The following is a 576,716-nucleotide window of genomic DNA, read 5'->3' as shown; positions in this document are numbered from 1 at the left end:
CCAGAATTCTGACTCAGTACCTCCACAGGCTCTCCCAAACCCTATAAAATTCGCCCCCTTGTCTGTACCAGTGCCCTTCTCCCAGAAAAGTGTCCCGGCAGGTCTATCTCCTCTAATAAAGCCTGCACATCTGGTGTTTGAGTGCCGTCTCATTCTTATATCTGGTGCCAAAACCCAGGACAGGGTACTAACTGCCTGGACGATCACTCTTTGCAGTCCAAACGAAGCCTAAACAAGCAATTGTAGGTTGATTGGCCAGCAGTCTAACCCTGTCCTGAACCCCTGCCAGACCAGAAGGTAAGGAGTTTCTCCCTTCCCCTTCCCCTTCCCCAGTTGGCTTTTCTTTTCCACAAAATTTTCTCTGGTCGGACAGTTTTCTCTGACACACCTCAACTTTTGAGGGGTTTGACTTTCAGTCTCAGTAGACTGCATGGAAAGACTAGGCGCCTAGCCAAACCTCTCCACTCTCTCTCTCAGAGCTCCCTGACAAGTGGTGATGACCTATAACAGGGACAACTCCCCACACAGAGATTTTCTCCTTTTGGGACAGTGACAAAAAACGGGAACTCCTCCTCTTGCTCACCTGTCTCCACTATGGATTCTTCAGAGTCTAAGCCTTCCGACCAGACCCCTTTAGGATGTCTCATAAAAAACCTCATTAAGTTGGGCCTCTCTGACCTTAAACCAAAAAAACTCATTTTCTTCTGTATCACGGTGTGGCCCTGATACAAATTAGACAATGACTCCCATTGGCCTGAAAACGAAACATTCAATTACAGTATTCTGAGGGACCTAGATAATTTTTGCCACCGGACTGGGAAGGTCTCAGAGATTCCTTATGTGCAGGCTTTCTTTTCCCTTCACTCTTATCCTTAATTTTTGTGCTGCCTATTCTACACTCAGGCTGTTTTTGGCCAGAGAAACTTCACCTAAAACCTCCACTCCCAATCTTTCCTTCTCTGCGGACTCCCAACTCTCTCCCTCTCCTGCCTGACCCCCGAGGGCACCCCTCTCCTGGGACCCCTCTCTGGTCCCTCTGCAGACCACTTCTGCTCAGGTCTCTTCCCTCCAAGAGCACCCTCCCCTCTTTTCGCAGGATTATGTTTCTCATTCACCTGCAAATACCATTTTATCTTTCTCCTCCTCTGCTGGACAGGGGCCCCTCCCTTCTCCACTGTGTTCTTAAACCCCTGCTCTCCCCTCACAGGCTGCCGCTCTGTCTGTCTCTCCTTCGTCCCCTCCCCCCCCCTTTTTTTTTTCTGAAGCTGGAAACGGGGAGAGACAGTCAGACAGACTCCGGCATGCGCCCAACCGGGATCCACCCGGCACGCCCACCAGGGGGCGACGCTCTGCCCACCAGGGGGCAATGCTCTGCCCCTCTGGGGCATCGCTATGCCGCGACCAGAGCCACTCTCATGCCTGGGTCAGCGGCCAAGGAGCCATCCCCAGCGCCCGGGCCATCTTTGCTCCAATGGAGCCTTGGCTGCGGGAGGGGAAGAGAGAGACAGAGAGGAAGGAGGGGGGGTGGAGAAGCAAATGGGTGCTTCTCCTATGTGCCCTGGCCGGGAATCGAACCCGGGTCCCCCGCACGCCAGGCCGACACTCTACCGCTGAACCAACCGGCCAGGGCCCCCTCCCCCTTTTTAAAAGCACTGGCTCTGGTGGTGCCTGTCTCTTCTTCGCCCAAAACCCCCTCCTCACAGGCCCTGCCTCACTCTTCTCTGACTCCTCCTCCCTCCTTACTGATTGCAACACTGCCTCCCTCTTCTCTGACAAATCCCCCCAACCCACAGGCTTCTGCTGTATCTTATATTCCCCTCTCCCCACAGGCACCTATACCTTTTCCCTCTTGTCCTCTCCCCTCTCCTCAGAGCTCTAAATCTTTTGGAATCCTCTAACCACGTGGCGCCACCACCAGCACTTTAATCCCCTCCCCCTCCTCCTGCAGATTCTAACCCTCCTTCTTTCTTTTTTTAAATTAATTTTTATTCATTTTAATGGGGTGACATCAATAAATCAGGGTACATATGTTCAAAGAAAACATGTCCAGGTTATCTTGTCATTCAATTATGTTGCCTACCCATCACCCAAAATCAGATTTTCCTCCGTCACCTTCTATCTAGTTTTCTTTGTGCCCCTCCCCCACCCCTTCTCCTCTCCCTCCTCTCCTCCCGCCCCCGTAACCACCACACTCTCATCCATGTCTCTTAGTCTCGTTTTTATGTCCCACCTATGTATGGAATCATGCAGTTCTTGTTTTTTTCTGATTTGCTTATTTCACTCTGTATAATGTTATCAAGATCCCACCATTTTGTTGTAAATGATCCGACATCATCATTTCTTATGACTGAGTAGTATTCCATGGTGTATATGTGCCACATCTTCTTTATCCAGTCTTCTATTGAAGGGCTTTTTGGTTGTTTCCACATCTTGGCCACATGTTCATTGTAATACACTATCTTATGATTGCTTCTGTGCTCCATCGTCCTTTGCTACTGTTAATCTCCATCCTCCCCTCCTCCTTTTTTTTGTTTTTTGTTGTCACAGTTTAAATTTGGTTTTCTAATATTCTTTGTGGAGCTTTTTCTTGTGGTTTTGTTTTATTTTGTTTTGTTTTTTGTATCTGGTTGGAAAACCCCTTTAGTATTTCCAGGAGTGGGAGTTTTCTGATGATAAATTTCCTCATCTTTTTTATATCTGTGAATGTTTTTATTTCTCCTTCGTATTTGAAGAATAGCTTTGATGGGTATAGTATTCTTGACTGAAAGTTCCTCTCTTTCAGGACTTTAAATATTGGGGTCCACTCTCTTCTAGCTTGTAGAGTTTCTGCTGAGAAATCCGATGATATTCTAATAGGCCTTCTTTTATATGTTATATTTTTCTTTTTCCTGGCTGCCTTGAGAATTTTTTCTTTGTCGTTGGTTTGTGCCAATTTCATTATGATGTGCCTTGGAGTAGGTTTGTTGGGGTTAAGAAAACTCGGTGTTTAGTTCTTTCCACAGGCTTGGGAACATATTTGTTTGAATATGTTCTCCATTCCATTTTCTCTCTCTTCTCCCTCTGATATACCTATTATTCTTATGTTAGTCTTTTTGATGGAGTCAGACAATTCCTGTAGGGCTTTCTCATTTTTTTTTTAAATTTTGAGTCTCTCTCTTCTTCTCTCTGTTGTACCTCAAGTTGCTTGTCTTCTATGTCACTAATCCTACCTTCTATCTGGCCTGTTCTATTAGCTAAGCTTGTTACCTCATTTTTCAGTTCATGAATTGAGTTTTTCATCTCTGTTTGATTTGTTTTTATATTTTCAATTTCCTTGGTAATATATTCTTTGTGTTCATTGAGTTGTTTTTGAGCTCCCTAAATTGCCTGTGTTTTGTTTTTTTTTTTGTATATCTATGAATATTTTTAGGATTTCTATTTTAAATTCTCTGTCATTTAGCTCCAAGGTTTCCAATATATTAAATTTTTTCTCCATAGATTTTTTCCACATCTATCTGTGCTACTTCTCTATCTTTTGTATCCATGATATTCGATTTCCTTTTCCTTAATGACATCTGAGGGTAGTTTTGTTGATTGCACTTGTTTTTCAGAGTGTGGGACTCCCAGACACTCCAAGGATAGATTTTTCTGTCTCTGGTTGAAGAATTTGTTGAAATTTTGAGGAGATTTATTGGTAGTGCTCCTCACGGTGCCATTTCTCTGACCGCCCTCCTTCTTTCTATCTAGCTCAGGGGTCAGAAAACTTTTTGGCTGAGGAGCCATGAATGCCACATATTTTAAAATGTAATTCCGTGAGAGCCTTACAACGACCCATGAATATTACACATTATCCAATAAAAATTTGGTGTTGTCCTGGAGGATAGCTGTGATTGGCTCCAGCCACCCACAACCATGAACATGAATGGTAGGAAATGAATGGATTGTAATACATGAGAATGTTTTATATTTTTAAAATTATTAATTTTTTTATTAAAAATCTGTCTGTGAGCCAGATGCAACCATCAAAAAAGCCACATCTGGCTCGCGAAACATAGGTTCCCGACCCCTGATCTAGCTGTTCACACTGTCCATCCGTATGCTTTCTCTCTTCCTCCCTTCTATGCTGACAACTCCCTGCCATCTCAAAAAACTTAAAAGGGATGAGTTATCTATTAAGCTGTGTAAGTAATCTGTTTTGTCTTTTTTTGTCAGAAAATAGCTCTAATATAATTTTAATTGAAACAAGTAAAGCATGCTCATTTAAATTTCTTAATTTAATGTGCAACTGTGTCTGTTTCTAAGGTCTTAAACCAATAATTATTCACCTCTTAAATTAAGGCTTACTCATCCTCATGGACTCTCCCTGCAATACCCTCATCCTTCCTGTTCATACATCTTCAGAGGCTTATTGCCTTGTACAAGTGTAAAGCCAGCAGGCACGGCCAGGGCCACCATCAGAGCAGCCTGGCCAATGCAGGTTCGCATTGGATTCGGACAGTCGGTAAAGAAACCATGGAGCCAAAAACTGGTGGGCCATAGTCTTTAATCTAGCTTGCACCCGGCGGGCAAGTAAAAATACACACTGGGCTCCAAAACCCAGTCACATTCAGTGCTCACAAAGCTACTGATTTATCCGAGTTTCCTAGAATCAAAGGTTTCTAGCTCACTAGACTTATTCACCTCTGTTCCTCATCTCCTTCCTTATCCCTGATACAAACTCTACACAAACTGGCATCTCACTCAGCACTCCGCCATCTTGGCTGCTTTTCCTGGCCTCCTCCACGTGGCCTCCTTCTGCTGCTGGCTCTACTCTCTCTCGTCTCTCATGCTAACCTCAGGAACCAAGAGCCAAGTCCTATTCTGCCTCCACTTTATAGTGTAGAAATCCAAACCCTTAATCCAATATACATAATAAGGAAGTCTCTAATACAAAGTCACTTCTCTGAGGCATGATAGGATTGTACCACCTCACACCAAAAAGGGTGGGACAGGCTTAATCTCAAAACCAAGCCTCAGGCTACAACAATTCTCAACACACATTAATATCACCTGGGCAACGGCCTCTTTAACAAAGTGAGCATAATACATTTTATCTGCCCAACAACAAGACTTACACCTAATCAATGAGGTGATAGTTCCCCTCCATCTAATAGTCCCTAATCTCTACAAGTTACTGTCACACATTCCTTCAAACACCACTCACTTCATGGTGCTAGACCTCAAGAATGCCTTCTTTGCCATTTCTCTACATGCTGACTCTTACTTTCTGTTTGCCTTGGACTGACCCAGACACTAATGCAGCCCAACAACTTACGTGAACTCTGTTACCCCAAGGGTTCAAGAACAGCCCACACCTGTTTGGGCAGGCACTAGCTCAGGATTTAGCAGCATTCAATCTCAAAACTAGTACTCTCTTACATAATTTAAATAATCTACTCCTCTGCAGCCCCTCCCTGCCTGCCTCATAGAGACACACCACCACCCTTCTTAACTTCTTTGTTGTGAAGGGATATTGTGTCTTCTCTGCTAAGGTTCAACTTCACTCTCAGTCTGTAGTCTATTCGGGCATCACCTTAACCCCCACCACCTGAGGTCTCACCATAGATCAAACTCAGACCCTCCACAGTCTCCAACCACCTACCACCACAGATCAAATCCTTTCTTTCCTTGGTCTAATAGGCTTCTTTAGACACTGGATTCCCAATTTTACTCTCTTAGTCAAGCCACTCAGTGAGATCTTCTGAGCATGGTTTTTAAGGTCTATAATGGCCAAGGGAGTAACAAAAAAGGCAAATAAGGCCCAAAAAAGAGGTCAGGAAATACCAGCTTTTGGCATATGCTCTTAAAGGCTTCAGCACCCTAAAGAGCTTCATAGGATTCCATCAGGGCCCTGTTTCAAGAGTGGAAAGAAAGGTCATTGAACTGAAGCTTGCCATGCTTCCTGGCCCCATCAAGGAACACATCTTTGCTGTGGAAAGAGGGATACAAGAAGGTAAGCTGCCCCCTTACTCCATGGATGGAGGGTTCAGTCTCTTCTAGCCCTGCTCCAGCTACCTGTAACTTGACCTTGCCCAGTATGCTGGGAATTGCCACTGAAGGCCCAAGGACATTGTTCATGAGCTTTAGGTATTTCTTCCAAGTAGCAGATAAGCTGATCTCACTTCTTGGAAACACAAGGGCCATCTACTATGCCTTGCCTAAATATTTGAGTTTTATTTATTCCTTGAAGATCTCTACTGTGAGTACTGACAGTCTGATTTTGTTACTTTATTTAATGTATAGCATCTTCTTTATTCCTCTTATCTCAATGCTCCATGCCTGTTGTAGGCTGGGACCTGCTGCTAATTCCAGCTAGAAACAGTGGTCACTAGGACTTAAACTCTAGCTGCAAAGTGTAGAAATGTAACCACCCTTTCCCTAAGTACTTGCACGATTTACAGGTTATGCAGTAAACTGTTCAAAGACTGTCTGAGAGGCACTTCTAGCATTATATCACCCAAGGACTGACTTTCACGTGGACAGGTCAACTGACACATGGTGATCCTGACAACTCCCACTGCTGCTAAAGTAGAAAAACAGCATGACACCTATATGTGTCTCCCTATTAATTGGACAGAAACCTGTACCTTAATCTATCTCACCCCAAATATCAACCTAATCCCACTCCATGAGCCTCTTCCAATTCCTAATACACTACCCGTCAATCTAAAGACCAAATAAGCTATACTGGTAATTCTTCTTGTTGCTTTAAGAATTTTTGTAAAAATAGGTTTAGGAGCAGGGGGACTGGCCACTGCCCTGTCTTATTCTCTTTCTCTCTCTCTCTCTCTGAAGCCCAGTGAATTTGTAAAAAAACAAACCGAGTCATGAAATCAGTGGTTTCGTACAAACTGGGTGTCTTGACTATTGCCTTTCATTGGTCCACTCACTCTCCTATTTATTTTTCTAACTTTTGGACCCTACCTCTTATGTTTGTTCACTAGTTTCTTACAGAACTGCATGCCAACCTTCGCCAATCAGAAAATTGGAAAAATTTACCTAACCCTACACACCAACCCTGAAACCTGCTCTCGCAAAACAGAAAAATCTAGAACCTATAAATACACCCCTACTCTGAACAATGGTGGAAAAACCCCTTGTTCTCGATGCTAGCACCAATTATAGGACCAATCCTAATTTTAATGCTTGCCCCTTTCTTTATCAAGTTCCTGCAGGCTTGAATGAGAGAAATCTCCAGAATTATCTACAGTCAAATGCTTTTACAACTCCTACTTCAACTACCCCTGGGAGGGGTTCATGCAGGAGGCCCCCTATAGAGATAACAGCAGAAAGTAACTCGAGTAGATAGCTGGTTCGAGACAAACCTCCTTCCTGAACCCCACACCCTCTCCATCCCCCACCTCTTTCCCTTTTTTATCATACCACAGAGGGGAGAAATGATAGATATATGAATTTTCCAGAAATTCCAACTGCCCTTTGGTTGTTCTGCCTGACTGCCTGACCTCACCCTTACTTACTGGATAATCACCCCTGAGGCAGAAGAGTTCCTAGAAGCTGGTCACCTGCCCTAAGGAGGAGCGTTCCAGAAAGCCGAAACCATAAATCCAGAGGAGAGGACATACCAGAACTTCTGACTCCGTATCTCCTCAGGCTCTCCCAAACCCTATAAAATTCTTCCCCTAGTCTGTACCGGTGCCCTGCTCCCAGAGAAGTGCCCCAGCAGGTCTTTCTCCTCTAATAAAGCCTGCACATCTAGTGTTCAAGTGCCGCCGTCTCATTCTTACATTTCTTTTCACCACCCAATATTGTAAAAGAATAGTCTGCTCTCAATGTCTCACTTATCTCTCCTTCACTTACTTTTTAAACTTCACAGTATCTTTTCCACTTATCAGAGAGTGCTGTAAAGTACTGTACCTCACTTCCATGGGTTTACATAAAGACACGAAGTTCAGATGAATTTTGAAGGAGTTTTATTAAAGGAGGAGATTTATTAATATGCCGGCCACATATGACTAACATGGGGCATATCTGACCCAAATTGTGTGGCACCAAATGTATCTCAGAGGCTGGTGATATACTCTTTGACCACATACAGGTTGGGGGGGACATGACAGCATGACACAGTCATTAATAAGCTTATAACATTTGTCTAGGGATTTAAAAAACGTTTAACACTTTTAAGGTAACACAATGGTGATGTCATTTTACATATCAAAATACATTTATATACCTTTCAGTGTCTATCTCTCCTCCTTTGTCTAGAGGTACACCTTAATCCCAGGATTCCAGGAAGGGAGGGAGAGCTAAAATCAGTGCAGAGTGATATGTAAATTTTGTCTCTTATTGAAAGGGAAAGGAAGTTCTTTAGATAACCTTAATCCTTTTAGAGAACTAAAATTAAATGACCCAGTTGTCCTTGTAATTCAGGAGATTTCTATATTCTTTTCCCTCCATTCTTCAAAGAAAGGATGGCACAGAAAGCCTGACCTTTCCTCTTTAAAATGGTGTTGCCAATACTAAGTTTTACAGTTCTCTGGCACCTTACCACAAGAGAAATTGCTCTCCTAAGGGAGATAATGTCCCCTGATTGTGGTTATGCAATGGTGGTTCTTCAATTTCCTGGTAGTATTTGATTTCGCTGCAGCCTTTTTCTTCTTTAAACTGTTTAGTCCTTGGATCCCATAAAATACGACCCTATCCTGGTTCTCCTCTCTCATCTCTCTGTTTCTTCTTTACTACAGTCTCCCTCATCTCAAATGTAAATGTCCCTACCAGTTTTGTCTTCAGCTCTCAGCCTGTCATTGGAGAAGGAACCCGTAGGAATAAAGCAATGTCTGTGTCTCAGGCACTCTGAAGAGAATGAGCACTGAGTACCACGTGTGCTCACTGCAGATTCATGTCCTCCAGCCTTGGGAGAGTTCTCCAGCTGAACTTGAATGATGAACAGAAGCTAGAAACATCCAAGGCAGAAAAGGTTTAATGGCAGAGGAAGCAAAAATGAAAGTAGCATATAGGTGAATTGGGTCATTGCTTTTTAAAAAATTTGGTTAATTTTTATCTTTTAAAATTCTCAAATTCTGTATATGGAAAACCTGAAAGATTACACACACACACACACACACACACAAACTGTTAGAGACAATAAACAAATAAAGTGGCAAGATACAAAATCAATGTACAAATATCCACTGCTTTGTTATATACTAGAAATGAAACTTTAGAAATAGAAATGAAAAAAAATAAACTCCTTTTACAATTACAACCAAAAGAATGAAATACATAAGAATATATTTAACAAAAGAATGTGAAGGACCTATATACTGAAAATTACAAAACATTATTAAAAGAGGTTGGAAAAACACAATGAAATGGAAAGATATTCTGTGTTCATGGATTAAAAAAATCACATAGTTAAAATTTCCATATTACCCAAAGCAATATACAGATTTTATGCAATCCCCATTAAAATCCCAATATCATTTTTTAAAGAAATAGAACAAAAAAACATCATCAGATTTGTATAGAACCACAAAAGACCCTTAATAGCCAAAGGAATTTTGAGAAAAAAAAAGAACAAAGCTAGTGCTATCACATAACTTGACTTTAAATTATATTACAGAGCAATGATAATTAGAACAGCACAGTATTGGCAGCAACACAGCATATTATAGACCAATGAAACAGAGTTCAGAGTCCAGAAATAAAATCACATGTACTGTACAGTCAATGTATCATAGAAATGTATGCTTGAAACCTATCCTATATAATCTTATTAAGCAATGTTACTCCAATAAATTTAATAAAAAATAAAAATACATTTAAAAATATATGTTGTGCCTTGGCCAGTTGGCTCAGTGGTAGTGTCATCCCAGTGTGTAGAAGTCTCAGTTTTGATTCCCATTTAGGGCACACAGGAGGAGCTACTATCTGCTTCTCTCCCCTTCCCTCTTCTCTCTCTCTCTCTCTCTCTCTCTCTCTCTCTCTCTCTCCCTCTGGCAGCCATAGCTCTTTCAAGTAAGTTGGCCCCAGGCACTGAGGATGGCATCACCTCACCTCAGGTGCTAAAATAGCTTGATTGCCAAGCAACAGAGCAATAGACACAGATAACCCTAGGAGGCTTGCTGGGTAGGTCCTGGTTGGGGGATATGCAGGAGTCTGTCTCTCTGCCTCCCTGCCTCTCACTTTAATAATAATAATACTAAGAAGAAGAAGAAGAAGAAATAAATAAAATATTTTGTAAAAATGAGTGCCTTTGAAAGGAGGAGGATAAGAAAGGAAAATTGCAAAACCAATCTAGAACACTTGCTCTGTAAAGCTACAGAAGTGGCTCAAGGTAAGTTAAAGTCCCCACCCCACCCCTGTGTTCATTACTTTTTATGTGAGATCAAATCTCAAGGAACAACATTTTTCTCTTGTTTTATTACATAAAGAGATAAGTGGTTTAAATTCTATTTCTCAAAGTAAACTAACTTTGTTCACCTGATGGTGTGAGAGCTTATAAAAAAAAACATTTCTAACAGCATTCTCAGAGGTGTCATTAGTTAGGTGTTTATTTGTTATTGAAATGACAGGCAGCAAATTCTCCCATCCCCTTATTCTTTTTCATCTAGTGTAAAATAAATGAGTAACATCAACATTGATAGAAAAATGTTTTGGCAGACTCTCCCTTCTCGTTTCTCTGTCAGCGTTTTAATACCATTCAGACTGAGTTCAAGAGGGTCACTTTTTAATAAATGTAGGAACATGTAAAGGCTTTTATAAATAAAACTGAGCCATTCTGCCTTTTGTCAGTCTGCTTATGTTGTACAGAGCGTTCTTTTTGCTTTCTGTACTGATCACATTATTTCCTTTTATATTTCTACGCCCCAGCCTCACAACATACTAATGGATCAAGTTTATTTCACACCGTGTAATACCTCGCACTATTTCAGCGTTTGTTTACAGAGGCATTGCCTTAAAATAGAGCAGAGGGAGAAGAAAGTGCAAAAGACCAATTTTGCTCCCTAATATCATTAATGGAAAGATTTATTGTCACTGAAAGTCATGTACTGCTGACAATAGCTTTGGTGAAGCCACATCTGTTTATCTTAATGTTTAGGGAGCGGGATATGTGACAGGGAATGAGAATGTGCCATTTGATTTGCGGCTATTACCTGACTTCACAGACAATGGGTGGGTGCATAAATAAAGACAAATCATTATTACAGTGCAGCAACTGGACCCATTTCAAAAAGCTGCAGGCCAGGTTCAAGCAGACTACAGGGTTCCTGCACTACAGTAAACAGTATCAGGTTTTCTCATTCTCAAATATGATAGCTTAAAAAAAAAAACTTTAGAAATGGTCTTTAAATGTCACTTTTAATGTAACTATACTTTTATCATTTTATAAGAATCAAATTAGATGTCACTGGGCTCAATCAACTTTTACTTTTTTAACTTTAACTTTTCTCTCTAAATCATGTACTGTTGTGTAATATAACAATATATTCATATTTAAAAAATGATCCATCTTAACAAACAAGTAATACTTCTGGGAGACAAATATCCAAGGCTTTTCAATGTTGATTGTGATAATAGCCCCTTTAAAGTTTTTTGGTTTTAATAAAACATCTAATAATTTCAAGAAAAAATACAAAGTCTTAGAGGAATTATAAGATTCTAAGTACAACAAATGTGGAGATGAGTTTTATATCTGAGAATCAATATTACCAAAGTCAACATTTTTTATTTTCATTTACTTCTTTTTTTTTTCAAGTGAAAGGAGGGGAGAGAGAGATACAGACTCCTACATACACCCTGGAATCCACCTGATAACAAAATTTTTCCAATCTGGGGCTGATGCTATGTCATCTTGGGCCATGCTTGCAACCAAGCTATTTTTAGTGCCTGAGGTGGAGGCTCCACAGAGCCATCCTCAGCAAGCGGGCCAATGCACTCGAATCAATTGAGCATTGCTGTAGAAGAGGAAGAGAGACAAAGAAAGAAAAAAAGTGGGAGAAGGAGGAGTGGGGAAGTAGATGGTCACTTCTCCTGTGTGCCCTGACAGGGAATCAAACCCAGGACTTTCACATACCAGGCCGATATTCTACCACTGAGCCAACCTGCCAGCATTCATTCTCATTTACTTCCAACTGGATCAGGTCAGGGCTCATAAATATTTAATATATTTTAATGATAGAGTGCTCTAAAAGTAATACAGATGAAAAAATTATAAAATAATACATATTAACCACTGTTTGTTTACATGTTATCATTTGCATTCCTTAGGTACCGTTCTTCATTTTTAGAATGAAAATAATAATTAAAAGCATTTTAGTTAAACAACAAATTTAAACTACAGTTTATTTATGGAATTATTCCTGTTAACCTATACCCGTAGTGGACAGACCAGATTCAAACAAGACCTTGTCATTCATTAAATACTTGTCACGTGCCAGGCACTGTGTTGGATGGTAGATGGCGCACATGGATGGCTAAGAAATAGCCACTCCAAAATAAGATCATCTATCCCAAATAACAAAAACAGAAATTCAGTGTCCCTTAAGCAAAGCTAATGTGTGCTCTGACAGGGCTAACCTGCTTGGGAGCAGAGCAGAGAACGTTCCAGTTTAAAGGTGTTCCAGGCTATAGAGAGAGAATTATTTGCAAGAAGCCAGAGAGAATTCAAGCAGAGATAATATCCAGAAGGGAGGTACAAGCACATTCTGGAAAATTATGAGCCATTACTTTGAAAAGTGGTTACAGTGATAGGAGACTGGGGGAGGCAGATGCTTATAAATAAACCTGGAAATGCAAAAGTAGCCTCACCTTAAACAAGTAAGATGTGCTTTGGGAAATCTGAGTCGATATACATGTAGTTTGAAACAACATACACATAGTCTTCACATTACCTATAGCTGATCAATAAGAAACCTTTAAATCATAAGGAAAACAACATAAATGTGTATCTTTTTCCTACTCTGGAGGATGCCCGTCATCCACTATCTGTGCTGATCTTCTCACTACCTCTAAAAGTTGTATTGCCCCCATTTCACAGATAAGGAGAATAAAGGAGAAATTGGCTAAATCTGTTTGTGCTAAGAAAGAATCTGTTGTTTTTGTTTGTTTGTTTTCTTTTTGTTTGTTAGTTTTTTTAATCTTTAAAAAGAAAGCCACTGGGTAGTTTGTCTTAATATTTAATCTGTGACTGTCTATTCTGTGCTAACCTTGGAAACCACCTGCACTTTGCTCATTGAGGTGTGCTCACACGTTTCTGTCTGCAGTCCACTAAGAACATTTGCACAAACTTGCCTTGGTCAGTAGTGTGACCCGACAGATGGAGTTTCGGAAGGCTGGTATCCCATGAACACATCAAAAGCCTGCCTCCTCCAAGCTGATCATTGTTCTTGGTCAACCAACTTCAGTTCTCTCACATCTAGAGATCTCACTGCTTCCTTTGCTATCTCAACCATCACACATTTCAGGGTCTCAAGTTGTTTCTAAATAATCACTTCAGTAATTCAAGTGCGGTCCCATTCTGGCTTAGTTAGTACAAGCATGGGCTCCTTCCTCTGTGCAAGGCAAGCACTAAGTGAATAACTGATGAGCCAAATAGACAGGCTTCTTGCCTTCAAGAAATTTACCTCCTAATAATCAACGATTTTTTTTAACACACAGTATTACACATAAATATGAAATTATGTGCTAGAATATAAAATATAGAAAGTTAAGAAAGAACATTTCCAGGAGAAGCAAATTTGAACTTGGAGTGAGTATCACAGAGGATCTCAGGAAACCCATTTTCTTTTCACTGAAATGGAAGGGTGCATTAGGAGTGAATGTAGGCGAGGGTGATGGAGGGAACGGTGCAGGAAAGGCAGTACCAGGTCGAGGAGAGAATATCTGTGGCACTTCTATAAAGTGGGAACTGGTGCATTTCAGGAGCTGAAAAGACTGATGAGCATGACAACACCTTAAATGACTGGAGACATAGGAGTCAGGATCGAAGCTGTGTGGGACCTTCTATATATGCTCAACATTTGGGATTTTTTTTTTGTATTTTTCTGAAGCTGGAAACGGGGAGAGACAGTCAGACAGACTCCCGCATGCGCCCGACCAGGATCCACCCGGCACGCCCACGAGGGGCAACGCTCTGCCCACCAGGGGGCGATGCTCTGCCCCTCCGGGGCGTCGCTCTGCCGCGACCAGAACCACTCTAGCGCCTGGGGCAGAGGCCAAGGAGCCATCCCCAGCACCCGGGCCATCTTTGCTCCAATGGAGCCTTGGCTGCGGGAGGGGAAGAGAGAGACAGAGAGGAAGGGGGGGTGGAGAAGCAAATGGGCTCTTCTCCTATGTGCCCTGGCCGGGAATCGAACCCGGGTCCCCGCACGTCAGGCCGACGCTCTACTGCTGAGCCAACCGGCCAGGGCCTGGGATTTTATTCTAAGAGTAATAGGAAGTCACTAAAAACTTTAAGCACCCAAACTTGTGGAAACAAACTCTAGATATGAGCTTCACCTAACTTTTTTTTTTTCTGTTTTTAAATTTTTATTGATTAATTTGTGAGAGGAAGAAAGGAGGAGAAAAAGACAGAGAGAGAGATGTCAATTTGTTGTTGTACTTATTTATGCATTCATTGGTTGATGCTTGTATGTGTCTTGACTAGGGATCAAACCTGCAACCTTGGCATATCCAAACGACACTCTAACCAGCTGGGCTATATGGCCAATGCTAACATTTTTTTTTATATAATAATTCATTGAACAGACATTGTTTGCTTTATGGTAACTATTTCCCAGTCATTTAATTATAGGATCTCTTAGTTTAAAATGCATGAGACTTCATGCGTACATAAAATTTATGAAGATATAATTTAAAGGAATTATTTTATGTCTCCCATAAACAGTAATGCACAATCTGTAGTAAACGGTGTTCAATTCAGAATACTGTATTTGTGTCGTTTCTTTATAATCATTGGCTTACTGATGGTTATTGTAAGATGATACATTAAAGGTGTCTTTCTTACTGCTGTCTTATTTTTTTTTTTCTACACAAGGAGTTTTCTAAATACCAAAGTGTACAACCAAAGGGGAAAAATCCTCATTAGCAACTCACATTCATTCTTTCTGGGTTTCATTAAAAGTGATTTCTTTAAAATTCTCCACAAAATATGTTTTCAACCCTCATGTGATCTTTTCCCAACTAATATGAGCAAACACCATAATTATCAAAACTAAAGGAAAATGGAAAGGTGAAATAGGAGTAGTCTAACAGTAAAATCAAAACCTACCAAGTATGCTTATTTCTGTAAGATAGTTTGAGGCAAAGGAGAGAAGATTGGAAGGCTGAATGCTTCTCAACTCCAGATGAACAAATGTTCCACAAAACAATACTTAAATGACTCATAAATCAGAGAGGAAAGGGTATTGAAGTACAATGTTATATAGCCTAACTCAGGGGTCAGAAACCTTTTTGGCTGAGAGAGCCACGAACACCACATATTTTAAAATGTAATTCCGTGAGAGCCATACAATGACCCATGTACCTTACACGTTATCCAATAAAAATTTGGTGTTGTCCCGGAGGACAGCTGTGATTGCCTCCAGCCACCTGCAACCATGAACATGAGCGGTAGGAAATGAATGGATTGTAATACATGAGAATGTTTTATATTTTTAATGCTATTATTTTTTATTAAAGATTTGTCTGCAAGCCAGATGCAGCCATCAAAAGAGCCACATCTGGCTCACAAGCCATAGGTTCCCGACCACTGGCCTAACCTATTTATTTCCTTTAATAGTCGCTAGTGTCTATCAGAGACTGGGTTTGGGATTAGAATTAAAAAACAAAACCTTGTGGCTATTTAGTGATACTTCTATTTGAGGAAACATTTTATTACTTTATTTTTACTTTTGAGAGAGTGATTCAAATTTTAAAAGAGGAAAACACTGTCAATTCAAAATTCTCAAAAACGGTGGAATAAATCCCAATTCTCCCGCTAAACCACCAGCTCCTCAATTTGCGTATAGCTGTGTTGTGAAGAAATGTGAATTAAAAGCATGTTTCCAAAGGCGAAGTTTTGGTTACCCTCTGTGGATCTTAAGTTTTATATATGCAGGTGCTGCATTTGTGAGCAACGGTAAAAGCTACAGCTCTATGATATCCAATGAAAAAGACTGGTACCTCTGCCCCCATGGTGGCGGCTTTAACCCCAAATTGACATTAAGCACAGACCACTGAGAGGCTTAAAAAGACTGTTCTCTGAAACTCTCCTCAGAAACAAAGGTTAAGTATGTGAATATTATGATGCTGAAATCCATATTAAAGTCTATTATAGAAATGACTTGATCCCAAAATTTACCAGATTAAAAATGTGCTCCAGAGCTAATGAAAAACATCATAGCCACAGTGACATTTACTTTCCCTCACCTTTGCTCCTTCTTCCCGGGACACATTCAAAAATCCCTTGCTTCCCTACTGCCGTCTTCTATGGGGAGGAGTCCTTTCTTTCCCCAGTAAAGTGGTCTAAAGGTGGAGATACATTTTGTTTCTTCAAAAAAAAAGTAAAGTACATGTATATAAAATATATGCATTGAGACGTGTATGTATATTTTTGTTTCTATTTAAAAACATTATAGAAGTGCTCAAAGTTCTAGAAAGAATATCCTGTCAAGAGCCTGGTTTTTAAGCTTCTGCTTATCACAAGCTAATATCATGACTTTGATCTGACCAAGCTATTTGATTAAAATGTAACCAGGTGGTGGTAGTGCTGAGTCGTGGTTTTATTTCCCTGAAACTGACTACTACCGAGCTCCAGTTAAGAATGAAAGACATTCAGTTTCCCACATACTAACTTCTAAGAGAACAACTGTTTATTCATTCCCCTAACTGCATCATTCCTTGTGATATAAACAAAAATCACGGTTGGAGACAGAAGGTCAGATTTTGAGGTGGAGAGGCCATTTTGTTTTCTTACTTTTCCAAAGAGGATCTGAGGTTCTGTAACCATTCAAGGTCCAGAATAAAGGACTCAAAATAATAATAATAATAATAATAATAATAATAATAGTTATAAGTTTAAGGAGTTGCAACCATTTTTCCTCTGCTAGTGGATAGAAGTGGTCATATTCCATCTGATGTTGAGCAGAGGAGGAAAACGTCCTGGAACTTAGGTTAGGGACAGTGACAGCAGAACAGGTGCACAGCACTCCCCTGTAAAGGAGCAGCAGATCCTAAGTGATGGAGAGAGAGAGACTGAGTCCTGCATGAGGTCACAAGTCAGGGGTTGGCATTGGAGAGTGACAGGATTGTGATCTAAAACTTTGTCTTGTCTGAGCACAGCAGGGGAACAACATAACGGTGACCCAGGAAGGCAGCCCGATGCCCTTAGCTAAGGTGACAACCATGAAATGTAAAACCTTCCCATTGATCAGGGCTTTAAAATGTGCTTGATCTATACTTAGTTTATTCATTCAATCTTTACAGGGAAAAATTAACCTAATTAAACAGGTAGAATCATTACCAATATTTTCAAGGAAAAATAATGAGGCATAGAGAATTGACCACTTGGTCACACTGCTAATAAGCAGAAGAGGTGGGGTCAAATCCAAACACTCTCCCTCCTAGAATAAGGACCAGTTATGCCAGTCGAAGCCAGTGCCCTTCTTCACTTAAAACCAGTCCCACAACTAGACTGAAGTGAACAAAACAGGAGAAATATATGGAATTGATTTAATTTCGAATTTTTTAAAAAGACTTGAATAAATGTTTAAAAATGAAAAAAGTCTGCATTTTATAACTGACAGTATTTAGGAAAATACAGAATTGGAAAGAAATATTATAAAGCCTTTCTAATACTTTGTAAAGAAATAAAGATTTCACAGAGCCCAAGTATAAGTATTAAGGAAAAAGTAAAGCAATTTTGTGTTTCTGCTCTCCTAAGTTAATACTTCCCAGCGGGATGGTTACAAACATCTGGGTCACTTATAAAATGAGGAAGTGAGAACACAGGGTTTGGAGTTAGCAAACTAGGCTTGACACATGGACTAATGTACCTTTGTCTTAAATAATTCTGGTTCCTCATTTGTAAAATTAGTGTAATAACACTTACTTATCAATATTATCATGAGAATGCAATGAGATGTGAAGATAATGAGGTCCAATTGTGGTGGCTTTGAATCCTGGTATGTTCTTTCATGTTTATGTACAGTTCTTGGATGAGTGTGCAGGTCAAATGAGTGACTCTCCATCCTGTGGTCATCAGAGAGGTAGGCTAACCCAGTTGAGTCAGTAAATGAAAGAGAAAGAAGAGAGAAGTGCACATGGCAGGTTCTTGTGAGTCAGGCCTACAGTGGCACCTTACTTTTACTTACACAGAGATCTTAATCACACATCTGTACCACCTACAAGGAATTCTGGGAAATATAATCCACAACCCGACATGGAGAAAGGGTACTGCAAACAGAGAGTTGGCAGTTCTTGTCACCAGAACGTAAAATGCTTAGCAGAGTGCCAGACACCAATTGCATTTATCCTGCTGCTGCTATGGGTTTAAAATTCTGAGAAGTAATACGGAAAACTATTTTAAATAAACCATAGGTAACAAAATTTCTCATAAACAAGATAATTTGTGCATTGTGATCAATTTTGCTCAAGCATATGTATATACACACTGAAAATAACCATTATTTCCAGAAAAATGGTAAAGTTTTAACATATGTAATCCCCCACACCCCACCAAAATTATGAAAACAAACATTAAATTTGAAAATAAGAAATGAAAAAACAATCTTCATAAAAAAATTATTAGGGACAAATATAGCACTACTTTCTCAATCTCTTATAAATTTCTGCTTGGTAAGGTATAGGATGGAAACAGACCTACAAAGACATAAGATCTGTATACACCTTTTCCTATTAAGAAATGACCTTTCTACAGTTCTATTCCAAATCTCTTCAGGCTGTGGATCTCCAAGGTGTTAACACTGACCTACATACATTACTTCTTCAGTTTTTTAATCTGATATGAAAGATCTATCACCATCTAGGTAAATATTTAAAGGAATCAAGGGAAATTCACTTACAGTATTTGGCAGGTTAATAGAATAGTGAGATAGATTTCATTATGTTCAAGAATAGGTTGCAAGGGGGTAGAGAGGAGAGAAAAGAAAGGAGAAAAATCAATATAAAAAAAGCTGAAGTAACAGAATAGAAGGAAAAGAACATAGTACTTGAGAGAGAGGAAATTTCTGTAGCGTCTCCTTAGAGATTCCTATGAAGTTAAACAAAGCGTGTACTTTATGAAGCTGGAGATAAAAGATTGGCTGCCAATATACAGCCTGAAATTGAAGGTTAGCAGTCAGGGAGGAAAGGCTAGATTTAGGGAAGAAAGTTAAGGAAACAATGCGTTAGCAAAACATAAGTCATATGAGATGCAGGATTTTGGGGGAGGTACCCAAAATGCAGATATAAATTTCTCCGGCTCTTACCATATAATTATTTCTTCATTCATGGGATTCAGGGAAATAATACCATGCATATTTTTTTTCTGAAGCAAACTGGTCTTAAACTTTCTGTACCATATACTATAAAAATAGGGGCTTCAAACTTCGATAGCACTATATACAAATGAGAACAACACTTTACATCATGATTTTGTACACACATACACATACTCATGCAAAATGACCAAATTTCTTCTGAAATAATAATGTGTGATGCTCACTGATATTTTCTCTTCTAATGCATTTAACATGAGGCTGATTGAGATAGTTTAATTTAATTTCCTAAGAACCTAAAAGGTTTCTAACTTAAGGTTAGAAATACACTGCTAAAGCTGTCTATGAATTTGCACTGAAAAAGAATAAATCCTGATTCCATGCTTAAAGTGTCTTCCCATTTGTTTCCCTGCGATCCTTCCTTCCGTGGGTACCTAATCTATTTAAGACAGGGCCCATCGCTTTCTCTAAGGTTTGTGAGAATTCCCTTGGGCAAAGCTTAATGGGAATTTTCCTAGAAAATGTTATTAAGGAGGAGGGGGGATGTGAGTAGATTCCTCATCAACTCAATCTGTATGCTCACTATACCCCAGGGAACTCAATAAACTGAGAAGGCTACTTAAAGTGGTAGACTCACCAGAATTTCCCACTGAGACTCAGCTGAAGTCCGGCATCAGCCCCCACCGCCGCATGTCCCTAATCACAGTTAGCAATCCCCTCTCTGGTCTCCAAATGTTTTTAATGATTAAAATTTCTCTAGATTGATGAAAACAGAGTATTCTCATTTCAGTAATTTTAAACTGCAGAACACCTCTAAAGACAGGATCTTGAAATAATTTTATTGTGTTATGATAGCATTGAAAAATAAAATTACAGAGAATAAAGTAAAATAATTTGCCTGCTTTTAGTATTTTAAATGTGATTTCATAATTTTTAAAAATTTATTTAGATGGCTGTATATCTGTCTAACCTTGTACGTATCGCTGGATACACTTGTGTACCGTGTAAACTATCTTGCTTATACTGTGTCCCTGAGTAGAAACACAGATTGTTTTAGATTATTTTGTTTTCTCATTGCATTTAAGATGAAGTAAAAGAATATGTGAAAGTGGGTTATTTCTAATATTTTGTATTGGGGTAATAGTATTTCCATTTTACTTGGATCACGATCAAAAGAAATACTAAATGTCTAAACAATCTGGACAAAACACTCATGAACTTAACCTGACTAACATGCTTCTCTCCGGCCCACAGGCCCTGGGACTTGACAGCCCTTGGAAAATGGAGCACTCCCCCCAGAAACCAGCTGACTTTAGACAGAATATTTGCCATCTCATTCCTCTACTCCAGCCGTTCTAGTCCTGTTTATTCCTCCCTATAAAAGAAGAGCCCTTTCTCTCTGCTTCTATGAGTTCAATCATTTTTTTTTTAATTTAGATTTCACATAAAAGTGATACCATGCAATATTTACCTTTATCTTTTATTATATACCACCATTTTTTTATTTAGTCATCTTTGATAGACATTTTGTTTTCATATCTTTGCTGTTGTGAACAATGCTGCAATGAACATGGAGGTGCAGATATTTTTTTGATATCTTGTTTTCATTTCCTTTGGATTCATACCTAGCATTAGAATCGCTGAATCCTATGTTAGTTCTGTTTTTATTTGAGGAAAACTCCATACTGGTTTCCACAGTGATTGCAACAATTCACATTCTCACCACCCTTTGCTCCACATTGTCACCATGACATTCCCCTTTTTGATAATAGTCACTGTGACAGGTGTGAGGTGATATTTCAAGGCAGTTTTATTTTTCCAGAATGATTTGTGATGTTGAGCACTTTTTAATTTATGTGTGGCCCATATGTATGTCTTCTTTAGAAAAAGGTTTATTTAGTCCCTCTGACTTTTTTTCAGTTGAATTGTTTCTTGCTTTGCTATTGAATTATGTGTATTCTTTATATACTGCTCACAAAAATTAGAGGATATTTTGTCACTTCGTATATATTTTGAAATACTCTCTGATTTTTGTGAGCAGTATTTATTCAGCTATAAAATGAATAAGGTCTAAAGATCTAACGTATTAGATGGTGACTATAGTTGATAACACTATGTTATATAAGAAATTTGTTAAGAGAGAACTTAAAGTTTTTCACCATATGTATAACTGATAGATATAGATATAGGTAAATATATTTATTTAAAGAAAGACAGAGTAAGATTTTCATGTCCATATGTAAAAGAGAAATTTTTCTATAACTAATTCTTTTTAAACAGCAACTGTAAATAAGGACAAAAAAGAAGTAATTTCTAAGATTTATTTTCTTTCAAAATAATTCCAATTTTCACTAAGAAACCATAAAGGACTTAGAAGTAAATTGCATACATTTATTCATGGGCAGAGAAAGTATTTTTCTTTGTACTGCACAAAGATAAGAAACTTCAAGAAAAGATTAATAGGTATGGTGCATTAAAAAATATGTATGTATGTATGTATGCATATGTATGTGTGTGTGAGAGAGAGAGAGAGAGAAAGAGAGAGAGTCAGTTCGGGTTGTTATAACAAATTACCGTAGACTGGGTGGCTTAAAGAACACACATTTATTTCTTGCATTCTGGAGGCTGAAATTTCAAGATCATGGTTCCAGCATGGTTAGGAGCTAATGAGAGCCCTCTCAGGGCTGCAGCAGGCTGACATCTACTGTGTCCTCATGACGTGGAAAAAGAATGACTAGCTCTCTCACCCTTTTTCATAAGGGCACCCATCCCATGAGAATGCCACTCTCATAACCTAACTACCTCCCAAAGGCCCCACTTTCAAATATCATCACATTGGGGATTAGATTTCAACATATAAATTTTGGAGGGCATAAACAGTCAGCCCAAACTTTCAGTCCATATTTACACACATATATATGTACATTGATATATGTGTATGCCTGTATTTACATTTATGCATATATATAATATATATGCATAAACAAATTAAAAGACCAACATCTATGAAAATATTTGAAACCTCTATTTTGACTAAGTGCTTAAAGCCTTAATTAATCCTGATATGTCTAAATTGTGTCTGACATAACTCCAAGAGACAAAATTTACAATACTAGTCCTTGTAAATTTGTAGATGTGAATATTGTACATTTGTAAAGTTGACAATCAGCTGGCAGATGGTAGGCAGTGGGGTGGCCTGAGGGGGAGGCAGCTATTTCTAATTCATACAATTTGTTATTTGTGGAAATGAGTGTTGGTCTTGCCAGAGGAAAGAATACAGTCCAGTAATTACCAGGGACCACACTTTATACTCAGGTTTACATTGTTGCCAGTTGAACTTATGCAAAAGAATGCAATGTGCTTCTGTTCAAGGGAATATTTACAGACATCAGAATATTTACAAACATCTGGGCCAAGTTCTTCAGCAACATCAAGGCCATAGCTCATCCTTTAAATATCTCAGAAAGCTCCCTGACATTTAACATTCTAAATAAAAAAAATATATATATATATAAAAATTGAAATAAAAGTAACACCCACCTGATGAAATTGAATTCAGTATCATAACTATTAAAGTAATAAAAATAAAAAAATATGAGATGCTATTTTATTGCTATCAAAATAAAAAGCCAGTCTGGCCTGTGGTAGCTCAATGGATGGAGTGTTTACTTGGAAGGCTGAAGTTGCCCATTTGGGGCCCTAGGCTTGTCTGTCAAGGCACATGCAGGAGTCGATGCTTCCTGCTCCTCTCGTGCCTTCTCTCTCTCTCCTCTCTAAATGAATAAATAAAATCTTAAAAATAAATAAGTAAATAAAAAGTTTAAAATAAGAAAAATTTAAATAGTTTCATGGAGGCAGAAAATGGTTGACCTCAAACACCATTAGTGGTTGTATAAATTAATTATTATTATAATTTTTTTTTCCAAAGTGAGAAGGGGGCAGTGAGGCAGACAGACAGACTCCCGCATGCACTCAACCAGGATCCACCCGGCATGTCCACCAGGGGCAATGCTCAGCCCCTCTGGGGCATTGCTGTGCTGCAATTGGAGCCCTTCTAGCACCTGAGGTGGAGGTCATGGAGCCATTCTCAGCGCCTGGGCCAACTTTGCTCCAATGGAACCCTGGATGCGGGAGGGGAAGAGAGAGACAAAGAGAAAGGAAAGGAGGAAGGGTCGAGAAGCAGAAGGATGCTTTTCCTGTGTGCCCTGGCCAGGAATTGAACCTAGGACTTCTACACGCCGGGCCGATACTCTACCACTGAGCCGACTGGCCAGGGCTAAATTAATTACACTGGGGAACAAAATTTTCATTGCATCCACAAAAACACTTGTTCTTACCTAATTCGAGTATGCTGATTTCAAATCTGACAGTTTTTCTCTGTAAGCTACAATTGTTTTGCAATTCAAAATTTTAGGTTTTCATCTTATTGTAAAATTTTCAGTATTTACTTTAACATAATGAAGTAGAATGTCTTCTTGGGCATCATCTTTGTGAAATTATAATAATTTATATAATGCAGTATATACACTAATACACTAAAAGATATGATTGCATCAGAATGTGTCTACAATTTTGAAATAGAACATATTAAAACACTTATTTTAATCATAAAATTTGTGTAAAACTTATTTAAATTCTATTCAGGAAAAAATTTGCATTTGTAGCTCTTGCATTTGTGTACTTGTTGAGGACAATCTCGTTTGATGCTCCAGCAGTAGTCTGTTCATCACTAACAGCTCCAAGATTTTCGAGAAACTTATCAAGCTAACTATTCAGAAAGTGAATCTTAATGCTCATGTCACATCCAATGTTGCAGAAAGCCAACAGCATCCTTTGAACCAGAAGTTCATAGTTTTATGCTTTTTTGTTGCCAAGGAAGTTCTTTGTAACTGCTACAAAAGACAGTCATGCTGCTTTCTTCTCCTTATTCATCTTCCTGGCAAATTCTTTGTCATGTATGAGGGTTCAAATTTGAGGTTCATCAAATACACCTGCTTTTATCTTCTCAAAAGACAAGGCAGGAAAAGCAGAAATAATATGTTGAAAGCATTCATTTTCTCTATTCAAAGCCTGAACAAACTGCTTCATTAAGCCAAGTTTGATGTGAAGTGGGGAAAAAATGATCCTGTCCCGATTAACTACAGGTTTATTCACAATATTTTGCACCCCTACTTCCAGAGCTTCACGTTTGGGCCACTCCTTCTGTGCCTAGTGTTTCTCCTGAACTCAGCTGTCCCACAAACACAGAAAGCAAGGATTCTTCATGAAACCTCTCTGTTGTCCCAGCAGGAAATTTACCATTTTAAGATCCACACAAAAGATCCAGTTATGCTGCTCCTCATACTTCAGAAACTCGAGGACAATTTTTATGTCATTTTTACTAAGTCATTCAATTCGAGTTGGCTAAACTGCTGAAGGGTTAATGACTGCTTGGCATCAGAAGAAGACCCTTCAGATTCTACAACTATTTCCTCATGCATCTTGTCAAAATACACTTGATCACCATGTTCACTTTCTTCATCCTGAGAAGAAATAAAAGTATTGAAAACTGGAACCAGGAGTGTCTCAGAGTGTGGGATAGGTTGTATTGCTGAAGGAATATTAGGATATGCAATCATATGCTGTTTTTCTTGCTGATGCCCTTTGTACGGGTCAGACAGAAATAACATTCACTGCTGTGGTCCTTAGGTTCAGGCCAAAGCATGGGAATATCAAAATGCATTCTTTTGCGTTTTCTTTTTGTCCAGTCATGAAGCATTTCCTCACAATTATGACACACAATATGAGGAGCCCAATTCTTGTCTTGATCTCCAGGGGGGACTTGAAAATAGGCAATATACGCACGTGTCACAAATGATGAAATATTGCGCCTTTGACGTTGAAGTGTGTAACAGCCACATATATAACAGAAGGTGTCAGGACTATTCCTACATTTACACCTACTCAAAAATGCCATGATTTAATCTTAAAACAAAATAAGAGAGTGTTTTATCAGATAATAATTTTTTATATTATAAACAACTACAATTATGTAAAAGTGATGTTTGTAAAACATTAATTGCCTTGTGGTTATGTTCAATCCAAGAGTCATTGCCCTTTAACTCCAATTTAAAAACCAATGCATGCCATTAACTCTAACAAAAAGAAATTAAAATTGCATAAAAACTGGAGCATACACCAAAAAATGAATTTCAGATTTGGAATCAGTGATGTAGAAATATACAGAAACAGTTCTAAAATCTCATGCAACAGAAAATGAAAAAAGAATTGTTCCCCAGGGTTATTTTTAAAAAATAAATTTGGTAATACTTCAAAAATTGTAAAAATGTCTTCATTTTATTTCTAGGAATTCACCCGAAGAAAATAGTATACAGAGATACATATAAAGGTGTATATACCATTTTTATTCAACTATTATTTTAATACCAAAATATACTAAATAGAATAAGTAAAACTACTTTTTATTATAGTGAAATATTTTCAAGTTTAAAAAAAGTAAAATATATAAATTTGGTTATTATTACATTTTAATTAATACATATAATATATTCAATTTATGTAATAGATAATAGATTATACATAATCTTTTACCTGTTCCATATAAACACTTATCTTTTAGGCTAAAATATAATATATTATATATTATTTATCATATAAAATATATTGCATATTATTTTTACTATATTATTTCTTGTAATGCAGTAAATCTTCAATGTCATAGGTAGGTTCTGTGACTTTAAGTGAAATGACATATTACAAAGCCCATTTTACCATAGGCTAACTGATAAAAATTAGAGTTAAGTTTCTATAATATCTCATCGATGTTATAATGAAACACCTTGGACAAAACTTTTGTTTTAGTTGCGGACCTGCTGTTTATGATATCTAATACACGTTATACCATATTAAACATAATTTACTATATTAGATTACATTATAAATTTACTAAATCTAGTAGAACATTTTTTTTATTTAGTTTCTGCTATGGACTAAATGTTTTTTGTCTTTCCTCGCCCCACAAATTCATGTTCATACCTAACCCGCAACGTGACTGAATTTGGAGGGAGATAAATATGGTTGCATGAAGTCATGATGCTCTGGCTTGGATCTGTAGGTTTGGAGCTCTGAGCCCAGAGAGCTCACCTGTGCTTTCTCTGTACATGGCAGAGGAAAGACCACGGCAGTGCCCAGCAAAAATGGGGGCCTACGCAGGTCAGGACTCCAGGTCTCACCGGGAACCAACTCAGCACCTTGACCTTGAATTTCCCAACCTCCAGAACAGTGAGAAATAAACTTCTGTTTAAGCCAGTCTCTGGTATCTGTTTGACAGACTGAGCTAAAACAGCTTTTTCCAGATTTTTGCATTTTCTGCATTTTAATGTTTCTGGTTGTTTTAAGTAGAAATTGGCATCATTGATTATGCTCTGGCAGCCATCTCAGATACCAAATAAAAGGAGGTTGGGCAACAAAGGCATTTGTTTCCTAATAAACTGAGTCCTATCTTCACCCCAAATCAGGCCGTTGGCAATGAGAAGTGGCATTGCCATGATCTTCTGACTAATAATCATTTCTAGTCTGAGCCTTGGTTCTCTACTCAATGATATTCTATTGATAAAAACAAAATGGGTTTCGGCTAACATCATTGTTCGAAGTGCGGTCTATTATCACATCAGATTATCAACTACAGCTCACTGTCAGAGTGGCTGCCAACAAAGTAACATCAGCACTTCGACCAACGTGACTTAGATGAGGGTTCAATTCAAGTGAGGTGTCTTTTACCTCATTATAAAATGGAAGTTCTGTGAGAATGTTTCAAACGGTGCTAATTTCTGTTCACACCCGTTCGATGGGAACCCTGCCAATCTGTTGCGGAATGTGTGATCCACACTCCTCTTCAGGACAGAGGTGGCACCATTCCCCAGCTGCCAGGATGTTTGTTCAGCACAGTAATCAGATGACACTGGTTCTCACGGTTTCTCTATAATTTTTATTCTGAATTATTAAAGAAATAGGCATATATATACATATTTTTTACAATGTAAGCATTTAAAATTGGCTATTTTCCAGTGTTCATGAGGTTACTTTTCTGAAACAACAACATTTAATATTTTTTAATAGTTTGGTTTTATCCACATATACTGTCACCCCAAACATTTATAATAGTCTTTTATATTCATAAATGCTTTGTGTAAATAAGGGACAAGTGACTGAGGTCCAGATATGTCAAAACCTAGCAAAAGAAACCAACTGTCGAAGATGTGTAGACAGAAATTGTCCTTATCCCAAACCCTGGAACCAGTGAAATGTGACCTTTCAGAGCCTGGACCAGTTAAGATAGCAGGTGGAATAAGGTTGCTAAGTCAGCTGCCCTTGGAGTAGGGATGATATCCTCGCTTTTCAGGACAGGCCCATTGTAATCTCCATAATATTTTTAAATGGAAGAGAGAAGCCAAAGAGGACATCAGAGTGATGAGATGTGAAGGTCTCAACCCACTCTTGCTGGCTTTGAAGATGCAGGAAGGGTTCCAGAACCCAAGGCGTATGGTCAGCCTCTAGAAGCTGGAGAGCACACGGACAGTCTCTCATTCAGCCTCTGGAACGGAATGCAGCCTTGTCCATACCTTGATTTTTGCCCTGGGACACTTACGACTACCAGATCTTTGAAAAAGTATATTTACATTGTCTTTAAGTCACTATCTTTATGATAATTTGTTATGGCAGCAACAGAAAACTAATACAGATGTCTAAAAATTAGGGTTAGAGATTGAGACCAGCTGAATATAAGGTCTCAAGAATATACAGAAATCCAGGATAGAGAATAGGATGGTTCAGAGAACAGCAGCGAAGCAACAGAGCCAAGTTCACACACAACTCAAAGACAGGTTACCCTTAACTTAACCTCAACATCTAGATTCAGTTATAAAAGAAGATCCCGCTTCTGATGCCCTTGTGACTGTGGCAGTTGTTACTGCCATTGCACTGACTCTGGACACACATGTGTGCATTTTGCTCAATTCTAGGTTTGGGCTTGTGTTCTATGTTTATACTACCCTCTGAAACCAATCTCAGAGCTGTAATTTCTTTTTGGTCAAGTATTCCATGAAGACCACCACTAGGTTCATATTCTAAAGCTGTGGTTCTCAAACTGGAGTATTCTAAAGACAAAGGAGCTCAGAGGCTAGCCTAAGGGCAAGAAAGGCCATAGGATTTTAATATATAATCTTGAGGAAATAACAGTTTTACTCATATACCTCAGGGGAATTTTTTTTTTTAATATTGTGGGCAAGCAAAATTATAGAAACCTACTTCTCTGGTTTTGCCAATCTCATTTTTCTTTTCTTTCATGAATACACTAATATTATTTATATGCTATCAGGTATTCAAAGATGGGGTATTTTTTATGCTTTCAAAAGCTGGGCAAAGCAGCAGCATTAGCACTGTGGTCCTGATTCAGCCAGAATGTATTGTATTATTTCCCTGGATGTAATATCTAATCCGAGCCCAATCGAATGAGCTTGAAAATGGGAGACAAACAGCATTTTTATTTACTTTGTCATTTTATGAACCAGTGCTGTTATTTTTATTCGCAGTCACACATACCCATACACACATGGGAGATGCAAATCAGTGTAATTCAATGGAAGAGATATTGTGCAATTTCTAAGCCTTGTCATCAAGACTCTTGCAGGTTTTGTTCAACCTTTCTTGGAAATTTGCTTTGATATAGTTACTCTCTCTATAAATATATATAAGGCCTAACTTGCCAAATGGAGGCAAAGAGACCACATGGAGCAAGACAAGTTGACTCAGCTGGGGCTCTCTAAAGCAACCTTCAATGACAGCAAGCATCAAATTTAGGACCCATAAGTGAAGCCATTGTAAATGACTGAGTCCAATTAAAGCTGTCAAAAACACAGTTGTGTAAATGTCCCTAAAGGAAACCAGCAGAAGCCCTGTCATGCTAAAACAATCCAAGCTGGCCTTTGGAAATCTAACATAATAGTTACAGTGTTAAATTTCTAAGTTTGCGGGTTGTTTTGTTACACAGCAATAGATAACTTACACAATATATTTATTACTAAGTACGCTTTCAAAACCTTGATATCTTCTATGAGACATGAAAACCATGTGAGCACTCACAGAAAATAAATCAATTGCCCTCTTAATATTTAGCTTGGAAATCTTCTTAGTCAGATCCATATCTTCATTACAAGGATTTTCTTCTTCCAATTTACTACAAATGAGAGTTTCAACCATTTTTTTTTAGCATTACATAACATGGGTCACCTCAATTAACATTTTTTCCTCACTGTTTTTTAAGTACCCATCAATTTGTTGGCTATTTTTCCAAACTTGCAATATGTCTAGCCTATTACCAACATCCTGCCTCAAATCCAATGCTGATTATTATTATTATTATCATTATTATTATTATTATTTTGTTATGGCACTATTCTACACTTAGGTACTTATTTCTGTATTAGTTATCTATTGATACTTACTAAACTACCCCAAACTTAATGAATTACAACAAACAGTATTATTTGCTCACTGCTCTGTCCGCAATCTGGTCTGGACCTAGATGGAAAGTTCTGCTGGTACTGCCTTTGTTCCCACCTGAGCTAGTCATCCGACATTTGACTGAGGCTGGATGGGCTATGGTGGTTTCAGTAGCATAACTAGAAGCTGCTACCGATGTAGTTCAAGGGCATCTCTGCTAGAAAACTCTGACTCTGTTCTATGTGGCTTTTTATGTTCCAATAGCTAGTCAAGATTTCTTTTACATTACACACTCAGGACTCCAGTCAAAGAGGGTAAAAGCAGAAGCTAGATGCTCATTTTGCTATAAAATAATGGTCAAAGCTCATCATAAGGTCAAGGTGGTCTAGTAGATTGTATGACCTCACAAAGACAGATCCATGTCCTAATAACAAGACCTTGTGAATATAAGTAAATTTAATAAAATTAAATTTAAGGATCTTGAGATGAGACCATCCTGGATATCCTGATCAGACCCTAAATTCAATATGAGGATCCTTGTAACAGACAGAAGGGAAGACACAGACAAAAAAGGGGAGAGGCCATGAGAGGACAGAGGTAGAGATGGGCCTAAAGCAACCACAAAGCAATGCTGACGGCCCTGGACGCTGGGACAGTCAATGGAAGATTCTCCTCTAGAGTCTTCAGAGGGAGCCTGGTCTTGCTGACACCTCGATTTCGCACTGTTGGCCTCCAAAACCATGAGAGAACAAATTTTTTTTGTTTTCTCCAAATTTATGGTAATGTGTTACCATAGCCACAGGATACAGCCTGACCCTCCTGATGGGAAGTGTGAACAGCAAAGTCACCATGCACAGGGGTCAACAAGAAAGCAGGAGGGGTTACTGCAGTTGTGTTTGAAAACAGTCCACAACATTTATGAAATCATTGCTCTGTGGCAGCACGTGAAAGTCATTTTTATTAAAAAGAGGACTTTGAATGAAAATAAAATTTTTATTCAATTAAAATAAAAGATGGCTTTCATAGAAGTAATACATTTACAAGTTTAATTCAACGTGCCAGTTTTTAAAAGCTCAAATTTTCTTATTTATCGGTTTTGTGATCTTTTAGGAAAAGCTTCTGTAATAGAGGAAAATTTGCTTTTTTATTCTTTATAGGCTGATCAACTTTGCATAAAAAAGCATAGCTGAGAACATATGACCTTATTTTCAAAAGTTGATGATGCATTTAAATGATCTTAAAGGGTGTACTTGAGCTATTAATTGAAAGACAGTTCCTTACCTCATAGTAGCTATGACATTTATATTTTGTTTAGATTTATAATGATAATCTGAACAGAGCAATCATTTTGCAAATTGCTTTATGGAAAAAAGATAGATGTTAAAGATATTTTAACAAGATATGTAAATTTTGTTCAAGCAAAGCTGAGCATTAAAAATAATAATAATAAATGCTGGAACCATGCCTAGGTGAAGCTAAATCCATGGGGAACAAAAAATGTGAGTGGTATTGCATAACAATTTTTTTTTATAAATCCACATTACTGCCTGCATTAATCGCCAGTGACCAGTGATGTCTCAAAGGTGTCATCTCTCAATCGTCACAAGGAGCTCAATGCAATGATAACATTAAAGTCTTGTGCAGAGACAAACCTGTGGTTCTAACATGCTTGTTTGAAACAACTTTATAAAAAGTAGAAAGGTTATTTGCAAAGGCACCTTGTTATCCCCTGTCAGCCAGTAGAAGGTACTGACAGTTTCTGTATGCAGAGTTAAACTCTTGTTGCTGATTTGTTTCTTTCTTATGAAGAAAAAAAATAAGGAGACACAAGAGAATTTAAAACTCAATTAATGAAGTCAATGCAGTCTTCTTCTTTTGAGCAATGCTCCACCAAGCTGGGTAGTTCTGTGGCTGGCTGTGTTTACAAGGTTTAATTCTCCTAAGGAACAACTCCCAAGGCATAAACTATAAGTAATTTTATGGCACAAAACAAAACTAAAAAAAAAAACAAAAAAAACAATAAGGCAATGAAACAATAAAGTATAAGAATTTGATGAGGAAAAATGGTTATAGTGATTGTGATCTGTATGGAATTCTTAATTCATTTATAGGTGATTTAAACTATAGCTTCAATGGGAAGGTGAGGAATAGAACACCAATTATTTTCTTCATTAAAAATATTTTTTCTTAATTATTGCCTTGAAGCACTGACTAAGACTGACCAGTGGATCAAAGACATAACAAACAGTGCTACATTTATCTCCCAACCCTCAACCCCGCAACATTAAATGTCCACTAATGATTCATTTATTGGTCAGTTTCTTAGGCCACACTCCCTAGTAATTACCTAATCATATTGAATGGAAAAAATAACTATTATTACTTGTAGTTGTATAAGGCCAAGTTAACCAGATATTGTGATCATATAACAAGGAAAAATACTTGCTAGAATGATGTCACTTATTAAAATCCCAGCCCATTTTTTAGTTGACACATTCAATACAGCAGTTGATCTTCCATTTATTACTAAGATAAATAGGAAACATTTCACCTATTTAAGATATATTGATATCTTAAAATATTATATATTAAAACAAACATCACATGTTTTGCATGAAATTTTTTTTTTAAACAGAACCATCTAGTTAGCAATATTCATACATGATGTTATGTCCCCAGATTCCCAATGTTAAATCCACTTATCCTTCACTTACTTAGGTCTGAGAAGTTTGAGGTACACCCTTCCATTACATGTTTGTCAACACAGCTATACTGTGCTGTTGTCAAACACTGTTTTGGGACATATTTCTGGTCTTATTCCTCTGTTCTATGGACAAACAACAATCTACTCTGAGTTTCTTTTAGATGTTGTATTTATATCAGCCCCAAAGAATTTGAGTGAAAGAAAAGGTATTGGTAATGGACCTGATTTCAAGGGGAAGTTCATCACTTCTGAAACTCTAAGTTCTTTCCTTTAAAAGTTTGTCTTGATGACTTATTTTTCTACTTACTCGATGAAGCCACCATATATATATTAGCAATTAGGTTAACACTTCTTTTGGATAGACCCAAGGCTGTGTCCATATATGAGTAATATCTTGTCCACTCCCCTCTGTCTGTCCACACACACCTTCACCTTTGTAGCATTTGTAAACCAAAATGAATTTATAGCTATAGCTGATGGTGTTAATGAGACGCTCACTGATGACATTAGGAAATTCACTCTTCCTCTGATTTCATGTGAGAACTTCTATTATTACTTAGATTTAAAAAAAAAATTAAAACTCCTTGGATTTGAGGCTCAACTTATATCAATTATTTCAATGGCCTTTTAAACTTTTTTTAAGTTCCAGAAGGATACTGTCAAATTTCTTATGCAGTCCATTATTTTACCTAAATATAAGTATTCTTAGTGCCTTCAGGTCTTCAAAAGGTTCATGTTAAAATAAACACTAACCGAATTCTTCAAGTACTATTAAATTCCCTATATGAAGATTGAAAAGATTTTATTTGCTGTTATTTTGATAAATAAAAGAACAGTATCCGCCTGACCAGGCGGTGGCGCAGTGGATAGAGCGTTGGACTGGGATGCCGAGGACCCAGGTGCAAGACCCTGAGGTTGCCAACTTGAGTGCAGGCTCATCTGGTTTGAGCAAAAAGCTCACCAGCGTGGACCCAGGGTCACTGGTTCAAGCAAGGGGTTACTCGGTCTACTGAAGGCCTGCGGTCAAGGCACATATGAGAAAGCAATCAATGAACAACTAAGGTGTCGCAATATGGAACGAAAAACTAATGATTGATGCTTCTCATCTCTCCATTCCTGTCTGTCTGTGCCTATCTATCCCTCTCTCTCTGTCTCTGTAAAAAAATAAAAATAAAATAAAATAAAATAAAAAAGCCAAAAAAAAAAAAAAAAAAAAGAAAAAGAACAGTATCCATCATATATCAGTTTAGACTTTGGCATTTTCAATTTTGTGTTTCTAAAAATGTTGGAATATTTTAATATGAAGAGGCAGGACTCAATTGGAAATGCCAAAACTATTTTTATTGAAGAGATAAGCAATTTCTGGTGGCATTGCTACAAATTGCCAAAAGGTTTGTTTTTTAATTCAACATATAATATGTTTAAGGTTTTGTGACTTTCCTAATAATTCATTATTCTCAAGAATAGTACATAGTCAGAGATGTGTGGCTCTCAGTTGCTGTCTTCTAAAAGTACACCCCCCAAAATAGAATAATTGTTATTTATAGTCACATTTTAATTTATTAGAATTGTTATCTTATCAACATATTATTTTGTGGTTTGCTTCACATTCTTCTGAATAAACTTTTTCTAACCTTATTAATTTTTCTACTCTCCTGAAGAAACTTAAGGTAAAAGCTACAACATTTAAGTCATATAATATGGTTTTGAGATGTGCATGTCTATATTGTACATGGCACACAAGACAAGTGGATAAAATAAATGTGATTATATATTATTGTTTTCTATATGTTTCTACACTGGTTGTACAATTAACTAGGATTTCTCTATTTTTAGATAATTGGCCTTTATACCCTGGATTTTTCAGGATAGTTAAATGAAGTTCCACCAATTGGTCTCATGTGTTGACATGACATAAACACCAATCCATTTCCTTACAGGAGACATTGTTACACAGTTCTATAAATAATTCATATTGGTAAAAGTCAAAGGAATTTTTGACATGCTGCATTTATTATATGAGTTTTCAGGATTTTCTTGTAAATATATATAAAGGCTTATTAAATGAGCTACTATAAGATTTTTAAAAAATCACAAAATTTATTTTCCTTATATTTTTAAATTCAAGTCTCCATCAAAGAATTTGTTCAGTCATTTATTAAATACTCATTGTTTCCCTATTGTAGGTCAAGTATTTTTTGAGGAACGAGAAATACACAGTAAATCACACCAAAATCACTCTTCTAATGGATTTTACACCCATGTGTATATGGGGGAAGGAAGTATCAGATGGAAAAAATTAGGTATGTCAATAACCTGATAATGTTTCAGTTGGTATAAAAGAAGGCAGTGTAAGAGAGATAGTGGTACCTGGGTGAGTGTCGCTAATTGATATAAGATGTCAGGAGAGGGAGGCCTCTGTGATAAGGTGACATTTCAGCAGAGATTTAAAGTAAGTAAGAGAATGGGCCCTGCAGATAATCCTGTCAAAGAGCATTCCAGACATAGCCGGTACAGTAATGCACAGGAAAGAGATTGGATACTGCTTATCATTATCAAACAATGATAAGAGTACAGTATGCATAAGGTGGTTTATTTTTCTTTTCTCGCCAATGTTTGAATTTAATATTATAATGCTTTACATTTAAGAACATTACAAATTTACCAAGTGTTTGCATATATTATATTGTGGATTTATATTACATGTTGAAAATATCATTGGAAATTATTTCCCCAAAGTCATAAGGGAAGAAACTGAAATCCAAAGAGTTTAGGACTCCACCTCAATTTCACGGCTGCTAAGGGCCAAATGAAATGAGAACCCAAATCTCCTGATTTCTGGACTATTTTTCTCTCTTTTATTTTATATTTTGCATCAAAGTTAGACTAGACTGGGCCTTGATTAATATCCCAAAACTTGAGAATCTAGAAACAAAACCCAGAACCAAATCTCTATTTGAAATTGCCTGTTTTGAAGCAAACACAAAGAATAACTGCTAAAAATTCACATTTTAGATAAGGAAAAACTGTGGCCAAGGAAACAATTTACTGTTTATAAAACACTGGGATTTAAAGTTGTTTTTCCACTTTGTGGTAGTATATTCACTGACTTTAGATGAAAAATATTATCAACTATCATTCAATAGTTAATTGATATGAGACTTTAAAATGTTTTGACTCTAAATACCTAGGATATATCAGAATGTCTTTTTAACATTTCTATGAACATTTGATATGCCATCCTCCTAGTAACCCTTGCATATCCTCTCCCTAAAGTACATTTATATTCATTCTACCTGTGAAAGTGTTTCTGGTGTCTGAAGTATCACTTGTGGGACCACTCTGCAATTAGATCTGTCTCCTATAGTTCAGAGCACCCATAATACGTGTGGCTGGCTATCATTCATTTTGCAGTTAGGTTATGTTCTTCCTTATTGTCAGTTAACATTTAAATTTCTGTCCTAACATCCCCAAACAATGTAATAATTTATGGACTGTTTGTATTTCTAGCTTCTTTATATTTACACACACACATGCACAAATATATATATTGCACAAATATATATAATGCATTTCTATACAGGATATTAGCAAAAGTGGGTGATGTTGATAATAAGAAAATGATCTAAATTACAGTGACTGATTATATGAAATGCATGTTGTTGTTGTTTTTAATTTTTAACTTACTGTGTTAACATGGTTTCAAGTGTGCCACTCAATATAATACCCTCTACACACAGTATCATCCCTCCTAATGCTTCATGCAAAGTCTGTTTCTACCCACATTCCTCCCCCTCTGGCTACTCCCTCCACCCCCTTTCCCTCTGGCTATTGCTACCCTGTTGTCTGTATACATGTGTTATGTATATAAGATTTTGGCTATTCCCTTCACCTTTGATTCTGTCCCCTCTTCTCCTTTTCTTCTGACAGCTGTCATCTGTTCCCTGTGGCCCTGCCTCTGTTTCTATTCTGTTTCTGTTTGGTGTGTTCATTAGATTCCACATATAAGTGAAATTATATGGTATTTGTTTTTCTCTGCCTGGCTTATTTCACTTAGCATAATAACCTGCAGATCCATCCATGCTGCCCAAAAAGATAAAATTCCCTTCTTTTGTATAGCTGCAATTACTCCATTGTGTAAATGTCCCAAAATGTATGGTTCTTATGTATTCCACCTTCCAGAATCTTATCATTTTGTAGTGCCCATTTTAAGTTAAACTTGTAAGTTTAGTATCCAATGCAAACCATATATTTACTAATTTTTATTTGGGAATATCAGGGGTAGGAGGGAGAAACAAAAGTTAAAAGTATAATGCCTTTTATAGAAACACTTTTTTTAAAATCAATTCTTGAGTACAAAAGTAAATATAAAAACATAATTCTTTATTTTTTAAAATAGCTAAGATGGTAAATTTTATGTTTGTGTATTTCACCATAGTAAAAAAAAAATGGTCCATTTATTTCTGTATTAAAATTTTTTCTTCCAGGGATTCATGGTCCTCAATGAGTTTGGTGCTACTATCCTAAGTCAAAATTTCAAACTCATGCAATCTTGAAAATTTGAGTCATAAGTCTTGTGTTTCAGGCACAGGTAGTCAAAGTTTTTTTCAAAAAGTCTTTCTTTTTTCTTTTTACCCTTCTTCACTTCCCCCACTTCGCCTCCCCCTGGCAATCACCACACTGTCCATGAGGTTTTTTTCTTGCTTTTTTTCTTTTTGGCTCAAGTCTCTTTACTCCAGTCCAGAATCCAAACCTGACAGCTGACACCCTGCTCTCTTTGAGTATGTCTCTATTTTGCTTGTTAGTTCATTTTGTTCATTACATTCCACCTATGAGTGAAATCATAAGGTACTTGTCTTTCTCTGACTGGCTTATTTCACTTATCATAATGTCTCCAGGCCCATCCATGCTGTTGCAAAGGATAAGATGTTCTTTTTTTCACAGCTGAATAGTATTCCATTGTGTAAATGTACTACAGCTTTTTATCCACATATCTACTGATGGGTATTTGAGCATTAGAAATAAATCTGCTCTTCTTTGTCTCCCAGTTGCAATCTCAGAGACTTCTTTTCACTCTTCTACCACTGGACCTGCTCCACGAGTTAGCTGAGTATTCTTCCAGAGGTCTTTCTGTATTGACCCATATATTCACACATCTACAGATGTAGTCTTTCTATTTTGGTTTGATATAGATAGGTAGGTAGATAACTGATAGATATCAATAGATAGATAATAGATGATAGATATAAAATTTATATGTATGTTATATAATATAAATAATATCTCTGTTATGTATTTTTTATATTTTATTTGTACATACTATTTCTTAGAAACACTCTATGCTCCTATATCCCAATTTACATAATTATTTTAAAATACCACACAATATTCCACAGCAGGGAATACTACAGTGGATGTATTTAGTCATTCTCTTAAAGAAAAGTTGAGGATGTTTCAAGGACTGTATTTATAGTAAAAATCAGAGAACTTTTCTCCTTGAAACTCTCTGGAAAAGCCCTTATTAGTGAGCTAAGTACTAAGAGTTCCTTAAGCAGTTGGACCCTTAGTCTCCCTAATTATGTCTCAAGGGTTTAATAACCTAGCAGACAGAGGGAAATCAGCTTCATACTTATTCCAAAAACTTCTTAAGGAACAGGAACTTGCTTTATACATTCAAGGCAAATCAAGTCTTAAACCATATTTTTTTTTTTAGAAATAGGAAATAATCTACATAACTTAAACCAAGAATTTTACTATGGAAAAGAATATTTCTAATAGAATATGCAAGGGTCAAGGTGATAATTCAAAACACAAATAAACTCAAAACATGTAAAAAGTAATAATCATACAGTCATGCTTTCTGATAACTGAATTGTAGGGAGAAAATAATTTACCTTTTATTGAAGGAACTCCTCTTGACTTAAGTAACTCAATACATTGGCATTGACTAGAGACTCGAGTATTCAGATAAACAAAAGTGTTTGGGGTTTTTTTGTGTGTGTGGATACAAGAAACACATATTCAGTAATAAAAGCTAAGTTTGCGATTGACCAAGATATTATAACAAATCTACCAAGAACTAGCTCTGGATCTGCTTTGCAGGGATAACTTTTTACAAGTTAGCATGTGACAGAAATCTGAGACCATAGTTATCTCCTGCTGGAATCATGATCCTGAGCCAGACAGCACCATATAGAAAGCATTAAATGAAGAAGAAGCCAATAAGTAAAGCAAAGCACTCACTAAACTTGATATTTCATAAAACAGATGAAAACAGAGTAACAAAAGTTCTATCCTGAGAAAATTGCACAAAAGTCTAGAGTGGGGGTAGGACTTGGGTGGGTTAAATGTAGCAGAGGAACCTTAATTGGGAACTTCTAACTCCTAGATAAATTTATGACTCAAGACAGTGATTTAGAAACAGAATCATTCAATCAGTTGAATAAAATACAATGCAAAACATAAAAAGAAATTTTAAAGAGAGTTAAAAAGAAGATAGAATTAATTTTTTGAGGCAAAAACAAAGCCCTGGAGAAGTAATAGACTGTATAACTTCACATTTGCTTTTTAAGTAGACTGGACAATCTATAATTCAAGAAGACTTTAGATTATGAAGGCTTCTCAAATATTTTAGCCTCAGTATATAAGTTGTTCTAAATGAACACTATTTAACACATATTGGGCAAAAATAATTAACCATTAGTTATCTCAGGAAATTGAGTGACAGTGCCATAACACAGACCTTTGATATAGCACAATAAGGTTGGCATTACTTTATAGATAACAAGCCTGGTGTGTGCTAGATACAAAGAATAACGTTAAAAAACCTTGTGTGCACATTTACTATGCGTTAGACAAAACACTGGGCCTTGTCTAAAGGTTTACTACTTTAATCATCACAGTAACCAAACACACCAAGTGTTATTAACTCCAATTTAATAGATGAAAAAATTGTAGCATCGAGGGAAATACAAAAAAGAAGACAAGGAAGAGAAAAAAAGAAAGCTATAGACCCAGAAAAAGAAAGAGAATTTATGTTCAAAGATCCATGAAAGTTGATTTTTTAGAAAAACTATTCCTTTAAAACTAATACATTCCAAGATGGTTGACCCAATTTGAAACTGCTTGTAACATACATCATTATATAGAAATTGAATAAATTTAGCTTTAAGATAACTCCCACTTAAAGATTTCTCAGGAAGAGTAACCAAGTATTGATTTCTGGAAATAAGTACTAGAAATAAAATATATAGATGTAATCAATGATTGATACAATGTTTGTCAAAACATATTCCTGAGGATTACTGCGCTTTCTCAAAATACCGTGCTGCTTCCTGCTGATGAGCATTTCATTGAGCTCTTCCTATATCCCTGGTAATATTTAAGCTCCATTTTAAAAAGGAGGCTCTGAACCAAGATCTAAGGGCTCCCTAAAATGGTGCCATTTTGCAATCTGATATTAGGTTATATGTACAATGGGGCTTCTCTGAAATTAAGGCGATAAGGTACTACTTTATATTTAGAAGAAGAAAAAAAGTTTGCTTGAAATATTTCCCCAAGATCCCTAACTGACAAGTATTTCTCTGCCTTTCCTTTATCTTTTAAGTTTTGTGTAAAGAAAAGATATAGTTGTGCTTTCCATGAGAAGGTCAATTCAAGCCAATGACATATTCTTTACCTACATAGAGTTTGCTTTTTTAAAATAATGCAGATAGTAAATATTTTAAATTCTAGACAGAAGTCTGGTAATATTTTTGTCAGGAAATTATTCTAAAAGGTACTATTTGTTCAGAGATGTATTCCACTGTGCAATATGAAGAAATTTGAAGTATTGTAACTCTGCCATCAAGAGACATTAAAACAAAACTTGTGTTGGGGAGAATGAGCACATTAGATGGACACACTTGGAGAACTGGCTGTTCCACTGCGGTGTAAAAATTGCTCTGATGTTTAGGGCTCACTCTCACACAACTCCTTTTCCTTCTTGTATCCCTTACTCTCACTTCATAAGTTCTGTCATCTGCTTGGCTTTTTTTATTTTTAAAACTTGCTGCTAGAGCAGTTTTACTCATGGAATTGTCCAATCATCAAGGCATCTATATTAGTGTACAATCATGAAGGCACTTAAATTATTTTCATTTCCTGCATGTTTTTTTTTTTCTTGTATAACCAAAGTGATTACAGGCTAAAAAGAAAATAGCTGAGGGCAGCATTATCACACTGCTTCAATAAATATTTCTCAATTATTTTCAACTTGCCCGATGCAACTTTACTCTCCTTTCCCAGGCAAATAACAGTGATAATAATAGAAATAGCCCTGGCTGGTTGGCTCAGTGGTAAAGCGTCAGCCTGGTGTGCAGGAGTCCCGGGTTCCATTACCGGCCAGGGCATGCAGAAGAAGCGCCCATCTGCTTCTCCACCCCTCCCCCTCTCCTTCCTCTCTGTCTCTCTCTTCCCCTCCCGCAGCCATGGCTCCATTGGAGCAGCGATTTTACCGGGCGCTGAGGATGGCTCTGTGGCCTCTGCCTCAGGCGCTGGAATGGCTCTGATTGCGGCAGAGCCACGCCCCAAGATGGGCAGAGCATTGCTCCCTGGTGGGTGTGCTGGGTGGATCCCGGTGGGGCGCATGCGGGAGTCTGCCTCCCTGTTTCTAACTTCAGAGAAATACAAAAAAGAAGAAAAAAAATCAAATAAATAGAAATTTTTCTAAGGGAAAAAGCAGTGGTAGGGTTTACTGTTATTAAGCTGAGTGAATTTTAGAAAACATCCATTACTTTAATAATAGAAATAAAGTATTTTATAAGTAAGATAAATAGAGTCAGGAGATTTTCTCCCCCATGATGGGTATCATATTAATTGAAAGTGAGCCAACCCCACATCTTGTATATTGTCTAGTTAGTAATCATTAAAGTATGTTTCTTTCTTCTGTTTAAATGTGACCCTTATCATGAGTTACCCTCTAAATATTTTTCATCATCTTATTCTACAATACAGAAGAAGTTGGGATTTAAGACTTTTGCCTGCTCTGAGTTTCCCTTTTGACTTTCATGAGTTCTATTAATCAAAGAACACTTCTTTTAGTTTGAGCAACAAATCTCCGAGACTGATTCAGTTTTTTTTTTTTTTTTTTTTTTTTTTAGATACCTCATGAAGTGTTCTGACAGGCAGTCAGTTCTTGAATAGTCACAAAATAACAGAGTTTCCCTGACTCATATTCAGTCACAAGGGTGCAGTTTTCCATTTACCCACTTTGTTATATAGTATACATATTGGAAACTCATTTTTGTTTAATGTGATGTAAACTGGTCTCACTAGGAAGTATCTTTACTCAGATGACTCTGCAATCTCGTTTGTCTGCCTAGACAAGCTAATCTGATTGTAATCATGTTACTTATCTTTTAATTTCTTTTGAAGCTGATGTATATCAGAAGTGGCATTCAGCTGGGAATCACATAGGTAAAATTGATTTTTATCACATTTAAATGTTTCAAGGCCTGGGCATGTGTTTTTAGATATTCAATCTTAAACCACTTGAGTGGGAGTCCAATAGAGAAACCACAGGCATAAACTCAATGGTAAAATATTACAAGAGTCTAATAATGCAAACACAATCATAGTAAGGGCCTAGTGATTCTGATCCCCTTTGATTTCTATTTTCTTTTTGCAGAGAGAATTGGCCATAGATAATTGGTAACAAATGCACACATATCTTATTATAGAACTAGAGAAGCTATTGTTGTTCAAACAAGGCCTGACTGCCTACTTCTTCTTCTTTTTTTTTAAAGTGGATTCAATTACAATATCAAATATGAGGAAAAGCAGTAATAATATTTTTTATTTCTAAACTAAATTCATGAAAGTTACTGATAAGAGCAGCGATTAATATCCAGGCCACTTCAATAAGGCATACAAATGGCACATTTCACTTTGATAGCCATTGGATGAGCAGGAAACAGCTAACAGCCATAACAAGTAATAATGATTTTATTTAATTCATGATTTTGTACAACCTACTTCATCTGAAAAAGATCTGAGGAAGTTTTCAGTTTCAGGATACGAATGAGATAATCTCCCCAAGTGCCTTTTTCTGGAACTGAGTACTGTCCTGAGAGCATTTACCATGGTGAGGAAGGCTCACAAGGGTAAGTCCGGGAAAGAGATAAGGGGAGAGTGGCCAGCCATGTGTTAGAGAGCAGGATTCTGGCCCCGGCTGATTGGCTCAGCAGTAGCATATCACCCGGCATGTGGAAGTCCTGGTTTCAATTCCCAGTCAGGGCACACAGGAGAAGCGATCATCACTTCTTCAACCCTCCCCCTTCTTTTTCTCTCTCTATCTCTCTCTTCCCTTCTTGCAGCCATGGCTTATTCTAGAAGTTGACCTTGGGCACTGAGGATGGCACTATGGCCTTGCCTCAGGCACTAAAATAGCTAAGTTGGTGAGCAACAGAGCAGCAGCCCCAGATGAGCAAAGCATCACCCACTAGTGGGTCTGCCAGGTAGATCCCAGTCAGAGCATATGTGGGAGTTTGTCTCTGCCTCCCTGTCTCTCACTTAATAATAATAATAATAAGGCCCTGGCTGGTTGGCTCAGCGGTAGAGCGTCAGCCTGGAGTGCGGGGGACCCAGGTTCGATTCCCAGCCAGGGCACATAGGAGAGCGCCCATTTGCTTCTCCACCCCCCACCCCCTCCTTCCTCTCTGTCTCTCTCTTCCCCTCCCGCAGCCAAGGCTCCATTGGAGCAAAGATGGCCCGGGCGCTGGGGATGGCTCCTTGGCCTCTGCCCCAGGCGCTAGAGTGGCTCTGGTTGCGGCAAAGTGACGCCCCAGAGGGGCAGAGCATCGCCCTCTGGTGGGCAGAGCGTCGCCCCTGGTGGGCTGCCGGGTGGATCCCGGTCGGGCACATGCGGGAGTCTGTCTGACTGTCTCTCCCCGTTTCCAGCTTCAGAAAAATACAAAAATAATAATAATAATAATAGTAATAATAATAGAGTAGGATTCAGACCATGATGACAATCACTGCGCAGCAGAAACCACAGCAGATGGCTAAACTTAGAGAGAGTGATCAGTGATAACACTGTAATAGCTAAAAGTTAGAAATAACTAAATGCCCATCATTAGAGAAATAAATGAAAAGAACGTGGAACATTAATGGAACTATTATTAAAAATATATAGACATAGACATATGTACACACATACACACATAAAATGAAAGAGAGAGAGAGAGAGAGAGATTGATTTCAGGGCCAAATAAAAAGTAAAATAATCTAGTCATATTTTCATCCAAAGTTTCTAAATTTCCCACTCCAAATTAAAGTTGTAACAAAAATACATGCATGCATGAAAAATGATAAAACAGACTAGAACTATAACAAATCACCACAGGCATAAGGTCTCAAATGAAACACACATGTATTATACGACAATTATGGAAGTCAGGTGTCCACAATGGCTTTCACTGGACAAAACTCAATGTCTTTCTGGGGGTTTTAAGAATTAATCTGTTCACTTGCCTTTTCTAGTTTTGAGAGGCCACCTTCATTCTTTGGCTCATGGCTCCTTGCTTCATCTTAAAAACCAGCCACATTGTACTTTCAATCTCTCATTGATCTTTAACTTTCTGTCTTAACATAAGCAATCTTGTGATTACATTGGATCCACCTTGATAATCTTTCCATCTCAAAACTTTGAGCCAAGCACATCCACAATGTTTCTTTTGCCATGTGAGGTAACATGCATATGAACATGTTTTGGGGATTAGGAAGTGAATCTCTCTGGATGGGGCATTACTCTGCTTATCACTATCCACCCCTCAAAGATTCATATCTGCACCACATGCAAAATACATTTACCCCATTCCAAGGTTCCCTCAAATCTCATTAATCCATTAAATCATCCATTCAACTCAAAGTCGAAAATCTCATCCATCCAAAATTTTAAAACCTTATCACATACATCATCTAAATCTTACATGCGTGAAGTACTAGGTATATTTTATCTGGGGCACAACTCTTCCCCTGGGAGACTAAAAAAAAAAAAAAAAAGTTACTAGCTTCCAAAATACAGTGATGGAATAAGTGTATTTTAAAAGTTATAAATATTCCCATTTCAAAAATGGAGAAAAAAAATTAAAGTACAAAAGCAATTATCAGTACCAAACAGTTTTACAATCCAGGTGGGAAAACCTTGTTCTGCTGCAGATGTTTGAGAAGAATCCTCTGTGATTCCAAACCCATGGCTCCACCTATAGCCAAGTAGTACTATTACCTGTTTTTTACCAGTAAAATTTGACGGGTTCTCATACCTGCCAACCTCCTTTTGCTGTGAAAGGCAACATATTTTCAAGTTCTAAAAATTAGGATGTTGGGGTTCTTGGAGGACCATTTCTTCTGCCTATCATGATGGGCTTTAAAAAGTTCACATGGTTCTTGTTAGCAGAATGTCCTAGTTTGATTCTAATTCCTGTAAATATATTAATTTTCCAAATTATGAACATGAGAGGTACTAAAATTTTTTAAAAGAAGAATTTTTGTTTCAGTACAGCAGGAAAAATAATGTTTTTTCACTTGGGGAAGTGTTACTCCATTAAACACAGCAGTGACTATTCATGTACCAGTATTTTCTTGATCCAAGAATGATGGTCCTTCTCCCTTACAAAAACCTCAAAAGATCTCTCCTTAAATCTTCCAGAAAGAAAAGATTTTTTTAATGTTAGTATATTAACTATTTTTTGCTATGTAACAAATTTGGGGTATCAAAATTTAATTACTTTAAACATAACTAAACATTTATTACCTCATGATTTCTGTGAATCAAGAATTTGGGAATAGTTTAACTGGTGGATTCTAGCATGGGGTATCATATGAAAAAACAATCAAAATATTGGGAGTATAGTCATCAGCAAGCTTGACTTGACCTGGAAGGATCACTTCATCATGGCCTATTCACATGACAGGCAAGTTAGTTCTGACTTTTGGTAGAAGGCTTTGGTTTCTTGCCACATGGATCTATCAGTAGAACTGCTTGATATGGTGGCTGGTTTCTCCCTGAGTGAACCATCCAGATGAAAAGGTAGAAGTACCAAATTCATTAGCCTCACCCACATTCTATTGGTCATACAGATCAATCCTGATATAATTTATGAGGAGACTATACAAGGGAGTGAATATCAGGAAGTGAGTTTCACTGGGCGCCATCTTGAAAATGGCTACCACAGTGAGCAATATTGAATTTACACAAAAATGTACTATTTAGAAACTCAGCTGTGAAATGAATTCCAACAGGCAGTGAGGGAAAAACCCCCACAATCCATAAATGATTTAAAATAGGTAGTGAAAAATATAGGTTGATATTCTCCTCTAAAATTATCCTTACATTTGCATTGGAGAAGAAGGCTGAGAAGTATGCAGAAGACATCATGAAAAATAGAATATTTTTGATATGTAAACATAAATGTTGAAATAGATCTAAACTCCTGAAATCATTTGCTCGATATCTGGTATCAGAGACCTTGCTAGAGCAATTTATCAACTGTGTATATACAGAGTTAATCTTGCAAAAGTGGGCACAACTTCTAAAGAGTCATTTCAACACATTTTTCAAAAATGCATTGTTTGCATAGGAATTTAGCCAGTATTTCAGAAATCCCCTTGGCTCTAAATTTATCATTATGCAAGCATAATTGAAAAAAAAAAGTAAGAAGTATGTTAAACATTCTCTAAGCAGAACTGTTAGGGTAGTATTCAAAACAAATGAATAATTCTTTGGATTTGTGTTCCAAATATTGCCTTTTTTTTTCTGGTAGTAACAGTGACCTATGCTGATACCTCCTGGCTAATGTTGTCTTTGTATTGTAACAAATATAGTTGTTTAACCTTTTCAGAGACATTAAGTGAAAGCACTTTGTAAAGCCAGTATACACGGCCACTATCACAACTGCCTGGCCCATGCAGGTTCTCATTAGATTCGGACAGACGATAATGAAACAACAGAGCCACAAACTGGTGGGCCATTATCTTTAATCCTAGTTTGCACCCTGCGGGCAAGTAAAACACAAACTGGGCTCCAAAACCCACTCATTCAGTGCTCACAAAGCTGCAGACTTATTCGAGTTTCCTAGAATCAAAGGTTTCTAGCTCACTACCCTCATTCTCCTTTGTTCCCCATCTCCTTCTCTCTGCACAAACTCTGTACAAACTGGCTTCTCTTTCAGCACTCCACCATCTTGGCTGACTCTCCTCTCCTCCACGTGGCCTTACTCTGCTCTCCAACCTACTCTCTGCCCTAATGCTAATCTCAGGAACCAAGATAGCAAGCTCCCAGTCTGCCCCACTTTGTAGTGTAGATTCAAAACCTTTAATCCAATATACAAACAAGAAAGTCTCTGATACAAAGTCACTCATCTGAGGCATAATGGGATTCCTCATGAGAGTGCATCACCCTATATTATCATGCAATCAGTCAAGGGTGTGGGGAAAGCTTAGTCTTAAAACGAAGCCTCAGGCTATAACTACCGGCCTGCTTACAGCCAGTCCCCCCACACACAATGCAAACTATAAGTGAGTGTAAAGCCAGTAGCCAAGGCCACCATCACAGCAGCCTGGCCCATGCAGGTTCGCATTGGATTTGGACAGTCGGTAAAGAAACAACGGAGCCAAAAACTGATGGGCCGTCATCTTTAATCCTAACTTGCACCCGGTGGGCAAGTAAAAACACACACTGGGCTCCAAAACCCACTCACATTCAGTGCTCACAAAGCTACTGACTTATCCGAGTTTCCTAGAATCAAAAGTTTCTAGCTCACCAGACTTATTCACCTCTGTTCCCCATCTCCTTCCTTCTCCCTGCACAAACTCTGCACAAACTGGCTTCTCACTCAACACTTCACCATCTTGGCTGCTTCTCCTGGCCTTCACATGGCCTTTCTCTGCTCTCTGCTCTCTCCTCTCTCCTCTCTCCTCTAATGTTAATAATCCCAGGAACCGAGAGAGCAAGCTCCCGTTCTGCCCCCATTTTATAGTGTAGAAATCAAAACCCTTAAACCAATATACATATAGAGAAGTCTCTAATACAAAGTCATTTATCAGAGACATGATGGGATTGTACCACCCCACATCAAAAAGGGTGGGAAAGGCTTAATCCCAACACCAAGCCCCAGGCTACGAGGATTCTGCCTGCCCACAGCCCACCCCCAACACACATTAATATCATCTGAGTGAAGGCCTCTAAGTGGGCAGTGCCATCTTTAACAAAGTGAGCATAATATATTTTATCCACCCAACAGTGAGCAAACATATATATCAATTTACAAACTTATTTGACCAACAGGAGCCGTAACAAAGAATTGATGCTTCTCATATGTTGGGCAGATAAAATATATTATGCTCACTTTGTTAAAGATGGCTCTGACCATGTGGAAGCCCATCTCCCAGGTAATGATATTAGTTGCCCTTATGCTTGGAATGGGCATAATTATATTAATGTGTGTTGGGGGCAGGCTGTGGGCAGGCAAGATCCTTGTAGCCTGAGGCTTGGTTTTAGGACTAAGCCTTTCCCACCCTTTTTGCTGTGGGGTGGACTTTGTATCAGAGACTTCCCTATTTTGTATATTGGATTAAAGGTTTTGATTTCTGCACTATAAAGTGGGGCAGACCAGGAGCTTGCTCTCTCCGTTCCTGAGATTAACATTAGAGGAGAGAGCAGAGACCAGAGAAAGACCATGTGCAGGAGGCCAGGAGAGGCAGCTAAGATGGTGGAGTGTTAAAGGAGAAGTCAGTTCGTAGAGTTTGTGCAGAGAGGAGATGAGAAGCAGAGGTCAATGAGACTGGTAAGGTTAGAAACCTTTGATTCTAGGAAACTCGAATAAGTCAGTGGCTTTGTGAGCACTGAATGAGTGGGTTTTGGAGCCCAGTGTGTTTTTTACTTGTCCGCCGGGTGCAAGCTAGGATTAAAGCTAATGGCCCACCAGTTCTTGGCTCCGTTGTTTCATTACTTTGTAGCCAGTGGCCAGGGCCACCATCACAGCAGCCTGGCCCATGCAGGTAGGCATTGGATTCGGACAGTCAGTAAAGAAACAGTGGAGCCAAGAACTGGTGGGCCATCATCTTTAATCCTAGCTTGCACCCGGCGGGCAAGTAAAACACACACTGGGCTCCAAAACCCACTCACATTCAGTGCTCACAAAGTTACTGACTTATCCGAGTTTCCTAGAATCAAAGGTTTCTAGCTCACCAGACTTATTCACCTCTGTTCCCCATCTCCTTCTATCTCCCTGAACAAACTCTGCACTAACTGGCTTCTCTTTCAGCAGTCTGCCATCTTGACTGCTTCTCCTCTCCTCCACGTGGCCTTTCTCTGCTCTGCTCTCTAATGCTAATCTCAGAAACCAAGAGCAAGCTCCCGGTCTGCCTCCATTTTATAACGTAGAAACCAAAACCCTTAATCCAATGTACAAAATAAGAAAGTCTCTAATACAAAGTCACTTATCTGAGGCATGATGGAATTGTATCACCCCACATCAAAAAGGGTGGGAAGGTGTTGGGTGGATAAAATGTATTATGCTCACTTTGTTAAAGATGCCGTCGCTCAGGTGATGTTAATGTGTATTGGGGGCAGGCAGGATCATTGTAGCGTGGGGCTTGGTTTTGGGATTAAGCCTTTCCCACCCATCTTGATGTGAGGTGGTACAATCTAATCATGCCCCAGAGAAGTGACTTTGTATTAGAGACTTCCCTATTTTGTATATTGGATTAAGAGTTTGGATTTCTACACTATAAAATGGGGACGAAGCGGGAGCTTGAATTCTTGGTTCCTGGGAGATTATCATTAGAAGAGAGAGCAGAGGAGAGCAGAGAAAGGCCACATGGAGGAGGCCAGGAGAAGCAGCCAAGATGGCGGAGTGCTGAGTGAGATGCCAGTTTGTGTAGAGTTTGTATCTGGGATAAGGAAGGAGATGGGGAACTGAGGAGAATAAGGCTGGTGAGCTAGAAACCTTTGATTCTAGGAAACTCGGATAAGTCAGTGGCTTTGTGAGCCCTGAATGTGACTGGGTTTTGGAGCCCAGTGTGTAGTTTTTACTTGCCTGCCGGGTGCAAGGATTAAAGACTATGGCCCACCAGTTTGTGGCTCCGTTGTTTCTTTACCGACTGTCCGAATCCAATGCGAACCTGCATAGGCCAGAAGGCTGCTGTGATAGTGGCCCTGACCCTGGCCACTGGCTTTACAGAAGGCTTAGTCCTAAAACCAAGCCCCAGGCTACAAGCATCTTGCCTGCCCACAGCCTGCCCCCAACACACATTAATATCACCTGGGCGATGACTTCCATGTGGGCAGCGTCATCTTTAACAAAGTTAGCATAATATATTTTAACTGCCCAACAATTACCATCTGTCTGAATCAAATGCAAACCTGTCCTGAACCAGGTGGCTGTGATGGTGGCCATGGCTACTGGCTTTACATCATCTCTCTTTATTCCTGTCTGTCTGTCTCTATCTGTCCCTCTCTCTGTCTCTCTGTCTCTGTCACAATAAATAAATAAATAAAATGAAATAAATTGGAAGTCCTGGGATATACAATGGCTGGACACCATCTATACTACTCTTCTAGCTTCCCCATCTCTGACCCCAACCCCTCTAATAATTCACCACTGATTTTTTGCCATTTGCCCACAGTTAGGCTAAATCTGACAAAACAGATGCTTATCCAACACAACAACAAAGACTGATTATCCTTAGGGATTAATATACATTTTATCTCCCTGTCTGAATGTCTCAAGATAAACCTAGTGCTGCATAGCAGCTTCTCCTATTGCAACAGGCTCTTAGTTGCCCTAAATAGCCCTGGAATGCATCAGCTATCTAATCTGGTAGCTACAGTCTCCTTCATTAACATACCTCATCCCCTGAGTTCTGCTAGTGGTGAACATCTTGTATTTTACAGTCACTGAGATTTACAGCCAAAGTCTTCAATGAGTTGGAAGATTTTAGGAGGAGACCAATACCTCATTCAATATGACTGCATTAATTTATATCCAGTTACAAAAAAAAAGGAAACAAATTATAACAGAAGAGCTCCAGAGAAATCTTTAGAGTGTGTGTTAAAAAGTTGGTTTGAAACACAGGAAACATGAAATGGGAATAAATTAAATTGCTACTATTTCATTTTACTAATGAGCAAATATTTAAACTTTATTTGCCATCTGGATGGCTGCCAATATGCAAGCTCCTTCAGTAAAGACTTGCTATCCCCTCGCTTATTAAAGTTGTATTTTTTTTATAAATAATTTTTTATTTTAATGGGGTGACATCAATAAATCAGGGTACATATATTCAAAGAAAACATTTCCAGGTTATCTTGTCATTTAGTTCTGTTGCATACCCATCACCCAATGAAAGATCGTCCTCTGTCACCCTCTATCCAGTTTTCTTTGTACCCCTCCCCCTCCCTCCTTCCCTCCCCCCACCCCCCGTAACCACAACCAAAAAGCCCATCAATAGATGACTGGATAAAGAAGATGTGGCACATATACACTATGGAATACTACTCAGCCATAAGAAATGATGACATCGGATCATTTATAGCAAAATGGTGGGATCTTGACAACATTATATGGAGTGAAATAAGTAAATCAGAAAAAACCAGGAACTGCATTATTCCATACATAGATGGGACATAAAAGTGAGACCAAGAGACATTGATAAGAGTGTGGTGGTTACAGGGGGAGGGGGGAGAGGGAGAGGGAAGGGGGAAGGGGAGGGGCATAAAGTTATATTTTTTACATACCTGTTCTCTTGCTGGCTTTTGGTGAAAAATATAAGTACAGGAAAATAAGTATATCAGAAGTCAAATAACTTTAAAATATTTGGGGCTAACTCATGGGCATATGAATTAATTAGATTAACATCTAATCATTGAAGCCAATATTAATATGTAGAACTAAGGTGACATAGGTTAAAAAAAAAAGTTGAAATACTCTGTGGGTCAAATAAGTTTGCAAATATGATGTATATGTTTGCTCACTTATAGTTTGCATTGGATGTGAGGGACAGGCTGTAAGCAAGTAGGATCCTTATAGCCTATGGCTTAGTTTTAAGACTAAGCCTTTCCCACTCTTTTAACACTAAGATCTCGACACTAAGCTTTTCCCCACACCCTTGACTGTTGCATGATGTGGGGTGGTGCACTCTTATGGGGAATCCCATATGTGCCTCAGATAAGTGGCTTTGTATCAGAGACTTCCTTATTTGTATACTCGATTAAAGGCTTTAATTTCTACACTATAAAATAAAGGAGACCAGGGGCTCTCTCTCTCAGTTCCTGATATTAGCATTGCAGAGGAGAAGTACTCAAGATGGCAGAGTGCTGAAGGAAAAGCCAGTTTGTGCAGAGAGAAGGAGATGGGGAACAGAGGTGAATAACGCTGGTGAGGTACAAACCTTTGATTCTAGGAAAACTCATTGAGTCAGTGGCTTTGGGAGCCCTGAATGGAAAGGGAAGTGTTTTTTCACTGTGTGTATTTCTTGCCTGCCTGGTGTGAGATAGGATTAAAAGTAATAGCCCACCAGTTCTTGGTTTCATTGTTTCATTACCATCTGTCCAAATAAAATGCAAACCTATATGGGTCAGGTGGTTGTGATGTTGGCCACAGCTACTGGCCATACATACTTGTTGGTCAAATAAGTTTGTAAATATGATATATATGCTTGCTCACTTATAGTTTGCATTGGGTGTGGGAGAAAAGCTGTAAGAAGGCAGGGTCCATATAGCCTAAGGCTTAGTTTTAAGACTAAGCTTTTCCCCATACCCTTGACTGTTGCATGATAGGGGGTGGTCCACTCTTATGAGGAATCTCATTATGCCTCAGATAAGTGACTTTGTATCAGAGACTTTCTTGTTTGTATATTGAATTAAAGGTTTTGATTTCTACACTATAAAATGAGCAGAGGAGCCCATGCTGAAGAAGAGCAGAGAAAGGCCACGTGGAGGAGAGAAGAAGCAGCCAAGATGGCGGAGTGCTGAAGGAGAAGCCAGTTTGTGTAGGGAGAAGGAGATGGAGAACAGAGACTGTTGCGCAGATAAAAAAATATTATGCTCTTTGTTAAAGATGGCACTGCCCATGTGGAAGCCTGTCATCAAGTTGATGGTATTGGTTGCCCTTCTTGCTGGGATGGGTATGATTATATCAATGTGTGTTGGGGGCAGGCTGTGGGCAAGCAGGATCCTTGTTGCCTGGTACTTGGTTTTGGGACTAAGCCTTTCACACCCTTTTTGATGTGGAGTGGTGCACTATCACGAGGAATTCCATTATGCCTCAGATAAGTGGCTTTGTATCAGAGTGTGAAGCCAGTATCCATGGCCACCATCACAGCCGCCTGGCCCATGCAGGTTTGCATTGGATTCGGACAGTCGGTAATGAAACAATGCAGCCAAGAACTGGTGGGTCATCATCTTTAATCCTAGCTTGCACCAGGCGGCAAGTAAAACACACAGTAGGCTCCAAAATCCACTCATTCAGTGCTCACAAAGCTACTGACTTATCCGAGTTCCTAGAATCAAAGGTTTCTAGCTCACCAGACTTATTCACCTCTTTTCCCCATCTCCTTCCTTCTCCCTGCACAAACTCTGTACTAACTGGCTTCTCTGTCAGCAGTCCGCCATCTCGACTGCTTCTTCTGGCCTTCTCCACATGGCCTTTCTCTGCTCTCCTCTCTAATGCTAATCTCAGGAACCAAGAGAGAGCAAGCTCCTGGTCTGCCTGACTTTATAGTATAGAAATCAAAACCTTTAATCCAATATACAAAATAGGGAAGTCTCTGATACAAAGTACACCCCACATAAAAAAGAGTGAAGAAGTCTTAGTCCTAAAACCAAGCCCCAGGCTGCAAGGATCCTGCCTGCCCACAGCCCGCCCCCAACACACACATTAATACAATCACGCCCATCCCAAGCAATCACCTGGGCGATGGGCTTTCATGTGGGCAGTACCATCTTTAACAAAGTGAGCATAATATATTTTATCTTCCCAACACAGAGACTTCCTTGTATATTGGATAAAAGGTTTTTGTTTCTATATTATAAAGTGGGACAGACTGAGACCTTGCTCTCTCTCGGTTCCTGAGATTAGCATTAGAGGAGGGAGCTGAGAAAGGAGAGCAAATAAAGGCCACGTGGAGGAGGCCAGGAGAAGCAGCCAAGATGGCAGAATGTTAAATGAGAAGCCAGTTTGTGCAGAGAGGAGATGGGGAACAGAGGTGAATAAGTCTGGTGAGCTAGAAACCTTTGATTCTAGGAAACTCGGATAAGTCAGTAGCTGTGTGAGCACTGAATGAGTGACTTTTGGAGTCCAGTGTGTATTTTTACTTGCCCGCCGGGTGCAAGTTAGGATTAAAGCTAATGGCCCACCAGTTCTTGGCTTCATTGTTGCATTAACATCTGTCCAAATCAAATGCAAACCTGCATGGGCCAGGTGGCTTTGACGGTGGCCGTGGCTACTGACTTTACACTCTCATAAGAATATCTTCACTTATAGCAAGTGGTTCTTTGCTTCTAATTTTATCATTACCAACTGTTAACCAAAACACAGAATTGATTGTGGACAAGTTCTGCCAGAGATGAGGACTACGGAGACACAAAAACCCGACTCCAGAGACCAGGTTCAGTGACACAGATCCAATTTATTCAGGAAGCAAGCTAGCTTATATACACAGGTTCAGCAGGGTGTTACAGCATGTCCTTCACAGCCAATGGCTGAAAAGATCAGGGAGCTGCCTGGTTGATGCTAAACCACCTCCCCACGATGGGCAAGCTCCCTCCTGGGTGTGCCTAGGATGATTTCAGGTGCTGGAGTGTTCTCACAGCATTGCATCAGCCACAGCTGTTAGAAATGCATTCTGCGCTCTACCTACACTGCCCCCTTCTCTTTTAATTAGGGCCAATTGGACTTAATGAATGACAGCTTGCTGTTGTTGTCTCTATGGGCAGGACAATGCCAGGGTGGGGAAAAGCAGCCCTGATGTGGGGGTCCACCCATGTCTGGGAGTCAGCGGTCACTATAACAGAGCACCAGGGCCTGGGGGCCCATCAGGGGCCATTCTCTGGGCCTGCCCCACCAGCCTCCACATCCTCCAAGGTGATGGGGTGCGCATGCCGGCCACGAGGTCTTCTTCTGGAAACTCGCCATCTCCTGTGTTGGGGGGTTCCTCAGAAGGGTCATCTTGGGACACCGGGAGTAACCTTATGTTTCGTCCTGGGATCCAAATTGGCTGAGGGCTGTTTTCTGAAAAGACACAAGCATAGCATAGCCTCTCCCTTGCATTAGAAGGGGGTGTGGACCCCACCACTGTGCCATGGTTGGGTCCCTCCAGCATCAAAGAGAGGTAAAAATAGTCAAGACAAACTGCTAAAACCCACCAATCTCTCCTGCAGCTGAGCTGGGAGACTCTATAGAAAGACCAGAAGTCAAAGTCAGGGCTGCTGGCAGGCTGCCATGTGGATGCCTTGCTAGAATTCCAAGCACTCGCCCGGCTTTTCAGGGTGCTGGGCACAGGTATCTCGAGGAGCCAGCCTCACGGGGGCTGTTTTGTGATGGGGGCTTTCTTCAAAAGTCTATTAGCATAGAAAACAGGAAAAGGATAGGGGGAGGGTCCTCGGCAGAAGTGCCAGACAGGCATGCATGTATGGCTAGTAGTGAGGCCAAGAGGGACTTCGGCCGAATAAACACATCAGCGTGGCCTGACCTGTGGTGGCGCAGTGGATAAAGCGTCGACCTGGAAATGCTGAGGTCGCCGGTTCGAAACCCTGGGCTTGCCTGGTCAAGGCACATATGGGAGTTGATGCTTCCAGCTCCTCCCCCCTTCTCTCTCTCTCTGTCTCTCCTCTCTCTCTCCCTCTCCTCTCTAAAATGAATAAATAAATAAATAAAAATTAAAAAAAAAAACAAAAAAAAAAACACATCAGCGTGTCCCCAAGCCAGGAATTGAAACCAGAAAGGATCTCCTAGTAAGTACAAAGATCCTTTTCACAAACTTTAACTCACCTACTCTGCAATAGGGAGTGCAGGACTCGAGTCTGCGGGGCTCGGGAGTGGGGGAGAAGGTTTCCCATTGCAGAGGGTCACTCACTCTTCCTTTGATTGCTGGCTGGGTCCCTGTTCGAAGCGCCAGTATGTGAACAAGGCCCACTAGGACTGAGGACGACGGAGATGCAAAGACCTGACTCCGGACACCAGGTTCAGTGACACAGATCCGATTTATTCAGTGTTGGGCAGATAAAATGTATTATGCTCACTTTGTTAAAGAGGCCATTGTCCAGGTGATATTAATGTGTGTTGAGAATTGTTGTAGCCTGAGGCTTGGTTTTGGGATTAAGCCTTTCCCACCCTCTTTGCTGTGGGGCGGTACAATCCAATCATGCCTCAGAGAAGTGACTTTGTATTAGAGACTTCCCTATTTTGTATATTGGATTAGAGGTTGTGAAGCTACAATATAAAATGGAGGCAGAGTGAGAGTTGGCGCTCTTGGTTCCGGAGATTACCATTAGAAGAGGGAGCAGAGCAGAGAGCAGAAAGAGGCCATGTGGCCAGGAGAAGCAGTCAAGATGGCAGAGTGCTGAGTGAGATGCCAGTTTGTACAGAGTTTGTATCTGGGATAAGGAAGGAGATGGGGAACTGAGGTGAATAAGGCTGGTGAGCTAGAAACCTTTGATTCTAGGAAACTCGGATAAGTCAGTGGCTTTGTGAGCACTGAATGTGAGTGGGTTTTGGAGCCCAGTGTGTGTTTTTACTTGCCCGCTGGGTGCAAGCTAGAATTAAAGACTATGGCCCATCAGTTTTTGGCTACATTGTTTCTTTACCGACTGTCCGAATCCAATGCGAACCTGCATGGGCCAGGCTGCTGTGATGGTGGCTCCTGGCTTTACAATGGCCCACCAGTTTGTGGCTCTGTTGTTTCATTACTGTCTGTCTGAATCTAATGTGAACCTGCATGGGCTGGGCGACTGTAGTCATGGCCATGGATACTGGCTTCACACTTATATACACTGGTTCAGCCTATAGGGTATTACAGCGTGTCCTTCATAGCCAATGGCTGAGAAGATCAGGGAGCTGCCTGGTTGGTACTAAGCCACCTCCCTGCAGCGGTTGAGCTCCCTCCTCGGTGTGCCTAGGGGGGTTTCACGTGCTGGAGTATTCTCACAGCATTGCATCAGCCACAGCTGTTAGGAATGCGCTCTGCACTCTACCTACAATTGATAATACACAAACACACAAGTACAAATACACACAAACACATACACACACACACACACACGGTTCTGTTGTGTTTGCAAATTAACTGCCTTTTCATTCCATATTTTGTGATCAACACCTATGGAAAGAATAAGTGACATATATATTTAGCATCTCTAAGGAAAATTAAGAAAGATATGAAAGGTTAAAAACTAAGTATTAAAGGCCCTGGCCGGTTGGCTCAGTGGTAGAGCGTTGGCCTGGCGTGCAGAAGTCCTGGGTTCAACTCCCGGCCAGGGCACACAGGAGAAGCGCCCATCAGCTTCTCCACCCCTCCCCCTCTCCTTCCTCTCTGTCTCTCTCTTCCCTCCTGCAGCAGAGGCTCCATTGGAGCAAGGATGGCCCGGGCACTGGGGATGGCTCCTTGGCCTCTGCCCCAGGCGCTAGAGTGGCTCTGGTCGCAACAGAGCGATGCCCCGGAGGGGCAGAGCATCGCCCCCTGGTGGGCAGAGCGTTGCACCCTGGTGGGCGTGCCGGGTGGATCCCGGTCAGACTCATGCGGGAGTCTGTCTGACTGTCTCTCCCCATTTCTAGCTTCGGAAAAATACAAAAAAAAAAAAAAAACACAACAAAACTAAGTATTAAAATGTGAAAGGCAGAAACCTCGAGCCAAGCCAAAAACACCAAGCTAGTGTGTTCCAAAGGAATGTTTATTTTAAAAACACCTGGATACAAGCAGGCTGAGACCAGCAAAGGGTGTCAGCCCTGAGGGAGGGATGGGCAGGGGTTATGTGGATTCATCAAAGGGCCTTGGGCAAAGGCGGCTGCAACATCCTTCTTCTGTTTGTGGTTGGGAGAGGCACCACAGTTCCTCAAATTTGTATGCACCTAATCCAATCATCCCTTATCAGCATCCAGCTGCAGGGGAGGTCTGAGCTGGAATACTGAGTAGGCAAGCACTTCTTCCTCCTGCAGGGCTGCATTGTTCTTAAGAAAGATGGTGGTTGAGTAGCCATTTTACCTACCAAAATGAAGTCAGGCATTTTGATCCCAGGGGTTAAACAATTTTTGCTTAAATGTGGTAGTCACTACAAAGAGCGGACACATCATGGCTTCCCTGTTAGCACTGGCTTAACATTATTGCTCTCTATTTCAGTGGCACACTGTAGGCCTTTGGAGCCAGCAGGCTGTCCTCAAGGACTTGCTGATGTGTAGCAAAAATATTTGAGTGTGAAAAATCTACTCCCTAGTGCACATGTTTGCAAACTGCTGAATTTCTAGATGACTCCATGTTTGAGGACTATTTTTGATAGTGCAGATCTGGTGTTGAAATGCCTCTGAAGAATCAACAGTTCTTTTTCCTTTCTTTCTGTTTTTTTTTTTTTCTTTCTTTCTTTTTTTACTCACAGCATAACAAGCCCAGAAGAGACACAAAGCTGCTTGGGTAGCAATTTTTTTTATTTTGTTCAGTAATTTGTTATGTTGAACTCAGACCTCCCTGTTTCATGCTTACGAAATAGTAAAAAGCAGTCAAGTGAAATGCAAATTAATATGAAACTCAAATTCTCTACTTAACAGCTTTCAACTTAGTAGACTCAATTGCCAAAAGAATGTAAAGCACAGCTTTAACACTGCTGTTAATTATGCTTTCCTTGCCAGAAACACTTTTGCCATTACCTAGAAGCTTTCAAGAATTGTTTTATTTCATCCAGAAATTTCTGTGTAATTTAATTACTGTTTATTTCTGTTTTATCTTCATCTGCTTTAAGTTAAAATCTAACAACTAAGCAAATGCTTTTCTTAATGTTTCTGTTGAAATGTACACCAGGCCAAAGTCCATTTAAAGTCTAAAGTAAGACTAAATTTACTTTTCAACTGCAATATATATATAGATTAAATGAACTTGTGGTTTTGGGATCTCTATTACTGAGAATATGCTTTTGCCTATCTATTTATGCTAATTTAGGAACTTCTAATTTAAACATATAATAAACTAGAATTTAAATATATTCATAAAAGTGATATTAATATTATAAATAACTGTGACTGTTATATCATCTTATATTTATTCTCTAACCATGCACTAGAGAAACTTTTACTATTTATGGATGGGGTGAGAAGACTGTATTGAGAAAGCAAAGAAGAAATTGTGTTTCCATTGTGGAATTCATTATCTAGTGGAGAAATACAGACTTAAACAAATAATTACAATAAAAAATACTAAGAATTATGAGTGTTTTTACATAAAATCAATATAATTTGTCCTATCATTAAGCACTTAAGATCCATTCACAATATGATATGTTGATTTCTCTGAATCACTGGCTCAAAGATGTCAAGAGTCTGATGAATAAATATGTGTTACTTTGGCTTTCAATCATATTAGGTGCAGCATTAATTGTCCAGTTCCTCACCAATTCTACCACTCCTGTTTTGATGTAGAAGGCCAGGGTATCATTTTGGGCACCAAAGTCATTTAAGTTTAAAACCCTGAAGAAGTAATGGTTTTAGTAAATCACATAAACCTTCACATTGATTTGTCTTAACTAAACGTGATTGGATTTCCAGCCCAAATACTCAATTACAATCGAATAACTGACAAATTTTCACCTACTTTTTAATATGAGAACACATGTTGTACTTCATACATTAAAGTGACATTATTGATCTACTTTGAGAATTTTTCTTAGTGGTGAGAATAGAATTCCACTGTTCCACATATAACTGGTCCCTTTTATGACAAAGAGCATGCATTTTGGAGAGAGTTGTCCAAATTTAGGAGCATGGTGTGCAGTTATGGTATGTAGCACAGTTAACTGAATTACAAGGGGACTAAACCCTGGCCTTATTAATGATATTTTGTAATTAATTGAACTCAATAGTCACTAAGAGCTCTACTGAAAACCAACAATATGCTTGGACATCCACTGTAAATATACTTTTTCTTAAGTGTGCCTCTAAAAGTAATCTATGTCAAATATCAACTTTATTCTTTTGTTGTTTCTCATTTCTGATGAGACAAGATATACTGCTTTTTTTTTCTCTATTTTTCTCCAATAATGTTTTTCTCCTTCAGCTTGCTTTATGATGCCCATATTTCTCTAGGTCTCTTCAATTCCAACGTCTCATGTTCTCCAGTGGCAATCAGTGGTCTCACCTGAAATACGGTAATGTCACACAACTTCATAGAATGGGCTACCTCTCTCTTAATGGGGGTAGAGGAGCGAAATGGACTTTGAAATGGAATTTTTCTTACTAAAAATTACTAATACAATTATCTCACTAAATAAATTTGATCCTTCAGATATTGTGAGAATGGGACATTTGTGATGGCAAATACACAAGATTTTCCACAGTCAGAGCCATTTTCAGTTTTAGGCTAATAGATATTTAGAGTTGGAAAAAATTCTTAAAGTACATGTAGCCCTTTGGGACAGAAAGAGGCTTAATTATTCCACATTATAAAACCTGGTTAATGACGGAGATAAGTTTTACATTACTGAAGGTACAAGTGAAGCTGATGTGACAGATGCCAAAATAGATTATATTGTTATTATATCAGTACAATTTCACATCAGAAATTATCTCTTTGATCACCTTAGCTGACTTTTCTTCACATACATCTTTTGTGATCTTTTCATACTACTCTTTATGTGATAAAATTAAAATTTTTAATGTATACCGAGTATACTAAAGATATAGTAAATATTTGAGAGTCCAATGTTTGGACCTAATTATGAAAATTAAATAGAGCTAAAGACACATTGACATGAGTCCAAAACTTTACTGAATCAAATCACAGTATTATTACATTTAAACTCATGTAAATAAGTTTTAAACTTATTTTTAAATTAACTTACTCTTCTGAATAGTAATTAAAAGAACTTGGCATTTTACTGGACAAGTTATAGTGCCAGGAATATATAAAACAATCTAGTTGTATAAATAAATTTTTGCATAGATGTTGGCTAAACAAAGAAGTGTATCAACATTTTCCCCAAGAACAACTTTGTGTCATAACTATAGTGTTCCTTACAGATTAAATATTTTTAAAGTGTTTATTCAATTAAATGTATAAGTTCCACATAAGATGGTTATCTATATAGCCTTTGTCTATTAGATTATTAAAAAACAATTTTTATTCTCTCTAATATTGTATTAAGAATTTGGTAATCAGAATTTATTTGAGTCTACGCTAGGTCCAAAGCTATTTCTCATATCAGGATACTGGAAGACAAGTCATATAAATGTTCTTCTATACCTGTCGATAAAATATCCAAAGACTTGCTCTCTCTCAGTACACCCAGGGGTATATATCAGCGGGCTCCAGGAACTTTACTGTCCTTTGACTCACTACTTATATAACATAATGTAATGCATTTGCTGTATTTTTCCAAGCTTTCCAAAGCGATCTCCTTCCCTTTCCTTTTCGTTTCTTGAGCTTCCTGTCATCTGTCTTCCTGGCTTCTAAAGGCATATCCCAAAGATTTCCCAATGACATGCTGTAGGAGTTCTTTTAAAAGGTTCTCACTTTCTCTCTTAGTTTTTTGGTTGGGAGTTGAAAAAAAAAAACATTGTGCTGAAGACAGTAGGTTGTACTGTACTGCTGGCCTGATTATAAAGTCTAGTGCTATCTCTTTGTCTCCTTTTCTCTCTGAAAAACTTGGCCCAGAGCCATAACCAAACCACAGTGTTTTCACTGCAGGTCTCCAGCTGGGCCTCAGACCAGCTGACTGGCGGGCACCACACCCCTAGGAACAAGGAATTCTCTTTATAGAGTTTCACTGTTACTACCCGGGCATTGCATCCAGTATGAAAGTTTCTCTGCTTCCTAATATACAATACACTTTTAGAAGAACTGCCTCTTGTTTTCAAACTGTCTTTAACCTTAAGACACGATATGCAGAGATTTCAAAATACAAAAATGTTTTTGAAAACACATGCTATGTCATTTACTGGGAACACTAAGGGTACATTAAAATATAGAACAGATGATTTTATTGTAAGATTTCTAAAACTAAGAACTTACTTCCTGTCTTTTACAAATTTAATGTTAAGAACATTTTCAAGGTCTGCTTATAATAAAGTACCTCTTCATTAGTGTTTGTTTCTACTAGCTATAGTTTAGAACTATAATTATTTTGCTTTCTCTTTTGTTAATTGGCTGCAAATTTCAATCATCTAAGTGAAGAATAAGCTACAGAGTATAGTATTTCTATCGATCTATTCCTTGACAGATATTGAAGGCATACAAATGAAAATTGGTTTTCTTAGGAAGGCATGCATAATTGTCTTAGCATTTTTTCTGTATGAACCAATATTTCATGGCTGTATGAATTTTCTATATAAAATTTCTCTGAAACCAAACTAGCCAAAATAGAATTAAATTTTATAAATTAAAATTAAGAATATATATGTTCAAATATTTGTAGAATTACTAAAACTTGTTTTTTTGAAATTAAAAAAAAGAAAAAGATAAATACAGGATATAAGTGGGAAAAAGAAAAGATTTTAGTAGGAGACAGGATACTTTCTTTGAATATTTGAAAAGTTGATCTTGGATGGGACTTATATTTTGAAGGGCAAAAAGTAGCCCTAGTAGTATTAGAAAAAAAAAATCACAGGGGAATTGCTTATATTTATTATGAGGGTTTTTAATGGCATTTGGTGAGCAGATAATCAGCTGCCTTGTAAGGCTGTAAGGGTCCTGTCAGGGCCAGTATCCTGATATACTGGGACTTACCTACAAAATGCCATCACATTGAGGTTAACAATGAATAAGGTCAATCACATGCCAAGAGAACAAAATGAAACAGAATAGTGATGACAGAAGACTTTGATTTGACATTCATGCCCAAATACATCTGTTGTGCATTAAATTCTCCTTCTATCTGGCTTGATATTTTTCTATGTAGTAATAATTAAAAAAAAAAAAAGACTACAATATAAGTACTATAGCTATGCCCTTCTAGACCTACCCCATTATCATATTAGAATGTGCTAGATTATCAAAACAACTATTGACATACATAAAGGTGATTTTCAATAGGGATACTGTTTACTGCAAATGAGAATGTAAAACCCAAGGGATGAGAATAAAATCTTAAGAAAGATACTGTTAGCAGAAAGAGTGGGAGACTGGCTCAGAGAAAAACAAACAGCTCCCAGATGCCTGCGTTGCCCAGGGCATTACAACTCCTTGTTCATTTACTCCCACGTGAGCTCACACTTTCATTATGTTGAACTATTTTTTTAGATATTATTTATTTATTTTTAGAGAGAGAGGAGGGGGGGGAGGAGCAGGAAGCATCAACTCCCCATATGTGCCTTGACCAGACAAGTCCAAGGTTTCGAACGAGTGATCTAGGCATTACAGGTCGACGCTTTATCCACTGCGCCACCACAGGTCAGGCTGAACTTCTGTTATGTGTAAGATACTCTTCCAGGCCCTGAGACAAATGCAAGGAGCATGACAGGCAAAGCTGGCCCTGTGACGTTTGCAGTCGGCTAAGGAATTCCTACAAATATGTATAACGTAAAGCAAAACAATTAGGTGTTATTCAGAGAATCCAAACAGAAAAAATCTCCTCAAACCTTTACAAAAGTTAAGACATAAAAACAAAATCACATACATATTTAAAGTGTTCCATCTTGCTTTACCATGAAATGGTCTTAGGAAACTAGATGGACAATTCTATAGTGATTGAACTATTGAATGAACTATATTGATTGATCTTTAAATAAAGTATCTTGAACAGTACTCATCAATCTTAATATTGTGACAACTTTAATTTATATTTCTGTACTTTTTTGAATAAGTAATTTATTTGAAAAGTTAATAAATTTAAAAAAATACACAGCGTCAAATGTAGAGAGTAAAAGCCCTCTCAGCTCTGTCACATAGCAACCAGCTTTCTTGTTATCTCCCTTAAAAATACAGTAACCATCATTATTACACAAATATTACTTCGTTATTTCATTGTTGGACTTTTCTATAGGAAAATAAGACTGGCCTTAACTTCCCTTTTAGAGAAATTCTACCTTTAAATTCCTTTATTTTATTATGATATATCTGTGTGTGTGTGTGTGTGTGTGTGTGTGTGTCTGTGTGTGTGTGTGTGTGTGTGTGTGTGTGTGTGTGTGTGTGTGAGACAGAGACAGAGGCGGAACAGAGAGGGATAGACAGACCGGGAGGGAGAGAGGTGAGAAGCATCAATTCTTTTTTGTGACACCTTAGTTTCTAATTGATTGTTTTCTCATATGTGCCTTGACAGTGGGGCTACAGCAAACCAAGTGACCCCTTGCTCTAGTCAGCAACCTTGGGCTCAAGCTGGTGAGCTTTGCTCAAACCAGATGAGCCTGCGGTCAAGCTGGCAACCTCGGAGTCTCAAACCTGGGTCCTCTGCATCCCAATTCGACACTATCCACTGCGCCATCACCTGGTCAGGCTGATATATCTTGATGTTAGTAGCCATTGCAGGTCAACTTTTTTTTCCCACACATTACCTAGCAATGTAGTTTTATACCTCTTGGCCCTTTCTCTACTCTTCATTTTTTTTAGTTGACTTTACTTCCTCCAGTTTATTTTTTATTTTTTTGCACTATTATAGGTAGATGTTTTTAGTAGGCCTTACTTTTATTTAAAAACTCATGAATTATATATCTTGCTTCTAGTTTAACTTAAATGGAATTTTTTTAAATTCTGAATTCCTGGCAGGAAAGGGGATAGATGATAATTTACATGTCTATGCCCTTTTAGGCAGGCCCTAAATTTTTATTTTCATAGTTAACAAAGGAAAATTGTGATGAGGGAAAATAGATTTTGTCTAATGGATCTGCATTTTTCCCGATGGTTGTAAGCACTGATCCAGCTATCAAACTTTCTTCTTTTATTGTCTTTTGTTATGGTTGGTGATAGAGAAACATTGTTCTTGAAGAACTAAATGATTATCTGAAAGACAGCATATGCAAAACCTGTTTTTTCTTAATAGCATTTTTTTCTTTGCTATTATAAAATAGTCAGATGCCATGAAAGTCAAGTGTAGCCAGCAGTCGAATTGTTGATACTTTTAATTTTGTTGCACTATAGTTTGAGAACTCATACAGTCTGAGATTAAACTTTTAACAAAACGTTACCATCCCTTCTTTTTTTCTGTTTTACTCATTGTACCTGCCATCAACCAATTTTTTGCTCAAGAGGTTAATTAGTTGCACCTGCAATTTTGGTGACCTTTTTGAAATTAATATGGATTTCCTTATTTACATTTCTAACTTAGTTAACCAAATAGTTTTTGCCTTACGTCTTCAAAGATGTTTTAGTGTTCCCAGGGTGAATTTGGAGGCAGGCAATAGATGAGCTGACAATGATTTAGTCAAAAATGCGAATTTTTTTAAATTGTAACATGAACAAATGATGACATTTTTCAGAAGGACTAGCTTTACAAATGAAACAAATTTAGAAATCAATTTTCAAGTTTGGATACATTTATTATATTAAAATGTTATTTAAAAATACAATAGCATGGTCTCTGAATTTTATGTCTATTTAGTTGAAAATTATTTCTGTTTTTGCCTTTACAAGTGGCATGGAGGATGAAAAGGTTGCACTGCAAAGATGTTCTTTATGCAGCCTGAATGGTCACCTCCACAGGAGAGATGAATAATTGGGGCTTCTGGACCCTCGAGACTTCTATCTTTTGCCAGGTGATGTCAAGTTCGGGTCTTGGTAATTTGAAATGAAGTCAAACAGACAAACCACTTAACCTGAGTTGAAAATTAATGGTTGAAAATGAATTAACTCCTTAAATATTTAATTACTTATAGATAGAAAAGTCAATGGTCAGAATCAGAGGTAATCTTTTGACACACTATTGCACAGTAGGGTTTGCATGACTGAAATCTTTTATTTTTTTCTTAGAAAATATTTAAAAGAAAGTATATTTCAAATAAAATAACAAGTGAAATGGCACCCGTAGTTTGTTTTGAAAAATATTTAAATCTTATGATCTTTCTTCAACCTCAGTCTTTTTTAGTGTGGCTTAGTAGATGCTGGAATCCCACCAGCGCAGACCAAAGAAAATATAGTAGGTTTTTAAGACTTTGAAAACTTTAGAAGTAATAAACTAACCAAAACTGACTAAATGTGCTGTCAACCCTGTAGTAGGATATATTTGCTTGTACATTTCCTGTGTTTGTTACTGTCATTTATGAAGATGCATTTGCAAGGGAGAGAGGGAAAAATAGGCTTATTACATATTAGTCACTTATCCTTCTTGTGTCAGGATTTGTTGGGTTTATGGCTCTTGACCAGAATCATGTTTACTCAGTTAGACTTAGGTGGTTTATTGTAGTTCAAATTGAAAAAGCTCATACAAAATATCCCCTGAGCATGCAGCAATGTCTTAGCAGTAAGGACGTTAGTGAAACCGTGATGCCCTGGGTTATATGTTGTTCTTTACAGCAGAATCATGAGGAAAGTGCCTTTGGATTTTTCCGGAGCAGTTGAGTTTCCCATGAGCCAAGACTTCATTTCTGTCTTATGGATACCATCAACATTTTGAATGATTTTCCTTTCCTGTTGGTTTCCAAGAACATGGTTTAAAGCCAACATCATGACAAATATTTAAGAAGAGATGAATATGTTTGACATATATTTTATATATTCACCATCTTGTTTCCTGCAACTGTTTTTTTTTGTTGTTGTTGTTCTCTATTTTTCTTAATTATTTGTGTAGTAATAAGAGAGAAGTTACCTCAGAAAGAATTAACTGTATTTAAAAGTGACCCCTATTTTCAATAAAACCTCACGTTCAGAAATACTTTTGATCTAAAAAAAAAACCCTGAATGTAATTTATTAGCATTCTAATGTCTTCTAACAGTTTCTAACATGTTTAGAACCAAACAAAAAAAATAAAAGAAAAAAAGGAAATAAGTGTGAAGACAAGATGATAGTTTATTGGTGAACATCATGCTTCTCCTGCGGAATAAAATTCTGTGTGTGTGTGTGTGTGTGTGTGTGTGTGTGTGTGTGTGTAAGCCTAGGTGGCAGACAGAATAGGTGCTCACACACCATTATCATGATAACAAAGCCTTGATTTTCTTGTCTTTCCTTGATTTTCACTATTTTATAGCATATATCTGTATATTCAAGAAGATATTCTTTAATCTCAGAGAAAGTGAGCCTAAAACTTGTTTAGAATATAATCACTTTTCATTTCTTATGAAAGAGATAATGGAGGATTCTGCTAACAGTCTTTGTTCAAATCTGATTTTACAAACAAGAAAGCAACATGAGAAGTTGTCTTAGTTCCATGGCTTGCATCTCTACCTTATAATGAGGTCTTGTTATTTGGAGCTGCAGCAGCCTTCTTGAAACCATGAGAAAATTTAAGACTAAAAGGTGAAAGTTCTAAGAATCATAGAGTAGAAAGATGGAAATAATCCTGGTTCCTTAAAGATACTACCAAATAAGTAACCAACACATTCAACTGCTCACTTTCATATTGTTGTATAGAAAAAAAATTTATTTTTAATGGTAATTATTTTTTAATGTTTCTTGCAATTGAATGTGTGCCTGATGATATAGTCTTGGAAGACAATGATTAAGAACTGTTTGTAAGCCTAACTAATTTTACTAATGAAATTAACAGGCCATTTTTTTAAATTTAAAACATGTTATAATTTAATGATTCCAAAGAAAAACCTGGATCTTATTGAAATAACATTGGATGAGAAATGGAACAATATGAACAAATATAAGAAAAGGAAAACTTATAAAAAACTTCAAAACCTCTCTACAAAAATGAAAAGAAAGTAACCTTATGAAAGTCAGTAACATTACAAACAGTGAAAGCTATTAGTGTAAAGAGTATGAAATAAAATACAGAACTGTAAACAAGAATATGACAATAAGGAAGGAAACAGGAGAAAAAATCAGAGAAGTGATAGATAGAGCAAAGATGATATTTAGAACACATTTATCATTTTTATAACATGCCAAAAATCTTTCCTATAGATTTTATTTCCTACTTGAAACCACCTTACTAGCTAAGTTGTGTACATTGTTATACATATTCCACAAGAAAACTGAGCTCAAAAGACATTCAGAAACTTATAATTATGTAGATAACAAAAGAAGGGTTGACTTATGTCTTAGCATAATTATAAATTCTAACTTTAATAAGTATATTTATGTAAATGATACATAAATTATAGATATTTCTAACAACTACATTATAGTGCCTCCCAGTAAATAAGTTAGTCTAGCAATGTATATTCCTTTATAGATCACATCTACATATTTGTTTAGCATATATTTGTATATTCATATGCCCCCAATTTTATTCTCCCTCTTAATGCTTCAGAGGTTTTAGAACTAAAGTCAATATTAAAATTAGAGTACTCATGTAATACAAAGTTTTACCATTGTACATATCAGCCAAAATACTTTTACAAACCATTTTCATTTATGCTCCTCAATTAATGTTAATCACAGTGATTATGCTAATCTAAGCTGTATACAGTATACAAGAAATAACAAAGAAAACCATTTTAGACTAAACAGCCAAAACAAGATTCACAGTAGAAACAAATACTTGAATTGTAAATAATGTGAATCAGGTCATGTGCTGAATAAATAGCAAACTTATTTAAATATTGAAGAGCAGGCAGAATTTTCTATTTAGTATGGCACACCATAGTGTTTATCTCTTGATACTTGTACTTTCTCATTATTTCTGCCCTTTATGTACTTTCACATTATTCTAAAATAATATATATAAAAAAATGATGTTTTTCTAAAGACGTTCAAGTTGATTTCTACCAACAATTCTGTCTGACTATCCATTATATAGTATAACACAGAATGAGGGTGACTACTGCACATTTAACCTTTTAGGTGCTAATATTTTGACTCTCCACCAGTGTTTGGTAGCAAAAGGTAAAAGGTAGCTGTGAAAAAATTGGAGCCTGAGGAAAATGTTCTTCTTTATATACTCCTATCAAAATGCTCCCCCATGTTTAAAACCGATTGGAAAACATTATTGAAAGTTCTACAATAAAAACTATGGCTATGTATTATAATCTATATTATCCAAACTGTATTCACACCATTGTCAACACTCATCAACCCACCCAGGGGAGACATAACATCTACTCAGTCCAGGAACTTTGGGCTGATTAAAAAGAAGTGATTTCTTGTACAATAATGCACACACAAAACAAAGGAACAGACAAAGAAACAAATATCCATTTTTATTTAACATTTTGATATTTTGTACATCATGGACTTTTTGCATCAACTTTGGTTTGCTTTATAATTTGCTTTCCAATATGGTTTATCTTGATTCCAGAATGATTTAGTCCCTTCCCCTTAAACATGGTACCAGCAGTATGCACCCAGCTCACTTTAACATTTCCCAGTCTTATTCTCTATATATCTATCTTAATTTTACATGCAAAGATTTATTAAAAAGTCCAGACATGTTCAGTGGACATTATTCATAAAACTGACATTTGAGGAAACATTGTGGTGTGTCCTTTGAAAAGCTGGGGAAAAAAAGAAAAGAAAAGAAATTAATAAGTAATTACCTGAACTAAGGGCTTTCTTAAAAGAATACAATAGTACTAAGAGGGGACGATAATTGCCTCATTTCCAAAAGCTTAGAAAGAACATGCAGGTGAAGGTGTGAAGTTCTTTCACACTTCCTCTTTTGTAAAAAGCTAAGACTTTTCAATATGTAAAACAGATTTGCCTAGTAAAAAGTGAAAATTTAAACTATTGTGTTAAAAAACTATCCAAATATGTTTTGTTTCCTTTAAAGTGGTCATCGTATTTATTTAATTCAGTGAAGCTCCCATCAGCATTTTGGAATTCATTTTCCGTGACTTGCTCTTAGAACTAGATTATGAGCCGTAAGAGTGAAGCCGTCTTGTTAATTTAAAGGCACAACACATTTTTGTCTTAAAATAACTTTCCAATTTAAGTGCTTAACACATCAGATGAATTTTGACTATTACTAGAAACCAAGTCTACTCACGAAAAGTGGCCACATGCCAAGATTAATTGAATTTAAACGAGTTGAGCAAGCTTCAAAGGATATTTCAAAAGAAGAAATTAGAAAATATCTGAATATATATGAATTTTGAAATAAGGTGCCAGCTGTTAAGAAACTATTTCACACTTGTCTATAAATGCCCAAAATAGATTTGCCAAAAACTAAGTTGAATTATTTTATCATAGTACCTCATACATTTTTTTCATCTTATAACCTCTGACAGTTTATTGATTGGTAGTTATGCTGGTTTTCATAGAGAGAAAAATAAACTATATATATGTAATATATATATATATATATATATTATATATATATATAGTTTCTACAGTTAAATCATAGAAAGAAAAAACTATATATATATCACAAATAGTCAATAACACCCTTGAAAATTCCTAGACATTTCTTCTCATTAAGTTCAAATCAGCATGCAGTTGAAGGTACATAATCTATCATTAAAATAAATTGTGAATTCACCAAGTTGAACTCTAGGTAAAGTAGTTGAATTGTATTTAAAAACCACATTGTCAAAAATAGTTATCTCTAAATACTAGAAAGTCACTCAGTATAGTGATCAGTTCATTCTGAGGCATATGTGGGAACTGAGGCCCATTAATAAAAGGTGACTACATTCTGGTTTTCATGCTACTTCAGAGACTTCTGTTTATTGACTGGAATATTGGGTAAAATAGACTGCACCATTTAAAAGGATGGATATATTATTTTATTGCATGTGGGTGTATTTAATGTATAATTTACCTTTTATAAGGAAAATGCAACAATGATGCAGCTTCACTGTATGTCATTGATGTCTTTTTTTAAGGTACTGGGTAATAGATAAGCTGGAGCTCATTAAAGTTTCAAAACTTCTACCCTATGAAAGACAATGTCAAGAGAGGGGGAAATAAGCCACAGACTAGGAGAAAATATTAGCAAAATTTATATCTGATAAAGGATTGCTATCTAAAATATTCAAAGGACTCTTAAAACCTGACAGTAAGAAAATAAATAACACATTTAAAAAAAGGGCCAAGGACTTTAACAGCCATCTTATCAAAGAAGATACACAGATGGCAACTAAAGATATGTAAAGATGGTCTACATCTTGTCATCAGTAAAATGCAAATTAAAACAAGAAACCACTATGCATCTATTAAAATGGCTATAATGGAACAATGATAATGCTAAATGCTGGCAAGAATGTGGAGTAACAGGCATTCTCATTCACTGATAGTGAGAATGCAAAATAAGCAAGCCCTGGCCAGCTGGCTCAGTGGTAGAGTGTCGGCCTGGTGTCTGAAAGTCCCAGATTTGATTCCTGGCCAGGGCACACAGGAGAGGCACCCATCTGCTTCTCCACCCTTCCCCACTTCTCCTTCCTCTCTGTATCTCTCTCCACTCCAGCAGCCAAGGCTCCATTGGAGCAAAGTTGACCCAGCTGCTGAGGATGGCTCCATGGCCTCTGCCTAAGGCACTAGAATGGATCCCGTTGAAACAAAGCAATCCCCATGGGCAGAGCCTCACCCCCTTGTGGGCATGCCAGTGGATCCCTGTAAGGGGTATGCAGGAGTCTGTCTCTTTGCCTCCCCACTTTTCACTTCAGAAAAATACACACACACACAAAAAAAGAATACAAAATAGTGCAGCCATTTTGGAAAAAAAATGGTGGTTTTCTACAAAACTAAACATTCTTTTGCCATTTAATCCAACAATCATATACCTCAGAACTTACCTTAAGAAATTAAAAACTTACAGCCGTACAAAAACATACACACACATGTTTACAACAGTTTTGTTCATAATTGTCAAAACTTGAAAACAGCTAAGATTTTCTTCATTAGGTGAATGTATAAACTGTGGCATGTTCAGATAATAGAATATTATTCAGTGCTAAAAATAAATGAACTATAAAGTTATGCAAAGACGTATATGAATATTAAATGCACATTTTTAGGTGAAAGAATTGAATCTGGAAGGTCACATACTGTATGGTTGCATCTGCATGACATTCTGGAAAAGGCAAAACTATAAATAACAATGAAAAATCGGTTGCTGCCCCGGTTTGTGGAGATGGTAGTGGAGAGACCAATAGACGGGGCACAGAGCATTATTAAGAGAGTAAAAATACTCTGTATGATACCATAGTAATAAATACACACCAGAGAATGTACAATTCTAAAAGTGCACCTCGGAGTAAACTATGGACTTTGGGTAATTATGATGTGTCGATGTAGAGTCATCAACTGTAATAAATGCACCACTCTAGTGGGGATGTTGATAAAGGGGGAGGCTATGAGTGTGTAGGGGCAGGTGGTAAATGGAATATTTCTGTACCTTTGCCTTAATTTCACTATGATGCTATTGCTACCCTAAAAAAAAGTTCTAATTATTAAAAAGTACCTGAAATTAAAATATATAAAATAAAAGAAAAAAAGGAGAAAAAAAATCTATTGTTTCACTACTTATTACTGGAGTAAGTCAATTAGATAACATTCTAAATTTTACTCATCTAAAAAATAAAGGTAAAATAGTGCAAGAATCAAATGGAATTATATATATATATGCCTGTGTTTTGTAAATGTTATATTTATATATATATACACATACACATATATACACAAATATACATATATAAATAAAGTGTATTTTTAAGGATTAAAACTGTTTTTAAAAGTTTTTTATAAATAATTTATTATAGTAAAATTAAGAAACGCATATATGTGATTTTTACCTGAAAACAATTTACTAGCTACACAGAATCTATCTCCACTGTAGATAGCCCATAATTCCAGGCACACGAATATCAAATCACAAAATTAAATTAGGAAATCTAGCATGATGTTCATCGTACCAAATTATTTTTCTATTTTGTTTTTATTCATTTATTTCTTACACTCTTCTTTTTTTTACACATATTTGTTTTGTGCAACATTTTGTGAAGCTGAATCTAGAACTGAAGATCTGTGATGTATTATCAGTTGCTGATTGTTGTAAGGGTGAGGACCTGTGCCTTTCAAATGATTCAGATCTGACTAGTTCAGCAATTGTGGCAGCATGATTTACCAGTTATATTTAACCAGGAAGGATGTAGCGCAATTAGTCAGGTTTCAGGAACACTGCCAGCTTATCAATCAATCAAGCAGTTGTCAGTTTGCTAGCTCACCACACACTCACATGGGCGCTATGGGAGAAGAAGAAGGTACTGATGAAAGTCTCTATTTTTGGTTGCTCCTACTATTTCCTATATTAAAGGGATTCTGTCTGACCTTCACCTCTCCTCCCTTCTAATACTTGTAAATGCCTTTACTTTCAACTCTCCCAAGACTGGCTTCTAAGATCTGCCCAAGCTGTGACTCACCAGGTTGGATCCCAAATGCCAAGTCTGTACCTGAGTCTCTGAACTCTGAGGGAGGCAAGATGATTCAAGCTGAGCCAATCTGAGATTCTTTCTTTAGGATTTAGAATTGAAAATAGGAAGTGCTAGTCTCCGCTGGGGTTAGTCTCTTCACAGTGGACGTGGAAAAGCACACAATGAGCCAAATGCCTCCTTATGAACCGAGAAGCAGGGGAAGCTGATCTGGAAGGAGAGAAAGAAGCAGACACCCAGGAAGAAGCAAAGAGGAGAGGGGGCCCTTTGTGGGAACAATGGAGGAAGGGGGCAGGGGAAGAGGGATAAAGAGATTTTGGTCTTGGAAGTCTCGCAATTTCCTGTTTCATTCCTGCGCTGAATTCTTTAAGTTCCAAAAAACTCACCAATGTTCTTAGACCAGATTCAACCTCTTCTTTGGGGCTTAATCTAGCTCTTTTATATTTACTGTTTGTAAAAGAAAAGAAAAAGAAAAATAAAAATAAAAAGAAAAAAAAACATTCTAATTAATGTGAACAGCTACCTTTAGATTGATAGTTTTTATCAAGAGAGTAGATGTGTGTAAAATAGAAAAGACACTTAAATAAATACTTGAAATACATGTGACTGCCATGTCACATACCAACTTTTATCAATACCCAGATATGTCTGGGATTAAGAACCACATTCCATTGCAAACCCCCTGGAGAGCACAGCACATTCTCAAACCCACTCAAGGTCAGAGATCCTGGCCAGGTTTCTTGGGGTGGTAGATATGCCAGGTGATTTTTATAAGACTCAGGATTATTGGTGTGTTTATATGCATTTCCTGAACGTTATTGGCTCTTCAGGGTATGTCTCATATAATAAATCAAAACAATCCCTTGCTCCATGAACGGAGTTGGAAGAATGTCTTTTATTAAATTCTCATCTTAGTGAGCTAAGAAAATAAACTCAGATCAAAATTAAAAGCTGAATAGGTTTCATAAGGGAAACCTTTTTTTATACACAGGATTAAAAAAAAAACCCAACAACTTTGTTATTAGCTGTTTTATCAATTGGCAATCTCAAAAATGTTGCATTCCTGACATACCCCATGCATGTCAGGCCTCTAACAATCAGAGAGATCGACAGCAGTGTTGAGATACTTTGAAGGATGCCTGACAAAAGGCAAAGTAAAAATGATGTCTGGTTGCTTAACCTAATTAGCTACATGTAGAAGGGAAAATGCATCCTTTTACAAAATGCCATGCATTCTAAGGCAGAGCACTTCAAAAGCCCAGAGGAAAGGGTAGAAGTTTTTGGTATAGAGGTCGATTAGATATGTAAAAACTCATAAGTGTTCCTTAAAAGGGGATAAAGAAATGGACAAGGAAATCACTTCTATTCAGGGCAGAGGGCTAGAGGATTCAGTGCTGGCTCACCTGGACACTTTGGAGATTCTAGCCATTGGTTTAAAAGACAAGAATGATTGATTGTCTGGCCTTTATAGTGACTTTATCTCAGACGTGGCATAATCAAGGGGGAAAGAACACTGTGACTTCACCAAGGTGATAATGGAAGACAGAGATCGGATGTCAGAGCTCAACTGTGGCTTCAACTCACCCTCCATGAAGGGATCAGGGGGAGTATGTAAAGAATCAGTATTTATGACCTTTTAAATCTCTGTGTTGATTTTGTTATCACCTATATTTTCCTTATGTGAAGTATATTCAGGGGCGTCTTTAAAGAAGAAAGGTCTGCAGGGTTGTGTTCAAGTGTGCATGCTGTGGATGAATAAGGTAAAAATGAAGGAGTCTGCATTCCACCAGGAGGAAAGGCCGTTGAGAAGTTAAAGAACTATATCTAGGTGGAAGCAGTTATAAAAGGTGGGAGAGAAAAAGAGCATGGTGAGTCCCTATATCTGAAAGAGAAGTGTTTAGACATTTTAGGAATCAAGAAGCACTCATGATTACCAGAAAGACATATGTGTAGTGAAGGAGACCAGCTGTTAAGCTTAAAGAGCGAGTGCTGTTTTTCAAGACTGGACCTACTTTGGGCTTCAAATCAAATCTACCACTCAAGTCTCCTGCAGACCACTTTCCAGTTGTGTGACTTTGGTTAAGTTATTTAACCTCTTTGTGCCGCATTTTCCTCATTAATGAAAAGTGGATCAAATAACACCAAATCAATAGGAGTTGAAGAGTTTAATGGCATACTTTGATGAAAATATTTTAGCATAGTTCCTACTAAATAATAAGAATTGATGAAAACTATTATTAAAGAAATATAAGAAAACATAAATATGTAGTTACCTCTGCATTGCAAAATTTGCAAAATGAATTTATTTTTTAAACAAGTACATAACGAGTCCATGGTATTAAACATGATTGTAGTGCAAAGGATATAAAGATAAAAACAAATGACAAAATCCTCAATTAAACCTCAGTTGAACTGGTTCAAAGTACAGAAGAACATATATGTAAAAAACAACAACACAAAGAAGATATTATTCCTGTGTAATTGACTGATTCTAGTACTGAGGTGGAAAAGACACAAGATGAATCTGAATCATCTTTTAGTGCCAGTGAATAAGACAGTAGTAGCGGTGAGGGGAGTGGAACAGATGAGGGAATGGGGGTAAGCTAAGTGGCAGCAGGGACCAAGTAAAAAGTGCCCAGTCAACAAAGCTGTAAAGATTTGAGTAACAAAATAACTAAAGAAGCATTGACTTATAACCCACCATATGAAGTAAATAGCCATGAATCCGTACTGAGACAAATGATTACATTAAAAAGTAAATAAATAAACAAGGAAGAAAAGATAAATTTTTCATGCATATGAATTCCAAATAATTTACGTAGATATTCCTCCCCCAACAAGGTGGAGCATAAATACTTATCACGTAAGTGTTGAACTAGGCTTAGCCACTTCCTTCTGAAAAGTACAGGATAGAAGAAAATAATAACTTCATAGCAGAGAAACCTGACAACAACTGCATCAGCCTGGTGCTCACAGTCAACATCAACTGTGACATCATGCTGATAGCATGCACCTTAGATATGATAAGACGCAGATAATTTTCCTCTGTGATCTTCCTCCAGAAAGGTATAACTTCAGTCTAATCAAGAAAGAAACGGCAGGCAAATCCCAACTGATGGATATTTTATAAAATACCTGACCAGACCTCAAAAAATTTAAGATCATCAAAAATAAGAAATGAGAAACTTTCACTATCAAAGAAGCTTAAGGAAACATGAGGACTAAATAGAGTGTGGTTATCCTGGACGGGACCCTGAAACAGAAAAAGGACATTAGGTTAAAACAAAGGAAATCTGAATAACATATAAATTTTACTTAATAATACTGCATTAATATTAGTTTATTCATCATGAAAAATCAATTCTGCAGGAACTGGGTGTGAAACACAGGAACTCACTGAAATATCTTCCCAATTGTTCTGTACAGTGAGATAAACATTGTCCCTCTATACAGGTATTACAACCTTCTTGAGGGCCAGAAGACTATTATATGTATCCTTTATCTCCATACATATACAGTATATATCTAGCATAGTCTCTAGAACAAATTAGTGTCTGGACAAGATGATTGAACAAATGAATGACTCTGGAAAAATATGATATATAATTATTAAAGTAGCCCTAAATTTGAAGTGATACATTATGCCTGGGAATTTCAGAAAAACTTTTTATAAAATGGTAATCCATAATTTACAAGAGTAATTGTTAATTGCTATATACTACAAAAAACAAAATAGATGCAAAATCATGTATGTACTTTGTCTCTTTCCACTTTACAATGGCATCAAGGTGCATTAATAGTTAACTCTCCCAATCTTGTCTCAAACTTATTACCTACTATTACTACAGTCCAGACATAATGCCCTCAATTCAACTTGTTCCTTTAATGGGCCAATTTTCTTCCTACTTCAAGATCTCAACAAATTATATCCACCTCCTCCTTACATTATTCCTTCTACCCTTTCTTGATCTATTCTCATTCAGCTTTCTAATCTCAGATTAACTGTCACTTTGATTTCCTGCCTCCTTGGGCCAGGAAAGGTTTTTGTTTTCTGTTTTAAACTATTTTAAATCATCCTCTACTTTTGTTTTTTCTTGCCATATCTCTTATCATCATTGCAAATAGACAAACACACGTACATTTAATGATTGCAAATTCTGTAAGAACAAGTATTATATTACTTTTGTTCACCTTTGTATCTCCTGACTCTGAGACGTGTTGGGACACTACTTGTTATATGAGTGAGTGAATAAAAAATACATTAATGAAATAAAAATATAAAGTTTAAAATAATTTTGAAAATTGACAAATAAGAGCTCCTTACTCTCCCAAAGTTCCCAAAAGTATTCCTTTCCCCACCAGTGTTTTCTTTAACTCATCTGCTAGCTCTTTAACATAGCTTCAGATCTTCATATCACTCAGTTTATTCTAAAATAATGTACTTTGCAATTGCCCCTGGTATTGCCTTTTTATATGTAATTTTTCATCAGTCTTTAAGTTGCTTAATATATTGAAGTAATTACAAGGCACACACGATGATCCTTTATGTGAACCTGGAATCCCATATGCACACAAAAAGAAATAAAAAAGATAATATTCTCTACTGACCTTGCAGCCTACTTTAAATTTACTTCCATTTAAGAGACTCCATGAAACATAAAGCTATGTTTTCTAGCTCTGTGTGGACATACTGCATTACACGAAATATTTGGCTTGCTTTTTAGCGTCTGAATCCTAAAATATCTCCTTATGTTATGACTGCTGCTATCTCTTACAAAATTAGCTGATCTGTGGAGAGAAGAATGTTCTCATGTTTCACATGAGACAGGCACGCCCATCTACATGCATACATGAGGGAACGAAGGGAGAAGAGCAGACACAAATGGATACTTTTCTAAAGTGGTCCACAAAAGCAATTCTGCTCATATATATTCTGCTGTCTGTCTGCAGATCGTTGGGGCCCAGTCACAGGATCTGATGGAAATTTACCCAGTACTAATTGAATTAATTTTATCCTTACAAAATCTAAAGGAAAAAAAAGAAAAGTCTCCACCAAATATTTTAGGTATGCTTTTTTAACTATTAAAAACTGAGACATCTCACTTTGCAGAATATAATTTGTTCTATGAGAAAATACGGTTTGAGGAACTCAACTGGGAAGGTACAAAGAGAGGATTTGGAAGACACATCATGCAAAACAAAATGGTTTAATTAGATCTTATTCTAATTTTGTGTAGCCGGAGACCCCTCCAAGTAAATCTAATTGCCTCAGTTTTGAAGAAGGGCATGTGTACTCTCGGGAATAATTTTATAAAACATAAAAATTCCCTAAAATCAGGTATGTTTTAGTTTGTTTCAACTCAAGGGGAGCTTCTAGAAAAATGCAGCAAGTGATTTTACCAGGCAAGTAGTTCAAGGAAGTAACCAAAGGACTTTAGGAGCACTTTTTCTTTCCGTTATTAATAAATACTAATTCTGCAACTAAGAGAAAATTAAAAACAAAACAATCTAACTCAGGAATTGGAACTAAATGCCTCAGTTTGCTTGCATAATATATAGGACTATTGAAATGGCAAAAGGTGAGGGAACTTGAAGATATGCAAATACAATTAATTTACAAATTTGTCCTGGTAAAATAATTTTTAAATCTATAATTCATGCCAATCTCTAAAATCCGGGGTAAATTCTTACTCTTTGTAAAAGTTTCCACAGTGAGCACTTATAGAATTGCCCTCTTAGGACAGGTTGTGTATCAATTTTTAAGAAAACAGTATATTTACCTCCATAAGATCAACAAGACAAATGGGTATTCACAGAGGAGTTATTCCAGGCTAGCTGCCCTCCTAAGACAGAAAAATAAAAATACAATTACCTACCTATAAGAGACCAAAGCAAATAAGACAGATACATGTATTTAATCATTTAAGTGTAATAAAATAAGTATTATAACAAAAATATGTAGATTATACTTTAGAAACTTGGAGCAAAGAGAAATTAATTCTTCACTACTAATTAAGGGTAGCTTCGAAGAGATATCCCTTGAATTGGGCCATAAAAAAAAAGATAATGTCTTTTAAAATTAGTGTCATATAATATATATATAATGTTTATTTCAGGAGGATGTCCAGAAATTACTTGGCCCTTACAAACCATATCTCTTTCCATTCCTAATATGCAAGGAAACTTTAATTATAAATATTTATCTATCTATATGTCTATTTATTGAGATACAATTAACATACACCATTGTGCGTAAGTACATATAAGGTATCCACAATGCTGATCTGTTATAGTTAAATATATGCAATATAATTACCACTAGACAAGGCGACTTTAGCCATGTATCAGAAAGAAAATAACTCAAGAGTGTAAAATCTGACTTAATTTATTTAAGTTTCACTTGGTTGATATGATCACATTTGATTTTACCTGAATGCATAGTCATTTGAAAATATGCTAATCTTTAAGATAAAATCCTATAAAGACAATGCAGTCATACAAAGAATGTGAAAAATGCTCTCAGTCATAAAAACACTTTCCTAAGAGTTTTTATTTACTTTTTAGAATGGGATGAGAAAGAAGGAGAGAGAGAGAGAAAGGTAGGAGGAGCAGGAAGCATCAAGTCCCATAAGTGCCTTGACCAGGCAAGCCCAGGGTTACTAAACAGTGACCTCAGTATTCTAGGTCCAGGCTTGGGGACCTATGGCTCATGAGCCAGATGTGGCTCTTTTGATGGTTGCATCTGGCTCGCATACAAATCTTCAAAAAAATATATAACGTTAAAAATATAAAACATTCTCATGTATTACAATCCATTCATTTCCTACTGCTCATGTTCATAGTTGCAGGTGGCTGGAGCCAATCACAGCTGTCCTCCAGGACAACACCAAATTTTTATTGGATAATGTGTAATGTACACGGGTCATTGTATTGCTCTCATGGAATTACATTTTAAAATATGTGGTGTTCATGGCTCTCTCAGCCAAAAAGTTTCCCGACCCCTGTTCTAGGTTAACACTTTATCCACTGTGCCACCACAGGTCAAGCAAAAACACTTTTGATTTTTAAGATGCATTTAGTAAAGTCTGTGAAAGAATGAAACAAAAAGTAGATTATTTAACTGGATAAATACAAAAAACATATGACAAGTATTTACATTAAAAAATAAATCTGGAGTCTAAACATTTTTAAATTTATGTTTAAAGTTATTAAAGATTATGTTTTAACTTTAACTATGTGTTAAGCATCTCAAATGAACCACATTATAAAAAAATGAAGTAGACAACCTCAGATGGCTCATCCTGGTTCCCACTGACTAGAGTAAAAAAGATGCTTTTGTTCATTAAATGTGAGTAGTCTAGTTTGGGGGCTGAGCCAATGGAAATAAGAGAAAGCAGAAAGAAGACAAAGAGAAAGTGATAATTGAAGAGCAAAGGTGATAAAATGATAACAACTACAATTTAACAAGAACTCATTTGATGCCAGATGCCTCTTTATATTCTTTACAACTCTCTCAATAACCACAAATAGAGAGCGTCCATATTGTGGATAAAAAAGTGAGTTTTCCATCGGTTAACTAACTTGGCTCAGACCTTCTGCCAGTAAGTAGCAGAGCTGGGCTTCATAACCATGATTTTCCCCACCAATCACTACCCCATTTAGAAGACAGTGTCTGCTATAGCTGCAATACCATGTGGGGTGTAACTTCTATATAAGAAAACTGAGAATTATGAGCAGTGTCATAGCAAATTTTAGTTGATTGACTGAAATGAAAAACATGTGGAAAACCTTGTGATTTGCATACATTAAAGGCATTCTGAAAAATGCAGGGTCTAGTGTCCAATCTTATGGTTAAGGATCTTTCCTCCTACTCTTATGCTCCAATTGTTTTGTTGATTGCATGCATAGTGACAAAAACAGAGGGTCAGATATATGGCAGTGGTATGACCCTTTGCTGTTTCCCGTTTTATCTCATATAAAACACGCACACACGCACACACATACTTGCACTTTTTTTTTGTTTGTTTTTAATACTGAATTTAAAATACAAGAGAGCCAAGTTGGCTTTCATTCCAGGCATCATCATTAATCTAGAAATGCTTTTCTTTTGTCATGTTGGAAAACTGCATCAGCCGTAACAAGTTGTGTTTTATTTTTTTTAATTTTTTAATTTTTTTAATTTTTTTATTTATTCATTTTAGAGAGATGGCAGGGGAGAGAGAGAGAAGGGGGAGGAGCAGGAAGTATCAACTCCCATATGTGCCTTGACCGGGAAAGCCCAGGGTTTCGAACCCGTGACCTCAACATTTCCAGGTTAATGCTTTATCCACTGCGCCACCACAGGCAAGGCACAAGTTGTGTTTTAATTTCATTACTTTCATACAGTTCATTAGCTTCGAGAAGTTTAAGAGGAAATAATCTGTGCATATATTACAGTCCTACCCAAAAGATCTCAACCTCTTGAGGATGAAAGTCTATTCATAAAAGTTTACTGTCCTTATATTTAATGAAGATCAAATCAAATCATTTTTATTATCTGAGGGAGAAAAATCACAGATGATATATTTGGATAACTAATTAAAACACATATATACCTTACCTAATTAAAACTAGACCCTTATTCAGAATAACAGGACACCTAAAGCATCTATTAATAAATAACTCAGATGAAATGCTTCTGGAAACCAGAAGAAGCTGAGTAACTGAGTTCTGTTTCTGCTTTAACCATCAAGCCCCTCCACCCACTGCCTTTTCACAGGAAAACCTTGTGTAAAACAAGCCCTATCCTGATCAAGCTTTGAAAAAGATCTTCAATGGTGGCATAGCAAGGTAAAACATCTAAAGCTAAGAGGTTTTTTATTTTTTTTTTACTTTTTCTGGCCTGAGTGTCATGACCAGAACCCAGAAAAGCATTAGTCATGCTGGGATTAGAAGATGGAATTCTTTCTAAAGGACTTGAAAAAATCTTATGAATGCAAAATGGACCCAAAGAACTTGCCTATTATCTTTCTGCTTAAATGTCTCTAATCAGAGGCAGAGTCTCTATCTTAGAAGACAGAAACTGGTTGTAAAAAACCTAAACAAATCTTGGATGAGGATCTGGGGCATGCTCTAAGATGCTTAACTAGTTGAATGAATGGGATAAGATATGAAATTTTGCCTGAAATATAGAACTCAAACTTGGTTTTAAAACTGGAATAAGAATTATCCTAGAGCCTAGGCCAAAACCCATTAATTTGTAAATTGCTGTATTCGTTGTCTTTCCTACTCCCGTGTTAATTCCCTCAGTTTTTGAGTATTAAGAGCTACAATTTCAAAGCAAATTAAAAAAAAAAAAGCAAGCATTGTGTTTCAGTAAAATGATTTCATATGGCTCCCATGGAAATCATACATAGATCTTTATAGATGTTCTTGAGAAAAATCCCTTTTCTAAAAGACAAAAAAAGTTTAGAATGAAAAAATTAATTTGTGAACTTGTTGTTTTCTGAAACAGACTAAAATTTAAAAATATATTCACATTTAAAATTTAAAAGCCATTTATTTGGAGGAAGATTACATTAGAGAATAGATTGTTTAAGAACAGCATTTCCAATAATACTTTCTGTAAATTAGTTAAAAGACTTTCTTACTTCTTCCCTTCTTCTCTTTTGCCTTTCTTCCTTTCTTCTTTCCTTTTCTTCCTTCCTTCCTTCCTTCCTTCCTTCCTTCCTTCCTTCCTTCCTTCCTTCCTTCCTTCCTTCCTTCCGTCCATCCTCTTCTTCCCTTTTCTTCTTGTCACATGGGCATTAACTATGTGCCATGAACTGGGTTAGTTTCTGGAGACACACCGCTGAACAATGCAGACATGTTGTTGTCTGTTTTTCAGGAATGTAGAATTCTAGTTGAGGAGTCTGTCCATTTTGTTGATTCTAATGGCCAATTGAACCCATCTTAGAGATGACAAAAAATGAAAATCACACCTTTCCTCTTAAAGTTAGTGAAGATTTTAGTTAATAAGTTAATATCATCCATAATCAACATCAACTCTTTATGAAATCAGTTCTACTTCACCTCGAAGATTGGCTATTCATCAGTAGTTAAATCCCAGTCTTCTTCCTAGGTTTTCTTTAAGATTCAGAAAAATATAAAATAAAAGTATAACAAGCTCTGAAAGAACATAACTGTTTATTAGTTTATTCTTGCTTCAGATTTGTTTATATTTAAATGAGGCCACAAAATAATCCCAAAATTGACCTTCTGAGACACAGCTCTAAGATTGAATACTCAAATGGATTGGTTTAGATATAATTTTTGCAAATCTTATATCTTGAATTTTTATGAATTTCAGCCTTAGAGTCTGAACTATATCAATTATAAGCAGACATAGAATTTATAATCTACAAAAATTCAGTATTTTAAGTAGGCCAAGAACTGTGCTCATGGAATCTCCATATTATTAAACGCTCCTTGCAAAGAGGCAGTACCACAAAAGTACCACAAAGCTGTGTACTCTCTTCATCTGGAACAACCTCTGAAGTCAGCTTCTCCATGACATCTGAGGTGCCACTAGGTTATTCAAGATAATGATGCCTCTGAATTTTTTTTTTTTTTTTTTTTTTTTTTGCAGGAGGTATTCTTCCAGAGCTGTGGAAACTCTATCTCTAGCTTCTGAGACAGGGTTTACAAATAGTCAACTATCTGTTTCTGAAGGGTGGAGTAAATGTGACTTCATTTATCAATGAGGTTATAGAGCATAGCAGTGAAGGGGACAGACTCTAGAGAACAACGGCTTGCAATTGAATTTGTAATTCACTTTTTGGTGATCTTGGGCAACTTACTGAAACTTTGTGTTTCATTTTTCTTACCTGAAAAGAGAGATGATTATAATTTTCTCATAGTGCTATTTTGAAGGTTAAAAAGTTAATATTAGTGAAGCTTTTAAAATAGCACTAGAAATTTAGTGCCCTGGCTAGTTGGCTCAGTGGTAGAGCATTGGCCTGGCGTACAAGAGTCCCAGGTTCGATTCCCGGCCAGGGCACACAGGAGAAGCGCCCATCTGCTTCTCCACCCTTCCCCCTCTCCTTCCTCTCTGTCTCTCTCTTCCCCTCCCGCAGCAAGGCTCCATTGGAGCAAAGATGGCCTGGGCGTTGAGGATGGCTCTGTGGCCTCTGCCTCAGGCGCTAAGATGGCTCTGGATGCAACAGAGTGATGCCCCAGATGGGCAGAGCATCGCCCCCTGGTGGGTGTGCTGGGTGGATCCCAGTCGGGCGCATGCGGGAGTCTGTCTGACTGCCTCCCCATTTCCAGCTTTGGAAAATGCAGAAAAATAAAAATAAATAAATATTTTAAAAAAATAGCACTAGAAATTTAGTAAGTCATATATATGTGTATGTGTCTATGCATCACTTAATTTGTTATGCTAATTTGAAAATTAACAGTCATTGAATTGAACAGAGATGCAGAAATCATCAAATAATCACATGTCCAGACTTCACTTTTTTTTTGGACATACCTGACGAATAAATGTAAGTATCAAAGAAAACAAGCTGAAGAAGAAAGTTAAGGTCAAATAACCAAGAACAACAGAGAAACCATATGTAGATTACAGTAAAAGTTCATTTAAAACTCCACTTTGCAGGTTATTTATTGTATTGACTATAAGAGTATTCACCATGCATTTCTCCCTGAAAAAAAAAATTATCTTGAGGGTAATGATAACTTCTTTTTATTTTCTTCCTCCAAATGCAGATCAAAGGCATTGTTCCACCTCTTAGCTATCCTAATTAACTGTAAATGGAAAAAATCTTTAAAGGTATGATATCCTTGGCTGACCAGGTAGTGACGCAGTGGATAGAGCATCGGTTTGGGATGCAGAGGAACCAGGTTCAAAACCTCCAGGTCATTGGCTTGAGTGGGGGCTCATCCGTCTTGAAAGTGGGCTCACCAACTTGAGCATGAAGTCACTGGCTTGAGCGTGGGATCGTAGACATGACCCCATGGTTGCTGGCTTGAGTCCAAAGGTCCTGGCTTAAAGCCCAAGGGCACTGGCCTGAGCAAGAGGTCACTTGCTCTGCTGGAGCCCCCTGGTCAAAGTACATATGAGAAAGCAATCAATGAATAACTATTGTGCCACGATGAAGAATTGATGCTTCTCCTCTCTCTCCTTTTCTGTCTGTCCCTATCTGTCCCTCTCCCTGTCTCTCTCACAAAAAATAAAATAAAATAAAAATATGATATTCTTACTGACCACTCTTGTGACATAAGCACAGATAAACAAAATTTACATAAAATTTCAAAAAGGAATTTGCTGGTCATTTTTTGTATAGAAAAAGAGCCAATTCTGTTTCTGCCGCATCTAAAAGATGTAAGTGAAATTATCTCTAAACCTAAATTCACTAAATATATAAGAGCAGATATGAAAAGAATAGAGCTATGTTATCTCTTTACATGTTTGTAAACAATGTTGGCTTTTCTTTTCCCTTCAATAACTTGCTAAGATTTCATATTATTTTCAGAGATTAGCATGGTTTTCTAGAATCTATTTATAGATTTTATTTTAAGACAGTTACATTTATATTGTCTTTTCTTAAAAATACAGTAAGTAGCTAAGATAATCAACAATGCACAAAATATTCTTCTGACTTTAAATCTTACTGTTAATTTCTAAACAATTTTGGCTCCTGTTCTTTGATTTACTTGTATTTACCGCACATGGATTCCTATTATGACTTAAAAACTCTCAGTGACTTCATCAAATAAGGAAAGACTGCAAAATAAAAAGAAAAGTACCTTTTCTTCTCATTATAACTTCTTGGAGGTCCCAATGACTCAAAGCAGTCAAGTTAAAAAAAAAAAGGCTCTTTAAACCAGTGAATGTTTCTGAATGTTCTTGATCTATTGTGTTAAATAAGTGTATTTAAATTGTTGGGCCTAAAACTCTCTATGGCATTTTATTCTATGGGGAAGAAGTAAAAATACCAGGAAAATGTTATCTATGCAAAATTAAGGCCAATACAGATACATTTTTAAATTCATGAATCATTTGTAGCAATTGATTCATTTTAACCTCAATGGCAGTATGTCATTTTCTGTTAAAATAAAAGACTTCTTCAAAGTTATTTGTAGTCAAGCACAATATGAATCATTCTAGAGTCTAAATTTTCATGCAAATTCACAGTTACTCAAATATTTTGCTTCTTTCAATTACTATAGTGACTAGGACATTCAAGACTAAGTTAAAAGCACCTACTGCTGAAAAGTGATAGTGTTTCCTTTTAACCTGTCTCCCTGAGGAAAACAGAAAGGAATAAAGAAAGCAAGAAGAGAGGGAGAGAACAAGAAAAAAAAAAAAAGAAAGGAAGAGCGAGAGGAATGGAGGGAAGGTAAGAAAAAAGGAAGACAGGGAAGAGAAAAGTAGGGCTCACAATGAGTGGGAAACACAAAGAAAACAAGAGATTCCTTTATAACAGTTTCTTTAATGTACATTTATACAGTTGATTCTGGTTCAAAACATGAACAATCTCTGCATTTTTCTTGGTCTCATTTGGCACACTGAATTAAAAAGGAAGATATTTTTATGCTTATGCACAAAGATTCTACATTAATATATACTATGTAAGATACCACAAAGCATGTATTCCTCAGCACTCAACACTCTGACCTGGAATTTGGCCCGATCAAAGGACATATCTACCACTCTTTCCACTATCTTTTCATGCTGCCATAATGATCTGCATGAATGTCTTAGCTGATACTCTCAAGAGTATCAACAGTGGCGAAAAGTGAGACAAATGCTAGGTTCTTACTAGGTCGTGCTCCAAAGTCATCATTTAATTTCTAACAGTGATGAAAAAGCATGATCACCAAGGTGAATTTAAAATAATTGGTGACTACAGAGCTGGAAAAATTGTTGTGAACCTCACATGCAGGTAAAGCAGGTGTGGAGTGATCAGCCCAGATTGGATGTGCAGCTCAAGGATCTGGAAAAATGGCAGAACAACCTGCCCCTGTCCCTTCAGCTTGGCTTCCCTGCACTGACAGCTTCAGTGGGCATCACGGACCATGAAGAAGCAGGACAAAAATACACAGGAGGGGAAATCCTGAGATTCCTTTTCTAGAGATGCAATATATATATGCAAATAAAATGCCTTAATGGAAATAAAAAAGAACATACATACCTCTACAGTGGTGGTTTTCAATTAAGAACAGTTTTGGCACCTGTTACTTTGGAGGGAGGGGGGCATCTGTCAAAGTCCGGAGACACTTTTTATTGTGAAGACTGAAAAGGAGGTGCTACTGGCATCCCCTAGGGATGTTCCTGAACACCCTACAATGTCTTGGGAAGCTTCTCACAACACGGATTTGCCTGGGACAAAATGTTGATAGTGTCACTGTTGAGCAATCCTACTCTAGAAAGAAACTATTATCTTTTTTTTTTTTTTTTTTTTTTTTTTTTTTAAATAAATTTTTATTAATGGTAATGGGATGACATTAATAAATCAGGGTACATATATTCAAAGAAAACATGTCTAGGTTATTTTGTCATTAAATTATGTTGCATACCCCTCGCCCAAAGTCAGATTGTCCTTCGCCACCCTCTATCTAGTTCTCTGTGCCCCTATTATCTTGTTCTCACAGTGTGTGCCAAGTTAATATAGAAAAAATTCTCTGTACAAGCACAATTACTGAAGGAGATCTGCAAGTCCACCCTGGAAAATGATGGGAGTGGGAAGTGGTTAACTACATTGAGGTATGGACCCTGAAGTCACTCTGATATAGTTTGGGACTCGCAGATCTTTCTGTTAATAGACAACCCATTTCACTCAATTGAGACTCAATCTCTCCATCTAAAAATGGGGATAATAGGAACTAATTTATATATTTATTTAGACATGATGATGGGATGGTATGAAATTTAACCTGGAATGTACATAGTTGGTGCATAACCGGGACTTTAATTATTGTTGTTACCATTCTGAAAGCAAAAGATTAAATTCATGTTAAGGGATTTTTAGGCCTTCCACCAATTTCTCTCCTTTCTCCACATGTTAATTAAACTTCACATTAGCTGATGAAATGGGATTCTAAGTAAACCTGATTTTCATCCTCAGCACAGGACTCGCCATCAACCCCACTCCTTTTAGCTCTTCACGCGCTAACAGACTGCCAGTGCACTATCTCACCAAGGCGTCTTCGCCTGTGTTACAAACTTCTTAGTCATTCCTAAGTTTAAAAAATGTTTCACAGCTCAGTATGTTTCACAGCTCAGCATGCAGGTGGCTTTTTTGTTTGCAGCTTAACAATTATGAATGTGATCATGAATGTAGAAATCAAGGTGCTGCATTAAAAAAACAGTAAGGAGAGCAGGAGGAGGATATAAGTGTTTGTATCATAGTCATTGATTATTATATACAAAAGAGAACATGTTAATTTGTAATGATCCTAAAGAAGTTGAAAACAAAGAGTATTCTGGTATATATTAATTTACATTAATCTCAAAGCAACACTAAGAATGCGTGTCATTTCTTACATAGTACATTTCCTAAACACACACTGAAAGTTATGCCAAATTAGATCATAGTGAAGCTAATCTCAAAGAAATATATGATGAACCTTTTTTTTTTTTTTTTTTTTGGCTTTTTGCATTACTATGAATCTAATACCTTTCATGAACAATGAATAAAGACACCTGTTAATCACCAATCAGTCATTCAAAATTAGAGCATTAGTGAATACTGAGACTATTGAAATACACTGAATGATTTAGCAGAAAATGTGCCCAATCGCTTCCAAGATTATTATTGCATAACTACATGCAATGTCACACATGAAATCCTTATTATTGGAATGTAACTTTCTTTAAGAAAAAGATACCTCAAGAGCAAAGGCAAGATATTATGGTAAATATTTTACCAATTTTGGGAGTCCTATTTGGCACTATTCTCTCACTAACTTCTGTGAAATGAGATCTGGAAAAGATGCTGAGAAGTTTGTATCTCTATCTCTATCTCCAGTCCTTTCTCTGGCTCTGGTTCTGCCTTTGGCTCTACAGAAAGATCAAAGGGATGGGAATGTAAATAAATGCAAGAAGCAAATATTTCATTAGGAAAGTGAAAAAAATTCCCAGTGGACAAATAAATAATCACCTGTGGGTTTTTCTGATTTTAAAAACATACATACATACATCTACAGCTAGTGCTCAACTTATGACCACGATTGGTTCCGACAGACCAGTCATAACACGATTTGGTCATAAGTTGAGTAGGCCGTATGTACAGCACTGTGAAATGATGTTATAAAAATCTTTGTCATATTTTATCATAATTTTCTTTCATTATTGTATATATCATAATTTTCTTTGTTCATTTTATGCCATTTGTATCAACTCTACACCATTTTGTTTCTTATTTTTACATTCGTCAGGTTTAAGTAAAACACTGCATTACCAGTACAACTGGTTTAATATTTGCAAAACATACAAAATTAAAAAATACAGGTGCATACAAAAATACAAAATACAGGTGTAAAAAATACCATTGGAAACATCTTCCCAATTGCAAAACATATCAAAATATTATATATAAACATGTACAAAACATTTTATTGGCCGCTGGTGCTTGGCTGCATATCGTTGATGTCATCATCTGAGGCAGCAGTTGGGGTTACCAGAGTTGGTTTTTTCATAAACATGGTGAGCTTTGTCTGAATTGTATGTTTCTTTTTTTCTTCATAAATTTCACGATATGGACAAAACACATCGTGTGCCATCCGTTCAATTCTTGCAAATCGTTTGATGTTTGGGTTCATTGCTTTGAAATGTATAAGAAGTTTATTCAGTAAAGATAAATCTTCTGATAATCCCTTAGTGGTGAACTTTCTTTCTCTGCTTCTCTTCTTTCTTCTTCCACCAATCTTTTCTTCTTCTAGTTTTGATTAGCTCTTCATTTATAAGTTCTCCGGATTCTTTGTCTAGCAACTCTTCAACATCTTCCATTTCACACTCCAAAGAAAGGTCTTTAGGAGTTTGATGAAAAATATCCAAGACACAAAACACAAATTGCTGTACTGAGTCTGGGATAACAGTTGAAATGGTGAAATGGTGCATGTGGACATGGTAGTGCTGCTGGAAGCTAGTCCGCACTGTCATACACCCAGCTGGGCAATGTTTGCACTGCCAGATGTGGAGCAGTCGTGGCTAGCGATTGTGGTCGTAAAGTCGAATGGTCGTAAGTTGCATAGGTCATAAGTCAATCAATACCTGTATACACAAATACATCCTCCAGGTTTAACAACAAAAAAAAATGGACATATATCTGTTTCTCATCCGTAAATCATTCAATCTTCTGCTGTGAGGAAGAGTAGAATGTACGGCAAGAAGCTAAGAGCAATTTATAAAATTCAATCATTAGGAATTGAGAAATAAAGAAATTAAAGTTTCAAGGAAAAAAGAAATGATTTAACCTGGAATAATCAGAAAAAGTGGGAAGAAATTTAGATTGCTCTCTCAGTGGTTGTCAACATGGTCCCCACTGCCCACTAGTGGGCATTCCAGCTTTCATGGTGGGCAGTAGCAGAACAACCAAAGTATAAATAAAAAGATAGATTTAACTATAGTAAGTTGTTTTATAAAGATTTATTCTGTCAAACTTTAGCAAAAATCCAACATAAAGTATGTGGTAAGTAATTATTATTATATGCTTTAACTTGCTGTAACTCTGCTTTATAAAGTTTATAAAGTAAAGTTACTTCCCTACTTTATAAATCACCATTACTGTGGAACTGATGCGCAGTTAGAAAATTTTACTACTAACAGAGATACAAAAGTGGGTGGTAGGTATAAAAAGGTTGACTACCCCTGCTCTAGACCTTGTACCATGGGCAGGATTTGGACAGGGTTTGAGGGAAAACATTTTGGGATGAGGGCAAAATGATGTGGAGACTGATACATACAAGGCAAGTTTCCGAAACAGTGAATACACCTAACTAGGGCACAGAGTGACCATGAAGAGACTGGGGGAGAAACAACTGGAATGGTAGGGAGATAATACAGTATGAATAAAACTCTGAGAATATGTATCTGTTTTATTCAATCACTATCATTTAACACATATTGGGGATCTGACCTGTGGCGGTGCAGTGAATAAAGCATCAACCTAGAATGCTGAGGTTGTTGGTTTGAAACCCCGGGCTTACTTAGTGAAAGCACATATAAAAATAAACTATTATGAGTTGATATTTTCTGTTCCTTTCCCTCCCCTTTTTTGTCTATGTTCTCTCCTAATATCAATAAATAAAAACTTTTTTTTTAAAGCACATAGTGGGGATATCAGGATTAAAACATTTAATAAAAGGCAGGTAATAGGTAAACTCAAAGTTCTTTGGAAACAGCTCAGGTGGCTCTAGGTTGTTGTCACAGTAAAATAATATTCAAGGTTCCACAATCAAAATCAATAAGATCAAAGCATTCTCTGTTGTTGGGTCCTCCCTCCAAATTGAAGAGGTAGTCAGATTGGCCCTATTTGAGACACCAACCCATGGTGTCTACACGCTGTCATGGGAAAATGGAGACCCTTAAGTGCAGAGTGCAGACAACTGTCAAAGGAAAACTGGAGTGATTTTTACCAAAAGAAGGTCAAAGAAATGCTTGGTTGGTGAAAATAGCAGATGTCTACCATTAATGATGTATCACACAGTATGGTAGAAAGATTAAATAAGAAACAGTGTGGGTGTATAAAAAACAAACTAAGATTAAGGCTCTACCAGGCAGTGGTGCAGTGGACAGAGCATCGGACAAGGACATAGAGAACTCAGGTTGGAAACCCTGAGGTCACCACCTCGAGAGTGGACTCATCTGGTTGAACAGGGCTCACCAACTTGAGCACAAGGCCACTAGTTTGAGCAAGTGGTCACTCGGTCTGCTGTGGCCTCCCACCCCTGTCAAGGCACATATGAGAAGGTGATCAATGAACAACTAAGGTGCTGCAACAAAGAGTTGAAGCTTCTCATCTCTCTCCCTTCCTGTCTGTCTGTCCCTATCTGTCCCTCTCTCTGTCTCTGAGAAAATAATAGTTCTTTAAGATAATCTGTGGGGAGAAAAAGAAAAGAAAAGAAAAGAAAAAAGAGAAGAAAAAAGAAGTAAGGCACTGTGCTGGCTGAAAAACTTGGTTGGTTACAGCATCTGTGATATGCAAAGATTGTGGGTTCGATCCCCCATCAGGGCACATACAGAAACAGGTTGATGTTTCTCTTTCTCTCTCTTTCTTTCCCTTCTTTTTTTGCTAAATTCAATAACAAAAATTAAGAAGAAAAAACAAGTAAGGCACTTGCAAGGTTGTTGTATTAGAGGATTCTGTGTTAGGGGACTCACATGCCTCCTCTGCATTATGCTCTGGGAATACTCAACATTTATAGATACAACCCCCGATTTCTGTGTTCCTTACCTTTAACCCTTAGCCTTGTTGCTCCTGTACTTACTTGGAATGTTTATGTTTATTTTCCTCTCATTGTCTAACTGCTTTTAATATTTCCATGTTGACCTTTAATAAGAATTCTTTATCAGCCGTAGCTGCCCAAATCAACCTGGCTTGGGTTTTTTTATGTCTAAAAAACCATATACATATATTTCTATACTGTGGTATTTATAGTTGCATTTAGTATTACCAATGTTCCAATGTACATGCTTCTTGAATTCATGAACATGTCTTATTCAATTTTTTACCTTCAGTATTGAGCACAGTTGCAGATATTTGTTGAAAAAAAATGTGTGTGTGCATATATATCTATGTGTGCATGTATGCATAGTGTATGATTTCTGCAGGCTTCTTCTGCCACTAAAAACATCAAATTTAGGGATTTCTTTGTGGTTAAATGATCACATTTGGTTTTATCTCACCATAGACTCAACTGATTGCAGTGACTCAACCATGAAACAGTCAATTGAATGACCATCAACCTATGAACACAATCATTCTGCCTAACTCAGGCAGACCATACAGCAGAACTGAGACGGAAGAATGTCAGTTGAGTTAAATTTATGTTTAAATAAGCCACATACCTAGAGGCTACCATATTAGATAGAGCGTGTCTAAAGAATACAACTATGGGCCACAATAGCAGGAAAGGCGGCAGAGGCAGAGATGAGCCAAGTCACAGCTATGGCGAAGACAAAATAAAGGTACTCAGATCCATGGCTGTCAGGAGATGAATTGAAATGCTGAAATTGGACGGTGTAATGAATCACCATTCAGTCTCCGGAGGGATGGTGCTTCAGCTACTGAGATCGACCCTAAACTTTCTTAGTTCTCAGAACAGCAAAGATAACCTGAAAATTTTTCATTTCCTTGAAACAGAGAGGAATTAAATAATGCAATTACTTAATCATAAAATATTCAGATTTCTTTTTTCAGGAAAGAAGACAAGGAACAAACTTTTGGGATTCATTATCTTTTTACCACTATTCCCAAATAACTAGACATCCCCCAAATAGCAGCATACACACCATTCTCTTTCAGCTTCCCATCCTGAGCCTCTTTCAATTCTGCAAATTTTCTGCTCTTTCAGACTCCCTGGCCTTTATACACAGTTATCTTTGCCTGAAAATCTCTTTATCCTTTATTCTCATCTATACATCCTTATTCTTAAACTTGGATGCCTCTTTGAATGGCTATTCCTATTACAAAAATCTAAGATAAATGCCCCACAAATAATCCTAAATAACTATTATTTTCTCATTATTGAATATACCAAGAACCAAATATTGAGTGATTATTAACAGTTTTAATGTTTTTAACCCATTCTTCCTACCTCCCAATCATATTATAACTTTATAAGAGAAGGGCCACCCATAACTTGCTCACTACTCTGTCCCAAATATCCAACATTGTGTTTGATATTCTGCTCACATTTTTTGTTAGGTTAATAAATTACATCCCCATTCCCTGGAGGAAATGCAAAATGTTAAATAGTTGAGGGGAAATAAGATACATGAGCAACTTTCCTGTGAGGATATGATCCATTTTTAGAAATTTTCTTCTGGATTAAATTATCTTTATAGATTTGGAAATGCAAGAAACACCTTTGAAAGCCAATATGGGAATGAGAATTTTAAGAGATGATGTCTCCAGAAGGTTGCTTCCCTGTACAACTGAAGAAGATTGAGAATTGGCATCACATCTTTGAGATGTAATTGAAATACATTTTCTGGCCCTGGAGGGTTGGCTCAATGGTAGAGTGTCAGCCTGACATGTAGATGTTCCAGGATTGATTCCCATTCAGGGCACACAGGAGTAAAGACCATCTGCTTCTCCACCCTTCTCTCTCTCTCTCTTTCTCTCTCTCTCTCCTTCTTCCCCTTCACAGCCAGGGCTCAATTGGTTTGAGCACATTGCCCCAGGTGCTGAGGATGGCTCCTTGGAGCCTCTGCTTCAGACACTAAAAATAACTCAGTTGCGAGGATGGCCCCAGACGGGCAGAACCTCAGCCCCAGGAAAGGGTCTGCTGGATATCTCCTCTCTTCTCACTTGGAAAAGAAGAAAAAAAGAAAAAAAAGAAAGATATTTTCTGATTTGAATTTTGGAAATGTGCTGTGCCTCAGACAATTATAACAAAAACTTACATATTGGTTAAAATTGAGTCAAGTTACCGTTAAAAAATAAATTGAGAGCTAATGGAAATCTCTAGACATTTCGAGATAGGAGTTGACCGTGGTGTAAGCAAAATAAATGTGCTCCAACCGATTCCTCTTCGCTGGTTATTTTAAATCAGTGTAGAAGGAGTGATAGTTCTGGGAATTTGCCATGAGGCTGTGGGGAACAGGCAGTACAGAGATCAAGGCCTCTTCTTTATGAGTCTGATGAAAATAAGCAATGCAAATGTCATTTCCAAATTAACTTCTGGTAATTTGGCTTCAATCCACTATCCTGAGTAATCTTTTTATGTTTGTAATTCAGGTTGAAATTAAACCTGAGTACTGTATCCTTCTGTTTACATATCTTTCTGCCCTTCTTGAGAAGTTAAAGTATAAATTGGTGCTTTCATCTCCATTGAAACACCACAGCAATGCATGAGTCTTTTGTCAGTGTTGGGCCTGATTACAATAGAGTGCAGATTATTTTTCCATCTGTGACACTATCATTATAATCGTCTGACTTACATTTTATAGTCAAGTGGGAGTGTTTCTCTGATGACTTAGAGCCTTTAAGCCTGAAGATAACAAATGCTAGCTGTGAAGCACATATAAATCCTAAGCAGAGAGAAAAATCAAATTACCTGTTATACTGTTTGTTTTCATCCAATAAAAGATGGAGGAAAATGACAAAAAATGAGCCTGGAGTATTCCAGGCAATTTAAGGAAAGAAGTCAACAGGCAGTATACTAAACATCTCTCTACGGATCCCAGTAATTGACCTAGCCGGAGCATAACTCTAGCCTTACAAAAAAGATGGCTCACTGAAATGTGATATTTTTTTGGATAAGAGCTGTATTCTTTACCCTGTTTTTCCTTGCTTCGCCAACAACATCTATAGCCTTGAAGCAAGTTTTTCAATATGGTAGCATTTTCAATTGCCCTTTTTATTTCTTACACTGTCTATAGCTGACAGTACCTGGCCCTCAAGGCTGAGAATTTTTTTGTTGTTCTTGTTTAATTATGTTAGCAGATTAATGTAGTCGATGAGAAAGAATGTCAGTTATTTCTCAGACCAGGCATAGATTTTCACTATAGCTTTTTTGATAGCTTCATTCCTGGAGGTTTAACGAAACCAACTACTCCTGAGTATTATACAGCCAACATCTCAATTAATTTCCAGATTGAAGCTTCAGAAATGGTTAGATTGGAGAATTCAGGTTGAACTAATCCAATTTATATGCCAAAGCACCCATCCATATTTTCTATGTTGATCAAATTCTAGGTTCATTACAGTTGTTAATGTTTTTCTGCCTGGTTATATGCCACTTTCCCCAAAATATACACTTCACATTTAGAGACTTAGCAGTGTTCATATTTAGGCTTTACATAAGGATTTCTTTGAGCACCATTTTGGTAGCAACAGTTTTGCTGTTGTTCAGCATATCATATTCACTTTGCTGAGATAAGAAATCACTAATGTCAAATGTCACACTGAACTGCTAATATAAGATTTTTAAACAATGTGTATTTCTTTGAAAGTATTATTAAATAAAAAATGTTCAATGTTTTACAAGTAAATGTTTCTTTTATTACTTTTAAATTTATTCACTCAACTGCCCATAATTTTAGAATACATCTATGTGTTCACTTATTTTTATATTGTTAATGTAAAACATATTCATGTATACTACTTGGAAAAAATAAAAATATCCAAAAAAGTTACCCCGTTCACAGAATGTCTTTGCATTCATCACAGTACTTCCTTCTTTTATTTTGTGAATATAATGCTCTAAATATGAAATGTTATAATATGTTTTAATTTCATACAGTACAATGAGCCCTTCTCTATGGCATTTAAATGTGCAAGCATGTTTGAAGCTTTTGATCCAGTGGAAAATGTAAAATTCCTTACCACTAAAGTAATCTGAGAACTTCCGGAGTAATATTTCCTTTTTAATATTTTTGTTATCTGGATGATGACAATTCTTTTTTTTTTTTAATAATTTTATTTTTTTAATGGAGCGACATCAATAAATCAGGATACATATATTCAAAGATAACATTTCCAGGTTATCTTGTCGTTCAATTATGTTGCATATTCATCACCCAAAGTCAGATTGTCCTCTGTCACCTATCTAGTTTTCTTTGTGACCCTCCCCCTCCCCCTTTCCCTCTCCCTCTCCCCCCTCCCCCCATAACCACCACACTCTTATCAATGTCTCTTAGTCTCACTTTTATGTCCCACCTACATATGGAATAATGCAGTTCCTGGTTTTTTCTGATTTACTTATTTCACTTCGTATAATGTTATCAAGATCCCACCATTTTGCTGTAAATGATCTGATGTCATCATTTCTTATGGCTGAATAGTATTCCATAGTGTATATGAGCCACATCTTCTTTATCCAGTCATCTATTGATGGGCTTTTTGATTGTTTCCATGTCCTGGCCACTGTGAACAATGCTGCAATGAACATGGGGCTGCATGTGTCTTTACGTATCAATGTTTCTGAGTTTTTGGGGTGTATACCCAGTAGAGGGTTTGCTGGGTCATAAGGTAGTTCTATTTTCAGTTTTTTGAGGAACCACCATACTTTCTTCCATAATGGTTGTACTACTTTACATTCCCACCAACAGTGGATGAGGGTCCCTTTTTCTCCACAACCTCTCCAGCATTTGCTATTACCTGTCTTGTTAATAATAGCTAATCTAACAGGTGTGAGGTGGTATCTCATTGCAGTTTTGATTTGCATTTCTCTAATAACTAAAGAAGATGAGCATCTTTTCATATATCTGTTGGCCATTTGTATTTCTTCCTGGGAGAAGTGTCTGTTCATGTCCTCTTCCCATTTTTTATTGGATTGTTTGTTTGTTTGTTGTTGAGTTTTATGAGTTCTTTGTATATTTTGGATATTAGGCCCTTATCTGAGCTGCTGTTTGAAAATATCATTTCCCATTTAGTTGGCTTTCTGTTTATTTTGTTATCAGTTTCTCTTGCTGAGCAAAAACTTCTTAGTCTGATGTAGTCCCATTCATTAATTTTTGCCTTCACTTCTCTTGCCATTGGAGTCAAATTCATAAAATGCTCTTTAAAACCCAGGTCCATGAGTTTAGTACCTATGTCTTCTTCTATGTACTTTATTGTTTCAGGTCTTATGTTTAGATCTTTGATCCATTTTGAGTTAATTTTAGTACAGGAGGACAGACTGTAGACCAGTTTCATTCTTTTGCATGTGGCTTTCCAGTTTTCCCAGCACCATTTATTGAAGAGGCTTTCTTTTCTCCATTGTGTGTTATTGGCCCCTTTATCAAAAATTATTTGACTATATAAATGTGGTTTTATTTCTGGGTTTTCTATTCTTTTCCATTGGTCTGAGTGTCTATTTTTCTGCCAATACCATGTTGTTTTGATTGTCGTGGCCCTATAATATAGTTTGAAGTCAGGTATTGTAATGCCCCCAGCTTCATTCTTTTTCTTTAGGATTGCTTTGGCTATTCAGGGGACAATTCTTATATTGAGTAAATTCTGAGCTCTTTTACAGTTGCCTGAAAATTGTAATTTGCGTACTTGGATCTTTTTCTCTGATAATGTCAACCTTTGGTGCTCTCGGGATGAGATTTTTACAAAGCTGGTCAATGAGAAGGAATTTCCCTGAAAACTATAGTGACCACATAATTTAATCTTTTTTTTTTGTTTTTTTTTTTTGTATTTTTCTGAAGCTGGAAACGGAGAGAGACAGTCAGACAGACTCCCGCATGCGCCCGACCGGGATCCACCCGGCACGCCCACCAAGGGCGAAGCTCTACCGCGACCAGAGCCACTCTAGCACCTGGGGCAGAGGCCAAGGAGCCATCCCCAGCGCCCGGGCCATCTTTGCTCCAATGGAGCCTTGGCTGCGGGAGGGGAAGAGAGAGACAGAGAGGAAGGAGAGGGGGTGGAGAAGCAAATGGGCGCTTCTCCTATGTGCCCTGGCCGGGAATCGAATCTGGGTCCCCCGCACGCCAGGCCGACGCTCTACCGCTGAGCCAACCGGCCAGGGCCCATAATTTAATCTTTAAGGGGGATTATTAGTGACTTTGCAAGACAAAGCCACAAATCAGCACTGTCCTGGACAAACTTGTACAAACTTAAGTGAGGTATAAGAAAATACCTCACTTAAGATATTACATGGAATATTTTTATTGCATGAACTAATTTTAGTGATGGATTCTAAAATTTATCAATTGAAATAGTTTTGGTGTATACCAGGGTCAGAAATTTGTAATTTGTTGATCAAATCTAGCTGACTCTCCGCTTTTGTATGTCTCTTCAGTTATAAATGGCATTTATGCCTTAAATGATTGGAATTTTTTTTCTCTTGTTATATAAATACCTACATAATATCATTTATTGTGCTTCTTGAATTGCAAAGCCTTAAATATTTGCTATCTGGACCTTTTAGAAAACATTTGTCTAACTCTGTGCAAGTTGATATTTCCTAGTCCAATCATTGACACTAACACTTTGCTTCTTATTCAATCCTCTGACTTGTTTTTCCTCACAACTGAGTAAAAAATATGGACCTCTGTGAAGGAAAAAAAAATCCTTTTGGACTCTAGAGAACATAATTGTTTACATAATAAATGAATAAATATTTACTTATAAATCAGAGATTTTATTCTAGTAAATTCAACTTAACTGGGAATTATCACTGAAAACTAGTTTTACTAAAATATCACTTTGGTCATTATATTAATAAAACTTTAAAAAAATTTTATAAAAATTCTGGATCTCTCAAACTGCGTAGTCTCTCAGTGGATCACAAACTCCATTTAAGAAATACTTTCTTGTTTATTTTAGCTGTACTGTTTAATCTGCAAAAGCATTCAAATCACTGTTTTTCTCTGAAAACCAGTTTGTAAAACTGTAAGTAAATGACCACGCCATTTATTTTTTTTTCTAATACTTTTGGCCTTTAGTTTTTTCGTCATAAATGTATTATAAAATGATTTAAATACATGGCCAATTATTTTTACAACCATCCATAAAATTGCAATAAAAAAATGCCATGTAATATTGTAAAAGAAACTTTTAGAAAATAAACTGCCATAATCCTATCAAGTTACTACTAATTTCACTGAGTTTGGGTTAGCATGATATACTTTCAATTAAATTAGCCAAATAAAACACATTGTTTTTATCTCTCTTTTTTAGATTGCTTAATTGAGTGTTTCTTTAGTGGACTATTTTTCAAAATTAGGCACGTTAATTAACTTTTTTTTTTTTTCCAAACTCAGTCTCTAAGATTATATCTGGCATTTCTTTGTTGACCTCATACATCTTTCTTAGGACTTTCCTAGTGATGGATCATATGAATTATAACTGTCAGTGGAATAAAATAAAACTGAACATCACCGGTAAACTATAATTTTTGTTTAAAATCATCTGATAGTTTTGGGGGAATTTTTTACATTTATAAACATTTAAGCATCTTCTACATCTTCCTCCGGGAAGTTCAATTAATAGACAAAATTATTTCTGTGTTCGTCACACATATTAAATTCAATCAATGAATGAAATTTACATTTAACAGCAGCACAAAAAAAGTATAAAAGTAGGTTTAAGCCCTGGCCAGTTGGCTCAGCGGTAGAGCGTCGGCCTGGAGTGTGGGGGACCCGGGTTCGATTCCCAGCCAGGGCACATAGGAGAAGCGCCCATTTGCTTCTCCACCACCCCCCTTCCTCTCTGTCTCTCTCTTCCCCTCCCGCAGCCAAGGCTCCACTGGAGCAGAGATGGCCCGGTGCTGGGGATGGCTCCTTGGCCGCTGCCCCAGGCGCTAGAGTGGCTCTGGTCGCGGCAGAACGACGCCCCGGAGGGGCAGAGCATCGCCCCCTGGTGGGCAGAGCGTTGCCCCTGGTGGGCATACCGGGTGGATCCCGGTCGGGTGCATGCGGGAGTCTGTCTGACGGTCTCTCCCCGTTTCCAGCTTCGGAAAAAAAAATAAAAATAAAAATAAAAGTAGGTTTAAAGGAGACCATACATTTTTAACTTTCTACATTCTACATTCATATCCTTTCCTCACTCCCTGCAGCTTAAAAATTGTATATTATCTCGGTTAATCACCTTCCTCCATACAGTTTATAAACAAGTATTAGAGTAGGGGTAAAGATAAGAGAAAATAAACAAATGCAAGTTCAGTCTCTATTCACTCTGCTTCCTAAGAGCTCAAGTAATGGTACTGTAAATTCCTATTAAAACAAAGCTGATTGGGTTGCAAATGCTCTAGTCTGCTTAACTACCCAGCATCTCACCACCTGCAGGGAAAACTAGGCTTGCTGTTAAAAGGGAAGAAACATCCAGCAAATAACTTTTCACAGATTGGCAGAGGACTTTGAGATGGGAACACAAAAAAGGGTAAGTTTAAAAACGAGAAAAGAGACAAGACAAAAACTCAATAAACGGATTTCTTTGTGAAATCAGCCTGTTGAAACCGAACTAAATTTGGGAATTCTACAATTACCTGATCAATTTTGATAGTGCTGACTGTCAGTTGTGATTATTCAAGTCCACAAATCTATACTGACTATTTATCCAGCCAAAGTCCAGCCAAAGATAGATTACCAGTGGTATTCAGCAGGAACAAATTAGGCCATGATGTTTCCAGGATTTTCAGTTTGCTCTCAGAAATCCTGTAGGAGTTATAGTGTCTGCCGGGGTATATCGTGAAGATAACCACATGTCCATCTGTATGATTAGTACCTTCCTGCCAGATTTCCACTTTACCACGTGCTTATTTTATTCAGTAAATGGGGAGAGTGCTTTTTCCTTGTCACTTTACTAAATCATGCAAAATGTTTGATTAGTCTTCAACTTAGGAGAGGGAGAATGTTAATATGGTAGAATTTTGTGTTCAAATTTTTATTCAATTTGAGAATTATTTAATAAAAGTACAATCCACCTTCACAGGTGGGTGGTTCATCTAGCAGTTTTTACAGCTTCAATTACAAGTATTATGGGAAGGTGGTGATCAATCGTACAAAACCATTTGTGGACCATACCATGCACTATAAAGGTAAGACACTGTGTAACTGTTGTGCTAAGGAAAGCTTATGAGTAACTGGATGAGACACTTCCAACCACTCAGAGACAGAAGGGTAATCAAACCTAACCTTTGGGAGTAATACATGCAACTTTTGTTATCTGTCTTTGTTCTACTCTATTTTAACAAGTTTGAGGCTTTTTTATTATTTTAAAGATTTTGTTTATTAATTTTTTTTTTATTAAGTAAGGGGTGGAAAGGCAGGGAAATAGACTCTCGCATGAGCCCGGACCAGGGATCCACCCAGCAAGCCCCCTACACCAAGGAAGATTTAACTGCGGACACACTGGACACATGCCCTGGGCCCCAAATTCTGAAGGGCCCCACAAAATCCAAACTTTACACTTTTTTCTAATGACACCAACTTTGATTTCACATGTGCAATTGTAACATTAGTAGTATATAACATTTTTTATTTATTTAAGATATGGTTAACATGTATTTTTAATTTCCCTGTCTCTCTTTTCTTTTTGTATTTTTCTGAACCTAGAAACAGGGAGAGACAGTCAGACTCCCACATGTGCCCGACTGGGATCCACCCAGCACGCCCACCAGGGGGCGACGCTCTGCCCACCAGGGGGCGATGCTCTGCCCACCAGGGGGCGATGCTCTGCCCCTCCAGGGCGTCGCTCTGTCGCGACCAGAGCCACTCTAGTGCCTGGGGTAGAGGCCAAGGAGCCATCCCCAGCACCCGGGCCATCTTTGCTCCAGTGGAGCCTCGGCTGCGGGAGGGGAAGAGAGAGACAGAGAGGAAGGAGAGGGGAGGGGTGGAGAAGCAGATGGGCGCCTCTCCTGTGTGCCCTGGCTGGGAATCGAACCCGGGACTTCTGCACACCAGGCTGACACTCTACCACTGAGCCAACCGGCCAGGGCCTTTCTGTCTCTCTCTTTTTTTTAAGAGGCCCAATATTCTCTTCTGGGCCCAGGGCCTCAACTGACCTTAATCCACCTCAGCCCCTACAGAAGGATGTTCTACCCATCTGGGGCAGTGGCTCCATTGCTTGGCAACCAAGCTATTTCAGTGTCTGAGGGAAGGCCATGGAGCCATCCTCAGCACCTGGGGCCAACTTGCTTGAACCATTTGAGCCTTGGCTGCAGGAGAGGGAGAGAAAGAGAGAGAGAGAAAGAAAGAGAGAAAGAAGGGAGAAGCAGATGGTCGCTTTTCTTTTGTGCTCTGACTGGGAATCAAACCTGAAATTTCCACGTGCCAAGCTGATGGTAAACTGCTGAGTCAATGAGCCAGGTCCTTTATTTATTGATTTTACAGAGAAAGGAGAAAGAGAGAAAGGTAGGCCGAAAAGAGAGAAGCATCTGATTGTAGTTGCTTCTCGTATGTGCCTTGACGGGGCAAGTCAAAGTTTTCAAACCAGTGACCTCAGAGTTCCAGGCCAACGTTTTATCCACTGGGCTACCACAGGTCAGTCTCAAAACATATTTTAATCTAAGAATGCAATTTTAGGGTGAAGAGAACTATGTCAAATCTGTATGGAGAATTTAAAGGAATAAGACACAGTAATTTCACTTTATGTATTGCTCTATTGACTCATGTGCTGATGCTTGATTCTCACCACTAGGAAAGCAGAAGCCAAATGCAGGCATTTCTTCCCATCATTTCTTTATCTCTTTGCAACTTGAAGCAGACTTTTAATAGATAAAGAAAACAGCCATTATATACTAGTTAGGTGCATGATCTGATAACAAAGAGCAAGTGGAGTAATTAAAAAAGTTAGCAAATGACTTAAAATTATAACAAGTAGGGAAAGCTCAATTAACAAAAAAATGAGCAAGGTAAAAATTCTCTATTTTTTGTGTGTGTGTCGGGCATTTCCTCTGCATCTCACGTGATATAAATTTTTTTTTTTTGTATTTGTCATTGCTTTATTATCAAAAACCAATATTGCCTTTCCAGAGATACATTTTGACTTAGAATTAATTTTATCTTAATGTGAAAATTCTCTGAAAAAATAAATCTTTACATTAACGATATTAAGTTCTACATTTAAGATGTAAAAGCCAACTAGGTAACTGTCTCAGGACTGCTTTTGATGAGATTGAAGAATTCACTCACCATCCATTACAAGGCAAAGTATTATGACAGTTACGCACTTGTCCCCAAATCAACAACTGCTACAACTTTATTTTCCTTACTCTATCTTAATTTGGAGGAAATCAAGCTATTTTAAATCAAACTGGTACATGCATTCGTTCACTGCTCGTCCAATCAAAACTGAATTACCTGTCAACAGAGAAGCACACTTACAAGTGTGTAACCATTTGACCATGTTATATTTTAATTTGCAGAGACAAAAATGACAAGCAATTTATTTACACAAAACTGTACAAAAGCAAATTAAATTATGTAAAGTATTTTATAAATAGTTGGACGAGTGTTTAATACATTTCGCCATGTTTAGCATAGTTGCGTGCATAGTGACTCATAATAAACGATGATAAATTGTTCTCTGCTTCACTATCAACATCCAAGTAGCAGAACAATAGTCAATGATTAACATTACAAACAGATCGTACCACACTGAATGCAAGTGCTTGAAAATGTAGGAAAAGTCCTCTGAAAGGAAACCCTAGGTAGCTGGAAAAATGATGCCTTCCTCCAGATGTTACAAGTACCTCTGCCTGGGTCACATCTGACAAACATTATGATATTCATGATCACCTTCACTCTTTGTTTTTTTGTTTTCCTCCTTAAGAACACCTTGTATATTTATCACTGATAACAATATACATAAAACGACTAGGGTCTTCAGATTTCTCATGACTGTTTTAGAATGGCTGTTTTGACAGTTTCTTCGGGTTTGTGTGTTTGACTTTACTCTGTTAAAATAGCTTCCTAGGGTGCCTCTCAGCCAGACATCTTCGGTACCATCTTCCTTCCTCTTTCCATAAAAATAATGCCTCCCTTGTTTTCTGAAACTCAGGCAGCAGGCCAGTCACAAACCAACCAGACACGATAGCTGGAGGTTCAGAATGATTTTAGACTGAAGCTACAGACATTTTAAAACACATAAATTTATATAGTTACTCATTAATTTATAAATGTGTCTTAATGTATAGGGCATGCAAAGTTCACTTGAGATTCCTGTGTACAGAAAACAAGTACGGTTTATATACTGTACAACCAAAGTCAAACAGCAGCTAAAAAAAAAACAAAACATAACAAATAGGAAATAAGGAATAGAAATTCTAAATCAATCCTTTATCTTGCAGATGGACTGATCTCACCCCTGATGGTATCTTCCTGTGTTCTAATTACAACGAATGATTTAGCCTTCTAGACTGAATTGAGCAGCTCATATTAATGCCTTAATTTTGGTGTATGAATGAACAATATTTAAGACTGGTCCATTATCTGAGTTTTTCAGAAGGCAAATTTTTAATATATTATTTATTATTTTCAGAAAATAAACATGGATAAATATATAGAATCAAAAAGTTGGGAATAGCCCCTTTCCCCTCATTGTCCAAACCCAACAACTTTTTTTTTGTTTTTGTTTTTGTTTTTTACCATAACAACAGGTATAAAAGGCACAGTTGCTTATTTTGCATTCACTCATTTATTTTTTTTGTTTCTTTTAAAAAATTTTTTTTTCAAAAGCACTCTATATATGGAGTGGCACCATATTTAACCTATTCAAAATAAAAGTCATACAAACACAAAATATATTTCTGTGTCATGCCAGCTCATTATATAATAAACATGTTATGTTATGATAGCTAATTCTACTAGAATTACTGCGGATACTTACAGTACACTGAATTTTATTCTTTCACACCCATTTTAGTTCTAAGAGAGGCTCACGAGTTAAATGACAATGACATGGCTGTCTTAAATGTGGTGCAAATGTCATTGGGGAATGTGGATCCGATTAATCTGAAGGTCCAGTATGACCCGTATTAGCTTTATAGACAACAGAAGGGTTTCAAGATAGAGTGAAATGAGCTATCTAATGGTTTCAAGTGTCTCATGATAGAAAGAAAAGAAATGCATTAAAAAAGTTTGTTGAACACCTGTGTTACGCAATTGAGTATTTCCTTTGTAACGTGCAAGAAAAAAATATGTATACATTTCATAAGTATCTTTAGAAGTATTTTGTCTTAATAGGTACTTACAGATTATACAAGGGAGAACTGCTTTTAATGCAGTTTCCTAACAAAGTACTAGCTTTGTGTCTTTCCATAATGTAAATAACAATCAAACATAAACATGTTCAATTATTGATATTTTAGTCCAACACTTTTGTTTCAATTACATATCTTCTTTTATCCTAACTATTATACATAAACTAACATCAAAATGAAAATTCCATTTAAGGAAGGTCATAAGGAAATGACCCCAAAAGAGTGCCCCACCAAACAGAGAAGTGTTTTTCAAAGATAAGCAGTGTGATGACTTATAGTGAATTAACAACCTATCTTCTAGGTAGTTTCACTTTACAGTCTAAAAAATTCCAAAAAGCATGAAACTACCCAAAGCTACATTGTTGTTACAGTTTGCTAGACAGCCATCAAGGCTCTGCCTCAACCAAGTTACAGACAGTCAACGGTGGGAACGTTTGCTTTCTTCCCTTGTGATCCCCTCTTCTGTCTCTGGATTGTCACTTTTGTCTGAATGTCCCAGCTCTACTTCCAATCGCATGAAATCATCCTCTATAGAGCAAGTGATTCAAAATCTGCATACCCTCTTTCTTTCTTTTTATTTCTTTTTTTGCATTGAGAAAACTACACAATTTTCAACTTTGAGATGTACATATTGTAAGACATATTACTGCTCAGAACTCATTTCTTACATGTGCAGTCTGAATTTATTTTAAGACATATATTAAATAATGTTCAAAACAGATTCATGACAAAGCCAATTGAGATGTAGCCTTGTTTCGATATCGTTAGTCTGCAAGTAGTGTGGTATTACACAGGATCCAAAATTATTGCACTTGTGTTATATGGAAGTGTGCATTGAACACATAAAAAATGCAATTGGTAATTTGAAACATGGATAATTAAGACCAGCAAGCATGACCTGGATTCTGAAATGATAATAGTGAATTTATCAGATGGTGTGCTGATACATCTTTCTTTCCCTACCTACTCACAAATAGGATTTTAAGAACTAGAATCTCCCCTTATAATGTTTTATGAAAGTAAACCTGAACCTCAACTAATTTGCCTATAGTAATACCAAAAATACGTTCCTTTAATGTTGTATTCTCTGAACTTTAAAGAAAATCCATTTGAAAAGAAAGTATGTGTTTTCTGGGTATGGAGTCAATGTAAAATAAACGAGTGTTTGAGCGTTTCTGTGCATGAATGGCTTCAGTGGCTTTTGTTGCCTAATGGATTTCCAAGTCAAGACCAAATCTACTTCATGGTTTCCCTGATCCGCCACATGATCTTTGGCCTTTTAATGACAAAATTGTTCCAGTTAGCTAATAATCATGATGCTTTCCTGGAGAAAATTATGTTTACAAATTATAATTAGTGTAATTGGTCATATGGTCAAGGTTGTGTGTATCATAAGAATATTCTGTGTATGTATGGAATTAAAGATGATGTTTTTGATTTGAAAAGAACAACATAGCTTAATTTCGGAATGGAATCTCCGACTGGGTATTGTTTAGCTCTTTATCTTTGATTGAATATTAAAGCTGTGATCTTCCTAAAAGGCTTCTTATAGACTGTGCCTTTAGAGGGTCTGTATTGTTTTTGAGGGATTTCCTTTCCTGGTGATTAATAAGATTCCAATAATACATTTGCACTATATCTTTACTTGATCCACCTTTCTGAACCAGTCAGATGACATTTGAACTAAATCAAAGTGACTAAAATCATGCTTCAGCTTAGGGATAATGAGAGTGTGTCGTGTTCTGCTAATCAGGCTTATTACCATGAAAGAAACTTGCAACCACCTTTTTTTTTCTTCTTTTTTCTTTTCAAGGGGAGGTGGGGAAGAGGGAGAACGGGTGTGGGTGTTGGGAATCAGTGAGGGGGTCGGACATGCAAGCAACAAGGATGGTTTCTACATTGTACATTACCATCAGGCCAACAGTATCACTGAAGGTCTGATCTGGAGGCAGAAGTGGCAGGCAAAGCTTTGTCTCTTTGGTAGCCCCCTCTTTTTGATTAAACGGTTTTGCTTTGTAAGGTTTTTTGCCCCTTATTCTCCTTCTCATACAGAAAAAGAACTTTCCTCTTGCTTCATTATAGCCTACAGGTAAACTTCTCTTCTAGTGAGCGTATTGACAGGAGATGGCTTGTATTCCCCTGTTTTTGTCAGGGGAATATCCTCAGGGTTGGCTTCCTCATTTTTGCTGAAACTAGCTGCACTGAAGGTCTCATAGGATGAGGTCAACTTTTTGTTCAGGAGGTTTCTATTGCGGTCACCCATGATGGCGGCCTCGCCATTGGCCAGCTTTTCCTGGCTTCCTCGTTCATCAACAGGCATGAAAGTGGAGAGTTTGGGCTGACTCTTCTTCCTCTCCGGAGAAGTGCGGACCGGCATCCAGCAGGAATCTGAGTGGCCGTATTCATCACACTCACGGGTGCACTTCCCAGTCAGGGCTACATCTGGAAGAGGTCTTGAATCTGAAATTCAATGACAAGGAGCCATTAAAGTTGGATGTCCTTCAACAGGTATTTCTAATCTATATGAAATTGTAGAGGAACATATATATGTGTATGTATAGATGTACATATATGTTCCCTTCTTTAAACACACCATAGAACGATTTTCATTTCATGTCCATTAAAGATAAGGTTTTGCAAAAACATCAGGTATTATGGAAAGAGAAGAATGAACAAACTGATAAATTTAAGTTTGTAGAGGACACTGGTATACATGCGTCTGTTACAGAACAGAAACGTGCATATTTTCTCAAGTAGGAATAAAGTACATACAGATATTTGTATAAGTATAAAGTGTTCCACATGCATAAGAAAAGTTATTAAATCCAAATACATAATATTCTGTATTTATAAATTATCCCAGAAATCATGTATTTTTGCCAATTGGATTTTTTCCTGCTTATACATTATTCATTGAATGCAAATATGCAAAACCTTATATTTAAAATACATTCTAAAACATCAGAGTGACTCAGAAGTAGAAGTTAAATTGACAGCACATTATGTGGTAAAAAGTTAAAAAGCTAAGTACAAGTAAGTTATAGGTGTGAGCATACCAACAATATTACCACCTACCCCACCCCAGCTCATATCCCCTCCCCTCACCATGTTAAATGACCTAATATATCTGTACTGTACGATAATCTTGAGTGTTCACATAGAAGTACATTTGTGAAGGTGTTTGCTGTATGAAATATTGTGTGACTTGCAATGTATTGGGTATATCCAGTCAAACTCTTAAAGTTTTTATGAAATAGCATGTACTCCTATTTAATGGTATTGCCTAGAATGAAAAATGTCTTCTATTTCTATAAAGCTAAGTCATATCTAGAATCCTTAGGAATTAGCATTAGAGGTGGCTGTTAAAAATTACTTGTATGTGTAATTAAAATCATTATGTGTGTCTGTTTTTGAAGAACAGTTATAAATTTTCTTACTATGACAACTTTTTTAAAACAGATTTTGTTTTTGTTTGAGAGAGAGTGAGAGAGAAAAAAACAAAAACAAAAACCTGTTCTACCTCAACAAATTCTAATAACCTCTGGGGTTTTATTTACTCAATTTTATAGTTTATTTCATTGACAAACAGAAGAACATCGTATGACTATGCTCCCATTCATATTATATGGCATCATTTTATTACAAGGCTTGAGACTTAAAAACTGATAGCTTTTGACCTTTGCAAATATATTCACAACAATTGGAATTAGTGAGATTTGCATAGACAGAATCCCGGTAGCTTTGGTTTAAAATAGAAGAGGGGGCTGTTGAAATTATTCCAAATATATTTGCATACTCTGTTTGTGTCTCCACACACATCCGTGGTAGTTTAACATTATACCTTTATTTTTTACAATTATTTGTATAGGATTTTTACAAGTTTTACTCAGCCAAATCTTTTATATAAGGTAGTCCAATGTTGCATGTCATTTTTTCCTTCCATGATGGATAACTGAAATATTGACATTTGTCAGTCCATTGATTTTTGAATCACTGTGGCCTCAGATTTTTATATTGTGTGTTGAGAGTTCAACACGGAAATGCCAGTCTTCTTCAAAGGAAATCTAAAATTACTTTTTTCTCTCCCAAAGGTAAAATGCAAAGACAATTATTTATTGTAGTTGCTCATGCTGCTATTTGACTTCTAAGTGGGCAGATTGTATTAATTTTACCATCAAAAGAAAAAAGTACTTTTTTTTTCATTTGTTTATGCTAATTTCCATCTTTGTCACTCAAACATATATTTTAGATTTATTAAAAAAAAATCAAATTGCCCTGGCCAGTTGGCTCAGTGGTAGAGCGTTGGCCTGGCATGCAGAAGTCCTGGGTTCAATTCCCGGCCAGGGCACACAGGAGAAACGCCCATCTGCTTCTCCACCCCTCCCCCTCTCCTTCCTCTCTGTCTCTCTCTTTCCCTCCTGCAGCCGAGGCTCCATTGGAGCAAAGATGGCCTGGGCGCTGGGGATGGCTCCTTGGCCTCTGCCCCAGGCGCTAGAGTGGCTCTGGTCGCTACAGAGCGACGCCCCAGAGGGGCAGAGCATCGCCCCCTGGTGGGCGTGCCAGGTGGATCCCGGTCGGGCGCATGCGGGAGTCTGTCTGACTGTCTCTCCCCGTTTCCAGCTTCAGAGAAATACAAAAAAAAAAAAAAAAATCAAATTATTGACAAATTTTGTGAATGGTTTCTGTAATCTCGTTGGACTAAGTGAGCAAACTGTGAGTTCTTTGGGACAATTTTTTTGTCTTGGGTTACTTTGTTTATCTGCAGCTAACATAAATACTTTGAAGAGGAAAAAAGAAACTTATAAAAATGCAAAGTGTAAGATCAGATCTATTTTTTACTCTAAACACTCCTATTTTTCTTACTGCTTTAATGAATTAAAAAGTTTCTTCTTCTCTTCTGATAATGCCTAGCAAGGAATTTAGCTATCAAAATAGAAAAAAAAAATCTACGAATGTAGTTGTCATTCCCTACAAAAATGATCCAAAATGGTGGAGACCATCTCTCTAAGTTTCCATAAGTCTCACACAGTGTGTCATTTCACTACACAATGGCTTACACAGGCTGCTGCTTTGGGGGGATTAATTTTTGTTACAGTTTGAAATTCATAGCACTTTGTTTTTCCTTTGTTTGAGATGCATTTAGACGGCTTATCGAGCCTATGTTTATATGCTAATAATAACAACTTTTCTTACCTGTTGTTTAACTTGTGTACCTGAACTCCCTGTAGCTCATAAGAAATTATATTCCAGTCAAATAGAAGTGAGATACTCTTCAGTTCCTTCTCTCAGCATTTGCTTCACAGTCCATATTACTTCCTGCTAACACTGATTTCCTCTTATTGCTTTTAATGAGAGGCAGCTTGTCTTTGCTGCTATCAGCCCCATGTGTGGGAGCTACAACCCTACCCAACAAGCATGACTTTTAATAAGGAACTGCTGTCATTTCCAAAGTCAAAGACTTGATTGGGGACCACACTGGAAGTTGACAAGCCTAATTGGCTGAGACATGTTGCAGTGTTTGTCATCAAATTTAGAAAACAATCAAGAAAGGCTATAAGAAATTCATCATGAGCAATCAAAACTTCCAATCTTGATGACTCAAATCCTCGAAAGAAATGCCAATGATTAGCAAGCCCAGTTTTTATTATGATACTATTTATTAAAGGGAAGGCCTGAGTGGAATAGTATCTTTCTGTGTTTCTATATTTTCATATTTTAATTATGTAAGTATATGGCATAAAGCTTAAAAAAAATAAAGGTTATATGGGGTCTTAGAGAGAATCATTAAATACACTTTTTATTTCCTTCATAAAGGCTACACTATAAAATGTCTTATTTTGGGTGGGATTATAGAGGCAGAACTTCCACAGCTAGTAATCTTTGTTAGTCTTTCATGGATGCTTTTTTTCAAATCTGAGAACATTATCTTATGCTTTTGTTTACTATTATTCCCTTTAATTTTGACCAGGCTAAAGATGAAAATCAGTTAATTATAGTTCTGTTTAGCTGGGATAGGTTAAATCAGTTTAAAAGAGTAAGATGTATATCAATTTAAAAAGTAAAGTATATTGAAATATAATGGTATTTTCTATCAGCATTTTCCAAAACAGGTGCGTTGCTTAGAGCCCACTCCAACTCAGTCATATCAGTCACAGAAGATTAGAGGAAGTGGCATTCATCTGATCCTGTCCTTGCTTTTAGCATTGTTGGTGGAGTTCTCCATTCTTACCTAGTTATGCTATTTACTAGACTCATCACATCATTTTGGAGAGTTTAAGTCCTTTCTCAGACATAAAGTTAACTTCCCTATTGAAAGGACAATTTTAAGCTATCATAACAACCACTCTTAGAACAACTTAAAACACATAAAGCCCTTTCTCACACGTCATCTCTTTTACTCCTCATCACAACCAAAAGGCAAGGAGGGTCAAAGCAGTGAGGGATCCAGGCGGCCTAGGGGCAAGCTGAGGCCAAAGAATAAGTGTTTTGACTTTTGATATAGTATGTCCCGTTCCACCATATTGTTCCTTCTTAAAATAAAACAGATACTATTTAGAGGTCAATCACTGCTGCCTACAACCATACCAAAAAAATCTATAGTCTCCAAAGAAAGAGGAGAACATATCTAAACAGCACAGAAAATAGATGCCACAAAGTCACAAAGTTTACTCCTGCGTGTCAAAAGTGGCACTACCTCCCTGAAACTATACCTTTCCTAAAGTAAAGGAAATTATAACTAATGTCAGACATCGATTCTCTCTCTAAAAAGAAGTGATACGCGTTCTGAAAAAGTAGGGTAGAAGAGTGGCTGTTAGGAAGATGCCGCTGCAGTGACCTCCACAAGAAGCGACAGACAGACAAAATGCTGTAGAATCATTAGAAATAACAAGGAGAGCCCAGATTCAGACAGGCACTTAATGTTTCCAGAAGCTGTCCTACACAATTCAGAAACCATCAGAGGTATCATTATTCTACAGAAGCACTGGAATCATTAACCCGTGAAGACAGCTCCGGATCAGCTAGGATTTTCAGGTGCTGAGTTATGCATGCTGCTAGAATCCTGGACCCACACTCCACTCCAGGCTCTTGGTTTGGGGCTGAAGACACAAAGACATTTCTGTTTCCCAAGCAAAGGCATAAAAATGAAGCATTTAGTTTTAAAATATTTCAAATGATTTTTTTAAAGCTCAGATACTTAAAAGCTATATGCATCTTTTGCTTATTTGTTTAATATATAAATTACTGAATTCCTTCTCTGTATGAGATAAATGGGTTGTTTTCCAATGTGTAGACATCCTTGAAATTCATATTGCTCCTACAATCTGTTCTATGTTACTTGGCAAAAATTCTGCAAATGAAAAATTGTAATATTCTCTTCTTTGGGGCAGGGAAAAAAACCACATATAACACTTTTTTTCTTAACTATTTATTTTTTCTTTTCTAATTTCCCAACTTTCTATTATATGACTTCATTTTCTAGAAACACCCCTAAATTCTGGTGAAATTGGGTAGACTGTGAAAAAAATTTTTACAAAAGGGTGAAATAAAATAATTGACAGTTTCCCCCACCATTATTTAAACGTTTCCTTCACTTTCTTTAATCCAAATGAAAATATCTTTTATTCAAATGATTAAATGGAATACTTGATTTTAAAACAGCTGTGACAAAAGGAGTTTTTGTTGTTGTTGTTAAATAATAAAACTGAGAACAAATAAATGACGGTTAGGTTAGCCAAAACTTTTTATTTGGAAAATTATTATTGTAGCCCACAAAGCTTAGGTGCAAGAGGATAAGATCCACAAGGTTAACAATTATTTGCAATAACGTGGCTCTTTTATATAAATAACCTAAGGATCTTTCCTGCCTTTTGCCATTTGGGGATTTTGGAAAGACTAGAAAGACAAGTATTTGATAGATCATGGAGGAGGTGGGGCTCACTGACACAGACAAATGGTTTTTGAGCCTCTAAATATCTGACCACTTTCCAGAAGCAGAGGAAACAGACAGTTATGGAGGTGTCACCCAGGGCTACAAGAGGGTTAAGACTTCTAAGTAGTGTTCCACTTTTTCATAAAATCATTTGATCCAACCAAATGAAAAGAGGATATAAAGATCGCTTATCCACCCAACCCTTACTTTAGACTCATCTATGTCTCTTCTGAGCACTGACCTGCAGGGACAGTGAGCTCAGAAAAAAGATAGGGTATTTTAGCCAGTGATATCTAAACTGTGTGGCTTTGGATATAATTTCTCTGAGCTCAAGATCCTCACATATGAGTTACAATTCCTGCTCCACCATTTACTGTGGGGATTAAAAAGTTAGTATATTTAAAGCCCACCCCATGGTGTCTAATGTTGTGTAGATGTTCAGTAAATAATAGGTGATGCCCATGGGTAGATTAGGAGACAGATTTTTCCTTTTCTTGATAGTCTCACATTAGTGAAATGGGTTGTGTTTAAGGGAAAAGGCCTGACGAGCCCGGATCCCTGGATTCAAATCCTAACTTTGTTACTTAGTAAGGATATAATTGTAAACAAGTTGCTTAATTCCTATCGATTTCATTATTTGTATAATGGACATACAAGTGAATTAACTACTTAGGCTTATTCTGAAGATTAAATGAAGGCTAATATAGTTAAAGTCTTGTAATAATTCTTGGCACAAAGACTCTGAATAAATATTAGCTACTTCGGGTGCACAATCCCTTATCTATATTTCATTAATTAAAAGTAAAAAAAAAACCATGGGAAACCAAAAGTTATCTATTTTACAAAAAATTTACAACAAAACTGACCTTCAGTACAAGGCTATTTTTCACCTTTATTAAGTTTACATAGTGTGTATATTTATGCTTTATTGTGGAAAGAGTATGTTTAATTAAAGACGCTATATTAGATTCTTTTAGATGTTTAAAAATAATATATAAAATATGCATAATATTAACCTTTTCTAAAATATGAAGGATCCTGAATTTTGAAGTGCGTCTGGCCCCAAGGGTTTCAAATAACTTTTTTGAAATTAATACCAATCATTAATTTAAAACCCATGCATTTTGAGTAACTTTTCTTGTAGTACTAATGGGCTTCTGCTGATAGAGTCTGTAACACCAGAGGTACCAAGCATTTAGGAAAACACACTGGTCACCATATCCTGTGACTCCATGTCAAGTATCTCTTACTACTTACTACTTACAAAGACTTTGCCAAAAGGATTGATTCAATATGTGCTTTTATGGTTGCTCAAAACTAAAGGGCAAATGCTCTATTGTTTGCAGTTATCTTTACAACCTAAACAGCTCAACCTCACAACTAATCATTTTCACTTGAAAACAATGTGGTTTGCTGGCTTGCTATCATGCTCTGCCTAATACAAGGAGTTCTCTTTTAATAATAGGTCAAAAATTAGCAGTATACTAATCTAAGACTAAGAGGTTGAAAATCAAAAATGACAACAAAAATCAAGATGAGTACCTAAAATGCCATGCATCCCTCCTACATCAAAAGCAAAGAAACAAAAAAGACATTGAGCCCATGAGCTATGTAGATTTCATAATCTAAGTATGGGATGGGTTTAAGTTGTAATATACGGTCAGAAATTCCTCTCATCTCCTATCACCCCCACGCTTCCCAGCGGGAGCCACTGCTCCTAGCATCGTCATGTGGATTCTATTCCTGCATACCTTGAAGCTGGCCTGGCTTTGAGGACTACAGTGTAGCAGAAGTAATCCTGTGTGCTATTTCCAGACCTGGTCTCCAGAGCCCAAGCAAGCTCCTGCTTTTGCCCTTGGAACCCTGCGGCCTCCTCCTGAGAGCTAGCATGATCCAGCCTCTTTGAAGATCAAACACTGTTTGAGAAGGAGACTCGGCTGTCCCAGCAGAGCCTACTCCCAGCCAACGCTCCGGGTGAACACAGCCACACCGAATGAACAAAACTACCTGAAGAGCTGTGCAGCCGACCCACAGAAATGTGAGACGTAATCAATCTTTGTTGTTTGAAGCCCCCAAGTTATGTTCCTTTCTTTGTGTTTGTTTGGGGGGGGGGGGGCGGGTTGTTGATAACAGCCATACATCACTGAGCTAATGATCACCAATGTATTATATTATCTGCAACAAATAAACCACTCTAAAGAACAGCCTGAGGTCTGCAAACAATACATTCTACTTCTTTTATTTTATTACAGATGAGAAACTGACCCATATTGCCGAAAGTCCAACTTTTCAAAAGAACATTTTTAAAGATTAAACACATTCAATTAAGAAGATCAAACAGAGGGCTACCATAGAAAGCCCTGGAAATCCTGGTCCCACTCTTGCAGGATTTTACTGTGTTAAACCTAGGAGTGCCCTAGTTCCGGCTGACACGCCAAGACAATATTAAAATGTCTAAACATGTTTGAAAGCATCAGCAACTTTTCTCCATACCTTAGGCTAAAGTCAGTTAAATAGCAATTGAATGTATCTCAAGAAGCATTTACTGCCCTGAGGCTTAGACCACTGTCACTCTGAATGTGGCATTATCATATACAGTGGAGGCTGTGCACGCCATGTCTCAGGCAGTCCTGCTGAATCAACTCAAACATGAATCTGCTGGTCGGCACATGAAAACTGCACTACAGCACAAAAATGGATGGTGACTGCTTGGGAGCAATCAATTTATGCACATCAGAGATGCGGCTTCCCTTTGATTTCTCTCTCCACGTATTCAGAATGAGAGGCTGCGGTTATAGGAGCGCTCAGGGAGCAGAATGGAGGAGAGGAAGGAAGTGCTGGCATTGAGAAGTCACTCCAGTAATGATCAAAAGAGTTTATAAAATCCAGAAAGAGACTGGAGGCATTTATTTCACAAATTAGCAATTGATTATTCCACTGAAAGTAGACCCATTTCTGGGTGTCTTTGGCCATTCATATTTATTTTCCAATGCAATAATCATAACTTTCATGATTTTCTTTCTAGTCTCTTGGGTTTTTCTATATTAGCAATTATTTGCTTTGAGTGTCATAGGGTTTCACAATGTGATGAAAACTAGAATTCTTGCCTTTCTCTGTAAATGCTGATAAGTACCCAAAACTTACATAACATTTCAGTGGATTTCAAGATACCTCAGTTAATGTTGGAAGTTAATACTTTGAATAATCTGGTGAATAGGAGAAGGATGTATTTTTAGACTTTTTTCCCCTTTTGAGTTAGAATCAACGATTAAGAAGTATTTAACAATTCAACCCCCATTTTTTTTTCTTTTTACAGAGACAGAGAGAGAGAGTCAGAGAGAGGGATAGATAGGGACAGACAGGAATGGAGAGAGATGAGAAGCATCAATCATTAGTTTATCATTGCAACACCTTAGTTGTTCATTGATTGCTTTTCCATATATACCTTGACCGTGGGCCTTCAGCAGACCGAGTAACCCCTTGCTCGAGCCAGTGACCTTGGGTCCAAGATGGTGAACTTTTGCTCAAACCAGATGAGCCCTCGCTCAAGCTGGCGACCTCAGGGTCTCGAACCTGGGTCTTCAGCATCCCAGTCCAATGCTCTATCCACTGCACCACTGCCTGGTCAGGCTCAACACCCATTTTTGAAAAATCAAAATTACATATGGAAAACTAACAGCCCTTCAAACAGTGACAAAATGATTTAAATTTTTTATAAATATATATAAAACATATATTTAGAAGTATGGAAATAATTTATGTTTATTAATTAATATTCTAGGTTGGTCATTTAAATGCCTAAATCTAAAACCCCCAGTAACATACGGTTTTGTATAAATAGCAAATTAACTCTCAGAGAGGGGTTTAACTGATTGCTGATCACCAATTTAAAAAAATTTTTCCCCTCAAAACTATATCCAGTATTTGCTTTAAATCAGTGTCTTGAATTGCTATCAACTTACTTACCATAAGGAGGGAATAACTAATGAATTCTTCTAGTTATGAAAGTTTATACAAAAATGGTAATGAGACACATGAGTTTTATTTTAAGTTAATAAAATGTGTTAGCCACTTTCTATTAGTTTTACTGTAAAGTATAATGTGGGTACTACTTTAGTTGCAAGTATCAATTAAATGTCACATTTCAATAATAGTTTCAAGTCTTCAAATTTTTCATTATTGGTCATAATGTTGTAGAATGTATACCCCACAAGATATATTAATATTGTCTTTAGAAATAGATGTTTATCCTAAAAATAATACATAAAGACTGTTAACTGTAAAAATACAATCTTTGGATTATAGTCTTCAAGGAAGAGCTCACTTTATCTTTGCTTCCCCACATAACACATAATTCTAAACAAATAAGGCTGAAAAAGAAAAGGCAAAAAAAAATCAATTATTAGATATTATTTTCTCAAATTTTTTTTCTCTCCATAAACAATGGGAAAACATTCTACAAAAGTGAAAAGTTAAACACTAAATCTTGTAATAAGTATCCAGTATTATGTATCTAAGTACTTAGTGGGAATATGTTAAATATTATAGCAAATTAAGTCCATGTTCAGGGTTGTGTTAAAGAAGAACAGATGCACTGCAGTGGCCATAATGTGATAAAAGGTTTTCTAAGTATTTTTTCTATGTATTATTTTATGTGACAGTCTAAAATGAACTATGTTAAAGCTCAAATCATTCATGAAGAAGAAATGTAATTACTTTTTGCAGAGAGGCAAATCACTGCAATTAAAATTTACTGAAGTAATACAATGTAGCCAAAATCACAGTAACTTTCCATTTCCTCCTTCAAGCTAGGGATCCTGAGAAACTACACAATTATTCTCATCATATGGCTATTTTCGAAACACATTCTCAAATTTTTTGCATGGGATTACCTATTGAAATATTTCGCAAGTCTATCTGGCTGGAAAGGCTCCTGTAATAACAAGCTGTGGGGTGACAGAATTGCATTAGTCACTGCAATCTGGGAGAAAGGCAGTGAGTTCCACCTTTTGTTCCTTACTGAGGATGAGTTCATGAACACATTGAGTTTTGACATACTAAGAGATGAAGCTCTGAAAGTTTTTGGTAGGAGCTGAAAAGCCATTGCTGGGGAGAGTTTTAAAACAGAATGTTGGCCCTTTGCTCGGATCGATAAGTTGAACAGCTGAGACTAGACTTCGAGTGGGAAACAGTATAACACAGTGTACACATGATGTGTTGTAGAATTATGCCCCTGAATTCTGTATTCGTTTTGTTAACTAGTGTCACTCCAATAAATTCAATAAAAGGAAAAAAAATTATATAAAATAAAAGTAAAAAATAAAGTCTATTATAAAATTTTAAAAATGTGATCAATTGAAACTAAACTGGCAATCACAATTAGGACCGAAAGGGCTCGGGAGTGCAGAGCAGCGCTGAAAAAAAAAAAAAGGAAAAGGAAGAAAATGACCTCTGATGACTAGCAAACAGGACTCCGTGAGTGAGTGAAGTGGAGGTAAAATCAATGGAGCAACGCAGGATCCGTTTGCTTCATTGATTTTTGCTGCTCATTGAAATGTTTTCCTTTATTTACTTCCAATTACTTCAGAAAGCGGCCGAGTTGCACTGCGGAACGGCCCCTTGGAGCCTGTGATCGGTAGAGACACAGGCTCCGGAGATCCTCTGGGGCCTGCCCCCTATCTCGTCATGCTCCATGGGTGACACTGCAGGAACCGTCCTCACGTTGGTCACCTCATGTCACTCCTGTAACCTTTCTGTGGTGGGCAGAATAATGGTCCCCTGTAAAGTGGTCTACCCCTAACCCCCAGACCCTGTGAACATGGCAGGTTACATGGCAAAAGGGAATTAAGGTTTCAGATGGTGTTAAGGTTGTTAATGAATGGATTTTAACACAGGGAGGTGACAGGGGTCTCCGCTCTAAACCTGGGAATGTGGGCTGGCTCTTCAAACTGGAAAATTCCAGGTACGGATTTTCCGTTCAAGCCTCTAGAAAAAAAATGCAGCCCTGATGAGACTGATTTTAGCCTGGGGAACAAGCAGGTCTAACTTCTGATCTACATTAACTTTAAAAGAACATATTTTTATTGTTTTAAGATACTAAGTTCCTGGTAATTTGTTACAGTTGCAAAAGGAACTTACAACATACTCCCGTGAATTTTCTGGTAGAGGGCAGACAGCATAGACTTGGTGCATTAGCTCGGTTCCACCCGTTTCTCATCTTTTATAGAAAATGGAGTGGGAAGACTTTGATTTTCAAAGTTCCCATTGAATCATGTTCACCGAAGTTTTGAGCATCTGACCAAGAATTTTTATTTTTCACGTTTAAAACTTTTACTACGCCCTAGTGTGTATATAGTCCAAATTATTTGTATACGGCCAATCAACAAAGTTCAATTTTTTTTTCCGCCAGGAAAAGTACTGACAACCCACTTTTCTTAGTGACAACATCTTCCTCCTCAGTCTCTCAGTGACAGTTGTCTCTGGGATTACTACCAAAGAAACCATTTTAAGCCATTCTAAATGTGGGTAGTATAGTTCTTTTTTTTTTTTCAATTTTTATTTATTCATTTTTTTAGAGAGGAGAGAGACAGAGAGAGAGAGAGAGGAGAGAAAGAGAAAGAGAAAGGGGAGGAGCTGGAAGCATCAACTCCCGTATGTGCCTTGACCAGGCAAGCCCAGGGTTTCGAACCGGCGACCTTAGCATTTCCAGGTCGATGCTTTATCCACTGCGCCACCACAGGTCAGGCTAGTTCTTAAGAAAAGATAAAAAAGAAAATATGGCTTAACATCTGTGTAGTAGAGACAGGTACCAAGGCACAGTCATACAAGGTTTTTGTCAGATGTATGGTGCTTTTGTGACTTCCTGAATTGTATGTATCATTTCTGTTGGCTTGTTTTGCCTGTCTTCCTCCTAGTGGTTAGCAGGAAAGACTCTAACAAATAGCACCTGTAGGATTATTTTCAGAATAATAAGTGGAGTAACAAGTCCTTCTCTAGTTTAAAACCTTCTGTTATTAAGTGCAGGATAAATTTCAAACGCCATATTTTTGCACGGAAAGCCCTTCAGGATCTAGTCCTGCCTACCTCCTAACCCTTCTCTCTTTCCATTCCTATGTGCTGCCATTTGCCACCTCAACACACCTAACAGAGTTGTCATTTCTAGAAAGCCTCTTGCTGCTCCGGGTCTTCATGATAATATGTGTTGCCTCCTCTGGTATTCCTTGCCTTATCATCTACCTATCTCTCACAAATCCTTCACAGTGGAGTTGCCAGCTGTCTCATTTAAGATTTTGCCTGACCAGGCTGTCTAATTCTGATTTCTGTTTGTGTCTTTAGTTTTCATCCTCTATCTATCTCTGTCACAGCACTTAACACATTGCATAGCAATCTGCTACCTATCTATGAGACTTTTCTGTAAAAGGACAGGATTTATAAATTACTTAACGGCTTACTCTGAATCCTAGCACCCAGCCAGTCAAGTACTCAATAAGTACCCTTTCAATGAATGAATGAAAACAGCAGAGAGACAGGGTGCATATCATCCTCGACAATTATGTACAACTTCACGAAGGCCACAAGTAGAAAGAAGGATTATAATAACCTCTGTGCCCAAGGCACTGTGTTCAAATCAATTGAGCCATGGCTGCGGGAGAGAAGAGAGAGTCAGAGAGAAGGGGGAGAGGGAGGAGTGGGGAAACAAATGGTTGCTTTTCCTGTGTGCTCTGACAGGGAAATGAGCCGAGGACATCCACAAGCTGAGCCGATGCTCTACCACTGAGCCAACTGGCCAGGGCCAATAAATATCATTTTATTTTTTTATCAGGACCCTTGTTTGGCAGTTACACAAATCTTTTGGTGATACACTTGAGGAATCACATTTATTTTTGGCTCATACACAGTTTGTATCATAAATGAAAATTTTCAAAATGTAGTCATGAGGGGAAGGTACGCTTTGTGATAAAAAAGATAAAAAGCAGAAGTCTACCCTCATTCTTGTATGTAATATGGGTGTGCCGTAATAAGAACTATTGCAGGCAGCTTGCCTATTTCATTTCATCAAATTTCATTTTGTCTTTTGATAGCAACCTGATGGATACATCTTAAATAAGTAGGATTATGGACATTTTAGAGAAGTGATTTCTGAACTAAGGATTGTGGTCCACTAATGGTGGTTGAACCCATTTAAGGGGTCAAGCAGTTCACACCATTTTCATATTTTCTGTGAAAATTTTATTAATTTTTTAAAACTATCTGTTTATATATTTATATGTATGTACTAGGTTTCCATAAAAATAAATTTTTAAATTCTGGATCACACTGAAAAGGATTATATCTAAATCATATCACATGGAAATCTGTGGATTCTTGGCTGTTTCTGAGTAAGGTCTGTATTATATGATATTTAATATAAAATATAATGATCATATGCACACAGTGTCATATAAATTTTAAATTGCACTTTTAGCTGTCATTTCAAATTATACTTCAGAGACTAAATTTTATCCTATTAAAAAGGAATTTAGATTTCTCAAGGAATAAGAGTTAGTCACATCCTCAATAACCACTTCAGGAAGTCTACTGTAAATATAATTTCTTACCTTTAGACATTCTGAATTTACAGTTAATTCCCTAGATTCTAATTTTCTAGAATTATGTGTAATTGTGATGAGCCTTTTCATAATCCACTTAAATCCTCTGATAGACTTTGATTTATTTCAATCAGCTAAATGGCAACAGACCCTTTAAAAAAGGAGGGTTCAATGTGACTTCTTAAAGTCATACAGACATTAAGATGTAGGACACATTTAAGCGGTCTAATTGTGCTGCTGATCTAATGCCTAAGTACTAATCCATCACAATGTCAAATTACATACTTTTAGTTGTCTTTTTTTTTTTTAGTAAAACGTGTCTGTGCTTAACAAACGTATAGTGTAAAAAATTCAGGAGTGCAATTAGAATGTCATCTCTTCCACAGATGACTCAGGAAAAGCATGAATCAGAGCTTAACAATCAACATAATTTCATAGATAATTGTAGCAAAATTCTGAGACTGCAAAACATAAAGAAAGGGAATACAGTAAGATTAGCAGACAGTGACGATCAACTATTTATCTCTACCATCTGCCACACATGCTCTTTATTTAAATATATTTCTTTCAATGTTTTCAGTTTTGATTTTGCCAGCAGTGGGCATCACATTAAAAAAAAAGAAACAGGTTTCATGGTATAAACAGATTTTCCCATGTGTTCAATGAATTAGCTTCACTGGCTATTCCACAGTTCTTAGGCAAAGAAGACAGGCTGGAAGGAATTAATTTTAGCAAGTTTTTGTGTCTTGCCCAGTGTTTTGTATAATTCAAGTGAACCAAACCTAGAAGAAACAAAAAAAGATGAACCTATAAGTCTGATAACAATGGAAATCATTACTAAGGCATATGCTTTGGGAGTTTCCTTTAAATGACATATTTAATATTTATATGTACTGCATTAAACACTGGATTATACTTCATGAGTGCCTAAGTGAATCATTTGATGGGAACTTTGATAAACTTTCGCTGGTTTTCAAATGATCTCAGGACTAGTGGGGTTGGGACTTGTTATGGCAGGACATGGGAACTCAGTGGAAATTTTGCTAGGGAAAGAAAATAAGAGATAAACTTTACTGCACTAAGCTGGCAAGAAGCTTTTAGGTTCAAGGAAGATAGGCTTCACTTTTGTGGTAACATACCTGCAAAAGTTTATTTAATTCATCCATTAATTTATTGAAGAAATATTGCCACATCAAGACATTATTCTGAAACTTTACATATATTAAAACTCTTTCAGTTCCCACAGCAACTCTTTGGACAGGTTGCATATTACCCCATTTTAAGGAAACTAAGGCACAGAAAAGTTAAGTGAGTTACCTAAGAGTTTGCATCTAGTAAGTGGTAGAATGAGATTGCAAACCCAAACAATCTGACATTAGAGTTGTGCTCTTAGCCACTATATCATACTACCTCTCAGTCAGTCCATCAATGCACTGCAAACTGAGGTCATAATATCATTTTTGTTTAATATGAACTAAAGCAGAAAAGCATTTCTCTATTCACAGAAATAAAAAGTTGGAAAAAGCAGTGTTCCTGGGTGTCAGAAACAGCAATCAAAACAATCTTGTTTGAAATAAGGGAAACACTGTTTTCTTGAACAGACAGAAAGTAAAAACTCGGCGCGTGTGTGTGTGTGTGTGTGTGTGTGTAGGTTCCATGGCTAGAATAACATTGGGATATGGCTGTTCTTCTTAGGCTTTTTTGTATTTTTTTTTTAAACAGCTCTCCCTTAGTTGGTTCTTAAAAAGGATGAAGAATTTGGTATTCAAGTCAAAATAAGGAGACTAAATTACTGTGTTAGTAAAAAGCCTCAAACTCCTACTATTATTAAAGCCAAATTCAGCAAAAAAAAAGTTTCATCTTCACATATAGGTTTATTTTTAATTCTACATGGCAGAAAGACACCTTAATTTTGAGGTTTTGGATCATTGTCATTCCAGAGACAGAGAGCCGTGTTTGGAAACCACAGGGAGCTGGGCTGGACTTCAGAGCACGGGGTTGCTAAACCACTCCTTGGCGAATTGAATGTGAGAAGTGGAAATACAAGCTTTAAGAATAGAAAAAAGAAGTATGGACAGTTATTTCTGCCAAACAAAGCATGAAAGAGATTCTGTAGGACATATTAATCGCAATTGGGTTGGTTAAATTGAGAAAAGAAATGACTGTACCGAGTTTTTAAGAGAATACAGGGTGATATGTGGGCTGTACTTATCCAACTTGATTTTCTGTATTAAACCACTGATTGATTAATATTCACTTTTTAATTTATTTGAGAATCTATATTTTCAATCTATAAAGCTGAGATTTAATTTGTACACACAGCGTAAAAGCCACCTATATTACAAGTGAATAAAATGAGTGGTGTCTTCAAGTACATATATTTATATACCTTGTATTTTTCATAATTGTATCTTTGAACACAAAAGTCCAGGAATCGCACACTGTGTGCATCTCTACTTTCACTTTGTGAATACGCTTACTTGCATTTCTCCACATTGGAAAGAATCAATGAATCACAGTGATTATTAACACACTGGGATCTGAGCAGGGGAAGTCCGACTTGTGTCCACATTCTATCACTCACCAGAAATGTAACCTTGAACAAGTTATTAAACTATCACATTAGGTCGTTCTGAGGATTAAATAAGAAAATTGATATTAAGTGTTTCGCAAAATAATTTACATATAGAAGCACTTAATATATTTTTTCCTCTTATCACGACTATTGTTCTAACTACTATCCTAAGTGACTTCTCCACATATATTTGAATGGTAGAATGTTTTATTCTAAATTATTGAAAATTATATAATTTTGTTCATTGCTTTCTCTTCTTAGAATAAATTAAAGGAATCAAAACCATAAAATTTTACAATATTTACCAATTAACTACTGGAAAATAATACTTTTCATGTATGAAAGATTATAGATTCATGTGTTTTTATTATAAATTATAGTGCCAAATACATTAATTTCTTTAAATATATCCACAGATTAGTAGATAAAAATACATCTTTTATTGTTGTTTATTTTAAACTTATTTAAATTAATAAACGTTTAAAATGCATATTACAGTAAGCTTAGGAAAAGAAATGCAAAGTATTCAATTTCAAACAGTAGGTGTATATAAGTTAATGATTCTTCTCTCCACATTGTATTTCATAATCATTAGCTGCTCAGAGTTAACTGAAACTTAATCTATTGTGATTTGCAGGTATATAATAATAAAGGCTATAAATAATAATTAGTACTCTGTCATCTATTTAACCAGGCATAATCTCTCATTTCCCCCAAAGAAACACTTTCTACATAATTATTATTTTGTACATTATAAAATCATTTTTTTACTGCTTAAATATTAATATATTTTTTTTAATAAGTGGACTGAAAAAGATGGTTAATCTGAGAAATGTAAAGAGAACATGTACCTTCAACACAAGAAAATCTCTAAACTATTACTGGGGTAGACTTTACAAGTAAACCAACATTTAAAAAAAGAATTTACTCTAAAGAATCTTGAAACATATCAGGAAGTATAAAAGGTGCAGAATACCAGTTAATGTGCATTAAATTTTCTTCCAAAAGAGAAGAGAAAAGTTAAGAATCAGCTTCCTGCTCTGCATGTTAACTAGTCTAAATAATGCAGAGCTTTAGAGTACAAAAGCAAGAGAATTTAGAAAGGAAAACAAGTACCTTGAGATGACTTGTCTTTTAAAGTAACTGTCAAGGAGAATTTGCCTCTCTGAATAAAAGCTCTCAATGACTGAAGGGACTCATTTATTCTTTAGGCCTTGGTAAAAAGTGTCAACTATTAAAAATGTTGTCCAGTCAAAATAAGGACTAATTATCTGCTCATGATATGCCTATGTGGCTTCCAAAAAACACACGGGGATTTGGCAGGATTAAGTGCATTTAGAATTGCAGTCAGGTTGAGGATGCAGAATAAGATGATATGAAAAGTGTGACTCGTGATACATTATTCATGAATACGGGAAAGAAGTCAAATAAAATATGCTTCTTACAGTGTGTCCAGATAGTTAGGGCTAAATATTTTAAAATAGTCAGTAACAGACTGGCTTTGAGTTAAAAAAAAATGTCTGGATAAACAATGATTCAGGTGCAATAATAATCATATTGAATATTGAACCCCAGGGCAACCAACCAAGAAGTAGATGCCTTCAGCTGGAAAAAAATATATAATTAAATTTGCCATTTTGTAGAAAATGAGAAAGATCCCCATATTTTTCTTCTTCTTTCAAAATGGAACTACTTATGGGTAGACCCAAGCCATTATCCTCCCTTTCTCTAGAGCAGGTTATTTTAAACTAAGGTGGCACATCGTAAAATAAATGAACTTGTATGAAGGACGTGTATTCCCCTTCCTCCTGATCATTGTTAAAATAAAATGTTCAATGCTGTTCCTATTTGGAGTTTGGAAGTGTTTTTCTATATTTTGGTAGAGCTAACAACTACCGATTCTCAATTAGTAATCACATAGTACTGACTATGAAAAGTCCATAGAGATAAACTATCTCAAGTGGCTAAGCATATTGTACATATTATACACAGGATATTATATCGCTGCTTGCTATAAACCAGCGATATCAGCATTAAATAAATTATCCTTAAATTAATTATTATAAATATTATTTTTTATTTTTAAGCGATCATTTACAGATGATAGCCCCTCTCATTCATTCCTTTACAGCAAGGAAACAAATCATAGCTGCTTACATTTTCTTCCTACTCTTCCTTCCTTGTGCTATGTTCTCTTATATTAAAAAAAAAAAAAAATGCCTGCTAATTTATATATGCTGCCCCTCCACCTCAAAATTTGTCTTAAAGAAACATTTTATTAAACCTGAATGAAGTTTGGTTGAAAATGTGTTTTCCTCTTGCAGCATCTGGACAGAGAATGAGGACAGAATGTGTGAAGGACATAACCTCCCAAAGACATCTCTTAATCTTAACATGGACCTGTGAATCGTGCTCATGTACTGATGATATTAAGCACACCACCCTTCATTAAGATAAAGGGCTAAGCTATCATTATGAATAGTCTACATTTATCCACGAGAAGTGGAAAGGCTAGCCTCAGGCACACAGAAGGCTATCTAAGCATAAGCTATCACAATTATCATCATAATCATCATCATAGAAATGGATTATTGAGTGTGCCTGGCACAAGTTAGGGACTCTTTTCTACTGAATGAGAAGAGAAAGAGGCAAGTGTTGTGCCCATTGTCAAAAGTGACTTGTCTAAAATACAATCTGGAAAGTGAAAGAGGTTAAAGAATTTGGCTAAGCTAGTGATCCTAGAACATACCTTCCCACTTTCTAATCCTACCACTTAGTGTATGGACTCTTGCAAGCTGATTAAACTTGCCTGACTTTTACCTCCCTTCTCAATTCTAGGAACACAGTAAAGAATAAACAAGATTCTGCACCTTAAATTCCTAGGTATGTGCAAAATAGTTTTCAATAAGCATGTCGGTAAGAAAGGAAATAATAAAGGAATAAAGGAAGTAAGGCTGGATCTTGATTCTGTCATTTATTCTTCCCATTATATCGAATTAATTTTCAGTAAACAGAAGGTAAACATAGCATAGAGGTTGAAAAAAGTGCAAATAAAAAATAGAATGAAAAAAACTGTCTAAAAGGCAGAGACAATGGTGGAAATATTAGGAAAGAAAAGACAAAAGGAAATAAAAGGGGAAGAATGACAGAACACAAAGAAGAAGGAAAAAAGGATAAAGGGTGGGAGGGAAGAAGAGGTAAAGGGGAAGAGAAGAAAAGATATAAAGAACGAAAAAAGGAAAGAAGAACAGGAGAGCATGAGAAGAAAATGAAAAGGGGGAAGACATAAGAGCAGATAATGAGTGTCTCAACTTGATATGTGACCTGTGGAAGAATTTATATTTACCGTTAACTTCATATCGACTTTCAGCTCTGTTTTAAGGTATAGAAATAGATTAATTTCAAACACTGACTCTCTCAGTGGTTACAAATTTATGCAGATTAATTTATGTTAGAACCAGCCCTCAAAAACCATGTTAGAGAGGGCTCTCCCTTTTCTTTTTCTTTTTTTTTTTTTGTATTTTTCCGAAGCTGGAAACGGGGAGAGACAGTCAGACAGACTCCTATATACGCCGGACCGGGATCCACCCGGCACGTCCACCAGGGAGCGATGCTCTGCCCACCAGGGGGCAATGCTCTGCCTCTGGGGGGGGGTCGCTCTGTTGCAACCAGAGCCACTCTAGCGCCTGGGGCAGAGGCCAAGGAGCCATCCCCAGCGCCCGGGCCATCTTTGCTCCAATGGAGCCTCAGCTGCGGGAGGGGAAGAGAGAGACAGAGAGGAAGGAGAGGGGGAGGGGTGGAGAAGCAGATGGGCGCTTCTCCTGTGTGCCCTGGCCGGGAATAGAAGCCGGGACTTCTGCACGCCAGGCCGACGCTTACCACTGAGCCAACCGGCCAGGGCCCCTTTCTTTTTTACATGTGTGTGAGTGAAGGCTGCAACACAAGGCTAAAGTATGATTTAAAAAAGAACTCTACAGGACATTAACACATGAAAAATAACAGAATGAGTGAGCTGATCCATCATTCCCTATGATTAAGAAGAAAAATATGAAATGATATGCAAACTGGAACATTGTAGACAAGTTAATAAAAAATAAATAAAGTAGGGGCCCAGCAAGAAACTAAAAACTGGATTAAGGAAAAAAATATAACTATACGTCAACAATACATTAAGACATTTTATATTGTCTACACTAATTTCAAAAAAAGTTTAGGAGCACTCCAGTGAATAAGAAAATGGAATAAGCCAACAGGAGCTGCCTATTAAATACATAAAGAGAGTTACAGTTTTTCTTTTCCTTTCTTTTAGTTTGATTCTTGAGTATGCACTCTAACCTACAGTTTTCTGGATGATTTAACCAGTCTTTTTTGATTTTTTATTTACTGTATTGAAGAACATACTCATTGAGTTGTTTCTAATTTTAGTGTTTTAGGTATTTTAAACACATATCACTACTGGTCAGAAGGTCCTCACACCCCTCTTTATCTTTAGCTGTTGTTCATTTGCACCATCTCTACCCAAATTACAGCTTTAAGTTGAGGGCTCAACATGCCAAACAAGGTTGCAAATTAGATTCTGCTCAGGTTGACACCTTATTCCCTGTTTCTTTTCTTTGTTTTGTTCTTTTAAGAGGTGACCAAAAAAAAAAAAAAAAAAAAAGAGGTGACCAAACACTAAACATGTTTTCAACTAAAATACTTCTTAATGGTAATATGATGGGTTAGCTAGCTTCCTGGGAAGGAAAAACTTCCACACAGTGTGGCTAGGTAGAAGCACATATGTAGAACAACCTTAAAATAATGTTATTTGAGAATTCCTTAATGGTCCAAGAAGAACAACTGATGACCTAAAATCAGTAAAGAGTCTAAAACATTCCCAGTGGCTGAGTTCAACTTCCTTTAAAGTAAATCTGAATATGTAATGAAGGCAGAGCTCTCATCACAATTTACATAAGCTTTGCTACTTTCTTACAAAGCTGGACATAGATCTGGAAGTGATTGATCGGTTTTTATTAGTCTTTGAGGGGTCATCTTACCCAAATGTGGAATTTTGCATTCAGTGATTTATTCAACATATAAGTACAGGGGATCTTCTGGTATGACACAGTTCCATTCCTATGACAGGATGTAACCTGTATTTTGGTGTAAATCAAAACATACCCTAGCCTTATACAAACAGAACACTTGCTCTTTTAATAGTTCTAAATGGCGTAAGTAAGCGTACCGGGGACCCCAACTCCCTCACTCATATGCTGCGTTACTGTGTATTCTTCCTCCGTACACAACGAAAGTAGTTCACCCGTATAGTCTATAAGTACAATGCTAACAGCATAAGCTGAGACATTCATGTCTCATTTTTTGAAAGTTTTTATGGGAGAGAATGTCATAAACTTGAAATGTTACATATCGAGACTGTCGTAACCACAAGAACCCCCTGTACAATGTATCTCCTACTAAAGAATTATGAGAATTGTGCAATTAATTTAGACATGCATCTTGTCTTCATGATGCAGGGAGTCTAGGAAAGGGAGACACAGGTATATAAGTATCTTTAGACCTGTTAGAGAGCAATGGCTTTCATAAGAGAAGTACAAAATTGTGTGAAGTGTACAAGGAAAAATAAAAGTAAGTATAACTTAGCTTTAGTCATTGAGCTTGTCATTAGAAAGTGTTACTTATGGTCTACAACAGTCCCCACCCCTATTCACAACAGGTACCATTGCTAATATCTCTACCCACCCTTCTAACAGAAGCTGACCTCCAAGTCCTTCCAAACAACATTACTCTGTATTGGATGAAAGATGAAACCATTTTTCCATCCCTGATTATGTTGAACATGAATTTTTTTCTTATAATTTTTAGCCAATTCTCTCCATCTGTCATTCTATTCTATAGAGAAACAGCTATAGTGTCATTCAAACTGGAAAATTGATGCTCTTAGAAATATCATAACCACGTTAATATACTAACAAGAAAAAAAAACACAACATATCAACTTGATAAATACCCTTCCTAGAAAATTGCTTGGTGCATTTTAGATGCATAATAAATAATTGTGGAATAAATGAATTAATAAATTCTAAAATATTAATTATGTCTCAGCATCAAAATACTTATGGCTCTGTCAAAATGCTTCAAATATATATGATTGTCTTGAATGTATAATTCAATGTAAAGCTCAGAGCTAGAGGAAATAAAGAGATCTAATTAATTCACAATATCCATCACTGAACTTTGTCGCAACCTACGGGCACCATGTGAGAGCTTAGCCCAGGTAAACTGGTTTACTGATCTTTACTCAATGCAGATGCCAAAGTGCTTTTAAAATCTAACCAGAGTGTTGCTTAAAATTTAAAAACACAATATGATACACATTACATAGTTCACAGATTTTCAGTCTGAAAGCCATAAAATTCATTTACCACAGGTGCTCACACTTACCTTGGTGTACATACTTTATAATTATTTTAAGGCTCACTTTTAAGAAATTGTATTCAGATTCCTCTATTCAAATTTTATTTGAAACTACATTGAGAGAAAAGAGTAAGGAACAAGATTTTTCCAGAATGACAATATCATCACAACCTGTATGGAGTGGGGTCAAGCAGCCCCATAAACTGCCTGTGCAAACCATGGTGGTGCTAACACTACTAAAAATGCCAAGTAAGTGGTCCAGACATATGTTTTGCCTACCTCATTACCTCCCATGTAAAGTAATGCTCTCAATGCAGCCCCATGAAAACTGTTGATGTGTTGGTAGGCTTTCATGATGTTACAAGTTTCTATCAAACACAAAATGCTCACATAAACACCATTTTGTTTACTGCCTATAACAGCCAGAAAACTTTGTGAACAATGTTTATGGACCCTTTTACAACCAAATCCACTTTTTATAAACCAATGATGCCTCATGCTTTTCCGGAGAATTGCTGTTCTAAGGGTATCAGATACAATGATGCTTGCAGGAACTCAACAAGGATAGAAGAATGCTTCAAGACATTTTGAGCACAAGACAGATTTTCTTAGTGTCAGAAAAACTTACTGAAGAAAAGGGCTAGGACTTCTTAACCTCACTTCTCTCCTCTCCACTAACCAGGCCTGGTCATGTAAGCATCTTTTAACACTGTACCTAAGAGAGATTTTTATAAATTCTATAGCTCCCAGAATAAGAGAATAAAGGGTTGTCACATCATTATTTTTTTCTAGGTTCTTTGTAAATAATATCATTTTGGGAGAGAAAAAGAGAGAGGCATTAAACGATACCTGAGGTATTTAGATACAAAGGAAGTTTTTCTCAACCATTTTGCAAGAAAAAAGAATAAATGCAAATTCAATAGTGTTACCAGACTGAATTCTCTGAGCTGACAAAATGTATATTTTAAACTGATTTTCTGTTGTGTGAGATCCAATTACTTTTGTTAAACTGCTTTAAAATTCAATAACACTTGCATCTTTCCATGGTAATAAGAACGAAGAAAGCATAGAATATACATTTTTAAAGAATTCTTTTTCTAGTTATGTCAATATAAAGAATTCATTATATTATTATTAATATTATTACTTATAGTAAAAATTTTTTAAAAAATGAGTCCTGCAGTTTTTCATGTAGTGAATGAAAATAGCTTAGAATATGCATTTGAGAAACATTTAAAAAAATTTATTAGATAATCATGCTAGCCATGGAAAAGTAAGAAATGAGCTAAAAATAAAAAACTTATACTGAATAGCTGCACATATTTAACAACAAAACTATGAATATATCACATCAACGACTGAAGTACTTTTCCTTCCCTAATTGAATATCTTAAAGGGAATAAAATTTATCTATAATTACAGAGTAAAAGTTCAGAGGATTGATGATAATATTTAGCACTCTTTAAAAAAGTCATTACATACAAAATAAATCATCAAAATATCTTATTTGTTCCTAAGCTTCTTTGTGTTTTTCGTTCAATACATGCAATTTTGTTAAACTCAAGCTAAACATGACAATGTAATTTGTGATGGACTGTTTATTTTGTATTGCCTTAGTCTGTGTATGTTGTTTCTCCCATTTGTGGATTTTCAGTAAATCAAAGTGGGGGAGGGAAAGGGGTCAGAACTGACAGCAAATCGAAATCAGTGCGTCCCATGCCAATGAACTACTGAAAACCCACACTGTTCTTACAGCGGCAATAATGAATACAAATAAACAAAGGACGTTGACTAGCTCCTGGGATAAAAAGAAAGAAGCATCCATTTCAAGAAAGATCCTTTTTCTACCATCACAGATAGCTTTGTGGACTGACTAAATTGGGATGCCATATAACAATTTTATTCTTGAACAGAAGTCTTTGAAAGACAGCTCTCACATTTTCATTTAAGAAATCTGATTTCATAAGAAGAATTTTGCTTTGTAATAGTTTCACATGCGCAAGTCTCTCTCTCGCCTGCATCCTCTTTCTTTTTCTTCTTATCTTCTGTCTTTCTTTTTAGGAACTGTGTGTGTGTGTGTGTGTGTGTACGTGTGTGTGTGTGTGTGTACGTGTGTGTGTGTGTGTGTACATGTGTGCGCACGCGCATTTGTGTGTGTGTGCATGTTTGAGGCGGCTGAATTGAAATAAACACTGCTAAAATAGACTTCTTAAACTTCATGCTTTAATGATGCAAATTAATGGAGGGCCTAAAAACAAGTCCAATGCTGTATTATTGGAAAAGAAGGGGATTTTGAATACAGATTTGGGGGTGATTAAATGTCAATACTTATATTACAATAATTTTACCTAAGAGGCAACATCTTAATGGATTTTGTATATTTAATATAATGTCAATATACCAAACCAAAATATTATTTCCCAAAAATATGTAGTAACACAATTAAATATCAGAATAGTATATTTATAGCCATATGAGGTAATTTCTATTGATTTGAAAAGTTTTTACTTGAAAAAGATAAAATAATATGAAAATCATTTAAATTGTAAGATATACTAAGAATTAAGTACTATAAATACTTAATTTTCAAATTTATAATATCACTCATGAATTAAGAGATGACATATTCAGAGTAAAGCAAATTGCCACTAAGAGTTATTTTGTGATTTAAAAAATTTTTCATAGTCATATGGTCAAGTTCAATAAAAAGGATATCCTATTTTATTTCTGAAAACATATTAAAGATAATTCTTGAAACTATACTGGTTAAAGTAAACTCATTGTATTTAAGCAGAATTTTGAATTTGCTTATGCAGTATGATACCTCCCCTATGTCACTCACAAAGAGTAAAAAGAGCCATTTATGTAGAAGAGAAGGAAGCACTATGTAACATGTTCTGCTGAATGAGATTTCTTTTTTCTGGTTAACTGAAGTTAAGATATAATACATAGGCATCACTACAATTAAAATGCAACAAAATATTTTGTTGTTGTCATTTAATAGAAAGTCAATGAAGAATACTTTTCACTTGACTTTTTCTGGTGAGTATTTGATTCTCTCTGAAGAAGAAATACACACACACACATACATACACACACACACCTATATTTACCAAACATTCTGTACAAAAATAAGAATTTATAGAACTTATTTCATAAATATTAGATAATGACAAATATAGTAATGAAATAGTGGACAAAAAAGGCAGTCATAATTGGAACAATATTTTGATCTATGCTAATTGAAATATTTTTATAAATGATTTCTAAGTACAAAAAAAAGTCAATTTTAATATTTGAAAGCATTTTTGCTTGCAATGATAACCCTGCATGCTAAAATAAAAATAACAATAAGAGTAAACAAGATCATAAAGAAAAATCTAAAAAATAAATCAGTTTTCATCTAAACAAGATTTGAGTAATTATCCTGAAATCCATGTAGTGTAAAGAATAGCAGTCCTAGACAGTAAATCTGACTATTATTCCAAATAGCATAATTATCTCCTCTCCACCAAAAACTGTATGCTCTTTTCAAAAAGAAGGGCAGAGGGACTAATTCTCTGTAGTTATGCAAATCTTGCCTAGAAAGAACACTATCTGTAAAAACCATAGGTCAGTTTATTTCAATATAATATACCAGGTGCCCACATTGTCAAAATACCTGCATTATAATTCAATTCCAGTTGCTGTTTTTAATTATGAAGTTCTTCTCAACAGGAAACAATCCCACAGAGAACTGAAACAATTTATTTTAAATACTGTATACAACAGAGCTTCCTGCTTCATGCATTCGAGATCTATTCATCCCAAGAGCTCCCAGCATGTTCAGCCAGCTGAACATTCAGTATTGATAAAAATGACAAAGAAAGATTCTCATTTCAAAATACTTTGCCTCACCTGACGAGGCGGTGGCACAGTGAATAGAGCATCAGACTGGAATGCGGAGGACCCAGGTTTGAAACTCCTAAGTCTCCAGCTTGAGAGTGGGTTCATCTGGTTTGAACAGGCTCACTAGCTTGACCACTGGGTCACTTGCTTGAGCATGAGATCATAGACATGACCCCATGGTCACTGGCTTAAGCCCATAGGTTGCTGGCTTGAAGCCCAAGGTCCCTGGCTTGAGCCCAAGGTTGCTGGCTTGAGCATGGGGTCACTCACTCTGCTGTAGCCCCCTGGTTAAGGCACATATGAGAAAGCAATCAATGAAAAACTGAGACTAAGGAGCTGCAATGAAGAATTGATGCTTCTCATCTCTCTCCCTTCCATTCTGTCTGTCTCTATCTGTCCCTCTCTGTCTCTCTTTCTGTCTCTGTCACAAAGAAAAACACTTTGCCTCATGAAAGCCCTGAAATAGAGACTCAAAGGGCTTAGATTCTTAGTAGTAGTTACTAAACTTTATATATTTTTGTCCTAATAATAGTTTGAATGGAAATGCAAATTATTGTACAAATCAAACACTTCAGTTCTATTTCCATGACACATAAAGTGCAAGGGAAACATTTAGATAAGACACAACTCTGGGCACAAGCCTTCAGAACTGTGAATAACTGACTTTTAGAACGGTGAGACATCTATAAGGTTTCTGTACTACATGCTGTCAACTAAACCTTATCTGCTTAAGAAAAGATACATACAGTCACCAAACCCAATCAGTTTAGTCCAGTAGTTGGGAAACTTTTTGGCTGAGAGAGCCATAAACACCACATATTTTAAAATGTAATTCCATGAGAGCCATACAATGACCCATGAACATTATGCATTATCCAATAAAAATTTGGTGTTGTTCCGGAAGATAGCTGTGATTGGCTCCAGCCACCCGCAACCATGAACATGAACGGTAGGAAATGAATGGATTGTAATACATGAGAATGTTTTATTTTTTAATGGTATTATTTTTTTATTAAAGATTTGTCTGTGAGCCAGATGCAGCCATCAAAAGAGCCACATCTGGCTCGCGAGCCATAGGTTCCAGACCCCTGGTTTAGTCAATGAAGAAAAGGAAGTCATGACGGATTTAAAAAAACCTAAAAAAAAAAAAAAAATCTTAGTTAACATGCATCTATTCTCATAGTGGATTTCTAGAATTTACAATGACAATATTTATAGAATGCTTATTATTTGCCAGTCATGGTCCAACAAGTATAATTTCTAGCCCATTTAATTTTTATCCTTGTTTTAGAGATAAACCACAAAAAGGCTAAGTCACATGCCAAATCACTTTGCTAGTAAGTGTCCTAGCCTAAATTTGAACTCAGTATATCTCCCATGTCCATGGCATACTGAACATATTGAAAACCAATAGCATATAAGAATAAAACATAAAAACTATAGCCTTTTGCAGGAATTGTTTGATACAAGTAAATTTTGAGACAATCGTCATAAGACACAAATAGGTTAGGAACTGTCTCATCTTCTACTGCATGATCTGAAGGTGTGTACAACACAGAATTGCTTATTGTATAAATATGTTGTGTTTCACACTGCTGTGCTTCTGAGTGAAGTTGTTATTCTTGCCTGTTTGTTTTATCATGAGTACAAACTATGTCCACACATGAATATTTAGATAAATATCCATATTATTTAAGATAGTGAATCACTAAAATTATTCAACTTCTGTGTAAATATTGTTTTATATTGCAAATTACAAAAATCTGATTTAGGTCACAACATAAGGTACACTGAAAATATTTATCGTCACCTGTAAAAATAAGTTAATTTTCTAGGATAAATATGTGCCAAATATTTTAGACTGAACCTTTATGAAATCACAAATATACTGAAGTTGAACTCAACCTCAGTAGACCCCTCATGGAGATTCTATGATTCCGTAAGGTGAATCTCCATATGGAATTCTGTTGATACATACAGACATAAATTTAACAATGACTTTGACAATTTCATGGTAACATTGCTTACATTAATGTAAACTTGACCTACACAGATGGTAAATTGCTTTCGGTATTCAAAGTTTCAAGATTTATCTCATATGCAATGTCATGAATTACTTGATCAGAATAATGTAATTCCCTCAACAATATCTTTCATGGTATATATGAGATGACAAACTAGTTTTAAATCATTCAGCTTAATCAGCAAAACTCATTTTCTAGCTAATAAACTTAATATCTGTTAGTTTTTATGATCAAACAAATAAAATGTTTGCAGATGCTTTTCAGGAAAAGATGATAAAACATAATGTTACCAACAAGTCATTAACAAAATCCATACCCCATAAGGAGTTGTAGAGCCAGTAGCCAAGGCCAGGGCCATAATCACAGCCGCCGCCAGTCCCATGCAAGTTCGCATTGGATTCGGACAGTCGGTAAAGAAACAACGGAGCCAAGAACTGATGGGTCTTCATCTGTAATCCTAGCTTGCACCCGGCGGACAAGTAAAAATACACACTGGGCTCCAAACCCAGTCACATTCAGTGCTCACAAAGCTACTGACTTATCCGAGTTTCCTAGAATCAAAGGTTTCTAGCTCACCAGACTTATTCACCTCTGTTCCCCATCTCCTTCCTTATCCCAAATACAAACTCTACACAAACTGGCATCTCACTCAGCACTCCACCATCTTGGCTGCTTCTCCTGGCCTCCTCCACGTGGCCTTTCTCTGCTCTTCTCTGCTCTCTCTTCTAATGATAATCTCAGGAACCAAGAGCGTAAGCTCTCGTTCTACCCTCATTTTATAGTGTAGCTTCACAACCTCTAATCCAATATATAAAATAGGGAAGTCTCTAATACAAAGTTACTTCTCTGAGGCATGATTGGATTGTACCACCCCACATCAAAAAGGGTGGGAAAGGCTTAATCCCAAAACCAAGCCCCAGGCTACAAGGATTCTCAACACACATTAATATCACCTGGGCGACGGCCTCCATCTTTAACAAAGTGAGCATAATACAGGGGTGGCTGATGCCCCATATGCATGGACAGATTCCCTGGACTACGACCAGAGTGAGCGTTGGCTCCTTTGTTGGATGGACTTACAGATTACGGATTTTGGACAATGTGAAATACCCTGATGGGGGTGGGGGGTGGCTTTGCTGGAAGCACTCCCCTGCCCCGGGAAGCTTTTCCCATGGCTAGAAAGAAGGCCGAGGACATTTTGCACTTTGGGCAAAGTGCTCAGAGACTGGTGAAGTGTACCTTTTTAATTGTTGAAACTGTGTGATTTTTGCTGTTGTAATTTGTGTAGTGTTCTAGTTTCCTTGCACAGGGATGCTGGTGGTACAGATTGTGGGTAGTAAAGTGAGCATAGGGGTGAATTGTTGGGTAGATAAAATGTATTATGCTCACTTTGTTAAAGATGGAGGCCGTCGCCCAGGTGATATTAATGTGTGTTGAGAATCCTTGTAGCCTGGGGCTTGGTTTTGGGATTAAGCCTTTCCCACCCTTTTTGATGTGGGGTGGTACAATCCAATCATGCCTCAGAGAAGAAACTTTGTATTAGAGACTTCCCTATTTTATATATTGGATTAGAGGTTGTGAAGCTACACTATAAAATGAGGGTAGAACGAGAGCTTACGCTCTTGGTTCCTGAGATTATCATTAGAAGAGAGAGCAGAGAAGAGCAGAGAAAGGCCACGTGGAGGAGGCCAGGAGAAGCAGCTAAGATGGTGGAGTGCTGAGTGAGATGCCAGTTTGTGTAGAGTTTGTATTTGGGATAAGGAAGGAGATGGGGAACAGAGGTGAATAAGTCTGGTGAGCTAGAAACCTTTGATTCTAGGAAACTCGGATAAGTCAGTAGCTTTGTGAGCACTGAATGTGACTGGGTTTGGAGCCCAGTGTGTATTTTTACTTGTCCGCCGGGTGCAAGCTAGGATTACAGATGAAGTCCCATCAGTTCTTGGCTCCGTTGTTTCTTTACTGACTGTCCGAATCCAATGCGAACTTGCATGGGACTGGCGGCGGCTGTGATAGTGGCCCTGGCCTTGGCTACTGGCTCTACAGGAGTCATCAGATATTTGATTAGCCTTTTCTTCTCTTTCCACTACACAGCCTAGTCAAATAAACATATTCTATATGCTATACCTCTTGCTGATTTTTTCAGGCATGGTAAACTGCAATGACAGTAGAGAGCCACTATTAAACTTACTCTCGGTCACACATAAATATCCGACATCAGTTTCCATGGCAGGAAAATATACACTAAATCATCAATAGCAAAGGATGGTTTCATAAGTGGTCATTTCCATGGCGACATTTGTAGATCATGGATGGTGATAGAGTATTGTCACTTTGGAACCAATGTGTCTGTGTTGCAATCATAGTTACAAAAAGCTATGCGGCCTTAAGAAGTTTTCAATATTTTTGCCTCAGTTGCCTCAGCTACAATCTGGGCTAAAAATAGTGCCTACATTCCATAGTTTCTGTGAATATTAAAAGAAATAAACAATATATAGACTCAACTTAGAACAGGCCTAGATAGCCAGGCATGTGTTGAGTATTCAAGAAAACATGCTACTCTTAACAGTGATTGTTTTATCTATACTCTCCATTTCTGATCAATAATGTTGAGTCTACAGCTGGGCAACACAGTTTTTTTTTTTTTTTTTTTTTTTTTGCATCAGTCAGTTTATACTTAAAGCTAAAACTTCAGGCTGCCTGTCACTGAGCTCCAGGTAAAGCTGTAATGGAATTTTCCTGATTTATAGGAAAATGGATTTATGAATCCATCACTTAGGTTATCAATATCAGATGAAGCACAGAATGTACCAATGGCACTATCTGTGTGACAGGGCAGAGAGCTCAGAACTGGTATTTAGTAACACATTTTTGGGAAAGCAAAACATATCTTTTACAGTTTAAACTGAGGGACTGTCCATGTGGTTAGGACTGCCAGCAATAAGCCGTTGACACTGTTACACTCGCGAGAAGCACACAACAGTGAACTTACATTTGTGATGTCCTCTGCATATTGAAACATAAACAGACTTAAACCTAGAGATAGGACTCAGCTAATATTCATTATGGTATTTTCACCTCTAAATAAATAACTGTAATGTAACATTGGAACAACAAATCTGACATATCCTCTTATATCCTTGATTACTTTGTTTAATAGCTCAATTCTTTTTTTTTTTTTTTTTTTTGCACCGTTTTGTTGTATGTGGGAAAAAACTGAGACTAACAAGTTTACATTAATAAAAGTGGTTAATATGTTTTATAAGCAGGCTTATCAATGATTCATGGTCAACTTCTCAAGCGGCCATAATTCTCTGCCCTTCCCAGTTTCCGAGTCCACTTTGCAAGGCCACCTTGAAGCCTCTCGCGTCGCGTCCTGAAACCCACATCCCCACACTTAGTGCAGGCCTGGCCGTGGCACTTGTTTCAGCCACTGGAACCAATTGAGGCAACATTGCAACACTTCCCACTGCTGGGTGTTCTGCTCTCATTTCATTTCTCACGCTACGAGAGTAACCCTGAGCTAGCCTGTTGGGACAGAGTCGCCCTGCTGTCTCAGCAGAGGACAGACAAAAGAGTCCTGCCAAGGTCAGCGAAGCAACCCCTAAACAACCCTCAGTGGACCACAGGAGCCCAGTGAGCCCACCAAGAACAGCTCATCATGCCCAGATGAGAAAAACCAACCATCGGCTAAGAAAGGCATACCATCAGAAGCCACCGCGTGTTGGGGTGGTTTGTTGCACAGCAACAACCAAAAAGGACTGAGAGAGTTTATTCTTTCTTATCAAATGACCAATGCACATAATGTTCATATATATTTGTGAGTAAAGGGAATGAATCCATCGATGCCAATCAATTCTAACACATTACGGCTATAATTTATTACACAGTTACTTTGAGCCCATAAAGTTCCAAACATTTTGCATAAGTTATCTCAGTTAATTTTTTTCCCAATAAAAATAACAATTGTGAGGCCTTCCTTTTTGGCTGTGAGCTGGGTGCCTAGAGTCACAAAAAGAGGGTTTGTGTCTTGCTGTGGAACTTTTAGAGGACGATGGAAATGCATGTGACACATACACTGAATCATTGAATTAGCAGTTAGATTAGGTAAGAGGATTATTCAATTACTTGGCGCCTCTTTCTTCTTTCTCATATAATTAGAGTATATATATATATACTCTATATATAGAATATATACACTATATATAGAGAGTATATATGTGTATATATAGAGAGATACAGATATAGATATATACTACTAGATGCCTTATGTTATAGTTTACTGTATTCACAGCTCTATTTTTAGAATGTCAGTATGTATCAGTTATATTCTACATTTTTCTCATTATTAAAGTTTTTCAAAAATCTTTATTACCCAAAATTATATATTTTTAAAAAGTTCAATTTTTAATAATGTAGGACAGAAGTATAAAGGGAATATTTACTGATTTCATTTTATAAACATAGCTGTAGTCTATTTTTAGTCTTAGAGATTAAAAAATATTAAAGATAACTTTTTTCCTTTGGCTGGAATCCGTAATATACAATTTTGTTTTCTTTGGAAGTGTAATAAACTAAAAAAATAAAGCAGGGCTGTGTTTTGCATGTTAAGGCTTAACATAAGCTCTGGTCGATTTTACTAATATATAAATTACTGAATTTTTGGTTATCCCTTCAGTGAATTTAATAATAGCTACTAATATAAATTCTTTGTAATTGAGTTCTTCCACTCAATGGCATTTTACATATATTTAATTATAAATACATCCAAAATCCCTATGAGAATGGTAATTTTATACCCATTTTAAGGAATATTAATTCTTTGTTCAAGTTAACACAGAAAAAAAATTTAGAAGTCTTTAATTTTACTGACTTCAAATGCTATATTTTTCCTACTAGATTATCAACTAGTTTTATTTCTCTCAACTAAGAACTGCGAACTTTTTAGATATATATTGATATGGAATCTATAGCCCAAAGCCCAAAGTAAAACTGAAGCAAAGGAAAAGATTAGAAACTCTCGTCCCCTCTGCCTCGCTCAGTGGTACCTGACTCGGAGGAATATTATACTGACATCTCTTATCATTTTGACTGATGTCCTGTTTCTGTCTCAGAAGACAAGAATATTTTCTTTCCCCTGTCATCTGTGCAAGCTAAAGCAGGCAGGAGATTGCTTTGGACTCATTCTAATTATCAAAACCGCTTTCTCACTCTCATTTCATGTCTTCGGTCTCTCTGCTGAGCGCCGTTGCTTCAGCGACGTTGCATGCCAGTTAATGGGCCTTCTATCACATATATTTGTATCGCCCTGCCCCGCTTCACGGTGACAAAGAAAAAAATATGCAAACGCAAAATGCATTTCTATCACCGTTTAGCCTTCAATTTACATTCTATCACCCCATGTATTCACATCATTACCTGTACACTTTAGTGTTTAGCTATAAAAAAAAATTGGCTGTAAAATTTTCTCAGCTATATGCTTTGAGAATATATACTGCTTTGAGAATTTATCATATATATATATATAATGTTGTTTTAAGACTATATAAAGATTGTAAGTAGGGCTAAGCTTTAAAATAAAGAACAGTACAGAAAAAATAGTATAAAAACAACAACAAAAAAAAGGAGTAAAGAAGTAAGTAAATGCTATTAACTTCCTATACTGTGAGTAGTTATCTTAAGCAAATAATTATCCAAGTGTTAGTAGAAATCACAAGTGTAAGTAGGATGAGAAGAAAAAGAGTAATGGTTAGAAAACTATAACGGATTACTGAGAATCACTGGAATAGTCATCCTTAATTAAACTTCTTAATCTATTGACTAATATCAAGGATGAAACCCATGCTTTCATAAATCACACTGCAGGACACTTCCAGAAAGAGAATACCATGTTAAAAGGTTCACATATCTGAACCAGTAGGACAATCTACATGAGCTCCCTTTAACATGAGAGTGGTTATTTCACCTACTATCTTTTTTTTTTTTTTCTGTTACAAATAGTTTCATGATAATTGAAGTGAAATACATAGGCAAATGGCCACTTGCTGGGGCCAGGAAGTAAGGTTAATAACGTTAAACAGGAAGTCACATGGTGTTCATATTTCAGCCCAAAAGGCAGATCCACTTTTAGCACAGAACTCAATCAGGAAGTGGCTCCTCCGTCCAGAGGATCAGAGTGTAAAACCTCCTTTTCATCACCAGAGGACACAGGGAACTGTCACTTCATCAGACTCAAAGCAGAGCCATGTGTACAGGAAGAGAAACTTTATTCTATGCGTGACAGGTACCTGGTGGCCGGCGTGCCGCAGAGACCAAAGGAGGAGGAGCTGATCCTTCACAGAAGCAGATAGAAAGGGGCTGTACTTTCAGGGAATTTCTGCACAATTGTTGATGGGGAGTTGGAACATTTCAGCAATAATATTAAGAGTTCAACTCAGGAAAGCCACTTTCAAGCACAGACACAGATCAGGGAAAGTGGACACAGAGGGAAATAGAAAAACCCTCAGGAAGAAAGAAATCAAAATTGGACAGGACATAGAGGATTGTCTTGACATATGTGGTTGAGGTTTATTTCTTTGTTGATTTGATTGTTTTGGTAACTAGTTGCTGCAGTAAAGAACATGAAATTAACATAGTACTCCTAGTACATATTATTTGAAATTTTAAAAATATACATTCCAGACTCATTCCATAGTATGAGCTTAACAATTCTCTACTCATTAATATGTATTAATATAACACTGATTATTGCCCAAGTTTAAAACACATATATATCATATACAGACACATGCAGACCACTATGCAGAGCTCATAAAGTAATTGTTAATAACTTTATATTAAAAGTGTCTTCTATTTATCCACAAGGCGGTAAATGAATCATGACAATTATTTAGTTACAGTGAATAGCTAACTTGAAAGCTAGGTTTTAGACTGAAATTTTTCCACTAGTGATTTCATTGTCCATCTTATTTTATATGAGGGCAGGCACATCTTCTGGGTTAAAATGAACCTATATCCTAGTTTATTGAGTACAAATAAAATGATTTCTTTGAAATAGAATACACAAATTATGACACATTTTGTAAGGTACACTGGTGGCTTCATATTCCATAGCTTGCACGCCCTCTCACCACCTATCCCAGTCAAAATATATCAACCCAGCTTTGCATACAACTCTGACTTCCCTTTAGGTTGGCGTACTCCTTGTTTGAGCTGGCACTAATTGATCAGTACTCTCATACTTCAGCTGTTCAAGCAGCAGCCAGCCAGGCAGCCACAACAAACACAATTCTGGCAACTCCTAATGTGTGTCTCTGCTGCAAATCAGATGCTGTTTGCAAAGAGTTTACATGTAGACCACATCGCTCTTAGGAAGCTCAGTGCTAGGATTTGAAACAGAAAGCTCATTAGGCACACAGTCCTGCAAATTAAATCATTATAAGTAGTCGCTCACAATAGTTTGGAAAGGCAGAGTGCATGTAATGTATTTTTATACACAAAAACTAACATTTTGTGGGCAAGATCAGCGCGATAGCCAACAATAACATTCTGGCAAGAAGCACTGAGAATTAATTCAATGAAGTACTATATCATTTACCTATAAGAACAAACTGATTTCTTCTCAATTTCAAACATGGAGGTTAAAGGTCAGAAGGGATATGTATGAGACAATTAGGTTATTTTTCTCTTGTTATAAATATAATTGCTGGGGAATATAAGTTACTACAATAAGGGATGAATGCATGTACTCAAAACCTCACACACAGTTCATTTTGTAGAACACTCTTCGGGCAGTTCCGTCATTACAGTCACTGATCTGGGTGCTTTGGTGGTAGGAAAATAAACAGAATTTGGTGTCTGTGCTCTATGAGCCTATATTATATCAGATAATACAAATACTGAGAAACTGTATGTTCATAAACTGTTGTACTATATAAGCCCAGACCTGAAGGAAGAATTCTGCCTGAAGAGTTGACGTTTAAGTTGGATTTGCACTAAGTGGCTTTTGCCTACCAAGTAATGGAGTAGGGGTGAGCAGAACATTCCAGTAGAGAAAATAGCATAAGTCAATGTGAAGAAGCATGAAATGATGTGATGCCCTTGAGGCTCTAAAACTAGTCCTCAATGGATTGTCAGATGAAATGAGAGAGTAAGATTAAAAAAGCAAGTTGTTATAGTTTTTTATGCTATGTTAGTGTTAGCTAAGACACTTCCATCAAAAGGGGTAAATCACAAATATTTCCAAATAGATATGTGATACGATGAGATATATTTTGAGTGGAATATTCTTATTTCATAGAGAAGAATTGCCTGAAATGGATAAGAGGATACTCTAGTGATTCAGGTAAGAGATTGTCGGCAGTGCAGCTAGCTGGTGAGGAACAGAGAAATTGGAAAAACATTTTTTAAGATAAAAATTGGGTAAACATGTAGCCAAATAGAATAAGGAGTCAAAGAAGACTAAATCAACAAGTTTTTTTTTTAAGTATAAAAGTAGTAATATATTACTGGTACTCATTTGATACAGAGTCAAAAGGACTATACCAAGTTTTCCCCCCAAATAAATAAATTAATTAAATTAAAATTTCTACAACATCATCTAAACTATCAAATTCTGGAACTGGTGCAGAGAAATATAAGAAAACAGATGTATAAAATAATTTGATATTTTTCAAGCAATATAATTATCAAAAGGCAATTAGTCTGTGACTTATATAGCTTGTAAGGAGATCTTTATTATAGCTCATATTAAATATTCAACTATGCCCTGGCAAGCTGGCTCAGTGGTAGAGCATCAGCCCAGAGTGTGGAACTTCTGGGTTCAATCCTTCCCCCTCTCCTTTCTCTTTATCTCTCTGCCGCAGCCAAGGCTCCATTGAAGCAAAGTTGACCCGGGGCTCAGAGGATGGCTCCATGGCCTTTGCCTCAGGCACTAGAATGGCTCTGGTTGCAACGGAGCAACAGCCTAGATGGGCAGAGCATTGCCCCCTAGTGGGCTTGCTGGGTGGATATCAGTCTAGCACATGGTAGAGTCTGTCTCTCTGCCTCCCCGCTTCTCACTTCATAAAAATACAAAAAAATAAAAACAAACAAATAAAAGAAAAAATTCAACCATAACTATTGCATTATAGACATTACATTTTTTTTGTCTGACACATGGGATTCTAACGTAAGCACTGAATTAAAAAAAATTCCCAAACATTAACACCCTTCAGTGATTGTACATGATAAAAACCCATTTTTTTAGATAAATCTATAAAACATACCATGGACAAAGAGGAGATAATATTAAATGTAAATAATCTAGTAGATCTGATAAGTCTAAATTATATCTCCAAAAGGTAGATCGTTATTATTACTTTTAAAATATAAAATTCAAAGAAGGCACAGAAAATGAAAAATCACATATTCATATTACATATACAGATACGCAGTGAAGTGGTGTTCATTATACTTGACTATCATCTTAATATCCCTTCCAAAAGCCTTTCTCACTTTTGCTTACAAATGTTTTTGCTCATTGTTCCACTTGTAGTGTAAATCTTCAACAGTATAAATACTGGGGCTCTGGGAATACTGCCTCTTCTGTTAAGATCAATAGCCCCAGAGTGGCTAGAAAAAGGAAAATTTCATTTCTACATTTTGCACTTGACTTGGCTTAGACTGATACTAGGTGACATTGCTGCTTTGCATTTAGTATGTTGTTTGGGGAAGAGGAGAATAAAATAAAGAATAAAATGATCATTTCCAAAATGGCTACATTGGGGGTTATCATACCTATCAGTTTTCATTTAAAGTAACTACTCTAAGAACGGTGCCTACTGCTCGAATTCTCAATATCTTATTTCATTTTACATTATTTTCTGTTACTGGCAGATATAAAAACATTAATAGGGCTTGAGAAATGTTCCACATGGGTAATATTTAAGTCATTAGGGTCAGAGCAATGTGAAGTTCTTCATGCATAAAGAGATGAGTTTGTTACGGCAAAGAATCCCTACCATGTCCTTTCATTTGTAATATAGAATTATGCTTGGTTCATCCATATTTTACTGTGAGAATGTACAGAGGCAACAGGCACACAAGGGGACCATCTCATATATCTTTGAATCGTTCAATAGGCTTTGCAGTGCCTTGCATTTATAAAAAGCATGCCCAATGCATTTATGTAATGTGCTCAGTTTTTAAACATTTTGGTTGAAGGGGAGATTTAAAGGTCAATGCTTACTCTGCTAACATAACACTTTTCATATTTAGAGAAAAACACCCCAATATGCAGGAAGTCAACTCTCAGAGATTAGTAGGAATCTAAATGATAACAGAAGTAGTAAGTTTTTCAGAACACTGAATATATAACGTTTAAAGCACTTGCACTTAGACTTTTCAATTGTTCATTGTTTTCCCTTATGTACACTAATTGCAAAAATAATTTTTAAAAACCCAAATATGTTTAGAAGTGTCATACATATACACACGTCTCTTATAAATCTTCTCACTACAATACATGCATACCTGAATTAAACTAATGCCTAAAATAAATTCTCTTGAAAAATCTCTTTTTTAAATAAAAATACCATTTTAGATATAACAGTTCAAAATCCAGTACATAATTAAATATATATGATGGATTTTACTGAGTTCTTAATGCATGTAAAATTCCTTTTGACAATTCAAATTTAAACTCACTTTAGTTCTTATAAATCTTGCAAGAGTATAATTGACTTAACATTTTTTTTTCCAAAATAGCTAATACATTACTTTCATTTCTATCTGGATTTTCATACAAATGAGAATAAGAAATGAAGAAGGAAAAAAACAACTACCTGGTATAATCAACAGAGAAGCAGCTTGGGAAAACCAAATGCATTTTTCCTCTCCTGTGCAGTCTTTTGTATAAATTGGGGGTGATTTTGAATATGATTCATTACAACCAACACTGTAAATAGGGTAAAATTAATTTTAGAGTTGCAAATATTCTGATAGGAATCAGCAGAGAGAATGGTCCAGGCAGAAATTAACAATTTTTCTCTGGAGATTATAAAACCAATTTTCCACATGCCAAAGATATAAGTAAATGCATGTGCAAAATCATCTAGATAAAAGAGCATTTTTCTATAACTTTAAGTACAAACAATTTATATCAGGCTGTAGTTCTATTTCCCTGGCTCATTCACTTATGACTTGTTCAGAAAATTGGACTGGAGTACAAAGAACAACAAAGAGGGAGTCTGGAGTTCTGGGATCTAGTTTTGTGGCCACTTCATAAACTTGAATTAGCCCCTGTTAATTTCTCTGTAACTCTGTTGTCTCCAAAATAAGAGGATGAAACTAGGTTATTGCTGAAATATCCGGGAACTCTAAAAATCTGCTTCCGGCTTCCAGTGTGTAACCATGTGAGAAGGGACAAGTGTCTTGCTTAATAGAGAGTGACCTGTTTTCTATCAAGATTTCTCCAGTAGGTATATTTCAGAAACCAAGAGCGAACTTATCATCTATTCAAGTAGTAAGAATCATATGAGAGCACATTTCTCCTAGGACTGGTGATCTCCAGTCAGGCTTACTGAAGTTCTTAGCCTGCACAAAAATGCATGGCCTTTTATTTACATTTTCACTTGACACTGACTTAAATCCGCTCCCACTGTTTGTCTCCGAACTTGTGTCAGCCCCACTGATCTCCTTACAGCATCCTATATCTTAGTTAAACTGCTTTTCTTGATTAAATCTACCTATTGAAATCTACTTCTCCACTAATCCTCAGCTATATATATATATTTTTAATATTCTCCTGGAGACATTTCCTAAATTACAAAAAAAATTTTTTTTGAGCTACTATTTGATTAAGCTTCAATCTAGAATTTAAATTAATTTTAATTTATTTGTATATGGTCATTGTGGTGAAGTTTATATGACACACCCACGACAGAGAACAAGAGTGAAAACCATACTCAGCCATGTCTTCTGCCTTCTTTTCTTCCTTCCTTCCTTCCTTCCTTCCTTCCTTCCTTCCTTCCTTCCTTCCTTCCTTCCTTCCTTCTTTCCTTCCTTCTATTCTTCCCTCCTTCTTTCCTTCTTCCTCTCCTTCCCTTCCTCCCTCCAGCATTCACCTTGGCCTCACCATGGCATAGGCACAAGGTTAAACACTGTTAATATACACTTGAGTCAATCATATTTGTTTCCTGCAAGAAGGGACAGGCACTGGTAGATAAATAATTATTGCACATCACTACAAATGCTAGTGGAGACATTGTAAGAGACCTACCTATTCCACTCACTATTTGTTTTCTTTTGAAGACGTTTCTTAGCTTCTCAGGGGCACAAATTCCCCACATGTAAAATGGGGAAAACAATATTCTCATCCTTAACTTTCAGAAAGAATTAAACAGGTAATATGTCACATTCCTGACATGGTAAATTATAAATAAATTGCATATGATATATTTATATATATTATATATATAATTTGATATATTTTTGTAAATCTCTGTATACAGTTTATGTGTTTGTATGTATATTGAGGGCAAAGCCTCTCATCTGTTATTAATTGCTTTCCCTAACATGTATCTTGCATGTAGTAGATATGTAATAAATACTTTAAAATTTGCTGCCTATGATAAACATAGGCCTGCCCAGGTTCCTCAGACGTTTTTCTGGGTGTATGATCTGCCTATCCAGTCAGAGCAAACAGCTTTAGGCAGATCCCTTCTGCAGACACATGTTGCTTGTGTAATGAAAATCCACTTTCCCCAGAGTCCAGACTGAGCCAAATTCAGACTCACACAATATAGAGGAAATGCAACTTTATCTTTACCTCCTCTCAGGCTGCATAACAAATGCTATGTCCATGCTCTGTAATTCTGAACAATGCCCAGAATTGCCCAGAATTACATCTCTGATAAATAAAATCATTTTCTTTTCCTCTGTGTTATGAACTGAATTGTGCTCTCCCCAAATTTGTATGTTGAAATCCTAATCCCCTATGTGACTGTATTTGAAGATGGAGATCTTTAAAGGTGTAAGTAAAGTTAAATGTGTTGTAAGGATGGGTCTTATTGTAATAGAGCTGCAATCCTTATAGGAAAACAGAGACACCAGAGATGTGAACACACCAAGGTCCGTATTGAGTCCCAGCGAAAAAGCAGATAGCTTCAAGCCAATGGAGGAGGACTCGGGAGAAACCAGTCATCCTGCACCTTGATCTTGGACTTTCAGCCTCTAAAACTGTGAGAAAATACATTTCTGTTGTTTAAGTCTCTTAGTCAATGGTCTCTTGTTATGGCAACCACAGCAAGGTAATATGCTCTGTGGTAAAATGCTGGCCAACTATGTATCTAGCTAATCTATTCAATTTTAGAGGCAGAAGGGACTATCAGAAAAAAGTTAATTGTTTTGGTAACTAAAGCATAAAAGAGAACCAATATAGATATTATGTGTCTACTATCTACCTATTAAATAACTTGGCAATGATCTTTAAGTTAAAGTGACTAAATTGATTTGACTCAAGTAATCTGATATCAGACCCCATGTTATAACCTCACCATTTTATTTCCCACCAACTCCAGCAATAATGAGCTTTGTGGCTCTGCATAATTTGGTCAACCTCTCTGAGCCTTCTTTGAGTTGAGTGTAACAACATTTACATTACAGAGTTATTAGGAAGATAAAAAAATAATATATGAAAACTGATAACCACTAGGTACTCAATATAAAATTATTATTATTATTAGATGGTGTTTACTAAACTTGACTCAGATTGTGCTAGAAATATATAAATATTTCACAAAAATAGAAAAGATTAAGCCTGACTTTTTTCCAGTGGTAGCTATGAGAACTAGAAACCCTCAGAGGTAATAATACAGTTTAAATATGGGAACAGGAAGGCTAACTGGTCTCCCCGGTCTGCCTATGTGGGCAATGACATCATTGTATAGTTGAATCAGCAGCTGCTGGAACATAATTCCAAAATCATGATTCTATTTTTCTCCTCTCTAAATGAAGAAACAAGCGTAAGGTTGCCTAAATAGAAAGCATATGAAGGATTGAGGGTTACAGTACTTTACCCAAATATGTATGGCCCATTAAGAAAATCCACGGTCAGAAGAACTTTTTCTAGAAAATTATCTACTTAGGCTAAGAATCATCTTATTTTGAATCATGTAACTTTCCTTAGTCAGTATAAAATAACAGTGCCCTACATTTTCAGTACGTTGGGTCCCGGATAACTTTACCTTAATTGAAAAGAAATCTCCTCTTTCACAATTAAGACAAGAGCAGGTACTTATCATAGTTAACCTCTGGAAAGGAGAGAAAATGCCCATATAAAGATACATAAAGCCTAATCTGTCCTTGAACTAGGTTAACTCCTTTCTCATTATACTTTCTTTTATACTTGAGTGTTTATCAGGTAGATAACAATGTGAAGATAAAGTCATTAAGCTTCACTAGGGAAATTACAAAAAAAAAATTGGTTACAATTTTTTGAAGAAAGATAAAATCATATCCACACAGTCATTGCATATGTGTTACTTGAGAAAAAAATTTCTTTTTTTAAAGATGGGAATTCACTAGTGTGTCATAGTTTAAAAAATCAGCAGACATATATCATCTATTTGTCATAGATTAGTGGATATTATAATGAAACAACTTGGGGAAAACATGCTTTATCTAAAACAAAAGTTATATAATAGTGGCACAAAATTCCCTTAATCTATAGATAGAAGGACAGATGATATAAAGAGTCAAATGTTATGACCCAACAGAGAGCAAGACTTGGACGAAAGACACCAATGGAAGTTACTTGGGAAGACAGAAGAAATATATACTGTTTACAAAAATTAGGGGATATTTCAAAATGAATATGAAGTGATAATAAAAAGAAGCATTTTTTTATTAAACAAGAACATCAGAAAAGCAAACAACAAGTCAAAGAAAGTTGTTTGATTTTGCAAATGAGATGCAAAACCAACTTTTATTTCATTGGTGAAAATGCACTACACAAAAGGCTGAAAGTACTGGAGTGTCTGCACGTTCCTTGATTCCCTAATTTTTTGTGAGCAATGTAGATGCCTGATAAAAAATTAGGTTCAGTGAAGGGTCTGCAGTGAACAGTTTTGGGGGCCATCAGATCCTCAGTAGGAATCGAAAAGTTATAAAATCCACGGCAGGGGAGCCATTGAGCTACTCCTATTCTTCTGGTTCTTAACCTTCATCATCATCAGATTTCATCCTCCAAGGTAAAAGTGAGAGTGGCCAGCAGGAAATCCCCAGACCAGCAATTTTTAACCAGTGTACCACAAGAGACACACTGGTGTGCCGCAAGAATCTTTAAAACATGCAATATTTGACTATTTAGCCAAGGGTGCTGACCTCCTTCCCTTAGACTGCCAAATTAAAAAACCCACTACAGCCAAAAGTCAACAAATAGCTGTCTGGTGTGTATGAAAAAAATTATACCTATTTTTTTTGTCAGATCAACAAAAAATATATTTTTTTGGTGTACCACAGAATTCTAGTAATTAGTTTATGGGTGTCATGAGGTGAAAATGGTTGAAAATCTCTGCACTAGACCAATATACAAACAACTCAGTTGAAAAGCAGACATTGACAGAAAGAAATATTGACAGAAAAAAAGTCAAAGAAATGTACTTAGTTTTTATAAATATTCTCACAGTGACCAATTATGGACTTTTAGACAAAGTATAGTTAATGTGTTTTTGTTTTTGTTTTTTGCTTGTTTAGCTCTACTAAGTTCCAATAAACTCAATAACAAATTTTATTACCAACCAGAGAAAATGGATCATAGCCTCTACTCACCTGGATTGCTCTTCTCCTCATACAGGCAAATGACTGAGCTTTGAAGCTCACATGTCCCCAGCTCACATGTCCAGAGTTATGTGTAACTCTGGGGAAAAGTGTCCTTTGTCCATGTATTGCTTTATGCCTAAAAATGTGAAATGTGATTACTCCCACACCATCACCTCAACTTTTGCAGCCATGAAATTATCTATTTGCTTTAAAACGTTAGACATAGATTTAACTCAACCTCAGGAGGCTGTAAATCCCACAGGTTGATTATATATTACCAAAAAAAAGAATTTTTTTCTAAATTTGCTACCCCTTAATTTAATTGAGAGTATCTATTTTACCCTGCATTTTAAGACAAGGTGAAAAGGAGTTTCTTCTTTAAGTCCTTTTTATATCCTTCAATTGCTTCCTAAATTTTTCCCTGCAGACCCAACTTTCTATTTTCATGGAAACTTGGTCAATCTTTCTCTATATTGCAAAGATGATTCAAATCTTAGAAAAAGGTAAATATAAAATAAATTTTCTTGAATAATTAAGCTATGTACTTTTAAATATCATAAATAATTCCAATTGCCTGCCCCAAACTTTTTATGGCAGCAGGACAATTTTATATGATACAAAAAAACTGAGAATATTTGGGGGGCTAGTGGGCGTCTTTTACACATGCAATTTGACTGTGCTGGATGACACATTATGTATCACTAAAGAACTTATGTAATATTTTAGCATTTATTAAGGGCCTGAAATGTTAGGCAGGTTATTTCCACACACAGTTTTCTCTTTACCCTGGGTCACCAGCACCAAGTAAAATGCAGCATTCTATAATAGGAGCCCCACGGCAAGACTGTTTCTGGTTTAATGGGTACAAATTTATAGAATCCTGCTTTAAGTTAACAAAGCAACCATATTTCAATAAATGACTGTTGGGCAGATAAAATGTATTATGCTCACTTTGTTAAAGATGACACTGCCCACATGAGGCCATCGCCCAGGTGATATTAATGTGTGTTGGGGATCATTGTAGCCTGGGGCTTGGTTTTGAGATTAAGCCTTTCCCACCCTTTTTGATGTGGGGTGGTACAATCCAATCATGCCTCAGAGAAGTGACTTTGTATTAGAGACTTCCCTATTTTGTATATTGGATTAAGAGTTTGGATTTCTACACTATAAAATGGGGACGGAGCGGGAGCTTGCGCTCTTGGTTCCTGGGATCATTAGAGGAGAGAGCAGAGCAGAGAGCAGAAGGAGGTCACGTGGTGTACGCCAGGAGAAGCATCCAAGATAGCGGAGTACTGAGTGAGATGCCAGTTTGTAGAGTTTGTGTAGAGATAAGGAAGGAGATGGGGAACTGAGGAGAATAAGGCTGGTGAGCTAGAAACCTTTGATTCTAGGAAACTCGGATAAGTCAGTGGCTTTATGAGCACTGAATGTGAGTGGGTTTTGGAGCCCAGTGTGTATTTTTACTTGCCCACCGGGTGCAAGCTAGAATTAAAGAAAATGGCCCATCAGTTTTTGGCTCCATTGTTTCTTTACCGACTGTCCGAATCCAATGCGAACCTGCATGTGAATGGCCACGATGGTGGCTCCTGGCCTTACAATGACCAACTATGCAACAACCATTTTGTAATAATTATCAGAAGAACGTTAAACAAAACAAGGTTACAAATTTATAGAAAATTTCATAAACATTGGAATAGTGTACAAGGCTTCTTTTTTTTTTCCTTTTTCTGTTTTAAAAGCATATTATTTCCCTTGCAGAAATCTCAGATCATTGCTTCCCTTCCAGGCCTCAGTCCACTAGTATTTGGTTCTTTGTCAAGACTAAAATAATTTTTTCACCTCTAGAGGAGTGGTTTTGGATTGTTCAATAAATACTTATGCTGAAATCACTTTTTAAATAATTGAAAGAATGATTTCTTGTAATGCTGCATCACAGAACAGACAGACAAAAGACACCAAAAGAAGTTATTTTGGGAGATAGAACAAATATAGACGCTTGATAAGAAACTAGGTTTCCTTAAAGGGCCTCGCAGGGAACCGTTCGACCCTCACTGGGAATTAAAAAGTTATAATATCCCCTGCTGGTGCCCCCACTGAGCTACTCCTGTTCCCTTTGGTTCTTGTCCTTAATCATCCTCAGATTCAATCCTCCAGGGTAAAGGTGAGGGTGACAGGTAGAAAATCACTAGACCAAGGAAATGTAATTTAAGCTAGGTACAAAAATCTCCCATGGGCCCAATCCTTATAACCACAATTAATAGCATAAATAAAAGGCAAAGAAAATGGCACCAGAGATATTTAAAGCTAAGATTCCAACCATAAAAAAACAAAAAAAAAAACAAACCCTGCCTAACAGATCTATAATTCAGTTCTCTATTATATCTTTGGCTTTCATACAGGTCAAGGTCTTTTGTGTTGCTGAAAATATACATCCAACTACTGTGTTTGATTTTTCACCTTATAGCTACACCTTTACTCAAAAGATTACTAGCTCGGCTATCGATATTTAAGCCCAAAGATGCTGTTTTTTCCCCAAATAACAGAATTATACAGCAAATTGATATTTAGTGCTAACTCTGAATAACTTGTCCCTAAAGCATAATGCTTCAGTAATATTGATCATAAAACTTTCATTTGAATTTTTTAAGGATTTAGAAGCAAGTGTGCGTTGGTTGCAGGCAGTGTTCCGTAGGAGCAGCCTTCAGCTAAAGCACGCGTACTTTTCTGCTGTTTCTGTGTTCCCTATCAGTGGCATTTGGATGAAGGGCAGGATTTTCGCTAAAGCCTTTCCCAGTTCCACTTGCTGCTAACAGATGCCGGGAAACCGGTCCCAGTCCCAGTGCGGGACCAGTCTTGCTGGTCCGCTTCTGTTTATCAGAAAGCCTCGGTTATCTCAGTGTGACCTGTCTTTGGATCTGCACTGTAAACCAAAACATTTCTGACCAAGAAAACACACATAGCTCCTCATAATCCACTGTGAAGATTTTTCTTTCTTGAAGATCTATTTTTTCATTCTGTAGCTGTTTACTAATTTTTTTTCCACATGACATATATATATAATAGCTGGAGAAGTGGTGATCATACAGCTCTCTCTCTTTTCAATGTAAAATCTGAATGGATTGGTTCAGCTTTATATCCGGATGTCTGGAATGTTTCTGTTTTAGAGATTCTTGTAGATATTTTCACAGACTCAAATATCTGGTTCTGGATTGAATTAGTTTTGAGACTTTATTTATTAAGAGATTTTCTAAAGGGTGTGACTATCACGTCATTTTCTTTTTAGTCGAGCTAATTTAGAAATGGTTTCGCATATATTATTTCAATCTATCCTTCTTAAGACTCTAAAGACCAGTATTATGATCACTACTTGGTGGGTGTGGAAATGTATAAATAAAAGTTGCAGGATGTCCCCAAAGATAGTGACAAATATAAGCCTTGAATTCAGTCTTCCAACAACAGGCCCACCATAAATTAGAAAAGAACAATGGAGGTAGGAAATGAGATATCACTTCACACCAGTCAGAATGACTATCATCAATCAATCAATATACAAGCGCTGGGGAGGGCATGAGGAAGTGTAGAAATTCCCCTGTGCACTGCTGGTGGGAATGCAGACTGGTGCAGCCACTATAGAGAACGGTGTGAAATTACCTCAACAAATTAAAAATAGAACTGCATTTTGACCCAGTGATTCCACTTCTGGTTATAAATTCAAAGAAATCAAAAACACTAAATCAAAAGAGTATATGAATCCTTATGTTCACTGCAGCATTATTCACAGTAGCTAAGATATGAAAACCATCCAAAGGCCCATCAACAGATAATTGAATAAAAATTCTGTGTAACATTTACACAATGAAATAGTCCTAAGTCATACAAATATGAGCAAAATCTTATCATCTGCAAAAATATGAATGGAGCTAGAGGGTATTACGCTAAGTGAAATAAGTCAGAGAAAGCAAAATACCATAGGATTTCAGTAATGTTTGAAATCTGAAGAAGAACAGAAATACAGAAACTAGAAACAGACTCATAGAGACAGAAAACAAGATGAGGATTGCCAGGCGAGAGGGTGTTTGGGGGCTCAGTGAAAAGGCGAAGGGATTAAAAAGTACAAATTAGTGGTTACATAATAGTTGTGGGCATGTAAAGTACAGCAGAGGGAATATGGTCACTAATATTGTAATAAGTTGCCAAATGGGTACTGGAAACATCAGGGGAAGTACTTTGAAAGTATGTGATTGTGTAACTACTATGTTGCACACCTGAAACTAATACAAAATAACAGTATTATAGATTGTAGCTGAAATTTTTTTAAAAAAAATAATGGAGGTGGGAAGACAAATTAAATATTTTAGTTGTTAAGTAGTGATGGACTCAGATGAAACTAATGAAGATTTATAAAGAGCTTCAGTGTTATCTCGTGATATTTCATTTTTTTCACAGTAAGATTTCCTGTGTATTATATCATTTAATCTTCAAAACCACCATGGAGGGAATACCTGATTCTTTGGCACATGTCATTGCTTCTCAAAATCTCAAAAGTGTAATTTCTTTAAAATTACACAGTTATCAACAGTTCTAGAGGAAATCAAAAATGAATCAAAATGTGGTGAATGTATTTGCAGTAATGTTTTTAAGAAAAGTTTGAGTTTTAAGTTAAATAGTTATCTTCCAACAAATATACAGAAAGCTGTTTCACCAGACCTTGCCATTTTATTTATGTAACTTCCATACAAATCTATTTGCTTCCTGTATTACTCAGGAAAATCCAAGTTACATATGATATGCTGAAACCTACATGATGTTATTAACCAATGTCACTCTGATAAAGTCAATATAAAAAGTAAGATAAAATAAAGAGCAGGGAAACATGAGAAGAAGGCTGTAAGTCATTTTCTCCCAACTGAATAGCACTGAGCAACTTTTAAATAAGAGTGTTGCAAAAAATAGAACTTCCTTATTAACTACTACTCAGCGTAAAAGGAAAGCAAACCATTCTGGCCTTGACATCCTTTACACTGTAATGAGTCTGATGAAAATGAATGCTCCCACTACTTTTTCAGTTGTCACAAAGCTCGTATTCTAAGAGGTTCAAAATAATCTCTTGTCAGTTGCAACAAAAGACCATAACATCCTGTTTCAAAGTCAGGTACAATCTGTGGGAAATGGAACTACAATATCCAACTGCTTATCACTGGACAACAAATTTCCTATTACACATTTTTCTTTGGCAGATAGATGCAGATGCAAAAACTTAGATGTGGGACGGCCTGGGTCAGACACAGGTTTGAAATAGTGGCACGTGTACACATGTGCACACATGCATACACACACAAACACACTAGCGCACCACAGTCGCAGAAACAGAAGAGAAAAGAGAAAACTTTCTCCTACAAAGACAGAGTTAGGTAGGAGAACTGGACTGGTCTCAGATAGAGAGTGGAAGTTCTTTTCATACATTCACAATTCCATTCAGTCACAGAAAGAGTGGAAATGACCAGGACAAGGTGTCTGGAGCATTTATCAGTGCAGATGGTTAGGTATATACTGGAGAGGTATTAAAAGGACAAATTGAAGAGATATTGAAAGGTCAATGGAATTGCAATTCAGTTGTATGGGTCTCTAGTTTATTCAACTCATATAAAATCAACTTTGATTAATAAGAGGTGATTATAAATAAATTGTGCCTACAGGTGGCTTGGATTAACTGGTATACCTAGAAATGTATGTAGAACTGTGTGTTTTGGGCAAACGTGTAACTTTTCAATGAGAGTCTTTAACTCTTGTTATTCATGCAGTCTCATAATCAAGTCAGAAAAGATCCACTGGACTAGTAAGTACTGGCCCTTCCAAAAGTAATGCTCAGTGATTTTAATATAATGAATTGTTTAAGAGAAATGTAACCAAATCTCTCTGAATAACAGAAATGTTACCATCATTGATAGATTAGAACCTCATCTCAATAATACCTTATGCTTCTAGCATTTGTAATTCTTTATTTTTTCCTTCCTCAATGTCTGTCTACCGACACAAGGTATTTATTTCATCCACATATATTACAAAGATAAAGATTTTGATCTTTAACTTTTTGTACTTATTTGGAAAAGGATAACATTGTCCCTTACAGCTTTGGAAATATGTATCTTTTAGAATATGCATCTATGAAAAATATTTGGCCTGACCTGTGGTGGCACAGTGGATAAAGCATCGACCTGGAAATGCTGAGGTCGCCAGTTTGAAACCCTGGGCTTGCCTGGTCAAGGCACATATGGGAGTTGATGCTTCCAGCTTCTCCCCCCCTTCTCTCTGTTTCTCCCTCTGCTCTCCCTCTCTCTCTCTCTCTCTCTCTCTCTCTCTCTCTCTATATATATATATATATATATATATATATTTGTACATTCCTTTTCTTACTCATAAAGAAAGCTTATATTGTACATCAACATTGCACCAAGCACTTCTTAGAACATGGAATTAGGCAGTTTCCCTTAACCACAACATGAAGTATACAGAAAATTTGAACACGTGCATAGAGAAAGAATAGTAACTCCATCAGGCAAGAGATTACTGAAACGACCACCGGAATCAAAATCATAGTACTTCAGCTTGAGTCTGATTATAATTTCACAATCCAAGCATTATAAATACTTCTAATTTTTCATTTCCTTTAATCATGCAAGCATTTAGCTCCACTCTTTAATTATATACATCCAGAATCTCACTCTATGTTTTTAAGTTGTGAAATTCTTCTTAAGGGGAAACTTTATTCATAATTTGTAAGTGGAATGAGAATTATATAATATATAAATGTATACTATATTTTGGTTGGGTAAACTTTTCTCATAACTGAGAGATTGAATGAAAGTTAAGCTGGTATATAAAGCTGGCTTTTCCACCAAACTAATTTTTATTTTATCTTTTAAATTTTTGTAATATTTAATACTACTGTTCATTCAAAATACAAACCACAAACCAATCATTGACTAATAAAAGTGTGAAAAATCACTGTGAATCTACATGTTAAATTAGATAAAAATAATTAACCTTCACTTAATCATCTATTTTCATATCCTTGACCTAATAAAGAGAAATTCAAGCTATTTTCAAATTTAAAAATATTCTTTGATTATTTTTGTTTTTTATAATAGTAATCCACAAATAATTGAAATTCCTAAGCAAATATATTATATAAATATAGTCATGAAGAGATCTTAAAATCTTTCTTTAACTAAAAAATAAATGAAAGTGTACTTTAAATGTACTGTAATTTATATATTTCATAAATTTCATTGATATGCTCAGTGGGTGAATATAGGCATTTCATTATTTCCCATGGATGGGTCATAACCCACCAGAAAACTCAGGAAGTTGACTTCAGATTGGTGACAGGATGTAATACAGTATTTGCCCAGAAAATTTCTCTGAAGTAAAGGAGTTTAAAAAAATGCAATTAACTAGAATGAAAAGTGAAAAATTATTAATCCAACTCTCACTGAAATTTTTCATTATACTGAGATAAACTGTAATAATATGACCTGTTAAGTGTATTTCATAAGGTTTTTTTTAACTGAACATGTTTTATATTCTTAAGCATTTTGATATATTATGAACTTTAGGAAGGTATAAAAATATTTAAATAATATTGTCCATAGATATTCTGAAAAGGAGACATGGAATTTAATTTTATTTAAGCATTAAATAATAAACTTCGAACAAAAAAAGTAAAGAATTGATATAAAATTGTATGCTTCTTATCAATTTTTAAAATTGAAAGATTAAAACTCAAACTTCTCATATACTAAATCAGGTGTCAATTTCTAGGTGGGTGAAAAACTGTTTTGGTAGTCTCCGAGTATATATCCACTTTGGTTAAACTGCAAATATTCTTAGTTCGAATATTTTTAAAGTATTTGTTAGCATTCACATTGAAGATAGCTTACAGGAGTTCTTATTCTCCCTGTTAAAATCTTTCAGAACAATGTATACATTTAATGCTTGCACAGATCAAGGCCCCTTCTTCTTCTTGTTAGGCACATTTAACATAAGTGCAATGACCTGAATAAACTATCTACTGGCAGGTGACTCCTGAAGGCCAGTTCTCAGCCTGCTGACTTGGCGGTTAGCCACTGAAATCAAAGGAGTGAAGGAGTGATGACTCGTGGTTTGCATATGCACTCAACATCTGAGTCAGGTGTTTCTTAATCACATCTTTAGGGATAATTATTAGGTCAAATTACATTTGACAAGAAGCTCTAAAATCAGTACTAAGTTATCTCAGGCTTGCAAAAGGAAATTAGCTCACTTTACTCAACAGAAACGTATGAAAGCTAAAATGCTGAGCTCATTACCATAGCCATTTTCAGGATCTTTCCTTAGTGTAAGTCTCTGATAGTTGATGGTTCTCTGAATATAATGTTACTTCTCCATTAGTTAAAAGTACTATTCAAAGAGCATCATTAAGTGGAATTATGGGGGGAAAGTGAAAATTGTTAAGGAGAGCGTTTATAAATTGTTTCAAAGAGATTATCAAGTAAAAAATTATATCTAAATATGCCACTATTCTAAATTTAACCATAACATTTCTATACTGAAATTTGAGCAATGTAAAAACACAGTTATAATTTAGGTCATTTTGATATTTTGCATACAGCATTCAGTACAGCACCTATTAGTACAGATATTAATTTGCAATCTTATTTAACCTCACTCACAAGAAACACCAAGAAAAAGAGAAAATATTTTCTTGTCATGTTATATTTTGAGAAAGTAGCAAAAAATTTTTTAAATTTGTTAAAATAGGTTGGTCTTTAAACAATATGTGCTTTCCTGTATTATTACAAATTCTTTTTCAGTTCCTAAAATGTACTATATTATATTTCTTATAAACTATAACAGTTTTACAGTTTAAATGATAAAAGTAATGTTGTGAAGACATAGTCCAATTATACTGACTGATATAATTTTGCCAACTTTAGCCAACAGCACAATGTCACTGCAGTGTGGTCATTTTCAGTGTGAGAGGTGATGAATGACCAGCAACTCCTTTATCTAAAGCAAGTAAGTGGCGCTCTTAGCTGTTTCCAGACTGAGTCAGAATTACAAGATAACATGTCCAAAATAGTTCCAACTGCAGTGCAAATAACCATATTAGGAAGTAAAAATAAAATACCTAAAGTGTAAGATATTTTGGGGTGTCACACATGATATTTATTGCATCATGTAACTGAAATAAATATTGGAACATAAAACCATATTTTAATATTGTCACTGAAAACATTTGAGGTACTTGATGCTTTTGTTACACTCTAATGGGTAGATGGAAATAATTATGATTGCTTATTTTAAAAAATTGACTCATGAGTTGATCTCACTGAAAAGATGGCAGACATAGTTACAAAGATTCTCAGGGAGCTGTTACACTTTAAAAAAAATAATCTTTTCTCAAATATGCGTTTTAAAGGATTTGGCAGTAATATTTTGCATAAAATCACAGTGTAAGAAGTTCTTTTCATTATTAATTCTGGGAACTGTCACTGATAGCCTGGACTTAATGTATTTTTATTACTAACAACAGTTAGAATTATAAATACCATTAAATAGTGACTCTTGCCTTCAGAAGTCTAGAAAGAGAGAGAAGGCATATACAAATATAACACAAAATAAAATTTATGGCGTGTATAAAATATAAAAAAAGGCTCGGGAAAATGTAAATAAAAGTCATTAAACATTCCTTAGCACTTTATTTTATAAATCTTAATTCACCTAAATAATGATAATAATGGTTTTGAGTTGCTTACAATCTTTCAATAAGAAGATTAACAGGAATTTTTGAGGTTATATGCATATCTCAAAACTACCAGAAGAAAGTGGACTTCTCTACATGGACACTAATAAGGCAAAGTCCCTAACAGATGCTCTACCCAAACATAAAAAACAAACGACCTCATTATGCATACATAGTAGTGATCTACTACAGGTCTAAAACATAAAATTAACAGGGAACCATGACTCTTTTCATATACAATAACAAAATGGTTAGGAATACAGGATCAGGAAAAAGAGAGTTGTGTTCAAATCAATTTACTGAGTGAACTATGACATTTGACGCAAAAGCTCTGCTTGCTTCCCTACAGAAACAACTGGAGATTCTAAAGCATCTACTTCTTTGAATAGTTATAAGAATGAAAAGAGTAATGCATGCAAAATGCTTTAAAAAGTGCTTTTAAGATGCTTTATACATCATCTTAGTCCCTCTATTAACTAATTTTTGAGCACCTACTATATGTTAATAATAATTGATTGTTTTAAGAGCCACTTATATTACTATAAAAAATTGGAGAGAAGTACAGTAACTTCCAGGATAAACAGAAAATAAAACATTTGCATATGATAATCTGAATGAAAGAAAAGCAACCACATAAAATTATGAATTAATCTACATTTTAGTTATTGTTTTCCCATTGGTTGCCATTTTTCTTAATGGGTTCAGTTAAGAGAATCAAAGTCCTTTTATTAACATCTTTACATTCCATTCATTATTACTTCTCTTTGTCATTGTTCCTACCTGCCATTCTATTGCACTTCTCATTAGCATAAGTTATTTCCATGTCAACAATTGTCTATCCTAAGAACCAGGCTGCTTCCCTAAAAAAAGATGCCGGCTCATATTTAGACTCATTCTAATAAAGGTAATATATACACATGTGTGTATATGTTACACATATATATAATATATATAATATATTGTATATATAATATATTCACAGAAGTATATATAATATATATAACATACTCACACACACATATATATAAACATACACATACATAGAAATTTTTATGAAAATACCAGATACAAATATAAAGTGTACCATTGTATCTGAATTTTATCTTAAGGACTAGTATTATTCATCAATCTTTTTATATGTCTTCTATTGACTATCAGTCAGCCATCATTGTATTAGCTTTATAAAACATAATGAGTGACAAGGAGCACGGGAATTCTGGGAGTAAATAAAGGTGCAGACAATGTACATGGTAAAAAAGATTTTGATCTATTCATGGGTAGTAGTTGACATACTGATGTAAAAATTATTCGAACAGGGCGACTACCTGCTGTACGTTTATTTACTACCAGCATCATGAACCATGTCATGTAATTAATCACGCTCTGCACTGGCAGTAAGGAAGTCTGCTCCCCGCCATACAGCGAACAGTTATTTACCTCTTCTTCACTTGGCGTTTCTGAAGCCCTATTGTGATTTTGTTTCCAGAAAGACTTCTGTCCCTGCTGTTTGGGGAAATGTATCTATAATGTCTTGATCCAAGAATTTCATATTCAACAGATGGTATTCTTGGCTATGTATTCACTGTGCTTTTTCTGAGCAGAGCTTTGTGCTTAATTTTGCTTGTTTTCTGCCAATCATCTCTTCGCCGACAAGTGAATTTTGATCAAATATGTATTATTCCTTTTGCATTTGCTTTGACCCCTTTGGAATTCTGATTTCTATCTAGCATGAGATGCAAAGATCCAGGCATGTTATTGTTTCACCTTATCTTAAGAGAGATGTCCAAGATATAAAATATATCTTTATCTATAGAGATAGAGACATTTACATACAAATATTTCTACAAGAATTGATTCTTTTCTGAAAGTGAAATTTTCTTCATACTTTTTTCTTTGTGCATACCATATAATATGCATATTGATCAGTTTTCAAGTCTTGTAAACTCAAAGCAAGATGCTTATTATGCATAATAATATGTTTAAGAATAAGCCTTTTTTAAACCTTTTAAATCCTCATGTATATGAGTAATATGTTTATATACATAATGAGGTGAGTGCACACATGTGCAAAGACATACACACATACAAACTGCATGCAAACACAGACTTCTTCAAAATTCCCGAAAGACCTTTAGAAATGCAATAGATCAAAAGTAGGCTTTTTGCAACAATTTTAATTCATTTACTTATAACCAATAAAAGCAGCCGCCCCACTCTTTGTACATAGGTTTGGACATCAAAGAGAAAAATCGATGGTTATGTGAAAAAGGGAAAGATGTTAAGAAGTACAAATCACCAGTTATAGAAACAGTCACAGGGATGTAAAGCACAACATAAGGAATATAGTCAATAATATTGTAATAACTTGGTATGGTGGGTACCAGACTTACCAGGGTGATCGCTTCATAAGTCACATACATTTGTAATTACTATGTTGTACATCTGAAACTAATATTATATTGTATGTCAATGGCAATTTTAAAAGCTTTTAAAATATGTATTTTAAAAAGACAATGATAATATAGGCATCACAGAAAGTAGGAACTCAAATCTCATTCATTTGTCAGCTTCCTCCAGCAAGCCTCTGTAAAGCTCCAACTGAAAGATTCTATTTTTCCAAACAAAGCAAAACCATGAGTGAAGTGGATTAACTGATTCAAAGCTGTCAGGTTCTTCATGCTTTTCTAGCCACCAAACCCACAATTTCCCCTTTTCAGGTTATCTCGCTTTTTTTATTTTACTTTCTGGCATTCATTAAAGAGTGTCATCTTTCTGGGCATTAATGTGCCATCAACAGATTTGACATGGTCATTTGTAGACAAAAGCCTGCAGTTTCTTAGTGAAGTGGAAATGATGGAAAAAAATAAAACACCAAAAAACAAAACAAAACAATAACCCTGATATGTAGGTTCACAATATATTTTTTGACTTTATGATCAATTTTAGCAGTTGCCAAGTCAAGACGTTGGTGTAACACTTGCGCCATCAAATGCCCAATCAGAAAAATTGATGAGAATGCTCTTCGCTTGCTTAGATGAAACCCGATGATTGTGTTCAACCACAATTTTACATTCACTGTAGTAAAGCTTGATAGCTGTACATTTAACTAATTTCATATATCGGGCTATTAATGCAGGGAAATTAAATTCTTGTTCATGGAAATGAGCCTATTGTATATTTCTCAACTTTTAAATGTTTTCCTGCAATCTGTCCATATATTCATTATAACAAATCAAATGAAACTTTTACTTCCAGTTAGTATGATATTTGGCATACCCATAATATAAATATCAGCCTCTCTGCTTCTGTCGCCATACATTCATGTCAGAATGTATAGCAGTATTTCTTAATAGCCTGAATCAAATATGTATGTCAAATCTTTAAGTGGAATTCCTGGATAACATTTATTCTTTTAATGTAATATAATATATTGTCCCAAAGCAGCCTATAGGTAATAAGTGAATACAGGTTTTTTTATACTTAGTGTCATCTAATTTCCATTTATAATTTCTAAGGAAAAATATTTATATGACATAAGACATTTTCTATATGTTATTTCAGCATTACTGAATAAGGCTAGGGAAGAAAGTGTTACAAGCAAAAAAATGTTGCATTTGTTCCCTTCCTGTTACTTAATAAATGACAGGTAGTCACACTTTGACACAGCTGACTTCTCTGAGGAGGTCAAGGGCTTAGAGATTCTGTCCCGCCCTGCCTCACCACTGAAAAATGAGCATATTGAAGGCAGGTTGGAGTGCTCTCAGAAACACTGCAGTCTCTCTCCTTAATCCTGCTGGAACATTTACAACATTGCAGGATGTCTCCTTTGACTGTCAAGATTAAGAACGAACGTAGTCCTTTAAAATATGGCTCAGACCCACACAGAAGTGAAGTTAGGTTTTTCACTTTTTAAAAGGATGGCAAAAAGATAGTCTATAGGTAAGTTTTCAAGAAAAAGGTGATTTGGAAAAGAAAACAATTTAGGTGGTACTTAATAAAGATAAAAAGTATGATTTAAAAAAAAACTTTCTTAAAACTGATTATAACAAGCTATAGCTCATATCTATATTATGCAAAAGATATCACAAGATTAAGGTTAATGTCTAACTACCAAAACATATTCTAATTACAGCCTTTTATTGAAAACTAATGTAAAATGAGATTCTGATAATGTCAATTTATTATGACCTTGCTGTTTTAAAAGCTCCTTCTCATCATTAACTACCAACTTTCTAGACGCCCAGACTTCCAGTAAATACCTGAATTATGTTAAGTATAAATAGACAAATCACTATCTTACCACATTTTATTCTATGTAATTCATAATAAAACCCATGATGCATAGTTGAAGAAAGATCAAGATAATCTATATTGTTTCATATTCATATTTTAGTAGATGGTTTTCCCCTTACACTAATCTTACTATTTGTTTCAACCCTACAAATTTGAACTGTGATTTGTTAACACAGGAAATTTGCTGTAAAATATAAGACTGGACAATGTTCAGCCTGGAAGTCATGTGAATTCAATGCTTATGTCTGTGGTCCAAGAATTTCAAAGGCAGTTCAGTCCATTTTATGTACTACTTTGTGTCTATTTATCCAGTTTTCATAAATTCATTTGCAATTAGAACTAAATGCTCTCCTTAAACAAGTTAGTTTTATAGTAAAGAGGTTTCTCATAAAGTTCTACAATTGTTCTAATTTTTAAAAATAAGAAGTTGGAGAATGGGGAAAATATGAACTTTGGTAACGTTCTTGAGATAAGCTCATGTAATCTCAGCTATCTTGGCCAAAAATCATATAAGAAAACCTAAAATAATAATGTTACAAGATTAAAAAGACAGAAACATGAGTCACTGTGGAGTGTATACTAGGACTTTCGGTGTTCTAAGCCAAAGAAATTTAAGGACCATATTAAGAAAATGTTATCCAATGCTTCAAATCTATCACATTTTATACTTATAAAACCACATCTAAAAAACACATCTATATATAGTCATTCACAAGTAATTAGGTAAAAATCAAAGAAACACAAATTCTCAAATTTAGAAATAAATGCTTAATAGATTATAGTTGGTAATATTTCCTTGATTATAATTTAATAATCCTATCCAGCATCTTACATATAGGAAGGCTGCTTTCTACTTTGAAAACATACCCAAACAGAATTTGAAAGCAGCTCTTTTTAATTTTCTGGAAATCTATAGTATAAATAAATATTTTAATAGCAAAAATCTCTTTAATAAGTTTCTTTATTCTAAAACATTGCATGTTATGTGTCTTATATTTCAGCTTGATACCATTGCTAAGGCTTTTGGCAACTTACCCCCCATTTTCAGATTTTTGTGGTCCTACCTCTGCAAGCAAACTTTGCTAGATGACTTTGTAAAACAAAAATAAATATCATATTAGAAGCATTTAACTTTTTTCTCTAGAGAAAAATTTATTTACTAGTGAAAGTTTTTTAATAAACCAAATGACTAAATACTATGGGTTTTAATAGGACCTTATTAACTTACTAATAACTTTTCTAAACTAATTGTGATTTTTAATCACAGCCAAAAATATAATGGGTATCATCATTTTTTTAGTTTTTCAAGATATGTCAACATTTTCAGTATAATTGTACATACTATTTTTTTTTAAAAAAAAAATTGATTCATTAAGTGTGAGCCAAAGAATAGATATTCTGGTCAACACAACTTACTAAACAAGGTAAAGAATATCTAGAGATGTGTAGGGAAAAAAACAAATCAAGTGACGTTTTCAACTTAAACACTTCCTTAGCGTAACTACTGTTAGAGGAGCCTTTATCCAGTTATATTTAAATATTTCTGTAAAACTGAAATTCAGACACAGACAAGAGTGGTTACCAGAGGGAAGGAGGTAGAGGAGTAATAAATGGTAAAGGAAGGCAAATATATGGTGAAGATTGGACTTTGGGTGGTGAGCACACTATACAATATTCAGCTCATGCAACATACAAATCTACCCTTGAAGTTTATATACTCTTATTAACCAATGTGACCCCGTTAAATTTAATAAGTGAAAAAAATAAAAATTTCTAGTCATAAGATTTATGAAAGGCACCACGAGGGATTGAGTACCTAAGTTAAACTTACATTGAGGATCCTTCTTTTATGCTATGAAAGTAAGGCCTTGGGTAACAACAGGCAGTTAGGGGGTTGATTATATGAAGTATAGGAAACAACATGGCCATTCTTATTGGGTGTTTACTTTTATTACTGTTCTCTTTGTACTATATTCTTTTCCCTTATCATTTTGTATTCTTTTTACTATTATTTTTTTTCCTATTATGCACCATATTCTCATTTATTTACAGGTCTTCTCATTTTAACTTAAGTGGAATATTACATTGTATGAATCCAGCCAAATGTGTTGATCTAGTCTTCTGACAATGGACATTTGGCCTCTTTCCAAAGGTGCAGTTCACATTTCTGAGCATGTCTCAATGTATTCACATAAAAGAGCTTTTCCAAAGTCTTCCTAGGAGAAGAATTAATGTGCTGTATGGTGTGGATATCTGAATTTTACTAGCATTAGGCAAATTTCTTACAAATGTGTACTCCAAACTGCTATTCGTCAAACAATGTGTGAAAATTTCGATATTTCCACATCCTCACTGTGTTCTTGGTATTAACAAATGTTAGCTTTCTTTGGAAACTGATGGTTTTGAAATAGTATTTATTTTTTATTTTTTCAGGTGAGAGGAAGGGAGATAGTGAGGCAAACTCCTGCATGCACTCCAACCGGGATCCACCTGGCAGCCCCATCTAGAGCCCATGCTCGAATACTGAGCTCAATGTGCCTGAGGCTGATGCGCTACAATGGAGCCATTCTCAGTGCCTGGAGCCACACTCAAGCCAACTGAGCCAATTCTTCCCCAGCCAAGGGGAAGAGGGAGAGACAGGGGAGAGGGAGGAGGAAGAAGAGGATAGCAGTTTCTCCTGTGTGCCCTGACCAGAAACTGCACCAGGGACGTCCATATGCCAGGTTGACACTCTGTCCACAAAGCCACCTGCCAGGGCCTGGCATAGTATCTAAATGTAGTTTCAGTCAACCTTTATTTGATTACTAGTGAGAATGAACATCTTTTCATGGTTATTGGCTATTTAGATATTTTCTTACATGAACTGCTATTTTGTCTACTTTAAAAAAAAAAACTGGTTTATATACCCAATATTAGAAATATCTCTTCATATTCTATGACATTTTGTTTTCACTTGGTTTATGGAATAATCTGTTATACTTAAGTTTCTAATGTTAATAAATTCAAATTCATTACATACGTTCTTTGATGTTTATACTTTTAATATCTTGTTTGAAAAAAATAAAAAAAACCATACCTTCTTTGGGGGCATCTCAACATATAGGATGTACTCACTTTATCAATTGCATTTTAGGGGATGGGTGAGATATCCATATACATCAAGTCTCACCACAGTAAGCTCTTAACAAGTCTCTGCCATCTCACAATTTCCTTTCTATATTTTTTAATAAACACGTCATGAAGAAGGATATTAACAGATAGGAGAAAGAAATCATTTTGAATATTTCCTTTGAAAATCTGCAGTCGATTTGTCTACTGCTCTCTTTGGTGTTTGATGTCTGTTATATCTACAACTCATTCCGAACTTCCAATTTAACATTCTTTTGAGAAAACCTCACATATTTTCATTAGATTTTTGCATATTTATCCTATCATTAGACTTATGCATATACAGATATAGACAGCATTTCAAATCATTATATATTTTTCTTGTTTTCTCCTTTTGCATTGAAAACTTCTAATCAATGGTAATGACTATCTTTACCTATCTTCTAATTTTAAAGTAATTCTTCTAGTGTTTTATCACTAAATATAGCATTTCATAAAGATTAAAGACATTTCTTTTTGTTCCGAGATGCTCAGATTGTGTTTAATATGAATAGGAGTTGTTTCATCATCTGTTAAATGTGATCATTATTTTTCCTTCTTTAATCTTTTAACGTGGTGAATTACATAAACAGATAATCTGTAATAATGTTGCGTACCATATCTCCCTTTATGTTTTGGGTCTTTATAAAGTAATAGCCTGTAATAACATTAACTGTTTTGAAATGATGAAAAAGTACAATTTAAGCATTTTCTTTTAGCTTATGAATAGTTTGAGAAAATAAGAATAAAATGTACCTTACTCACTATTTATTTGAATAAACCGTAAAAAACTTTATAAGTATAAAGATATATAAACCAATTTAAATAAGAAAACATTGACGCCAGAAATATGTTTTAAAAGTATCATTACTGCCTGACCAGGTGGTGGCGCAGTGGATAAAGCATCGGACTGGGAAGCGGAGGACCCAGGTTTGAAACCCTTGAGTGCGGACTCACCAGCTTGATCACAGGGTCACTGGCTTGAATAAAGGGTCACTTGCTCAGCTGTAGCTGCCCTTCTCCCCCATCAAAGTACCGTTACTTTAACCCTGGCCTGATAGCTCAGTTAGTTAGAGCATCATAGTTAGTTAGAGGCACATACAGGAACAGATCAATGTTTCTCTCTCTCTCTCCCATCCTCTCTCTCCAAAATTATTCAATATATATTTATATAAAAAGTAGTAGTGCTTTGAATTAATGTTTCATTTATGTTTGAGGAAAGTAGAAAAAAAATAAGCTTCTACATTAAGATCTTTCTTTAGAACATTTCCACATGAAAAGAATGCATTTTAAAATGTTTTTCTTTAAAAAACTAACAGGCCATAAAAGGCATTAAGTAAGGTATGAATTAAAATGATTCTTTTTATAAAGTAAGCTACCATAAAAGATTAACGTTTATCCTGAATGTAGAATTAACTGATGTAACTTAATACATATTAAGAGACTTGGTAACATAAGTTTGCCAGAGCTGGTCCCTCGGACATCCTGTGTAACAACAGCGACACAGTTCATTCCACTCCAGTCTAAAAGCTTTAAAAACAACATGGCTTGCACAATTAAATGGGACAACTAAGTGAAAAAAAAATGAGTCAATGCTTCTTTCTCTCTCTCTCCTCTCTCCCTTACCCCCTAACCTTTATTCCCTTTCTCTCTCTCTCTTTCTCTCAAATCAATGGAAAATTAAAACAACAACAGCAACAAGATATTCAGACTTCAGATTACATGGGGGAAACAAAATGACCTCCTCACTTTACTCCTAGAATAAAATATACATGCCAAATATTACTTGCACGTCACTTAACCTTAAGGCGACTTTAGAGAGACAAACATTCCTTTAAGACCAAAACACACAGTGGAATGTGCACACCTGCTTTCACAGCCATACTAACTATGACAGGCTTGCTGCAGTATCCTGCACCCCTGCTTTAAAGTTAAAGCTGTTTGAACTTTGCTCCTGAGATATTTGAAGGTAAATTGAAGAAAATGTTAACAGAGAAAGTGAGCTCATAAAGCTGATTCAAAGAATAGTTGAATAAAGAAAGGAAGGAAAAAAGGAAAAAGGAAGGAAGAAGGTATGGAAGGAAAGAAGACAGGCAATTCTTGCCCAAGGTCCAAGCTGACCAGGTAGCAGAACCAGCTCTGTGATATGATGGTATGTCTCTTTTTATTCCCTCTGTCCTGGCACACTGCTAATCTGTAAACAGCACTATGCCATCACTATACTTAGCATCATACCGTGGAAAAGCAGCGCTTTCAGACAAATGCAGAGGTCATATTCATGATTATAGAACAGAGCTGAGTAAATCAAAATAAGGCAACAAGAATAAAAAAAGGCTTACTGATGGCAACATATTGTTACAAAGGATGGACATAGTAAATAGGATACAGTCACTCTTATCCACTTCAATCTCTGTTTGTAAGAAAGGGCAAGGTCCAGACAGTCATGTAATTTCTTTTTTGCAGGCTCCCTTTCAAAGCCTTTTTAAAATCAAGCCGTAATAAGTCCTCTGCAGATGAGAAAGATGTGGTTGATCATATGCTAGAGTAGGAGGAGAAGAAGAAAGACCACTAACATTTCCTCCTAATTCCTATTAATTTTTCTGGTACAAATGATGAGCACTGTATCAGTGGGAATCAAGCCTGTGTGCAGAGTGGCAGGGCTAGACCTCTCAGATGAAACTTCTTTTTTGTGTGTCACATAGACAGAGAGAGAGAGAGAGAGACAGAGAGAGAGAGAGAGACAGATAGGGTCAGACAGACAGGAAGGGAGAGAGATGAGAAGCATCAATTCTTCGTTGCGGCACCTTAGTTGTTTATTATCGCTTTCTCATATGTACCTTGATGGGGGTCTCCAGCAGAGCCAGTGCCCCCTTGCTCAAACCAATGACCGTGGGCTCAAGCCAGCAACTATGGGGTCATGTCTGTGATCCCACGTTCAAACCAGCGACCCCACGTTCAAGCTGGTGAGCCTGCTCTCCAGCCAGGTGAGCCTATGTTCAAGCGGGCGACCTTGGGGTTTCAAACCTGGGTCCTCTATGTCCCAGTCCAATGCTCTAACCACTGTGCAACTACCTGGTCAGGCTAGATGAAACTTTTAACCAAACAAAGAATCGTATCTTCTGCACAGTGTACAAAGGACTAAGTTATACATTATTCATTTCAGCCACAACAGAAAATACCTATTTTTGAAAATAACTATCTAAATATATGAAAATGCCAAATCATCATTCATTCAACTGAACATCAACTGTCCCAGGCCCTCAGAAAAACAGTAAGTTCTCCCATTCTTCAACCTAGTGTGTATGTGTGGGCAGGGGTAATAAAGGAGTCCGAGAGTCAACACATAATCAAGGAGTTAGACAGTATAACGCCAGATTAGAGGGGGGATGTTGCTGAGTGTGACTGGAGCTTTGGGTTGAAGAGTGTACCTCACTTAGAATAGACAATCCAGATGGTGACATTCGGACTAGGATTCAAAGGACAAAACACTCCCGTGCACCTCGGGGGAAAATGTGTAGTAACAACAGCAAGTGCAGAAGGCCTCCGTACCGAGCTGGGAGGGTTTGAGGGACAAATAAAAAGCAGTCTGGCTGGAATGTAGAGAACCCAGGAAAGAATGAGTATGATTCACATATGTTTACCTAAAGAGACCACTTGTGCTGCTGCTGTTAGAGAAGGACCAAGAGGCTGGAGCAGGGATCGTTCTCCTGTCCTTCTCACAGCTCAGCTTCTCCCTCAGGATGCTCATGAACAGGTAACACCCTGGCAAGCACGGAAACAGGAGGGCTGAGCCTTCAGGAAGCCTCTTTCAAGCACTTGGTATTTTCACACATTGGACATTTAGAAAAAAGAATCTGAGACAATTTTTCAAAAAAAACAAACGAACAAACGAACAAAAAAGTCACCTAGGCTGAGGTATACCAGCCAGAATGGAAGTTTGCTTTGGGGAATTTTCCAGAGCTTTGGAGCCTGGCAGGAGCAGGCTGTGCAGTGTCAGGCAAGTTACTTAGTGTCCCCCAGGCCTCCGCTTCCACATCTGGAAAGGGGACTAAGCATCTCTAACTTAGCTAGTGGTGAGCCACACTCTCTGCACCCCTGGCAATGTCTGCAGCGTGGGAGCCCCTGGCTCACTGGCAGAATGTAACCTTCACAGGTGCCGGGGCTGAGTTCTTCGTTCAAAATGGCTTAGGTCCATAGGAGAGTCTGAGCTCCAATCTTGGTTTCATCTTTCACCAGCCCTTGGTAAGGTCCCTTTACACATTTGAGCCTCAGTTTCCTCATGTGTCCAAATTCTACCTCTATTGTAGGGTAGTTAGGAGGTTCCAATATAATAATAGATACAAAGGGCCTGGCTGGGCACTTTATATTGTGAAAGAGCTCAGGTAGTGTGATTTATTATCACCATCTTCATTGCCTACTATGTGCCTGGCTCTCTCAGGGAGGGGCACACAAAGGTGGAAACAAAGCATAGGTCCTGCTCTCAAGGAGTTTGAAGTTGCATTGGCCATATGGCTTTAGGCTCTTTGCTCCAGCCAATTCACCATTTGGGTTGAGCCTTGAAGGATGGGTGAGTTTGAGCTCATGGGGATGGGAGTGAGGAGAGACCTTATGGGTATGAAGCTATGTAAGGAAAGCCTGGGAAATGAAAAGTGTAAGACACAAATGAAAACTGGAAGTGTCTTAGTTCACTTCAGTGCCATGGCCACTTCTGGTCCAGCTCATACAAACTTTAGCCATAATATGTTAAGTATCTACTATGCACCCCTCCCTGAGGACATTATCTCCAAAACCTTGTATCCTCACAGTAAAATGAAAAGATCATTTTGCCATTCCCATTTCAAAGATGAGGAAAATGAGGCTCAAGGAGCACCAGCAGCCTGACCAAGGGCACAATGCTGGGGTTGGATTGGCAAGAATTCAAGTGCAGGAGACAGCCTGCAGGTCTGTGTCCAGCACTTCTTCATAAGACAAACACTGTAGTTTGTTCCATAAAATTTTGTAGGCAATACAGTGAAACTCTCCCTCCTTGTAGCCATTAGATAGCCTTGATAAGTATTGAGACTTGGCATGAGGTGGGGCAGAGGTCAGAGAAACTACTATTTCATTATATAGAGCAGATGTGTTTCTTTTTAAACTTTCATATTTAGTGGCCTTTAGTGAACGCAGCTATGACTGTTCATTTGACCGTTGAGCTGCTCAGGACTCTCAATGATTATATTGATATATTATCCCTTCCGTTGTTTTGCTTTCTTTGAAATGAAGAGGTTCACATCAGACTGAATCAACAGTGATGAGGCGACTAGGTTAATGGTATATCAGGTGGATCCGTCAGTCCTTTTTAATGTTCAATGACTGACCTTATAAACTCTACCTGGTTCAAAAAATCAGTATAATTTGGACGGTACTAAATATCAGTGGGTTAACTGTGCTACAACCCATTTTGTTTGTCTGCACACACTATAAATCAATGCCCAAGGAATGGGGCTGAAAATCATCTAAGATCTCTCACTTCTCTCCTCAAATACTTGCAAAGTCTGTAGGGCTATGGAATAGAGTCTAATCTTATAAACACAGCACTCAAGCCTTCTGCCCTGACAAATTATGCCCTCCTATACCCACTTATATTTACAAATATTTATTTCATCTGACTCAGCAATTCATCTTACACTCTCCCCATCTACTCTAATATTTATATACCCTTCGGGATCCAGCCCAAGTGTCAGCCTCTCTGTTAAGTTTTTTTCTGATTCTCCAAAGTAGATTTAGCTGATACATGCATTTTACTCCCACAACACTCTGTGAAAGCTCCAACTGAAGAATTTATTACATTGTCTTGTAATTATCTGTTTTTACTTCCATACTCCACAATAAAGAATGATTCCTTCTTAGACAGGCATTGTATTTTACTCACTTTTTTTTCTTCTGAATTTATCACTAGTGCCATACCAGTGACTAACCCATTGCGGGAACTCAATAAACTAAATGAATGAGTGAATGAACAGATAAATACACGCCAGCCATCACTTCCACCTTACTTGATTCATTCCCCTAATGTGATGTGTGTGATGTGATTGAGATAAAATGACTCTCTAAAATGGCTTCTGATTTCTGGTCTTCATGTCTTAACTCATGCTGTTTCCTGTTCTTATAGTCACCACTTTCCACTATCAACACTACATGTTAAATCTTACCCAACCATAAAATGGACAAGCCTCCTGTTGGGCAGATAAAATGTATTATGCTCACTTTGTTAAAGATGACGCTGCCCACGTGGAGGCCGTTGCCCAGGTGATATTAATGTGTGTTGGGGGCTGGCTGTGGGCAGGCAGAATCCTTGTAGCCTGGGGCTTGGTTTTGGGATTAAGCCTTTCCCATCCTTTTTGATGTGGGGTGGTACAATCCCATCATGACTCAGATAAGTGCTTTGTAGTAGAAACTTTCCTATTTTTGTATATTGGATTAAAGGTTTTGATTTCTACACTATAAAATGAGGGCAGAACAGGAGCTTGAGCTCTTGGTTCCTGAGATTATCTTTAGAGGAGAGAGCAGAGAGGAGAGCTGAGAAAGGCCACTGGAGTAGGCCAGGAGAAGCAGCCAAGATGGCAGAGTGTTGAGTGAGAAGCCAGTTTGTGTAGAGTTTGTGTAGAGTGAAGGAAGGAGATGGGGAACAGAGGTGAATAAGTCTGGTGAGCTAGAAACCTTTGATTCTAGGAAACTCGGATAAGTCAGTAGCTTTGTGAGTACTGAATGTGAGTGGGTTTTGGAGCCCAGTGTGTGTTTTTACTTGCCCGCCGGGTGCAAGCTAGGATTAAAAATAATGGCCCACCAGTTTTGGGCTCCGTTGTTTCTTTACTGACTGTCCGAATTCAATGCGAACCTGCATGTGAATGGCCACGATGGTGGCTCCTGGCTTTACACCTCCACAAAGTCTTTCCTGACTCCTAATCCAGGAGCTACCACTTAGTATATTTTCAGTGCTTCCTATTGATTTTTTCTAGTCTCTTTCTATATTGTGTCTTTTTATGTTGACTCATAATCACGCATTCGTAAGTGTTTATGTTTGTGTGCAATTACAAGTTCTTTCAGTGAGGTCACATCTGCTTTTCCTTGTATCACTCTCTTATAGGTATGTTCAGGAGCACAAATTTTAGGATGATACAACTATGATGTTCAACTGAATAACTGATATAGTTATAAGTTTTATTTTGTTGTATTTTTCAAAGCAGATGTCAAATATTATTTCTATCAAAGATGAAAAAACCCAGCAAAGTCCTTCTTTGGACATTCTTACTTGTCCCAAGAATTTTCTTAGAACTGTATACCAGTTTTGTTTTCATCTAGAGGTATACTAATGGGCATCTACATGTGTGTTTTGGACAGCTCCAATACCACCTTCCAAAGGAAATTAGCTTTGTTACATTTCCAAACTTAGGAAAACAAAGATAGCAAAGATGAGTCATAGCTCTGACATTCATTTAGTACTAAAAGCAGTTATTTATATGAACTAATCTAAAAGGAATAACAACTGAAGAAAGTATTCTCACTCCTTACGGAATACACAGGAAGGCAGATATCCAATTATTGGTATCTACTATTAATTACAGTATCTCCTTAACACTGAATGAAATAATCTTTCTAAATGCTATATCCCTGTCTATTTTTAATAGAGCAAAGGAGAAAGAAGGCTCATTTAGTAGGACAACCCTGATTGAAAGGGGAGGGGGTTTGTGCCAGGTGCGATGATGGGAGTGTGTTATCAAGAACTCAGAGCAAGGACTCGGCACATGAACTACAGTGGGTGGGATACATCTACAGTGGGTGCGATACATGCAATGAGTTCAGCTCTCTCTTCAAACTTATCACATTATTTTATCACTAATACATTAATTTGTCAAATATCAAAAGCAGACAAATCATAACTGAAATTCATTTGCGTTTGCTAACACCATCAACTCTTTTCTGTAATTCCCAAGTAATGTTTCTGTTAGGGTGTTCCAGACAAAAATGAGTTCAACTCTAGTAAATTTATAAAAGGTTACTGCCCCTAAACATACCACATTTTCTAAACCCTCCTCACCAATTTTTTTTCTTGGTAAATTACTAATTTTCTTTCATAGAGATAAAAATATAAATAGTCTCATTTGTAAATAAACACACATGTACATTGTAAGGGTGATTAGGATGAGTCTAACTTATAGCTTCAGAGAGATAATGAGTTTTTTGCTTTGGGTAAATAATGACTTCACAGTGAATTAATTCTGTGCATTTTCTCTATATATTTTTCCTCCATCAGAGACTTTTAAAAAAGAATCTATTAAAGACTATTCTACCTTTGAATGAGCTTTGAATTACCTTTGCTTCTGTCAAAGCCCATTCATCAATTTGACAGTGTGAGTCTCTAAAAGCAAATAAGGGCAAGAAAGGGTCCTGCACTCGTGCCTTGGCAGAATTAAGCTCCTTTTCCACCGGGGAAAGGCATTCTGGAGACAGCTGTAGTATTTCACACAAACTCAGTGAAACACTACATAATGTCTTTTTTTTGGAGGGCCTCATATAAATTGTATCTAATATAATTTTGAATGCCCCTACCTTGCCACAGAGCATTAACAAATATACATACTAGATCATCTCCACAAATCTAATGTACTTGATTTTAAAATGCAAACATAAAGGAGAAAAACAAAAACTTCTATTTTCTACAGGTAACTTCTGATTATGTATCCTTTTGGTATTTTTATGTATGTTCTTATAAGCTTTGTATAGAAAACTAAAGAAAAAATAGATTAATATTGTTTGGAATGTATTTTCCATTGGCCACAGTGGTTTAAAAAAATCTGATCAGTTCTATGTAAGCCTAAGTTTGATACAAAGGTCATTTGTTAAAGCAACAGAATGGTTTGCTTGAGCAAGTGCCTACATATAAACTTTTACCATCTAGACATAAATGTCTATGTTTTATTAACCAATGTCCTTGAGAACATATCTATGCAACTTGGAAAACTCCCTTTTCACTAATGGAGTGGAACACTGTGGAGAGAATTCTATTAAACAAAAAGTCGGTCTTATTATTGGATTTTGCTGAATCAATGATTCTAAAAACATTTCCCAGACAATTTGAAAAGTATGCTTTGTCAGATGTCCATCTAAATAATTATGGTCATTTTGTTTAAATTAAAATAATTCAAAAAGTACACTGTTGAATGTGAATGTGTATTGGTTAATTGATAAATCATACTACAAGTGAACTCTTGAAAACATCCAGAATGAAAGTTGATGGTAGGTAAAAAGCATTCATTCCTACATATATATACCATTTATCACTTTCTCTAGAAGTCACTTGGTGTCATTTCTATCTTCAATGTAAAGGAAAATTCACTCTAGGCTTGAGCAACTTTTACTGCTTAAATTAAAATCTAACTGGATCAATTCATTTTCAGGTTCAAAACCAGATCAACAACACAATAAAAAAATTTGGGTGGTAAAAGTTTATGGCATAATATTTTAGTTTTTAAGAAGACCAAATGTCGGAAACTTAGAGGAGCTCATTTCTTAAGAGAAATAGCTAACTGAAAATGAATTGGCCCTGGCCCGTTGGCACAGTGGTAAACCATCGACCTGGTGTGTGATTGTACCAGGTCCGATGCCCAGTCAGGACACACAGGCGAAGTGACCATCTGCTTCTTCGCCCTTCTCCCAAGCCCCTGCCTTCTCTCTTTTTTATCAACAAACTATCATTTGTTCTGTAAGCTTTATGCAAAATCTGAAAATTTTAAAGGAACTCAAGTCATTAAAGTATCATTTGAGGGGACCATTCTGTACCAACTGGTAGAGTGCTACCCAACGGCCAGAGTCTTTTTTTTTTTAATTCTCATCTCTGTCTAAAACTGAAGACACAGAGTAGGAAACAGGAGAGTATTTTATTTCCATAGGAAACAGGAGAGTATTGTCCATCAGCATAGCATTTAGCTCAGAATAGCAGCTATTTCAACACACGGCAACACATATTAAAAAATGACAGTGGTGGGCACACAATGCACTATACAGATGATGTATCTTAGAATTGTGTATTTGAAACTGATATAGTATTATTAACCAATGTCACCCCAATAAATTTAATTTTAAGAAAGAAAAAAAAGAAGTCACATGTGCTAAAACAAAGAGGCCACCTTTCCTCTTCCCCCCGCATTTCTAGGACAACGTCAAGGGAGTATCTGGAACCACATTTTAAAACAAATGTTATTCTCTGAATTATAGGCCTATGTCTGTTCTGGAAATAGTTTCATGGCCAGTGTAATTATGGCTTTTGTGAGTCACAGAGGCTGCTCCAGGCACTGTTCATCCTATTTATACTCCACGGAACAAATATCCAGACCTTAAGGAAACAATGATAAAAAAGCAATGTCCAGAAGAGTTCAATGGCCACAGCCCCTTTTCTTATAACTCGAACTAAACTTACAGATCCCAGCAGACAGGTTAGGGAGACTTCCTGCCTCCTTGGAAGTCCTCAGCAGTTATGAGGGGACATGCAGGTAGGTCACGGCTGTGTTTGAGGTCTGACCTTGCTGGGCTGTTATTATATAGAGTTGGATCGGACTGAAAATTTAGGCCATAGCAATTTTCTCTACAGCAGAATGGTACACTTCACAAGAGAAGTGTCAGATTATTGAATTCTTTGCGCTGAAATGTGCTTTGTACAAGTGTGTATATATTAGACCTTACAAGCCAAATACAGTTCCTATGCATTTTGCCTTTAGCTTACAAGTCATCTTGCAGTGTGAGGATTTTTATAGAGCAACAAGGTGTTAGTTAAATGTTATTTTTTTTCTATTTTATCTTGAGTTAATAGAATTAAAGAAGAGTAAGAAGACCAAAATTATGAGAATTGCAGTTTCAAAAGAAGAAAAGAAATTAAAAGTCCCATTTGCCTATAAGACAAAGCTAGAAATATATTTGAAATGTCTTATCTCTATATTCAATCTTTCTGTAAGTAAGTATACTACATCAAATTGTAAGCTCATAGATAGAAGAAACTATGTATTAAAACTGTCATGAACAATTAGATCTTTAAGGGGAAAATATTAAAAAGCAACACTTGGTAAGAGAGAGATTGTGAGGTTTAAAATATTATTTCTTCCAGAATGGGGGAATATTTTTCTTGTTTTCATTATTTTTGTATGTATTTATTTCTAACAATTTAATATCTCTTGATATGGACAAGCATCTATTATATCTTACAAAGAACTTAAAAAGATTCCCCATAGATGTTTAAAAGAAAGAAGTTTGTTTGTCATGTTGCAAAATTTTAAAAGGTGCTGTAATTTATAAATGAATGAATGAAGTGATGTTATAAGCTTAGCGAACATTATTTTAATCCTCACTTGTTTTTATACACAGTGCTTGTATTTCTTGCTGGTCCCTCGATAATGTTTTCTTTTTTGATTTGGTTATTATTTCTCTCTCATGCCCTCTGTCCACGGAGAACAATTGATACTTCTCCTCATTTTTCAGAGAAACTGAGTTTCAAGAATTTCAAGTCCTGCCTCACAAGGCAGGTACACAACACAGCCCAGACTCAAATCCTAATCTTTCTAATTCTAATTATGTATATAGTGTCTCCAGGTAAAAATTTTCTGTGGTGGACTTGAAGGATCATATCTGTTACGAGCTGAAACAGATCTCAAAGATTGCTGGAATAATGATTCCAAAACCTTGTACATCCCAAATCACTATGGAGTCAGAAAAGCCTACAGATTCTTGGGCACTGGGTCTAACTTCAGGTTCCTCTGGACTGGGGTGGGCCTAAGATATTTGTATTTTGAACAGACTTCACCGCTGAAATGATACACAGTAAATTTGAAAAAATATGGATCTCTTCCTGGTCTTTATTTTATAGAGGAGGCAACTGAGACCTGAGACGTGTCTGTGACGGCGACGGGAGTAAAGGTCAGGCTTCCCCTCCTCACGGAGATGATTTGCCCACCGTATCATGATCAGCAACGAGTTCTTTTTTTTGTTTGTTTGTTTTGTTTTGTTTTGTATTTTTCTGAAGCTGGAAACGGGGAGAGACAGACTCCTGCATGCGCCCGACCGGGATCCACCCAGCACGCCCACCAGGGGGCGATGCTCTGTGCCTCCGGGGATCGCTCTGCGCGACCAGAGCCACTCTAGCGCCTGGGGCAGAGGCCAAGGAGCCATCCCCAGCGCCCGGGCCATCTTTGCTCCAATGGAGCCTCGGCTGCGGGAGGGGAAGAGAGAGACAGAGAGGAAGGAGAGGGGGAGGGATGGAGAGGCAGATGGGCGCCTCTCCTGTGTGCCCTGGCCGGGAATCGAACCTGGGACCTCTGCATGCCAGGCCGACGCTCTACCACTGAGCCAACCAGCCAGGGCAGCAACGAGTTCTTATATCTATCAACTCTCCCTGGGGACGGCATACTTATTGTTTTGTTTCTCTTTCGTTTTTCTTCAGGAAATTTTGAATGAAGTGAAGGCATTTATTGGAAAAGAAGACTTGCTTAAAAATGTTCACGAAATGCTGTGTTTTGTCTTTTGTCCTTTGTGTTAAAGAAAACAGAGGGAGCAATTAAACCTTCATGGAAAAAAAAATAATACCACAGATGGCATCCTCCATATGGAAAAGCATATTTGGGTTGTGAAGTATTTTCGGTGGCCTGACCAGAACATATTAAACCCATTTAAAATCCAATTTCACGTCAAAGCACCTCAAAAGAGCACTACCACAGTGAAATTCCAAAGGGGGGGAGTGCACAGAACTGGTTAATAGAGCCCATTAAGAGGTGTTTGAGACACTGTTACATTTTGAGATTGTGGCTTTGGTGAGTGAGAATGGCTAATAATGACACCTGAACTAATTTCCCACTTGAATTCTCACTTTGTTTATAATTCTATATTAAATATGAAAAGAACAATGAAAGTATATGAATTTTCTGAATGTTTTTTAGTATTTGGACCGAGGAAAGCAGATGGCAAAGTCTTTCTTTATTTTCTTTTTTTTAAGAGGCCAGCTTATGAGTACATTAATCCTTATGTAATAGCTCATTAATATTACATTATAAGACTCATCCTACTAAACAAGATTCAAGCTGGACTAGCTCAAAGCCATTCATTTAACGTGAGAGAAATGGGGCATTGCTTTCTAATTATTTTCAGGTATTATCTCCTAAATTAGATAGTGAATCTTAAGAAAAAAATAGCCTTCTCTCACAACGGGTTGCAGTGTCACAGACCCTCAAGTGGAACCGTACTTGAATTAGATGTCGAGTATTTGTTGAATGAAGGATGCGGCTGACGAGAAACTGGTTGGTGATCGCTGGTTAGCATGATTTTTCTGAGGACACAAGGAACACCTAGAAAAGAGGTACTGGCTTTCAAGAACAGTAGGAAAAAATATGGCACTACTAATGAGGCCTCAGATGTAATTACCCATATTGTATATCTCCCAGGTTCACCTCTATTTTAATTGGAAACTCTGTTTTTAACTCTGAAATTGTATCGCTCAGTTGAAAGTGTCCGGGTATAAAGATTTCCCCCTCCTTATTTCCAACAGATCCCAGAGCCAGAGGGATTGCTGTTAGTATTATGATGAACCCTAGTGAGAAATAACGACATCAGTTCTACCTTGACAGAACAGTTTTCAATTCTGTCAAGAGTAAAAAAGCTAAAGAAACAAAAACCAAGAAGATAAGGTAAATTGCAGATAGTCACAGTGACAGACCTTTAAGAACTAACTGCTTGGGAACCACTGGTTCATTTAATAATCATTTGTTCAATGTCCGTCTTGTGCGTGATTTTTTGTCTCTGTGTCACGTATTTTTCTCAAGTCTTAACCGGTAGGTTGCATGTCTCTTTTTCCTCTTGCACTGTGGACTGCATGCTTTGCAATTGGAGAAGCACTAATTTTACCCTGAATGTGATCTCTTAGCAACAGGTAAGTGAGGGAAAAGAAAGTTGAAAATTACCACCCTGACTCCAAACTACAAAGTGAAGACAATTTTCTATAAAGTCCATTTAATTTAAAATCTCTTTTCTGCCTTTCAGACAGCCTTACCGCTAAGCACTGCTATTAAAGTGCTACTCATTCCACCTCACCGAGGAATTGCTCTCCTGGCTGTTACCAGGACTCGGAGCCAAGTACACTACGCTGAAGCCGCCCGTTGGCTCTCGTAGTTATGGCCCCTGCGCAGGGGAAAGGAGGAGAGCAAGTCAAATGTCTAGTGTTCTTGCAAAGCCAAGGCAAAATAATAATGCGTGCAGTGTACACAGCATCCCTCAGAGGGAGGTCTTACCTCCTCACAGAGCAGTCTGGGGTGATAAAATACATTGCCACACCATTTGACAAATGAAGTATAAATTTGTCATATATCAATATATTTGTTTTAATGTTGAATAGCCTTACCTGCTTTTTGATAGATAGATAGATAGATAGGATACTGTAGTAGTCATGTAAAAAAAATTAAGTCTCTTTTTTTTATCAACATAAGTCTCTTTTTTATCAATACATCTTTAGAGACTGTCTGTCAGTGCTTAAAAGAAGTGTACACTTTTCAGGAGGAATATGGTGGAATTTATTCTCTTATTACTACCAGTTAATTGATTTTGGAAAAATGTCTAAGCCTCTTTCTGTCTTTTTGTTTATCTATAAAATGTAACATGTATTAAAAAAAAATCAAAACCCTACAATCATTGAGATGTTATGTTACGCAGAAGGAATATCATGATAATTTCTTAACCCAATGTCAAACCTGTATCTGCTCATTAAATATTAGCTTTAATTATACTCTACAGAGTGAATAAGAGAATTTAAATAATAAATAGAGTTTAAAAAAATTTGAATATTTTCCCTTTATCAAAAAATATTGATAATTCTTTAAAATCAATTATGTATTACACTGCCACTTAATTATCTATGCACTGCCACTGAATTTGCACATTTTCTTTTAGAAGTCACTTAACCAGAGAATTGGTTTAACTGTAAAATGACAACAACAAGAAGATATTGCATTTTGATAATATGGGAGTAATAATAATGATGATAATAGCTACAGTTAATAATATGTCTGATAATATGTCAGAGCCTAGACTAAGCACTACATGAATGATAGCATATTCAATCCTTGTAGAAATTTTGTGAATTATTTTGAAAAATCAATCCTTAAGAATTAAATGTAGGAGAACTACACACATCTAACGAAATAATTAGCTGGTATTAGACACAAGACATATAGTGTAGTTGCAAAGTTACACTCCCTTCTGAATATCTTAATAAGCTTTTTGAATAAATAGTACACATATGTTTTCTCTGACATTACAGAAATTCACATGGCCCACAGCTTTGATAAATACTTTGAAATGAATACATGAATGAGCAAGAGAATTAATGAATGAACAGTAACCTGTCTGTCTGGAGGTGTCTGAATATTCAGTTATATTCAAGATTTGTAGGCTCACCATGTTCTTTCTTTTAAAAACTGCCATTCTAATCTTCATACTTTCAGTATTTTTTTCTGACGTACATTAAATATTAACTCAGCAAATATATTACACATATGTGTAATTATACCCACATACTGACTATACTACATACACTGTATAAATTGTAGCATCATACTAACTATACTACACATACTATATCAAGGGTAGCCTCAAATTTTATGTATGGACAATAAAACAATGATTTCTTTAATATTTTTAAACTATGAGAACATAAAATTTTTTTAATTTTGTTTAAAGCCCTCATTACACTTCAAAATAAAAAAAATACACATGAAAAATCAGCTTTCATGGGACATACACACAGAAACACAAAATTACATTTTGTCTGGCCCTGTGGCCACGGGACAGAATGGCCCTGAAAAGCATATGAAGAAAGAGTATGAGGAGAGGATCATGAATGGAGAAGGAAATTGTTTTTATTGATTTTCATTGGCAGTGCAGTTCATAACACGAGGGCTAAATTTATGAAATCAGTTGCTTTGGCAGTGAGAAGCAGGCTACTTTTAGAACTCAGACGGTTGACTCTCATATCCTTTTGATTATTAATTTTTGAGTTTCAGGCCTGTCTCTGATGTCCAAATGATAAGAGCCAGGACAAAATAAAGGAAATTAGATATTTTAAATGAACAAGAAAACTATTATTTTTAGAACCACCCTACACTGAGGTCTTAGAATCTATATTGCTTCTTTTATGTATTATTGAATTTCTTTTGTACACCATGCTCTGCTGTTACAACAATAACAATTTGACTTGGAAACACAAAGTAGAGTACAATATCCTCAGTGCATTCAGATTTATCTGACTGTTCTGCGATGCACTGTACAGTTTTTTTAGATGTTGGAAATTTTATAATTTTAATAGATGGTTATCATACTGTCAATGACTTTTGATTTTCTGATAATTTAACATTACAGAAACCAAATTTTAAATACCATCTTTAATATAATAAATAATTATAACATACATACTCCATGAAAAATCTGAAATAAATTGTAAGGATTCTTTCTTTAGAAGTTAAACAGCTACAGAATCCCCAATTACTGTCCTCTGTGGATGGTTCTATTTCCATTTGCTTTCTGACACATTATTAAATGCAATCATAAAGTGGAGTGTTTCCTGGAGCAGAAGAGAAGCAGGGGGAAGTTATGTCACTCAGAATATCCTAAATTCAATAAACAAGATCTCTGTGTGTATGCACAACCAGTTTAACCACGTTGACTCAATTGGTCAATCAATTCTGATTTAATGCTAAGGCCAGCTCTGTCATGGCAGTGACTGATTCAAGAAAATCAGTAAAAACTTTCATTTCTAATTTGCATATTTGAATATTATAGGTAATGCATTTATTACAGAAATAAAGAAAACTATGTTGCAATGAATTTAAGTTTATTAAACTTTAAGTTTTTTTGAAGTATTCTTTTTTACTCTCTCATGCATCAGGATATTATTTTACTGAAAAGGAAAGAAATGAATTTAAATGCAAAGAAACACATTTTTCAATGATAAAATCTTGATAAATTTTATAATGAAGAAAGACAAGTATGATTTTATATTTGAAAAAAATTATAGTCCCAGAGACACATCAAGGTAGTATCTGTTAGAAAAAAGATTAACAATCTAAGAAAAAATTAAAAACATGAATTTGGGATTTTGCATAATTGTATCGGTATCTGAATACCATACACATTATATGAACTGAAAAAGAAATCAAACAGGCAAACAAAGATGTTATGGACCAGGAAATGTTGGGAGACAAACCTACAGCAACAATTATCACCAGACAGTATCTGCTAAAATAGGATTAAAAGTAAAAATCGCAAATAGTTAATCTAGGGGATAACACCTATGCACAAAACCAGATTTGCAAGAATACGTTGAAATTGTAATTTAAAGCTACACTGTAAATTATGTAAACTATGCATGTTCTAGAATTTTATATTCCATAAAAACCAACATGACAATAATAAAGCCAATGAAGAGCACAAGCATGTTCTTTCAAAGTAAAGTTTATATTGTGAAATGGTTACAACCTAGGCTTACTGAGATCTGGACAGAAATATAGATTACTTTTATAAGTGACATAAAATTGCACAAGTTACTTAACAAACTGAATTTTGTTTTCTTGAGAGTGAGGAAAACTTTCTCTGAATTTGTAATAGATCTTAAACCAAAATACTGTTTCATGTGTTTAATAAAAAAAAATGTTGAAAGACTGTCAGGCAATAAAAGAGTTATTATCAGTATTGATACAGTGTGTGTTAAATAAACCTATGATTTTATCTACCTAGTGAAGGATTCTTGTTCTTCTAAGAAAACTTACTAATTAAAAAATTATAATCAGTTTATAGGAGAAAATCACACACTAACTGTTTAATATACTAAAATTGAACACTTTCAGACGTTGGAGTGGTAAAAAATGGTCACTCAGAGAACACTGTATATAAAACTTAAGGCTTATAGATAGTATCACAAATATATTCAGAGGTAACCTAAGTAGATGACAAAGGCTTGGTAAAATGAACTTTGGCAGATGTCCAATAGCACATCATGAAAACTGTCCCCCTCAAGGGACCTTAATTAAATGTTTGGCCACTTACGGCCATCCAAACAGTATAGCAATACACAAGACAAAACCATTTAAGAATCTAATGATGCTGGGAGCTCTCTGGAGATGCAGAAAATAGAGGTTTCTTTGAAAATTAAATGCTAGCAAAAACACAATTAAGTGACCTCAAGTAAATTAACTCAGTGGGTGGGCTCTTGGTTATGTAAATGTTAAAGAAAGTAATTTATTATCATAGAAAGATATCTAGTCTCATAACCAAGATTGAGATGATGCATCAGAAAAAGTCCATATTTTATTTGTACACATGAATAAAGGGAAAATAAGATTACTATGAAATAAAGTTGATTTATTTTTTATAGGATTTAGTCAAACGTATAAAATTGAATGTAAAGATAAAGGCTACTTTTAATGGAAATCGATACAATCTCTGCATTGTTTTGGTCTGATATGCCTGACCAAGCACATGTGCTGTTATTTTCACAGAAAGGCAGACTGATTCTAGCTTTTATTATTCTGAATAATGAAAAGTCAGTTTGTTCCACTTGTTGCTCAATCTTTTCAACTTGTAGAAGGAACTTAGTGTAGATGATCTCTAAGGTTACTTTCAGCTTAAAAATTTATGCATGTAAGAAAACAATAGTTTATATAGTAAATATATATGACATTTCAGTTGTTTATATAAATAATAAATATAAAATAGTTAATTAGAAAATATTTTTATTTTAATATAAATTAATAGAAAAAGAAATGAATTTAGAGATATTTAATTCAAATACCTTGTACTAACTAAAATTATTGTTTATCCTAGAATATTGTGAAAATGAAAATGTACATCCATTAACTCAAGTTGAGAATTATATTATTTTATTATATATTCAAAGCTATATTTATATTTAAACTATATTATTGGGGAGTCAAATAAAACAACATTGATAACATGGAACTTAATCATTAGAAGAAAAACATGTAAATTATCATGATAATTATAATATAATAAGTATTCTCAATTTATACAATTCTACTATCATGTTCTTAATGCATAACAAAATAAGGCTGAGGACTATATATAAAAGAATATTTTAAAATATTGTTAAAAATGTTATTGGATAGAAGTGTTTTGATTCATATTATTTTAAGAACATGTTGTTTGAGATGGCATAAAAGTCATATAGATACTAATTGTCCTCAAGCACTCACGAAACATTTCTTCTCAGAATGAAGATTGGCTTCAAAATTGGTTGTCATTCTTAGTTAATTCAGATATATGTAATAACAGACTTCTAAAACAAAAATGAAAGCAAGCAAATGCGAACATGACCTTAAGGATTTATAAAATCAAGACAAGTATCACAGTTTCCAGAAATAAACTTTAAAACAAAATCTTGAAATGTTTTCTGTTAATTGGACTTCTCTATATAAAAGAAAACCTCACTTCAATTTCTATTGAGTCTTGTTCTTGGGCCTACAATTTTTTCCCCCAATAAAAACTAGAACAATAGGTTTTAGGTCTGCAGTCAGTTACATGTGGCAGTGAGTGTCTGCTTATAAAAAGCCTCACAATTCTGGGTCTCACAGCCTCTGTTGATTCTTCCACTTGGCTGGCTTTGTCTATTGTTCCACTTTTGAATGAGTGTCTCTACGATACCCTATCAAAGACTCTATCATCCAAAGCACATTTGTGTACATAAGAGAGTGTTTATTAGGTACGTCATTAGAGTGCCAACATAGTTGGTGTGAAAACCAGCCAGGCAATTAACTTTTTCATTCAGTAATTTCCAAAAATTTTACCTGGGTTTGTAAGAAGGCCTTTTACCTACTTAATTAAATCACTTATCAAATTACATGTGTCCTTAGGAAGTTCAGTAAAATAAAAGTAATAAAAGGTTAGAAAACCATTTTTGTAACTAATGTCATATATATCATTCACCTCTTGGGTAAATGCTCCCTACCTAACTAGATTAATATTCATTTGTCTGATGGTTTTTTAAGTTTTTGGCATAAATTTGCACTGATGGATTGTCATATGTAAATGAAGATTTAGCAAATAAATTAGTATTGCACACACAACCATCAACAATACTGAAGATGAATTCCAAAGAACTTCACCATCGGGAATACTCTATTAAACAAATTAAAACAAAGAATATAGTAATAACTCTTTAAGTGAAAATGTGCGTCACTTAATTTCTTAACACAGATGTATGTCTGTCTTGGAATTAATTGGTAAAAGTTTTATGTCTTTGTGTGTGTATGTCTACATCTGTGAGTTTGGCTACGTCATAGCAAGTCAATTTCCCCCCAGTACTTATATACAAATTTTCAATACTGTAATTTCTTGTTTCATAGCAGATTCTTATTCATAATCAAATTGCTTTGAATTGTCAAAGGCCATATCTACTTAATTACTTAAATTTTAAGAATCTCTTATATTTACTAAAAGATTTCTCTTCTTTGAATTCCTATCATGTATTCTACAGTTCTTAAGACCACTAGAAAATTTACATTTTCAGATACATGTATTGTCTCCCACTCGAGAATGTAAGGACCTTGTGAAGATATCTCATATAGTTTGCCTTTCAAACTGTGCTTTGTGAATTCAGTAGGTGCCTAATAGGTGTTTCCTAAAGAAATGATTGGGTGGAAAAATGACTAGTTGCATTGATATATATATATCCATCATAATCCATTATATACACCCACAAGGACTATATGGTGTTACTTTGGTAGTTGAATTCAATGACATCCTCAGATTCTTATAGTACTAACTGGCATGTGACCTTCATTATCAGGTGTACCATCAGAGTCTATCTTATTCACAGATGCATCAGAAAAGCTTTATTTTCTTCTGTAATCATCAGTACAGAGAAGCTGATGTATGTTTTTGTGTAAAAATTCATGCAATTAATCCTCGAATGCCTGGATTATTATCTCTGAATCACTACTGTTGAAAGCGACAATGTTTATATTATTTAATAGATTTTGCTTGAGGACTATGCTTTCATTTTTTTTTTCCATGATAATTTTGTTTTGAAGAAAAATGGAGAAAAGATAACTATTTAAAGAGAATAAAAAATAATGTTAATCTTTGGTAGGTACAGCAGGGGAAGGAAAAGATAGAATGACTAGGCTTTTCTACTAATAAAAGCAAAAATCTTTTTGGAAGTTGGCAAAACAGAGAGTAAGAAAGAAAATGTCTCACATGTCAATGTGCTCTTATGAATGGACTTAACCAAATACTAAGCTTATTTCCCCTAAACACTGAAATTTCCTGAAAAGAAGCAAATTCATAATATATACCTAAAGAACTTGGGATACTCATTGACACCCACACACACATATATTCATAAAGTTTGTCACATTTGAATATTTTGTTAATGGACGAAAACTGTCATAGATAAATTATAAACGCTGATGTTTATAAAGACAATGGCATTTGGTATCTGTTTGCAAAATACATTTCTCTTCTTAACACTGGAACTCTGGTACATTCCAGGTGGGTAAGATGACTTCAGTGAGAGTCCTAGTTATCAATAACATTAACAATTAGATAAAATCTGCTTGACCTGTACTGGCGCAGTGGATGAAGTGTCAACCTGGAATGATGAGGTCACCAGTTCAAAACCCTGGCTTCCCTGGTCAAGGCTCATCTGAGAATTGATGCTTCCTGCTTTCCCCCACCCCTCACTCTTTTTCTCTCTTCTGTCTAAATTTAATAAATATAAAATTATTTTTAAAAAATAAATGCTAGAAAAACCAATTAGGTAAAATGTAATGTTTATTATAAACAAGAAACAAGAAAAAAGCACTGGTTGTTCTTTTTATTTCAGATTCATAAACCTTAAAAAATGTGAAATTTTGCAATTCTCTGATTAAACACATCCTTTTTACTCTTTTATTATTTTCTTTGTCACTTGTGGGTGCATTCTTTTCTCAAAATAAAAATAATTGCTAACTAACTTAGTTCTAAAATCTGAGAATTACGCTGCAATGCAATGTCAATAATTTATTAGCATTTCCTCTTTGACAAAGATAGGGGTGTGTCTCTGGCAAAGCACTTAAAGATTTTATTCACATTATACTACATGTTTTTATTATAAGGCCCAACACTAAAACCTAGTAAGATGCCAGATGTTTATTGAAGTGAATAAAATAGTTGTCATTTGAGATATTTTATAGGGTGGCTACTGCTCAAAGAAATTATATCCCACAATTAAATTTTTAAAAACCTATTATCACCCAAAGATTTTATAGACCTTCAAAATATACAGCTCCGCTTGAGAGGTCTTAAAAATAATATATGTAAATTTTGATTAATTTTGACAATTAGAATATACTAAATTTCTCTGAAACTCAAAAATTTTAACAAACATAGAGCTTTATATGCCTGCAGATATAGTTTCTTCAAACAAAGTTAATACTTTTTTGTAAAAGAAAGGTATCAACATAGTATTTCACTTGAAGATGAATCACAAAAGAAGGAAATAAAAATCTGTATAAGAGAAAAGGAGCAGAGATATATGTGAAGTTAAAACTAGTCAGTTTCCATGTCAAATCCATGTATACTTTTGTGAATGCTATGTTATTCCTAAGTTTCCATAGCATCTAGGGACAAAACAGGTAGAGATCATGTGAAATATAATAGTAATAAAAGAATATAATAGTAAACAGTAATATTAGGAGTTAGAATAATAATAGTAAGATAGAAACCCAAAATAAAATATTGAAGTAGTTAGAAAATAACATGAAATGGGGTAGAACTATAATTATGGCAGGTCAATATAAGCATTTGATAAATCTCCTACACTCTACATTAAAACAAACAGTAGACTGCCTGACCAGGTGGTGGCACAGTGGATAGAATGTCGGACTGGGATGCAGAGGACCCAGGTTTGAGACTCCAACATCGCCAGCTTGAGCGTAGGCTCATCTGGTTTGAGCAAAGCTCACCAGGTTGGACCCAAGGTCGCTGGCCTGAGCAAGGGGTTGCTCGGTCTGCTGAAGGCCCACAGTCAGGGCACGTATGAGAAAGCAATTAATGAACAACTAAGGTGTCACAACAAAAAACTGATGATTGATGCTTCTCATCTCTCTCCCTTCCTGTCTGTCTGTCCCTATCTATCCCTCTCTCTGACTCTCTCTCTCTCTCTGTAAAAAGAAAAAAGAAAAAAGAAAAAAATAAACATTAGACAATAAACATGATAGGGATAAATAGTCAACTAAATTATAGTTCTAAAAAAAGTCTGCAGATAAATTAGCCTAGTTGCAATCAACAATATGGCACCGAGCACGTATCAGACCAGATGCACACATCTGGCACCTTTCGCCATTCTGCCTTTCCCATGTAAGAAGCCATTAAGAGGAACCAGAATCTTTAGTTTCTTTAATCTAATAGCATTCAAATTACTTCTTAAATCAATTGAACTACATTTCTCAGTCTCTTATCTCCTCATACAAAAGGGAAGTGCTGAAATAATTTCTAAATATGTTAGAAGCACTGCATCTAAATATTTATAAAGCAAGACAGCTCTTAACAGAGTTAGTTTGGTTGCAGACTTTTCCAACCGGTGTTTCCCGGCTTTATATTATGTTCCTCCAAACATAACTTAGCTTCCTCTTGCTTCCATACGTTTGTTCCACACGTTTCCTTAATCTACACCATCTATCTCCCAATGCTACTAACTTAGTCCCTTTGCACAAGTCAAAACTCAGTCTGCTTTCTTAATCTTCTTGTGAGATGTCCCTGCTCTTCTCACATCACTGTTTAGACTGTCTTTTACTGAAACTTTATGACACGCTCTAAGTTAAAACTCACCTGCGATCTGTCACCTATCAACTATATACTGTTGTCCCATATTCTGTCATATATGTGCTCTGTCCATACAGCTGAATTTTACTTTCTATCAGTAGGTAGCTTAATTTTATAATTCTTTTGATTTCACCATTAAGCAAAATATATTTTAAAAAGAATTGGTTACCCAACTAACTCGACTGGGTATTTAAAATTACAATGGGTGAAAATTTAGTGAGAGATACCTCAAGTCTGAATGACTCAGTAACAAGATTAGAATATTTTGCAGACCCTGTGGCTCTTTGGGAATTTGAAGAACTGTTTTGCCAGAGCACTGCTAGCTCATTCTGAGAAATTATTTTCCAGATTCCTCCCCCTACAATAATTTTCTTTATAGATGTTCAAAATTACATATAATTTTAAATAACGGTAACAGCATAGCATTTAACTACCTGAAAGAAAAAGAAGTTGAGGAGAAAGAGGATACAAAACATGAAGTAAAGGAAATACTTCAAGAAAAGCTGTCATTATTTTTGAAAAGACATGTTTAGATTATATTATTTTCACTTACTCTATTTTTATTTGTTTTTTTCTAACACAAGTGACTCTTGTGATACGCCCTGCGGTCAGATGCTGGGATCATCAGCAGTTCATCATAGTCAACAAAGTTCACAGTATGTCAAAAACAAAAGTGCTTTTATGATTTCCTATGAAGATAGATTTTTCAGAAGCACTCATGCTTATTATAAGTATTCTGATTCCCGGTCACTTGTTTTATTTTTATTTCCTAAGGAGCCTTTTATACTTGGCAGAGTTGACTTGAGGGCAAAGACTAAATAACCGGTACTCATATTCCTCAAAAAACATTTATTTTTTAAATGTAAATATTTGTTCACATTCATTGCCTTATTATCAACCATGTCTCAATAAAACTTAAAAAAAATATCCCAGCTACATTGTAAACTCTAAGAGTCCATAAGTACTTGGTGTCCAATAAGTACAGTGATAAATTCTTTTGTGTAGTTCCAAAGTATTTACTGGTGAAATTGACATTACCACTCAAAGGTTGATGGTACTAAAAGTAGATGAAATTCTTTTTCAGTTTAACAAAACTCAACACACCAGTCCTGGTATAATGGGATATAGAGTATATTTTTAGTTAAGCAGAGGTTAATAAGGAACTGCCATGGCAATCCATTCTTTTCTACACCGATTTAACATTTCTCTAATGTCCTAAACACAAAACTGGCAGTTATATTTAGTATCAAGTCAAAATACTATTAGCCTTCTATTAGTGTATAAAGCAATAACCTTAACACTTAGTTTAGATACTTGCCAAATTAACAATCATCTCTTTCTATGAAACCACAGAAAAGATAGTTTAATAGAATACCACTGATAAGCAAATTAAGGTCACAATATTCAAATACAATCATCACAGATCTAAAGGTCATCCATTTTCTGCTGATACTGACACACACACATATATACACAAAGACACACAACAATATTTTTGTTTTAAAAAGATCAAGGATGCTTCTATTTAAGACAAAGTGTAAGATTTTTCTTCGGAAGATTGCATACCTGATGAAGTGTCAACCCAAGGTTGCTATTTTTATGCTGTGAAGGTTTGCGACATAAAAACCCATGAAAAACGTGATTTGGCGCTGTTTTATTGTGCTTGTTAAGAATTAAATTTAAAACAAAGGGTATTATTTAAGGACTTTAAATGCAGATTAAGAAATAAAAAATCTCAACTGTAATTCTGGGATGGCAAGCTAACAGTGGGGGAAAAAAACACTACATATAATATCCAGGAATTATTAAACTATGGCTGTAAATTTCTTATCTTGAACTTCAATATGCTCCAGCAAGGCACTCTATCTGCATAGCTTTGCTGCTTTGTTTCTGGTATGCATGATTCATTCATTAATTCATCACACATTGATTATTTAATTCTCAGGTGCCAAACTCCTAGAATACTAATCAATAGCATACACAGATGCATAAGCCATGATCTCTGCCTTCAAGAAACTCACAGTTGAGTTGGAGAGACAATCATGTAAACAAATCATTATAATAGAGTAAGATGTGCTAACAGATGCTTGTACAATACAACTGTGATGATAGACAAGGCATACTGCTTGGGGGATATTCAAGAAGACCTTAAACAGAAAGTGGCATGAGAGCAATGATTTGAAGAAAGAATTGGAGTTTCCAAGGTAATTTCAATAGAAGTTAATGAATAAAAATGATAAATAGTATGTGAAGTATGTGACTAAGATTCAGGTGTTACTCACAAAATAATACCTAGCTAGAAATGTATCACAGTGTAGAGGAAGCCAGATCATGTAAAGGCAGAAGATCTTGCTAAAAATTCAAGAAAGTGAAGTGACCCTGGAAAATTTATGTAACCCCATTGTTAATCTCTAGAATATAGATTTAAAAAATGGATTCACAGAGTTATTGAGGAAAGTGAATGAATCTGTTCTGTGAGTATTAAAGTAGCTTATAAAGATTCTTTATCTAATTATAACGTTTTGTCTAATGAATATAGAAGTCATTTCGTTATAAAGATATATACTTGAAACCTGTACGATTGTGTAAACCAATGTCACCCAAATAAATTCAATTTAAAAAAAAGATATACTTCTTAGGAAGAGAAAGGCCAAGAGGCATATTTCACATTTCTTTCTAATATAAATATTATTTCAGTAAAATGAGAAACATATTGATACATTTAAAGTCTTTTTGTATTACTTCATTATCATCAATATCCATAAATCTAATTAGTTCTTGAACAGAGAAATCCATAATAAAGCAGGAATCATATTTAGGAGACATTTACTATCAAATAGTACCTGAACAACTTATTGTGTCTGCAACCTCGCTGAGTACATACATTTTTATATTTCCCAACATTTTGCTTTATTTCTGAGCTCAATGTAATTGCAAGTACAATTTTTACATAATGTGAAAATTAATTTTTAGTACTTACCCCACCCATATGTCTATAATTGGTATAATAAATAATGGTTTTGTAGTCTATATGATAGAGTTCAGTGGTTAAAAAATCAAAACCCAATTCCAAAATAATATTTTTATAAATTTTTATAAATTGTTTCTTGAAATTGATGGGCAATCTGACACAAACCCAGCATTTGGCAAGGGCCGGTCTGAGGACACACTTCCCAAAGCATATTCTTGAAGTCAAACTATAGACTAAACACAGGGACCTTATAAGGAAGTGCTGAGTACCTAGCTCTCAACCAGAGATGAGCCTTCACTGTGACTACTGATGTATGGACCACTGTAATAAACATCTGCCATGTTTTTTTTGTTTGTTTGTTTTTTGTATTTTCCCGAAGCTGGAAACAGGGAGGCAGTCAGACAGACTCCCCCATGCGCCCGACCGGGATCCACCTGGCAGGCCCACCAGGGGGCAATGCTCTGCCCATCTTGGGGCTGCGCTCTGCCGCAATCAGAGCCATTCTAGGGCCTGAGGCAGAGGCCACAGAGCCATCCTGCTGCCAGCATTCACTTCCCTTATTTTTAGTGTGCACACACTGTTTCCATTTAAGATACTGTCCTCTTTCAGCTTTTAGCCCACACTGCTTCTGTGGAAGGAGTTCTATCTTTAGTTCTAAGGTAGGCAAGTGATTTTGGCTTGAGCCAATCAGAGTATCACTTCTATTCACCTGATTGGCTCATATATGTCCGTGTGACCCACTGGAAGCCTTGAGACTGTGATTGAATGACTGACAGCAACTATGTATATATTGTAATGGCAGAAGAAAATGATTTCTCTGAGGATATAAAGAGAGATCATGAGACAGAGAGAGTAAACAGGGTCTTGATGACCACATTTTACCTTCTATCCAGCCATGCCAGGTCAAACTCCAAACTTTGAAATGCCTTAAGAGATGAATATCCCTGTGATGAAAGCCTATTTGGAGCAAGTCTTCTGTCACTTGCAATGCAATTGACAGGTACAATCAACATTAACAATGGATGCTTTATTCCTGTTACCAGCAAGAAAAAAATGGCAGCTTATGTCTATACTGTTCTGCTCTTTATTGTCCGAGATCTTCTTGCATATCCACACCTGTCTCCTCCTAACTCTAAGCCTGTACAACCTTCATCTCCACACTGTTCAGTCACATACTGTCAGTGACTTTGTAAGTAATGGGTTATGTTCATCCATAACTAAATATCTTTCATGTGACCTGACGCTTGTAATTACTCTATTCTCATTGAAGCTTACCTACATCGAAGCCTCTTTCAAGTAACAATATACAATCACACTTTAATGCTATACACACAGCATGCTTTTCTATTTCTGGTTTACAGTTGAGTTAGTTCCTGTCGTCACAGCTGTCTTTTTCCTCACTAGTCTTTTTTTTCTCAGAGGGCATTTTCTGCTTATATTGTATATTGCGGGGCTCTGTTAGGACACCATTCTGACGTGATAGTCTTACTAAAACCTTTGGAAGAAGAATTTAAACTTCACTGGGGTTAAGTGCATTTCCTTTATTGAGTGGTGACCACAATCTAATTTAAGGAATTAAGCTTTTCCTTTTTACTCTTTTCAACAGCACCAGTGGGGTGTTCTCTTCTGAAAACCTGAGTGTCTAGCATATGGAAAAATCAACTATTTGTAGCAAAAGCTTGAGGCTTCCAGTGACTTTTGTGGGCAACTCATATGCATTCACTGGGTCAGAATTAACAGGTCTGTCCTAGCATAAATGAAGAGAAAGTCTGCAGAGCAATTCTCTGCTAATCAGAGATTACTCTTGAATCCTACTGACATAGAAAGATTGTAACTGGCATCAGACCTAAGGAATAGTAATAATTATATTACCATAGATTAGAAAGTGTCAATATATATCCCTTAGAACATTTCATCTTTATTAAAAAATAGAAAAGCTTTTACCCAATATTGTAACACTGTGATTATTAATGAGCTTTTGAACTGGATAAATATACATCTTGTCTGGAGACTGAATATAGCCATGGGTAAGAAATCCAGAAATATCTCCTGTTAATCTCTCAGTTTTCAAAACTCCTGAAATGTTCTTACTCATTTACCTGTCATTTACTGGTAATTAATAACAGCTTTATTTTATACAGTCCTCCAAAAAAGTATTCATTGAGTACCCATAATTGCAGTAATTTAGTGATAAAATTATGTAAAAGACGTTCCTTTCCTTATGGAACTAACATTCTAACAATTCTTCAAACAGATCATTCTTTAATTAATATTTAAAGGAGTACAAATATTATGCAGTTTATACTATATTTGTTATTGTTAAATATATAACCAAGCCACAAGTTACCTGTGCCTGTGTAACCTTTTAAATATCTCATAATTTGACTTGCCAATTAATTATACTGCAATAAGCTGGAGGAGGTGGAGTTCATCTGAATGCTTTTTAATCAAAGAGCATAAATGGTATCTCCCATCACATCAGGCACTACGGGACAGTTTTAATCAGAACCCAGGGAGGGACCCAAAGCATTAGCCTAACCCAGCCAAAAGGGCTGGTTAGAAGCAGAGAAAGACAACTCAATTTCCCTTTCTTTCAAAGTGCTGACCATCCCTAAGATTTCAGAAAACTTTGAAGAACATGCAAAACAGTCATGCCATTGTGGTGTCACATCTTCTTTACAACGTTCTTCCAAACTGACCATTAAAATGTAAAATGTGAACCAGAATTAAAACCCTAAAGTATTAAAACATAAAATAAAATAAATTTAAATGTTAACTTGAAGAATCCATTACACAGATTAAATTGAAAGGATTTTCTCTCAATTGAGAATGCATGATTTTTTTTTTATGTCTCTCAAGTGAGTTCTGACTTTAGAAATAAATACTAGCCTCAAGGAACAATATGGACAAATTGAGTAAATTATAGGTAAAGGCATCTGACATAGTTGCTTTTGTAATTATGAAAGGCATCCAATTAAATCTGATCATTCAGAACTTGATAAAGCCACATTGGTTTCAAAATGTAGAAGTGATGGATTCCTAAAGAAACCTACCTCTAAAATCCATCAGCCATCCAATCAGTACTTCTTTTTCAGTATAGATGAGAGTATCTTAAGACGTAAGTTTTGAGAAGGGAGAAATGACAGTTCTTTGACTCTTGTGTGGTAACAGTTATGAGATAATCCGGGAAAGGCAGAGACGGGGGCTCCTCTTACAACGAGCATTTGTCCACAGACGCAGCTGTGTATGTCTCACTGTGTGTCATCTCAGAATTTCTTTTTAAAAAAGTAAGTGATGAGCAACTTTCAAAAGCACTAGTGTACTCGTGTGCATTTGAAGAGTATAGATTGGCAATCATGTTATGGATAGTGGACAAATGCAAGGGATTTGGCTTTGAATAATTGCCCTCAACAACAGCTGAGGGGAAATCCACATGAAGGTTTTCATTATTTTAATCTTCAAGAAGATTTAGAGTTCATCTTCTCTGTTTGTTTAAAATTGTTGTTAGGTAGTATTTGCATGCCCAAAAGAAAAAGAAAGTGTTGACTATTTGAACGTTAAAAATATTTTTATTAGTGTATTAGTTAACTTGAAACCATATATGGTCAAATTTATTCACATACTGTCAACATCAAATATAAATGAGGTCTGTTATGCCCAGAAAATTATAGCAGCAACTCTGGTTCTTTCATTCTTCTTTATCTCTTCATATCAGTTATTAAACAGTCATTGTGTGCTTGTCAATCCCTATGTTGGGTTTATAATGTAAAACTTTATAGCTATTTCTGTGCAAAAATAATCATGTTAGAATTAGTTCTCATAAATATCTAATATTTGCAAAGGAAATACTTTAATATGATATATGTAAGTAGCATTTAAACAAAAATAATATTTTAAAACTGTTTAACTTGTTATGCTTTAGAATACTTAATTCAAAACCATATGCTTATTTGAATAATTAAAGACCGTGTAGAACTAAATTTCTACAAAAAGATATGTGTGTGTGTACACATACTTTCAGAAATGTTTCCAAAATGAATTCCACACCTACGTTGTTAAAAGTATTATATATATTTTGGGTAAGTTAAACATTTTCAATCATTACTAACTAATTGTATTTTGCATAAACTAGAAGCTAAATAATTTGAGTTATGGCAAGTGTAATGGAGAATTTTTGAATTATATAAAATTAGATCCACATAATCTTCCTAAAAACCCAAGGAAGGGAAGTTGTTTGTCTACATTCACATCTATAAATAGTGGAACTGCTCTTTAAACCCAGGATGTCTGACTCCAGAGTTAAGCATGGCATGTGTATACTTATCAAAGAAAGTAAAATCACTTATAAGTTATATCTTAATACAAATGTGGAAAGAATTAATGTTAAGTGGGATGTTGCAAAAATAACTTATTAATCAGACATAGACTAAATCTTAATTCATAACCAAACTTAACTACCTATTCATATCAATTTCATAAATAAACATAAAAGAAGTAATTAAAACAATCTTTAATTAATTGATAGCTAAGATTTAAATAGTCTTAGCTATCTTGATAAGAGTAGCAATCTACAAAATGTTACTGATAAAAATAAGTCATAGGATGTGAACTTATTGATATATGTCAACCCATGTTATATAACAATGGACAGATTAGGGATGCCATACATAGTAAGATTGTGAGTGATGTAAAGAATACAACATTGCATTTCAGACAGAAATAGTTTAAAATCATTCTTCAAGTATTTCAAGGGGTCTTATCAATAAAAGATACAAATTATAAACTATATAAAACAGGTGACAGTGCCCTCTTGAGGATGCTACTGAAATTTGACACCAGCTGTCTATCCCAGAATTATGTGGGCAGATTGTTTTTTACTATATCTTGGAATCACTGCCTTTCACTTTTACAATTAAAAAAAAAAACAATGTAATTAAAAAACTATTCACACTGATTCTTCAAACTTTTTCTTAAAAAAGGCTGCCTTTGTAATATTATCATATTTAATGCAAGGATACAAATCATGTGGTTTTGGTTTTTCATAACTATAGGAAAGATATTCTGCAATAATTGGATGTACAGAAAGTATTATGGCTTAGTACTGAGGATTTCAACCAAGAAGGTTTTTCTAACATAAATCCATACCAAACAATAGAAAAATAGGAATTGTATTCAACCAAGGATTCTAAATATGTACCAGGGTTAGTATTAGCCTGCCATGCTGCTTACTTTGGCATGACCACCTACAGAACAAGTGTCACTGCCAATCTAAATGTTTGTGACAGTCTTGATTTATTTCTAGAATCTAGAACATTTATGTTCCTATAGAAGTAAGAATGCCCTCTGGCTCTTAATATTGTGCTCTAGACGCACACACATACACACACACACAAACACACAATCACACTGTATACATCCTTCCTTAAATCTGAATATTTGCGATCAAAATACAAATACCCATGAAACAACTTTGGAGTTTTCTAAAAAAAAATAAAAAGTAATAAAAAAAGACACAAACATTAAAAAAAATGCTGCAAAAGTTTTATCAGAAAGACAGAGATTCAGAGATTCCATTTCAGGAAAAGTATCAAAAATTAGGAAAGCAAGAAAGCAAAGTTTAAAGTTCATATGGGTTTTCTTTCTTAAAGTCACAGTAATTCTTATGTGTCAATCCGTACTAGAACAAATTTCCAAAATGCTTAGAAATTAAAAGCCATTCATTTATAGGCTGGTTTATGTCCTGAAAAATCTAGCTGGTTATTTAGATTTTTTTTTCTCAGCCATGCAGGAGACATGAAGGAGGTGAAAGCAAAAGTCAGATACCATGCTTGGGAGTGACTCTCCACACCTTGGTAGCTGGATGTTAAACTTGACGCAGAGGAGTGTGGGGCCCAAGAGCCACTGCACGTCCTACGCCCATTGTGTTTCAGCTCTGCCTAGTTGAGAAATATTTAAAAACAACTAACTACCAAATGTGGAAAAAATTAAAGAAACGAAAGAAAGCTGCAATGAATCTTATAATTATACTTATTCTCCCAAGAAACGTCACCAAGCTTACTAAAAATAACCAATTAAATAACTAAGAAATTCTTTTATAGTTGTTTGCTAAAACACCAAATTATATCACTGAGAACACAAACATTTTTATTGCTTCACCACTTACTAGTTAGTAATTACTCAGTAATTTACAAGTATAGTTCTAATTTATTATCCAACATATAATAAGTGATTATTATCTTTTTAAAACCCAGATATATAGGTTTCATGTGTACATTTCTATGTACGTCATCTGGAATTTGCATTGCGTGTTCACCACCCCTAGTCAAACCTACTTTCATCCACATTTATCCTCTCTACCTCCCTCTGCCTCCCCCCACCCACTTTTCTCTCTTGTAATCACCACACTGTGTTGTCTGTGTCTATGAGGATTTTTTTCTCTTTGCTTAATCCCTTCACTGTACTCACAGGACCCCAATGCCTTCCGAAGATCTACTATACACACTCTCTAGCCTGCTCAGGACTCATCCTCACTAAATCTCCTGAAAATACTGAGACATGTTTAAACTCCTTGGCCTCTATGACATCACTTTCTTGGCTTTCATTCTCTGAATGTTCCTGTGTGTCAGACTTTCTCTCCACCTGTCCACACACCTCCTAAGCTTAATTGTTCTCCATAATATATTTTCTGTTCTCTTCTGTAATAATTCTTTCAGCAATGCCATGGCTTTAAAAATCACTTTCACACCTGACCAGGCAGTGGCGCAGTGGATAGAGCATTGGCCTGGTATACAGAGAATCTAGGCTTGAATCCCTGAGGTTTGAGCATGGGATTACTAGCTTGAGTGCAGGGTCGCTGGCTTGAGTGTGGAGTCATAGACATGACCCCATCGTTGCTGGCTTGAGCCCAAAGATCACGGGCTTGAAGCCCAAAGTTACTGGCTTGAGCTCAGGATTACTGGCTTGAGCAAGGGGTCACTTGGTCTCCTGTAGCCCCCAGTCAAGGCACATATGAGAAAGCAGTCGATGAACAACAAGGTGCCACAATGAAGAACTGATGCTTCTCATCTCTCTCCCTTCCTGCCTTTCTATTCCTATCTGTCCTTCTCTCTATTTCTGTCACACACACACACACACACACACACACACACACACAAAATCACTTTCACGAGGATGTTTTATATATCTATATTTCTAAATGTATTTCTGTTTTAGATTTGAATTCTTTAATGTCCATCTTTTCCTTATATATTTGGTCATCCTCTTATGCTTAAAAAAATATATATATATATATATATATATATTTTTTTTTTTGTATTTTTCTGAAGCTGGAAATGGGGAGAGACAGTCAGACAGACTCCCGCATGCGCCCAACTGGGATCCACCAAGCAAGCCCACCAGGGGGCGACGCTCTGCCCACCAGGGGGCGATGCTCTGCCCCTCCAGGGCGTCGCTCTGTTGCGACCAGGGCCCCTCTAGCACCTGAGGCAGAGGCCAAGGAGCCATCCCCAGCGCCCAGGCCATCTTTGCTCCAATGGAGCCTCTGCTGCGGGAGGGGAAGAGAGAGACAGAGAGGAAGGAGAGGGGGAGGGGTGGAGAAGCAGATGGGCGCTTCTCCTGTGTGCCCTGGCTGGGAATTGAACCCGGGACTTCTGCACGCCAGGCTGACGCTCTACCACTGAGCCAACGGCCAGGGCCTGTTTAAAATATTTTAAACTTTCAAATATTATGTCAAAAATTAAAAATATCAAAAGCCTCCATAAGTCACACTCTCTTTTCTGTTCCCAAATGTTTTAATGGCTATCAAATCGCTAAGAATTTTCTTGGAAACCTCCTTTTAATTTGTCTTCCCATCAGATTGGCTATCACATTTCATACATTTTATTTCTTTACTTTCTTTCTCTTATGTAACTTCCTCTTGAATTTTGCTATTGCTTCTTGCTTATGACAATATTGTAATAGCTTTTTAAGTAGCCTTCTGCCTCCTGTCTTTCCTCATTCTACCTGATTGTCTCATGCTGTCAGATTGGTCTCTCTAAAGCTGAAAGATGTGCAAAAACTTGCTTTTGCGTATAAGATAAAGTCTGGTTGTCTTAAGCAGATATAGACCTTATTTAATCTGGCTCCATTTTAGCTTCCCAATATTTTGTATGTCCTATGATCATCCAATCATAACGTTAGTTGACACAAGTTTAGTGGTTTTCTCTTTATCTTTATTCATCTTTCTAAGCTATTACTGCCCTTTCTTCAAGTTCATTTACCCCAATGATATCCTTTTCTTCTGCAGGTGAATACCATGTACATTATGAAGACCTGCTAAATCCCCCACCATGAAGACAGTATATGTAATACACACCATTTTAAGCCAGGCATTTTGCACTAAGTTTTTATGTGCATTATTTTGCTGAAAGCAATATTTTTAATTACCCTTATCTACACAGAAAATTATCTGTATGACTTTTATGGCAGTTATTACACTTTGCTGAATTTCACATCTATTTCTATGTAGTTTCCTCCCCTCCGAAGAGTAACATCCTTGAGACCAACCAACATCCACACACAATCCTTCCCCCATGTTTAACATTGCGCTCCAAAGAAAATAAGCAAGAAGTGCATTTACAAGTCTCTTTTTAGTTGATACAGCCTGCTTAAACTATTCATATATATATATATATATATATATGCATATAGATGTAAATATAACAGTTTTGATGAATTACTGCAACTTACTCATCAAAAAAGTAAAATATTCTTCATGTCAGTGTAATTGCCAATCATCAAAGCAACAGGCAAGGATCAACAGGAAATGAAACACTTCTGTTGGGAAAAGAGTTTTCTGTAACAAGAATTTCTGCTTCACTGCTGTTACTCTAATATTTTGACCATTACCAGAAAAAGAGAAGCTATGCTAAACTCTGCTGTCCTCTGATCTTACCTAAAAAAGCCAAGAAGAAAGAGAACAATCACTCAGACAAATAAACAGAGGAGCGGAAATCAAGCCCTGAAACGCGTGCACATATTCAAATGATATGAGTGACTGAGCTCATTCCCACATTGCTGAGCCAGGCTGTGCACTCCGCTGATGGAAACCTCAGTGCCCTAACTCGCTGAACACTGTCGATGAGAAACACCAGGATCTAGTTGCAGAGGGAATGCCGCCTGGATTCACATGATTACCTTTTTGATTAACTTTCCTACTCCTGTTGCTACTGTTTGTCCCCTGTTACACGCAACTCTCTTGAAGGAAATGATATTCAGTTCTATGAACAGAAAGCTTTTAATTTATTTATTTTTTTTATTCTTGGTTCCTTTTATGCTCCTTAGATAACATTTATTTACTCCCTAGAGTTATTTAAATGCGCTTTTATACAGCAGCATTACTTAAAAAGAAATAGCTCAAATGATTCAGTGGCATTTCTACATATTCTTCAATGTGAGAAAGCAGGTTGTTTGGGCTAAAAAGCTACATAAGCAAATTGCCCAAGCAATGCCAGCTGAAATGCTGGTCGGCCTAGGGGCAATTCTCTTCTTTTTTTTTTTAAAGATTTTATTTATTCATTATAGAGAGGGAAGAGAGAAAGAGAGAGAGAAGGGGGGAGGAGCAGGAAGCATCAACTCCCATATGTGCCTTGACCAGGCAAGCCCAGGGTTTTGAACCGGCGACCTCAGCATTTCCAGGTCGATGCTTTATCCACTGCGCCACCACAGGTCAGGCGGCAATTCTCTTCTTTATAAGAGGGCTCAAGCAAAGGCTGGCTGCGCTTGAACTTGCCTGCTATACCATGTTCCTTCTGGCTTTCCTAGAACTGTCCATGGCTTCCCGCACTCAAGAGTCCACGATTTGATTTTCCTTTGTGAAGGTGGAAATCGCAGCCATGACAATTAGCAGGGACTGGATTTCAACATGTTCAACAAGGAGCTTGCTCTTTCAAACGTGCCGAATAGGAGACAGTAATGTAAAGAAAAATAAAGCACAGGTACCCGAGTACAAAGTCAGGACCCTTCCAGAACATAATTATCACTCATAAAGTGTCTCCAGAAGAATATTCGAGCAAACAATCCTAGCAGTGGGTAGATAATACCATACACCAGGTAATTCCCTCATGGAGAAACACATTCCAGAAGAAAATGTGAATTGCACCCTCGTTCAGCAGCACTTAGTTGCAGAATTGCATCCTCAGAGTCATGGAAATGGATGAGCACACACATAACAAAATCCCTACAGAGTTGTTGCTCTAAATTGGTTTAGCATTATAGAATTTTAAAAGTTTAATGATAAATATCTTTCTGCAAGCCCTGTTAAGGAGATGTCGGTACTACTAAAAATCACTTGTTAACCTCTCTTATTTCCGAAACTTGAGAGATGTTTTCCACCTCTCTCCTCAGCTCTGTATCTCCATGGGCTTTTCTGGTCTAGGTATTTTCTCAACACGTATGTCACCTGAATGATGACATATGGGGAAAACGTTTTTATTACTAAGCGGCATATGATTTAGTTTTTCAAATTGGACTTTAAGTGTCCAAACCTAAACATATCCACAAGAGGCCATTTATTTGGGCAACTTGAGTCTTTAATAACAGCACTTTTACCTCAAAGAATCCAGATTATAAGAACACTACTAAATTCTATGGATGGTTAAGCATGTCATGAGTAAATACTGACCTAATGAATTGTTGAGTAATTAAATTATTCAATATATATATATATTTATCAAAACTCGCTGAAATATACATTGAAAAATCTATGTATTTCATCCTAGCCATTTGCCCTCCTATTAAAGAAGGTAACACTATACAACCCTAGAAGCCCTTTCAGAAGCTCTGCTTGCAGTTAATGTTAGGATTTTTTAACTGAGTGCAAATTCCAAGTTAGGGGAGGACAACCTTGGTCTGCGAACCTTGGCTTTATTGAAATTTACCTATTCTTCTTGGCAGATATATTATATCCTCTGACTGTTGCTTCTAATTTATTCTCCTAGTTCCCTTAGCTTAAGATGAAGTATGACTGAACTTTCTTCAGTTATAAATTGTGCTTACACACACACACACACACACACACACACACACACCTCCCAAACAACCAAAAACTTTAGAGAATATAAGTCATTTACTTGCTCTTCTAACAAAGTTAGAATCTATGGAGTCAAGGAATTCTTTTATGTTGTTCCAGAGCTAAGAGTAAGGGCCAGAAATCAGAAAGCATTAGAAGGTAGACTTGGGTCTCTACAGCAGAGATATCAAAAACCACATACTGTAAATGATGGACCACCTTACTTCAAGTCCTGTGTCCTCTTCCTGAGGAGGGAGAGCTTCCAACTGGCTTTCTGCCTTCAGAGGCTTTCATTTTCTCATCTGATGGTGCAAGGAGTCATGATGAACATTCAAATGCTTTCACACTTTCACAAAAGTACGGTGAACTCTGCCATACTGAAGACAAATGCCCAATGGAATCTAGGATTTTTATGTTTCCAACCATAATAATTGGGTAAAAAAAGCATGTATCTTCTGATCTTTAGGGTCAATGAGCAACATGGAAATGGTTTCATTGCTATGTGGTAATACTAATAATTATAGTTAATATTTGTTTTGTATTTATGGTCAGGTGCTGTTCTCAGTACTTGCTATGTACTGTTAATATTCCCTCTGTGCAAAGGCTCTGTATAGCATGTTACATTACAAACAAGGAGTCTTTAAGTGAAATGAAGTAGCTTACCTCAGGTTTAGCAGCAGATTTGTGGTGGAGCTAGGGTTTTAAAATACTATATGTACACCATACAGTGCTGCATAAGAGTGTATGGTGTACATAGGAACATTCTTAGTTACAGCAAAGAACTGGAAATTATTCAATATCTATCAATAGAAGAATTGATAAATAAACTCATATAGATGTATATAGGCCTTCAATTATACAGAGTGGGACAAAAATAGGTTTACAGTTGTGAGTATGTGGAACACAGTTTATTCTTGTATTATTTATTAATTATGTATTATTTTTCCATAAGAAAAACCATAAAGCTAATTTTGCTCCATCTCTATAAAGTATGGTAATTTTTATATATAATTTATACATAGAAAACAAAACAACGTGGTTTTTAGAGATGCATATAATTTCTATAAATGGTAATAAAAAATATGATACAATAAATCCCATTTCCTTTTTATATTATTTCTTATTCCATCTCAAATAGTTCCCTAGCTAACTTTGTGTTTATATTTCTTATATTTAAACTTTTTACAACAAAGAAATAATAATTGCTGTTTTTATTTCTTATATTATAATTCTTATAATACATTTTAATGAATGTTTAAGTTTATAATGAGCAATATAATAAAGTAAAATTTTAACATCAACTACCAGAAATTAAGCACACATAACATTGTTAAATAAAATTATGTGCCAAGTTCCTTTGCTACTAATAAATGTCAATCAAAGGCTGATATAGAATCACTTAATCTAAGTTTTTCCCCGGGCCACGTATCTTGACTAAACTCTTGAGAACACCCTTCTTTTCCATATCTTGTAATTTATTCCCTGCAACTAGATTGTTACTTTGATCATAATTCTAAAATTGAGGGTCAGGCTTACTCTCAGAAGTCTTGACATGGGCGCCAACCATCTTTTGCCAGCCATTATTGAATCCATTTATTTGCCGACTTGAATTCTGAATATTGCTTGTTGCCATCTACTCCTGTGAATGAACTCTGATCATCGGCCAGGAAACACGTGTCACCTGTCATCTACCTGTCTGATTGAGTCACGGCCTGCTTTATTAACATACTATCATATAGTTCATCTGGGTTTCCATCATTTAAAGCAAAAAAAAAAACAAACCCAAAAACACACCACAAATGCTGGCCCCACAAGCTGGGATATAGTAGGAGAAATGAGAGCTGACTGAATAATCAGCATTTTTTCAAGAAAAGAAGCAAAAGGTGTGAAAGAATAAACGCGTTCAGCAGGAGAAAATGAATTGCTCCCACCTACTGTCAGATATAGTTATACTCCCTGCAGCATTTCTTCAGTCATTCAGTTGACCAACATTTAGAGATTCTTGAATGTCTTTAGCACTGGAAACACAGAGACGAAGAGCATAAGGCCCATTCATGATGCATCCTCTCAAGATGCTCACTAATTACTGTATGATTTCGAAGATAGAGAATAGAGCCAGGAATGGGGCAGAGATGGGGTTTAGACCAAGGAGAAAATAACATAAGATAATTATGAATTAAATAAAGTTGATTCAAAATGAAGGAGATGACAGTGGAAAGATAAGGATGGGAATAGGGTATGAAATTTTAAAAGTTTTTCTAATTTTGAGTTACTAGCACAGTAGATTACCTTGCATGTAATAGATTATGAAAAAAATATAATAAAAGAATGAGTATTACACAGTTTACTCTCTAACTTAATTTTCTTCTTTGTAATATAACAAAGTTTATCTCATTTACATATACAAATGTTGCTTTTGGAGTCTTTTGGAAATAAAATCTATTATTGTTACATTTCAGAAACTAAAATTTCTTATCTTCTATTTTCAATGAAAATAAAACAAATAAGCAAAATACCAGTTAAGCTATGAATTAAAATAATAAAAATACACTGTATCTACTGATACAAATGACATGTATAACACCTTATGAAGTTTTTTTATCTGAGCGATTCTTAAGGTTTTGTTTCGTTCAACTTCAAGGAATTGAAAGCATATGAATCCAGATGACAATTTCCCTGAGAAGGAAAAATCCCAGGTGAAAGTTCACTTACACTCCTTATGACCATGGAATGATATCTGCCAAGGGAACACCCATCACTACCATACACACTTTACTAAATGTGTCAGCAATAATTACACACCACATGTTAAGATCATTTGTATGCCAAGAAAATCCTCATCCTCAAAGAACTTAAAAAAAACCCACACATTTTAAAATAATAAACTGCCTCTCATTTTCCTTTATTAAAAGATTATCTGATGTCAGATACTTGTCATTTAGTTGCATCTTAATTACATGGCAGGACCACCATTTGGGGAATTATATCCTAATAGTATGCTCACCTACAAGTAATTTGCACGCCACCTGGTCTTTGGCTGCCTGGATGACATCAGCCACGGCAACAGCAAAGAGGGAAAGTGTTATTTAGAAGCATAGATGTCCTCTGAGGTCGTGCTGAATTGATGCTACAAAAAAAGCTAAGGACAAGCACATCTCTTACTGGAAGGGATGCCATCACCATGTTTTCTGCCACAAGAGACACAGATTCCTAAAGAGCCTCATCGATCACTCAATGAAACGTGACCTGGATTCTAATTTTCTTCTACAAATATCTGCTTTGAAATATCAGAAAAGCTGTTGATTCTCTCTTTCCTGGTCTCCCTATCTCAAGAGTTGAGGATACAATCTCCCACGTTGCAAGGGTGTAATTAATTAGGGTGTAAGTGTTTTCCAACCTGTGGATGAAGGTAACAGGTGCACATTACCATTTGAAAGAATGATTCATGTCATCAGGACTAACTGCTGACTAGGGAAGCTTAAATCAACCCTATTTGAAGTTGTATTATTTTTTAAACGCTGACAGAGAATCCACACTTACATACAGCATTGCACAGATAAGACACGCTCCCTGCCCTTGGGGGCTGCCATTTCAGTGAAACAGATGGCGAGATTACCAAATGAATGGGAAAGCCATGGGTAGGAAAATGATGATAGACTTTTACAACCCTAAAAAAACTTCTGCAATAGCATTACCAGTAGGAAAATGAAGCTTAGATAATAGCAATTTTTCAATTCCGATGTTTATCTGAATTGTTTTGAAAAGGCACGGAGCAGCTTGGCATCAACTGTACTCATCCTAAAAATATGTTTTTAAAATAGGCATCGTCAACTCATGCTAATATTTACAATCAATTGTGAAAATTAAAAACCTAAATCAACTCACACAATGGCTGTTTATATTATACTTACCATTAAAATACTTATAATAAGTTGTTATGTCCTTTTTAGATTAAATAAACTGTTCTTTGCTCCTGGAAATGTGTATGAGAGGGGATAATTTTCTATGAAAAGTAACACTTTAATGCAGTGCCTTTGAAGGCCAGGCCCAATTGGGTAGAAAGTAAGGGAAAGGGTAGAAAGAGAAAGGGAAGGCGTTGGAGCATCGAGATACATGGGACCGCTGATGGGAAAGAAAGAATGATTTTCTTAAACTGGAATTATGCCAGTTACAAAAAAGGAAAGTCCGTTCCGTGAGCTTCTAGGGTGAAGACTTGAGATTTCACGGTCCGTGTTAGAATGCGGAGGAACGGAACAGCGTGAGAACTACCAGGACGACATAGTGGAGTTGAGTTATTTTTATTCTGAATGGAAAAAAATCTGGATAGGTTTTAACATAAAAAGAAAAAAGCTACAAAAAAAAAAAAAGCTAGCAAATGAAAATGAGAGTGACTATGAAAGAGGAGAGAAGAGCTTTGGAAGCTCAGGAAGGGGGAACAAAGGATAACATGAAAAATTTTTTTAAAAATTAGAATTTAATCCATGCGATTATTAAATTGGCTATGCAAGTATGAAGCAAATATCTGAATCAACGGAACTGTAGAAAGCTTAATATGCTGAACTGAGGCTTAGAAGAAGATGTAGATTCCAATTGTATAACGTGATAAAATTGGAGTTAGTCTCTAGAGGCAAATTCTAAAACAAAATATACTTTTGATGGTTTTCTCCACTGTATATTCCTTTTAACTAATTTTTTTATTTTTTAAAAAAAATATGTACTAATATATTACTTTTATTATTTGAGCAAGAATTCTCCAATCTTAGTCTTTCTTTCTCATCAAGTATGAAAAGACATTGTAATTTCAAGCAATATTATGTAGTTCTATTAGGTTTCTGCCCCTAATCTGATGACTCTATTAGTAGACTGCGTGTGGTTGTAAGTTATCATTCGTGGGGCCCACTACTAAAAGACTAAATCCAGTAACATTTATATGTTGATTAAATGTTAAAATGCATTTCTATTAACTTTCATGCCATCAAGCTAAAAAAAAATAGAGTGGACTGATGAAATTAATATAATTTGCATTTTGCATTTGATGCTTGCATTTTGTATTTTGGGGAAATTGTTTTGGAAGAAAAATCAGGTAATATTACTTGGAAGTTATATTTTTTGAATGCCTACCATCGCAATTAACATTATGTTAACCACGCTTTCTATGCTGAATTAACTGGCAATGGAAGACAAGAGAGAAGAATTACAAAGGAAAATAATAAACACTATTATGCACATAAATGCCAAAGAAGCACAGTCTTGATAATAAGGAAACAGCTATGATATGAAATTTATTTGTTATTTATTATTTCTATTAAATAGATTCAAAGATCAAATATTACTTTATGGCAAAATTTGATCATTCAATCTCATATAAAAGTGAACTGTTTTAACATGTGCATTTAAGTTTTAAAACAATTTATTTATATTTAACATGTGTAAAAGTCAAAGGTTCAAAATGACATGCATTATTTCCTAAGTCCACTAATATTTATATTTTTATGAAAGTTATATAATTTCTTGAAAGGGAATATGAACCATGTTAGAACTCTCTCAAAATATGACATTATATGTAATGTACACATATATAACTTTATAATTAGAAGCCAAACCTTTCAAGAAAGATGCATTATCTGATAAAAAAAAGTTTCTTTGATCTTGAGAGTTTATCATGACTTGACACATACCGATAATTATAAACAAATAATTTTACTAAGGCAGATATAACAAAGGTTTTTTAAAAGGTTAATTGAAGTGAAATAAGTAACCATACAGAAACTAGTTAGCCCTGTACAGATATTATACAGTACTTATGTGTAATTAAAATAATCATAAAATGCCATAAAATAATTAAATATTTAATGGAGAAATGTCATGCCAGAATCATGAAAGGCTTAAGCTAGAGTTCCAGCACTTATCCAAGGAAACAATCTCTTACCCTTTTGTAAATAAGTTTGAGGGAACCTGGCACGTAATATGAACATTTCCCCAAGGAGTTACTTGATTATGTTTTTACTTGATTTGTTCATTCTTTACACTAAATAGGGCTATTTAAAAAGAGTGAAGCATATTAAATACTTGAAATAATATTGTTTGAATAACATAAGGTATTTTTTACATTGTATTATATTGGATGTGAAACATTTTTATTAAGTGATATTGGGAAGGCCAACAACTAAGAAACCAAAGTGCTTTAATCTGGCCTCGAAGTCGCCGTAAACTGTCTGTCTAGCCTTTGCTTATTTCCTACTCTGGCACATGGCCTACGCCTCAGGCAAGCTATGCCATTTGGGATTCCCCACAGGTGCAAGCTTTTCCTTCGCAGCTGTTCTTCCCTCTACTTGGACTGTTCCTTATTCCAGGGTTTCTCAATCTTAGCACTACTGACTGTGCTGGATCATTCTTGCTTGTGGTAGGCTGGGGTTTTTTTTCTTTTCTTTATCCCAATAACTGTTTTCATGTTCACAGTGGTATTGATAACATATTCCTTTTGTATTTATTTTCAAACTTATTTCAGTTGCATTTTCAGCTTTCCTAAAAATTGAAACCTATAAAACGGTAATGTGCGTCATTTGCGAAGTGTGAGCTCTATATACACTGTTTCTTAGAGATAAAACACAAGGGGTGAAGCAGGCAAGGAGGGACCATACTTGGGGATACACAATAATTTAGCTCTGTGGCAGCCACTGTAATTATCTGGAAAAGCAGAAAGATGAGAGAATGACCCTCAACGAAGAAAGTAACTAAATGTCGTCTTCACATCATTTCTTGTGAGTAGAAGCCAGTCATGGAGACTTGTTAGCCCATCCCAGTTGGCTAAATAGGTCTAAGTTGGCACCAATAATTATGAGAACATATTCAGGTATAATTAGATTTCTGACACAAAGCCTGAGTGTATTCAATATCACACACAAGTGACAGCATCTACTAGAAAACTTAGCATGTATTAATTAAAACACTGTAAATCAATCTTTATAAAATATTATAAGTAATAGATGCCCCATGTGCTAAGTCTAAGTCATAGAAATGTTGTAGTTCCTACATGTCTTCTAGGTTCTGTACATACATCTAAGAATGATGCTCAGGACTCAAAGAAGCTAGGTTTTTCATTTAGCAGAAACCATCTTATCACCTATGGACCCATGACCTTTGGATTTCTGTATTTACTCTAATTTCTTGACTTTCTATCTTTCAGTTTTTTGACTCATAATCAGCTTTTTGTTTTCCATTGTTCGCTGGCAAAGCTTCTTTCTCTCTGATATTTCTAGTTCCAAAAAGATGGTATTTGTTTTTCTTACACTTAGATTAGGGATGCATCCTCTCCTACTAAAATTTATATCCATAGAGAGTTACCTCTACTTATTAACAATATGATTTTATTCACCCAGTGAAAATTGGTTATGAGCTAAACAAATACGTTGCTTGCACTACACACTTCCAACCATCTCTAAGCCTACATCTCCTGTGGATCTTGTCTTGTCGATTATAGGATATTTAGAGCATTCTTGATATTTGTTCACTAAATGCCAGTTTTATTCCCCTAGTAGTGATGAACAAAAATGTCTCCAGACATTGCCAAGTGTCCCATTGAGGAAAAGGGAACACAGATCAAAATTGCTCCCTGTTTAGAATCACTGTTTAATTCCTTAATATATACTTGGTTAAATCTTAATCATCCTTCCCCTTTCAGACCTCGATCAAATATGATCTTTCCATCTTCCTTACTCTACTAACCACTTGAATCTTATTCAAGCAATCTTATAATTCTCTATATTACATGTATTTATGTTCAAATCTTATGTACAACATTGAAATAAAATTTATGTGAACACTGAACTCAAGCATTTTCTTTCTTGGATATCCATGATGGCTTTCTTGGGATAAGCCCCTATACCTCTTATTTCTCAGTAATTGTCATGTATTTAATTATATAATATTCAATATTATTATGATCACTGTGTTCGTAGCCTCTACATCATTATTTACACTATAGATTTCAAAAAGATAAAATATGATTAATATCAACCAATCTGAAAGTGGTATTGACAAGTTCTATTTCCTTTTCTTGTGTGTAAAACTGGAGAGTAAGTCTTTTCTGCTGGATTCAGTAATGGTCTTGTTGTCTTTTCTCTCTGCAGATAAAGTTCATTACTAAACAAATTAGCTTTTCAATTACTGCTGCTAAGCCATCAGTAATTGGAATTCACTGAAACTTGTCTTTTTTTTTAGTTGTTCTTTTCTAAGCACCAACAATTTAAAATAAGATGAAATTATGCTGCTCAGAATTATATATATATATGAATATATATATATATATGCAATGTAATTTGGATCTCAGCCTGAAGAAAAATACTTTGGATAACCAATGTAGATCTTTCTTTCTTTCTTTCTTTCTTTCTTTCTTTCTTTCTTTCTTTCTTTCTTTCTTTCTTTCTTTCTTTCTTTCTTTCTTTCTTTCTCTCTCTTTTTTCTTTCTAAGCCTGTGGTTAAGCCTGGTTAATGTTTGGATAGACTTCTTAAATAGTATAAAACATTGGGCTATAATAGGTAGCAAAGCAAATAACTATGGTCTTGCTCTACTATTTGTGAAGAAGCATAACACCCTAAAACTAAATTGCTGAACTAAGGTTTGACATGGAAGGCGAGAGGCAGAATGAAACATTGATTCCCATGGCATGTAAGTGGTGGACAAGACATTTTATAAATGAGGTGGACTGTTAGAACGGTGCTTGCTGCCCTTCCTTCTACTGGTACTGACACACGTAAAGGGTGAGTGCTCCTGGGTTCTCCAGCTCCAGGCCAAGGCCCTGAGGAAGACAAAGCCATTTGAGGATACGATGAAGGATCGCTGAGATGATGTGACAAGGAAGGCCGGCATTTCCAGGACAAGTGAATACAGTCAGTAACCTTGCCTCTGAACAACACCTCACTGTGCACACTCCCAATCTAGACTCGGTTTACCCTCTCTGTCAGAGTCAGAGGCACTGATTCTGTTTGTAGCTCAGCATTAGGCTCTCTGCAGAGCTGATCATGCATAAATGGGAAACTGAGCACTTTTTCAAGTCCTCACCTCTATGGTAATAAGGTTTTGGTTTTGTTTTAAAACTACTTCTGCATTAGTCTTGGTTTCTTTTTCTTTATTCTGTGTGAGTGTGTGTGTGTGTGTGTGTGACAGAGACAGAGAGGAATGGATAAGAACAGACAGGCAGTAAGGGAGAGAGATGAGAAGCATCAGTCCTTCATTGCGGCACCTTAGTTGTTCATTCACTGCTTTCTCATATGTGCCTTGACCAGGGGAGGGGGAGCAACAGCAGAGTGAGTGACTCTTGCTCAAGCCAACAACCTTGGTCTTCAAGCTAATGACCTTTGGGCTCAAGCCAGTGACAGTAGGGTCATGTCTATGATCCCACGCTCAAGCAGTGACCCCGCGTTCAAGCTGGTGAGCCAAAGTTCAAGCCGAATGAGCCTGCGCTCAAGCCAACGACCTCAGGGTTTTGAACCCAGATCCTCTCTGTCCCATTCTAACACTCTATTCACTGTGTCACCACCTGGTCAGGTTCTTTCTTTATTTTTGTAAACTATCTGGACACCAAGGTCCGCCTACTAAAGTATAACACTTAAGGACTAAGTTCTTCCTCTGTCCTTCAATCCAGAGCTTCAGGTCCTGTTATCTGATATCAGACCCTCATTGTGAGGCTTACTGCCTGCCTAGGCTTCCAGACTTTGTCCAGGTTTCCCATACCGGCATTAGAAAAACCTCCTGGAATTCTGAACCACTTCTTCTGGAATATAACATTAATCAAGAGAGGCAGGTCTAATATGCACATCCAAATATGTCTGAATTTGAAGTTCGCCATGAACTTCCTTGCTAGAGTGACAAGCAAAAGCTTGTTAGTGCTACAACTAGGTGCTGCTATATTCCCCTGATAAGCTGGACAGGGTCACCTCCCGACCCCCAGATAGGCCTATAAATATCATGTCTTTAATTTCTGCTTAGGATCCACCCTACACAAAGGACCTCGCTCTATATTCCATTGGCTCCCATCTGTGGAGACCTACTCTGGCTGTCTGAGCACCTAGGAAAATCCTGACCCTGTTTTCCTATCTAAAACACACAACCTTCAGAAGAAGGCTATCATTTTTAGTTTATGACAGATAGTACATTAGGCAAAGCATCTCTACACAAAAAAATAGAGCTATCATGCTTTTAATTTGGGTTAAATTTTTTTCTCCTGGTCACAAAAACACCACCATGACAAAATGAATTAACCATGCCTTTAAATTCAAAAATATATATCATACCATATTAGATACATTTCAGAGAGTAGAAGATAAAATTTTGAATCATGTGTAAAAATTACTGCCACCTGGACCAAATTATAACATTTTTATAAACTTGATTTATTAGCTGTTCTGGGCATAGTGATTTATCAAAATAAATCAGACACACAGTCAGTTTGGGGTTGCTTCTTATCTTTAGGATAATGTTGTGCTTTGTGACATAATCTTTTTTATATTTTCCATACATATTACACTTTTTAAATCTTCAGAATATTCTTTAATACGATGCCTTGGTTAATTTTTGCAAGATTAGGGTGTTTCTCAGTGATATTCATTTCATGTTTTATCCATCATGAAAAACTGTAGTGTAAGTAAGGCTTAAAGATCTAGTTAAATAGCTAATATTAATCTTGAATTTGGAGTAATTTTGAAATGAAATATTTATCTTCCTCTCTTCTGTTTTGAAGGAGATTTTTCCATTTAATTAAATTTGAGTGTAGTATATTGCATGCATATCAAAATTTTTAAAAATGGCTTTGAAAGACTATACTTAAACCCTTTCACTCTATGAATATTCTTATGTAGAACAAAACATATCATCTCAATTTTTATGTATCCCAGTATACCAAAGCCATGTTAGTGAACATTATGTCAAGCTACTCAAAGTCATTATCATACAAAATAAATAATTTAGTTGGACTGAGAATACTTTCTACAGTATTTTTCTTAGTTTTAAAAGAAAAACATTGAATTAAAATAAATAGTTATAAAAGGTATAAATAGTTATGGTCATTAATAAGTCATCTAAATACAAAAAGAGTTGCTATACCTAAAATTAAATTGGCTAATTTAATTTCCAGAGGAAATTCAAACATTTCTACAGTCGAATTAAATCAAGTTGATAAAATACCAATAAAGAATAAGTGGAATAGATACAAAGCAGATTTGCTCACATTGTAAAATGTTACATAATTTTAATGGATCCTATAGTCAGAATCAAGTTTCCATTAATAATATATTTTAATAATAAAATATTTTATTAAAGACTCACATTTGAATACACACGTGAAAATTATGTATGCAAAATAAACATAAATATATTTTATGCACAAGCACATACATATAATATGTCTAGAAAAGTATTTTCAGAATTTTTACAAAAAATACTGGCAATGTAGAATACAGTAAAAAATGTTGTAGAAAACTCTATCAAAACTCAAAACAACGGCCCTGGCCAGCTGGCTCAGCGGTAGAGCGTCGGCCTGGAGTGAGGGGGACCCGGGTTCGATTCCCGGCCAGGGCACATAGGAGAAGCGCCCATTTGCTTCTCCACCCCTGCCCCCTCCTTCCTCTCTGTCTCTCTCTTCCCCTCCCGCAGCCAAGGCTCCATTGGAGCAAAGATGGCCCGGGCGCTGGGGATGGCTCCTTGGCCTCTGCCCCAGGCGCTAGAGTGGCTCTGGTCGCAGCAGAGCGACGCCCCGGAGGGGCAGAGCATCGCCCCCTGGTGGGCAGAGCGTCGCCCCTGGTGGGCGTGCAGGGTGGATCCCGGTCGGGCGCATGCGGGAGTCTGTCTGACTGTCTCTCCCCGTTTCCAGCTTCAGAAAAATACAAAAAAACAAACAAACAAACAAAAAAAACTCAAAACAACCAAGGTGTCTGATCAAATGCAAAGTGAAAATTTCTTCACATGGAACATGATGCTTTTTTTAAAGAAGGTTCCAAGGAAGTCCACCTGGCATTTAAAGAGTCCTTGGGGGGATTAATTTAGCTTCATCATCAAGACTTAGCAGAGAGTCACTAACCGTTGAGTTTGGGAAAGATAAATTTATCTTAATAGTCAGTAGAGCTGCGGCTGGGTTTACCTATGGCAAATCACTAATGTTCTGTGGGTCTCTGTTAGAGGATTCTGGTGCAATAGTTCTATTAGATTAGCTTTTTACATTTTTTTTTTAAAAACTAGCTGCTTAGTCTCACTTTTCTTTAAAATGCAATCATTTGAAGCTTTCTTCAAAAGACTATCAAGCAAATTACCTTTATTAATTAACGAAATTATGAATGAACCTGAACCAATCAGCTCTGTGACATGATTTAATATATATATTTAATGTTGCAGACAAGCAACATTAGGCTAAGATTTTAGAACATAAGTTCACAGGTGTGTGTGTATGTGTGTGTTTGTGAGTATGCATATGCATGTTTTTACTTATTTTTTCCCCAAAAGGAAGCTAAATAATGCAATGTATCTTTATGGAAAAAATAAGAGGTGCTACAAATATCAGGGATGTGTGGAAATGTTTTAATTCTGCGGGCTGCCAAGATGGCAGAATGTTGTGTCCCAACGAGAGAAAATGAGGCCGGCGGAACGGCACGTATGCTAATACATATTTGCTCACAGACACATACACTTACAGCTTTAAAGGAAATACATAAAAATTATGCTGCCGACAATGTCTTTATACAAATTTATCATAGCATCTGTCAGCTCCATAATATGTTCATAAAACTAGGAACACGTGTCTTAACAGCATGCTCATTTGGGTATGCCCACTGTTGTTATCTCAACTTCTCTTGCTGCTAGTCTGGCTGTTGTCTTCCAGATCATAGCCTCAGGAATTCTTGTTACTTCACTTCCACATCAAAATAAGAAGTTTCGATTTAAATATATCAAAGGCACAGTAGTGGTACGAAAGTAGAGGAAAATAAAACTGTACTTAGAAAGACCATTCAAGTAAAATTCCTTGGATTAGAGGGAATGCAGGAACAATCTCACAGATGACTGGGTGTGGAGGCAGAAAATATAAAATGGTTAATAAGTAATTAATCCAAGTCTAATCCTAGCAAACCTTTTGGTACAGCAATGTCAGTGAAATTTCAGTGTTATCTGGAATTTCAGTAATGACAGTGTGGGCCATATCACACAGTAACACATGCTAAAATATTTGATAGATACAAATAATTACAGTTGTATAAAATCTTAGAAACATGTATACCTCATAAGTGATTGCCTGAAAATATTTGTCTTATCTATTAAACACCATTACTGTTTGGTCTGTATGTTCTAAAAGGTTCCAGCTTTATTGTGAAGATTTGAGTATAAAGAGAGGATAGTTGTAATATTCATATTTTTATGGGTGCCATGAAATCTATTCAGTTAAGTTTTTTCAGTAGAATTTATTGTGGTGGCATTGCTTTGTAAAAACCATATAGGTTTCAAATGTATGACTCAAAACATTCTCTGCACACTATACTGTGTACCCTTCGCCCCAGCAAAGTCTCTCTGTCCCCATTTTCCTCCTTTCTGCCCACCTCCACCTACCCCCACACCCCTTTCTTTCTGGCTATCACCATACTGTTAAGTTTCACCTATACAAAGACTAAAGTCCCAAAATGCAACTTTAATTAAAATCATTAGGCTTAGAATCTTTGAAATAATGGAGAAACTAGATCTTACTATTGTATACATAAAAATACATATATGGAGCTATATATTATAGTGTGAATAGAGAGATTTCAGAGAAATTTTGTATTAAATAATTAGCAAATAGAAACATTTCTTTTTTATTCATCTGTTAATCACCCATGATAATTAGAAAAACAAATCATCCACTTCAAAACAATCTCTTAGATTTGCTTGGTACTTAAAGAACAATACAACACTGTGACTCTAAGTTAAGTGGAATCAAATTGTTTCCGCTGAATGACACACAAAGAAAAATTCTACCAGATTTTTATACTCTTTGCCAGAGTTAAAATTCCTTCCAACTCCTAAGAGAACTACATTAAGAAACAAGTCACTCTGCTAATGTTGTTTGTACACTAATCGCCACTTCATTTAGCTTTTCATAGCTGAAAATTAAGGGCAGATGCTATGCAAGATGTTAAATGCAATGTGTCCTATACGTGAGGCAATTTCTCTGAAAATTTTGTGACATTTATGTTAACCTTCTCCTCTGCTTTTATACTTTTGAAGAGAAAAATGGCATAGAATTATTTATTTCCTAAGCAGCTCCCCCCCAAGAGAAGATTTTAGCCGTATCATAAATAGGATTATTATTTCTTAATACAATTATTTATAATATAAGTTAAGATTTTAAAAAAATCAGAGAAAACCAAAGTGCTTACTAGAGTGTACTTCATAATTATCAAGTAAGTGAAAATATGTTTTTGTAATAAGTAATATTGCTATAGTCCAGAAAATGAAAAATAAATATGATACGATACAAAGAGTAGAGATATTATACTTAAACACATACTATTTCACTTACTCCTAACAAGAGGTCTACAAATTAGAAATTTTCCCCTGTTTCATTTAAGAATAATTTTAAGTGGATAAAAAGAAAAATTGAAATCATACTATTAATTTGTAGTAGAGCTAGAATTTAATCCTGGTCTGTCTCTGAGCTCTTGTTCTTTCTGCCAAATGTCTCAGCAGAGGGAGGTGTAGATGTCAGAATAAGCACAGAGATAATGAAATATATAATACATGCAGGAGCCTCAGCTGAGCTCCACAGTCTGTTTGAACAACCTCGAGTGCATTTTAAAACTTGGTCCTCTTCCATGCGCATAGCAGTTCTGGCCCTGCCAATAATCAAGTGTGAATGTGCGAGTGGAAGACTCTATTTCCAACCACATCAGCCTTGTTGACTGGTTCTCTGCTGTTAGTACTTAATCTCACCACCAGCCATCATTTCCTTATATCCAGGAGTGCCTTGCTAACATTGCTTAGGTCTTGATTCAACATCCATTGCAAACACTTTTCATTCTCTTTTTATTTGCATTACCTTATTAACTCTAGTCTCTTGTTCAAAGTAGGGATAGTTGGCATCATTTTCCTGTTTATTTTACTTCTATTTCTCTGTCATCTCAAACTTAAATTTTCTCTCCAATGTTTTCCCTTTATCTTCACAATATTTTTCTTTGTTGTTAACTCCTGTTTTATTAAGTTAATTTTCCTTGTCACACATCTCATAGCTACCGTTTGCCGTTGATGGTGCTTAGATCCTATTTCTATTACTACGTGTAAGCTTTTTAAAAGGCAAGGTCCAAGTTTGATTCAACACTGTATTTCTTTCAAGGCTAATGTGATAGTTTACACATCATAGTTCATAACAATTATCATCACAATAAAGATAAATTCAGTATTTGCAAGTAAATTCTATGGGAAAACTAAGCTTAGGAATGAGAGAGAATTTAAAAGATCCACTTATTTCTCAAGTTGATAAATCTAATTTATAATTTAAATATCTGGGTTGAACTTGTTTTAAAAATCTCATCTATCTTTGTTGCAAGAGTGTGTTTATAGTAAATGAACACACAAGAAACACAAAATTTTCAGTCATGCATTATTCTTAATGTACTCTTCTACCTTCTCACCATGCTTCAGAAAATGTTTTGCTTCATTTACCTAAATAGATTTAATGATACCGTAAGCGAAATTATGCACAATAAAACTAAACTCTAGGATTTTTTAGAACTTATAGTGTAAATTTTTAAAGTCATTACCTCCTCTACCATTAAAAATAATGAGACATCAACTGTGCAAAGTCACAAAATCTCTACACTGCCAAGAATATCTTCATCAGTAAACCTAGTTGTTTTCCATGTGGAACACATGAGATTTGTAAAAAAAAAAAAATTATTATTAATACTCAAGGGGCACCTGCATACAATCAGCTGTAAGCAGAGGCTGTTGCCACAGAAAATCAAAAGATGCATTACTATTTGCTATCCAGGAGCCTTGCCAGTTTAAACACTGACTTCTTATGAGGTAATTTAAAGGAAATATTCTATATTTCACATCTTTATGTGAAAATAATTCTCCTCAGAACATTACTTAAACAAAATAAGATATGTGAGGTTTCTAATCTGGGGCATATGTATTTTATAACTTCAAAGCAACTAAGATGAATGTTAGTTCTTGTTTCTATTTTGTATTTCTTTATTTCCTAAAGAAAATAAATAACCTTCTCAATGAATTCTTTTCTGTGACAGCAACTAGGTAGGTGCTCATGCAAACAGCCGTTTTATTCTACTGGGGGTCCAGACGAGGCCATGTGTCCTCACCTCCTTAGAAAGTAGACATACTCGTGTGACTCTGGCTAAGGCCGTGTGGGGCTTAGGGGTGTGTGCCCCTTTCAGAGCTGACCTGTTAAAAAATAAAAGGAAAGCAGAGGCGCTGCTCTTTCTTTCTTTCCTTATCTCCTTGAAGATTCAAAAGGACCCCCAGGCCCAAGGCCTTGGGAGAAGCTGGAGCTACGAGATGGAAAGAGTAAGGGTCGCTGAGTTCAATGGGAAGATACACCGGAACATCTCCAGTCAGTTATTATATAAGTGAAAGTCAATGTCTATTAGGTAAAATCACTAATATTCAGGGGCTGTTAATTACACCAGTTATCTTATGCTGACCATTACAACTTCAGAAATGCTTTCTCAGAGGTATATAGTCCTTTTACTTGATGAGGAATTTTTCCCATACCCATTTTCATCATAGATAATTCCCCCAAAGCCAATCTGAATGGGGAACTTTCCAGTTTTTGTTTGAGCTGTGATGAACCTGGCATATGGTTCGGTATGCATTTACCTAGGGTCTGCGTGAGGCCACTCAGCAAAACAGCTGAAAATATCTTAATGACATCTAATTCTCTAGGCCTTTTGTCTTTGGAGATCCCTTGTTCATATCCATCGCTTGTCAGACAAAACTGGTAAATTTATGTGAAAATATTTTATTTTTATTTTTCCATGCATAGTTTATTATTTTTTTATCATTTTTCCTCCTAAATATGTATGAAATATTTGTTTGTTCCCGACATTCATCAGAATACTTTCCTAATGGGTTATTTTATTTTGAAATGTAGCAGAGAAAAATAACGTTTTTCGCAGCACACAAATATCTTGCTTGAGTTCTACCATTCAGAGGGCAAAATAAAGGAAGGGAGGAGGAGGACAAACAATCAATTTGGATGAGAATCTCTACACACAATCAGTGGGTAAAAATCAATGTGAATCCTACTCAAGCATAGATTTCACAGTGGGAATATGTACAGCCCTGCATTACTCAAACAAATGGTTAGCGTTGCTGAGAATAATTGTAATGAGGCCTGTACTGCATTTGTAGTAAAGCAGACAGAAGCCTACTGTTAATTCACTAAACTAAGACTGCTGGGTGTTAAAGCTTGTGCCACTTTATAGCAAATAATTCATTTCTGAATCTACACCTCTTCTGAGAACCTATCCTGAAGCATTTCCCTGTTCTTTAACTGTTTTCTGTGTTCTGAAAGGTAGCTCTGGATACCAGAGAGAGTTTAAGAGGTTTTATCAACTGCACTGCCTCCCAAATTTACTGCTAAACTATGAAACGGAGCTTGATTCAACCATAACACTTTAAAAGCTGCTTCAATATACAGTGTTGTTAAAATGTTCATCTCTCTCTCTGTCTCTCTGTCTCTCTCTCTCTCTAACACCCCCCCACACACACACAACGCCATACACCTTGAAATAAATCCTAATAGGTTATATATTTCCAATCTTTCTATATTTCTAGTCACTGAATGACAGAATCCTCATTAATAGGTTTCATTCATTCTGACATGTTTGAATCCTCTAAGGAAAGATACACTGTGTATGCTGATGCCCAGTCTGTTTTTAAAATATTTAAATGGAAAGGTAAATGAAAACTTGGTTATTTTTTTGTCTGTGGGACGTTGAGTATCAATGAGACGTTGAGGGTCTGTTCGTATAGATTTTGCAAGTCAACACATTTAACTTTTTTTTTTAATTAACACCAAGCTGCAGTTACTTATCTCTCATTTTAATAACAGGTTACACCATTTTGTCAGCCAGATCGTTTTCAAAAAAAAAGTTTTATCTCTGTTTATACATTCAATGTGTACTCATTTGTAAAAAAACGTCAAACATGGCCCTGGCCGGTTGGCTCAGCGGTAGAGCTCGGCCTAGCGTGGGGAGGACCCGGATTCGATTCCGGGCCAGGGCACACAGGAGAAGCGCCCATTTGCTTCTCTACCCCTCCGCCGCGCTTTCCTCTCTGTCTCTCTCTTCCCCTCCCGCAGCCAAGGCTCCATTGGAGCAAAGATGGCCCGGGCGCTGGGGATGGCTCTGTGGCCTCTGCCTCAGGCACTAGAGTGGCTCTGGTCACAACATGGTGATGCCCAGGATGGGCAGAGCGTCGCCCCCCTGGTGGGCAGAGTGTCGCCCCATGGTGGGCGTGCCGGGTGGATCCTGGTCGGGCGCATGCGGGAGTCTGTCTGACTGTCTCTCCCCGTTTCCAGCTTCAGAAAAATGAAAAACAACAACAACAACAACAAAAACGTCAAACATCACAAAAAAGTGTTTTCAAAGAGGAAAATTAGCAGCAATCCCACTCCCCAAAGAGAGAAAATTAGGGAAAATATCTGCCCAGAGTTTCTCCTGCTACTTTCTTAATCACCTTTTCTCCGGCTGCATGTCCACATCTTCCCTTCTCTCCTGGGAACCCTCCCACTCCCCAATCCTAGCACAGCACAACGGAAACTATCCTTTTAGGACCTCATCAGCGTCTCCCTCTTATGCTAGTGTGTGTGTGTGTGTGTGTGTGTGTGTGTGTGTGTGTGTGTGTGTGTATACGATAAATGCTCTCATTTGTCATTTATCTTATTTTGTCCCCAAATATCCACAACAGTGCAAAATACACCAATGTATATACATTGTAGGTGCTTATCTCCTTCTTGGGATAAATTCCCAAAATTTCATCCTTATCAGTGGTACACATTTTTGAATTATCTTGCTAAAGGTGGTGCAGATTTATCCATTCTCATCACATGTAAATAAAGTAACTATTTCTCTTCAGTTTAGTCATAACTGGAAACAATGTTTTCACCTTTGTTAGCTACCTAGGAGTAAAATCAAGACTAGAGTTATTCAGCTATTTCCCTGTAAGTTTTGGCCACTATTATAGAAAGACTTCAAAATAGATCCTGATCTTTTGATGAATTGGGCAGGAGGTAAAAAAAAAATACAATGGAGAAACAAGTTGCAAAAACAAATACAGAAGGGGATCAATTGCCTCACTTTGTCTACAAATTCTCAGTGGATTTAGCGCCTCATGTCAGGGTTCTGGGTGGTCCCAGACTCTGGCCTCAATTCTTATTCTACCAAAATATAACTGACTTAGAAACCTTTATTAAATTATATAAGAATACATAACACAATGGGCACAGCTTCAAGGCTTTGCTTATGTCTATGAGATTATAAATGACTAAAACAAGAAAAGAGAAAGCTTGGTGTCATATACAGGGACTGAACTAAACGATGCTAGGAAGGAGCTGTGATACGAAGATAGGTGATGACAGTAAAAGGGTAAATGATACCGGGGAAAACATTTGTAGTTTGCAGGGAAATTGCTGGACAGGATTAAGAATGCTGTCCTGGAGAAACTTAGTACACCTCTATTTGTAATTTGGTTGCATTTCTGTGACATGTGTTTGCTAACAGAGTCTTTTATCACAAACCACATTGGTGAATATTTCCCTTGTATTGATTGAGCCGAACTAAAAATAACACTGAGATAACATCATATAGGAAGAAACCCAAATCAAGTAAAGGTATCTGAATTTTGCAGAAGAAAATTTTCATTATCTTGTCAATCACCACATGCTGATAATCTTTTCCAGCCTTTTCACCAAGTTAATTAAGATTTTCAAATATTCATAAATGCTAGAGGTTTGAAAAATAAAGTTTCATACTTTGATGTTATAAATCTGGGAATTATTAAAACTGTCTAAATTCTAATTAAAACAAAGCTGAAATTTGCTTTATTGAATAAAATTTCATTCATGTAAAGGAAAGGTTTTATTGCTATAAGAGTATTGGGTAGAAGTGTCATTGTATTTATTATGAATACAAAATAAAATCTCCTGTATTAGTAATTATATCTTTGTAGTGCCATCATTACAAGCCTCTTATATATTGATCAACATTTTACCTGTAATCAAGGATGAATCAAAGTATTGTAAACCATGAAGTAAATTTCTTTTTTGTTCCCACCTTTATCTAACTATGATTTTAATCTTAATTTTCTCCTCTCTATATTATCACTACAGCAACCAAATAGACCACATTGCTTTTGTTGTACAATCATTGATACTGTTTAGTAGAAGTGACATGCATAGTATTATATTTGGATTAATCGAGTTATGTAAACTTCGTGTGTGTGTGAGTTCACACTAGGGTGTCGGGTGAGATGCATTAGGTAGATATCCCTTTCCATGTCTAACTGAGTCTATCTCTCACTCTCTCTTTCTCTGTGTATGTGTTAGGTAAATTTTTCCTAAGTGGATTCATTTTTTAATTCATTTGGTAACTGAAACTTTATACCATAATTTTGAGAAACATGAAGATATTCTACTTAATTTCTTCTGTTCAGGATATCTTCATTTGGGCAATTAGTGACTTTGAGTTCCTATTGGGCAAAATGTGTTGGGAACTGTTCATATGGTCCCATATATATGGCACCTGTATATGTACTAATGAGACAGCTAAGAAGGCCCTTGACCTCATTTAGCTTACATTGTAACCCTTATACTTCTATGCACAGAATGCATTTAAGTCATTTTAAATAATATATCACTCAATTCAATTTTTTATTTGTCACTTAAATAATCTCTCTCATTAAATGTAATCCAAAATTAGAATTAAAACTAGAATTTTGGAAGATAGAAACCAGTGTTTTCCAACCACCAGTCTATCTTCATATATTATCAGGGTGGTTAACTCCTTCCCAGACTGACACAAAATTTCTAGTGGATCAGCACCACAGATCATTAGATGGAAAACACTCCTCTGCCCAGAAGTAGGTACACATAACTCCTTTCTACTTGGCTTTTACTGTGTGTTCACCAACCAGCCCAGTTCTCTCATATCACGTGTCCGCATTTCTAAGTACTTTTATTAAATGTATTATCACATAAATTAAGCTACAAGGCATATATGGATTAGAAGAGCTCAATAATGTAAACTAATAGGATACAAAACACACACACACACCCCTCCCCGCACACTAAAAAACCCCCTTAAGCCTGACCTGTGGTGGCGCAGTGGATAAAGCGTCGACCTGGAATGCTGAGGTCGCTGGTTCGAAACCCTGGGCTTGCCCAGTCAAGGCACATATGGGAGTTGATGCTCCCTGCTCCTCTCCCCTTCTCTCCCTTCTCTCTCTCTCTCTCTCTCTCTCTCTCTCTCTCTCTCTCTCTCTCTTTCTCTCCCCCTTCTCCAAAATGAATAAATAAAATCTTAAAATTAAAAAAAAACCTTATGCTTAACTATTTGCCTTGAGATACCGCATTGAGATAGTTTACTTGAGAGTTTAACTAAATTATTCTATATATTAATTTGTTAATTCATTTGGCAACTGAATACTTATTTATGTGATAATGCATTTTTAAAAAGTAGCTTTTAAATTTAATTTGATACAAAAAAAACAAAAGAATAATAATTGTTTCAACAAATCCTCCCCTCCTTGCTAATACCTCTTGCTAATGCTACTTCTGATAGCTGCCATTCCTTACCAAAGCTACTGCATTGCATGAGTCCATTCCCATTGTCCTCTATGGAAATGGAACGCCCTAGAGTTGTTTAACAGAAACCAATAGCTGAACCATAGGTTGAAAACATGGGTTTTTGCTGTTTGTTTTTTTTAGTGAGAGAGGCAGAGACAGAGAGAGAGAGAGAGACAAACAGACAGGGACAGGAAGAAAGATGAGAGGTCTCAATTCTTCATTGTGGCACCTTAGTTGTTCATTGATTGCTTTCTCATATGTGCCTTGACCAGGGGGCTGAAGCAGAGTGAGTGAACCCTTGTTCATGCTAGTGACCTTGGACCCAAGCCAGTGACCTTGGGCTTCAAGCCAGCAACCTCTGGGCTCAAGCCAGCGACCATGGGTTCATGTCTATGATCCCATGTTCAAGCCAGTGACTCTGCGCTCAAGCCAAATGAGCCCAGGCTCAGGCCAGTGACCTTGGGGTTTCGATCCTGGGTCCTCTGTGTCCAGGTTGGCGTTCTATCCACTGCACCACTGCCTGGTCAGTCCATGGTTCCTTTTTTTTCTCCTGCCTATTAAAATCAATAGTGGTATTCTGTCAGCAAAACCTGTCTTTTTAGTTGTTTTGCAAGTTCCTATAGTAAATCATATGCTTGTTAAAACACCAGGAGCCAATTTTCAGAAAGAATTACTCACAACATCCCAGAGGAATGTTTTCAACCTTATTTCTTACTCAAATCATTCTGTCCATAAAATAGTTTTGAAAACCCCTATCACTCTTGTGAATGTGTAGATATTGCATTACAAATTATAGATAAGAGTATATGTTTTCATTGGGTCATTTGGGAATTTATACATTTTATGCATTAACTTGAAACTGTAAAGAGAAACTGAGCATTGACCTTTAATAGGTGTTACTTTAATATCCTTGAACATTTAAAAAACACTTCCTTACATTTTTGTAATAATTGGTTGATTTGGCAGGTGGAATGCTAGCTCTGAAGAATCTAGTTGCATAAAATATAATAAATTATATTATACCCACTATCCCTGCCCATCCTCTTTTGTTGCCAGAAGTTAAGTATCTTGATTACTGTAACCACACCACAAAAAACCTGTGAAAATTAATAAATATGTATATGAACATAATTAATATATTTGACTCTAAAGTTAATAGGTTAAATTTTGATATTTTGTGCATTAACTGAAGTCTGTTCTTACACTGGTGATCTAGGTCTTAACTATGGATAAGGCAATATTCTAGATAGTTTGAGAAGGGCATAAAATGAGCACTCTCACTACCCCTAAAGACTTATAATATAGAGTGAGAAGAGTTATTTTACCTAAGACTCGTCTATCAATAGTTTAACTTGACTAGAAAAGAATGTGTTAAGTAATATAGTGCAGGCCTGGGTAAGGCTTACGTTGGAGTTTAGAGTGAGATAGATTCTGGGAAGTCTGATATTTTAGAAGAATTAATGGAAGAGAAGGAATTTGTATTGGGTCTTAAAAAGGCATGAGGATTTTCATTGTCAAGCTTGAAAAATATTATCACATACATATTTTCATGGTAATCCCTGATTGATAAAAACAAAGTATTGCATGCTTTGTATCATTTGTTTTCATTTGACAGACATATGACTTATTATGTCAATAAAATTTATAAAACACACTGAAAATCACCAGCTAGGAATTCTCAGTACACTTCTGTAACGTTGTTTCATGTCACTGTCATGGACTTGGCATTTCATCAGCAAGTGCCAATGTGAATCCAGAATAGCCAGATTGTATTTGTTTGCACAATAGAGAAAGTGGTATTTCGCTGAGTTTCTGCATTCTGATTTTCTGACAGAAGTCAGGGCATAAAGTGAAGCCATTGCCATTATGGCAAAGAACAGTTATAAAACTTACAAAATATCATACTTTCTCATTGCACACCTGAAAAGTCAGCCACCAATGTGTATATTCGGGTGCAAAGAGGGTCCTGAGGTCCTGTCATGGATGACAGGGCGAAACTTATCTCCATTGAAAGGGAACTTGGTCAAATTGAAAATTAGATATCTATGTATTTTAGTCAATCATTTAGCAAATACTGATTGTCTTCGATAAGCCATGCAAGACAATTTCTCTCATTAGCTTACATCCTAATAGTGGGAACACATAAGAAACAAATAAATAAACACCTAGTGACCAGGTAGTGATAAACCCTGTGCAGGAAATTCAAATAGAGTGACAGGATACAAAATTAGAGAGGGTTCACAGAGGTTTCTTTAAAGTGACATTTACCTGAAACGTAAATGATATCCCAATTCCCCAAATTACTAACAGGTAATTTCCTTTTGATCTCATTTTTAAAATTTCTATTACTATCTTTTTAAGGAATTCATTACACACCTCAAGATTTATAGCTCTGAGTATTTCATTGGGAAGGGACAGAGAAAAAAATACTGTATTCTCATTTAGTGTTTTGGCCATTCATTTTTTTTTTTTTAAATGAGTGATTCTTCAACAAACCTCTGTGCTTTATGTTCCTTTGCCTTTGGGGCTGGTCCCATCAGCCATCTTCTCTGTTCCCCTTCTTTCCCCTCTCCTCCCCTCCTTCTGACCTTCATTTCTCTTCTTTTCTCTTTTGTGTATTTATTGCTTATGATAAGTTAGCTATAGAAACAAACAATTTCTAAATACATTCTTGTAAGCCTTTTGAGGAAAAGTTATGGAAGTGATTTCAGGTAACTTTCAAAAGAGTCAAGTACATATTATTACTAAATGTCTCATTTTTAATGACTCGAAAGTTCAATATATCTGTATGTATTTTACTCTTTAATATCCAAATTCCAAACATTTTCATAATTATGCTTTTGTTCTTTTGTTTCCCTCTCCCCCTCCCCCGCCGACTATATTTTGCTATATATTTTAAATAGACCACTTTCTCTTTTCTATAGCAATGCACATTTCTGTGTTAACCAGGATTTTAAATGAGTTTACACTAGGTTAAGGACTTTAACACCAAAAAGAAACATACCATCCCCCACCAAATCATAATTTAAAATATCATTTTTTTCGAAAGTCTTCATAAGAATTTCTTTGCTGTATTACTCTTTTGCAAATATTAGTCTAAATTCCAAAGATAATTACTTGAAAATCTCAACCTAAACTGGAAAGCCTTAGAAAAAAAATTTTTTGCACTTACAAGAGGTTATAAATAATGAGAAAGCCAATGTAACAGAATTCTATGTGACAGGACCATTAAAAAATCTCATTTATTCTACATGTAAATCATAAAATTCCAGAATTATTCAATCCTTTTCTCCAAGAGAGCCCTCTCTAATCATATACACTTGATAATTCTAAAACATAATAAAGATATAGAATTTATCCAACAAATAAGCAATAGCAGCTCTCTGTATGTATTAATTTTTTTAATATATTTTTTAAATATTTTATTTATTGATTTTTTAGAGAGAGAGGAGTGAGAGAGAGAGACAGAGAGAGAGAGAGAAGGGAGAGGAGCAGGAAGCATCAACTCCCATATGTGCCTTGACCAGGCAAGCCCAAGGTTTCGAACCGGCGACCTCAGTGTTCCAGGTCGACGCTTTATCCCACTGCACCACCACAGGTCAGGCAGTATGTATTAAATTTATAGTCTACATTACCATGGAAAAGTATGATATACGTATGTCTAGATAGATTAGAAAGAAAAAATGATAGATAGATAGATAGATAGATAGATAGATAGATAGATAGATAGATAACAAAACAAAGTCTGTCTGACAAGAGATTATGTTCTCCAGGTTTTAATGCACTAATAATAACTTCAAAGGAAAACTTTGAGCCTGACCAGGCGATGGCGCAGTGGATAGGACCAGTCTGGGATGTGGAGGACCCAGGTTGGAGGCCCTGAGGTTGCCAGCTGGAGCTCAGGCTCATTGAGCAAAGCTCACCAGCTTGGACCCAAGGTCGCTGGCTCGAACAAGGGGTTACTTGGTCTGCTGAAGGCCCATGTCAAAGCACATATGAGAAAGCAATGAATGAACAACTAAGGTGTCTCAATGTGCAACGAAAAACTAATGATTGATGCTTCTCATCTCTCTGTTCCTGTCTGTCCCTCTCTGTGTTAAAAAAACAAAAAAAAAGGAAAACTTTGAGATTTAAACTATAATCATTTTTTCTAATGAGATGGTTTGGTGATAAGTGAAATATTGCTAACTCATAAGGTGACTGAATAAATATAAGTTATTTTTAGCAAATGCTTAAATAACTAAAATATTCAACAGAAAGAAAAGATGTTATAGTAAAAATAATACACTCTTTGTATTAATTTAAATGACATTATCATTGGAAAAGTAGACCTTAAGAAATCATTATATAGAGCGGTTACTGTTTCCAAAAACTCAGAAAGCATATTCCATTATCCACATATGACTTGAATTTTCTTAACTAGTATGGTTTCAAATATTAATTTTAAGAAAATAAATCATGCTAATACTTTTGAAATGTGGTAGTTACTTGATAGATAATAAAGTTGAGAATGGACTAAACTGCCCTGATTATTCATTTAAAAATTTTTTAATAATCCATTTCTGTCCTTAGTCTTTTCTGTGGTCATGATTTTATGGTTCCTCCTCAGTCTGTTATACAGTTTCTGATTTGAAAGGTATGCGAACATTAGCAGGTACCTTAACTGACTGGAAAGGAGAAAAGAAGGAAAGAGCAAGAGAAGGGAAGAATGTTTTAAAGCCTAGGACTCGATTAAAAGTACCAGCTATTAGCTTGTAATTCAAGATACTTCACCAGACACTCAAATGTTTGGAAAGGAACCAAAAATCAGGAATAAAAGATCCCTGTTGAATTTCACAAAAGACCAAGTTCCAAGTGTCCATATTTCAGTTGACATACTGAATAAAAAAGCAATTTGATACACTTCGTGCAGCAGCATAGTTCTTTAATGCCCTCTTGTAAAATGGCTTAATGCATTTTTATCTTCCTATTTGATTTCTTTGATGAATAATCTAGCGATACCTTCCACACCAGCTACAGAACCTTGACCTTATGGCTGCCCTTGTCAATGGAACTTATTGTCTGCTATGAACTTATTTTGACCACAAAGTTTAACTGAGAGACAAGTTATATGTTATCAGAACCGATGAAAAAGATAATATGCTTGATTTTCTGTGTATGCCCAGGACAGGAAAGAAATCAGCTCTCTGAATATAGAGGAAAAAAAAATATTTCAACACAAATGTTAGGGGAAGAGGAGATTAGCATTTATTTTGTATCATGTCAATACAATTTAATTGTTTCCAAATTGCTCTCCATTTTGTAACTATCATTCTAATTATTTAATTAGATTAGATGATTGATGAGAAATATGAGGTTCAAAATGATCAAATTCTGTTTTCTCGAGTTTTCTTTATTATTTCCTGTAGGTGAAGGTCTGCTTAAATGTCTTGTTTTGAAACGACTATGTCCACATGAAGCATATGACAAGAATTGAAAATTAGATAAGTTATCTGGTCAAATTTACTTTTCGAATGCTTAATAAGATTGCTTTTTATATTTGGAAAAATATAAATGTGTTTTTAACATAAAAGCATGATCTCTGAGTTAGAAGGCTTTTAAAAAACGTAATTTTGATTTCTACCTTCTAGTGTCAAACAAGAAAGGTCATCAGATCACCTTCAAGTTAATGCTTATCGGTGGACCTCACATTACCTTAACTTTTCCCAATTTATTTAGACCTGTTGTAATCATTAAGTAAAATGTTGCTTTGAGTTTCTTAATTTAACCTCAAAAAGTGAGGAGGAAAGAGGTCAAGATTTACGGAAACAAACAAAGGAATGATAAGCTCCTTCAGGTCTAGACAGAAGAGGGTTTGCGCAAACATGTTATTACATTTCAGTCTTTGATATTCCTTATGTTCCTAGGTTCCTAACTCTTAATATGGCCCCACAGTGAAAAGATCGGTTTGAGAAGTCAAGGAAAATGTGTCCAGGGTGCTCATACAGGCATAAATTCAAAACCCTCACAGATCTATAAATGTGAATGTGGATTGCTTCTTTTCTCAATACATTTTCTCCACACAATAAGGAAGACAGCATTCCAAGTTTGAGGTATATATAATAAGGTATTTTTGAATTTTACAGGCATAAGATACTGTTAGAGTTTTATGGTTCAGGAGGCAACACATTACGCCCCCCCCCCCGCCCCGCCCCTTTCTAGCATGTACTTCAAAAGTGACAAAGCTAGTTTTTATCTCAGTTTCACTTTTGGCCCTTTGTCAATTAAAAAAAAATATTGCCTCCTAAGAATTGCTTCCTGTAGTTTTACTAGACCATTCATCTCTATTTCAAAAGTCAATGAATACCACTATTCAGCTCTATTTTGACCATCCACAATAATGTACTTTAGGTAAAACTAAAGATAGGACTTGTTACAGCATAGATAAAATCTTAAGGAAAGTCAACCAAAATTAAATTTTCCCAAATGTCCCAATACATGATTGGTCCAGCTCCACAGACCAAGATAGAGATGGTGAATATACATAGACATAAGAAAATATACCCTGACAACAATATAATTAATTGAAAATTAATGATAAATCTCTAATTTTCATAACATATTTAATTTAATGATTGGAACTTTGCTAAATTAGAAGTTGTCCAAACTTGATACAAACGGTTGGTAGTTTCCGCTATGACTCCTGGCAAGCATTATACAGATTTCTTGGTTTCCTCATACTAACAAAAGTATACCCTGAGCAGGCAGTGGCACAGTGGATAGAGTGTCGGACTGGGATGTGGAGGACCCAGGTTCAAAACTCCGAGCTCACCAGCTTGAGCGTGGGTTCATCTGGTTTGAGCAAGGCTCACCAGCTTAGACCCATGGTCACTGGCTTGGGGGTGTCACTCACTCTGCTGTAGCCCTCTGGTCAAGGCACATATGAGAAAGCAATCACTGAGAAACTAAGATGCCGCAAGGAAGAATTGATGCTTCTCATCTCTCTCCCTTCCTGTTTGTCAGTCCCTCCTGTCCCTCTCTCCATCTCTCTCTGTCCCTGTCACAAAAAAAATACACACACACACACACAATGTATCTGTGTGTGTGTGTGTGCATGTGCACCTTCAATCTTCATATGAATCAGTTACTTACTTGCCACAATCATACAGTTATTTCTCCAGGACATTGCAAACAGATGCTTCACAAATTGGAGGACCATTCCAACATGGAAAGGAAAAGGAGAAGCAAGGGGAACAAATGGCCTAAACTATATGTTATCCTGTGAAAGTGGTATGTTGGACAATTTATTACTGGAGTAAAGCTGGTCTGTCATGTCAATCTATAAGAAAGATATTAGACACTATACAATAACTCAATGTTAATATTTTATATTATAATTGCATAGAACCAATGATATAGGAAATTGGAATCATTTTTAATGCTTCTCACTTATATGTTAATGATTTTCCAAAATATCTATTTTGACTGTGAAAGCACCCAGATTGAAGTATGTCCAGGTGCAAAATGATTTGGGATATCATTTGATGGAATGTAAATTGTGGCACATTGTGGCACCATAAGTAATTGCCAAGGGACTTATCTAAAATTACATAACTCTGTGCATTTGAGAACGTGGTGAAAAGAAGTTAAGAGCTGAAGTTAAAAATAGAAGAAATAAGAACTATGTTACCATAGGAAAACTTTTCCCTTCAAATTACTTTTTGGGGATTTTCTTTAATACAAACTTTACTGGACTGTAGAATATAAAGGTAGACAAAATAGCTTGGCAATCTGTGGGTGGAGGAGTGAGAATAATAAGATGTTGTCCATTTGGTTTAGGAAATAGGACAAAGGTTAAATGGGATCCTCAAAGGCTGTTCTACAATTGTTCTCTAGGAGGAAACTAGGAAAACAAAGAAACACTAACATTCATTTGAAATTTTCCTAGTTGTTTATTTTCACCTTATTGCCAAGGAAACCTAGCTTACAGAGTAAGAAAAATTCATCCAGAGAGTTAATTCTTAGATTTATAAACCAAACATCTGGACATGATCTGTGAGAATAGGACCTTTCAAAGTAAAGCACTCAAGTCAACAAAGTTAGAATTTGTCCATTTTTTAGTGGAACAATGTCATTTTTAATGAAATCACTTGAGTTCTATATTCTTCCCCAAAAGCTAGAAATTAAATTGTGGGGTTTTTTGCCCTAAATAATACACTGACAAAAAAAAAAGGCAACTAATAAGTATATCTCAAAACGTGAGAAAAACTTAATAGTATAAAAAAATAGCACGCACTGGAAATTGATTTCCTTTTTTTTTTCTTAATTCATGGGTCTAATGTACCTTTTCTCCTCTCCAGCTGCTGTGCAGAGTGTCTGCCTTCTGTCTCCGTGTCTCATCATCTGCCACCTCCCACCGGTAATTTTCTGACTGTTGCTGTTTATTGTCAACGTTCATGACATTCCCTGTCTCCCCCTGCAACTCCTTCCCCGGGTCATACTGCGGAGCTGAAGTAGCGTGCAGAAGCAGTGAGCAACAGGGAAGCTTCTTTTGCAATGAGGCTTCAAGGTAAAAAGCATGTTCGGGCAGTAAAGACAAAAAAAGCTGATTCTGTAATTCCCTTTTCAATGAAGCTTCAAGGGTAATCATCACGCGGTTGCCTTTGAGTCCCGAGGTCATACACTAAAGCTATTACAAATGATTTAATAAATACATATTTAATTATTGAATCACTTTAAGTGCACTATTTAATTTCCTTGCCACAGATGGCACACAATTACTAGATTTACTCAGATTTCTCTGAGTAATTTCCATTAGCATGTATTCTCTGCCTTCCTCCCCCCCACCCCAGAGTGGAAAAACTATGCCACTGTTAACTATTTATTAAATATTGTCCAAATATTTAAAAAGAAACAAACAGCAACAACAAAAAACACATAGAACTACACCCTCTAGAAACTGCATCAAAACCCACAAAATACTACATAGCATTTTAAAGAAAATATAAAAATTGAAACTAGACTTCTTATATTACAATTGTACAATGTATTTTACACCGTGATTATCTTTTCAATGCAATTGACAAAGCCTGCCCCTGCATCAAATTTGCAAGAGGGAAATGAAGGAAGAAAGGAATAAGTACAATTCTCCAAACTCACACTCAGCCACTCAAAGTTGTTCATATCAAATTCTGCATGTATTCTATATACATTAAGTTTCAGGTAGTCTACTTTATAAGCACCAGCTTATTTATTATCCACAAAAACCCAAGAGAATGTAACCATTATTCTCTCCATTTGATAGGAAATTGAGACACAGAGGGCTAAGTAGTTCTCCAAGTCACTCAGCCCCTAATATAAGAGAAAGATTGAGTTCATGCAGTGAGTAAATACTTGCAGTGCTATACCCACTGTTATTCAAGTGCCCTACCTCTATGCTTGCAGATATACCTAAGATAATTTATATACCTTTCCCTTTGATTATTAGTAGAGCCTATTATATCTGTTTCTCTCAAAAAAAAAAGCATTACAGATATGTTATTAAAATAGCTATGTATGACAGGACATTTTCTACCAATTCTATAAGGTTCTGTTACTTAATAAAGAATGAATTAGATTCAGATTGGGTGTGAATTCATCTGGGAAACTTTTCTTACATCTATTTGGATCTCATCTGAATTTAAAAGAAGTAGACAATACCAACAATAAAATACAGTGCCTAAATAGAAGTCTCCCCTTGACCACAGCTACCAGGAGCCTTGGCTAAGAATTTTGTTGTTCAATTGCAAAAGTCTTCTTTACCAGTGGACTTTCATACGACACCCTCCTTTAACCAATTTAGGCTTTGTCTTTTAAAATTAGTTTAATCATTTTCAATTCTGTGGTATTTGTCCTTTAAAAATTGAATAGCCTAAATTCCTTTTTAAATGAACAAAAAGTATATGAATATATGAAAGTAAAATATTACTATTAAATTTTTAGGGGCCTATGATCAGATTGATTTTAATACTAAAATGTGCAATTGATCTTTGTTCCACCAATTAATGATCTTTAATTTAGTGATTCTACAAACATGCCTAGTATCTAATAATAATAGCCAACATTTTTTAAGCTTTGTGCCAGACACTAAGCTAAGTACTTTGCTAAGTATATTATCTTATTTAACTGTCACGACAAGTATATGAAATAGGTATCGTTATTATATTCATTTTGCAGATATGGAAAGAGGCTCAACAGGAACTTGATCAAGGTCACACTGCTAGCAAGCGATGAAGCCTAGATGGAGCCTAGAATTTAGACATTAGATTCTAGGTTGGCCTGTTAACCACAACTCTATCCAATGCCATCCAATAGAACTTTCTGCAGTGATAAACGTGGGCTATAAAATAGTGAAAAACTAAATTTTAAATTGTATTTTAAAATTAATATAAAAATAATAGCCCTATGTGAGGTAGTGATTAGCATATGGGATAGTGCTGCTACCCTGCCTGTTCGCTATGTTTTCTATTTAAAAAAAATGTACACATCAGGCTTGTTTCTACTTCTGCTCATAAAATGGTAAAATTCCGTCATCTGATTCCTAAAGTAATATTAAAACACACAGTGAAAAAGTCTTAAATGTCCTTAAAATCATAATATGCTGATACCCTAGCAGAATGTTACTAGGGCGAACATCTTTGCAAATTATTGCTTACGTCACTTCACATTTTTTGTATAGGAAACTTATTTTGAGCGTGTTTTTTTTTTCCCTTTCAAAGAGTATCCCTTTTAAGAGAAAGGGTGGTGATATGACATGAATTAATGAAATTTCTTATTTCCTCCAGTGAAGGAAGCTCCCTTATGCTTTTAGGGGCGGGCAGCTGTCATTCCCTTGCAAAGGTGGCTTTGCCTGTGGCCCCTCCGTTCAAACGCATTCTCTTCCTTCCACATCACTTTCTGTTAAACCCTGTGTCTGGGAGAGGCTCACAGGTAAGATAGGCCAAACTGTGGGGCTTCCAGCTTTCCAAACTTCCCCATGATAAATAGCTTCAGCAGCACTTAGTTTCTCATTTAACTCAAAACAAAATAAAACAAAAAAAAACTTTAATAACGGGTAAAACAACTAACATCTGCAGAGCAGTTTTCCACGTTCCTTTACAAGATAAAATATTTGAAATTCAAGAGACCCTGCAATCTGGAGGCCAAATGCAATAAACTGCACTTATTTGAAAGAGGAAGCTATTCTCATCCGTCTGATTTGCTTAATTTTCACAAAAGCACTATGGTATTTCACAGTGAACTCATTAATGTAGAGTTTAGGGTTTTTGTTTTCTTCTGCTTTTTTTCGTTGTGCTTCACTTAGACCCCTCCTCTTATTGAGTCATCTTGCGTGTTCTGAAGTTGGACTCGCTGGGTTTTACTGGTGGTTCCGCTATTTAGCTGTGTGAGCTTAGGCAAATTAACCACTCAGAGCTGTTTTCTCATCTTTGAAAGGGGAATAATATATATACTGTAGTTTCTACTTCATAAGATTGCTGAAAATCTTGAGTTAATAGAAAGTATATCAGTGTCTTGCCTATAGGCATAGAGGTTTATGAGCTCAATAAATATTAAATATTACTATAACTTTTATTTTTCTTATTAATCAGTCTCACTCCTTATTTGAGTATTTCCTATACTTCATAACCTAGTCAATAAAGGCCATTTTGCTCTGTATTGAGAATCGGTTATCAAATGCATGTATGGCTTCTTCCTGTGTTTTTATTTTAAGCCAGAATTCTGTCCCTTACTATTTATTTATTTATCTCTCATCTACCAAACTTAGTCTGAGGAAGCACATAGACTACAACCATCAATTACATACAGAAATAAATTAAATGTTTCTCTCCAATGTGCCATTTTTTTTACAGATGGAAGAGATGTCCCTCAGCCACTAGATAGTGGGAAATGTGGTGGCAACCATTGTGAAGTAAATCTCTAAGGCCGATAAAGAAGTTCTTTTTAGGAACCTTAGCCAGATTTGTGCATTTGCAGTTCTGGGACCGAATGGGTTTGTGGAGAATGGTCTTATTTTTTTGCCTCACAACCTAAATACTGGTGCCGATCTATACAAAAGAGAAGAAATCCCATGTCATTCATGTAACTTAATGTGAAAAACCTAGTTTCCTGTATTTGATGACCAATGAATAATCAAAGGTTAGAACAAACTGAGGACAGCTGCAATTTCTAGAGAAAAAATGTTTTAGCAAATTTTTTCCAGTGACATCATTAGAGTGTGGAAGCATCACTCAGGTATTACCCCTGACAGACAAAAAAGGTTCCTGGTGAGTAGATACTACTACTTCAGATGCACTTTGTACACATTTATTGTCCTTATAGTAAAATCTTTCTGTTGGAAACTCTGCATAGTAACAAGAATCTAAAAGTTACACATTTAAATGGAAGTATGCTCCGGCAAGGAGGTTGGGAGGTAATCAAAAGGCTTAAAATACATAAACACTTGGCAAGTCTTTCAAAATAAATTTTAAACAAGCATAATGTATTTCTTCTACACCAACAGAGCCTTTTAAATATGCTGTATGTAAACGAATAATGTTAAAATAGCTATTATTCTTGAAGAGACACATTTATTTCTGGAAGTGTTAGGGTTTAAGATAAAGTTATATATTCAGAGCTAAAGTTGAGAGTAATTAAAATATATAAATTACATTTCTTTGACCTCAAGGAGAGAGGCACACGCTGGCATCAGCACAAGCTGTGTTCTTGGCAGGAGAATTCTGGTTATAAATGGAACAGAGCTTCAGGTATTACGGGAATGCACATGTCAAAATATTGGGGGCTTTAACTACAGACAGAATCAATACAACAGACACAAACATCATTCTCTCCCTTGATTTTTTATTAAATTGAGCTGAGGCTGCCTCAAGGAATAATTATTTCATGCCAGAATTGCAATAAAATTTGCAATAATTAGTAAAGCATAGTTCTGTTTAAAGACATATTTTACTTTAGTGAAATTTTGTTATTGGCTTAAAATGGGGTATTTTTTGTTGTTGTTTTCTTGAATTATATCTTTATTCCTACTTGTGTTATTTTGTTAGCATCATTGCAAAATTCCTGGCTTCTATTCTCAAAACTGAGCTAGAACCTATAACTCTTGGAAGTTTATTTATGCCAATTTACTTTAAGAAAAATAGGTCTACATTAAATTGGAGCATTGTCAATGGTGCAGTGAAAATGCTTGGCTATTACTGCTATTCAGTCATGCACACTGCTGCAAAGAAGTGGTGATGGTCTCGCTGGGAACCGTGTGGACATGTCCTGGGCAGGAAATGCACATGGAGCTTACTCTTTCATCTCCTTGAGACACTAATAAACCCCAGAATTGGATTTTGACACGAATCGTGCTTGTTTTCGTTGGCTGTATAAAGGTCTCTCTATTTTTTCTGTTGAAAATGTTCATGTACATATATTTATAAGTATGTTGGTGATTTTCTATTAGGTAAAATGAATAAAAGGAAAGAAGGAAGGAAGGAAGGGAGGGAGGAAGAGAGGGAGGGAGGGAAGGAGGGAACGAGAAAGGGAGGAAGGAGGAAAGAAAAAAAGTAAAAAAAATTAAGAAAGAAAGAGAGAGAGAGAAAGAAAGAAAGAAAGAGAAAGAAAGAAAGAAGGAAGGAAGGAAGGAAGGAAGGAAGGAAGGAAGGAAGGAAAGAAAGAAAGAAAGAAAGAAAGAAAGAAAGAAAGAAAGAAAGAAAGAAAGAAAGAAAGAAAGAAAGAAAGAAAGAAAGAAAGAAAAAGAAAGAAAGACGGTCAAGGAGAGAAGAAGCCAGATGAACAAAATTTGTAGGGGTGGACTTGAAGGAGGGGTTGTTTGCTATGGTAGTTTATGATAACAAAGCAGTTTGCTCTACATATGAAAAGAATCTACTATATTCTATCGTATTAACTCAGCATACTTGATCATTAGTTTCAAAAGTTTATAATTAGTTTAAATAGTACAGCCCAAGTGATGCTTTTGTTGTTTTGTTGTTGTGTACAATTGGTTAATTGGACTTCAATATTATACTTGTTAAGAAAATAATTACTGTGTTGATCATAGAATAGGGGTAAATATTTCTGTTCCCAACATCAAGTATAAACATACTAGCAATTTTTTCTCCTCACTTATTTAACTATTCTCAACAATAAAAGTAACAACAAAAGGTACTGTTCCAAACAGCTTCTCTATAATCAAGTTTTGGCTCACTCTTTCTTCACCTCATGATTTAATGACTGTGTAAGTAGGCGTGCTTGCTAACTTCCTTTTAAAATGCAGATCCATGCTGGTAAATGTGTGTGTGAGATGTTTGGTTGAATAGAAGTCTGTGAGTCTCTATGCACTGAAATAAATATATATGCATGATGATCATCTAACACAGCAAATATGTAACCATATAGATTAAAAAAATACATCACATAATCAACAAAAACTGAGGTCTGATTTACTGAAAGCATGCTTCATATACATGCCTGTAATTGTACAATGATTATATATGATGATGTACATATATAACTTAATCTCTTTTTAATCTTATTTTATTATATATGTAAAAATATATGTTTAATATTTTATTATAAAACAATTGCACTAATGTTTTAAGCAATTTTAAAATATATATAAAACATATTTTAGAACTTATACCTACAAACACATAATATTTGTCTTATTATTTTTTTACTCACAGGCTTTTGTTACAGGTGATTTAATATCTAATCAGCTTTCCTCCTTATAATCCTTGGAAATAATAGCTTATATTGATATTAAATACTTATTAGGCATACATTTTTATCATCAACATACTTTCCTCCACACTACCACCACTCAAATGTCAGTAGTTTCACCATCTAATTAATATATTTCCTGAAATTCACCATTTTTATAAGTGTGTATATGTGTGTATGGATTGATTCTGAAATACATATAACCCATCATCATAGTAGAAAGATTAGTCAACATGAAGACAGTAAAATAGCACCTCCATTTTGACATCATTTTCTAGATATATAAACTATCTTTTTGGAATACAGGTACACTATTTTCTTGTTCCAAACTGAGTTGTACTTAATTTTATATAGACGGACGTCATGCTGTTCCTTTTCTTTTTTTATTTTTTGCCACATGTTTTGTTGGGGAGAAGAAAAGAAAGGAGGAGAAAGAATGGAGGACAGAAGAAAACGGAAATGAGATGGATGGTATTAGAAGACAGCAGTGAATGGCTGTGTCCTGCCATGTAATCAGCCTCATACTTACATTAACCTTTTACATCTTTTCCTCAGAAAAAAAAATAGCATAGCTAAGACTTATATATCATTAGCCAAATTTAAGCCTGCAGAAGATAATTTTCCAGGATCAGAGATAATTTAATTGCCTATGTTGGTAAAATATAAGAATCAACTATTCCACTGTGTTTAAGAGAGCAGATTTTAGGAACACAGTAACTGAAGACCAATGCATGTACATATGAACTATATCTCTGTTTCTATTTGAGGACTGTCATATGGTAAGAGTGTTTTTAATTCTAATAAATAAATCCTTGGAGTATAAAAAAATAGATGTCTTTCTAACTTGACCACCTAGTGACCTTATTTTCTAAATATTAAATTGACAGCAGAAACCCACTGCTGTATTCTGCAATCCTGTAAAATCTTTTTAGCCTTCTCAATTGCAAAGGAAGTCCAGATGGGACCATGAAATTTTTGCAAGTTCTACAGCACATAATTTTGTTCAATAGAGTTATTATACCACACACAGCTGTATACTGCCATATAAATGAGCACATGTGCAATAGAATTTCTGTATTATAAGTTTTATAAGACTAAAACTGAGATTATACAGACATACACAGTAATTTATTCGAAACATCAACATGTGCGTTGCTCTAGGGTTACACAAATGGTGCCATTGCTTTTCCAAGAGAAAACGTTTGTCATTTAATATTCAGTATTAACACAAATGTTTTCCTCAGAATTATAATCTAAATTAGGTGCTTTAAAATCCATCAATATATCATTAACTTCTTACTTTAATATATTAGATCTATAGAAGAATCAATTCTCCCTAACAATGGTGAGAGAACCTAATCACTCTCTAAATTTACTTTTAATTAGCATCATCTGCATTAATTGGTGTAGCTAATAGCAAAACATTATAGTGCATTGCTATATTATATTTGAAATGCGATATATATTTTGGTCCCATGCCTCTCCAAAAGAACCTCGTCCATTTTCTTTTTCTGAATTCCCTCTGTAAATATTCTTAAGTGTAGTGCTCAAAACTTTTCTCTAGGAAACTACATGTGGCTATATTAAAGATTCACTATTTGAATAAAGTTTCCAGGTCACTATGTAGTCTTGATTTCCTCTGAATATTTGACAGTATCCTGAGAATTCATTTTTTCTCTCCTCAATCTTTTTTCTTGAAATTCACTAATTGTCAGCCAAGTTTTTTGAAAAGGAAAAGGAAATGCTGTGTAACCAGCAAATAGTTTAGAAGGAAGAAAATAATCTACCATATATTAAATGTCTTCCATTGCCAATGACTGTTCTATGGTTTTATATATTACTTTTTTTATAATCATTTTTTTTTCTATTTTTCTGAAGCTGGAAACAGGGAGAGACAGTCAGACAGATTCCCGCATGCGCCCAACCGGGATCCACCCGGCACACCCACCAGGGGGTAACGCTCTGCCCACCAGGGGGCGACGCTCTGCCCACCAGGGGGTGTCGCTCTGTTGCGACCAGAGCCACTCTAGCGCCTGGGGCAGAGGCCAAGGAGCCATCCCCAGTGCCCGGGCCATCTTTGCGCCAATGGAGCCTCGCTGCAGGAGGGGAAGAGAGAGGCAGAGAGGAAGGAGAGGGGGAGGGGTGGAGAAGCAGATGGGCGCTTCTCCTGTGTGCCCTGGCGGGGAATTGAACCCGGGACTTCTGCACGCCAGGCCGATGCTCTACCACTGAGCCAACCGGCCAGGGCTCATAATCATTATGAAAGACAATATTTCCATTTTACTGATTGGGAGAAGAGTTAAAAAAAACAAATAAAAGTTAAGTAATTTTCCAAAGATCACAGTTAGTGTGCATAGCCAGAGGGTGTTATAAGTATTCTAAGTCAGAACCATAATTTAGGTCCTCTGACCACAAGCCCAGAACTCCTTCTTCTACACCACATACTCTAATGGGGTTTCAGCTTCTACTCAAGCTCTTTAGCTATAGAGAAAAATCTACAAACGAATTAATAACAGATTTTCTGGTCAAATAAAAACCAAAAATTATCTATTAAGTCTAATTCCTTACATTTGACGAGAGACCTCTAATTTTATTTGAAATGAAACCTTCCCTGACAATTTCAATGTTTTCAGAAGTACTCTTTTGGCTTACTGTCCTCTCATATATCCTATCTCATTTAATGATATCAGTCTTCACTCAGTTGCTTAAAATAGAAAGTTTAGGTCAGGGGTCCCCAAACTACGGGCCCGTGGGCTGCATGTGGCCCCCTGAGGCCATTTATCCGGCCCCCACCGCACTTCCGAAAGGAGCACCTTTTTCATTGGTGATCAGTGAGAGGAGCATAGTTCCCATTGAAATACTGGTCAGTTTGTTGATTTAAATTTACTTGTTCTTTATTTTAAATATTGTATTTGTTCCCATTTTGTTTTTTTTTACTTTAAAATAAGATATGTGCAGTGTGCATAGGGATTTGTTCATAGTTGTTTTTATAGTCCAGCCCTCCAATGGTCTGAGGGACAGTGAACTGGGCCCCTGTGTAAAAAGTTTGGGGATCCCTGGTTTAGGTGTTCCTGATTCCTCCACATCAGGGGTCCCCAAACTACGGCCCGCGGGCCGCATGCGGCCCTCTAAGGCCATTTATCTGGCCCCCGCCACACTTCTGGAAGGGGCACCTCTTTCACTGGTGGTCAGTGAGAGGAGCACACTGACCATCTCATTAGCCAAAAGCAGGCCCATAGTTCCCATTGAAATACTGGTCAGTTTGTTGATTTAAATTTACTTGTTCTTTATTTTAAATATTGTATTTGTTCCCATTTTGTTTTTTTTTACTTTAAAATAAGATATGTGCCGTGTGCATAGGGATTTGTTCATAGTTTTCTTTATAGTCCGGCCCTCCAACAGTCTGAGGAACAGTGAACTGGCCCCCTGTATAAAAAGTTTGGGGACCCCTGCTCCACATTGTCCTCAAATCCAATCAATTCCTCAATTTCGGGGCTTCAGCTCTACAAATATATCTTTAAGGCAGTTTTCTTTAAATATTAGTATGCCTTAGATTCCCCACTGGACTTGTTAAAACATAGTTTGCTGGAGGCAATAAATATGCCTAGTACGTTGGTGATGGTATCATAGGTGTATGCATATGTCCAAACTCAACGAGATGTATATACACTGAGCATGTGCGTTTTTGTCATTGTTGTTATCAACTACGTTTCAATTAAACTTAAAAAAATGGTTGCTGGACCCTACTCAGAATTTTTGATTCCATAGATCTGGAATGAGGCCTCAGAGAGCTGGCATTTTTAGCAAGTTGCCTGGTGATGTCAATACTTCTGATTATACAACTACATTGTGAGAAGCGCTGGCCTGTGCATTCTTGCATTTCTTGTACATAGACATTGCATCATGCTCTCATCATGACTTGGCCACATAGTAACAAAAATAATTACATCAATCATCGCTTTCCCCATGTATCCTTACAATTTTAATGGGTAAAAACACAAATCTTTTAAAGCTATACAACTAATTAACACTTCTTGAATCTCTTCAATGGTAGGCCGCTGCCCTGAAAGTTATTTTCCTTGTATAAAAAGCTTGCCTAATTGCAATCTGGCCAACTTCTATTTAACTTTTAAAGTTTATTCAGAAGGTCGTGGTCTTTCTTGAAATATGACTAGGTTTCCCCTGGCAAAGTTAATAAATCCATAGTCGGATCTCCTATTGTGCTTAGTACTAGCTATATTAAATTTCTCATTATGTTATTCAATATCACATTTGGTCCTTTTAGGGAGTTTTTTTTTATTTGCTTATTTTTTCATTGAAAAAAATTAACTATCTTCAGGTACTTTATGATTATTTTTTTCTGGCTCTTATATCCTAATAAAAATAAAGAGGAAAAACAGATCATTTGTTTTGGCCTGCTGACTTCCCTGTATTAAGTGTTCTTTGAAAATGTCTTGATTGCATATATTATCACCTCCAACACACTATGTTAATGCCGATCTGTACTGAAGAAAGAGTTCAATGTTATCTGCAGGAGTTTAGCAAAACAACTTGTGTAGGCATGTGTCTCTGAGATACAAATGTCTAAATCAATACAGTTATTTTTGTGGAACTTAAGTCACTGCCTTTAAATATATACTGAGTTCATCTTAATTAGTGGCTCAAGATTTGCCCTGACTTCACCCTCAGTTTTAAGGATTTTCCCCAATGTATGAACATTTAAAATTTACAACCACCCACACTTAAAACATGCAGACATAGTCTAAACTTTAAATTTATTACAAGAGACCTCTTATACTAAATGCATTTTAAAAATCTAACATCCATCCTGGGATTGAAACTATTGTGGACTAAAAGTTACAATAAAATCTTTTTTTTTTTTTTGCATATAACAACTTATGAATACTACTTATATACTTTTTAAAAAAATAACTATAAGATAAAGAGAGAATTATATGTGAGTTACAAAATTATAAAAGCAATTTATTTAGGTTTCCTCAATCATTTAATTTTATTATATCTATCTTTAGCTAGTACATGTTCCTAAAAATTACCTAGATGGTAATAATGCAAAGCTTTCAGAAATAAAGTTCCTTCAATTGCACTGGTATAATAAAAAGAAAAAAAAAAGAATAATAAAATAATAAAAAAAAAGAAAAAGAAGAAACACTCAGCCTGTGTTTAAATCACTGTATTTAGGGTCCACTGGTTTTACTGTTATACCTCTGTGACAATTAGTATTGAATAGTTACTTTATCTTAGTCTAATAGGGTAAATTAACACCTTTCTAAGTCTAGTTAAACCATTTTCGTTACAGTAAAAAAAGAAAATAATTTAAGTATTGCAATTCAGAGTATGACCCCTGTAAAAAGTAGGTTTAATTTAAGCCATGGATGATTACCTTCGGAAAGTTCTTTGAGTCACTTTGTGTAAAACTACGAGGACCAAATTCTGATTCCCAAGCTCTACTCTCATCAATTATCTGATACCTAAGCTTCATTATCATACAATATTATAAAAGCAATGGTGAAAATTGTGTTTAATCCACTATATAGCTAGTTTCCATATCCTCAGGGAATTAATTTCAAGACTCTAACCTAAATTCCTCAGATTCTCCAATCTCTTATATAAAATTGTGCCATATTTTCACATAACCTATGCATACCTTCTGATATAATTTAACTGATCTCTAGATTACTCATAGTACCTATATATTGCTATGTAAATAGTTGTTAAACTATATTGTTTCGAGAATAATGAAGAGGAAAAATGTTTATACAATGTTTAGTGCTATAGATGCAACCATCCTAGGCTCAAGGATATCTTACATGTCAGCAGCAGTGTAACATTTTCAAAACATATTTTCTAACTGCCATTGGTTGAATCCTTGGATGGGAAACCTGCTATGGAGTTCTCACTGTACTTTAAAAATAAGACTGAATAAATTTCTACAGTATCTGACCAGGTGAATGTTGTTACCAAATGTTTCCTAAGTTTCTACAGTTCCTTGAGACACCCACTTTTCAATTAACAGTAGCATGCCCCAAGATAATCTCAAAAGATCTGAGTAGGTGTCCTAAAATAACAAAATCCCTTGGAGAGACAGAGAAGGACTTTTCCTCTTTCCTTTATTTGGTTTTGTTTCAAAGCTTCTTCATGCAAGTTCTACTCATTCTCTCTATGCTACAAAACGTGCTCTCCCGCTGACAATCATAGTTGTTTTCCTCTCAAATGGCTACTCTGTCTGTAATTAATTTACCTGAGAAGAATAGCAAACAATTTCAAATGCTGAGAGTTTTTTCTCCCCTAATTAGACCAACCAAATTAAAATGAACAACTTAGTTTTTCTGGGTTATCATACCGACCTTTGCCATGATTATTTGGATAAATCAAAAATTCTCTGAAGTTTTCAGGAGACTTTAAATAAATGATTAAAATAATTAGTACAGAAGGGGGAAAAAAGGGTCTAAAAAAAAAGCACTAAATTTTTATCATAATACAGAGAAGACAAAGATAGATGATAAATAGATTTTTATTTATTATTAAATCTCATTAAATATAAGTATATATATTCACATTGTGCTAGGCAGAATTGTGGATGCCCAAAGATGTCTATGACCTAATCCTGAGAACCTGTGAATGAATACCTTCGACTACTTGCCAAGGAAGGATTAAGGTGACAGAGTTGACTTTGCTATGGGACGATGTATACACTGAGCATGTGTATTTTTTTTTTGAAGATTATCCTAGATTATCCATATAGTCCCAAAGTATTCATATGGTCCTTAGAAGCAGAATAAAGAGGCAGAGAGGATGGGAGAGATGACAACCTTAGAAGCCTGTTGCTTTGAAGATGGAGGAATGGGCCCCTAGTGAGAGAATGTGGGAGGTAGGTCTCTAGAATCTGGGAAAGGTAAGAAAAAGGATTCTATGTTAGAGCCTCCAAAAGGAATGAAAACTTGCTAATACCTTGATTTTAGCCTATTGATATCCACTTTGGACCTCTAACCTGCAGAACTGTAAAATAATATATTTAGGTTGTTTTCATCCACTAAGTTACTGGTATAATTCACGAAAACAGAAATAAGAAATAAACATACACACACATACATTTGCCTCATTTTTTTTTTTTGTTCTTAAACATAAACACCATCTGGATCAATGACAACCGATAGAAACATAATGCAGCCTGACCTGTGGTGGCGCAGTGGATAAAGCGTTGACCTGGAAATGCTGAGGTCGCCGGTTCGAAACCCTGGGCTTGCCTGGTCAAGGCACATATGGGAGTTGATGCTTCCAGCTCCTCCCCCCTTCTTTCTCTCTGTCTCTCTCTCTCCCTCTCTCTCTCCTCTCTAAAAATGAATAAATAAATTAAAAAAAGTATAAAAAAAAAAAGAAACATAATGCCAATCTCACAGAAGAGCCACATGATTAATTTAAAATGTCCTTGTAGCCATGTTTTTAAAAATAAAGAAGACTAATTCTCATAATGTGTTTTATTCAACCCAATATATCCAAAATAGTAATCAATGTCATCACTATGACATTATTAAAGATGTATTTTACATAGTCTGATATTGACCTGGAACGTTGAGGTCACAGGTTCGAAACCCTGGGCTTGCCTGGTCAAAGCATATATGGAAGTTGATGCTTTCTGCTCCTCCCCCTCCTCTCTCTCTCTCTCTTCTCTCCCTTTCTCATCTCTGAAATGAATAAAATTAAAAAAACAAAAACTTAAAAAAGAGATATTTTACATTATTTTTATTTGTGCTAAGTCTTCGAAATCTGTCAATGTTATTCTTATAGCTTATCTCAGTTTGCTCTAGCCACATGTAAATGGCTCATTTGCTGTAATTGGTGGGCAGCTGCTGTATTCAACACCGCAAATCCACGTACAGAGATCTTCTAGCTTTCTGAAACTAATTTTAGCGATGGCTTTGAATATATTCATATGATTTAAACTATAACTTTAATTTGTTTTTAAAAAAGATTGTGATTTATTTATAGATTTACAAAGTGCTTTTGTTTTGACTTTCACCAGGACGTAGTACAAATCGTCCACACATAAGCACAGAAATTTAAATGGTAGCAAAACCATCTTAACATACGAATTATTTTCAACTAAGCGGAAAGATGTGGCTTTTACTTATCTTTCACGCATTTAGCTGTGCATGTCAGAAAGCTGATCTTTGAGTTTCATACAGGTTTGCTTTTTATCAGCGACTTTTCCCAATTTGAATTTCTATATATATACATACTCTACTTTTACACTTAAAAGTTAGAAACCAAATTTCTGTCGTACAAAGCAAACTAAAATAAAATGAATTTTCTTTTTTTCGTCTACTTATAAATGGCTGCTTATTCCTATCCTCAACACAGATGCCACAAAGCAGTCACGGGTCACGGTGACTTCAGACACAGAGCTGAAACTGCTGGGGTTTGGCAGGTATAATGCGGGACTTCGATGCCACCTTCCCTATGACTGGCTACAGTCTGCAGCTTTCAAATTCTTATAATTGGAGTTAATTGATACAGAGGCAAAATGTATAGTTAATTCTTAATGAGATTTTAAGCAGACATTTTACAAAACGGCATGTGATGGTAGAAGATTATGGGCATCAATAATCCTTCCACAATTTTTTATTGCAACCTAAGAAGTTAGTAAGATGTGGGAGGATTGTTTATCAAAAAGGAGTTAGACAATTTTCCTCATTGGGCATTGACATTAATGTTAGAAGTTGCTGGGCTAGAAATGAAGAATTTATACATAGTTTAGCATTAGTCATTTTTTTCTTTATTCAGTTGGTGATGTCATCTTTCTCTCCTTCAACTGACCTTGTGATTTGTAAGATTATAGGTGAAGGCTTCCTAAATTACAAGGACCATACCCTAAATTTGGTTATAATAAAGTAATTAGCCCCAGCTGAAAGCCAGTAGGTACATGGCTTGACAATTTTACTATTAAAAGTAAAACTTAAAAATAGATTGTCCCTTCCTTGGTATAATTCTTTAAATACTTGAAAATAGTGTTATTTCTCCCAAACATTGTAAAATTGTTGCGCTGAGGCACCTGTAAGATCACCCTCTATATTTGTTAGGCCAGTGGAGGAGGAAGTGCTAAAACCCACTGGCACTATTTATATTCAATGAGGCTGGGAATTATCCATTGTTAACCACTTAAAAGAAAAAAAAAATGTTCCTTTTGGGAACATGTAGTACTTATCTGACCCCTTATGCAACATTAAGAATGAGACTGGTTGATATGCTAACAGTTATTTAACAAGCACTATGAAGAAAGCACAAAGCTCCAGGCCTTAAATTACCAGCTCCCTTAATTTTCACCACAATCCTAACAATGTATGAAATATTATCATCTCCATGTGCTAAGGAAAAAATTTAGAACTTGAGAAGCTTATTTATTTTCCTAAAGTCACTGAGCTGGTCAAAGGTTTAGAACTTGACCCCATGTCACAGTGACTCGAAAGCCATATCTTTAACCATAATATCAGATAAATGTTAGGAAAAGCTCTATGGCTAATAGCACACAAAATATTTTTATATACATTTATTGATATTTTAATATATTTATTGAAATCCCACTAGTGAAGAAAAATTATATATGCATATACCCATACATAAGTATATATGTCTATAATTCTAATTTGTAGGATATATTTTAATTAGATGCAATGAAGAAGGAGGTTAAAAACACAGCAACCAAGAAAAAACATCTGAAATTAACAAAAGGAACACTGACTCTCCAAAAGTATAATGGCCAGTTTTCTTCTTTTGGGGTCTATTTCAAAGGCTACATTGAAACCATTTAATCTGCCTGTTCAAGTTAAATGAGAACATGAATGTCTAAATCAGTACTGTCCATTATGATAACCACTAGCCAAATGTGGCTGTTTAAATTTAAATTAAGATGGAATAAAATTTTTAAAAAGTCAGTTGTGTGGTCATACGAGTAGTGATCCAAATGGAACTAAGGACTAAGTCATGCTTTCATTGAGGATAGTTTACCCTAACTCTCTCCCCCTTGTTCAGCCTCTGTGCAGTACCCACTCTGGAAGAAGATAAACTCTTTGCCATTTTCTCATTATGTTTAACAGGGTTCAATAAACAAGTTGTCTTTTTAAATGAGGATGAAGGCTGGCAAAACAGGGACTGACTTAGGACGTGAGGGTGCAGAGCAGGGCTCAGTTTTCTCTTAGTAGCAGCCAATGGCATATTTCAGGAGAAATCATTTTAAGACACATTTCAGTGGTGACTTGAGTACTTCCAGATTACACTGGAAGAAGAAGAGTTTTAAAACAGAGTTTTTTTTTTAAACCATGACATTTGAATTGATAGAAATAGTGTAAGGTGAGAAAGAAATGACGAGATGAGCAAAGCAATGAAAATTTACATCTACAAAACTTTCTTTTTAAAAGTGAGAAAAATAAGAGCCTTCTTTCCTTACTTCAACCAACCCCAATTTTCTTCACTATATATGTAAAGAATATTAGAGAATTATTTTATACCCAGTATAAAAAAAGGATGTGGGATTATTATATGTAACAATTTTCATGATTGACTTATAAAATGATTTGCATTTTTAAAATGAGAGGAAGAGCAAGATGGTAGTTTAGATTGTGAACCCAGTAAGCAGTGTGCGCTCATGTTGTGCTTTGCCACATTTTCAGCCCTTGAAAATGGTTTCAGTGATAAAGACTAGTATCAGCAGCATCATTATTTTTAATAGCACTAATGATTTACATAATCACAATAACTCACCAACTCTAATACGGTTGTTGGATTTTATCAGTGATTTCCTCAAGTCTATTTAATATCAAAGTAGATTGATTTAAATTATTTTAAAATGTTTTATTGTATATAAAAGAACACATTGGTAGAAATATTTGTGGTTATTTCAAGAAAGGAAATTAGTATTTTTTTGTGAGTGAATTTTTTTCTTTTTTTTTTTTTTTTCTATATATACAGGTTAAGAATTTTATGACAAAAGAGTTATGGTACCACCATAGAATTCTGGAAGAAAATTCTCTGCTATTACAGTTATCATGTTGAAAAAATATATATATATATATTTATGGATGGGCAAAAGTAGATTTACAGCAGTGACTATGCAAAACAGAGTTTTTCTTGTATTATTTATTTATTACTGTACTGTTTTCCTTACAAACTGTAAATCTACTTTTGCCCCACCATACATATACATATATAAACATATATACATGTATATAAAAATTTCCTCACTTATTCAAGGTCATCACTCCTTATATATGCAAATTATAAATTTCCAAAAATGTAGAATAAAACTGAAAATTTGATATTCTTTGACTAACTACATAAAAAAATCTATTATAATTATAAAAAGAATTAACCCAACAGAATTCAATGTTTAACCTGAATATAATTAATTTTGTTTATGATCCATTAGCCTATTATTCTATATTCATCAATATTTAATCTCTGCATTACATTTCTAAATAGTTCATCTCTACATTATATTTTCATATACTACATACATTCTTTGGAAACTCTTTAAAAATCAATATTAGATTCCTACATTCTAAAACCTTTTTCTAGTCACATCTTGAGGAATAGCACTCAATTTCTCTCTCTCTCTCTCTCTCTCTCTCTCTCTCTCTCTCTCTCTTTACATCAATTTTTTTGTTGCTGGTGGTCAAATGGTCAATAATATGTTGGGAATACACAACATGTTGCTTATTCAAGACTTAGCCACTTCTCTGTTTTACTTCTTTAGCTTGGTCACAAAAACTTTAATTCATTCAGTAATCTCTAAACCAGGGCCTAGAGTGGGCCTGAGAAGAGCTTGGAGCTCCCGAGTGTGCTGTGCTTTGCTTTTATTAGTAGTGCACATTCTCTTAGTACCTGTGGTTCCTTGGAATGGTGCAGCACCTGTAAAAGGTTAATGAGCATAAAGACTTTCAGGCATAATCAAATTACAGACAGACACTACACAGACATTTCACGGGTAGACAAGCAACATGCACGCTGCAGGCACACTACAGGTGGCAGGTATCACTGCTGTTCCACAAGTGGAATAGCCTACTGATATAGCATATATATATATATTTTCAAGTTGGTGAGATACCTTTTTCAGTTACTATTTTAAAAAGAGAGAGAAAATTGTTTTCCCAAGTTGCAACCAGATACATACATCATCCTTTCTGCTATAAGTTATTAGAAATCTCCTCAGATCTATCAAATAAATCAATTTATAATTTTTCTTTTAAAACCCAGTTCATAGTTTTTTTTAAAAGCCTGATTCACTTCCATCCAAAAAAGTACTGAATTCACAATTCAGGCACCTTGTCTATATAGTAGATAAACATCTTTACTACTGAAAATAAATCATGATTTACGATCTGCAATAAATATTTTCAATAGGTTTGTACTCTCTGAGCTAGTCAAAGGTAAAATGAGGACTTTCTGATGAACTAAAATTTTTTAAAAGTCAAAGTGTCAGGTTTTCTAAATATTCCAAAATATTTGGTTTAAAAATCCCATCCATTGCTCTTTGAGAACCATCAAGCATCCATGTACATGCATTAATACTACCATCATTGCAGAGGGCCTGCAGAGAAAGAGTTCTTCCATTCCCAGTTTCATTTGTTTAAACATCTCTGCTATTTTTGTAGCATTCAACAATAACACAGAGGTAATCAAATTAACATTAGCAGTTCATGTTGCAAACTTCAATTTGTATTGCTACAACATCAGAGTAAAAATATTTGCATATCAAAAGTTAAAGAGGTGGGATTTAGATTCATTTAGTGTCTTACACAAAACCAAGTAGGCCTTGATGGCAAATTAAATGATAAACAGTTCACAGATATCAAAATTGAATATACTTATATATTTTTTAAAATCCCAAGGCCTGTGCACTAAATGCTAATGAAATATGAATATTAGAAAAAGAATGGAATATGACAGTGCATATGGAAAATGTTGGGTTTCTCATATTTCTGAGAATTCTGTTTAAATTTATTTCATACTATAGTGTTTACAATTGCTTATAATTCAGAGTATGTAGGTGATAAATCTATCTATCTATCTATCTATCTATCTATCTATCTATCTATCTATCTATCATCTATCTGGCATATTTAAACACCTCAAATCTAATTATTCTTGGTTTTTACCATGTAGGTAAATGTAATACATTTTATATACTGTGGCCATGCACTGATAAACAGGCCAAAACAATATGTTTTCTAAAAAGATATTTCCTCATTTTTTTTATCAGATGGTATTACCATGAAGTTTCCATCTGCTTTTCACAATGGCTAATGTTTTAATATTTCTTTTTAATGAAGTGATTCATAAGATCAAATTGAGAGAACACAATTTTTGTGAATGGGTGTTTTTATGCAACCCATGTCTATGTGTTTTCTATGAGTTGGCATGTTTTTATACAAGCCAAACTAGGCTTTATGATAATTTGCATTCCAGTCTTAGCTCAGTCTCACTCTAACAGTGACCTAATGAATGAATACCATTTGTAATATAACACTCTCCCTAAAACTTAAATACCACTTAATACGCCAAGAGGGCATTATGTTCTTTTCCCCCTGATATACATTCCTAAATTGCCTAATAGGAGAAGTATTTCCTAGGTCAGCAGATATAACTGTGCACTGTTATTTCGTTTTGTAACTTCATTTCTAACAAATTTCTAAACTAAAACATATTTCTGTGGTATTACCATGCTTTGAGGTATTTCTAAGAAAATTATATTAAATATATTCAAATGTATTTTATCTTTTAATCTTATATGCATATCTAAAAAGGAAAGAAAATACTATTTTAAGGGTCCTTCTCGTGATTTAAAACTATATAAAATAATTTGAGAACTACTAATGGCAAAATTTCCAAGATATGCTATAAATAATATTTACCATCTTTTATAGCTATTAAATGAGGTTTAAGAAGCTAATTTGACATCTATATTTAAAAACTTTAGAGAAATTAACTAGGTGCCTTTATAGAAAACAAATATCAGTTGATCACTTTCTTCAAATTCTTAAATGATCTATAGGTTAATTACATGACATTTAGATAAGGTAAATGGGCAAAATGATGAATATTACATTAATTTATTAATGAAAGAATTCTTATTCTTGTACTAAATCTTGTGTCTGTTGCTATTTATTTATTTACTTATCTTTGCTTTTCCTTGTGAGTTAGAAAAGAAAGGTTTTGGAATATGGTAGAAGAATGATGTTGATTAGATTTCTCCATCATAAAATCATAAAGAAACAGACCGAGGAAAGGGTCAGTCTCGCTAATCTACAGCCTATAAAGTGGTAATTTCCATGTAGGTGTGAAATATCACAATGTACTGTAGAATTCTATGGCCAAGGACAAAGATACATTCAAGTGCATCCTGACTATATTAGAATAATATTAAATTTTAGCTAAAGAATTAAATTGTAAAGGATCACCTTTGTCATTGCTCAACCATTTCTTCATAATTATATTACAGTCATTTTTTTTTGACAGGGGACAAGTGAAATAAAGATTACCTATGCATTTCTCACAGGTTTTGTTTCGCAGACTTGTAACAACATCTATATAACAGTGAATCATTTGATGATCAGAAGTGGAGATAATATTATGTTTGTATATTTTAAGAAAGCCTCTTATAGCTACAAGCCATCTTCATGGGGAATAAGAATAATTTTATTCTCAGAGATACAAGAGCTTAATTTTGTTAAAAGACTAAAAATGGTCTTTAGAAAGACAGGAGAGAAATCTGAATAATAATATAATCAGTAGCCACCATTTAGAAGACAAAGAGAAATCAACTGTAGGTCAAAATAACTAAAACTTAGATCTCTATGAATCAATATTATTAATAGTAGAAGGAAATCTTCCATTTTAAGGAAGAATCCATGATGTGAATACTTAATTAAACATAATCCCAAGTCTTAACTATTCCAGGTGATAATTAGAATGCTTTTCAAGGTCATTCTCTCATAGATCTAAGCTTTGCATTGAGAAAGCCACAAAAATTAATATATTTTTGAATTTTAAAATGTTATATAGAAAAGTATTGCCATTTGTTGCAGGATTGGGTAATGGTAGTACATCTATTTTGTTGTTGTTCTTCTTTTAAAACTAAATAAATCAGAAGAAATAAAATTAGATGACAAGGTACTGAAATAATTAAGAATATATACTTCAAATCTTCCGTTTACAAATAAGAATACTAGAGGCGAAAGGAAAATAGTTTGCTCAAGGTCACACATCCTGTAGCAAATCCAGGATTAAATTGCAGGTTTGCAAATTCGAAGAACTGGGAATTATTTCAGTATGAGGATGAGTAAATTGAAGTGAAATCACTTAAGAATTAATGAAAGACTACTTTATGATAGATGGTATGCTGCATGTCCATATATTTTTTTTATCTCACCTTAACACAGTTTAGGAGGTTAAAAATTTTATTAATTTTTCAAATGAGAATTCAGAATATCGATGAAACTAAGTAAAATTTCCAAGGTCACAAAGCTAGTAAATTGGTTGCTTGGTCACCACTAAAATCCAAGGCATCCTCTTCCCTATGCCATGTTCTATCATTTTTTACCACATTCAAATATCTGAAGTTCAAGGTCTGTTCTACAACCAACCTAATATAGAATAATATTTGTTGATATAATAAAGATGATAATCTATAAAGCTTTCTGAAAAGAAATCCAAATATAAATTCAGTAAGTAATTAGCTGAACTTAGGGCTCAAAGCAAAGACAAATGAAGCTTACATGCAAGAGGACATAAAACTATGCATCAACGTGTCCTTCCTTTAATGGTGCTGCTAGTCTAGCCTTTTGCCAGAGATGACAAGCATATCTCAAGTCTGAGCGGAATTTCTCTTCACACAGGTTTACATTCATCGTGGCTGGCTTTTCTTTCTCTAAGTGTTTTATTTGGATTCAACACATCTTTGCCACATTCTACTCGGATCATTTTATTGCCGTGAAAATTGTAGTTGACCTGGAGATTTCGTTGCCACTGCAAGTAGTAAACTGGCTGCCTTTAAAGGTGACTCATAAGAATCCACAAATGATTTGTTGGCATTATGTATTGGCAGGCAGTTTTCTCCTGGATATATAATTCTAACCATTACATTTTGCTCTCACTTTGTGTGTTTTTTTTTTTTTTTAGGATGTCAATCATCTTATATTAATGATTACAGAATCACAGCCTTTTAGAGCTAATTGAAAAGATCTATAATGTTGGTGAGCCCAGATACTTTATGTTAATGCATGAACAAACTAAAGACCTAAGAAATCAAACTAGATTTAAAAAAAATTAATAAGGAATGGAAAATTCAGGACCAAATCTAGAATTCCTAACCCAGTGCTCTTTCCGCCTGTTCTCACAATAACAGTGGTAGACGAACCCTCCTCCAGCAGATTCCCACCTGTTTAAAGGTGAGAAATGAAGACTGGCCTTTATCCAAGAATGACGTTTGAAGACTTTTCTTTTGCCATGTAGTCTCCAGTTATGACTACAAGATTTTATATTAAAACTAACCCCTGCACATCAATCCCTCCCCTTTGCTCATCTGTCCCGTCCTCAAAGTATAGTCATGTGATTATTTTTTGTATTTAACATATTTTTTATTAATTAATGTCCTCAAACTGAGAAAATGTTTTTACTGACTCCCTCAATCCTTCAGCTTTGTAAATAATAAAAACAATTTATTTTCAAGACTGTCAGTCTCAGTACTATGGATATTACAATAAGAACAGTAGTAGTGTAAGAAGCCTTAGTATAGACAGTCTTATGAGTTTACTACAGAGCAATGTGGTATGCTTTTTATTAAATCAACACAAAGACTGTCTTTGATTCAGTGGTGTGGTGGACTATGACAGCACTATCAATAGACAAACGGAAATATACTGTTACAATGCTATTATTAGTATTTATAACAGCTCTAGCGCTCTTGATAAATGGAACCACATTAATTAGTTTCAGGATCTTATTCTCACTTTGGCATATCCACTAGCACTCTGAACATGCAATTAAAATATTTCAAAATGTCACTTATGTTTCCATTCTACAAGAAATGCATACTGATTGTGGCCACTTGATTTATGGCAGACCACATACACTTAGAAAAAAATATGTTGACATTTTAGGGGTTAAGAAATCTCTCCTATATGGATTGCCATAAAATCTAATAAACAAAACAAAACAAAACTATTATAACCATGTAAATGTACAACTACACTATTTTTCTGAGTATGAAATATTCATTTATAGTTTTTTTAAAGACCAACCTTGATAAGTTTGTTTCATTTTTACTTAAAAATGTAAATTAGGTGAAGATTTTGAATGATAATCACTGAAAGCTGTGATTTTTTGACATTGCATAAGTTAAATTAGCTCTTTTCTAAATAAATAGCATATCTGATTTGAAAGGTGGATCATAACCCATGCATTGATTTTAAAACAAATTATTATTCCCTCTTATTTATTTTGGAGATTGATTTTCATCTTTGTCTAATGAAACCCAGAACTCCTTTAAAATAAAAGTTACTTTTTTTCCTTTTCCAGTGGAAACTACATTATAGATTAGATAGATGAAAATAAATATTAAAATACATACATATACATATACATATATGTATATACATATTTGTGTACACAAGAAGTCCCCAGCTTACGAATGAGATCGGTTCTGTAAATTTGTTCTTAAGTTGAATTTGTATATAAGTTAGAACAGGAACATTTACCCATTAAATGGAACTTAGATGTTTGTCTTAACATAGTATTTAGTTTTACCTTTCTGTGCATATAAACACTTAAACGTTTTCAAACCTACAAAACCTACCACGTTTATAACCTGGGGACTGCCTGTTCATGTAATAGTAACTCAGATAACATTTACTTCAAATTATTTGGGCAATGTAACTCCAATTTGACTTTATGTCAAAGAACTCAGAGACCAAAGTAAAGCGACAAAGGGGACCCCTGCAGTTACTCCCTTGATTTTCACAAAAGGCAAGAGATGTCTGAATAAGTAAATGTCACATACCTGTGAGATACTAATTGCAGTTAATGTTTAAAGTTTAAAGCACTGAAATATTTTCTTCAAATCTAAAACCCCTCTAAAATCAATAATAATACAGAAAAATTCTAAATTCCCCCTCAACTCTTCAGGAATGTTCTAGGTGAAATCAGAATTAGATTCTAGTGTCCCTCCAATTTGGAGATGTGAAGGACAGTAGAGGAGATGACACAAGGAGAAGAGAGGAAAGTTAACGGGAAGGAGGTCAGTAAAGTAGCTGGAAAAAAAAAAGAAAAAGGAAAACTGGGAATGCTGACATCCCCGATGGAGATTTACAGATAATGCAGCAATTCATATCCATCATGCAAAGGGTTAACGGTTACTTTGCTAATTAATTTGAGAAGGAGGAAATTTGAAAAAAGATCCTTATATTATGAGTCTGGGTGGAGATGATAGCTTTTTCCTGAAGATCAGATTGAATCTTGGTTTCTCCTTCGAATGGCACCATAATTCTATCCCATGAAGGTGAGAAAGTGGTGGAGGGTTTCTTAAGAGAGAGAGAAAGAGAGAGAGAGAGAGAGAGAGAGAAACAGCGTAATCAGACCTGCCAAGAAAAGTGAGATGAAGGAGAGAAAGGAGCCAAACTGGAAGAGATGTTGTAGATGGGAGAGTTTACAGGAACCTCGTGAAGACGCCAGTGGCAAGATGCACATGAAAAGGAGAAAAGAACTAGAGAAGGACACATCCCTGTTCCCTCTTCTCCCTCCCCACACGCTCCTTTTATTCCCTGCCCCTCCACTTCCCTCCTAATGGAGTCCATGTTCCAACAGAAGTAGAACACAGCTGACCCATAAAGGTGTCTGGTAGTCTAAAGTGTAAAACAACAAATTCCGACTACTCTTGGCTGGACAAAAATAAGAAATGAATAAGAGTACCATTATAAAAGAATAAAATGTCCATTACATAGAGTACAAAGCATTTCCATATCAGATCGACACGGGCAGCAGAAGGCTTCACATAAAGGAGCAGGGTTAAGAAGAAGGGTGAAAACTGAGTCCTTTATTATTCTTGGTTGGTGCATTATAATACATAAACTGATATATTTTATTAATTTAAAAGAGGATCTTTAAAGAACTTATTCTTCATTCAGTGACAGAATATGGGCTTTTTATTATCTGAAAGTGATTTGATTTCTAATAAAATATTTGCTTCAACCTTGGGCAGCAAAGCAGCAGATAGTTCAATGCGAGACAGTCGTATTATGAAACACTGTAATATTTTTCCATGCAGCTCAAAGCCTCCTGTATTATCCATCAAATTCATTTCCCTTGTAACTAAATCTGTCATAAATCTAGGCATCCAAAAATGAAATATGTTTCCTGACAATAATCTACTGTCAATAAAATTAATAAAGCCTTCAAATGGTACAACATTTTCTCATGGTTTTAAACTGCTTAACAAATAAATTATTGATCTACATAGTTGACAATAATATTAATAATAATTTACAAACAAGAAAATGAGGTACAAGGGAAGGTTAATTTGTCCTGACCATTGAAACTCTATTTTACTTTTAGTCTTTCACAATTGTAAACAAACAAAATCATAGGTAAATCCATACTGTTATAGAATTTACATTTAGCCAAAATTAACCAAAACTAATATTATTTTTAAGTTTAAAAATTGTACAAAATTTTGAAGAATAAAAATACAAGCAGTTTAAAGTATTAAGTTTTTTTCTCAAATGACAATGAATGAATTATTTGTTTGAGTATGATAACACATTCATTTTATCTTTACAAGCCTTGTATTTCTTTTCTTTTTTTTTTTTTAAAGAATCCATTGCAGAAAGCACAATATTGGTATTGAATTTAGGAATAATTCTTAATGTTTGTGTTTGCTTTTATTACATGTCTGTCACTATCAGTGGCCCAGACTAAATTCTGTGAAACGTGGAAGGAATTCCCATGTTGTCCCTGGTAGTTGAATGTGCTCTTATCAGATCAAAAATAAAATCTAAGTTAGTTGTAACATTTCAGTTTAAATAATGAACTTGTGGCCCTGGCTGGTTGGCTCAGCGGTAGAGCGTCGGCCTAGCGTGCGGAGGACCCGGGTTCAATTCCCGGCCAGGGCACACAGGAGAAGCGCCCATTTGCTTCTCCACCCCTCCGCCGCGCTTTCCTCTCTGTCTCTCTCTTCCCCTCCCGCAGCCAAGGCTCCATTGGAGCAAAGATGGCCCGGGCGCTGGGGATGGCTCTGTGGCCTCTGCCTCAGGCGCTAGAGTGGCTCTGGTCGCAACATGGCGACTCCCAGGATGGGCAGAGCATCGCCCCCTGGTGGGCAGAGCATCGCCCCATGGTGGGCGTGCCAGGTGGATCCCGGTTGGGCGCATGCGGGAGTCTGTCTGACTGTCTCTCCCTGTTTCCAGCTTCAGAAAAATGAAAAAAGAAAAAAATAAAATAAAAAATAATGAACTTGTGAGTTTCAGATTATTACAACTTTGGGCTACTAGCGTGTTTCTTAAGAAAAGGTATACTTTGTTACCAGAAAGCTCTAGTGCAAATAGTCATGTTGAATGTTTTTTGATTAACATTATTTTATGTGAGACTCATTATATGTAAAGTAAAAATAACATCCTCTATTATCTTAAAGCAAGAAGAACCTTTAGCTTTTATATCTGCAAACAAAGATATCAGAAGGCTACTTATTCTCTAAAACCATTAACAGTTGATCTAACAGTCCAAAAACAAAAAGAATTAGAAGTACCATTGTTCAGACAGACTGTTAATATAATGGTGGCAACAATTTTCTTTTATACCAAGGTCCCAACATTTTCTTCGAATGAGAGTTACAAGGCCATATCAGTGTATAGAAAAATAAACACTATTGGACAGAGATTGTGAGTTAAAACTTGGTAGACCATGACAGATAAGGCCATCTGTATGGAATGCACTTTCATAAGAATCTAGTGCAACAAGTGTGAAAGGAAATAATTCATTTCATGCATGCTTGTGACCTGATGTTGGGACAGATACATAGGTGATGAAATAGTCCCCAACTTTAAGGGCTTTTTGATGTAATTGAATATCAAAACATATCTAGGTTAAAAAAAAAAGTAACAATATTAGTCAATGAGAACAAAACACAGATTGGACTGCCACATCACATGACACTGCCTGCCATATTGTGTGTCTGCCAGACGAGTGCTGCTTGAGTGACAGAAGTTTCTAGTGTAGTGTGCAGTTTATCTTATATTATTAGATGATACTGCAAAAGTCAAACAACTTTTTATCTATGTTTCAGTTAGTCAACCAGTATTAAAGTTTGTGACATTGATCATTTTAATATCTATTCTCATCGTGAACACCTTCTTACTAGGCAAAAAGATTAAACAAATTATTGGTCAAAGGGTCAGCTTTGATTTTGAGTAGTGGCAAAAACTTTCTGTGGGATCATTTATTTAGTTGATTTTTTTTAGGTGACAGAAAGGGAGATAGTGAGGCAGACTCAAGCATGTGTCCCAACTAGGTTCTAACCCACAACCCGGTCTGGGGCCAATGCTCTAGTACCAAGTTATTTTTAGCACCTGAGGCTCATGTGCTTGCACCAACCAAGCTGTTCTCAGAGCCCAAGGCTATGCGTGAATCAACTGAGCCACTGGCTGTAAAAAGGGAAGAGGGACAGAAGGGGGATAAGAGGGGGAAAAGAAACAGATGGTCCTTTCTCCTGTGTGCCTTGATGGGAAATTGAACCAGGGATGTCCATACACCAGGTTGACATTCTATCCACTGAGCCAGGACCTATTCAGTTGTTTTGATGACTCAGTAATCTTTTCTTATCTGTAAAAACTGTTCTTAATTTGACAAATTCCAGATATTAAACATGATTTGTGGTTTAGCTTAGTAATACAATTATTTATTTTTATTAATATCTGGACATAACTTACTGCTTCAGCTATATTCAATAATGACTTTTCATTGTCATTCTTTTATTTAATTTTAGTGAAAAGTGAGTATTATTTACCAAAATGCGAAAAGTATCTTGAATTTTGACAACCAGTCACATGTAGTAATTAATTAGTCATTGTTGTATTGAATGACAGGTATTTCTAAAAAAAAAAAAAAGAAGTCTATAGATACTTATTAAATGTCAAATTATTAGATATTGTGATAGGTAATTTTTAATCCTCATGGCAACCTTAAATATATTACTATTCCAAAGTTTTTTGCAAATGATGAAATCAAAGGTCAAAAAGTCTAAATAATTTGTTTGATATCACATAATTACCAGTAAATAAAGATTTGAGCATAAGTAAATTTAAATTAAACCATACTTTCTCAATGGTTTAGTTCAAATTTACTAAATCTCAACATTTCTCAGTACAAAGTACAAAAATATTGTCTAAAAAACATGCTTAAATTTATATTCTCTCTGGGCTATATGATTTTGAAACATAACATTGTATGAAGGTTGAAATAATTCTTATGGAATATCAGTATGGAAAAAGTACAGTATTTCTAAAATAATTAGTGACATAAAATCATTTTCTTTATAGGTGAAAAAATAAAGGCTTACTAAGGTAACATATGTTGCCCATAGGCATACAGTTTGAGGGTAGAGCCAAGAATTATAAACAAGTTCTTCTGGATACTAATAGGTCCTGATTAATTTAATAGATATTTTCTCATGTAACATAGCACAAGGAAGTCAGGACCCTATGAAGTCAGATTTTTAAAAGAGTGTCCCTAACTATAAATTGGGTCATACATACAATATTTACTCCAATGGAACATTATAATGACCTTTTAAACAATACTTATATAGAAAAACAACAACAAAAATATCAGAGTATGCAAGGAAAAAATAAATCAACCTTAGATTTATATGAAAATAAGGAATAGCAACTCTATGTCTGTATTTATGGCATATTATTTAAGTACCAAGTGATATTTATTTAAAAGTGTTCAATACAGGTCTTTGAGAGGGAAATGACCACTATTTAGAGCTCTTAACACATTCAAAACACCTGACCCACCAGAGACATTGAGGGGCACTGGAGGAGGAGAAGCCCAGAATTAGGGCTGCATGAGAAAAATCACAGGCTTACGTGAAGTCTCCATGCCTCTCACTGTAATAAGAAAAAGACAGAATGAGTAATGGGAATCCTGAAGTGGAATTCAGGTAGATAATTTATGAAAACAACATAGTGTTTAAAAATCTGCAATTGGTGGCATTTCTTAATTAATCACCGTATTCCAAACTTGGTTAAAATGTATCCACCACCACCCCACCACTCTCAAAGATGGAAACCAAGGAGAGAAGGAAAGAAAAAAGAAAAATCTTATCTTGTCTCTAGAAGAAAGTCTTCCATTGAAAGATGTGGCAGGTCTAGGCCTGACTTTGAACAACTAATTGAGCACTCCTTAGATAGCAAGGGGCCCAATTATCTGGGAAGTGGCGAAGGAACAGAAAAAAAGTAGGAGGGGGCTGAGAAGATTTAGGACAAATACAAAGGTCACATAGAGAATAGAACTTAGTGCAAAGGACCTAGATGCTGGTTCTAACATTTGCAAATAAAAAAATTGTCCTGAGTATTACTAAGATTTTTTCATATCTGTTGTATAAAAGGCTTTTAAAGGAATATATTGTAAATGCTTGCTTATTTATCAATTTTGTGTGTTTAATGAAGATTGAGGTCTTTAAATTTTATCCAGATAAGTAAAATAATCATATATTTTCATTAAGAATAGCTATTTACAAATAAACACAACATGAATTTAAATACTATTACAGTACTTGTGATACTAAACTTGGTAAATGTTTAGTTGAGAACTTACACAGTTTCCAGATTAGCTAGTGATTACTTTTAATAATGTAAAAATTCTCATTTATTGGTTTTAAAAGTCATCTCATACTATTTAATTTTATTTAACAATGGCTTTTGTTTTACTTTCTGAAAGTAATTATATTAGAAGTAGGCAATAAGACATTGTTAATGACAACCGAACATTTTCTTATACAGTTTTATTTACTGGCTTTTAAAAAATCACTTTATATTGAAAATAGATATAAAATATTATTGAGGTGTTATGAATCAGTCTTTGTTTTTTTTTAGAGAGAGAGAGAGAGAGAGAGAGAGAGAGAATGATGGAGAGAGAGATGAGAGAAGCATTGATTTGTAGTTGTGTCACTTTAGTTGTTCATTGATTGCTTCTCATATGTGCCTTGACCAGGGGAGGGGATCCAGCTAAGTAAGGAACTCCTTGCTCAATCCAGCAAGCTTGGACTCATGTCATTGATCCCAAGCTCAAGCCAACACCTTGAGGTTTCAAACCCGGAACCTCAGCATTCCAGGTTAATGCTCTATCTATTGTGCCAACATCGGTCAGGCAGTCTTTGATTCAAGAGATTCATTTTTGGAAACTAGATGTTAAAGCTCAAGGAGACAATCATTTGCATTTTTAAACCAGAGAATCATAATTATGAGAGAATAGCATTTGTGAATAACTACATTATGAGGATTGTAAATTCTTTCAAAGTAAGACAAATGCTAAACTGAGCAGGTCGGTATTTCTCAGGGCTGCTAGGATTGAAAGACATAATGGATATACTTCAGGGGGTCTCTGACTAGAGACCCAAAAGCTGTCTGGGGAGCAATGAAGTTCCTATCTGGTTCAAATACACAAAAAAGAATGTGGGGGACAACTTTAACAGTGAAAGACAATAGACATTGATAAATATTGAAATAATTGCACTTTCAGCTCAAATGGATTTTTCATTATTGTAACATGAAGAGTGAATCAGTTCTTAGCTGCTATCAGAATATAAAAAGTGATCAGTAACTAAAAATGAATGAATGAACAAATAAATTTAACAAGAAAAATTAGGGAAACTAACATCATCTTGATTTATAAAATGTAAATACCTTCAAAACATAAGACAAGTGGGCACAAGTAATAAATATTAATTATGTCTGGGGAATATCTGTTGCTGATCATTTGAACATAGTCTCGGTAGGATATATAAAAACACTGAGAATGCGAGGGTTTCTTGTATGAGTAGAAGTATTGTTGCATAATAATGATTCTCCCTGAGTGAAACAAGGGCCTGTAGTTATGTTGGTAATTATAAAAAAATTTTCAAGATATTATGTATATTACTCATTTCTAGAACAATCCAGAGTGAGTGCTATGTCCTCTCTGGGAATCTTTTTCATGGCTGTTTTATAAGCCAATCCATGAGTATCTTGATACAATCATTGTTCAATGAAACTGAACCCTTGCCCAGTTCCTGGTAGGAGAATACACACACATATCCACACACATACACAAATATACCCAGAAACAGAGAGAGAGAAAGAGAGAGAGAGAGAGAGAGAGAGAGAGAGAAACACAGAATGGATCTGGAAAGCACTGCTTTGTCTGTCCTCATCTCTCTACCTCTTAGGGTTGTCAGCGCCCTGAAACCTTTCTGCTAGCAGTCAGCCTGGCTGACAGCTCCCAAATGAGTCACATGCCAGATAAAGGTAGTCCAGCTGCCCCCTAGTTCTGAGGGCTCTTCCCAGTCAGATACAACTGATGTGCTTAACCTGAGCTAAAGGATAGTGAGAAACCATGAGAAAAATGTAAGGCAGTGAACTCCTTCTGTATTGTTACTAACTCCACCCAGCTTGCTTCTCTTCACTCAGCTCTATCTCCTTCCAAATAGCCTCCCATTTCATATCATTAAGAAAAGATGGTACTCTAGCATTTTTTGAATGCTTACTTATATTAAATATGGCAGACCATGGAGACTATTTGGTTATGTTTTCCAAATGAGGTTATAAAATACTATCATAATATGCTTAATTTTTCTTGACAATCCTAGATAATTTGGTTCATTAGCAGAAATAAGCTTGAGGGAAAGGTTAGTCTTTCTATTTAGCCAACACACAGTTGGTAGTATCATGTAGTGAAGTCCCATGGTGGTTTTCACTATTTCTTATCATTACCAAAACAACAATGAAAAAAAAACCCACAAAAAAAGAGACTTATGTGATGAAGGTCTCTTTTAGCAATATTAGTTCATTAAGTTTCTGATTTTGGTTATGAAATAAGGCATGTTGGAACTAAAAGTTTTTTAAAAGACATATGTATCTAGTGAAAATGGATTGTCTTAGTAGAGAATTTCTATTTTATTTTCCTCCAAGTTGCAGAGCACCTAGTAATCAAACAGAGAAAAAGAATAAAAGAAGGGAAAAAAGATAAAGAAAGAAAGAAGAAAGAAGGAAGGAAGGAAGGAAGGAAGGAAGGAAGGAAGGAAGGAAGGAAGGAAGGAAGAAAGAAAGAAAGAAAGAAAGAAAGAAAGAAAGAAAGAAAGAAAGAAAGAAAGAAAGAAAGAAAGAAAGAAAGAAAGAAAGAAAGAAAGAAAGAGAAAAAGAGAAAAAGAGAAAGAAAAAATAAAGGGAAGGAGGGAGGGAGGGATGGAGAGAGGGAGGTAGGGAGGGAGGAGGGGAAAAAATCAAGAGACAAAAGAGATCAACAACAATCAGATTTTATCTATTGACACCCTAACTTAGGCTTTTGGCAACGAGAAATAGAAAAGATACTAGGCATGTTTTTTCTGCTATACAATTCTAGAGGAGACTGGGCTAGGCAACAAATACCTGCCATAAGTCTACACCTCTCACCATCGCAAACACTCCTTCTTGACATTGTTTTGTTAGTGATTGAACAAGTCTTGTTCTTTCTAAAAGATAGAAAGTAAATTCACATATAGGCTAGAAACAACATTTTTCATCAAATTTCAGGTTGTATTTTTTTTTAAAAGATAGCTTGGGTAACTTTTTCAGGGCAAAATTGAGAGTTATTACAGTAAAACTAATAAAATCTCCACCTTCAAGTACAAACTGAATACAGTGGAAGTTGAACTAAGCTAAGGAATAAAGAAATGGAGATTCTGACCCCTAGTACTCTAGCTGTCCTGGCACATCTTGTTCGTACATACCTTGGTTCAACCAGTACCTTGCTGCCATTACTGCCATCATTTTCTCTTAATAGAATGCATTCAGCAATATAAATGCTTGGCTTTTCTTCCCTTCCTCAAGTCTCACTTATTACTTTTATCTTTTGGCATGTCACTGGAACAGGCTGCCCAAAATTCCATTAAGGTACTTTTCTATTCAAGAACTGCAGGCAATTTCTCATCACACTCAAAGTTAAACATCTTGATCAGGTAATCAAGGCTTCTATGATTTAATTCTAACACATCTATCCAAACGCATCTCCCCAGATAATACTCTTTGCAAGCCAATCTTCCCTTTTGTCTCCAAACATGCTACAGCATCTCCCAATCTCTGCTTATGCTGAATCCTCCCTTTTTGAGTACCTTTTCATTTAACCCTTCACCTATCCAAAATTTATTCAGTTTGGAGGCTTAGTTTATTCATGACATTGCCCATACTCTTTCTTACTCTTGCAACCTACTTTTTGAATTTTTTATTTCTTGCTATACTGCACACTTGGCCAATTAACAGCAAATTAATTATGAGTTTAATTCCATCCAACATCATAGTCCCAAATATTTTCTGAATGCCTTGTTTCCTCATGCATGTCATTTTTTTTAAGAGATCAGCAAAGAAATTTATCATTTCCTCCCATCTCTTAGTAAGAATTATTTATCTTCTAGAAAGTGTTCAAGAAGTATGTATAAGAATGAAATTGTTTATATAATACTAGAAGGAAATAAAAATAATGGTAAACAAGATAGTAAGAGATACATTTTAGAATTAGTTCATTTGAGGATGAGTGTGAGTTTACATTGTCAAGTGACTCTATGTTTGTGGGGTGGAGTAGGGCGGGGCACAGTTGAGATGGGCTGGTCCTAATTGTGCCTAAGTAATTATAGGTCATGTAAGTGTTATGACGTTCAAGGTGTGGGACGATGTGGGTGAGGCCAGTAATTATATATACAAAATAAGATCTGCGAAGTATCCAATATAACTGAGTTTTAGAGATAATTTGTGCGGTACAGGACATTTATAATAGTTGGCATTTATAATAGGTTAGTCATTTATAATAGTTTTAGTTACTTCACTCTTTGAAAGCATTGTATGCTCAATGGAAGACCTGTTGAGTGTACATATATCAGAACCTGACTGAATTTCAGAGCTGGAAGGGACTATGATGAGTCACATTATTAAACATCTTTATTTTCTAATGACAGCCATCTCCCCATGTTTACCTTTTATAGTCACCATCTTAACTGTGAGACAGACTTAGAATTGAAATAGACTCTAGGGAAAAAACTCCTATACACAAAAACGTTTTAAAAAAATTATGTCAGCTGACAAACTCATCAAAAGATACATTGTATTAAATTACCATAATAGTCCATAAATTTTAGCAATGCAAATTAAATATTGGTGTTCAGAAAAAGAAATACCAAAGGTTTTTATTTCCATAATAAAAATTCTGACAATTAGAGAATCATATTAGTTATAAAACATTTTTCATTCGTCTTTATAAAGGAATATAACTAACATCTGTTATCACAGACAGTGAAACTTCTTTTTCTTTCAATTGAGTTTATAAGGATGACACCAGTTAACATAATTTTTCAGGCTTCAAGCGCCCGATACTATAACACAGCTCTGTCCACTATATTGTGTGTGCACTCCCCCCACCCAAGTCAAGTCCTCGTCCATCACCAGTTATCACCCATATTCCCTCTTCTACTCTTCCTCCCTGAGCAGTTACCACACTGTTGTCCATTTCCATAAGTTTTCTGTTGTTGGTGGTGGTTTTCTGCTCTATCCCTCTATCTCTGTCACCCTACCCTGCCCCCACCCTCACCCACCGCTGTCAGCCTACTATCCGTGTATGAATCTGTCTCTATTTTCCTTGGGGCTTTTTACATATTATATAAAAGTTAAGCAAATTTCAAAGCCTCTCAGTATTTTATTGTTCAGCTGACCTTTGTAGCTTATCATTTTAATCAAATAGAACTTTTTATGGAGAACTAATGATTAGTGTGGCTCTTACGGGGATATCATTGGAAGGAGAGATTAACCTGAAATATGCACTGTGCACCTTGGTCAAAAATAGGGAGCATAAGGAAGAAGAGCAGGAGACAGTGAGAGGTTCTGATTGAAAATTTTGGGGAGACTCAAAGATCTGCAATTTTAATAGGGTACTTCTGATGCAGATGGATTGGGGACTACATTTTAAGAAACACTGATCAAATTTAAAGTAGTTACCAATCATCAGAGCCGAAATTGTTGAGCCACAGCCACCTGAGACATTTTAAAGAAATCCCCTTTTAGAGAAATCCTGACTCAACTTGATTTACAGACACACACAGTAGGTGTGTGGGTTTATTTTCTTACTGCCTTGCTGTCAGAATTCACAAAGTAATTGTTACCTTGGTTTCAGTCCACTTGGGATGTGTTTTGGTTTGGTCTGGTTTTCCCCAGATTAAGAAAGCTGAATATGACCTCCGTTAGTCCTTTCCTAAGGTTCCCCTGACTACATATACATTTAGTTTATATGAGCAATTTAACAAACTTAGGGTCAGAAGCAAACTATAGGAGCTAATACAGTTCACCTTTCAACTCTACACAGTTTTGCCTTTTAAATCACCTCTGCTCCAAAATTCTTTTGAGTAATTCGAGTGATATGAGTCTGGTAACTTAAAAAGCAGATAACTCTATATTTAGATAACTTGAGTTATTCTATTGAGGTGCCTATAAATTTCCTTCTTATGACTTTAACGGGAACATTGACCTTCAAGCTAGAAGTGTCATTGGTGTTTGAATTCACTCTACACTGTGCACACGAAAAAGCAGAAGCTCAGGTAGATGAAGCAACTTTCACCCCTTCACAAAACAGCATCTGAAAACCCAGGCTCTTAATGCTCTATATACAATGACACCATATTATATATGTTCTCTGTAGCTACAGAAAATACATGAAATCCCTCTTCCCCCTGACAAAGCTAGTAAATAGTTAGCAATATGTTCTGTAAGTCAGTATTGATTGCCTGGGATACTCAGAAGTAGTAAAGAAAACAATGTTTTCCTATTGGTCTCACAAAAGGAAATCAGAGAAAAAAGTATTATCTGATATTTAAAAGGTATCATTCAACTCGTATAAAGTATTATTTGTGCCAGGAAGAAAGCAAAACTACCACTTTGTCACACTTCTGTGCTGTGTAATTTACAATAAAATGTCTGGAGCAAAATAGGTCTATTTCGAAATTGTTATTAATAAAACCTTATTTATATAGCACTTACTACATGCCAGGCCCTCCATGAAGAAAATGCGTGCATGACATGACGGTATGCATGGTATGCACACTACCGACTCTGTGACTGACCACTGGGCTGAGATGTTTGGTAGATGAAGGTGAGCGAGATAAAGAAAGTAACTCTAAGCCTCTGTTTCCTTTTGTGTAAATAGGGACAGTAAGATTGTCATGATAATTAATTTAATCATTAAACTAAAAATTGTAAAAAAAGTTTGATAGACAGAAAGTGATTCGTAATCAATAGTTATCTCTTGCTTGACCAGGCGGTGGCATAGCATCAGCCTGGGAAGCGGAGTACCCATGTTCGAAATCCTAAGGTCTCCAGCTCTAGCGTGGGGTCGCTGGCTTGAGCATGGGATCATAGACATGACTCCATGGTCACTGGCTTGAGCCCAAAACTCGCTGGCTAGAAGCCCAATGTCACTGGCTTGATCTCAAGATCACTGGCTTGAGCAAGGGGTCACTCGATCTGCTGTAGCCCCCCAATCAAGGCACATATGAGAAAGCAATCAATAAACAACTAGGGTGCCACAACAAAGAATTTATGTTTCTCATCTCTCTCCCTTCCTGTTTTTCTGTCCCTCTCTGTCCTTCTCTCTGACTCTCTTTGTCTCTGTCAAAAAAAAATTGTATCTCTTTAATTCATGCAAAAACTATCTGTGGAAGAAAGATGCTCAAAAAGTAATTTAAGTGTTCAAAAACACTCAGTTTCTAAATATAAGAAATGAGATTTGAACATGAGGCTGTTTGATCCTAATGTCCATAAATTTAATCATCATTTAAGACCGTTGTTATTTAAATTCAGAGACTTAAACCTATGAATTTTGTTTCATACACATTGAAGAAAGATAAGATACCTTACAATCATGTATTTCATTCTGAATCTTCAGCTACTGATATTTTTTCTCTCTTTATTTCTCTTTCCCTCTCACTCTCTTTTCTCCTTTCCTCCCAAGCAGTCTTGGGTCGATTACACTCAAAAGTGCCATATGCTTTGAAAGGTGAGGCTTAAGAGACGGCTTGCAGATTTGGGCCACCTCCTCCATCATCGCTTTCCTCCTTTTTCCAGTGTTTTCCGAAGATATCTAGGCACCAATGACTCTCCGTCACTTGAGTTTGCCATATCGTTTCTAAATTGCTTTTCCAAAGTGTCCTTCAATTCCTGAAGGATTCACAGAATAGAAATTGATCATCCTCTGGGGAATGTCTGAGAAAATAAAGAGGAGAAGGAGGAAACAAATGCAAACTCCTTTCTTATCTAGGAATTTGCCACATAGGTGCAGTATGCAGAAGTGCAGCTTTAATGAAAGAAATGTGGATGACGTGATGACATGTCTGAAAGTGCCCAGAGATTTGTTCTGCATTGTATATAGGAGCAACACTGAAAATATTCAACAAACCAGTCCAGCGAGGACATGGGACGTTCAGAATGGACATTGGCCGTAAATAACCAGTAAGTCTATGCTCTGCATTCCAGCCTAAAACAGCCCTGCCTGGAGAGCTGAAGTGACTCTTTGTTCTTGGCATAGTGCTTTCAACAAAACAGCCTCTCAGTAAATATTCTCTGACCGAGATACATACCAAATGTTAGAAAGGGAAGGGGAGATTATCATTTTGTGCAAGATCCTGGAGCTGTTATATAAGCTAGTGGAAAGAGATGATATTTGTGGACATTAATATATGAATAAGCGTTGTCCAAAAAGAAAAGAGAGATGACTGTAATGGGGCAAAGGAATCACAGACGTATACAGGCACCTGCATGCTTGAGAAAGCCGGAGTTGTCTTATGTCACTACAGCTTATTAAATGCCATTTTCAGTGTTCCAACATTTAATGAGAATTACGTACTTTAAGCCAGGTAACAGTCTTGTTTACATGGAGACATACAAACTAAACATTGTCAGGCAGTTCTTTATTAAAACTGAATTTAGAATAGCTGGCAAGTGAACTTAACTAACCTTTGAAAATCCCTGATTAAAAAAATAAACTATTCTTTATCCAAAAAAGAAAAATATGAACAAGTATGTGAGTAGAAGGTCACGTGTAAGAAGCATGGGGTTTTAAGGTTATTTTAGGTGATTAAAGGAGAAAAGAAACAAAAAAGATTCTGCTCATGTGGTTCGCCATCAATCTAAGCTCCTGGACTGAGGGTGCTTTTTTTGTTTTATTACTCTGCCATAATATCATTTCTATACATTTATGATCACATTTTTTTCCTCTGTTAACAATGTTTATGCTCTTCTTCCCACTGAGTCCTGCGTTTGTACAGGGAAAGGACTCACATGGTTAATCCTTTTTCTTCCTGGAAGCTAAACAGTACTTGGAATACAGTATCTATTCAACAACAATTTGCAAAATAAAGTCAAAGAGAAACAGTAGAGACTATACAGACACAAGTTCTGTGTGTGACATTTAGTTTTTACAGGCATATTTTTAATAAAATAAAAAAATATATTTATTCATCAAATGTATGTTAAAAACTACAGTATAAGACAGAGTTGTGAGTGAAGCGGACATTGACCATTTACTCATACAACTGTCAGTACAGTGCAAGAGTTAGATGCACAGACTAAGACTCCTCTGAGATGTAATACTGTCACTGCTAGATGTGTGTATAAAATCCAGCTGTGTTAGTTCAGTTTACTGGTTTCCAGCACAAATGTCTAAAACAATGGACTTTCCTTGGAAAGAGTCCTAAAGATTAGACATTAAAGGTTTGGACTTAGAAGGCATGGATGCCTTATTTCTTAACTTGTTTGGTCCTTAGGGTTAGGAAACATTTGGGTCTAACGACTAACATTTATTAATGTACTTAGTTTTGGTATCATTGTAAAGGTCTCAGTTTGAAGGTATCTATAATATATATGTTTATATATAATATAGATGGTGTAATATAGGTGTATATATACTGTGTAGTACATCTATCATCTATCTATCTATCTATCTATCTATCTATCTATCTATCTATCTATCTATCTATCTATCTATCTACCTGTCTATCTTTCTACATATCTATCTGAGACAAAAGAAAATATAGTAATACCTCTAAGATCTAATAAACTTCTATAAGTCTCAGTGTTTTCTATTTTTCAAAGAGCACTTTTGTTTAACAGTTGTCATATTTTCTGCCAATCACAGTCTGTATAGTTTTCTTATAAAAGCATGAACTATAATTTTAAACAAAGAGAGCAAAGTCAGAAGGAGGTCACACACATTGTCCACTGAAAAGAATAATACAAAGTCTAAGACTTGCTTGATTATAAATGTGCAGAAAATTATATTGGGCCCAATTTTAGAAAATATCTATTGCAGCTATTAGGTTCTTTTATGATTAGTTTTGAAAGTATGGTCTGATTCAAACAAAACCAAAAGCAAGAGGATAAAAATCAATTGTGTTTATGATTTAGAATTCTTTTTTCTTTTTGCAATGTCAGTCATTGTTTTCCCTTCTGAATGCAATGAACATTCTTCTTAGCCTCAATCTTGATGTGGATTAAAAAATTATAACTTTTATGATAAAATGTTTTTATTTTAAGTGTCCACATTGTATTTATGTTGACAAATTTAAAAATATTCAACATGAAGAAAAAAATCAAATTTGAAAATCCCTTTGAGATAAGATGAAAAGTCTCTAACCTATCCCGTAGTTTCACAATATGGAAATTGAGGGACAAGGAGGCTGACAGATGACCAGGTTTATTTCCTAAGAAGGATTAAAATAGAAGTTCTTTCTTCCTATTTTGATGCTCTTTTGCTAAACTGTGTTCTCTTATAAGAATAATGGAATTTTGTCCTTGAAAACAATTTTGATAACCTTGACTTTTATTTCAGCTTTAACAGTAAGCTGATGCCTGGTCTGAGAGAACCTTTACTCCCTATTTGTAAAATGAACAAGTCTCTCCCTTTCCTGTTCTACTAATAAGACAGAATCTTTGGGTCAACGTTAATGAGGATTTTACATGTGATTTCCTCTAGTTTCTATTGAAAATTGGAGACAAACACAAATGCTTGTTACTCAATCCATATCTCATTTAAAAATATTAACACAAGACCAATGTAAACCAAAATACTAAATGTGTTTATCTTCTCATATAAAAAGGCTTCTAATTTCTTCTATCTTTTAAAAGTTATTACTCTACATTTGGTGGCTAACATTTAAAAAGCCATGAAACACTTTATGGATATTAATTAGATCCTGTCACACAAACAACAACAGCTATCCCCAGTGAGTAATTAGAGAATTCACACAAGTTTATTTTCATTCTGAACACCATTATATAAAGGAAAGAAAGTAGCATGTTCTAAATCCAGTGGAGACATTTAAGTATGTATGACACAAAATTTAAATGATTGAGTTATAACTTCAATAGAAATTCTGATGGGGTAGTTCTTGCCTGCAATAATATATGCTGATTGGAGAACAGTGCTTTACAATTACTTAGAGAGTGTCTTCCAAGCTCTGACATCTAGCCAGCAGCAGTCAGGAATCCAAAATGAAAACCCTTTGATTTAAATAGCTCTTGCTCTGGAAAGCAAGAGCTTTGAGTTATAATGTTGGTCAGAAACCGTGTATATGTTTAACAAGGCCAGGTTATCCACCTTTATCAAGCGTGCAGCGAAAATTAATTATATTGAGAGATACTGGCCCTGGTTGGTTGTCTCAACCAGGTGTGTGGAAGTCCTGGGTTTGATTTCTGGTCAGGGCCCATAGGAGAGGCGACCATATGCTTCGCAATCCTCCTTTTTTCAGTCTCTCTCTCTCTCTCTCTCTCCCCCTCTTTCTCTCTCTCTCTCTCTCTCTCTTTCTCCCCTCCTATCCTCTCCTCCCACAACCATGGCTTGAATGGTTCAAGCAAGTTGGCCCCAAGGACTGAAAATGGCTCCATGGCATCACCTTAGGTGCTGAAATAGCTCAGTTGCTGAGCAATGGAGCAATGGTCCCAGATGGACAAAGCATCTCCCCATAGAGGGCTTGCTGGGTATATCCCAGTCTGGGTGCATGCCGGAGTCTGTCTCTGCCTCCCTGCTCTTGCCTCTCAATAAAAAATAAAAAAAGAAAAAAGAAAACAAACAAAAAAAAAGGAAAGATGCTAAGAGAATAATGATTTTTTTTTTTACTCCACAGAGATACTTTTAGATGAAAATGGCTATCTTGTCTGTATATTGCTTGAAGATCACTCATAATAATTTGGCTGTGAGTATATTTGAAGTTAAGAAAACATTACTTTCTCTTTTTAGAAATTTTCTTCATGAAGTTCCAGAAAACTTCAAATATTATTTTGTTCTTGAAGGAAAGATTCAGATAAAAGACCGCAAAAAGGCAAAATATTTAACATGACTAGCTCAAGCTGACAAGTTCTGCACTTTTTATTTAATTTCTTTCAGTGTTGGTGTAGAATGAGGAAGAAACTTAATTAGAACAGGAAGTTTCAACAACATGAGGTAACACCCCTTATGAGGGATAAATGCTTCGAACTTTGCATCTTTTGCTTTCCATGATTAGTGAAAGGTGATTTGATATCTTCCCATGTCATCTATAGATGGAATAACTTCAGAGAAAAGCAGGGCATAATAAAATATTCAAACGTATTTTAAATAAAATTATTTTGATAACAGTAACCCAATGCACTCAAAAAGATTGGAAAAATAAAATTTCATGTTTCCCCCCCCCCCAAATTAGCTACTAATTTAAAAGATGTCATTCTATATAATTAGAATTAGGAAAATATTGAATATTTAATCAATTCCTTCATTGGCATGCTTTATCTGATCTAATTTACTTCATCTCCCAGTTGTGAGTCAAGATCAAACATAAATTTAAATTGCAGAAAATAGCTATCATATTTTATTATTCTGCCTAAACTCATAAATATTTAAAATATAAATAACTTCACCTTAAAGACCATCTACTAAATATACTACATAAGTATTGCAAATCGTAATAGAATACAAACCAACAGAAACTAAGAATTACTGAATTTAAAATAAATGGATGTAAGCTAATTAACATATATTTGTTTCTTAGGAATTCTAAAAAAATGCCTCAAGTCCTTTGTGTAAAAAAGCACGGCATACACATGAATTTAAAGAACAAGCAATTAAGCGAAACTTATAGCAACAACTCTCTGAATATTGCCCACTCTCTTTGAATGGGAATGATAGGCAATGGTGTGGAAAGTGCTTCCTGACTCTTCGTGACTGGGAATGGCATTAAGAAAAAAAAGAAAGACAAATCTTATAACATGTGAAAAAGGGGAAGGATTTTCTAATCAGAGCAGGAATTGCCTGAATGAGTGGAAATGCAAGTTGAATGATTTCATCTCGTTTGTTATATTATATGCTAGTGTTCCTAGTATGGCTGAGTTCGTTGTTCAGAGCTCCGAATCTGCACATCTCCTGCTATTTCTGCCTACACCAGGACGATGAGAAAAAGAAATACATCTGAGGTGCTCATATGCAAAGATATGAAAAATGAAGTGTAATACGGCCCCCAAATAAATATAATTATTGCCACCGGAGGAGCCTGATACATCCTGTCATTTCCCTGATGGCAAACCAAAGCTGTGAATCAGACCTTCCCCTAAGAAAATATACTCTGAGCAACAGGAAGACTTTGCTTTACACTGTTACTGGGATAAAATAAAGTGTAGACCATTTAATGGTAATTGAAAATGGAAAATTTCTTATAAATCCGAAATGCATGCATTTACTGAAGATACATCAAGGGAGCAAGATAAGACAAATATATTTGAAGTGGGAAGATAATATGTTTATATTTAATATATTGTAGAAATTGTCCTGGGATGGTTCATCCCTGTAAACATGTGGCTCTTCTGATACTATCGTGATCCATTAAACTCAGTGATCTTCTGATTTAAGTCTGGTTTGCAGAGTTGAGAAAGGTTTTTAACTCACAGAAAAATTTCCGTAGGCTGAAAATGTTATTTTGGAAATGAGAAAAAAGAGTAGCTTGCTTAGTTGTGCTGTTTCTTCTTGTCCTGCTTTCTGACATTCCACTCAGACTTGGCAGGTACCATACAATCTAAAATGCACCGGATATATGATACTATTTACTCTATTATGAACTGTAAAAAACATAGGAATATACAGCTACTCTCTCTGCAATAAAATATGGAAAAAAGGAGAAAAACAATAGAAATCACATATAAAATTCTATAAATTTGGTTTAGCACCTAGCACAAAACTGAGCACAAAGGGGCTACTTTATAGTAGTACTAATTATTAGATACCCTTAATTACCATTTTGTGTAAGAATACATCATAATATAACTATGTAAATATATTATTTGGTCTTAAACAAGCACCAAGAACTGGGAAAACTTCATCACAGTTTAGGGATCTCCAATATCAATATAAAGCATATATTCAAAAATTGAGAAAATAATATTATCCAGAAAAAGCAACTTTAAAAAGTTAGAAAGGAATATAAAATCTCTAAAGATTTTTAAGCTTCAAAATATATGCTTAGTTCACATATGGAATGATATTTTATACTTAGAAGCCTTATTTTGGATTGACTAGATTTAGGCCAAAAGCCAGAGGAATCTGTGAGTCAGCCCCTATCAGATCTTCCTGAGGAGAGCTATCATTAGCCGAGGTTGAAGTTTCACACGATGGTTTCGATAGTGGACTGATGGCATGCCTCTTCAATGTTTCTCATCTTGACAACAGCTGTAATATAACCTACTTCCCATGGCTGGTAAATACCTGAAATGTAAATGGTGATTAGCAGGCTGACAATAATACAACTAGGTCGGCAGGCTGATTACTTCCTGGAGGGAGCACAGCTGGGCTGTTGTCACTTCAGCAGAAATAATGAACAAGTGAGACAGTTATTGAGATAAACATTGTACTTATATAAGGTCAAGACTCTCACTGCGTCTCAAGACTCTCACTCCCACTTACATAGATGACTACAATTAACTGACCACCTCTCTACCCTAATTGAAAATACTCACATTTGGCCCTGGCCAGTTGTCTGAGTGATAGAGCGTTGGCTCAGAGTGTGGATGTCCTGGGTTCTATTCCCGGTCATGGCACACAGGAGAAGGGACCATCTGCTCTTCTCCACTCCTCCCTTTCTCCCCTCTCGCTCTCTCCCTCTCTTCACCTACTGCAGCTATGGCTCTGTTAGAGAAAGATGGTCCCAGAAATTGAGGGCGGTTCTATGGCCTCTACTCAGGAGCTAAAATAGCTCAGTTGCCGAGCAATGGAGCAATAGCCTCAGATGGGCAGAGCATAGAGGGTTTGCCAGGTGGATCTCAGTCGGGGCACATGCGAGAGTCTGTCTCTCTGCCTCCCTGCTTCTCTTTAATAAACACACACAAACATACATGTATGAGTGTGCACACACACATGACTTGTAGCTTTTTAATAATTTGAGGACTAATAATTTTAAAATATAATGACAGGCTGTCCAACTTGAACAAGTCTAGGTGATATTACTTGGCACACGTCTTTGTGGCCATAACTCTTTAACTGCAATGCCAGAAATTTCCCCATCATTTTATATTTCTTCAATATCTTCCGGTTAGTGAGACATCTGTTTATTAAACAATTTTTAACTGCTGATATCCTTGTTTTAGGATCTTAATAGTCTTTCATATGTAAGTAGAAATTCAGCTCAAATAGTTTGTTTTCTTCAAGACCAACATGAATCGTTCATAAACTAATGCACATTCACTCAACTGAATTCTATTTCTGATGTGAAGTTCAGAAGAGGTGCACTGAATAAATGTGAGTGTTGACTGAGGAAGGGAAGAGGCAGATTGCCAACACTGGCAAACTGATTACTTTGTGGGTAGAAACGTGAGTAAGGGAGACTAGTTAGGTCAGAGGAAATGTTTTCAAGTTGTTAAGACAACATTTGAAACAATGCCCTGTGGGCATGTTTTGTTTGACCAAAGTAGCAGCAGGCAGTTTAGCCATATCTGCTATGACAGGTGAATTGGTTTGTTTCTGTTTGCAACAGAAAGACAGCAGTAAAAACAATGTGATGGTACCAGAAGAACAACAGATAAGTTTTCTGCACTTGCCAACAGTCTTATGTGATGAGTAATCGCCAAGATTACATTTTCCTGTCACAAGAACAATATGAGGGTGGGGTAGCAGTGGGAAAAGAACTGTGTTTTGGTAGATTTAGATATACTACAGACATTATAAAACCATGACAAGTTGTCGGGTTTTATAATACATATTTTATATGCTACTTTAAATCATTTTTGAATAAGATAAAATATGAATGAAAACAATTTTAAACTGTCATTGAGAACATGGTAAATATTTTATAAATGTCCCCATTAAAGAAATAGTGACTAGTCCTATGGCTGAGATCCGTTGAAAGAGAAAATAGTCCACATAGAAGACCCATAAACACCTAAATTGTCATTTCAATGTCAAATAACAACATTTTTTTCCATTTTAAACTATCTGTATAATGCTTGCATGAACTATTGAGAGTTTAATGTATGTCACTATGTTATCATTTTACAGGTGAGAAAATAGAACATAGAATGGTTAGAATGTCTATCAAAATTTAACAGATGACAATTTAGTGTAAGTGCTTTGCTCTGCCAGTCAATTATTCATTCAGGTAAATGACATACTTATTCTGAATTCATATATTTTAGTCACATAGACTCTATTGAAATCAACTCTAATTTTTAAAATTCTGTATTCAAGGAGAGCTAAGCATTTAAAAAATAAATTAAAATATTTAAAAAATAAATTTCATTTCCCTTTTCTTCGACTCAGTAGAGATATTTTCGGATTAATTTATTGTCCTACCGTTAGTTTCTCATTTTGTGTCATGTAAACTCATGTAAATATAACTGAAGTTCATATGATCAATGTAGGAGTCCACTTTAGCAGCCAAAGTTGACCTGTATCAATACTACCCAGAAAATCTTGGGAGACATAAGATACAAAGGAAGATAAGTGATATTTTAATTAACTGATATTTGAAAATGAACAGTTCTTACTTAATTTTCAATCTCATGTTTATTTTTTCTGTTTATTCTTATTTGCAAATTATTAGTAGCCCAACATTTTCCACACTTGATTAATTTTGTTTTATTAAAAAAGTATCCTCATGTGTAAGAATTGTTCCTCTGACATTTAGCATGAAACTTACAACCTGTAATTGCTTTACCAGAGCTTTTCTGTGATTTATTGTGTAAGAGTTATCTAAAAAACTAATCCCCCAAAAGTGGATATGCAGAAGGAGTTACACCTGCACTTACCTGTAACTGCCTGGTTTACCAGTATGTCTGCATAGGGCCCTGACCTAGACACAGCCAATTCTCATTTTCTAATTTATTCCTCAGTGATTTTCTCTAAACTCACCTTACAGATATGTTCATTTTTAACTGAAAAATAGTCTATTATATCTATTCTCTATGCCTTCCTTTCCAAGATGTTGTATCTCCAAATTGCATTGAAGAACTGACCCTTTTATAAATCAATAAAAAAAATCTTCCTTCCTTCTTTCCTTCCTCCCTTCCTCCCTCCCTCTCTCCCTTCCTTCTTTCCTTCCTTCCTTCCTCCCTTTCTTTCTTCTTTCCTTCTTTTCATCCTCCTTCCTTCCTATCTTCTTTCCTGTCTTCTTCCCTTCTTTCTTTCTTCCTTCCTCTTTTCATCCTCCTTTCCTTTGATTCCATTTTAAACTATCTGTATAATTCTTGCATGAACTATTGAGAGTTTAATGTATGTCACTATGTTATCATTTTACAGGTGAGAAAATAGAACATAGAATAGTTAGAATGTCTATCAAAATTTAACAGATGACAATTTAGTGTAAGTGCTTTGCTCTGCCAGTCAATTATTCATTGATTAAGTCTATGTCTGCTGTCATTTAGAACTTGTGTTAAATAAAATGGAAGCTCTCAATTATTTATTCAAAGTAAAAGAGATAAAGCCATAAATAACCACTAACTAGAACAGATGAAGGCACACAGTTATAGCACTATAAAACATTTCAGGTAAAAGGTAACTTTCATTTTCAGTTTTAAGTGTCTAATAATTTTATTATCAACAAAGAAAATCTTTCAGTGCCAGGGTCATAGGTGCTAAAGTAAGCCGCAAACACTTGAAATTAATTTAATGCCATTCGACATCTGGAAGAATAAGTAATATACACATTTTACTTGCATACATATAATATTCATACAACTATAAGAAACATGTTTCTATGTCAAAGTAAACTCCATAATATTTAATAGCAATAACTTATGTTTCCGTTTTCCAAAATATGCTTAGCAATAAGCCGTTACAATATTTAATTCTGCTTTTTCCTAAAAAGATATAATTAATTCAATAAGACAAAATAATTTATATCTCTGACATTGGGACTGTATGAGAGCCCCGAAAATAGTTGATTGATTTAATTACGAATGCTGTTGTATAAATCACCTATTTCCTTAGAGCAATCCACTTTGAAATCTGTTATTTATAGTAAATCTTTGGCTTAAAAAAATCTTCATATTACTAAAATGTTCCTTTTAGTGTCCTTCAATTTATGAACAAAATTTAAAAACATAGTCATTCTTATTACTGAATCTCATAAATAAATTGCTATTCAAGGTAAAAGCTAAATGTATATTAAAAGATCCCTGCAATGCTGACTAATGATATCTTTGGAAAATGTTAGCAATATTTTTACTAAATTGTAGAAGATTCATCACTTTCTTCAACTTTTAGAACCATCTAATTTTGCTAACTAGTGCTTTGGTCCCCACAATAATTAAAAGGCTCCCCTCTATAAAATATAACATACATTTACATAATTGATATCTCTTTGAAGGATTATTCACCTTTATTAGTTATATTAAAATAAAATGGCTAACAAATACAGCTATATTTGAAAAAATATATTCACTTAGTATTATACTTTTTGTTTTGTTTTGTTTTGTTTTGTTTTTTAAAATTTTTTTTTAACTTTTATTAATTTTTAGAGAGGAGAGAGAATGAGAGAGAGAGAGAGAAGGGGGAGGGAGGAGCAGGAAGCATCAACTCCCATATGTGCCTTGACCAGGCAAGCCCAGGGTTTTGAACCGGCGACCTCAGCATTCCAGGTCAATGCTTTATCCACTGCGCCACCACAGGTCAGGCAGTATTATACTTTTTGAATTTATTTTTTAATTTTTTTTTTTTGAGAGAGAGACAGAAACATTGAGATGCTCTTGTATGTGCCCTGACTGGGAAATCATATGTAATAATATACTTTTAATATATTAGTAAAATATTTTTTTCATTTATCTGTTCATGATACTTTTTCTTTTCTTAAACATCTGTTCTTAAATTGATGAGATAATTTTATTTGTCTTTTGTCAGTCACTATTTTAATGATAGTAATAATTTATTGCATGAAATTATTAGTGTTTGCTCCCCATCAAATTATATAAATATTAAAATTATTTTCAAAGAAACAGACTAAATGCTAAACACTATGAAAAATGATGCCCTATAATTTTATTTCAGTTATAAACTGTTTGACTCCAGATTAAAGTAATTTATTTTGTTAAAATATTAATAGAACTTTAAAGTAATTGGCCAAAAATATGTGAATAAGTCTTCTGAAAACAAAAAAGTCTTGTTAGATGCAGAATTTGATTACATAAAATATATTTCCGTTTCAAAAGCTATTCTATAAATCCAAAAATAATAAATTATCATTTGAGATGTACATGGATGCATTTCTTTTGTGATGTATAATAGACTGATACAACCCTTAAGCCAGGTAACCTGGATGGCCTTAAATAGGTGTTGTGTTCTTGGAAACATAGTTGATATGTTGCTAAATTCACATAACATTCACATACTTACGACACATATTCTGGATATGTGAAGAACCTATCTGCCCAGTTAAGCATTTGAGACATCTAAGAGGAAGCCATTAGCAGGCCTGGCAGGGTACTATTAGTTTCTTATCTTCTTTACTTTTACTTTCTGTGTCCCCATTTCACTTGTGTGTCTTGTCATGCAACAAAACTAATTAACTAAAAGTTTAGTATGTTTTAAAAATTATAACCTCCTATGTCACTGATTTTCTCCATGCACATAGATTTTGTTTTCCCTAATTTTTTTTTTGTTTTCCCTAATTTTAATTGATCTCGTCTTCTTTCTACTTTCTCAAAACACTCTACCTGTCACAATTCAGCATGCATTTTCAGTCTCTAAGGCATAACTACAATATTAAAATTCAAGTATGCAAAACATAATAAACTTCATTTTTTTTCTCACTAGAAACACATAAATGAGTAAAACTTTAATTTAGCATTATGGCCAGGTTGTACATTATCCTCACAAAAGTGGAATGATTTTTAAAATCAGATCTACATTTCTTTGTTATGTATTTCCCTTTGTTTTCGTTACTACTTGAACACAATGGCTTATCATGTTGCTATACTCAACAAAGATCAGAAAGAATGAAAACCCTGAGCCATATTTACTACTGTGTCTAAGGACATTTTCCCCTTTTTAAATTAGCTAATATCCTATTACAACCAGCTAATGTGCCTCTGTAAACAATTCTCTGTATAATCAGGTATTCTATTTATTTAATTGATGCCTGTTGTCTTGATTAGAGTGGACAGGCAAGCTTACATAATGATGGTTGAGTTTGGTTCATTCTGAGGATTGGAAATCTTTGATCACTTGTCCTGCTTTACTCAATGTAAAAACTGCATACTGTGGTGTCCCAGTCACAAGATAGTGGAGATAAAATTTTATTATGCAGATCCTGATTTTAAGTTGGAATATATTTTTGACTAGTTTCACTTCTGACAAAAGTTGTTAGTTAGATCAAAGAATGATTGTAAAATAAACTTTATAACGAGATGTCAATTTTTATTCCTAAGAATACAGACTACAATTCCAAGTGTTTTCATATTTTTTTAAAATAAAATTGTTTGCTCGCTCTCCTACTATAGCTTGATGATTTCAGATAAGTAGGTAAGAAAAACAACAACAAAAAAGGTAACTGCATAAAAATAAAGAGTTTTTGCACAGTGAAGGAAACTATCAACGTATTGAATAGAATAAGTTATTTGTCAATGAAATATCCTATAAGGGGTTAATATCCAAAATATATTAGGAACTCTACAACTTAACACCAAAAAAAAAAATTAACTCAATCAAAAATGGGCAGAAGATCTGAAAAGATATTTCTCCAAAGAGGACATATACATGGCTAACATATATGAAAAGATGCTGAATGTAACTAATCATTAAAGAAATGCAAATAACATCACAATTAGAAACACCTCACACCTGTCAGAATGGCTTTCATCAAGTGTTGACGAAGATGGGGAGAAAAGCAAACCCTTATGCACTGTAGTAGGATTGTAAAATGGTAAAGCCAATATGAAAAATAGTATGAATTTTCCTTAAAAATTAAGAAATAGAACTACCATATGACCCAGCAATTCCACTTCTGGGTATTTGTCCAAAGAAATTCAAAACACTAATTTGAAAAAAAAAATGCATTCCTATGTTCATTTTTTACAACATTATTTGTAAGATCCAATATATGGAGGCAACCAAAATTTTCATTGATAGTCAACTGGATAAAGAAGAAATAAATGCCTGACCAAGGGTTGGCACAATGGATAGAGCACTGGACTGGGACCTGGACAACCCTGGTTTGAAACCTTGAGGTCACCGGCTTGAGCACTGTCTCATCGGCTTGAGAGGGGGTTCACCAGCTTGAGCGTGGGGTTGCTGGTTTGAATGTGGGATCATATACATGACCACATAGTCGCTGGCTTGAGCAAGGGATCACTTGCTCTGCTGTAGCCCCGTCCTGGTGAAGGCATGTATGAGAAAGCAATCAATGAACAACTAAGGAGACTAAGGAGCCAAAACAAAGAATTGATGCTTCTCTTCTCTCTCCCTTCTTGCTTGTCTGTCCCTATCTGTCCTTTTCTCTATCTCTCTGTTACAAAAAAAAAGAAATAAAAGAAGAAATGATGAATACATGGAATAGAATTTACAAAGACATAACAAAGAATAAAATCTTGCTATTTGCAAGTACATGGATAGACCTAGAGGGTATTATGTTAAGTGAAATAAGTCAAACAGAGAAAGACATATAACATATGATTTTACTTATATGTGGAATCTAAAAAACAACTGAACAAACAAAACAAAAAATCTCATAGAGAACAAATTAATGGTAGCTAGATAGGCAGAAAATTAAGGTGTATAATGAGTGAAAAAGTTTAAAAGATCTCAAAAAGTACAAATTACCAGTTACAAAAATAGTCATGAAGATATAAAGTACAACTTAAAGAATATAATCAATAATATTATAATAATTATGTATGGTGTCAGATGGATACTAGGCTTATTGGGATGATAATTTATAAGTTATATAGATGTCTAATCACTTTGTTGTATACCTGAAGCTAATTTAATATTGTATGTCAACTTACTTGAAAAAAATAATTAATTTTAGAAATAAAATTATGTTCAAAATAGAATAAGGAGTAGAGTCTCCAGACACACATACAAAAAGAAGTGATGGCTTTACAAATAAAAATCAGTGATTTTCTCTCAGAAGGATAGGTTTGGTAAGATAAAAGCATTTCACTAGAGCGCCATAACATTGGCAAACTTGAGAATTTTTAACTTGTGTTAAAAATTCTCAAGTACCTGTGTCTATTTTGCTTGTTAGTTCATTTTGTTCATTAGATTCCACACATGAGTGAAATCATTTGATACTTGTCTTTCTCTGACTGGCTTATTTCACTTAGTATAATTATCAGAGCAGGTAGATGGCCATGGGGTGTGGCTGGTGGATTAGGGAAGGAGGCAGAGGAATAGAACAGAAAAGGACAAAAAACAATCTCATGAACACCGACAGCAGTGTGGTAATTGCTGGGAGGGGGAGTGTAGAGCAAGATATGAGAACATAAATAGTGATAGAGGAAGACTTGACTTGGATGGGTGAGCACACAATACATTGTACAGAGATGTGTTGTAGAATTGGACATCTGAAACCTGTATAATTACATTAACTAGTTTCTTCTTAATAAATTCAATAAAAAAATTCTCCAGCACCAAGTTCAATGAAATCTTTGAAAATTATGTCACCATATTCCAGTACAATATTATCGCTATTATTATATCTGATGATTATCAAAGACTCACAGACAATAAAGGTTGGGATTCATTTTGTCTCACTAGTTATCTTGTGAATGACTTCATTAAACAATGGTTTTCAAAACTTATTAAGAAACTTAAGTTGTAACATTTTCAGTGATAATGATTTCAGAACAGGCTATTTTACAGAGAAGATTTTATTAAATTTCTTATGGTAATATATTTCATCCTTATAAGCAAGCAATTTTCTCCCATTTAAGCTTACTGGCATTTATTCTGCCCTCAAAAATCACAAAGAGTGAGTAAAATCCTTTGTCTCTCTTCTGTATTACAGTGATTCAAATATCTCAGATTGCTGTCTTTTTCTCAACTTGTTTTTCTTAGAACAAACATTTTCTTGGATTCAGATATTTTTTAGAAGTGTATACATATATAGCAAAAAGAAATGAAAAAGCAGCTTAAGTTGTTAATAATCATCAATGTATTTCTTTTTGAATTAGAAACCTCCTTTAAAATTATGTAAGAAACCTGCACATAAAAAGTAATTGATCACATAATCATAATACTCCATGCTACTGAGTCAAAGCAAGTTCTTAGAATCTTTCTGAAGAGAAAGTTCCAGAAAGAAAAATAATTCAACATATGTCATTGCTAAAAACTATATCCCTGATTTAGCTTGGTGTCCATATTTTACACATGAGGAAATCATAATCATGTCTCAGGGAGGTTGAATATAGTTTATTAGCAAACCTAAAACCAATAGCAATTTCTAAAATTTCTGGTCTTCTATATTCTGTATAAAGCTGGAAATTACTTCAACAACTCACTAGTCTAATCCCTCATTTTAGTGAATTGAGGTCTTGAGAGATAAAGTGATTAAATCTCCTGTATTTTACTCCCCTCTTTCTAAAATACTAAAAAGCAGAGAGAAAGATATTAAACTAAACCTGTTGCACATAGCATATATTTTTAATAACAGGAATAGACAAAGCAGATAGAGGTTTTCTGTTGTTAAAAATATTGCATATTATGTACAAGGCCCTGGCTGGTTGGTTCAGCTCAGTGGTAGAGCTTTGGCCTGGCATGTGGATGTTCCAGGTTTGATTCCTGGCCAGGGCACACAGGAGAAGCACCCATCTGCTTCTCCCCCCTTTCCCCTCCCACTTTCCCGCCTCCTCCTTCTCTCTCTCTCTCTCTCTCTCTCTCTCTCTCTCCCCCTCTCCTACTCTTTCCTTCCTGCAGTCATGGCTCAATTGAAGCAAGTTAGCCCTGGGTACTGAGGATGGCTCCAGAGGCTTCATACACAAAAACAAAACAAAAAAGGCTCCGATTTCAATGGAGCAAGAGCCCTAGATGGGCAGAGCATAGCCCCCTACTGGGCTTGCTGGGTGAGTCCCCGTCAGGGCGCATGCAGGAATCTGTCTCTGCCTCCCCTCCTCTCACTTAAAAATAAATAAATAATAAATAAATAAAAACGAAAAGAATACTGCCTACAAATCTGATATATACTGTATTTCCCCATTATAAGATGCTCCCATGTATAAGATGCACCTTAATTCTGAGGCCTGAAATTTAAAAAAAATGTATTACATCAAGTTACTGAACTTAAGTTTTATTCATCATAAAATTCGTACAACTCCTCATCAAGCTCGAAAAGCTGGGATAGGCAAGTAAAAAAAATCTATAACCATTGTATAAGATACACCCAGTTTTTAGACCCCAAATTTTTTGAAAAAGGGTGCATCTTAAACATGGGGAAATACAGTAATCAAACACCTAGAGGGTATTGCTTTGAGAGTGGAATCTAAAGAAAGCAGAATAGGAGCATATATTCATATACCTTATAAAGAAACATTCAGTTGATTACAGAGAAAAAATTTATGTAGGCACCGGAGCTTTAGGGAATATAAAGTCCAGCACTTTAATTACCATATGGAAGACATTCAATAAGATTATACAGGTTCATAATATATGAAGCGCATTTGAAAATGAAAACGTTGGGTAGGGTCAGGAAAAAGGCATGTGGCATAACAGGCATTCTCTGCCAGCAAATTAAATAAGTTCCCCAGTTCCAGAAAAGGCCATCTATTCTGTGTAGGCACTCACTGAAAGTCAGATACGCAGGGCCTCTGAGAGAGTGCCATAATCTACTCATAACTAAGACTCACCAAGAGACATTGACAGCAATTTGGCATAAAGAAAGAACTCCCATAAATGAAGGATTTCCTTTTCACTAACTTTTATTAGGGAAAGTCCGTATTGGACAGGGTATGCCCTACACAGCTTTCAATCTTATTTTGTGCAATTTTGACCTCCATGTAACATATATGAGCCCGTATTATTACTTAGTCATCAAAGTCTAATTTGCACTGAGAAGATAGTTTTGTTTTGTTTTGCTTTTGTTCTCTTTCTCTTTTATTTCTCCTGATATTATCCACTTACAGATATTTTTAGTGCCCAATTCGTAAGATCAGTGAATAGGCTTTGTAGAAAAATAACCTCAGTCACCAACTAAATCAATATATACATTCTATTAAAAATATACAGGGGCCCTGGCCGGTTTGCTCAGTGGTAGAGCGTCAGCCTGGCGTGCAGGAGTCCTGGGTTCGATTCCCGGCCAGGGCACACAGGAGAAGCGCCCATCTGCTGCTCCACCCCTCCCCCTCTCCTTCCTCTCTGTCTCTGTCTTCCCCTCCCGCAGCCAAAGTTCCATTAGAGCAAAGTTGCCCTGGGCGCTGAGGATGGCTCAGTGGCCTCTGCCTCAGGTGCTAGAATGGCCCTGGTTGCAATAGAGCAATGCCCCAGATGGGCAGAGCATCGCCCCCTGGTGGGCATGCCGGGTGGATCCCGGTCGGGCGCATGTGGGAGTCTGACTGCCTCCCCGTTTCCAACTTCAGAAAAGGAAGGACTTTATATATATATATATAAAGGAAAGACTGAAATTTATTTTTACCTTCATCTTTACTTTTATTTTAATGCTGTTATTTTTCTTTTTTGTATCCAATTGTGTGCATACTTACATTTATTTTATTTATATACTATACTATATACTGTTGAAACCAGATCTCTATTATATACTCAGATCAAAGCAATATGCCATTTTAAACAGTACCATTTTTTTTCTCTAAAGATATTTAAATGGATTTTCTGGGTTTTCAAACTAACCAAATATAAGAATATAAACTGCGGGAGCACATCCTGAATTCCTTGGTTTATTAAAAAAAGCATTTTGCACTAAACGAATGCTGAAAGGATTAGCAACCAAGTAACAGAAAGGAGTTAGAAAGACCGGAGCAGTTAGCCCAGAAAAGAATTTATAGAAAGACATTGTCCATCTAGACAAAATGACAAAGTGTCTGTCTGAATTTAGGTCTTGGAAGTATTTTATTTGGAAAAGGAATAGAACTTATTTTGTATTCCTCAACAGGAAAACCCAGGATAAGTGGATTCAAGTTAGCCAAGTAAAGAAGGCAGATATTTGATCCAATACAGGAAAAAACTGGGACGTTAAAGATGTTCCAAAATACAATGGGGCTACCTCTGCATTTTGTGTCAACAGAATTATTCAAGCAGAGATTCTTATAATGGCGACAAGAGATATATGTACAATCTAAGACTGGACTGTTGGACCATTACCTCTCTACCGAGTTTTAAAATCCCATGACTAATGCAATAAACATTTGTTGTACACTCCAAACATTCCCCATAAACAAACATAGACATGAAATGATCTTTATGTTCACAGATTGATTGATGTATTCTGTGATTACCCTGGTGATCCTTCCCTGTCTCAATTGTATTCTCTAGGCACCTTTTTAGTTCTAAATACATAGTTCCAGATTAATGCTAAAGCCTTTATCTTGTTCTCAAAAGCACTGTTTCCACAGAAAAAAAAAGTACTAGAAAAATATAGTATTCACAAATCAATGTATCTTTATGTGACTTTTCTCTTTCCAGACATTTTACTTCAATGTATTTTCCAAAAATAATGGAAACATAAACTCATAAATAAAGTTATTTTTCTTTAGCTACATTGATTTTTTCCCCTCCATGTTTTATTTCATATTCTTTTAAAGTCCTTGCAGTCTCCATGGATTTTAATTATGTTTCCTTCAATATTCTTATTGCTTTTTCCATTTATTCATTTTTCTAAAATATTTTTGTTTCTTTTTCTCAAAGATTTTTTCCTTTTCTTTTCAGTTCATCTGAATTAAAATTCACATTTTTCAAAGGTATGATACATAATTTTTTGAAGAATGTTGAAAGTAGTATATTAAACAAACATACAGCTTTCCTTTCTTTCCTGTATAATTAGTTAAGAACGCGCCATAGTACCTTTCTTTTGAAAAGGATGTCGTTAATTATTCTGTACTCTTTACATTTAAAAAATAAATCTAAAACAGTAAGAAATTATGGAATGCAGAGCATACTGAAATATGTAAAGATATACTTGGGTTGAACAACTCTTCCAGTTCAGTAGGCTCTGTGTAGTGGGTAATTGAATCTTCTAAACGTAAAAGAGATCGACTATTAATAGAGAACGCAGAGGAGGGACAGCTGCACTGCTTCGTGAGAACCGCCATACCTGTTGATTAATGGAGAGGCCTTAACAGCACTCTTCTTCCATGCGTCTTGCCATGAGGAAAGGGAAGGAAGGGAAAGGTAGTGATGGCAGCAACACCTGGGGAAGGGAGATGGGGAAATACGTAAAGGGAAAATCAGCAGCCACTACACCATGGTGTCCATCCATAGATCTCGCCAATAACACAATTTCCAAAAACCTTGAGCTTTCTTTCTTTCTTTCTTTCTTTCTTTCTTTCTTTCTTTCTTTCTTTCTTTCTTTCTTTCTTTCTTTCTTTCTTTCTTTCTTTCTTTCTTTCTTTCTTTCTTTCTTCTTTCTTCTTTCTTTCTCTCTCTCTCTCTTTCTCTTTCTTTCCCTCTTCCTTCCTTCCTTCCTTCCTTCCTTCCTTCCTTCCTTCCTTCCTTCCTTCCTTCCTTCCTTCCTTCCTTCCTTCTTTCTTTCTCTTTCTTTCTTTCTTTCTTTCTTTCTTTCTTTCTTTCTTTCTTTCTTTCTTTCTATTTTCTTTCTCTCTCTTTTTAAAAATCTAGATCAATTTCAAACATAATTTAAACAAAGTAGGTATTTTGAAAGAAGTTCATTTGAATAGTATTGCAACTATAATTTTCCAAATCTAGAGGCAGAGGTCTGCAACACATACTGAGCTACCATTTTATTTTCACTCTGGGACTAAACAGGGCAGCTTAAGGCAGGACTTCACTATGTGGGTATAGAACTTTTCTTTTTACAACAGATTTAAGAAAACCTATAGGATAAACAATACCAAATATATATATGTAGTTTATGCATATATATTTTTCTTCCAATACACTGTAGCATTACTATCATTTCCTCTACCTATTTCTACTTAATTACAAGTCAACTAGCTCACAATGTAACATCGCTCTTACATTCAGTGAACTAAGGATATGTAGTTTTGATATTAGAATCACTTCAACTTGTTAACTTAATTAAAAAATTAAATTTAGTAGAATCCTTATATAAAAAGGACCAATACAAGTTGTAAAAACTTCATGTATTACTTGTATTTTTGTAGACATAGTTTAATCCAGACTATATGTAAGTTTTAAAAAGAAAATACATAGAATTATATAAAAAAATAAAATAAAAATGTTTAGTAAACAGTTGATATTAACAACAAATTATCTGAATTTCAATTGTTACTAACTGCTTTGCTAAAATCAATATGTAAATTAATACTACACCTGAAAACCAAACACGGCTACCAATTTTGCTTTTAGTACTTGTTTTCTTTAAGAAATCTTTAACTTTGTATGCTTACAATTAAACAAAAATTACATATGAAAAATGACTTCATACACTATTTAAAGTAGCTTTTGTAGATGGTGGAAACAAACTCACACAAACATGTCTGTTTTATGAAAGAGAAAAGAGGTGTTCCACTGCGGTGAGGGATGTCTGTTGTGGAGCAGATATGCATGTGAGGAGGCAGAGGGTATACGGGAAATGTCTGTGCTTGCTCTCAATTTTGTTGTGAGCCTAAACTGCTTTAAAAATGAAAACACCTTTAAAAATTCAAATCTTAGTTAAAGAAAAAATAGAAATTAATTTTCTTTTGTGGAAAAAATGTTTTTTGACCCCAACACCAATACCTTTCTTACTGTATTACAGTATTTACAAAAAAGGGCTGGACATTCTTGAATTTTTCTCTAAAGACAGGAATTTTCATGAATGCATGTTTGCATTCTTGTGTCTGAATGTAACTCTAACCTTTAATCCTGTTGTTTAGGAAAGCAGCTATCACAAAAATCTCTGGGGTTTGAAGCATGATAATCCTTTTGGTCTTGTCTTAATCTTGTTTGGACATGGTGTCTCAAAACTTTCCAATTTCTCAACTCTTCAGGTCTTTGACACATGGCTTACTGTTACCCATCATATCTGTTTAAAATGACATGACCCACCTAATGCTTAAGCCATAGTATTAGTCAGCCCATGAATTGAAAAATGTGGAAAATAATTGGATGTCGTTAGAGTAACATCCAAAAATTTGAAAGCATATGCAGTATCTAGGCTTGTTGAATTAAAAGAAACAAAATCAAAGTAGTAAACTTAATTTTTTCTGATATGATTGAACATAATTTTTGTAGCTTTGCTTTTTTCTTATAAATTTAATTTTTTATTTCTTTTAAATAATTAATTATTGTTATACATAATATTTTAAAATTTAAATCCTCCTCCAAAATGAAAACCTACATATTCCAGTAAAATCAAAGTTAAAATAATTAAACCTAATTATTTCAACATTTAAATATTCCTAAGTGATTATTTTAGTACCAGCATTTTTCTTTGGAAGAATCAAATGTGGCAATCTCATAAGCAAAAGAAAAAAAGAAAAAAAAGAAGAATCTACATGCTCTTAATTTGTGACAAGACACTTGCACGAAATATGACATTTTTTGCAAGTGCATTCATAATTATCTATGGATTTTATATACAGTAAATAATTTCTTTGACCTTAGGAAAAGCACATTATTATTATGCAGTAATATACTTGGAAATAAACACTGCACTCTAAGAGGCACAAAAATAACCAAAAGTATACTTAAGAAAAAATCTTCAAAATAAACATATATACACAAAACACAGAAGAATACTAATAGTATATCTTACCAAGATGTAGCAAGCAATATAAAATGATTCTATAAACAGATGAGCTTAAAAATAATTGAGATAACATAGACTGATAAAAAATGATTAAACTGAAAATTTAAAGAGTCATGATTTAATAGAGTGGAGAATACACCTTTATGAATGGAGGGAAATAAAAGTGAAAGCTTTTTTCTCCATATTTTAAAGGTCAGCATAATAAAATAATCCTTGGTACTACTAATGGGGTGTTTGGCAGAAAATGGTTGATGAACAATATAAACTAGATTTTCACCTAGATAAGAAAGGGAAAATGAACCCTATGTTACATAAAAATAAAAAATACATAGAAAGATGATTTGTGATTATTATTGAGTGGCATTGACAATAAAGAGTTTGTAATGATACTGGTTTTCCAAAAAGATAGGGATTAGAAATTCTCTGTCATGTAATTGAAACAACAGGGATGTCCTAGGTAATACTCTGGGTGGTCCATTGTAAAGTCGGCCTCATCTAGTTTCTGTTTTTGAAAACGTATATGATCAAACTGTAAATACTAATATTAATACTTGCAGGTGTGTGATTTAATAAAACAAACATGGAGGACGCCATTTCAGATTGAAATGAACACAATTTCCTATTCTAATGCGAGAGAAGAATAGGGCACAAGTCTTGGTTCGTATTCTCAGGGAATACAATCTCCAAATTGGGTAAAACTAAGGGTGAACTATAGAGTGCTTTCAAGTTAAAAGCAATAGGTAAGAGGAGTAAACTTTGACAAGACTGATACTGACCTTCTTCCTAAAGACTGGATAAGATACAAATAAAGGATTGCAGAAAAAAACAGAATACAGAAAAAGAAGCTACGCAGCCTAACACAGTGTTGTGAGACGCAGTTGTTGAGTGCTGATGAGTCTGAGCTTTTTCCAACTAGAGTTGTGTGGCAAAAGGAACAGTAGGACACACCATGATATGTGTAAGAGACACGTCATACAATATATTGGACTAAAGATGAATTGGGCAGTGGGACTTCTGTCCTCTGCCTTTATCAAAATCTGATGTTTCTAGCACAAGAATATATGAGGAAACCCTATTAATATGTGGCATAAACATTTCTGATAACAGTACCGTTTTCCTTATCCTATTTATGAAGTATTCCTTAGAAATAAATTTTCACTAACAATGAGAAAACATATTTTTTGCTCTGGGTCTACATCACATTCTTACCCAAGACTCTTCTGAACAGAGATAGGTCAGTATATTCCCCTGGAGAGACCAGGCATGGGACAATGACACGGCTCATATTCTTTCATTTTCCTTTTTGCGAATTCAGGCTGGATATCATAAAAGGGCATTTTAATACTGTGTTTATAATGCTAGTGTTGTAGTATATGGTGGCAGGGCTGGAGTGTGGAAGGGCTGGCTTGTTTGTGTGTGCTAACTGGTGTGGCAGGATTAAGATGGGTTTTGGGGTCAATAGGTGAAATTTAAAACCTTTGCAGAGATAGGAATGCGGCATGTTCTTGTAGCACTCAGGAAATTGATCGATGGCAGATGAGACATCGCCCAATTCACTTATTGTTATGAGCAACAAACAGTATTTTTAAGTTATAAAATATGCAATCATATAAACCTCTGTCCTGAAAGAGATTATTGGTCAGGACTTATCTACCGAGACCACAGGAAGAAAATAAACAAAACAAAACACAAAATACAAGGAAAAAAATTATTGTTGGCACCACCTGAAATTTTTTTAATCAATAAGAATTATAACTGACTTAAGATGAAAAAATAGCTATTACTCCTTTATTCTGTTTTTTTTTTTTAGTAAGTGTTATGGTACTTAGTATCTTGTATTATATTTTGTATTCTTAAGATTAAAAGATGATTCAAAGGTAGAGTGCATAGATTAATGGCAATAAAAGTCAGCAAAGTAGAAGTGTTGAATATTATCGGTTACCATTTTTAGTAATATGATTGTACAATGAGGAACTTAAGAAGTAATATACAAAGGATTTAAGTGTAAATCTTAGTTACTAATATTAAATTACATTTTAATTGGGTTTGGTAAATTTATAAATTTAAAGTATAATGTTTTAGTGCTAATATATGATGTTTAAAGATTTTTAACTCTAGAGTAAATCATGAAAAATATTTTTATCTTTAACTAAAAGTGTTCATTAATTTCATTTAATGTTACAGATTACATCTTAAAAACTAAATTTCATAATGACAGTTATAGTGCAACCGTACACAAATCTGAAGTTGGGATAGATTTTTCTGACAATTTCATTAAAATTTTGAGATTTAGTTACATTAAAAACATTTCATAAAGTTTCTAGCAAGTCTATATTTAGCTTACTTTCAAATTTCTAATGTTTTAAAATCTGCTTTCTAAAAATTTCATAATTTATAGCTGAATAGCATGATCATTCATAAAAACTAACAGCCTACCTATTATTGTTGACTAATGCATTGGGAAATGTTCACTTGGAATTTATACTTTAATCAATATATGATTTTACTCAATTGATACAAGTAATAGTCTAAATTTATTATCTTTAAAAAAAAGTATATTTTAATGTGGGTTTAGCTCTGTCCTTTCTTGACTAACAGTTGTTTATGTAAATTTATAAAATTATGGAAAACCTAAGCCCTGAAATAGCACATTTATAGTCTGCTAATAAAGGTTGTAATATCAGTTTCATTATTCAGTTCTGTTCATCAAGTATTCAATGAGTATACAATCTGTGCTAAGCTGTGTGTTGAACACTGCTTTAGCTAGAGTTATTCAAACATTTGGGCTGCAGAACTTCTTTACTGTTTTGAACACTCCAGAGGAACCAAAGCCATTTTAATTTTATCTGGGGTATGTCATCATCAATATTCATCATACTCAAAATTAAAATTAAGGCACTTTAAAAGTAATTGCAAAGGTATTTGAAAACAACCATCACAAATTCATTTTATGCTGACATAAATTTTTTATGAAAAATTATTGCTATTGCTATATTTTTAAACCAAAAAAAAATAAACAAGAAGAGTGATAATATGATATGCTAACACAGGTGTGTAATATGCAAAGAGCTAAGGAAAACGGTGTCCTCAAAGGCTCCACAGAAGAAGTGATTCTTACAGTAAATTTCAAAGAAAGAACTAAAAGAGATGTAGATGAAAATTTTAAGGCCATTTCAGGGAGAGAAAGGCATGGCTAGACACAACATGAGGTAACAGAAAGAGTACTTTTTTATATATATAACAAATTTTCTTCAAACTTCATTACAAATGCTCATTGGCTGCATGGCTTTGAGCAAATCGCCTAAGGTCTGTGAGCCTCCATTTATTCTCTTATTAATTAACAAAACCTACATATTAAGAATGCCGTGCAGATGAAGTGAGAAAAAAATATGTAAAGTATTCACATGTGTGGCAGTTAACTAGAACTCAGTAGTATTTTTGTTGTTGTTGTTGCATATTTAAGGACTGGTTTCCACGCTGAGAAAACAGAGTACAGTGAAGTGGGGGGGGAATGGAAGATATGAACAAGGGTGTAAAAGGCAGTGATGAAGTAGAATCAGTATGGAGGTTAAAGTGGATATGAGTAATTTGAAAATCAAAAATATAATAATATAAAATAAACTGCTTTGGAAAGTCCAAAGAGAAAATGTCTCTTCCAAACTTTAGTCAATACTTAGCAAACTTGATTTCTACCCAGTGCCATCTTACCCTCTTTTAGAAAAATAAAATAAAACAAACAGCAATTTTAGACAAGTATATTTCAAGATATTTATAAATACAAAGGGAGTGTGTAAAGAATAACATGGATGGTGGATGGTAGAAAAATTACTTATGAAAAATTTAACCAATCTCTTCCACAGCTTATAGAGGTTTCTCAAATCTTCCAGCATTATTTGAAATTGGATTTCAAATATATTTTCCTAAACAATGAATAAATAAATAAATACAAAAATAAACATATCTTTAACTCAATAAGAGCAATACATTAAAAACCTGAACTAGCAACTATGATGTTCTCACACTGGAGTTGAAAATTAGTGGAATCATAAAGTCTACTACTCAATGTCAAAATATCTAGAAAATAATTTATTATGAATATGGTATGCAGAGAATGTTATGATTTTTCCCCATGCTAGGTGTGTAACATCCAGATGGTATCATCGATCCTCAAGGACCTTCATGGATAGAATGTTAAAATCCAGTACTTCTCAACTACAAAATGAACATTTTCTTTTGATGCACGGTAGTTGTGTCAATTAGGACACAGAGGATAAAAATGTGCTCAGTAGAGAAGCATGGTTTTGAAATGTAAAATATACTCTTCATCAAAGCCAGGATTTGACTTTCATAAAACATAACAAATATTGTGTCTCATATACAAACATTCACTATACTAGTATACCAACAATCAGTAAGAACAGTATGAATTTTAGGTGGGAAAATTTGCAATACTCTACAGAGTTTAGAATTTGCCTATTTATTTGATGATATGGTATTCTTTATGGTATTCAATCACTTTGACTAATTTCTCCACCACCACAAATTAACCTAGACTAACTTATCAGAAGAGCAGAAAAAGAAAACAAAGCATAAAAGCCATAAAAGGTAAAAAGTAAAGTAAAAAAAAAAAAAGGTGAAAAGTGTGGGTGGATGTTGGACTCAGAAAATATTAACTTATTCTTGAATTAACTCAGCAAGTATTTATTATCTTCTCTATGCCAAGCACTGCTCTAATAGCTGGAGATATAATATACAGGCACACATCTTCATGGAGCACAAAGTCTAGTAGGTAACATTTAATAAACAAGTAAGTACAGGCTCTCATTTCTCCCAGCACACATACAAATAATTCTGAAAGTCATTTTCAAGAAATTTTTTTGTAAAAATTATATATCATAGAAAATAAAAACAAGCTCTTCATTTTAAAACCTTTCTCATCCTTAGTTAGTGCATGGTGTAAAGCTCTAAAGCCAAATAGGTATCTAACTCTACTTAGTGCTCATGATCTAGGGCTAACTAGTAGAAATAAAATATTAGATGATCATTTTACTTTCATTTTCTGGTCTCATGTGTTTGTGCACATATGTGAGGGCAAGATATAGTAATCAAAGTATGGTGATACACCTGTTAGGTTAGCTTGTATCAACAAAACAGGTAATAACAAGTGTTGGAGAGGCTGTGGAGAAAAAGAAACTTTCATCCATTGTTGGTGGGAATATAAAGTAATACAACCATTATGGAAGAAAGTATGGTGGTTCCTCAAAAAATTAAGAATAGAACTACCATATGACCAGCAATCCCTCTACTGTGTATATACCTCTAAAACTCAAAATCATTGGTACGTAAAAACACATGCAGCCCCATGTAAATTGCAGCATTGTTCACAGTGGCCAAGACATGGAAACAACCAAAAAGCCCTTCAGTAGAAGATTGTATAAAGAAGATGTGGTACATATATACTATGGAATACTACTCAGCTATAATAAATAATGACATAAGATCATTTACAACAACATAGATGGACCTTGATAACATTATACTGAGTGAAATCAGTAAATCAGAAAAAACTAAGAACTGTATGATTTCACACATAGGTGGGATACAATATTGAGATTCATGGCATAGATAAGAGTGCAGTGGTTACCAGGGGGAGGGGAGTGGATGGGAGGGAGAGTGTGGGGGGAAGGAAGGGTCATAAAGAAAACCAAATAAAAGGTTATAGAGAACAATTTGATTTTGGATGATGGGTATACAACATAATCAAATGTCAAAATGATCTGGAGATGTTTTCTCTAAATCTGTGTACTCTAGTTGATCAATGTCACCCCGTTAAAATTAATTGTCTAAATAAAATAAAAATTTTAAAAACATATGGTGATAACTCCTGGATAAAGTCTCCCTATTTAGCCCTCCTTTCTTAGTGTACAGTTTACTTATTGATTCTTCATTGAAGTTTCTCTTTTCTTTATTATCTTTCTTGCTACCTCCCTTCTCTTAGTACCAACTACCATATTCTAACTTAGTCAAGTCAAACAACAGTTGTCAAATTCTGAGTGAATTTAGACACATAAATGTAAAAATCTGCACACAATTGGAAAACATGCCTTTGTCAAAAATGGTTCAGTCTTACATAAGATTAGCAGAAGCTACGCAAAGCCATTTTAAGCTTAACCAGGTGAAAATGAAAACAAAATGATCTCCTTTGTCAAGTCGAAATAACTCCAATCTGCACTGTTACCTATAATTTTGAACCTCAAGAAATGATTATTCAGAGAAATGTAGAATAGAAGAAAAGTAAAACAGTCTGTTCACTCTATCCTTCATTTGAAATACTTAAATTCTTTGCACACTGTTCTTAGTTAATCTATTTTAATTTATTTTTAAAACACATTGTTTTTTTGACTATCAAACATTTTAGACACTCAGTAAAACTTCCTTTTTGGTATTATTCTCTTCTCAACATATTCACATACAACCAAAGAGTTAAACAGCATATTGTAAGTTGAAATTCAGTTAATACATGAAAGCACCTTTTTTAATTCTGTCATTTAAATTACATGAACTGAAATGTCAACTTTGGGTAATGCTATTCACTCAAAACATATACTGTATCTTATTTCATTATAGATGTATGAATTCATCATGTTTTATTCTAAGCCTACAAAATATGGTATGCTCTTGAGCAGTCTGACAGATGATGAAACTGCATCAGAGTGGTACATGTGTGCATGTTTTCATACTTGCACAAAAATGCTGATTTTTAAAAAAATTTCAATCAGCTTTCTGAATTGGTTGACTAGCATCAAATGTAATAAACAGCATATGGGACTGCTAATCTACTTGAAGAACTTGTTCTTCCCCCACTCCCAACATATATGCTCTTTTATATTTTAGTTAAATAATACATTTCTTGAGTGAGAGGGGAACTTGAAAATAATCCATATGCCACATGAATTTCATTGTAAAATATAATAGCTAAGCTTATTTTAAGAATGTTACATAAAAATAAATTTTTGTTTTTGTATTTATACTCTATTTGTACATGATGCTCAAAATATGATTTTGTATTTAGCTCTTATATATTTTTCTTTTTATAACAATATAATTTCATGAAATTTAATGTTTTGTAGCTTAACTATTTTAAGTTCCTTTTAACTATTTAATCAATGTGTTGGAGTCTATTATTTAAAAAAATCTTAAAATCACCTTTTTTTGTTAAAACTTTACCAACTGAATACACTAACTTTCTTAATATAGTTCAATCAAAATCATTTAGAAAATGTGATGATAAAAACTTTTTAAAAGTTCAAGACAAAAAAATAGTCACTCTTCGAAATGTGTACCAAAACTTTTAAAGTGTAATCCTTAAGAGACAAAGAAATCGGGTAAAGATATTTTGCTAAGCCAAATGCAGTTTCAGAGAGTTGGTTATAGCCCTGGGTCCTTCTTGCCTACACACCAATATTGCTCATTCTGGGATAATCACTGGTTCCAAATCCAAGGCTTGTCCTTATCAACTTTGTTCTGTTTTTCTTCTAACCTGAACTCAATTAAGCATAATACTCTTAATTGACCTTCCCCTTTCTTGCCAATAAAAAAAAAATGGTAAAGAAATACATCAAAAGCAGGTATGCTCATGGAATGTGACAGTCTGTGTAAGAGCATGTATTTGTAAAATAAATGCATATTCTAAATTTTCTTACATCAAATTTGATTTGCAAAGCCAGGCCATGCATGATTAGAAATGCCAAAGGCATACCTCTACAGTGGTTCGTGCTTTTGAGATTTCAAATTACAACAGCATCCCATTTTTACAAGGCGTTGCTAGAATATCCTCCAATGTGCACATTAGATTCCTTTATGGAGACAGTCATGTTCCTACAAGCCATAAATTTAATAAATCACCAGATATATACCTTTCATTCTCACATTTACATTACCAAGTATTTTATGGAGCAATTTTCTTACTCATACCAGTGAGACTGTTCAATGATGTAAATAAATACATAAATAAATAAATACCATTTTAAGATAAAACCTTTAACTCTAGAGGAAAAGAACTGTGCTAAGTCTCACCAGAACACTAGCCACTATTACAGAGAATTCAGCTATCAATAGTGTCTATCTTAGATTGCCTCATGAAGGTTTATTACGACTAGTAATAGAAGGACTTCATTATAACAAGCATTGCAGAAGCTAAAAGCAGAGTTATGGCTGGATTCTAGTGCAGAGTGAAAGAGCATGAAAAGCTTAATACACCACAATACTGAAATTGCTACTATAAATAACTGGTACATTTATATCCGATTATCATACATTTTTAACAGATACTTGAAATACCAACTCTGTCAGCACCAATCTCGGGCACAGTGTTTCTTGTTGAGACCTGTTATGACGTGTTAGCAATGCCAAACCTAAGTGTTCCCAGGGATGTTTAGGCTTATATTAAAAAACAATATCCTTGTAAGGAAAGCCAGACCTTTAGGTGTAAAGGATATTATGAAATGATGAACTATTTGATCAATCCAGTGAAATAATCTTGAAGTAATATTTCCAAATACTTACCAAATTGCTAGTTTGACTTTATCAGTGATTCCATAAATTCATATTGTAAACATGCAATTATACACATTACTCTTGAGAGAAAATAAAACAATAGAAGTCATTGGAAAACTAGAGTCTTAAATTAATCTTACAGTCTTTTTATTACTATTTTACTTAAAGGATTATATTGAATTCCAAGGTGCTATGTTAAGTATTGAAAGAAAATAACCCAAATTTTAAAGACACATATACTACAAATTTTCTCTTTACAATTTAATAAAACCTTCTTTAATGTGCAAAGTACTACTTATATTTATGCTCTAAAGCCTTTAAACAGTAAAAGGTGGTCAAGTGTGCAATTGATGAAACTATTGACTTTAATTTAATAGAACATCTCCAAAATAAAATCTTTCTGAAGGCTTATTTTATTACTGAAATTACTTCCAAGATGTGCTTTCGCCTTGTCAACCCAGCCTAACAAGAGTGGTGTATGTGGAAATGCATGCGTGCATGTGTGTTTCTCAGGTGAGTAGTGCTGAATCTTCTTACAGGCTGCTCACACATTTCCAAATGAGCTTCCAAAATATGCAGGAACTGAGAGTTCTTATTCTCCACATGCTTAGCCATCACATTAAACATATGTCCTCAAAAATGTTTTAGAAGGCATATCAAGTACATGCAGATAGTTCATGAAGTCCAGTCAATAAGAACTCTAGCTAAATAAAGTGCAGAAAAATATGAAAATGGATCTTTTTGCACTTTGAAATCAATGGCAGTAACTTTCACTTAGAAAAGATGTGTGTCTGAGCAATAACATGTAGCAGTATTTGTCAAACTGTTCAAATGAAGAGAGCTTCCTTAACTTCACAGGTGGCACGCCTTCTTCCCAAGGAAGAAAGTGAAATCCTTAGCACTGGTTCTAATATATAGACTACTCACAAAAATTACAGGATATTTCAAAATGAATATGAAGTGATAAAGAAAGAAGCATTTGACTTTTTTTATTAAACAAGAACATTAGAAAAGCAAACAAGTCAAAGAAAGTTGTTTGATTATGCAAATAAAATGCAAAACCAACTTTTATTTCATCGGTGAAAGTGCACTATACAAAAGTCTGAAAGAACTAGAGTTTCTGCACATGCCCTGATCCCCTAATTTTTGTGAGCAGTGGTATATAAAATCATTTAAAATGAATGGCAGAGCAGACAGAGGTTTTCACTTGCTTAAATAGCTAGGTCAATTATTAGCAAGCTAAATATTCCAGCTTCTCTGAAAATGTATTTTTACTTTATCCTACACTAAAATATGCATCATCTTTTCTGCATGGGTGTCTCCAAGTAAATGAAGTGATTTCATGTCAAATAAGTTTAAACAATGTTCTTATTTTAGTATAAAAACAAAATATGGCCCTGGCTGGTTAGCTCATTCTGTTAAGTGCGTCCTCCCAAAACGAAAAGATTGCGGGCTCGATTCCCAGGCAGGGCACAAACAGGAGCAGCTCCATGTTCTTGTCTCTCTCTCTCCCTGCCTCTCTTCCAACTCCCAATGCTAGCACCAATTCAGTCATCGATCCACCTTTGTAAAACATCTCTTCTCTTGACTACTAAAAAATGTAACAATACATAATACTTGAGAATAAACAAATCAGAAATTCTTCTGTGCTGCAGATGAGATATATGCCCTTTAATTTGTTTATGCCAGTGATTTCAAAATTCCTTTCCAATTTTTTTTTGTTACTGTATGTAAGGAAACTTCTTATTCTTAAGCAAGTTCAATATGATAAGCATTAATTAAAATAAGTATTTCCTAGAGAGGCAAAGGAGCTGGTGTTGCAGGTGAAAATGTATGCCCAAGTATCAAAATAGCTAAGATATTTTCCAGTTTGACCATATGTTATAAAAATCATGTTATTTAACATTGTTTAGTAGTTCTGATGGCAGAACTACTAGTATGAAAGTTGTTTTTGAATTTAGAAATATTTTCCCTATGTTTATCTTATAGAAAGATAAATTTGAAAAAAGTCACTAAGTTTGCACACTGAGCTTAAGGATTTATTATTTTTTGCTCTGTTTTGTCACTTCCAACATTACTGAGATAACATTAAAAGTTTTCAACTGCTTAAACATCTTTTTAGTGCTTGCTTTATTGAATGGTTTGCATAATTAAAAAACTAATTGCTTTGTTTCTATAATCTTTGAAAGTCATGGGACCGACTCCCAAAGCAGGTTTCTAATGCTCTATTTTCTTAGATGTACGTGTATTTTGCCTTTGAGTGAGGCACCTCCCCAACCTTGGCAGAAAGATGGCACAGAGATGAATGTGTGTGCATAATGTGTGTGTATGTGTAGAATGCAGATATAAAATAGAGGCATTAGAAATATAAAAATCAAGTTTAACCAGAATAAAACCTCTGCTATTAATTGGTACCCTATTAAAAGTGTACTGCACAGTAGGTCCACACTTAATGGTGATAAGTTCTGTGACTTTTAGCTAAATAACATATAATGATATCAAGTCCATTACGCTGTTATTCTAAAGGACAAAAGATCCATTATCCTCTTTCAGATTTCTGTGGTATGAATACTTGACTCTTTCACTTGTGACCCCAGGTACCAACATTTATGTCTAATCACAATTTAAAGTGGTTCTTGTTGATGAAATAAAATATGGCTTTAAACAAAATTACTGAAAAATGCAATGTTTTATAATTCATACAAATAAAAAGAGGAATCTCCCTTGGAAGTAGGTAGGGATTGAATTATTGTTTGCCTTAGACAATGAGACAATAAGAAGATCAGTAATTTGCCCAAAACTACATAATTAATTAGTGCTTTTATTATATATAAAATCAAAACTAATTATTTTTCTAAAGACGTTTTTAAATGGAAATTATTATAATGGTTACAATAGGTTTTCATGGACCTTGAGTGCAGTTTTGCAAATATAGCTCTTGAGACCTGATAGCAACAAAAGGAGAAGAATAAATACATACAGTTCAATACATACAGCCACTATTCATCGAACACTTAGTGTTATCAGGTATTAACCACAATTTTTACATATCTTCTTATTTTAACCATCTATAAAATAAAGATAATATTATCCTTCTCAGAATGATTCTATAAAACAAATTAATATGTAGACCTTCAGGTTAGCACGAATGTACTGTAAAAATATGTTTATTGGTTCAATTTTCCCTTACCTTTTTTATCATTTATTTTTAGATACTTAAGGATAATATTTCATCATTCAAGGAAGTCTTTTGAAAGATTATCCTTTTTGTGTTATGTTGCTCTTCTCTGGTCGTTCTCTCTTTGTGTGTGTATGTGTGAGAGGGAGTGAATAAATCTAAAATTCCTTTGTCTCTGACATGAGAGATACTTTATGATGACTTGGTCCCTTTTAAGTCCCTTCGGCCCTTTATACTTGAACTGTATTGTAAATGGGGTGTTTTTCGCTGTGTTCTGAAAATTATCTTAATATCCCCAAAAGTTGATTTCTACACTTACCAGTATATTTGGCTCAATTAGCAATTTAAAGAGTAGACATGAATAAGTGCTACGAATTGGTGTCTAAATGGCAGAGTGACTGGCGACCATTTTTATCTTACTGACATGAAATGTTTGTGTGTCCTCTGTAATCTTATCCTTTTAGGAGTTGCTCTGCCACTGGGCATGGAATGATCTTTAATAATTATGTGATGGATATCTCTGTGAGTTACCAGTTTCTGTCATTTACTACTTCTTAACAACAAATTCAGAAACATATATGCAGGCTTCTTGAAGACAGAAACCATTCTGCTGCAGAAAGTAAATGTGAATCTATTAATTATTAATATGTTTTCTTTGTCTATAGTTTCCGCAAAATTATATTTGCTATAAATATTGACACTGTTCACAGAAGTGTCTTAACCATGAGCTCTTAACCTTGGAAACCAACAAGATATAAAAAAGAAACCAAGTAACAACTTACCTTTACAGCAAGTTATAAAGGAAGCAAACAAAAATTCATGCATTTAATAAATATTGTGAACATTGTGAGTCTGATTTAATGTAGAAAAAAAACTGAAGAACTAGAGGATTTTTAAAGTATGTAGAAATAAGTGAACATAGTATAATAGTTATTTGATGTAATTTTATTAAATGCTAAGTACCTAAAAATATATGTTCATGTATAAGTGCTTAAAGGAGGATAAGGTAGTGATTATTATAATTATCGTTGCCATTTTATAAGTGAGTGAAATATTATGTGAATTGTTCCAAGTTTCCTTCTTAAAAAATGTGATGGAGCTAGGATCGAAACGTCTGGCATCAACTTTTTTGCAAATCTACATATTCTGTTATAGGCCACAATGCAGCAAAATTCAGTTGAATTTAAGGAGGACATTTTAAAACTAAAAAGTTATAGAACAGAGTCTTCTAAAAAGTATCCCAAAAGAAATACAGAAACTTCCTTGTCTGAAATGACTCAAATATAATGACTTTTGGTAGAGAAAATGAATTACTTGATCTTCAAAATGTCATAGAAAAAGATGAGGAAAAAAATGTACATTGGATGAAGTTGGGAGAGGCAAAGGGATAAGGTTATTAGAATGGATAAAATAAGGAAAAAATATGAAACTTCAGAGTCAATCTGTAAGGCAGTCCTCCAATCCCCCTGAAGAAATAAAATGACTGTCAGGGGAGCTCAGAATTTTCCATTAGGATAAAGAAGAGTAATGCTATTTTCAAAAACTTTAAAAAATAACCAAAGGCTAAGTAATCAAGTCAGAAGTCCTGTACTTTGTGCTCTGAAATAAAATGTGGTTACTTACGAAAAACACACATAAAGATGTCTAAAACCATGGACAATTGATAGAACTAATTTGATAGCTACTTGATCCTAGGGACATAGATAATTCTCAGACTTGGGCTGTAAAAGAAAAAGCATGTGGGTTTGACTTCACAAAAGAGGATAAAAACAGTCTGGGGCTGAAATAGGTGAGAATTAGATTTTACATCTTCATTATTCTGGGAGAAAGAGATGAACCAATGTTGTCCAGGAAACTAGAAGTGCCTCTTAAAATTGAATTCTTAAAGAACTAGTGAAGGCTGAACACAATTGATTACACTGAATAAAGGGCAATAAGCTTTAGGAAAAAAATTCTGATATAATATGGTTTGTGTAAATATGTTGCTTTCAATCACCTTTTCAAGGATGATATATGGTTATGGCCTCGATCAAAGTGAACGGAAAGAATAATAATTAAGTCCTAAATTCAATTTCCTTAACTATTTCTATAAATGAAGATTGAGTTTATTTTAGATAAGAATTATTAGCAAAATGAGGATGATATAAATAATAATTTTTAAAAGTACACATCAGTCTGGGAGATGTTTGTGACACACAGCTTTGAGTGCCAGTTATTTATATGAGAGTTAGAGCAGGTAACTACCCAGGAAACAACAAACTTATTGGATAATTGATTAAATGTTTAGATAATGCAGACACCTTACAGAATGAACCCAAAGCAAGAAAAGAAATCAAGTCTAGCTATATAAGCACGCCTAAAGACGATACTAAAAACATCATCTTATTTTAAGACTATGCAAAATCCTTAAGAGACAACCTTAAAGAAAACAGAAAACAGTCAACAAACACAACTTAGAGACACAAGATTTCAGTTAGTACCCGGGACTGAATATTCCCTGAACCTAGGGAGCCAAAGCTATCTGTTTTTTTAGGAAATGATCTCAGTCAACAGTAGACATGTTTCAACAGAGCTCATCCAGCTCACTGGGTCTGGAGGAAGAAGTCCCTCTTTGGATTCCACTGTCACCACGCAGTGTTTTAAGAGGTACACTGATTTTCCTTGGGTCTCCTTAGATACAAAGAGTGTTACCTTAGAGGGGGAAAAAGGACTTTCCTATTTTTTGAATGAAATATTCTTCTGCTTAAAATGTAATTAACTAATATTTCAGGATCCTACAATGTTGTTGAAAATTGGTGTTGACTCTGTACAATTCAGTGCACTGATGAAATTGTGAATTTTGGATCTACAAAAAATTTCTGAGTACCACCTAAAGGCTCCTTGGAAACTAGAGAGGTGGTTTTTGTTTGGCATGCACTACATTTCCATACATTCCACTCAATATTCCAGGATATAGGGGTTGTATATATCAAGCCCAAAAAGAGACACATCTAAAGATTTTTGATGAACCACACTGATGTATGCATGACTAAATAGGAGGTATATTTTTATTGGGAAATTATTATGTAGCAACTGGTTAAATTATCTTGGGATAGAAGACAAGCTTTATCAATATAATCGTTACTCATAATTCCTAATATGCAACAATGGACATAGAGAAAGGAGAATAAATTTATGTGACATTGATGGTTGTTTTTTCTTAGACAAAAACAATGTCAAAAATGACATCTTCCTGGCAAATTATTATTAGTAAGTCTTTGCACATAATAGATTTGGAGGGATTTCTTCTTTTGCAAGGTGTACTAACTGTGATAAACATCTTTAACATTGCATGTCTGTGATTTTTTATGTGTAAAATAGACTGGAATTTGACAGATCTTGTACTATACTATTTAAATTTATTTTCATGGAAATTCTATTTTTATTATTTTCCGTTTTGAAGCATTTCTACTTGTATAATTACTATCGATAACAGTATTACAGTTCTATTCTTTAATCATAAACTAATTTTTTGTGTGATGACCAAGAAACTGTAACCAATTATTGGATCTTACCAGCAATCCAATTAGTTAGACACTATTTTATTTGAAGCCAGTGAGATGGATAAATGATAGCCTAATATAAAATAAAATACAAAAGTCATATGAAGATCAAAATTCAATTAGAAGTGTAATTACTGTATAACCCAAGGAAAGATAACAAAAACTATGACACAGAAATTTCAGACTGTGGAGTTCCTTTCAGAAAATTCTGTAAAAAGAAATAAACAAGCAAGAAAATCCTCATAAAATGATTAGAAATTCATTAAAATAAATGTAAAAGGATGCAACCATGTCCTTATCTATGGTTATGACATTGTAATGGATTGGTTGACCTGAGAAAGAAATTCTCCATTATATTCTTCCATTACATTTTCTGGTCTTCAGCTTTCTCAATTATCTCACTTCTATTGAATCTTTAACAGCAATATTGGACTCCTAGGCCATATAACTAAAATCAACATTTTTTTTGGTACACCTATGTATACGGATTATTCCAGATGTATCATGCTATGGTGAACAAGGCAAAGGTCGGCCTGCACACCGCTGACAGTATAGTGGGAGGCAAAGGATGGGAAAGACAATGAAGCCCCCTGCTGGGTCACCTACTTCTCTTCAGTGATCAAGATCTGTGCAGTCATGTGTCTCCTTCTTTCCCTCCATCTCTGCATCACTGGGCATTTGATAACCATTACCTTTTTAATTCAAAATTTCTCTTCAACTTGCACATTTTTAAAAAATATCTTTATCGGCACCTTACTCAAAACTTACTTCTCCATTATTCTCTTATATTTCAGTATTTTTTTCTCAGATTCTGTGTTGGACATCATCTCTTCTCTGGTTGTATATGCTGAACTGACTGTCCTATCTGTTCCCAAGGTTTCACAATCATCAGGGTGTTAGTGACTCTAAAGCTATATTTCTCCTCCTTATTTGCACTCTTAAGTTTCAGATCTACATTATTAATCACCTGCTAGATAGCACATGAATGTTTCAAGGCTACCTTAAAGCTCACTTGCCTTAATCATACACAGTCTTTGAAAACGTGCTACTCTTCCATTCTCCAGACTGACAGCAGTACCACTATTTTCCCACTCTCTCCGGTTGGTAGTCTTAGGATCACTAACTATTCTCTGTAATATTACCTATATTTATGCTTATCAAATATCTCCTTACTCATCCATGAAGGCTTGGTTATAGTTTTTCATATCCTCAATCCATAACCTGCTCTGGTCCTAACAGTATTTAATCTCCATTGGACTTCTCATGCCTTTACTTTTGAGCATCTTATTCTCCACCACAGTACCTAGACGCATAGAAGGCAGAGAACATGTATCACTCCTCTTTAAATCTTCCATGGGAATCTGCACTAAGTGCTCAACAAATGATTCTTGAGCTTAATAAATGTTCATAATACTCCAAATTCTCTGTTCATTGTATACAACTTCATCTATGGCTGTTATGACCTTTTACTACAAATGCCGGGTTAGTGAAAGACAGCCTCACAGTGAATAGGAACAGCGCTCACAGTTCAGTACAGCTCCCTGCAGCTCAGGATTGTAACCTCAGAAAAGCAAACTTTCACTCTTGGATAAGTGTGAGCCACCAGTTACATCATCCATGTAGATGTTGAGCATTTTAGAGCCAAAATAGTCAAAGAATATATATTTTGCAGAAGAAATGAATGAGTAAACTATTTTTAAACAGCAGGACACTGTTCTACTATTGTTTAATTACCAAAACATTTTATACTACACATAATGGATTTCATTTGAACATAGAATATCAAAAATTAGCTTATTTTGAGATTGTCAGATTTTAGCTGAAAAATTATTTTTAATGGGGCATTTAAATTTTCAGGTGTTTCAAGTATTTTCTCATTTTGTGATAAATTTATTATATTTTCTGGATAGTAATGAGAAGGCACACAATATAATGAGAGTAATGTAAAAAAATCTATTGGCATAAATTAAGTAAAATTTATCAGAAATAAGAATTAAAAACAAGTAAGCCTGTCATCTATACTTCAGGTAGAAGGGGCATGTGATATAAAGACAAATATCTGGAAACTTAACTTGCATCTTGAGACAGCAATTGCAAAAACAATTTGTATCCACAACACAAGGATTAAATTGTTTATTTAAAAATAAACTTAATCTGATGCAATCGACTCTAACCTAATCATCTATTTAATTTGAGTAAGACAATTGGTCTTCAAAAAAAAAACACAATAACTTCAAAAGATTATTTACTGGTTCTTATGCTTGAAAGGCTTTATTCAAAACACAGATATTTTTAGTTATTATTCGTATTTATAAGCAAGGAGAAAACAGAGACATAAAACTAAGCTGTTTGGCAGTTTAAACCTGGATTCATTTGTCTGCTGTCAATTTCATCAGTAACAAATTCTGAAGTTTTTTAAAGTAATTAAATTTAGCATAAAAATGAAAGGTATAGAAAAAAACCTAATTTAAACAGAAAATAATTTGACTTAATTTAGTTTAATTTGAAGCCTACAAATCAATTTAATAATTATTTTTAAACTATATTAAAATAGCTAGGTAAAAAGAGAGAATATGATGCAGATAACATTTCAAAATCCTCTTCAGCACAAGAACTTGTTTATTAAGTGTAAATTTTCAATGTTTATAATACATTTATAATTGTTTTATCTATATAATTTTTCTTCCCTTCTCTGTACTTCATACCACTCTAAATTTCTCCAGTGAGCTTATTCTGTTTCATATTATAGTGAATTCACTGTAATCAAGGTCGTATCTTCCCTGACATAAGGAGGCAAGAATTTTCTCATTCACTTTGACTTCCTTAGAGAATCTTGTTTAAATTTTAAGGTTTGTTGACTCAAAATTAATAACCATAGCTTTGTCACCATATAATTACTCCATTAAATGAGAAATAGAAAGGTTATTATTCTGCTTGGCTTTACTGAAGAAAAGAAAGCTTTTCTCACAAAAAAAAGAAAGAGACCCTTCAATAGAAAAGATAACAGAGTTTGTCCTACCCTAAAAGAGGGATATTAAGATGAAACAGTTTTTCAATAAGTAGACTAACCTCTGAGTTTGAGTGCTAACTACAATATAAAAGCCAACTTCCAGAGGTTCTTTATTACCTAAATGATGCTTCAGAGAGTTGTTGAATTTCAGCAATATCAACTTTTTATCCATAACACTAGAAAAAAAAAAGAATGCAGAAAATATGGAGATAATATCTTAACTAAATAAGAAGCTAAACATAGAATTCATTATCTAACAAGTGGACTGAAATTCCGATAAGCAAATGCTTTGAGAGTCTGAAGGCAGCACACCCGCTAACTGACCTCCAAACTCACTTTGAGATTTCATGAGAGCTCATTCTGTCCTCAAATGTCATGAGGGTTCAGCACAGTGATTTAGTTTAAAGGAGCAAATTAGAATCAAAAGGGTAATTTGGCCATATGTTTTATTAGTGTTAATTATTAATACTGAGATTAAAAAAGAAAGGACTAAGAATTCAGTAAGCATACTAATTGGACACTTTTTTCAGCTTGTTTTCCCTGTCAGTGTGAATATTTTGCAGCGATTCAAAGAAAAATATACAATGGATGAACATTCAACTGGAACGCTGGGTATAAAATATAAAAAATAATTAGAGTAGAGAATATAGGAAAATAATAATGTCTTTATCCCATCTTGAATGAATAAAAACACAGAGATGGGCTGATTTTCTGTTAGAAGATAGATTCCTTTCTTCCCCTCATTTTAGATCTTTGATCTAAAGGTCATTGATTTTGGTTGGTGCCCCTTGTCACCCACAAAGATGAGAAATTCAGTGAAAGGTATTCAAGGTCAGAATATGGTTCTTATCAGTAATTATAGAATGCTATTTTTGTGAGATAAAATAGTTTCTGATGTTTTGATAACATTGTGTTATTTCCAATCTACCTCGTTGATAATAATCAAAATAATTTTTCATTATTATTTAAATAATAGTAGTAAATAATTTTATCATCAATAAATATAAAATTATTGGGGCTGTTATATTTATTTATACAGTCTTAGGTGTTATGATCTTATTTAGTTTCTTCCACATGATTTATTATTGTTGATTTGTTATTCAAGAAAGTGGGACTAAAAGAGGTCAGAAAATTACACTACTAGTAAGAGGAGAAACCAGAATTCAAACTGATACCATTAGATTCTCAAACCTGTTTTTAAACCATTACATTCTATCCACAACATTGCTACTTCTTTTTTTTTTTTTTCCTCTTTTTTTTTTGAAGCTAGAAACGGGGAGAGACAGTCAGACAGACTCCCGCATGTGCCCCACCGGGATCCACCCGGCACGCCCACCAGGGGCGAAGCTCTGCCCACCAGGAGGCGATGCTCTGCCCCTCTGGGGCGTCGCCCCGCCGCGACCAGAGCCACTCTAGGGCCTGGGGCAGAGGCCAAGGAGCCATCCCCAGCGCTCGGGCCATCTTTGCTCCAATGGAGCCTCGGCTGCGGGAGGGGAAGAGAGAGAAAGAGAGGAAGGAGGGGGGGGGTGGAGAAGCGAATGGGCGCCTCTCCCATGTGCCCTGGCCGGGAATTGAACCCGGGTCCCCCACACAGCAGGCCAACGCTCTACCGCTGAGCCAACCGGCCAGGGCCACATTGCTACTTTTTTAGGGCAATATCTTCTTTAGGTTATTTTAGATTGGGTTGATTATTTTACTGGACAGCTGCTATATGCACATCTGGATTGGCTGAGGCCAGGCTTAGATACAGTCTTCATAATCACTATTTCTCTATAGTCGACATGAAGTAGGACTAAACAGCAATATCCCGAAGGAAAGGCATGTGGAATTCTTAGGGGCATTCGGGAGCTATGGAGCCATTCCACAGATGGTTGGGAAAGTAGAAAATGCAGCCTCAGTCACACACTGGCAGCTAGGGTGACATTGTGAAATTCAAAGCCATGAAAGGTAATCCTTACGGAGGAACATTAGCCCCTTTCTACAAATAAAAATTCGCAGAGCATTCATATTGAAGTACTACGCTTATGACATTAACAAGTGCATGTGCATCTTTGGAAAGACGAAAGAGGCAGCTATACTCCATAATTCAATCTGAATGAAAATAGCACAAGCCTAGCGTGACGAGATGATAATACCTTACAGATGACAGCTGAAAATTAGGAAGGTGGGAGGAAATCAGATAGAAAGAAAGGGTCCTTTATCTCACAAAAGGATATGAGTTTATTCTATATTCTCATTACCTTTAGTCATATAAAAATGGTGGTTCATTCCCCAATAATATTTCACATAGACTGTTGTTTATTTCTGCAAACAGTGTGAAAAGTTCATGCAGATACCAAATGGGTTTGTGGTAGACTGTGCCATGGTTTAACCTTCCAGGTCAGTGCAATCTAAACACTATTTAAAGCATGTGGAGTGAGAATGAATAAAACAATTAAGTTTCACTTATATAAGACAGAAAAAGGAAAAAGTTTGGAAGCGGGGAATTCAAAAAGTTTAATGTACGTAAATCAAAAGAATCTCTTAAATATCTGAGAAAATTGAGAGGCATAAATGATTCAGACATTTGGAATGGCCAGATTTCTGACCTCATTTAACTTTTTAAAACCTGCCTTTTGGATCAACCGTTATTTTCCTGTTAATTTATTTTTATGTTCTATTACTTTTAAGTTTACCTAGAGAAAAATACATACTGTATTTTATCTTTTCTTCCCTCTTACTAAGACCAAAGTTTACATTGTCAAATAAGAAAATAAAGGTACTTATTGTATTGTGAGATCATTTAATCATTATCCTTCAAATTTTGGGAGAACAATGTACCCAGGGCCGGAATAGATCTACAGATGGCTCTTGCATAGTGTGATTTGAAGGAGGCTCCAAAACTGTCTCCCACATTGGCCTATGGTGCCAACCTTTCCACCCACCTATACGAGAAATCACACTGCTGGACTCGGTCGACTTCTCTAATTTATTTAACATGTGTATTATCTACTATTAGAATACACATATCATATGTGGGTTGAGAGGAAGGTCCTAGAATTATTTCTGCCCTGCCCACGTTAACACATGTTATCCAATTCACTCGCCATCTCACTGAGAAACCCAAAAGGTGTCTTTCTGTTCTGAAGAGAAAATGATAAAAAAAAAAAAAATTGGATGTAAGGAGAAACTATAAGATTGTTGGACCTGGAAAAGATTCAGAGTTAATTTAGTTTATTGCCTTATAGACGATCAGAAGCAGAACCGAGTGGAGTGACCTACCCAATCATAAAGGCATAATTGGAATTAATAGGTCAAGTAAAACATTTTTTATATCTGAGTTATTAAACACTACATCTGCTCAAGTGATCCATAGTGAAGACAAACTAGCCTTGCAGATATGTTTGGGGAGAGAGGACTTTGGGAAGAATCAACAGACCATGGTATAAATAAAGGGGCCAAGGTGAATACATACAATAGGCTTAAAGAAATTGTTAAAATACAAATCCAGGGGAAAGTGAAGACTCCTGCATAATTAAGAGAAGAACAAACTTTTGCATAATCAATGGTTGCCTTTAATGTGATGGTGCTCTTAAACTTAATATTTGGTTTTCATTTGAAATATCAATTCATTGGTGTATTAATTATTTTAACATTTTATTATCAAATATTTTATTATTACTCTACTGCCCAACATAAATTCCACATCCTAAAATATTTTCTTTTCCTAAATAAATAATAAATAACCAATCTCTCCAATCTTATCAAAGGACCAATTTGAAATAATCATAATATTGATAATAATTAAAAGGGGAAGAAAAATATATTAGTGACCTTTTTCATCAGTAAGCGTATAATTCATAAGAGATTTCTTAAAATATCTTTAAATGGTATCATTTCCATGATTTCTTTCTAGAAATTCATGAGATGAAAGCACCCAAATTTATATTTATTAAAATAGTGCATCTTATTCTAAATATTAGACTCAGTCTTCAAGAAATTGTATTTATTCTTATTCTTACAGTTCATTCCCTTTCCTAACCTAATAAGAAAATAAAATCTTATTTGTCATCTGTCACTAACGTGGGTTGAAATTTAAAGTAAAGCTATTTATAAAAAGAATTAGCCTGACCAGGCAGTGGTGCAGTGGATAAAGCGTCGGACCGGGATGCGGAAGACCCAGGTTCAAGACCCGAGGTCACCAGCTTAAGCGCGGGCTCATCTGGTTTGAGCAAAAAAGCTCACCAGCTTGGACCCAAGGTCGCTGGCTTGAGCAAGGGGCTACTGGGTCTGCTGAAGGCGCACGGTCAAGGCACATATGAGAAAGCAATCAATGAACAACTAAGGTGTTGCAACAAAAAACTGATGATTGATGCTTCTTATCTCTCTCCGTTCCTGTCTGTCCCTATCTATCCCTCTCTCTGACTCTCTCTGTTTCTGTAAAAGAAATTTAAAAAATAAAAATATGTGAGCCAAATATGTAAAAAAAAAAAAAAGAAAAGAAAAGAAAGAAAGAAAAAAGAATTAACCCACAGGCCATCTCAATGAAATTTTGTTTATTATGCTAAAGTATAGAAGCCACACAAAGATTTTTGTAAAATATGTGCATTTTACTGCCTATTACTTAAATATTCCTGTGTTTAGTTATGTCCTTACTATAAAATCTGTAAATACTTATTTTTATCATTACCTGTCTCACCTTAAGCCCTGATTGCATTATGACATTTGAATGTTAGAATGCTGTATATTATTGCATTGAAAATTATCTTCTAAATTTTTCAATGAAAATCAATCCAAAGAAATAGTTATAACTGCATTGTTTCACATAGGTTAGAATTCAAGGGAAATATGTGAGGTAATAATAATTAAGAACTAGGACAGCATCCAAAATGGTATTTTCATGGAAAATCCAATGCAAATCCTGATTAAAACCTAACCAAGCAAATCGCTGCCGATTACCTGGATTCCAATTAAATGTGACAAATGAATACTTGACAGGTTTCAATTCCAATTCTATTTATGTCAGAATGACCCATTAATATTGAAAATGAAATTACCAGAATTCGAGCAATACAATTACACTTTACAGCTAGGTGGTAGTCTGAGAACTCGGACCCAACCAAACTCTTATTCAAATGTCAACAGCTACATTTGAATCAGCCAAAGTGAATCACACCTGCTTCTGCCATTACCTATAGATCAGGGCTAAATGCATCACAGCTAGCAGATGACAAATCATTATGTAAATTCAGTTTTTCAAGTGTCAATCACATATACATATAAAATCAGAAAAAAATGTCTATTATCTTATGATGGTCTTTATTGTTGCTAGGATTAAAAACATAGGTATAAAAAATAACTAAAAGCTTTCTCTGAGAAATGCTTTTTAGTACCCTTTCTCATCTCCTAACAAGCACATCCGCTAAGTGCATAACATGTATGTTTCCTAAAAGTAACCTGTGTGTGTTTGTCATATATAATTATGTTTATTATTCATTTCTTTCTTATGTTTAAGGCACTGAAACTCCTGAAACTCAAAAAACAATAAATAACATTAAATTGTGATTATAATGCCAAAGATACAAAGTATTTTCTATTAATATAGCTGACATCAAAAGTACTTATTCATTATGTTGTCTCTAGTGAGACAAGTACTTTAAAAAACACAAATAATACTATATGGTATCATCAAAAGGTAATCACAGATATAGCAATGCCCTTAAATTAAACAACCCTGCCTTCCTGGGTATGTGCATAGATAAAATATTATTAAAGTATTTTAAATTTAATATTTACTTTTGTGCAAAGCATTTCAAACATATTTGCCTTTAATATATTCATCAACATGGCAAATCATATCAATTATTTTATACTTATTTAAAAATATTGAAATTAATTCTTAAAAACCATATCAAACTTCCATCCACATAAGCACACACCACCATACACACAGATAAGCATGCCTTTATAGCCATAAGGCAAAGTGCCATTTAGAAATCCAGAGAATTAATCAAAAGGGATTATCAATCACCAAATGCTGATATCATATTTTCTCATTTGGATAACAATATGGAAAATAATTATTTAATATTCTTTAGTGTAGCAATAATTTCACTTGGGATCACTTATGACATTATTCTCTAATGTTGAATTTTAATATTAATAAGTAGACTTCCAGAAAAAAAATCAATTTCTCTTGCATTATATGCTCTATTTGCATATCATCACTAAAGAATCTAGTATATAACAAAAGTTATAATGTCTTATTTCACATGGAATGGAATGATGAAAGACAAATAAACATCAAGACTTTATGAGATAAAATAATAATAAACTTAGTAAGAAATTTACCATTCCATTATTAGAGTCAAACCTATTCCACAGGCATTTACTTAGAACCTGAAATCCAAGAAATAAATCTCCCAATTTCCTTTTGGGAACATAAACAAATGTGTAAAGTTTGTAAGTACTATTTGCAATCTTAATTCGATAACTTAAAGGAAAATGTACATGAGGTCGACTGTTGTGGCAATCATGTTATAACGGGATAAGTATAGAATACCATGATTTGCTTTCTTCCCGTTTCCTTGCACAACAATGAAGAAAACCTTGTACTTAAATGAGGGGGGAATTCTAATAGCATTTTCAATATACTTTCGAGAACAAGAATAATGCTGTTCTCCTTCTTGACTCCATTTCAGCTATCACTTGAAAGAAAAGGCTTGAAAATGCTTTTCTAAATACCTAGGAGAAGAACACAGAGCAAATTGTGTTTACTGCCATTTCCTTTCACTAAGAGAGTAACAATTGAAGAAATAGTTGCATGACAAAAATGAATAGAAGAAAACAATAGCACAAGACCTTTCTTAAGTTGCTCTTGTTTCAGTATTATGCACTAATTTAGTTTTTTGTTGTTTTTTTTCTTTTCATAACAGGTACTACTCTTATTTGTAAATGTGTTTATGTCTGACAGGCTGTTTTATAGTGGTGACTTTTATCTTTATAATTATGTTCCTTTATTTGGCATTTTTGTACGTTAGGAGGTATTTATTATTTCAAAGAGAATAGTTTTAGCGTCGGCTATATTATTATAGTTTTAGACTGACCTTCGCGAGTCTACTTATTACGGCTCACTAGCGTGATTATGTGTGTGGATGTTGTGTTTTCCCCTACCATTTTCCATATGCTCTGCCTCACCAACACTGCCATCCGGCGTGGTCCTTTCATAGTTGTCCTCTGGGAGTGGAAGGGCACCCAGTCTTGGCCCTGATGAACTCTTACTGCTTGGTGTTTCTGACTCCTCCAGCCCGCTGTCATAGCAACTCTGCAGTGACCCCTGATGTGGGTCCTGAGGCTGACTCACAACAGAAAACGTCACTCTACGAAATGGCTGTAAAAGAAGAGATTCTGAATGTCACTAAGATATAAGATTATAAATGATCTTATTAAAAATACATAAATCACAAACATTAAGATCTACTGACAACTAATTCAACACAAAATGGTTAAAACAATATGTTGAAATCTACTTGGTTAAACTCTATTATCTGTGGCAATGCATTAGAACTTAGCTTTTATGAACAAGCCAAAAATCTTTCTGAAACACAGAAAAAAAAACCCCCCAGCAATTTCACTAAAACACACATCTAAATCTTTGTTAGTTTTACACATTCAATATTTTTCTATTCTGTAGCCTTCACTTTGAATATGCTTTTCACAAATACACTCTACAAAAACAAGGGTTAGTGATTTGGGAAAGCAACAACTACTGAATTGTAAGAAGACTTCACTTTTAAATATTTTTCCATATGATACAATAGTTTAAGAAATGTGTGTTTTAGTAGATGACAAACTATTAAAGACACAGTTAATAAATAAAAATTTATATATAGTGCTAAAAATAGAAATATATTTCTTACTTCATTCATATTAAAAATATCACTTATTGACCTTGAAATTTTAAGGGTAGTATTGAAATAGTAAGTAGAAGTTATCTTAACCAAGGAATGAAAAAGAAACTAAAAAAGTTTAGTTGCATGTGTTTTCTATGATTAACTTGTTCTAAAAAAACATAACATCATGTACACTGTCTAGACTGGATTTGCAAATCTTTATCTAATTGGACCCTACAATTTACTATGACTGATGTTGGCTGGACTGAAAATTTACCTGCATGAAATTTATACATTATTGTAATTACACAATTTAATAAAAGTTTAAGCTTGTTAAGAAAACAAATGAATGCCATGCATTAACATTACTCTGTACATAATATTTTTAAAAATATGAAAAAGATTCTGTAATATTGTTTGAGGTTATTCATGGCTATAGCTGGGCTCTTTAAGCTCTTGTAATATTAGACAATGGCATAGATATGTAGATTTTGAGACATGTAAATTATACTGTTTCTAATATAAAGTATAAAACTAATGTTGCCAGAAAATAGAAAGATAAAGAACATTTTTTGCACTTTAATACCTTGAATGCTACTGGTACAAATCACTAATCACAACAGGGGTTATAGACACATGATAGATTATTAAAGAGAAATTTATAAATTGGATTTGCTAAAGACAAACAGATGTTTCCACAAATCTCATTATTTTGTCTCAGATAAAAGTTTGGCCAAGAATATTATCTAGCCCTGGCTGGTTGGCTCAGTGGTAGAGTGTTGGTGTGGTGTGCAGGAGTCCCAGGTTTGATTCCTGGCCAGGGCACATAGGAGAAGTGCCCATCTGCTTCTCTACTTTTCCCCCTCTCCTTCCTCTCTGTCTCTCTCTTCCCCTTCCACAGCCAAGGCTCCATTGGAGCAAAGTTGGCCCAGGCGCTGAGGATGGCTCTATGGCCTCTGCCTCAGGCACTAGAATGGCTCTGGTCGCAACAGAGCGATGCCCTGGATGAGCAGAGCATCGCCCCCTGGTGGGCATGCCGGGTGGATCCCGGTCGGGCGCATGTGGGAGTCTGTCTGACTGCCTCTCCCTTTTCAACTTCAGAAAAATACAAAAAAAAAAAAAGCAAAAAAAAAAAAAAAAGAATATTATCCATTATTGGTGTTTGTAACCCAGCGCCTCACCTTCCATGAAGTTATATGTACTGTATGGTCACTATAAAATCTTCTTTTTCATTATATGTCAAAATTAAACTTTTAGAACTGCTGAATTTTGTTGCAATGGAAAACATTTAAAGCATACTCTCTTTTCATAATGTTTCACTGAATCTGGAGAGCAATATTTTAAAAACAATTACAAAATATTTCTAGTACAAACAGCATGAGCATCATGGGCCAAAATTTACTGGCAATAAACCTATAGAAATATTATTTTTATTTTAGTAATAATTCTCTTACTTATTTACAGTTGTGTGATTGTGCTATTTTACCTTATATTTAAGTAATGACATAAATCACTATATTTATGATGCTTTATCTTATATGTACATATTTTCTTTTTTATTTCATTATTCACTCCTAATCAATGTCAAACTACCTATGTGTTTTATTTCTTCAGTCTTAACTTGGAAGTAATACACTGACAGTCTCCTAAAACCACATTTTTCTGCACACAGAAGATACTCTCCAAAGTATACTACTGAACAATGGTATTTTAATGACAATGTTGAATTTAAGAAAAGACACTAAGGGTCATGGAGACATATTATCATTTCGAGACATACCAATTCAAAATATAAAAGATACATAATTTATACTTATAAATTGGCAAAAGGATAATGAATAAGAAATTATGAGAAATGGTGTTTCTTTTTCATTCAAAACAGAAAAGGGGGTGACTTTTGAGTGCTTATATGCTGGTTCCACCAAAAGTAATGATAAGATAGCAGAGAGACAGATAATAAGCTATGTTTGCAATAACAAGTGTCAAAAATAATAATTTTTCTGGAATGTATAATATGTCAATTGCAATGAATTTATGTGTAAACTTTGTTTTCTTACTTTCTTACCCTATTTTGATTGTGAATACTTTAATCTCCAAGAAATATTTTAGGTTATGTATTAAATTTAACGGTGCAAAGAAAAATGTTTTATTTTAAAATACTGAAATCAATAGATATACTAAGGTTAAACCCCTAGCCGGTTGCCTCAATGCCAGAGCACCGGCCTGGCGTGTGGATATCCCAAGCTCAATTCCCAGTCAGGGCACACAGTAGAAGAGCCCATCTGTTTTCCATCCCCCTCCTCTCGCTTCTCTCTCTCTTTCTCTCTCTCTCTTTCTTGTCCTCCCTGCCTGCAGCCATGGCTCGATTGTACCAAGTTGGCCCAGGCACTAAGGATGGCTCCATGGCCTCCAACTCAGGTGCTAAAAAATGGCTCTAGCTGCAACGAAGTAACACTCCAGATGCACAGAGCATCACCCATCTGGCTTGCAGGGTGGATCCCAGTCGGGGTGCATGAAGGAGTCTGTCTCTGCCTTCACTCCTCTCACTAAATTAAAAAAAAAATAGACATACTAAATATTTAGTTTCATGAATGCTTCTGTTTTATACAAAATATTTTATTTAAAATAATATCTAAATGAGTAAAAAATAATTCACAATAAAAATTTAAAATAAAGGAGATTATGCAATGAATTATAAACTATCCCATCAATCATTTTTATGTTTTCTGAACATCTCATTACAATTCTACATTATAATATCAGAATTATTTTACTTTCTCTTAAACTCTATTTTAATAAATAAAATGGCAAAATTTTTAGTTTGATAACATGAACCGAATTAGTACAGAATTCTAAATCCTGAATTCTGAGATAGATAAGCTTTAATTGTAATAGTAAGCCAGATATGTAAGTTTAAATGGATAGATGAAAGGTAGGTAAGTAGATAGATAGAAGATAGATGATTGATAGATTGATAGATAGGTAGATGATAAAGAGTTAAGTATTTCATCATCCTTCATAATCAGATGAGGTCTACCAAGAAAACAGGTTTTACAAAAAAATATTATGACACAGAATTCATATTATTTATATATTCCAGAAATATTGACTAATCCAGAAATGTAAAGCAATGTATCGATTTTGTGACAGAAAGAATGAGTTTCCATTATACAAGTAACTGTCACTTTGTTAATTACTGATATTCTGAATTAGAGTGGTTTAAGTGGTATTTCTTAATCCTAGATGTGCCTTAGAGTGACCCAAAGCACTTGAGAAAAAAATCAGAATGCCAATACCTGTCATACAATAAAATCAGTGTTCATTATGGGACTGGATATTAGTGGTTTATAAGATCTCTCCAGGAAATAAAAAGGCAAACAGAGGAAGGAGAAACCCTACTATTGAAAGAACATATGGAAGAGAATAAGCAGACTGAATTGACCCAGAAACTAGCTGGTCCCATAAGGTGTCCATAGAGTTTCCCTGGAGAGTTGGTCATCAAACCATGGGTCCATCTTGAGATACAAAAGTGTAGACATGAAGACATCTGGCGACCAAAGTGTCTAAGCTTTGTATTTTCCTGGATACGATAAAAGGAGTTCATGTCCTACACAGGCGAACTGGTCTTTCTAAGGGAGGAAAACAGCAAAAGAACTTGACTAAGTGTGTCAGCCAGCCTTCTAGCTCTTTGAAACTGTGAAGATGTGTTTGAAAATTGAAGGAGTAATGAAAGAAAAGAGGCCTCCATGAAAATCATTTCAAAAATTCTGAGTGGAATGTGTTTGAGAATTGTAAACAGAAAGAAGCAGAAATTAAGGATTTTATTTAGGCAATAAATGACCTAATTAAAAGCTGTGAAGTTGAGGACATGATCTGGCAATTCCTTACACAAAAGGAGGTAAAAGTGTTGAAGGCAGAGAATTATGCTAAAAAGGGTGAACAATGGAGAAGCAGTAATAAGAATGGGCAGTAAGACCTGTGTGGCTCATTGGATTCAGTCATTAATTCATTACACCTACATTTGTTTTGCACACATTATGGGTTTATAGGATGTCCCAAAAATGCTTCTACACGTTTAAGAAATTAAATCTTATAGCTATATAAAAATAGACAAGATATAATCAACTTTCTAATAAAAAACGGGTACAAAAAAGATGCTACGAAATCTGCTTAGGAACTTAGAGTAGATATTGCAAAGCAGAGATTTGTGGTTTGAGACTGCTAAATGAAGTTTGATAAATAATATAGATGAAAGGCCTGATTTAGAGTTCATAGTTGGGGCCAACAGCAAATAAAAAAAATGAGGGTGGGTAAAAAGCCAGGTTGCTTTTGTAACTAAAAAGCCAAGGAAGCCAATCATTTCTGGAAAGAAAGAATATCTTACATGATTAAAAGCGTCAGGGACAGGAAGGAGAATGCTGACTACCATATGACTATGACCATGGGATTAACCTATTAGAAGGTCACTGTGACTATCACATCTCTAAACTCTGGAGAACAATTCTAGATTAGATCAAGAGAAGTAAAAGAACATGTAAATAGATGCAGAAATGGAGAAAGTTGAAGATAGACTACTACTTTTGAAAATGTAACATATTAGAGAAGTAGTGTCACAGATAAAAGATAAAGAATTGTGTTAATAGCTTAATTTATTTATAGATATATTTTTTGTCCTCATGGCATTGAATAAAATTTTGCTTTAATGTGAATATTTGAAGATGCAAGCAAAAAAAGGTGCCTCATACATAAGGTGACCAGGGAATAAAAGAAATCAGAAAAAATAAGTAAATTAAATAGAAATAAGGGATAATGAAATTAAAAATAAAATTACAAAGGTAAGGTAAATAATATATATTGAGAAAACCCATGCAAGGAGCGTGTGTGTGTATGTGTGTGTGTTTAATGAGAAAAAAAATAATATATTGGAAATAATAGAAAAAGATTCTATTCTTAAAAACTCTATTGATTCCCTATTGACTTCACACAAGTTAGCTGACCCTTGGTTCTTATGCCTTGGGCTCAGGGTCTATAAAATAGAGATAATAATACTTGTCTCTTACTAACTTAAAATTCCCTGAAGAATAATGACATAGTTTAGAAAAAGAGCCTTAAGCTCCCTTAAAGACATATACTATAAAAGGTATTATACCTCAGGCCACAGCTATATAGCTTTATAACTACATTTCCAAGTGATAATTTTTTTCAAAAAAAGATGTCACTAAGTCCATTTAAAGTTGCTAGGAAAAACAATCGAGACCAGATGCATCTAAAAATATATAAATACTTTTATTTTATCCATTCTAAATTGTTAGGTTAAAAGGTGAACATCACACCATAAAAGTAAACATTACGTCTCAGAAAAGGACATACTTTAAAATATTTGCCTTCCATCTATCACCGTTAGCAAAATCTTCTAAGTTACAACCTGCGCAATAAAAATATGTATAGATTGCTTTCTCTGATAAGGCAATGGCTAATTTTTGAAAAGGGAAAATAAAACAGCTGGACTTTGGGAATATCATATTAGACACAATATTTATAGTAAAGGAGAAAACAGAATCGGGTGAGAGGCAAAAAATTTTCCCTTGGAGTCCGTTTGTTATAACCTAGTGACACCGCATTTATGGGGATTTTATTGCAAGAGGATAGGACCCGAAGGATGCCACAGGAAAGAACTTCTGCCTCAGTCTCTCTTCTTGTTGAATGCTGCTCTGTTTCCCACAGACAACTTTATTGGGAACTTTAGATGTGCACCTTCCTTTTTAGCTTCAATTCTTTCTCCATAAATCTCCTTATCTGGAACTCACATACAGCTGTCTCAGGCACATCAATTATTTCTGAATGGGCTGAAAAGGGTTTTTTTTTTTTTTCCAATTCACTTAGTCACGTCCATCAAACAGACTTCCAATGACTCTTTTTGTCAGTAGTAAAGCACTGAAACAGTCATTAAGCAGAACATTGCAGTATTATAAAGAGAGCTGAATTTTATTTTTAAAGAGGAGCTCAGACTGTGAGATCTTTCTGTGCAGAAGAACTAGTACTTGATTACTCTGCAAACATTTTCAACTGGGGCTACTGAGCAAACATATCTAGGATTCCATAGTGCTTAGTTGGCTTATATCTGGCAGAGCCTTCAAACAAACTTTAATCAGGTCATTTAACTTTTTAGGGGTGTCTTCCTTTGCTAATATCTCAAGGTACTTCCCTTACTTCAAACTGCTTTTCTTTCTTTCAAGTCAATTGCATATCAAAGAATACTAAGAAGAAGCATTTTGAGACATTTGGATTAATTAAAACAATGATTTGGGGAAGTAGTTAACTACATTTTTTGACTCGTATACAATCATATTTTGGCACATTTGTTTACAGTTGTACTCCAAAACTAATAATGCAAGTAATATTTTCTAGTTCTTAGTCCAGTAGATCATAAACTATTTAATATTAGAAAAGAGCAATGACAATATTAAGATAGTAACTACTATGTCCTAAGAAAGTGCTATTGATTTTACTTATATTGTCACTTCTCCTCATGCCACCTCTACGTGGGTCATATTAATATTCTGATTTTGCAAATTAGAAAAAAAATAACAAATTTCAATAGTTAAGCTACAGCAATAAGTACTCTAGCTTAAAAATAGAAATTAGTTTCTTATATTTTCCCCAAATGAAATATATCATAAAAAAGAATGGCCAAAGCTTAAAATTCTCAAAATATACACAATTTTTTATTAAGAACTTTAAAAGTAGTTACTATGCTCTGAAACACAAATGGTGGGTTCTCTATATTGTAGGTACAATTGTTTGATCTATTATTTGCTCTTTTTGCTAACTTCTATCAAACTTATTTCAGGATTGGCAAACTTTTCCTGTGAACGACTAGAAAGTAAATATTCAGGCTTTGTAGGTCACAAGTCTCTGCCACAACTACTCTACTTGGCTGTTGTACAAAAACAGTCATTGTAGATACAAATTGAATAAGCTTGACCATCTTCCAATAAAATGTTATTCATGGAAATAAGAATTTGAATATTCTGTAATTTTCCCACTCTATGAAATGTTATTTAAAAATTTTTTCAATCATATGTAATTGTAAAACATCAAATGAACAAAATACTTTTCTATTGTATTAATATTGTTAAATGTTATGTGAACTTTTCAACTAGTATTTAAAGTCCCCATAAACAGTGTTTACCCATTATACCTCTATTTCAAACACAGTACCTTGAAAATAGTTTATATTAAATTGTCACTTATTAACGTTTTGATAGTTTTCATCCTTTTTTGAAAATAACCGTCCTGGAGAATCAGGAGTCTTGGATTCATGTACTGGTTCTGATATTAAGTGAGAAATCTGGGGGGAAAATTAATCTTTTAGATTTAACACCTTCAACTTTAAAAGAAAAGACTTATAGCCAATTGTATTTAATAGCTTTTTTCAGTTCCTTAATTCTCAGAAACTAAGAAGACAGTTGTCTAAAATCAGGGAATAAGTGGCTAAAGTCAATAATTTTAAAGTTGAGTTTATTCACCCATTAAGAAATTCTTTGGTACACTACCTAGCATTGCTAATATTAATGCATTTTAAAATGCATTAAACTCAGAAAACAAAGATCATGAACAAAATATGCATAATAATCAAACCTTTTAGGCAATTATCTTAATGAATAGCAACCAAGATGGTATAGCACCCTTGGGCCTACCATATCTATGAAAAAGTAAAGACATTCTCCAATGTCAGCTCTGTGGAATATGATCCTCTAAATCTTCCCTATCCTCTAAAACCACCTCCTCTGTGATTCCTACTTTACTCAACCATATAAAACTATTCATTGAGTTCCTACTGCGTGCCAGACGCTATGTGACCTCATTCATCTCTCAAATGTGTGATTTTAACAGCAGAGGTTAGCAAGGTTTGTCTGAAATACAATAGTAAAAGCATGCTGAGCCATGATTGGATTTTACCTCCTAGTTTGTTTTAGACCCTACATAGTCCCTTGTAAGTTTCTATGATTACATGCACAGAGAAACAGGACGACAGAGGGAGTCCTAGTTAGGCAAAGAGAATATTGACATGCAACTAATGAGAAAAAGACTATCTTCACAATAACATTCAAGCCAACAAGGACTTATTAAGCACTTGCTTTGTGCCTACCACTGTGCCAAAAAATCTACATGCTGCAACTTCAAGCACTACACTCCCTTGGGCAAGTGTAGATTACTCATACAAAAGCACACACAGAATACAAGGATTTATTTTTTTTTCTTCTCTTTTTGCTATTGTGATAATGATCAGAAGTTCAGTTCACATGCCGTTCAGTTGCTTTGCATGACTACTCCTACACACCGAGTTCCAGAAGCAGCTGAATGAGGTCGATAAACCTCTGTCTTAAACCACACAGCTGGAGTTAGCCTGTAGCAGTTCAAGGGAGCAATGCTGAAAACCAGGTGGAACTATCATATGACTGCCCAGGTTTCTAACTACTAAAATACTAAAAAGTGAACAAATAAACAACAAAAAAAGGATAGAAAAATAACATTTAAAAAGCTATCTCCTAAAATGCACAGAAGCTTAGAAGTACAGATAGGAAGCCTGCCTTCATGAGCACTTGAATTAATTCTCCCACACTGAAATAAATGAAAATGAGGTGTACATTTTAGAATTCATGTAAAATGTGTTCCAGATTATTTTTTATTTCTTGCTTTCCTTTTATTTTTTTATTGTTTATTAATTAATTAATTGTAGATATTTCACCTGGACTGCGCTGGTGAAATCTATTTTGACACCTATATACATTTAAAAACTTTGACTTTTCATATTCTATGGAATGGAGTTTTCTATCCTTAAGTCGTTGTCTCTGGTCTGGTTAGATTAAAATTTGTGACGAGAATCAGGACAGACAAATGGAGTAAGGCTCTGAAATAGTATTTAAGCATTTAATCATTATCCTAAGCAGTAGCCTCAATCTTGAGCCAGAATCTTCTGCCACCCAGGTGAACCCATTTTCTCTGCCATCCCTCCTGACTCATTTGTTTTCTTTTGCTTATTAGCACTTTGTTAAAAAGAAAGGCTACCAGTGTCCTCAAGAAAAAAATGTATCCAATGCCCAGTATATGTTAATTTTCATTCCTTAGTACAAGTTAAATGACTCCAAAAATCAGTGAAAGTGGAACTGATGGGAGGAAAGTGGACTCTAATGATGTCCAAGTCCTAATTTCTAGAGCCCATAAAATCTGTGACCTCACATGCTAAAAGGCGTTTAAGATCTCACTCACATAGAGTTTGCTAATCAACTGACCTTATGTTAGATTATCTGGAGGGGCCTACTGCAACTATGGAGTTCTTAAAAGCCAAAAGGGGGAAGCAAAGAATGAGGTAAGCGTGATACAATGTGAGAACTTCACTCATCTTGTCTAGCTTCGAAGAGAAAGAAAGAAAACACTTGTCAAAGAATGTGTGTGGCCTCTAGAAACAATTTAAGGCAGGATAGGGAGCAAATAGTCCTCTAGAGCAGGGATTTTCAACCTTTTCTTATCTCATGGCACACATAAACTAATTACTAAAATTCTGCTGCACACCAAAAAATATATTTTTTGCTAATCTGACAAAAATAAGTATAATTTTGATTAATTTGCAACAAATAAAAATAATAGTAATTAAAATTTTTGTTTCAAAGTGACTCTAAAATATCAGGTGCCTGTACTTATATATCCATATATATTGTATATATATTTCTGGCACCAGAAAATAAACAATCAGACACAACCTTATTATGTGACATGATCAATAACATGCAACTCTATTGTATGACTTAGATATTTATGATTCAAAACAGGGCATTCACACTGGAAGGTTATTGTGTTAACTATTGACTTTCCTTCTCTTTCTCTTCTTTCTTTCTTTCTTTCTTTCTTTCTTTTTCTTTCTTTCTTTCTTTCTTTCTTTCTTTCTTTCTTTCTTTCTTTCTTTCTTTTCTTTTCTTTTTTCCTTCCATCCTTCCTTCCTTTCCCTACCCTTCCCTTCCCTTTCTCTCTCTCTCTCTCTTTTTCATTCTTTCTTTTTTTTTTACACTCTAAGAGAAAAAAAATTAGTGTCCCTGACTAAATAGTCAGGTATTACATGTTTTAAAAATTCTTGCAGTGCTCCAGTTGGAAAAGAACTGCTCTAGAGCCTGCAGAACAAAGGCTATCTTACCGGCACCTAAATGTTAGCCTGGAGAGACCCATGTTGCATATCTGACCTCAAAAACTATAAGGCAACAAATTAACATAGTTTTAAGCCATTAAATGTTTGGTAATTTATGATAGCAGCTACAGGAAACAGTAGTCATGGAGTCTGAAGTATGGTAGGGAGAAAAAAGAAGTAAAGCAATTGAATGTAGTCTTTACTATAAAAGAGGTTAGAGTTGTTATTCACATTTAAATTGGTGTTCCATTTCTGCATCACCCTATGGTAGGGCATCGAGAACTAGCATGTAATTCTACTAATTACACTTATTCTATGAAACACTCAAATATATTGTGTTGCTTATTTTATGTTGAAGCTGTTTAATAAGTGTAAATATGTTAAAAATCATCTTCCTAACCTTATTTTTATATGTATTATTTCTTTAGAACAGTAAAAATATAAATAACAAATAAAGGACAAAAAATGCAGTGGACTACATCTGGGCCCACTTATCTATGTGGGAAATCACTGAAAGTTTATATTTCAATCCTCTCTTATCACATAATTGATATTGCATTTGTAAAAATACAGAATGTCTTTTTCTGAAATCAATTACTATAAGATGAAACAACTTTGGAATTGACTTGATTCTTCTGAACACAACTCATCTTTTATAAATAAAACTTTAATATTTGTACTTAAAGATTTGAAGAGGATCCAGTTTGATCTTGTAAGTAGAACAGATTTTATGCTATTAGGTGTTCTATAAACAATGAATGTGACTTATGCCCAAAATTCTATCTATAGGCGAAAGATTTAGGAAGCTGATATAAGCATTTAAAAAAATTTATGGACTTGGAAGAAATAAATTCTTCCCACCAAACTAGGATGAAAAACTAAAATAAACTAATATTGAGTGTTTTGATTTTCAAGACTAGCCTAATATAGCACTGGTCGGATGGTTCAGTTTGTGCTTCATCCCAAAGCACAAGCGGTTGCTGATTTGATCCCTGGTCAGGGCACATAAAAGAACAAAAATCCTAATCGGTGCCTTGGAAGTTATTATAGTTGTAGATATTGCCTCTCGTCTGGTACCTTCTTTCTTATTTTCATTTTTTAGGAGGATGAATTTTTTTGTATAAAAATTCAAAGTTTTCAGAGGACAGAAAAAAAATATATTCACCAAATAACAAATAAAGATCTTGAAAAGTCACGATTCTTTAGGAAAATGAGAGTACTCCCAACTTGATCCTAACATGAGAACTCAAAAAAACTTCTTATAAATTAGGGTAGATAGGCCCTGGCCGGTTGGCTCAGCGGTAGAGCGTCGGCCTGGCGTGCGGGGGACCTGGGTTCGATTCCCGGCCAGGGCACATAGGAGAAGCGCCCATTTGCTTTTCCACCCCCCCTCCCTTCCTCTCTGTCTCTCTCTTCCCCGTTTCCAGCTTCAGAAAAATACAAAAAAAAAAAAAAATTAGGGTAGATAGCCAGAAAACCTGACTAGAGTTTAAATTTCAGCCGTAATTTGAAAATGTAATCTAAATATTCAATATTTGGCATGTATTATTTTAATATTAAATGCCACAAAAGCAACTTGTTTCATTCACTGCCTCCTTGAGAAAAAAGGCTAAGAAAAGAAAGTTAGTCCATGAGGCAATGACATCATAGGACAATCATGTTTTATTACCACCACTACTATTTCTAGCCTGTTTATATTTCATATATACAAGATGCTTGGGAGGCCATATATAAAATAACATATTTTTATTCTTTTCTTTTTCGTTATTTTCAGTATGACTTCCTCAAGCCTCTGTTTATTTTCCCCAACATAAGTTAATATACATTGCCATTTTGCACATATAACTTAGTTGAGATCTTGATATTACTTTAGAAACACTAACATGATAACATTTTAGACAGCCATATCTTATTAAACTGTTCAACTCCCCAGTGCTTCTGCCCCTTAAACCTCATTATATTCAATCTATGTGTTAAGAAATAACATTAATAATAAACCATGTTATGAAGTTAAATTTTATATTCTTTTGGAAACAAAATCATTTTGGGTTGGTCTTTTTTTTATGCTTAACTTCAGTTTTTGAATGACAGCTGCTTCTATGGACAGGTTATGTATTAACTAGACATTATAAATATTATCTTCCCCCAGTCTGACAGAGAATTCTGCAGCAAAACAGAGGTACATGGCTGAGCAAGAGACTTAAACACTACAACAACTGATCAATAGAAGTAGACACCTTTCTGGGGGGTAATCAGTAATTGGTAGCAGGCATTACCCAGAACATCCTGAAAAAAGGCAAAGCCTCCTTAACGATAGAGTTGATAAGTGTCTGTACTTAAAATGCATAGTGATATTCCCTAAGACTCATTGATCGCTTACTATGTGTCCATTCTAAGCTTATTCAATTGTCACAGTAGCACGATGGGGTAAATGAAGAAGCCAGTGCTGGTGGAAGAAACTGGCCCACAGTCACGCAGTTGCTTAGCGATCCACAGTTCAGTTCTTACTCCCCAAACAATAGCTTCACCTTCGCTATACCCTCAGCAGTCTATAAACAGACAATAAGACCTCTCTGCATATAGACAAGAGCCCTAGTACAACAAAACCATATTCTAGCACAGACGAGCTTATTTAAAAGTAAAAGATGATAGAACAAGTCCTCAAGTAAATAAAGTCAATTACTTCAGCTACTTCTGGTGAAGGATTTTCAGATGTTCCTTTGGCTGAAAAATTACATACTCAGATATAGACTTCACCGGATGTTCTCTGTAGTTTGTCGTTGCATTTAAGCCAACAATAAAGGGAAAGATAGGCATTTCTCCTTCGACCACATGCACTTAAGTCATTTTCTTAAAAGTCTGATAAATCTTCCGGCATCGTTTTATGCAAGTCAGCTATACTTAACTGGCTGCATATTCGAATTGCCTGGAAAACTTAGAGAATATTATTAATGCTTGGACAACATCCCAAAATTATTCTGGGATAGGGCTCAGTATCTATGTCAGCAGGGTTGAAAATCTATTCTGATCCTAAAATAAAAATAAAAATCTTCTTAATTTCAACCTGCCAAGCTGCCAGAATTCCCAGTGCTCAATCATCATGTATTTATAAACCGAAGTGGAGTAGATACATTTACTTATTTTTCTCTCTGCGTGGTTTTTGTGGTACCATTTCTATTTTAATAATCTCATTATATGAATGTGTTTCATCATAAAACATCTCAAATCCTTTTGGAAGCAGATAGCCTACATTTTGAAGATGATGACAGAAAAACTTTAAATGGACGCTCTTTATCATTCATTTTATCTACTTTGGAAAAACATGACTTTAGGTTACTCCTCAATTAACAATTAGTCCTGTTTGACTGGTGGTAGCTTTATTTCTTATCAGTATGTGTCAAATGTGTATTGTTATTCCTGACTTTATTTCCATACTACGATATAGAAGTTCTTGCTTTAAGAGTAGAAAATTTCAGATATAATGGGGCCACGAGGTAGCATTATTAAACATTTCTAAAACCATGCTTTTACCACCTCTTCCCCCATTACCATTTCTTATGCCACTTTTTTCACTTTCTTTTTCTCCCAAATATCTCAAGTCATTCTATTGACATATTGCATTGATCGTCTAAGACAGATGGCCATTCCTCTGTCCTGTGACTTCTTTGAACTCATTTGTGAATATCCATGGTAATGATAACCAGAATATTTTTGCATTGCCTTCTAAATGGTATGGTAATCCCCTCAGATAACACAATGCCTTAACCTATCAAAGTACTTGGTGTCTTAAGATCTTAAGAACATCTTTCACCAGTGGTATAAATTTTGAGGATTGAATATATAAAGATTGAGAGAATTTTGAGAAAAGAGATTGAACTCTTTAATTGATAAATATGTCACTTATTTTTCTTTTACCTGGAAATACCACAAGACTTGCAGTTCATACCTACTTTTTCTCATGTCAATTACACTCTTGGCTGTCTACTTTGTTCACAATAGTTTTACAATTTATGATCTCTATGATTTAAGATAGAGTACTTCCTCTAAGTCTGTTTCTATTTGTGTGTGTGTGTGTGTGTGTGTGTATGTGTGTGTGTGAGACAGAAAGAGTCAGAGAGAGGGACAGATAAGGACAGACAGATAGGAAGGGAGAGAGATGAGAAACATCAATTCTTCGTTGCAGTTCCTTAGTGGTTCATTGATTGATTTCTCATATGTGCCTTTATCGGGGGGGCTACAGCAGATTGAATGACCACTTGTTCAAGCCAGCGACCATGGGCTCAAGCTGGTGAGCCTTGCTCAAACCAAATGAGCCCGAGCTCAAGCTGGTGACCTCAAGGTCTTGAACCTGGGTCCTCTACATTTCAGTCCGACCCTCTATCCACTGCGCCACCACCTGGTCAGGCTCTAAGTCTGTTTCTTAATCTTTAATAGGAGGGGGGAAGCTGGGCGTACTTATGTCAGCTAAGAGGTTTAAGTTAGACAATCCACTGAGTCCTAATATTTGCATTCAGGATGATCACTTGGAATATTGGTAAATATTAAAAAGCTCCCTAACCCGCATTCAGAAAATCTGCTGGTTTAGGGGGAAAGCAAAGAAACATAATTGTGATGCACACCAGAATTTGGAATCACTGATGTAAACTACGTAAAACACTTGATACATTATTTGTTTTATTTTTAAAATTGCTACTAACATTGGTGAACTGGTGGCTAATATTGAGATGCTTCTTAGAGTTGCCAATGAAGTACCAGTCAGGCCCAACCATTATCAGGAAATTTAGTTATGGTGAGAATCAATTCTAAGAATTCCAGTCATTCATTGTTCTGCCCACCCTCACAGACAAAAAGCTCTGTATAGATAAAAGTTGAGTTAAGATGACAGGATATTGCCTGACCAGGTGGTGGCGTAGTGGATAGAGCATCGGACTGGGATGCCAAGGACCCAGGTTTGAGACCCGAGGTCACCAGCTTGACCACGGGCTCATCTGGTTTGAGCAAATGCTCACCAGCTTGGACCCAAGGTTGCTGGCTTGAGCAAGGGGTTACTCGGTCTGCTGAAGGCCTGCAGTCAAGGCACATATGAGAAAGTAATTAATGAACAGCTAAAGTGTCGCAATGTGCAAAGAAAAACTAATGATTGATGCTTCTCATCTCTCCGTTCCTATCTGTCTATCCCTCTCTCTGACTCTGTAAAAAAAAAAAATGACAAGGTATTAGAGAATCATAGCTGAGTGGGTTCTACTCTAGAAATCAGGAGACAGATTGCAAAGGGTGGAGTCAACAGCAGAGGCAAATCCAAAGAAAGACAACTTGGAAGTGACCAGGTGAGTCAGCCTTATCCTGGTGGATTGGCTCCTGCTGTCCACTGAAAGGCTGAAGTAAAAGTAGCAGCAGATGAGCAATAACCTACCTCACACAAGGCAGGCTCAGGGGGGACCTATATCTTGTAGCTGTAAGGAACTAGGCATAATAAGGCATGGGAAATTAGGCAGGGAGGATTATTTAAACTGAAACAACAATAAAAATTTGCATACACACAAAATAGACATGTCAGAAAATTCAAAACAGGGGCAATTTTATCCCTTAAACTCTGAAATACTGCCAAACTCCAAAGGGTTTTCTTTCAAAAAAATAAATAAATAAAAGTGAGCTTAGATTTATTCAAAGTGGATGGGATAAGAATGCCTTAAAATTTGCATTGTTCTAGTCATTCTCAGATCTACAAGTGTAAGAGAACTCTGAAGTAGTGGTTTTCTTTTCTTTTTTTTTTTTTAATAATTTTATTTTTTTAATGGGGTGACATCAATAAATCAGGATACATATATTCAAAGATAACAAGTCCAGGTTATCTTGTCGTTCAATTATGTTGCATACCCACCACCCAAAGTCAGATTGTCCTCTGTCACCTTCTATCTTGTTTTCTTTGTGCCCCTCCCCACCCCCTTTCCCTCTCCCATTCCCCCCTCCCCCCCATAACCACCACACTCTTATCAATGTCTCTTAGTTTCACTATTATGTCCCACCTACGTATGGAATAATACAGTTCCTGTTTTTTTCTGATTTACTTATTTCGCTTCGTATCATGTTATCAAGATCCCACCATTTTGCTGTAAATGTTCCAATGTCATCATTTCTTATGGCTGAGTAGTATTCCATAGTGTATATGTGCCACATCTTCTTTATCCAGTCATCTATTGATGGGCTTTTTGGTTGTTTCCATGTCCTGGCCACTGTGAACAATGCTGCAATAAACATGGGGCTGCATGTGTCTTTATGTATCAATGTTTCTGAGTTTTTGGGATATATACCCAGTAGAGGGATTGCTGGGTCATAAGGTAGTTCTATTTTCAGTTTTTTGAGGAACCACCATACTTTCTTCCATAATGGTTGTACTACTTTACATTCCCACCAACAGTGGATGAGGGTTCCTTTTTCTCCACAGCCTCTACAACATTTGCTATTACCTGTCTTGCTAATGACAGCTAATCGAACAGGTGTGAGTTGGTATCTCATTGCCGTTTTGATTTGCATTTCTCTAATAGCTAAAGAAGATGAGCATCTTTTCATATATCTGTTGGCCATTTGTATTTCTTCCTGGGAGAAGTGTCTATTCATATCCTCTTCCCATATTTATATTGGATTGTTTGTTTGTTTGTTGTTGAGTTTTATGAGTTCTTTGTATATTTTGGATATTAGGCCCTTATCTGAGCTGTTGTTTGAAAATATCATTTCCCATTTAGTTGGCTTTCTGTTTATTTTGTTATCAGTTTCTCTTGCTGAGCAAAAACTTCTTAGTCTGATGTAGTCCCATTCATTAATTTTTGCCTTCACTTCTCTTGCCTGTGGAGTCAAATTCATAAAATGCTCTTTAAAACCCAGGTCCATGAGTTGAGTACCTATGTCTTCTTCTATGTACTTAATTGTTTCAGGTCTTATGTTTAGATCTTTGATCCATTTTGAGTTAATTTTTGTACAGGGGGAGAGACTGTAGTCCAGTTTCATTCTTTTGCATGTGGCTTTTCAGTTTTCCCAGCACCATTTATTGAAGAGGCTTTCTTTTCTCCATTGTGTGTTGTTGGCCCCTTTATAAAAAATTATTTGACTATATATATGTGGTTTTATTTCTGGACTTTCTATTCTGTTCCATTGGTCTGATTGTCTATTTTTCTGCCAATACCATGCTGTTTTGATTGTCGTGGCCCTATAATATAGTTTGAAGTCAGGTATTGTAATGCCCCCAGCTTCATTCTTTTTCTTTAGGATTGCTTTGGCTGTTCAGGGTTTTTTATAGTTCCATATAAATCTGATGATTTTTTGCTCTATTTCTTTAAAAAACGTCATTGGAAGTTTGATGGGAATTGCATTAAATTTGTATATTGCTTTGGGTAATATAGCCATCTTGATTATATTTATTCTTCTTAGCCAAGAACAAGGTATATTCTTCCATCTCATTATATCTTTTTCGATTTCCCTTAACAATAGTTTATAGTTTTCATTATATAAGTCCTTTACATTCTTTGTTATGTTTATTCCTAAGTATTTTATTTTTTTTGTTGCAATCGTGAAGGGGATTATTCTTTTGAGTTCCTTCTCAGTTGTTTCATTGTTGGCATATAGAAAGGCTATGGACTTCTGTATGTTAATTTTGTATCCTGCGACCTTACTGTATTGGCTTATTGTTTCTAGTAGTCTTTTTGTGGATTCTTTGGGGTTTTCGATGTATAGGATCATATCATCTGCAAAAAGTGATACCTTTACTTCTTCTTTTCCGATATGGATGCCTTTTATTTCTTTGTCTTGTCTGATTGCTCTGGCTAGAACCTCTAGTACCACATTAAATAAGAGTGGAGAGAGTGGACAACCTTGTCTTGTTCCTGATTTAAGGGGGAAAGCCTTCAGTTTAGTGCCATTTAATATGATGTTAGCTGATGGTTTATCATATATGGCCTTTATCATGTTGAGATATTTTCCTTCTATACCCATTTTGTTGAGAGTCTTAAACATAAAATTGTGTTGTATTTTATCGAAAGCCTTTTCTGCGTCTGTTGATAAGATCATGTGGTTTTTGTTCTTTGTTTTGTTGATATGGTGTATTACATTAACCGTTTTACGTATGTTGAACCATCCTTGAGATTCTGGGATGAATCCCACTTGATCATGATGTATTATTTTTTTAGTATGTTGTTGTATTCGATTTGCTAGTATTTTGTTTAGTATTTTAGCATCTGTATTCATTAGAGATATTGGTCTGTAGTTTTCTTTTTTTGTGCCATCCTTGCCTGGTTTTGGTATGAGGGTTATGTTGGCCTCATAAAATGTGTTTGGAAGTATTGCTTCTTCTTCAATTTTTTGGAAGACTTTGAGTAGAATAGGAACCAAGTCTTCTTTGAATGTTGGATAAAATTCGCTTGTATAGCCATCAGGGCCTGGACTTTTATTTTTGGGGAGGTTTTTAATGGTTTTTTCTATTTCTTCTCTACTGATAGGTCTGTTTAGGCTTTCTGCTTCTTCTTGACTCAGTCTAGGAAGGTTGTATTGTTCTAGGAATTTATCCATTTCTTCTAGGTTGTTGAATTTAGTGGCATAAAGTTTTTCATAGTATTCTACAATAATTCTTTGTATATCTACGGTGTCCGTGGTGATTTCTCCTCTTTCATTTTGGATTTTGTTTATATGAGTTCTTTCTCTTTTTTCCTTGGTAAGTCTTGCCAAGGGTTTGTCAATTTTGTTGATCTTTTCAAAGAACCAGCTCCTTGTTCTATTAATTTTTTCTATAGTTTTTCTGTTCTCTAATTCATTTATTTGCTCTGATTTTTATTATCTCCTTTCTTCAGCTGTTTTTGGGTTTTCTTTGTTCTTCTTTTTCTAGTTCCTTAAGGTGGGAAGTTAAGTGGTTCACTTGGGCTCTCTCTTGTTTGTTCATATATGCCTGAAGTGATATGAACTTCCCTCTTATCACTGCTTTTGATGCATCCCATAGATTCTGATATGTCGTATTGTCATTTTCATTAGTCTGTATATATCTTTTGATCTCTGCACTTATTTCTTCTTTGACCCATTCATTTTTTAAAAGTATGTTGTTTAGTTTCCACATTTTTGTGGGATTTTTTTCCTCTTTTTTGCAGTTGAATTCTAGTTTCAAGGCTTTATGATCAGAAAATATGCTTGGTACAATTTCAATTTTTCTGAATTTGCTGATGTTGTTTTTGTGGCCCAGCATATGGTCAATTCTTGAGAATGATCCATGTACACTGGAGAAAAATGTATACTCAGTCACTTTGGGATGAAATGTCCTGTACATGTCTATCATATCCAGGTGCTCTAGTGTTTTGTTTAAGGCCACTATGTCTTTGTTGATTCTCTGTTTGGATGACCGATCTAGAGCCGTCAGCGGTGTATTGAGGTCTCCAAGTATGATTGTGTTTTTGTCAGTTTTTGTTTTAAGATCAATAAGTAGCTGTCTTATATATTTTGGTGCTCCTTGGTTTGGTGCATATATATTAAGAATTGTTATGTCTTCTTGATTCAGTGTCCCCTTAGCCATTATGAAATGGCCATTTTTGTCTCTGAGTACTTTTCCTGTCTTGTAGTCAGCATTATCCGATATGAGTATTGCTATACCTGCTTTTTTTTGGATGTTATTTGCTTGGAGTATTGTTTTCCAGCCTTTCACTTTGAATTTGTTTTTATCCTTGTTACTTAGATGAGTTTCCTGTAGGCAGCATACAGTTGGATTTTCTTTTTTAATCCATTCTGCTACTCTGTGCCTTTTTATTGGTGAGTTTAATCCATTTATATTAAGTGTAATTATTGATACTTGTGAGTTCCCTATTGCCATTTTATATCTTGCTTTCTGTTAGTTTTGTGTCTTGTTTGATCCTTCTCTTTTGTTTTTCTATCTTTTGTTTTTATTTGGTTGTATTCCATACATCTTTCCTCTGTTGCTATCTTTTTTATCTCATGTGCTTCTGTGGTGGTTTTTTCAATGGTGGTTACCTTTGAGTAATGAAAAGGGTCCCTACCCTGTTCATTGTCTCGAACTATTTTGTGAGTACTTTTGCACTCCATCATCCTTTGCTACTGTTAATCTTCATCTTCTCCCCCTCTTTCTTTTTGTTGTTGTCACAGTTTAAATTTGGTTTTATTGTGTTCTTCTTGGAGCTTTTACTTGTGGCTCTGTTTTTTTTTTTTGTTCTTTGTATCTGATTGGAGAACCCCCTTTAGTAATTCCTGGAGTGGGGGTTTTCTGATGATAAATTCCCTCATCTTTTCTGTATCTGTGAATGTTTTTATTTCTCCTTCATATTTGAAGGATAGCTTTGATGGGTATAGTATTCATGGCTGAAAGTTCCTCTCTTTCAGGACTTTAAATATTGGGGTCCACTCTCTTCTAGCTTGTAGAGTTTCTGCTGAGAAATCTGATGATAATCTAATGGGCCTTCCTTTATATGTTGTATTCTTCTTTTCCCTGGCTGCCTTGAGAATTTTTTCTTTGCTGTTGGTTTGTGTCAATTTCATTCTGATATGCCTTGGAGTAGGTTTGTTGGGGTTAAGAAAACTCGGAGTTCTGTTTGCTTCTTGAACTTGAGGCTTTATTTCTTTCCACAGGCTTGGGAAGTTCTCATCTATTATTTGTTTGAGTATGTTCTCCATTCCATTTTCTCTCTCTTCTCCCTCTGATATACCTATTATTCTTATTTTATTCTTTTTGATGGAGTCAGATAATTCTTGTAGGGCTATTTCATTTTTTTTAATTTTTGAGTCTCTTTCTTCTTCTTTCTGTTGTGCCTCAAGTTGCTTGTCTTCTATTTCACTAATCCTCTCTTCTATCTGACCTATTAGCTAAGCTTGTTAGTTCGTTTTTCAGCTCGTGAATTGAGTTTTTCATCTCTGTTTGATTTGTTTTTATAGTTTCAATTTCCTTGGACATATATTCTTTGTGTTCATTGAGTTGTTTTCTGAGCTCCCTAAATTGCCTTTCTGTGTTTTCTTGTATATCTCGGAGGATTTTTAGGATTTCTATCTTGAATTCTCTGTCATTTAGCTCCAAGGTTTCCAATATATTAAATTTTTTCTCCATAGATTTTTTCCTCATCTACCTGTGTTACCTCTCTTTCTTTTGTATCCATGATATTCGATTTTCTCTTCCTTAATGGCATCTGAGGGTGGTTTTGTTGATAGTATTAATGAGATTTAATAAAGAATAAAAAGTTAAAAAAATAATAATAATAAATGAAAAATCGAAAAGAGTTGTTTTTTTAAAAAAAATTAATAATGAAATAAAGAAAAATAAAATAAAATAAAAATTTTTAAAAAAGGAAATTATTCCCCCCCTCCTTTTTTCCTCTCCTCTCCTCTCCCCTCTTTCTTGAGAAAATCTTGTGGTGAACTGTGAATTATAACAAACAATGCCTGTGATGGAGGGCCTGAATTGGGGAAAAGAAATAAAGGGGCAAAAAAAAAAAAAAAAAAAAGAAAAGAAAAACGAAAAAAAAAAAGAAAAAGAAAAAAAAAGAGTGTATGGACCCACAAAAAGCAAATAAGGAAAAAATTTGGGTCAAGAATAAAATGATTTGCTTTTAGGTGTTGGTTGTCTAAGAGTTATGATGAGAGGAATAAGAGGAAAACGGAAAAATGGGGGGACAAATAAAAAAATTACTATTGTATTTAGTGGAACAAGAACTAGATAAAATGGAGAGTCAGGGATGGGAGCACTGCTAGTGAGTTAAAAAGGTGAAGTAAAAACCCCCCAAAATGCCACAAACATAAGTTTGAGTCCCAGATAAGATAATTTGTTTGTTATTGAGGTTTGAATGAGAGGAGATGTAAAGGAGAAAGGAAGAAACTAATATAGAGGGAGAAAAGAAAGAGAGAGAAAGAAAAAAAGAGGGAACCACTAAAAGAAGAAAAAAGAAAGGAGAGAGAGAGAGAGAGAGAGAGAGAGTTAAGGGTTTTGGAGTGCAACCCTCATAGAGAGAAAGGAAGAGAAGAGAAAAGATAATGGGAGATGTAACACTTATGGGTAGTGTAGTTCAAGGAGAGGAGAGAGTAAGACCGGCAGAGAGTTAATTGGCCAAATTGGAGGAGGAAAAAAAGTATCAAGAATGAAGATAAGAGAAACAAACGAACAAATATAATAAAATGGGATAGGTTATAAAGTCTGCAGATTATTCTTGATTTTGAGAGGTTATCTTCTTGCTTTTTCTTTTCTCTCCCTCTTCCTGGTCGGTGACTCTGTACCCCGGGTTCTGCCCCTTTGGCACGCTCAGGTAGAGGTTTGCAGTTGATAAGTCTCTATGGCAATGTCATGTATTGTGCTTTAGTCTCATTGGCAGTCGAGGCTCATTAGCATTTATAGGCTCCGACAGTGAGAGAGTCCGTGTTCCTGGAGCCTTTCTCCTAGTCTTTCCTTCCTCAATTAGTAGCCTGATAATCCAGCTATGGGGTTGCTGCTGCCTCTGCCTGGATAGTAAGAGGCTCAAAGAGCTGGCAACTCCCCACTCTATTTCCACTCAGCATAGGGCTCTGGGTAAGGCTCAGTCAGTCAGAGCTGCTAGCATAATCAGGCGGGCTTTCCGCCCACTCAAAGACCTCTGGCTCTGTCTGCCACTCTGTCCGGTAACACAGGCGGACGCCCACTTCCGGGGCGCTTGGAGGAAACTCTCACTCACTGGCTGTGCACGCAGACCAGGATATGCGGCCAGCAGTCTCACACTCTGAGTGAAACCCCCAACTGCAGGGAAAAGTTGCAGCGTTGGAATTGAGTCTCGCTCCGTCCCCGTGCGCGGCTTTTGCAAGGCGCTGGGGCGGCCCGAGATTCCACTTTGGCCCACACAAAGGCCCCTGACTCTGCCCCTCTGTGCGATAACACGGGCGCGCACTGCCGAGGCATTCGGAGGAATCTCTCATTCACTATCTGCGCGCGCAAACCAGGATATGAGGCTGGCCGCGTTTCCCTCTGAGTGAAACCCCCTCCAGCATGGAAAATCTCCACCGTTGGAATTAGTTCTCACTCCCTTCCGTGCGTGGCTTTCCCAGGGCGCTGGGGCTGCCCAGAGACTCTGCCCTCAGCCCACAGAAAGGCTTCTGACCCTGCTTCTCCGTGGGGCAACACGGGCACCCACTTCCGGGGCCTAGGAAGAAATCTCTCGCCCACTAATTGCGCGCACGCTGACCAGGAGACCAGGTAAAATGGCCGCTCCGCTTGTCTTTCTTTCTTTGGGTTTGGCGCGAGTGTTAGCTTGTATTGCCCGGGTTGCCACAGGATCAGTTTTTCCTTGGCTTGGATCTCCGTGCCACAGCCTGGTTCGGCCGTTTGTGCCATGGCCTGGATCTATTCACCCCCTTTGCCCGCCTCAGTTTCTATATTCACAGTTATCAGAGAAAGCCACCCTGTTTAGGTTAGTGAGGAAGGCGGAGCATTTCTTACTCCCTATTTCCTTCGGGGTTTGGTTATATATTTAGCCAATTTTTCACTCGACCATACCTTTGGGTGTATTGCGAAGCATCTGGAGGCTCCAAGTATAGGTTTTTCTGTTTCTGGTTGAAGATCTTGTTGAGTTTTGGGGGAGATTTATCGGTATCGCTTCCTACCCCGCCATTACTCTGACGTCATCTCTCAGTAGTGGTTTTCAAAGGTGCCTTTTTTCTTTTATAAATTTTACATTTCTACCACACACACACACACACACACACACACAAACGGGAGGCTTCATAAAAATATTTTCCCTTACTTTGTTAATGCAATGGCATTTTGACGTCTATATGTTTACCATATTCTGTCAAATGTATACCATATCTTATCCTCTCCCATTTCCTTTTGGGGGGCCCTTTACCCCCCACCATTCTCCTACCTCCTCCCCTCTGGTAACCACAATAGTGTTGTCTATGTCTGTGAGTTTCAGTTTTATGCTCCCACATACAAGTGAAATCATATAGTTTCTAGCTTTTTCTCACTGACTTATTTCACTTAGCATTATATTCTCAAGGTCTATCCATGTTGTTGCAAATAGCAGTATTTTATTTTTTCTTATGGCTGAGTAGTATTCTATAGTATATATAAGTACCACATCTTCTTTATCCAGTTCTTTATCAAGGGCATTTTGGTTGTCTCCATGTCTTGGCCACCATGAATAATGCTACAATGATCATAAGGGTGCATATATCTTTGCAAATAAATGTTTTCAAATTTTGGGGGTAGATACTTAGAAGAGGGACTTCTGAGTTATATGGTAACTCACCCTTAAATTTCTGAAGAACCATCAGAATGTTTTCTATAGTGCTGTAATTTAATTTTAAATTGATAGTTAAGATCTGCTAAACTGATTTTATGACCTATTACTAGGTCTTAATTATGACATGATAAAAAGTGACATGTGTTAAAAATGGATATTTCAGGCCCACCTCTACCCCAAGATATGCATTTAGTAGTTCTGGGATAAAAGTCCAGAATATGTATTTTATGTGACTCTGATATCTAAAATAACTATGCCCTATAAAGCTGAAAAGTGCCTTCAGGTAGAGCTTCTCTCACTGTCCCTGGAATCATTCTTTCTTGCTCCTGTATGCCTCTCTTCTCCTGCAACCCAAACTGGAGCCCACCCTAGACCAGACTCAATCCCATGCTTCCCACTATACTTAACAGATGAATAAATTGAGGCCCCGAGTGCCAGAAAGAAATTAAAAACCCTTCAGATTTCACTTTTCTTTTTCAATTTATTCACTTTTTCTACAGATCTTGGCATTGCTCAACAAGAACAAATTTTTTTAAAAAAATGAAACACACGCACACACACAAACATGCATACACACACACACAAAGAAAACTCTCTTAAATGCAATTTATAATTTATTTTATGCAGAGTTTTTTTCTCCTGAGGCTACTTTTATGGTTAGAAAATAGGAACACTTTAAACCAATTTAACTAAACTATACTTTTATTGTATATTTATCTTACTGCAAATTGGAAAACTTAACTTCTCAATTTTCTTATTAGGGTTCAATTACAAATGTACCTTTGGGGCAAAAGAGACACATTTCCAATGTAGTCGGGAGATGCATCAGTTCAGAAGACCATTTCAGGGCTAAGAACTCATTATGCTGAGCTGTAAAGATATTTCCTTTCATTACCGAAGAAGCCTATATATTGAACTAATTGGCTAAAATTTGAAACGATTCCTCAAATAAAACTAGAAACAATTTTATTACCTTTCTCATGGTACCATTACAGAAAAGTAAATAGATCTTATTTTATTTGTGTATAATATTGACATATATGATTTATTTCAGAGGATAAACAGCTATGTGTTTTAATTAGTTTCACTTGACTGATTATATATACTCTCATCAAGAACAAAATTATTGGCTCATGTAGCTTCTGCTAATGAATTTAGGAATTAAACATTCTATCTCCCTTTTAAAAGTCTTAATCAATACAAATATATCCAACTAGTATCCAAATCAAAATCTTCTGTATGATCTTATTAAAAGGTTTATATGAATTGATTATTTTATATTAATAAGAGAAGGAAATCATTATAGAGATTTAAAAATATTTTATATTTGGAATTTCTTTAAAATAACCTTAAAATATTCCACAAACGGCCCTGGCCGGTTGGCTCAGCGGTAGAGCGTCGGCCTAGCGTGCGGAGGACCCGGGTTCGATTCCCGGCCAGGGCACACAGGAGAAGCGCCCATTTGCTTCTCCACCCCTCCGCCGCGCTTTCCTCTCTGTCTCTCTGTTCCCCTCCCGCAGCCAAGGCTCCATTGGAGCAGGGATGGCCCGGGCGCTGGGGATGGCTCTGTGGCCTCTGCCTCAGGCGCTAGAGTGGCTCTGGTCGCAATATGGCGACGCCCAGGATGGGCAGAGCATCGCCCCCCTGGTGGGCAGAGCTTCGCCCCTGGTGGGCGTGCCGGGTGGATCCCGGTCGGGCGCATGCGGGAGTCTGTCTGACTGTCTCTCCCTGTTTCCAGCTTCAGGAAAAAAAAAAAAAAATATTCCACAAACAACTCAGCATAGACATAGAAAATATTTGAAGTCACTGAAGCACTTGTTATGATTTGGTAGATGGCAGCGCCTACAAAATACTGTGAATGAATAAGGCAACATATGAGAACATAATTTTATAATGTCATATTTTCAAACCCTTTAAATATTTGCATTATGTCTTAAAAGAAGTTTGTGAGGCAATTTAGTTGTGAAAATAAAGGACTGGCAGAGGGCAGAGAGATGTGAAAAATGTTTTGACTCAACATTCAAAGCATGCTGGTGTCCAAGGAAGTGTAAATGATAAGTGTCAATTGCAAATAATTTACATGGTTTTGCTTTTTAAAACAGTATAAGAAGTCAGTACAATGACAGTTAGATATTAATACCAGTCATAGCAAATACTTTGAAGAAATAAAACTTTATTTAAAAGTCATCAAATTTTTCACTTCATTAAAATTTTCCACACAATTAGTCTGAATTAGTGTTGTTTTACTGTATCTAATTCATTAAAGTACTGTTTAAATCATTCATCATCTGTCAGACTAAAATGAAAAAAGTAATCATTACTTGATCCAGTGATGAGGTTTGTACTATATACTCAAAGAACAAGATAGTTGATAACGTTTATAAAAATATAAATGTGTTATTTTTTTCAACCTCATAGATTAGAACCCAAGGCAGAGGGAATTTGCAGAAAAAAACCCCACTGAGAGTTAGTTCAGCACTGGAATAGTAGTAGAAATCAACAAAAACAATTAAGCTACATTAGAATAAAATTTTTTTTCAACAAATAACATTTTATATTTTATCTAGTTTCCAATTTCAAGAATTTAGTGTCTGTTCAAACACATATAACTGAATTGTAAGCTAAATTCTCTCTAGATACACCAAACTTATAGCCTACAATACAAATATAACTGCATTTAGCCCACTTTGTGTGATGTATGCCACTAGAATATTTAGAGTTATGTCATGGAGTTTATAAGGGAGTAATAACCCCTGTAACTCATCACTTATGTAGGGAAAATAATTCTTGCTTATAAGATTAGCTGGAACCCTTGGTATACCCTTGACATTGAACCAGAGTTCTAGTAGGGTGCATGAAAAGAAATGGAAAAATAAAGCACTGATGGAGTTTTGAATTATTGATACATTCATTGCACAAAAAAGAGATCTTCATTGACCACATCCCACCATGTGCTCAGCTTTACTTCAAATGAGCTTATTGTCATTCAAATTTGTTTATCATATAAATTTAGCCTGACTAAGGTGACATCTAATGAACAGTCAGTCGCAGGTAATGGGACTGGACAAAGCTAATCCTTGGGGCTACTGGCATTACTGTTCTTACATGTTTTGGGGGTGGGGGATGAGGTGTGGCGTTGATTTCCACACCCTGGATGGTCCACAGGTAGCAGACTAGAAAATTACTCTCAAATTTTTTACCACTGATTAAGTGAATAATGAAGTGTTGCTCTGCCTCTCTCTATAAGCAAAATAAACAGAAGAAAATATAGTTTTTTGATGGGAGAGCCAATGGAGAAGGCGGGAGGGACTCTGTTGTAAAATCCAGCTATACATACTCTACCCCTCATTAGAAATACATCGTGTTTCTGTAGCCAAACTGTTTAGAAGCTCCTCACCAAGCTTATTTTTCTAAGTATCTCTTTTATTTTCTGATTGTTTTCTATAAGAAACATATTTCTATTGCCCTCCATAGCTGAGGTCATATGTCATGAACGTTATAGATCTAAGCAAGCACAAGAAGATTGGTAGAGCACTTAAATATACACTTGATTAAATACTATGCGTCTCCCTGAATAGATCGGAAGCTTCTGCAGAGCACTGGATTTTGACTTTCTTTGCATTTGCCACTGTTGTTGCACAAAGTTGGTTCTCGTTATTTTTGAAATTGTCATTTTCATATTGAAAATGAAGCTGTTTAAGTTTTTTAAAACTACTGGTCTAAAATTCTGTAAAGAGAGAGGATATATATCACACTTGATATGATAATCATATGACATAATAATATACTAAAAATAGAATAATAAAACAAAATTATAACTTATTTACCACCTACCAATTTAAGTATAAGGTGTGAAGTTTTACAAATATTGCTTTATTTATCCATCACAAGGACGATATGATATATGAACTATTTATCTCCATTTTATAAAAAATAAAATTAGAAATTCAAAAATGTTGAATAACCTTCTGAAAATCAAACCGAAAGGGGAAGATTCAAAATGTAAAACCAGATTCTGGATCATTCCACTCTTGAAGTTGCCTTTTTATTTAGTAATAGTCATGTTATCCATATTAAAGCATCTGTATTTTTTATCAACTATTGCTTATGATCAATGCTTACATGAGTAAGATCATGTTTCCATATTAAAAAATAATGTTGAAACTTGAAAACAGATTCTTCTTCTCCCAAAAGCAACTTCTCTCTAGACCATGACCTTGGCTTCAACAATATCACACTCTAACACATTGAGCTTCTCTGAGAAGCTATCACTCCCGGGAGAATGATAAATATCATCCACTAGTACACACTTTGCCACAGACATAGAAAATATTTTCTTCTAACAACTCTCACTTGATAAGACTTTAATCTATCAGAGGTGCTCTTTAGGAAAAGTGTTCACTCTAAGGTACTGTTGTTTGGTTTGATGATAATCCAAGCCTGCCTAAACTAGCTGCAATGCAAACCACAAGCAAATCCAATGTCCCACATTTTCACCTGAAAGTGATGCTTAGCTTGGCCAGTTAGCTCGGGGTAGAGGGTTGACCAAGTGTGTGAAAGTCCTGCATTCGACCCTTGGTCAGGGCACACAAGAGAGGTGACCATCTACTCCTCCTCCCTTCCCCTATCTCTTTTCCCTCTTTCTCTCTCTCTTCCCCTCCCAAAGCCATGGTCCAATTGATTTGAGCACATCCTCCCTGGCACTCCAGATGGTTTGTCTAGCCTTTGCCTCAGGTCCTAAAAATAGCTGGGTTGCCAGAAGTCCCAGATAGGCAGAGCATCAGCCCCAGATGGGATTGTCAGGTGGATCCTGGTCGAGAAACATGCGGGAGTAAGTCTCTGTATTTCACCTAATCTCACTTAAAAAAAGAAAAGAAAAGAAAAGAAAATGATTCTTTAGAATGTGAAACTCACAGTCTTACAGAAATATTTTCTTGAGGACAAAATAAAATAACCTAGGCAGTTAGTAAATGCTGTCAATATTAAAAAATTATACATTCAGTTCTCCCAGGTGACATATGTATTGCCTGGTACCCTGCACTGTCACCTACAGTAGCATGACCAGGTTTATCTGTCAGTGGCCTCCCTCCACATATTTACTATCAAAATCCTTAGTGACAATCATCTAAAATTGACCAATCCTTTCCTGGACACTTAATCTAGCATATTCAGCTGCAGTAATATGCTCAAGCATGTGTAAGCAACAAAGTCCATTTTTCATGTGGAAGGCATTTGGTTCTCCAATGAAAAATAATACATTAAGGAACAATTAGTGGAACAAATAAGACATTTTGTTGCAAATGAAATTCACCTCTGGTTTAATTCACAAATTAGATTATAGTTTCTGAAAACATGGTAACAAGTTTCTTTGCCAACTACAGATACTCAACTAAATGAGCCTTATCACCAGGAGATGAATTTTCCAAATCACACATATTGCAAGTCATATTTCTGCAGGACTATCAACTCATATATCTGCAAACCTGAATATGTGCTAAATTGCCAACTTTAAATAAAAAAGTGGAAATAGCCATAAGTGAGTCAAGAAATAGGAAGGAAGATATTGCTACTTCCATTGCTACTGAATACTGATATAATGACACTTCAAAATTTAATAGTAATACAAGAAGAAATTGAGATTTAAAGATATAGATATAAATACAGATATATAGATATATAAATATGGATATAGATATATACAGATTTTTTTTCTTTTTAGGAAAGAGATACAAATTTATACATGTTTAATTTAGGTTAGATATTTTTGGAAAGTAACCTACTTATTTTTGAAATAAGTTCATTAAAAATAAACTTACTTTTAAATTGTGGCAAGAAGTGACCAAGGTAAACAAGAAAAGATACACTGGTGTGAGGGGTGAGCACATACTATTTAAATAGCAATTGTTCAGTATACTAATCCATGAAAGAGCTTGTCAGATATATTTCTTCCATTTTGGAAAACATACACATCTAATACATGTATATTCCTTTGTCATTTCATTTCCTACATGCATAATACATAATATAAAAATGTTGTGTTAATGACATTTTAGGATGTGATTATCTTTCTCACAAAAAAAGAGTCTTCGTTAACTAGTAATTTACTATCTTAATCCATCTAAAGAAGGCACTCAGTGTACTTAACAGAAACTAACCTACACTGTAAAACTTACTGTATAATAAAAGCTCCAAGAACTCTGTTTTAAAATGGCTACTCTTCGCCTGACTGGGCGGTGGCGCAGTGGATAGAGCGTCGGACTGGGATGTAGAGGACCCGGGTTCGAGACCCCGAGGTCGCCAGCTTGAGCGCAGGCTCATCTGGTTTGAGGAAAAGCGCACCAGCTTGAACCCAAGGTCGCTGGCTCCAGCAAAGGGTTACTCGGTTTGCTGAAGGCCGGCGGTCAAGGCACATATGAGAGAGCAATAAATGAACAACTAAGGTGTTGCAATGCAATGCGCAATGAAAAACTAAAGATTGATGCTTCTCATCTCTCTCCGTTCCTATCTATCTGTCCCTGTCTATCCCTCTCTCTGACTCTCTCTCTGTCTCTGTAAAAATAAATAAATAAATAAATAAAAATTAAAATGGCTACTCTTCTGTGTTAGCATATTTTGATTTGGTTTCTAATTCACTGTGATATAGTCTAATAAATTTTAATACCCTCTCAATTCCTTAGGGAATAACCAGATATCCAGTTTAGAGAGTCAATTTTTTCACATAGGCTATTTTACAATCAGTATGTAATATTCAATATGTAATAATCCTCTTCTGTATCTTATCTAATAAGATGTTTAGGGTAAAACCATAAAAAACCATTAAGTTAATTAACATTCATTCTTTATTGACAGAATCTCTCTCTTTTTTTTATTATTTTATGTGAAATTCATGCTGGTCCATGTAAATTCCTGGGAACATTATCTGCTGACCAAATCAGTTGAAAATCTTATAAGTCACATAAGTGCAAAAAGACATTACCCCAGGATTTTCTGAAGAAATTTATACACTGAAGACCCTGGAAAGTACAGTTTAACTCTCAACACAATAAAATAGCTAACTGAAAATGAGGTGGGGAAATACACGATCAACTAGGTGGGTGTAACAAGTTATTAATTAAGAGTTTTATATTAATCGCTAGGCGACCTTTGGTCATCTTCCCTCCTTCTCTTAATGAAATTTGTTGCTGCTGCTGTTGTTTTATTTAGTTAAAGTTAATAAAGAGCAGCTTTGGATCAGACACAACAGTGAGTTCACTCACAGAAAGTGATCATTTCCTCATCAGAGAAAGAAAATTTTTTCAAGGATCCCAAGATTTTAACCAGTCATTTCCTGAACGCACATTCAACTTGGTGTTGATATTATATAAACTATTCTGTATATTTACATGCTGTAAATGGCTTTCGGGTCAAAATCAGGCATAATATTTCTATACCCCAATGCATGTTAAAAAATGAAATTACAACAGAATCTTTATTCTTCCAGAGAAAAGCAATACTTTCAGTCCACTTAATAATGAGCCTGTTCCAATTCCCTGAATGGCTCAACACGACTAATGTACCTCCAAAATATAATCAATGTATTATCCTATTCTGTTTATGATAAATATAATTGTTTACTATTTCATGAGATTAAACTCACTTAGAAACCCAATTAACTACTTTAGTGACTAGAAAGGGGTTAATACATGAATCAAAAGAGCAGTTGGTGATTATAGGCCTCTCCCTCATTTGAACAGAGCTGGAGAAGGTGATCTGAAAAAAAAAAAGCAAGCAGAGGATGTATGAACTATAGTTTCGGGTGACCACACTGAGAGATTTCACCTCCCATCAGGCATTTATGGAGCACCGACTGTGAGCCTCTGCCTAGCCCTGGGGAGCATTCTGTCCATGCTGCTTCATTCAGGATCAGTGATAAAAAAAAAAAGAGGCCTCCAGGCCCTGGCCAGTTGGCTCAGCAGCAGAGCAGCAGCCCTGTGTGTGGAAGTCCTGGATTTGATTCCTAGCCAGGGCACACAGGAGAAGTGCCCATCTGCTTCTCTATCCTTCCCCCTCTCCTTTCTCTCTCTCTCTCTCTCTCTCTCTCTTCCACTCCAGCAGCCAAGGCTCTATTGGAGCAAAGTTGGCCCTGATGCTGAGAATGGCTCCATATTGCAGCCAAGCAATGGCCTCAGGTACTAGAATAGCTCCAATTGCAGCCAAGCAATGCCCCAAAGGGGCCGAGCATTGCCCTCTGGTGGGCATGCTGGGTGAATCCCAGTCTGGTGTATGCAGTCTGCATCCCCCCCAGCCTTTCACTTGGCTGAAGGGTGGAGGTGGTGGGGGTGGGGTAGGGGGTGAGGAGGCTCCATTTAACTGAGTTGATATAACACAGTAATTGTTAAAAAAATTTGCTTATTTCAATAATATTAGTTACTTCACTTGGAATATTACAAAATATCATCATATCATTTATTATGCTAAGTTTTTAAACAGATCCTTAGAACTAGCATGATTTCTTTTCAGAAACATGTCAGTGCAATGCACTTTTATATAAATATCATATGCATATCATTTTCCCAAGAAATCTATCAGAGTATTGATTCTTTTTTTCCTTCTGACCTTGAAAACTACAAAGATGAACTGGTGACTTGAACTCCATGGGCGTACATCAAAATAGATTAATTCTTAAAAGATTCTCAAATGTGCACTGGAACAGTGCTGATCATATATTTGGGTGTAAGTATTCAAAACACTTGATTTTTAGTAGTTGATATTAACTATACAATGATTGAGAAAAATAATAAATAATAAAGTCTAATGCAATTCCATCTTTTAGCAGACACGTAAAACACAATGCGCTATAAATCATCTATTAGTCTAAGATATTTATTTATGTTAAGCATGCAATTAAAATGAAAGTATATTAAGTGTTTAGGACATTTTTCTATCACCTCAGCTTCGGAATCCTTCAAATTAAATGAGTATGAATTGCATTAAATGAAAATCAGACACACTTGGCATATGAATTTAACTCTCTTTGACAGTCATTTTCATTTACTATGTCTTAAAAGAAAACGCTATAAATACTGGTCAATGGCAAATGTAACTTTAAAGTTTTTACTTCTGAAATTTTGCTGACAATATTTTCCGAGTTAAGGATTTAAATCACCACAAGCAATTGCTGCACGTAGAACATAGTACAAACATAACATTTTCTTTGATGTCCACACTGACCCCCAAGGTGAATTGATCATTATCCTTTGGCGTTCAACACACAGCTGAATTGTATTTATCCTATTGCCTTACAATTATTTATTTAATTTAATCAAATCACCCTGTGCACGTTTTAATTAAAGTGCTGCCATTTCTCAAGTTATTAATGTAAGTCAATTTAACGGATAGAACTAATGCAAATCTAAAGTGTTTCCAATGTGTTTTACTATGGATAATTTAAATATACACAAAATTCAACCAGTGTAATAAGTTCCCATGCACACATTCGCCAGTCCCTGCAGCTGTCATCCCAAGAGCAAACTGCCTTAACAACTCTTCAGTCCAGGCCCCTTGCTCTCAAACACTGAGAAACAAATGCCAGCTCTGACTTCACTTTATCCATATTCTACTACTTATAGCTACACAATATGAACTATCTTAACCAAACCACAACACCATTATCATGTTTAAATAATTAATTATAATTCCTTAATACCATCAAATGTCAAGTCAGAGTTCATATGTCTAATTATTGCATACATGTGATGATTTGTTCTATATTTTTAAAATGGAATCTAAATAAGCTCCTATAGCAGTGGTTCTCAACCTGTAGGTCGCGACCCCAGTGGGAGTCGAACGACTGAAGCACAAGGGTCGCCTAAAGCCATCGGAAAATACATATTTATTATACAATACATTTTTAAATAAAATATGTATTTCCAATGGTTTTAGGCGACCCCTGTTTTTGGTCATTCGACCCCTGCCAGGGTCGCGACCCACAGGTTGAGAACTGCTGTCCTATAGTATTTTAACTTTATGTTATTCTTGTCAATTTTTTTAAAGAGGAACAGTTTTTTGTTGTTGTTGTTGTTTTTTGAAGTTAGAAGCAGGGAGCCAGTCAGACAGACTCCCGCATGGGCCCGATCTACCCAGCATGCCCACCAACGGCGATGTTCTGCCCATCTGGGGCGTTGTTTCTTTGTGGTTGGAGCCACTCTAGCACCTGAGGCAGAGGGCATGGAGCTGTCCTCAGCACCTGGGCCAACTCTGCTCCATTGGAGCCTTGACTGTGGGAGGGGAAGAGAGAAATAGAGAGAAAGGAGAGGGGGAGGGGTGGAGAAGCAGATGGGCACTTTTCCTGTGTGCCCTGGCCGGGAATCAAACCCAGGACTTCCACATGCTGAGCCAACTGGCCAGGGCCGATTGGCTGTTGCTTTAACTCAATCTGGATTTTGCTGATTTCATCTTGCAGCTAAATTCAACATGTCTTTCTATGGAGATATGTAGGCTTTTCAGATCCTGTATGTGTTTTATAAGACTACCTAGGATAAATTATAAATTATGTATTGTACTTTAAATTTTATAATTTTCAAATCATGGTGAGTCTATAATATAAATCCATTTTAAAAAGAAAAGGCTCATTGTTGCTTCTATTATAAAAATCAGATAAATATTATGTGAATGCAGACATACAAATTTCATTGAATAAAAATCCATTTGTCTACATATTTTTGTTATATAAACTTTTACATGTAAGATTGATTTTGCATGCCTTTGTAGTTTATATCATGCCTAAATAACTAAAAATAAAATTAACAAAATTAGACTAAATTGTAAGGACACTTATTTAATGTTTTACAGAGAAAAAATTATCTGGAAAATAGAGCAGATGTCTCTTCTTATGTATTTTTGAAGTATTATGACAAAACACCTTATAGTTTAGGTAATAAATGTGTTATTGCTGTAACCCTAAATTGTATCTGGCACTTGACAGTGTAGTTAAAGACAGCACAAAGGATTTATTGAATGCTTACTATATAGCATTCTGAATTCCTAGGATATAAGGATAACATGAGAAGTAGTCAGTAAAATGTTAGAGACACATACACAGAGAGAAAGCAGCTAACTGTATTATGGGGACTAAAGTAAGGTTGCTTTCACGTGGATTCTGGCCCCATGACCTTATGCAATGTACATATTGCCTTCTTCTGCTTGTAAAATGTAAATATTGATAGCACTTATCTCACCATGAATTCTGTAAAAATTCATAAATATGGTGAGTACAGTGTTGTCAAGTAGCAAGGTACTCAAAAATAGTAGCTATTTGTTTGTATCATTATATGCCTAAAACATAGGTCATGGTGTCTAGACTTTGTTTTTGAAGAAAAGAGACTCACCATATCTAATGTATAATATTAAAATAAATAGAAAATAAGGTAGTCAGGAAAAAAATGTTTCTCTTTCTGCTTCCCACAGAAATGAAAAGTCATAAAAGGGGGGGGGATGGTAAGAGAAACTAATGTGTCAGGAAAGATTAAATAATACCAACTACTGGCCCTGGTTGGCTAGATCAGTCAGTTAGGAGCATCGGCCCTAAACAACAAGGTGGCAGGTTAGATTCCCGGTCAGGGAGCACACAGGAGGCAGCCAATGAGAGCACAACTGAGTGGAACAACAAATGATTGCTCCCCTACCCCTTCCCCTCTCCCCTTTCTCTCTCCATTCCCCTCTCTGTCTCTGTGAAAATAAAAGAGATTAAGCCCTGGCCCAATGGCTCAGCCAGTTGGAGCGTTGTTCTGGAGCACAGAGGTAGCCTGTTCGATTGCCCAGTCAGGGCACATACAGGACCAGCTCCATGCTCCAATAACTGCTGGGACTGACCATATTCTGAAATTACCACAGGAAAAAGAATAAAAATGAAAATATGTACAGACACACACTCACCTCTCTATGCACTTAAAAAGAGTAGTGTGTACCTTTGTGCTGCTCTGTCTCACATTCAAGTTAGTGCGAGGATAATTTGGCTTGATGGTGATACCTTCACTAACAAGTTGAGTGGATTGATTTATCAATTAAATTTTACGTTTCTCGGGTTTTTCCTCCATAAAAGAGAAGATAACAATTCCTTCTCTCTAATTACCTCTGTGGGACTCTGAGCTACTTAGGCAAAAGTCAGTACAGTGATTTAGAGCAATAGTCAAGGGACAGAAGTGAGAGAATGTGTGTGCGAGTGTATGTGTGTGTGTATCTCTGTGTGTGTTTAACAGGAAGAAATTAACGCTGACTCAAAGAATGGCAAAGTGAGAGATAACCAGCAAAGTGTGTTAATCACAGCTTCTTGAGTTCACAGGATAACCCCATCCCTGGCTGGTTTTGTGGACAATGTGAGTCACGGGTGATAAAATGGAAAATATGAAGTGTTTGAGAAATGGCGTAGTCTCCACAGATACAGAAAGATTTTTAGTGTGCGAGCTAAGAAGCATTGCTTTGACCAGGCGGTGGAGCAGTGGATAGAGCGTCGGACTGGGATGCGGAGAAGCATCGCTTACTAACCTCTGGCATGATAAATTCAATCCCCAGTAAGTGTAACTACTGCTAAGGCAGTGACTTCCACAGGCAAAGCTTTTACTTTGTTTTCATCTTCTTTCAGCTTTACACAGAGCAAGGCATGCAATGCAAGATTTATTTCCCCACATGACCTAAGCCCAGAGGTCGTAGATTCACCATGTGCATATTTTATTTATTTAACCAATCATTACAAGGAAAAAAAAAAGGTTTATGGCTAACACCCTCTGAAGCAGGAGAGGATAAGCATTCTCAGCATCTCTGGCCTTTAATGATGATCTCTAGAGAAAGACCTATGTCCTCACTTGGTGGCCTATAAAACTGTTGCTCTGCATTTTGGCCCTTAACTGCCTTTAGTGTTAAAAAAAAGCTTTTTTATCAACTATTATATGTATCACCCACATCTGTATCTTAGCCTTGTTAATATAAAAATAAGAAAATAAAGGGGGGAAGTACAAAACTTTAGACTCAAGAAAATGCACAAAACCCCAATTAGATCAATTTAATTAAAGACTAGTTTTGATAACTTTTAAACAACACTGCTAAAATAATGTGAAGGTGAAACGTGCAGATCACGTAAATGAAGATTCGATTTTGGCCAGTTTTAACTTAATATGAGAGCAGCAGATGGTGTGACTTATTGAAAGCACTTTTCAATTTTCTGGGCAAAGTAATTTCTTAAATGAAAAGGCTCCTTTAGGTATGTAAAAACCTCCTTCTAAAGCTGTTAAGAGACTTAACTACAGTCACAAACTAGAAATGGTGGTAGAAGACAAGCAGAACTCAGCAAAATTGCCTCCGAATTCGTGCAAGAGCTAACACAAATTCTTTAGTAACCTCTGGTGGTTGTAAATAGATGTGTTTGTTTCGATGCCTGTGTGGACAGTTGTTCTTTTGGTTGTCCAGCATCCATTCTTCTTCTGATACAAGAACTAGAGTTTCCAATCAAAATGACTCCTCCCTTATTCCCTGAACCCAGGATGATGCTCTACTGATCCAACCGACAGGTCCAGAATATGTAACAGGACCTAGGCCTGGACGATCTTTCTTCCTCATTCCGCTGTGCCACAGCGATCATTTCAGGCTGGGAAACTGTCCTGTGAATCCATACAGATCTCGCTCAAAAAGAAACTGATCCAATACAAGTGTGTGATCTGAGTTGGTTTCAAGGGAGCTAATCTCATGGTCTTATAGCTGGGAACGTATAAGTCTGACTTTATGGAGACCACCTTGGAAGAGGAACAGCGAGGCAAACACATGGAAGAACAAGAAAAACAAGGACAGTGCCATTGTCTGAGTCCAGATCCTGCCATACAGATGTCGAGACTCTGCTCCTAGACTTCCAGTTAAGCTGGCCAAACCATTCAATTTCCTACCCTCCATGTTTCTCTCACACTGATTCACTTCTCCATGTCGTAATCCTTGTTATTCTATATTACTCTCTGTTACGTAACAAGAAACCATTTGCTTGCATTTTTGCTCAGAAGGAGTAGCTGGCCTTTGAGGCTTTAGGTAACTTAATAACTAGAGGAGTAAGGAGGAAATAATAGAAACAAACTTCTCAGAAGACCGAAGAACTCTTGCTCTTGTGTTTGTTTTGTTTGCTTTAAGTTGTATGACACAAAGCAGATGATACCTCAGTGGGTAAAGAACTTTATTAGAAATTCAATGCACAGGTGTTTGTATTGAGCTATGCTAATACTGATTTCACTGTTTTTCAGTGAATCACAATTATGGTACCCCTGTGTCCTGTAAAAGTTACATATAGTCTACACACTGCTTTAAAACTGTATATAAAAATTGGGTTATTTAGACTATTTTAATTAAGCTGTTTATATGAGAAGTCCTTTGCAGTATAAACTTGGTATAGAAAATTTAAAAACTGTTTTGATTTCTTGTCTCTCATTTTCTGTACAATGGATAACAATAATTTGCCCATTAGAAACCCTGATAGGAAACACATAGCATATACCACTCTTTTCACTGAATGTTTTACTACTGTTAGTTAAAAGTCTAAGATTTCTTCAAGTACTCTTAAGTATTCATCTTAAACTGTGCAAATACCTAAAGGGCATCCCATTAAATACTCCATGACTTAATCTAATCTACTGATTAATAGTGAGTTTTCCCAACATTCCTTTCCAAAATGGAAACTATGAATGGGGTTCAGGAAATTTGTTATCCACTAAAGTTGTATTTATTCTCAATATTCCAGGAACGTGAGTCTAGTAATCCCCCTGCTATCCAGGGAAAGGTTTCTATGTTTCTTCAAATTATATTCTTCAAATAATCCATAAAATATTATTAAATAGAAGTAAGCAAAGGAATTTGGGTTTTAAAGAAAAAATCAATGGAATAGGGACGCTAATATTTTCAGAAGTTTCATCTTCTAGTTATGTTGTCAGAAGGCAGCTTCAGCAAAATGTGAGCACCTGCAGGAGGCAGGGTTATGAATATGTAAAATAAACGATAACATAATCAGCTTGATATTGCATATTATCTAGGCAATAATTGCTTTATTTTTCAGTGATCATGGTCCCTGCTACGAAGTAGAACTTAAATGAGAATTAAATTCAAGGAGCACAGCTCCACGATACCACAGTTAAGTGCAGTCCAGACAAATATAAACCTTAAGAAGCAGTTTATAAACTTCCAAGGATATTGTCACGTAAATGGTCAGAATTTGGGATTTAAGGACAAAATTTTGCAAAAACACACTAGGGTGCCTTATGTGACCACGATTCTAAAATTTAAAACTATTTTATAAGAGTTTTTTCTCTTAATGCACATTCAGTTATGTTAATCCTGGAAAATGATCACTCTTTGTGCTTTTATGTTCAGAAATTGAGGTTAGATCACTATTTCAGGACATTTATTGAAGAAAAAAAAGAAAAAACCCAATACAGGAAAGAAGAAAGGAAGAGAGAAGGAAGAGAGAAAGGAAGAATGGAAGAAAGTATTTTGTTTTTTTAATATTAGCTGCAAATTTGCAGGGAAACTCCCATCTCCCTCTTAGTTCAGCTGCTTTAATTTTTCTCATTTCTTAATTTTATTATAATAAATAGTATATTTTATTAAATCCCATTAAAGGATATACTTTTGGTCTTTTTTCCCATCTAGCCATGTTAGTAGGGAGATTGGTGGCCAATCTGCTGAAGAAAAAAAAGACTAAAAAAAACAAAATACCAGTCGCTTATAATATCAGAAATCTATTTGTTTCACATCACGGCCTCCAGGTCAGTGACCCGAGCCTGCCGCACAGCTCTGCTTCCAGTGGTCATTGGGATCGGATGCCCAGATTCCTTTCACCTTGCTTTACCACACTGTCCACAATTCAGTTTCTCTCAGCGCCACCGGCTGTTCTTCAATATTTACTCTATCACTCTTGTACTCATCACACGAACTCCGTGGAAGGTCAGAAAGAGCACATTTTCCAACCTCCCTTGCAGGCAGGTAAGATCATTTGATTAATTTATGGGCAACAACATGTAGGCAGAAGTGATATATGAAAATTGCATCATGCTTCTAAAAGACCAGAGGTAACCTCATTAGCCTTTTACTTTCTTACCATCGGCTGAAATACATACATTTGTCCTGGAGAGCCATGAGAACCAAAACAGCTCAGTGAGGGTGGGGAAGCAAGACAGCCGGGGAGCCTGGACCTAACAGCATAGATATGAGCCATGTACCAGCATGATGGGTTTTAATGTGAGAGAAAAATAACAGTCTACTTTCGTTGACATTGATGTTATTCGGACTAATGTCATAACAACTGAACATACATCCTAAGTCAGTATAATATTTGCTGTTCTTTCTCACACTCTTGTCTTCCAATACAAGCATAGTGATGAGCATCTCCCCATCCCACAAATTTTTTCATAGTGGCTTATTTTGCTATAGGCACCATAAAAATTCAGAGTTCCCATTTAGAAACAAAACAAATCATTGTCTCCAAAACGGCAACTTGTCTAACCAACCAAATTTCCATACCCAGACAAGGATCAGCGATGACACTTTTCCATCTCCATTTATTGATTCCAATGTAAGTGGTCTAAGAAAGGAACATTTTGCCTAAAGCTGTATGTGCTAAATTTTCTACTGAATACCATGTAGCAACCAGCATAAAAATAAGAAGAATAAAATTGTAGGGGAAAAAATAGATTACAAAAAAAGATAACAGGAGAGAGTTTAAAGCAATATCCCAACCCTGATGTCAGAGATGTAAATTATGCACAGGGGGATGGAGAGAGTGTAAGCCCTGATGAAGCCAGAAGGGTCCCCCCTCTGCCTTTATCATTCGCTTGCTGCCTAGTTTCTTTCAGGTCAAGCCTTATTTTACCTTATTTTATTTTTATTAAGCCCAAGCTTTGTTGCCTTAGGCATACTTTTCTTTGATAGCTACAACTTCCTCTTCTCACTGCTCATCTCTCACTAATCAATACACAATGAAGTGCCAGAGTAATTTCCTTTTTATAAGGCTCTTACCACTTCCTGACACTTTTCACATATCTTCCCTAATTATTTCCTGATTCTGACACCAGGTAGAGAGTTCTGGTCCTCGTTAATGGGCATTCACTCCCCACACGTGGGTCCAGCTTCTGCTCAGCCCTGGCTTGTCAAGCTCTTCTTTGTACCCATTCCTATCACCCTCCCAAACTGCATATGCTCATCTAACTCTGTCCTTACATCCTGGTAGTCATTTTTTTTTTTGTCTAATATTCACTGCTAGTTTCCAAAAACACTTCTTACAACCTTCATAATGTTTTCCCATCATTACTTAAGGAGACTCTTTATGGAGGAAAACAATTGAAATAAGAAAGTTTTCATATCTGTCAAGGTGGTACAGAATATATTTCAAAATATGTGTCATAGGTAAGGAATTTATTCTACCTTATGTTTCTCAAGTAAATACCTGTTTTCTGGGGTTGAAAGTATTTCTAAATCAAAGCTCTTAACACATGTACCTCAAATTTTGCATATAGTACTATAACACAAATGAACATTATGATAACAAAGTATCCCTCTGAATGCATTAAGCATAGGGCAAATCTACATTATTATCATCTATACTATTTTTATCAAAAACACTTTTGGATCTTACATATAAAAAGGTAATAATAAGAACAGTTGTTTTATACTCAAACAAATAATAGATGAGAACTTCACAAGCCTGTGGAAAGAACTAAAGCCTCAAGTTCAAGAAGCAAACAGAACTCCGAGTTTTCTTAACCCCAACAAACCTACTCCAAGGCATATCATAATGAAATTGACAAAAACCAACAGCAAAGAAAAAATTCTCAAGGCAGCCAGGGAAAAGAAGAATACAACATATAAAGGAAGGCCCATTAGATTATCATCAGATTTCTCAGCAGAAACTCTACAAGCTAGAAGAGGGTGGACCCCAATATTTAAAGTCCTGAAAGAGAGGAACTTTCAGCCACGAATACTATACCCATCAAAGCTATCCTTCAAATATGAAGGAGAAATAAAAACATTCACAGATACAGAAAAGATGAGGGAATTTATCATCAGAAAACTCCCACTCTAGGAATTACTAAAGGGGGTTCTCCAATCAGATACAAAGAACAAAAAAAAACAGAGCCACAAGTAAAAGCTCCAAGAAGAACACAATAAAACCAAATTTAAACTGTGACAACAACAAAAAGAAAGAGGGGGAGAAGATGGAGATTAACAGTAGCAAAGGACGATGGAGTGCAAAAGTACTCACAAAATAGTTCACTACAATGAACAGAGTAGGGACCCTTTTCATTATTCAAAGGTAACCACCATTGAAAAAACCACCACAGAAGCACATGAGATAAAAAAGATAGCAACAGAGGAAAGATGTATGGAATACAACCAAATAAAAACAAAAGATAGAAAAACGAAAGAGAAGGATCAAACAAGACACAAAACTAACAGAAAGCAAGATATAAAATGGCAATAGGGAACTCACAAGTATCAATAATTACACTAAATGTAAACGGATTAAACTCACCAATAAAAAGGCACAGAGTAGCAGAATGGATTAAAAAAGAAAATCCAACTGTATGCTGCCTACAGGAAACTCATCTAAGTAACAAGGATTAAAACAAATTCAAAGTGAAAGGCTGGAAAACAATACTCCAAGCAAATAACATCCAAAAAAAGCAGGTGTAGCAATACTCATATCGGATAATGCTGACTACAAGACAGGAAAAGTACTCAGAGACAAAAATGGCCATTTCATAATGGCTAAGGGGACACTGAATCAAGAAGACATAACAATTCTTAATATATATGCACCAAACCAAGGAGCACCAAAATATATAAGACAGCTACTTATTGATCTTAAAACAAAAACTGACAAAAATACAATCATACTTGGAGACCTCAATACACCGCTGACGGCTCTAGATCGGTCATCCAAACAGAGAATCAACAAAGACATAGTGGCCTTAAACAAAACACTAGAGCACCTGGATATGATAGACATGTACAGGACATTTCATCCCAAAGTGACTGAGTATACATTTTTCTCCAGTGTACATGGATCATTCTCAAGAATTGACCATATGTTGGGCCACAAAAACAACATCAGCAAATTCAGAAAAATTGAAGTTGTACCAAGCATATTTTCTGATCATAAAGCCTTGAAACTAGAATTCAACTGCAAAAAAGAGGAAAAAATCCCACAAAAATGTGTAAACTAAACAACATACTTTTAAAAAATGAATGGGTCAAAGAAGAAATAAGTGCAGAGATCAAAAGATATATACAGACTAATGAAAATGACAATATGACATATCAGAATCTATGGGATGAAGCAAAAGCAGTGATAAGAGGGAAGTTCATATCACTTCAGGCATATATGAACAAACAAGAGAGAGCCCAAGTGAACCACTTAACTTCCCACCTTAAGGAACTAGAAAAAGAAGAACAAAGACAACCCAAAACCAGCCGAAGAAAGGAGATAATAAAAATCAGAGCAGAAATAAATGAATTAGAGAACAGAAAAACTATAGAAAAAATTAATAGAACAAGGAGCTGGTTCTTTGAAAAGATCAACAAAATTGACAAACCCTTGGCAAGACTTACCAAGGAAAAAAGAGAAAGAACTCATATAAACAAAATCCAAAATGAAAGAGGAGAAATCACCACGGACACCATAGATATACAAAGAATTATTGTAGAATACTATGAAAAACTTTATGCCACTAAATTCAACAACCTAGAAGAAATGGATAAATTCCTAGAACAATACAACCTTCCTAGACTGAGTCAAGAAGAAGCAGAAAGCCTAAACAGACCTATCAGTAGAGAAGAAATAGAAAAAACCATTAAAAACCTCCCCAAAAATAAAAGTCCAGGCCCTGACGGCTATACAAGCGAATTTTATCAAACATTCAAAGAAGACTTGGTTCCTATTCTACTCAAAGTCTTCCAAAAAATTGAAGAAGAAGCAATACTTCCAAACACATTTTATGAGGCCAACATAACCCTCATACCAAAACCAGGCAAGGATGGCACAAAAAAAGAAAACTACAGACCAATATCTCTAATGAATACAGATGCTAAAATACTAAACAAAATACTAGCAAATCGAATACAACAACATATTAAAAAAATAATACATCATGATCAAGTGGGATTCATCCCAGAATCTCAAGGATGGTTCAACATACGTAAAACGGTTAACGTAATACACCATATCAACAAAACAAAGAACAAAAACCACATGATCTTATCAATAGACGCAGAAAAGGCTTTCGATAAAATACAACACAATTTTATGTTTAAGACTCTCAACAAAATGGGTATAGAAGGAAAATATCTCAACATGATAAAGGCCATATATGATAAACCATCAGCTAACATCATATTAAATGGCACCAAACTGAAGGCTTTCCCCTTAAATCAGGAACAAGACAGAGTTGTCCACTCTCTCCACTCTTATTTAATGTGGTACTAGAGGTTCTAGCCAGAGCAATCAGACAAGACAAAGAAATAAAAGGCATCCATATCGGAAAAGAAGAAGTAAAGGTATCACTTTTTGCAGATGATATGATCCTATACATTGAAAACCCCAAAGAATCCACAAAAAGACTACTAGAAACAATAAGCCAATACAGTAAGGTCACAGGATACAAAATTAACATACAGAAGTCAATAGCCTTTCTATATGCCAACAATGAAACAATTGAGAACAAACTCAAAAGAATAATCCCCTTCACAATTGCAACAAAAAAAATAAAATATTTAGGAATAAACATAACAAAGAATGTAAAGGACTTATATAATGAAAACTATAAACCATTGTTAAGGGAAATCGAAAAAGATATGAGATGGAAGAATATACCTTGTTCTTGGCTAGAAAGAATAAATATAATCAAGATGGCTATATTACCCAAAGCAATATACAAATTTAATGCAATTCTCATCAAACTTCCAATGACATTTTTTAAAGAAATAGAGCAAAAAATCATCAGATTTATATGGAACTATAAAAAACCCCGAATAGCCAAAGCAATCCTAGAGAAAAAGAATGAAGCTGGGGGCATTACAATACGTGAATTCAAACTCTATTATAGGCCACGACAATCAAAACAGCATGGTATTGGCAGAAAAATAGACACTCAGACCAATGGAACAGAATAGAAAGCCCAGAAATAAAACCACATATATATAGTCAAATAATTTTTGATAAAGGGGCCAACAACACACAATGGAGAAAAGAAAGCCTTTTCAATAAATGGTGCTGGGAAAACTGGAAAGCCACATGCAAAAGAATGAAACTGGACTACAGTTTCTCCCCCTGTACAAAAATTAACTCAAAATGGATCAAAGATCTAAACATAAGACCTGAAACAATTAAGTACATAGAAGAAGACATAGGTACTCAACTCATGGACCTGGGTTTTAAAGAGCATTTTATGAATTTGACTCCACAGGCAAGAGAAGTGAAGGCAAAAATTAATGAATGGGACTACATCAGACTAAGAAGTTTTTGCTCAGCAAGAGAAACTGATAACAAAATAAACAGAAAGCCAACTAAATGGGAAATGATATTTTCAAATAACAGCTCAGATAAGGGCCTAATATCCAAAATATACAAAGAACTCATAAAACTCAACAACAAACAAACAAACAATCCAATAAAAAAATGAGAAGAGGATATGAACAGACACTTCTCCCAGGAAGAAATACAAATGGCCAACAGATATATGAAAAGATGCTCATCTTCTTTAGCTCTTAGAGAAATGCAAATCAAAACTGCAATGAGATACTACCTCACACCTGTTCGATTAGCTATTATTAGCAAGACAGGTAATAGCAAATGTTGGAGAGGCTGTGGAGAAAAAGGAACCCTCATCCACTGTTGGTGGGAATGTAAAGTAGTACAACCATTATGGAAGAAAGTATGTATGGTGGTTCCTCAAAAAACTGAAAATAGAACTCCTTATGACCCAGCAATCCCTCTACTGGGTATATACCCCAAAAACTCAGAAACATTGATACATAAAGACACATGCAGCCCCATGTTTATTGCAGCATTGTTCACAGTGGCCAGGACATGGAAACAACCAAAAAGCCCGTCAATAGATGACTGGATAAAGAAGATGTGGCACATATACACTATGGAATACTACTCAGCCATAAGAAATGATGACATTGGAACATTTACAGCAAAATGGTGGGATCTTGATAACATGATACGAAGCAAAATAAGTAAATCAGAAAAAACCAGGAACTGCATTATTCCATACGTAGGTGGGACATAAAAGTGAAACTAAGAGACATTGATAAGAGTGTGGTGGTTATGGGGGGGGGAGGGGGGAATGGGAGAGGGAAAGGCGGAGGGGGAGGGGCACAAAGAAAACAAGATAGAAGGTGACAGAGGACAATCTGACTTTGGGTGATGGGTATGCAACATAATTGAACGACAAGATAACCTGGACTTGTTATCTTTGAATATATGTATCCTGATTTATTGATGTCACCCCATTAAAAAAATAAAATTATTATAAAATAAATTAAAAAAAAAAGAACAGTTGTTTTAATTTCTCATATCTTATGTATGCTAAGCCCAAAATAAATATACATTTAATACATCACATATTTGGCATATGTTTACTGCAACTTTTCCTATAAATAGTTTCCATTCTGATATGCTTTAAGAATATTAAGAATATAGGTTGCTGTTATTGCATATTGCAACTCCTTACCTTTGCTCGTTGATAAATGTGTGAGCAATCAAGGATGAGGTAGGTGGAAGGTTGTTTAAATTTTGTATGACTGACATTCTGCCCAGACATAATGGGAACACCAACAGTACTTAAGAATGTTACAGACATACTTGGTTGGAATTCACAAGTGTTTTTTGGAAAACAATACAGAAACTATGCATATACCTGTTAAACAGCACACTGCTCAAAACCAGTGAAACTAATTTTCACCCTCTCTCGCATGACACAAGAGAACATCACAGACCCTGTTGAAATTAACAGCCTAATGTCTAGCCAGGACCAGCACTCCAAGGCTTCTTAATAAATCTTTGCTGAAGGATGAATGGTAACTATGTGTAGAAGATACAAAAGAAATTGGATTAATTTTCCTTAAAAAAGAACTTCGAGTCAAGATCCAACAGAGAAGGTACAGATTCAGATGACCCTTGGCCACTTCCCAATAAATTCACAGACAACCTGAGTGAGTCTGGTGCTGAGAAACTTTCTGTCCATTTGTGTAGAAGATAATGATGTATTCATCTAGAAGAAAGGAAATAGAATATTCTGGAAAATGTTAAGAAATTAGATTGTTCTCATTCTGCTGCAAACATAGTGTATAAGCTTAGATTAGTCAATTAGATTGTCTGGTCTTTTATCTATATATTAGAAAGGTGGATTCCTAAAAAGTCTGTGTTAGAGATTGAATTATATCTCTCCAAATTTTTTTTTTTTACAGAGTCAGAGAAAGGGACAGACAGTTAGGAATAGAGAGATGAGAAGCATCAATCATTAGTTTTTCATTGCGCATTGTGACACCTTAGTTGTTCATTGATTGCTTTCTCATATGTGCCTCGACCGCGGGCCTTCAGCAGACCAAGTAACCCCTTGCTAGAGCCAGCGACTTTCGGTCCAAGCTGGTGAGCATTTGCTCAAACCAGATGAGCCTACGCTCAAGCTGGCGACCTTGGGGTCTCAAACCTGGGTCCTCGGCATCCTAGTCCGATGCTCCATTCACTGCGCTACCGCCTGCTCAGGCTCAAAATCTTTATATTGAAGTCCTAACCCCAGTACCTCAAAATGTGACTATATTTGGAGAAGGGGTCTTTATGGGGTTAATCAAGTTAAAGTGAGCTCATATGGATGGACCTTAATTCAGCATGGTTCTTGTCCTTATAAAAAAGGGAAATTTGGACACAAAGAGATATGGATATGGGAGAACACCATGTGAACAGAAAGATGGTCATATAAGCCAAGGAGAGAGGACTGGACCAGCAACTTCCCTTGAGCCAGCAGAAGGTGCTGATCCTCAGATTTGAACCTCTAGTTGCCAGAAGGGAGAGAAAATAATTCTCTGTTATTCAGGACATTCAATATAATACTTGGTTGATTAGAGCTGCCTTAAAAAATATAGAGTCTCAAACTCTAGCATACTATAATCGGGAGAGAGGGGAGACTTCAACAAACTCTGAAAATAAAACCTACTGGACTGGGAAAAAAATGAGTAGGGGAGGGAGATTTGTAGGATATACCAAGTCTGAGAGCTACCAAAAGTAATAGTATATATTCAGGAGTCATTGTAAAATAATCATAATAACAGTAACAACAATAGATAGCCTAAATGACAATAGCTGAAGAGCAACTGTTAATTTTTAATAAGGCCAAGGTAGACAAGTAATGGGCTTTATTATGGCGGAAAAGGAGTCACATAGATAATTAATATGGGAAGATAGCTAAGTATTCAGAAAGTTTCTACATGAAATGAACAATAATGATATATTTTTCTAAACTCACTATTTAAAATTAAACAGAATTCTACTGAAAGAACTAGGAACTCCTGATCCATTAAATTATAGAGAGTTTTCATATACTATCCAGGTGATTCAGACATTTATTTTTTTAATTAAAAAGTCTCTAAATATCCATAAATTACAAAAACACAAAACTATATTTCTATGGATTTGAATTTATTCAAACCAGTGTCAGGTGGTATTTATAGTATAAACACAGGGGCATATCACATTTTATATTCAATGTATAGAACATTTTATATTCAACATATTCCATTTTAAACTGACACTCATAAATATACTATAAAACCATCAAATGCACAATAAAAAATATAACCAACATTTCCTCTTACTTCAAGGAAAGTAAGAGACTAGCTAGATAATCATCATAATTAGTTCTCTGCAAATAGTTCTCATTATTTAGATAAACATATTTCCAAACTAAATTTGCATGTTTAAGTTACTAGCAGTAAAACTGAATTAGAAATTTTCTGGTTTACTATTCTAATTGTAATTCTAGATTATTACTCTAATTCTTCTGCTAAATCCTCATTCTTGTTTCCAACAGAATAAGGGAAGTTTCTGAAAATGATTAAGTTAATGTAACCAGACAAAATGAGTACCCAGGAGAGTTTTCTCTGCCACATATCCATAAAAATTTGTCAAATATACATTAACAAAGTTTTATCCAATTATATTATACCTGTGTGTGTGTTTTAATTTAAAAGATTTTCAAAATGGATCCAAAGCCTCAGATATAATAGATAAATATTTTATACCAATGTAGGCTCTAAAGCAAAATCCTACTTATTGAATTTCATTTTCCTTTAAAGTCTTATTGTAACATGTGTGAAAGTTTCAGACATAGTGTGGCTGGAAGACAGAGGGGTTGATGTAACTTGTTGATGCCTTTGTCTTCTCTTATTGAGTAGAAATTGTACAAAAAAAATTAAAAAGCCTATTTTTTATCCTAACGTAATAAATAAATCAGAAAAAGAAATTGCTTATGTCTGAATAATCATCATGCATTCATTTAGTTTATTCCTTGACGTAAATTCATTAAAAATAAAATTCACTAACACATCCTATCGCTGAGTCACAGGAGAAGCCAATTGTAACAATGATGGTCAATATGAGTAGGCAACATTTACTGAGGGCTTAATAAGCTCCAGGCACTGGCCTAATTGCTGAACATGTATTAACTGTCTCAATCCTCATAAGCAAGCTAGAAGGTAAACGTTATCATTATCTCTATTTTAATGATGAGATTAATGAGGCAGAGTGATATGAAAACACTTGCCCAAGGTTAAACACCAGGAAGAGACAGTCTGGCTTGCTTCATTGTGCTAGCTTCCGCCCATCTTGCTACACTGCCTCAGTAAAGGAAGACCTATGCAGACGTCTATATCTGAATGCCTACAAAGAGCTGGGCACCGTATAGATGATTTATGTGAGTTATCCTCATTCTATGGATGAGGGTCTGGCACCTACTGAGGTTCAGAGGTTCAAGGTCGCAGCTACACAGTGATGGCCAGAATTTGAATTTATGTGTGTCTGAATTCAAAGCTAGATTCTTTTCATAATGTTCACATCCAGGTTATAATGGATCATAGTCTAGCACCGTGCTCTGAAATCTGCTGCTCATAGGCCAAATCTAGCCTGCCACCAGTTTTTGCAAATAAAGTTTTATGAGAGCTTACATGAGCCATGCTTATTCATTTATTATTAACTGGCTGCTTTCATGCGACAATGGCAGACTTGAGCAATTGTAACACAGACTGTACAGCCCACAAAGCCAAAGCTGTTTGCTGTCTACACCTTTACAAAAAGTTTCCCGACCTCACAGTCTGGAATGGCCCCAGCCAAGATCCAGGCAAAAATTAAAAGAAACTTACCATGATTATACTTGCCACCTTTGTATTTAATTTGTTAATAGGCAGAAATTTTTAAGCAAACATAAGAAGGGAATAAAAGAGCTCAACATCCCCTTTGGGTGGAATTGTTTCCCCCCTAAAAAAAAACCTGTTGAAGTCTAACACCTGGTACCTAGGAATACGACGTCATTTGGACAGTAGAGTCTGTGCAGATGAGTTCAAGATAAGATGTGGCCAATAGGATTCCTGTCCTTATAAGAAGTGGAAAACAAAAAGTGAAGACAGAGACACAAAGAAAATGTCATGTGACAAAGGAGGGAGATTTTAGTAATGTAGCTGCAAACCAAGGAGTGCCATTGCGTTGACAGCCACCACCAGAAGCTGCGAAGGGCAAGGAAAAATTCTACCCAGACTCGCAGAAAAAACTCAATCCTGTTGTCAGTCTGTCTCCAGAACCACGAGAAAATAAATTTCTGTTGTTTAAGCAACCATTCTGTTGTATTTTGTTATATCAGCCCGAGGAAACCACTGCAATACTCTCTGGCATATGGAGAGACAGAAGACAGCTCTAAGTTACTAGTTTTGAATGCTGTATTACAGGTTGCCCGCTGATCATCCACAATTTGTTTTTCTTTAGTAGACTCATAATTGGGAGACTTATTCTAGCGGGAAATTATATTTCCTGTCCCCTGGCTTTAGTCAAGGTCATGTGGCTGATACTCATCAACAGAAGATTTGCAGAAGCAAAATGGCCAAAGGAACTGTGAAAGCAGCCCACTTTCTTCAGGATGGATGCAGAGGATCTAGAAGATGGCTCAGAAGCCCCAGGAATGATGGAGTCATAAGATGAAAGAAACCTGGGCCCTGGATGTATGCATGGAATAAACCTTTCTCTCTGCCAGCTGGCCTTTATGTGAGAGAAAAATAAACATCTATTAAATTAAGCCCCTGAGATGTTTTTATGCTTCTTAGTTAAGGTTAAATCGACTATACTTGTGATTGAACACAAAATCAAGGTTCTCACCCTCTCTAGAACTTGACCTCCCATTGATGTTATATTATAATTGGCCTAAACATATTTTTATTTACTTTAAAAAAAATTTTTTTTTCTGAATTAAAAAGCAGGGATGCAGAGATACAGACTCCTGCATGCTCCCGACCAGGATCTACCCGGCATGCCCACCAGGGAGCTATGATCTGCCCACCTGGGGCATTGCTCCATTGTAGCAGGAGCCATTCTGGCTCCTGAGGCAGAGGCCATGGAGCCATCCTCAGCACACAGGCCAACTTTACTCCAATAGAGCCTTGGCTGTAGGAGGCGAAGAGAGAGATAGAAAGAAGGGAGAGGGGGAGAGGTAGAGAAGCAGATGGGCACTTCTCCTGTGTGCCTTGGCTGGGAATCAAACCCAGGACATCCACATGGCAGGCCCATGCTCTACCACTGAGCCAACGAGCCAGGACTTTTTTTCTTAATTTTAAGACTTTATTCATTTTAAGAGACAGAGAGAGAAAGAGAGAAGAGAGGGAAGATCAGGAAGTGTCAACTCCCATATGTGCCTTAACCAGCAAGCCCAGGGTTTTGAACCAGCAACCTCAGTGTTCCAGGTAGATGATTTATCCACTGTACCACCACCACAGGTCAGGTGCTCTATAAATATGTTTAAAACCAAGTGGGGTAAGACATGACCGATATCACGTTCACGAGCCTAGGAACCCAAATTCAAGCAACATTTGCCACCAGCACAAACCCTGTACAGGATCCAAATAAAATGCATGACAAGAGAACATCCAAGCTACTGCTACATGAACAAAAAAAGTGAGTAAACTCTCAGAATTTTGGACACAGAGTACGTTTACAGTAGTGTGAATGACAAAATCGAGTGATAAGACTTGGTTGTGGACATCGGAGGAAGAAAAGCAGCCCAAAGATCAATTGACACACACCATGACTGTGCTCAAAGCATTAGACCAGAGGTGTGAATGAATGAGTCACAGACAGCTCTCTCTTCTGCAAACAATGGCTTCCAAGTGATGACAGCATGGAAATCCACTGGTGTTATTTCTGCACTTCATAGCCAGAATAACACAGTTAATTTAGCAGTGTCTGTCAAGACGGGGACTTAAACCTGCAACTCCAAAGAAGTTCTGATCAAAAAAGAACATTTACCTGTCTTGAATAAAAAAGGATGAGATGTCAAATGCAAAACTTCTCAAATAGGAATAGTCTATGATTTTTCTGTTCTTTAAAAGTTAACTTAATTTTCTGAATTTGCATAAACTAACTTACAACTTAATAGTGAATCTTTGATAATATTTTGTTATCCTAGATTACAAAAAAATATTTTTCAAAAATAAATCTTAAGACTGCAGATGGGTCTTCCTAAGGGTGTATGCTGCTGCAGGCTTGGTGTCTGTGATCCACCATGGAACCGGCATTCTACCTTGGAATACTTCTGAGCTATCTGACAGCGGGAATCCAAGATTATCCTGTTCTTCATCACTCTCTGTGGGAAGAAAAGGTCGCTAACATCCTGAGTTTTCTTTTCATTTAGTCTATTTTTAATTCACTCTTTTTCCTTTCACAGCTTCCTTTTCATAGTGGTGAAATATTTTTATAGATAAAACCTCACAAAAGTAAAGAGAGACATCTTTGAATGGAAGTCACACTACACACCAGAGAGGTAGAGTTACAGACATCAACATCTGGCTGTGCAGAGAGGTGCAGAACAATACGTTTGAGTTTGACAGCTTTACATAGGATCCGCTGGAGTCAAAGAACAAATCACCTTTGTTTTCTTGGATCCCTAAACAAACTCTAATGGCTTATGCTAGGGATCAAGAATTTTTTTTTTGTATTTGTCTGAAGTTGGAAACGGGGAGGCCTGCACACCACTGGGATCCACCTGGCATGCTCACCAGGGGGCGATGCTCTGCCCATCGGGGGCATTGCTCTGTAGCAACCAGAGCCATTCTAGTGCTTGAGGCAGAGGTCATAGAGCCATCCTCAGGGCCCAGGTCAACTTAGTTTCAGTGGAGCCTTGGATGCGGGAGGGGAAGAGAGAGACAGAGAGGAAGGAGAGGGGGAGGGGTGGAGAAGCAGATGGGTGCTTCTGTGTGCCCCGGTCAGGAATCAAACCCGGGACTCCTGCATGCCAGGCCGACGCTCTACCACTGAGCCAACCGGCCGGGCAGGGATCAAATATTTTCAATATGAGATCTTGGATTTCATTAGTCACACTTACATAATCATAGGTGTTTCTTTTTTCCGTCAGAGCATTTATCAGTTTAATGGTTTAAATGCACACAAGACACCGAAGAATAGGGAGAAAAATTAAGCACAAGGAATGGCTGCCATCACACAAAGAGAAGTCTTTGAATAAGTGTCATTAAATGGGAAGCGCTGACGGTTCCCGTTGGAGTAGCTACATCAGAAACTACACAATGTCCCACTCCTACGTGTATTGAGAGGCAGAGACAAAGTTGCAAAACACTTCAGTCTAAAGGACAATGTTTAAGCCCTGGCCGGTTGGCTCAGCGGTAGAGCGTCAGCCTGACGTGCAGGAGTCCTGGGTTCGATTCCCGGCCAGGGCACACAGGAGAAGCGCCCATCTGCTTCTCCACCCCTCCCCCTCTCCTTCCTCTCTGTCTCTCTCTTCCCCTCCCGCAGCCGAGGCTCCATTGGAGGAAAGATTGCCTGGGCGCTGAGGATGGCTCTGTGGCCTCTGCCTCAGGTGCTGGAATGGCTCTGGATGCAACAGAGTGACGCCTCAGAGGGGCAGAGCATCGCCCCCTGGTGGGCATGCCGGGTGGATCCCGGTCAGGCACATGCAGGAGTCTGTCTGACTGCCTCCCGGTTTCCAGCTTCGGAAAAATGAAAAAAAAAAAAAAAAAGGACAATGTTTAAAATTGGGGGTTTGCAAGCTGTACCATTTCATGTGATCCTAACATGCAAATGAACCAAAATCACTATTTTTTCATCTTCCAAATAGCATTATAAGGATTAAAAGAGGTGATGTATGTAAAACACTTAGTACCAGGCCTGGCATATAGAAATCTCTCCAGAAATCGGAGCTTCCAAAAGTCAACATTCATAACAGTTGATGTCATTAACTGAAGTGCTAGTTAATAGTGTAGGCATTTTTATTTCTATCAGGATACATTTCTGACAGCACACCTGTAAAGTAGTGAAAATGATAGATTTTACAAGACACATAATGATGAATAATACCTATTAATAATAACTAATCTGGCTCCAAATTTGAGCCTCTGTTAGGGTAAGTTTTGTGACGTCCCCTTACAGTAGAAACACCAACAGGACTGACAGACCTCAATTTTAACAGGTATTAAAAATACCATGTAACTTTTTAACTGCATCCTAATCTGGAACTATATGTTAGTGTCTCAGAATAAGGATTTCATTTCTGATAAAGTTCAAGTAGCTCTTTTGAATAGCCCTATAATCAGATTGAAAGAAATGAATGCTGTTTTTCCCTCAGGTGATCATATGGGTGACGGAGGGCAATAAAAATATTCCCAATCTCCTTGTGCAGTTTATCTTCTCCTTTTTCACAAGAAAAGTGGCAATACCAATGAGTCACCAAACCCTCTGAGGGCTCCTATAGGGCGAGAGACTATGCCAGGCTCTCAGATGAGTACACGGATGCATAAAAACTTCCCTCTCCTTCCCCCAAAGACCTTACAACTTAGACAAAAATACCTGGGGGGGGGGGTTGAAGACTATGAACAGGAAAGTTACTGGAAATGTCATGTACCATATCATAAGAGCCTATTGCGTAGCTCCTGTTTAACAATTATTTCCTTTTTAGGTGTCCCTGGAGTGTATGACAAATGTTCTAGATGATCACAAAGCATATCACAAACCTTTTGTATTCGCTTTCTGCTTGTAGTATATTCTTTAAAAATGAAACAATTTCTTGGAGGGGGACCTCTGGGAAATATTACATGGGCCCCTCACCTTCAGCCCTAACTTTCACTGCCTTAACACAATGAGGCTAATTCTACATGGGATAAACCAAATCAAATCAGAAAAGCAAGTTCAAGTCGGCAATGATTCTCCACCTGTGGTTTGAGCTTCTGGAAAGCCGCAGAAAGCTCTGGTCCATGCACCTGCACAGGAAGCCGATGCTGCCGTATGAATCTGATCTCATGACCCTAGGCAAGCCGATCTCTAACTCCTTCTCAATTGTAGCTAGGGCAGGTGTTAGAGAGAAACTTGCCATTTCTTCCTCATGAATCTTGTTTTTAACTCACGCTTAAGGGTAAGATTATATTTCTTTCTTGTTTTCCCTTCTGTCTAGCTCTATGTTCCGGAGGGAAGAACAACAACAGCAAGTTTGCTGCCCTATGAAATGAGGGCCACATGCAGAAACTTCCTTACTGGCTCCTGCAGGGTTTCATCTGCCCATTTCAAACCCTAGTTCTTTGTGAACTATTGTCTTGTTCCAGTTTTCCATGTAAGGATTTCAGAGGAAGAAGTAAAAATACATCAAAAGGAACAATGCTATATTTTTGCCAAAGATACTATTTGTGGAAAGAATTTTCCTTTTATGGTCATGGCTAGAAAGCAAATGACTGCCCAGAAAAACTGTGGAAGCCAAATACCCACTCACTTCATTGCACAGAAATGCAACCTGAGACACCAAACAGAAAAGTTAGAAACTGGATTAAATCTGCTATCATGTTATAGCAATCTGCCTACCAATGCCTCTTTTAAGATGTCTAACTCAAATAAGGGAGGCAGCCATGGGTCATAAGAAGCCTGTGAACTTGAGGGTCACATAGATCTCAGTTTTTCTCAGACTTAGCTGTCACAAACTGATTAAGTATCTGTCATTCTAAATTTACAATGTTAATGGCAATACTTCTTTCTTGGGAAAGCTTAGAGAATTTCATGAAATACATGTAGACTCATTGGGATAAGTAAAACCGTTGGGCAAAAAGCGAAATTAAACTTCTTGAAACACCCCTCATTACCAGTATATAAATAAATTGGCTAAACGTCTTGATGTAGGACTTTATATGGAAATACTGGCTTTGTTCATTTTACCAAATAAAGCAGTGAGGATAATGGAATGAACTAAAAGAAGCTATGTGATTATAAGCTCATAATAGAGTTCTAAAAAGACAAAAGTGGAGTCATATGATATTCACTTACAAATGGGAATTTAACTGTAGAGGTCCAGGGAGGAGGAAAAAAACTAGAATTTTCCACTCCATGAATGTGTGCCCCCAAATGTGAGTGAGGTTATAGGAATGGACCTGCTCTTCTCTTAGTCGCCTTAATTTCAACCTTCTTTCAAGGATGTGACGATCTTTTCATGCAAGTATGATTCAACGGTCAAATAGCACATAGTTTCCAGACAACATATTCTATAAGTATGTCAACTACTTCAGCTAGTACCCAATTTAGAAGTCAAGAATTCACCACCAGAGAAAATACTGACAATGTTAGAAACACAGTGGTATATATATTTCCATCAGTTATTTTTTGTGAAGTTTTCAAAGGTCATTTTCCTGAAAATATGATGCTATTGTAAATCTTTAAGAGTATTGATAAATTACTGTTGGCTTTTAATGACTGTCTCATGAACTATCACAGCGATACAAGATTACGAGTCGTTGTTTAACATTGTTAGTGTAACCATTGCTCAGATGTTCAAATCTGCTCCGTGAGAGTCATTGAGCCATCTACCACTTGATACCCCAGCCTCTCTGTTTCAGATCCCTAAGGAATGGGCACTCACTACTTGCCAGAATGCCCATTTCATTTTTGGATATGCCCCATTTGAATGTTTTAATGCTTATCAGAAACTGTTCTTCCTGTAACTTTCCATTACTGTCCTGAGTACTACAACTTCATTCCTTCTGAACATGATAAATCTTCAAATATTTAAAATTTAAAAATGAAGCCTTATAAACATCCCAAGTCTTCTATTTTCCAAGTCAAATATTATTAATATCTTTAACCTTTCTTAGCCCGCCCCTTTCATCATCCTGACCTCAGAACAATAATTCCAGTTTTTGAATGTTTTATGTCACTTGTTCTGTGAGATGCCTGAAAATAAGGATCATTGGCTTAAGACTTCAGGACCTTCCTGGGTGATATCAGAAACTGCTCCCCCCCACCCACCCCACCCCAGCCATGGGCGGCAAGGAGAGATCAAAGAAAGAGGCAGGGCTTCCCATAAAGCAGGGAGGTTACACATGAGGCTGGTCTTAGGAGGCCTCAAGACAAGTAGATCACCTTCCAGGCAAAATGTTAAAAGTTTATAAGAGGCTTTCGCTGGGTTCAGTCACGTGTACTGTCCAGAGGGTTTCAACAACACATTGCTCATTCAAGGCTACTGCTTTGCAAAAGGCTCCCCACTATAAGAAAGTGAGCAAAAAGTACAATGCAAAGACAGGGGAGGGGTAAGGAGGCTCCAATTTCCCAAGTCGAGCTAACAATCATGTCTTCTCAATGAAGCCCTCTAACAACAAACAATATAACCAGTAAGGTCTGACCAGTGTAGGACCACATATTGGCTCTTCTTTTCATGACTATCATCTTAAACAAGTACTCTAAAATCATGTGAGCTCATTTTGTTGTGAAAGCTACACTCAGTAGTAGTTTATGGTAAACTTATCATCATATGATATGTCTGAAGTTTTATATTTTCATGCATGTTGTTATCAGTTTATCTCCCTCATTCTACATTTAAACATTGTTTTTTGAAAATTTTGCTGTTATCCATATTAAATAGTATTTTGAAAGACTTCGCCTTTAATCCAGCCTATAAAGATTTTTGCACACGTGCTCACTTTGAGATGTTTACACATTGGATGAAGTCACAGTGTCTTGGTAACTAGGAATGTGGAACAGTATCAGGAGTTTCCTCAGATGAACTTTGAAAACGCTAACTTTTTTATTCATCGTCAAAGACAACTGTTTTTAGAAGAATAAAAACACTTAATTTTTATGGATTGACTTTATTGTGAAATAAAGAGTCTGCCACTCGTTTAAGTTTAGTATGGAATCTATATCTAATAGGTTCAAGAATGAAAAACATAAAACCAAATTAAACCAGACTATTTTCCTCAGTAAACTAAGCTGGCCCCCTTAACAACAACATGATGCATGTGTGTGAATTTGTGTATATCTTTGTTTTTCAATCATTTGTCTTTCTAATATCAAATTTAAAGGATTTTTTTCATAATAACTGTTGACTAACTTTGAGTCCACAATATCCTTTTTTCAATGAAGAAAGCAAATTAACATTGCACTTGCAGGCTTATTTACATGTCTGTCTCTTAGTAGGAGGGGTGAGAGGACATGTTTTATTGGTTTTGTTTCTAGTGTAATTAATATGCTCCCACAGTAATTAACACATTCCACTGAGTGAATAAATATATAAAGGAATAAAGGAAAAGGTCATACAATTCAAAATCAATATGGGAACAAAGAGATGGTCTTAGAATAATTAACCAACTTCCTCTCTGGTTGCAGAATTCCTCTGCCAGTCTTTCATGCACTGTTGTTGAGCCGATTACAGATTAAAGTAATCACAGTGAATTCTTGATTACTGGCATGCAGTCTCGCTATTTTGTGGATTACCTATCACAACTAATTCCAAACTTATCTGCTTCCACCCAGCATATGTCGGAGTTACAGTCAGCCTCAATGAGAACAGCTGCATGCTTTAGGAAAGCACATTTATGTTGATATTCCTGTACAGCATACATAATTACGAAATTCATTCCAGTGGGGGTCAGAGAGAACTAGTGTGCATTCCAAAATAAAATGCAGCACTTGTTTTCTTAATTCCCCCCAAATGTGAGATGACTTGGATAAAGAGGTTCAGACAATTAATCTGTACACTTCAGTAATAGTTTGATATAACAGAACTGGTAAGTTGGCTATTTCCCACACTGAGGTGTGCTATCTGTCCCTATTGCTATTATTAACTAATAATAATTATACCTTATTAATTTATTCTTTCATCCAACAAATATTTGTACAGTGCTATACTGTCCTGAGCAATATGCTAGGTTTTGGAGATCTAGCAGTTATGCAAGACAAGGAGGGTTCTTGCCCTCAGGGAGCTTACACTTTACTGGTGAGATAGACCCTGTAATAAAGAGAAGAATGTCCATGATACCTATGATTACATTATGTTACATGGCAAGGGGAATTGAGGTTGCAAATTGTTGGGCAAATGAATTTGTAAAATCTGTGTTTTCTGGTTTTGTTTACTTTTATTGTTAAAAATGGCCTCTGCCACGTGACGATGCTATCAGGGGATACAGCTAATTACCTTCCTGCTTGGGAAGGGGCTTGGTTACGCTAATGTGTGCTGGAGGAGGGGTTGTTGTGCTAAAAAAGTTTGTGAAGAAAGAGGAGCTAGGAGGCTATTTTTGTAGAGGCCACATTGCTGCAGGGAGAGAGCAGCCGAAATGGCAGGGTGCTGAAGGGGAACAGAGGGGAGGAGCTCTGTGAGCTCTGCTGAACTGGTGGAGGCCTCTGATTCTAGGAAAACTGGAGAAAGTCAGTGGCTTTGGGAGCCCTCAAAGGAAAGGGAAGTGTTTACCCACTGTGTGTATTAACTCGCCCGCCCGTGCAAGGCTAGAATAAAAGATGGCTCACCAGTTTTTGGCTCCGCAGTTTCATTACCGGTAGTCTATCCGAATCTAATGTGAACCTGCATGAGCCAGGCAGTTGTTACAGCTGTGACTACTGGCCATCCACAAATGAAATTGCGTTTTCTAATTGGCTGACCTTGATATAGACAGATGACCCTGGATTATCCTGGTTGGCCCAATATAAACATAGCGGCCCTTAAATGAGAAGGAAAACGGTGGAAGTATTCAGACCAGAAAGATGCCGTCAGGGGAAGCACCTGATTGGCTATTGTTGGCACTGAAGATGGAGAGGCGCTACAACAAGGGATGCAGGGGGCCTCTAGAAGCTGAAAAGGAAAACTAGATCCTTCCCTGGAGCCTCCAGAAAGAACTGCAGTTCTGCCAACACCTCAAGCTCAGTCCTGTCGTGAGACACACTCCAGACTTCTGACCTAGAGATCTGTAAAATAATAAATCTGTATTGTTTGAAGTCCCTACATTTGTAGTAATTTTGGATAGCAGCCATAGGAGACTAATACAGACGTTGAATAAAGACACAGATTTAACTTGACTTGCAATTGCAAAAAGTAGAATAAACACTGCAAGCAAAAGCATGTGTACATACTTGGGAAATTTTACCCAAGTTGAGGTATCAGGGAAAGCTTCCGTGACATTTAAGCTGAGATTTCAAAGGGAGGGAAGAGATTTCAAACTGAATGGAGGGAGCATGAAGAGATTTTCAGGGAGAGGGAAGAGCACGTCTGCATGAACTGAGAGAGAAGAAAGCTAGTATTGCTCAAAACCTGCACAGCTGGTGGGGATGTTACAAAGTGACTGGATGGGGAGGATGCCAAGTGACTCCGCGAAGCGGAGCCTCAGGCCATTCAGGGGAATCGCTGGAGAACAGACCACCCTGGCTCTACAGACCCCATTACGGGTTTTCACCTTTACCCTCTGGGCAAAGGAGCGCTTTTTAAGGGCTTTCTACAAGAGAGAGGAGTGATCGGTTTTGTATTTTAAGATTATCCAGGCCTGTTTTGGGATTATGATGGGACTAAAAGTACACACGACTTCGGGAAGATCACAATGAGCACTTTCACAGCAGGCCAGGAGGTAGTGCAGGCTGGCACTGGGGTGCATGCAGAGAAATGTAGAGAAAGAGTGAATGTGGGGTGATTTTGAGAGGTGGATCCTGTAGGACGTGGAGAGGAATTCAAGGTAGGATAAAAGAAGAAATGTTGGCTGCAGTGTCGCCCAGCAACGGGTGTGACCAGTGTGGTCCCTTACACCAAGATGAAACAGGTGTCGGGGACACAGCCGAGGGTCGGATCAGGGACTCCTGTTGGAAGCGGCTCAGTGAGGTGCTTAGAGAAACCCATGTGGAGACAGCAAGAATGAGGCTGAAGAGGTAGGCTTCTCAGTCCCCAGCAGGGTGACACCTCCTTGGCAGGTTCCTGCCACTCCTTATTAATAAATCTGCAGTCGGCCTCAGACGTATTCTCAAAGTAGTGCTCCCCGCCATGATCACAGAATGAAGAAGGCTGGTATCTGAGGACAGATTCTATTTCCTCTCTGTATTCTAGACTAAAGGCAGTGGCAGATATTACATTGTTAGCTGAACTGCTATTGAAAAGAACAATGCCAGTGCTCACATTGTGGGAAATTTTATAATGATTTTTCTACTTCTCTTTTTGTGCTTCTTCCCACTTTTCTACGTGAATTTGATTTTGATGATTCTCATCAGACTCCATTACAATGGGAATTAATTTGTTTGAATGGATATGTGTCAACATTAAGCTTTAAAAAAAAAACTTCCAATATGCAATCTTAGTGTGCTTTATTAACACCACTTCTCTATACACACACACACACCACACACACCATACACACCACACACACCACACACAGACACACACACCACACCACACACACACCACACACACCACACACACACCACACACACCACACACACACACCACACACACACACCACACACACCACACACACACCACACACACACACGCCACACAGACACACGCCACACACACACCACACACACACACCACACACACCACACACACACACCACACACACACACCACACACACACCACACACACACACCACACACACACCACAAACAGACACACCACACACACACCACACAGACACACACACACCACACACCACACACAGACACACACACCACACACACACCACACCACACACAGACACACACACCACACACAGACACACACACACCACACCACACACACACCACACACACACTACATCACACACCACACAGACACACACACACCACACACAGACACACACACACCACACCACACACCACACAGACACAGACACACACCCATACCACACACACACACACACACACACACTTGCTGAAACAGAAAACAAAAGCCAGTCCTGTAGTTCTGTGTTTCTTTTAGAATTTCTTCCTTTGGCGTTAATAAGTGTGTGTGTGTGTGTGTGTGTTCACACACACACATTTTTTAAACCTGAAGATGTTTTCTTCAGTTGTTCAAAAATAGTAAAAAATGTCCATATGAAAAAAGGCATAGTTTTTATTACAAATAAGCATTCTGGTGGCTACCAGAGATCATGTGCAACTATGGCATACTCTAAGAAATTTATTAATTCCTTTATGTACTGTCTATATGTTTGTTTTTATTTAATACCTAATTCATAATTGAAAAGAGCCTGTGAATATGAGTCCACATCTCAGAGTTCTAGTCCCAACCCTAGTACTAAGTAGTGATAAAATTGTAAACTGAATATTAAATCTGATCCCTCTCCCCATACCCAAATAGATATCACGTGTTAATCATTGTGGCTGTAGAAGCACACTGTTCATTCGGGAAAGAAACTACCATGATGAGATGAAATAAATATGATCTGGATCAGGAAAATGAGGAATAAAAACAATAGATAAATATATGATCAAAAAGTTTCTAAATAGAACATCATGCCTGACCTGTGGTGGCGCAGTGGATAAAGCATCGACCTGGACTGCTGAGGTCGCCGGTTCGAAAACCTGGGCTTGCCTGGTCAAGGCACATACGGGAGTTGATGCTTCCTGCTCCTCCCCCTTCTCTCTCTCTCTCTCTCCCTCTCTCTCTCTCTCTTTCTCTCTCTCCTCTAAAATGAATAAATAAATAAAAATTTAAAAAAATTTTTAAAAATAGAACGTCAATAAGTAAATTGAGCATAGTGGACATTTGTGTATTGTGGGAAAGGGTAATTTGACATAAGTCAAATAATAAAATAAATCTCCCTCTTTAATATTAGCTGTTGTGAAATTCAGTGACAACGACTAAAACTATGTTGTCATAGCAGAATCAGAAAAACTTAAAGCAGTAGGGGCCTATGAAGATAATAAAATAAAACATGACCCTATTAAGCAATTACATGCCTACCTCAGTCATTCATGTTAGAAATTATTTTTATTTCAAGCAGCAACAAATTCCTGGTAAACTATACCTATGCTGAAGTAGAAGAAAAGACTATTTTGCCTATCTTTCAATGGGATCATGTCACTTTATATTTTAAGTTGAACTTCACTTTCCAGTATATACCCTCCAAAATATGTGCATAGACACACCAGAAGACATGTACGAGAATACTTATAGTCTAAGCTACCATAGTGGCTTAATACCAGAAACAACCAAAATATCTATTAACAATTAAATGAATAAAAATGTGATATATTATTCCGATGGAATACTATTCAGCAACAAAAATGGACATCTTACAGTTACATGCTACTTGGATGAATCTCATAAATATGGTGTGATTCTGAACCAGAAAACAATTGCAAAACACAAAAGTTCATGTTAAAAATGAAGATGGTAGTTACGAGTGGAGTGGAGGTAAGAATGAGTGCTTGGGAAACAAATAGGATGCTGGCAACATGTTCTTTATGGTCTAGTTATATCGATGTGTTCAATTTCAATTTCTGGTTATTTCTTGACTTGTACACTTAAGATATATACAATATTTGTGTGCCAAATGTCAATACAAAAGTTTAAACAATAATTGCCCAACCTCATCAATAAGTATATAGAGAACAAGTATAAATGCAGCAATCACAGTCAGACCTACACTTGAGCCATTCAATATTCAATATTACTGGGACACCTATCACGTCGAGGACACTTTAGGGGGCAGAAGAGTAGTCCATGCCCAGTAAAAATCTTACAAACCAGTAGAGGTTAAAGGCATCTAAATTCATGATTATGATACAATGCAATAAACATGAGAGCAGGTGTTCTCAACCTTAACACTACGACATTTTGGTCTGGATAATTCTTCGTTGGGGGACCCTGACTTGTGCACTGTAGGATGCTTGGCAGTATTTGTGTCCTCCACCTACCCAATGTCAATAACATCACCACTGGTTCTGAAAACAAAATGTCTCCAGTCATTGCTAAATGTTCCGCTGGGAGTATAATAAAACCCAAAAGATAGTCACTGTACTAGAGCCACATGTGGCAGTTTGGAGTTACCAAATAAAAAATAGCTAACTGCATAGAGAATAAGGCCTCATCTTCTGGGCAGGAAACCAATATAGTATCTTCTTCATTCCATAAAATTTTAGAGCAAGGGGAATTTATTCCATAACCACCAGGCAAAAGTCCAATTTTCCTTAGTGGCACTGTGATCCCAGAACACATGAACTTGAGGACAGCTTTGAAATTGCAAAGGGAGACATTTATTGGTAATGGTAAAGCTTTTGTGCCACAAAATCTCCCTTAACTGGTTTTAATAAATAGAAAATAATTTATTTTACTTCAGTATTTGTTGTATATAACTGCAAAATCACTTTTTGTTCCTTTAACTCACTATGGGCTATAAATTCTCATGATCAAAGGTATGTTTCCACAATTGTGTGGATCAGAGCTACAGTAAATCATCCTCATGGTACCATAGTAAACCTTTAAAATGTAGTGCTGCAGCCATCAGAATGTCAAGAGAACAAATATTTTCATTTCATATAAGAAAGACTAAATCAAGTGATGCTCCACCTAATCTTACTTATGACCATTTTGTTTTCCCCTTTAGAGAAGACACTGAGAAAAGGGAGCAAGAGGCAAGCTTTTCCTCAGTGTATTTATTTAAAACCTGCAATAACCAAAGATTCAGCAAAGGCAGCAGATCTTAAAAGGTTATTTGCAATTGGCATAAGATATCATCTTGATAAGACCACTGGACAAAAGCTATTATCAATTCTGAAATATAATTCTGCGATATCTCTCTATGTATACACTTTGAAGAAGGCTATTTCAGAGACAGATTTCTGAATTTCACAATGGCCAGGCCAGCTTATATAAATACATCTGTTTATATGAATAGAATTCACCTATTTACTCAGCATGATTTTATATGTTGTATGGTGTAAATTGCCTATAGCAAGAAAGTTCCCTGTGGGGAGAATAACATGAAACTGGTAATTCTGGGTCTTATAAAAGAAATATGGTTAAGTTACAAACGGTTTCACACTGTTGGCATTTCTCTCTGAAATTCCTGGAGAGCAAAGAAGAATTTCTGGCTTGCATCTGCTGGGTTTAAATGCTAATCATCATCAACACCTTATTACTAATTATTTCCCAGTTTAAAGAAATGTGTTATGGATTGTCTAGGGCCAAGGACCTGAATTCAGAGGATCTGGGAAGTTAACTAGCAGAACAATATTGATCTCAACCTCAGTTTCTTCAAGTATAAAGTGAAGGCTTAAAGGCTATTATTTCCACAAACCATTTCAGCTCTGCAAGATAGACAAGAAGACTCCTTCACGTGCCCTTAATAGGATTATATTTTTCTATGCTTAGAAGTTATGCATAACTTATCATTTGAAACAATAAGGGACAAATAAGAGATGAAATAAATCAGAAGTTTAACTTTGAAAAAAAAAAGTCACATAGAAACAAAAATAATACTTTGGTGTAATGTCCTGTAATGCTCTAGACATGAACATACTCATTGCATTGAGTTTATTTTCTAAACAACAAGAAAAACAAAATATTTAAAAAATATTTCAAAATATAATACTAGGTGAGGAAATAACATATGAATATTGATTTATTAGTTTAACTAAATTGAGCTTATGAACCATACATTTCTACAGTTCAAGAATATTCAAAAACCAGGTATTCTAAGTCCTTCAATTGGCAAGGAATAAAAGAAAGGCTACAATGAAGAAAATACAATTTTTTTCTTTGTCTTTTTCTTTTTTCTTTTGTTACTTTTACATTATCATATGGATATAGAGCTATTTTGCTGAAGTGGTTATCATGACATAACATATAGACAAAAATCATACATGTATTAATTGCTCAGATCCACTGCTAGGAGAATCTAACCTGCTGAGTCATGTTATACCTGCACTCTGTATATCTCCAGGGAATCAGAACCTACAGAATGAAGGTGAATCAGAGAAAGGTAATTAACTCAACAGGAAAAACAACTCAAGACTGAGTAATGCTGTAGTTGACTCATTAGAAGTGTCATCCTCACATTCAAAGGACAGCATTTTAAGTGTATAAGGTAGGGTTGTCATGTAATACAATGAATCAGTAGATAACCATGAATAAAAATCAATCTCTCTCTCTTCTATAATCATCTTCTTTTTTTAATATTTACTGATTTTAGAGAGACAGGAAGAAACAGACAGACAAGCAGACAGAAACATCTCATTGTTTCTGTATGAGCCCTGACTGCAGACTGACTCTACAACCTGGGTGTACTAGGACCATTTTTTTAATAATTAAAAATTAAGATCTAGCTACAAACGCCAAAGGTCTTTGAAACCCAGTATGTTTAATATACTGCAAAACATGTAGATCACTTTTTAAAAAATAGTTTGATACAGAGAATTGTTCTATTTTAGCAGTGTTAAATTATTTGATTCAAAATCAGATCGCATACAAGGTACTGGATATTGAGACAAGTATATAATGTTGTTTGCTTCCATGAGCCTAGAACTAAATGATCAAAACTGAAATTAGTGTGCATACAATACTGTGAAACAATCTCGTGTTAAATTATAAAAAGTTAGAAAATCCTAGTACATTCATATTTATTTTTAAATAAAAACTTATCACATATTTTATCACCCTTACAGTTCCAACATTAAAGAAGAGCAGATGATGTTATTAGCTTGGGGCATGGGGCAGTTTGAGCAAGAAGAGACTCACTTGGGGAGAGAAGATCTTGGGTAGATAAACAGAACATCAGAACGGCATGTGCTGGTTCACACAGCCTCACAAAATAAGTAAGGCGTAATGCATGCTCTCAAAATTACAATGAAAAGACCGACCTATCTCAGGAATTTAACCTGAAACTTTCCAATTTGAAAACACAGGTGCTAGTAAAACAAGGAAACAAACAAGAAAACACTACATGATCATTCATTTGCGCCTACCTATATTTCCTCTGTTCTACTTCCTCAGAATAATAGAGAGATGTTTTTCTGTTCTGTATGCAGTATATGTTTTGATACCAGAGAGGTCACCAAATTCATTTGTTCCTGGGGGAAATTTTCTTCTTTCTAAGACCCTCGTGGGAGACAAAAAAGTCATGCTTTTGAAACCAGAAAGATATGGTGTTCCGCTACTGACTGAACACATTGCAATGTATTTGATATCCTCATCTATAAAATGGAACTAGTGAGAGCTCTTTTAGTGAGAGCCATCTAATGCCTTATTGATGTGCATTCATGGTAGATTCTCAACAAAGGCCGTCTCATTCACTAATTTTGGTATGAATCCAAGTAATGTAAAAGATTCTCAACTTCAGTCACAGTTTCAATTAAAAATTACTTTTTATTGTTTTCCCTTTGGAATTTGTGTCCAAAGTAACAACTCATTGAGACTTCTTTCTCTTCTTTCTCAATGAGCTTCTCTTCATCTTTCCTATCGCTCTTAGAAGCAAAATACTGCTGACTTTTAGTGTCCTATCCATTATCAAAATCTTCCCTTTCCTAGCAAAGATTAATTTTGCTCTTTAAAGAATCAAAGCCCTTTTCACTGTACATGCAGGGAATGAAATTAAAAGTTGCTGTTTTAAAAATAATGCACACTCAGAAGGCATTAATGCAAATACAAGACATATTTTTGGCTTCATCTGATGTTAATGTGACCTCCTAATTATAACCAAAAAGTAGATAAAATCCTTTAAATACTGAATCATTGTTATGAATTAAGCTTTCAAGTCATTGTCACCCAGCATTCAATTTTATTTCATTGGTGTTTGAGTGAGCCAAGGATGAAAACAACAAAGTTTTGGGTAAGAAAATAGAAAGTCGTAAGAAAGAATGCACTACATTAAAAACAAAATGAACATCTTCATCACAAAAGAAGCAATGGTAAAGAACAAAATGAGAAAAAGAAGAAAAAAAACAGTATTTGTAAGAAGGATGACAGTCATAAACTGCAGGGCTCGATATGAACACATGAACAACAGAGAAAGTTAAGTGTCGAGCAAACTTCTTTGTGGCAACAACCATCCTCAGACAGTGCAGAATTTCTCCCGGCAAATGATCTTATTTCCACAATTCCATGATAAAACGGCATACAGCAAGTTGGAAAAATTCAAGACAATAATTTAATATATTAGCTCAGAAATTATTCTCACACAGGACACATTTAGGTAAAACAAAACAAAGCAATAAAAAAAAACTTACTGAGGAGTTTCAGCACAAAAACAAGACAAAGAACTAAATGCCCGAAGGATGCTAACCCAACAGTAAGATATCAGAGGCAGCTAATTAGCCCAGTTATGCACACTTGGGTTTTTGCTATTCTTGCCTAATAAAACAACCTATCCTTGTTACAGAGATATTAGCAATATTACTTCTGCAGAAAGATTTTTTAAAACAACTTATGGTTTTATTGCCTGTTAACCTACTTACCTATAAGCCTACCTCTGAAATTTCATTAATTACTTGCATGATTTAGGATAACCAGTTTATCTTCACTACAAAAAAATTACAGTATCAAATGATACAAAAAAAAAAAACATATATACACACACAAACAGAAAAAGAACAAAAAAGAGCAAGTTGAAAAAAAAATGTTAAAGAAAATTATTTTTAAAATGTTGTATAGGGAGTTTAACTCTAGTATCTAGATATATGAGAGATTTGACAAATAAGTTAAGGGCCAAAAGAAAGACATGTCTGTCCCAATACATATAAGAACAACAACAAAAACAAAAGCATGAAAAGGTGATTTAAAGACTTGCTGAGCTAGAAAGAGAAAAAACTTTTTTGTGTAGATTAGAATGGTAAAAAAAAATTTTAATTGACAAAGATCTGTATTAGTTGTGTTATAGGAAATGGCAACCTCGGGCATAATTGGTGAAATATTATGTTATACCTGCAAACAGGCAAAAATTAATATGTAATTGAAAAACTAAATCTTTGCACAGAGACATGTTATCAGATATAATTCCCGAAATATAAATATTAACCATGGGTTAGGGTGATTGGTGTTATTTGTTTATTTTTAGCATTTTCTTCATTTAATTCTATATCATTCTAAATGCGTACCCAAATACTCCATGCATACTTTTACAAAAGCCATAGCGCTACTTTTATAGTGAACTGTGTTGTTCGTGGTAAGAGTTCAGCCCAGATGAATCACGGCACAAAGCCGAAGACAGCCCCGCTTGATGATTCCGCAGAAAGAGGAGAGAAATGATCCAGAGCAGAAGATCTAATGTAAATATCGGGTTGCAAAATATTGTCCTAACGAAGATAAGGCCGGTGAGAAATGGCAGGATGAGGAAGAGGAAAACACACGTGAAGTGTCAGGATATTCACAATCGAGCTCGTTAGGTCATACGAACTCAGCCCAACAAGCTGAGTTTCAGTCCCTTCATCTCTAAAAGGAGACGTCTGGGTGCCGGTTCTGATGTGCTAAAAAAGAAGGTCCCGAGAACACCTATTCATAACCCAGGCATGCTTTACTGACACGAAGAAACCTTGTGAAGTTTGGCAGGAAGTGCTTCAGACAGACATAAACTAAAATTATTATGGAAAACAGCTCCGAATAAAAGTTAACTTTGTGAAACCGCATCCTTTATAAAGGTTAAGGGGGTTGTGGTCTTTAATATAAATAAGATGCTCTGAATGAAGGGAGAGAACTTCCTTGTGTCACCCTCAATAATAATGTTAATGACTTGATGGAAACAGCATCCAGACAGTCTAAAATGGTTAGGTTTCTACGGCATCGCCGATCTGAAGCAGACAGCAAAATTTGATTTCTAAAATATGACATTAAGTGAAAGGCATTCCGAAAACACATTCCGGAGGGGAAGTCACGGGGAAAGGTAGGTAGCGAGGTTGCCGTGTGACTCAAACAAGAGGAGGAAAAATGTTGTGTTTTGACAGTGAGTTTGAAAAGGTTTCATTTAAACATCACCATTAACCATGTTTCCTAATTTCAGAATGTGTTTCATTACCTCTCCAACTTCAACCTTCCCGTTGACTCACCACTGCTGCTGTTCCTTGATCATTGAACTGTCTGACAAAGTGGAGTCATTTGAAGATTAAAACAAAAGTTCCAAAATTATTCTGACTAAAGAGATAGATGTAAAATGTCACTGTCAAATATTACAGGATTTAATTTTGCCAGAAGTAAATCTAATCATATTTCCTTTTAGTGCAAAAATGTGGATTTGAAAGTCATAAAACTCATATTTTCAATAAACCACGTACATAAATATATGCTTCTTTTAAATCTTATTATGTGAACAAATTATAACCCTGGTTTATGCTGGTTTAAAACATACATATCCAAGCACAGTGAGTACTTGTAAAATGATCTATACAATTCATTTCAGTTACACTTCCCTAGGCATTAATAAAATACTCACTTCAGTTATACTCCTCTAAGCATTAATAAAATATATATACACATAAGTGTGAAATTGTGACATTTTATAAATATAAAAAAAGCTCTGATCAAGTTTTTATTGGCATGACAACTGCAGAATATGGATTCCATTTTTAATATCTGACTTCTGAGCTTCAGTAACATCTTACAACTTCGAATTATTTAAGAAGCTCAAAATTTAATCTACATTTCTGCTTTTACCTGCCTAAATTCTGAGCCTGAAGAAGAAAGAGAACATAGTCTATTATGAAAAGTTGGTTCGAACACTATAATGGATTATTGTAACTCCGATACTTCTACATCCTTGGTGGGGGAAGGACTCCCTTCTGTTCAAAAACAATATGTAATTATACCTAAGGTTTACTATAAAAATAGGAACTTTGCACAGGATAGAAACACCAAATGTTTTCCATCTTGTAAACTTACTTTTTTTTTTCGGGTAATCTGTTATTTCTCCTTGGCGTAACCTCTCAGATGAACTAAATTTAGGCGAGAGTGAGAGACATTTTGTTTAAAACCAAGAATGAACTCACTGTAATTCTAAAAACGTCCTCGTTCCATCAAAAGTAGGAAAATGGGTTTAAAGGGAAAAAGAATCAAGAGGGTTAAGTTCTCACTTGAACCTTCAATAAAATTACATGTCACTGAATCCAGCTGATGATTATCCAGGCTGTGCCCCTCACATTAAGAATGCCAACAGAGTCGACACTTTACTGATGGCAACGGCCATCCGGTAGATGAAAGCACAATGTAGATTTAATCTCCCAAATGACTTGAGTGTCTCAAATGAAGAATTCTCAGATTTCACGGTTCTGACCTATGCAGGGTGAATAAGTATATAATAAAATACCTGTCTCCTAGCTCTGTAACAAAACAAAACAAGGGGAAAAAAAGAGCAGGATTGGATGGTATCTGTGTTAATTCCCTTATATTGCTAAATTTACTAATATAATCTGTATGCCACAGAACAAAAGATCATCCTACTTAACAGATTTCACGATGTTAACTTGCACTGATATATGACCCTACTTGATGCCAGTACAGTAAGGTGGCAGCAGCAGGTTATAGAGAAGGCAGATTTCAAGAGAAGCTCATTTGACTAGTGATTAAGGATAATTTCCAGTAAAAATGGAAAGGAAGTGTCCACTGGCCTGCCACACTGTTAGTCACAGTCATCTAGTTGTACATGGCATGTATATGCTAGAGCAGGGGTTGGGAACCTATGGCTCATGAGCCAGATGTGGTTCTTTTGATGGCTGCATCTGACTCACAGGCAAATCTTTAATAAAAATATAATAATGTTAAAAATGTAGAATATTCTCATGTATTACTATCCACTCCTTTCCTAACGCTCATGTTCATGGTTGTGGGTGGCTGGAGCCAATCACAGCTGTCCTCTGGGACAACACTAAATTTTTATTGGATAATGTGTAACGTACATGAGTAGTTGATTGGCTCTCACGAAATTACATTTTTAAATATGTGGCATTCATGGCTCTGTCAGCCAAAATGGTTCCCAATCCCTGTGCTAGAGTGTTTGACTAAAAGGACAAAGGAGGCAATGGCCGGTTAGCTAAACAGTAGAGTGTTGAACCAGCATGTGGAAGTCCCAGGTTTGAATCCCGGTCAGGGCACACAAGGGAAACAATCATCTGCTTTTCCACATCTCCGTTCCTTTTCTCTCTCCCCCCCCCCCTCTTTTTCTTTCTTTCTCCTTTTCCCTCCCTAGCGATGGCTTCATTGATTTGAGCATGTCAACCCCAGGTGCTGAGGATGGCTCCATTGAGCCTCTGCCTTAAGTGCTATGAAAAGCTAGGTTGCATGCTGCCCCAGATGGGCAAAGCATCAGCCCCAGATGGCAGTAGATGGGTGGATCCTGGTCCAGGCACATGTGGGAGTCTGTCTCTGTATCTCCCCTACTCTTACTTAAATTTTTTTTTTAATGAAAATAAATAAAGGGACAAAGGACTATTGATGTCTTAGGAAAGGACAAGAGGTAAGACACATGAAAAAGCACAACCACAAATGAAGAAAAAGCAGGTCTCCCTTGATGTTTTGTTCTGGGCTTAACAAATCAATTTTTTTTTGCAAAGCTATGTTTGATGTTCATCTTTTCCTAACTCAGGCTGATTAAATTAGAATTTCCATTATCCAGCAGTAGTGCTACCTAAGCACAGGCACTTCACCAAAATGCAGCTTCCTGTCCCTATCAGTAGACCCTGAAATACCACAACAGCAGAGTTTGTGGACACTGAAAATTACCAATGAACTTCTAGCTTCAGGAGGTCAACCCCCACACTCCTTGAGCGGAAGAAAAGAAGCTTGAACAAAGGTAAAAACCAGATCCTAATTTTAGGTGAATCATTTAATTCAGAACCACAGAGATCCTAATCTGAGTGATAGAAATTATACTTGTTTTACCTGAAAATTGCTTTAAGAATAATATACATTATACAGAAGGGAATTATTTACTTCTTAAATGCTTCTAGAAATTTATTATTGCTCACCACTCCTCCTATAACCTTCCACCATCCCTTCCACTGTTCTCAATTTCTTCACACAGATTTCCATGGTAACCAAGAACAATTATAAGAATTCAGACTCCTGGGTGACATTCATAAAGAATATTCCTGGCTCCATTAATTCTGTTTTTGCTGTACAATTTTAGCCCTTACCTTCACAATCTTTCTGCCTAACCCCAGAGGACCATCCTCAAGTGCTTTCTGTCTCTGGAACATTGAACATTTCTTTTTCTTTAAGAAAGTGATAACAAGATCACTTAATGCCCAAATCAGTGCTTGATATCAATAGACACTTTTGGTTGTCACAACTAAGAGTAGGAGGGAGCCAGTTGCTACTAGCATCTGGTGAATAGAGGCCAGGGATACATAAAACAACTCACAATGCACAGGGAAAACCCCTAAGAAAAAAATTATGCAGCCCAAAATGTCAGAAGTGTCAAAATTAAACTGTTATCTAGTGTAAGAGGTTGGGAGATTGAGATTTTTTAAAAAATAAAAGTGAATTATATTTTGAAATGTCAGCTTTACTATGTTAATAATGGTTTTCCTTTCAAATTTCTGTTCTCTGCCCAAATACACCATGAAACAGAATACGTTTCCAATTCTGCATTGAACCATTATTTATTATCATCACATTTCATTTTACCTTGAAATGTTAATTGCTGTACAGCAGGGCTTCATGGTTGATTTAAATTTACATTTGCTTTTAAATTTGATTAATCTGGTCTCTTAGGACTCCATTCTTCCATAGCTACTCAGAGGGAAAATAGGCTTTTGAGTACACAATGGTTTTAAGAAATCCTTGCTGATTTGGTAGCTGTACTTCTACATCTAAAGCGACTATTACCTTCGAGTAAGAAAAAAGAATGGATGTTACTAAAAGAGTGAAATATATCATCATTTACCCTGGATATCTGTCCTGTCTTAGGCTGTGACATGGTTATAAATACACAAGATAACATAGCTTCAGCTTACTTCACATATTCCAGCAAATATGCCACCTTTTATGAAAATCATAAAGTGTTTGACTGAAAAGAAATATAAATCTATAAAACTTGAATGAGTCCTCCTAGAGGCCAACACCGTGGCATACACAGAACACTTCCGATAGTTAGCTTCCTGCCTCACTTCCCACTCTGCCTCCTGGGACATTGCAGAGCACCGGTCAGAAGCCCACTGTAAGAAGGCTCCTGTGAATACAAGCAGAGGTAACAATAAATAGAAGAGAAGTATTTCTTAGATATATAATACTCACCAATCACGTTCCTAGACACTTTCTTTCTAAACCAGAAATGGCAACTACTGGCAAGCACCTCCACCACCCCCAACCCATTCCAAAGCAGGTCTCTAATCAATCAGGGCCCTTTCCCAGTAACAGGGGTCTACCATAAACTCCTCCGCAAGACAGCGCTCCAGGAAGCCATTACCGATCAATCCTAATGAAGCACGCAGTGGAATAAAACCCATTTGCCATCACCGATAAACGTTCTGAACATAAATAAGAAATATTCTGCTGTTCGGTGACACTGGATCAACATTCTTGAACAGAGATTGCTTTCTTTTTTTCCACCTTGAGATTGATAGACTTGAATTTAAATTTTGGTTCTGACAGTTCTACATCTATTTCCACAAATGATTCCTCCTTAGCGCCCCAACCCAGCCCAGGCCAGAGCAATTGGAATACTACGAGGAAAGGTATTGAAATTTGGAGGGCACCATAGCATTTAATAATTGTTTCATATGCAAATGTTCAAAGTTCTTTCTCCTTCAGGGATTTTTCAGAAGGACTGTTACGATTCAAGAAAGATTATCAAGTAGCGCTGTTTGATTTGATCGCCAAGAGGTTTTTCTCCTCCACCACTGTTTTGGTTAACACATTAGTAACTTGAGACTCCGTGAAGGAGTCTCAAGAGATAGTTCAGGATTCTGCCTGATTAGATGAAATAGTACCGCTGAAGGACAGAGTCTCCCCTGATATATCTGAAGCCCCTAATTAGGAGCTTGGGCTACTGCCACAGATCTGGAAAAATTATTTCCCCCATTCTCTAATTCCCCCACCTCCCGTCCACACACTCAGGCCTTTTACTTTCCTCACTTTGACACATGGCTGAATTGCATAGTATATGAATGTGTATATATTTATGTATTAGCAAGTGCTCTTAACTGAGTCTGATGTGACTCTGTCACTTATTAAACTTGTGCTTTATATATTTTGTTATGGCCTCTTAAATATATATAAAACATTACAATGTCACAAAGATACTTAACTTAGCTCCCTAGCCAGAAATAAAGATGCTTACATCACAGCACTTTTTAAACAGGAAACCACTATTCTTAGGTGCATTGTTGACGTAAACAACATAAAATAAATGGCAGAGCATCAAATGGCAATCTTGGGTATTTTATCATCTTTCCTACATACAATATATTCTGACAACATTAACGGTAATCTGCTAAATTCTGAATGTTTGTATTCTTCCTAAATTCACATATTAAAAGCTTAACACCCAAGGTGTCTGTGTTAGGAAGCACTGCCGTTAGGAAGTGATTAGGTCATGGGGGCGGGGGTGCCCTCATCAATGGGATTAGTGCTCTGGGAAAAGAGACCCTGCAGAGCTTCCCCACCCTTTCTGCAACATGAAGATACAGTGAAAAATCTGTGACCCGGAAGAGGGCCTTCATCCAACCACAGCGGCACCATGTTCACTGACTTCCAGACTCCAGACCTGTGAGGAACAAATTTCTGGGGTTTATATAAACCAGCCAGTCTACAGTATTTTGTTCATTTGAACAGATTAAGATACAGTCATTACTTATGGAAATCTATACTTTACCCAGTTTCTTAGGATGGAGTGAAGGTAGAGTGATAGTTCTATTAGTGTTAGTTCTAAAAGACATCTCTCACTTACATGCTTGTATTTTAGTCATACGACTGTCTTTATCTCAATGTTATAACTGAGGCAACGGAAGCTCAGGGATATTAAATTTTTTAGTCTTTAATCATTTACCTTCAGGTAAGATAAAGCCCGTCTCTCCTTCCTGCTTAAGGCAGAAAACCATGAGCAGTTCTCTTTATTTATCTTAAATGAACACTCACTCTCATACAGACTGTCCTTATGACCTGGTGTCTGAAAAACAAAGATGTTTCGAGCATGGTGAATCTGTGTTTGAATTGTGACTCTGACACAGTTCACATTCTCCAAAGGTCACATATTTAGTAGCTGGGTTCCAATAGAATTCCATCTGATTCTTCAGCCCAAACTTATACCACAAAGCCTTCAAAGGAATCCCTCCAATGACATATTTTTTAATCACATGTGTAGTACTTCAAGAAACTCTCACAACACACATATTTACTTTCTCACCGGAGTTGAAAAGTTCCAAGGTCCTGAGGAACATGTCCCTTATCCTAAACAAGATTCCACATTTTCAAAAGTGATCCTAGAGCCACATTATAAAGACATTCCAGGGAAGTACCCTTTGGTGTCCTCACATACCTCCCTCAGAGAAGAGATGAATAAAAGGAGAGACCATACACATAGAGCATTTCTCCTGGACAGGCAACTAGAGAGAATGCAGGCACCTCCCTCAGTCAGAGAAGAGATGAATAAAAGGAGAGACCATACACATAGAGCATTTCTTCTGGACAGGCAACTAGAGAGAATGCAGGCACCTCCCTCAGTCAGAGAAGAGATGAATAAAAGGAGAGACCATACACATAGAGCATTTCTTCTGGACAGGCAACTAGAGAGAATGCAGGCAGTCAATGAGCAGAAGCGTGATATCTGAAGTACAGTGCTTAGTGACACTGGGAGAAAATGAGGAAGGCCTCACGGAGCCTACACAGAATTACCAGTTGGAGAGTCAAGCAGGGAGGTCAAATCTGGGTACTAAGAGCAAGCAGGCAGTGAGCATGAGTCTAGTCTTGTGTTCAGTGGTGAGTGCCCAGCCATAGGCCAGGGCCCTGCCATAGGATTACAGTCCCTTAGAAGCTTAGGAAGTGGAAAGTCATACAGCAAACATAGATGCCAAAGGTAGCAAGCTAGTTAAACAACCAGAGAGAAAGAAAAAATGTAGACTTAGAAATGGAACAGTTAGAAATTTTAGCAACAACAACAGAAGCCTGATTTCTGAATGGATCCAGAACAAACCATTCAGCTCTCTGGATCTAGTTTTCTCATATAGAAAATAGGATGAGACTAAGTTATCCCAAAAGCTATTTCTAGCACAGTCTATAGCTTGGTCAGAGGAATGAGGAGAGGTAGAACGAAGGTAGAACGAAGAGAAAATGAATATCAAAGCAGACTCAATGCTGAGCCTTCACCTTGCAGTTTTAAAGCCCATTCCCATTTCTTTTCCAAAGCCTGAGCTCAGATGCTGAAATATGGTGAAACCATGCACTCCGACCCACAAACACTTTGTATTCACATCAAGAGTCTCTTCTCGGGTGAAGTCCTGACCAAAAAAAAAAAAAAAGTATAACTTAATTGTACTTGTAATAACACAGGGTCTATGAGAAGTATTAGCAGCTGGTGTCTGGAGAAAACAGTTGGGAACTGTATGAAGACACAAGGAAGAAAAAGATAAAGGATCTGGAAGAGAAGGAGTAGCCAAAGGAAGAGGAGAAGTCTGGTTCTGTGCAGGCAACAGAGATTATGCTACAGGCAGAGTAACATTACAGACAGAGACTAGGGAATGCACAGAATGTCAGCTTGCAAGAGAACAATTTTGACCTGAAAGTAGGAAGAAAAGATCTAGGTCCCAGACTAATGCAGACACATCTGTGCTCCCAGAGAATGGACTGCCTATTTTGCCTTGGACTCAGGAAATAGATGTGAAAGAAGAAACAGCAGCGAAGCACACTGACCTCCAGAGGTTGGGGCTGGAGGAGGAGGAGGTCAAGGAGGGGGCTGTTCTTAGTGGAAGAAAACGGTCCATCCTTGAATGTAGTTCATTAGATCTCTCAGAACAAGCAGCAGCATTATAGTTTCCACACAAAGGAAATGGAATCCCCCCAAAAGTAAAATAACTTAAAATTATGCGGCTAGTTAATTTGAAATAAGAAGTTACACCTATAAAATGAACCTAATTCATATACACACATGGGCACACACACATATTATAGTCTAAGTTTGTCTCTACTGTTAGCAGAACAGAATCTTTTAACTTGCTAAATATCTGTCTTATGACACCTTGGGCAGCGGGAAAGAAAAAGGCTCAAAACAACATGAAGTCAACAAAGCATTGAAGTCATCCGCCTGTACTGAGAATCAGGAATACCGTGTTGTGGTCTAACAGCTACTGAGCCATTTTCGTGCAATCTGGAGGTCATCACCCTAACTCTAAAATACAAAAGTTCAGCTAACATTTATTATTATTATTATTATTATTATTATTATTATTATTAACTGTGATTTCCTCAGGTACAGTCTTTGGAGTCAGGCCTCTGAACATGACTGCCAAAAGACCACTCTTTATCTAAAGGGATACTCTCTCTTCTTTGGCAGTTTTCAAGATGGCCATTTAAATTGTAAAAAAAAAAAAAAAAAAAAAATACAGGCATCCCAAGTGCTGTTTTTGACCACCCACAAACCGCAAATAAATGAATGATTTTAGTTGGAATGGAATGTTAAAGGCCAGTAAGTGTTATTAACAAGGCAAACGTTTAAACAGCTTCATTTTAAAAATCTGTGAAGAACCTAACATGATGTCTCGAAAGGGTTCCCCCTCAGCAGTGGGCTTCTCTATTTATAATTAGTAGTAAGGAGAGGTCCTGAGAAAGGAAAAGAGTATATATATTTCCAAAGCCCCACAGTGAGGATCAGTTTATCACCTAGCTGAGAAACACACCATTTTAATTGCATATTTAGGTCATTGGCTGTAACTGCTGATAAGCTGTTACGACGAAACATGCTAAAATCAATAAAGAAAATGTTAGAAGGAGAGGGAAGTTGTAAATGGAAATGTTAAGAGATTCTTAACTGTGCTGTCTTGAATGCTACTGTTGGAATACAAACTGGACTTTCGGCGCGACTTAGCAGAACTATGGGCCGAGAGGCTTTGAACCACAGTACTTACTTTCAATTGCACTAAAAGCTAGCAGTGTTATGTTTATGCCACACTAATTTAGTCGAGAGTATTTTTTTAATAGTTTCATTTAAGCACACAGACATCTTTGCCTCTGTCCTCATCTGACAGAAAGAAAAGTTAAATGAAAAAGAAAGGGATGCTTTTCCTACAGAAATCTTGAAAGAGGCTTAAAAATCAACATTTAATGGGCTAGCACTATGACAAATGCACACTAAAATAGAATTATTGAGAGAATTATTTGATAACATACTACCAATACTATTTTTCATTTCTTGTTAAATCACATAGTTGTTTATGCAGACTACTTCAAATTTTAAAATATATTTAAAGTTGCTTCCTGCAACTGTTAGCTACCTGAAAAATGTTATATTCTAGTAAAGATTTCAAATTGCCACTGGTGCAATTCACTAAAACGAGTTTAGAAAGCACTTGTTGTGAAGAAGGCAATATGATTGCCCAATTGCATAAATGTGTGCTTATAGCATATATAAATAATACATTTATATACAATTGATTGGATGTATATTTTACAGCAGTGAAAATAGTATTGCTCGTTAAAGACAGAGTAGGCATATGTCAAGTTAGTTCATTAAATATATATTAATAGCTGCAAAATGGAAACAGGCTTGCCTTTTTCTCCTGAAAATTGTTATTTTAGAATAAATTGCAGCCTTTCTCAATGCCAGCTCTGAATCTGAAGTTCACATTGATACATTACTAGGTTCAGAGAAGTAAAACTAGTAACATTTAGGAACAAAGTGATAAAGAGAAAAGGTGGGCAAGAGGGTCAGGCAAGGAGTTAGGATAAAAATCGAAAACGGTTAGTAAAATATATGTCATTATCCAAAATGAAATAAAAACTTACTGCAATTTATTTATAAAACTCCTTTATATTATTAAAACACTCTTTAAAATTAACATAGAATTACGATTTTTTGCAAAGGTTAGGAATTTCCATCATCCTTAAGAAAGAAAATGGTTCATTAAACTATGTATATTATATATAGAAAAGAATCCAAGTTCACTCGGTTGGGTAAAGAAGTGCGTATCTGACAGTATACTATTTGTATTTGCCTTGTGCCTTTCTCTATGTGAGGCGGCAGTGAGCCATACATTAATGCATGTAGTGTGGGCACCAGTTACTTCACAGGACAGCTGGAGGAGTCCTATAAGGACGTTTCAGCCAAATGTTCCTGCTGAAGTCTTCTGAGGTGAAGCAAGGGGAAGCCTGCAGCACAAGAAGTGTGAATCAGCCCCTTATTCAGAAAGCTGAACCAATAATCAGTTTCCCATTCCTGTCTTTGAGCAAAAGGGTGCAAATCTGCATACATTCCTTGTCAATCTACAACATGGTAATGACGGGGGAAAGCACACAATCTTCTTGTAGCCCTGGAAATGAAGAACCAAGTTAAATTTTTTTCTTTACCTCTTCACTCTTGTCTTTAAAAACCTGACTTCTACACACAGAACTAGGTAAACACTTGCACACACATACACACGTCATATATTTTGAACAAAAATAATCTATATTTGTACACATTTACCTTACAAACAATAATTCTCAACGGAGGACAATTCTGTAGGTGACATTTGCAAATGTCTAGCGATAGTTTTGGTGGCCCTATTGTCATCTAACGGATAGAGAGTAAGAATGCTGCTACGTATCATACAAATTTTCTGTTTCAAAATGTCAGTAGTGCAGAAGTTGAGAAATTTTGCCCTAAATATTTGGACATGTAGCTGTCACAATTTAAGTATATCTTTAGTGTGTTGGTAAATGTTATACATGCTAATTAAGCAATTGTTTAAAAGGTAATTTCAAGATGAAATTAAATTTTAAAATTACAGTATTTCTAACACATTTTAACATAATGTTTAGTCAGTCAATTTTTAATTTCATAGTATTTAAATAATATAAACAGTAAATCATTCCAATCCATTTTGACTTTACACAGATCTGCTTTTTCCTCTTTTTATAAAAAAATGATTTTTTTACAGCAAAATTATGTTCACTGCAAAATTGAACAGAAGGTACACAGAGTCTCCATATACCTCCTGCCCCACCCCTCACACAGCCTCCCACACTGGCAACATCCTACACCAGACTGCTGCCTTTGGCTACAATCAGTGAACCTACACTGATATATCACTATCTTGTTAAAACCATAGTTTACCTTAGGGTTCACTCCTGGTTGTGTACATTCTATAGGTTTTGGCAAATGATAATGGTTGTAGCCAGAATTAGAGTATCATATGAACAGTTTTACTGCCATAATAAATTCACATATTAATTATATGTATCAGGAAGTTGGATTCGTTTTACTAAAGAAATGGGAACTTTGACTCCACAAATGATAATAGATGAATAAATATTAATCAAATACTTCACAAATTTTCCAAGTTACACTTGTGTCAAAATAAGCATCTTATACTTTTATTCAAATTAAATATGAGAGACAATATTTCCATCAAAAACAGGATCCAAAAAGGCTTAACCTTCGGGTAACAGAGCTAATATGTTTTTAATGTATTTCACCTTTTGAGACCAATGTGTAATAAAACCCTCAAATTAAGTAGATTGCATTTTAGCTTAGATAAACTAATAGCACAATTAGAGCACCACGTAATTTGCCATTACTGCTCAGAGGGAGATCACTTAAGTATTTAAGCTCCTTAGAAGGACGTCACTGATAAAGTAATGACTAGCTATCAATACAAAACTCACCTGAAGATTAGTGGTACTGATGCCCCCGGAAGGTGAAAAGCAAATGGGGTTGTGGGAGGAACACTTTGCATGCTAAGATGCACCTTTCGTAGCCAAGGCCCTACACAGATTTTTAGGGACGTCAGCTTAGCTTCATAAATCAATCCCCCTCAACATGTAGAAGAGAAGTAGTTTGGCTAATGTCACCTGATTTTCACCATGAGGAGCGCAATTCTAATGACTGTATATTATGACTTGTATTAATTTGTACTTTTTTCAATACAACCCACCACCACCTCAGAACAAGTTTATTTCTTTAATATGCAACTTCAGTATGCTCAAATTATTTTTAAAACAAAGATTGATATATGTAAAGACATACATAATACAATCTACATTGCATTAGCTGTATATGTTCATGATATATTTCTGTAATCACACACATATGGCAAGTAATCTGACTTCTGTGAATACTTGATTTGGGGAAGGAAATATGGTTGTATGCTGCCAAAATTTCTTTCCAAATATCTTCATTCTACACTTACCTTAGAAACAATGTAGAAGTCAGGTTATAAAAAATTTGAAAAGGCCCAATGTGATACAGAAAGTAGGCAATGAAAGTCAATATATACCTAGAATCCAGAGTTCAGATGATTGATCAAAATTCAAATATTTGAAAAACTTATCTTACCCATAATTATAGCTAAATATATAGGAATAAATAAATAAATTCCTGATCATACTTTCTGTTAATTTTGTAGTGGCAATTTTGCAATGATAAGCTAGGTTTTTGTTTTTGTTTTTTGCCAACACTGCAAGAGGCAGGAAAACTCAACACAAATCATTAGTTTTTCAGGTTATATCTTCCATGCTTAATTTATACGTATATATAATTATATTTAATAAGAGCTAATAAATATCCCCACACTCTACATAGAAGCACCCAGAACTTGGGGACTGTCCTCAATGTAGCTTCAAAACAAACACCACGATCTGTAAATAAACTGATTTTTCCAACATTCCAGCTAAGGGAATTTCTGGACATTAAAAGACAAGATAATTATACAGTGCAGTAATTTTTAATAAGAAACAAAATGTAATTATCAAAAGTATTTATTGGCTCTTAAATATTAAGACTTATTTTAGCATAGTGACCCCAATAATATCATCGTCGTGGATTTCTGCCTGAGGTTCTGAAAGAATTCTAAATGTCCAGGTACTGGGAGGTACTTCCTGGCCACTACGAGATGTGCAGTCCACTTATTTAAATAGATTCTTTTACTGTTAAGAAGAAGCTATTCTTGACTTGATGAAAAGATAAATTGCAATTTTAGCCCAAACATAAAACAAATTTCTGAAGAAAAAAAATGAGGGCGATATGAAAGTAAGTTTGTTCTTTAGATTGTGTGTTAAAATGAGCTCAGCTAGGCTTTTCTTTGTTTGCTTCCTGTCTAACAGAACAAATGCTGACAAAGGTGAAGACTGAAACCAGAGAATGTGAGTCTTTGAAAACAACTGCTACTTCCTCAACTGAAAGAATTTTGTTCACTTTATTGAAAGTCATAGACCCTCTTCCCCCTCCCCAGAATGGAAAGTAGATTACAAAGGTTAATATCCAGGAAAAATACAGGCAGAAAGCAGATATAATATATAGCTCAGCTGAGGCTTATAAACTGCTCCCTAACTATACTCAAGTTCTTAGAGATTATTCATTTCTTTTTTTCAATACATATTAATTGAGGTTGTGTCTTATGCTTGTAGTTGTAATTGCTGGGGTCATACATAGTATTGAATGAGAAAGACCGACACTCTCTCTTCTTTTATGGGCCAAGAAGCAGAGGTTGCTAGATAATGAATGTATAAGTAAGCAAACATCAGGAAGTAGTAGGTACTATAAAAAAGAAAAAGTGCTATCATAATTAGTTCAGGTACCCTATCAAGTGTGCTTCATGCTGCTGTCCCTCCCAGGAGACCTCCTTCACATAACCTTCACAGTGGTTTGCTAAATCTTCAGTCTCATTGTGTCACATTTCTGCTATAATGCTTGCATTGCCATCTAGAAAGCAGGAGCCAATACCTGTAATAGTCTAGATCCTCCACAACCTGCATTCTTTACCTGTTCCCCTTCCAACTTCTTCCATACAAAGGGTACCATGTCACATTGTATATAACTTCATTTATTCATTCATTCATCCGTGCAGCCACCCACTCAAGAAGGCATTTATTGGGATGCTTATATGCACTGCAGATACAATGGTAAGTATAAATATCCATGGTCCCTACCATTATAAGAACTTAAAAGCTGGTATAGAAAATAGATATTAATCAACTCCCACAGAGGAAAAACAAATTGCAAATGCAAAACTTGTTTCAAAAAAGAGGAATATGTTATGAGAAAGAATAAAAAGACATACAATTCCCAGAGAAAAGGACAGTTGGTGATCTATTGGCATGGATCTAAATATGTTTTAATTACATATTTCAATGTGTTCAATAAATTTCTGCACTCCTGGGAGGGTTATTTCTGGGTTCCCAACCTAGTTTAAAGAGCATGATATAAAATATTACAAGTCGGCCCTGGCTGGTTGGCTCAGCGGTAGAGCGTCGGCCTGGCGTGCGGGGGACCCGGGTTCGAATCCCGGCCAGGGCACATAGGAGAAGCACCCATTTGCTTCTCCACCTCCCCCTCCTTCCTCTCTGTCTCTCTCTTCCCCTCCCGCAGCCAAGGCTCCATTGGAGCAGGGATGGCCCGGGCGCTGGGGATGGCTCCTTGGCCTCTGTCCCAGGCGCTAGAGTGGCTCTGGTCGCGGCAGAGCGATGCCCCAGAGGGGCAGAGCATCGCCCCCTGGTGGGCAGAGCTTCGCCCGTGGTGGGCGTGCTGAGTGGATCCCGGTCGGGCACATGCGGGAGTCTGTCTGACTGTCTCTCCCCGTTTCCAGCTTCAGAAAAATACAAAATAATAATAATAATAATAATAATAATAATAATAAAATATTACAAGTAATAAAGGGATTGTTTCCAATGGGTTTGTATCTCTTTTTAACATATTGTAGATAGCTGGGATTATTGCTCAAAACAGAGGCAAACAACCAGAGTCCAATTTTTTTTTATTATTTTCAGGTTTGTTTTTTACACCAAGCTCTCCCCACACCCCCATGGTCAACTCATGGGGCTAATGGCCCTCATTGATCTTCCTCCAAGGTTCTATGAAACTCTATTCTCATATTCTGCATTCTTAAAGGAAATTTATTTACATAGTGACACCTCCCCTAAGGGGAAAGGTCTTAAATGTACAGATAGAAAGACTTTTCTGTCTGGCAATAAAACACTCTGGAGGATATTAATCTTGCTTCACACTTTCTTGTCAGTGTTAACACACTATCCATCCCCAGATGTTAGCCAGGATCCACTGGAAATTATAAGGGTACAAAGAGAATTTAGAGTTGGAGAATCCTGACCTGCATCCATGTGGCATTTGTTTATATCCTTATATTCCTGAGTATATGTACCATTTTACATTTTCCTATATTAGGGAGGTAACTCCAAACCCACATTCAGAGGTCAATCACTCAAGCGATCACCTATTTCCATCTATTTGTGTCTAACGCTTAAGGCTAAAAATGCTTTGAAAAGATCATAAAATCACATCATGGCAGAAAAAAAAAAACAACTTTCTTAGAATGTCTGGAGGGTAATGTCTCGGCTAGATTAAACTAAAACATCATATCAAGGAAGTCTCTGGCCTGCATAACATAATGTTCTTTTTAACTAGAAAGACAGAGCACAGAGCTGCCGAACAAGAAGGGCAGAGACATTTAATTTTTTAATGTCTAAACAATTCAGCTCATTATATCATGATGAAATTTGAGAAACCATTTTCCCTTATAAAAACCTCTAGAAAAATCTTAGCAGGAAGCCAATTGTTAATCTTCAGGTAAAATATATGATTTCTTTCATTGCCTTCCTTTGTGGTTGTCTTACTTAAAGATTATTATCTTGAAAAGAACCAAATTATAGAAAATTCATGTTTCTTCAATTTAATTGTTTTGTTTTGTTTTCAGAGTACATTAGACCTATTCTAAAGTGCTCTTGGCAGGTGCTATATTTCAATGTATACATAGTGAGGCCAGTGCATTTATTGAAATCTATACTCTTACGTTTTAAGAATATTTTTAGTTGTCATTTTAAATGTTTTATCAAAGCAATTTGAATCCCTACAAGCCAGGTCCTTATGCATGGCAGTGTTTCCCTAGATATGAGAAAGCAAACTCTTGATTCTAGAGATAAAAAAAGGGGGGGCCAGAGAAATTATACGAGAGCAACTGTATGTCCTTTTACAGCTAAGAGTTGGCTTTACACATTCCAGGACTCATAAATAAACAGAAGAGTTCTGTGAACTATATGCAGATGGCTGGGTCTACACTGGGAGCCTTTTGTGATGCCTTTGGTCTGCTTCCCTGTTTTGCCATCTCTTAAAATATCTGCAAAACTTTTTTTCTGCTCTGCTCCTCAGAAATAGAACAAGTAGATTCCTGTAACTCGAGCATTTGCCCCTGTTTCCTCTGGGGCTTTGCAAAGCTGGGAGAAATCCTTTCTTTTCCCTCGTTATTGTTCACATAAAAATATCTGCCTCCACAACTGGGATTAAACAGGCTTTATGTTTTAAATAGTTATTGGTTTTCTTTTAAAGGATAACACAAGAACAGAAGTACAATGAGAGAGGCAAATCTACACGTTGGTAGAAGTAAGTAATAAGGCAGAGGGGAGAAAAATGCCACCAGCCACATAAAGGAAGAGCAGCCACTTAGGAAGCGAGTGTGAAGTTACCACACTGGTACTGAGCGAAAGTGTTCGTGCCCGAACAAGAAAAGGAGAGGGTGGAATGAGGGCACTCCACACAGCTAGGCAGGAAGACAAGGCAACGAAGTCAAGTGGAAATGCTAAGACAGCAATTTTGTACCTATTGTTTTCACCTGATCATAGCACAGATCATTTAGCAGGCTAGCAAGAACACTGGGTATAAAAAAAATAAACTGAAGTAATAGCATCCCAGCATTATCATTTAAATGTTGCAAATGTTTTTGTTCAACTACCTCCACTACTCCAGATATGCTTAAATACACAAATTCCTTCTCTCTCCATCTCTCCTTCTCTGCCTTTCTCTCTGTCTCTCTCCCTCTCTCTCTGTCTCTCTCTGTCTCTTGTCACCATTACCATTGTAGCAATAATCATTTGCTTAGCTAATCATAAAGCTCCCTTCTCTACAGCAAGAGCCTAAGGGCTTTGGCAATGTAAAGAGTATTGGCATCTCTCTGATGTATATTCAAAAATCCATATTACAATTCTTAATTCAGCATGCATGAGTCAGCAATAGATACTCTGTATCTTTAAAAAGACATGAAGGTTTCCAGTCAAGCCTTTTAAGGCTTTACAAATAACATTTCAAGAGAGTTGAGAATGTGGATGAAGATAGCAGATGGCTTTTAGTACAAAACTGCTCCAGGATCCTTTGATTTTATTACTTTTGCTTTTTTGATGGTGCTCTTTTCTGGTTTGTTTTGATGACTTTGTGGCCTAATGGACTGAAATACAACAGTGAAGTTGCAAACCCTCAAGTCCTAGTGACAGTGAGTGACTTATTGGGTGACCTTGAATAAGTGTTACATTTCCTCATCACAGTTCTTATAACAGAAAATAAAAATCACCCTGACTCCCCCACCCAAGAATAGACTAAGACTAGTAATAACTACACAACTTACATAGCATGAAATGATATTAGCTGCCATTTCCATGAGCCAGACACTATTTCAAGTACTTAGCATATTTTATTTTAATTCACACCATAGTTGTATAAACCATCAATACTTAACCTCATTTTGCAGATGAAGAAATGAAACCCAAGAAGTTTGAAGACCTGAAGTTCAGACCACTTGACCAGATGTCCCCTTCTCTTTCTTATATGTGAACCAATCTCTGCTAATGAATAATAATAACTAATTAAAATGTTTAGCAATTAATTGGTTATATTATATATAGAAATTATATATACTATATACTATGTAGCAATGATTACATATATAGTAATTATGTAATTTTATGAATAGTAATTATTCGTTGGTGATACAATAATCCGCGAGGACTTGCAACACTAGTATTCCATTGTTGACTTTATTTGGTCTATGTCTATTTGTGTATTACTTGAAAACAAATACCAAAAAGGAAAGAAAAAAGAAAGAAGGGAGGGAGAGAAGAAAGGAAGGTGTTATGCTCCACAGTCATGTATTACTATTAGATTTCTACAGGTGTGAATGGTGAATTTATTTGTAAGAAATGTCGGACCTTATTTGAGAGGGAAATCTTGAATGTTGCACTCTAGGTAGTCCTTTATTTGGAAGTCCTTGGTTTAATTATTTCTAAAACAAAAAATAAGATCCACAATGCTTTATAGATCCAGGGAGCAAACAGAGAGAAGGAATCTGAAAAACGAGGGAAAATGAAAAGAGGGAAGGAAGGAAGGAAGGAAAGAAGGAAGGAAGGAAGGAAGGAAAAAGGGAGGGAGGGAGGGAGGAAGGGAGGGGGAGAGGAAGGAAGGAAGGAAGGAAGGAAGGAAGGAAGGAAGGAAGGAAGGAAGGAAGGAAGGAAGAAGGGAGGGAGGGAGGGAGGGAAGGAAGGAAGGAAGGAAGGAAGGAAGGAAGGAAGGAAGGAAGGAAGGAAGGAAGGAAGGAAGGAGGGAGGGAGGGAGGGAGGGAGGGAGGGAGGAAGGAAGGAAGGAAGGAAGGAAGGAAGGAAGGAAGGAAGGAAGGAAGGAAGGGAGGGAGGGAGGGAGAAGGGAAAGAAAAAAGCAGGAAAGCAAAAGGGAGAGAGAAATTCTTGGGCTGCCTCGGCTGCCCTGGGCTGCTCTAGCAAAGCTGAAGCCAGGAACTGGCTTGTTAAATGTGAGCTTTCTTCCAAATGAGCCTTCTGATAGATCACTTCCATGTGGCTAAATGCATTTTCTGTTTTAATTTAAAACTGCAAAGAAAAATAATACCTTTAAAATGTATTAATATATTTGAAAAATGGTGGTAAGTTAAGGATGAGGCAAGGAGTTTAACTGGAATGATTACAGCCACTTCTGAGAGCTAAGGTATCAAGAAACTGCCTAATTTCCATACATCTTCTAAGACTTAATTCCAGAAAAAGAAGGATCCAGTTCTCCAATCTCTTCCAACTCCTAATTCCAGTGCCTGGGGAGAACCACATGTTTATGGTTTCTTTAAGAAATATGTTTTTCTTTTTCTTTTCATTTTGCCTGCCATTCATTCAGCACGAACCTCCAAGGGCATTAGAATGTTAATTTATAATGCTTATACATACACAGTGGAATCCCCTGAAGATTTTAAGGACTGACTTGCCAATGGAAAACCGGCCATATGGAGGGCCCAGGCCTTCTGAACACGACTGAAGTCGATGATGGCCCCTCGCCCCCAGCCCCAGCATGATGAAGAGGACATTCGGCTGCAGTATTTTGGAAGCTAAGATGCTCTTGTGGATTTTGGATGCCAAATTGGAACAGAATTGCTCTCATTTAAGACAGTAATGGATTCAAACATAATAATGTTGAACATATCTCTAATCAATTACTTTTAAAGTATGCACTTTGTTTAGTGCCTTATATTACAGGTTTATTTATGGAGACATTAATAATAAAGTGAAAATTAATTTGTAGAAATTGAAGAAAATAGTTTTCATCTGACGAGTACATTAAGTTCAACTTAAAAAAAAAAATTGTTCCTTGTCAGAGAATCCATGCACGTTTGTCAGAATTTCATGAAGAGATTGTACAAAACCTTCAAGTTTATCAACCTAAAAAGCTGATGTGCCTTGGTCAAGTGTACCCGACCCTCCCTCAGAGAGTCTGCAGACTCACATATATTCTTGTTTACCCTCCACTTTTTATCTGTTTTTTTATTCCTTTTCCTGTGTAACACCAACCTCTCATGCGTCATAATTTGCTATATTTTTTAATGACTTAACACTTCCCGCGATAACATGGTGGGCAATTATCTCTGGAATGCTGCAGAAAAGAATTCTTTAAGCCTCTGGCTGGCTTTAGAAGGTTTACATTAATCACTCTCTCTCTCTGCATGCTTGTCTTCTCTTAGTAGTGTCCAGTGTCGAGTCAGATGGTTCATGCACGGCCCCCGATAAAACTGTAAAAGGGCATTACTGCAAGCTGCAGGTGGCCAGCAGGAACAAAGCCTTTGGCCCCGAGTAATTTTAAGAATTTCTGCACACGTCTAATCCAGTGCTTAGGGGAACATATTTCTTCTTGAAATTCTTGTTATACCATTGACTATACAAATGCCAATTCAAGATTAAAAAAAAAAAAAGAAAGATGCCATTCTTATATTTCAAACCACTCTAGACTTGGTGTGTCGGTCACTTGGTACTTTTCTTTCAAAAATACTGACAACCAAAAGCTAGCTTCTCGTTGTTAAATGTTTTCTGTGCGTCTCAAGGAGGTGCCCGGAATTCCCTACTGTGCTCGCCAGTATTGCTTAAAGCGAATCAGCTGTAACGCGCTCCAAGCCTCTCAGGTCAGCTAGTAAATCTAAACAGCGAGGACTTTTGACAAGCATTCAAGGTCACCATGATGTCAATGGGTGTATTCTTCCAGGAATCTTATCTCTGGTATTTGAAATCTATAGATATTGTAATAGCATCTTGAAATGATCTGAACCAGCTAGAGGCAGACCTTTCTTTTTTTTTGTTAACACAACCTCCACACTTCAGGGTTTAATGTTGATTTTATTTAAATGAAAGAAGAGAGCAGGAGAGAGACAGGAACATAGATCTGTTCCTGGTTGTGCCCTGACTGGGGATTGAACCGGCAACCTCTGTGCTTCAGGAAAATGCTCTGACCAACTGAGCTACCCAGCCAGGGCACAGAATACCGATTTTCTTTTCTTTCTTTTTTTTTTTTTAAACTCATAACATTATTTTATTCCTGAACTACACATCATGTTTTCAAAACTATTACTCTTCACAATAAAACTTTCAGGAGAAAAACTCAAATTTTCATAAACCACAGAAAGGGTTGCTGTGAAAAAAATTCACCAACACATTCAATCTCCTGGGCAGTGTTGGTTATTCCTTATAAAAATCGCAGTGGCTTTCAATCCAATGATAGTACCTCCCTCTACACTTTCTATTTCTTCCACACTGCTTGGTTTTAAATTGTGCTTTTTTTTCTTCCCGCAAAAATTATATAAATCTCAGAATGTCGGCTAGCTTTCCAGTCGGTATGCTCACTTCCTCCTGCGGATCTTTGCAGCTATTCGATAACACTTCAGTACATTCGGTCTCATATGCACGCATTTTATCCCTGTTATTACCAGTAAACTGTGCTCTCTGTAAAGGCATGGCTACATTTTATCTTATTCAGCTCTGCATTACTTGCAATGCCTTCTAAAATGCCCAATAAAGTGATGAAATGAATCAAATAAGTTAGCTTCAAGTTTTGGCTTCTCTATTACCTACGTGAGTCAACCAAATATGGATTATATAAAATAGTGAATTAAAGATTCAAATAAATTAGCACTACTAACATCCTCAATCTTTCTGTTTTGGTCCAATAACTATCTGAGTCAACCAAATATGGATTATGTATGGTTGTAAACTAGAATAAAATAATATAGCTCTACTTAATGCGAAATAAGCCTTCTTTTTTTATATTGTATAATTTTATTGTCTGTGTCTTATCTGGAACTATACTCAGTCCAAGAAAAACACCTTAATTTAATACCTCCCTCCACATCGTATGCATTTATATTTATGGACTCATTTACATCGCATCATGAAGTAAGTGAAACCCATGTTATTAGCCCCACTTTAGAGATGGGGAAACAAAGATAGAATGGCTGTGAGCTAGCTGTCCACGGTTACCCATGTTATCAGCCGGTAGAATAATCATGGACATGTCCAGATCCTGGCCTCCGGCTCACACACTGTCCTATCTTTCAGCGCTAACCATAGACTTTTTCTGAGGAGAGCTCCGTGTGATGGGCTTTCTCAGCCTACTGCACTCTGTGGTCCCTGAGGGCATCATTTAATCATTACTAATAAAATTGTTACTAAATGTCCCTCACACAGCTCAGCATATGGCACATAGAAGACTGTGGGAAATGCATATTAGGTTGATTTAAAGACTAACAACCAACTAACTTTCTTAACTGCCCCTCCTACTCTCCTGGTTTATTATTTACGTGGTTCACCTATTTCTCTCTGTTGCATATACATGGAATTACACTTAAAGTAATTGTACTGATGGATTTCTCTAAAACAACTGTTCCCAAAGTTTAAGTTTCTTAAGAATAAATTAGAAGAATGGAAAAATATTTCTTGGCATAGTTTTATCAAATCTCTCCAGAATGTTTGGCTGTATAAATGTAACTAATAAATGATAAAGAATGGACCCTGACATGGGAAGAGCTTTTGACATATGATAATGCCGAGGAAAAAAAGCTGAATTTGGTCTGTTTGAGCAAATGTCTTGGAAGAGATTCAAGGTTTTCATTTGTTTTTGTTTTTTAAACTTTCATCTCTATTAGTTAAAAATGAAGTATTTTTACCGAAAACCATCAAATATAATTCAGTTTAACAAGCACTCAGTGAAAGTTAACAATGTAGCAATGGGTTAGAGTTGGAAGAAGACTCAATTGAGAAGAAATGATCTCTTGTCTCTAAAGACACGGGAGATGGAAGTGCATCAGAGCTGCTCTTCCTCGAGTTCAAATCCCGGCTCTCCCCCAGACCAGCATGTGTTCTTGGCAAATTAACCTTCCTGTGCCTCAGTGTCTTTTCTGAAAAATGTGGATAATAATGCTATCTAGTGTATTGTTCTGGTGGAATAGGCGGGACTAAATCACATTAAACCAAATGGGGACCCTTCTCAATGGTGGTCCCTGTGTGACTGTAGCTCAATACCCCAAAAAACCATTCCTGGTGGTAAGAAAATTGTTAATATCTGTAAAGCAGTCAGATGTGTGCCTGGCATATGCTAAGTGCTGTAGTGTAATACGAGTTTATTATTTAAAACGTTATCATTTAATGGAAGATGTAAGAAAGAAAAAGGAAAATGGTAACTTATTCAGTTGCTACAGAGATCTCAATTTCTAAAGAAATCTAAAGTTCATAACAATGTTCTTCCTTCTCAGGTTTTGGGTCCCGTTTGTTTATTTCACAGAGCCAGAACTTCTGGCTTTTCCTCACACAAAATATGAAGAATGTGAGTTCCATCCTTTTCCTATGACATTTATCTTGTACTTTCTATTTGTGTACCTGCATATATTTTGTGTCAACATGATACACCAGTAACTAGGAAGTTTCTTTTTTTTTTTTTTTTTCATTTTTCTGAAGCTGGAAACAGGGAGAGACAGTCAGACAGACTCCCGCATGCGCCCGACCGGGATCCACCCGGCACGCCCACCATGGGGCGAGGCTCTGCCCACCAGGGGGCAATGCTCTGCCCATCCTGGGCGTCGCCATGTTGCAACCAGAGCCACTCTAGCACCTGGGGCAGAGGCCAAGGAGCCATCCCCAGCGCCCGGGCCATCTTTGCTCCAATGGAGCCTTGGCTGCGGGAGGGGAAGAGAGAGACAGAGAGGAAGGTGCAGCGGAGGGGTGGAGAAGCAAATGGGCGCTTCTCCTATGTGCCCTGGCCAGGAATCGAACCCAGGTCCTCCGCACGCTAGGCCAACGCTCTATCGCTGAGCCAACCGGCCAGGGCCTAGAAAGTTTCTTAACAAGAGATTCATGCCCAAGTCTTGTCTTTCGTTTGCAGATTAAAAAAAGCACTTACAGTTCATCACTTACTTTTTACATTCTTCTTCCTCATATCTAATCTGTAACTGGAACATATATATATATATTTGGTCACATATATATATATGTGACCAAAATAAAGCCCTCCTCTAAAGATGCCCATGTCTTAATTCCTGGAATCTATGACAATGTTATGTTGCTTAGCAGGGTAGGGGGGGGTGACATTAAGATTGCAAGCAGAATTCTAGTCATTAACCAGCAGACATTAAAACAGATTATCTGGATTATATAAGTAACCCATGATGTAATCACATGGTCCTTTAAATATGGCAAAAGAAATCAGAAGAGTCAGTGGCAGAGCAATGCATTGCAAAAATGTTCCTGCCGGCCATTGATGACTTTGGAGGCTGTATGGGGCTCTGGGTCAGAGATGCAGCCAGCCTCCCGAGGCTGGGGAAGGCAAGAGAACAGACCGTGCCCTAGCCTCTCTAGAAAGGATTGCAGCCCTGCCAGAGTCTTCATTTTAGCCCAAGACTCATTTCAGACTTCCAAGCTCCAGTGTTGGAAAATAATAATGTAGTATGTTTAAACATACACAATTTCTGATAATTTGTTATAGCTACAATAGTAAACTATTGTATAATATAACATCTACATATGTATACTGTGCATACACATGTATGCATAAGCACATATGCACACAATCACATAGACATTTCCAGTAGACTTCTAAACATTGAACGCTCCTGCCTTTAGGTAACGAGGCCATTTACAGCTACAGCCCTCACCCCCAACCATGCATACTGCTCTTGCTTGAAGCCAGCAAGGACTCTCCCTTCTCACTGGAGGCCGACTGAGCTCCCACTTGCAGTAGGAAATACAAATAGCCTGCTTCCCTTGACCTACTGAAAATGTTGAATCACTCCCCCCACTGGTCCTACTGCAATGAATCTGCTCCTTCACTATCATGTTGATCACATTGGTTCATGATTAACACACTGATCCATCTCACTTCCCAAACAGGGACATCCTGCAGGAAAGAAGTTATGTACAGCTTCATTCATGTCTGCATATCTGGTATTTAAATAATGAATGGCATGTGGCAGGCCCATTGATATTTCTTTATCTACATGAGTGAATGAGTGGCTAAATCTCTTTTTAAGCATGTATACACACCCAAACACACACAATACAGTAAATCTACACTTTTATCTAATCCTAGCAACCACGTTATGAGATAGGCACTGTTTCAGCTCGGCCAATGGTAGAGATAGAGTGTAAGATATGATCCAGGAATCCAGGCTTGTGACCACCAACCCTTACCTATAGCTTTCTAATTACAGTTTGAACAATGGAAAGAGAAACAGGCTTCATTACCATCAGTTAATATAACATCGCATTAACCAAGGGTTTGTCTATGTTCACAAAATATCTGATCTGAGAATACATAGAATTGGTCCTATAGTATGAAAGAAAAAAAAATCACAAAGAGCCTAAAAATTAGACACCATTCGTGCTGCATGTGGATGGAGACATGAGATAAAATTCTTCAACAGTGGAGTCAGAGGATCTATTTTTATGTCATTACAGATCGGATCCTTTCTAGATGAAACCCGATTTCATTCACCCAAGCAAGAAAACCCTCAAATCTCTGCCTCAACGTGTGATACTGAGCTCACTTCCAGGTGTGAATAAATTCATATTTTAAAAGAATACATTTAACATCCCACTTAGTCATGTATGAGTTTCAGGGTTGTTTTAAAGGTCATGCTGGGGGCTGACTCAATAAATCACTTAAATACTGATTCTTACATGACTAGATTACAATGAAGAGTCATACATTAAAAATATGAAATTATGAAAATTATAAGACATCTGAAATGCAAACCATCCATACAACTTTAATTATTAGAGACAGAACTCATTAACATAGAGAATGCTTGCCCAGCAGAGTATGACAAAAAGTTTAGTTTGATGGCTGTGTACACATCAATAATGACCATATGTATAGTTTCATGTCCACTTTAGGGAATTGACTTTGTTTCTTTAGCTGGTAAGAAAAACAGGCCTTACATCAACCTACCATTTTCTGGGTAAATTATAGCTAAATTTGACTCTAATGCATCTCTTCCTGGTTTGGGGTCAGCCTCAAAGGGGAGTGCATGCACAATAAGTATAGGACCTTACGCCTTATTGTTTGTTTGTTTTTGTTCCTGTTTTAAGCAATCAATTAAAAATAATTTATCAAATATTTTAGTAATGAAAGGAGAAAAAGATTTTTTTTAAATCTGTGGCATACTCATCCATGACCCATCATTGTGTCAAGAACTTGTGCCCAGAAGTTTAAAAATGCTGTCTCATTTAGTTTAAAACTTACGTTACTCACCTTGGCTGGATAGGTAGGTTGGTTAGAGCATCATCTGGAAGTGCAAAGGTTGCTGGTTTGATCCCTGCTCAGGGCACATACAAGAACAATTCAATGTCCCTTTCTCTCTCTCTCTTTCTCTCTCTCTCTCTCTCTCTTTCTCTCTCTCTCCCTTTTTCTCTCACTGAATAAAATAATATTTTTTAAAAATTTTAAAAACTTACATTATTCTATGAATAGCTGCTATACCTATTTTACAAATGAGTGTTTTGGCCCATACGTACTAAATGCCAGGATTTTAATCTCAACACAATTTTGTGATTAAGATCATACTCTTTTTTTGTTTCTTTTCTTTTCTTGAGTAGTTCTGAAGATGGTGGCATAGAACAGAAACATATCTCTTCTCAATAAATTACAGTTATTACTCTGTCTTTTAATTGCATAGGCATTTCATGGATAAAGCTTACGACTAACAAAACCTGGCCAGTGCAAAAGGAAGCTGAAACATCACATAATAGGATGGATCCCTGGAGAGCTAGCAGCTCACGTGAGAGTAAAGGAAAGTCAGGGCACTAACATAAAACCACTTACGGGAAATGGCTAGACAGTGGGATATCTGACCATAGACACCTTCAGAAAATTATTTTGATGAACTGCTTTCACTCTACTAAAGGTGATTAGACTTTTACTATATCTAATAGAGATAACAACTCCAACAATTTAGTGAAAAGAATGAATTGAGTTGAAGTGGAAGAAAGTAGTGAGAACTTAGAGGCATTATGAGGGAACAAAAATTAGAGAAGTACTATTTAATCTATAGCTCCTAATGTTAGAACACACAAAACCTTTAGAAAAAGCAGACTTTATTTGAAAAATTCAAGAAACTTGTGCTGATGTTGAGAAAAGCATAAATAAATCTCAATCTGCAAAAGACTAGAAAACTAACTAAAAGCAGAGAAATAACCTTGATGACCTCCCAAATTCCCCCAGATCTGAGTCCAAGATTTCCATTGTTATTAGTGTTCAAACTGCAGAGCAGGAAAGAGTAAAGATAAATGAAGAAAAACAAGTGTTATCTAAACTGGGGAAATGAGAGCCAGACACGGAAGGAAAGCAAAAGAAGCGAGAAGGATGATTAAAAAGGAACTAAAATAAGGAAAACATGTTATTTTACTTTTGTCTTTTTTTAGTCCCAAATAATGAAATAGAAAATGTGGGAAATGTGGTACCTAAATCCATCAACAGCAGGATGTACAAAATTATCCTGTCTGTATTACATCACCATATGTAGTACTTTTGATTGCTAATTACACTATCAGATGTATAGATGGATGTGATGTGAATAATTTATTTTTTGAAGGCTAACTTTGGTTCTTGCATACATCGACAACATTCAACCCTCTAACGTACATAATGTGGAAATGTAGCTTTAAGCAATTATGTTATAAGTACACACTTTTCAAAGCATTTATGTTTAATTTAAATAATGTGCATTTAGGTATCTAAGTTGAATTGGAGTTGACATGTGGTGCATTTTAAAATGTCTTAAGATGAGAGTCTATTAAAGAAAAGATTGCCAAAAAACCAGAGACCGATAAAGAGAAAAATGAAAGAAAGCAGAATAAATAAGTTTAAAAAATTAGCACTTCACAAAACCAGGGCAGATTCCAATTGGCTAGACATGTAACCATGATTTATTAGCCTATTTGCTCTGCTGTTCAATAAATAACATGGTGTCGATGGAACAACTGTCATATCATAAAGAATGCAGGCCATAAAGTGGTCCACATGACACTACAGCGTCGAGGTGTTTCTAGCCCTCTTCCATTTTACAGCAACTGTGTGCAATAAGATAAGAAAGGTTCCTACAGTTTAATAACCATATGTGTAAAAACTATATCATGCAAATACTTTGTTCTTTCCCCTCCAGTTTATTGAAGGATTAATAGCATTGCAGTAGTCTTATCTATTTAAAATAATGATATGTGGTAAGATTTCAATCTCCATGCCTGGTGGTAGAAGAATTACCCTGTATTATTCTGAAGAGAGCTTTGAGCATATTTTTTAACAGTTGGCACTTGCAGAAGTACTTTATGGACATCAATTAGCTGCTGCTGACAATTGTTTCATGAAACGTAGCTGTATCTGCGGGCTCAGGTTGTTGATTCTAAATATATTGATACTCTACCCACCAGACACTTTGCTTGTGAAGAGAAAAACCTGATTTATAAATAGAGATTTTAGCTTCCAGATTTGCTTACAATTTGGAAAATGTTTAAAACCACCCCTCAATGTCCTTTCTGCTGGGCCATACTCTGTTTCCTCGGCTTATAGTATACATCTGCGTTTTACCTACTTGATAACTAGGAGAAAAGAGAGACCATTTTTCCATAATCATATGTTTAGATGTATTAAATTTACATTAGATATTCAATGAGTTCTTGTGAAATAAAGTGTTGAATTATACAACTAGAACCATTGCCTTTTTTCTGCTTACAGTGTGGTTCCCTGGGTAGAATCCTCTCTGTTTCATCACATGCAAACCCCAATATCAGCCTCCCAATACTCTCTTCCCCTCCAGAATTAAACACAGAACAAAATAACTGTGTAGATTGCTCCATTTGAAAAAGGTGATGTAATGAAATCAAGTGCTGATACATGCACTTCTGCATACGTATGCTGGTTAGATCTGAGTTCAAGTCAGGCGACAACCTTCATGTCCAGGCTCGTTTGAGCAAAGGAAAACATGCCGATAACAGCAACATTCAAAAAGTGTTCTCAAGCTTTGAGGCCATTAGAAGCATTTATAAAACAAAGTCAAAAGTCTATTATGAATGCATAAAAGATTATTGATTAGATCTTACTGTTTATAGATAGAGTTTAAAAAAGACAACTCAGGGTCAAGGTAAAAGAATATCGTAAACAGAACTTTCTGAATGATAACCTAGAGAATATCTTGGGCAGCCGGCATTTTACACAGGCATAAAACAAATGTGAACAGTGTGGGTAGATCAAAGTGGCACTACTTTAAACAAGTCACTATTCCCAGAGAACCATCTTCTTGGAACCATGGTCATCAGCTTCTTTTTTTTTCTTTTTCTTTTTGTAAGCATTAATTCAGCAAAAAAGCTAATCAGTATCAAGTATTTGCAGCAACAATTGATACATAGTAAGTACTCAGTAAACATACTCCTTCACCAAGAATCAAGAAAGGATATTAGAAACAGAGGGTATATCGTGGGCGTAAGCTGTAGAGACAAGAGTAGATGCATGATGTCTTTTTATGGAAGCTATGATCATGAATTTGGTTCTGGTGACCAATAAAGAGAAACTCTTGAGTGGAATGAGGCACAATGAGCCTCTTAATTCCCACTGTTAACACGTGAGATGTGCCCAGGTAGTCACACTTTCATGGCTTAAAAGCAATGCCATTTATTTCATTAATAACTTTCTCTTTTGTTAAGTAGGCCATCCACATTATGAGGCCACATGTATTCATCATAGAGTCTTATCATGATATTAAAAAAAAGTAATGAAAAACATGTGGTTTATTATTTCTAAAGTGCTTAGAGCACTGAACAACACATGGAAAGTGTTACACAAGTGTTTGTCAAATAATAATATGAAATGGGTTGTATTTATTACCCTTATTCTACAAACCCATCAACAGAAACAGAGATAGACTAAGGAATTTCCAAGGTTCACAAGCTAACAAGTAATTAAGCTGGACTTTATTATTTTATTATTGAATTTACTGGGATGACATGAGTTCACAAAACCATCCAAGTTTCCAGTGAATGCCAGCAGTCTAACTCTAAAAGGTAACGGTACGTTTTTAACCGTGCTTAACGACTAGGCTCTGCGACTTCACAGACGTGCGTGGACCGTCCTTCAGCAGCTCATCCCCAGCACCACCTCTGAGAACTTGCCAGAGTTCACGTCTCTGTACACACTAAGACTGAAGGCTTCTGACAAATGCAGGTCAGATTCTGTCACAGCCTTCCCCTCCAGGGTGCTCTGCCCGCTCTGCACACAACGGATGTGCACTTGATACCGACAGGCTCACAGAGATTGATAGCCTCATGAGCATAATGTAAGCGATAATGTTTTAGCTTTAAAAATTTAATAGGTATGTGTTTAATATTTTACATTGAAAGGCACAAATATTCACACAGTTTAATTATCTTTTTATTTTTTTATTTCTGAACACATGACACCCAGATATCTCCTGTTTAGTGACCTCTCTTTGAATAGTTAACATTCTCAAAAACTATGCTTTAAAAAATGCCCTAACAGCCTTGAATAATATATTTTTGTGGGGTTTTTTTCTGAGGCTGGAAATGGGGAGAGACAGACAGACTCCCGCATGCGTCCGACCGGGATCCACCCAGCACCCACCCGGCACGCCCACCAGGGGCGATGCTCTGCCCACCAGGGGGCGATGCTCTGCCCCTCTGGGGCGTCGCTCTGCCGCGACCAGAGCCACTCTAGCGCCTGGGGCAGAGGCCAAGGAGCCATCCCCAGCGCCCGGGCCATCTTTGCTCCAATGGAGCCTTGGCTGCGGGAGGGGAAGAGAGAGACAGAGAGGAAGGAGGGGGTGGGGGTGGAGAAGCAAATGGGCTCTTCTCCTATGTGCCCTGGCCGGGAATCGAACCTGGGTCCCCCGCACGCCAGGCCGACGCTCTACCGCTGAGCCAACCGGCCAAGGCCAATAATATATTTTTGTACTTTTTGAAATATTAATACTGCTGCCATTATACACCTGGGTTTGTGTTCCAGTTCTACCACCATGAGTGGCACGAGTTGTGAGTTCTGGAAAAAGTTACTTAACCTCTGAAGCTTAGTTGCCTTATCTTTTAAACAGAGATCCTATTACCTACTTAATAAAGTGGTGACAAATAAATAAAACAATAAAACAGTGGGCATAAAGTAAGCACCATACTATATAGTATGGTAAGTTACTTTGTATGCTTTCTGCAAAGAATGGGGTATAAATTAAAAATCAATGAACATATAAATAACGTTTAACTATAATTTTATTTGGGTTGGATACATTGATTCTTTTTGCTTTTTTATGCTTCTCATTTAAAAGTAGAAATGTAAAACAAAAAAAGAAAGAACACACTTACATTGTTTATATAGACACTGACAGAGGTGGGACAGACACATGAGAGAAAAATCTAGAGTAGCATTTGGAAGTCAAGTTGAAAATTAAAAATTCCTGAGAATAATAAATAGCCAGATAAGAGTACCCTTAAGACTTCTCAGAGGACAGCCTCTTTTAAACAGCATGGTCTGCAACAATGGAAGCAGCTGGAACTCTCTAGATGTTCTTAGAGAGGGGTGTGTTCACTTCTGGGTACAGAGCCAAAAAAAAAAAAGAAACGTCCTGATTCTTATTTCCAAGAGTGATGTTATAGGTCAATATTACCTAGAGTGGAGCATGCCGAGAATAAGCTCTGGGATGGCTCCCAATACCCTAGATAGGCTACAGGCCCAGTTGCACTAATGATGGATTATTGACAAACTGCATCACTGTGATGCATTTTTTAAAAGCATATGTTTACTTCTATAAGGCACTGCTCCAAGTTTGTCTCAATGTGCAGTGTTTTATCTGCCTTTATTATCCTTGTCCCAGAGAATACTAGCCACAGTATGACACAACGCACTGACTTTCTACCAGCCCCAGATCCCTTCCACAAAATCCACCACGAATACTGATGAAACCAACGTCAATTTAGGGCCTGGAAATGAATACATTAATCAATGGCAGTGCTCCCGCATCTTTAATGAGGTTATCAACTGGAGTCGAACTCCAGTTCTGCCATTAGTTTCTAAAGAATGGTCAGCGACAGGTGAAGCCTTCTTTGGGGCATGAACAATGACAAGGACGCAGCAAACCTTGAAGTGAAGTAAGGAAAGGAGAAAGGAGAAAAAAAGATGAAAGGGAGAAATAGAAGAAAAAAATAACCCAGCTTTTCTAGCCAGATAAAAACCAGACGCCAAAGTTAAAGAAAAGTCTACACTCATCCAGGTGATGTTCTGGATAAGTGTGCTCTTTTAAGGTACTGGCAGCCATGCTAGCTTATCAAGCATTCATTTTAAAAAGCCAGTCAATGCTTGGCCCAGGCTGACTTGCCATGTTGGAATTTAAAAACAAGCCAATCAGCCCTGGCCGGTTGCTCAGCGGTAGAGCATCGGCCTGCCATGCGGGGGGACCCGGGTTCGATTCCCGGCCAGGGCACATAGGAGAGGTGCCCATTTGCTTCTCCACCCCCACCCCCTCCTTCCTCTCTGTCTCTCTCTTCCCCTCCCGCAGCCAAGGCTCCATTGGAGCAAAGATGGCCCCGGGCGCTGAGGATGGCTCCTTGGCCTCTGCCCCAGGCGCTAGAGTGGCTCTGGTTGCAACAGAGCGACGCCCCCTGGTGGGCGTGCCGGGTGGATCCCGGTCGGGCGCATGCAGGAGTCTGTCTGAGTGTCTCTCCCCGTTTCCAGCTTCAGAAAAATACAAAAAAAATAAAAAATTAAAAAAAATTAAAAAAAATAAAAAGCCAATCAAAAACATATTAAATATCTTTTTGAGATGTTCAAAAACGATCCAAGGACTTCAACTGCTGTGGTTCTTTCTCAAAGCTGCCCAAAGAAGTCTTGAGTCCTGTCGTGGCTGCACGTGTTCTCACAGAGAGGCCGCTACTCGGGACCACCTCGCTGGCCCAACTGCTAAGTGAGAAGCAGCAGTAATGACAACGCAGATCTGACAGGTTCTCTTCTCTCGCTTTGCTGACAGTCCTCAGGAAATGAAACATATGGTTCTGCTGAAGTAGTTCCTGAAATTTTAATGCACCCTTGAGCTCTCTTAGGATTCCTAAAGGTTCGCGGGCAAGGCATGAAAGGAGGAGAGCTAACAGCTGAAAAGAGAAAACACGCTGAAAGTTTAGTTATCTAAAAACACTCTGTAAAATGCAGATTAGAAATGGTGCCACGCTACAACAAAACATATTATTGATCATCTTTTGGTTCATATCTCAGATTCTCCAAGTCAGCACTGAAAAACGCATCACAAAAATAGCACGCTTGGTCCCTAAACCAAGACGTGATTCAATGAGGCTGAGTCAGGAAGAGAAAGAAATTATTTGGTGACATCACCTAGTGTCCAGGAGGCCCTCTTTGTCTCAGAATTGTCACCACCATCTGCTCCGTTGTCCACGACAGGGACCACACAGTGACCGTTGCCTTTGTCCTCATGAATACAACATATCCGTGTCTGTTCACCGACCTCCATCAATTCCTTTTCACATGTTCCTTGTGCGTCTCTCCCCGTCCCTCCTTCCCCAATGCCCCTTGATTGGTTATGTTGCCTATCACCTGTGTCCTATACCTCCTCCAGTCTCTTTGCCACTGATCTTTGTCCTTCCAACCCATCTGCTGGCAGAATGATCTTCCTACAATCCAAATCTCAAATAATTACTCTGTATTAGGTATTGATGACTTCCCGTTTCCTACAGGAGAAAGTCAAAACACCTTTTCATGGTATTCAGCCAGGTCCAAGCTACATTCTTCCCAGCTATCTTTCACCCAGCATCTTCCCCCAATAGTCTACCTTATGCCCTTCCCTTCAAACACAACAGAAGACTCACAGTTCAAAACCACTCTCATGCGACTAAACTGCGCTTGTGTGATTTCCTCCTCCCTGCCTGACAAAATGTTACTCCTGGTCATGGTCACATACCCTTCTCTTCTCTGGGGTAGACTCCTCCTCCATGGCAAGGCTATAACACACTCTTTTATATCTCAGTAACTCTTTGCATATATCTCTACTAACAAATTCTGATGGGTTTGGGGAGCATCATCTTTGAATTGCAAAATCAAGGTATACCATTCATACACAGAATATTTGAATATTTATTAATTTTTTAAGAAAAACAATGCCTTTGAATTGCCTTCACTGTCTCTTAGCAAAATACTACAAACACAAATCTAAAATCTTCCAGAATAATGTTAAATCAACTTTGAGACTATGTGGTGTCATTTTGTCTACTCTTTGGTGGGCAATGACCTAGAGAAATAATAATGAAGATTCTAGAACTATTGCAAAGACCTAAAGGAGAAATGTGTCTCAGGCGATGGGAGAGAAAGCATGGATATGAAGGAAGAGAAGAAGAAACATCATTTTAATTGTACAGACTGCCTTTGCTGTGACAAATGATTCTCTAAAATCCTGCTAACTTATGGGCGTTTTAAAGTTCTGCTTTTTACTCCAAATATCCTGGAGAGTAAAAAAAAAAAAAAATGTTTTTGCTGAGCAAAAGCAAGAACAACATACTTTTGGTCTGAGATGTAAATGGTAACCCCCAAATTAGAGAAATGAAAATTTCTCGTGTTTGGCTGGGAGCCTTTGTTCTGTAGGGGCAGCGTTCTGACACTTGTTCCGACTTAGCTCATCCCATTCAAACATAAGGTATGTCAGATGTTCAACTACCCTAAACACCGAGATCCTAACTCCTGATATTATCTATCTAATAAGGACCAGGAGTTTCCATAGAATGATTTCAGGGAGCCGCTATCGCATTCTGTTCTCTGAAAGGCACTTCTTCAAATGGCTCTCGTTATCAAACCATCCCGCACAACCAGGTAGCGTCATATTTAAATTTGCAGGGACTTTATTGTAATCTCAGCAGTATCTGGCTGTCAGCAAGAAGGGGGCATCACAGATTATAATCATTTTGCACAAAGTAAGGACAGGTCTAGCAAAAAAAAGTTTAATGCCAGGTGATGGCACCTGCAGAGTCGGCAAGGGCGCGCACTAATAAGGAACTGCACAAAGAGGGCCGGTGACGACAAGCTCGCCTGGAAAGCAAGCTCAGCAGATTCACTGCAACTAATAGAACCATTACTGCTGCATATCAAGCTATGAGAAATGCCAAAGGACAGGAGCATCAGAGTGAAAGGGATAAGAAGGTAGCAACAACAGAAAGAGATAAATCAGAATACTCGAATCATACCTCCACATTTTTCCTAGCTAAAAAGATAAGTTACCCAAGTTATCAAACGTAGGAAACACAAGTATGCCCCAAAGCTAGCACAAGACAAACAATTTCTATGCTTTAAGTTATTATAAGTACCACACACTGTAACAAACTCTTCACAAAGCTCATTTCTGGCAATGCCTGTATTGTCATCAGCTACTACAGCCAAGCTTTTAACTTTGTTATTTTCTGATTCCTTTTCTTGTTTCTCTTTACTCCTGTGTAATACAAAAAGCTAGGCAAATAATAATAAAAAAAGGATAATGTATGTAAAGGATCCTATTGCTTGTATAAGAGAATTAATACTTCAGCCTATTTCTAAAGGCTTCTGTTACCACTGGAAAACTGAGGGCTAGACCAGGAATCACACCGGGGTGCTCACCAACGTGCCCTACTGTTGTATTCTGTAAGGAAGGAGAGTCCCTGTGCAATGACCACAAGAAGCACCCATGCTTCACAGCTGTGTGCTTGAAAGGTCTAACTGAAAAACACAAACTTTTACTATAAAGACGTGGACACACACACACACACAAAAAAAAACACAAGGTGGATTCATAGAAATGCATACAACAGACCAGTAAAAATGCAAAGTAGCTATTTAAGACTTACAATACCATTTATCAGCCAAGAAAATAATAACACAAACAGAACTTGAAAACACAACACCCGACCTTTTGCACAGCTCACTGTTAGTTGGGGCCAGGGTGTGGCTGTTTCATGTCACACAACAATGAGAACACGTTTCTAGAGGCGGCACGTGACATCCCAAAGCTAGAATACGCGTATCTGCATTGAAAACCTTTAATATCACCCAACTGTCCATGAGGCATGGTTTCAGACTCACTCATTATTTTGACTGAAAATGAAGCTAAAGGATAGGAGAATGCTGTGAATAAACAAAAGGCTCCTTACAAACAAATTTTCTTTAGGTTGGGGGGCGGGGCGCCCATGACCTCACTGCCAAGGAGTTTAATTAATCATGCCTGAAGGAGGGAGGCAAGGTTGGGTTACCGGTCCGCCCTTTAAGAACTCTATCTATTATCACCTAATATCTGAGATAGCTATCCTTTGCCACCTTTACTATGCTGCTGTGATGGGGCTCGACTCAATTTATCCAGCTCTTCGTATAACCATTCATTAAAACTGAGCATCGAGGAACATATCTCAGAAGGTTCTGAATAGTGCCTCTGGAATACACATTTGACTCTTCCCACTGTGTCTGCTCTGGTGACACCAGTCCGCAGACAGCATTTGAACTAAATAGTCCTAGGCACAATAAAACAGTACGCAAAAGGATGAGTTTAGGTTTAAATGAAGAGTTTCAGATCCAGGCAGTTCCCCTGTCGTGTGTACAGCATCGCACGCAGGAAATCCTGGGCATCCACGAACACAGGCCAGTCATCCCTGGAAATCATGAGGGAAATCCATGAAAGAGCAAGGGCATCTCTTTCTGAAAACAAGTGCCTTTGCCACAGAGGAATGCTTCTTGTGTCTACTGCAGGTCAGCCCATGCAGTAGGAAAGCTGGAGTGGATGGGGTTATCTTGACCCAGCATCTGAATTAGATCTGAGAAGGCCACAGTCCCTTGCTTGATTGCAGAACCAGTTCAGCCTCACTTGTAATTTTTGGACATTGTGCCAAGTTAAGACAACCAAATACCATGAGTCAATGGTAGAACTAACTGTATATCGCCTTTTACTCGAATATCTAAACTGGACCAACCCCTTTCCCTGCATGTCAGCTCTTCTGGGCACACCCAAACACAAAGATTTAATGAAACTTTTATTTTGGACAAACATTTGGTTGGGAATGTAGAGTAATCATTTTTGGTGATTTTTCAGTATCCGCAGAGGGGACAAAAACACTGTGGTAAAGACTTTGTCTTTATAATCATGGGGACATAAGTTAGACTCCAGTGTTGTCTTTTACTAGTTACAAGGCCATACGGCAAGTGACGTAAGCTCTCTGAGCCTCAGTTTTCTCATATATAAAATGGTCAGAGAACAGTAGCTATTTCACAAAGTCATAAGTCCACAGCACGAATGCCTGGCTTATGATAGGTACTCCTGAAATGTATATTGTGATGATGCTTCAATATCAAAAGATAAGCCACTGGTCCTATTTTTGGAAATGAGACATAGAAAAGCATTCCGTTGTAAGGAGATCAGTGGTGGGAGCATGTACCCTGCAGAGCTCAGTGACAAATGCCCACATTTTTTTACTGTGGGTCTTTTCTGTAAATACTGTATTTCCTTCCTGAACCATCTCCAGTAAATCCTGGTGATCTGTTATGTGCAACTGTGCCAAACAATCAGCAGATAACATTTTTTTTAAATGTCCACATTCATATTCAATGTGTCACTCCCTCCAACCCCATGTGTTCCTAAAGGAACTGTCTATTCTATATTCTGGTAGACATTTTAGATAAGATATATTGGTGTGTTGGCTATAACCTACCATCCTTATAGCATTTCTTAATTCCTTAAAAAAGAAGCTACAATTGTTTACTGAACATAAATTTTTGAGGGTTTTTTTTTTTTTTTGCCATGGTCATATGCTCAGTGTCTCATAAGAATAATATATTACTATTTTTAAATCCATTTGAATATGATTTCTCATTTTTCACATCTTGCTGCTCATATTGTCCTTCATAGACATGCCCTGGACAAGTGTGTTATCCCTTACAGAACATACTTTTTCCCAAGGGTCAAACTTACATAAATATACAGTATCATTTACAGTAGTATATCACTTCTTACATATTCCTAGAAGATGCCTAAAGAACTGTTTTGATGTTTTAAAACTGCTTGAGTCAAAAGTGTGAAAACAAAGATAAAACTAGAAACATCCTGGGGCTTTTTATACATGAAAACACTCTCTCAACAATGTATTTTATATTTTACTATATTGTTTTTTGAAACTTTGAGCCTGTTTTGAAAGTGTTCGTATTATTTTCTCTTTTACTGTATTCTGTATTGTGATTTTTTTTAATAGCACAAAGATTCTCCTTTCAAGTTTCCTAAAATTTTTAATTAAAAAAACTCCAAGAGTTTTATTTAAAGGTTAAATCTTGACTTATTAGAACTCTTTTACTATCTTAATAGTTCTGGTCATTGGTTTTTTTTTTAAGAATTCAAGAGGCCATATTTGGAGTGCTCTTAAAAGACAGGGTATATTTCAAAGCTACTCTCTGTGCCTATACCCTGGCCTCATTCAGGGCTTGTTGATGACACGCCGTTTCCTCTAAGCTGTCTTCAAAACAGAAAGAGTCCTGTTACCCAGATTCATTCCTTTTCAAAACTTTTTAATATAATTTCTTAGATGACTTACTTTTCAAAATTAATGAGCTCTTTGGTCAAGTCTGATCATAGGGATTTATTCACCATACCTTGTCAGAAAATAGTACAACATATTGAAAATTATCTGAGCAAAACTTACCAAACAAGTGATTTCATGACCAATTTTAACTTAATTATTCAAGAGACTATCATGACATAACACCTCAGTCGAATTAAGGCAGGAATACACAATCTGAGGATAAATTATTTAGCTTGTCCTTAGCAAAACGGCAACAAAGTCAATTTTTACTTTATCTATTCAATTTCCCCCTAACAATGTAAAATTCTGTGCAAGCACAAAACCATCTGCACTTAATTAATCACACAATCCACCCAAACATTATCAGATCCCAAGAGAAAGAAAAAGTCTCTATATACATATGGTTAAATAGAGTCCTCATGTAACACATTTAAATCAGGGCATATCTAAACGATCTAGAAAAGCAGCCCGGCTCCGCCCAACCAGTTACGTCTCTGATTTCAAAGCAGAAGCACAGCCAGTCGGGCACGGCTTCCCAATACAACTTTATATCCTCTTGATACTGATTTTCCTCCCCAGAAGACACAGTTTAGATTGAAAGTCTTGGTATGCATGATGTGAAATTCCTAAAAGACCTCATCTTTTATGAGGCATGGCTCTTCTGCCCTCAAAGAGGTCAAGAAACACACCATCTTCAGCGAAAAGCACTGCTCAATGCTCTGTGTTCTGTGGCCCACAGCTCACCCACCTGTCTCATCCTGTGACAACAGGAATGATGTGCCCTTCCCTTTCCAATAGGAGACGGGAAGCGGAAAGGGTTAGAAAATAGAATAATCGCAGCGAGAATCAATAAGATGATGTTTTAGAACTGTCGGCAGGGGAGAAAAGGAAGAGATTATTCCTCTCACTGTTGGCCTCTGTTTTGCAATCTTTCCGTTCCGTAGTCCTTTGGTTCCCAGGTCTTGTCATGCGTCTTTGTTAGTCATGTTACTCCTTCAGGGCTGGTTTCCTGGCATCATTAGACTGTGTCTATGGGAAACAGCCTTGCCCTGGAAACCCAGAGTTCTAGATTCTAAATCAAAGTCTCCCAGGAAGAGTGGACTTGTCTGAAGCAGGAGCATTAGATAGATACTCCTTTAAGACTTTATCAGTAAATAGCAGTCTTAGTCTTTTAGTTCTGTGGGGGCAAATTTTACGGTTACCATGGTTATCTGGCTAGATATTCATTTATATGGAATTAATTATGCTAACTGGAATGGTTGCATTCTCTCTTCATGAAGAAAGTGCTGCTCTCTTTTATTGCAATAAGAAATCATCTGGTGATCAGGAGTTAACACCAGCCAGTTCCATTTGATGGGAGGAAAAAATGTTCATTTTACAGAATCCAGAGCCTTGAGTTGATATGAAAAATGATTATATGGAGACTTCAAACCATGAAATAATTTCTTTATTTAATAGAACAGATATGAATGAAAATTTCTCCTTGGCTAGGTCCTGTGAGATGTAAGTGGATACAGAAGCACAAAAAAAATCTTAATGTCATGAAACTTTCATTCTAATGGAAAGAGAGAAATAGGCCCAATAAATAGGTTTAGCGTACAAACACACATACACACACACACACTATATATACATATGTACACACATGCATACATATGTACATACATTCATGTAACTGAGGGAAAAGAAGAATATTGGGCATTTAGGATCCATGAGAAAGGTGCTGTTTGAAATAGGGTGGTCAGGAAGCCCTCTATGCTAAAATGACCAGAAGGAAGACAAAGGCTGAGCTACAAGGGGGTCTGGAAGAAGCACCTCAGAGAAGATGTAAAGACTCAGGGCAGGAAGTGGACCAGGCCTTGTGTCAAGAACAGAAGAGGCAAGAATGACTAAGGCTGACTGAGTGAGAGGGATGTGGTCAGAGCTGTCCTATGAGTAGCAAGGGAGTCCAGATCATGCAGGGTCTTGCAGCTTCTGGCCGTGATTTGAAGTGAGATAGGAAATCACCGGCAGCTCTGAACAGAGGAGTAATTTGAATTATATTTTACCAGAGTTACTCTGACTGCAGTTTTAAAAGTAGACTGCTCTAAGGGCCAGGATTAGAAGCAGGGGGACTAATGAAGAGTCTTTAGATACTCTCTGTCTTGAAGAAGGGATGGCAGGAAATTAAATAAAACAATACAATAGTGTATGTGCCCCAGTACAAAAATGAAACAAACAGAGAAAACCCCTTGACAATAGTCCTCAACATCCTGAGAAATGCAATCACCGACCAGCTGAATATGAAGAGTCAGATTAAAAGGAAAAAGCCAATGGGGATGAAAAATGCACATTCTTTAACAAATTACATAAGTCCCTAATACAGGGTTCTGACATATATTATTTTACCTACTTTTCTTAAAGGGAAATTTATGAGACAGACACATGCAGACAAAAGGAAAATTTGAAATCCAAATGTGTAATGTATAATGCAGCCTCTATTGTCTGAGGATCCACTAATAATTAAAGTAAGGCCTAAAAATTAAGTTTTAAAATATTAAAACAATATAAGAACTCAGTTTACAGAAACACAAAAAAAATCTAAAATTTTTGAGCACTGAATAACAGCTTCAAAACCCATATTTCGTTGAATCCCCACAACAGCCTGTGAGGTAGATGAAAAGAAAGAAACTGTAACGCTGAAGTAGTAGATGACCTATTTCAGGTCTCATAACAAGTTGATATGAGGCATCGATTCAGATTTAGATGTCTAACTCTAGAATCTCATTTTCTTCTCTTATATCACAGCTTCCATGGTCTTACTTGAGTATTTCTTTTTCTTTGAATTTCTTAAAATACATATTGCATAGCCAAATAATCAAATAACTTAAGACTGATAAGTACTGTCAATAGCTTGTCTTGATATGGCCAAGTTGTACCCCATTGGTGTGTCCACAGAATTTCTGGCAAAGTAATATAAGAATAGAATGCTATGTCCATTCATGATGAAGCCTGCTGATGTGGTTCTTCTATGTTTGAATGGAAACAAAAAGCTTTTAATGAAAAAAACTGGTGAGAAAAACTTTTAAAATGTCCTTTCCTCCAGTTATTTCTGATGAATGCCCCATCCATTAGTATTTTTCCTTCTCTTCTAACTCTTTACAGTGAGATCCTGATTCAAATTCTCTTAATAAAACTTATCTCTCATTTGCTGTTGATGAGAATGTAAACTAGACAACCCCACTATGGAAAACAGTATGGAGGTTCCTAAAAAAAAAAATCAAGAGTTATCATATGACCTATCAACCTTCTATTGGGTATCTAACCGAAAAATTGGAAACATTTATTTGTAAAGATAAATGTATCCTTATGATCACTGCAGTGTTATTCACAGTGGTCAAGACATGGAAACAACCAAAGTGTCCTTGGACAGATGATTGGATAAAGAAGATGTGGTACATATATACAATGAAATACTACTCGGCTATAGAAAAGATCAATTGCTGCCATTTGTGACAACATGGATGGATCTTGGTAATACCATTCTAAGAGAAATAAATCAGGCAGAAAATGTCAAGAACCATATAATTTCACTCTTATGTGGGATATAAAACTGAAAAGAACAAATGGACAAACAAAACAAGCAATAACTTATAGACACAGATGAAAGTACAGTAGTTAACAGAAGGAAAGAAGGTAGGTTGTAAAGGGTAAAAAGGGTCACAGATATGGTGATGGAAGAAAATTTGACTTTGGGTGTTGAACACTTAATGCAATATATAGATGTCGTATGACAGAATTATACACTTAAAAATCTACGTAATTATAATAACCAATGTCAGGTCAATTATTTAACTTAAAAAAATCAGTCATAAGAAATCTTGAAAAACAAGTATACATTTTTCAACAAATATACAGTCACTGTTTGGAAAACAAATGTGTTCTCTTCTACTACCTAAATAAAGAGATGGAAAAAATGTCTCAAAAATAATTCTGAATTCTCATGATAAGATTATGTGCTCTGCACTCTCAAAGTCTGAGAAGTAAAATAAATCTCAGTGAAAACTTTACCTTATTACATGAAGAATTACAACGCAGATTTAATTTTAAAAAAAGCGACATAATTAAAAAGTCCCTGCTTACATATTTAAAAGGTCAGTGCCAAAACTTGACACAAGAAAATGTGCTTCAAATTGCTCCTTTGAATTTAAATTCCTCTTTAAATGTTTCTCTACAAAGTCAATCACTGCAGGGTACAAGTATTTCAAGAATTTTAGAACTGAAAATATATCTTAAAGTAAAATATACCACTAGCAACATTCTATAAAACCTCAAGAAAGAACCTGACATTGTTTGAATTTCTTAAAAGATGTACAATATATTTAAATACATTTAAAGATCACTTGATGAAATGTAACTGAATATATTTTTCTGAGTTTATCATAAAGAATTATAAAATAATTTTTAATAGAATAAACAAAATAACTATTGCAACTCCAAAACATTGCAAAAAAAATTAATCACTGACCGGCAACCTCACTGGAGAAGTGTCCTTATGTAATTTAGGGATTCGGTCAGTAATTTATTGAATAAATACACTTGCATTTTTCAAATACTTTTTCTCAAAGTTTTAACTATAAAGAGATACTGAATATATTTTTTTTATTTTTCATTATATTTTATATACATATACACAGATATATAATCTGTACTCACAAATAAAAAAGACATCATATCACTCAAAATTTAGCCCTGTTTTTCTTATAATTGATATTTTGCTATTTATTTTGTGCTTTTTAATTTGTGTCAAAGCTGTAGTTTCACCCTGGTTGATTGGCTCTGTGGTAGAGCATCGGCCCGGCATGTGGAAGGCCCGGGCTCGATTCTCGGCCAGGGCACACAGGAGAAGCGCCCATCTGCTTCTTCACCCTTCGCCCTCTCCTTTTTCTTTCTATCTCTCTCTTCCCCTAATGCAGCCAAAGCTCCACTGGAGCAAAGTTGACTGGGGCGCTGAGGGTGGCTCTATGGTCTCTGCCTCAGACACTAGAGTGGCTCCGGTTACAATGGAGCAATGATCCAGATAGGCAGAGCATTGCCCCCTAGTGGGCATGCCAGGTGGATCCCAGTCAGGCACATGCAGGAGTCTGTCTCTTTGCCTCTCTGCTTTTCACTTCAGAAAAATACATTAAAAAAAAAAGCTGTAGTCTCCATGTTCACCTAATATATGGATAACCTTTTACTATTTTTTCATTCTCATCACATTAAATGTAATATAAGTTGATGTTCAATTCATGAGTCTTAATTATCATATTTATTTTAATAAATATAATGGAAAATAGCCTGACCGGTGCTGGCACTGTGGATTGAGCATTAGCCTGACGTTCTGAGAGCCCTGGTTCAAAACCCTAGATCACTGACTAGAGCACGGACTTAATGGCTTGATCGTGGGCTTGCCAGCTTGAACATGGGGTCATCAGCATGATCCCAAGGTCATTGGCTTGAGCTCAAGGTCACTTGTTTGAGCAAGGTGTCACAGGCTCAGCTTGAGCTCTTTGGTCAAGGCACACGTGAGAAACTATCAACAGAACAAGTAAAGTAACCCAACTACAAGTTGATGCTTCTCATCTTTCTCCTCTCCCTCGTTCTCTCCCTTCCTATCTCTCTTTTTCTCTAAAATCATAATAATAATGAAAAATAAGAAAATAACTTTAATCCACCCTTATATATTTACATTAGGAATTAATATGAGGAGCTAATAACATATTCTTAAACATAAGAATATATTTAGTTAATAAATTATATAAATTTTTTAACATTTTTTTATATTTTTGTATGTTTTTTTTGTGTGTGTGTGACAGAGACAGAGAGAGTCAGAGAGAGGGACAGACAGACAGGAAGGGAGAGAGAAGAAAAACATCAATTCTTCATTGCAGTTCCTTAGTTGTTCATTGATTGCTTTCTCATATGTGCCTTGACCAGGGGGCTACAGCAAACCCAGGAACCCCTTGCTCAAGCCAGCAATGTTAGGTCCAAGCTGGTGAGCCTCTCTCAAACCAGATGAGCCCGTGCTCAGCTGGCGACCTCGGGGTTTCAAACCTGGGTCCTCCATGTCCCAGTCAGATGCTCTATCCATTGCGCCACCACCTGGTCAGGCATATTATATAAAGTTTATATCAACACTTTAAGCCCTAGCCATCTTTCACAAGATAGTAGGACTTGAAACATTTGTCTGCATATGTCTTTATGCCAGCTATTAAGCTATAGTAAAATGAATGGTGAACAAAAAGTAAACAAAGACTACTAATTCAAAGGGACTTCCTCATAGAAAGAGAAAACTAACTAGGTAAAACAAAGACATTGTTTAACTCAAGACAAAGTGAAAAATACCACCACCAGTAATGTTCAGAGAAGAAAGAACAAATGAAAGAGTTGATACTGCATTTTACAGTTTTAAAACAATTCACTGAAGAGTAAAATAAACTAAAGGAAATCATAATTAACTGAGCTAGCAATAGAAATTCATATGATGAATAATGAAATTTTTACTCTGAGTCTGGTAAGAAATTACAGAAAACTTTAGAAAAGCATAATAATAGAAGTCCAAAGCATGTTTACAATAATATTTTATTTCTTTTATATAGATTTACTTAATATAGGTAGATTACCTGTTTAACATATGCATATACCTATATTATCTATATGTAAATATAGATATTTACACATATACGTAAACTTTACCTACAGATAATATAAGTAAAAATTTCCCTACATGTAAAAATTGGTAATAAGAAACTGAAGCATTCAAGTATATATGCTTATATAAACATGTAATATATATGCATATATATATGATCAAAATTTTATAAATGCAGACATAGGTATATCTATGCATACCATTTAAAAAAAACTGTGGCCAAGTTGAAATTTACTTCCTTGAAGCAACCTTTTTTCTTCCTAAGTGTGAGTTCAGTGCCTTAACTCTACACTATAGGGGGCAATATCGTTATATTATGTTGTGTTACTGTTTCTTTTACCAAACTATAAACTTCTTGAAGACAGGGATGGTGCTATACAGAGCCCTACCATCTTTAGCATAATGTTTATTAATTCTATTATTTTCTTGTGTGAATACATTTATTTGAAAGGATCCAGAGATTAATAAAATTTTTGCAAAATCATCCTGTGAGTGACATTCCAAAATTAATGGTTCAATTTCATTAATACCTTTGTCTGCCTCCTCTTTAAAAATTCAGTTATAGGCCTGACCTGTGGTGGCACAGTGGATAAAGCATCGACCTGGAAATGCTGAGGTCGCCGGTTCGAAACCCTGGGCTTGCCTGGTCAAGGCACATATGGGAGTTGATGCTTCCAGCTCCTCCCCCTTCTCTCTCTCTCTCTGTCTCTCTCCTCTCTCGCCCTCTCTATCTCTCTCTCTCTCTCCCCCTCTCTGTCCTCTCTAAAAATGAATAAATAAAATAAAAAAAATAAAAAATAAAAAAAATTTAGTTACAAATAAATATACAACAAATGGGGGGGAAGGGTGACATAAAACTAAATTTTTCTTCATGTTTAAAAACAGAGGTCACAATATCTGACAATACAACTTTTTTTTTATAAGAGGGAATGATATCTTCCATGTTCAAAAGTGATACTATAACCCTCCACAAAAAGGGCATACTCTTTTCTTTCTGATGATTCTCCTATATGTTCATTATGATAGATTTGCAAAAAGTTCGACTGAGTTACTGCACCTCCCTAAATAAGTTAATCACCAGAAGCTCAGAGTTACTGCATCTCCCTAAATAAGTTAATCACCAGAAGCTCAATATATCTTCATAAAGCTTAGAATTACATCTTCATTTTTTAATTAAAGGCCTGACTATGTTTATGACAGTTACAAAATTTAATATGTGCATGTTTACTTAGCTGAAAAATTAAATTCATCAGCTTACCTGCTAGTCACTACGGGTTTTATAATAACAAGAAAAATGTAAGTAACCTTAATGTTATTCTGTCAAAATCAATTGGATGAATGATGTTCTCCCTTCATTATATGAGGGAGAGGAAAGAAAAAGAGATCGTATGGAGAATAAGGTTTAGAAAATAAGGGAAGAACATACCCTTTCACAGACTAGTTAAAGCAGGACTGTGAAAACACAAGTATACACTAGAATAAAGTTTTACTTTATGTTCCAAAAATTTTTAAACCATTTAATATAATTCAGCAATATAAATGGTTATGTGGCTCACTTATCAAATTTGGCTGTTAAATTTTTCTAGAAAGGAATATTTATTGTTTTATTAGTAAACATTGTTATAAAATGGATTTAAGAATTCATATTTCGACTACAGTATACAACCAATTTCTGAGTGAATTTATGAAGGAAAAACGATTACACTATTTTACATGTAATTATAAAATGCACAGTAATACTGCTATGTAATATTTTTTAAATTATACAGCAAACAGTAGTAAATTTATAGCTTGATATATAAAAGTTTTAGGGCCTAAAGATAGTCTCCAAACCATACTAACACCTGCCCTATGCCCACCCAGATATATTATACACAAGAGAAGATTTAAAATGTTACAATGGTAGACTTATTTAAACAATTTTATTTACTTAATCCATTTGGTGTAAAGTCTTAATTCTTGGGGACCTTAAATCTTCAGGAGCAGGAGTATTATTCCCCAGCCTTGGAAAAGGCATACATCTCCTCTTCTATAACTTGTCCTTGGTATACATTTGCCTCTGTCCAGTGAACTGAAAATCTCAGTGTGGGGACATGTCTTGTGCACCTGCTGAATTACCTCTCCCTATCTGTTCACACGTCTGGCCCTCATTTTCAGCTACTCTTTCTCTCCACATAGCATTCTTGTCCTTTACCTAGTGAAATGTTACTATTATTTCCAAGTCCAGCTCAGGTGTCTTGACTCTTTTCCTGACATTCTCGGACTTCCACTCGCCCCCATCCAGGGACACAATGACTTTGATGGACCCTGGGTTTCTCCATTTTTGTGGAACAGTTTCATCAGTAAAATGGCTTAGAGATTATACACAGAGTAGGTCAAAACTATGTTTACAGTCTGCGAGTATGCAAAACACAGAATTTATTCTTGTATTATCTATTTATTAATTATCCTATTATTTTCCACATATATGCCTCTATATATGTAGCTAGCTGACTTAAAAAAAATGATATATTCAGAAGATCCCAGTCTAGGAAGACAGACCAACAGTCCATTATATTACACTCAGATCATGTTAGGAGAGGTGAACACTTGTGCTAAGGAAATACAAGTAAGGCTCCAACCCTGATTCAGGTTGTAAGTGAGGTACTTCAGGTTTGTGTTGATCAAATCTTCAAATAATACTTTTATCTGTACAAGTAATGAAAGAAAACTTGCAGAAAGTAAAGGATATAAAAAGGTAAAAAAATTAAATCACCTGCAATCCTAGCATATAAGGTGGAGTTGTGCATTGAAGAACATGAAATACGTCACCAGGAGAAAAGACAATTTGCATTCCAGATGTAAAAAAAAGCAAGTAGCAGTGAGACGGCATCACGAAATCAGAGCAGATGCTAGAGTGCTGGGGCCACAGCATGTGTTACATGAAACGTGAACCAAGCCAACCCGTTCTGGCTCCGCAGAGAGGCTCGCTGGGGCACCGAAGGCAGACGAGGACAAGCAGAAAATGCAAAGATAGTGAACACTCACTCAGGAAGCACCAAGGGACCAAGACTCAGAATCAAGCAAGGCGAGAGCAATTTCTACATATTCTTTTTCCCCTGAGACAAAATATTTCAGTTGGTGGGTGATAAAGACTGTCATATTTCAAAAGCCTGCACAGTGATAGTTCTCTCTGCCTCCCGTGGGGGATTTACTCATACGAAACATTTCACGTTCTTCATTTTTTAATTCTTTATAACGTCACTAAAGACAGGCAGAGAAATTTCTCACATTTGACCATTACAGAAATGGAGTCTCAGAGACGTGCAGTGTTTCACTCAAGGTCAAAGAGGTTCAAAATAACAAGATCAAGACTCACACTTCCCTTTCTCTCCTTTCCAGAAAAGGACCTGGATATTCAGACCTATAAATGCTACAGTGGGCAGCACAGACAGCTGCAGCAAGGGGCAGGGTGGGGCTGGGGGAGTCTATACTGCTATTCAAATTATTCATTAGAAATGTTTCTTTTTTGCCTTGATTTATTTAGATAATTGCTTTATTTTTTTCATTTTCTTGAATTATGTAGCTATGTCATTAATCTAATTTGACTGTTTAAAAGCTTATAGGCTTAATAAAGAATGAGAAAAAGAATGATAAACTAATTTTCCAGACACATTTGTAAGCTTTTCAATAGTGACATGAATATGAATATTTCATAATTGCGTATTTTCTTTCTGAAGACCAATAGCCATTTTAACATAGAAACCATTACTAGAATTACCAGATGGGAGCTTTATTTGCTTTTAAAGTGGGTTAGAAATAGTATCAATTAGTCACTGATAAAGGCCTATAAGAAGTTGAGAGATTTTTCATAATTTAGCTCCACGATAATTTTAGGTATCATCGGCAAAACAAAAAATACAAAAACGTTTGTAAAAAGCAACATATGTCTTGACAATTTTCTAATCATCTGTGTGTAAAATACTCAATTCTTCTGCGCAGATGGAACTTTCCATATAACACATTTGTACTTTCAAGCCTACACAAGATTACTAAGAATTAGTAATCCGCATTTCTACAATTTGTTTTAATCTGATTCTACCCAGTTAGAGCCCAAAGTTGTGTTCGTTATTTCCATAGAAAAAGAGGTGACTGCTCATATAAAAGACAGAGAAGGCGCGTGTTGAACTGAAAGCTGAATTTATTCAGAAACGGCATTAAAAACTAGACTCCGCCTGTGTTAGTAAAAATAAAAGGGAAAGATGCCAGATGGAAAGCAACCAAATGCTGTTCTTTCAGGAACTAAGTTATCGTGATGGGGGAAATACTGAGAGAGGAAAAAGGAATTTTCATCAGGACACCCTGGGAAAGTTTTCTGGGTTCAGCTGCCAGTGAAGAAGCAGAAAACAGTTATTATCCAAACGTCTTATTCTTAACCTGTGGTGGCACAATGGATAAAGCTTTGACCTGGAACGCAGAGGTCTCCAGTTCAAAACCCTGGACTTTCCCAGTCAAGGCACATATGGGAGTTAATACTTCATGCTTCCCCCATCCCTTCTGCCCTTCTCTAAAATGAAAAAAAGTTTTTAAAAAATTCTTCAAACATCTTAAAAAAAATCTATAAGAAAAACGACTGAATGGTTTAGACTAGGGAACGCATTTTATAGTGGCCTTTCTGTGATATGTGAAACTTATCGATTGCACTCTCTCCCTAAAATCAATAACTGATCATTGTGTTTAACCCCCTTTCGGTATGTTTATTTAGTCAGTACTGGCATCTCTTCTATCCTTCCCACAGCCTTTGTACGTGTTTGGATCTCACTCACCTTTTGCAGACACCACACACATTAATGCGCTTACATGCCCACCTCTGCCTCCTGGACCAGTTAAGAAAAGAAACCGCCCCTGCTAGTGTAGGCTCTGAAAAGAAACCGCCCTGCTAGTGTAGGCTCCCCAGAGAGCCAGCTGTGACTAAACATGTATTTGCTCTCTCAGGAATAAAAGGAACTGTGTTGAGACCTCTCTTGCTTGAGTGTCTCCAAAAATGTAAGCTCTATTGAAGCATCTCATTTGGGGCTTGATAAAATACCTGGGATCAGAAAGCCTCTCTCATATTCCTATCAGTTGGGATTTGGAAAGCCTGACTGATGCTAATCACCAAATTTTCTTTTTTTAAAAAATAAAAAATAGATGATGACTGTGACAATATGTGCTGGGTTAGGCCAGGAATGTAATATTTAGTCAGAACATTTGCTTCATCATATCTTTAAGAAGCAAACAGGATTCAGGCAGATATATAAATATTTTGTGGTTTCAGATTACATGCAGGGAGCTTAATTTCACATTCAGATCTTCAATGATTATTAAGAGTTATTTAGAGCTTCAAACATAACATTATATTTAATGCATAAAAATTTATTCTATTTTTATAGTGGAAAGACTGTGAAAATAATTCATTCATACCTGATATCCTCATATATTTACCTGAAAACAGTAATCCATCAACATACTTCCATGAACACAGTCGGTGTCTTGATACTAAGTGATACATATAACCATACCACATGGACTCTCAAATAGATATGTATCCTTGCTTCAGAAATAAGAGAAGTATATTTTCCCTTGCTTTGCCCAAAAAGAAAGTGAGTTTAAGGAAGAGAAGGTCTTGGTTTTATTGTATTTTATTCTTACACTTTGGAGAACTATTGAAAAAACGGTTAAAATCTTCTGATCTATTAACCTTATTAATATAATAATTCATGACTCTTGTAAAGTTCTTCTAGGCTTAAACATAACCTTCAGGTTATTTTAGTAGTTTCTTTACAGATGATGATTAGGATATAATATATATCTTGTATGTATACCAAAAGCATAATAGCTAGGTTTTCCAAAAATTATAGCTCTTAAAGAGAAACCAATATCTCAGAAGGTACTATTTTATTCATGTCAATGTTTTCAGATGTGGAGAAGTTAATTAGAGATGCTTACAGCATTGCAAATGCCTTATGCATTAAAAGACATCAATGTATCATTCAGGAATCATGTTATCTATATGACCTGTACACAAAAAAATAAAAAGTTAAGAACTCTAATGACCCAAATGTATTGATAAATAGGCAGGAAAACCAAATCAAACTCTACAGTGCACTCTTGTGTTTGTCCAGGTGTAGATGGGATCAATCTGGCAAACTAAGTTTGGGGCAGACATTGACACTGCTAGTCCTAATCAGTGTTCCAATGGCTATAAGTTCGAGTATTGCTATTAGAAGTGGTCAAGAAAATTTCTGTTAGACTCGACATTTGAAATGAGACTTAAATGGTGATGAGAAGGCAGGCATATGAAGCCTGGAGAGGAGAAAGTATAACAGAAAGAATAACAAGTTCAAAGGCTTTAAAAGGAGAAATTTCTTTGTATGGCCAGTAGCCACGGCCACCATCACAGCCGCCTGGCCCATGCAGGTTCGCATTTTGATTCTGGCAGACGGTAATGAAACAACGGAGCCAAGAACTGGTAGGCCATTAGCTTTAATCCGAGCTTGCACCTGGTGGTCAAGTAAAAACACACTGGGCTCCAAAACCCACTCATTTAGTGCTCACAAAGCTACTGACTTATCTGAGTTTCCTAGGATCAAACATTTGGACCTCACCAGCCTTATTTGCCTCTATTTCCCATCTCCTTCTCTCTGCACAAACTCTGCACAAACTGGCTTCTCCTTCAGCACTCCGCCATCTTGGCTGCCTCTCCTCTCCTCCACATTGCATTTCTCTACTCTCCTTTCTCTGCTCTCTCCTCTAATGCTGAACTCAGAAACCAAGAGAGAGCAAGCTCCTGGTCTGCCCCATTTTATAGTGTAGAAATCAAAACCTTTAATCCAATATACAAACAAGGAAGTCTCTGATACAAAGTCACTTAGGGTGGGAAAGGCTTAGTCTTAAAATTAAGCCTTAGGCTATAAATAACCCTGCCTGCTTACAGCTTGTCCCCCACACCCAATGCAAACTGTAAGCGAGCAAACCTGTATATTCTATTTACAAACTTATTTGACCAGCACTCTTCATGTTTGAGTGACAAAAAAAAGGAGGGAGGGTTGAGGTGGTCAGAGTGGCTTTGGTTTAGTGAGTAATGCTGACAATGAAAGAGGTTAGGTCCCAGAGACAGGCTGGTACCCAATCAGGGGATGTTTCTAAAACACTTTGGAAGATTGGGTTTTATTCTCCTCGTAATGGGTCGTCCCTGGAGAGTTTTAACTAGTGGAAGGCTATGTCTGCATTCATATTAGAAAGTTTACTCCATGAAGAAGCCCTGGAAGGAGTCTTGCAGAGTCGGGGACACAGCAGATGGTGGTCATTTGGATTACTGTTTAGACGAGGAGGTGGTGAAAAGTGGTCAGATCTGGTACAACATTTTGAGGTAAAGGTAACAGCAATGACTGGTGGAGCGGGGTGGCATATTAAGGGAAAGAGCAAAAGATGATCTCTGAATCTTTCATTCTGAGCAAAGTCTGTATGTAGCTGCACTATTCCCTCACCTGAGGAAGGTCAATGAAAACAAATTGAGATGTTTGGGGTAGAAATCAATGTGTCTGTGTCGGTCAAATAAGTTTGTAAATATGACATATATGTTTGCTCCCTTATAGTTTGCAATGGGTGTGGGGGACATGCTGTAAGCCAGCAAAGTCATTATAGCCTAAAGGCTTAGTTTTAAGACTAAGCCTTTCTCACCCTTTTAATTCTAAAATCTTCTCAACACTAAGCTTTTCTCCACACCCTTGACTGTTGCATGATGTTGGGCGGTGCACTCTTATAAAGAGTCCCATTTATGCCTCAAACAAGTGACTTTGTATCAGAGACTTCCTTCTTTGTAAATTGGCTTAAAGGTTTTGATTTCTACACTATAAAATGGGGCAGACTGGGAGCTCTCTCTCTCTCTCGCTTCCTGCTATTAGTATTGCAGAGAGAAGCAGCCAAGATGGCAGAGCGCTGAAGGAGAAGCCAGTTTGTGCAGAAAGAAGGAGATGGGGAACAGAGGTTGTAAAGCCAGAAGCCACGGCCACTACTACAGCCTGGCCCATGCAGGTTCGCATTGGATTCGGACAGTCGGTAAAGAAACAACGGAGCCAAAAACTGGTGGGCCATCTTCTTTAATCCTAGCTTCCACCCAGCGGGCAAGTAAAAACACACACTGGGCTCCAAAACCCACTCACATTCAGTGCTCACAAAAGCCACTGACTTATCCGAGTTTCCTAGAATCAAAGGTTCCTAGCTCACTAGACTTAGTCACCTCTGTTCCCCATCTCTTTCCTTCTCCCTGCACAAACACTGCACAAACTGGCTTCTCACTCAACACTCCACCATCTTGGCTGCTTCTCCTGGCCTCCTCCACATGGCCTTTCTCTGCTCTCTGCTCTCTCCTCTAATGATAATCTCAGGAACCAAGAGAGCAAGCTCCCGTTCTGCCCCTATTTTATAGTGTAGAAATCCAAACCTTTAATCGAATACACAAGATAAGGAAGTCTCTAATACAAAGTCACTTATCTGGGGCATGATGGGATTGTACCACCCCACATCAAAAAGGGTGGGAAAGGCTTAATCCCAAAACCAAGCCCCAGGCTACAAGGATCCTGCCTGCCCACAGCCCGCCCCCAACACACATTAATATCACCTGGGCAACAGCTTACATGTGGGCAGCGCCATCTTTAACAAAGTGAGCATAATATATTTTATCTGCCCAACAGAGGTGAATAAGGCTGGTGTGGTAGAAACCTTTGATTCTAGGAAACTCGGATGTGTCAGTGGCTTTGGGAGCCCTGAATGGAGAGGGAATTGTTTTCCCACTGTGTGTGTTTCTCACCCACTGGGTGCGAGCTAGGATTAAAGCTAATGGCCCACCAGTTCTTGGCTCCATTGTTTTATTACTGTCTGTCAGAATCAAATGCAAACCTGCCTGGGCCAGGCAGCTGTGATGGTGGCCGTGGCTACTGGCTTTACAGTCTGCTTTTGCTCTGTTTTTGTGATCACATTAATAACTAGCATTTATTGAGCACTTGTTCAGTTTCATGTATATTTTTAAACAATTACATATTTATTATTTTCCTTATTTAATCTTCCCAAGAATCCCAAGAAGTAGTTCTTTGTATTATCCTCATTTTAGAGATAAGAAAACTAAAGTACAGAATGACTAGTACTTGACAGTCAGCAAATAGAGCCAAGGAGAATCAGATGCCAGAACTTACTGCCTGACCACTACATACTATTGCCTTTTCCACTAGAAAAGCAAGTAGGTACTTGTACTGAATATAGAGCCCAGGGCAGAAGGCTGGGATAGCAACAAATGAAAACAAAATCCTGGGGCACTACATGATTTAGATAACAAGGAGAAGCAGCATAGGAGACTAAGAAGATGAAGGCAGCATAGGAGGAACAAAACCTAGTGAATATGTTGATATAACATGCTCCAGGGAGAGGAAGTGAACAACCACTCAAATGTCAAGATATAGAGAAAAAGATATAATTGACCACTGTATTTAACCAAAAAATGCTGGTGACCTTTATAGAGATGTATCAGTAAAGTGTAAAAGACAAAAAACCCGTAGGAGTGGATTAAAGAGATTTTAAGATGTAAATAGACCATGACCATATGGACAATATCTTGACAAGTTTGAGTGAAAGAGATAAGAAAGGTGAAGTTATAACTGGAAGTCAGAGACCTGTTTTTTTTTTTTTTATGGTTAGTTAGGTATTTTGAGTTTAATATGTTATATTACCACATGTTTAAATGCAAATTAACATGACTTAATAGAGAAGGGGAAAATGTATCCACTAGTGCATATCTCAGGCTAAATACAAATTAAGTTACCATACCAGAGAATTGCTTGCAATGAGTTTTAAGTTCTATTCACATAGAGTTTACTACACAAACAGGAAGAGGAACATTTTCTTGGACTTCCTCTCCCAACTGTGGAACATTGTTCTATTATCTCGGTTCACTTAGCTCTATATCTATAAAGCCTAAACAATCAAACCACCTCTCTTCTAACTCTTAGCATCTACAAGTGCTTCATCAATTCAGTAGAATAATTTGGCAGCTGTGGTTTTTTGTTGTTGTTGTTTTTTCCCTTTCTTCTAACACTTGTCACCATCCTAGATGACTGGATGATTCATTTGTCTATTCACCGTTCAAATTCTTCCGCCCCTGTATTCCAGTCACAGTCACTGCCATTCATCTTTGGCAATCCACACCCATAGATACAGAAATGGGACTGTTTCTAAACAAGAAGCGTTCTACTATAATATCCTGAATTGTGAAATTCTTCTTCTCTTTCATCCCTTCTCCCATTCATTCGTGGCCACATAAACTCTGCCCAGGCTTCAAAGGCTGATGCTCTCCCATGCTCTGCCTTTCCTGTTTCCAGCAGTCTCCAATTCTTCCTGGGTTGATTGCCACCTCCTCTGAGTTTTGATCTCCCTGATAACACACTTCCCCCGAGCGAAACACATTCCTCCATCCTTTGACCTTCTCTCACGGCTGCCTTGCCAATCCCAAACCAACCCTACCATCTGTTTGCCCTCCTCCTCCTCGTGAGCTGCCAAGAGTTACTCAAGAAAACTGACTAACCACCACCGATGGACCCTGCTACACATTTACGATTTCCAACATCAGTTGAACTCTCAGAGCTGCTAGCAGCGTGTTACTCATTCTTACTTGGCTGGTCTTCCTTTTGCACAGACAGCAGTTCCCACCATACCTTCCTCAGATTCCCAACCCTTGCCTTCATCTCCCTCTATCTCAACACATGACTTTACCTCCTACTGCGGAGAGCTTTGAAGCTATCAGATGTAAACCCTTCCACTTCCCTCCTCTACATCTCCAAATGTATCTGTATCTTCACTCATTAAAACTATGTACATTTTGCATATCAGAAGAATCCTTATTCTTTTGTCCATCTGCCTTGTTGATTCCTCTCCCCTTCCCTCTGCCAGCACTTGGTTTCATCAACATGCTTTCTCTTTTCTGCTCAACCTCTCACTTTCTTTCAACCTACAAGCAAGCTTGCCTGAATATCCCTATTTTGTTAAAAAAAAAATAATAATCCTTTCTTACCTCTTACGCCATCAAATTGCTCTTTCCTCTTCCTTTTTTTCTACAAAAATTCTTGGCAAAGTCCCTTGCATTCAATGGCTCTTTACTAATAAAACTGGTTGCATAAAATCTGATGTAATCTTACCTGGACACCATGCTAATAACTCTATTAAAAATGTCACATAAAGAAGTCCTTTATCACCCTCCAATTTTCTTGATTTGGATGTTGGGAGTTTGGTTTTAATCTGAATTCATTCATTTACTAACTCTCTAAGTTTGGGTCAGGTATTTAACATCTCTAAGATTCAGCTCCCTGACATTAAATTGGGATGCATGGGCCACTTTAAAAAAATACCCTGGTTTCCTATGAGCAAATTACTTTTCACTCATTGAATTTACTCTGATAAGACTTTATTCAAAGTGTGTTGCTCTTCCTTAACAAAAGATTGACAAGTTACCCGAAAAGGACATTTCTACATTACCTCTCTGGAGTCTGAATAGTGAGCACAGTGATGAAATAAATTACCATAATTGAATTTAAGTCATTGCAGCATGAGTGTTTGAAAGACATAGTCTATCAATTCCTACTAATCTCTGAATTTACTTCTACCGTCTTACCTGAGCATGTTCCTTCACTCTCCACTAGTGTCATGTAAGTTTTTGGTTCTCAAAGCTATCTTTGATTTAATATATTGTTAAAGTCAAAATGGTGGTATAAGTAAACACTACTCTCCTCCTCCTGCAGCCACATCAGACTTACAACTGAACTAAACAATGGCTCTCATTCAAAACTGCAATGGAAGTTCTATAACTAAGGATATAAAAAAAGAAGTCACCATGAGACGAGTAGGAGGGGCAGAGGCAGGAAACAGGCTGGTCCCACAGCCATGTGTGGCAGTCATAAACCAGGATGGATATTCTGGCTGCAGAGCTCCTCCCTAAGGAACGAAGGGTCCTAGTCCCACACCAGACCCCCCCCAACCCAGGGGTCCAGAGCCAGGAAGAGAAGTCCCCATAACTCTATCTGTGAAAGTCAGCAGAGATGGAGAAAGTAAGAGAGAAGACGGCTGGAGTTTCAGGCACTCCTTTTTTTTTTTTTTTTTTTTTTAATGTATTTATTGATTTGAGACAGACAGGAAAGGAGAGAGGGACAGAGAGAGAGAGAGAGGAAAAAAAAACACTGATTTGTTGTTTCCCTTATTTATACATTCATTGGTTGATTCTTGTTTGTGCTCTGACTGGGATTGAACAAACAACCTGGGTGTATTGGGATGATGTTCTAACCAACTGAGATACTGGACCAAGGATTAGGCACTCCTCTAAAAGGGCCTGCACAGGGACATAACTGGACTCATTTTTTTGAGCTCCAGGATTGGGGCAGCAACTCAAATGCATCCAGGGACAGAAAAACTGAATTGTCTGGCATCAGAGCAGAGGTTGGAGGGATAGCTTTCTTCCAGACAAAAGTGTTAAGAGAGGCCATTGTTTCTCTGCTCAGACCTCCCTCCAGAAAGGTGGGAGGTGGGTGCCATATCTGATTCTCCATCAGCCTGACTCACACTCTTCACCCAGCCATGATGATTTGCTGAGACCATGCCCAACTCAACCTTTAGACTCAGCCCAATCCATTTTCAGTGACTTTTCCATACAATTACCCATCTCGGCTTCTGCTACAGACTTTCTTAAAATGTCTCAAACAAGCAACAACTGGCCTCCGCATGCCCTGTATCTCTTGCTATATGGCGCTAAACCTGGAACTATCAACAGCCACCTTCAGTTTGCAGCTTGACATCTTCTGGGCAAGGCTATAATAAGAGATGAAGAAGGAACCAAGCAATTCCAATTCTGGGTATTTATCTAAAGAAATCCAAAACATTAAATTTAAAAGACATATAGATCCATATATTCATTGCAGCATTATTTACAAAAGCCAAGATATGGAAGCAGCCTGGGTATACATCATCAGACAAACTTATAAAGAAGAAATAGTGCATATATACAATGGAATTAGGCTCAGGCATAAAAAAAAAAAAAGAAAAAAATCTTGATATCTGGAACAATATGGATGGGCATAGAGAGTATTGTGCTGGATGAAATAAGTCAGACAGAGGGAGACAAATGACATATGAATTCACTTATATGTGGAACTTTAAAAAGCAAAGTAAACAAACAAGCAGAACAGACACAGACTCATAGATACAGAGAACATTTTAACAACTGCTGGATGGGAGCGGAGTAGGAAGGTGAAAAGGGTGAATGGATTAAGAAGTAGGGATAATTAAAGAATGGTGTTGGTAGTTAAAGAATATTGGTAGAAAATAGTCATAGAGATACTAGGTATAACATAGGAATATAGTCAATAATATTTTGGTAATTATGTATGATGTCAGATAAGTACTAGATTTATCAGGGTGATCAGTATATAAGTTATTTAAGTGTCTAATCACTGGGTTGTACACCTGAAACTAATATAATATTGTACATAAACTGTAATTAAATTTTAAAAAAACATTTAAAAAATAAAAGCTAAGTCTTACTTAATATATGCATCAAGAAGGAAACAGAGATCACCTGACCAGGCGGTGGCGCAGTGGATAGAGCATCAGACTGGGATGTGGAGGACCCAGGTTCTAGACCTTGAGGTCGCCAGCTTGAACACAGGCTCATCTGGTTTGAGCAAGGCTCACCAGCTTGAGCCCAAGGTCGCTGGCTCGAGCAAGGGGTCACTCGGTCTGCTGAAGCTCCCCACTCCCCCCGTCCCCCGTCAAGGCACATATGAGAAATCAATCAACGAACAACTAAGGAGCCGCAACGAAGAACTGATGTTTCTCATCTCTCCATTCCTGTCTGTCTGTCCCTATCTGTCCCTCTCTCTGACTCTCTTTGTCTCTGCCACACAAAAAAAAGAAGGCAAAAGAGATCATAAAAAGAAATAAAATAAAATATTGTTAAAAATTATTTCTATTGCTTGAAAATAATTTTTATTATTAGAATTAAATGACCAAATCTGTGCAAAATTTGTACTGAAAACTCTAATGCGTAGTAAGAGTTACACCAATATCTGCTCTTATTATTGTTTTTGATATTGTTAATAATAGCATATCTACTCCGTTCTTATTGAAACACCTTCCATCTTTGCTTCCCCCCCCCCTCCCCCCCCCCCCCGCCACACAATTTTCTCCTGATTTTACATTTACTTCTCTGGCTCTTCTTTTATGTTATCTTCCCCAAGGTTCATCAAGATCAGTCCTTCCACAGCTTCTCTTTTTACTATTTCTATAAATTCCATAGAGCTCTCACCTATTTGCATGGAATCACTAATCATAAATGATGAACCATTTAATTCTTTCTTTTTCCATTCTTAATCTCCAACATTTCAAATTCCATTTTCTTGTTAAAATATTCAAAACAAATATTAGAAATAAACCTTTTTTTTTATTCTTCTATTTTTCCTATTCTCTTCCCCAACCTCCTACAGAATATTTTATACCTTTTTGCCCATATACCTGTTGATGTCTCCAAAAAACAAGGATCTGAACCACGTGACCAGATTGTATCAGATATTCTCATCTTCTGACAAGTCTCTTTCTCCAAGAGTTTTGTTTTGTTTTTTTTGTAAGTGAGAGGCAGGGAGGCAGAGACAGACTCCAGCATGTACCCTGACTGGGATCCACCCGGCAAGCCCTCTACCTGGAGATGCTCTGCCTGTCTGGGCATTGCTCAGCAACGGAACCATTTTAAGCCTGAGGTGGGGCCATGGAGCCATCCTCAGCACCGAAGTCAACTTTGCTTGAATAATTCAAGCATTAGCTGTGGGAGGGGAAGAGATAAAGAAAGAGATCAGTAGAGGGGGTGAAAGGGGAGAAGCATCACTGAGCCAACCAGCCTGGGCCTTCTATCTCCAGGAGTTTAACTATAAACTGCCCTTCACTGTACCGAAGGAGCCATCATTCTAAAACACTTATTGTATCATACCCTTCTTTGAAAGCTTTTAGTGACTTCCAAATGCTTACGTGATAAACCTAAACTTCTAGGCATAAAATTCAAGGCTTGTTCCAAGCTGAATCTACTTGCTCTTTCTAGTTCATATGTAGTTACTTATTCCATATATCCTGTACTCTAACCACACTGGATTATGTGCCTTATGCCAAATATAAGATGTACTTTGATGCTTTCATTACTTTGCTCATGAAACATCTCCTTTTTCCCTCCTGACTACAAGTAAACTTAATTTTTTACAACTCAAAAGCTTGTTGTATCATTAATCTTTTCCCAAATGTCTTCATTTACCATTTATCTTTGTCATCCTATAGTACTTATAACTTAGCTGACTCTCTTGGTAAATGAATTCCTTGAAAGCCTAGATTGTATCTTTTCTAGATTTATCTTTTAAAGCTCATACACAGCCCTGGCCGGTTGGCTCAGCGGTAGAGCGTCGGCCTAGCGTGCGGAGGACCCGGGTTCGATTCCCGGCCAGGGCACATAGGAGAAGCGCCCATTTGCTTCTCCACCCCTCCGCCGCGCTTTCCTCTCTGTCTCTCTCTTCCCCTCCCGCAGCCAAGGCTCCATTGGAGCAAAGATGGCCCGGGCGCTGGGCATGGCTCTGTGGCCTCTGCCTCAGGCGCTAGAGTGGCTCTGGTCGCAATATGGCAACGCCCAGGATGGGCAGAGCATCGCCCCCTGGGGGGCAGAGCACCGCCCCTGGTGGGCGTGCCGGGTGGATCCCGGTGGGGCGCATGCGGGAGTCTGTCTGTCACTCCCTGTTTCCAGCTTCAGAAAAATGAAAAAGAAAAAAATAAATAAATAAATAAATAAAAATAAAAAATAAAAAAAATAAAGCTCATACACAGTGTCTGGGTTAAAACTGATATTTAGGCCCTGGCCGGTTGGCTCAGCGGTAGAGCGTCGGCCTGGTGTGTAGGAGTCCCGGGTTCGATTCCCGGCCAGGGCACACAGGAGAGGCGCTCATCTGCTTCTCCAACCCCCCTTCCTCTCTGTCTCTCTCTTCCCCTCCTGCAGCCGAGGCTCCACTGGAGCAAAGATGGCCCGGGCGCTGGGGATGGCTCTCAGTGGCCACTGCCTCAGGCGCTAAAGTGGCTCTGGCTGCAACAGAGCGACGCCCCAGATGGGCAGAGCATCGCCCCTGGTGGGCATGCCGGGTGGATCCTGGCCGGGCACATGCGGGAGTCTGTCTGACTGCCTCCCTGTTTCCAGCTTCGAAAAAATGAAAAAAAAAAAAAACCCAGATATTTAATAATTATTGTTAAACAATTGTTTCCATCTGGTAATATTAAGAAAATAGATCTGGAAATATATAAATGCATATATAAATAATATATGGATATATGAATATATGTGAAAATGTATATTTCAATATATTTATTATATAATTTCAATATATTTATTATATATTGAAATTATATAAATATATTGTGTGTGTATCCAAATTACCCCACCATTTTTATACTTTTGTACTTCACTGGTAAATGCTTAGCCAGTAAGTATATGACTCATGACTGACGTTAGCATTCTTAAAATACTTTACTTATGACATCAAGAGAAAATATATTTAAATTGGGCAAATCAAGCATTGGGTCATCTTAAGTGACATCCAATGCGAAGATGTTCTGAAGAAATATTTCAGAGGTTGTACTTATTCATATTAATACTAGTACAAAATTTTGATTTCTAAATTGTAATTTTTACAAGAAAATATTTAACTCTTTCAATTATAAAAACAAAATTTGAATTCTCACACCATGGGTAACAGCAACATTGAAGGAGTGACAGTATTCCTTCGGAAACCTATTCAAAACAATAGAAATTCCAAACAAAAATACAGTTTATAAAATATTATATGATAAAGTATACTAAATATGATTTATACAAGATTTGACATAAAGTTTATTATAAAGCATAAAATATTCTGAACATTTAAAACAGAAAACTCAGAAGCCCTGGCTGGTTGGCTCAGTGGTAGAGCGCCGGCCTGGCGTGTAGAAGTCCCAGGTTCGATTCCCGGCCAGGGCACACAGGAGAAGCACCCATTTGCTTCTCCACCCCTCCCCCTCTCCTTCCTCTCTGTCTCTCTCTTCCCCTCCCGCAGCCGAGGCTCCATTGGAGCAAAGATGACCCGGGCGCTGGGGATGGCTCCTTGGCCTCTGCCCCAGGTGTTAGAGGGGCTCTGTTCACGGCAAAGCGAGGCCCCGGAGGGGCAGAGCATCGCCCCCTGGTGGGCAGAGCGTCACCCCCTGGTGGGTGTGCCAGGTGGATCCCGGTCGGGCGCATGCGGGAGTCTGACTGTCTCTCCCGGTTTCTAGCTTCAGAAAAATACAAAAAAAAAAAAAAAGAAAACTAACTCAGAAAATTGTTTGAACATTTAAAACTTAAAACGTTATGAATATTGATATTTATCTATAGAACTGTGGGTTAAATATTCTGCGTAGTTATGGTATGTGTAACCTCTGCATTATATGTATATAAATACTAAGAATGGCTTCATCAACACAGAGAAATTTTACAGGACATCTCCCTTGGAAAATTTAACACTATAAATACCATACATTAATCATTATTTATAGGCCAGGGGTTCTGAATTCTTGAATACTAGATAGCCTGTGGCATGCTATAGGCCTTTTCAGCTCTAACAGATTGAAGCTGAAATTCCTTGGTTGCAAGTCAAAGGTCAGACAGAAAACAGTGAGGCAGAGAGCATCCACTCTATTAGAGTATCTTTTAATTGGAATTAAAGGTGAATAAAAAAGAGGGAAAAAAAGAGTAACTTCCTCAATCTTGATGATCTTTAAAACTTTACTGTCACAGAATTGTCAGAACTATCTTACTACAAATGAAATCCTATGAATTGCTTTATTTTATTTTTTTAAAAGAAAACAGTGAGTCTTACAAACTACAGGACTGTAAAATCAAATGCATGCTATATATGGCATAAATTGGGTGTTATTTTTTTTTAACTATGAAGCACAAAAAAGCAAAATCAGAGAAAATACTTTCATAATATGCTACAAAAAAAGTCCTTTTAGATAAGGTCTGACATAAAAATTAGCTGATTGCTGGAGCAGTTTATCCAGATAATGATCGAGGTAGAAAGGGATGCCATGAGTCTGATGAGTGATGACTCTCTAGCCTTCAGCCTCAAGATGGCCCCAAGCATTACTTCATTTGAGATCATAACTTAACATCAAGCAAAGTCTCTTCTGACAGTCAGTGTTAAGACATAGGAATGTTACTCTGAAATCATGTTTTGTATCTATGTCTAACATCATCACATGTAAACAGTTTAAGTGGAATATTCAAAGAATTGTTCCATGTCTACAAATGTGAGAAACCATGCATGAGTAGGTATTTATTTTTAGATTAATTATACAACTTCCTCAACTAAGGAAATAAATCTCTAGTGCAGAGAACTGTGTTGGTGCCAAGAAATGAACAAAAAGAGTAGTTGTTTCGACTACTTATTTTACATTAAGTTTGGCCACTAAAGGAATCCACGTCTAAGAGGGATATGTCTATATTAAAGCATAATCCAAATCCCTTTAAGTTTATTTGTTTCTTCCCTACCTGGAGCATCCTTCTCACTGCTTGTAAAGTTACTACCCTAACACATCAGGGCTTCCACTTCTCTGTCTTTAAACACCTTTGATGTCCCATTCTTATTTCTTTCTGGATCAAGGCAAATCTTCTTAATATAAAACTAAAGCTTTCTATAGTTTGATCTTTTTTCCTGCCTCCTTTTATGTCATCCGGCCTCAGCACCCACTTTTCATCCAGCAGACCCCTTACTTTTGGTATGACGTAGTTATCACATCTCAGTAACACATTTATTATGGTAACAATAGAATTCCTGCAATAGCGTAGATCCTGAGCAACACAGAAAGATGCAAGTTCTGGCCCTGGCCGGTTGGCTCAGTGGTAGAGCGTCAGCCTGGCGTGCAGAAGTCCCGGGTTCGATTCCCAGCCAGGGCACACAGGAGAAGCGCCCATCTGCTTCTCCACCCCTCCCCTTCTTCTTCCTCTCTGTCTCTCTCTTCCCCTCCCGCAGCTGAGGCTCCATTGGAGCAAAGATGGCCCGGGCACTGGGGATGGCTCCTTGGCCTCTGCCCCAGGTGCTAGAGTGGCTCTGGTCACGGCAGAGCGACGCCCCGGAGGGGCAGAGCATCGCCCCCTGGTGGGCAGAGCGTAGCCCCTGGTGGGCGTGCCATGTGGATCCCGGTGGGGCGCATGCGGGAGTCTGTCTGACTGTCTCTCCCCATTTCCACCTTCAGAAAAATACAAAAAAAGAAAGATGCAAGTTCTACCAGAGCTCACATGATTTGTACTACATATGTATTAAAATATGTGCATTTTACTCTGATTCCCAGTATTTTGTGGGAATACCATATCCTTAACACCTCATCTATTGTAGAAATAAACTCTCAATAAGTATTTGTTGATGACTAATATTTATACATTTTTTTGAATATTCTAGAGAATCACAAAAAAGTCTCATTAATAGCATCAAATTAATTCATTGCTTAGTGAACATCTAATCTGCCATAAGTAAGGCACTTTTTTAAGGAACTGGGGGAGGAATCAAATAGGTGTCAGACTTAGAAGAGATAGTGTAATAAATAAATAATACATACATGTGTGTATTACTTCATCATTAAAGGTAAAAAGCAACAAGTAGCATAAAATCGCACACATAAAATGACTTGAAATTAGTACTAACACATTGGCGATCAGGAAAAAATTAGTAAAATAAGAATCAAGGATGGCAGAATTCACTTGTGTAGAATTAGAAAGAGAATTGCTGGATGAGATAACAATATGGGCTAAGATAAAAAGGTAAGGAAGTGTGAACAGGTAAAGTCACAGGAAACCAACCAGGCTTAGCTGGAGCATAGAGCTCATGAAAAGGAAGTAAGAAATGAGAGAAGAATTAGACTCAGAAGAATATGATTCCACATTAAGGAATTATAAATATACTAAATCCATTTAAGGTAATCAACCATATGAAACTAACATTAATGTAAGAACTGAAGATAATTAAGAAACACTTTGTCTTCCTTTGTCCTAGAAAATGATAGTTTGTCTTCAGCTCTGTTTATGTCATTGGAAATTTCTTCTTTTTAGTGTATGCGTTATTTTACATAGCACCCTTAGAGATGCTTGTCTTAACTTATTGTTCCCCAGAATTATGATAAATGAATGGCTTGAAGGATAGATTAGAGCTACCAAATCTCCAATCATCACAGCTAATTTTGTGTCTAACATGAAGTAACTGGAGGTGGATATGAGTAAGGGCAAATAGTAGGCAAAGAAAAGGAGGAGGAGGCCCCGACTGGTTAGCTCAGTGCTAGAGCATTGTCTTGGTGTGTGGAAGGCCCATGCTTGCTTCTTGAGAACTCAGGAAAGGCAATCATCGTTCTCCACCCCTGCCCTCCCCTTCTCTCTCTCTGTCTCTCTCTCTCTTCTCATCCAGCAGCCATAGATCAGTTGATTTGAGTCTACTGGTCCAGGTGCTGAGGATGGCTTTGTGAAGCCTCTGCCTCAGGCACTAAAAATAACATGGTTGCATACATGGCCCCAGATGGGCAGAGCATCGGCCCCCAGACAAGGGTTGCCAAGTGAATCCTGGTCAGGGTGCATGTGGAAGTCTGTTTATCTCTCCTCCTCTCACTTGGAAAAAGAAGAAAAAAGAAAAAGAAAAGAAAGGAAGAAAGAAAAAAGAAAAGTAGAAGGAAGGAGATGACAACTTTGATGGCTCCCACATGAATGTCAATGCTGGAATCTCTGCACCCTGTGGCATTGAGCGGCAGCTGCCTGCAGTGTCTCTACAGGGACAGGATCAAGGAGAAATGAGATCAGGGACACAGAAAAGGGGAATAGCATTAATAGCTTAAGACATACCTTGATGGAAGCATACTGAGCTTTATTTACCCTGCATCTCAAAGTTAAGTTTGCCTTGACGCAAAGCCTGATGCCATCATTCAAATTCTCAGTGACAAGAAGGCTAATAGACACAGAGAGGGCCAAGCACACCAGCAGAATTCCGGGAATCACCTTGTCAATTCTCCACTTCATCCAGATAAAGAAAGCAAATAAATAAATACCTAAATTAATTTATTAGAAATAAGTAGGCATTAGATGTTCCTGAACATGGGCTAAGAAGAAGGAAGGCATACTGTCCTGTAAACGTTTGGGGCATCAAAATGTGGAATACTTAGCCTTCCATGTCTGAATCCATTTACATATATAACTCATGCACAAACTTGAACAGCAATTCATCTGTGATCTTCATGCCTAACCATTATCTGTTTTATTTCACAGTCATGATTAGTTGCCAGCAGCACATTGAGAGAGAAAACTTGAACATCTACTTTTCTAATCCAATACTGCTAGATGGCACAGTAAATAGAATAAGCCATCAGGACACATCAGTCACAAGCTCACCTAAAGTTCAGTGGGTGATGGTAACTCCTGGAAGACAGTGCTAGGTCCAACAACCACCTGCATAGCAAGTAGTGAGTCTAAAGATCCAACTGTCACGTATATTTTTCAAAAAGTTAATAGAAACTATTGCAGCAAAATATTTGCAGAAAACTGAAAGGAAACATTCCCAAAATTCACAGTTCAACAAAACTGAATAGCAACACAAATGATGCAGCAATAGCCAAACAGAGAATGTCACTACCTGAAAAGTGCTTCCCACCGCCAAGACGCCGGACACCTTTCATTACTATAATTACAAATATCCAAAGACAGTGAAAGCAGAGGTGAGAATATGAGCTTACCTAATTATCCAGCTCAAGTATGCTAGAAAATAAATGAACCTCTGACATATTTTTCAGTGTTTGTTTTAATGAGTAGATTCTAAAGGCAAAGAGGTATTCATGAAAACAGCTCAAAGTATACATTAACAACTGATCATATTTTAAATTCTCATTTGTAAATACCTTCATGTTTTATAAGCCCATTGTATCTAAATAACCACAAAAAATACCTTTTCAAAGACATGCGAACCAGAAATGTTACTTATAAGAATTGTAAAGTTTATACCAACAAATAGTTCTAAAATCAAGTTTAGAATACTGTAAAGCTTAAAGAAAATCAGACACACCCATAGTTTAATCCCTATCTAGCTCATGACTAATGGAAAACCTTTAGAAAATGCATTTGTCTGTTTTTAATAGCAGATAGCACTTAGAGACAGCATGACATGGTAGGCAGCATTGTTGAATGTGCTCAGACCATTTCTAGAGTTTTAGTTCAACCAGTAAATTGGTAGGTGACCTTTGTCACATTTCTGAACCTTTTTAAAATAATGGCTGTTATTCATACTTGCACATATTATGCTAGGAAGTTGCTAAAAGTGGCATATATTAACTAGTTATATGACATATAACTTATATATATATTATTAATTCACCCACTTTCTTAATAATGGCATAAGACTGTTATCTTCATTTAAATACGTACATGAGAAGTTAAGTAACTTGCCCAAAGTCACAAAGACTAGTCCATAATCATTGCCCTAAACACTTCTACTTTTAGTTTATGAATTAAATACATATCATTAAATCATATATTTAAACTGAAAGATCACTCTCAAATCTGAGCATTATCAGGCAACTATCAGACCAAATAATTAACTGTAAACTTCCGATTGCCTGAAGATGTAATATCACCAAACTAAAAAGAAAGAAGCTTAAAGCGGTAGAGCGTCGGCCTAGCGTGCGGAGACCCGGGTTCGATTCCCGGCCAGGGCACACAGGAGAAGCGCCCATTTGCTTCTCCACCCCTCCGCCGCACTTTCCTCTCTGTCTCTCTCTTCCCCTCCCGCAGCCAAGGCTCCATTGGAGCAGGGATAGCCCGGGCGCTGGGGATGGCTCTGTGGCCTCTGCCCCAGGCGCTAGAGTGGCTCTGGTCGCAATATGGCGACGCCCAGGATGGGCAGAGCATCGCCCCCTGGTGGGCAGAGCGTCGCCCCATGGTGGGCGTGCCGGGTGGATCCTGGTCCGGCGCATGCGGGAGTCTGTCTGTCTCTCCCCGTTTCCAGCTTCAGAAAAATGAAAAAAAAAAAAAAAAAAAGAAAGAAGCTTAAATATCACACATCTTTTTGCTCAACCTAGCAAAACATTTACGGCGTCATTTTTTATCACAAATTCAAATCTATCCTTATGTTAGAAAATAGATCTTCCAATTGATTAGACACTATTAATTAAAAATTCATAGTTTTTAGATACTTGCTATTCCACTAACCAAAAATGGCTTCTAAATTAAAAGGGAGCAATTTGAATCCATGTGTTAGACAAGGAAAGAGCCAAGGGGGACAAACACATAAAACTCACAGTTTTCCCTTTGTACGGTTTTGCATAACAGTGACTTTAGATTTCCATAAATACTCAATTCTGTGTACAATAAAATATCTGTGGGCAACATAATCACCAGTTATGTTCCAAATGGCATCCATACATTAACAGCCAAAGGAGGCTACAGAGCAATTTTTGAAAGGGTAAAGAGCCCTCTGGACCTACTGTAGCATTCAAACTCAAAGGAAACAAGTCGCATAATCATGGAGCGTGAAGTAAGGAGCCAACAGATTTCCGTGATTGGGAAAGAAAGCTTCACACAAGTCCAGAGAAATCAGTCAGATCCTTAAAATATTTTATTTCTTGGTGTGCTCTGAATTGTCAGCTGTGTAAAATGAAAAGAAAAGCACCTGCAGAAGGTTTGCTGTGTTTTACAGCTCAATATTCACAGCTACTGGGGCCATCCCTCACGCGGCCGGGAGAACGCAGAGCCAATCTGCGGGCAGACCGGCGGCCTCTGACTGCGGAAACTTCCCTTTCACATAACACAGACGAACACACAATCGGAATATGCTCTCACTGGGGAGGGAAGGAGGGATGAGAGACCGCTTTCATGACAAGCACTTGATCCATTTTCTAAGATGCATATTTCTTTTCCCCTTGGGCCTGTCTAAAGGCAGAGTTCCATGGTGGCTTTCCAAACTGCAGGCCTTTTGTATGTCATTTCAATGGCCCTTAACAGAATCCCTATGAATCACATTATATATTCCAAAATATGATCACCCTAATACATATCTTTCACGTTTTCTCTCAAAATCCTGAGAGGTACTTCTGTTCAATCTAAGTGAATCCTTTAGGCAGTTATTTGTGGTCACTTGAAATTTAAAATGAAATTTAAAGCTATAACGCCTATAGTTATTTGATATGTTCTGAATTTTTGGAAATATTTCATCTCATAAAATTGCCTCTTTAAAAAAAATCTCATCTGGATTCAAAAACCAAAAAAGCATATATATGTTCTTTTATTTTAAAAGAAAGAATTATTTTAAATTCTGACGGCATGTGACATAACCACCAACAATTTTTGAGCTTTTTTTTTCTTTCTCTCATTGTCTCCGTTAGACCCACTGGAAATATATAATGACTTAGGTCACAACATGAAACAGCATGCTAATTAAACTGCTAATTAACTGGTATAAGAAATATATTGCATGAAATAGATTGCTGTATACTTTGTGTTAACTTTTGCATCATTTCAGCTTGGTAACCACTAATTTAGGCTCGCCCAGTCATGCTCTTTTAATTTAAATGTTAATCTCGGATGATAAGATCAAGAACCCTGGTGTAAGATATGTATTGCATTTCTTCTGAGTATTAAAAAGTGGTTATTGAAAGATAAAAGGTACTATATTTACAGAATTATTTGTATTTATTTAAATAAAGGCCCCCTGAAGGTAGAACTAATTGGGGGTCATTCTCATAAACATTTCCACAAACTTTTCCATCTAAAAAGCAAGGCATTTTTTTTTTATTAAAAAGCTCATGTGATAAATTGTTTCCTTAACATCATCCGTGTCTTTCTTTACACACTTTTTTTTTTCCAATTATATGACTGTCTCAATCAAGTTTCAATTTTGGTTCCAAAATATGGCAGACTTTTATATAATAAATACGCAGGGGTATTAAAAAAATGTCAACCAGCAGATTTGAATTGCAGCAGAAAGTTAGAATACACTTGAAATGTATTATCAGGAGGCAGCCAGTTTCTGATCTTTCTAAAATGCATATACCAAATGTCTGCTTGTATCATGAGTCTGACACATAGGGGAGAAAAAAATCCTTGCTGACCCGCCTTGAACAGCTAGACACAGAGAGAAGAAGAAAGATTAGAGACCCAGGTTCCCCTCTGCGGCTGCTGAGACAGAATTCTCACTGACATAGTGGGACAGCAGCAATTAGAAAACAGACTGAGATGTACCTGAGCTCAGAACTCCAATCTCTTAAAATAGGAAATGTCCACCCCACCCTCCAACATCTAAAGATATAGACGGGGAAGATATTCATTTTTAATCACATTAATTATAACTTCTCATTAGAAATTCACAGAAAAAAGCACATAAGATAGTTATTAAGGTAGAAGCAACATCCATAAAAATATAGAGTAGCTAGGTCTTTCATTAAAAATGTAAAACTTATTGAAACTTTATGACCTAATAAAAAAATCTGTAGTTGGTGTTATTTCTTTTCAAATGCTCAGTCACTAAACTGTGATATAAAGTTACAATATAATTGTCTTATGTTTTCACAAGCAATGCTATGTATTCTCAAGAACACAGGGCTATTTCTGAGGCCTGCATTTTCCACAGTCAAAATTATTATTCAATATATTCCACCCCAAAATTAGTTTCAGTAGACACGAATGAGCATTTCCAATGGTTATTTATTTGTTTTGTCCTCTCAGATATGCTTAATTAATCAGTCACTGTCCTTAAAAAGAAAACCCCTGACTGTCCAGACATTAAATATTATCCAGTTCAATTTAGCAAGTATTTATTATTTATTTCTCATACACTTAAATTTGTTTAATAAATGCAACACATTTTCTGCTTAGTGAGGAATTTTAAAACTAGAACCCTAGTCACATATAATAAATACTTATTAAATATTTACAAAGAATAACAATAACTTATTTGTGGCTCATTAACATAATCAGCTTTATTTTTTGTCTTATAATAATCTGACAAATAATTTGTTATTCTTAAATTTTACTATTTTAAGCTATTGTTAATTAGAGAAACTGTATTCTTTTAATGATTGTATTTTTTATGATAGTGATCTTAAAAAACTGTTCTTTGATCTTCTAGAAATTTCCATCATTGAATTTTTTTTTTCCCCAAACTTTTTTTTTTTTTTTACAGAGACAGAGAGAGAGTCAGAGAGAGGGATAGATAAGGACAGACAGACAGCAACGGAGAGAGATGAGAAGCGTCAATCATCAGTTTTTCATTGCGACACCTTAGTTGTTCATTGATTGCTTTCTCATATGTGCCTTGACCATGGGCCTTCAGCAGACTGAGTAACCCCTTGCTGGAGCCAGCGACCTTGTGTCCAAGCTGATGGGCTTTGCTCAAATCAGATGAGCCTGTGCTCAAGCTGGTGACATCGGGGTCTTGAACCTGGGTCTTCTGCATCCCAGTCCAACGCTCTATCCACTGTGCCACCGCCTGGTCAGGCTGAATTTATTATTTTTTTTTTGAAAGGAAGGGAGGTAGAGAGACAGATGCACCTGATCGGGATCCACCCAGCAACTCCCATCTGGGGCTGGGGCTGTGCCCATGTGGGGCTGCTCGCAACTGAGCTATTTTTAGTGCCTGGGATGGGGGCTCTATCAAGCCATACTCAGTGCCGGTGCCAACGTGCTTGAATCAATCGAGCATGACTGCTGGGGAGTACCCTGAGTGGGAATCAAACCTGGGACATCCACACACCGGGTGGATGCTCTACCATTGAGCCAACCGACCAGGGCTTCATCATCGAATTGTGACAAAGGGTTGATTTCAACCTTTCGCTTATCTATGCCTGAGAAAATTACAGCTCACAGAGCTCCAAGATATGAATTGCAGCAGACAAGAAGCTGATTTTCTGGAGAGCCTGCATCTGCACAATTTTACTGAGTTTCACACCATAGTATCCGGAGAATATTGAGAACTTAGCATTACCTTTTCTGTGAGGTGCCTTTTATTTCAACTTTGACGGTGATATTCAGTTTATTCTGGCCCATGAATATCTTAGTCAGCATCTGTTACACTCTATTCATATGTCAATTATATAAGCAACAATACGAAAATGAATAATTCCCAGGATTTACCGAGTTCTTATTATTTCATACACACAATGCCTGTATAAACCTTATTTAGTAATCACAACTAATACATCATGTATATGTTGTTGTTACTAACTCCATATTACAAATGAAGAAATGGAGGCAGAGAGATGTAATTTGTCCAAAGGTCACTCAATTTGTAAGTGTAACCCAGGTAGCATGGATTCCAGACAGTGTCTTGTTAACCACTGCGACCCCTTGTCATGCACGTGGCATTGTAACAATTACCCTGTATGACTGGCATTCTCATTAGTTTATGAGCTCTTTCTGCTCAAAGAATGCAGTTGTCATTTTCCTCAGTCCACCCAGATTCCAGCAGGGAAGTCTTAATTTTCAAAAACAATTTTTTGATACAAATAGTACATATTTACAGTCATGTATTTTTAGCCTGCAAAGCAAGTAAGTTAAGGAAAAATTTCTCTTCTCTTGTTAATAGTATTTAAAGATTGTCTAGCACAAATTCCAACACTTTGTGCTAGAACATCTGAATACCTCTCCCATCTAGTTCATGCACGCTGAATCTGCCCCACTCAGGCTAACAGATGTGTGTTCTAAGGAACCACAGAATTTTTCTCTGCACCTCCAGATAGCTTCAGAACCCAACTTCATGTCCATCCAGTAATAGCATTGACATGACAACTCAATGGCTCACGTGTTGAGTGCAGCCTCTGAAACCAGAGTGGCAGGATTCAGACCCATCTCAGCCTCCGGCTAGTGCTGAAGTTTTGCAACTTTACCAAAACTGTCTATGCCTCAACTGCAACTTGGGTGGGTGTCATGACAATAATAGTGTCTGTCTCATAAGGTTGATATAAATATTAAAGAGAGCAATTAATATGTTACATGTGCAGAGTTGACTCTTGATAACTTAAGTTATAAAAGTTATCAAAGAAATATTAAAATCAGTTCAATAAAATATTTATCAAATCAAGAAAGTAGAATAATAGCATTAAAATAAGTAAAACCAAAAGTATTTTAATCCTCAATAATATTTTAATTTTTTATATACTTTAGTGAAATTTTTATTCATGTAAATTCAATCTCATGATAGGATCTTTCTGTGTGTGCAGTAAAATTGATATCCAGGATTATATACATTTCAAGTGTAGAGCATTATAATTGTGTATTTGTATAAACTCTATAGAGTTCATCACTACAAATCTAGCTGCAGTGATGGACTGTGGACATAATTTTTCAGTTGTTAATTCTCATTCACAGTTGCTTCATTGATCTAAACAGTAGTACCTATCCACCTATCCTACCCCACAAACCCAACCTTGTTTCCCAAGGTTTCAGTTACTTTTGGTCAATAAATTCAGAAAATGTTAAATTAAAATTTCCAGAAATAAATAATTCGTTTTAAATTGCACAACATTCTGAGTCATGTAATGAAATATAGGACACTGTACTGCTAGGTCCAACCAGGGACGTGAGTCCTCCTTTTTTCCATCATATCCACACTGTAAATGCTGCCCTCCCTTCAGTCACTTAGTAGCCCTCTTGGTTGAGAGAGAGAGAAAGAGAGAGAGAGAGAGAGAGAACAGCCTCACATAACTGTTGTTACACTGTATTGTTACAATTGTTCTATTTTATTAATAGTTATGAATGTTCATATTGTACTGTGCCTAATTTATAAATTAAATTTTATCACAGGGATATATATGAGAAATAGAACAAAAACAAAACAAACATAAATATTTGGGACTCTCCATACTATCTGCAGTCTCAGGTATCCACCACGGGAGATCATGGAACACGTCCCCCGCAAAAAAGGGGGGGCCACTGTATAAACATTTTACTTAAGCCAGGTGCAATCTTTAATTTTTTATAATGTGTAGAACTAAGAGGTAAAGGTGGAAATTTTATTTAGAGATAGCAAAGCACTGGAGAGCTTAGTCTGCAATTCTCCCATCTAAAATTTTAATCTGGTAAAGAACATATGGCAAACTTGGAATTTATGATCTAGATCAGTTCCATAAATGGCCGGAAGTTGGCCTAAATAAAAAAAAGTTTGGTGTCACCCTCTCTCTAAATAATGACCCCTGATATTATCCATGCCACTTTTGTGCTTTTGAAAGTGACACTATTTTGCAAGTCAGAATGCTGCAATGGAAAAAAAAAATCAACTTCATATATATGCTTTCATTTTGCTACCTACTGTTTTTCTGACCTTTCCCAGCTGGAACAGTAGCAGGAAACTAAAATAAAAGTGCTGTTTTTTTTTTTTTTCTGTGTGAGGCACTTTGCTACTAAACATTAATCATAAAATTGTAATAGTGGCAAGACTCCTCTGCCTGTTGCTTCTTCTAAGAGAATTACTATTAGATGAAAGAGCCTACAGCAATAAACATCAGGGGCTAGTATTTCCTTCTCTGAACCCTACTAGGCTGATCCAAGTCCAGAAATGCCTTTGAAGTCACAGAGACCTTCATGTGCTGATCACTCCTTAGGGGGTAAAGAGCAAGAAAAACTCTCCTCACACTTTAATATTCTGCCAGGGATACATTAAACCCAGTGCAGAACAAAAAGGTTTCTTCAGTAACAAATTGAGTGATTTTATACTTAGTTGCTCCTTGGCTCAATAAACTAAGAGGGACCTATTGATTTCAGAACATGACTATTTATACTTCAGTACATATTTCCATTAAGTCTAAGGAAGGATGGAACAGTAACAACTGTGGATTCATGTTTTCCTTTGGTCTTACAGAATGCATTGATATTTGGGTCAATTTAAGTCCAAAATAACATGGAATTCTTATAATATTGATGATCAGTATTGATTATTAATATGATCAGTATTAAATAACACATTGCAATAGTTCAAAGTTATCAAAATCTTAGAAGTTAATAATTAAAATGGCCTTAAAATTGATAGTGCAGTTCAAACCTACCACCTATGGATGAGAAACCAGAGCACGTGAGAAGACTCCTGACACAGTGAAGTTGCTTTTGCCACACACTCTCGCAAGTATCTGCCACACATGCTCTCTTTATTGGAGTGGCTAAGCTCTTCATTTTCAAATTGTATCGATGGAGAATGTAGTCCATAAACCATGAACATATTCTATGTCCCATTGCTCTGAGACTATTAAAATAAGAAATGTAGGCACTTTCTAAAGTAAATTTTTTTTTTATTTTTGTCACAAAAAATATTCAATACAATAGAATGATACACATTTGTAGACTTATAATTTATTACACTAGCATAAATAAAGACAAAAGTCCCTGTAATAGTGTAACTAGGGTACCAACTTCAATTGATTGTCATATAGAAAGAAGAGATAAAAATGTCAACTGTATAGTTAACCAGCAAGATAAAGAGAAATGAATACAAATACGAAAGACCAATCGTTTCAGAATTATGGCACATGGTGACTACATAAAAATATGTCAATCTGCATTAAATATTCACTATCTTATCTATGTTAAGCTATGATTATTTATATAATTTTGATTGAAGAAAATTTTTAAAAAACATATGTAACTTACTGGTTGATTAAAAAGTTATAGTTAGAATACAAATCTTTGCCAAATCTCTTCTATAATTCATCTGTGATTCACATCCTCTGTCACTGAGTCAAGTAGCCTGGAGGATTATAATAGGACTTTCCAACCACCCTCAAACCGATTTCACAGGAGCCTACCCTCATTATTTTCAGACATTAGTACCATCTTAATTTAAAAAGCTCAATTGTCATAAATATTATATTTAATTGGACAGTCTTTGCAGTAGTCATTCTATTTTAGCATTGTTCCTGCTGTGAATAATAATCTTTAATAATAATCATAATACATACGAATGGCTTAAGACAGTTCACTCTGCCTCTTCACATTCTAGGAAACAAACCAAAGTGCAAGTGTCATCATTAAGTTTTACTGCCTTCCACTTAGACGCACACACAAATGCACTCACACCCGTACAAAAGTTAGACTTTATATTATACAGTATCTTCAGTTGAGCAAATAACTATATGTAAAGAGGTACTTCCTGCATGCAATCCATCCTTAATAAAATAAAAAAAGCTCTCTACTGCATATATTTATGCATAGGACCACACATTTAAAGGCCAGTTTTCTACTGATATAATGGCCATACATTCCTTTAACACTTATGGGTGGTTGACCCTAAATGCAATCAGAAATTGTGTGAAAAGTCTGTGAGATAGATACATTGTGACCTGTCTTTTGCTTCCACATCATAAGAAATTATGTTTCAACAAGTATCATAATGACTTAAATTTTGTTTTCTCTCATGTCCATTAGTTTCTCACGTTCCCTGATAGACAGTAGGATTAGTCTACTTTTCTGGAGTTCAGTCCGGAGGTATACATTTCCATTTTCTTTGTTGTCTAGCACAGGCTCAAGTGATCTCTACATAATGAATCCAATTAGTTCAAGCAAGGCAAATGAATTCATATCGATACTAAATCTCCACGTTATTAACTATAAACAGTAACAGGATACAGGTCTCCACTCTTCGCTTAAGTCCATTCAAGTACAAACTGAAGAAAAAGGATTTCCTGTTCTTCTTTTCATACTCCTGAGTATGGTGATATAGGATTCTGTTTCTCCACAACAATTGATAAGATTGCAAAACCTCTATCACATCCCTCTTTATTCCATATTGAAAGCTTGATTGTTTTCAGGTGTTTCCAAAGGATAGTTTGATTCTTTTTTAGAGATTTTTTTCTAGAGATTTTATTTTAAAGCCATTTTGTTTTCTTCAAACTAAGAGTTTCGTTTTAATCAGCGAGCAGTCCTGCCCCTTGGGAATCAATTTCTTTTTACTGAAGACAAATTCGGGTATATTAAGATCCAACACATTGAGTTGGAATGTTACATGTATTTATTTCACTTACGAGAACATACATTCATTTTACACGATTCCTCAATGTGGCCAGGGGGGTTCGTGGTCTGCACTGTATCCACCTATAAAAAATACAAAAATATATGTCTGCTTTACAGGGATGTGAGTAGGGTTTTGCTAGCGTTGTTCCAAAGCTCAGATGCACATGTTGGCTGATAGTATTCTTTCCTTTCTTTAAAGATGATTTCACTCATTACGTGCGATATAAAACTGAGACTCATAGACATAGACAAAACTGAAGTAGTTATCAGAAGGAAGGAGGCGATGGAGGAGATTAAAGGGGGTCAGATATACTTTCATGGGAAGTGCTTAGACTCTGGGTGATGGGCACACACACAATAAATAGTTCACATGCTATGGAGATTTACCCCTGAAACTTATGTGTTCTTATGGACCAATGTTACCCCAATGAATTTAATTTCTAAATAGAAATTTACAAAAATAAATAAATAATAGAGATGCATTTGCAATGGATGTAACTTCTTTCAGAAGTGTTAGGGACCTAACAATTCTCCCTACAATTAACAACCCTTGGACAGCCAAAAGGATACTGTGGGCTAAGCTCATGGATACTATCTCTGATAAGAGGTAATTTGCCTGGTAAAAGAAACTTTAAATTAATTGTATTTCTAGCTTCCAGCTTTCCAATGCTATGAAATATCCCCAGAAGAGGAATGCTTGGGGGAGAGCCTTGGCTTTATTTATACTACACATACAAGTAAGAATGAAATGGTAATTTTGCTGTCACTGTTTTTACAATTTACAAATCTCTAAGATCTCAGGGATCTGAGCCTGACTTGAATGTTCACGCCCTTCAAAGAGGTTCTCTAGTCTCCAAGTGCAATCAGTGGAATAGCTCCCAGTCTCTTTATAGACATCTGAGCAGTTACATGCTATCAACAAATGGCCCGCTGATCTCTGGTCAGGGACGAACTACTCTCCCTTTCAAAGTCGTGACCATTAAAGGGCAATGTTTTCCAACTTTTTATCAAGGGAAAATATTACTCCTTCAAAAGGTTCTAGTGTTAGTGTCTGACCTGTGGTGGCACAGTGGATAAAGCATCAACCTGGATAACTGAAGTTGCCAGTTTGAAACCTTGGGCTTGCCTGGTCAAGGGAGTTGATGTTTCCTGCTTCTCTCTCTCTAACTCTCTCTCTCTCTCTCTCCTCTTTAAAATGATTAAATTAAAAAAAAAAAGGTTTTGGTGTTAATGTCAGTTTTAAGTAATGCGAAATATGTATTTCTCTTAACTTGGGCCAGAACAAACAGGCTGATTTCTGCTCTTCAGTGTCAGAAGGTACACAGAGGATTGTTTTCCAGTCTGCTGATGCAATTGATGTTAGTAAAAACCTTTCGTGAGTTAGAATATTGCCAAGAAGATAACAAATAACTTTCATAGAATAAAAATGCTACAATTTACTACCAAAGTAGTGATCTTTAATAATTAGAATGAGGAAAGGGAAACAGTCCTCCTAATTCCCAATATAACAATGCATCATCAGTGCATGAGATTCAGCGTTAGAAAAGAAGTAAAATGATTTCTTTCACTGAATAATTGATCAATTCACTTTTGAAAGTGGCGTTAAAAAAGTAATGTTTAATTTTAAAGTTGTTCATATTCAAAAGCAGAAAATGTTAAAAAATTGCTCTGACCACAGATTATTAATATAAGCTGTATAAATTTAAGCAGCAATAAAACATCTTAATTTTTTTCAGTTAATTTTTATCTTTTACTAGTAATTAGAAAACATTTTTTTCTTCCTCCAGCAGTTCTAAAATTTAACACAACTTGGGATGTTCTGGCCAATTACACAAGCAGCACACGTTTACCAAGGCATCTATGATAAGTGAATCTTCTGATGTAAATTGTAAGTTTAAGATGAACAAAGTTTATCTCATTTTACAGAAACGATAGCACTGCATGTTTCATTTCAAAACCGCTTCTACGCAAATGAAAGCTAAATAGTCGAAAGTTTCAGATGTTGCTTTTTCTTCCCAAACCAACTACGATACAGCCATAATGCACAGCTAGACTATGTTAGATCTTCCTGTTATGTACTCATACTATTGAATACATTGCGATAGAAAGGATCAGATACTCAACTATGTTTGTGAAGTTATTCATTTAATTCCCACACCCTATACAAAGATGCAGTGTGCTCCAAGAGGACAAATACCATGTCCACGCTGTTTATTGCTTTGTTGTCGATGGGGGCACATACGTGGCCCCTCGATAAAAATTCATTAAATTAATAAATTGATCAATGAATCTTGAACACATGTGTAGGAATAGCAATTAAGGAAATCATGTTACTTGTCACATTATAGTATCACTTTTATCTTATTTTAAACATTTAAAGTCATTTATATTTGATTTTGTATTATTTGTCATGTGGTAAAATATATAGAACAGGCCCTTTTGAACTGCAGAATACTAGCATATTATTTTTCTGATTTTTTTCTAATACTTTCTTAAATTTAGTCTAGCCATTGGAAATTTCACTAATGTTCAATTTTTAGTCGAGCCCATATAACAGTCACTATCTTCTTTCCTTAAAGAAACAATACTGTGTGAACTTTTCTGCAAGGGTTTATGGTAAGTGAATAAGCAAGTAAAATTATTTCTAAAAACAGAAAATAAAGGTGTCAAAATGGTTCACTTTTTGTTTTCAGGACCTGATATACTTTTAACCAAAAGCATACGTAAGACATAGAACGCATTGAAGAGATGAAGTCAGCATGCAGCCACACAGCATAATCACTTCCTCTTATTAAAATGTTATGAGGAACAGAACTAACCATCTTATTTCATAAATTCACTCTGTAAAAGCAGCTTTCAAGTTTTTTATGCCTTTAACTTGGGATGCACTAAAGAAATAAATCTGGGCACTAATATTCAGCTGTCACTAAAGAAAAGAAAAATAGACTCTTTATCATTAAAGATTAATTTTTTAAAAGAAAAGTGCATACCTAGAGTGTACAGTGAACTACTTTTAAGACTCATTATTCTGAAAACTGTAGGTGGTGATGGTGAAAGTGGAAGTGGATGTTACCAGGATGTGTTTGTTTTGATTTGAATCAGTTCATTAAAAGGGCCCTGGAAGCAATTTCCAGATCCCTGCCACTGAGCAGATAGGCAGATAGGTACCCTCCACTAAACCAGAGCACACACCCTCCACTAAACCAGAGCAGTTCGACCTTCAGTAAGGTCCAATTCAATGGAAGTCGTATAGACACAGCCTTTATCTTCCCCTTTCAACCTTTTCCTTAATTTGTTCTATCACCCAGGCAACAAGTCACACATGCACACGTGAGTGCATACACACACACACATACATACAATGAAAACAAGTCATTCTTTCCTGGAGCATATTCTACTAGGACATTTATGTATCTCACTTGGTTTCTCTAAGTGTGCAGAAAGCAGAAACCTTACTTTCTTTAATAGGGCTTTTTGTTTTAAATTATCTTTCCTTTTAACTCAGACTGGCTTCACCCAGCACTCTGACTCATCCACCTCCTTCTTCTTGCTTAATCATTAAGCCTCAGGACATTAAGCTTTTGGTCTCAGGTCTGTTGACCAAAGAGAAAAAGTTTCCATCAAACTAGAGATAACATCAAGGCGTCAGTTGTGTTGCAGCTTCAGAACAAAACTCACCAACCACATCCTTCCAAACCCAGATGATGCATGTGGCTAACATCAGGACCAGATGCAATGATCACCTACTCTCTACCTTAGCACCAACCAATCAGTAAAGACTATGACCCTGATCATGGTCTTAACTTCCCTAGTCACCATGATTATAATGATTTCCCCCCTATAAAACCTATCCCCTAGAAGCCATCAGGATACCAGGTCTTTAAGTGTGAGCTACCTGTGACTCCTAGCATGATGTCATCTCTTTAATAAATCCTTACTTTCTTGGCTGCAATCTCTTGTTTGAGTCTTATTGTGCTTTTACACATGCAGGCAAATGGTAACATTTATTTCTGAACCGAGGATACTGCAGTAAGCTGAGACTTTATTTAATAAAAACTATCAGTAAAGCATTAACTTGAATAATTTAATAAGATCTGTATTCTTTTCCGGACCAACTTGGCCAACAATTGGTGACTGGTGCTAGGAAATAGAAGCAATTATGCAGAAAACAGGAATAGGATTCAAGTTTAGGTACAAGATTACATCTACATTCACACATAAGAACAGACATGCTCTTAATAATTCTAAAAAACTTCAAAACCAGAAAGAAGGAAATATATATTTTGAAAGCCATATGTGTCTATTTTTCTACTTATTTTTATTAGGCATGCTTCAAAACTAAATCATGCATCTATGTAATTGGTGTAGATTAAGTACAAGTATCTATTGAAAGCATCTGCATATAACTGGCAATATGTGAAAGATTCTATAATTATTCATTATTTTTACTTAACTGATGTTCAGTTCTAGGGAAAAGTAAAAGGTATCAAATGAAAAACAAAGTCTATTCCACTACATAGAAAAACAAAGGGATATTAATTTTTTCATTCAAGGAAGAGGAAATTGATACTCATATTTTAGAACATAAATAAATAACATAGGAGTTAAAAGAGACAGAGCCACCTATCAATACAGAAGGCCTATTTTAAATACTATAAAGTCAATTGAAATGGAAAATGAGGCATAAACATAAGATAAACATGGGATTTGGAGAATGGAGAACTACAAGTAGTACAATTGTGCATGATATTTGGTCCTTTACTTATTTTTTTAATTTATATAAATGATGCACCCCAAACCATAAATTATAATAATATTAGTGACTGTCACACCCATATAGATGTTTATTATAAGATTTCACTTAACCATCTAATTTAACCTCAGAGATTCGTTATGAAGTCGAAATTATAATTCTGTTCATTTTCTTGTACATATGAAAGAGTTGAAGCTCAGAGAGCTTGATCTTCTCGTGTAAAATCACACAGGTGAGAAGATGGAGAGTCAGGGCAGCAAATCAAGGCTCTTGGCTCCCAAGTTAGTATTTTCCCCTCCATTGTTTTCTCACAATCCTTGTTTTTAAATCTGACTCTGGGTCTTTGAAATATAATCAGTTAAGTTATACCTGCAACTGCCTCCATTTCTGTCATGGTTTGAGGAATAATAAGCAAACTTATACAAGTTTCCAAAACTATTATAAATGAATGTGTTAAGAAGCTCTATTCTAGAAGCCTATTGTTTATCATAAACAGGATCCTATCATAATTATTTAAATTCTTAAAAACATAAGAAACAATTTCAACATACCTCAAGGTTGTCTAAACTGCCACAAAAAAAAAAAGAAAGAAAAAAAAAGCAACAAATAAGGCAAATGCTCTCCATTCAAAGAAAGGAAGTCTGTGCCCATTTACATGGGTGAGAGCGCACATGCACACACAGAAAGGCCATTCATTAGCACTGTTCGAACTACACTCTTCAGAAAAGAAGCCTTTTAGATTGTGAGTCAGCCACTAAACCAGCCAGGGAAGGAAAGGAGTTAGAGTGTCAGTACAATTCCTTATCATAGGCTCTAGGCTCTAACTTCAGAATATAAATGATTTGGGCCCTAACAAAAGAATGCCTAAGGCTGGATAGCCGAGCGATCAATATTTATTGACTGACCGGCTGTTAGAATCATGGAATCTCACAGTCAGAAGGAATGCCAAAGGTTACAGAGTTCAATCATGTGAGCGGCATCACAGGAGGCACGGACGACCTAGCAACAGAAGGTTCTGGTTCCAAGGAAACTTTTATTTATCTTTTGAAGAGGTGTAAAATATATATACATATAAGCAGATTACTAACCTTGGGGAGGACAAGATAAGAACCCTGTAGGTAAAACACGCTCCAAAGAGTAGGAAGAGACAAAGGTGAGGGTAGGAAGAAGAGGGATCGTGGGCTAATTGAACTGAAGCTGGGTCTTAAAAGATAACTAAGTTTCTGATCTATGGAAATGGAAGGAAATTGCATTCCCAGAAAAGCCAAACTTGTGAAGAAATTGTGAGGTGAGGTCAGGAGGCAGAGTGGATTTCACTCCTTAAACCAGAGATTTTCTTTAAATCCACTCAACTCCGGCATGAGCTACCTTCTCTACTTAGCTCAAACCTGCATAAAAAATTAACCAAGGTAATAGTTATAAAAATAGCAAAACTACCCTGACCATCCCAAATAAGAAACAAACAGACAAATTTGGGTAACCGTCAAAAGCCAGAGTATGCAATTAAAACAACTATTTGTTTAAACTAATGCAATGAAATATTTGAGGATTCCTGCTTTAGAACAGCCTGTCCCTGCATGTTAAATTTTGTATAACTTAATTTACAATTTTATTTATTTTTTTATTTTAAGCAAATATTTTAAAGAAATCCTCTTTTTAAGTCAGGGAGAGAGAGAGAAATCAATCCAAATAGACTGCTATGTACTATGTAAGCAAATACATTAGATTGGATCCCAGGATCACAGCTCCAATTACATTTGGCCAATCGAGCATTAGTGCACTTCCATCCCTCTAAAGCTCGTTATAAAATTGTAAAATGACGCAATCTTAAGCTATGATCATTATCCTCTTCAGACCATAAAGTTGGCCACCTTTGGACACTGAAAGCAGCAGCAGCCAGTATTCATGTGCCAAAGCAGTAAGCTGCCCAAGAGAAACCAGGACTTGATGTTAATGAGAAGGCGAAGCGAACAGCAAACTTGGCTGTTCCTAAATGTCACTGAAGTTGCCATCATGTGCCTGAAAAATTAAGAGCTACTTGGGGTGCCTTAAAACTCACAGAGGGGAGTATAAAGCAGTCGTAGGGTTTCCAGTAAGGGATAAACACACAAAGAGTTTGATCCACTAACAGTGAAATGGGATAAATGTTCAAGGAATTCACAGTCTTGAAAAAATGAGAAAGGACAAAATGACAAAATCCAACCAACCGGTTTCATGCCTCTGAAAGATTTGTTAAAAGTGTAAGCATTGGCACTGTGAGTATGTGGTCCCTTGGTTAATATTACATGAATTTCTAAGTCAAATATAATTCTCTTTTAATATGATTTGTGGTTGACCAGCTTCAAAAACCTGTACTTTCTGATCACTCAGAATTTCCAGAAATGTTTGAATAAACATTTTTGTAAATCTAAGAGCCACAAATTTGAAGATTGATATGAGCATATTAAAATACTGACTTTCAGTACACAGAAAGACATTACATTAATAACTAATGTTTTTAGAAACATAATATCAGGGATAAAGAAGTCACCTGGAATCATCCTGTATGAAGTTATTCATTTTACCAATGAAAACACTGATGCCCGGAAGGGTGACAAGAGATATTCAGAATAATACTGCAGACATAAGATTAAAACTAAACATCACACTCCCAATTCAGTGGTTTATTTCTATTTAAATTATGGGAATTACAATGTGAAGAAATGGAAGATTTGGGGACAAGATTATTTAAATAAAAACCAAGGATTTTATTCCAGGCCATTCCAGCTGCAAAATAGAGAGAAGATATCTAAATGACATTGACATCCTTTTAATTGACAGTGGACTTTGTATTAATAATGTCAGTGAGCTCATCAAAAAGAACCAGTAACATTGCCAAAATTACAGCAAATACGTTAATTCCAATACAAGAGTCTTTGTAATAAAAATGTTTCTGAATGGGCAACATTTGCAGAATCTTTTTATTTTTTTAAAGAGTTTGTAAAATCATAAAATTTTTTAAAAATAATTTTAAATCAGACCTTTTTATAACTTAACTTAAAAGAATTTGGGGGGGTAATCTCAATCAATACTACATAGAACTTTTTCTACGTGCTTTCTACGAAAAGGGCTGTAAATCTAATACTTTAAGGTAGGTAATGCTTAATCAAAAAGCAATATAGTGTTTCTTAAGAGAGAGAAAAAGATTATTTGCTTCTCTTTTGCTCCTTTGTCTTATAAGTACAGTGTGATGTATTAGTTTAATTAAAGTCTACCAAATTATCACAAGGGTTTTATGTGCTACAAATAATTGGTTTTTTGTTCTCGGCTCACTTTTTGTTAATGGAAGAAGAACATTTTATTTTATGATACTTAGTATAAGAAACTAGAAAACTAGAGGGAAGAAAGGCACAATGAGGTGCCTAATTGAAGTGACCTTTGTCATCTTGGATATAAAATAAAATTAAGTCTGCAATAATGCAATGGAAGTTTCCAAAGAATAAAGAGGGTTAGTATATGGCTCAGAGCCAAACCATGGCAAGAATTCTACCATACCAAAAAAAAAATCTTATTTATAAGAAAAGCTGATAGAACCATGTGTATATATATATTACACACATACACACATATTATTGCTTTTTGATTATATATCATGTTATAAAATGTTTTAAACTGTAAAGCCTAATGAATTTTTTTCCATGGGACAGAATTAAATGATAATCCAAATAAAGCATAGTACCATGTACCTCTCTGATAAGAGACATTGTAAGCACACAAGTTAACAGAGAATTAATATAGCGTATTAAATGAAAACTGTTTCAGAAAGTAACAGTACTAACATAACCACTCTTGCCAAAAAGTGAGTTGTAACAAATTATAATTAAGAGACATGTTTATTTGCAAGACACTGATGTCTCTTAATAGTAGCATATCAAAACACAAAAATGTCCTGTGGATATGAAGTCACTTAACTGATTATTTTATAGAATCTGAAAGACAGACACTGCCAGTAATTCTATTAGAGTCTAATTTCTAAAGTATGGTTCTAAATATGTTTAGGACATATGGTAAATGATAATCAGCAATGCTTTTTCTCTTTTATAGTGAGACCACTACTCCTTCACTAGTAACCTGAAAGAAATGTAAGCTACGCACATATCACAGACTTTCTGAAATATTTGAGCTTGTACTTCATCTTTTGAATTAATATTGTAAAAAAAATTTCTCCTGCTATTGTTTTCCTAATATGTTAAGAGTTTTCGATTACTCATAGTAATTACCATTTTATTGAGTGTTTAGGAGACAACTCAGGCTACCTGAACACGGTCTCTAGGAAGTAGATATTGCCTTTTTTTTTCTTTTTAGATATTAACTTTAACCCCATTAAACAAAGAAGTAACTCAGGAACTGAGAAAGTAATTTGCTCCAAATTACAGTTTTTAAAAATGGTAACTTTAGGTTTTTAAGCCCAGGAAGTCTCACCCCAGTGCCTATTCTTAGTTAGACTACACTCCATTGCTTCTTCAATTAGTGATCAAGTTGTTATTCCTTTTTTTCCCCCGAAGTTAGAAGTGGGGAAGCAGTCAGACACATTCCCGCATGCACCCAACCAGGATCCACCTGGCATGCCCATGGGGGGGGGGTGATGCTCTGCCCATCTGGGCCATTGCTCCATTACGGCTAGAGCCATTCTAACACCTGAGGCAGAGGCCATGGAGCTGTCCTTAGTGCCCAGGGCCAACTTTGCTCCAATGGAGCCTTGGCTGCGGGAGGAGAAGAGAGGAGAGAGAGAGAGAGAGAGAGAGAGAGAAGGAAGGGTAGAGAAGCAGATGGACACTTCTCCTGTGTACCCTGACTGGGAATCAAACCCAGGACTTCCACATACCAGGCCGTCGCTCTACTGCTGAGCCAACCAGCCGGTGCCAAGTTGTTATTCTTAAAAGCAGGTTTTGTCAAATTTACTATACCTTTTCAAATATACCCAACATTTTTCAGGTAAAGAATATTATCATATTTTTATATCTCCATAAAACTTTTAGCATCTAATTTTAGATTTCTCCAATCTCTCTCTTCCTTACACACACACACACACACACACACACACACACACACAAAATAATAATTATATCATTACATTTCTGAAGAGCATCTGCTATGAGTACAGAATGATCTGCTCAGATAGTGTTAAGCCATTAGGTTTCCCTCTCTTCTTAAAGGCACCACTACGTTCTGGTAAAATCCCGTGACCTCCAAAAGTGCCAAACTAACAATTAAGAAAAAAAAAAAAAGATGATCTTCCCAACCCAAAATATATACATTCTTTAAAGATAATTTTTTTTTGTTTGTCTCTGAAAAAAACACTCCTACGAAGGAATGCTACCTTAGTGAGTGCACATGCATATTTTGAACAGATATACTTGATTGATTCCATTTGTTTTAAGCCAATAAGTGAAAGAGAATCTTTGACAAAACTGTCATCTTTACAACACGGTGATATTTCATTTTCCCCTTCTGCACTATTGAGATTGCCTGGAACTGAAATGCTTCCAGCGGGTCCTGTGTCCAATTTTTCAAAGCTGTCACTTCCTAGCAAATCTGCTTAAGCAAAATACTTACGTTGTTAGAAAAGAGAACAAACATACATTATAAAATACATTCTATTCTTCTCTGCAGGTCAAAGTCTTATTAAAGAATAGGAACTTGGAAGAACATGTGGAAATAAATTAAAAGATGACGATGATGGATTGGTTTAAGTCAATGAATCTGGTGAACCTCTGACTAGTTTCCAAAGATACACTCGGACTTAGCTCAGCAGAGTTTTCCACACAATAATCATACGATCAAAATGTTATTTTCAATCCGTTCGCTTAAGGTCATTAAATTGAAGATGAACAAATCCAAACTAAAATGCAACACTGAAAGATGACCACAGTTATTCTTCTTCGGTTCATGTGTGGGGCAGCTATTAGAATGCACTTGTCAACATTTTACAGTCTCAGAGGATAACAAAAAAATCACCAAGTGTTACCCTTGTAGATCTCTGGCCTTTCATAACTGTGGCATCATAACTCATATCCTATAGTGCTTGCCCAAGTATAAGCCCAATGGAAACAAAATGCAGAATAATAATTACAAGAATAGTGTGAAAAATAATAAAACTTCAGTTATTACCAAGCAACCTTCAAAATGTTGGGAAGAAATGTTTTTAAAAGGCTCAGTCATATTTACTTAAAATGCTACTCAATATTCTTAGCACAGGTTATACTTTCTGGGGTTGTAGTTATATATTTATCACACGTGTAACTTTTTTCTTATGTGCATGATTACACATGTCTAGCTAAAATTAGTCTTTCCAAGTTGATGCAGTAAAAATTACCTAAGACTTACCATTTCTTCCATTACTTTAAAAAGCTAGTCATGTCTCAGCAAAAGTCAAGACTGCTTATGGTGTACAATCTGAAACCCAATTCTCTCTCGAAACTTTAACACTAGATCCGTCACCCTTTAACACCACAAAATCAATATCTTGGAATGTCATGGTTCTCTGATGGCCCACAAAGTCAAGGCATGATCAATTTCAACTTCCTTACTGGACAGAAATAGATTTAAACAAATAAAACAGATTTCATTTAAGTTAAATTCAGTAAAACAAAGAAATAAAGGTAGACGGAGTCAAAGTTGTTATAATTCAGGCTAATAAATTTACACTTAAATCTAGATTTATTTTTAAATCCAACTAAATAGTGTTCCTAGGCAAAAAAGAATAGTAAGAAGAAATATATATATGCATGTATCAGAAGTTAAAGCAAGCCAAAACTTACTCCAATTCCCAGAATAGTATTCATTAATATGGCTGTGCATGTGTGTATTTCCTTAATTGCATTAGTTAATAAGCAGTAGAAAAAAGATAGTGTCGAGATTTTTATTGTGTACCACTAGAAAACAGGATAATTTTTGCTCGATTGCTCAGTAAGAGCAGGAATCTTGTCTTTCTTATCATAAACTGTATATCCTGACCATGACCAAGAGCAAACCTTTAATAAATATTTGATTAATGGTAAAAATCAATACCTGCATTCAATATAATCTGGTATATAAACTTATTGAGAGCAAAAGCTTTCTCTTTCTTGTTCACTATATCCTTGTTTTCTATCGTACCTAGCACATAGCAGGCTCTCAAACAACATCTGCTAATTTGAATGACTAGGGAATGCTTCCAATTTTACTAGTTAATTTCTAGCACTCTGTGGAATTGATATTATAGAGGAGTGATTACAAGAGTTTTTTTTTCTGTAATGCACACTTTATATATCAGCAATTTTATTTTGCTCCTAAATGTTGATATATATAAACACTAAAACTTACTATTTAGTAATGCTTGGAAAAAGCCAGGCCTGAGAGTCAGGAGACATAAAGTGTGATTGAGGTTCACTAACTTACTATGGAACTTTGCCTCTTCAGACCTCTCTAGTTTCATCTCTAAGATGTAAAGGAGGAATAAGAGAGAACAAAAATGATTCTTAGTTATCCTCTTGGGAATATGTAGGTATACACTCTCTTGGGTATATGTGAAGATATGGATTCAAAAGAAATCAATAAGAGGAACTCTACAGGTCAGAGAAAGGTTGGGAAGTAACTTTATTAAGAGAGTTAAAAGAAACTGGAGTCATTCACTTGAACAAAGAAAATGCCGAAAACGTCTAAGTGAAGCAAACTAGTGTGGAAGGATGCTTAGGCATTTGGTACCAAGAGCCGAGCTTTTACTCAAAGTACCACTAATGGAAATAGTATGTTGGTTCACTCCTTTGTCTTCCTACACTATCAAAACTAAAATTAAAAATATATATATATATATCCTTCCTACACTATCAAAACTAAAATATATATATATTCCATCCAGCATTCTTCTAGGGGTAGCCATGTGACAAAACTCTGGCCAATAAGGGATAGAAAAAAAGTTCTTGCAGAGAAAATCCCTCCCAGGATAGAAAAGGAATGGAATCAAAGGAAACATTTTCTTCTTCTCTTTGTCTTTCTTCCTTCTCTCTGCCTGAAACAGAAACAAGTTGGCAGAGGAAACACCCACTCGGGACCCTGAGGAGGGAAACCGAAAACTGAGTGTTGTGGAGCAGGAGGTAGGCATTCCATGGTTCCTCAGTGACACTTGTTACAAGGGCAAAGTAAGCCCCTCATTTAAGGAAATTAATTTATTACCTGCAGCCAAATCTATCTTAAGTGATATATTTGCTAAGAGATAACCAGAGAGAAGGGTTAGCAGGGGGAATAAAGATAAGAAAAGAAAATCACAATTGAAAAGGTTCTTTGATACTATTATTAGATACCAAACACAAGGCTGTTAGTGTCTTCATATGATTAACTACCACGTCTCACAAAATTTTACATCACTGGCACCCTGCAGGAATGAGGCATCTTTTAAGTGGGAAAAGCTCTGGACCAAGACTCAGAAGATATGGGTTTTAATTCGGGGTCTATCACATAATAACTCACTTAACTTAGAGCATGTGTTCCTTTATTAACAACAGAATACATGCAAACACTTTTTAAGTGTTCAGTGCTTTACCAACAGCTATATCCATGGGGTGATGCAAGTACATCATTGGTCGCAGGTCCTGACAAACGGTGTTTATTCATTATTGTCACTGTTTTTATTAGCTGGCAGTGGTTGTCCATACCTCATTCTCTAGAATGTTTTGCCACAGAGCTAATCCCTCAGCAGTGTTTTTCTGCCTCATGACGCTGGGACATAGCTGATCAAAAGGGTCAACTCTTAACCCAGACAGAGCTGGAATTTCTCTCTGGGACTTGAAATTGATACCAGAAGAACCAGTATTGCAAACAGAAAAAGAGGAAAAGATCGTCACCAGTGTGAAAAGGACAAAGTGGATGCACAGAGACTAGAGGTGGAGAGAGAGAGAGAAGGTGCTGGTGGTATGGTATTTCCAATCCCTCCAATCTGTTTCTAATGATTGGGCTCCATGTATTTCCGATGTTAGCATAATATATCTTGAGCTATTTTCTCTCTTACTGGCAATTAAAGAGTGCTAACAGAGTAAATCCATTGTTTGGGTTTCAGCGTTGAAACATATTACCAAGTTAGTTATAGAAAATCTGAATCTATGACAGTTGTAGAAGAAAAGGCCACACATTATTCCCTTCAGTTTGCATAATTTTATGTTCACGCTATGATTTCATGATAACATTTCATACAAAATTTTATGAAAGAAAATGGTATATGCAATTTAAAACAAAACAATTTTCTATTTATTTATGATTCCTAATGGCTGCAATCATTAAAAAAAAATAGAAGATTAGATAAAATCTTGAAGTTACAAAATACTTTGTTGGAAATTAAAATCTGTCTCCTTGCAAATAGAATCATTTATATATACAAGCTTCCGCTCTTCTCTTCTGTGACTAGCAAACAGCCTGAGTAGGGAAATGCAGATTTCAGGTGCCAGGAAAACGGAACTGATCAAATTCTACATCCTCCCTGACTATTTAATGAAAGCTAGGACTCTCTGAGGACCTCATGGCACCCAGATCCTAGAGTCAGAGTGTGAGTATTCTGAAGGTGGGACAGCCAAATCGCTGAATGCTTTTGGATTGAGTCCCAGAAAGCAAGGGCTTATGTATACGGTCTTGTTATATATTTTTTGTCAACAATGAAGAAAAACTCCTGGGTTTCCTTATAATCGTAGTTTAACTATAGTCTTTTTTTTTCAGAAATAAGACTGTTCAAGTACAGTCAGTATCGTGTAATGAGGGAAAAATTATGAATCTGTTCAGATTAAGAAGGGCAGAATTAGGTAAAGGAACTGTTGAAGAATATTGCTATTTGATGACAACAAACGGATCAAATAACATATGTTTCCTGTTGAAGACATGCAGATAACGTATTTTGTCAATGAAATATTATAGCTTCCAATGGACACACGTTTTATGACATGAACATATTAGAAAAGAGAAGACCCATATTTAGTGTGTTTACACTTGAAATTGTCACAGCTCAGATCTAAGCCACCTGCTCACTTGTGGGATTCAGTGGAAAACAAGTAGTATAAAGTAAGCCTATAAGCCTACATCTTGTATAGTGTCTATAATAATAAATCTTGAAGTATATACTGGTTGTTTTATAAAAACAAACTATATCTTTTCTCTTCAGAATCTGATTCATTGTATAATTTCAGCAGTAACCAATGAAATCTTGTACTAAGTATGAAATAAAACTTTTCAATTATCTATTTTTTTTCCAATGAGGAAGCTGCATTTCATGACAGGCTTGTCATTTATAATTATCTGAAGCACAAATTATAAGTTTAATTTTACCACTATTACAGTGGTGGCATTAGCATAATGTGGACACTCTCTTTTCGTGGCGGGAATGAATCCATACAGAGAAAGGAAAGTATACGTTACCACTGAGCGCTCTGTTCCCACCTGGGTTTCATATTTCTCTTTCCACTTACTTCACTCCAAACAGTTTCTATAACAAACACTTTGGGTAATGGAGCGATGACACTTAATTGTATTTCTTCTTATTAAAAAGCAGGAAGTCTTAAACAAATTTCAAACCACAATCTCACAACTGTGGAAATCAGCCAAAGTACATGAAAGCAATGAAGATTTATGTCTTGAAAGGAAAGAAAACCTGATGGACTATTTCAAGCAGGCCCAACCGGAACCTGGTGCATTAGCAGTATCTGTGGGATCTACTTTTAGAGCAGACATTCCTTATTTGAAAACAGAGCCTGAAATGATGTTAATCTGTGAGTGGAAGGAGCTGTTCGTGGTCCTCTAATCAGCACACGGTGTACTTGAATCATCTGCCCTTTCATTTCTCATCTCAGATACCCACCAAACCTGTTCCAGTGGTCATTAGGAGTATACCACTCTTAATAAATTCAATGGGTGTTTTGCAAGTACAAAGCCAGCAGGATCGGACACTCCAGACTAAATTTTAGCTGCATAATCAAGAATGTAGCTGAAAATGCTAATTAACGGTACAAAGCCCAAATAATCAAACTTCAGCTATAGAAAAGCCCTTTATGGACTAAAAAATCACCCATGTAATCTATCCCTGACTTTGCAGGATGGTGCACCAGAATACTAACTAATAAAGCCATATAAATTAATTCCTGCTGAAAAGGAAAAGCTGAATGAGAAAGCAGCCTCTTGGTTAAAAAGAATTATGTAAGATAAAAATGAAGTGGGGAAATAATGACTCTATATATTTAAATAATCTTATTCTGTTGTTATTCAATCTTTAAAGAAAACAAAACCTACAATATGGTAGATCACAATGGATTAAGATCCTCAAAATTGGATCTTAATATAAAAGAACAAGATATAAAAGAACCCTAATAAGCATGACAGAGTGTATCTTGAAACAGAACATTTGAAAGTTAAGAATTAAGTAATGATAATAAAGGCCAGGAAAGGGAAAAAAAAAAGCACCCAGGAAGAATTTTACATTTCTTAAAGCTTATCAGACAAATATATGCATGCCAGGCAAGCAGTGAGAAAAAGGCAGGCAAGAATATCAACACAGATGGGAAGGAGATAGCTGACTCGCAGGAAACCATGCGGACTGACAGCACAGCGGTGTCTCCACACCTGATCTGGCAGCAGAGCCCACTGGGCTGTGCGGCAGCCAAGTCGGCGGGGTCCCTGGGCACATGTGGCTCTGCACTAGAAGCTGTGTGCAGGAAGTCCTGGTGCCGCCAAGCCTGTCACTCTGCAAGCGGGGGACTCCAAAAAATATGCGACAATCAAAACTCACCACTGGACTCACTGATACTTAACTAGGTGCAAAGTGTACATCCGTTAAGGGGAAACATCAGGGGAGAAAAATGTCTGCCAATAATTGCTATGGAAATATTTATTTGTCCCCAATCCATGTTGCTCGCTAGATTCAATTATTTTAAATAATGCATGGAAGTAGAAACAAAACCATTGTTAATCAATATTAGATGGATTTGGTTGAAAAATCTGCCTTTTTTTTTTTAAAGCTCCCTGAAGTTGTCATCACCTCCTAAACCTAATTTGTTCCCCAAACACGATTGAAGAAATTCAGTTTAAAATACTTTATTTCAATTTGTTTTTACAGTAAGCATCATCCATCACCTCTTTGTTTTTATTTTTTGTGTTAATAAACACAAGTCCCTCTAAGACAGGTTTCTAGTTGGTCTTTAAAAGACCTGGGAAAGGACAGAATAATGAAATTGAGTATCAAGTCATACGAAAGATGAAAATGTATGTGTGTGTGTGTGTGTGTGTGTGTGTGTGTGTGTGTGTGTATATATATATATCGGCAACTGGTTAAATAAATTTACTAACATCATAAATAGCAAAACAGTGATTGGAAGAAACTTTTTCTCTTTCTTGGAAACTTCCTACTCTGAAGCTTTCACTCAGTTACCACATACACTGAGCCCAGTTTCCGGCTTTAGCAGGACTGAACTGCAGGGAGCTAATCTGTGACTCAGGCTGACTCAGGTCTTCCTGTTCAGACCTCCTTTGCAAATGGGCTTCCCTCCCGGGGAAGCTGAAAACTAACCAAATGTTTCACCCAACCTTGTTTTGGTGACATAATCTTATCCACTTCTAAAAGTTCAGACATTTCCAGACGAGCAAATAAAAGTTACAGCTGCACACATGGTACTTGTAATTAGCCAGTTAATTTAGGAAATGTCTATTCAATCGTGGAATTAAATAATAAATTCAGAGATCGAATAAGATGCAATTGCTAGAGCTTTAAAAGCTCATCAATTAATTGATGCATGGTATTGTGGCAGCCACATATTTATATGTACTGAGGATATTTTATCTAAAAATTGATTTAAACTATTTTTTATTGTTCCGTCTAGTTTTCTGATTTCGGAGTATCCTATTGTTAAGGTACAATGATGATTAAAAGATTACTAAACAGCCTGACCAGGCGGTGGCGCAGTGGATAGAGCGTCGGACTGGGATGCAGACGATCCAGGTTCGAGATCCCAAGGTCGCCAGCTTGAGCGTGGGCTCATCTGATTTGACCAAAAGCTCACCAGCTTGAACCCAAGGTCGCTGGCTCCAGCAAGGGGTTACTCGGTCTGCTGAAGGCCCCATGGTCAAGGCACGTATGAGAAAGCAATCAATGAACAACTAAGGACAACTAAGGTGTTGCAACGTGCAATGAAAAACTAATGATTGATGCTTCTCATCTCTCTCTGTTCCTGTCTGTCTGTCCCTGTTTATCCCTCTCTCTGACTCACTCTCTGTCTCTGTAAAAAAAAATAAAAATTAAAAAAAAAAAAAAAGATTACTAAACAGCCTTCTCCCATGAAGCAGAAGTGGGTATCATTTCCAGCTGATCAAAGTCTAACATGGGACAATGAGAGGAGAGCTCCCCAAACTGGAAATGTGCTAGTTGCTCTCATGGTTTTGCTGCAACAGGGCTTGAAGTTTCCTTTCTGTTGATGTTTATTGCAGTCGAGGGACAATAAGAAGATTTTTTTTTTTTGAGAAGTTTAATTCTCTCAAGTGTCAGGTTCCATGTTCTAAGATGCAAAATAAATACCAAATTCTGCCTTACTAGTAAGATCTGGTTGTGCTGTTTAATCTTAAATTCTAAAAGCCCTTTTCACTCAGTACCTCTGGGAGACTGAGGGTTTCCTGATTGCTGGCAGAGCTGCTAAAGATTCGAGGCCCCAGTGAAAGGGAGATTTCCATCAGTCTGAGTTTTTATGAACAAACAGGCACAGGTCTTGTTACTATCTCTTCCCCTTTTAAAAATGTACCTTAGACTTCTGCTGGCTTAAGGTCTCAAATTGGCCGGAATATCTAATAGACACTTCCTGGTGCTGTGAAGTTGCCCGTTCAGTGTTTTCTCAGAGGCAAGCTTACCACTTGATAAATCATTAGCATCACTTCCTGCAGCATTGAAGCTTTCCCTAGGGGTTCCTACTAACGAAGGGCTAATCACCCACGTTCTTATTTAGCTCTTGTGTTTCCGATTAGATCACAGTTGAAAGTGGATGACTGCAGACTATCTCTTACCTGACAACATTGTGAACAAACACCCCACACTCAGAAAATATATTTTATCTTCCCTTTTAACAAATCCATACCTTGCTATTGTACCATTAAATGTAAAACCATGCTGGGTTTAGCTGTTCAGAGAAAAGCTACTACAAATATAATAAGGTTTCAGTGGCCACATGCTATCACTATGGGAATTCATACCGGCTAAATTATTTACAGCCCACTACTAGTTTTAAACTTGATATGGTACTACAAAAATGCATCAAATGTAGGTTTATGCCAATAACGATATATTATAGGTCAAACCGACTCAACTCTGAAAAATAATTTAACTGAACATTTGAGATTATTAAACATGTATTCATATTTCTTTCCCATTTGTAAATTCATCTTTTGAAATCTTTTTGATAATAGCACATTTTATGCACCTATTTGTAATTGAAATAAAATTGCATTAATTTCCAACTATTGTAATTTGAAGAGAGTGTGATAAAAATGGCAATAATTATAAGACAAATAAATATGACATAATATTCCAGAAAAATCTTTTCTTTGGTAATTTTTTATCAAAAATATTATTAATACAGAAGAGATTTTCATCTTGCTTTTTCTTATATAAATGGGCCATTGTTTTACACTTTGCATACATCCTCTATGTTTGAGATTTTATATAATACAGAACTTTTATAAATAATGTATTATTATATAATATTTGTAAATATATTGGTACCTCAGTTACGTGGAAAATGTACTTCCTCTCTATACATTAATGCAGTTATCATAAAAATTAAAATTTCAAATTAAGCATTGTTGTCATTTAGCAAATCACAGTCTTGTTAAATCAAATCGCTTTGTAAGTGAAAAAAACCAACAAACAAAATTAGTAACCAAAGCCTGAATTTCAGTTGCCTATTTTACAATTATATAGAAACATTCTCTCAAATTTCTAAGAGTTGTAATACTAGATCTATTTAACTTATAACACAGTAACATTTTACAATTAAAGGGGCCTTTTCATGAGAATCAGTTTCTCTTTATTTCAAACGTAAATGGAAAGATCCCCCTGGTACCAAGTCCCCAGCCACTCTTTCCTGTGACGTCTTTTGCGAGCCCACTGGTGTCTCTTAACTGGCGTCATTTGGCTCCCTTCTCTGTCTCAAGAGAGTTTGGCTCCTCCCAATCCCTCCCAATTATAAATATGCAGTTTAGATAATTAAGCCACCTTTTTGAGTGACGCATTGTCTTAATAGGATGGACTGCCTTCTAGTAAACCATTAACAGCAGGTGGGAGAAGCAATCTTAATTAATCCACTTGAATATCGGAAGTCATTATTGACTCAAAGCCTTTGAGTCCATCTTCAACTCTTCCAACTATTAAAACACCCCACTCTCTACTCACCTCTATACCTCACACCCACAGGTGCACACAGTAAAGGGTTTAAAAATTACTTAGAATTTGCAAATGAAATACATGTGCATACATGCACATTTAAACTTAACTTTCCCCTTTGGCATCTTAGACATTTTAATTAGATCTTTAGATTCGACAGTTGTTAAATCTAGAAAATGCGGTTGTGAAAATAAAAATTGATTCCCTTTGTCCACGGAGTATCTCTACACTTTAATGTCTCAACTGGAAGTACAACAGAAACATGTGAAAGTGCAAAATAAAAAAATCAGAACGATGAATGGGAAGGTCTAAAGTCACCTGATATCACCAGAAGTTATCAGGGCCTAAAGATATGTTCCAGATATAAACAAAACAAAATAGCCAAACAAAAAAAAATGCAAAAAGAAAAATACAGCATGTTAATAATGATAGAGAAGTACAACACTGAAGTCACACTGAAAACAACTTATAGCTTCTATTACAGATTAGAAGGATATATGATCATTGTCTATTTAAAGCCACCAGAGGATTTTTTGCTCTTAGATTTGAGGTGGCAAAATAGGACTAGATATCAAGGTAGAAGGATTTTTCAAGTTGGTTATCCAATACTGTGACTTGATGATTTCAGGCAGTTTTCAGGGACAACATGCAGGAAACGAGACACTTTAATACACAGATGCCACTTTTCTTTCCTTACTTGGACTCAGGTACCCGAATGCATTCTACATGCTTATAGACCTACTCCTCTTTCCCTTACATGCCCTCTTTTAAACTACAAAAGAAATTCTCCAAGCAGATCATATATATGCAAAAATACTGATAAAAGACCAACCATTCAAACAGGTCAACTGTGTGCATTTAAGTAGAATTAGGAATGTGCTCTTCCCTTACCATAAAGGTTTGTGGAACCGCAGGCCAGTGTTTTAAGGTTAACACATTTCATTCTCACACTTTCTTTCTTTCAATGTCATATACAGATTTAGCAGTGACATTTACTTTAATATCTTTGAGAACTTTGTAGTCATAGATTGATTGGGCATTGTTGCAGAGATAAACATGTTAGGTTAAAAATGTCATCTGCCGTCCATGAACTATGTGTAACTTTACGGACTCAGGTAAAGATTCTTGCTTAGAGACATACATTTTTCTTACATCTAAGTATTACTTACTGCTGTTACCAGAATATATATATGTATTACTAGCACCTATTCATTTGGATTCTGTTTGGTTGCTTTAATCAAGTTAAGAGTGGAAAATAGATAGGCATCATTGGTACAATCATGGATTAAATAAGAAAAAGACAACCCTGGGTGAGGACTTTGACAGAGGTGAATTCTGTGAGGTTTCCCAAATACATCTGCTAGCACCTTTGTGTAGTTATTTAGTATTCTTTTTGCTTGTTTCTGTTTCCTTTTTGTTCCAAATAGTAAAGGTTACAGTGAGTTAATGTTCAAAAATGTGTAAATTTGTGAAAATGCAAGTAAAGCAAGAAGAAACTCTAATACCAAATGACTAGGATGTGAGTAGCATAATCTTCCCTTTTCCCTTTCCAAATAGCAGCTTATGATATTGAGACCCTATTTCATCATTAATGAAAAGGGATTTGAGAAATACTGGGATCAAAAACAAAACTGATACTGAAATCCCAGGCTAACAGAGCACTCTGGGATTATATTTCCTGCTTCTGACTAGACAGCTATACCCATGAGGTAACAGCTGTACTTGATGTAATACTGAAATTTACTGACTTGGTAATGAATGTCACCTAACATTAAGAGAAGTTTTCTAAGCCTTCATGTTCATCTTTTATACAGGCAGCTGATTTTATATGAACAATTTAAGAGAGCCATTGATAATCAAAATAATTTACAGTGAGTTGTCTACATATGAGTGAGCAACATGGTGAATTATCCAGAAAAAAAATTTTAACTCCAGTTTGACTTTCCTTGTAAAGTACGTTTCCAAGAAATCTTACTCATTGACAAGTCATTGTATGCTCAGGATTAGAAAATAAAGATTTAACAATAACACTGTATACCCATTTTAGGCCAAATATAATTTATTTAAATTGCTGTTTGCCATTTATCTAGGCTCTTCTCCGTTAAGGTAAGTAATCAAGTTTGAAACCTGATTGTATGGAGATTTGTTCTAATGACAGATAAATACAGATCCAGTAAATTGATTCTGCTATTAATGACTGAGAGAAATAACATGTTTGTTTGATTTTGTGTTTACTTTAATTTCACATTCTACAACTGGCTATACATTTTCAAAGCTCTCTCTGCCTTCATCTGAAAATCTAATGCAATCTAGTCCAACACAGTAATAATAGAAGACTAATGTTTTCCATTTAACATAATATTTTCTTTGGTCTTTGAAAGTCCTCGAGGGGTAAACTATTTTAATTTAATAGCTGCAATGATCTTCAAATTGAAGCTATATTAAAAGCAAATGGAATTCTTTTTCTTTAATCACCAAGTTAGAGCTAAAATAAATGAAGACATTCATATCATGAGCTCAAGAAGCAAGAAAAGGGAAGAGTAAATAACTTTTGACCAAAAAAAACCTTCTTTGAATATATGCTGTTATGCTAAGAGTCTTGCCCTTGAAAAGCTGAGCTCTTGCAGTTATATTACACATTAGCCCAGTTTACTCATTCACTCATTCATGTACATATATATATATTTAAGATAACAAATAATCATGAGTACATGGCCTTTATGTATTATTGGTTATAATGTTCCCTATTTTCTCAGAGAAAAATACCCACTAATTTTATATTAAGCCATATAAAATTGCTTTAAAAAACACTCATGTAAAGATTTTATGGTTTCATAATACATAATTGTCCTTTTCTTCTCTCTTCTCTTCTCTTTTTCTTTTCTTTTCATTGAATACATGGTTTTTAAGTCCAGTCATTTCAAGTACCCCATACCAAAAATGCTTATTCCAATTCTGAGAGGTTAATTCTGGGTGGCATAAAGGATTGATACATAAATATGATATAGTATCCTTTGAACATGTATGTCTAAGATTTTCATGCTAGAAAGAAATTGTATTTTATTTAATTGTGCAAGGAATAAGTATAGTGTAAAAAAAGAACTAAATGTTTATCTCTAGCATTAGTTAAATAAATTGTGTTTGTGTGTTTATATAGATATACTATATCTATATACTATATAAATATACTACGTGTATATAGTATATATACTATATAGTTTAAGTAATTTTTGAAAGATTTTGTTTATTTCTTTTGAAGAGAAGAGAGAGAAAGAGAGAGAGAGAGAGAGAAGAGGGGAGGAGCAGGAAGCATCAACTCTCATATGTGCTTTGACCAAGCAAGCCCAGGGTTTTGAACCGGTGACCGCAGCATTTCAGGTCTATGCTTTATCCACTGCATCACCACAGGTAGGGTGTATTTAATGTATTTATTTGTAGTTCAATAAAATAACTAAGATAAAGAAAACTATTTATAATTTTTTTTAATCTTCACATAAAGAAACCTCTGATATAAGAACAAGCTCCATTTTTTATTCTTCCTAGATGACAGGAACTTTATCTCTGCAGAACAGAGATTAGTATAAACTTGGCTGTTTAATTGGATTTCTTTTGTCTTTCAAAGAACCTTTACTTTCAGAATTTCTTAAAAGCTGACCCAACCAATTCTAAGAAACTCTAAATCCCCTATTTTACCATAAAAGTGTGTGACCCCAAAATAATTATAAATTTGCAACACAGAATCAGACCAGAGAATAAACAGAATGATTTCTGTACCTATCCATAACCAAGAATGCTGAAATCCTTGATATGATCATCTCAAAAGCTTCTCCCAGAGAAATAAAACAAGAAAGCAGCACAGAAAAAAAAGTTATCTATCTGAATGTGTCAGAGCTTCTTAGAAACACACCTATTTAATTAGAATAGCTACACCTGTAACTTCCTTCTTATATAGCACATTCTCTTTGCCAGTTAAACAGCATATAAAAGGGAAACAACCAATCCACACTTGTTTAGTCAGCCAGTGCAATGACATTCGCTCCCAGCCCTTTTTCCTATCTTCCTGTCCGCTGATGCAGACAGGTGCATTTTTCCTGTCTGCCCTTTACTGTTCACACAACTGTCATGTTTTGATCTTTGTGAATGCTCGCTGCCTCAGACACATGTGCAGAAAAATGAACCGTAGTATCAAAAGCCTTCCGTGCAATTTCCAAAGCTAATGTCACAAATTTACCAGAGGTACCTGTTCATAATGGCACTGTAAGATAAATGTTGTAAATTTTATAAAGTATTACCCTTGTCTGCTGGCCTCCTAATGGCTTCCTATATCAGAGTAAAAGCCCTGTACAACCAAGCTTCTGGTCATCTCTGAAGTTCTCTAATACTTCCCTCTCCCTACTCCCCGTTTCCCACCAGTCTGGTCTCTGCTACTATTTCAACCTCAATTATCCTATGATAGTTTCTTCCCTTACTTTAGATCTTCTCTCTGCCTGGAAAAGGAGAAGATCTCTCCCTTCCTTCTCTACTTTTGGTGTTTCTCAAGTATCACCTCCTTTTCAAGTCCTTCATTGACAATGATACTTGAAATTGTAGCACTCATTGCCTCCTGGTATTTCTCATCTATTGTTTCTGCATCATTTTCTCTTCTTTCCTGCATTTTTTTTTCATAACACTTGCCACTATTTAGTTTTATGCTTTACTCATTTGTATCTGATTAATGAACCGCATTCCTATAGCAGCATAGGAGTGCCATGTGGTAGCAGTGATGTTCATCAGTGCTGTTCTTTGCATATCCCAGTGCCTTGAACACTGCCTGGCATGGAGCATGTTAAATACATATTCCATGAAAGTCTGTTGTTTACATTCATTCATTTGATAACTCAAACCATTCTACAAGTTTTGAACGAGTGCCTACTAGGTACAGGACATTGGGTATTCAATAATTCAAAAAAATAATTCAAAAAAAGATAATCCTTTTTTTTCTGGGGTCACATGATTGCAGGCATAAGCATGTAAAAAAGTAATTGCAATGCAAGTGATTAGTGTATGTTGAATAAAGACCAAAAGAAGAAGAAAAACTCATTTATCTTGGTAGACAGGGAAAACAATGCATCAAAGGGACATTTGAGTTGAGTCCCTGAGTCATGAAATATAAGTGTTTCTGAGAAATGAGAAAAAAATCACAGGACATTTCAGACAGAGGAAAAAGAATGTACAATGACATGTAGCTGATAAAAGGAAAGTTCCACTGAGCAAATAGTTTAGTGTGGCTACAGCAGAGAGTACTTGGAAACTAAATCTAGAAACACAGGTGGATGAATTAATTTACTCTGAATATTTTTGCTGGGCTCATCAGCCTTTATCCTATGGGATGCTACGTATAAGAGCAGCCTGGGTGATCTAGAAAGGAAGGTTTACTTTTTTTGTAGTAAAGAGTGGGAAAGGAAGATGTCTGTGGATAGAAGCCAAAAAAACAAAAGGAAAAGGAGCACAGGTGATATTCTGGCAAATGGGAGATAATGAGCTCAATTTAGCACATAAGCATTGCATTGAGACTTGAGAGACAGGGAAGTACAGGAGCTCACCGGCATTTGGAACAGCTCTTCTGGTAAGTGGTGACTACTAAAATAAGGCATGAAATGATCCATGAGAGCTTTGGGGATACACCACCAAGATGGTGAAAAAGATGGGGAAATGTTCAGAGATGAAGGGGTATATTCAGTATATAGAGACAGCCATTACTGCCAGTTCTGCAGGTGGAGCTTTATAAGTGTCAGGTCCAGCCACCCTGAAAGCTCCAAACCTCTCAGTCAGAGGTGACGGCAAGAATAGCTGTAGAAGCCGGTTAAGACATGAACCAGAAAGTAGTGAGCTGATAGCTGAAAGGGAGATGAAGAAAGGCATAGAGTGAGTTAAAGCCTCCATTTTCTTAATGGAGGGCTATGAAAAAGTTGGAACTTTTTAAGATGTTGGATATCTGGTTATATTTATAAGTTGAAGAAAAAGAACAAAGAAGAGAGCCTGAATATAAGACAGATAGAGAATGAGCCATGATTTAATATTAAAGAAGAAATATAGGGGTAGCATTGTTGCTGGTGGAAATAGGGCTCTTCCACTGAGTCAAGGGAAAAGCATTTCAGTGACCCCCACAGGGGAGGCCGAGGTGTAGTGGTAAAAATTACTGCAGTAGAAATAAAAGATGCCCCCAGTTTCCAGGTGTCTCATCTCCATCCATCCCACTGCAGAAGAAGTCTAGCCTTGTCTTCATCAAACACAGAAGCACCAGGATCCAGAAATTTTGTGCCATTCGTCTGGCATTGGCAGGGCATTGTCCAGTTCAGTCCATGTGAAAACTTAGTCCACTGGCTAGGTTGGTCTCTGTTCCTGGCTACTGTCTGGCCGGCAACGTACCCAGGGCCATGCTTGGGCCTGTGGGGCTGCTAGGCCCCCATGCTGCTATGGGAGAGGGCGTGTGAACAAATGGATATGCAAACAATTAGTAAATGGATGCTTGCTGCCAAAATGGGCCTTTGTTGGGCTTTGATTACATTACTGTGGGCTTGGGAAAAACCGAACACACTCAAACTCATCTCTTTCCCAATCATTTGTGGGCTTGTGCTAGGCTCTCCCTCTGATCCTTTTCCCAGGCGAAACTCCTCCCCCTGTGTGCTCCATCTCTGGTCCTACTGCGCATGTCCCAAAGTTCTCTCATGTCACCCATTTAAATGTGTGTGGATAAAATAACTTAGGAGAGCAAAATTGTTTCTGAGGGCTCAGAGCTAGAGGTCTTCCCTTCTTTTCCATGAGGAGCAGTGAGGAGGCAGCAGGAAAGTGAGACAGCTTTCAGGGTCTAAGAAGAAGCTTTCATGAGCAAACTTCTCTAGATATAAAACATCACTGAGACAATGAAAATTATGTCATCACCTCTGGCCACCACCAACAGATGGGAAGAGCAGTGACAAAATTTTAAAAAATAAATATTACTTAATATATATGAATATTTATACATATATCAATATATAAACATATATATATATATTTCTATATGACAAAGTGGAGAGGATCTTCAATTTAAAATACTTGGCTTGTTTACATTTCTAAGATCAAACACATTGGAACTTTATTTTCCAATTACCAGCACCGAAGAACACAAATGCTGTGAAATACTAGATGAGACAGGTGACTAATCTTTAAAACAGAGAGAAGAAACTGTGAAGTCACAGAGGTCTGAGATCCAGCTCAGATCTACTCCTTATTAACTATACCATTTTGGGTAAGCTATTAAACCTTAAGCCTCAGCTTTCTCACCTGAGAAAGTTGGCATAAAAATAATACCCATCAGTACCATAAGAATGAAATTACCTGCTCAGCCTAAACACCACCGGGCACAGTGTCTGGTCTTTAATAGATTCTCTGTCAATGTGGATTTCCTTAAAGTCTGTTATAAATAAAATTGCTGCAGCCATCTGGACACCACCAAAAAATTATGGCTCATCAGAAATATTGACCATCCATCTACTTGTTAAATCATGAAATTAGATAATGTACAAAAAGTTCATTTAGTTTCTTAAGGGTTGACTTAAAATATTTAAATACCAAATCAGAAATAAAGTAGTGAAATCTTTTTAAAGGGTATTTGTATATCATATGAAAAATGATGAATCCCTTTAAATGTCTTACATACTTTCCTGAATAGTATTAAATTGTGACCTTCCTAGTCTTTACAGAAATAAAAGTACCTTGAGCTTGACAAGATTTATTGTTCCTAACTAATATCTCCTGCATTGGGTGTGTGAATTTCATTGCCATTAACATCTTACAATTTAGGATCTTTAATTCATAACTTTAGTAAGCACGAAACACCCTAGACCCTAAACAATCTAAAATAAATCAATATAGCATGTTTTCTGCAGAAGAAAGGGAAAATAATAAAGTGATACATTTCTGCTCACATCACTGGAGCTGCTAAGTATGACAACTTCCTTCCTTTTAGCTTGATAAATGACTCAGGGAATGCTCTGCTGCTTGCCAGATAGAGACCTAAGCATATTTCAGGACATGTTCTAATGAGTCATGCATGGGAGTGGCTAATAGTAATCCCTTCTCCTCCTTCTCCCTCCCTCCACAGAATAACTACCCAGTGTTTGCAGCAAATCTCAGGGCTCCAAGTAGGTAAGAAAGGGCTAACTGCTTTGAGAAGATCTAACTTTAACACGAACAGCTCAACCTGACTCCAATGTAACATACCTGTATATAGAGATTCAATGTCTCCTGTAAAAATGTAGCATACAGTGCTGTTAGGTTTGGCAGTTTCTATTATCAGTAGCACTGTTAGATACAAATAAAGATATCACCAGTATATGTCATAATAGTCAAAAAGAATTCAGACCTTATTTCAAATTACAGATATAATGTTTATCTTTTCCAACACAATTCTTTATACGTGCAATGAAATAAAAAAAGGTCTGACACTACTACTTCATTGTGGGGGATGTTGGGCAGATAAAATGTATTATGCTCACTTTGTTAAAGACAGTGTTGCCCATATGGAAGCCCGTCGCCCAGGTGATATGAATGTGTGTTGGGGCGGGCTGTGGGCAGGTAGGATCATTGTAGCCTGGGGCTTGGTTTTAGGACAAAGCCTTTACCACCTTTTTTGATGTAGGGTGGTGCACTCTCAGGAGGAATCCCATTATGCCTCAGATAAGTGACTTTGTATCAGAGACTTCCTTATTTGTATATTGGATTAAAGGTTTTGATTTCTGCACTATAAAATGGGGGCAGACTGCGAGCTTGCTCTCTCAGTTCCTGAGATTAGCATTAGAGGAAAGAGCAGAGAAGAGAGCATAGAGAGGCCACGTGAAGGAGGCAAGGAGAAGCAGCCAAGATGGTGGAGTGCTGAGTGAGGAACCAGTTTGTGCAGGGAGAAGGAAGGAGATGGGAAACAGAGGTGAATAAGACTGGTGAGCTATAAAACTTTGATTCTAGGAAACTCGGATAAATCAGTAGCTTTGTGACCACTGTATGTGAGTGGGTTTTTGAGCCCAGTGTGGGTTTTTACTTGCCGCGGGTGCAAGCTAGGATTAAAGATGGTGGCCCACCAGTTTTTGGCTCCATTGTTTCTTTACCGACTGTCTGAATCCAATGTGAACCTGCATGTGAATGGCCACAATGGTGGCTCCTGGCCTTACAGGGATTACGTGGAAGAGGGTACATCACATAAGTAATCATTTTGATGCTTTCATTCCAAATTAGAATGTAAGCACATGAGAACAGGAACATATCCCCAAAGACTGTAGGTGTTTAAGAAATATTTGCTGAAGGATAGAAGAATCAATTTGTTCTCTACAGAGCCTAAAAGACTGATCGCTATGGAAGCCCAGCTCACACTCAAACTGAGACCCCTGTGCCCAAAATCCGTAGGCCACATGGCACATAATACCTTTCATGGTGTTGTGCTGCTAGCCTCCCCTGTCTTCAGGGCCTGGCTGACCAAATGCCTCAACTTTCCCTACCATGTATGTACCTTCACACAGCAACTTAGCAACATGTCTGGTTCATGTAAAAATATACATCCTATAGGATTCTTGCCAATTCTGCCATGTTACCACTCGGAAAAATACACTGTTCTCATATCACAGACACTGAGGAACTTTCATTTTGTTTCCTTATCAATAAAAGAGACAATGGGAAAGGTTATCTCTCTCTCTTTACAGTGAGAGACAGTTGAAGGGAAATGAGATGAGTGCACGCAATAAAAAGAATCTGTAGGGTAGACTTAAGAGAAACACTCTGACCTCGTCTTTTATAGCGTCCATAATTGTTTATAATGACTTAAAGTGTCTCCTAGGCAAGATGCTGACATTTATGGTATTTTATCTTCTGCACCAGCCAGCTGAAAACTCTTCCACTTTCATTAACATAGTTAAGGCAGAGATTCCTGGAATCTACATCCTTCTTATTCCTTTCACAGCTTCCCAAAATCCATGACACCGAGTTCAAATGCTCCCATTCTGAGGCTTAATATTTTTAATTGGTTTACTGGAACATGTCATTTATTTACCCCTTGAAAAATGAGTTACCATCTACTTAAAGAGCAAGTGTATGTGGGGCAAACACTTTTATTTCCAAAATTTGTCCCATTTGTCTCCAAACATTTTTTTCACCCCACAACAAGACCCTGAAAGGTAAGAGGAAGACAAGAGACTGGTTGTGTTAACAGCTGGATCAAAGTTCAGTCACCAGCTTCAATAGCCACCAAGATTCACCAACATTCTACCCTTTACTGAAAGGCAGTGACACAGGAAGGTATGAAAAGTGTCAGCAGCAAAAGAAGGGTGTACATCTAATATTTACTTGTATTTTTAACATTCTTCACGTTCACATCAATAGGTAGCTTTCAACATCTATTTTGAGAAATGGAAGTGTTGGGGCTAACTACTCAATTACAGTTCAATTTTCGTTTAAGCTTCAAGTTCAAAACTAAGACTAAGAAGCTTTGCGCAGTGGCAGTATCGTAGCCAATGAGGTTTATCCGAGGCGCGATTATTGCTCATTGAAAACAAAACTAAGACTAAGAGCAGGTAGTTGCTGCTACCCCCTCACTCTTGGCATCTGTCTCTTGGTTTGCAAGTGTGTTGGAGAAACTGGTGGTCCTGCTGTATCAGGCTAGGAAAGCCAACCAGTACAAAAAAAAAGTAGCTGGTGAAGAGTAGAAGAGGAGAAAGTACCTAGACAAACTTTTTTCTCAAAGACAATCACTTCAATTTCATCTCTAGTATGAATTAGAGAACAAAACATATTCTACCTTCAAAAACCTTATGGCCACAGGTTTCATATTTGAAAATAAGAAAAAAAAATCACATTTTTAAAATGGAAGTGGGTAGAAAGGAAATTACATGGCAAAAATATTTCTCTTCATTTTAGTCTCCAAATATCCATTAGGACAAATGAGAGCTATACGAGTAAATATCCCGTGGGGAGTGGGGGGAATGTATATAGTACTACAAAAACGTTTGACTGAACAGAAACTCCTTCAAAGTCTAATTGTCATGGTGAAGGTTAGGTCAATTCAAAAATATTATTATTAAACACCTACACAGCATAGTGCTTAGTTCTGAGGGGGACACATTGATTCAAACATTTTGCAGAGACCAAGCAAAATATTGACGTATTCATATTTAAATAATGTCCAATAGAGGACTATCCACATAATATAAAACTTGAGTTTCAGTTATATAGTTAGCCAGCTTTCTTTAAATCTGTCCCCCTGCTATAACTATTTCACAACTTTCTAAAAGATGATAATATAGAAAATATTTCCCAGTATATGCGTGAGTTTTTAAAGAATGTTTATAGGTCAGACACAGATGAGGGACTCTCATTCTCAAAATATTTCTGATATATTTGACTCCCGAGCACTCTAATCAGAATAGCCAAGCAAAGGCCATTCATTAAATATGATCACTTATGAATATCAAAATTCCTCAGTAAAATCTTCACTCAGTGGATCTCATTCAGAAATAATTGAATCAGCACAGCATTCATTTTAAGAAATGATTTTAAAATGTTTTAATGTAAAGACAAAATTATGAATGGCTCATACCACACAATGGTATAGAAGTTGGAAATTTTTAAAAAGTTAAATCACTTTGCCCTAGCATTACCCATACATCCAATGATTCTCGATTACTTTGATGTTATAGTTCTAATATCTTAAGATGTCACACCAAATCCTTAGAAATGAAAACTCTGCCCTTATTTTATTATTCACTGTTCCCACGGCATCTCCAAGGACACCTCTAAGTCTTGCACCAACTCTTCCTGCTTCGCCGTCCAGAAAGCACCTTCTTGTCCAGGAAGGCTGTCAAGGTCACCTATTCGGCAAGGTCTTTCTACGTCCCAGATAAAATGAGTGTCTCTCTTCCATACTAACTTGTACATAAACATGCCAAGTGTCTCAGTGCTTGGCTTTTATGGCCATCTTTCCTACTATACCCAAAGTTGTTTCCAAAAAGGGAACCATTTCATATCATTTTTTTTGTATCTTCTGTACTTGGAACAGTACCTGTCATGCAACACACTCTTAGTAACTTAGTAAATTAATAAATGAACACACATAGATAAAAGCATGTAGTACAAAGAGAGAAAAGCAGATGCTTATCATGGTTTAATGTGGTGTGCAAGTACAAAATATCTCTGAAGAAAAATTAATTCGGATGTATTTCTGACTTTTCTTCTCTTCAAACTATTACTCGGGGTTGACTTTTCCTTTTGTATAAAAACGAGCAGATTCACAGACATTATTTCCATGTGGACTCATGGAGTTGAATACTAATTTGAACAGTGACTTATGGTTGGGTTTGAATATTTTCTATTCCTCACCACCCCCCAACACCGGCACACACACACCTGCTCTGTTCACTGTCATTCTTACCTATTATGACCATGTTCTATACCAAGGGCTTGACCAATATAGATTACATTTCTATAGATTTCTGTCTCTCTGGCTTAAAGCTCAGTTTGTCCAATGGGAATTCCTGGCCCAGACTAAAAATAAAGAGAAGAAAAAGGTCAGAGTATTTATTCCCTGACTCCTAGCTTACAGACTCACTTTGGGCAGCCCTTTCCAATGCTTCCCATTTTTTATTCTATTAACTTCTCTCTCTCTCTCTTTCTCTCTCTCTCTCTCTTTCTCTCTCTCTCTCTCTCTCTCTCTCTGCTGTCTGTACCCTAAGACAGGAACAGAGTGGCTGTTACTCATCATAGGGCAAAGCCTCTGTACCTTGACATTGTTGACATTTTGGCACCATATTTCTATATGTCAGGAGCTGCCCTGTGCTCTTTAGGAAGTTTTACTGCATCTTGGCATTTACCCAATAGATATAAATACACTTTGCATAACAACTGATAATTTATAGATTAATTTCCCCTATTTAATCTTAATTAAACTCTATAATTCTATACATCGATTTTATCAGAATATTTATTTTAACAGATGAAAAAATAAAATCCATAAATATAGTAGCTAATAAATCTGAACTTAAAAATCTTACAGAGCAATAGGATTATTTATGTACAGAAGTTTTTATATCCAAGCCATAATCTAATTTCATACTGGTCTTATAAACATTTATTGAAAATGGGAAGTTTACTCTCTTATTTTACTATTTTTCTAACTGCCAATGTTTCAATATCAGCATTACTGAGTTTCATATGAAATAAAAAAAGTTATAATGGAGTTCTCGGGACATTACAGTCAGGCATACTTTTGTCTTTTATTTTATTTTATTTTATTTTATTTACATGGGGATACAGGGTACTTTCTGAGAAATGTGTCATTAGGGGATTCCAATGTACAAACATCAGAGTGTGTTTCCACAAACCCAGATGGTCTAACCTACTACACACCTACGGTATATGGTGTAGCCGTTTGCTCCTACCCACCTATACAGCATATTACTGTAATACATACTGTAGGCAATTGTAAAACAATGATAAGTATTAGTGAATCAAAACATACAGTCTGACCAGGCGGTGGCGCCGCGGATAGAGCATCGAACTGGTATGCAGAGGACCCAGGTTCGAGACCCTGAGGTCGCCAGCTTGAGCGCAGGCTCATCTGGTTTGAGCAAAGCTCACCAGCTTGGACCCAAGGTCGCTGGCTTGAGCAAGGGGTTACTCGATCTGCTGAAGGCCCATGGTCAAGGCACAGATGAGAAAGCAATAAATGAACAACTATGGTGTTGCAGTGAAAAACTGATGATTGATGCTTCTCATCTCTCTCCGTTCCTGTCTGTCCGTCCCTATCTATCCCTGTCTTTGACTCACTCTCTGCCTCTGTAAATAAAATAAAATAAAATAAAATAAAATAAAATAAAATAAAATAAAATAATAGACAAAAGTATAGTAGGAACGAAGTATCGAAGTAAGAAGCGGCACACCTGTCCAAGGAACTGATGTCACCGGGGCTGCAGGGTGGGAGTGGCTTGGTGGGCAGTGGGTGAGTGTGAAGGCCGAGGACACTGCTCTCCACTGCTGTGGACTTCACAAACACTGTGCACTCACTCCCCCACAGTTATAGAAAGTAGTTTTCTTTCTTCAATAATAAATTAACCTTAGTTTACTGTAATTTTTACTTTACAAACATTTACTCTTTCAACTTTTAATCTTCTGTAATAACACTTTTTATAGCACACACATTGTACAGCGGCACAAAAATATTTATTCATTTTTATAATCTTTATTTTATAAGCTTCTTTTTTCCTATTTTTAAAACATGTCTTATTATTTCTACTTTTTAAACTTTTTTGTTAAAAACTAAAACACAAACACACACATTAGCTTAGGCCCCTGGTCAGCAAACCGCGGCTCACGAGCCACATGCGGCTCTTTGGCCCCTTGAGTGTGGCTCTTCCACAAAATACCACGTGCAGGCGCTACTTCGATAAGGAATGGACCTACCTTATAGTTTTAAGTTTAAAAAATTTGGCTCTCAAAAGAAATTTCAATTGTTGTACTGTTGATATTTGGCTCTGTTGACTCATGAGTTTGCCGACCACTGGGCCTAGGCCCACACAGGGTTAGGGTCATCAATACTATTGGTTTCTGCCTCCACATCTTGTCCCACTAAAAGGTCTTGGAGCAATAACATGCAAGAAGCTGTCATCTCTATGGTAACAATGCCTTCTTCTCAAATACTCTCCAAGGACCTGAGGTCCCACTTAAAGAGGCATCAGTAGTTTCAGACATCTGTCTATCCAAGCCATAATCTAATTTAATGTGGTGTGCAAATACAAAATATTTTTGTATTTGTCTATGGTGATTGTTTTTTTTTTTTATTTTTATCACAGATTTACTTGTAAGTACGCAATACACCATGAACATTACTCTTTATTAATAAAAACTTATCTGTGTTACGGTCCTTGCTTTTTTCACACTTTTAAAGTAGCTTATGGAGTTCTGCAAAAGCTTCTGCTGAACTCTTCTTTATGAAGTTTCTTGGGAGTTCTTCTCTTTCTTCTACAGTTTTCTTTTCTCTGCCCCTTCCTCTTCAGCTACGCATTCCAGTTCCAGTTCCAACAATGTTTCATTACTCAGTTCCTCGGAAGCCATTTCTGGGTTCTCAATGTCACCTTCATCCAGATACAAGTTAAAGTTGTTTGTCATCTCAGTCACAGCCTTGTTGACTTTTTCAACCTCCTCATCCTTGGAAACTCTTTTGAAGGCATGGACAAGCAGATAAAGTGTCCTCTTCCAGACTTCATTCATTACACTCCTTGGCTATATCTCCCAAAGCCCAGGTGAGATTCTTGATGAAATCTTAGATATTGCAATCTTTCCAGAATTGCACCTGTGTCTTCCTCAGTTGCAATAGCAGCCTGAGCAAAGAGCCCCTTTGGATTATAGGCCTTAAAAGCTGCTGTATCTCCTAGATCTTTGGCCTCAATCAAAGAAGTGGTGTTTAGAGAGAAAGGCAGCATTTTACCTTCGGGATGAAAATCACCATTAAAAGGTGGATATCCAAAGTATTATCACCAATAAGCAAAAATTTTAAATGTGTGTTACTCTCCAAATAGTACTTCTCCATTTTCTTGGCAAAGCAATTTCAGAAGAGAACATTGGAAGAGGAGCTGGGTCATCCATGACTTCTTATTTCTCCTGTGGCACACAGGCATGTGTGCTTAATGATATGTTTGGAGGCCCTAGGGTTCTCACAGTGCCATCATGAAGGGTTTCAATTTGTAGCTTGCAAGACTGCCCCCTAAGCAAGACTGTTTTCCTGTCCTTAAAAGCTTTGAACCCTGGCACTGACTTGACTTCCTTAGAAATGAAAGTCCATTTCCAGAATAGGAAAGTTTTGTTCACATTCAATATTTGCTCTGCAAGTAATTTTCTTCCACAATCAGCTCATATGGTTTCCAAAAATTCTTCAGTTTCTTTAGCATCAGCACTCATAGACTCACCACTCACTTTCAGTTACGAAATGAATAATGATTCCTGAGTCATTTAAACCACCTACAGCTAGCAGTCAATTCAACATTGTATTTGAGTCTAGACTTACTTCTTCCATGAATTATGCAAACAAATTGTTGGTGTAGGCTGTAATTGTCATGGTATTGTAAAGGTTGTGCTTCTCCATGTCTGATGTGGGCCATTGTCAAATTTTTGCTAGTCTCTTTGTCTTGAATGATGCAGATGCTTTAAGTGATTCCGTCACTTTGTTCTCGGCTTTCAACATTGTGGCTACAGTGGAGTGGAACATACCTGCCTGGTGAGCAATAGCCACCATGGGTATTCCACATTAGCAGTCCTTAGTTACTTCTTATTTCATTTCTAGGTCAATCACTGGATGTAGCTTCTTACTGGTAATATTAGTAAGTTTGTGTGCTTAGGAGCCAAGATGAGCACAACAATATGAGATTAAATCAAGCACATGAGACAATGATGCAATCAAGAGACACAGCACAAGAGATGTATGAGGTTGTTATTGGCATAACATGACATACTGGCTTACAGCACACTCTGTTCTTTGCAAGTATAATGATAAAAGCTATATCATATAGTAAATATATACATAAACCATTAACATAGCCATTTGTAATTAAGGTCAGGTATGATATACTGTACATGATTTTATGTGTTATACTTTCATATGACTGGAACTTCAACAGGTTTGTTTACACCAGCACCACCATAAATACAAAATGTCTTGTGCTCCGATGTTAAGACAACTACTATGTCACTAAGAAATAGAAATTTTTCAGCTTCATTATAATTTTATGGGAACACTGTCATTTATGTGGTCCATTGCTGACTGAAACATTACTGTATAATAAGTGTGAATAATATATTTAGTCATCTATTATCTCTTTTTTCCCCTTAGAAGAATTATGTTACAGGCATGTTGTATTGGCTATTGCAGTCTTCTAAAAAGACAATTTATTCTGAACCTCTTCTATAAGCATGTCCACCAGGATTGCAATAGAAAATAAAATAACTCCAGTTGTGCTCATGTATTTAATCATTTTATGTTAAATTAAGAAAGATACTTAATACATTACAGGTGATCAGAGACTGCTTCTGTCTTTCCTCTCTTCTGCCTGCCACTACAATTATTGCAGACTATTTGGACCTATTAAGAGTTGCTTATTCATACAGGGACACAAACTGCTATCAGACTTTAAGAAATTAACTGACATCAGCCTAAGTATGCCGTGAGAAGTTCAGAAACCAGAGAAGCAACAAGAAATGTCTCCACTAGAATCTCAGGGAGCACTGATTCATGATAATTAGTGAAACTGAATCTTTACTCTAGTGTCAGCATTTTTTTCTTCTTCTTTTTGGAGGGGGACACTATCTTGGATAAACTCTTTCTAAAGAAACTATATATCAGAGTAGACTGAATGCACTTGAGTAAGCTATGACTGAATAGTCTTTTCTAAATCAAAACATATTCTTTGCTCTGTTCATAACTACTAGTACAGTCATGATTACTATGGACTCTTGCAATCAGGCAAATCATATGCCATAGCAGTTAGAGATAGGGGAATTATAACCAATGCCAGATGTAATTACATCTTACTCTCTTGGAGAGAATCCTGCCATTGTGCTGTCCCTCTGGTCACATCACTGTCAGGCAAAGTCTAAGAGAAGAAAGACCTATCTTTTGTTAAGTTCCTATATGTCCCGAGATCTACACATGTATTCATTATCTCGAGCTGCCCTCACAACACCCCTACAGAGCAGACACTGTTACCCCCAAAATGGAATAATATCTGCTCTACCTCAAGGCTAGTTTCACCCAGCATTGCCTCCGGTTGAACAAAGTCAGTCAGACCCTACTGAAAACAACATAGTATTTGTACATCATGGGCACTTAATAAGTTTAATAAACAGTTTGTAAAAATTACTCCAGTCTCACGCTCCTATTAAAGTTAAGAGTGAGATCACTCAATTAATAATCATATTACTGGGCACATCTTTAAATATTTATCTACATTTATAAATCTTTATATAAATTTATGCATATGTATATATGTAAACTTTTCATCTTACAGAAAAGAAAAATCAATCACTTTAGTTGTTTTAATCCTTAAATTTATTTAAATACAAATAAATTATTTTCAGGGAAAAGTAAGATATAGTATAGGTAATAATAAAATATCTATTTGGTGTTTACAACAACTTTGAGATTGCACAAGAAAAAACACACACAAAAGACTGGAGACTGCCCAAATAATATTTTATGGCTTATAAAAATGTGGTTATCAAATTTTTGGAATGGTTACCTATCAGACCTATACTGAGCAGAATAATAGCCCTCCAAAGATGTCCACATCCTAACCCTAAAATTTGTGTATATGTTACAAAAAAAGCAAAATAAAACTGCAGATGGGATTAAAAGTTTTAAATCACCTGACCCTGAACTAAGGAGATTTTCCTGGATTGTGTCCAGGTAGGCCAAGTATAATCGCAGTGTCTTTAAATGTGTGAAAGTGAGGTAGAATTGTAAGGGTCGGAAGGATATGATACGAAAAAGACTATCAGCCATTGTTGACTTTGGAGTTGAAAGAGGGTTGGGAGCCAAAGAATGTAGCAACCTCTGCAAGCTGGAAAGGAAGAAGACAGAGTCTCCCTTTCACCCTCAAAAGAGAAACACAACCCTGCCAACACACTGCTTACTGCCTGAGGAGACCCATTGCAGACTTCGGACCGTCAGAGCAATAAGAAATAAATGTTTGCTGTTTAAGCCATTGTGTTCATGTTAATTTATTACAAGAACAATAGGAAACTAATACAAGACAAAAATCAGGCCTGGAAAAGACCTGAACTATTATGATTAGACGTGTAAGCCAACATCTTATGGACATAAAGTCTTCTTCTAAAACTATTTTTTTGATGCAGCCCAACATTAACTATATAAAGCATATTCAACATTTTATCATTGCACAGATGGTTTTAGCCAAGACCTTAAAAAAAAAACCCATAAAGTAAGACCTGTAATGTGATTCAGTGAATAGAACATTATCCTGAGGGACTGAGGTTGTGTGTTTGACTCTCAGTTGGGGCACATACAAGAAGAGACCAATGAGTGTACAACTAAGTGGAACAATGAGGTGATGCTTCTTTCTCTCTCTCTCTTCCACTCTCTCTTAAATCAATGAAAAATATTTTTAAAAATAATATAAACTGCCATTATGGAGAATACTCAAATATGCATTGAAATACTTTAAGTATTAAGACACATCATATATCTTATTCAGATGATTAATTACACTGCTCTATTCTGATTCATGAAATATTTCACCATGACACCAACAGTAAAAAGTGACCTGGATTATTAAACCTTGTAAAAGTCCACTGTAATGAACATCTATTTATGAGTTACTAGACTCTACATAATTAAAAGCTTGTAAAAGAAAGGAGGAGAAGAAAAGAAGGAAGGAGGGAAAGAAAAAGGAAAGAAGGAAAGAAGGAAGGAAGGAAGGAAGGAAGGAAGGAAGGAAGGAAGGAAGGAAGGAAGGAAGGAAGGAAAATAATTACTGTCTCCCATCTGCCAGACTTAGATGGTGGAAATAACCGATGTTTTCTGGAATGTTTTTGCATTATGTTAATCTCCAATTCCCACGAATAGTTGCTGGTAATAGTACCGCATGAAACCACCAGCATTCACTAGTGCACATATACTCTCAATAGAGTACCCTAGCTGCTGTAGTAGCACAAACCACGGCCCTGATAGAATAATACAGATTCGGCAAGTTTTCATAGAAAGTAAGTGCAGCAGATTACTGGCAGAGATAGAGAAAATAAGGCCTCAGATGAATAAAAAGTTGGCATCATAAAACTCTAGCAAACAGAGATGCCAAAATATTAAGGGCAGGTAAGTTACACCTGCTGTAAAATATCTACCCTTCGGCTCTCCCTTCCTGTTACGGGTCTCAAAACTGAAACTGATTCCCAGAAAATCAACCTGGTTGTTCTCTCAATATTAACCTCATTTTGGGGTCTAAAACTATAAGGCTACATAAGGGCATTTTAAAAATGTGTTTCTTCTTCTCATTGCTTCTTTTTAATAATACCTTTCAGGAATAATGGAAATAAACTTTTGAATCTATTTTTTTTTTAATCATCTAGGTTAGGGTTATCAACCTCTGTTATCTCATGGCAGTGAGGCACTTAAAACTGAAATCATCCTAGGATTTTAAAAAAATCATCTCTCTAGAAGGAAAGATATACATATAGAATATATATAATGAATTAAATGACTCAGTAACTCTAAATGGCTGGTATTAGCACTAAGTCAGGAATGCCATTGTGAAGTGACACCTTGAAGAGATCAAGGGACCAAGAATGCTCAGAGAAAAGTCAACCAACATGATTTTGTCTCCAAATGTTTCCTCTGAACTCTGGATAATGTCTCATATAAATCTCTTCATCAGGAAGCCCCAGGCCAGGGCTTTCCATTCTTCCAGACTCCTCCATAAATAGAAATATAACTTGGAGAGGTGACACCGTAAAAGCTGTCATCAGTCAGTCACTTAAGCAGGATTACCTGAAAGCCAGTTGATAACAAGTACCAGTGATTATAGAACACATGACAGGTGCTCCCATGAAAAGGAGAGCACTAAAAAAAAATGAAAAGTATCTAAAAATAATTAGGAATTATTTTAAAAATTATGATGATTTTTCTTGGGATGTGCCAGGGCTGTAACTCTTCTGATGATCAATGAATAAAGTAAATACAAGGCCTAAAAATTCAATATTACATGATTATTTTTAAGAAAATGTAGCCTATGACTCAGATAAACTATCATATTTTTCACAGATATTGTCTTGAGAGGCTGTAAACATTCCAATAATGTTGCTTTTATTTGAGGCATCTATATAGCTCCTCTTTTGGAAATGGCCTTGTAGCGTGTGCCTTTTTTCTTTTGATCTCTTCAATGATAGTAAGGGTTCTTCTCTGAAGGAGGTTTGACATCAGAAAATTACTAAAAGTCCTTCGGAGCCAAGTGTGAAAAATTCAGAGTGAACAGTTATGTAAGTTGAATTTTTGGTAAAAATAATAGAACAAGTGAAAGAGCAGTGAGGCTGACTGAATTGCTCATTAACTGGTTCTAATTTTAACAATCAAAGAAAAATATCCATTAGAAATGAATAAAAAGCAAAAAAAAAAAAAAAAAAAAAAAAAGGACCTGTTAAAATATGAAGAAAGATAGGGTATGAAAAAAATGCATTCTAAATCAGCGCCAAGAATAGTTAATACCCTACGGCCCAGGCTGCAAGATGAATGCAGACCTGATGCAGGAAAAAGAAATGAAAGCTGCACCAGATTTTCTGGTGAGGCATTCGTCAATTGTCAACTTTCCTAAGAATCAGAAAGCCTTTCCCAGGGAATTTACAGTCCCATTATAACTCCTCTCATCTTACTTTATAGTTATTTCCTTTACAGCAGTGGTCCCCAACCCCCGGGCCGTGGACTGGTACTGGTCCGTGGGCCATTTGGCACCAGTCCGCAGAGAAAGAATAAATAACTTACATTATTTCCGTTTTATTTATACTTAAGTCTGAACGGTGTTTTATTTTTAAAAAAATTACCAGATTCCCTCTGTTACATCCATCTAAGACTCACTCTTGATGCTTGTCTCGGTCACATGATACATTTATCCATCCCTCCCTAAAGGCTGGTCCGTGAAAATATTTTCTGACATTAAACCGGTCTGTGGCCCAAAAAAGGTTGGGGACCACTGCTTTACAGGGCTGTCTCCTCCATAAGATGTTGAGCTCCTGATTATTCCTAGTACAATGGTTAAGTCAGTAACCGAGGGTTAATTAAATAAAGGTACGAAGAACACTCATTTGGACATGTAACTTGAGTAGTCTTACAGAAGATCCCTCTTATTTAGAATCCTATAAGTTGGTGAAGACACATTTTAAGCAACCTTCCAGTCCTACTTTTGCTTTTACTAATTTTTAGTTATGCGATCAAGGAATATAGGGAGCTTTCTGATAATAGGGAAAATTCCAGATTTGTTAGTCCTTTATAGCTTTCTCAAGGCAGCCGGAATCTGAAAATGTCAAAAACATTCAGTGTTTAAAATATTGTTATCCCCGGGCTGCGTGGCACTTACTGACATCTGACTTCCTGTGAGACAGGGGATACAACTCAGTCAGCTCAGTGGGGGAAAACAAGACAGAGCAAGTATTAAAACTTGCAAGATGCCACTGGGAAAGAAAAGAGCAACACCTCGGACTACCAGAAACTGACGGCACAGTAGAAGACGCTAAAGGATCAGGACACGGATTGCCTCTGTTTGGATGTCTTTCACGAAGACTGCCAAGTGCAGGATATTTACTTTGCTTAAGTCATTATTCTAGCAATCTTCCTTCCCCACTTGAAATCTAGTGAGATGATTATACAGTAGTCCCCTCTTCCCTGTGGTTTTCCCTTCTCTGGTTTCAGTTACCTGCAACCTGACAATATTAAACAGAAAACTGCAGAAATAAACAATTCTTAGGTTTTACATTTTGAACTGTTCTGAGGAGCATAATGAAATCTTGTACCATCCTGTTCAGTCCCACCCAGGACATGAATCATCTTTTTGTCTAGCTTATCCACAATGTATATAACACTTTAGTCACTTAGTAACCGTCTAGATTATCACACTGATTATTAGAGAGAGAGAGAGAGAGAAAGAGAGCACATTCATAAAACTTCTGTTACGGTATGTTTTAATTCTTCATTATTAATTATTGTTAATCTCTTACTGTGCTTAATTTGTAAATTCAAGTTTACTACAAGTATATATGTATGTATAGAAGAAAACATATGTAGTATATATAAGGCTCAGTACAATCCAGGGATTCAGACATACCGTGGGGTTCTAGGAATGTATCTCCCACAGATAAGGGGAAGCTATCTGAAAGTAACTTTCCATAATGCCCACAAAATTTCAATGCTCACTGAACTGACTTTTGTATATAACTGTTCTACAATTTAATATAATTTGAGCTGGGGGGGTATATGCCTGAGAGAGAGAGAGAGTGATAGAGAGATGCGTGCACGCGCGCGCACGTGCACACACACACACACACACACACACACACACGAGGAGTTGAGGAAACACAGGATATTATGTTTTATGCTCCACCACTTTCCCCAAGCTTGATATATTTTTCAGAGCATTTCAATTCTAAGTTTAGGGAGAAAATGTAGGCAATCATGAAAGTACAGAAAGATACCAACCACTTCCTATCTCTATTCCCTTAGTACTTTTATTTTTTCCTGTCTTGTGCCGCCTTTGATGAAAAATTTCCTCCCCAACCCAATTTTTTTTTCAATTATTAAATAAAAAGGCCCAGCAAGAAACCAGCTTAAACGATAAAAAATAAATAAGTCAAACATTTTTTTGAACCCTTGAGCAAAATCCTTCATTTTTTTCCCTTTTGTAAATTGAGACTTTCCTCTCTAGTTCTGAAGCACGGTTTTTTTCCTTTCTTCAATAAGACATTCTGCTTTTACTCGAGTGATAAAATAATATCTTCAAATCTCCCCCACAGATGAGTGCTAGGAATAAAAGGATAACATAACACTGCTATTTTTGGTAATGAGCGATTTTTTTCTTTTTACTAGTACTTCTAGGAAAGTACTTAGCTTCAGTTTTGCAGTCATTACTTCATTATTGCTTACTATCCTTCTATCTTCCCCCAAGATAGTTTGTTTACTATAATGTGCAATAGGTATTACATTCATTAATATCCAGTGAGTGTCACTGTTTGATTTTTACAGTTTCCTATGTTTCTAGCAAAGTTCTGAATAAGTTAGAAAAGTGAGATAAAGAAAACTGAACAATCTGCTCAACACTAGAGATCAAGACCAAAATAAATCTTATAAAATCTGCATCTTCCTCCCAGCCAGGATTGTACCCACTAATGCGGATGATATTATATGGTAAGTAACGCTTTTAGATTGTAAGGATCTTTCTGCATTTCTGTGTCTTTTTATATGAAGTATAATGTGATGCATAATTTCTTTCTTTCTCACACTAAACAAAATCAAAACAATATTCCCAGTTCAAGAGGCAGCACTCTCTGGGTCCTTACTGATGCTAGAGATGCAAAAGTGCAGCACACAGGTCAACACTGAACACAAGTTGAGTTGCATGAGTACTCATGACACAGTAATTAAGGAGTAGAATGTTGATGGATTTCCTTTGTTTGGGTTTCACTGAAATCACTCTCATCTTTGCCTGGCATCTCTGTAGCCTGAAATGTAAAACTGAGCATTTCTGATATACAGTAGAGAAATATGTACTGAGTTTGAGTCAAGAAACAATGGTAATATATTTTAAGAGGAAATCTGTGAAATGATGTAGGTCATATTTTAATTGAAAGTTTAATACTGAGCACCTAATTTGAAGAAAACTAAAGTAAGTTACAGAAAATATTTTATAAGAAATTAATTCTCCCTTTGTTTTCATTTCAGTGTTGTAAATATTTAGGAAAAAACTCAAGAAAAATTTTTTTTTTCCTTTTGGTAAAAGGAAACAAAATGTTTAGTTCAAAATCTTCTAGTTTAAGTGTTGTTCTTTATAAAAAGAAATTTCTTGTCCTAAATCAAATGTCATTTCACAAAAGTTAATGAATTTGTTTCCTTATTAATATAATATATACATAACAGACCATGGGAAATCCAAATGAAGTAAAATTATTAAAATAAAATAACAGAAAAAGAGGAAAATATGAAGTGTTCTCAAAAGCACAGAATGGATAGAGGAAGAAATGGAAGTGCTTACGAGTCTAATATCTACCTTTCTATCTTTTGCTTTACACTATGATTAAAATTTAAAATGTTACTACTCAAAAATTCGGGCTGAAAGACCTAATTTCAAGACTATAGTAAAAAGTATTAAAATAGGAAGTTTGAAATATCACCGAGGCATTTAAGAGAAGTATGTGAATCCAATATCATTTTCATAGAACTATTTGCCAATTAAATAGAAGTGTTCCCTCGATTTTGCATAGGCTTCTGCGTCTGGCTTCTATAGTCAGAATGTCTGTACTTGAACCTCAGCTCTGTTACTTTGCAAGTCGGGTGACCATGAGTAAGTCACTCAACTCTGCTGTGCATCATTTTCTTCATCTACGGAATAAAGATAATTCTAGGTACAACTTTGTAGGTTGTTGTACCTATCTAATAAGTTAACATATGTGAAATGTAATGTTGATCAGTGCGTAGAATATAGCATGCAACAGAAGTTTCGTTATTATTATTTATGCATTATTCCCCTAAAATTGGATCCCTATAGGGGAAGAGATTTTTTTCTGTTTCTACTATAGCTGATTCTTCAGTGCCTTGCAGATCAATAACTAGTCACTCACTGAGTATTTGCTTTCTGAAATGTTCACTTGGTATAACAACTGTATGAAGTACTGTCTATAATTATCTTTATTCTATAGCTGAGGAAAGTGAGCCACAGCAGAACTGAGTAACTTGTTCATGGTCATGTAATTTGTAAGTGGCAGGGCCGAGGTTCAAGTACAGATAGTCTGACTACCGAGGCTATACCCATATGCATATGGGTATTGTGTGTGTATATGTGTACGTGCATATACATATTATACATACACATATATACACACACTAGATTCTTATTAAAGATTAAATAGTAAAGAAAAAAGGCAAAAAGTTTGTAACAAAGTAAATTTTAATATTTTGACTCTAATAGTGCATTGGTTTGGGAAAAAGTGGCATTACCATCCTTTGTTGCTAATGCCCTATAGAAATGCCATCGTTGTATCTAAAATTAATTCCTGTGTTCACAGTTAAATACACTGAAAAGCAGATTTAGGAGCAATAAAGAAAAAAAAAAAACCTTTAAATTTATGCTGTAATTATTGCCATTTTCCTGAACAAAAGAACTGATTAACTTGCCATTTTAATATAGGGGTCAAATGTAAAATTAGCTCAGAAAGCTTAAAAAGGCACTTCTTAGGAAAAATCTATTCAACTCTTATACCCCATTGCCTAGAAATTCTGACCAGGGGATAGAAAGAGCGTTCCTCTTCTCAACATCGACGAGTTTATCCTGTCCTACCCTAATGAAAGGATTACTTCTTACAGTCCATTGGCCTCATATATCATTCCCAGGCTACTCATTATGTATTTTATCACATGAATGATTAATTTCATCAAGAAAATAAAAAGGCACAGTGAAAAAAAATCCTCATTGTGTCCATGGATTTGTGTCACTGACACGAAGTGTATTACACTCATACACAATAGTTGAAGAGTCACTCAGAGTGTGGTACCAGCCTCCGTTACACGCTTGGCCATTTCCATATGACACGATATATCAGACCCATTGGATTTTTGTCAAGCTAATGGTGTCACTGTGTGTGACAATCACTGAGATTGTCCCTTGAAAAGGGGGATTCTTAAGCCTACATTATTGCTGTTTCAATAGCTTCCCTCCCCACTTAACTCTTACTGTTTTTCATTTGGACTGTAATGCTGAAAATTTACTAGAAATTCAAGATTAACTATTAATAACATCATTTAAAATGACCTTTGCTACATTTATGGAACAATTTTTGACTGTTTTATATAAATATTGATTTTAAATTAATTAATGTACTTACATGCACTTATCGGGTGGCAAAATTAAAATAACTAAGGTGTTACTTAACATCACAAATCCCTGTGAAATTGAACACTGCAGAAAGCATTCAATGATGTTCATACAACTAATATAATAAGCTAAAAACATGAAGCTCAAATTTTCTGCACATGACTGCATGTGATAGATTCTTTTTCACAAAAAGTATAGCAATTGTACTAATTTTTCATCGGTTCTAACAGTACATTATAGGATTGTCTCTTGGAACTGTTCTCAAAAAGGAAAAAGTTTCCTTTTTTTCCTTCCTTCCTCCTTTCACTTTTTCATACCACCCATCTTACAAATATATAGACTGCTTGTGATAAATGACAAACTCAGGAAGAAGTGATAGTCCAGTCCAATGTGTTCTTGTTCGAACCAAGAATAGTCTTATGGTCTGCACGCACTGTGTTTCCCTCAGATTCGTATGTTGAAGACTAACCTCCAAAGTACGCAACTGTATTTGGAGTTCGGACCTCAGTGAGGGTTATTGTGGTTACGTGATGTCATAGGGTAGGGCTCAAATGTAATAGAACTTAGCAAAAGAGGAAGAGACTCCTGAGTTCTCTCTCTGCCAACTTTCTGGTGACATAGGCTGGGACTTTGAGCCGGCAAAACTGAAAAGAAATTCTGTTGTTTAAACCACTCATCTATGGCATTTTGTTACATCAGTCCTAGCAGACTAGTGAGACTCTTTCTTCAAAGTCAGCAGAGAATACGTAGAAGGTGTTGTGTCCCAGAACAAAGTGTGTACAAAGCTTTAAGTGTGTAAATATGTAAATTATATCGATCAGGACTACTGCACTGATAAGTCTCAAATTTGGAGAAAGAAATATGTTGGAAAAGAGCTCCCATTGTTGGGGCAGGGCATGGGATCTAAGTTCTGTTCTGTTTTGTTTGTCCCCGTTACATTTGTCATAGAGATAATGAGAATGCCTGCTTCCTGGAGATGTCAGGAGTAAGTGATACTACTTACTAGATGTTAGGAGTAAGTGATATTAGTAGTCCCCTTGACAGAGCGATTGGCAAAGAATAAAAGATCAAATGATAGCTGTTAACGTTAGAAGTTGGGAACGGCGAGTGAAGGAAAAACTCCCAGGAAATATGGCATGGAAGAAAAAAAAATCTATTAAAAAGTGATGGAATTTTTAAAGTGTCAAAATGAATAATATCAAACTGTTTTGAGCCTTTCCTAGAGTATCTGCTTTTCAGCATTAAGTTACTTATCCTTCTTCACCATTGAGATGCTAATAGGCACCGGAAGTATTTCTGCAATATCCAGTGCCTACCGGCATACACACTGCACACACTGGTTGCACCTTGATCGGGACCAGGGATCAGTGCCACTTTGAAGAAACCAAACAAGATAGAGAATATCAAAAGTTTCAAAAAGTGATTATGACAAATTAAAAAAAACACAAAAAAAACTCTTAAACATAATAAGTAGTGAAAATACCCCAACAATGTAAATGCACCTTAGGAAGGGTTTAGAGAAATTCATGGATAACTAGAAACATGACCGTAAGTTGCAGTATGCTATACAAAGTTGTAACTGTTTAATGTGATCCTCCTCTCCCCCCATAAACTCTGTCATATAATTAGAGTAGGAGTTATGTAAAATGACAGAGGACGAGTTTCAGGGGCTTCAGGACTTGAACAGATTTACTACAAGAGGTCACACTGGCCAGTCAGTGACAGAGCCAGGGCAAGAAGGCATATTTTCGGGTTGCCTTAGCAGCCTCAGTTTTCTATGGTACCAGACGCCTTCAAGGGGAGAACCAGTAAGCAGAAGGTTGGAATTTCAAGAGCTCTAAAACCTAGAATTTTTATGGCCTGACCTACCCTCTGCGATTAGAATTGAGAAGAGTGAAATATTCAGGTTTCTGGGCTATAGCCCAGACTTACTAGAACTCAATTTTTGAGAATTAAATTAAGTTAAGATAAAAAACAACCACATGGCAATAATGTGGCAACTATTTTGATAACAATAGTCTAGCAATAATGGTAGGGAGAAGGTGATTATATTGATATACAGCAGTTGCATTCTTTCTTTCTTTTTTACATTTTTTATTTTCTTTCTCTCAAAAGTAAAGTCGGACCTGAATTCTAAACTGGAAAAAACAAAAACAAAAAAACCTGAGGCCCTGGTTGGATGGCTTAGTTAATTGGAGCATTGTCCTAATACACCAAAGTTGCAGGTTTGGTCCTCAGCCAGAACACATACAAGAGCTAACCTATGAACGCATAAATAAGTGGAACAACTAATCAGTCTCTCCTTTCTACTCTCTCTAAAAATCAAATTTTTTTAAAAAAAGTATAACACCTGGTTGACACGAGAGTGAGTTTACTTCTCCTTGACACTGATCTTGCAGTCATGTTAAGACTTGACATTTAGTGGCATCTTTATGGTCACCAGGGCCAGGGCCCAAGTTCAAGGCCACAAACATTTGCCTTTGTTAAGCCTGAATACACTTTGCTTTTAAAATCTCACTTTACCTTTCTGAAACTTGTTGCCTTAACAAGAGTTCAGTCTTCTAAACTACTGTGGGCTGTAGCCCTTCCTCAAGGCCTAATGAAAATCACCATTTCTTAAGAGTTATTGATCTTTGTAAGATGCTAACCTAGTTATCTGCTTAAAGCAATTTACACCCAGGTGTGCTAGAGATTGAACAGAACTCTTTCAGAGATCATTTGCAATTTAAAAGAGGTGCTCTTTAAGATGTCCAGGCATCCATGCACCTAAGGAGTGCTTTTGATTTGTAAAGCATTTCTTAGCTCCTACCTTACTGCCCACTGCTCCCAATGAGGGTATATTCTCTCTTGTAGATTCCTTTCTATTTTTCTCTTTACAAATATGCCAGGCTTTCACCTTTAGAAATGTTTGCTTGCTGTGGGCAGTCAGAATGAAAATGGACCTTTATCCATTATCAGTGAGTAGGAGATGGCACACTGAACTTCACAGGAATACGTTTATGAAGAGAGAGATTCGTGCATGTATTCAGGCATATACACAGGGTGAGGCAAAGGTAAGCTTACAGTTGTGAGTACACAAAACACTGAGTTTATTCTTATATCAGTATTTACTAATTATTGTACTATTTTTCATGCAAACAACTGGAAACCTTCTTTTGCCCAACCCTGGATGTATCTGTTTTCAGCAGGGATCTCAAGAACAATACTAAAATCCCACTTGTGCATGCTTCTTCTTCATACACATACAAAAGATGCCCAAAGTCTACTGTGTGGCAGGTGTCTCCCTTAATTTGCTTTAAATATTTGCTTTAGTTTATTAGTTTTATCTTTTTTTTTAAGAGTATAGTATTTACAACACCACCAAGGAGAATAGGGGAGCTCAGAGAATTGTTCATTTGCTGCTGAAACAAGAGTCATCCGTCATGCAGAGAAGGCAGGGACTCCAGCCAGCACAGCGAGTAGCCTTTTATCGCAGACATCCACCCAGCAGGGAAATAAAATAACAGTTAGTACGCTCTTTGAGTCTGATATAAAAGTGGCCACACACAGTCCAATGATCCAATGTGGATGAATCTGCATGCCACCTAGTACCAAAGCCCGCACCCTTTGTTCATTTGTACAAGAATTATTTTGTGAGTGTCTCCAGTATGTTGGGCATTCTAGCAGGCCCTCGGAAACACTACAACAAACAAGACAGACTTGGAGGAGGTCCCTCTGAATTTCACATATGCCATGCCTTATGTGTATTACGTACTTTTGCACTGCCCTATCTATAAAAGCAAGAATCTTGTTCTAGACCTCATTTCAATTGCATCCTAAAGTTTTTCAGTGTATGTTAAAGATACAACCAACCAATCCATTCTCTGTAAAATGAGTGGCTCTTAACCCAATCACAAACATCACAGGAAAGTGTTTTTGCAAAGTTACAGATAGAAGATTATTCCCAGGGAGACATTTTAAATAATATTCTTTCCTAAGGACTTTTGGTTCTTTTTTCCCAAATAGCCTCAAAAAGAAAGTTAAGTTAATGTGAATTACCTAATTATTGAGGGTTTGTTTTTTTTTAATCACATCTGAGATTGTTGTTTATAAGTCAGATTAATTCAATCTTCAAACGATAGCCACAGCACTTCTCTTTGGGTCATCTGAGGGCTGCTTATGACTGGAGAATGTCTAAAAACCAGGTCTAGTCTAACTAAGTCTTTTGGGAAGATTTTGCCCAGACAAGTCTGAAAATACATTGCATTTAACAACACAAATTTCACAAGTTTCTCCAAATGGTTTCAGTACTCTTGAATTCTGACTGGATTTTCTTTGTTAATTTTATAAACATCTTAATTAAGCTCCACCAAAGCCATAGAAAAGCTATTTATTAATTTATAATAGTTTCTCCACCACCGAAAAAATCAAGAGGGTGCTTTTCCTCACAGATTGGTCTGAGGAGCAAATCAACATACGTTCAATTTTTTCAAACTTAAGAAGCATGATGCAAATATAATCTATCATTTTTCTGCTCTGTAATCTTTTTTATACTACACTGCTCACAAAAATTAGGGGATATTTCAAAATGAATATGAAGCGATAAAATCCCCTAATTTTTGTGAGCAATATATTATATTAATTCCATAAGGACATAGATTCTTAGTATTCTTGGCATACTAAGTATGAATGAGGTTGTTAGATCTGTGTTAAATGAAATAAATTTTATCTAAACAGATCTGTAACATTCCAATATTCCTCTTAATGGAGAATGAATTATTGTTTTATTCTTTAAAATAAAATGTCCAAATGCTGAAACATGTATGATAATGGGTGATGTGTTCTGGGTTTTTCTCCATCTGACCACAGGCACCTCCGTAAATGATAAATTCCAGTATTCACAAAGGAGGCAGGTCCAGAGCCCTGAAGTGAGTGACAATGGATGGAAGCAGGAGAGGGCAGGAGGGTAAGTCTGTGCAGGGTGACAATGGTGACATACTTAAATGTTAAAAAAAAAGAGGGAGAATTTAATGACTTCTCAAAAGTGTTTTGCTGTTGATAAATGCTGCTGTAATAGTATGCTGTTGATAATTTTGATTCAGCTTCATAGTAGACAATAATCCCTGGGAATGTTGGAAATTTTTTTGTTTTGATTAACTATGTCTTTCTAATATAATAGTAAATAGCCATCATTTTCCATCTAAACAATCTGGAGTGGTGGTTCTCAACCTTTTCAACTGCTTCTACAATAAGACAAATTTGGGGGGTAATAACCAAGAACAGGAACACATACACACACCTCCACACAAACACAACTGAAACATGGTTTTCACAAGATAATCTTTGCTCTTAATGATATGGGTGACCCACTCGAATTGTTCTGCTTTACTTCCTGTCATTCTAACTGAGATAGAGGCTCACAGATTGATTCATGCCCCAATGGTGTATTGCAACCCAAGTTTGCAAAACGCTGCCTTAAAATGTTCTTTGTGAAGATGTTTTTAGATACTGCCTCTGTGTGGTTGCACATTTGGTTATCCTCAAGTGCTGGACATCTTTTGTGATTTGTTACAAGTTTTACAGCTTAAATGCATATAAGGAAGTTTGCTACTTAGTATGAGGAAACATGACATTTCTACAAACAGAAGGGAATAAGAATTCTTTTCACCGCTTCTTACACTTGTCCATGTGCTCAAAACAGAAAGAGAGGTAGAGGATAATTAGGCTTTATTCAGGAACTGCACTATGGTCTCAATGGTATTTCTGAAATTTTCCTTTTTATTTACAAAATTATATCAACAACAAATAAAATAAAAAGTGGAAATATATACATTAGAGATGTACATGGGCTAGATGGTGCATTTCTTATCACTCAGCACTGCAATATTATTCCAAAATTGGTTTATTTTCTTAAAGGGCTTTTATATTGACTATAATTGACCAGAAAAATCTCAAGAGCCTTGGTCAGTATTTCAAAACTTGGGAGAAAATTTGGTAGGGCAGATGATGTGGTAAATGTATAATAAAACTGTTATATGTTATATATGAAATACTTATTTTATGGCACATAAACATATATAACAAACAGAGACATAAATATACCCACATAGAGCAACCAGCTAAAGGATCCCTGACCTACCTAGAGAATCACTCATGCAACTAACATTCAACCACTTGATCTCTCAACAGTATGTAATATAACATGTTGAAATCTCAGAAGCTGCTGAAATTTATGTAATCTGACAGCAAACAGAACAGCCTTCAGATAAATGTCGTCCACACAAACTAGTCACACATATTCCTTCTGAATGTGACCACAGTGACTTCAGTAAATCTGAAAGATTCTATATTTTATTAAGAACTTTAAGCAAAAATTACCTTGAAGATTCTATAGACACTCTGGTCAGTATGTCAAGATTAGGGAAAAAACAATCCATTGGCAGTTATTGTGGTAAATACAAAACTGATCTTTGACATATGATTTCTAGCCAATATTTATTGCTCAGGGTCCTTGCATACATATGTGTGGAAGCATACACACACAAACACGCACACAATGGTATGCAGAAATACACACACAGAATGAGCAAGAGACACTGTCCTTTAACAGAACTCTCACTGGCCTGGAAAAGTGGTGATTACATAACACTTTAAACATATTGATCAATGTAGGATTTTATTGAAAGTCCGTATTGAATCTATTATAGACAAAGACTTAATAAACTTAATTTTCTTTGGTTCACACAAAGCCAGGGGTTGAAAATTACTGTTGAAATATGCTTTAAAGTTTTTTAAAAAGACTACACAATTAAATTCTGCTCACCACTTCTTTGAGGATGGAATTCCTGGTGACTTGGACATCCATTAGTAGCACATTTCTTTATTAATACTGTTCCTTTTATGTTCTTTTATTTTAATGCTATTTTTTCCTTAAATAAAAAAATACTTGAAAATCAAATGCACAACAAGTGGAACAAGCAGTGATTGGCTGACACCCCACGGCCAAGGGCAGGCTCCAGCAGGTTTCGGAGTAGCAAGGTCATCAGAGTATGGTGCATAATGGAGCATCATATTAGAGTGGAATTCAGCCAAACACAGTAATGTATGGATGTGGACGCATCTGAAAAAAGGAAAATAAAGATTTATGCAGGTGAAAAAAAAATGCGATGAAGAAATTTTCCCCAGTCTTATGCCCAATTGGAATGTTGTCGTAGAAGTTCTGAAGCAGAGAGTTTTTATTTGCAAATTATATATTTGTAAATAGTAAATACACTTAGGAAAAAAATTAACTTCTTAGACGAACTCTATTTGGAAGCTTTAACAGACTTTGTTTGTTTGTTTGTTTGTTTGTACACAGCGTTAGAGTTCAATACAAACATCACTAAATTCCTGAAAATAAAGCTTTATTCCTCCTTTAAAAAATTAATTCACCAGAAGTGATCATTAAGATTAGTTTTAGTAGTTTCACATTCTTCTTGGAATGTGATTTCTCCCACAACACTAATGCTAAATAAAGCACTGTGTAATGTTCCAACACAGAGTTCCTGCTTTAGAAGAAATTCTAAGGGCTTTTCAAATAAATAAGAAAGCAAAGCAAAGGTGACTCAAGATACACACATATAAACAGCTCTCGCTATTTCTATACAGTCACCGTAAATGAATGGATGAGGAGCCTTGCTATAGTCTAGAAATCAGTTACACGCAGCTTACACATAAAGCTCTAAACAGTTATTATACAAAATTTCCTGCATAACCTCCATTGCCACCTTCTCCCAGCAGAAAAGCAGAAATGATGTATAAAAATGACGAATAGCATCAGGGGATATGGAAAGGCAGTGCTTTTGTCACATTATATTTAGTTTTAAAAATAGTTCAGATTTCATTTTGATATTAATGAATGTAGCCATTTGTATTTACAGATACATAAATTTAGACTCTAGAACACTAGATTTGTTAACTGTCCAGGAAAGAAGCAATCAAAATGAAAAATAACAAGAAGTCTAAAAATTGGCTAGAAAAACACATCTAAAGGGAAACTTAGATCACAATTGTGCAGGGTCGGGCAAAAGTAGGTTTGCCATTGTTCGTATGGAAAATAATACAATAATTAATAAAGAACAACACAAGAATAAACTCTATGTGTCGGGTACTCACAATGGCAAACCTGCTCTTGCTCCACCCTGTATGTTAAGGGTGTGACTCAGATAAAGTGCATGTGCAAAGTTGGCAAAATGCAAGCGGGTATAGGAGCCAAAGCGAATCGATATTAATGAAAAAGGTCAAGAATTGTCGCAAATAGAATGCATAGAAAGTTTGCTACATAATGCATAGAAAGCTTTTATTAATTTCCATTAAAAAGGTGTCTTTACTGAGGCTGCACTAAAAAACGCTGGATAGGTACTACTTACATCTATTATCACTGTTCTGCTAAAATGTAAAATTCTGTCGATACACTTGTTGAATATAAGTTCTAAACCATGTTAAGTTACTGTAATGTGTGTCATTAATTGTCGTCTGTCATAAGGGGGAAGAAAATACTAATTTCTTTAAAAATCTATAACGTTTGAACTGCAATTCAGCTGATCATTTTACAGATAAAAACTAGAGCCTAAAGCAGAAATATATTCTGTTTTAAAATGTCAGTTTACGTAGGCAAATATATCCAGTTTTACATGCATAAAGAAATCTCAACAGGTTTCCTTCACTATTGAAATTTATTTAGAAAAAGTTACAAAAATTCCTATTTTTTTTCCTAGAGGTAGTATGAGGACAAAAAGGAACTTGGATTCTGTATCCCCTGACTTGGATGGACTCTTAGTTTACCTTATAGCCCTGGTTATCTTGTGATTATATAATTTTTTTCATAGTAGGCCTCAGACTCCTATAAAGTTAGAGGACAGTTTTAGTTGATGTCTTTTAATTTTGAAATGTGATGACTAGTGGTTTTAGAGAGATACATTAAGCAGTTGATTATGATATACTTCATTTTGATTTTGTATGTGTTTAAAGTTCAAATATTTCCCACATACCCATGTATGAATACTATAACAAAATAAAAGTCCAATGGCTCCATAATTGGTTAATATAAATTCATCTGTATGTGTTTGTGTGGGGGAAGGTAGAGAGAGAGAGAGAGAGAGAGAGAGAAATACTTTGATAAATTCTCTTGCATACTTTCTCACATATGAAATAATGAATTACTCAAAAACAGAAAGAAAACAAGAATGACTTGGCTATATTTACCAAGGTGATGATTTACTTAAAAAAAATCTATAAATTGACTTTGTGTTTTTATGTCGACATCACTAATCGACTTAATATAAGTTTAGAATAAGGGTCAAATTGTCATACCTGAACTTCCATAACAATTTGCCTGTTCACTGAGAACGAGATCAGTGGATGCCTCTTTCCTTCTTTCATCCAGAGATCCAGGTAATATTGCCTTAGTAGAAACCTCTTAACTAAAGACTACCACACTTTTGGCTTCTTGTCTATGATATCAAGGCAAAGATAACAGAAATTCCACAATCTGTAGATACATTGTGCTTCTTGAAACATGTCCTTGGTTACAGACAAGAGAACCATATGTAGAAATTATGCTTATAGAATTAAAACTGGAAACTCAGGTTCACATCACTCTGCAAATGCATTTCCACTATAACATATATGGTGTAATATACATAAGCAAATTGATATTTAGTTTTCTCGGGGCTTAGAAATCTAATAGATGATGGCAGGTCATATCATCCACTTGTTTCCAGAATCAAAGTATTAAAAAAAACAACAATTTCTGCCATGTTTTTTTACAAACTGTACAATGAGTATCGAGCACAACTGGATCAACTAAAGAGAATATTACTCAGACTACTACATTTAGCAGTTTCATGCGCAAGAAAAACTGTCACTGGAGCAAATGTAAATTTTTCTTGAGTATTGAAGGATCAGATACAAATGGATTTTTAAATGAATGTTTATCCAAGCTGTATTCTCTATACTCTTGCCAAAAATAAAGTACTTTACTTCCCATTTACTAAATATAATAGAAATTTTACTTGCCAGTGCATTATCGAAATAACAGAATGGCCAGGATGAGCTTGACAGGACTTGTACACAATGAAGTGATAACTCTACTTTTATATTTGTCTACCAATATTTTGAAATTATGTTTAATTTTTAAAGGAAAATAAAAAAACACTATAAAATACTGGAAATTTAAAAATAAATAGAAAAATAAAATGCTTTTGCCTTTATTTTACAAATTAAAAACACAGATGTACTTTCATATCACAAAAGTTTAGTAATCCCTAAACCCAGTTTATCAAGCAATGGAAAGTTGGGACACTTAATCTCAATAATGTTGTCAGTGATCTATATTTTGCTGAACTAGACATATTATCAAAGACCAAGGGCTTCAACTGCAAAGGTCACATTAGTTTTCCTAATGTGTAAATTTTAGAAATAATTTCAGCTATTCCACAACACATATCTCCTAGCCTTTGTCCAAGAGTAATAACAGAAGCTTCATTTGAATATGTCTACAGCTGTGAAAACAAACCAAAAATGGGAGGGAAGCATTATTTACAAACTTTTATTTCTACCAAGCTGTTTAATTGATTATAATGTAACCATTAATAAGACCTACTAGAACCACTTCAAAAAGCCTAATTCTCAAGACACTGTAACAGACATTACTTTCATAATATCAAATGAAGAAGTATGATAAAGCAATTTAGGAAAATTATAAAATAAACTGAAGGCATCTCAGATTTTTAATCAATTCCTGAAGTAAGGAATTAAAAGATGGTCACCCTCAATATTTTCCTTAGATAAATTCAGTATCAAAGTGGGGAAATGAAAACAAAACCCTGTACTTATTTTTTAAATTTTATTTTATGTCAGGTTTAATCAAAGAAAATACATGTTAGCTAACGGTTACACGGTAACATATTACCGTGTAAAAGCTAACGGTAATATCTTTTTAAAATAAAAATAGAAAATCATCTATCTATGGTACAAATGAAAATCAGTGGGGAAAAAAGATCTTGTTTATTATGTCAGATGTCTAAACTGAATGTAACTTTGTAAATGGATCCCTGTCCCCTGACAGCAATATTGAGATGAAGTGTATCAATTACTATTACTAATTACATTAAGGGGAATGTATTCCATTCACCTTTATTTCATTTTAGGTCAGCTATTTATTGTGGTTAAAACTTTATACACCTGTTGAATACCTAATATACAAGTTTTCCAAAGTCACTTTGGGCAAACTGAGTGATTTATTCCAACGGTTTTGTAGGATATGTGGACTTCCTTGCTTAGCTAAGAGACTAATGCCATACATTAGTTTATTTATAAGCATATCACTTTGCCTTTTAAACAGGATGCCACAACAGTCTTGATATTGGCTGTTTTAAATATTCAAGGATATAGAGCTAACCCTATTTGATGAGCCAAACAAAGCTTACGTGATAGCACAGAATTTATAAGGTGGTTACAGTTTTTTTAGAAATCTATAAATCTGCCCCCGAATTAGGTCCACTCAAAGGTTTAGGATTTCACCACTTAGAATGCAAATGCCATTCAGCTACAAGACAAAAAGTCCTATTAGGATGACAGCTGAGAAGTAAATATTCTGCAGAAAGCTCTCTTCACAAGCTTTTGCATTACAAATTACCATTTTCTAGGGAAATTTCCATAGCTCTCAATTTATTTGCAGGTGTTTATATTATAAGTAATCCTATAGAAGTGCTATTATTTTAACTGCAGTTGTGCTTGTTTAGAAAACTGATAAAAGCACCAAAAACAAAACAAATATCTGCCTCTAACTCCAGGGAAAGAGATGACACAACAGATATAAACTTTCCACCTGCCAATTTCACTTTAAAAGAAGTAACTCAGTACTAAGCATCGAGAGACTATTTTCAAAAGCCATTTAATGCAATGAAGTTCAAACTTGTGTTTTCTTGGATTGCTTTGATTATTAGATAGAAAGCATATTAAATCTGATTCTCTTTATCCAAATAACTACAGTAAAGTACTTTATACAGAAAATTTCTTTAGTAAACTAATGTTTAAAATTATGAAAGCAGTAAGAAATTAATATCTCTTTTCTGTAACAACTTTAATGTGCCTATCAGTATACATCTTTAATGAGGCTATAAAATAACTTTTTCCCTTCCTTAATTCTTCTCAGATCACACATTCTACATGCAAAGAAATCTAATAGCAAGACTTATACTATACTATCTGACAGTCATAAATTTGTTTCTTGAGGAGTCCTGAAGTTAAGAAATATGTGATTTATTAGATTTATTAATAGAGTTGCTACAGTATCAGACACAGCAGTTTCCAAAAGGTTTTATTTGCCTTCTGTTAAACTTTGGTGGGTATAAAAAGTAAACTTTGTGAGTATCACATATATCACACAAGCAAGACTTTCAAAACTAAATGTTATCTTTTCTGAAGTTAACCTCAAAATTACCTTTTTTTTGTTTGTTTTTTTTTTACTGATTCCACATTTCACGGATAAACAACTACACCAAATATTCCACATAACCTTTATAGTCTCATAGCACAATGCATACCACAATAGTCTTGTACACAGTGCATCAAACATCAACACTTTTGTTGCTTGGCCTAATAAGTGGTTCATAAGATGTACTTTTGCTTATAAACTTTTAATACCGAACATGAAGAATGCAAATGCTGATTGCATAACTTCATCAAAGTCTAATTGTTACAGACATCAAAATATTAAAAATGTGGTTTTGCATGACATTTGCATATCACTAAATATTTTTAAATCTGCATTTTTGTCAATGTAGTCAGTACTTCCATATCTCAGACTTGTTACATTTGCATGAGTCAGTATCTATAAAAGTCTGCATAATGTGTAACACAGATAAAACTTTTATAGTGTCCAAGTTGCATAGACACCAGTAATAACTTCAGGCATTCTCTCTGGATGCAATTATCCACTTAGGAGCCACAAAAGAAAATAATTTCAGGTTAAAGCTAACCATCAAACAGTATTCTGGAAACCAAAATGTAGGATGAATTGCAGTTGTCAAGCACAAAGAGAAGTACAAAACACTGCCTACTTTGGATATTTTCTTTAGTAGCTTAGTAAACAGTCTAACTTGCAAAATACAGTGGTGTACCTTGCATAGATGCCCTCTACTAAATTAATGGTGCATGATTTCACATTCAATTCCTGCTATTAAAAGTTTAAACCACAGCTTTAAAACAAAACAAAGTTTGCAGAAGATATTCTGTCTCTGAGTTATGAGCCTTCTCTGGGATATTTAAATATATCTGGGATGCATCTTACCTGTTTGCTGTACTTGTTATTGGTTTGACAGCTGTATTCAGAGCAGTGATCTGATCCAATTGAAATGTTGTCTCCTGCTCCCACAAATGTGTTGGCTGGTGGTAGATCTTGTACGGCCTGGTGTTTTTTTCCTGCAGTTGGTGACTGGGGGTGAAGCTGGACAGTAGGTAATGGGGAACTGGATTTGTAATGCCTGGCCAGGTCAGGACTGCCAGGCCCACCATTAACTGACCGGTACCGGCCCATGCTGGGGCTGTCTGACAGCTTCTCATTGACACTATCGTACCTCTGTCCATTTGGTTTAGAAGCTTCTACAGTGACAATGCTGCTGTAGAGAGGCTGCTTAGATTTTTTGTTTTTCTTGTCCTTTTTAGGCTTTTTAGATTTGTCATGCTGTTGGGGTGTAAAAAAGTCTTCATGATCTTTTTTGCCAGCCTCATAGCCGTTTTTGTTTTTAGACCGGCAATACCTTGCCATCACTACAATCAAGATGATTAGAATCACTGCCATAATTCCAGCAACCACCCCAACGACAATACTGAGTCTCTGCTTGCTAATTTCATAGCTTGGGTCACCAGCTATATCCTGGGTGAGTGGGGTGTGCAAACTTCTGGCTATCTGGGAGTCAATCACACTGGCATTAGAGACACTTTCATTGACAAACACATGCACCAGAGCTGTGGTGGCCTGGGAAGGCTGCCCACTGTCATTCACTTGCACCACCAACCTGTGCAAGCCGTAATGCTTATGAGTGAGTTTTCCCACTAAGGAAACCACACCACTGGTGGAATCAATCTCAAAGAGCTTGAAGGGATTCCCTCCCACAATGCTGTAGTTGAGGTCGGCATTGATGCCATCATCACTGTCTGTTGCCAACACTGTAGCTACTACTGTTCTGATGTTACTTGAAGGTGGCAGTAAGGTGTAGGACATGTTAGTCGGAAGGGCAATTGTGGGAGCATTGTCATTTTCATCCATAACGAAGAGAGAGACCGTGGCTGTGGCTGACCTGGGAGGATCTCCTCCGTCCACAGCCCTGACTCGGAATGTGTACGTGTTCTGGAGTTCCCGGTCAAAAGACATTGTGGAGTAAATGGTCCCCGTGTCATTTTCAATGGAAAAAATGTGACTGTTCTCCTCTATGTACAAGCTCATCTCCGCATTGCGCCCCTTGTCAGCATCCATCACCGTGACCATCCCCACGGGGCTGTTGGGCTGCAAGTTTTCTTTCACATAAAAGGTAAAGACGTCCTGCATAAACTTAGGGTCATTGTCATTCTTGTCAGCCACCTGCACGATCACCATGGTGCTGCCCTGCAACACCGGGATGCCTTTGTCTTTGGCGTTAACTTTAAACTCATACCTGTCAGTTTGCTCGCGGTCCAGCACCGTATTGACGAAGATGTCCCCAGAATCGGGATCAATGGCAAAAATCCCCAGCACGGAGGAGTCCAGCGAGTAAGTTATCTCGGCGTTTTTCCCACTGTCAGCGTCGGTCGCCAGCACGGTGGCCACCCTCTCTCCAGGGATGTTGTTCTCAGGAAAGTAAACCTCCACCACTGACTGGCCAAAGACGGGCGGGTTGTCATTGGTGTCGCCCACCTTGACAATCAGAGAGTTATTGCTGGAGAGGCTGGGGCTGCCGGAGTCCACCGCCACGATGACCACGTTGAACTCCCGGGTGGTCTCATAGTCCAAGGGGGCCGAGGTGTGCAGGAAGTACTTTTTCTTGTTCTGGTCTCCCTCGGTTTCGCTGGCCGGCTTGAGCTGGAAGGGCACGTCGCCCACCACGGTGCAGGTGACCACTCCATTCTCGCCTTGGTCCCGGTCGGACACTTGCACCAGGGCGATGGGGGTGTCGACCAGCACGTCCTCGGCCACGTTGGCCACCCCGTCCTTGAGCGGGATACGCCCAATCTTCCGGATTTCAATGGACGGGACGTTGTCGTTCTCGTCCTTGATGATCAGGACCACGGTGGCCTTGTCGGTCTTGGGGGGCTGCCCGCGGTCGCGGGCCATGACGGTGAAGCGCAGCTGGTTCACCTCCTCGCGGTCGATGCGGTGCAGGACACTGAGCCAGCCCGAGGTCTCGTCCAGGCGCAGCAGCCGCCGCACGGACTCGGTGGCCGCCCCGAACACGTACTCGATCTGCCCGTTGACCCCCACGTCCAGGTCGGCGGCCCGCAGCTGCAGGATGGGGGTCCCCGGGGCGCTGTTCTCGGCCAGGTCGGCTTCGTACACGCTTTTCTCGAAGCGGGGGCTGTTGTCGTTCACGTCGGTGATGAGCACCCGCAGGATGGCCTGCGAGGAGCGGGGCGGGTCGCCGCCGTCGCGCACCCGCAGGGTCAGCTCGTACGAGTCGCGCTGCTCCCGGTCCAGCGCCCCCTTGACGATCAGCTGCGGCTGCTTCTCGCCATCCGGGGTGTCGGCCACCTGCAGCTCGAACACGCTGCTGCGGCCGCCGGCGCCGGGCCCGCCGCCGCCCTCCGGTGCGTCCGGCCGCCGCTTGGAGCCGCCCGAGCCGCCGCCGCTCGCGCCGCCCCCGGGGTAGGGGGCGCTGTCGGCCGGCCCCGCGCGCCGACCCTCGCCGCCGCCTCCGCCGGGCTCCTGCAGCAGCTCGTAGCGCTCGATGCCGTTGCGGCCGAAGTCCCGGTCGGTGGCGGTGGGCAGCAGGTACAGCGTGCCCACCGGCCGGTTCTCCTCCACCGTCAGGGTGAGCACGGGCGACGGGAAGGTGGGCGTGTTGTCGTTGATGTCCAGCACGATGACCCGGCCCTCGAACAGGTCCACCCAGCTCTGGGAGGGCCCGATCACCGACACCTCGAAGTCCAGGAAGCACTCGTTCTCGTCGAAGATCATCTGACACTGAGGCAGCTTCTCGCGGTCGATGCGCCGCTCGCTCGTGCTCAGCTCTCCCGTGAGGTTGTCGATCTTCAGGTACTCCGAGCCGGACTCGAGGCTGAAAGTCACCTCCCCCGAGCCGGTCACGATGCCCAGGTCCGCGGCCACGTTGCCGATGCGGACGTCCGCGGGGCCCTCCTCGGCCAGGCGGTACCGGAGGAGTTGCTTGGCGGCCGCCAGGCTGAGCGACAGAGGCAAGAGGAGGCAGCAGCCCAGGCACCAGGCGCGCGCCCACCCCGCCGTCCGCATCCTCGGCATCTTCTCCTGCTGCTGCTGCTACTGCTCCTTCTAATCACACCCCCCGCGGCGGCCCCTCCTGCGGGGCCGGCCGCCCGCCCGCCCCCCGGCCCTCTCCCCGCTCCGGGAAGGGCAGGAGCGAGAGGGCGAGGTGGGAGGGGGCAAGAGCACCGTGCCGAGTCGGCCGGGGGGAACCGGCGAGAGAGCCTTCTTTTTTTTTTTCCTCCTGCTTCTTCCGAAAGTTATTGTTTCGTAATTCATGCAATGGGTGCTAATCGCCCGCTCGCTGGCCGCCGTTCAGGAGCGGTACTCACAGTTCACGGGACACTGCGCGCCGCGGGCTCGGCGCCCCCCCGGAGTCATGCCCGCAGCGGGCGGCGGGTCCCGGGCTCCCGTCCCGGCTCTGTCGGAAGGGGCCGGGGCCGCTCTGGCAGGCGGGCGGCGGAGCCGGGAAGCGGCGGGGAGCGAGTCTGCAGCCTCCCCCGCCTGCCAACCCTGCTCGTCTTGGCTGTTACTCGAGTTGAGTCCAATTCACGTTTCAGCCCCTCACTCCAGACCCAGCTTCTGCTTCGGCTGCCCAGGCGAACGTGAGTAGCTTCCCGCACGAGGCGCTGGGGTCAGCAACACACCAGTCTCAACTCCGACTCCGCGCAGGCAGCGGGGGAGCCAGTCAACAGATCGAGAAGGAAAAACACCGGTCAGGTCTGTTCGAGCGCGGAGCAGAGGAGCCCACTCGCGTTACAGAGCGGTCCGCGTCCGGGTCCCCCCCGCGCGCGGAAGAGCAGCTCGAGCCATCTTCAGAGACGCCCAGAGAGTCAGTCCCTTCTCACCCCGGGAGCTGCTTTTCTCTTTTTTCTTAACAACTCTGCGCAAGGTCATTAGTCACGAAGCCGCCGCCTGAAACCGCAGCAGCAGTTCGCCCGCGGAGGCGAAGGCTGAGCCGTGCGCACCTCGCGGTGCCCAAGTTTGGGTTCGCAGCCGCAGAGTCCGCGCCTCTCCTCACCTGCATGCGGCCCGCTTGTCGGAGCACTGGGATCTGCAGCGCTGTGCGCGATTCAGGGAGGAGATTGCAGCCTCTCTCTCCCCGCGCTCTCGATCCCTCCCCTCCCTCCCTCTCTCTCCACCCTCCTCCTCCCTCCTCCCTCCTCTCCTTTCCCCTTTCCCTTTTCCCCTTCTCCCACTCTCCGGCACGATCCGCTTCCTTCCACCCGGTCCCAATACAGGCAACTCGAGCTGAACTTGATCCCTTTTCAGTTCAAAGGTGAGCAGACCGAGCTCTGCGCGCAGGCGACGTTGGCCCGGCGAAAGCCCCTGGCCGGGCTCCCCCAATGGCAATTAACAAAGATGCCCAATTCTGTCCGGATTCCCGAAGAAAAGCCAAAGGCTTTGAGGGGCGGGGGGGGGGGGGAGGTGGAGTCAGAGACAGCTGCCAAGTAGCTTGGGGAAAAAAAAAAGAAAGAAAGAAACAGTTTGCCAAGGGGAGAAAAAGTGCCAGTCGGTCGTTGCCTCGGAAGTGCCCTGGCGCGGCGGGTGAATTCCGCAGTTGTCTCGTCCGCTCTCGCGTCTGGGAGAGTCTGGTGCGGGCGCTCGCGTCGCCCTCGAGCTGCTACAGCTCTGAGCCACGGAATGGCAAGTGGGAAGCTCCCGCTCACTAGCCGCGAGCCAGAAACCCGCAAGTTTGCCCAAAGTGGTGGTGGCTGCTAGCGGTTCAAGCTCGTCCCTGACGCTCCTGGGGCTGCGGCGGCGGCGGCGGCGGTAACAGCCGAGGCGCTGAAACTCCACACTCTCGGAGAGAGGGAAGGAGCACGGGGGGACTTAGTGGGGGGAGGGGAGCTAGGAGGGAGTACTAGGAAGCCGCTGCGCTCGGGAAAGCCTGGCTTCAGCTCCTGGGGCCACTCCAAGTGTGCACTATCCTAGTCATCTCCTCTAAGCCAGAGCCCTCCCCCCCCCCCCCCACACACACACCAGGTTCCCAGCGAGTGCTGCCACTGTCCTATCCGAGGGGCTTGCTCCGCCTCCCTCGGGATGGTAAATTACCTCCTTTCCCTGAGGCTAGTGCGTGTATTAGAGCACAGAAGCGGGGTCAGGAAACGTTTTTTTCGTCCTCGCCCTCCTCCCCCCGCCTTCTCAGAGCCTGCTTCCCGCCCCACGAAGTATCTCCCGTTTACGATTTAGCATCTTGGTTAAGGGATGGTGACGGGCGGCTTGGGAGACCCCGCGTGAGCCCAGGGAACCACGCTGGTGTTCTGAGAAACCATGATGGGCTGCACTGCTTAAGAGAGAACATAAAACTCCAGAGAAAGAGGGAGAAGGATTTTTTGGGGGAGCGTGGACTTAGGTGAACTGGGGGTGAGGGTGGGTGGGGTGGTGCTTGTCTTTGTTTAAAGGCTTGACAGTCCTGTCATCGTGCTTGCTTACAGGAGCAGACTGTGTGTGCGCGCGCGCCTGGGGAATAAACACATGTTGGAAGCCTCGATATTCTTTTTCTGAGCAGAAACCTGCAGCCTTTAGTAACTGGCAAAGTGTAGCGTCACCTATCTGGATAAAAGGGAAATAAACTTTAATGGCAACTTTGTGTACCGAAGTGGCCCTAGTTCTTTTGCTTTCCTTTTTCTTTATTTATTTTTTGACTTTGGGCCACTTGATCGAACAGGGTACTCCCCCGCGCGAGGCCTCCCCAGGATTCAGTCACGGCCACCGCAGCCCGCCTCATCAGATCTTACTTCTGGTTTTGTCTTCCGAACTGTAGCCATTTACTCTCCATTTATTTCGGCGGCGGTTAAACTAGGGCACCCCACCAAGATGAAGGGGGTTGAAGCGGGCAGGAGATATTAGGGGGAAACTCTTACTATCTTAAAAGAGAAAAGGATCTGTATGGTCCTTACTTCGCCTATCCAAGCTATAGGCATTGAAAGGCATCCCCTTAAAGGAAAATTTAAAGCGAAAAGAAAAAGAAAAAAATTCCGTCCCTAGTAGGTAGGTACACTGCCTTCGGGAGACCTGTGTGGGGAGGCAGAAGGGTTCAAGCCAGACAAACACAGATCAAGCGGACGAGCAGCTGCAGCGTGCGGTTGTTTAGGCGGGCTCAGCCAGCAGGAATGGGGGAGAGCGGCCGAGATTTCCGAGCTCTCCCTGTGGGGGACAGTGAGGCGCGGAGGTGGAAGTGTGTGTGGTGTGTGCCAGAGAGCTGGCGAGTATTTTCCAGTCTGCTAAGGCAGCAACACTCAGGGGATAGCGGCTCCTCCTCCGCGGTCAGGCCGGGAACCCGGCCTCCCCCCACCCCCGCCACCCGAGCCTCTCAGCTCTATATCTGCAGCATCAGCGAGAAAAGCCCCGCGCGCAGACTCAGTGCGCACCACCGCAGTCTGGAGCCGGGGGTGGGAGCGGAGCGCGCGGGGGGGTCGGGGTTGACGGCGCCGCAGCGCCTTAGCTGCTGGCTAAGAGGCAGTAACTCCAAATCCCCGTAATATTTGGCAAACTCTGGTTTATCAGAACGCCCGCCTCCTTCGCCACTTGGTCCCCTTTATTCCAGGGTTCCAGGTGAAAGGAGGAGGCTGTCTCGACTCTCCGGCCTGGCACCGGTGCATTCCGATGCGCGACAAGATGGTGCAGTGCACTCACTCCCCTCGCCGCCTTTACTAATATTTTGCAAACTTCAGGAAGCTGCGTGGACAGAGCACGCTGCACTTCCTCATTTCTTACCAAACCGTAAACTTGAACAAGCCCCTCCGCATTGTCCAACGCGCACTCCGTGGGCGCACACTAGTGAGGGGCGAAGCAGTGGGCGTCTTTTCCCCCGCGCGCTGCACATTTCTTCCCAGATGACCGGGGGCGCAGCGCGTCCTTCACACTGGAGTGGTTTTCTCATTGCGAGCGGGCGGTAGTCTCCAGCCCGCCCTCCCTACTCTCTTCCCTACCAACTCCGCCGCCGCGCCAAGCCAGCGTGGGAAATGGGTCCGACGTGTGCGGCATGGAGAACAGCGCAGACTGTCAGAGCCCTGAAGCCTCCTGGCTCTCCTCCCTCCCCCGTTGGTCCCCGGCCCCGACCTTTCTGCTCTTGCAGCCAAGGAACGGGGGCGGCTTAGCCTGGCGACGCGGCTCTTGAGAAAGGGGACGGAATGAGCGAGGTGGGTTATGGGCCAGGTAAGAGGAGACCTCTGGGTGCCCTTGCCGCGTCCGGAGCTCCCAATGCTCTTCCGCCCCCAGTCTAAAGAATGACACTCCTCCAGCCTCCCGCCGGCGCGGAGGATGAATGAAGGCGAGAAGCGGTTTTCCCCCACCCCCGCCCCATTTCCGCAGTCTTAAAGCCAGTGTCACAAGTGCTCAGCAATTTCATTAAATGGAACCGGGGGACATAATCCCCGCCCCCACCCCCGTACTAGACCTCACCAAGGGAATATATCCGGATTCGCTCCCACCCGCAAACCCCGCCCGGCTTTTCAGCCCCGAGGCTGCATTTATCTTCTCAACCTGAGAGGAAAGGGTTCAGAAGGAAATGGGATCGAAAGTGTAACCGGCTGCAATAAATTAAGAGCCGGCTGCTGGTGCTGCTGCTCGTGCTGCTGTTTGGCGGACAGAACTGAAGAGAGAAAACGCGATCAGTGTCCTTAAACCTGCGTTGATCAGAGGATCATCGCTTGTATAAAGCAAAAACGTTTGAGGGAATGTTGAAAAGTAGGATTTTTTCCCCCGTTTTCTTAAAGGAAAATAAAAAGAAATTTCTTTCGACCAAGATATAAAATATGAAATTGATTACAGAAATACCATGCCACTCTAATGAACATTTAATAAAATCTTGGCCAACGACTCCCTTTCTGTGACAAGTATTCTACCTTAACTTACGGTATTCGGTAGGTGTGTGTGTGTGTGTGTGTGTGTGTGTGTGTGTGTTAACCTACTAACCTTGCTTGCGTAAAACTGCTTTGCAGTTAAGAAATTTCAGGGACTGAGCTGAAAAATAGCATTCAGGATCCGTGCTGTAGTTTAAGCCTCAAGAAAAGACAGGAAAAGAAGTAACGACAACAGAAGTTTATGAGTGAAAATAAAAAGACTAGGTGCTGGAAGATATGATCTCAGGGGGCTTTCATTTATTATAGACGCTCTATGCACAATAATGCTAGAAAAAGGTTAAATACAGTAAACAGTAGAGCCAGTTCTGGAAGCAAATACAAAGCAATTTGACAGGAAAGGAGAAAGTGACTCAAGAACGCCACCAAGGGACAAACAGAGGAAATGACACCCAACGTCTTCAAATCCATTGACCTTTCATCTTTTATAAAACTGCCCTTTTATATCCACTTACAGATGTGTAGGCATGCTTTTGAAGCCTCTACAAATCAATCATTTTTCCAGCTACCTTTGGTAAATTTTAATCTTTAGTCTTTCTTCGCTAAATAATTATTATAAATTGTTCCTTAAACACGTATCATTTCAAACAGTCATATATAACTATGCGTAACTTGTCTTCTAGCAAGTGTGATTCTGGTCCTTAGGACTGTGGAATTTTAGGCATGTTCCGCAACCTTAAATCCAAGCTTCTAGTATTAAAAGATCTAGTAGACGGAAATGGCTAAATTATTCATTAGAATAACAGACTTTTAGATGGTCATTAAAACTCAGCAGTTTAAATAAGGAAACCACAGATTTCCTTTTAAGCAGGTAATAACTGCTTGCATCAGTGGTTATTTAATTGGTTTCCAGCCAAGAAATAGAACCAGTTGTGCTGTTTAAATCATGAAGTCATATTTTGCAAAGCCATAGATTTCAGTATATCAATTAAAGAATAATACAAGCTAAGAGCTAAACTAATTCATACTACTTATTGGATAACTATAAAACATCTCTACAAGGCCATTATAAAAACCATTTACAGAAAAAAAAAACCATGAAAATAATTTTAAGTGTTTATCTAAATATTAATTTGTAGGCTGTGTGATTTGCCAATTTAAAATAGTGTTTTCCGTTTTAAAATAACACTTGATAGAAGGATTTTTACTTTAAGCTTAGCATAGGTTGACAGTTGATTTTTTTCTATTTCTAATGTTTTAAATGCCAAGCCATATATATTTTAGCATAGATTTACAATTTATGCTATCTACACAAAGATCTATTCAGGTACCATAATTGACAAACACATTGTCTTTTATTTCCAAGATAATTTATAAATTTTTCTACCTTTACATTAATTTTTACACATTGGCAAAAATCCATGCTTGGGAGGAAAACATAGTGTTTGGCAAATTTTGGAAGAGTTTTAGATAAAAAGACCCATGATAGGTCAAAACAGTGTATCCTATTATTTGTGGCCACCTAAGGCTGTTTCCTGTCACTTTCTATGGTAAAAATTCAACACTCCAATGCCCTTTGCAGCAAGAACTTGAGACATTTGGCATTTCTTTACTATCATGGCGGGATATGTCAAATGCTTCTGTGAGTAATGACCTCTAAACGAGAAAATATATTAAGAATTTTGGGTAAAATCTCATTATAATGACTTGAATGAATATAATTTTCAAATATATGACCTTGCTTGTACTAAGAGTGGTTTAAAGTTATGAATTCACTTTGTAAATTTCAGCCCCTGATTATGCTGACTAAATAGATCACTTCTTACGTTAATTACCAATGCCAGGCACTACAGAATTTGATCAATCAAATTTAATCCATTGCATTTAAAAAAGTACACAGTGTAGAATGTTTTTAGAGTGGTTAACATAGTAAATCTGGCTGACTACTTTAGCAGCAGTGACTTTTCCCATAATAGATGCTGATCCTTAAAAGGTCATCAATGGATCCTTTTTACAAATACTTCTCTGGCCTTGGTTTCTGGTCCTAGGGTTGGATTGACTTCTTGGCCCTCTTGTGGTTAGATGAGGCCACTGACTATGTTTGGGCAATAATGAGTGAAAGTGTAATTTCACTTCCAAAGTAAAAACAGGGATGGCCAAAATGAAACCATTGTTCCACTCTGTCCAACTGATTTTTAACCTGATGTAGGGCCAATACCAGGAAGCTATCAATAAACTTCAGACCAATACTGACTTTGGACAGTGCTAGGTTTAAACAGCCTGTTTCAGCACTTACTTGATGAAATATATAAATTATCCAAGTAAAGCTGGATTAAAAGTTTTACAAAATAGACAATATGGGCTTCATCCACACATCCTTGTAAATTAGCAGAGTGTTCTTGACCCATAGTTGAAAATACAGTTCTGTTAGCAAGGCAAGTTCTTCAGAAAGCTATACTCTATAAGTTTGTGCCTGGTGGTTTTTATCATTTGCAAAAATGTTTTCATCTAGGTATTTTTGTTCTTAGTATTTGGTATGGAGTTTAAAATTCTGAACAGGAATTTTGATAAAGTACTGTTGACTCACAGTGAGATGGAATGATAATAATGACTATGCACTTACGGTTATTCTTTTTATTTCCTGTTTTGGCTGTGTAACTGACTTTCAATATTGTTTCCAACTGATTGGATAAAAACCATTATGAAGATGTAAATAGAAGCTTTTAGTTGGACTAACTAATGTATAAAATATTAAATGTCTGCAATGTGTTATTAAGGTAATAGCTGTGATCGGTAACAGTATGTATCTGAATTCTGCCCTGAAAGATGTATTAGATCATTCTGTTTCTGAGTGTTTCCTTGTTTCTTTCACCAGATGTTAGCTACAGCCTGATCATGTCTGCCTATTTGGATGGAAGAAATAATACATGCCCCTGCCTCTTCAGTGATATCTGATGTGAAGTTTCCTTTTTCATATAACAAGTGAGAAGCTTTGCTTCTTTCTTGTAAAACAGATTAATTTAAACCATAGGAGAGAAGGTGGGATAAAACCATGGTAAATTTATAAAGATATTAAAATAAGGCAGTGCCCAAGTTTCTGTTTTATTTTGCCCTATAAAATAGTATCATCTAAAGGTCTATAAACCAATATTGTTTTCAACTACCAAAAATTACTGTCTTTAGGTGTCCTGGTCAGTGTTCTTCAGTTTCTAAATTACTCTCTTGGGAAGACGTAACATGCTGCTCATTCTGGTCTCTCACGTGCACCAACCTCTTCCAAGGCCTTTGGTGAGGAGGGCGCAATAAGGTGTTTGTACCGTCAGATGTTTTTCTAATCTGCAAGAGTAAGAATTTTAAGAGTAAAAGATTAAGAACACTGCTTCCGTCCACTCCAATCTACTGTCACACTTGTTTAAATAGTGTTTCAAAGCCCCATGTAGTTTTGGAATCTAGTTAAGGAAAAATTGAGATGAGGATACATTCTAATTAAGGGGAAGTTGAAGTGAAAATATATTTATTTGGGTGTGTTCAGGTGTTTTTGTAGATTCTTAGTCTCCATGTGCCATTCATAGTTAAGTTATTGCTAATAACCATGGTGCAAAATGACTTCCTGGAATTTATCCAGCATTCACTATGGTGGCACCAATGTGCAGTGCCAGATGTTCTACTGTGATGGAACAGCCTCCAGTGTGAGATCCCAGGAAGAATAAGCAAAGTAGAGTGGAATTAAGGTTTAAGTGTGCAGAACCAGAAATAAGTCTGTAGAAATTTCTTCTAATTATTAGACATGTAAAAGTCCAAGTAGAAATATGTGTCTCACTGATGTCTAATCAAAACAAACAAAGAAAATCTCTCTTGTTAGGAATGGTTCAATAAAGCAGAAGATACACTTAAAAAACATATTCTTTTAGTGTGTATGTGCGATTTCTAACAAAACATTGTGCCAATAGAAAATTTATCAGGATTCTTGTGTGTGAGAGCACATATAGGCTGCAGTACTGCAAACACAGGCTGTGTGTGTGCACACTGCATCCACCAGTTCAGTAAGATATCCTAAAAAATAAGTGTTTCAGTGACAAACTCTTACAACTATACATGCATAAGTCAAAGTATTTTGTGCTTACACATTTATGAAGGTTGATACAGTTTAAATTTTAAAAATCCATTTAATTGCTCTTCTGCATTTTTTTTTTTGTATTTTTCTGAAGTTAGAAGTGTGGAGGCAGTCAGACAGACTCCTGCATGTGCCCGACAGGGATCTACCTGGCATGCCCACAAGGAGGCGATGCTCTGCCCATCTGGGGAATTGCTCAGTCGTGGTGGGAGCCATTCCAGTGCCTGAGGTGGAGACCGTGGAGCCGTCCTCAGTGCCCAGGCCAACTTTGCTCCATTGGAGCCTTGGCTGCGGGAGGGGAAAAGAGAGATAAAGAAGAAGGAGAGAGGGAAGGGTGGAGAAGCAGATGGGCGCTTCTCCTGTGTGCCCTGACTAGGAATCAAACCCAGGACTTCCATATACCAGGCTGACGCTCTACTGTTGATCCAACCAGTCAGGACATTAATTAAATAATATATTAATATTTTGGGAAGACACTGTGATATTTGCTTTATTTGTTGGATTTTTAAAATGTAGAGTTTCTTATAAATTTTTAAAAATATGTACAGTGGGTCCTGGGGTTACTGCATAGTTCTATTCTTACAACAGTGATATAACCTGAATTTTTGTGTAAGTTGAAACACACCCTAGCCTAAGTCACTTACCTATCCTAACACAGTTGTAAAATCATAATCTAAAACATAAAAAAATCTAAGCCACAGAAAAGGGAAAAGGACATAAATACACTGCACTGTACACTGTACTATGTATTCTTCTGCTGAACGCAACCAAACTAGTTTGCCCACGTAGTCTGTATGTACAATGGCATAAGCCAACACATTCACATCTCAATTTTTTTCAGTTTTTATGGGAGTGAGCATCATAAAACCAAAACATCGTATTTTGAGACTGTTGTAACCCGAGGACCCTTGTTTCATTTTGTAACTATTTTTATATCATATTTTATATTTGTTTTATTGAAGAATCCAGATTATATAAACTGTAGTCCCTACAAAACCTAAGTGTGCCCTTGCTTTTCATAATTAAGAACATTGATAAAAAGTAGGTATAAAGATTAAAATATGGAAATCAAAGATTCCCCAAATTCACAAATTCAATTCTGTAAAATAAAATACATGTTACGAATTTACATAACCTAGTTTGTAAGTAAATACTGCTAAATGATATTTTCTTAAGGATGATAATCATGTTGCTTTAATAAATAATTATTGAGTTAGATTGCTGGTGCTACAATTTGCTAAAGTGGCAACATGGTGAGAAAGATTTGGGCAAAGTATTTGGAATTGAAGAAGTTGGTTTTTAATTTTTTTTTAGATTTTGGGTATGAGTAAAACCCAGATTCTTGCCTTAAAATAATTCAGATATTAGTTCTATTTATATAGTGAGAATAATAAGCCAGCTTTGAGGATGTTGTGGGTAGAAGATATGATAATCATAAAGGAGAATCCAAGAATCCCTGGGACAAATTAAAATCTTAATAAAAGTTATTTTTCTTCTGTTCCTAATGCTCTTCTAAAGACTTAAGACTGACTATGCTAGATTTCGCAAGATCTTCACTGCTAAGTTGTGGTTATCTTCATAGTTGAGTAATGGAGTCATTTCGGGTGCTCAGGGGTCGGCAGACTATATAGCCTCCAGGCCAAATCTGGCCCTTGTCTTATTTTTGTATCTCTCCCAACTGTGAATGGTATTTTGTATACTTTAAAACTATGTTAAAACAACAAAAAAGAATGTAGGACAGAAACTCTAAATGGCTGGCAAAGCATACAATATTTACTTGCTTTAACAGGAAAAGTTTTCTGACATTTTTTTTTTTTTAGAATACTAACTTCATGAGTATTGTGACAATACTGAGAAATAGAGCACTCATGTTCCATGTGAGAAAAAAGAACCACTGAAATATGCACGTGCACAGATGGAATAGCTGCTCAGCTCCATATATAGTCCATCTGCATGAAGTTCTAACTCACGTATACCCCATAGGACACCACATAATTCATGCACATGGTGGTCCTGATATGCCGCATTTGTTAGAACACGAGTCAGTGAGAGTGTGCCTTATATTGTATTAAAGATGGTCATTTCTGTCACTGAGAGGTTGATCCTCTGTCCCTTCCTCTTAAATATGGGGAGATTCTGTGACTGGTTTTACCCTCAGAACACACTAGATGTAACTATGCCAGTCCCTGTTCCTCAGAGCACTTTCTCTGAAAGCCCTAAACTGTCGTGTAAGAAGTTCAGTTATCCTGTCACCATTTGACTGGAGAGTCCTCATGGCAGGTAGAGACTGCCGGGCCAGCATCTGGAGAACCCTGTCTTCCAGTCATCTTCTCCAAGACACCAGACATATGAGTCAATGCATTTGGGACCTTTATACTGGTCCATCTGACAACTGAAATACCACCTGGTGTTTAACACCATAGTGAACACCATATGGAGTCAATGACTCACCTGCCTGAGCCCTGTTTAAATTTCTGACCCACACAATTTAGGTGAGATATAAAAAAAAAAAGTTCATTCTTTTCAAGCTCTGCATTTCAGGGTGTTTGTTACCCACAACAGACAGCTGAACATGAGTGTATTTTGTTTGCTTTATTGAATGGAGGCAGAATGTGAGGATTAGATTAAATAATGGCAGTTGTTACCATGTTGTGGCTCATCTATGTGCCAGACACCACTCTCAACACATTTCATAAAGTTATCATTTAATCTTTGCCGGTTATCATCTATTGTAATAACCTTTATTACCATGAAGACAATTTTTTACATAACACGGAAGAAGATTCTGAGACTTAAGGAAGTTAAGTTTCCTAGGAGCCTTATGAAGTTATTCAACTATGGGAATTTTTTTTTTTTTTTTTTTTGCCCATAGTGAGATGGGGACACTGATCCTTAAAAAGGTTAAGGAGGTTAAGGAATAAAGAGCCATCACGGCTACTAAGTGACTGCAGGCTGAGGATCCAACTCAGCTCATTCCTATGTGAAAGTCCTAACTCTGATTTATTGTAAGTACTACCTCGCATGATAACAGAAAACTGATCTAGTTAGTTTAAAAAATTCATCTGGAAGCACACACGCCCAACATATTTTCTTGTTTATATTACCTTATTTAAATAATGCTGTGTTTCTTTCTTGTAAAATCTGTCTTCAGTGTAGCTGATTTTAACTGACAGCTCCAAGCTCTAGACTGCAACATAGAGTGGGGCTGTATTTAAGTTGACCTGTGTCCTTATGTCAGATCACAGCAAACAGGTTATTTGCTTCTAACTTTCAAAGGAACTACACTTAATTCAAAATGTTTTGAAGGAAATGTTCAATCCAAAGATGGAAATAATGGTGATGCATAATTAATATTTATGGAAAAATACCATTAATTGATATTTCATAACCACCTCACTCTAATGTTTTCATTGTCTTTGTGATCCATGCCACAGAACTAGTGATATAGTGAGTTCTCTTGGTATTTCCAGAAAGAGGCTCTCTTTGAGAGGGTTACTGACAATCTAATTTTTTTTTTTGTCTGTAGAATACCACTTTGTAACAATAATAAGAGCAACTGGTAATACTGAATAAGAATTTATGATATACCGGGGACAATTCTAAGCTCCTTAGATATATTAAATTATTTAATAAAGAGTTCAATAAATTAATATTCATAAGACCTCAAATTTGTATACTTTCTACTTTGTTGGCCTCCTTTTGATTCCACATTTTCTGTTATGACTTTGACCTTCATGATATGCCTGAAGAATAGATGAGTAACATGACAAGAACTGTACTCTACTGCAGACTAGGAGTGTCTTATTCATAAGTGAACTGAATTACTGTGCTCGTCATTATTCATAATTCATGAAAGTGCATTCCTGGCTATATTCAAGCATAGAAAGAATATACTCTCATGATTTCTAGAAGTCAGGGTGGCCATATGAATGTGCTCTGGTCAAAGATATGTGAGCAGAAATGATGTAGGTTTATTTCTGATGGAAGCACTTAAGAGCCAGCAATCACACACAATCACACAATACCCATCTTTTCTTTATATATATAATTAGCCAGGATTCTCCAAAACACAGAGTTCATGTGCATTTGTGTCAGAAAGATAGATAGAGAACAAATGAGAGAGAAAAGAAGGCACTGATTTATTATAAGCACACACAATTATGGAGACTGAAAAGCTCATCTGTAAGCACACACACCAAACGTATTTTCTTGTTTATATTACCTTATTTAAATAATACTATGTTTCTTTTTTGTAAAATCTGTCTTCAGTGTAGCTGATTTTAACTGACAGCTCCAAGCTCTAGACCGCAACATAGAGTAGGGCTGTACTTAAATTTACCTGTGTCCTTATGTCAAATCACAGCAAACAGGTTATTTGCTACATTGGCAAGCTAGACCCAGGAGACTCAGGAGAGTCAATGCATGATTCTAATTTAAATCCAAAGGTCTGAGAACCAGGAGAGCTGACGTTGCAAACTCCTAAAAGATAGAAGGCTCTACCCAAGAAGAGCACATGCTTCAGTCTAAATTCGAAGGCTAGAAAAAGTTGATATCCCAGCCCAAGCAGTCAGGAAGGAGAAATTCTGGCATACTCAGTCTTTCTGTTCTATTTAGGCCTTCAAGTGATTGGATGAAGACTACTCATATTAAGGAGGACAATTGCATTACTCACACTTCTGATTTAAATGTTAATCGCATCCAAGAACACCCAAATAAACCCAGAATAATATTTGAGCAAATATATTGGGCACATACTCAGTCAAATTGACACATAACATTAATCATCACAAGTCAACTTGGCATTTATATATATATATCTCCTTAGTCATATTTAATCTCCAAAAAAAAACAATTACCAGGTCATAACTCCACCCAACATGATACAACTCTCCTGCATACAACCAAAAACACACTGACCCCTTCCATAAGAGGAGGTAAAGTCCTTAAGAGATGGTTACTCTTCTTCATATTTCAGAATTTAAATACTATGACATAAAATTAACAATATTTAAATGTTTCAATAAAAGTGAATGAATCTTATGATAATGATAGGGAGTAAGAGAGGAAAGAAAACAGAAAGTAAAGGTATATACATATAAATGTATTAATAACAAAATAAGAGGAAAAGAATGATGACAACCTCCTCATTTTGGCAACTGGTCACATGGTTGTCACAGGTGTTTAAAACTTTCTCCTTTGAGTATTCATTCTCTATTCCCTTTTCTTTTGGCAAACACCTCAGTTAGTCTTGTTTGTTTATTTATTTATTTACCTGGTGGGATGACCCTAGCCTTTATTCTTGAAGGGTCAGTGCCATCAGTGGTCCAATCCTCACTGGGTTGCCACAGTTTTCCATTGATTTTTAATCATTCATATTAAAGGTCAGAGACATGGAAGATATCTTGTATTCCAGATATATATTTTTTTACTCCCATTGTGGAGCAGTAGTAGAATTTCTCCTTGGTAATCAGAATCAATCTACTCAGATAACACAGTAATTTTTTTCTTTGTTTTTTGACTCAGAAACATGAGGAGAACAAAGTGTCTGAGTAGAAGTCTTAATTTATACAGTTCAGTGGAATCATTGTTGTAGCTCTTGGTGGAAGTGTCTTTCCCTTTGGAACTAAGATATTGAGGCTCACAGAGCATAGGTGTGGGAACAGAAAGCAAACATTTTTTTTGTAGCTCACTAAGGGTAATAGTGAGTGGTTCCACTGGAGTGGCTTAACTTGTGATTTCTTACTTCCTGTGAATGCTGGCTCTCAGAGAAACAGTACCATGTATTGAACACTGACTTAAAGCACATACTGCCTTCTGGAGAACTTTGTTCCAGCCTTTTAAGATACAACTACCTAACTGGCACTGTAACTGAGTCTTCAAGAGGCCATTTCATAGTTTTATCAAGCCTCCTGCTGCAGGATGGTGGGGGTTGCCCGGAAGAATACCGACTATCACTCACCAATGCAAAAGGAAGATACAAACCACATGGTGAAGAGCAAAGATCATCATAACGCAAGCCCAACAATTAGCAGTCCAAACACTTCTGCTCACTGCATCTTGATACCGGAGTCATCAAGGAAAACACCAAAAAGTCAAGCACTGGATAGAATAAGACCTTTGCTCACATAGAAAAGAGACAGAGGAATGTCAGCTTCAATAGGGTGCACTGGTCTCTCACAATTAGCAAGCAGCCCCCCACCACACACACACAAGTGACTGAAACAGGGCTCTTTGCCTAGGTGTACACTTTTTCTGCTACAGTAAAAGGACTCTGAACCCCACCTCCAAAGAGTCTGAAATACAAAAGGATAGAGGCATGCCTAAGGCTCACTGATATATGTGCTTAAGCAGAACAGAGAAGCTTCCCACACAAACTGATAAGCCTGGGACAGGCGTGTGCACTCCATCTCTCTTGATAAGAAAATATTCCAGGCCGAAGGTTCAGTTTTATGTGCCATAATGGGGGTAGAAAGATTTTACACATGAGACTGCCTTTCTGAACAGAGAACATAGTAATACTAGTGAATTCCATGACCATAGAGTCACTGCTACACTTCGTTTGCTGCGAAGCGAGTCTCTTGATCAGAAACAACACTGAGGGGAATACCATGCTGGTAGAGAAAGCATTCTGTAAACTGATCAATGGCAGTTTAGGCAGAAGCACTGCATGTAAGAAAGGCAAGTCTACCCAGGTAAGAACAAAATGACAAAATGCTGCTGCCCCTTCCATGGTAGAAGCAGTCCAACGCAATCAATTTGCCACTAAATTGATCACCCTTGGGAATGGCACCACATTGGATATGCAGTGTTGGTCTCTGTTGCCGGCACACTGGGCCCTCAGCAGTGACTGCAGTCTGGTGGCTTTGACGAGTGGAAGGACATGCTGCTGAGCCCATGCAGGACTCCATCCTTGTCACCAAGCCGCTTTCCTTCTGGGCTTATTGAGCAACAATAAGGGTGGCTGGGGAAAGAGGCTGACAGGTGTCACAGAGCACGCCATTCTACCCACCAGGTTATTAAGCTTCTCCTCTGCTGAGGTCACTCTTTGGTAGACATTAACATGGAACACAAATATCTTTATCTTTTGGCATATTCATAGAATTTTATCCATATACGTCTTCCTCAACTTCTCTTACTCTCAGTTTTCCAGTCATGTTCCTTTCATGTATGGGACCACCCAGCCAAACCATTGGCCACAGCCCATGAATTATTATAATAGTACCCTTGACCAAGTGAAAAACAGATGTATTGTTCAAAGTTTTCTGACCCCTGGTAAGATTTTATTTCACTACAGTTATTTAGAGATGTCCCATCAGGGACAGTAGTGTGGCAGTTGTCCATTTTCACATGGCTCCTGCACATCCTGCAGAACCAACCACCTGTAAACCCGACCCAAGTGTTCTCTTTCTGTCAGCTGATTGTCAGGAACTCTCCATGTGGCCAGAGATGCTGACTTGGAGAGAGGAAGCAGATTAACAGGAGTGGAGACCACAGGCATTTGGACCACTTCTTCAAAGAACTTATTTGTGCCTTCAGGGCCTGTTTGGCTCATTTATGTATAATATATACTATTTCATTTGACAATGGAGTTTTGCTGTGCAAACCCATCTTTATGGCTTGCTCTGTCAGATAAAACCCAGTTCCTAATGGGAAGCTCAGGTTACATGGTAATTTGGTGGCTCATAGTTGTGTTCAGTTTCTACTAAGGTCTAGTAGCAGACCAAGAGTTGTTTCTCAAACAGGTAATATGTATTGAGTGATCTGCAGAGAATGTCAGGGTTTGGCTCCAATATCCTATGGACTTGTGCAATTACCTATAAGAACATCCCTATCTCTCACGGACATTTCAAACACCATTGGATCTCCTGGATCCTATCCTATGATCCAAGGTGCAGAGAAGCAGGCACTGCTGCCTGGACCTGTTGCAGAGATTTTTCTTGTTCTGGGCCCCACTTAGAAGTAGCAGTTTTTGGTCTCTAAGTAAATGGGATAAAGTAAAATACCCAAGTGAAGAGTATGTAGCCTTTCAAATTTAAAGAGGCCAACTAGGTATTCTCTTTGTTGGTGGTAGTAGAGCCCAGATACAACAACTTATCTTTCAACTTAGAAGGGATAGCTCAATATGTCCCACATCACTGGGTTCCCAGAAATTTTACTGAAGTAGAAGGTCTTGGACATTTTTTCAGATTTACTTATTTATTTCCACTCTCTAACACATGTGTCTTACCACTAAGTCCAGTATAATGTTCTCAACATGATGGACCATTATGATAACTTGTGTCATCCTCCAAGATCTATCTGTTTTCTGCACAGACTCAATAGATGAGTTTAATTGGATGGTAGGAATCACTGTCTTTGAATTTTTCAAGTTCTTGATGGTGGCATTAATCTCTACAATTTATCCAGGAATGAGACATTGTTTTTAGTTTACTCTTTTCCTAGGTAGAAGCAGTTCTAAAGGCTTACACTTGACTTGACCCACCACGACATTCCCCACTCCACAAGGTAGGATACCAATGTGGAGATTCTTCCAACAGCTGAGTACAGTATATCACTTCTAATTACGCACTTCAGAACTGGGGAAATAACCACAGAATGGGTTGGCAGACCAATTAGGTCCACTGTGACAGGGACCTGAGCTAAAACACTGGGGAACAAATTTTTTTTCATTTTTTGTTGCATGAGGTTTAAGAACTGTTTCTATATATTTCTGCATTGCTGATTCCAAATCTGAAATCTATTTTTTGGTGCATGCTATAGTTTTTATGCAATTTTAATTTCTTTTTGTTACAGTTAATAGCATGCATTGGTTTTTAAATTGCAGTTAAAGGGCAATTGAACATAACCACAAGGCAATTAATGTTTTAGAAACATCACTGTTACATAATTGTAGTTGTTTTTAAATGTAAAAAATTATTACCTGATAAATACACCTCTTATTTTGTTTTAAAATTCAATCATGGCTTCTTCAAGTAGGCATAAATGTAAGAATAGTCCTGACACCTTCTGTTATATATGTGGCTGTTACACACTTCAACGTCAAAGGTGCAATATATCATCATTTGTGACATGTGCATATATTGCCTATTTTCAAGTTCCCCTTGGCGATCAAGACAAGAATTGGGCTTCTCATATTGTGTGTCATAATTGTGAGGAAATGCTTCGTGACTGACAAAAGGAAAACACAAAAGAATGCATTTTGATATTCCCATGGTTTGGCGTGAACCTAAGGACCACAGCAGTGACTGTTATTTCTGTCTGATCCATACAAAGGGCATCAGCAAGAAAAAACAGCATATGATTGCATATCCTAATATTCCTTCAGCAATACGACCTATCCCATACTCTGAGACACTCCCAGTTCCAGTTTTCAATGGTTTTATTTCTTTTAAGGACGAAGAACATGGTGATCCAGTGTATTTTGATAAGATGCATGAGGAAATGGTTGTAGAATCTGAAGAGTCTTCTTCTGATACCAAGCAGTCATTAACCCCTCAGCAGTTTAGCCAATCCGAATTGAATGACTTAGTAAGAGATTTGGGCCTATCAAAGAAAGCAGCTGAGTTATTAGACTCCAGGCTTCAAGAAAAGAATGTACTTCACTGGTCAACTAAAGTATCCCATTTCAGGAAGCGTGAACAGATTTTTGTGGACTTTTTTCCTGAAGACAAATACTTTGTTTACTGTCATGATCTCAGTAGTCTTCTCAGCCAGTTAGGTGTTACCACTTACAGTCCAACAGAATGGTGACTATTTCTTGACAGCTCTAAACAGAGTCTGAAATGTGTTCTCCTATACAACAGTAATGTTTATGCAGCGGTTCCGATTGGTTATTCAACTCATCTGCGAGAAGATTATAATGATATAAAAATTGTCCTCAACTTTCTGAAGTATGAGGAGCATAACTGGATCATTTGTGTGGATCTTAAAATGGTAAATTTCCTGCTAGGACAACAGAGAGATTTCACAAAGTATCCTTGCATTCTGTGTTTGTGGGACAGCCGAGCTCAGGAGAAACACTGGACAGAAGGAGTGGCTGAAATGTGAAGCTCTGGAAGTAGGGATGCAAAATATTGTGAATGAAATTGTAGTTAATCAAGACAGGATCATTTCCCCCCCACTTCACATCAAACTTGGTTTAATGAAGCAGTTTGTTCAGGCTTTGAATAGAGAAAGTGAATGCTTTCAACATATTTCTGCTTTTCCTGCCTTGTCTTTTGAGAAGATAAAAGCAGGTGTATTCGATGGATCTCGAATTTGAATCCTCAGACATGATGAAGAATTTGCCAGAAAGATGAATAAGGAGGAGAAAGCAGCATGGCAGTCTTTTGTGGCAGTTACAAAGAACTTCCTTGGCAACAAAAAAGCAGAAAACTATGAACTTCTGGTGCAAAGGATGCTGTTGGCTTTCCACAACATGGGATGTAACATGAGCATTAAGATTCACTTCCTGAACAGTCACCTTGATAAGTTTCCTGAAAATCTTGGAGCTGTTAGTGATGATCAGACTACTGCTGGAGCATCAAACGAGATTGTCCTCAACAAGTACACAAACGCAAGAGCTACAAACGCAAATTTTTGCCTGAATAGAATTTTAAAAAGTTTTGCGCAAATTTTATGATTAAAATAAGTGTTTTAATATGTTCTATTTAGACATTGTAGACAAATTCTGATGCAATCATATCTTTTAGTGTATTAATTGCATTATATAAATTATTATATTTTCACAAAGATGATGCCCAAGATGATATTCTACTTCATTATGTTAAACTAAATGCTGAAAATTTTACAATAAGGTGAAATCCTAAAATCTTGAATTACAAAAAAAACCCTATAGCTTACAGAGAAAAACTAACGTCAAATTTGAGATCAGCTCATTCGAAGTAGGTAAGAACAAGTGTCTTTGTGGATGCAACAAAAATTTTGTTCCTCAGTGTTATCAAACCTCTGTAAGCCCCTGCCTTGACTGGTGAACCACACAACAGTTTGGGTCTCTTGGAATTAGTGTTACTTCAGAATTAGTGTCTAGTAACCTCCATATTGCCTGAGTATTTCCTTTTCCCCAATGCACATTTGTCATAGTAAAAGGTTGTGGGTCTCTTGGACAAGACTGGGAGAATAAGTAGCATTATAAGTGTTTGGTAGTGTACTAGGGTCCTTCCTCAAGTGACCCAGATCTTCTTTTAAAGATTTTATTTATTGATTTTAGAGAGAGGAGAAAGAGAGAAGGGGGGTAGGAGCGGGAAGCATCCACTCATAGTAGTTGCTTCTCGTATGTGTTTTGACTGGGCAAGCCCAGGGGTTTGAACAAGTGACATCAACATTTCAGGTCACCATTTTATCCACTGTGCCACCACGGGTCAGGCCAGCTGTCCTTTTATTCAAAGTGTTCTGGGTCTATAAATTAGCTCAAGTCTGGGAATTGCTCTCTATTTTTATGATTCATGTTAAACTTTTGTTCATTTGACCTAGAACCTTTCTGTTTAGATATAAATCAATTAAAAATGTAGTAGACTTCTTATCAATTTCATTTCTAGTAATACCATAGTCAACTGCCAAATACCACAGATCTGCATGAGTCAGCCTATTCTGATTGCTGTTTTGACTTTGTTGTTCATTAGCATAACCACTTCCAGTTTGTATTTGCTGGTTAAATGTTACCACTTCGCCCCTTGTCTCCCAAGCATTCAACTAATCTCACTGCATTTAGGTTTCCCGATTGAATGGCTGCAGTTCCCACTATAAGGTCTGGCCTCAATGGAAGAGCAACCACAGAGCTGGTCAGTGATGCCAGGGTTCCCCTCATAAATATATTTCTCAAAGTATTAGTGAAAGTATGTCTTTTGAAACCTTTCAGTATTGATGAATAGGTCTAAAATGACAAATCCACTCTAACATTGCAATTTCCCAAAGCCGTTGAGACTTTTCTTCTACATTAAACCAAAGTAGGTCCAGAATTTCCAGCCTACTCACTGTGAGTCACTTCATGGTTCATGTATTAGCTGACCAACCAAACTGTTACATCCTTTTTTATTTCCCAAAGCTGCAACATTAAATGTAGAATCTCTGCTTAGTGAGCACCTATTAATGAATTCATCCAGATTAAGGTGACCAATTGTTCTTCTTTAAGGAAGACAGTCCTTCTTTTGTAAGTTCCGTCCTCCTCGAAAAGTGTCCTCCTACATGTCCTCCTTTTTGATATTGGAAGACTAATCTGTAAATGTCCGTATTTGATCTATGCAGAGTCAATCCATTGCGTGTGATGTGACATATTTGTATTTGACCTGATGATTCCTCAAGGTTCAGTACAGTGCTGCGAGGCATGATTATGAGATGCATGCGCTCCGCACAGGAGACCTTAAAAGAGCGCACAATATACCTAGTCCGCAAATGGCTTTGTGTACTTCTTACTGAAATGCAACACGGCACATATGACATTGTAGATTCACGATTATTTCTTTCTCAGTGAATATTCAATCATAGCACAATTCACATTTGTAAAGACAGTAGCCGGAGCCACAATCACAGCAGCCTTGCCCATGCAAATTCGCATTTGATTCAGACAGCCGGTTATGAAACAATGGAGCCAAGAACTGGTGGGCCATTAGCTTTAATCCTAGTTCACACCCGGTGGGTGAGAAATACACACAGTGGATAAAAACTTCCCTTTCCAGTGAAGGCTCCCAAAGCCACTGACTTATCTGAATTTTCCTAGGATCAAAGGTTTGTACCTCACCAGCCTTATTCACCTCTGTTCCCCGTCTCCTTCTCTCCACACAAACTCTGCACAAACTGGCTTCTCCTTCAGCACTCCACTATCTTGGCTACTTCTCCTCTTCTCCATGTGGCCTTTCTCTGCTCTCCTTCAGCATGGGCTCCTCTGCCCCATTTTACAGTATAGAAATCAAAACCTTTAATGCAATATACAAAGAAGTCTCTGATACAAAGTCACTTATGTGAGGCATAATGGGATTCCTCAATGAGAGTGCACCACCCCACATAATGCAACAATCAAGGGTGTGGGGAAAAGCTTAGTTTTAAAAGTAAGCCTTAGGCTGTAACAACCCTGCCTGCTTACAGCCTGTCCCCCACACCCAATGCAAATATAAGCCAGCAAACATATATATCATATTTACAAACTTACTTGACCAACAATGTTTTATTAGTTCATTATTTAATAATTTCAAAATGCATATAATTGTATTTGCAAGTATTTTCCTGAAATTCTAGTTTTAAAGTGTAAATCTAACCTCAAATCATCTATTAATAACACATTTTGATTAGGTAGTTGCATAAAACAGATGTTTTTAAATTAGAAAATGATAAATACACCTGAATATCACTCCAAATTAGTGGTTTTGTTTGATATTTAGTTTAACTAAATGAGTTCTTTTTTCTTACAATTATTATTAAAAATTAATAGGCATATAAATATAATTACAATGTAAAATATTACAAATGTTTTTATTATGCATTTATCATAATACAGTGTATTATTGTTGCAATGAATAAAATGTTTCTTTTATTTACAATATTGTTTTCTTCAATTTATTTTTATCTTCCTTTTCATTGTAAGAATGTTGGTCACCTTATCCAGATTCAAATTTATGTTCTTTACAAGATGATCTCACATGCTTAATATCCATCCCCACATATGTGCCCTAGATTCTTGTCAGTATAAACTAGAAAACTCTAATAGTTCTTTTGGTATGCAGCACCTGCCTCACACATTGTACCTCACTTTTAACTGCCTGCTGTAACTTCAGTGTAGCTATAGATCTAGAAACAAAGAGGGTGGTAGTGGGAGGGTCCTGAAGATACTTAGAATTGTCTTGCAAATCTTACCTCTGGGGAGGCCAAAAACAATTTCTTCCAGAAATGCAAGCTTAATTTCCTCAGATGGAAGTGGAGAGGCCACTTGTACTGGGAGAGAGGTTTTTTCCACTGGCCAAGCAGACGTCAGGATGTTCAGTATTTCCAGTTCCATCTGGGTTCTTTTATGTGTCTTCAGTCCAACTTTTAGGAGACCATTCCTTCCCAGTGAATGCCCTCAGTGTAACATTAAACAACCTGAGAAGCTGGGAGTTCAACTTGAGTTGAAATTTGGCCGGCTACAGGATGATTGATATTCTTTGCCTGATTTTTACCAACCTCAGCTCTGCAACTACTAGAGATAAGGGTCTGCTGGAGGGCACATCTAGAAACTTTCAGGTCATTTATATAGCACTTGATATGGGAATTTGAATCCCTGAGCTCATTCTTTTCTTTCTCCACTTCATCCAGCTTCAATAGGAGCAACCAGCCAATCTCACGATAGCGTCGGTTTGCCAGAAATATTAAAAAATATTAAATATACAGTCTCTTATTTCTGTTTCTCCTAAGTGGTTGATTAGGAAGGATATCCAAGGGTTATATTTTGCATATTGCTAGTGCCAGATAGTGTCATGAAATATCAGTGCTTTCTCTACTATTGGAAATAGTGTCATTAGAGACTTAGAGTTTAATCAGATCAGAGGGCCAATTCCAGAACCTCAGAACCATTTCAGACAATTCATTCTTATAATTCTGTTCCTCTAGAACCACTCTTGGTATCAAAATCTGTACTATATTAGTCTCTAGAAAACCAGAAACTAAAGGATATAGAATATATAATATTTTTTATATTGAGAGAAAGAGATGACAAGAAATATGCTCAAGTGATCAAGTGATCATGGATGGCTGAGGAGTTCTAAAATGTGGTTGACAGGGTCAAGATCTAAGAAGACCCATAATCTCAGCCCAAGTCTAAAGGCTGGGGAAAATATCAAATCCCACCTCAAGTAGTAAAACAGTAGAAGATTCTTCTTATTCAGTCTTTATCTTCTATTCAGTCTTTAAGTGATTGCAGGAGGGTCACTCACATTAAGGGAATATTCTACTTTACTCAATCTACTGATTCAAATATTAATTTCACCCAAAAATACTCTGACAGACACACCCAATCTAGTGTATGACCAAATGTCTGAGCACTTTGTGGCTCAGTCAAATTGACACATAAAATTAACCAGCACAATATGTTAATATCTATATGTCTTAAGACTGAAGCAGCCTGGAGTTATAGCCAACACATAGAGTACCTGAAAGTTCCCTCCTCATCCTTGGTAAGGTCCAGGTTATGTCATGCTACAACAGTTACATTGTGAATCTTTCAGACACGACCACTGTTCAGATCAATGCCTGATCATGTTGGGAGTTGAGAGTGAAAGACTAAAAACAAAACAAAACAAAACAAAAAACTACATATATGAGGTTTCACTAGTACTTAATTAACTGGAGTCTTATTAAATTATTTAATACAGACACCTTGGAAAGTCACCCAAACTTGAAAATTCTTTGTGAGAGTGAGAAATAATCCCTTGCTGGTTTATGTCTCCAGATTCAGGACATTACTTATTTTGGTGGCATTATATAGCTCATTGTGATGGATATAGTCTCTTGACCTGTAAAATGTGGGATTTTAACTAGATGTCTCTAAGGTCAGTTACAGTTACAGTACTCACATTCTGTGATTTTAGGTTTCCCATTTCAAATAGAAGACTCAATCACATCAAAGCAAGACAACTGTTCCAAGGCCTTTCAGCCCATTAAATAAAATTCTGGGGCCAGAACTGTATTTTAAAAAAGTATCTCCCCAGTAATCTGTTTCCATTAAACTGCCTCATACTTTTCTAAACTCAGTAATTGTTCGAGAAGCATGAAAATATATAGCTTATTTGAGAGTGAGTTTTATTTCAAAATTAATTAATTGTTTTGACAATGTTTGGGATGTGTCACTTGAAAATGCCAGAGTAGCTCACCAGTAGTCAGTTTTACTTTTAAAATGTAATTTCAACTCATGTAACTTACCTATTTGGTACCTAGAAATTAGAAAGAAGCTATGGGAAAAGCAAAGTATGTGATGTGACCTAAGTAATTGAATTAATTTTCTTAGCCAGCATGAGACACGATTGTATATAAATCATAATTAGTTTAATATGTTCATTCATGCTTTGTTTTCTCATGGAAAGCAGTTCTCGTCTAGGGTAGTGTAAAGTCAGTATCCACAGTCACCATCACAGCAGCCTGGCCCATGCAGGTTCTCATTGGATTCGGACAGACAGTAATGAAACAACAGAACCACGAAATGGTGGGCCATTATCTTCAATCCTAACTTGCACCCGGTGGGCAAGTAAAAACACACTCTGGGCTCCAAAACCCACTCATTCAGTGCTCACAAAGCTACCGACTTATCCGAGTTTCCTAGAATCAAAGGTTTCTAGCTCACTAACCTTATTCTCTTTTGCTCCCCATCTCCTTCTCTCTACACTAACTGGCTTCTCTTTCAGCACTCCACCATCTTAGCTGCCTCTCCTCTTCTCCACATGGCCTTACTGTGCTCTCCAAACTGCTCTCTGCTCTAATGCGAATTTCAGGAACTGAGAGAACAAGCTCCTGGTCTGCCCCACTTTATAGTGCAGAAATCAAAACCTTTAATCCAATATACAAAATAGAGAAGTCTCTGATACAAAGTCCACCCCACATCAAAAAGGGTGGGAAAAGCTGTGTCCTAAAACCAAGCCCCAGGCTACAAGGATCCTGCCTGCCCACAGCCTGCCCCCAACACACATTAATATAATTACGCCATTCCAAGCATAAGGGCAACTAATATCATCACCTGGGAGACAGGCTTCCACGTGGGCAGCACCATCTTTAACAAAGTGAGCATATATGTATTTTATCTGCCCAACAGGTAAGGTTAACTATGATGTCAAGTAAACTTACTAAAGACATTTCTGAATACTCACAAATTAGAGTATATGTCTGAATAAGTGTAATTACCTTCCAATTGTCATATTGAGAATTTGTCAGATTACTTCTGTGATATTGCAAGTGTTCTGAATGTTCTTGAGTTCATTTATGTTGGGCAGATAAAATGTATTATGCTCACTTTGTTAAAGATAACACGAGGAGGCCGTCGCCCAGGTGATATTAATGTGTGTTGGGGTGGGCTAAAGGCAGGCAGAATCCTTGTAGCCTGGGGCTTGGTTTTGGGATTAAGCCTTTCCTACCCTTTTTGATGTGGGGTGGTACAATCCAATCATGCCTCAGAAAGTGACTTTGTATTAGAGACTTCCCTATTTTGTATATTGGATTAAGGGTTTGGATTTCTACACTATAAAATGGGGATGGAGCGGGAGCTTGCGCTCTTGGTTTCTGGGATGATTAGCATGAGAGAGCAGAGAGAGTAGAGCCAGCAGCGGGAGGAGGCCACGTGGAGGAGGCCAGGAAAAGCAGCCAAGATGGCGGAGTGCTGAGTGAGATGCCAGTTTGTACAGAGTTTGTATCTGGGATAAGGAAGGAGATAGGGAACTGAGGAGAATAAGGCTGGTGAGCTAGAAACCTTTGATTCTAGGAAACTCGGATAAGTCAGTGGCTTTGTGAGCACTGAATGTGAGTGGGTTTTGGAGCCCAGTGTGTATTTTTACTTGCCCACCGGTTGCAAGCTAGAATTAAAGACTATGGGCCCATCAGTTTTTGGCTCCGCTGTTTCTTTACCGACTGTCTGAATCCAATGCGAACCTGCATGGGCCAGGAGGCTGCTGTAGTAGTGGCCGTGCCTCCTGGCTTTACAATTTATCAGCGTTCTTAAAAAACTTTTGTGACTATTTCTTTCATTCTTTAAAGGTGCTATTAATTGCTAGAAATGGTCATTTAGATCCTTTTAAATTAAATTTGTGATGATCGTGGACAGTATTACATTAATTAAAACAAACTGAAATATCTTATTTTGAGAATTTTGTGGTTGTAAAGATGGCAAGAAGGAAATTATTATTATTTAGATTTTATTGATTCATTTTTAGAGAGAGAGAGAGAAATATAGAGAGACAGAAGGGGGGAGGAGCAGGAAGCATTAACTCCCATATGTGCCTTGACCAAGCAAGCCCAGGGTTTCAAACCAGCGACCTCAGTATTCCAGGTCGACGCTTTATCTACTGCGACACCACAGGTCAGATGAAGGCAATTATTTTTAAAGGCCCCTTAGAAAAGTCAAATTAATATAGAATTAGTGGAATTAACTTATGATTTCTAAGAGGTCAGTTATCTAAATATTGATTGAAGTGTGTGTATGCATCTGAGTACATATGGTATGTATGGTATACATGTTTTAAATGTCAATGTGTATCTGAGAGAAGAAGAGAGATTCAGTATATTATGTATTAGGAAAGGCATTATCTTTATTTTTGAACCAATTCGATTTAACTCAAACATCCAAAACATAAATATATGCAAAGCAACCTATAAGAAAGCCTGAGCCACTGTATTGTAGGCAGGCACTGAACCATCGTGGTGTGATGTGCTAAACAAGTAGGTTTCTTTCCATGCCAATTTTAAAGAACATGACAGATGGACATTCATAGAACTCTTTTTTTTTTTTTTTTTTGACTGTGGTATTTCCTGAAGGTAAAAAAAAAGTGAACAAGATTAATATGAGACCACTGCTACATTTCTGAACGGGGCAAAATGGACTGCATTGGAGAAAAAGTGAAGGAAAAATAGAACTACTCTCTTTGATCATTAGCTCTACTCCTTCCTTCAGAGTCTGCATGCTATAGACCGTGGTCCCCAACCCCTGGGCCACGGACCGGTACCAGTCCATGGGCCATTTGGTATCGGTCCATAGAGAAAGAATAAATACCTTACATTATTTCCGTTTTATTTATATTTAGGTCTGAACAATATTTTATTTTTTAAAAAATGACCATATTCCCTCTGTTACATCTGTCTAAGACTCACTCTTGATGCTTGTCTTGGTCACGTGATACATTTATCCATCCCACCCTAAAGGCCGGTCCGTGAAAATATTTTCTGACATTAAACCAGTCCATGGCCCAAAAAAGGTTGGGGACCACTGCTGTAGATGGATTAAAAGATACCTCCTAAAAGAGTAATTATGAGAATTTAATGAGATTATGTATATCATAGGTCGAGTATAGAGATCAACATATGTCTTATGCTTCATAGGTATTAGTTTTTTTTCCTCTGGCCATTTCACATTTTTAATGATTGTTTGCATATCTATGAATATAAGATGAAAATGAACAATTTAGCATAGATATGTAGTATCATGAGGATATAAATGGAGACTAGATATGACCCAATCAAAATGGGTTTGTCATAATCCCTTGTCTTTGAAAAATATTGATAATAATATAGCAAAGTCATATTTATTTCAAACTTTTAACTTTTCATCTCTATGATTTTTCTTTTATCCTTTGAACAGGTGAAGACTTTGGTCAGGCAGGTTAATAACATGTTGTACTTGATGAGAAAATGAGTGGCTGTGACTTGCTGAAGTTATACAATTTTTGTACTACAATCTAAATCAGAATAGAGGTCTCATGATTGATAGAATGCCTCTAAATGGCCCCTAATTATCCTCGTCTCTTGGTGTTTATTTATTTATTTATTTTGTATTTTTTTTCTGAAGTTAGAAGCTGGGAGGCAGTCAGACAGACTCCCGCATGCGCCCAACTAGGATACACCCAGCATGCCCACCAAGGGACGATCGATGCCCTGCCCATCTGGGGCATTGCTCCATTGTGGCTGGAGCCATTCTAGCGCCTGAGGCAGAGGCCATGGAGCCATCCTCAGCGCCTGGGCCAATTTTGCTCCAATGGTGCTTTGGCTGTGGAAGAGGAAGAGAGAGAGAGAGAGGAAGGCGAGGAGGAAGGGTAGAGAAGCAGATGGGTACTTCTCCTGTGTGCCCTGACCAAGAATTAAACCCGGGACTTCCACATGCCAGGCCAACACTCTACTGCTGAGCCAACCAGCCAGGGAGGGCTCGGTGTTTATTTTCCTGTGTAGTCCTCTCTTTTGTGTGGGTTGTGCTTACTGACTAATCTCTAATAAACAGTCTGTGGTGAGAATGATAGGTGTCTCTTCAACATTAGGTTTAAAAAAGCAACTTCCATCTTGTATTCTTTTCTGCTCTCTTCTTGTTGTCTCTGAGGAAACACACTGCAATGTTGTGAGTAACCTTATGGAAAAGCTTAAATGGACAGGAACTATTATGTTTTTCCAACATCCAGCAAGAACTATAAACTTGCAATTGGTGTAATGGATGAGCTTGGATCATCTGAGATCTGCCTGCTGCCATGTGAGTTAACTTTGGACAGAATTCTCTCCCAGTTAACCCTTCAGTTGATACTACAGCCCAAGCATATACCTTGACTGTACTTTATGGTAGATCTTGAGTCATATGCACCAGCAAACCAGCTAAGGCACTCCATCTTTACTGACTCAGAGAAACTGTGGGAAAATTGATGCAAGACTTGATATCATGTCAGACAGTTATAGATATCTAGTGTATATGACTTCTAGTGTTCTACATTTCAAAAATCTATTCTATACAGTACATGTTAGTTTGTAACTAATGGTTGAAGCTTTGTAGTTAGGGTCTTCTGATTTTTGATTCTGTAATTTTGGCCAAGTAGTGCTACCTCTCTGTAACTCAGATTTCTTATATATGGAATGGAGATAATGAAAATAGAAACTACCTGTGGGAAGAACAAAGATATCAGCAGGAGGGGAGAAGACTCAACTTTCAATCACTTCAGAGCTTTGATAATTACATGAACCATAAATTCTAATTATTGAATTGATGCTGTATCTTGTGACTTCAAGTCATTGTAGAATTTTATTAGTGACTAGAAAAGTCAGGCTGTCTAAATTTTCACATAAGAGCAGAATAAAAACTAGCCCCGCCAAGTATATTAAAAAATAGTGGTGGCCCTGGCCAGTTGGCTCAGTGGTAGAGCATCGGCCTGGCGTGCAGAAGTCCCGGGTTCGATTCCCAGCCAGGGCAAACAGGAGAGGCGCCCATCTGCTTCTCCACCCCTCCCCCTCTCCTTCCTCTCTTTCTCTCTCTTCCCCTCCCGCAGCCAAGGCTCCATTGGAGCAAAGATGGCCCGGGCGCTGGGGATGGCTCTGTGGCCTCTGCCTCAGGCGCTAGAATGGCTCTGGTTGCAGCAGAATGACGCCCGGGATGGGTAGAGCATCGCCCCCTGGTGGGCGTGCCGGGTGGATCCCGGTCGGGCGCATGCGGGAGTCTGTCTGATTGCCTCCCCCGTTTCCAGCTTTAGAAAACACACACACACACACACACACACACACAAAGATAGTGGGAGACACAATTTATATTGTTTAGAATTATATTCCACCAGTCATGCTTCTTCTAATTCTAAAATAAGAATAATAATAGTATCTGATCTACAAATTGCTGTGACACATTTCTTAATTCCCTAGCAAATAATGAGTACTTTTAATTAATATTATTACTATCTCTTTGATTTTACCATTGTTAACATATCTTCAAGAGTAGTGTTGTTAAACATAATTTTTACTGGAGATAAGAGTGTTCTCCGCACTATCTAGTTTGGTTAGCCACGAGACACAGTGGCTATTGGGCATTCAGAATGTGGTTATAGCAACTGAGGCATGGAATTGTTCAATTTATTTTATTTTACTTTTTAAAAAATATTTTTTATTTATTGAATATTTTTAGAGAGAGAGAGGGAGGGAAAGAAAGAAACATCAACTTGTCCCACTCATTTGTGCATTCATTAGTTGATATTTTTATGTTTTCTGACTAAGGTTCAAAACTGCAAACTTGGAATATTGGGATGATGCTCTAACTAACTGAGTTACTCAGCCAGGACCTTTTATTTCGTTTTAGTTCATTTAAATGTAAACATAAATAACTACTTGTGTCTAGTGGCTACCATATCGGACAGCTTAGGTCTAGTCTGTATAATAAAGAAAAATGCTAAGGATCAGAAAAATTAATATCAAAATTAAGCTTAAGTTCAGCCATCCAAGAAGACCTTTCCCAACCAAATTATTGTTTCAATAGTGTAAGTGGTGATGCCAAAAAAAAATAAATAAACAAGAAAAAAGAAAAAAAACCCACCTCAGAATAAATTAGATGTAAGTAGAATTGTAATTGATACAAAGATTAGGGTTGTGGGAATATGAGAATAGCAAACATATACATATTGGAATTTGCCGATACTAAAATATATTCAAACTAACTTTTTGACTTCTAGTATTGATAATAAATTGCCTGTGGGATTTAAAGAAGCCATTTCCTAATGAAGCAAATTGATATACAGAGTGCCTTACTAAAAGAAATTGCGCCATCTCATTTTCTGCAAATCTTATACTATAAAAATCATGTGTCCGTGTTTCTTAGTGCTTCAGTGCAATCCCTCTGTAATATTAGGGGAGGTCACAACCTGGTAAAGAGAAGGCTGTTTACCTGCCTTTGTTAAACTTCCTGACCTACTCTCTTCTACAGTCAAGAAGAAAGCTCTCTGTGGTGAGCAGGGTAAAAAGAAAGCCCTGGGGTAAGAAGGCAGAGTCCTCAGGGTTCCTCATTGAAGTCTGCAGACTGAAAATCGCAGTTAGTATTGTACTCAAGCCCTGTCAGACATGGGGGGCCTTGTACTAACCCGATACAGAGCCAAACAGCTGTGTACAATGGTATTGCTGTCACATTAAAGATTTATATCCAGCTGTGGCATCTACTGTAGAATGGATCTAAAAGCTTTGACTTTATTTTATACAATGTTTGAAATTGTATCTGTTCTTTTTTCCCCCATGTAAACACCTTCTTGCCTATTTCTAGTACAGAGCTGATGTACCAGCCTCAGTTTGGGAATAGAGCAGTTATATAGAACTTACAATATTCCAGACATGCTCTAAGCTAGGAACTATCTACTGTATTTTACCTACCTTGAACTTGACTGGATGGTGTGGCAGCAGATCATAGAATTAGCAGTGTTCTAGAAACAGCATAAGCTTAAAACTGCTTAAGAAAGTAAATGAATATTCTAAATATATATTTGTATAGCACACCTAGCATTTGTAAAGTGCTGACAACATTTGTGGCACTTTATATGAATGGTTTCTCATGAATATCTTAATGAGATAAGTGATATTTTAACCCCAATATACAAGGAAATAAACCAAGGCTCACAAAAGACTAAGTAATAACATGCTCAAGGGGGTATAGTTAAATATTGAGAGAAGTCCTAAGCCATTTATTAAGCAAAATGGAATGTGGTCTCTCTGATTTAGAATGGAATTCACCTATCTGATATCAAGGTGAAAGGCGGTGCCATCATGTCCCTGGGATTGTAGTGACTCACTGATATATGACATTGTGCAGATCTCTATAAATATGACTTGTATCTAAGCTAAATGCTCTTCTCACCTCCCCTTTTTAATAACGGCTATTCACACAGTTGGAGGAGAAAGGATGAGCTTGCTAATGTCACAACTTTGTGAGGTTCTTATTAGAACCTAACTAAGAGGGCCGGAAACAACACCCATGAGCACCTGAATCTGATTTCTGGGCCTCTAGGCAAGCAGACCCCGGGAGTGGGACATTCCACAATTGAGCTGGCAAGCTCAACTGCCTTGTGTCTGGGCAAGGCACAGAACCTATGGGAACAAAAAGAAAATCACACTGAACTCAAGCCAGGAGAACCGCTTCTAGTCCCTGCTTCGCTTTAATCAGGGGAAGTGCTTCTGGCCAAGCCATTCAGCCTCTTTAAATGGCATTTTTTTTTTTGTCCATTAAACAAGGGTGTAAGAACTAGGGCGATGACCTAAGTCCTTTAAAATGCCAACTTTCGATGAGTTTGAAATCTTAAGGTAAAATGTTCTCTCATTACATGCTGCGGAGACAGTGACTACGCGAAGACCACATGATGTGCACTGAGGGACTGCAGGGAGACCGCCTCAGGGGAGACCGCCTCACAATCCCCTATAGAGGTTTCACGAGATGGCCCTGACCCATGTCCTCATGGGTATTTATTGATACACACAAATTAGAAGCAGGGACAAGAATGAGGAAGTCAGAAAGAGGAACTTTTAGAGCAGACAGAAAGGCAAGGAAAGTAACTCACTTTTGAGATATCTACCCTACCTATTGATTAATCAGAATCGCTAATTCTATTTCTATTGTGTTGTGTTCAGCACAGTACTTTGTTCAGTACTTCCTGTCAGTGTCTCCACAGTGGCTTTTGCCTCAGGTCACTGAACTCTGTCCCTTGTTCTATGTTCCTATTCAGGGACTCTATATATATATATGTCCATAAGTCATATTTTTATTAAACCAGGATCCTTCAATATACAAGAGCTTCAAAAGCTAGTTCTACAGCACCTCTTTCACGAGGATCTATCTGTGTGTCAGTCAGGGAGCTTTGCGGTAAAGAATAGAATCTATGGCAGGGGTCTCAAACTCAACTCAGCATGTGGGCTGCAGAGCAAGATCACAGCCATTCGGCGGGCCGCACTAGGTCTACAAAAGGCAACTGTTACGCAACACTTTTCTCACAGCAGTTGAAAACAAACAAAAAAAAATCAGTACAACAAGCACAATCGTACATGCAGTTTACTCAGTGTCACAAAACGACCAGAAACTGTAGTTCGCATCACAACTGCTGTTAACTAAGCTAATATCTAGCTAGGATGCTAGAGAAATGAAAAATACAAGTAGGCCCCTAGGCTTACTTAATTTTATCCAAAATATTTTGAACTTCGTGGATTAGTCTGCGGGCTGCACAAAATTGTTCGGCGGGCCGCATGCGGCCCGCGAGCCGCGTTTGGACCCCTGATCTATGGTGACTAGATCAAGTACACATGTATATTAGCTGTAAGCAGATATGGTTTTAGTTATGTTTGGTTTACTGACAAGTACATCAGGTTAGAATTTCCTGGAAGGCTACAGCTAGACCAGGGACTGTTTGGTCTAAGTTTCTGCCATGACTGGTGTCAAACCCCAGAGGGAGAGAGGCTTGGACAGATGAGTAGGAGTGGGAAAGATGGGGTGGAGGATATCTTTAGGCAAAAATCTGCTGCCATTCTTCTCTGTACTAAGCATATGGGGTCTGGTCATCTGGTCATTGACACTCCCACCCCTGCCATTGTCTTTGCAGGAAAGGGAGTCAGGTGTGGCACCTTTAAGTTGCTCATTTCCCAATCTACATCTCCATGGTGCTTTGGATTTTCCGAAGCTAAGTCACCTGCCTGCACCTGGCTGCAGAAAGGCATGTGATGGCTCCGACTTGTCCTTTGGAAAGGCAAGAATGTGTAATGTGAAAAGATGGACCAAGAGTAAGGAGGTGCACAGAGGTCATTCAGTCCTTCACAACTGCAAATGGAACGTTGCCCTTGAGTTCGTGAGACTGAAGTTTATTTCTAAAAGTGTCTCTATTCAGCAAACAACAATAGAAATGGGAAAATTTCATGAGCACCTGAGATGGACTTCTGCCTTTTGAAAGAGGAGCTGGCTAAGCAAAGTGTAAACCTTTCTTGGTGACAAAAGATTTTTAATATAAATTCAGATATTATGAACATGATAACGTAGTATGAGGGAACTGATTACTCATTAGCTGAATCCCTGAAGTTACTAGTCATAAAGGAACAGTTCACTCATAAATCTGATTTCACTTGGTGGGTGTTCTCCCATCCCTCATTACCATGGGGGTTATGAAACATCCTAGAATCAGATATATCTGGGTTCATAGCCTATCAGAAGAACCCCGGATGTTCTGATAACATTTCTGATGGTTATACGAATGACGAAGGCGAAGCGTGGTTCACCGAGACTCAGTCCGTCCTCTTCCTGAGAGCTGCCGGTGGCATGCTTGCTTGCTTTCCCCTGACTGTTCTCCGGAAATCTGCCTCACGTTACTTCTTCTGATCACGCAGCTTCTCTTCGTGCTCTTCCACTTTGCTGCTTCTTCTCCGTTAGGAGATGCTTTTATTAAGAAGATGAAGTTAATAGCTCTCTAGTTTATGGATTACTCAATCCCGTCCGCGGCAGTCCATTTGGGAGGCTGCTAAACAGGAACTCTCTACCCCACCCCATCGGCCTGCTTCCTTCTTGACTTCTTCACATGGCACCCTGAACTTCTCACCACTGCTGTTTGGGGTCTCCAGAAGGTCCGCTCTGCCTTGCAACGCTTTGGAGGTAGAGTCTAGTGTACAGTGAAGCATCCTATTAGACAAAGTTTTCAAGAGAGAAGAACAACCACAGAAAGAACTTATTTCTCATTAACACGTAAGATGGAATTGGAGCCAGAGAAATCTTTGATTCCTAGCCAACTCTGTCATTACTGAAGATCTTTAGGCACGATGGGAAACTTCCTTGAAAGATGTTCGGATTTGTGAAAGGGAAGAGCGAGGGCTGATTGACAGGCACGGCTCTCCCAGGGCAGCGCCTTAGCCTGGCCTGGCCTTGCACGAGCGCTGGCTGGCTGTCCTACGCGTGGCAGTTGGGAGCAAGCCAGTGGATAGCAGTGGGCCCTTGAGACATGGGTGCTGATTAAAATGAGGTGGGAAGGATGCCCTGGAGGAAATATTGTCCACTTCTGCTCAAGGTCAGCTCTGTCCGCCTGCCAGGAGGCAGAGACCTTTAATATCACGGTGTCATTTTCTCTTCCTGAAAGCACAGCCTGACATATATTTGCTTTTTAAATTGAAGTGAACTAAAATTAATCTAATTATGAGAAGCTGATAGTTCTTAAGGTACTGGAGACTCCTGAGTGTCATGAAACCAGGATCAAAAATGCTGGCAACACGCCAGGCAGAAAAGCAAGGTCAGCTAAGGGGACACCTATGGGGCTGGGGGTCAGCGGGCAGGATATGCTTATGTATACCATAACTTTATTTTTGACATTTTGTCAAAATATGTGGCTCAGAAGACATTTGAAGCCCGATTATTTTTGAGAAAGCCTTAAAAACCTGTCTTGTTTCTTAGCCCACAGTTTATATTTTTGAAAGCCATTTAAATATTATTAAAATATGCAGTACAGGGCCATCATTAAGCATTAATTTGCACACATCCTCTGGGCAGCCGTGGATTCCGGCGCTGCCCCTGGAGCTTGATGTGCGCCTGCACTGGATCGGAGGACAGGAGAGTAGAATAAAGAACAACGTGTGGTTACTGTGCTTTTCCATAAGCGGGGGAGTTGAGTGGCCCCTGGGACAGGGAGCTGAATGCAAGAGATCCCTATTTTTTGGTGATAAAATTGTCTAGTCCCGATGTGATAGTTTCTCCTGGTTAGGCTCTCTTCCTTCTGCCTGGTTTCCTGGCTCCTTAACTCACTCACAGCTGATGGTCTGCTGTCCACTCTGACCTCAGAATCTCTTACCTTCACTCTGTGAACACAGACACTCTTTCTCATCTCTTGAGGGTGCTAGAGCTTCCTGGAGCAGAAGCCCTTACGTTTGCCACTTGTCACGTGCTTTAAGTTATTCATGAAGCTGTTTGGCTTACAGTTGTCTATTTCTTTTGCTCTGTGGTGTTATCATTGCCATTTTCCCGATTTTGAGTGCAATTATTCCATCTTGATCCTGTGTTTATGTAGCTTTCTCTAAAGACAGGAGCTGGATTCTTCTTTTCTATGTTGATCCTGAAAGTTCTGGATGGATCTTGCCTCTCTTGCCCAAGATGTTTTGCACTGTGAGTTTGCCAGTTGTCACTTCCTCATGAGAAACAGCACGGTTTACTGTGTGTATCCATCTCTTCGATTTGAAGACAAAATAGCACTACCATTCTAGAATGTAGCTCTTGTGGTGAGATTTCCTAGATTTGCTCACTTTTTTAGTGGTATGATCTTTGACCAATCATTCTTTGCCTTAACGTCCTCATCTATAACACCACTATGTTAATAACAACAACATAGATATTGTGACAATTTATGAAGGTAATTCATAAAAATCACTTTTAATCATTGAGGAATGTTATTTGGTCACACAGCACAGATACTAACCTCTAGTTTAATTATCTACATACAGGGAAGATATATAGATTTGGACATAGGTTTACCAATGTCCATTACTGTACAGACTGCTGGTTGCTCTGGCAGACTATATGTCCCCTGCCCTCATCTCCTAGAATGTTCTAAATTCAAGCCAACCAGTGGCCAGAGAGCTTTATTTGACTTAAACTTGTTCTGTGTGTTAAAGCTGTAAGTGCTGAAGAATTAATAAACAACATGGCAGCTCCTGGGAACTTTTAATCCATGACTGGCTAATGTTGGTGCATCAATACCCTCGCTCTCTTCCTATGTGGGTTGTGGGAGGTAACTCTGAACACATGACCTTTACTGACTTTCAGAATTCCTCTCTGGGATTAGCCTCCAGTTACCCAGTTCTAGAAAAATGGTTGAAGAGTTCCATTTAGAAAGAAAATTAAAAGCAAAACTTTGTCTAGAGTTTCTCGACACTGCTTAATGTTACCTGAGAAAAAAAGGGTGACTGTAGTTAATTTGAAATATACCTACTTCACGTGGGTTTTATGTACCTGATATCATGCTTCCATTATTCAGAGAGCAAAGGGGACAAGTGATCACAGAAGACCCCATAAAAAAGTATTTAAAAGTGTGTAATTGTTTAGCTTTATGTGCAGATTTATTAGCTTGTGTGTGAATGAGTAAAGGGGAGAGAGAAAATAGAGATGAAGAGGACAGTTTTTTGATATTTTTGTGGGCGAGTATAAACCAATATATTGTGAAAACAGTACATCAGTTTATTTTAGTCAAATAACATCAATAATATTAAACTTTTTTTCAGAAAAATGCATGTTGTAAGAATAATATCTTGATTACCCAGAGGCAATAAAACAGCATGTCTCTATGATACACGTTCCCATGAATACATACACAGACACACACAAACACATACACATAAACCAATACACCCGTATAGTTGAATAAACAGCAATAAAGGAAGAATACAAGATCAAAAGAGGCACAGATATTTTTAAAGCTCAGCACTATACAGATTTCTGCCATCTACTCATAAATTTCCCCTGAAGTTAATGCTTTCTTTTTAATATTAAGATAAGTTATATGTTGCCTCTTAAAGAGTGAGTAATTAAGTTATGTCCTTATTAAAGAGATCCTTAAGGATGCTTGGCCATGCTGGAACACTGTGGGTGTCAACATGCGTAAGAGTTGCTACAGGGAAAAGGTTTCATGTGTAATGAACATCAAAGCTATTGAGGTAAAGGCAACACTTGCTATTTTTTCAGGAAAATTGGCAACATCAAAAATACATACTGTGCAAAATTAAAACCAGAGAAATATGTTGTTGGTGCCATTAAATTTGCTCAAGGACAGAAGAAACAAATATAGAGTTAACTGCATTTATAAATACTTTATTTCCTAATGAATGTTGAAATTTAAAAAGACCGTCTTTTAGCCATTTTTTCTTGCTTTTGAATTAATGCCATTGTTAATAAATTACCTAAATTGTCATCAAAATGAAACATTTTTATTCAACTTATATAATAATGTGAGCGAACTGCTGAATTTATATTGTTTAGATATTTCTATTTTTACTTTCTCTTTTCTCTTTTCTATAGTAATAATTTAATAAGACATTGGGTACATATGGTCTACCATTATTATTCTAAGTTATTGGATAATGATGCTTTGAAAAAAAATTAAATATGTGTTGATTCAAAATCACAAGTGGTTGGATGGGATATGGTTTCTTTAGAGATAATTTTTTACATGTTTTACATATTTCTATTTACTTTTTCTTGTCTGATGAATTCAAACCACATGACTGGATTTTTATTGTAATAGAAATTTACTGTTATATATGCTCCTGAAAATAGGATGAGGCACAAATAAATAAATAAATCAACAGACAAACAAATAAATAAAGTTATATAATACGCTATATATTTTTTTAAAGTGTAAATCAAAAAAATAACTCTCTTATGCATGTGGATGCATCCCATTTTTTAGTGTTATAAACACATCATCAACTAAAACATACAATCTCTTTAAACCACTTCCATACAGTTCTGTTTCTAGCCTTGATTGTTCCACAAGGACTGGGCTTAAACTTCTTGTAAAAACTAAGAAATAGGACAAAGTACACGAAGCTATTATCCTTAGGGCTGTCCTTGAAAGAAGGAAGCCAATGAAGTGTGTTACTATTACACATTGTTTTTTTGACTAATAGTCTTTTTAAGATGTAAGATCAGGAGGAAGAATCTCTACAAAGTTCAGTGGATTCATACAACTGAGAAGATGAAGGAAAGTGGAGGGTGCCTGAGCCTGCTGCAAGTTACAAGCCCGAGTTTTAGAAAGCAGGGCTCTGCACTGCACATCGATGGTTTCTGGGGGTCATGCATGATGGGGTAGATCATTCAAGTAGGAGCACAAGGAAATGTCTTACAATTGATGGTCTCATTCTACTCTGATGGTGATTTACAGAGTGCATATGTTTTCAAAACCTATCAAAATATACAATTAAAATGGATGTAGTCCATTGAATATAGTACATTATACCTAGACAACTTTGATTTTCCAAAAGTGCCCATGAAATTGGTAAGAAACAGTTGGAGGAAAAAAAGCACTCAATTTAAACTCTGAAAAGATTTAATTCAAATTTTAAAAAAGCACTATTATCCAAATTATATAGAATTATATAGAGTAATTTTTTTTTTTTTTGTATTTTTCTGAAGTTGGAAATGGGGAGGCAGTCAGACAGACTCCTGCATGCGCCCGACCGGGATCCACCCAGGATGACCACCAGGGGGCGATGCTCTGCCCCTCTGGGGCGCAGCTCTGTTGCAACCAAAGCCATTCTAGCACCTGAGGCAGAGACCATAGAGCTATCCTCAGCGCCTGGGCCATCTTTGCTCCAATGGAGCCTTGGCTGTGGAAGGGAAAGAGAGAGACAGAAAGGAAGGAGAGGGGGAGGGGTAGAGAAGCAGATAGGCGCCTCTCCTGTGTGCCCTGGCTGGGAATCAAACCTGGGACTCCACACACCAGGCCGACGCTCTACCACTGAGCCAACCAGCCAGGGCCTTAGAATAATAATTTTAATAAAAATCTACATTTACTGACTGCTTACCATTTTACTGGCTTTGCCATAAATATTTGATATGCATTAATTGATTTATTCTTCAGAAGGAACTAATGAGGAAGAGAATATCATGATTCCCATTCAATAAATTCTATATTTTTATTCAAATATCACAAATGATTGAACGGAATATAGCTTCTTTGGAGACCATTGCTTATTTGTTTTATATATGTCTATTTATTTTTTCTTGTTTAATAATTCCTTACCACATGACTTATCATATTTGATGCAATGAAATTTTACTACTATAGCTTCTGAATATATAGTTTCTGAATATGGAGGACTAAGTAAGTAACTGAATAAAATAAATAACACAATACACTATATTAATCTAAGCATAAGAAGTAATCATAGAAACCAACACAAGATTACACCGACATTAAGTGGTATAGTCAACATTCATTCCCAGGTATTCTGGCTGTTCCCTTAACCACTGTATAAGTGCCTAGGAGCACTGTCTTATTAGGTATTGGACTATAATGTTGAGTAGAAACAGACATATATGTTGAAGGAGTTAGAAATTAATTGAAGAGTGAACAAAGATATGGGAGAATGTCATCTAAGTAGTAATAAGATTTATTTGAAAGCAAATTTAGGATACTATATTATAAATATGGAAATGTAATTAATGATGGCAACACTATTTTGGTTTAAAATACTGTGTTAATCACTGCCAGTTATATTATTAATTAGCAGACTATTTTTATCAGAAACTCTTTTGGCAATGTACATAAAAATCTTAACTTTTAAATTAATTTATGCCTAGTTATTTTATGGCAGGAAACTTAGCCGCAGAAAATATCAGCTTAAAAAAAAATCCCTC

At 36.6% G+C, this 576,716-nt stretch overlaps 1 protein-coding gene, 2 non-coding genes and 3 pseudogenes across 11 annotated transcripts; 3 read left to right on the top strand and 3 right to left on the bottom strand.

Moving 5' to 3' along the window:
* Positions 1-87,000: 87,000 nt before the first annotated feature.
* On the top strand, positions 87,001-87,392 carry LOC136405946 (small ribosomal subunit protein uS8-like; annotated as a pseudogene).
* Positions 87,393-104,246: 16,854 nt separating this feature from the next.
* On the bottom strand, positions 104,247-536,179 carry PCDH7 (protocadherin 7). Of its 9 annotated transcripts, none has more exons than XM_066387129.1 (4): positions 532,877-536,179; positions 324,197-324,305; positions 256,893-256,919; positions 104,247-108,576 (listed from the first exon to the last, which is right to left on the bottom strand). In XM_066387129.1, the coding sequence occupies exons 1-4, from the start codon at positions 536,033-536,035 to the stop codon at positions 108,200-108,202; spliced, it is 3,672 nt and encodes a 1,223-aa protein (XP_066243226.1). In that variant the 5' UTR covers positions 536,036-536,179; the 3' UTR covers positions 104,247-108,199. The 9 variants fall into 9 exon arrangements, 8 of the variants coding, with proteins under 8 accessions (XP_066243226.1, XP_066243224.1, XP_066243225.1 ...); XM_066387131.1 differs by lacking the exon at positions 256,893-256,919 and adding an exon at positions 296,032-296,127 and having other exon boundaries at positions 108,448-108,576; positions 324,089-324,305; XM_066387132.1 differs by lacking the exon at positions 256,893-256,919 and adding an exon at positions 296,032-296,127 and having other exon boundaries at positions 108,448-108,576; positions 324,113-324,305.
* On the bottom strand, positions 318,493-318,568 carry TRNAS-GCU (transfer RNA serine (anticodon GCU)). Its single transcript has one exon. It is a non-coding gene; the product is annotated as a tRNA-Ser (tRNA).
* TRNAG-GCC (transfer RNA glycine (anticodon GCC)) lies at positions 427,820-427,895 on the top strand. The gene has a single exon. It is a non-coding gene; the product is annotated as a tRNA-Gly (tRNA).
* Positions 460,821-462,463, bottom strand: LOC136405531 (taste receptor type 2 member 7-like; annotated as a pseudogene).
* On the top strand, positions 503,426-503,558 carry LOC136407248 (U4 spliceosomal RNA; annotated as a pseudogene).
* Positions 536,180-576,716: the final 40,537 nt, after the last annotated feature.

The sequence above is a fragment of the Saccopteryx leptura genome, chromosome 5, assembly GCF_036850995.1.
Source record: "Saccopteryx leptura isolate mSacLep1 chromosome 5, mSacLep1_pri_phased_curated, whole genome shotgun sequence".
Classification (NCBI taxonomy): Eukaryota; Metazoa; Chordata; class Mammalia; order Chiroptera; family Emballonuridae; genus Saccopteryx; species Saccopteryx leptura.
This window is presented reverse-complemented; position numbering and strand designations above follow the sequence as displayed.

What these genes read in the sequence shown, in the direction of transcription:
- PCDH7 (XM_066387127.1), bottom strand. Translation starts at nt 536,035, where the DNA reads ATGCCGAGGATGCGGACGGCGGGGTGGGCGCGCGCCTGGTGCCTGGGC. An exon ending in ATAACAAGTACAGCAAACAG is followed by an intron (nt 324,306 to 532,876) that starts GTAAGATGCATC and finishes CTTCTTTTACAG; the next exon opens with CCATTTCGTAGAGTGACGTT. An exon ending in GGCAGAGCATATGGAAAATG is followed by an intron (nt 108,577 to 324,088) that starts GTAGGGGAAAAC and finishes ATTGAATTTCAG; the next exon opens with ATTCAAGACCTCTTCCAGAT.